The sequence below is a fragment of the Sarcophilus harrisii genome, chromosome 3 (genome assembly GCF_902635505.1).
Source record: "Sarcophilus harrisii chromosome 3, mSarHar1.11, whole genome shotgun sequence".
NCBI classification, from domain to species: Eukaryota; Metazoa; Chordata; class Mammalia; order Dasyuromorphia; family Dasyuridae; genus Sarcophilus; species Sarcophilus harrisii.
In genome coordinates this window covers 221,006,501-221,583,216 of record NC_045428.1, presented here as the reverse complement: position 1 = coordinate 221,583,216, position 576,716 = coordinate 221,006,501, and the positions used below count along the sequence as shown (strand labels likewise).

Here is a 576,716-nt window from a genome sequence, read left to right as displayed (position 1 = left end):
TTTTACTGCCTATGCATTTGTTTTAATAGAGCATTATCTCTGATATTATTTCCTCCTTATTAGGTATTTACTATTTATTTGTATAACATATTTAAAATTGACATGTTTTTTCTATTTGGGAACACTTTGTTTCCTCCTGCTAACATACATATTCCCATGGATTTAATACAGGTGAGAAAAGATGAGAAGAAAGTAACAAAAAAGAAAGGGAACTCAGAAAAGTAAGTGAAAAAATGAGAGAATATGAAATAAGGACTTGCTGTGATCTTTCTCTGTATCCTCTTAGGTTCTCTTTGCATCTACCAAGCAAAGTCCTCAGGGACAGTAATTGGGTCCATTCAATATATTGAGGCATAGATTTTTTTTATTCTTTTATTTTTTTTGTTTTTTAATGCCTTTTAAATTTTTATTTAGTATTTTATTTTCCACAATTACATTTAAAAACAATTTTTAACATTCATTTGTAAACTTTTGGGTTCTAATTTTTTTTCCCTTCTTCCCTTATTATCACCCCTTCATTGAGAAAGCAAGCGATTCAATATAGGTTATATATGTGTAGTCATGCAAAATATTTCCTTACTTTGGTCATGTTGTAAAAGAAAACATAAACCACAACAAACAAAACCTCCAGAAAAATTTAGCAAAAAAAAAGTATGCTTTAATTTGTATTCAGACACAATCAATTCTTTCTTTAGGAATAGTTTGCTTTTTTTCATCATAAGTCCTCCAGAGTTGTCTTGGATCATTGTATTGTTGAATATAGCTAAGTCATTCACAGCTAATCATTTTGCAATATTTCGGTTATTTTCAACATAGTACATTTCACTTTGCAACAGGTTATGAAAGCTTCATTTTTCAAACATATAGAGAACTGAATCCAATTTATAAAATAAGAACCATAATCACATACCACAATTAGTCAGACATTCTTCGATTGAAGGACATCCCTTCAATTTCTAATTTTTTGCCACAGAAAAAGTTGCTATAAATATTTTTGGACAGATGAATCCTTTTCCTTTTTTTGTTTTTTTAATCTCTTTTGGGATATAGACCTATAATGGTATTGCTAGATCAAAGAGTGTGCATGCTTTTATAGCAGTTGGGACATAGTTTTAACTCTATGGAAGAGTTAAATTAGTTCACAACTCCAATAACAGTTCATTAATGTTTCATTTTTCTCACATCCCTTTCAAGATTTTTCATTTTTCTTTTCTGCCCTATTAGCTGATTTAATTAGTATGAGAAAGTACCTCAGAATTACTTTAATTTGAATTCTCCAAACAATAATGAGTTAGAGCATTTTTTCATATGACTATAGATAGCTTTGATAATTTCATGTGAAAAAAATGTTCATATCTTTCGATCATTTATCAATTGTGAATGGTTCTTATTTTATAAATTGGAATCAGTTCTCTATATGTTTGAGAAATGAGGTTTTTATTAGACAAATTTCCTTTTTTACAGTTATGATTGTTAACTGTATTTCCTTCCATCCTATTTCCTTCCTGTTTATTCTATTCTCTCTCTCCTGTTATCCTGTCCCTCCTCAAAAGTGTTTTATTTCTGACTCTTCCCAGTCTTCCTGCCCTTCTATCACTCTCCCCAATTCTCTTATCCCCTTTGCCTCCAACTTTCCCATAAGGTAAAATGGAGTGTTTTGAGCCAATTCTGATGAGAATAAGAGTTCACACATTCTCCCTTACCTATCCTACTCTTCCCCTCTACTGTAAAAGAATTTTTGCCTCTTTTATATGAAATAATTCACCACATTTATATGAAATAATTTCCCTTTCCCTTTCTCCCAGTACATTCCTCTCTCACTTCTTAATTTTTTTAGATATCATACCTTCATATTCAACTTATACCTGTGCCCTCTATCTATATATACTTCTTCTAAATATCCTAATCATGAGCAAGTTCTTATGAGTTACAAGTAGCATCTTCCTATATAGGAATGTAAGCAGTTTGACCTTATTGAGTGAGTACCTTATTGAGTTTCCCTTTCCACTATACCTTTTAATGCTCCTCCCTCTTGAGTCTTGTTCTTAATTTGAAAATCAAGTTTTCTTTTCAGCTCTGTGTTTTTTTTTTCATCAATCATGCTTAAAAATTCTCTATTTCATTTAATATCCATTTTTCCCCTAAATAATTATGTTGTTTGCTGATTGAATGATTCTAGGATCTAATCCTAGCTCCTTTGTCCTCCAGAATATTATAGTCCAGCATTCTAATTTTTTTAATGTAGAAGCTGCTAAGTCGTTTGTTAACCTGATTGTGGCTCCATAATATTTGGACTGTTTCTTTCTGAATGCTTGCAAAATATTTTCCTTAATTGGGAACTCTAGAATTTGGCTATAATATTTGTTATTTTGGGATTTCTTTCAAAAGGTGACAGTAAATTCTTTTCATTTCTATTTTATTCTGTGGTTCTTTATTATCAGGGAAGTTTTCTTGAAAGATGATATCTAAACTCTTTTTTTCATGAGTCAAACAATATTTATTAGGTAACTTTTGTGTGCATATTACACTAGTTAAAGATAATTTCCTGGAATTCTCCCTCCTCCCCTTAAGAATACCTATATGTAAAAGCATGAATCGGATACTTAATTAAATTCATTTGGAGCCACAAGAAAAACTTTTGGTTGAGGATTTTCCTTTTCCTTTTCTTCTTAAATATTTTCTTAATTATTTATTTAATATTTTTCTCAGTTATATTTAAAACTTTTTTCACATTTAAAAAAAAATTTTGAGTTCTAGATTCTCTCTTTTATCTTCACCTGCAACTTCCATTAGGAAACCACATGTGAAATGATGTGAAAACATTTTCATATGTCATGTTGTAAAAGAAAGTATACTTTCCCCCCTAATTAAAAAAAAAACCCTCAAGAAAAATAAAGTATAAAAAGGAGAACAAAAGAATATGCTTCAATCTGAATTCAGACACAATTTCTTCTCTGAGTATGAATAGGATTTTTCATCACAAATCCTTCAGAGTAGTCTTGAATTATTGGTCTATTGAGAATTGCAAAGTAAAGCTGGAGCCAAAATGGCAGAGTATAGGCAGGATCTGGCCAACCTCTCCCCAAACCACTCCAAACTCATTTAAATGATGCTTCTAGACAAAGAGCATCAGAACAAAAAGATGGAGTAGAACATTTTCTAGCTGAAGACAACTTAGAAACTCAGCAGAAAAGGTGTAGGATACTAGGATGAGAGTCCAGCACTCAATCCCAGTGCAGCCCCTGCCAGAGCAGAGCAGCCCAGCCCGGCCCAGACTCAGCCCCAGCCCTAACACCCCGGTCAGCAAGGTGGGGCCTTTGAATCAGCAACAGTGCAGAAGCCTTCTAGATCTCTCCTCCAGGGGACACCCAGGAGGACTCAGAAGGTCAGTGGAGATTGTCTGTGCCCCCAGAGTCTCATGTGTACTTCAGCCCTAGCCCCAATCCCAACCCCTGGGCCAGAGCCTCAGCAAAGCAGAGCTCTGTTGATTTAGCAAACTAGATCCTATAGCTACAGTGGGGCAGGATACCCTTAACAGCACCAGGACAGAAAGAATGCTTGTGGTCATTCCTAGAAGAATTTCTAAAAACAGATGCACAAAACCCCTGAAGCTTGGGACAGTGTACCCCCCATTATGGAAACAGAGCCCTACATTAACAAAAGCTAAAAGTAGAGTAATAAGCAGAAAATGAGCAGAAAGCAAAAAAAAAAAATTGACCATTGAAAGTTATTATGGTGAGAAGGAAAATTCAAACATACAGTCAGATAACAAAGTCCTACATCCAAAGCCTTCAAGAAAAATAAGAATTGGGCTCATGTCATGGATGAACTCAAAAGGGACTTTGAAAAGCAAGTAAAAGAGATAGAGGAAAATTAGGGAAAGAATTGAGAGTAGTAAAAAAAAGGAGATACAAAAAACTAATACCAAAAAGAATGTCTTAAAATGTCTTAAAAAGCAAAGCCTTTTGGGAAAGGAGGTTCAAAAACTCACTGAGGAAAATAATTCCTTAAAAAATAGAATTGAGCAAATGGAAGCTAATGACTTTATGAGAAATCAAGATACAATAAATTCTTTTTAGTTAAAAAGAATGAAAAGATGTAAAATATCTCTTTGGAAAAATAACTGACCTGGAAAACTGATCCAGGAGAGATAATTTAAAAATTGAAAGTCATTATCAAAAAAGAGTCTAGACATCATCTTTCAAGAAATTATCAAGGCAAACTGTACTGATATTCTAGAACCAGAGGGTAAAATATAGACAAATAAAATATAGTAAAATATAAAAAAAGAAGGTATGTACAAAGGGTATGGTTGTGAGTTGAATATGAAGATAAAATAACTTTTTATAAATAATGAAATTAAAGGGTTAGAGAGAACTGTACTGGGGGAAAGGGAGAGGGAGAAGTGGAATGGTGCAAATCATCTGCCATAAAAAAGAGGCAAGAAAGAGCTTTTACTGTAGAGGAGAAGAGGGGGAGGAGAAAAACAGTGAGTGAAACTTACTCTTACCAAAATTGGCTCAAATAGGAAATAACATATATATGCAATGGGGGTATAGAAATCTATCTTACTCTGCAGGAAAATAGGAGGGGAGTGGGATATGGAAAGTGGGGGAGGGTGATAAAAGAGATGGCATATTGGGGGAAGGAGTAGTCAGTAGTAGAGCAGTTTTGAGGAGGGACAAATTCAAAGGAGAGGATAAATGGGGGGAATTACAGTTCATAATACTAATTGTAAAAAAAAAATTGAAGCAAGTTTTTCTGATAAGACCTCATTTCTCAAAGAAGGAACTGAATCAAATTTATAAAAAATAAGAGCAATGTCCCAACTGATAAATGATCCAAAGATATGATCTGTCCAAACGGCTATAAATTCATGCATATCATTTGATCTAACAATACCGCTATTAGGCATGAATACCAAAAAGATTTGGGAAAAAAAAAAAAAAGGAAAATAACCTATATATACAAAAAATATTTATACCTTATCCCTTCTAAGGGAAAAAAAATGGAAATTGAGAGGATGTCCATCAATTCAATTTATTGAATGCCTCAATAAACTGGTATGTATTTGTGATAGGATGTTATCATTCTCTGGCAAATGATAAGCAGGATGCTATTGGTAAAAAACAACAACCTGAAAGTTCTCCATAAACAAAGTGAAATGTACTGTATACAAAATAATGGCAATGTTCTGGGATGACCAGTTATAGATGACTTTAATATTGTCAGTAATATAGTTATCTATGACTACTCTGAAGGATTTGTGATGAAAGATCCTGTCCATATTCACAAAAGAAACTACTTGTGTCTGAGTGTAGATTGAAGCTTTCTGTCTTTCTCTCTCTGGTTCTCTCTTCCTTCTTAACTTAATTTTTCTTGAAGGTTTTTATTTTCATTAGGATGGGAGATGTATGTTCTCTTTCACAATTTGACTGTTTTACATAACTTCATATGTGGTTTCTTAATTATGGGTGAAGATAAGGGAGAAAACCTAGAACTCAAAAAATCTTAAAAACAAATGTTAAAAATTGTTTTGAATGTAACTGGAGGAAAATATTAAATAAATTTAAATGAATTTTATAAAAAGCAGTGTAATAGAAAATGCTATCTACATCCAGAGAAAAAACTATGGAGTCTGAATTTGGATCAAAGTATACTATCTTCACTTTTTATGGCAGCTTTTCTCTTTTGTTGTTCTTCTAAAATATGACTAATATGGGAATATGTTTATGTAACTCTATATGTATAATCTATATCAGATTGTTTGCCATCCTGGAGAGATAGGATAGAAAGGAAAAAGCAAGAAAATATTTTAAACTTGAAATCTTATAATGTTAAATACATGTAATTAAGAAAAAAATAGAATTATTTAAAATGCATAAAAGAAAAAAAAAAGAGATACTATCAAAGTCATTTACAGCTGGTCATCCCAGAACATTGCTATCACTTTGTATACAGTACATTTCACTTTGCTTGAGGTCATGGAGGACTTTCTAGGGTTTGGTTTTGTTATTTTTTCGAACTGCATTCTGCTCATTACTTCCCACAGAACAATAATATTCCATGGCAATCATGAACCACAGTTTATTCAGCCTTTCCCAATTGATAGGCATCTCCTCGACCTCTAATTCTTTACCCTAAGAAGAAAATTGTCACAAAAAAAATTTGTACATATAGGTCTTTTTTTAAATATCTTGGTATTCATGGCTAATAGTAATACTATAGAGGTCAAAGAATATCCATGAATTTATAGTCCTTTCAAAGTAGGTCATATCTTTTGATCATTTATCAATTGAAAAGTAATCTCTTTTTTTAATCTTGGCTTTCAGGTAGTCCAATAATTTAAAAATTATCTTCCCTAGATCTATTTTTCAGGTCAGTTGTTTTTCCTGTGAGATATTTCACATTGTCCATTGTCCTTTTTTACAATATTTTGGTTTTATTGTATTGTTTCTTGATTCCTCATAGTCACTAACTTCCATTTGCTCAACTCTAATTTTTAGGAATTTTCTCCAGTGAGCTTTGGTATATTCTTTTCCATTTGGCCAATTCTGCTTTTAAGGCATTTCTCACTTCTTTGAATTTTTGTCTAACATTTGGCCTACTATTTTTAAGGGGTAATTTTCTTCAGTATTTTTTCATGTCTCCTTTGCCAAGATGTTGATACTTTCTTCATGATTTTCTAGCACCATTCTCGTTTCTCTTCCCATTTTTTCCTCTCTCTCTCTTAATTTTCCAAAAAAAAAAAAAAAAAAAATGGAGCTCTTCCATGGCCTGAGACCAATTCATATTTTTCTTGAAAGATTTGGATCTAGGAGCTTTGATTTTATTGTCTTCTGAGTGTGTGTTTTGATCTTCCTTGTTACCACAATAACTTTCTATGATATGAATCTTTTTTTCTATTGTTTGCTCATTTTCCCAACCTATTATTTGACTTTTAAGTCTTTGTTAATGTAGGGCTTTGCTTCTGGGGTAGAACATAAGTATATGTTCTTTTCTCCCAACCTTCAGAGTTTTTTTTTTGTTTGTTTGTTTGTTTTTGGGTTATTTTCAGTTGTTTTCAAAGATACTTCTCAAGATCTATAAGTTTTCAGTTCTTCCAAGATGGTAGGGAGAAGTGCGTTTCCTACTCTCCTTCCCTGTGCTCTTGTCTGTGAGTGATCACAAGCACTATTTTCTATCCTGGAACTAGGAGGAGGGTTCCCACTCTACAATATTAGTGCTTTTCCTCTACTTGTGATCTGCCACCTAGGACTGTGACTGAAATTCAAGTATGGGTAAAGCAACAGAGACCTGCCCAGTCTGGCAAAAACCCCTGTTGTCCTTCTGAGCAGTTGTTTGACCCCCATACTATCTTTAAGCTAAGAGCTAAGGAAGCAGCACTTGCTGCTGCTGCTTCAGTTGCTATTAATTCAGTGATTCCCAAGGCTTATTTTTAGTTCATTGGGGCTGTGCTTCTGTCTCACCCTAGGTATGACAGACATTTTCTGCAGACCTTTTTAATTAGAAAAGTATTTCATCCCATCCTTTTGTAGTTCTGTTGTGCCAAGAATTGTTTTATGGCATTATGTAAAGTCATTTGGAAGGGTTTATGAGAAAGCTCAGGTGAGTTCCTGACTTTTCTCTGCCATCTTAGCTCTACCCCATAGGCATCAAGAGACCAATAGCTCCAGAGGAGAATATGTGTCTGCAAGCTAAAGACTTTTATGCTCAGGAAATTAATTCCCTGATTCTGATCCCAAAACTCTTCATGAAAGCACATTAGATTGAAGTCTTATTTTTATAATTTATGACACCACCAATTTATCTTGTTTATCCAACCTGCTTTAAATGAAATGGTACCATAATGGAACTAATGGTCTGATAATGTAGCTACCAATCAAGTAGATTTCTTTACTTAGAGTTGACACTATGTATTGGAATGCATTTGTCCCTATTAAGTTAGAAATATTGTATTTTCCTGAGATTAAATTCATAAAACACAATAGATATAATGTCCTGTCCACATTTATCAAAATATTAATATTATGACAACCCAGATTTGATGTGTGCTGATGGGATTTAAATGTTCGTCTCTTAGTATCACTGATTAGTTGGTATTTCACAAATGTAGAAGTTAAATAAATATTTGTTGTTAATCAGAGATTAGTGCTAAAAGGGATCATAGAGGCTATGTAGTCCAACCTCCGCATTTTAGATGAGAAAACAAATATTCAGCTAAGAAGACAGAATTGGAATTTGAGTTTTTGACTGCAGATCCAGAACACTTTTCACTAAATCAGAGGTATAAAATACAGATTCTGTGAACCATAAGTGGTCCATAACACTTTCAAGTGTAGGGGTACTAAATTAAATATGATTGGGAGATATTTAACAAAGCAACATTTTTTTTTTTAAAAAATCTAATCTTTTTAAAAAAGGTGGCCTTTCTAGGTTCATATATGCCCATTGGGATCCTGAGTTTAATGCCCTCCTCTCCCCACATTTCTATTTGCCTTTGACAATAGTACTACACTAAACCATTCTGTCTGCATTTAGCATGTTACTGTGGGAAGAATCCAGGATCTAAAATTAAGAGTGCGTAGGTTCAAATCCTGTCTCTTCTATTTACTACTAGTGTGACTTTGATCAGTTAACCTTCTGGGCCTCAGTTTCCTCATCTATAACATAAGAAGAGTACCTCCAAGGTATTTTTTTAGGTCCAAATCTATAAGCCTATGACTATTATTTTATATAAGAACCATCTGGAATCTACCCTTACTGGAGTTAAACTTATGTAGTAAGTGTAATGGAAGTTAAACTTACATAGTAAATATAATGATATAGTTTCACTTTGATTCTAACTTTCAACTTGACAGTTTATTATTCTGTGACTCTGAAGTTGGAGACCTCTGGTCATCTCTACACAGTAAGGGGTCCCATCCAAATGAAAGGAAACTGGAGTCAAAGCTGTCTCTAGGATAAGAGTTTAATATTTCTGGATTACTTCATGATCAGACTGTTCTGATCAGGAAGTGACATTACCTGGGCAGCACTGACTCTGTTCCCTTTCATAGATATTTCTCATCCTCCTTCTTTAAAGCTGATTCATATTGAGTGTCAATGTGGTTGACTGACAGATATATGACTAGCAGTATTTTTCCCACTGTGCACATGTGAAGGTTGCCTCTAGGTGGACAGCTTGAGTCCTTGTTTGTAGACCCCATTACTGTTGGCACCTTTACTCTTACACACCATGTTCAACATAATACATTTGCTCAAAAAGAACCAGTTCATTTCTGATCACTTGGGATGATATACCTCGTGCTTTGTTTCTAAATATTCCAGTTTATTTCAGGCTGATTCAGAATTATAAGATCAATAGCTAAAAAGGAACTGTCAGGAACAGGGGGAGGCTATCCCCTCATTTCACCAGGAAACTAAGGTCAAGGGAGCTTGGGATTTATCCAAGTCAATAAAAGCAGCTGAGTTGGTATTCAAAATCAGTCCTCTGTTTCTTAAACCAGTGCTTTTACTATTGTAAGTTTTGTAGTTCTGTTTGATGCAATAATTGAGGGTAATTCCCACACTCTTTGCTTAGATGTCCCACTTTACTTCAGCTGCTTAGTGTCCATTGTCCTGCCATATTCCTGGATATAATCATTAATGGTAATGGAAAAGCTGCAGATTTCTTGAATTCTCTAGTCCTATCAGTTGATGTTTAAATATATCTTATAATTGTTTCACTGAAACCATTCAATGCAAGCAGATAGCACTTTTTGTTGTTTCAAATGCAATTCCTTCTTTGACAATGATCAAGTGGAGGTGAGAAGCAGCTTGGGTGTTGTAAAGAATATTGGAGATAAAAACTGCTGAGAAAACTGAAAATGAAGTGGAAGTTAAACTTAGATTGAGGTTTTATGCTATATTTCACAAGAAATTCAAAGGGTATATATGGTTTTAATGTTTAAAAAAACCTACCAAACCATTTGAAAGAGATCATATTTTCATAGCTATGGGTAGAAAGTACATTCTTAACCCAACAAGGGATAGAGACAATTACTAATAATCAAATAGATAACTTTTATCTATTATCATGAATGTTAAACAGAACAATTTCTAAACAAACAAAATCAATCTACAAAGCATTTAAATGGATCAAATGAAGAGGAAATCTGTGAATCACATTTTCAGATAAAGGTTCACTATCCAAGACATATACACTATATGCATATATAAGACATATTTTATATACACATACACACATATAAAAATAAAGGTGTATATGTATTTTGCATATAAATGAAAGTCATTCTTCTAAAGACAAATTTAATATAAATACATTTCTTAAAAGAACTGCCAACTATTAACAACCACATGGAAAAAAAATTCTAAATTACTAATAATCTCACATAGCAAACTGGTAAAAATTGCAATGATGGAAATATTCCATGTTGGAGAGGTGGTGGTATTCTATTGTATTGTAACTATGAATTCTTATAACCATTCTGAAAAGCAATTAAGAATTATGCAAATAGAATAACTAAAATGTCCATTCATTTTGGCCTAGAGATTCTAATTACTAAGCTTAAACCTCAAGAAACTAATTGATTAGAAGAAAGTCCCTTAACCACAAAAAAATATTTATAGAATAACTTTTTGTAGTAGCAAAGAGTTATAAGGAAAATAGGTGCCTATTGATTGGGAAATGGCTAAACAAAATGTGACACATAATAGAAAATAAATCATAAATATGATGAATACAGAGAAGGATAGACAGATTTAGGTAATCTGAGACAGAGTCAAGTAAGCAAAGTCAAGAGGAAAATGACTACAAAAAGAGAAATAAAAAGAAAAACCATAAAACATTCAAAAAAGTTAATATTGAAAAATTATAAAGAAGCAGCATAATTCCAAAAAAAGAAATAGAAGACCTCCCTGTCTCATTCCTTTGCAGAAGTCCATAAGTGTTAGACATTGAATACATTTTCAGACTTTTTGCTGTATTAATTGATTTTTGCCAATTTTTGTCTCTTTGTCCTTTAAAACCTCTGTGAGAAGAAATGACTCTTTGGGAGAAAGAGAAATAGGAGAAATTCTGATGTCCTTGAGTATACTGTACATCATTCTTTGGAAAATTTTACTTGACTAGAGATTCACTTCATATTATTACAGTTTATCCTAAAATGTGGTTTTCTGCCTCAGGACTTTAATGTGTAGGATATAAAATGTGTTGACATCTCTCAGCATTATATTATTGAGAAATTTCCCAGATACAGCCTGGCATACAACTCTTATTTCATTCAGGTTTAATAGTAATATATATTTATGTGATCACTGCAAAATAATAAAATATTTCTTCAAATATTCTTGTGTGTGCTTCTAAAGTTTACCCATGACTTAGAAAATTATGGATCACTCTGCTAAGAGCCCTAATAATGAGGGTTTGAAGCACTTCCAAGAATCCTAAATAGATCAGTGTCTGGGTTGCCATTTTATATTAGACACAATTGCATCAGATGCATTGATTAAGATTCTAATTATGCCACAGTATTATTTAGCTTTATTGGTGATGGAGAATGGCTTAAGCAAGTCATCTACAACCCTATTATAACTGATAATATTATATTATGAAAATCTCTGAATAGCCAAGCATGCTTCATAATTAACATAATTCAGAATCAAGAATAGCATATAGGATCATCTCTGACTGAAATATATTTTGGCTTCAGATAGTAGCTGCTATTGTCTCTGCATTTTCTGCATCTTTTATTTGTGATAAAGAACAGGAAATATAAGAATGACTCATTCTAAGCAGGAGCTAATAAACTTACATCCTTAATGTTTTAGTATTTCAACATAATGTGTTTTTATTGTAATCCTATTTTATTTTATGTATTTTAAAAACATTATTTTGATAAGGGATCAACGTAAAAAATGGTTTAAAACTCTTGTAACATCGTGATCTGAGGAAAACATCTTTTAAAAAGAGTACTGTGCTTTAAAAAAAAAAAGTAATAAATATTTATTAAGTCCTTAATATATGCCAAGCAGATATGGGACAAATTTACTTTAACTCATTCAGAGCAGGGAAACAATGAAAATAAGTTCTTATATCTCTCTGAGATCCTTTGTCCAGAGTATGAAGATATGGGACCCAGATACAAGTACAAAATATCTCCAAGAGTCTACGACTTTTTGATCCTATGCATAAGAGCTCTAACTCTATCACTCTTCTCCTCCTAGTACAGCTTCTCAAGAGCTCTTCCTAAGCTCAGCATCACTTCCTGGGGAAAGCTGGCCAAGAACAGTGAACAGAGTACTGTCCCAATTTTCAGCATTAGTAGCTTAACAGTACAATAAGACTTTTGGAATTTTTTGTTTAAAGAATGACCCACACCTCATTTCCAAAATATATAGAGAATTGACTCAAATTTATAAGAAATCAAGCCATTCTCCAATTGATAAATGGTCAAAGGATACGAACAGACAATTCTCAGACGAAGAAATTAAAACTATTTCTAGCCATATGAAAATATGCTCCAAATCATTATTAATCAGAGAAATGCAAATTAAGACAACTTTGAAATACCACTACATACCTGTCAGATTGGCTAGAATGAATGACAGGGAAAGATAACGCGGAATGTTGGAGGGGATGTGGGAAAACAGGGACACTGATACATTGTTGGTGGAATTGTGAACACATCCAGCCATTCTGGAGAGCAATTAGGAACTATGCTCAAAAAGTTATCAAACTGTGCATACCCTTTGATCCAGCAGTGTTTCTACTGGGCTTATACCCCAAAGAGATACTAAAGAAGGGAAAGGGAGCTGTATGTGCCAAATTGTTTGTGGCAACCCTGTTTGTAGTGGCTAGAAGCTGGAAAATAAATGGATGCCCATCAATTGGAGAATGGTTGAGTAAATTGTGGTATATGAATGTTATGGAATATTATTGTTCTGTAAGAAATGAACAGCAGGATGAATACAGAGAGGATTGGTGAGACTCACATGAACTGATGCTGAGTGAAATGAGCAGAACCAGGAGATCATTATGTACTCAACAATACTGTATGAGGATGTATTCTATTGGAAGTGGATTTCTTTGACAAAGAGAAGATCTAACTCAGTTTCAATTGATCAAGGATGGACAGAAGCAGCTACATCCAAAGAAAGAACACTGGGAAATGAATGTAAACTGCTTGCATTTTTGTTTTTCCTCCCGGGTTATTTATACCTTCTGAATCCAATTCTCCCTGAGCAACAAGAGTTCTGCACTCATATATTGTATCTAAGATCTACTGTAACCTCTTTAACACATATAGGTCTGCTTGCCATTTGGGGGAGGGGGTGGAGGGAGGGAAGGAAAAAATTGGAACAGAAGTGAGTGCAAGAGATAATGTTGTAAAAAATTACCCTGGCATGGGTTTCTGGCAATAAAAAGTTATTTAAAAAAAAAAAAAAAGAATGACCCACAACAACAATAAAGTAGAATTGAGGTATAAATAGCGAATGAAATCTGCCCAAGTTTTTTGCTCTTTTGCGAGATTTAAAAATGAAAAATGAAGCTGCTGGCACTATCTGATGATTGTCATATGCTGACATTCTTAGTAACCCACTAGGGCTGGGCAAATGAAACAAAAAAAGTGAAATTAATGAGGTGATGACCAGCCTTGGACAGTGCTCCAGATACAGAAATTCCCCCATTCCATTTAAGTAGAAGCAAATGGGCCAGAAATGTTTAGATGTGTTCAGTGTTTACAAAGGCTCTTCAAGTCAGGAGGGAGCCTTTGATTTATAGGTTACATCGCATCAAGCATATTCTTTCCAGGAATAAAAAGTTGCCTGACTTAAAACTTTCTTTATAGAAATGGTAGCACCTTGACAAAAAGGTCGCTGAAACTGTATAAATATATACTGGCTTATTGGCCATAAAATGCCTCCACTACCTTTTCTCTTTTCCATTTCACTCATTCAGCACTTATTCAGCATTAACTCCAGTTCTTCTTACTCTTATTCTGTCCTTCTTTCTAATTCATTCTCTAAAAGTTATATTTATCATCCATCTTCCTTTAGTGTTTCAAAGAAAGAACATTCAGCTAAAATAAGATTTCTGTTTTCTGAAGCTCCAGAAAGCAATGAAATGATAGAATGTGAATGCTTAGAGGACATGGACTTTTATTTTCTGCCTTTGTATAGCCACTTCTGGGGCACAAAAATAAGTAATTAATAATGTTTATAATATAAGCTCCTTGAGAGTAGAATTTAATTTTTTGAACTTGTATCCTCAGCACTCAGTACAGTATCTAGAACAGAGCAGATGTTTAATAAAAGATTTTTGCAAAGAACTTCCTTTGAATGGTGGGGACAAGTGCAGGTAAAATATGTACATAATAAATATAAAGTTAACACAAAAGTATGTTTGTTCCCTCTCTTCTTCCCTCATATTCGTCTCTGGCACCTTGTTTTTCTATAACCAAATGCCTATTAGGATCCTTAAAAATTTCTGGGTCACAGAAGCAGCTCATTTAGCTGTGTAAATGTAACTGGGTTCCTGATGTGTCTATATCCTGCAAATAATTAATACTGTATTTACATTTCTATAGTATTTTAAACTTAATGATATACTTTCCTAGCAACAGTCCAGTGAGGTAAGTAATGCAAATATTTTTGTTCCCACTATACAAATAGGAAAACCTAAAATCAGAGAAATTAAAAGACTTGACCAGTAGTGTATTATTGAGCAATTGTAACCACAGAGTTAATTGTTAGATAAAGATTTCAAAGCCAGGATAAAAGATTCTATGTCCAGCACTGCTTCCTACTTTCCTTCACGCCTCTCTAAAATAGAATACTTCTAGGGAAAAGGATCTATAAGTACAAAAATGTTTGTAGCAGCTCTTTTTGTTGTGACAAGAAACTAGAAAATGAGTGGCTGCCCATAAATTGGGGAATGAGTAAATAAGTTATGGTATATGAATGTTATGGAATATTTTTGTTTTTTTAAGAAATGATCAACAGGATGATTTCAGAGAAGCCTAGAGAGACTTATATGAACTGATGCTAAATGGAGTAGAACCAGGAGAACATTGTACACAGCAACAGCAAGATTATTTGATGATCAATTCTGTTGGACATGGTTTTTTTCAACAGCAAGGTAATTCAGGCCAATTCTAATGGTCTTGTGATAAAAAGTGTCATCTATACCCTAAGAGAGAACTGTGGGGACTGAATGTGGATCACAACATAGTATTTTCATCTTTTTTATTGTTGTTTGCTGACTTTTTTTTTCTTTCTCATTTTTTTTCCATTTTGATCTGATTTTTCTTTATACAGCATGATAATTGTGGAAATATGCATAGAATAATTGGACATATTTAATATATTTTGGATTACTTACTATTTAGGGGAGGAGGTAGAGGAAGGGAAGGAAAAAATTCAGAACACAAGGTTTTACAAAAGTGAATGCTAAAAATTATCTATGCATATGTTTTAAAAAATAAACAACTTCGGGGCTGCTAGGTACACAGTGGATAGAGCACCAGCCCTAAAGTCAGGAGAACCTGAATTCAAATCTGGTCTCAGACACTTAACATTTGCTGGCTGTGTGACCCTTGGCAAGTCATTTAATCCCAATTGTTTCAGCAAAAAAATAAAAATAAACAGCTTTAATCAAAAATAGAATACTTCTATTTGAAAAATATTAACTTAAAAAATTTTATTGATGTTTCATTTTTTACATCACCATATTTTTCTTCTGTATCTTTCTCGCTTCTTCTCTCAAAGAGTCATCCCACCTAACAGATTGCATTTTTAAAGAATAAAAATCAGCTGAATTGATTAATACATTGAAACAGTCTGAAAATATGTGCAATATGTAACATTTGTGGGCCTTCCACAATTGAGGATGTATTGAGAGTATCTTTTTATATCTCTTCTTTAGAACTATGCTTATTTTTCATAATTGTGCAAAATTCATTTTGGATTTTTTGTATGTACGTCTCTTCCATTTACACTATTGAGTTATTTATATTGTTTTCTTGTCTCTGTATATGTCATTCCATAAGTTCATGAAAATCTAAATTTTCATTTTTAAAATGTTTTATTTATGCCCTTTTTTTCTTATGTCACTGTCCACTAGCCTTCCCCTCCCCCTTTACTCATGTAGAACCAATTTCTTATAAAAAACAGGTATAATCAAGCAAAAGAAATAAAAGTATTGGATTTATATGAGATTGTGATTTTGGTTCTATACATCTAGTCCATCACCTTTTCTACCAAGAGGTGGAGGATATATTACACCCTTATTCTTCTGGCTGCTGTTGACTGCTTACTATCTTAGTCAAAATTCCAAAGATGGTTGGTGCAGGGAGAAAATTTACTCTACATTGATTCAAGTAAGTCCAATTTTATATATATATATATATATATATATATATATATATATATATATTCATCATTGAAGTAGAGATTGCCACTTTCTTTAGGGATATATTTGTGGTCCATAAGCTCAAAATATGCTTCAGAAGAAAACTAGGTTTCCTAAGATATCACCTTCTCTGTTTCTTGCATACAAAAATAGGCCTAATATTTACCTTCTTTCCTCATGTTCTTCTTACATTCTTTGTTTTTCTATAGACATGTAGCTATATGACCCTTAAAGAGATTTCTGGGAACAGAGGCAACACTTGGCTCTGTGGATATGAATGAACTCCTGATGTGTATACATTGCAGGTAGTCTTTACACTAAAGTATTTTTATCCAAAAGCTTTGTACACAATCATGTTGACTTTTTTCCTATCCTCATTCATTGCTTGTCTTCAGAAGGACACTTGTGATCAATGGTACTTGTGTTTCATTGCTTAAATGGTACTTGTAAGATAATAAATGGCTCTACATAACAATTCTGTCAAGCCTCAAAACACTATGCTTTGGAGCTCATGATTTAGAGAATAGTTTAATAACACAGCATCCTTGCTGCTTTAGGTAAAATGGACTATATGCACACGTCACATGTATTATCTCACTGAGACCTTTATGACCTCATCAGCTGTTAGGAATTCATATATCTTTATACATATCCCAGACCTATACATCTAGTCCTAGTCTCTCTCCTGAGCTTCACTCCTGTGTTACATCTGCCTATAAGACATCTTGAACTGTACATCCTATAAGCATACCAAATTCAACATGTTCAAAATAGAACTTGCTATCTTTTTTCAAAACCTACCTCTTTTCTTTCCTGTTATTGTTAAGGGTACCAGTTAAGGATCCTGATTCATGACATCTGCATTAGTTCCTAGCCTAATTCCAATTACATATCCAGTCACTTACAAAAATCTTATTTCTCTGTCCAAAACATCTGTTTTTATATATTGTCTCTATTTGTACAGTCATCATTCTAGTTCAAGAATTCATCACTTCTTACATAGACTAAAGCATCAGTCTCCTGTTTGATCTTCCTGTCACCAGTCTCTCCTCACTTCAAACTATCAACCACATATTAAACTCTAGTGGCTTCCCTATTAGTACTACTTTATTTAAAAGTAAACTTCTTGGATGACATTTAAAGTTCTTTACTTCCTGGACCCTTCACACCTTTGCAGTTTTTTTACACAATACTCCTTACTAGGTACTCTGAATTTGGCTTATCTGGGTATAGAACTTGTCATTTCACACATAGCAACCTGTTCATCTATACACAGGATGTTTTATCTACCTTCTCTACACATTTGTACAGGTTAGTCCCCATCCCTAGGATGATGACACAAAGAATTAAATATTGTACTTGAAGTCAGAAAGTTCTGAGTTCAAATTCAACCTCAGATACATTATAATTAGACAACTTACTTAATCTGTAGCATCTTCAAGGTCCTTTTCAGTTAAATGAAGCAACTTGACTCAATGGTCTCTAAGGTCTCTTCCAGTTCTAAATAAAATTTTTATATAAAGGTTTCCCTGAACAGGCCCAACTTGTAATTCTCTCTTTCTCTAAAGTACTCTTTATTGACCTTAAGTTTAGACTGAATTATATTTAAGCTTATTGGCAAATTAATTGGGGCAAAAATAATGAAATTTATTAACATAAGCCTTACAACTTTTTACATCTTTAAAAAATTGTGGGGTTTTTGTTTGTTTTTGTTTTTAAAGTATCATAATATAATAGCTGAAGAGCAGGTCTACAGATTAAGAAAGGCTGGGTACAAGTTCTACTTTTAATCCTTTTGCCTTTGTAAACTTGCTCTCATATGGTTAGAGATGTAAAACTCTGAGCTCAAACCCAAATAAAATGTAACTGGGAAATATGTAGCAAAATAAATAAAAATGCACTGTTAATTTGTGATTTTCTAAGCTAATGTATAGCCCAAGGTAATCTTTTCTATTTGAATTTGTCATCACAACAAATTTGCTATATGCAACTCTCTAAGATTCTAAGTAGTAAAGAAAGTGCTAACCTGCACTTGTAGAGGGACTTTGTGAATGTGAAAGATTACTGTAACAGTGAAATAATAGTTCTGTTCATTATCCTGAAGATATTTTGATAGATAATGTCTTCCTTTTCCTATAATCATTTACTTTATATAATTTGATTTTGAATTCACACAATTTTGACACATATTCTCTACTTCTTCATTATGAAACTACTATTTTTCATATTATACCAAAGTAAACAAAGATATGCACTGGACATAATGCTGATGGACAAACAGTTCATTTTTCTAAGTTTATGCTTTTTAAATTTATTTTTGACTTTGGTTTTTTGTGGTGGGATATTTATTTTGTTTGGGGTTTGGGGTTTTTTTATTGGACTTTCTTCATATCTTCAGATCTTAGTGCAGTGTCTGGGACAAAAAAAAAGGTGCATAATAAATACTTTTGTAACACCACAGTTAGCAATTAACTCCTCCCCCTGCATTGGTTTTGTCTTACTGATATTCTTCCCACTTTAAGTAGCTTACATCATTTTATGATAACTCTTCTAGTTTCCAGTTAACTGTGGATCTATGTTAACTTGTCTTAATTCCATTATAACCCATACATTTTAGTGGAATTTAAGTCCTGTGAACTACTCTGAAATATGATGGGTGAAATGGTGAAAAGATGTTATAGAATTAAATCTCAATTTTGGAATGTCAGTAATTCTAGTACTATTCTGATTCTAAATATATCAATCTTTTTATATTCATCATCTTTCAGTGAGACTTGCATATTTAATAGAAGTTAAAAATCTTACAGTAAAAACTACTTTATGATGGGTATTTTACCAGCCACAAAACATGTCCCAATCTTACAAGCTCATATGGACATTTTCCAAAAATGATTTTGATATAACCATGAATTAAAAAGCAAATTTTAACTATAAAATTTTGGTTTTTTAATCAAAAAGAATTTATTGTATCAAACACTGGACTTCTTATTAAGGAAATATAAAAGGCAAAAAACAAACAGTCCTTGTTGTTCTTTCTAATGGGGAGATGAGATATAAACATTTAGGAATGTGCAAGATATATACAGTGTATATAGATGGATAATAATATAAAAAGGGAGACATTATTGACTGGGTACTGATAAAGCCTTCCATAGAAGGTAGGGTTTGAGCTACATCTTGAAGGAAGTGAGAGAAACTAAAAAGAAAAAAACGATGGGGCAGAGCATTCAAAACATGGGGGAAACAGTTCAAAGGTATTGAGTGTAGAAATGTTCAAGACTCTATTCTTAGTATTATTTTGCCAATTATGTGTATTTTTTAAAATATAACAATCAGCAATTGCCTCCTTCCCCCTTCACTACCCTTTTCTTATTGCAATTCTTCCAACTTTAAGTAGCTTATAACACATGATAGAGGAATCAATGACAAACTCTGGTTTCCAGGTCCCTGTGAAGCTTTGATTTATATTCTAGAAATGAATTAGACTACTTTGCAGCAATAGTTTGTCAGTTTTGGGAATTTTTTTTTTTTTTGGTTTGTTTTCAACCCAAATATACTTTGAATTTTGAGACAACTGATCCTGTTTTAATTGTGGGGGTTGAATAATCCTTGAAATGTCTGACATTTTCATGCAATCTAACAACTGCAATGTTTTTAATAACTATTGTAAAATATGATCTTGAAAAACTACAACTTTTGAATCTTTTTGAGCAATAGACATTTTTTAAAACCATAGAATTTTCATAGATCAAATTCCCTAATGAATATTGATGTAAATATTTAAATAAAATATTGATGAGAAGATTACAGCAATATATCACAAAGATCATATTTTATGAAAAGGTTGAATTTGTACAAAGAATTCAGGCCAGTTCACTAAGGGGAAAATGATAATCATAATTGATCATATCAATAAGAAAAACAGCAAAAATCATAATCAGATACAGGAAAAAAAAACTTCCAAAAACAAAGCCCACTAGAAAGCATAGGTATAAATTTTTTCTTAAAATGATAAGTAATAACTATCTAAAACCAAGAGCAAAATTATTTGCAGTAGACATAAGCTATAGACTTTTCCAATAAAGCAATAAACCTTTCCAATAAACCAATAAAAAAGCAGACATGAGGAATGTCCATTATCACTAAACAATATTCAATATTTACTAGAAAAACTAGCTATAACAATAACAGAAGAAAAATTGAACGAATAAATATAGATCATTAGGAAACAAAATGATCACTTTTTTGCAGGTGATATAATAGCATGCTTAAAGAACCCCAGAGAATCAACTAAAAAAATCAAAACAATTTACAATTCTAGCAAATTTGCAAAATTATTACACACAAATTACTGGCATTTCTATGTATAATTGACAAAATCCAGAAGGAAGATTTAGAAAAAATTCCACTTAAAATAACTGCAGACAATATAAAATACTTGAGAGTCTATATGTTAAAACACAAATAAAATCTATATAAATGCACTTATGAAACATTCTTCATGCAAATGATGGCATATCTAAACAATTGAAGAAATCCTAATGGATGAGTAAACTGAGTCAATATAATAAAAATGACAATATTATCAATATTATCAATTTACTTATTTAGTGCCATACTAATCTAATTATCAATAATCCATTTATAGAACCAAAAAATAATAATTCATAAGAAGGAACAAAACATCAAGAATATCAAGGGAATTAAAGAAACAATATGAACAAAGTGGGACATGAAGATGTAGGGTAGAGATACTATTAGTATCCATTTTTAAACTATACTACAAAGTGGTAATCATCAAAAATATGTGGTATTGAATAAGAAACAGAGTGAAATTTTAATCAATGGAATGGATTATAAATAAAATATAGAGAAGCAACTTATCACAGTAACAATGTTTGATAAACTCAAAGGTCCTAGATATATGGGCAACAACCCACTATTTAACTTCTAGTAAGAAACTTCTGGTAAAACTTCTAGTAAAAGTAGAAAGTTGTTTGATAGAAATTTGCTAGAGGCCAAGATCTTATACCAAGATCAAATTAGCACATGATTAGAAAAAAGAAATGATATCATAAGCAAATTAGGAAAGCATGGAAATATTTAACCTGTCAGATATATGAGTGGGGGGCAGAAAGTTCAGAACCAAAAAAGAGCACCTTGGGAGATAAAATATATAATATAGATTACATTAAATTAAAAAATGGTTTGCACAAACAAAAAAGAGTTTCATTTCTCAAATACATAGGGTCAGAGGATATGAACAAGAAGTTTTCTGAAGAAAAATATCAAAGGTTTCCATAGTCATATGAAAAAATGCTTTGAATCACTAATAATTAGATAAATGTTAATTAAACAAAACTGAGGTCCCACTGCCTCACACACATCAGATTGCCTAAGATGACAGAGAATGAAAATGACAACTGCTAGCGATGTGGAAAGACAAGTACATTAATGGACTGCTGCTGGAGATGCTGGAACATCTTTAATGGAACTAGCTTAACCTTCTGGAGAAAAATTTGGAACTGTTCTCAAAGGGCTATAAAATTATGTATGCATTTTGGCCCAGAAATAATGATACTCAATACATACATCAAAGAGATCAAAGAAAAAAAAAAAGAATCAACATATACAAAAATATTTATAGCAGCTTGTTTTGTAATAGCAAAGAAATGGAAGGTAAAAGAATGACCACAGTCAAGGAATGACTGAACAAGTTATGGTATATGATTGTTTGGAGTGCAATTTGACTGTAGGAAATGATGAAAAAAATAATTTCAGGAAAACCTGAGAAGACTTAGATGATGTAAAGTAAATTGAGAATAATGTAGTTGCAACAGCAATACTATACTGATAATCTACTATAAAAGACTCAAAAATTCTGATCAATACAATGATCTCTAATTCCAAAGAACTCATGATAAAAAATGCTAAATCCAAAGAGAGAACTGATGAACTCTTGGGTTCCAATTGAAGCATTTTTTTTTCTTTATTCTTCTTGCTTCTTTTCATAATGTATCTAATGTGGAAATAGGATTTCTATGACTCCCCATGTATAATGGGTACCTTATTTCTTTGCTTCTCACTATGTGGGAGGGGTTTAAGGAAGAGAGAGAATATGGGAATGAAAATGAAAATTAAATTAAATCTAAATTTAAAAAACACAGAATTTAAAATACAACAAAACAGCACAGTGAAATATGAGTGGATAGCATGAAATTCCACACTCAACTTAAAGTGAATTAAACAAGGGAGAACCACATCAATCTTATTGCATAAAATCAAGATCAGACATTCCACAGTAGCTTAGCATCAGTAATCATGCATATGGCCAGCATAAATGAAACTGTAGCAGATTTTTTTGTTTGTCCTAAGTAATTCACACAATTTAATAGAAACACACACACACACACACACACACACACACACTCCTCAATTAATACCTACATTCCTTGAAAACAAAGATTGTTGTTCTTTTTTTTTTTTTAATCTCAAAGGCCTAAAGTACTGCCTAGTTCATAGTAGGTATTTTTAAAGTGCTTTTTTACTGAGAAGTGCTTTTATTTTTAAAAGAACAAATAATTAATATTTGTATTACAAACTTACATAGATAAAAGTCACATTTGCTTATAACATTGGCTTTTAAAATTGAAGAATTAAGAATATTGAGATATTTATAAACAAGTATACCAACTAAAAATTACATTAATGTATCCTAATAATTTGTATTTTTGCATTTAGAATAAGGAGAAAGTATGCATAGTGACCACAACAATATAAATAAAATTTAAGATACTGAACTTTACTACAATTCAGCTAAATTCCAATGGCCAATCTTGATAGAGCAGTAAAGTTAATGGAAAAAAGTATTGAGGGACAGAAATTTGGAATGTTGCATATACTCTAAGACATATATATAAATTTTACACACATATGTGTATGGGTGCATGTGGCTATACATGCATGATGTGTATGATCATATATGTATGTTAATTGAATATATATATATATATAATACCACATTCATTTACCACATTTGCTCTCCCTCATTTATTATCTTTCATCTTGAGTTCATTTCTAGCTTTAATAAGATTGCATTTCTTTGAATACTTTCACAAAAATGGGTCATCTTTTGATGTCATGGACATCCTTGGAAAGTAAAGTCAGGAGTTAAACTGCTGGATCAAAAAGTATGGAAAAAAAATTATCCTGATTTTCCTAATTGTTTTCCCTACTTTGAACTGTCTTACCTATATTTTACTTTATAGGAGGTATTTAATAAATGTTTATTGATTAATTCATAAAGTAGGTGACAGATGTACCATATCCCCATTTTACAAATATAGTTCAGAGACATAAAATGATTCAGCTTTAGTTATGTATCTATTAAGTGCCACAGTCAGATGTTAAATATAACAGGTTTTCTTACTGCTCTGTCAGTTTTAATTAATTTGGGTGGGTGACATAAGATGAGAAAGTTCCTTCTGAATTAGCTACTCTATTGGTTTAATAAATCACTGTTATTCTAGTGACTAATATTTATTCAATACTGTACTGTGGGGTTTCTACTAGGAGTTCTTAATTGACAGGTTTTCAATTAGAGTAAATGCATTTGTGTAGTAATTAAATAATGTACTCATAGAGATTTAGTTACCAGTTTCATTCTGTACTTTTAATAAAGGGAAACTAATTAGTAGTGACCCATAGCCAAATAGAGGGAAAATAAAACTATATTTCAACAGAGAACATTTGCATTTAGAAAGGTGTAGCAAAAAAGCCTCTTTAAAATAACTTTGTGTTTTCAGGAGTTAATGTCTAACCATTTTGTGGAGGAAATTCAGATCTCTATCAGAATCCACATTTTTCTGTAAACTCTCAAAGGAAAGTATTTCTTTTTCAAATTAAATCAAAACTCCAAGGACTGTTTTTCCTTTGTATAAATCAATATCAGTTTGTCATAGTGGCCCAAAACAAAACAATTCAGACACTGAGTCAAAAGTCCTGGATTCAAGTATCTTTTCTAGTTGTATTACTCTGGGGAAATTATTTAATCTTTCAGTGCCTGTACTAGATCTCCTAAAACAGTAAGTAGTAAATTAGGTACTGATGTTCATTGATAAATGGACAAGAGCTCCTGATGCCAGTGAAATCACAGCTCTAGAATGAAAAAAAAAAAAAAAAAAAAAAAAAAAGTTGCGTCAAATTTTGAACATTTTTTTCATTTGTTATTAGGTATTCTTTATATTTTATTGTATTGTATGTATGTGTTGTTTTTCTCTTAATTTTTCAGTTAGCAGATTATCAAGGAGGCCATCTATACTTTTTCTACAGAATTCTTGGGAAATATTTTGCAGGGGTTTAATTTCACATTCCTAAATCATTAAGCAGCTTACTTTGGTTAATGTAGTTTTACTTCAGGCATAGCTGCATTTTTCCCTTACTTCCTAAAAGGCTTCTTTCCCACACATTGAGCTAACAATGTCTAGGGAAACTTTCTAATTAATTAAATTGAGTTCAAATAAACCTGTGGCTATAAGCCTTACAATGTGTTGTCTTAAATAGTAAAGCTATATTAATATTCTTTTCATGGATATTGTTATCATCTATAGGCAATATGAAAAGTGCAAAAGCACAGCAAAATATCATGCATTTAGAACTAAAAGGGACATCAGAGACCAGCTAGTTTAACTCTTTTATTTTACTGATGAGGGAACAAATATTGAAGTTTATGAATGAATTGCTCAATGCCACATATACTAAGTATCAAAGGCAGATTTGAGAGCTGGTTTTCTGAATCCAGAGCCAGTGAGACAAGGAGATAGGATAACTGGGATATAATCTGAACTCTGTCACTCACTACTCACATGACATAGATCATAGACATAGCAATCCACTCAAGTATAAAATGAGAATCACAATACAAACTAGACCTGCCTCACCTCACAGGCTTGTTATAAAGATCAAATCAAATAATGTTTTGCAGCTAGTGAAAAAGACTAAAATTGTATTAATAGAAACAATGGTTAAAAAAGGAAAAGGAAAAAATATAAGGGTTTTTTGGTCTTATAGATCTTTTAGGCAACCAATAAGCATTTATTAAGTGCCTATTATGTTCTAGGCACTGTGTTAATCACTAGAGGTTTATCAATTTATCAATACCTTTTTTTCCCCATCATAGTCTTCTTCTTCTCCTCCCCCTTGCATGTATAAACAGACAGATGAATTCACTTAACAAGAATTCATCAGATGCCTACAATGGGCCATTTGCTATACCTGATGCTAGTGACAGAAATACTAAAAACTATATACTATCGGATTACTTGTTGTCTAGGGGAGGGGTGGGAGAGGAAGAGAGAAAGAGAAATTTGGAACACAAGGTTTTACAAGGGTAAATGTTGAAAATTGTCTGCATATATTGTGAAAATAAAAAGCTAGTACCAAAATAAATAACAAAAATTGTATACTTTTCTTTGCCCACAAGGAGCTTATAGTCTCTTCAGAAGAAAACATGCCATACTCTTAATATATACAGAATAAATATAAATACAAGAACATTTCAGGAGAGAGGCCAGTAGCAATTAGGGGACTCAGGAAGGGCTTCAAGTAAAAAGTAGTTTCAGCCTAAGTCATAAGAGAAGTAAAGAGGGAGTGTATAAGGGATCTGGTCCAATTTTCTCACTTTCTAAATGAAGAAACTGAGACCCTTAGATATTCAGTGACTTATCAAAGATGATAAAGTCTCAGAGACAGGATTTGAACCTGGCTCCTCTGGATCCAAAATTCTGGATCCACGATCATTTACTGCATTCTGAGCCACTGAAAGTCATCCTATAGTTTGTCTCACCACAGGACATTAGTGACTGAAGGAGAAAGTAAGACTGATGACTTTATCCATCTCTACCTGACTTAAATTCAATTCATAAGCAAGCCAAGATATAACCCTCATGGTGTCATTGGTCCTTTGCAAAAACAAAGAACAAACAACAACAGAGTGGTCTTTCTATCTGTCTGTCTGTCTGTCTATCTATCTATCTATCTAACTATCTATCGATACTGGAGTGGTTTGCCATGTCCTTCTCCACTTCATTTTGTAGATGAGAATCTAAGGCAAACAGGAGTAAGTGATTTGTCCATGTTCACACAGTTAGTGTCTTAAGCCAGATTTGAATTCATGAAGATGAATCTTTCTGATTCCAAATCTAGTACTTGATCTATTATGTGATCTACCTGCTTCCCAAACTACTCTACTATATTCACATGATTTAGTTCACTAATTCTATGTGATAATTGATGGGCAGTCAATTTTTTTCTAATTCTTTACTGTCTACAAACAGTGCTACATGGGACTTTCTAGGTTTTGTTTTTTTGTTTTGTTTTTTTTTACTTTTTTGGCAATTTAAAGGATATCTGGGTCAAAAGTTGTATACAGCTTAGCAGACTTTTCTTGCATATTTAGAAATTGATATCCAGAAATTCATAGCTTTACTAACAGCGTATTAGTTACCTATCATCCAAGAACCTTTCCAATTCATTTTTGCCTTAATTTTGTCAATTTGTTGGAAAAGTATGAGATAAAATGTCATAATTCTTTAAATTTATTTTTCTTACTATCCTTGATTTGGAGAATATTTTCATTTAATCATTAATACTTTGTAACCTTTAGTTTTATGGATTTTAGAAATATAGTTTATATGAGGATGTTAAGAATAATGATAATGAGGTAGTCATTAATTTTATTGAAAATATATTGCCCTAATTTGTCATGGAAGTTGTTGCATATAATGATGAATACTGTCAATGTACTGGTTTGTTTTGCTGAACTTAAAAAAACTGTTGTTAAGAGAAGTTTTCACTGGGCAAAGAATGGAGAAGTGGTATATTTGGAAATGAAAGTGACAAAAGAATAAATACACATACAATATAAAGTTTTAAAAAACCAATTCCTTCCTGGTTAATGTCAAACTAATTTATTTTTTCACAGTTTAAGCAAATTGTACCAGGGAATATCATGGACTTAGTGGAAATTATTTCAGCAATGTATTTGACAAATTCCTAGGTATTATTCTTATGGGAAAATTGGAAAGTACAGATGGATTGAGAATTTGGTTGAACAACTGAACTCTAAGAGTACACTTTCATATGAGGATGTCAACTTAAAAAGCAGATTCTAATAAAGTGCCCCAATTATTCATTTTTGGCGCTCAACATTTTTATCAGTAATTTCAACATTCTCTTCAAATATGAAGTTGGCACAAATTTAGAAAGAAGAGATAATTCACTGCAGGGAAGATTTAGGATTCAAATATATCTCAATAGACCAAAACAATGATCTGAATCCACTAAAGATCATTGTGAAATCTTCCACCCAACTTCAGAAAATCACTTTTCAGAAGTACAAGTTGAAGGAGTCAAAACTAGACAATTATTCATATGAAAAATTCTAGGAGGGATAATTCCATATGAATTGGTGGTGTAACAAGATAGTAAAAAAACTTGGTATACTTTTGGGAACCAATAAGTAATATAGTATTCAGAACAAAAGGGGAATAGTTCATTCCAGCATACAATTCTGATAGCAGATTTTAGAAAGAACATAGATAAGTTGGAGTTGCAGAAGTCCAACCAGGATAGAGATTTGAAATCAGGTGGCATGAGAACTAGCCAACTGACAAGGGAGCAGAGTTAAAAACTGTCTCTTAATATTTGAAATGTTACTTGTTAGCATAGTGTTCGATTTATGCTTATTTCAGTGGGTGGAAGCTATAGAAAAAACTCCTAACAACTAAAGTTATCCAGTAGGATCATGATCTGCTGGAGGATACAGTAGATTCTGTTTTTTGGGGGAGGTCTTGAAGCAAAGGGTAGTTAAACTGGTGATGATGCAGAATAGATTTTAATAAACGTATGGTTTAAACAACATGCTTTTTGAGACTCATTTCAATTCTAAGAATCTGGATTCTGATCTATTAGAAGAATCTTGTACCCTTTCTATCTGACTAGGGAGCAAATCAATGCCATTGTAGGAGTCAGTGAGTACATTAATATTCTTCTAAAGCCAGAAAGCTATTTTTAAAAATTGTGAAGTGATTCTCAAGTACTATTCCATTAGCCAGATTTATTTTGCAATGACTAAGCATTTTCACTGGCTATCTCCCATGCCTAGAATGCTTTCCTTCCTTATTTCTACCTTTCAGCTTCCCTTATTTACTTCCACTCTAAGTTAAATTTTCATTTTCTTTCTATAAGGTTTTCCCAGTTCTCCTTAATCTTAGTGCCTTTAGTCTCAAACTAATCCAATTCATCTTGCATGTCTTTACTATATGTATGCTGTATGTTACTTGTGTGTTGACAATTGCTAGTTGGCTGATTACCACTGCTGTATCTAACTGTGACTTACTACATGGATTACCAAAAATCCAGAAGTCTTATTACTGATACAGCAGAGTAATTATATAAGAATATTTGTCATAATGTAGCTACTAAAGTTCAAAAGCATCTCATCTGGTTAGCATCATTCTGGTATGATCCTACCACCTTCATTCTCAAATATATATATTCAGAATAGAACTGAATCTTGAAGATGATAAAAAAATGTATTGTATAAATAAAAATAAAAGTGTTCTATTCATTTATTTAAATGGCTAAATTTGCACAATATTGTTGGTGTTTTGCATGGCATATTTCATTATATTCATCTTCAATAACATATAAGCTGTTTCTTCAGGTCAAATTCACATTATTTTCCTTATATGGATTTTACCGTTGAAGTTTCTGAAAGCCAGACACTACAGGTGAAGTGACTACCTGAGGTTATACAATGTCAGTAATAGTATAGGAATTAGGACTCAGTCTGCTCCTAGGGCATATGCTACTTCTATTTTGAGTAATATCCCTGAGAATAGCTCATTTAGATGTCTTTCTGTTATTTGGAGGCCTTTATCCTGTAGCCCAGAGGCATCAGACAGTGGAGCATAGGGTTTTGCAGAGAGTAGATTTTTAATAAGTATTTGTGAAATGAGCCAATCTAACTGTGGCCTGAAGGGTACCCCCTCACCAAATTGTTCCAATGATAATCATGTCCAATAGTAATGATGATGATGATGAGAGGCAGCAATAACAAAACAAGGCAATGCCAACCAGCCAGTGATATAATTTCAGAGTGTGAATATGTGAAGGCCTGCTGGAAATCATGGAATACTATTTAGTTGATCATGGGCAGGATCACTGATTTGATTAGTGTGACCAACTATTTCATGAGTTTATGAGATAGATTGTGTGACATAAGGTTACTATAGGCTGGCCCTACTCAAAATTCATAGTTATTAGCTTGATGTGGAAGACAGAGGAGTGAGTGCCGTTCCTTCATGTTGTGGAATCACAAAAAGCAAAAATACAATTAGAACAAATAAGAAATACCAATAACCTTACCTGCTGGGAATATTTCAATAAATGCAGATTTAAAGCTAGAAAATGTCAAGTGCTAATGAAATGAATTGAAGGAAAACATGAATACTTTAATAATGTGCCTGTAATTTTAAATAACAAAATTGGAAACATCTCACACAGTATAAATCAGATTTCCATAGTGCTTTTTTTGTCCATAGTACCTATTGTTGCAAGTCAAACAGCAATGTATTTTGATCATTATGGGACAACAATGAAAAATCACTTTATTCCTAAGCCTAAGCCAAAATTCTATCTACTACCCTCCCTGATACCCTAAAAGTACCCTCTCTGCCTCATTCCCAATAAAGTAATTCTGCCCCACCTTTTTCTCAAGTATCTAGTAATGCATTCATGCATTATCCCTACATCAGAATCTGTTTTTAGTATCTGGATTCACATTAAGGTATGGATGATTCATAATTACTTAATTTCTTTCTTTTCCCAGAGCTCATAATTTTAAATTAAAAGGATAATGTGCAAAACAACTATAAATTCACCCAAGAGACTGGAGTGTTTTAAGGAATTGTCTCAATTACCCTAAAATCAATGGTAGCTTGCCTTTATCATGAAGGTAAGCCACACATCAAATATCAGGATCTCCAAACTCCCTATAAGTTCTAAATACAGTTTCTATCTATTTCTCAATCTTCAAAGAAATTGGGACAGATCCCAACCAAATGGCAAGTACAGCTATGCATTTTTTACCCCTTTCTCTTCTGTAACAGAAGACAAATAGCACAAATTTACAACTAGTGAAACTTCTATATTTGAAGTATTATTCACTGCATTTTTAGATGTTAAAACAGTAGGTATTGCTGTCTGGCTAAATATGGAGGTTTTGAGTAGTAAGTAAAAGAAAAAAAGGAAAAAAGCCTACTTGTGCCACTTTTTGGCCCCTGCCTTTTGGAATTTAGAGGCCTGAACACTTTTCAAACTATACCTTTTTTTCTCCCAACAGATTGAATTATTCTTCATTATCTTCTATGGGGTATACATGAGAAGAAAACCTGTTGGAGATTGGGGGATGATTAGTGTGAAGACAACACTTTTTCCATGTGCCAGTCCCTCTTACTACTTACTTAAACCAGTGTGGCTACCAAATCTGCCATTTGTGGGGTTGGGGGGGGGGGGGTTGAGTTTGTGGGACAGAAGAATCCAGATCTAATTCAATCCTTATTTTGATGGAGTATATAAAATAATTAACAATAAAAATTAATTCTTTATCATAGGAGACTCAGAGCCTTCATATTACCATGGGAAAAGGGAGTCTAGTTTTTAAATTGGGGTCCAAATCTCTGCCCTGATTATTTTAATGGACCACTTAACACTTCATTGGTCTCCTTCCCACTGATGAAGAGATAGAGAGGAAGATCTACAATATTTGTGGTTGAGAATAAACACATCAAAAAGAGTTGTGTCCTGTTGTGGCTTCATATCATAAAATTAAACATTTAAAATATATGGTAGGTACAAAGGAAAGAAGAAAGAAAGGAAGGAGGAAAAATACAGGGAAGAAAGAAGGACTTATGTCTTAGGCAACAAAAATTTGTTGATATAATAAAAATAACTACAGAATTGACTTTGTAGCCATTGTAGTTAGAAAAAAAGTCAAAATTTCAGCAGCCTCTCTGCATATGGGTCATGAAACAAACATTTGCTTTCCTGCAGCCAACGACTATATAGTTTATAGACTATGTTCAAAGATTAAAGGAGTAGCTAGGTAATGCAATAGACAGAGCACCAGCCTGAAAGTCAAAAGGATCTGAATTTGAATCTGACCTCAAACATTTAACAGATAGTGATTATATGACCCTGGGCAGGTCATTTAACCTTGAGTGTTTTGCAAAAGAAAAAAATGATAAATGTTTGTAATTTTATCATGTGACTTTTATTTAACATTCAAGACAAACTAGTGAAGGAATTGAACCACATCTAAATTGATATTCTTGCTAAAAAAATAAAGTTAAAAGATAAAAACAATTTAAATCTACTTCTTACTTTGAAATTGAAACTTGATGACATTTAAGATATTTAAATGTACTTGTGAAATGCAAACAGCCTTCATTTACCAAAAGCCTATAGTGGAGCTAGAAGCTCTTAATCCAAAAAGTAAATAGGGGAAAAAAATGTAAAGAGTTCCATAATCCATGAGTTATCTATTTGTTTTTTTTTTTCCCCAGCTGGTGATCTAAGCAGAACGACAGCCTTCATATATATCTCATACTGGAGAGGAAATTTGCAAATACATCTATGTGCATATTTCTGATATTATACATTAGATCTTATATATACACCTATATGTATGTATACATATATTTGTATGTCTTCTATCTTTATAGCTTAGGTATAAGTATAGCTCTATTAAAATACTCTAAATTATTATTGATTCTAGGAAATCAAAATAACATTTTTTCTTTTTTTCTTTTTTTCTTTTTTTTTGCTGTGGCAATTGAGGTTAAGTGATTTGCCCAGAGTCACATAGCTAGGAAATTAAAACAATTTTGAGATATCATCTCACTCCTATCATATTAGCTAAAGTGATAGAAGGAAAAATGATAAATATTGGAATAGATATGGAAAAACTGGAACACTGATGCGTTGTTGGTAGAAAAGAAAAGCAGCTCTGAAAACAATATGTACTTATATGTTTTCTTGAAATGGAAATTGCTTTATATTTTTAATCTTCTCCTATGTTTTCCTTTTTTTTCTTTTTTGTTGAAGTAAATTTATTTATTTTTAATACACATTGTTTTATGAATCATGTTTGGAGAGAAAAATCAGAACAAATGGGAAAAACCATGGGAGAAAAAAAAACCACAGAAAAAAGAAGTCAACATAGCATGTGTTGATTTACATTCAATCTCCATAGGTTTTTTTCCTGGATTCAGATGGCCTTTTCTGTCTAAAGTCTATTGGGATTGCTTTGAATTACTGAACCACGAGAAAAACAAAGTCTTTCATAATTGATCATTATACTTTCTTGCTGTTATTGTGTACAATGTATTCCTAGTTCTGATGTTTCACTCAGCATCAGATCATGTAAATCATTCCAAGTCTTTCTAAAATCAGCTTGTTCATCATTTTTTAATACTACAATAATATTCCATTACCTTCATGTACCACAAGTGTTCACCCATTCCCCTATTGATGGGCATTGACTCATTTTCCAGTTCTTTGCTACCACAAAAAGAACTGCTACAAACATTTTTGCACATGTGGGTCCTTTTCTCTCCTTTATGATTTCCTTGGGATACAGACCCAGTAAGGGCATTGCTGAGTCAAAGAGTATGCACACTTTTATAACACTTTGGACTTAGTTCTAAATTGCTCTCCAGAATAGTTAGATCATTTCACAAATCCCACCAACAATGCATTAGTGTCCCAATTTTCCCATATTCGCTTCAACATTTATCATTTCTTTTCCTGTCATCTTACCTAATCTGAGAGTTATGAGGCAGTTCCTCAGAGTTGTTCAATTTGCATTTCTTTAATCAATAGTGATTTAGAGTATTTTTTCACATAACTATACACAGCTTTAATTTTGCCATATGAAAATTGCCTATTTTTATCCTTAGATCATTTGTCAATCAGGGAATGACTGTATTCTCATAAATTTGACACAGTTCTTCATTTATTTTAGAAAGGAGACTTTTATCAGACATTCATACTGTAGAGATTTTTCCCCAGCAATCTACTTCCCTTTTAATCTTGTTTCTGTTGGTTTGCTTATACAAACCTTTTAAATTTAATGTAATCAAAGTTGTCCGTTTTGCTTTTCATAATGTTTGCCAGTTCTTTGGTAATAAATTCCTACCTCCTTCATAGGTAAATTATTCCTTGTTCTCCTAATTTGTTTATGGTATCATTTTTAATGCCCAAATCATTTTTCTATTTTGACTTTATTTTGGTATGGGGTGTGAGATGTAAGTCTATGCCGAGTTTCTGGCATATTATTTTTCAGTTTTCCCAGCAATTTTTGTTAAATAGTGAGTTCTTAATCCAAAAGCTAGAATTTGGGGATTTATCAAATACTAGATTGCTATAGGCCTTGATTATTGTATCATGTATATCTAGTCTATTCTACTGATCCACCACTCTATCCACCACTCTGTTTTTTAACTAGTACCAAATCTTTTTGATAACTGTTGCTTCAAAATATAGTTTTAGGCTTGGTATTGCTAAGTCACCTTCCTTTGTATTTTTTCATTTATTCCCTTTGATATTCTTGACCTTTTGTTCTTCCAAATGAATTTTGTTATTATTTTTTCTAGTTCTATCAAATAATGTTTTTGGCTGTTTGATTGGTATGGCACTGAACAAGTAGATCAATTTAGGTAGAATTGTAATTGTTATTATATTAGTTCAGCCTAGCAATGAACAATTGATATATTTATAATTATTTACATCTGATTTTATTTGTGTGAGAAGTGTGTTCATATAGTTCTTTGGTTTGTCTTGGAAGGTAGACCCCCAAGTATTTTATTTTGTCTACAATAATTTTAAATGGAATTTTTCTTTCTATCTTTTGCTGTGTAATGTCAGTAATATATAGAAATGATGATGGTTTGTGTGGATTTATTTTATATCCTGCAACTTTGCTAAAGCTGTGAATTGTTTCCAATTGGTTTTTGGATGATTTTCTAGGATTATCTAAGGATATCATATCATCAGCAAAGAATGATAGTTTTATTTCCTCACTGCCTATTTTAATTCCTTTAATTTCCTTTTATTTTCTTATTTCTAAAACCAACATTTCTAATGCAATGTCAAATAATAGTGGTGATAATGGGCACCCTTGTTTCACCCATGATTTTATTGGAAAAGCATCTTACTTCTCTCCATTGCAAATAATATTTGCTTGGGGCAGCTAAGTGGCACAGTGGATAAAGTACCAGCCCTGAAGTTAGGAGAATCTGAGTTCAAATCTGATCTCAGACACTTAACATTTCCTAGCTGTGTGACCCTGGGCAAGTCATTTAACCCCAATTGCCTCAACAAAAAATAATAATAATGCTTGCTTGCTAGCTATAAGTTTTAGATATATTTTGCTTATTATCTTAAGGAAAGCTTTTATCCCTATGTTCTCTAGTATTTTTAATAAGAATGGGTGCAGTATTTTGTGAAAAGCTTTTTCTGCATCTATTGATATTACCATATGAATTCTGTTGGTTTTGCTATTGATATGGTTGATTATGGTAATAGTTTTCTTGATATTAAACCAGTCCTGCATTCCTGATATAAATTACACTTGACCATAGTATATTATCCGGCTGATAAATTGCTGTAATCTCTTTGCTAATACTTTATTTAAAATGTTCACATCAATATTCATTAGAGAGATTGATCTGTAATTTCTATCTCTGTTTTAGATCTTCCTAGTTTAGGTATCAGTGCCATATTTGTGTAATAGAAGGAATCTGGCAGGACTCCTTCTTTACCTATTTTTCCAAATAGTTTACATAGTACTGAAATACATTTTTCTTTAAATGTTTGGTAGAATTGACTTATGAATACTTCTGGCCCTGGAGAATTTTTCTTAGGGAGTTCACTAATGACTTGTCCAATTTCTTTTTCTAAAATGGGACTATTTAAATATTCTATTTCCTCTTCTGTTAACTCAGGCAATTTATATTTTTATAATTATTCATCCATTTTGGTTAGATTGTCAAACTTGCTGCCATATAGTTGGGCAAAATAGCTGCTAATTATTGCTTCGATTTCTTTTTCATTGGTAGTAAATTCACCCCTTTCATTTTTGATGTTGGTGATTTTTTTTTCTCTTTCATTTTATTTTTATCAAATTAATCAAAAGTTTATCGATTTTTGTTAGTTTTTTTCATAAAATCAACAGTTTTATTTGTTAATTTATTATTTACTAATTCAATAGTTTTCTTAGTTTCTATTTTATTAATCTCTTCTTTAAGTTTCAGAATTTCTGATTTGGTATTTAATTGGGGATTTTTAATTTGTTCTTTTTCTAGCTTTTTAGTTGCTTGCCTAATTCATTGATCTCCTCTTTTTCTGTTTTATCCATGAATCTATTTAGAGATATAAAATTTCCCCTAAGAACTTCTTTGGCTGTAACCCATAGGTTTTGGTATATTGTCTCATTATTATTATTCTCTTTGATGAAATTATGGATTGTTTCTGTGATTTGTTGTTTGACCCACTCATTATTTAGAATTTAATTTTCAGTTTTAGTCTATCTTTTCCTGATTCTTTGTTGAATATAATTTTTATTGCATTGTGATGTGAAAAGGAAGCATTTACTATTTCTTTCTTTGTGGATTTGACTGTGATGTTTTTAAGGCCTAATACACAGTCAAGTTTTGTGAAGGTGCCACATACTTCCAAGAAAAAGGTGTATTCCTTTATGTTCCTATTCAATTTTCTCCAGAACTCTATCATATCTAAGTTTTCTAGGATCTTATTAACCTTTCTAATTACTTTCATGTTTATTTTATGATTAGTTTTATCTGATTTGGAGAAGGGAAGGTTGAAGTCCCCTTCAGAATAGTTTTGCTGTCTATTTCTTCCTGTAAATGGTTAAAATCTTCTCTAGGAATCTGCCTGCTCTATCACTTGATGCATATAGATTTAATGTCATATAACTTCATTATTTATAGTACTCTTTATCAAGATGTAGTTTCCCTCATTTCTTTTTATAAGATCTATTTTTCCATTTGCCTTCTCTGAGATCAGATTTGCTACCCCTGTTTTTGTTTTTTACTTCAATTAAAGCATAAGAAATTTTGTCCCAGCCTTTTACCTTTACTCTGTATATGTCTCTCTATGTCAAATGTGTTTTTTATAAACAACATATTGTAGAATTCTGTTTTTTAATCTACTCTGCTATTTAATTTTGTTTTATGGGAGAGTTCATCTCATTCACATTCACAGTTATGTTTACCTGCTCTGAATTTCCCTCTGTTGTGTTTTCTCCCCTGTATATACTTTTGTTTTCTATTTCTACCTTGTAGTTAATTCCTGTATTTTTCCACCTCACCCCCTACCTTATCTTCTATCAAGCCCTTCCCCCTTCACTTACCTTGTTCCCTAGTGTTCCTGCCCTCCCTTCTATCCTACAACACCCCTTCCCCCCCTTTCTCTTTCTTCTTTATAAAATTAGATAAATTTCTATACCTAACTGAATGATTAAGTTATTCCCTCTTTGAGCCAAAACTGATGAGATCAAGCTTCAGACAATGCTCATCCCCCTCCCTTTTTTCCCTTGTTTGTAATAGGTCTTTTGCACCTCTTCATGTGAATTAAATTGTTCTATTATATCTCCCCTGTCCTCTTTTTCCAGTACAGATATTTCCCACCCTTTAATGTCTTTTTCTTTGATGTCATTACATCAGAATCTATTTATAACCATACTCAGCCCATGTGATGACTCCCTCTGTCTGCTCCAGTAACAGATACAGTTCTTAAGAGTTACAGATATTGTTTCCCACCTAGGAATGTAAACAGTTTTAACTTTTAAATATATATATTTTTTCACCTGTTTATCTTTCTATGCTTCTCTTGAGTCATGTGATTGTAGATGAAATTTTCTTTTTAGTTCTGATTTTTTCGATAGAAATGATTGAAATTCTCTTCCTTCATTGAAGCTCCATCTCCTGTCCTAAAAGACGATGCTGAATCTTGCTGGGTTAATTCTTGTTAATTCTTAGTTGTTTAACCTCAGGCAGATCCTTTGTTTTCCAAGATATGACATTCTATGTCCCCTGATTCTTTATTGCAAAAGCTGCCAAATCCTAGGTAATCCTGACTGTGGCTCTTTGATATTTGAATTCCTTTTCTCTGATGGTTTGCAGTATTTTTTCCCTTGAGATTGTGGTTTTGGAGTTTCTCAACCATGTTGTTAGGATTTTCCTTGTGGGAATTCTTTCCAGAGGTAACTGATGCATTCTTTCAATGAGTATTTCCCCTTTTGTTTCCAGAATATTGGGGCAATTTTCTTTAATGATCTCTTGCAGAATGCTATCTAGGCTCTTTTTTAGTCATGTCTAGGTAGGCCAATAATTTTTAAATTATCTCTTCTGGATCTATTTTTCAAGTCAACTATTTTTTCCAATCATTTCTTTTTCATTTTTTCATTCTTTTTAGTTTATTTGACTGATTCTTGCTGTCTCACAAAGTCATTAGCTTCCATTTGCCCTGTTCTACTTTTTAACATCTGATTTTCTTCAATTATCTTTTGAATCTCTTTTTTTCATTTGGTTAATTCTACCATTTAAGAAGTTGTTTTCATCAGACATTTTTTTCTTCCCTTTTCCAAGCTGTTAAAAGATCTTGTATACCTCTCATATTTTCTTCTACAACTCTTATCTGTCTTTTAAAGTCTTTTATGAACACTTATAAGAAGCATCTTTGTGCTTGAGACCAATTTGTATCACTCTTCAACATTTACTCTGTGGACATTTTGTCCTCATCTGAGTTTGTGATTTGGTTTTCTCTGTCACCATAGTAGCGTTTTATAGTCAAGGTTCTTTTCTTTTTCTTGTTCATTTTCTTTTGGTTTTTCCTCTTTTTTTATTTTTATGGTGGAGCTCTGCTTGTGGGACACAGTGGGTACTGTCCCAAACTTCCTATGTAGCCCTTAGCCTTGGCTTTGAGCACAGTCCCGGAGTTTGCAGGAAGTAGCTTTGTCTGCTCTTTCCAGGAAACAGCCTGGTTTCCCAGTTTGCCTTCTGATCTGGACCTGGAAGCTGCTCCGCTGATTTGCTCCCTTAGTGAGCCAGGACTGAGGGACTTAGTTGCTGATCTACTGTGATTAAGACCCTCTCACCAGCTTTCCCAGAGTCTGTCCCCAGCGAGACTGACCATCTTTGAAGTTTTCATTCTATCTTGAGCTGGAGAGTGTAATTCCATAGGATTCTGTTCAGAGGCATGGTTTCATTGGTTTCATGTGGTTTTTGAGGGAAACTGGAAGAGTTCGAGCTGACTTTACTCCACTATTTTGGCTCCACCCCTGAAAGTCCCCTTTTCACCATGTGTTTTTTTTTTTTCTTTTGTTATTTTATATTAAAGTTTAAAATTTTATAAAATAAAAACATGGAAAAACTTGCATGAAATAATGAAAAGTGAAATGAGTGTATCCAAGAGAACCCATTCTGCATTTAACAATATTGTTCAAATAATAACTGTGAATGACTGTTATTCTAAGTATTATAAATATTCAAATAAAATATAAAGGACCTTAAAGGAGAATCTTATCTGCTCCAGAGAACGAACTGATAACTAGAAATGTGAACAACAAAGTTTTGCGTGTGTGTGTGTCTGTGTGTGTGTGAGATACATATCTGTGTCAAATGATGGGCTTCTCTAATATGTAGAAGAGAGGAAAGGAGGGAGGGAATGAGACAGAACTTAATATGTAACAATAAAAAAGTAATAATTTGAGGTACAGAAAGATGTCTCCATGATTTTAGCTAAACAGTCAAATCTGTTTCCTAACTTTTATCTGTCTGGATTAAAAATATCAGTTACTAAAACAAAAAAAATAATAATAATAATTAATTTAAAAAAATTTTTTAAATAAAAAAATATCAGTTACTTCTTTAAATCATATTTTGTTTAGTGAGCCAGGATGCAATGTTCTCTTGGTTGGCCTTGCCTGTATGTTTAATTCAGGGGCTTAGACTTTAATTTAGAACAGTAGCTTTAATATGATTAGGTACTTGCTGAATGGGCAACATGAAGTCTTTCAAATTCCAAAAATGTCAACAGTAAAAACAGCTTGCTAATTAATGCACCTGCTTTGTAGAAAAGCAGAATGTAAAGGTGCTTATTGTGCAATATGTGTTGAAATACAATTAAAGTTCCAAACATCAATAAAAAAAATATTTGAGGGGAAGATTCTGGCAGAGTAGACCAGTAAATTTCAAGCTCTTCAGATTTCCTCCATAAACAGAACAAATTTGCACCTCATGGCAAAAAATAGAAAATGGAAAAAAAGAAGACTTAGGGCAGATCAGAGGCCTCCTGGAACAACCTGAGAAGACCCCAAACAGGGCTTTAACCACTATGAAGTACAAATACCTCCTGGTTAGCTCTGCACAAACTGCATGTGGAAAACCCTGGGCTTAGCTGGATTCAGGTGGAGCCTCAGCCAAAATCATAGGAACTTTTCCCTCCCAGACAATGTGGGGAATTCTGTATCTGAGTCCTGGAGGACTGAGGGAAACTTCTGCTAATTAGGAAAAACAGGCCTAGCTGTGCTGCTGAGATATGTCCCTGGGGTAGAAGGAACCATTATATCCTGTGAGTTCAGAAGCAGTCGGGTAGGGATACTGCTGGCTGTGGGCACTAGCAAGAGGGTGGAACTTTTGGTTTGGGATTCTAAGTTAGAGGGTAGAGCTGAAGTGAACCTAGAGGCACCATCCCTCCAAACCTAGCATTTAGAGGTGCTTACATTAATATTTCTTATTTAAAACAATTAGCCAGCAATGAAAAACCCAGTCATAGAAACTTACTATGAGAATAGGAAAGACCAGGGTTCATCTTCAGAGAAGAGCAGTGAAGCAAAAAAAAAAAAAAAAAAAAAGTCTTTTCTACCCCTAAAGAGTAACACAAGTGACTCCTTGCCCAGAAAGACATTGTAGAAGAACTCAAAAAAAAAAAAAAAAAAAAAAGACTTTAAAGAAAAACTAAAAACAAACAAACAAAATCTAAGAAAAACAAGAATGTTGTGGGGGAGAAGTAAGCAACTAGAAAAGTATATATAAAATCTTAACGAAAATAACTTTTAAAATTAGAATTAGGCAAAGGGAAGCCCAGTGAAGCTATGAGACCACAACATAACAAAACAAAATATAAAGAATGAAAAAACGGAACAGAATATGAAACATCGTACAAGAAAAACAATGGTTCTGGAGGAGCAATCAAGAAGAAAATATACAAGAATCAGACTGCCTGAAAGCTTTGACTAGAAAAAGAGTTTTGACATAAAAATCAAAGAAAATTGTCCTAGAGTTCTGAGGAACACAAGGGAGAAGTAGAAATAGAAAAAAAAAAAAAAATCACTGATTGTCATCTCAAAGACATCCTTTGTGGAAAACACTTAGGAATATTATTGCCAAATTTTGAAACCCCAGATAAAAGAAAAAATTTTGCAAGAAATAAAACCAAAAAATGCAAATATGCTGGAGCTACAATTAGAATTGTAAAGAATTTATCAGCAGCCACAGTAAAAGACTGCAAGTCCTAGAATAATATACACCAACTATCAAAAGAAACAGACCTGTGCCCAAAAATTGATATCATATCCAGCAAAATTATCCATAATACTGAATAAAAAAATGAACATAAATGAACTTGTAGATTTTCAGGACTCTGTCCCAATCAAACAAAACAATAGAAAATTTAACATATAAGAGCCAATATCATAAACTAATTTCAGGGAAATCAATACAATTTTTTTTAACATGGAAATATATACTGTGTATTTAAAATTGACATCAGTAATTGGATAGCTCAAAAGAAAAACGGGAGCAGAGTTGAGTGATCTGATTCTAAAAAGCAAAACTGTTTAGGAAAAAGTGACAAAAAGGAAAAGGTAATAATGAGGTACAGAGGAAGAAGTGACAGAGGCATTAGAAAGGGGAGAAGGACTAGTAGTTCTGAAAATCTTTTTACATTCAGAATAAGTTAAATAGGGAATACTATCTATCTATCTACCTATCTATTTATCTATCATTAAGAGTATATAGCTCCCTTCAAAATCTATAAAGAAATTATATAGATCAAAACAGTGAGATTGTTGTAGCTGTTGGAACATGGAATGAAGTGCTATTTAAATAGGAGTAATAATTGGTAAACTCCCCTCTACTGCTATTTTGCTACTATATGGTCTTGGGCAAGCCATTTCACCCTTCAAAGCTTCAGTTTCCTAACTTGTAACTAAGGATGTGAACTAGGTGATTTCTAAGGTCTCTAAGAGTCTAACACAGGACATTAAATGTTAACATTTTTGTGTTCTACACCTCTCTCACATTATGAGGAAAGCTCAATCAGAGCCTTAGAATATTTTTCTATATATAGTAAATACATAGGATTGCAAAGAAAATAATTATATTTTATTATCATTTCATGGAAGAGTTCAAAAAAGACTTTAAAGAAAAAACTAAAAACAAACAAAAAACCAACCATGAATAGGCAAATGACTTCAAGTGTAATCTCTACCAGAGATATTTATGTTTCCACCCATATTCTGGCCTTTTGATAAAAAGATATAGCTTTTGTGCTAGAATTTTTTGACAAGAACCACCCAGCAGTTGGATTAGGATTCTTGGTGGCATCAAGGATCGTCTCAGATTTCTTAAATACTCAAGGCACAAGTATTATCTATTTCCCCTATACAAAAAGCCAGCCTTGGAAACTTCCCATGATATTTTTCTATATTCCCAAATTACTCAGCACTATAGGTGTTTATTTTGGTGTGTTCATGTGTAAATTGTTGAGAATTTAAAGTTTTGTTGATATATTTTGGTTTTATATTACATATATATCAATTATTCTTTCATCATGAAAAGTCTTCTTGTAAAAAAGTAAAACTAATAATACAGTGGTCATAATTATAGACACATGTAAGTTTTCATATTTTTATTAGTAGCCTCCATAAGCCTGTCTTTTTTTTTAAAGAAGAAATATTCTCTTATCTCACAAACCTGTCTTTTTTTTAAAAGATGAAATATATTTTATCTCAGTGCCATAAAGGAAAAAAAGGAGATTTCTTGTAACACATATGGATGACCAAGCAAAACAAATCCCCTCAATGACTATATAAAAATAGTTATATTTAATTTTGTACCTAAATCTATCACTTCTCTGTAATGAATAGCATGTTTCCTCACTGAGGCTCTAAAATTATGAATGATCATTGTATTGTGTTGAACATAATTTTTATGACTTTCAACAAATACTTGTTGAATGACTATATTCTTGGACTTGCCGCATACTAAAGAATGGATGAATTCAAGTGGTTAATCAGGAATGTTATCTGATTTCTAGTGCAAGGAGAGTTTGTATTCTAAAATGTAGGACATGCTAGTAAACCACCCCTTAAATTTCCTCAGGGGACTCACCTATGAGGAGCTAGACTTAGATTCTCTACTGTTTTCTATTCCCTAAAAACTACTTTACCCTAAAAATGTTAAATGTTATCACATTAGAAGGTTAAAACCCAACACTCTAAGCATTCTTTGAAGGAACAAAAAATATTTTAAAAATTATCAAGAAAAAATAGAAATTGAATTCTCTTAGGAATCTACAGAAGAACACCACTAAACTGGTCATATAATTAGTGCTGGCTAACTCGACTTTGCTAATCTCATTCCACCCGAGTATATTATTGAGCATCGTAAAAAGGACATTGTATTCAATTCTACAAGTAAAGAAGGGAAATAAGCTGGAACATGTATAGAGGAGAGTCTGGTGAGAAGACTGAAAACCATATCGTGTGAGGGTCTTTTGAAGGAACTGGGGTTAATTAGCCCAGAAAAAGAAAGTTACAGTGGGACACAGTAACTGTCTTCAGTTATTTATAGGATTGTCACGTGGGGGAAAAATGAAATATATTCTATTTGATCCAGATTAAAAAGCAGGGCAAAAAATTAAAATTGAGAGAAATCATCACTTGGGAAATAGCTGAACTCATTACAGTACATGATCTTAATGAATTATTTCTGTACCACAAGAGATGATGAATATGAAAAAGTCAGAAAAAAGAAGGATATAGGAATTGATGCAGGTAAAGTAAAAAGAATCAGAAAAATAATATAAACAACAACATAAGTGAAAAAATATATAATTAGACTGTATATGGAATATAATTGTATGGAGGTTATTATGATTATAACATATATACAAGGTAATTATAATATTTTATGTTTATAAAATATAATTATACTATTTAATATGTATCATGTAATTATACACACACACACACATATATACACATACATATATATGTAAGCTTGACCAGAGAAAAGATGAAAACTAAAATAAACCATTTCCTCTCTTTGCAAATATTAAGGCTTCTGGACAAAGATGATTGTGTTACTCTCAATTAATATATTGCTTAATTTTAACTGAAGTGCTTTTTCGCCCTCTTTTTGCCACCCCTTTCTTTTTTGTATTCTATCACATTTCCCCAAAGTTTCTTTATTTAAAGGCCCACAAAACAAAGGTTTTGTTTTTACTATAGTCCGGCCCTCCAACAGTCTGAGGGACAGTGAACTGGCCTCCTATTTAAAAAGTTTGAGGACCTGGATGGCTCACTAGTTTGGGGGTGGGGGAATCTATTCCAACTATAACTCAAGGAATATTTATTATGAGTCTACTTTGGGTTAAGCATTATACTAGGCACAGGGAATACAAAAACAAAAACTGAACTTAGATTTTAAATTGAGTGAATCAACAGGTAATAAAAATATATGCATAATATATGCAAAAATATAAGGAAACTGAGACAGGTTAATGTAAACTCTTAAAAATAACTCACAAGCATAGCTGCTGATCATTTATTTTCTTTAACAATTTTTCCTTTTAGAAAAAGGTTTTCTCTCTTATTCTCTTATTATGTTTTATTAGACAATCTTGAAGAACTGTGTATGAATCTATAGTTGGGCAAAATGTGTTTCTCTCTGTAGCTGTTTTTTTTTTTTTTTCTTTTGAATGAATAGCTCCAACAACAGGATGGCATTAGTCAAGTCAAAATTATTCAGTAGTGAAAGCGACTTTAATACAAAAGATATCGATAAAATTATTTTTGGAGTCAAAATCTATTTCAATCCCCACCACCATACAGAAGTACATAAGTTTCTTTCAAGTACAACTAGATGATCACTTTGTTGTAAAATTATATTGAGGATTTTAGAGCAAGTATGAGTTAAATGAGACCAGTGGTTCTCAACCTTTTTCAACTCAGGGCTTTTAGATTACAGGGTCTTGTTTGGTCTTTACACTCTTAAAAACAACTGCGAACCCTCAAAGTTTTGTTTAAGTGGGTTACATCTGTCAAAATTTACTAGATAGAAATTAAAATATCTTAATTCTGTCCTTAGAATTAGACCTTAGAAAACAAAATAGATCTTAGAAAACTTAGAAAATTATTAAGAATCAATTTAAGTAAAAATTAAGAAGTATGCCATATTTTCATGGAAAATAGAATGATAACCAAGTAGTTAGTCCTCAACAAGCACTTATTAAGCACCTAATATGTACCAGTCACTGTGCTAAGTACCTCTGGGGGGAAAGAAAGCAAAACAAAAAGTTCTAGTTCTGAATGAGTTTATTGTCTATGGGGAGAAAACATTCAAATAACTATGTACAAGAAAGATTAATTATGTGTGTGTATAATCCACTGAATGGATAGATAGATAGATAGATAGATAGGTATAAAATTCATTGGTGATAACCATCAGAGGAAAGACACTAATATTAGGGATCAGGGAACCAGGGATCAGGATAGCCTTCTTATAAGAGGTAGGATTTTAGATGGGATTCAAAAGGAAGTCACAGGAAAAAGGAGATGGAAATTAGAAAGGAAGAGAATCCAAGAAATGGAAGATAGCCCAAAAATGTCAGTCAGGAAATAGTGTTTCCTGACACACAGTAGCAAGGTCAGTGTCACTGGATCACAGACTAATTAAAATGAAGTATAGAAAGGAATTCAAATGGAAGATATGCATGAATTAACTAGAATAAACAGACCTGAGAGCAAGATTCCTTTTATATAATAAAACAGCAGGATTACAAGGTTTCCCTGTTTGGTATGGGGATAATTATGGTACTTGCTTCACCGAGTTATTATGAGGATAAAATGAGATAATGTATGTAAATAATTTCACAAATATTAACATGCTAAATAAATGTGAACTATTATTAATAACGAGCTGCCATTATAATTGCAAAAGAAATAGGACAGTTAGGATATAGAGGTAGAAAATGATGTGAGCATTCATTAGCATGCTTGCAAATAGAAAAGGGAGACTGAAAAAAAGTTTAGAAAATTCTTCAATGGTTAAATAATGTGGAAACAATATGTTTGGACTAAATAATAGTTAAACAAGTTCATAAAAGGATTCAAAATTATTTTATATCTGAGTGGTGAAAGACACCACAATTTAATATTTTATTCCATCATTACAATGTCGAAACAAGAAACTTTTAATAGGCAAGACTGATATGTAAATAATTACTAGGAATCTTTCCTTTTTTGTGGTGATCTACCCAATCCCCACTTCCACTCCACTTTACCCTCAAGAAATGGAAAAGGCCCTCTCACTTCAGCAAAAATGTAACTGCATTCTAACTCTATTTCATGTTTGTGGCTATTCCATCTATGTGAATGTAATATCCAACTACAGGCAAGCCATGGCCCTTTAAAAAAAAAAAAAAAAAAGGAATTTCAGAATACAGCAATTTCCTCAGAAAAAAAAATCCACACTGAAAAATAATCTTCTTGTACTCTTTCTAATTACCCAGTACCATTACCAGGGGTTTTGTTAATCACTTTGAATATTTATATCTGAAGTACTAAAGACAATTTGATTCTATAGTAAATAGAGCATTGTATCTGGAGTTCAGAAGACCCGAGTTTAAGTCTGGAATTAGATCTTTACTAGATAACCTTGGACAAGTCACTTAAACTCTGTCTGCCTCATTTTCCTCAAAAGTAAAATAGATGTAAAGAGTAAAATGGAGATAATAATAGCATCCATCTTCCAGGGTTGTTGTGAGGATCAAATAAAATCACATTAACACATAGTGTTAAGTACAGTGCCTGGCACATAGTAGGGCTTTATATGTTAATTTTCCCATTTCTTCTCTACATAGTTATTGTCTCAGAAAACCACAGAACATCCTTATCGAAATCACATTGTGTAGTTCAGACAGCATTTAATAAAAAAAGCTGGAGAAATATCTAGAAGCAAAGCGAAGTTTATTTTAGTTCTAGAGACTTGGGCGTCCCACCCATCAAGCAGACAATAGAAGGGAGAAAGCGCCTTAGGGGGCAGGGTCAACACTTTTTATCCCTAAGGCAAATACTCCCCTCCCACCACTGACCCTCATCCTTATTGGCTGAGGATCTTACATTCTAAACTCGGGAACTAACCAAGAAATTGAACTTGACCAGTAAGTACATAGTTGCCCATAACAAGGGGACTTAAGTATGCCCTTAGGGGATAGCAGGGAGGGGACTTAAGTATGCCCTTGACTTGATGCTTAAAGTCCTTCAGGCCTACTCCAACTCTGAAATAGATGAAGCCTTACTCAATTTTCACAACTGTCTTGAAAGATCTCACCTCATCTCATTCAACATGAACAAATTAAATGAAGGAAAATTGCCTATATCACAAATAATAGCACAACCAGTTGGTCCATAAGTGTTTATATAACATAGATCCAAATGAGGAAAAAAAATTCCTTTTTTTTTTTTGAGGACCATGACTTGCCTAAAGTTGTATATTTCCTGGGTGATTATGATGTAAATTGAGATCTTTTGGGGAGAAATGATGTAAATTGTGTCCCCTTTAACCTTTGAGGGGGCCCTGAAACTGCATCCCCCTTTTGGGGGGGGAATTCCTGAGTCTCAAACTCTCCCAGCCTCTAGGAGGGGCCACACCCAATCATAAGTAATCTCATTCAATTGGAAAATCTCGGCCTGGGGCATAGTCAACATCCTCTATTGAACTGGAGATTAGTCCCTCCAACTGCTCCCCTTGGGGGGTGGGGGTGGAGAGAGGACCTGGGAAAACCCAGATAAGGCCTCAGAAGGCTGATAAAAGACCATTCTGAACCTTGAATCTTTGCAGAAGTCCTAACAGGATTTTGCCCACTGCTGAAGATATTTTCTTCTCAGTGTTAACCCACCTTTGCTATATTCCTAACAGGACCTTGCTCACTAAGAAGACTATTCCTAGCAATCTGTCTTCTTAGTGTAAATAAATCCCCTTTTTGCAACACAGACTTTAGGTTTGAGAATTCTTTTGCAAGGGATCTGCAGCATCGACGATAGGGGATCTCATACCCTCAATTCTTGCATCTCATCATTTGATGGGCCAATATGGGGATCCCCAAGAATGTGATCGAGGTAAAGCCTTTTCTTTTTGTTGATTCTATATCTAGGATGACCCAAATTCCCAGGAAAATTTGGGTTGTTTGGAGCTCCACACTTGGAGCAGAATTCTCTCAGAGATTCCTGAAATGGGGATTCCTGTGTTCTCTGACAAAAAGTCCCCTTAATCAAAGAATGTTTTGTCATCTCTCTCCTCTCTCTGTCTCTCTGTCTCTGTCTCTCTCTCTCTCTGTCTCTCTCTCTCTCTCTCTCTCTCTCTCTCTCTCTCTCTCTTTCTTCCTCTCTCCCTTTCTCTCTCTTTTCCTCTCTTCCTCTCTCTTATCTCTCTCTAGGGACACTTAGGAGAAGGATGAGGTGCTATAGAATCTTGTGGCAAAATGAGACGATCTCTTAAAAAATAGAGACACATTTAGCTTGAAAGATCTCAAAAAAAAGCTTAAATTAAAACAGCACAGCAAGATGCTGCTTAAATTTGCTAGAGGGAAACCAAATTCCCTCCTTCCTACTCCTCTAGGGACACTGGATCCCTCCTTTGCACCCCTATGCGGTCCTTATCAGGAGGCTTCTGAATCTCTTTCAGAACAGGACCTTATGTCAGACAATATCTCTTTAACTCTATCCCCTCACCTGAACCAGATCCTGAGACTTCCCAGCCTCCACTCTTGAATCCCTCTGATACAAAGAGTGGGACCTTTTTCTCCTCCTCAAGATACTGATTTTAACCTCTGCCCCCTGGGAGAAGCAGCAGATTATCAGGGAGAGACACTCAGAGCAGAGGTGCCTCTTTCAATGTCAAATCTCTCCCAGACTGCAAAAAAATCTGACCATTCTGAGGACCTCACCCAACCTTTTGAGGGGTCCAAGGCCAATGCCTTCTTTGGTCTTTCCTGGGGATATGTTAATATTAAACAATCTGCCCCAGATGTATGGTGGAAGTTGCAGAAGCCAGTTTTGGTCCCTCAAATTTCTCCCCCTCAGCTGCTAGAAACAGCTATTGGAATCTAATGATAGGGATCAAACTGCAGCAGAAAAGAGAGACCATAGCATTAAAGCGAGGTGGAGAACAGTCCCTACTTTTGGCTACTGACATTTCCAGGAACCATAGAGGTTTGTGCTTTAGGTGTCTGGAAATCATCTGAGGAAACTCCCCAATCCTTGCCCTGAGGAGCACTGGAAGAGAGACTGCCCACAGGGGACAAGCTCCCCCAATGCCCTGCCTTCTAGCTGGAGTTTGGGGATTGGTCAAGCTTTCCCTTCCTCTACCACAGCAGCCCAATACCTGTCCGGTAAGACAATTGAATTTCTCTTTGCTATGGAGGGCCTTCTTCCTTCTCTTTCTGGCACTCAGGTCTCATTTGCCACTACCCCCAAAGGTTAAAGGGGCACAATTTACATTATTTCCCCCCAAAAGAGCTCAGTTTAAATCAATTACATAGATTAGACACATGTTCATACATGCACACAAATATACACACACACACACACACATATATATATATATATGAAGTATAACCAGACTGTGGTACTAAGGCTCACCATGAGCTTTCCAAGCTCTTTCTTCCTTTATCTACAGAACTCAAACCAATGTGTTTTTCACTTATACAACTCAGTCCTAATAATACCTTCAACTTCTAAATGTAAAACATTTCTAGAACTAGAAGGCAAAAGCAAAAATACTATAAAGGAAGAAAGGAAAGAAAAGCTATGTACCTCTCATGTGTGGAAAGGTGAAGAACTTACAGATTAAGCCCATATTGATCAGAGACTGTTAGCTAAAGTAGATCAAGCCTATAGCCTCAGTTTCGGCTTCTCCAAAGTCACGTGATTTTAGATAAGGCTTGCACTACATTGTCCAAAGAAGGGATTAAAAATGTATTCTTGGCCGAAGAAGCTGTATATCATCTTGTCTACTACATTCCACTGACCAACTAGGGGAAAGTAGACTTATGTGACCAATCACAACATATAGAGGGTGGGATTTTGGAGGTTCTTTGTCTGAAATGTATAAAAGCTGTAAGCATTTTCAAGACTCTGGCCCCATCCTGCTGTAAAGTTTTGCTCACAGACTAGAATGAGGTCCACTTCTCGAGATTCTAATAAATAATTCTGCTTTCTATGAGTGATCTCTGTAGAAGTCAATTTGAGTAGGTCTTTTTGTCCCAAACACTAAGAAAATCTCAACTCTGAATGTGATACCCTGTATCTCTTAATGAAAAATCTGCTTCACCAAAGTGATTCACTGATATCCATTTGGCTTCTGATTCTCAAAGCCTACCTACTGGGCAAAGCCACTTCTTTACTACTTGGGCCATTGAAGCTATCTCGTGCTCTTTTAGAACACCGCTATCCTTGGCAAAGTTCTAGTACAACGTCACATATGCTCTTTCAATGATACTTTCAATGCTTAAGCAGGAGAATAAATACCTCAAATTGGCTCTGTAGTTTTGAGGAGTTTCTCAAATCAAAGAAGACAATAGAACATTGTGGCTTGTCTTTAGACAATTCTTCAAATACCAAGGCATCCATTATTCTCCTTTCAGCCCTCACCAAAGCTATACCTATTCTCCAATCAGCACAGCTCTCTCTCTCAAATCAGAGAAGAACAATATGAGCTCTGAGAAGCAGTAGATGGTGCTAGAGGGAAATATTGCTTTTCTCCAACTATTTAGTTCATGGTAAAGCAATGAATCTCAACATAGTATATCATCAGTAATGGGTCATCTATAAAAGAGATGTTTTTAAAGCCTCCTGTGTATTGTCCTAAATCCATCTGCACTCAATTTATTTTTCTATTTCTATCTTTAAACTCTTTATTTCCTCACTCTCTAGACTGAATCTCCTTTTAGAAACAATCACTCTTCTCAGTTTAAGAGGTGAAATGAAAAGAAAAACAATCCATCTTTCTGTCAGGTATAACTAGATATAATCCTTATATAATCATTCCAGAATTTCCAATTGATTTATTACTTTTTAGTTATAAACCTTAAAAATCCAAAAAGAGTCCTGGGTAAATGAGTTCATGGACAACTGTTAAGGAATAGGTCAATTCTCTGACAGCCTCCCCAGCTGTGGATCATAACATCTGAAGGAGTTGCAGGGCAGCCTTTGCTGACATAGGGGTTGTGGACTGGGAATGAGATAAATTGGAGGCAAGGGAAGAGGAGAGAGGTCAGAATGCAACAGCCTCTCAGTCAAAGAAGTCAGGGAACAGCAACTGCCTCTCAGTCTCCTTGTATCATCCTCTCACAAGAGAATAGCCATTCTGGGTTGGAGCTCTAGCAGCCACTGTCAGGTGGCTCCCATGTATTCCAACAGACAACAATAACAAACTTAATTAAAATGCTGTCTTTAACCAGGTATTTTCATCCAAAGGCTCATCTCTTAGTCTTCAAAAAGTCTGAGTGTCTCCTAGAGCGTTTTTATCTGATGGGTTCTATTGCTTCCTGAGTGAATGTTATCAGTATATCTTACATAAAAAGTTCTTTTCTTGTCCCTTTGGGGAATTAGTATGCCCCTATGTGAAAGGGACAGAAACTTATACATGAAAATGTACAGTATATGTGTGTGTGACCCAAATGAACAATGAGCTAGATGCATAATTGAGGAGAACAGAATGGATTGCATTTGGGAAGAAGCATATCACTTTCAATAAGTCCAAACCATTTGCTACCACTCACTGGTATCCCTTCTAGGATGTTATATGTCTTTAAATCATGGTACACCATTTCTCAGAAAAATTACAACCCAAGGAAGAATGAATAAAAACATGCTGACAACCTGAGCAGGTAATGTCTTTGACATACCAAAAAATAAATAAATAAACACACACACATGTATCATAGAGGATCCAAATCATAGAGATCTACCAATGCTTTGTTGAACCATTCATTTAAAGAAAGACATATCAAGAAGACCAAAGAGGATGAGTGTAAAGAAGGAGAGATTGTTATTTGCACAGGTGGAAAGCAGATCCCACAGATAAAATTCAAGATCTATCTGAAGAAAGATATAGAATTGAGTTGGAAGGATTCAAAAAGGACAAGGAGAGGTTTTGGAGAGAGAACACATTGCAAATATTCATTGCCTAGTGATTAAGGGAACAATGTAATTTTCTTGTTGTTAACAGAATACCATTAGGAGGTAGTAAGTGCTTTTCAGCTCCTTTTGAATTCATAAAGCATTTAACTAAATTTATGCCAGTAAGTTCCTTAGCATAAAATAGTTGTATAACAGCTTGAGGTTCAGAAATGTTGCTGGCTTTAAAGAGTTCAATTCAGATTCTGGTTTCCTTCAGAATGACCCAGATGGGGCTTTTAAACAAGCATACCAGCTGTACTTTGCCAGCTCTGCATTGCAATTGGCTCTTCAGAAATCAAAGCAAGTTTCTTGCTAAATGAGAGAGCTTTTAATAAGTGGGGGGCTTTGTTGTTGTTGTTGTTCTTATTGTATTCAGTATTTCTTATTAGTCTACAAAGTAGAAGCCATTTGCTTCATGGTTAACAGGGAGAATCAATACATAAAAAGGCAAAGGGGGAAAAAAATGATGAGATATGTTTTAATACAAGCCACAGAGGTATAAGACAATTGGAAATCTTTGTCCAGTCTATCCCCTTGCTTTGGGAAAGGAATACACAGAGCCATTTAACTTTATCTTGATTTCATGGAAGTTTTTGAAAGATAAAAGCTACCATAGGCCCACAATCTCCCAGAGTTATTGTAAAGCAAGCACTTGGTAAAATTAGGGTTGTAAAAATGCTATTTACATGACAAAATGGAAGCAATTGGAACAGTCTTCTGGTCACCGAATGGGTGATTCATACTACTAGGTTGGAAGTCAAGACAAAGTTAAACTATTTCAATAAGCTTTAATTAAATGTTGTATGTACTAAACACCACATTATATGCTAGGGATACAAAGAAAGGCAAAGAAAAATAGTCCTTCCCTTCAAGGAGCTCACAGTTTAATGAGAAATAAAACATGCAGACCTCTATGTATAAATAAAATATAAAATAAATTGGAGATAAATCTCAGAGGAAAGATTCTAGGGTTAAGGAAGATCACAAAAAATCTTCAATATAAAAATAAGCTTTAACAGGGACCTGAAGGAAGCCAGAAAAATCAGGAGTCAAAGAAGAAGAGAAAATCCAGACATAGAGAACAAGCCAATGAAAACTTTCTAGAAATGGTAGATGGAGTACTGTGTGAGAGGAACAGAAAAGAGGCCAGTGTTACTGGATTTCAGAGTAGATGGAAGAGAGTAAAGATACAAAAAGACTGGTGTGCTAGAGCCACAGAAGCAAATTGTCAGATTTTTCAATAAAAGCTTTTATGCTTCCAAAATGAACAAATTAAGCAAAGCAGGACTTGAGTTATTATTTTGTTGATTGTTTAGAATTAAAAATGATAGAGAAAATGCTAATAATGGAGGTTAAATTTTAAAACAAATCACAAATACATTTTATTTCAGAAAGCCAGCTGGTAAACATTTACCAGCATACTTCTGGTACTTGGATTCCAATTCAGATCTTGACACCTTATAGTTCTATAATACTAGGTAAATTACTTTCTCTTTCTGAAATTTAAGTTTCCTCATCTGTAAAATGTAAACAATGATATTTGCTTAGATCTATTTCACAGGGATGTTGTAAGAAAAGTATTTTAGAGACCCTAAGTATGGAATGTGTAGAATGTCTAGAAATGGCAAGTTGTCATTGCAGTCATAGGCAGGGGCCATATCATCTAAGAAACTCAGTCCTAAAGGAAAGTGACAGAAAATTATTAATATTATTGTTAATATAATTGTTGATATAAAATGTAATATGAACTGCTAATCCCTTAAAAGATCCTTGTAATGTCAAAATTTCAGCAATGTCCTTACATATACTCATAAGATATTTTATTTTCAGTTGGATTGTGCTGAACCATATCCTAAGCCCTCCTACTTTCCCTTATGGGGGAGCCCATCTCAAACTGGATCTCAGTTTCTGGTGTCCTTGCCAAGAGGTGAGGACAAAAGTACAAGAAGGGCAAAATAGCCAGAAAGAAGTAGCTTTCCTTACTCATATTGCCAAAGGCCACCAGGATCTCATCCTAATCAGGAATTGCTTCCTCCTACTAACTTCATTTCCCCAATCTGCTGAAAACTATTTTAAAAAAAAAACCTTTTTCAGGTGTCTCTTTAGTTAAGAAAACCACTGGATATCTGCTGGGTAACAGGTCTGCTGCCCTATTATCTCAATTCAAGATGTTCCTAATTTATTTCAAGACTTGACAGAAGCAAATAAGGAAGCATGGGTAATGAAGAAGCAGAGTGCTACTATTCTTGGGTTTGACAAAGGACATGAACATGAACCATAATCCAGTGCTGATATGGAAAGCAATCTCTGTGAAATCAAGGAGTCTAGTCAGGGTTTCCAAGAAAGGGTGAATTCAGTAGAGGAACCAAGAACAGAGCCAAAAAGACAAATGCAGGAAATCCTTATTATAATAGAGTTGAGGGTACTCTGTTATATACTCCAGCTATTGTCATTGGTGAGTTGGCTTTATAGGTAAATGGTTCCTCTGCTCATTACCCATCATAGGCTGTTCTACCAGTGGTTTCAGTAACACCTCCATTTTCCTGAAAGGATCATTAGTAAAGCATAGATTAGAGATCTAATCTCAAAACCCAGAGAATATGGATTCAAGTCTTTTATATCTCAAACAAACTAGCAAGGTAACCCAGAGGAAGTCACTTAACTTCCCAAAGTTTTAGGTACCTTGAAGACTATGAGTTGGGGAGACAGTTCCAAAATGCATGGTAGAAGGAGTTTCCTCACCTGTAAGTTCCTTGGATAAATGAAATCACAGGTCTAAATTCGAATGTTTTTTTAAAATAGACTTACAAATTCAGAGTAACGTAGGTAGAAGGGATCTTGGAGGTTATCTAGTATAAGTCCTTCAATTAGCAGATAAAGAGAATGAAGCTCATAATTATATACAAGAAAGATTTGGAGGACAAATAAGATTTCAGGCTCCAGAAATATATACAAATGATCCAAAGCCAGTAGAAGGAGAATATGAGATAGTTGTGCTGGAATTATCTGTATACAATAATAGCAGGGAAGAACAATTAGCTGAGGCATTTTTTTGTAATAAGCTGCTTTTCTTTTAAAGTATTTTTTCCTTAAAACTCTCCTTAAGTGGCAGTGTCAGACTATGGAAATATTTTATGAACTTGGCTTCTTGGAGTGAAATGTAAGACTTGTGACATTCAAACATTCATGTAAAATTATGTGTGAAATATAAACACATTTTTAACTATTAAAGTCTTCTAGTGATCTGAAGAAATTTTACTTAAATATCAATTGGGGTAAGGAGAAATGAAAGAATGCTGAGAAAGATCATAGTATGTAGTGTCATCTATCTAGAACCGGAAAAGACCATAGAAATGTTCTAGTCCTATAATTTGATTGTACTGATATAACATAAAAAAGGGAAGTAGATATGGAAAAGGGATGATGGCAGAACAAGGTGGGAAGGAGGGATAAAAAGAGGGAAACCACATCCCACAAAGAGGCAAAGGAAACTTATCATATCTGAGGGAATTTAGAGAGGGGGAGGAACATTGTGTGAATCTTACTCTCATCAGAGTTGGCTCAAAGAAAAAATAATTGACATTTGTTTTAGAGAAAATTCTCTCTCGCCTCATTAAAAACGGGGGAGAGGAAAAGGGAAAAGAAAAAGAGTAATAAGGGAAGGAAGGGGAAAAGATTCACAGGGGGGAGGGAGGGATTCTAAAGAGGGTAAGCATTGTGATACAAGTGGGATACATAAGTTCAAAAAGGGGAAAGAGGGTTGGGGGAGTCAAGAAAAAGTAAAGCATAATCTGGGGTTATTAGGATGGCAGGAAATACAGATTTAGTAATTCTAACCGTAAATGTGAATGGGATGAACTCCCCCACAAAGAGGAGGCAGATAGCAGACTGAATCAAAAGTCAGAACCCTACAATATGTTGTTTACAAGAAACACATTTAAACCAGGGAGATATATATAGAGTAAAGGTAAAAGGCTGGAGCAAAATCTATTATGCTTCAGGTGAAGTCAAAAAAGCAGGGGGTAGCCATCCTTATCTCGGATCAAGCAAAAGCAAAAATTGATCTAATTAAAAGAGATAAGGAAGGAAACTACATCCTGCTAAAGGGTAGCATAAACAACAAAGCAATATCAATATTAAACATATATGCACCAAGTGGTATGGCATCCAACTTCCTAAAGGAGAAGTTAAGAGCGTTGCAAGAAGAAATAGACAACAAAACTGTAATAGTGGGAGATCTCAACCTTGCACTCTCAGAATTAGACAAATCAAACCACAAAACAAATAAGAAAGAAATTAAAGAAGTAAATAGAATATTAGAAAAATTAGGTATGTTAGATCTTTGGAGAAAATTGAATGGAGACAGAAAGGAATATACTTTCTTCTCAGCAGTTCATGGAACCTATTCAAAAATTGACCATATATTAGGACATAAAGACCTCAAAATTAAATGCAAGAAAGCAGAAATAGTAAATGCTTTCTTTTCAGATCATGATGCAATAAAAACTACATTCAACAAAAAGTTAGGGGGAAATAGACCAAAAAGTAATTGGAAACTAAACAATCTCATCTTAAAGAATGATTGGGTGAAGCAGCAAATTATAGATACAATTAATAATTTCACTCAAGATAATGACAATGATGAGACATCATACCAAAATTTGTGGGATGCAGCCAAAGCGGTAATAAGAGGAAATTTTATATCCTTAGAGGCTTACTTGAATAAAACAGAGAAAGAAAAGATTAATGAATTGGGCTTGCAATTAAAAAAAACTAAAAAAAGACCAAATTAAAAAACCCCAATCAAATACTAAATTTGAAATTCTAAAATTAAAAGGAGAAATTAAAAATATTGAAAGTAAAAAAAAAACTATTGAACTAATTAATAAAACTAAGAATTGGTTCTATGAAAAAGCCAATAAAATAGATAAGCCTTTGGTAAATCTGATTAGAAAAAGGAGGGAGGAAAATGAAATTAGTAGTCTTAAAAATGAAAAGGGAGAACTTTCCACCAATGAAGAGGAAATTAGAGAAATAATAAGGAGTTATTTTGCTCAACTTTATGCCAATAAATTTGATAACCTAAGTGAAATGGATGACTACCTCCAAAAATATAGACTTCCCAGACTAACAGAGGAGGAAGTAAATTGCTAATAGTCCCATTTCAGAAAAAGAAATAGAACAGGCAATTAAACAACTCCCTAAGAAAAAATCCCCAGGACCAGATGGATTTACATGTGAATTTTACCAAACATTTAAAGAACAATTGGCCCCAATGCTATATAAATTATTTGATAAAATAGGGAATGAAGGAGTCCTACCAAATTCCTTCTATGACACAGACATGGTACTGATACCTAAACCAGGTAGGCTGAAAACAGAGAAAGAAAATTATAGACCAATCTCCCTAATGAATATTGATGCTAAAATCTTAAATAAGATATTAGCAAAAAGACTACAGAAAATCATCTCCAAGATAATACACTATGATCAAGTAGGATTTATACCAGGAATGCAGGGCTGGTTCAATATTAGGAAAACTATCAATATAATTGGCCATGTTAATAACCAAATTAACAAAAACCATATGATCATCTCAATAGATGCAGAAAAAGCATTTGATAAAATCCAACATCCATTCCTATTAAAAACACTTGAGAGTATAGGAATAAATGGACTTTTCCTTAAAATAATCAGCAGCATCTATTTAAAACCATCAGTAAGCATCATATGTAATGGAGACAAACTGCAACCATTCCCAATAAGATCTGGAGTGAAACAAGGTTGCCCACTATCACCGTTACTATTTAATATTGTATTAGAAACGCTAGCTATAGCAATAAGAGCTGAGAAAGAGATTAAAGGAATAAGAATAGGCAATGAGGAAGCCAAATTATCACTCTTTGCCGATGACATGATGGTATACTTAGAGAACCCCAGAGATTCTGCTAAAAAGTTATTAGAAATAATCCACAACTTTAGCAAAGTTGCTGGTTATAAAATAAACCCACATAAGTCATCAGCATTCTTATATATCACTAACAAAATCCAACAGTCAGAGTTACAAAGAGAAATTCCATTTAAAGTAACTACTGATAATATAAAATATTTAGGAATCTATCTGCCAAGGGAAAATCAGAAACTTTATGAGCAAAATTACAGACCACTTTTCACACAAATTAAGTCTGATCTAACCAATTGGAAAAATATTAAATGCTCTTGGATAGGGCGAGCAAATATAATAAAGATGACAATATTACCTAAACTAATCTATTTATTTAGCGCTATACCAATCAGACTCCCAAAAAACTATTTTAATGACCTAGAAAAAATAACAACAAAGTTCATATGGAAAAACAAAAGGTCAAGAATTTCAAGGGAATTAATGAAAAAAAAATCAAATGAAGGTGGCTTAGCTGTACCAGATCTAAAATTATATTATAGAGCAGCAGTTACCAAAACTATTTGGTATTGGCTAAGGAATAGATTAGTTGATCAGTGGAATAGATTAGGTTCAAGGGATAAAACAGTCAACAAATATAGCAACCTAGTCTTTGAGAAACCCAAAGATCCCAGCTTTTGGGATAAGAACTTACTGTTTGATAAAAATTGCTGGGAAAATTGGAAACTAATATGGCAGAAACTAGGCATTGATCCATACTTAACGCCGTACACCAAGATAAGGTCAAAATGGGTTCATGACCTAGGCATAAAGAATGAAATTATTAATAAATTAGAGGAACATAGGATAGTTTACCTCTCAGACCTGTGGAAGGGGAAGGTCTTTATGACCAAAGCAGAACTAGAGATCATTACTGATCACAAAATAGAAAATTTCGATTATACCAAACTGAAAAGTTTTTGTACAAACAAAACTAATGCAGACAAGATTAGAAGGGAAGCAATAAACTGGGAAAATATTTTTACAGTCAAAGGTTCTGATAAAGGCCTCATTTCCAAAATATATAGAGAATTAACTCTAATTTATAAAAAATCAAGCCATTCTCCAATTGAAAAATGGTCAAAGGATATGAACAGACAATTCTCAGATGAAGAAATTGAAACTATTTCTAGTCATATGAAAAGATGCTCCAAGTCATTATTAATCAGAGAAATGCAAATTAAGACAACTCTAAGATACCACTACACACCTGTCAGATTGGCTAAGATGACAGGAAAAAATAATGATGATTGTTGGAGGGGATGCGGGAAAACTGGGACATTGATGCATTGTTGGTGGAGTTGTGAACGAATCCAACCATTTTGGAGAGTAGTTTGGAACTATGCTCAAAAAGTTATCAAACTGTGCATACCCTTTGATCCAGCAGTGTTACTACTGGGATTATATCCCAAAGAGATTATAAAGAAGGGAAAGGGACCTGTATGTGCACGAATGTTTGTGGCAGCCCTTTTTGTAGTGGCTAGAAACTGGAAACTGAATGGATGTCCATCAGTTGGAGAATGGCTGAATAAATTGTGGTATATGAAAATTATGGAATATTACTGTTCTGTAAGAAATGACCAACAGGATGATTTCAGAAAGGCCTGGAGAGACTTACACGAACTGATGCTGAGTGAAATGAGCAGGACCAGGAGATCATTATATACTTCAACAACAATACTAGATGATGACCAGTTCTGATGGATCAGGCCATCCTCAGCAACGAGATCAACCAAATCATTTCTAATGGAGCAGTAATGAACTGAACTAGCTATACCCAGAAAAAGAACTCTGGGAGATGACTAAAAACCATTACATTGAATTCCCAATCCCTATATTTATGCACACCTGCATTTTTGATTTCCTTCACAAGCTAATTGTACAATAATTCAGAGTCTGATTCTTTTTGTACAGCAAAATAATGTTTTGGTCATGTATACTTATTGTGTATCTAAGTTATATTTTAATATATTTAACATCTACTGGTCATCCTGCCATTTAGGGGAGGGGGTGGGAGGGTAAGAGGTGAAAAATTGGAACAAGAGGTTTGGCAATTGTTAATGCTGTAAAGTTACCCATGTATATATCCTGTAAATAAAAGGCTATTAAATAAAAAAAAAAAAAAAAAAAAAAAAAAAAAAAAAAAAAGAAATGTTCTAGTCCAACTTGTCAATTTAAAGATAAAGAAACTGATGCCCAGGAATATTGGGACCTGATCCAAAGTCACACAGATCATAAATAGCAGAGTCCAGATTAAAATTCAAGTCTTATAATTCTCTCTTATTTCTCTCTTTCTCTCACTGAACCACAATTAATTTGTTAATTGCTCTTGTCATGAACATGAGTCTTCAATTAACTAGTAGCTGCTGCATTTCCTTGGCAAATCTTTAAGAAAAAATTAATTTCACCTTTGAGGGCAAGTCTCGTATTTTAGTCAGAAAAACTTTAAAAATATACTTTACAAATTTTTAAGATTAAATGGGACCTTTTATAACTCACAGCATTTTGATGCCTGAACTTTCCCATTTTGCTTTGATTGAGAATTTTAAGAACTATTTGATAAATATCACAAGTAAGTTTTAAGTGATATTCAAAAGAAAAGATAAAATGATCTTTTTCAGATATGAAATGGAAAGTCAGAGTCTTTGTGCTAGACGCATCTTAAAACTTTAATGTTAAAATATAATGAAGCTTTTATTGTGAAAAATTTAGTGCCACTAAAAAGAAGCAGCTGGAAGGCTTAGTGGATAGAAATCTGGGCCCAGAGTGAAGTTCAAATATTCAGACTTTCACTATTTATGTGACTCTGGGCAAGTCACATAATAACTCCTTTTTGCCTTAATCCACTAGAGAAGGAAATGGCAAACTACTTCAATATCTTTGCTTTAAAAAAAAAAAAAAAAAAAACAGGGTGATGTCTTGACTTGTTTATGCTTTGGATTTAAGTGAGGTAGAGCTTAGGCAATGTCTATAGTCGCCATGTTTTCCAAATCAAAAATAAGGACATGTGGTCTGATGAACAATCTTCCTTTTTTAAAAGAAATCTCATAACAAATATACTTTCTTAACACAAAATAGATTTGCCTAGATATTATTTCATTCTGAATTTCTTAATTTTACAAATGAAAAAACTGAGTCCCAGAAAAAGAATTTATCATGGTATAGCAGAAAGAATACTGAGCTTAGAATCACAGGATGTGAATTAAAATCCCATTTCTAACATGTGACCTTGGACATATCACTTATCTGCTCTGGACCTTGATTACTTCATCCAAATTAGGAACATTGGACTATATGACCTCCAAAGTCACTTCCAACTCAAAATCTTAAACTCCTCCAAGTTCTTTCTCCTTTCTAGACCTGCTTTGTCATCTTTAGAATAAAGGTATTTACTATATGATTTGAGATGTCCCTTCCAAATCTGGATCTATGATCCTAAATTACTTGCCTTGCCAAAGTTCATCTAGGTGATTATAAAATTATTAGAATTATAATCCAAATTTGTGAATTTGTGCTGAGAGGTTTTCAAGGGGGAGAGAATGAAACTTCCACATTTTTGATGTTAATTCCTATTTAGCTGTAATAGTCTCTATGTCTAAAATTAAAATGGAAGATCTTGGAATTAGGAGAACCTCAAGAAATTGGTCAGTCCTGCAATTGACTTTCAGATCAATTACTATTATTCCCATTTTACAAATGGGATTGTTGTTGCTGAGACACTTCAGGTGTGTCTGGGTTTTCCTGGCAGAGATACTGCAGTGATTTGCTATTTCCTATTCCAGCTTATTTTGCAAATGAGGAAACTGAAACAAGCAGCATCAAGTAACTTGCTCAGGGTCACACAGCTAGCTAGTGTTAGGGACAGATTTGAATTCAGGAAGATGTCTTCCTGACTACCAGTCCCGCACTCTACCCAGTGTGCCACCTAACAGCCTAGTTGACTCACCCAGAGTCGAATAGCTATTAAGTACTAAGTGATGAACTTGAACAGCAACTAAGTCCTGCAATGGACACAGTGTTGTATTTATGACTCAGGAAGATCTGAGTTCAAATCTGAACTTAGTTACTAGCTACGTGACCCTAGGATGTCTCTTAAGCACTACTTGCCTCAATTCCTCATCCATAAAATGAAGACACACTAGAGAAGTAAATGGCAAACCACTCCAGGATCTTTACTGAATTGTAAAACAATTGTACCATTCTGGAGAGCAATATGGAACTCTATCTAAAGGGTTATAAATCTGGGCATACCCTTTGATCCAGCAATGTCTCTACTGGATTTGTATCCCAAAAAGATCATAAAAGAGGGAAAAGAATTCACACATATAAAAATTTTTGTAGCAACAAAAAACTAAAAACTCAGTGGATTGGGGAATGGCTGAATAAGTTATGTTATATGAAGATAATGGAATATTATTGTTCTATAAGAAATGATAAGCAGGCTGATTTCAAAAAAGCCTGGAAAGACTTACATGAACTAATGCTGAGTCAAGTGAGCAGAACCAAGAGAACATTGTACACAGTAACAAAATGTTGACTCTTTTCAACAAAGTTATTCAAGGCAATTCCAATAGACTTGTAATAGAATGTGCCATGCATCCAGAGAGAGAACTATGGAGACTAAATGTGGATCAATGCATAATGGGATTTTCGCATTGCTGTTATTGTTATTTGTTTGCTTGTTTTTTTTCCTAGTATTTTTTTCTCTTTTGATCTGATTTTTTTAGGCACATGTTGAATATGGAAATTTATTTAGAAGAATTGTGTCTGTTTAACTTATATTGAATTGCTTGCTTTCTTGAGGGTGAGGGAGAAGGAAGGAAAGGCAGAAAAATTTACAAAGGTGAATGTTAAGTATCTGCATGTATTTAGAAAAATAAAATAGATTCAATTTTTTTAAAAAGGAAAACAAAGGAAATTCCATGGACAAGTACATGGAGTCACAAAGAATTAGACATTACTGAACAAAAGCAACAACTAAGAGGTGAAATTAAAGCCCTGGTTTCCTGTTTCCTAGCCACGTGGTCTTTTTACACCACCCCAATCCCTCTTATTTAGACCAGTTTTGGATCTAAGAAATACTTTTGTATAGTGCTTTCATTTTAACAGATTTAAATGTAGCTCCAATTCACTGGTTCTTCATACTTAATATAATATATATTATTTAATATAACATAAATAATATAATTTATATATAAAGTTTATCAAATAGCCATGATGTCATTATACTAAGGATAGAAGTATTATCATAAGACTTAGAGGTAAAGACATTAAAAGACATCGAGTCCAGTTTTCATTTTACAGGACATTGAGGCAGGCAGAAACTAAGTAACTTGCCCAGTATCACATAGTAGTTAAGTATAAGATGCAGGATTAAAACTCATGTGTTCCGGACTACAAGTTAAGAACTCTATCCACTATCCATATTGCCTCTTTTAATCAGAGCACTACTAGTTAAAGGAAAAGGTTATAACAAGAATGGGTTAAAATAACTTTGATTCATCAATGGCAAGAGTCTGGATAACTTTAGAAAAGCAGAAAGGAAATTCATCGAAGATAATAGAAAGAAAATAGCAGACCTGTGAGAAAAATAATTATTAAAAACCAATGATTTGAGAGATCCTGAGTTTCTTTCTTTTCATATAATTTAATAAGTTTAATTAAAAGTTTCATTTTTCTAAAGTTTAGTTTCTTGAAGCATATTGATGATAATGAAACTGCACTAACTTTCTTGTTCAGATTCCACTTAGGTGGAGTATGATTATGTTCTGCTTGAGTGAGGCATAAATACCTTGAATAGACTAGTCAAGGATGGGGATGGTCTAGGTATAGAGAAAGTCTCTTTGACCAAGTAAAACATTATGTCACTCTCATCCTTTCATTATAATATCCATTCATTGTTAAGCAATCAGGGTTGATTCCCACCCTGGAGAACACCTACTTTTCCAAGGTTATATCAACTATTAGCATACATCTTTTGGTCTAAAAGAGACAAGCCAAATGATCATTTAGTAATAAATGTGCTGTCCCTGTTAATAAAATGATTAAATTATTCAGATCTATGTCTCTTGAACCTTTTCAATTGCCATACTTGAAAAGAAAAATTTAAGGGAAGAGAAAATTCAAGTTTTTTTGTGTTTTCTGGCTCTTAACTAATATCAAGTGATATCAGAAAAGAAGCTAAAAGTGGAAGTAATATAAGAAATCATGACATCTTTTTCCTATATTCAGTTATCATGATAGGTCAACACTACCCAATCAGAAGAACTAATTTCATTATTTTTTTCTTTCAAACTCTTGCTAGTTCAGTCAATATATCAGTCAATATGCTTTTTTTCTGGAAATGGAGTTGTAAGAGATGGAGAAATATGGAATTCTCTTGGGTACATTTATTCCTTCTATTGAACAGAAATAATTTTGAAAATTCACTCTGATGTGTAAATCTTAAGGAGATAGATCCAGTTTCAATTCACCAGTGGACAAGCAAGCAGGCAAGGAGCAGTATATATAATGGGTAATGAATTGGTCCAGGCTTTTGAAAATTGGTGTGATATGTAATCCCAATTGATGGAAATGCAAATATGGACAACTAAGCCTGAGAAATAAACAGGGATTTTGATTGGCATTGAATAATAGGTAAGTCATAGAAGATGTCACAGATGAGGATACGGAATCCACTAATCCACATTATTAAAAATTAGCTTCAGAAACTGTGGTATTCCACATTTTTTCATTCTCTCTCATTTTTTCCAGCTCTTAGAAAAATGACTTTTAAAAGTCAAGCAATATGAGTAGCCTTCACTTTTTCCAGAAAATACTCATCTCACAATCATCCTTGAAGATTTTTGTTTTATCTCCATCCATATTTGGAAAGCTATTTATTCTATAGGGAAGATTCTATTTGTATAAACTCATAGGACTTTGAATCACTTTGTTATGGTAGAATTCTGTTATAATATATATTGTAATGTGCAGAAATCACATGCCAAGTGCTCAAGACTGAAAATTCTGAAGCTGAAGCTGAAGCTCCAGAGAGACCAAACAAACCAAATGAAGTTATTTCAATCTAGGAGGTGTAAAGAAAGGGTAAGAAAGAGCACCTAGATTCAGAGGATCCATTCAGTTCAGTTATCTAGTAGAAGACATACATTCAAAGTCATTTTTTCTCTCACTTTAATCAACCAGGATCATTATATATGATTAAGAGACAGAGGTCATCTATTCTCCAGCCTTTCATTTTTATATTTGGAAAAAATGAGACCCAGGGAGTTTAAATGACTTGCCTAAAATCACAGAGGTAGTAAGTTTCAAAGTCAGTATTGGAATCCAACTTTTCCCACTCTGGTTAACACTTTTTCCACTGTAACTGTCATTTTTTCATTTCTTCATCTATGGTCAATTAATCATCAAACTGATTATATAGCAGATACTGTGCTAAATGCTAAAAATACAAAGCCACTAGAGCCCCAGTCAATCTATACTTCAGGAAAAGCATATAAGATGGACCAAATTTGGTTTTTTAACTGGGAAGTCCAAGGGTATCCTTATAGATTTAAGATCTGTGAACTTGGATAGGAAAATATTTCTTTTTTGTACTAAATTCTAACTAAAATGTAGCATTTTCTTCACTTATGATTTTTAAAAACTGTTCTGAAAAGAGGACTATAAGTTTAATCAGAATGTCAAAGGGGTAAAAGATAAAAGAAACCCTAGACTAAATGATTAGAGAAGGATGGAAATAAATGATCACTAAGGTCTCTTCCAATTCTAAAATTCTCTCATTCTAAGATCTTATATCATCCAAACATTTGTTGCTTTCTTTAAATTTAGAAATTTTGGTGCATTCTTTTGGAAGCTGCCTTTGGAGTGTTAAGTTACTTTTTCTGCCAGAGTGCAATTGGTCTAATTGAGATAGGGAGGGAGAAAATGGAACTACATGGGAGTTTAGCCTAGCCATTATCTCCATATCTATGATTTTTCTCTTATCTCTTTTCTTGATCTCAAATTAAATAACATAAAATCAAATATTTTCATTATAGAAAGGGACTATAACAGGGACATTAGCCTGGATCTTTATTCTTCAATTTCTATGACTGTTGCAACCAGTCCACTATAGCCATAAATACTAAATCACCTTTTGGAGACTATCTTTCCCTACTCTCATATCATTCTAAGTTGAATTTTCCTAGTTACCAGAGTTCCTGTTACAAATAATCAATGAAGAAAGGAGGGAAACAGAAAGGTAATTATTGTATTTGTTTTGGTATTGTCATGATAAGACAGAGATATATGCATGTTTATAAGAGTAATCAAATATCTTTGAGGCTTTGGAGGTGGGTTGAAATTAAAGAAAGCACTAATTATTCCCTTCTTTCTCCTTCCATATAATGGCACCTTTTCTCTACTCACCACCCTCTGAGGTTACTTTGGAAACTCATGGATGAGAAAACAATGGAGAGGACAAGTGTCTCAGACACTCAGGGAACACTACATGTCTTAGGCAAATATGTACAAGAAGCTTTCTCTCCCCCTTAAGCAGAGTTTATACAGAGAAGCTGGTTGTCAGACATAAAATCTATAAATTGCTTGTCTATGAACAACCCTTTAGGCATATAGTATAGTTATCCCCCATTATGGACATGAGAAAACAAAGACATTGAGACATGATGTGACTTACTCGGGTTCAAAAAGCTAATAATCACAACACAGAATTTGTCTCCTAATGCTATACCTAACATTCTCTCCAATTCACCATATGCTTTTTGCTAATGAATAAATTGGTCCAGCCAATGATTTCTGCTGTGAAGGGGGGAAATTATGTTTGAAAGAGATATGACAAGCTTCTCTTTTAAAACAACCAAAAAAACCTGTTGGATTGAATGAATCAGAAAATTTTGCTCCCCAAAAGTTACTTTCGTAAGTCATTTTTAAGGATCAGTTCTGTTTCTTAAATGACCTGCCCACTCAGACTTGGTTCCAATGAACAGATCTTTGTCTTCCTGTTTTCTCCACAGATAAAAAAAAATTTAGGTCAAGTTTTTTGGGTTTGATGAGGAAGCCAAAGAGGTAGCTATTATTGAGTAGTTAAAAAGAGAAATTGCCTTCATGCTGGCCTCTAAGTAACCTAGTTGTCACTTATGATAAAAAGAATAATAGCTAACATTTATGTAGCTTTTTATTGTTTACAAAGCACTTTAAATAATGTTATCTCATTTTATCCTTATAACACCTTGTATGGTAGGTATATTGCTATCCTCATTATGCTGCTGAGAAAAATGAGGGGCCTCTAGATCACCTGAATAACAAGATAGAGCACTAGATATTTTATCTGAACCCCACAACTTCTCAGAGCTCCTCAAAATACAAATTGTGCATCAAAAAAAAAGCAATTTCATCTGTCTCCATGGTTTAGGACACCCAGAATGCAAAAAATATTTAAGAAAATTATCTGATGCTCATTCAGCATCCCAACCCACTTTCCACATTATTGGTAGTGAGATTACACTAGCAGATGTCAGGACCCAACATATAGGTTGGGGTTTACAAGAAAAGTTGATGTCACACTCTTGTCTCCCCTTTTTTTCAGCACCAAGAACCTAGCACCAGATTGTTGAGGTGTGCTTAGGCAGAGCAAAACTGCTACCACAATGGGCAGCTGTCTTTCAGAACAAAAGTCTGTGTGCCATGACTTAAAAAACCAGCAGGCAAAGCAAGGGCAGAAAAACCATTAAAACCAGTATGATAGCTCTCTGAATTGCCTGGAGAGGGGAGGACAAAACACCAGGGCAGAACACTATACAAGAGGGTGAGCAATAATGTGCAACTGTCTCCTAAGTCTAAGAGAAAGAACACAGAATCTAGCAGGGAACAAACCTGACTATCCAAAAGTCATTTGAAATCAAGACCTAAGCTGATGAATCATTATTTGATCAGCAGATTGCATAAGAAAGCAAATGTCTACATATGTTGCTTATAAGAAATGTATTTTAAAATAATTATATACACAAAATAAAACTAAAAGGATAAAACAAAAATGTTCATATCAAGTGAATTAAAAAAAACAGCAGTTGTGATCAAATTATCTGACAAAGCACAAACAAATGTTCAAAAAAATGACAACCAGGGAAATTATACTGTACTAAAAGGAACATATAACAAATATCAGTAATAAATTTGTGTACTTTGAATTCCTTAGCACCCAAATTCATGAATGAGCTACAATAACAGGTGATTTAAAAATCTGTCTCTAAGTTTGAGATAAAATTCACAGAAAGATAAACATAACCAAGAAATATTTCATCATTGTCATTTTTATTTACATAGTTATTAAATATTTTTATAATGTGGTCTTTGATCCATTCATTATTTAAAATATCATTGTTAAATCTCTATTTGGGTCTATATTATTTGTTTGTGGACTTAGAATCAATTTTCTTTTTAATTACTATGGTCTGTAATGACTATATTAACAATTTTTTTCCTTTTTATTTTGTTCACAATATCTCTGTCTTAATATATAGTGGTTAATGTTTTGTGAAATTTTCATGTGGTGCTGAAAAATATTTATATTTTACTGTCTTATTTAAAGACATCATAATTCTATTATATTCAGTTTCTCTAGAAATTAATAACTATTTTATTTACTATGTAATAAAAATGACAATGATGAACCAACATGCTAAAATTTTCTGATATTCAGCTAATGTAATCCTCAGGAGCAAAACCAAGTTCTTACAAGCATATCTTAAGAAAAAGAGGATTAATGAACTAACTATACATTCAAAACATTAGAAAGCCAAAACATAAACCAAAATGAGCAAAAACCAAAAAGGAAGATATATTAAAACTAGAGGGAAAATAGAGAAATTATTAAAAATATATAGAAATGATCAATAAAACAAAAAATCTGATTTAAAATTTTATACACAGCTAATTTGATTAAATGAAAAAGCTGAAAATAAAATCAATAAAAGAGCAAATGACAAATGAAATCATGGTAAAACCAAAAGGAGTACAAAGAATAATTAAAACATATAATGCATAGTATACTAATAAAACTGAGAACACAAAAAGAATAAAAGAATACTTTCAAAGACACAAAATGCTTAAACCATCAGATCATCTATTAGAGATTTTAAATAATTTAATCTCAGAAACGGAAGTGGATTGAACAGTAAATCAATAAGAAAAGGAAAAATATGTCTGGTCCTGAAGGATTCTCAAAAGAACACTACCAAATACTTACAGAACAATTAATATTGTACTTCATAAATTATTTAAAATTTGAAAAAGCCTACAAAACACACATGTTCTTAAACATTTTCAATGTATCGATCAATTGCGCTGGGGTTTCTTACAACTCAGAAAACACTATTTGTTATATGGTATGTTTCTTTGGGATAAAGAGAAAAGATACTTGAGATAATTGTAATGATGTAAAAAAGATGCTATTGACTGTTTTAAAGAAAAGTCCATTTATTCCTATACTCTCTAGTGTTTTTTATTAGGAATAGGTGTTGGATTTTGACAAATGCTTTTTCTGCATCAATTGACATAATCATATGGTTTTTGTTAATTTGATTATTGATATAGTCAATCATGCTAAGAGTTTTCCTAATATTGAACTAGCCTGGTGTTTCTGATATAAATCTTACTTGGTCATGGTGTATCGTCCTAGGGAAGATTTTTTTCTAATCTCTTTCCTAATATTTTATTTAAGATTTTTGCATCAATATTCATTAGGGAGATTCTTGGCTGCATTTCAAGTTTCTTCTCCTTTCGGAATATCAGATTCCAGGCCCTTCAATCCTTTAGAGTAGAAGCTGCTAGATCCTAGGTAATCCTTATTGTGGCTCCTCTAATTTGAATTGTTTCTTTTTGGCTGCTTGTAATATTTTTATCTTGGTCCAATGGTTCTGAAATTTAGCCATGGTATTCCTTGGGGTTTTAATTTGGGGGTCTCTTTCAGGAGGTGTTCAGTGAATTCCTTCAGGTATTATTTTATGGCATCCAGGCAGTTCTCTTTGATGATTTCCTGAAAAATAGTGTCCAGGCTTTTTTCATCAAGGTTTTCAGGGAGTCCAGTAATTCTTATATTGTCTCTCCTAGATCTATTTTCCAGGTCTGTTGTTTTCCCAATAAGTATTTTAAATTATTTTCTTTTTTTTTTTCATTTTTTTGGTTTTGCTTGACTGATTCTTGTTGTCACTTTGAGTCATTCATTTCCATTTGTTCCATTCTGAATTTTAGCGAATTATTTTCTTCAGTTACCTTTTTTTGACTTCTTTTTGTATTTGTCCAATTGAATTTTTAAATGAGTTGTTTTGTTCTATAAAATTTTTTTCCATCCTACAAATTCTGTTTTTTAAGGAGTTATTTTCTTTTTTCCATTTTACAAATTCTGTTTTTTAAGGAGTCATTTTCTTTTACTGTTTCACAAATTTTGTTTTTCAGGGAGTTGCTTTCTTTTTCCTTTTTGTCAACTCTTTCTTTTAATGAGTTATATGCCTTTTCCAAACCCTCTTGCAAAGTTTTTATTTCCTTTCCCCATTTTTCTTCTAGCTCTCTTTTAAGATCCTTTTTAAGTTCTTCTAAGAGAGCTTTGTGTGATGGGGACCAGATTATATCACTTTTGGGGGCTTCATCTGGAAATGATCTACTTTTAGTATCCTCAGGGTTTGAAATCTGTTCTTCTCTTTCACCATAAAAGCTGTCTATTATCAGAGTTCTCTTTGGTTTTCTAATCATTTTTTTTAATGTTAAGGTCTGCTTTTGGGGAGGGGGCAAGGAGGTAAGGGGGAGCTTTCTAAGCTTCCTCTACAAGCCATTAGGGCTGTGCTGGGTTAGTACTGACTCACTTCTGATGCTGGGTGGGCATGGCCAGGTTCCCTGAGATTTTGACATTTGGGGGTTCATTATTTACCTTTTGTTTTTGTGTTGGATGCTTTACAACTTCTCTGCTGATTTACTGGATTGCAACCAGGGCATAGTCACCAACACTGCTGTAGATTCCTCCCAGTAGATTCTCCACCACAAAGAGACCACACCACCATGCAGATGCTGGCATTTGTGCTCAGCTACTTGTATTAAGCTGCCTGCCTCCTGTTTCTAATTGAAACAGACCTTTTCTGGCAATCTTCAAAATCATCTTCTGCTGGTAATTTGTTGCACTCCCAATATCAGTGGATTCTCTCAGTCCAGAGTTAATTCAGAGGCTGGATTTGATAATTGGTCTGAGGGTTGTAGGAGAAGGTCAGAAAGAAATGTGTTCTCGCCACCATCTTGGCTACACCTCCAAGCCATTTTTCTATCTAAATTACACATTCACATTTCTCTATTTCATAATAATCCTTCATCATTCCACTTTTCTCTATACCATACACTATCTCACCTTGTTCTCTCTCCTCAGTGCAATCACTCTTTTTTTTCACTCCTCTGTCTCTAGGCTATCACTACCCTCAATACATGGCGTATAGCCTAGGAACCACAGGAACTTCAGATGTTGCTGATGCTGTAGCCACAGTGTGCCTGAGTAAGAAATGTGGTTGGATTTTTTCACTTTATAAGATCATAAGTTTAGAGTAGGAAGGGAATTCATAGGTTTTCTGATCTATCCTTCTCATTCAGAGTTGAAGATCTGAGATCTAGGGTATTTAAGTAGTCTGTGCAAGAAAAAAGTCTATCCAAGGTACATAAGTAGTAAGTTACAAAGCTGATAATTGAACTTAGGTCCTTTGATTATAAATACATTTTGGAAAAAAAATAAATGAAATATAATCAGTTTCCTCATTTGTAAAATCAGGGAATTAAATTAGATAGTTGGCGTCTACGTTCCCTTCCATTTTCACATAAATAATCCTAGGAATTTCCCAGATTTATTCACGTGAAAAGGGCCATCAACAAGCAAACAGTAAAGAAGCAGGTACAGGAAGTCACTTAGAAGGAAAGTATATCTAACCTGATTCCCTCTCTCAATCATATCTTTTATGACCAAATCCCAATTCATGAAATTCAACTCTTGATTTCATCTCATACTTGACATTTTGCTTTGGACTCCCTATTCCTTTGGAAGTACAAGATAGAAAGATTTATAATGGAAATGCACAAAGGAAACTGGCTCTAGCAGAACCTGCTTTGTTTGATTTTCTCAAGCAAAGAGTGCATAAGTGCTAATGGGCTTTATTCTAGTCATAGTAGATCCAGAAGGAATAGCTTAGATAGAGAGAGCATTTATTAAGTGCTTGCTGTGAGTTAGGCAGTGTGCTCCTGGGGCTCCAGGAATATTTATTAACAACAACAGCAAAAACACAAGGTACTAGCACAAATCAAAATAAACAGCTTTACATTCATATGAAGCTTTTCAACTTTGAGAAAACACATTGCAGATAATTGAGAAATTTAATTAAGATTGTGTCCTAGGTAGCATATTGAAATTCAGGAATGTAAAAAGAGTCAGTATATAATATACTATATTTCATGCACACAAGATTGAGAATGCCAAAGCCACATTGGATTTATTATTTTCAAAGATCATAACAAAGATTCTTAAAATAGAGAAAGGGGAAAGCAAATAACAATATACTGTATCAGTTAAGATTTGAGGATAAAAGGGTTCAGGAAACAGATGTTTACCCTAGAGAAAATATCAAAGGAAATGAGAAGTTTGTTTTTTTTTTTTAAATAAATATTTCAGGAGGAAAAGATACTAAATATCAAAAAAATCTGCTATTAAGGTGTTCAAAAAAGAACAGGAAAACAATGACTCTAAAATGGTGGAGGAAACAAAATTCACTCTTAAATTTCAGAGTAAAAAATAAAAGATAATTAGGAAATAATTGAGCCTTGCAAAGATACCTATTTACAAAGGCAAGTGAAGCATAGTTAGGATAGTTGAACACACCTAAAATAGTAACACAATTACTAATGTATTTATCATCACAATTTGAATAAAAAGAGCTATTAGGAGAAAATATTTGGATTAAAATATTCTGGGGGGGTCACATGACTAGTAAATGGCAGTATAGTTACTTTCTATAAATCTATTCATTCCTACAATCTCAAAAAATCTTTTTTTTATGTGTGAGATACAAAATAGTTAAAACTGAGTTCATAAATAAGAGAATATCATCCCAGTCTCTTAACACAGCATACCACTTCTGTTTCTACTACATCCTGTCACAGAGTGAAAATTTCACAAATTAAAGAATTTTGGGAAACTTTAATACTTTGGGCTCTCATTCAACTTCCTAACCTTGAGTGACCTCTAAGCAACTGAATCCTGACTACAGCAAACTATACACACGCAACCAGAGGGACTGGATTCTCCTCACCTCTAAACATTTTATCTCATTTGATATGTGGTAAGGACTTTGATCTGTGTGATTCCCTTTTGCTTCTTCAAAAAAGGATTAAAGAACAATAAAAGGAGACAGCAGTTTCTGAGATTTGAGGAGGAATATGAATAATACATTGTAAACTCCTTGAAGGTAGAGATCATTTTGCTTTTTTTATTTGTTTATTTGGTTTTTTTAATCTCTATATCTAAGAAAATGCCTGGCACAAAATGTATACTTGATAAAAGCTTTGTGAACTGAAATGGTATGTGTTGTCTAAAATAAGAAGTTATGAATGGGTTGCAATCTGCACTATTGTAGGAAGTACCCATATGAATAAATGAATTAATTAAAAAGCATTTATTAAGTACTATATATCAAGAATTCAGCAAATAGCTAAGGATACAGATGAGACCATCTTTTCTGTCAAGAAGTTCATACTCTAATTGGAAGGAAAAATACATACCATTAGAAAAAAATTCAATGTAGCATAGAGATTCATACATATTTTAGAGGTGGGTGGGCGGCTCTGTGTGTGTGTGTGTGTGTGTGTGTGTGTGTTCCATGTGTGGTTTCTCAGAAATCAGAACAGTTTTAAAATTATAAAGTTTATGAACTTAAAACTGCACTAATACTTTTGAGGCAGCCTATATATCTCTTTTTTTTTAACTTTTATTTTTATGAATGTATTTATTTATTTAAAACTTAAATGCAAAATGAGAAAAAGAAAGGCAGACTGGAAAGAAAAACAAAATTGTCATGTGTCTATCAGAACATCAAGGAGCACTCAAAATCTGCAACAATAAATTTCCATTTTAAGAAATGATATAATAATAGAAGACACATTTTTGACTGTCCATCTTTTCTTATTGCTTCCTTGGATGTTTTCTTTTATTTTCTGATATACAGTTTTTACTTTATTCTTTTTTTTCCCCTTTCCTCCCCCAAACAGGCTATAGTCAGGCACAAATATATTTATGTTTACATATGTACATACATATCTGCACAAATACACACATGTATATGTCTATATATACATACACACATAAATACACATATACATATATACCTACATACACACATACATATATACATCAAAAACTATTAATATGGCTGACATAATAATGTAGATTTTCTCTCTTGATTGAATATTTTTTAAATTTAATTTTGTCTGAAATTAATGATAACTAGCCCTACTTTTTTGACAAATTCTACTCCTGATCATTTTAATTATATTTGCATCTATCTCTTATTTCCTATTCTTGCTAACTCTTCTACTTTACTTCTACCTGTTAACTTGTCTTGCTATTAAACTCTTAAATACTGCCCCATCTTCCCTCCCCCAATAGATCCCTCTCTTTTATCTTCTCCCTCCACTCTTGCCTTCCCTCTTTTTCCTATTCCCATGAATCTATACACATTATCCCATTCTAACAATCTAAACACCCTAGGACAGCTTATATGTTTATATGTGAGGAATGTAAATATATTTTGACATAAGTCCTTTTTACTAGTACTATTTAATATTACTATAATACTTTAGAATTGAGCTTTGATATTGCTACAATGAGTCATCCCTTCATTTATTCCAAAGCATAAGCTTAAATGTAACCAAATATAATATTCCAAAATCATTTTCTTGAATTAATTTTCCCTTTGGGGCAAAAATGGCAAGTTTCTGTTCAAGTTTTCTCCCACTATTATTTAGCTAATCAATACTTCACAGAATACAGGAAAGCACAACACTAGAAAGCTAAGAATAGGGGGCAGAGCCAAGAAGGCAGAGAGCAGACACAACTTTCTGTGATCACCTCCAGCCTTCTCTCAAATCAACAGTAGATTAAGACTCTAAACTTGTTTTGGAGTCAAAGAACCCACAAATATTGGGAGTACAACACATTCCCAGAAGAAAGAACCACAGAACAGCTCTGTTTCAAACAGGCAAGGAGACAGTCTGCTGAGCCCAGACCGCAGCATAGGGACCCCTGGTAAGGGGCTGGGGTGGGGATTCAGAGTGCTGCAGCTTCCACGCACCTGGGGATCTTCTGTGAGCCTCTTAGGCTACCCTGTCCTGGCTGCAAGCAGGTGGTTTGGCAGATTTGCTACAAAAGACAAATTGTAAACCACTGAGCCCCAGAAGAATGCAGGACCTAGCCATGATTACTCAACACTAGAACTGCTCCAGGGCAAATTAATGTAGCTGTCACTCCTTTTTGTTAAAAGCAGGCTTCAAAGTGGTTATTAGGGGAAATTTTATATCTCTAGATGCTTACTTGCATAAAACAGAGAAAGAGAAGAACAATGAAATAAAAAGCTAAAAAAGCTTTAAAAAGAACAAATTAGAAACCCTTAATTAAATTCCAAATTTCAAATTTTGAAAATAAAAAGATTAATAGAATTGAAATTAAGAAAACTATTGAATTAATAAATAAAACTAAGAATCGGTTCTATGAAAAAACCAACAAAATAGATAAACCTTTAGTTAATGATTAGAAAAAAGAAAGAAGAAAATCAAATTGATAGTCTAAAAAATGAAAAGAGAGAACTTTCCATCAAAGAAGAGGAAATTAGAGCAAAAATTAGGAATTATTTTGCTCAATTATATGTCAATAAATTTGATAATCTAAGTGAAATGGAGGAATTCCTATAAAAATATAGATTGCCCAGATTAGCAGAAGATAAAATAAATTATTTAAATAGTCCCCTTTTAGAAAAAGAAATAGAACAAGCTATTAATCAACTCCCTAAGAAAAATCTCCAGGGCCAGATGAATTTACATGTAAATTCTATCAAACATTTAAAGAACAATTCCAATAATATATAAACTATTTGAAAAAATAGGAAAAGGAGAACTCCTACCAAATTCCTTTTATGACATAGATATGGTGTTGATAGGTAAACCAGGAAGGATGAAAACAGAGAAAGAAAATTATAGACCAATTTTCCTAATGAATATTGATGCAAAAATCTTAAATAAAATATTAACGATGAGATTACAGAAAGTCATTCCCAGGATAATACATTATGACCAAGTTGGACTTATACCAGGAATGCAAGGCTGGTTCAATATTAGGAAAATTATTATCATAATTGACTATATCAATAACTAAAATAACAAAAATCATATGATTATCTCAATAGATGCAGAAAAATGCATTTGATAAAATCCAACACCCATTCCTATTAAAAACACTACAGAATATAGGAATAAATGGACTTTTCCTTAAAATAATCAGTAGCATCTATCTAAAATCATCACTAAGCATCATATGTAATGGGGATAAACTGCAACCATTCCCAATAAGATCAGGAGTGAAATAAGGTTGCCCACTATCAACATTACCATTTAATATTGTATTAGAAATATTAGCTTTGGCAATAAGAGGTGAAAAAGAGATTAAAGAAATTAGATTAGGTAATGAAGAAACCAAATTATCACTCTTTGCTGATGATATGATGATATACTTAAAGAACCCTAGAGAATCAACTAAAAAACTACTACAAACAATTCACAACTTTAGCAAAGTTGCAAGATACAAAATAAATCCTATATCATCAGATTTTTTTTATATTACCAACAAAGTCCAGCAGCAAGAGATACAATGAGAAATCCCATTTAAAATTACTGTCAATAGTATAAAATATTTGTGAATCAATCTGCCAACAGAAAGTCAGGAACAATAAAACACAACTATAAAACACTGCACACAAAAATAAAATCAGATTTAATCATTTGGAAAAATATCAAGTGCTCATGGGTAAGCCCAGCAAATACAATAAAAATGACAATACTACCTAAATTAATCTACTTATTCAATGCTATACCAATCAAACTCCCAAGAAATTATTTTACAGACCCAGAAAAAATAAGAACAAAGTTCATCTGGAAGAACAAAAGGTCAAGAATTTCAAGGGAATTAATGGAAAAAAAATTCTAATGAAAGCGGGCCAGCTGTGCCAGACCTAAAACTATATTACAAAGCAGTAGTTATCAAAACCATTTGATACTGGCTAAGAAATAGAGTAGCGGATCAGTGGAATAGATTAGGATCACAGGACAAAATAGTTAATGACTATAGCAATCTAGTGTTTGACAAACCCAAAGACCCCAGCTTTCGGTACAAGATATCACTATTTCACAAAAACTGCTGGGAAAATTGGAAACTAGTACTGCAGAAACTAGGTAGTGACCCACACCTAACACTGTATACCAAGATAAGGTCAAAAAGGATTCATGATTTAGATATAAAGAGTGAAATTATAAGCAAATTAGAAGAACATACAATTGTTTACCTTTCACATTTGTGGAGAAGGAAAGAATTTGTGTCCAAAGAAGAATTGGAACTTATAATTGAACGCTAAATAGATAATTTTGATTCTATTAAGTTAAAAAGTTTTTGTAGAAACAAAATTAATGCAGACAAGATCAGAAGGGAAGCAATAAATTAGGAAAACATTTTTATATTTAAGAGGTCTGACAAAGGCCTCATTTCTAAAATATCTAGAGAATTGACTCAAATTTATAAGAATTCAAGCCATTCTCCAATTGATAAATGCTCAAAAGATATAAACAGATAATTTTCAGATGAAAAAATTGAGACCATTTCTAGTCATATGAAAAAATGTTCTAAATCATTATTGATCAGAGAAATGCAAATTAAGACAACTCTGAGATACCACTACCCACCTGTCAGATTGGCTAAGATGACAGGAAAAGATAATGATGAATGTTGGAGGGGATGTGGGAAAACTGGGACATTGTTGGTGGAATTGTGAATGCATCCAAGCATTCTGGAGAACAATTTGGAACTATGCTCAAAAAGTTATCAAACTGTGCATACCTTTTGACCCAGCAGTATTTCTACTGGGCTTATATCCCAAAGAGATCTTAAAGAAGGGAAAGGGACCTGTATATGCAAGAATGTTTGTGGCAGCCCTCTTTGTAGTGGCTAGAAACTGGAAACTGAGTGGATGCCCATCAATTGGAGAATGAGTGAATAAGTTATGGCATATGAATGTTATGGAATATTATTGTTCTGTAAGAAATGATCAGGAAGATGTTTTTAGAGAGGCCAAAGACTTACATGAACCGATGCTGAGTGAAATGAGCAGAACCAGGAGATCATTATACAAGGCAACAAGAAGACAATACGATGATCAGTTCTGATGAAAGTGGCTCTTTCCAACAATGAGGTGATTGAGGCCAGTTCCAGTGATCTTGTGACAAAGAGAAACATCCCATACCCAGAGAGAGGTCTGTGGGAACTGAGTACAGATCCCAATGAAGTATTTTCACTTTTTGTTGTTGTTTACTTGCATTTTGGATTTAACATGTTTAACATATATTGGATTACTTGTCATCTAGAGGAATAGGTAGGGGAAAGGATGGAAAAATCTGAAACAAAAGGCTATGCAAGGGTCAATGTTGAAAAATTATCTGTGCATATTGAAAATAAAAAGCTTTTTTTTTTAAATAGCCTTTTATTTACAGGATATATGCATGGGTAACTTTACAGCATTAACAATTGCCAAATCTCTTGTTCCAATTTTTTGCCTCTTACCCCCCCACCCCCTCCCCTAGATGGCAGGATGACCAGTAGATGTTAAATATATTAAAATATAAATTAGATACACAATAAGTATACATGACCAAAACGTTATTTTGCTGTACAAAAAGAATCAGACTCTGAAATATTGTACAATTAACTTGTGAAGGAAATCAAAAATGCAGGTGTGCATAAATATAGGGATTGGGAATTCAATGTAATGGTTTTTAGTCATCTTCCAGAGTTCTTTTTCTGGGCATAGCTGGTTCAGTTCATTACTGCTCCATTGGAAATGATTTGGTTGATCTCGTTGCTGAGGATGGCCTGGTCCATCAGAACTGGTCATCATATAGTATTGTTGTTGAAGTATATAATGATCTCCTGGTCCTGCTCATTTCACTCAGCATCAGTTCGTGTAAGTCTCTCCAGGTCTTTCTGAAATCATCCTGTTGGTCATTTCTTACAGAACAGTAATATTCCATAATATTCATATACCACAATTTATTCAGCCATTTTCCAACTGATGGACATTAAAAAAAAAAAGAAAGAAAATAAAAAGCTTTAAAAAGAAAAAAAGAAAGCTAAGCATAGTTCTGGAGCTGATGAGTTAAAAATATATATATATGTATACACATATGTGTGCATGTGTATGTGTGTTCCTAAACAAAATAATTAAAGGTCCTAGGTAAAATAACTCCAAAATGTTAATACAAATACAAATTACCATCATCATCTCCTCAATCATCACTACAATATCAATTCATCAGGAAGTTTATGTGATGCTTCCTTCTACATTTTCTTTACTATTCCAACCTTCATAATCTAGTATAATTAATATTGTAACTAACATTTATGTACTATCTGCTATATGCCAAATACAAATATCTCCTTTGCTCCTCACAACAAGCAGGTGCTATTATCATTCCCATTTTACAGATGAAGAAAATGAGGCAAATGGAAGCCAAGTGATTGGCAAGGATCGCCATAGCTAGTAGGTATCTAAGTTCTGATATCAAAACTCATGTCTTTTCAACTCTAGGCCTGGTCCTCCATACAGTGTACCACTTAAGCAGCCCCTCATGTATTATTTACTCTAAAACTTCCCCTCCCTTAATTGAAATCAATCCCCTCAAGAAACTGCACCTTGACACTTATGTCTTCTCTCTGGATATCTTTCAAAGGGATGCCATCATTTCCTTGGAGATTTTCAGTAATTTCTTCATTGATTAAATCCAGCCTAATAATAAGGTCAAATTGATACAGTGCTTCATAATTACAGCATAATTTTCATGCATGATGTCCTTTGATTTCTCAAATACTGTGATGTAGGTAGAACTATTTTTTTAGAACTTTTTTTTTCTTTTGGGGGCCCAGATTTGTGATTTAATTGTTGTAGGCAAAGATCTAATTTTTAGATTAATGGTAGATGTACACCAAGATTAAAGAATTTGGGGGCTTAATAATATATGAGGTGAACTGACCTTTACCACTTGATTACCTTTATCACTTAATATTTAAACAATCTTGGCCAAGTCAGTGAGCATCTAACCCATTTTATTTGTGAAATGGAAATAACATTATTTGCCTAAGGGACATGTGAAACTCAGGCCTCAGGAGATTCCTTCCAAGTCTATCTCCTAAGATTCATAAAATTGCAAATCACTGTTGTCATCTAGCCAACCCACTATTTTATACATGAGAACACCAAATATGCTAGTAATTTCCAGGCCTAGAAATGAAGGAGTCATCACTTATTTCCATGACTGAATTTAGTTGAACTAGATATATACTTTCAAAAGAAATGCTTTATTTAATTTCAGTGTTTTCTGTTTTTTGAAATATTAATTTCCATTCATTTGACCCTGTTGGTTCTTTTTGGTAGTATATAATTTTAATTTTTCTCCTTTTTTCACTGCCAAACTTTTCAAATCAGTAATCTATTGCCATTATGTTTTCCCTGCTCATCACTCACTGCAGTCTGACTTCTCTCTCCATCACTTGAGTCAAACTGTTCTTTACAAGACAATTAGTTATATCCTAAGCTTCAAACCCAATTGTCTTTTTCAGTCTTCCTGTTCCTTCTCCACTTTACAATATTTGATTCAGGTGACTATTTCCTTCTTCCAGAAACTCTGTCTTCTTTTGGCTTCTATGTCACTGTTGTTGCTCAGTATTTTCAGTCCAGTCTGACTCTTTGTGACCCCATTTGTAGTTTCCTTGGCAAAGATATTGGAATTGTGTGCCACTTTCTTCTCTCAGCTCATTTTATAGATGAGGAAACTGAGGCAAACAGGGTGAAGTGACTTGTTCAGGGTCACACAAGTAATAAGTATCTGAGGCCACATTAAAACTCAAGAAAATGAATCTTCCTGACTTTAAGTCCTACATTCCATCCACTGTGTCACTTAGCTTCCATACTACTCTATTATGAGTTTTCCTTTAAAATCTTCTATCTTTTTAAAAAGTTCTTCTTTTTTTGTAAGTCTCCTAATGATAGCCTAGTCCTTCTTCTTTGGTCCTTAATGATATCCTTGGGAAATCTCATCATTTCTCAGAGTTTCAAGATCATTATTCTGCAGATAACTCTCAAATTAGTTTCTTGAAATGACCAACAGCATGAATACAGAGAGACTTGGAGAGACCTACATGAACTGATGCTAAGTCAAATGAGCAGAACAGGAGATCATTATATACTACAACAACAATACTGTATGAGGATCCATTCTGATGGAAGTGGCTCTCTTCAACATGAGAGGATCCAAATCAGGTCCAATTGATCAGTAATGAACAGAACCAGTAAACTCAGTGAAAGAACAGTGGGAAATGAGTGTGGACCACAACATAGCATTTCCACTCATTCTGTTATTGTTTGCTTGCATTTTTGTTTTTCTTCTCAGGTTATTTTTACCTTCTTTCCAAATCGAATTTTTCTTGTACAGCAGATAACTGTATAAATATGTATACATATGTTGTATTTAACATATATACTTTAACATATTTATCATATATGGGACTACCGGCCATCTAGGGGAGGGGGTGAGGGGAAGGAGGAGAAAATTTGGAACAGAAGTTTTTGCAAGGATCAATGTTGAGAAATTAGCCATTCATATGTTTTGCAAATAAAAAGTTATAATAAAAAAAATTAGTTTCTTGAGTCCTGTCCTCTTTTTGGAGACATCTCCATCTGTTGGCTGAAAATTTCTATCTTAATATTTTCAAAATCACCTTGAAATCAAGCAACCAAAACTAACTTCATCCTTTTCGCATGATCCCACCCAAATGGGTTTTCTGCCAGACATCAATGATTTCTTCCTCCCAAGTGAAGAGGAGTTTCTTCATCCAAGGAATTTTTCTAGAACAATGAAACCATAGATCCAGTCTCTACCTATAGTCACAAAAGAAATTAAATATTTATCTGATGTTTCATTTCCTTAAAGGGAAAGTGAGGACATCTAAAGTTTAGAAATTGGAAATTTAAAATTATAAGCTATTCTTAGGAAGCTGACACTTGAAAACATCACAATTTTAAGGAAAAGAGCTATTTGCTAGAAATTTTAGAAATCCAATTCATTTTATATATCATGACTATGCCTGAGTTAAATGGACCCTTATATCTGCTGAGGGTGTGGAAATTGGATATCATACAGTTCACTGGGCCAAGATAATTTTAAAAGACTTTACACATCGAAGCTCTTTTATGTTGTCAGGATTTTCAAGATTCAATGATCATATTTGAAAGGATAAAGTTTTCCTGATCAAAATGAGTGTTCCTGACAAAAAGGGACAATAAACATGAGATAGAAATATCTTAAATGATCCATTTTCCCCTAAAAGCAGCATATTACAGAAATGAAAAGGATGCGCGCGCGAGCGTGTGTGTGTGTGTGTGTGTATGTGTATTTCTGAATATACTAATATGGCCAATATCAGAAGCAGAGAAAATATTCATAAATTGCCTTTTTTCTTTAAGCAGAATTTATAGCAAATAATTTTTTGAACCTGGGGCAAGCTGAAAGAAATAAACTCTGCAATTAAGGGATTTTTTTTTTTAAGACAAATTGTGGAGTGAGAGCAAGGTGAGAAGAGTACTGCTAAAGAAGGTAGAAATGTAGACTATTCTGTAATTTCTTTAAGGAAACCTCAGATTCTTGTCTCCTACATATTTCAATGGTTCAACTTCATTATTCTTGGTGACTTATCTTTCTTTTAAAATTTGATAACTTACCAAATTTTCTTTAAGAAATCAAATCTTTAAAAAAAAACATACTTCAGTCTCTAAAAAGTTTCAAAAATGTTTTCTACTTTTTAAATTTTTATCCATTTTAATAAGTTATGTGTAAGTAATCTGAGATCATAATACAAACAAGCCTTAAGTTCTCAATGTAGCTCTACATCTCATATTACATTCTTGAAACTGTTTATTGGTTCTTATATTATCCCAGATTATAATAAATAAGAACTATTTCTCTGTCCCTTTTAAGCCAAACTAAGTAGTTTCACAGGTAGATAGGGGCAGCTAAATAGCAGTTTTTTGGATAGAACACTGGACTTAGAATCAGAAGACTTATCTTTCGGAGCTCAAATTTAGCTGGATAACCTTGACCAAGTAAAATAAACTGGAGAAGGAAATTGCAAATCACTCTAATATTTCTGCCAAGAAAACACCAAAGTGGGTCACAAAGAATGAGACAAAAGTGACAAAAACTCACACACAAATAAGGCACTGTTCTTTGTTTTTCACAAGATGATTGACATTTACATATTTATGAAAAAAATTTCATCAAAAACAGCTTCAATTCTATCTGAAAGCCATTTCTTCACATGTATATTCTAGTTATTTTTTATTAAACCAACGCTCTTTTCCAAAATTTTACAGCATCAAAATATTTATCTATTATAGTAGCAATCTTGAACATCCTTTAAGAGTTGGTTTAAGTGTTTTTTCTTCACACAGGAGTATTCTTTTTGCTTTTTCAGCCCTAAATAGCTCCTACTAAGATTTAATTCCAGGTATAATATTAAATAGCTTTATGAGATGTACATTTTGTCTCTAAAATGCATACTATGAGGAACATACTAGTCTTGCAAAAGGGGTGTGTGCATGTATATGTATACACATACATATATATATATATACAATACATATTCTTTTTCTGCCTCTGTATACGAGTGTGTCTGTCTCTCCTTTCTCTCCTTTCTCTCTCCCTTCGTTCAACTGCCACTTCTTTTAAGGCAGTCTTCCTGATTCTTCTCAACTCAATCACTACATATTTTTAAATAAATTTTACTATTACTTATCTGTAAATGTTTTATTTCCCTAGTACAATGTAAGAGCCTTGATTATATAATTTTATACTTATATCTTCAGTTTCTAGTGTAATGCTGAGAACATCTAATTACTAATTGATTGATATAAAATATATTTCATGTATCAAATAACTAACCTTTTTAATGTCATAAAATTAAGCCTAAAATCATATGACTCATTATAATTACAAACAGGAATATCATGGATTTAAAGCATTTTGCAAATCTTAAAACACTATAAATGCTAGTTACTGTTTTTGTTGTTGCTGTTATCCTATACCAGGCTTACAATGTGGTGATGACTTTATTCCTTGAGTCTTCTACTGCCTCTTTTTGATCTCAGACAATGTTTATACAGCAATACTAAGATGGGTTTGTAATTCATTAATGCAATATAAAATAGGTGAGTTTGGAGGAGATGTATATATACACTTTCAAATATACATATACACACTTTTGAATTTAAATTGCATTATTAACATTTTATTAGACAATCTACTAAAATAAATAAATAAATAAAGCTCTGATTTTTCTTTTTATTTCTGAGGTGTAACTATTCACAATAAAAATTTAATAATCAGTCCACAAGCCCTAAGCTGGTTACAACTGACCCTAACACATACCTGAACCATAAGACAACAAGTTACTTAATCTGGATAATTTTTTTTAACAAATTCTGACAGTTCTTTTGCATATTTACTTAAGGAAGTGTATACTCCCAATCAAGTGGAAGTAGAAGAATTACAGTTGAAACCAATCAACATTTCGTGTACCTTCTTTCTACACTTATTAAGTTCATTCAGTAAAGCACTTTGAAGAGACTCTTGGGAAATTGAACCCAGATTATTCAATTGTATATTCAAATTGTGTTTTCCTCCCACCCTTCAAAAAAAGATTAATTTAACAATACTATAGTATTGCACTATAGTGCTTCTCTTTATAAGAGAGCCAGAGAGAGGGAGAGAAAAAGAAGCAAGAACAGAAGAATATATGATGAAAGTCCTATACAGTATTCTTTGCTGCTATGCAGAAAGAAATTAAATTAGAATTTGATGATCTCTAGGTGATAAAAGGTCCCATTCATTTTTGTTGTACACGTTGGGACCAAAGAAAGATCAATAGATGAAAATGCCATTCTGAAATACCTACATAAGAGAAATTGACTAAATGCCCAGTGATGTGTTGAAGTAAATTAAATTCCATGTTTCAGCTTATAAATATTATTTTCACAACTTACAAAGAAGATGGAAATTGTGATTGTTCTGACATGTCAAAGCTGAACATTCTTGCTTGATTCCGAAATGAGAACCTTTATATAAATATAGCCATTCTACCTTTTTCTTCTCTTTTTGTTTCAATTTTAGAAGATGGAATTTCCATAAATGGAGAAAATATAAAAGAGTTAAATTAGTTAAGAATCAATGTGCACATTGATGACATGCATTCAATGATGAGAGAAAATAAATGATTGAGCCACTCATGTTAAAAAATGTTTGGAATATAAGTTATTCTAATTCCATGGGTAGGTCTACAAAGCATCATTGATATCAGAGAAACATTTCAAAATATAGTTATGTGCATAAGGTCATTTTAAGTTCTGTGACATAGATGGAAACTTGTTTGAAAATGAACTATTTCATTATTGTTGATAATAAATAACACTGTTGTTGATCTGTTTCATTGTTTTCAAAGGAAGCAAGTCATGTACTTACCAGAAAAGATAAAGGTAAATGAATACTTTAAAACAAACAAAAAAAAATAAAAAAGATAATTTTGGAGACTAGAATTTTAGAGCTTTAGCCCCACCAAAAAATTTAGAAATGTTGAGGTGTAACTGGTGTTCTGGTGTTCATTAAAGCTCTCCAGTTGAAAGACTGCTAACTCAAAATTAGAAGATTCCATGGTCTTTGCTTCTGCTAATCTCTGCTCCCCTTAGGTAGGAGAAGGTTGCCACTCTATTGTTACTCTCTGCTGACTTGGGTTTTATCAATTTAAGCTCCATTCTCCAAAGTTTTTATCTGCCATTTCTCTGTCATTTTACCACTGCCATCTGCTGACACTCATGGGTTAAGGTGACTCAATTTCCTTCAGTACTTAACTTTTCCACAATTGACAGTTAAGTTCCAACTGCAAAGTTTTTTTCTTGAGACTAATGGCAAAGACATACTTCCCTGTTCACTTGTCCTTTCAACTCCTGTCATCATCTCAATAGTGCTTGCAGATACAAACTGTCTTAAAGAGTGTACAAGTTTCAGGAAAACATCAGATATCCTTGAGATATCCTTGAGCCCTCACTGGTAGCATCTGTCCATTTTACATTAATAACTATGCAATGCTATTTTTCCTAAGGTAAAGATAAATATTTCAATTCTAGGTTTCCCAGATTAAAACAGGGAATGTTTGACATTCAAAGTGCTTATCACTTACCCCAACTTCTATTTTTGTAGATTGTATAAGTCTTCTTATACAATTCTCCCTGTCACATACACTTTTATCCAGTAATATTGACCTCTGTGGTATTCCATAAATAATACATTTCATTTTTTGGCTGTGGGCACTTTTTCTGGATATCCCCTGTGCCTGAGATGCTCTCCCCAACCCATCTCTGCTTATTGGCTTCCTAAGTTTTCTTTAAATCCCAATTAAAATCCCATCTTTCACAAGACTTTTCCCATTACTTCTTAATTCTAGTGTCTTCTTTCTAGTAATTATTTCTTATTTATCCTGTATATGTAGCTTGTTTATCCAAATTTGCTTATAGCTTCTATTAGATTATGAGTTCCTTAATGATAGATACTGTCTTTTGCCACTTTTTGTATCTGCAACACTGAATACAGTGCCTAATATTTAATAAACATTTAATAAATGTTTATTGGCTAGCTGACCAATTATATAATATCAACTATCAAATTAATGGTGCATCCACTTAACTGCTCATATACCGATTCTTCTCCTATCTTCCAAGGCTTGTATATATATTTATATAACAGAACAGAACAAACACAAAGACAAATCTGAGTAAATGGAGAAATATTTATTGCTTATGGATAAGCCAAGCCAGTATAAAAAAAAAGTCAACGATTAAATATTTCTCTCATTTTACCAGTTATGTAAATACAGAATACCTGAAGCACCTATAATATTACATTCTTCCATCATGATGATTTCTTTTACCAATATTGATCATTCTACCATTGGGACTTAAAAGATGAGAGTATAAGGAAGAGGAATGTAACATTTTAGTGTCTTAGGCAATTCTGTCTCCATCCCCATGACACTCCAAGTTACCTAAGACACTAGAGTGTTACAGGCCAAAAATAAATCCAGGTCTTCCTGACTACAAATTTAGTATTCTATTCATTACATCATTTTGCCTTTTTCTATTGGTAATTGCTGTTATCATCCTCATCATTATTTTAATTTTTGAAACCATAACACAAAAAATCTATTTACGATTGAGAGTTTATAGTCAGTTCATCAATATTTATTGAATATGATGGGTACAAAGCACTTTACTAGTACAGAATTAGAAATAAAATATTGAACATGGTTCCTGACCCTAAGGAACCTTAGAGAGTTGATTGGGAGAGAGTTGACAATTGGGAGAGAACAAAAGCAACTGAGAAAGTTTTACGCATTTTATGAAGAGGAAAAAATGAAATATGTATTTGTAAATAAATAAACTGCCTACGTTTAGTGCAATGAGTAAAACATGAGTTTCTAATACCCTAGCTTCATATATCGTCTTGTATATGTCTTCTTATTGAGTGGCATTTGTTTTCTTCTCATTTTCCACCAAAAAAAACCCACAAAACTTTTTTCTCCTCCTAAGTTGTAAGTCAGATAGGAGTTCTTAAAATTTGTTTGGATTCCCCTTATGTTTATATCACCTTCATTTCCAAATATATCCCTGTCTGTCCTACTGAGACAACCATCCCTTGCAAGAAAGAATGGAAAGAAAAAAATTAGTTTAGCAAAGTCAATCAGCATATGAACATGGTAGTACATGCAATGATCCACACTCATAGTTTCCCACCTCTGCTAGGAAGGGAAGGAGATACAGCTTATAAAGACTATTTTTAAAGTCAATGTGGTATATAAGAAAGGTCAATGTACTTTAAAATTCTAAGAAACTAGTTATGAAACAATTTAACTTTTCTGAGCCTCAATTTCCTCATCTATAAAATGGGAATAACAGTATTTATATTTCCCACTTTAAAAGGGCATGTGTATATATGTGCATGTATAAGTACATTTGTGTCTAATAGTAGCCATTTCTAGCCCAGAGGATGGGGATGGAAGAAAAATGTGATTAGAAAAAGAAAACTACATAACTTTATTATATGTTAAAATGAATAAAAGTTGTACATAACAGATTTGCAGTTTGATGTACAATCATCTTTTTTTCCTCCTATTTTACTATGTTATAGAAATGCTTGTTTTATTTCTTAAGGTCAAAATAAAATTTAAAAAAAAAACGTTTAAAGGCATTGCAAGAAGGTTACATGAAAATTCTAAAGTGCTGTATAAGAATAAGAAAATTTGAAGTCATATCCTGACTGCTACAAACTATCTAACCAATTTGAACAGGGCACTTCAACCATTTCAGGTCTTGGTGCCCTCAACTCTAAAATATGTAAGTCAGACTACATGATCTTTCAGTTTCCTTCAGACCTATATCGTATATATTCTACAACAGAAATGTGACTTACTGTTATTGTCTAAAAACAAAGAGTTTTACTGAACTTTTCATTTTTAACTACTTTGATTGAGCATTATCCCAATATGCTTTTTTGTCAGAAAGGTGAAAACAAATTATAAGTGATTACAAAATTATTGATGTAAATACTTTTGTCAACTGAAAAATAATTTTATTAAACTAAGAAAATTAGTTTTAATTTTTCATCTTGTGCGCACACACACACACACACACACACAAACAAAATCATTACTTAATTTCAGTCTAGTTCAAAGAACCTGCCAATTATCTTTGAACCTTTCAAAGAATTGTTTCTGTAGCTACAACATTTAAAATCCAAAATGATGTTGATTCATTCCCCAATCAAAATGCTCATTAAAAAGTATTCTGAAGCATTCATTTCTAATCATCCACAGCACAATGATTTACAATGCAATGTTTTAAGTGTCTCAGGAATAAAATCAGATAAAGTGAAAGAGCTGAATAATACCTTCACTATTTAAAAACAGTGACTCTGCACCCATGCTTTAGGAACCTCAAAGCTACTAATTTTCAAAGGAAAATTCTAGTTGACAAAGTAAGAAGTTGTTTGTTTTGTATTATTTTGTTTTTTTAAATTCCCTTCAAGGCAGTCTGAGATGATCTCACTAACTGATCTTATATTTCATTCAGTCATCTTCAAATTGAGTAAAGCATGTGCCCTTCAATATAATATTTCAAGGGAAAGATCCATGTTATTAAAAGCTGATATCAGTAACATATTCTTATTTTAAAGACTAAAAATGCAAAAAGAATAATGCATATGGTATAAAACCAAACTATCAAAGCCTGAGCTCTTCTTGAGAATTTGACATCAGATTTCAATGTCAAATAACTCTGGGGCGTTATATAAATCTAGTTTTATAGATAACAATTCTAATTTTGAAAACTGCAGAACTGAAAATTAAAAACCAACTGAAGAGGAAATTGAAAAAAAATTCAAATAAATTCAATTTGTAAAGTTTTAATAATGCAGATAATTATTTCAATTCTGCACTTTGCTTAGCCCTAGGAGATCCAGTAGGAATTCACCACTAAAACAGAATAGAGAAATCATAGACATAAAATCTTGGACCAAGAAGGGGCCTAATCCATTATTTAAAGGAGACAAAAATGAGGAAAGTGATTGAAACAAGCCTTCAAAGTCCAAGGCACTTATCTTGAGTAAACTGTTAAAATTAATCCTATCAACAAAGAAATTTAACAAGAAACAAACAAAGAATCAATGAATGAAAAAAAAATAGAAGAAAATGTGAAATATCTCATTGGAAAACAACTGACCTAGAAAATAAATTCAGGAGAGATAATTTAAAAATTACTGGAATACCTGAAAATTATGATCAAACAAAAAGCCTGGACATCATGTTTCAAGAAATTATCAAGGAAAATTATCCTAAAATTCTAGAACCAGAGGATAAAATAGAAAAAAAAATTGAAAGAATCCAATGATCATTTCCTGAAAGAAATCCCCAAAATGAAATCTCCAAGTAATATTATAAGCAAATTCCAAGCTTACCAGATCAAAGAAAGTATGCTGCAAGCAGCCAAAAAGAAAAAATTCAAATATCAAGGAGCCATAGTCAGGATAAGAGAAGATTTAGCAGCTTTGACATTAAAGGATTATAGCATTTGAAATAAGATATTCCAAAGAGCAAAAGAAATAAGACTACAACCAGGACTATTTAATCAGCAAAACTGAGCATAATCCTTAAGAAAGAAAATGGAAACTTAATGAAATAGAGGACTTTTAAGCATTCTTGATCAAAAGTCCAGAACTGAATAGAAAATTTGACTTTCAAATGAAAGCTATAAAATTAACAGAAAAAGATAAACAGGAAAGATAAATCTTAAGGGATTTAGTAAGGTTAAACTGTTAATATTCCTACATGAGAAAAGACATAACTCCTAGAAAGTTTTTCATTATTAGGGTAGTTCAGAGTATTTATATACAGAAAGCAGATGACTTGAATGTGATTGTATGATTATGTAAAAAATTAAAATAAAAATTAAGGGGTGAAAAATAAAAATTTACTGGATAAAGGGAAATGATAGAGGTAGAATAGGAAAAAATTATCTGAATAAAAGAGTCTGGAAAGAGATTTTGCAGTGGAAGGGAAAGGGGAAAGTGGGCAGGAAGTACATGACTATTATTCTTTTTTTTTTTTTAATAGCCTTTTATTTACAGGTTATATGCATGGGTAACTTTACAGCATTAACGATTGCCAAACCTTTTGTTCCAATTTTTCACCTCTTACCCCCCACCCCCTCCCCCAGATGGCAGGATGACCAGTAGATATTAAATATATTAAAATATAAATTAGATACACAATAAGTATACATGACCAAACCGTTATTTTGCTGTACAAAAAGAATCAGACTCTGAAATATTGTACAATTAGCTTGTGAAGGAAATCAAAAATGCAGGTGGCCATAAATATAGCGATTGGGAATTCAATGTAATGGTTTTTAGTCATCACCCAGAGTTCTTTCTCTGGGCATAGCTGGTTCAGTTCATTACTGCTCCATTGGAAAGGATTTGGTTGATCTCATTGCTGAGGATGGCCAGGTCCATCAGAACTAGTCATCATATAGTATTGTTGTTGAAGTATATAATGATCTCCTGGTCCTGCTCATTTCACTCAGCATCAGTTCATGCAAGTCTCTCCAGGACTTTCTGAAATCATCCTGTTGGTCATTTCTTACAGAACAGTAATATTCCATAATATTCATATACCACAATTTATTCAGCCATTCTCCAACTGATGGACATCCATTCAGTTTCCAGTTTCTAGCCACTAAAAAAGGACTGCCACAAACATTCCTGCACATACAGGTCCCTTTTCCTTCTTTATAGTCTCTTTGGGATATAAACCCAGTAGTAACACTGCTGGATCAAAGGGTATGCACAGTTTGATAACTTTTTGAGCATAGTTCCAAACTACTCTCCAGAATGGTTAGATTCGTTCACAACTCCATCAACAATTCTTGTCCCAGTTTTCCCGCATCCCCTCCAGCAATCATCATTATTTTTTCCTGTCATCTTAGCCAATCTGACAGGTGTGTAGTGGTATCTTAGAGTTGTCTTAATTTGCATTTCTCTGATTAATAATGACTTGGAGCATCTTTTCATATGATTAGAAATAGTTTCAATTTCTTCATCTGAGAATTGTCTGTTCATATCCTTTGACCATTTTTCAATTGGAGAATGGCTTGATTTTTTTATAAATTAGAGTTAATTCTCTATATATTTTGGAAATGAGGCCTTTATCAGAACCTTTGACTGTAAAAATATTTTCCCAGTTTATTGCTTCCCTTCTAATCTTGTCTGGATTATTTTTGTTTGTACAAAAACTTTTCAGTTTGGTATATGACTATTATTCTTAATGGAAGTGGCTCATAGAAGAAATAATTCAAACAGGGTGTGGAAATCTATTTTACCATACAGGAAAGCAAGAAAGGAAGGGGATAAGAAAAGTTGGCAAAGGTAGGGTGGATAAGGGGAAACTATGTCCAAAGAGTTATAAAACCTTCCATAGCCTTTCATTTAGGAATACACTTTTCTTGTATCATTCACTTTTCTGTTGTCAATTTTTCCTCTACATCTCTAACTTGATTTTCAAAATTCTTTTTGAGATCTTCCTTGGTCTGAGACCAACTCTTATTTTTCTTTGAAATTTTGAATGCAGGAATTTTGACTTTATTGTCTGATTTTCAATGTGTACTTTGATCTTCCTTCTCAAAATAGTAACTTTCTGCGGTCAGAATTTTTTCCCTTGTTTGCTCATCTTTCAGACTATTTTTTGACTTTAATCCCAAAGTGGAACTCTGCTTCCCAAGAAGAAGGAACAGTGTCTCAGGTTTTGGGTGGTTTTTTTGTTTTGTTTTGGTTTGGTTTTTTGCAGCTATTTTCAGAGGTAATTCTGGGAACCTATAAGTTTTTTGGCTCTTCCAAGGTGATATGATCTAGGGAGAAGTGTCTTTATTATTTTCCTGTATGGTACACTGGTTTGTGAGTGAACACAAGCACTATTTTCACTCTTGTAACTGTGACCAATGCCCCTGCTTGTTTGTAGCTGCAAACTTTGCTGTTCTAATGCTCCTTCTCACTCTGAGACTGAGACTCAGGATTCTAACCCAGATCCAAGCACAGGCAATCCCTCCAGTGTCAGCAAAGGGATAGACTTCAATAAATCTCCTTCTGACTCATTGATCATTATCATACCATCAGTGGGCTGAAGAGGTCTGGAACCCACCATTTCTGCCACTAGTTCATTCACCCTGAGGTCTCCTCCTAGTTTGCACAGATTAAGCTCCTTTCTCACCCTGATGCAACACATCTTTTCTACTGACTTTCTAAGTTGTTTTGGACTGAAAAAAATTGTTTCTCTTTGTTTTTTTATAGGTTCTGCTATTCTAGAATTTGTTTAGAGTCATTATTTAAAGGCATTTGGAGAGGTTAGATTGAGAGTTCAGTCAAGTCCCTGACTTTGCTCCTTCATCTTGGCTCCATTCCAGAGGCAATTATCTTAAAGAAAAATACTAAGCCTATTAGGTAATGTGAGACACCCGAGGTTTAACAGGGGCATTAGGGATGAAGAAAGAAGGAGAATTCCAAAACTGGTTTCCTACTTTATAGTTTTGACAAAAGATGAGCCTACTTAATTAGCATGGTGTCTGGCCTATCAACCAGAATCTATTTGATCTTCTGTTACCTCTTCCTCATACACTAGTCTAGCCAGTTTTAGGTCAAACTAATTTTCTATCCCAACATCAGCAGAAGAATAAGAACAAAGAATGTACAAGAAAAAATATAAAGTTATTCCTAAAAGATAAAGTGTAGATGTGACTGTATGTTCTTTTTAATAGAACTGCTTTTTTAAAGTCACACGAATAACTTTGCTCCAAAATTCATTCTATCAAATGACTAAGCATACCTTTAACTATAATGGTTTCTTTAGTCAAAGAAATGCTAGAAAATATCCCCTATCTGGTTGTAATAAAATAAATGAGAAGAAAATGTCTCCAATGGAAGACATTTACTTCTCTTGTCCTTTTCAGGGCTTAAATTGATTTATTCAAAACTGTAGTGATTTCTTAAAATTATTCATTTCCATCATTCCTAAAAGAATAGCATTCTAATTATTCCTGTCTAATAGGAGGGAATGGCATGCAATGGCAAACAAGCAAGCTTTAGAACCACAGTATCCGGCTTTGAATCCTATTCTGGCATTACCTGAGTTAACCTGACCTGGTCCATTAACCATCTTGGGTCTCAGTTTCCTCATCTTCAGAGTGAGAAGGTTTGGTAGTATTCCTCTAAAAGTCCCTTCTATTGCTAAAGTTCCAATTCCATTAACTTGCATTTAGCTATTGGAATAGCTTCTATTTCCAGATTTCATGATGATTCTTAGATTGATTGAACTCTTCCATTTCTGAAACTTCATTTCTTAGTTACCCAATCATATCATTCTGTTATTACCAATGTGTTTTTGATGTTTGTATATCATTTTAAAATAATTTTATTCACAAAATTTGTGATAGGAAATAAGTATATTGCTAAATAATAGAATTAATTGAAAAACTGCCTGTTAGTTTTCTAGTGAGTCTTAAGAAGTATCTTGAAGTAGAAAACCAATTTTTGTATTTTATTTCAATTTTTAAAACTTCTAGTCACCCCTGTGCTTGAATTATTGAGTTTTTTTTACCATTGTTTCATAATGAATGCTTTGAGGTTTTCATACACACACATACACATACAAACATATGTATGTATGTATAATCTTATCACGTCCCCCCACTTTAATCACTCATTTTCATTTTTTCTTAATGTTCTTTTGGTTTTTTTCTTACTGAGAAATTCTGTAGTTCTTGTTTTCATAATATTGCATTTTTAATTTTTTATAGTTTGATAAATTTATTATTTGCTGCCTCTCTGCATCATTTCACATGCAAAGAAAATGTGCTTAATATATGGTAGGATTTCCTCACATTTGTTAGATGCTCTGAAGGATACAGAAAAATGTTAGATGTGGTTCTGATAATGGAAGGAAGTTTATATTTTGAAAAGCCAGTTTAACTTAAATTAAGTACTTCCATTTTGAAAATTATTCTTGAAAAAAGGGAACACATACTACCATTTTTCTCCTATGTCTCTGTAAATTTAAACTGCTCCACCTTTCTTTTCTTTTTAAAAACTAAATACAAAATAAGAAGAAAATAGAAAAAGAGACAGAAAAAAGGAAAACAAAAACAAAACAAAACAAAACATTGTCATGTGTCCAGCAGAACAGGGATAAGTCAAAATTTTCCATTTTCCATTTCTATTTCCAAAATTTCCATTTCAAGAAAACATATATAATAATAGAAAGCATTATATTTGTGACTGTATAATAATAGAAAGCATTATATTTGTGACTGTTCATCTTTTCTTTGTTTCCTTGTAGGTTTTTCTTTCTTTTTTTGCTGTGCACGTTTTCCTTCTTTTTTTTCCAATAAATCTGATAATCTAAGTGAAATGCTTACTTACAAAACATACTTATAAATACTTACAAAAATATACATTGCCCAGATTAACAGAAGAGGAAATAAAATTATTCACATAGTTCCATTTTAGAAGAAGAAATTGAACAACTATTAATGAGCTCTCTAAGAAAAAAATCTCCAGGGCCAAATGGATTTACAGGTGAATTCTATCAAACATTTAAAGAACAATTAATTTCAAAACTATGCAAATTATTTGGAAAAATAGAGAAAGACTACTGGGTCTGTATCCCAAAAGAGATAAAAACCAAAAAATGAAAAGGATCTATGTGTAGAAAAATGTTTATGGCAGCTCTTTTCTGGTGGCAGAGGATTAGAAATTGAATGAAATATCCATGAGTTGGGGAATGGCTGAACAAACTGTGCTATGTGATTGTAATGGAATATTATTGTGCTATTAATGCAGATGCAAGATATTTTTCTTATTTTATGTCGTCTTTCACAGCATGACTTACATGGAATTGTGTTTTGTATGACTACATATGCATTATTTATGTCAAATTGCTTGCCTTCTCAATAATGGAGCAAAAGGAGAGAGAAAGAATTTGGAACTCAAAATTTTATTTTAAATGTTTTTAAATTGTTTTACATGTAATTGAAAAAAATATTAAATAAGATTTTTTTTTAAAATAGTTGTCCTCATTAGTAAATCACTAATAGTAACAACAATAGTATTTGGGATTTGTAAAATGTTTTAACATTTCCAAAGATATATATATATATATATATATATATATATATATATAATCTTCCTGATTCTAAGTCCAGGACTCTACCCATTTAATCACCCAGGTGCTGATGTAATTGATAAGAATTTAAGTTATGAGTACTTTTCATGAGTATTTATTTATTCTTTAATAAAGGCCACTTAAAGAGGAGAAACGAATGCTTTTCTAATGTTGGTACTTCAAGTATCTTTCAATAACTTTGAATAGATATGAGGGCAGGTAGGACTTGCTGGTATTGCCTTAAATCATACCTTAGTCTATTTACTGTAAAATCAGATTACATAGAATCTTAGATTTAAAAGAAGGAAAAAAGACATTCAGAGACACTCAATCCAATATCCCAAACAATCAAGAGCTTTCTTCTATCTGATACATATAAAAAGATAGTTATAATATACTTTCTAGAAACTTTTATTTATAACAGTTGTAAAAGAAAATTCTAAATTATATTTCTTAGACCAGAACATTTTTGAGGATGAAAATAGGATTCTGAATATGTTCACAAATGCAATTCTATAATTAGTTAGATGATAATTGTGTAAAATGGGTACCAAACTTTCTCCATTCAACCAGAACCTATAAAGGTACTAAAAATGAGCATAGAGAACAAAAAGTTGTAGTATAATAAAAAGCAATCAGTACTTATATTTAAAAGGTGTGAATTCTTCACTTACTTATGTGTCTTTAGGCAATGTACTTAGAAGTTCTCTGTCTCAGTTTCCTCATTTGTAAATTAGGAATGATATATGATATAGCTTTGGTTATCTCATATAACTAATGTGAAGATCTGTTAAGCAATGAATTGAAATTGAAATCATTTTGTAAACTTTAAAGAACTGAGGAGAAAAAGCATAGAATGGTGAATTTATATCAGTAAAGTGACCTTGGACAAATTATTTAATCTTTCACTGCAACCAGACACTTTTCTAAAAACCTGAAGCTGCAAAATCATCAACAGTATTGCAAAGTAGATTTACCTTATCTATACCTACTTACCTGTGTCAATGAAATTATATGACTAGAGCACCCTTCTTCCCCTCAAAAAAAGTATGACATTATTATTATTACTTCCACTAGGTAAAAGGAGTTCAACTGATAAAGGAGAATAAGAGTATAGATAGTATATGGTGAGGAGATAAAAGGACAGAAACAGAACATAGGAAAAGTGAGGGACAATAGAGAGGTGATGGTATCATATGAAAAGAACAAATGAGAAGGGAGAAAGTGGGATGAAGAGTCATATGATGAAAAAGTTAAAGAAAAGAAGAAGAATAAAGGAATTGAGAAGAGATGTAAACTTGATGGAATAGAAATAGGAAAATGTGAATTGCTAATGGACAAATCCTTCCCTAAAATGAAATATTTAATTAATATTTTACTTCATGACAAATAAGGGTCCTCCTTCCTTTCCTAGAAGGAGCAGGTTGAATTATCTTTAAAATGTACTAGGATTACAAGGTACCTTTAAGGGAAAAAAAAAATGATGGGGAAGCAATTAGTACATTGATGCTGTATATTATAGCTACCACATACCAGTTATAGATCACAGATATTAGCAACAGAGAGTTTACTGAAGGCATAACAGCTCTCTATTTTACAAGAACTAATTTACCAAAACAATATATGCCCTGCTACCATAAAAGCTCAGTGTAATCTGTAGGAGTTAATTTTGCCAGAGTTGGCTATAGGCTACAGAAGATTACTGGAGGCAGTTGAGTCACATTGAGAAAAAAAATCAAACAGATTATCTTGCAAACCTCGTCCTCTCTTCTACTTACATTAAGTTGGAAGCACAGATAGGGTTTGTTGTTCAGCCAGTTCAATCGTGTTTGACTCTTCCTGCCTTATCTCAGTGAAGTTTTTTGGTTTCTGATTTTTGGTTTTGGGTTTTATTTTTTTTGTTTGTTTTTTGTTTGTTTGTTTGTTTTTTGGCAAAAATACTAGATTCGTTTACCATTTCCTTCTCCAACTCACTTTATAGATGGGAAAACAAAAATTCTTACATGATTTGTCCAGGATCATACCACTAATAAATGTCTGGGAAAGGATTTGAACTTAAATCTTCCAGTACTTTATCTACTAAGTCACTTAGCTATTGGATAGGGCTCTTTAAATATCCAATTCAACTTCTTCCTTTGTCAGTAGAAACTATAACAGAGAAAGTTTGATTTTTCAAAAGGCAGGCAACTAATATAGATAGATCCATCTATATATCCATATCTATATAAATATAAATGTATGAAATTATCTCTCCCATTAGAATCTCCTCCAAGTGGAGATTGTTTAATTCTTTGTGAGTCTATCTTCAGCTCTGCCTAGCACTTGGGAGGCACTTTCGTGCTTTTTGAGTGTTTTCTGTAAGACAGGAAGAATAAAGTTTTGTGCTGTAGATCTTACATTTTGAAGGTGCTAACAACATTTATCTTCAGCAGGAAAAGCTGAATTTAACATCTAATTAGCTAAAAATAATTAATTAAAATAGAAAGCTTCCAGATGGCATACTTCTTTCTACTCTACCCCACTCTGCTCTATACCATTAGCCATACCCTGGCCCTCAAAAGTTCACATAACAAATTTTTTCATACTGATTGCCATAAGCAGGTCTCATAGTGCTTGCCTTGGATTCCAAAATTGCTAACTATGGTTCTTCTTTTGTATCTCCCCTTAATATCTTGTATAATTCAGGACAATCCCTACCTCCTCCTAAAAGTTCTCCCTCATTGCACTGGTTAACAGTGGTAATCTATTTTTCTGAAGTCCTCTAATATATATTATCAACATATTTTGATTTATTCCCATATTGCTTTATAGCATTGCTTAACTGTTTTGTAATTGCATATCTTAACTCCTCAACTAAAGTGTAAATTCTCAGAGAAAAGAGACTATGTCATATATCTATGAAATTCCCTTATTTCAGTGTTATCCATATAAAATAGATGTTCAAAGTTTTTGAATGAGTAAGGCATTTAATAAGTCTTAATAAGTGAGAGTGCTTAGCAGAACTGAAAGTATTACCAAATGACACTGTCTTTGATCAGACATTATACTGTCTATTTCCATATAAATGTCCAAGGTTATCAAGAATCTGTTTTGCTATGATATGGTTCTAAATGGCACTTCTTGGGGAGCAAATTTTTAGACTAACCTGCCCTAATCAGTTAATTTAGACTTACATATATTTTTCAATATGTAAATACATATATTATATATTATATAAATGTTTGTGTGTATGTACGTATTTACATATAAACTTACACTCTTGCTTTTTGACTCTATCTTTAAGAGGATGGAGCATTAGAACAATATTCTGATCTGTCTGCATTAGAGATGAAGAGTTTACATGTAGATCATTAACATTAAACTTCTTGTTGTTTACAAGAAGTTATCATATATTTATTTAGCTTGTAAAGAACATTTCAGAAGATATATTGAGGATGTATTATAGTTATAGGGAGTTCTATGCCCTTCTTATTAAACTTTAGCATAATCCTCTCCAGTTAATGATTTATTCTAACATTTGAAATTATTATATTGACCATAGTTAATTTTTTTTATTTTTCTTCTGATTTATCATTTAAATTAAGAGGTCTTAATGGAGAATTTTAAATTACCTTCCTCATAAAATTGATGTGTGGCTCAAACAAGAATAAAGCATGTAAAAACATCTGATGAAATGCTATATGAGAACTGTTACCATCATCACTCCACCTAATTGTATTTTGAATTCAAGATACATCAACCTTATTGGTTGTAGTCAACAAATAGTCTCTACTAATGCAACAAACACATCAGGAAAATTTCAGATTGGATTGCTATGACACATGTAATATATTCAGGATCTTTCCGTAAGGATAGATTAGTAAACATAAATGTATATTCAATTAAAGTTACTAGAGCACATTTCATAGTATCTCAGTCAAAGGAAAAAGAATAGTAAATTAGAAATTACAGTGGTAGCATGGTATAATTAATCAATCAACATTTGTCAGGTGTCTATCATCTGCCAGGCACTGTACCAAACTTTGGGGAATAAAGACAAAAATAAAAATTAATACCACCCTGAAAGAACTTATGGGAGAACTCTACATGCAAGCCATCTATAACTACTACTTCTTCCAGCACAACAGAAGATCCACCTTGTCAATAAAAGATCTTGAGACATGATTTACTAATAGCTAACCATTATATCATGTTCTGAAAGTTTGCAAAATGCTTTATAAATATTAATTCATTTTATTCCCACAGCAACCATGGGAAGAAAATGGATATTATTATCCCCATTTTACAGATAAGGAAAGTGAAGCAGACAGAAGTTAAATGGCTATCACAGATTACACAGCTAGTAAGTGTCTGAAGTTAGATTGCAACTAAGATTTTTCTAATTCCAGGTCGATTGCTTTATCCACCATCCATTTTTGCTGCTTCATGTTTACTGAGAAAGTTAGAGGTGTTTTTCTATGATTTCCCTTCTATATCTAATTTTGCCTCTTAAATTGCCTCATCATCTCTCACATTCTCTTTAATTTCAGTCTCTGAGAAAAGGGTAGCTCTTCTTGACAAGGTCAACTTTTTACTTGTGATCTTGATCTCATTCTATCCTCTCTCAAGAGACTACATCATCAATCATTTTTTCTTCTCATCTTCAATTTCTTTTATTTGTCAGCTCCTTCCCTGAAGCCTACAAATACACTGAAATCTTCCCTATCCTTAAAAAACTTACTTGATATTCTATCACTAAAATACCTTCATGCTATCATCCTATAAACCTCTTCTCTTTCAAAAGCAAACTATAGAAAAAATTGTCTGTATTAGAAGGTTTATATTCCTCATCTGAGAATTCTCCATATCAATGATTTCACACATCCAATTCCTACACTTCACACTCACCCTTCTAAATCTCTTGTCTTCTGGTTTCATCCTCACAAGAATATGTTGTATTTGCTCTCACCAACATTTTCAGCAATCCACTAATCACGAAACCCAATGGTCTTTTCTTAGTCCTAATCCTTCTTAAATTCTCTTCACTGTTCCACACAGATGACATCCTGGATGTTCTCTCCTCCCTGGGTTTTTGTGATATGTTCCCTCTTGGTTTTTCTGCTACCTAACTATTCCTTCTTGTTTTCTTTGTTAGATCATCATTCATATTGTACCCCTTCTGTGTGGTTGTGCTTCAGAACTTCATGTTAAATCTTCATATCTTACCTGCTTTACACACAAACTTTCTCTTGATAATCTTGTCAATCCCTCAGATTTTGAAAATCTTCTTTAGGCATATGACTCCTATATCTACCTGACCTGCCTAATTGTCTCTCCTGAACTTCATAAACTACTAGTGGACATTTCCATCTGATTGTCTAATAGATATCTCAAACTCAGTACATTCAAAATGGAATACAGTGTTTCCTCCTCTTTGTATCATTTCCTACCTGTCTTTCCAATCCTATCTATTTCCTATCTATTTATTTCAAGCATAGCACCATCTTTCTTGTAACCAAGGGTTTTTTTTTCCACTTTAATTCTTTATTCTTCTTTACTCTCTGTCTTCTGGCTTCTCTGGTTTCCTTCATTCCTCTGCTAAAATCCCAGGAAATCTCTCCCATTCTAATGTCTTTCCTCTGTTAATTAACTCTAATTTATCTGGGATATAATTTGTTATATATAATTTGCCTATTCTCTTTCTTATTAGATCTTGAGAGTAGTAATTATCTTTTACCTTTGTTTCCCCAGTATCTAATTCAACATCTAGCATTCAGGCATTTTTTTTGCAAGGTAATTGGAGTTGTGACTTGCTACATACACAGCTAGTAAGGGTCAAGTGTCTGAAGAATGAATTTAGGTCCTCAGACTCCAGGGCCTGTACTTATATATTATATTACCTAGCTGAACCCCTCCCCTTTTTTGCATACTGATTGACTAAAGTTTTATGACATTACCTCGATATTACTTACATCCATTTCTTCTCTCTCAACTAACATGACCATTATTCTAGTTAGAATCTTTATCATACCTTGTCTAGCCAATTGCAATATCCTCCGGATAGCTTCCTCTTCTTCCAGTCTCTCCCCTTTCAAATTTATTTTCCCACAACTGTCTTACTGATATTTTTCAGTGACAGGTCTGACCTCTGTAAGCTTCAGTGAATCCTTATTACTAATATAATTAAACATAAATGCCTCCATTTAACAGTGAAAATCTTTTATAATCTAATTCTAATCTTTCTTTCCAGACCAATTTCACAACATTCCACCTCAGGCTTTATGTTCTAGCCAAGCTGCCCTACTTTCATTCCCTTATGAGGCAGTCAGACAGTGTAGAAGATAAAGCACTAGAAAGAGAGTTAGAAAATTCTAACCTCAAATCCGACCAGCTGTGTGATCTAAAGTCAAAGCACTAACTATATGCTTATTCTTTTTAATTTGAGAAGGGGAAAATCAGCAAGAACTGGGCAGTTAAGAGAAGGATTCCTGTAGAAGTTGGCACTTGAGCTGAATCTTGCTCAATAATAAGGATTCTGAGAAATGGAGGCTTATCATTGGCACAGTGGGCATACTGTGTTAAGAATGGAAGTAGCAGATCTACTATCATGGACATGAAATAAGTAGGCCATTTTGTCTAGAATACAGTGTGTTCACATTAATCTTAGAAAGTTTAGGTCTAGAATGTAAAGAATTTTTAAGTGTAAAATGTATATAATCTTTATATAAGTATATGTATATATAGAAAACATTTATAACATAATTATATCTACGCATAAATACATTATATATTTATATAATTGTTAATTGTAAAATTTATATAATTTTTCCTAATGGTAACAGGGAACCACTAAAGCTTCTTGAGCGAGAGATATTTTGGCAATTATGTGAAGCATAAAGAAAGGAAACGTGGGGCTCAAATGACAATTAAGAGACTTCTCTAATAGACCAAATGAGAAGTGACACAAAAATCAGAACTAGGTGATAGCTATGCAAATATGGAGAAGGGGACACATTCGAGGTATGATGTTGGGCCTATATTAAGATATGGTAATTGACTACAAATGGAGGGGGGAACATGGGAGGAGGGAAAAGGAAAAAGTAAGGATGACTCCAAAATGCTGACATTCATTATCAGAAGAATAACGGTAACCTCAACAGGGTAAAAATATGTTTAGAGGAGAGCTACATTTAAGAGGGAAGATGAGTTCTGTTTTAGATATGTAGAGTTTGAAAAGTCTAACCAAGACATCCAAATGGGTAAATAATAAGAGGTTGGCTATATAGAACTGGTTATCTAGATTTGGAAATCATTTGCATTGATATAGTCATTGAAGACAAGAAAACTAATGAAGTCAAATGAGAGAGTTTAGTAAGGTAAGAGAAGAAGCCAGAAGACAGAGAGTAAAGAAGAATAAAGAATTAAAGTGGAAAAAAAAACCCTTGGTTACAAGAAAGATGGTGCTATGCTTGAAATAAATAGATAGGAAATAGATAGGATTGGAAAGACAGGTAGGAAATGATACAAAGAGGAGGAAACACTGTATTCCATTTTGAATGTACTGAGTTTGAGATATCTATTAGACAATCAGATGGAAATGTCCACTAGTAGTTTATGAAGTTCAGGAGAGACAATTAGGCAGGTCAGGTAGATATAGGAGTCATATGCCTAAAGAAGATTTTCAAAATCTGAGGGATTGACAAGATTATCAAGAGAAAGTTTGTGTGTAAGAACCTTGGGAAAACTTTAGGAACCTTGAGAAAAGAATAATGAATAATCCATTAAAAGAGATGAAAGAACAGTCTGGTAGGTAGGAAGAAAACTAGGAGAGAATAATATCATCAAAACCCATGGAAGAATACACTAACAACAATAATAAAAAACAAATTATAATTTTAAGACACTTAAAGGTGTCTGGTAAACCATAAGCATTACATAAATGTTAGCTATAGTTATTATGAAGAAAAAATATTCAAAAGGAGAGGATACTCCTCTCCTCAAACATTACAGGAAGGTCAAGAATGAGAAGGACTAAGAAAAGGACTTTATATTTAAAAGATGAGATCAATATTGATGAAAGAAGAAGAGGGAGGGGGAAGAGGAAAAGAAAGAGATTGGATAAGGGGAGAAAGAAGGAGGTAGGAGGGAAAGAGAATAAGAACAAAAGAAGGGACAATGGAAAACTTAATTTCCCTTCTTTCTTTTCTGTTATTTTAAACTCAGAATGGGAAATATTTGGGAAGTGATGTTCAAGGGGAATGATTTAATTATATTATTCGTTTTCACATTTCACTATGATGGTTTCAAACTACCCAGAGAAAATAATATTTTTGGCTTAATGCAAAGCAACCTGTGCAGTGCAGAAGCTGGCAAGAACTTGGTACCTCATTATTAGTGTCAGTTTGCATCATTAGGAAATGTGGGAACTTGTATCCCTTTGTAATTTGTTGGGCAGGTCCTGAGAGAGCACTAAGAAAAATGGATGCTTAATAAAAACTGTTTGACGATGAAATTGGCTTCAAACTCTATGCCACTCTCAGTTTGTGATCCTTTTCAACAACACTAAATGATGGAAAAAGGCAGATCATTTCCAAATTCTTCTTTTAACAATGTTAAAGAGTTTTTTCCCTGAGAAATTAAACTTTCCTTTAAAAAAATCATCATAGACCTTAATTTTACTTTTAAACATATTTTAATTTACAAAGTTTCTTACTAATTCAATCAAAGTTTCTCCAGAAAATGCTTCACTGTAATGAGTTCAGCTCCTATAAATCTAATCAGGTGGTTCAAAGGAAAATACAATTAGCAGATTACAAAAGTTTTAAGCAGAGTAAAATTTACTTTACAACAAAATAAAAACTTCATTTTAAAAAATAATGAAATCAATTTTCATATGTTGCAAATAATGTTGCATGGACCCCATTTTTTATTTGGGTATGTCCGTTGTCTCTCCTAAGCAACACATTTGATTCAGAGTGGCTGCAGAAATTATTTTAAGTAAGATAGTTTGAGGATTGCCAGTCTTTTTGTTGTTGTTGTTGTTTATTTAATTCATAAAGCAAAGACAGAGAGAATACCTTTATATTCAATGAAGAAAAAGTGAAGAAAGAAGATTTTTGGAAATTCTAACTTGTATTAATCCTGAATAAAGTGGATAGGCAGGCTTAGAACTTTCTTACCAGTACCAAATCCTTTTTTAATTATATCTATATTATACATGGGTCTGAAGGGAAACACAATGACTAGAGTAGACACTGAGGGCAAGACTGGCTAGGGAGCATTTACTTTAGCAGGACTTCTGTTTCAATATATATTAATAGCTAAGAATCATAGAAGTCATAACCATAAACAATAATAGACCTTTTTCTTTTAAACTGATTACCTCCCCCAATTTCATTTCTCCATATCTTCCATGTTAGTTTACATGAACTTTTTTTTTTGTTGATATGTTTTGAAATACAAAGGCCATAAGGATTAATACCTAGAACTTTTGTTTTAATAAAAGGTTTGCAAAGTAGTTTACATTGGTTATTCCCCATTAAATTATGAGCTCCTTGAGAATGGGAACTGTCTTTTGCCTTTTTTTTTTTGTATTGTCTGTGCTTAGCACAGTAACTGGAATAGAGTAATTATTTAATAAATGTTTATTGATTGAGTAGCTCATTTGATCTTCAAAATGAGGCAGTAAGATGGCACTGGCCATGGAATCAGTAAAACCTGAGTTCAAACACAACCTCAGACATTTACTGGCTATATAACACTGGTCAAGTTACTTAGCTCTTCACCTTTCTCATCTGTAATATAGAGAGAATAATAGTACCTATTTTCCAGGGTTGTTGTGAGGATCAAATGAACTAATAATTGTAAAATGCTTAGTACAATGCCTGACATATAGTAAGCATTATATAGATCTTAGCTTTCATTAATTATTATTATTATTCACAACAACCCTCACTACAAGTATTATATATATCCTCATTTTTACAGATAAGGAAACTGAAGTGATGAGAGATTAAATGGTTTGCCTCAGGTTGAAGAACTAGTAACTGCATGAAGCAGGTCTCCCTAACCCTAAGCCCACTGTGCTACTTAGCTTAGTTGTTTTGTGGGTAGACTTTTTTTTCTAAATTTTTATTACTGCCAGGGAAATCCATTCCTAAGGTTATTACTTCACTTCTTTTATTGATCTTAAGAAGGGCAGCTAGATGGCACAATCAATAGAGTTCCTGGCCTAGAGTCAGGAAGATGAGTCTTCCTGAATTCAAATCTGGATTCAGATACTTTGTAACTATGTGACCCTTAGCCCTGTTTGCCTCAGTTTCCTTATCTGTAAATTGAGATGGAAAAGGAAATGAAACTTCAATATCTTTACCAGTAAAATCCCAAATGAATCAAAAAGAGTCACACACAACTGAAAAATGATTGAACAACCAGCTCTCAAGAAAGAGAAAGTGGACTATCTAGTTGGAAACATTAGTATCATTGAAACATGACTCAGAAATAAATGAAAAACATATTCAATTCTGCCAATCATGTTCAAAAAATTCATTAAACCTAAAATAAAGGCAACATACTTGAAAAAAGTTCATCACAATAAATATGAAGTTCTTACTGTTGAAGGTCTGTTTTTAACACACTGAAAATTATCCACTTCTTAAGAACTTAAGGTCTTCATGATACATATGTATAGGATATAACTCAATGTAGTCGATTATTTTTTTCTAGAAAGAATATAGAGTTGAGATTTTTTTTATAAGGGTTAGGCTAAAACAAAAGACTCTAATAAAGTAAATTGCTTGAAATATACCTGTACAAAAGGAGTAAAATTTGTCCACTAAACCTGATATAATAAAATAAAGTATGCAACATTTTTTCTTGGATTTAAAATGGATTTAAGAAACACCTTGATGAAAGAAGGGAGGAAGTATAAATAAGAAAAGATGGAAGTAGTTTGTTTCCAACACAGGAAAAAATGAATTGCATGAAAGGTGGCATTTGTTATAGGCTGCTGAAAGGAAATTGTTATGAATGGAGTGAAAGGAAATTTGGGGGAGCATAAAGTGATGAAGTAGGTGAAGATAACAGAATAACATAGGTGAAGAGATTAAAAATTAATGAGAAAAGTGAACTCAAGATGAAATGTAGGTTGAAAAATTTTCACAATGAAATGACAAAAGGAAAACAACAATCATTCAACAGACATTAAAACTCTACTGTATTCAGAGTATCCTGGATGGGGCAGATAAAGTATTTAGAAGGAGCTATGAAAACATTGACCAAAATTCTGGTGTTAAAAGGCCAAAGCTTATTACAGAGACCTAGTTTTGAGGATGCCAAAATAAAGATAATTTAGAAATAAACTAGAAACTGTAATGACAACAATAGCATTTGGTGATTGTCAATGTCAAGGATACATACATGTAATACTGTCCACCTATGCATTTTCTTCAGCACTAATATCATAGTACATATGGGACACAAATCCTCTGAAACTTTCTGTCAAGAACAATGAACCTGAAATCTCATATCCAGCAAGGCTTGACAATTTTTCAACACTTACACTTGGTTTTTCTATTTCTCCAGAGAAATTCCACTTCAATCTGAGTTATTCAGTCCTAAAGGATATCTGAAATCACACTTTGTGATGCAAGGCTAATTCTAGCAATAAAGCTTTAATTTGTTTTCAGTGCTCAAATTCCACATACTCCAGGTCTCTTTAATGGCTGAAAACATGTTTAGCCTAATGTCTAATTGCTTGGGCTGTATGGTGTCAGTTTGTTTGTTTCAATAGAAAAAAAAAGCCACTATCAGCATATTGAAGGTACAGTTAAGCAGAAAACTAGAATAAGTTCACAAAGATACCTGAAAAATTCCATGAAAGAGAAGCCATACCCATGCTGTTCTGCAATTCCAGCACAGACAACATTGGCAGAGGCACCAATTAATGTCCCATTACCTGAAATCCAAAAAGGAAAAGAAAAGTCAGTTTAGTTTTTGGACAGGTATACATTATGTTGTCTAGATGTACATTTATATGAGCTCACAAATTTTAGATTTGATAATTACTATGGGGAAATCAAGACCCATTACTTTTCACACACCTCACAAGAAGTACATGCAAATGACAAGGCAGTAGCTTGCAAATATCATAATTCTTTTACCCTTACCCATAAGAGCACAGCTGTTCTCTGAAGTGCATTAAGTTAAAGAAAGGGGCAACATCAGTTCATATCATAAGAACAATCCATCAAAATTAGTCATTGACTCTTCTCTTCTTCCTATTTCTGTCTGTCTGTCCCTCTAATGTACAAAAAGTTCAAGAGACATAATTTTGGGGCAATTGTTTTATTAATCTCACAAGCAGATAGTGGATAAAAGGGACAGTAGCATTCACAAATACCAAAGACCTCTCATGGAATCTTCATGAAACTCAACATTTATGCATCCTTGGATGAGCAGGTTTTCTGAGAGTGGCAATCAACTCTGATTTGTTAACAATGAAGGAGAATTATAATAAGAGATAAATTTATTTTCATTAGGGACTAGGGGATGGGACTGATTCTTGGTGACAGAGATTTATCTATACAAAAAAAAGGAGAATCCAGATCTGTCTGAGTCACACACAAGGGGCCAAAATCTATTAATTCACCTAAACTAAAATTTCTTTACCTTTTCAACAAATCTGAGTCTCATTATCATCTCATTATCTTGCACATCAAGGGTTGCCTAAACAACTCATAGGGGCCAATTTCCAAATAAGGAAATAGAAAGGGGGGGGGGAACCTAAGCCCTTATTCAATAGAGGATGATTAATAGAACAGAAAAATGGACTATAAGTATACACACACATACATGTATTTCTGTATGTATATATGTGACAAACGTATATATGAGGAAGTATGGTGGTATTGCTCAGGGTTTTCAATTGTGTCTGATTCTTCATGACCCTATTGCAAGTTTCCTTGGCAAAGGCAGCAGAATAGTTTGCAACTGCCTTTCCCAGCTCATCTTACAAATAAGGAAACTAAGGCAAATAGGGTTAAGTGACTTACCCAGAAGCAGACAGCTAGTAAATGTCTGAATCCAAATTTTCCTGACTCCATTCCTGGCACTTTATCCACTAAGCCACCTAACTGCCTCAATTTCATTTATTTGTTCAGTCATTTTTAAAAAATCATGTTCAGTTCTTTGTGACCCCATTTGAGATTTTCTTGACAGAAAGAGTGGAATGGTTTGCCATTTCCTTTTCCAGATCATTTTCCAGATGAGGAAACTGAAGTAAACAAAGTTAAGTAACTTGCCTATGGTTACACAGTTAGTAAGTATTTGAGGCTATATTTGAACTCAGAAAGATGAGTCTTTCTGATTCTTGACCTAGAATTTTATCTATTGTCCACCTAACTGCTCCAATTTACTCATATAGGTATAGCTAGGTAAATTTATAGAAAAGATATAGATAGATAGATAGATAGATAGATAGATCTATATATATATAAATATATAGACACATACATGTATGTATATATGGACAGAGAGATGGGGGGAGGGAGGGAGAGAGAGAAACAGACAGACAGACAAAGAGACAAAGAGACAGTCAATTGACCAATGATATGTGCATAAATAGACAAATATATATTGATATATGTATATTTATGTGTATATACAGGGTAAAGCTTACACAAGAGGTATGGGAGAGAACTTGTACCAAGGCACAAAGATGGAAAATGAACTGTCATACATGAAGAAAAGCAAGAAAGCCAGATAACTTTTTGTTAAAGGAAGTACTATATAATAATCCTGGAAAGTTAAAGCTAGAGCCAAATTGTGGAAGACTGACTTTAAATATCAAAAAAGGAAATATCATTTTGTGTTAGATGCAGTAAAGAATCACTTAGTCTTTTTGAGCAAGAAAATGCAAGGGTGAAATTTGTACTTCTGGAATTTCAAGTTGGTAACATTTTAGAAGATGTATTGGAGGGGGAGAGAGACTTAAGATAGAAAGAACAATCAGTTAAAATGCTATTGTAAGTGAACAGAACCAAGAGAACATTGCACATAGTAACAAGATTACATAATACGGCAAGAAGACTATATGATGATCAATTCTGATAGATGTGGCTCTCTTCAACAATGAGATGATTCAAACCAGTTCCAATTGTTCAGTGATAAAGAGAACCATATACACCCAGAGGTAGGCCTGTGGGAACTGAGTATGAACCACAACATAGTATTTTCATGTTTTCTGTTGATGTTTGATTGCATTTTATTTTCCTTCTCAGGTTTTGTTTTTTCTTTCTAGATCTGATTTTTCTTGTGCAGCAAGATAACTGTATAAATATACATACATATACTGGATTTAACATATATTTTAACATATTTAACATGTTTTGGACTACCTGCCATCTGGGGGAGGGAATGGGAGGAAGGAGGGAAAAATTTGGAAGAGTCAATGTTGAAAAATACCCATGCATTTTATAAATAAAAAAAAGTTTTTAAAGATCATGTGATGTGAACTGATGCTGAGTGAAATGAGCAGGACCAGGAGATCATTATATACTTCAGCAACAATACTATATGATGACCAGTTCTGATGGACCTGGCCATCCTCAGCAAGGAGATCAGCCAAATCATTTCCAATGGAGCAGTAATGAACTGAACCAGCTACGCCCAGAGAAAGAACTCTGGGAGATGACTAAAAACCATTACATTGAATTCCCAATCCCTATATTTATGCACACCTGCATTTTTGATTTCCTTCACAAGCTAATTGTACAATATTTCAGAGTCTGATTCTTTTTGTACAGCAAAATAACGTTTTGGTCATGTATACTTATTGTGTATCTAATTTATATTTTAATATATTTAACATCTACTGGTCATCCTACCATCTAGGGGAGGGGGTGGTGGGGTAAGAGGTGAAAAATTGGAACAAGAGGTTTGGCAATTGTTAATGCTGTAAAGTTACCCATGTATATATCCTGTAAATAAAAGGCTATTAAATAAAAAAAAAAAGATCATGTGATGTTCAACTGTGATAGTCTTGGCACTTTTCAACAATGAGGTGATTCAAGGCAAATCCAATAGACTTATGATGGAAAGTGCCATCTACATTCACAAAAATAATTATGGAGACTGAATGGATCAAAACATAGTATTTTCACTTTTTTGCTGTAGTTGTTTGTATGCTTGGTTTTCTCATTTTTTCCACTTTTGATCAGATTTGTTTTGCACAGCATGAAAAATATAGAAATATGTTTAGAAGAACTGTATCTTTAACCTATATTGAATCGTTTGCTGTCTTGAGGAAGGATGAGGAAGGAGGAGAGAGAGGCAAATTTGGAACACAAAATTTTGCAAAGATGAATGCTGAAAAATACCTTTGCAGGAATTTATAAAAATAAAATACTACATAATAAAAAACTGATTCAAAAATAAATAATAAAATAGAAGCATGGCTCCAAAATATATGCATTTTATTTATTCATTTATTTATTTATATATGTATTTATTGTATTCCTTTACTTTTTAATATTTGTAACCTCTTTGTAACTATAGATTCCCAATTTGTATTTATGTGCTTTAGTTTTTCTATTATAAATGAAATATTATAAAATGAAACATACACGCACAAAAAAAGATAGTTCTATTATCAGGGAAGAGAAGAGGACAAATGTTAGAGATGTTGTGAAGATTGTATTAACAAGCCATAGCAAAAGATGAATCATATTTTGAGATGTTGATTGAGAGTAAAAAGTTAAGGATGACTCCTATGTTGTGAAACAGGTGACTAAAAGAATAGTGGTATCCTCCAAAGACATAGGGAAGTTAGGAAGAAAGATGAATTTTAAGGAAAAGAAAGATAATTAGTTCTCCCTGGCACTTGATGAGCTTGAGAGGCCTACATTACCTATTAGGAAATTTGTTATATATCACCACTCAAAAATAAAGAAAAATGTATAATGACCCATCATCTTATATGCAGGGCCCTCATACACTTCCAATTATGGAAGTTAAAAAAAAAAAAGATATAAGGTTCTAACAATCACAATTTTTAGACCATCCATAAATATTAGCTTAATTGTTGGCACTCTGTGTGAGAAATTCATACTAAAGAACTGATATATTATCAGAGAAAATGAACCACCCCCAAACTAGCATTCTCACTATAAATGAAATTAAAGATATAAAGTCACTCCAAATAATGGGAGAAAGTTCACAGGTTATCCTCAGGCATTTAGTCAGAGGAATTGTCAAAGTTGGTTTTGTTATTCTCTAAAAGGCAATGTTAAACATATCATAATATAGTCATCTTGGCTTGCAATTCATTTGATACTCATACACAGATTGTCAAGAATATAATTGTGTGTAAACATCTATTGTATAGGATAACATAGTAGAAAATTTCTAAGAAGAACTTCACAAATGCCTCCAAATTAAGTGAGAGGTCTTGCTGGCCTATACTTCTCTCTAGGTTGTAGGCATGGGGTTACAATTATGCAAATACAGCCCATACTTTCAACCAATGCATTTATTAGAAAGCAGGAACTCTAAATCAAATAGCTAAGCACTGAGTTGGAGCAGAATAGAAAGCAAATAATAAAGAGGATAAATATAATTATCTTATCCAATATTCCCCAGTACTGAGAGTGGTAAAATCTCCCATAGATAACTACCTTAGTGGGGAAGGAAGTAACTCCTCAAACAACTACACCTCCAAGGTAGGAAAGAGTTATATTGAGAATAAAACATATTTCACAAGTCTATCTCCCAATAATGGGACTGATTACTCACAATTCCCACTTCAGCTACCACTCCACTACATTGCCACAGTTGTTTTTTCACTAAAGCTCTCCTCTACTGCTACTCTCTCCCCCTTAAATTCCTATTTCCCCCTTTCTGCCAAACTGCCCCTGCCATTTGAGATTCTGACTACTTACACTTTTGGAGATTGTCCTGGGGAGACTAATACTTAACACAAAGAGCCTAGAAATTGCTAAATTACATAAACACATTTTCTTTATCAAACACAGGATCACAGATTTATAATTTGAAGAGTGCTGACATCTAATCCAGCCCTATCATTTGACAAGTATCAAGTTATTTGCCCAGGGTCATTTGGATAGGAAGGAGAGCCAAGCTTAGAACTCTGGTCTCTAATGTTCTGACTCTAACTGCAGCATCCTTTCCACTATACTTTATTGTTTCATATCATTCAGGACAAGGACAACTCTACTTTTAAACACAAGCATGCTTGTAAAATGTTATAGAGAATATTGATTGGCAATTAAAAAGAGTGTCATCTCATAAAATTTCAGAAAGCATAAGCCTGCAGAAAACTTGCCAAGAAACCCACAAAATATGGGCTATCCCTTGAGTAATTGTGGATGAAATGGGGGCAGGAGAGGGAAGGCAAAATAAAGCTTTATTAAGCTTTTCTATTATAATCTATTCTCAAAATCAGAGACAGAACAAGCTCATTAGGATTCTGCCTTCTCAATATCAGAATTGTTAAATGAGGAGCTAAAAATGGCATTTAGGAAGTTAACATTGGAAAGAACAGATGAATGTACCTAAATGCATGTAATAAAATTCATTCTGGAAGCAACATAATTTTAAAAGTAATAATGGATTAATCTTCAAGATTTTTCAAAAGGGGGAATATAGGACATGGTGATCTCAGAAATATCAAAAATTGCAAGTGACCCAAAAGAGATGTATATCCTCATGAAGGATGTAAGTTAGAACATATTGCCAACCACGACTTAAGCATGAGAAGATACATAAAGGATATCAATAAAAAGCTCCAATGTCAAAAAATCAGGTCATCCAATCCTGTACCACATGTGAGGGACATCAAATATTGCAATGGTAGCCACAAAATTTTAAAAGGGTAAGAGAAAAATAATTAGCACATTGGTTAGCCCTTGTCAGTCAGTCAATAAACATTTATTAAAAGCATATTATATGTTGGCACTAAATCTGAAAATATGCAAACATAAAGAAAGATAAAAGACAATCCCTACTCTCCAGAAGACCACAGTCTATGAAGGAGACAATATGCAAACAGCTATGGACAAACTAAACAGATAGAGGATAAATCTGGTACAATTAATTAAGAAAAGGCATCAATATCAAAGGAGAATTGGGAGAGCCCTTCTGTAGAAGGTAAGATTTTAATGGGTTTTAAAGGAGGCTCCTTTATGAAAGTTTGACAAAAATGCCAAAAAAACATACATGTGTCCCAAATCAATTTGTTAGAAAACAATATTTTGCAAATATCCTCTTTTTTCTCACCTTTCCTATTATGGCCACTCATTATCACCTCAGAAATTGAATCCAAACATATTTCTATAAAGGTAACCATTGTAACTTCCCAACATTTATACCAAAACAGTCTGAACAGTATTCATATGATTGAACATATTAAAAAAAATGTTATATTCCATTTACAACTATCATTAATCAAAATATGTGACCAGAATATACTTTGCAGAGTTGAGTATAAGACTGTAATATTGAAATTAGAAGTTTTGAAAAGTTCAGCGTTGAATGTGAATAAACCACAGATACTTAATGAACCATGCTCTTCATGTCACTAACTGACCTTCCCCCCAAAAAATGTTGTTCAGACAAAATAAGCAATTAACACGAAAGATAGCAATAATTAATATTACTTCATTGAAAGAAAAAGATTAGAGCCTCCCCTGTTTTTTTCTGCCATGATAGAAAGACTTAACCTTTTGCAATTCAATGTGTCCTCAATATCTGTTGTTTGATTAATTTAGTCTGTCTTCTCTCTCCTTCAACCCATCCCCAATGTAAAATACAAAGACATCAGTTGCAAAAAAAAAAAAAAAAAGAGTACAAGCTAATTCACTTGCAAGTCATAACCTCTCTTTTCTGATATTATGGTCCTCTTCAAAAAGTGATAGCAACAGGGAGTTATTGAAGTGATGTAAATGAAGAAGTAATTTATCCACATACATTTTTTTGGTCTCCTACTTATTTAATTAGTGCTGAGAATTCCTAATGAGTGAACTCTCTGGTCTTTAAGAGAGTTGCCTGGCAGCCCTCTTTGTAGTGGCCAGAAACTGGAAACTGAGTGGATGCCCATCAATTAGAGAATGGCTGAATAAATTGTGGTATATGAATATTATGGAATATTATTGTTCTGTAAGAAATGACCAGCAGGATGATTTCAGAAAGGTCTGGAGAAACTTACACGAACTGATGCTGAGTGAAATGAGCAGGACCAGAAGATCATTATATACTTCAACAACAATACTATATGATGATCAATTCTGATGGACATGGCCATCTCCATGAATGAGATGAACCAAATCAGTTCCAATAGAGCAATAATGAACTGAACCAACTACACTCATTGAAAGAACTCTGGGAGATGACTATGAACCACTACATAGAATTCCCAATTCCTCTATTTTTGTCTGCCTGCATTTTTTATTTCCTTCCTAATTGTACACTATTGCAAAGTCCGATTCTTTTTGTACAGCAAAATAACTGTTTGGACATGTATATATATATAGTATTTAACTTATACTTTAACATATTTAACATGTATTGGTCAATCTGCCATCTCGGGGAAGGGGTGGAGGAAAGGAGGGGAAAAGTTGGAACAAAAGGTTTTGCAATTGTCAATGCTGAAAAATTATCCATGCATATATCTTGTAAATAAAAAGCTATAATAAAAAAGAAAGAAAGCAAAAGGAAGGTAAAAAGAATATATTAATGCACAAAAGTCACAAAAAAAAAAAGAAAAGAAAGAGAGAGTTGCCTGGAAGTACTGAGAAATGAGGGGACTTGCCTAGGACAACACATGACTGAAACTCAATTTTAATTCATCCTAAATTTAGCTCTCTCTACCCACTATATCACACTGTCTCTTTATTGCACAACTTAAAATGTACTGTTTTAAATCCTCTCTTAGTGGTTTCCTTTGTTCTCTTGATACTGTTACAGATGTTACATCATCATGCCAAGTATCCTTTTCTGTTGCCCAAGAGGAAAAAAATTCCACCTGCCAAATGCCTTTCTAATTCCATGCCAAGTGATTCTATTTAGTGATTCTACAGAACTGTTTTATAGTTTTCCCTTTAAAAAGAAGCCAAGTGTTCATCTGAATATTGTTGTATTTCCAAGCCTTACATCACCAAACATAGCTTACTTGTACATGAACACAATTAGTCTGGAAGTTCCCCAAATGTGTTTTTTCCTATGGAATCAAACCATCTTAATAATGTATAAACCCTAGTTTGTATTCAGTAATTCATGTTAGCTTATGGTGGGTAACTATTTTGTCGCTATTATTAGCTGTCTGGGAAAGTGTCTTTTCCCAAAATTATTTAAAAATGCAGTTTTGCAGACAAGAATTATCTTGATCCATTCATCATCCTTCATTATTCAATCATCACCCTATTTATTTCCACACAGAAATGGGAAAAAAGACATAAAATAATGCAACACTTTTCATTTTCTTTAAGGATGTCGGAAAAAATTAGAACTATGGGCTCTCTTGCCATTGATGTGCTTGCCCCTTCCAATGTCATTTTCATTTTTCATAAATATGTCAGGCTTGTCCAATTTTAAAGGGGAAAAGGAAAAGAAATGTGGCAACAATGGTCTTGGTGAAAAAAGATGATAGGGATGTAGAGATAGAATTCTAAAATGAATATCAATTGTGTACTGTAAAGAACTAAGAAGGTAATCGAGTCAAAATTAAATTAATCAACATTTATAGAATGCCTTTTATATGCCAAGCATTATGTATGTGCAGGGGCCACAAAAAAAGCAAAAAAAAAAAAAATCCTTGCTCTCAAGAAAGGTAGAGCCATTATGCTACGGTATAATATGAAAACAGCTATGTGCAAGCAAGATAATAAATTGGATATCTTGGAAAATAGCACAAAAAATAAGTAAAACTAGAAGTAGCTCTTTTCTTTTTCTTTCCTCTCTCCCTGACCCTCTTACTCTATCCTTACTTCTTGTCCCTCCCTCCTTTTTTTCCTCCCCATTTCTCCCTCCCATCTCTTTCTTTTCCTCTTCCCTCTCTCTTCTCCTCCTCTCATCCAATCCCCTATCCTCCCCTCTCTCTTTCTCCTTTTCTCTCTCCCTCCTTCTTTCTCTCTCTCATTCCCTTTTCTCCCTTTCCTCACTTTTCCTTCCCTTTTCCTCCCTCCCTTTCCAGAAAGCAGAACAATTAATACATTTGTCACTTGCCTCAAAGATAAGTTTTGTGGGCCAGAGAAAACATTAACAAAGAGAACTTCTAATGAAAACATTCCTTCTACTAATGCAGGTCATCATCTGTTGTGCAAATTGTAATCTTAGAGTTATATAAAAACTGTAAGTCATACTTTCCTGTGACACTGAGAGACAAGTGTTCAATGTCCCACAATCATTATGGATCAAAAGTAGGTCATCTACTCAGGTGTCTCAGAATCCAAACACCTATTATGCTTTGCTTGAAAAAATAGTTAAAGTCAAAGAGAAACTTTTGTTATTGATCTAATTGTGATCAACACAAAGAAACTAAAGTTGAAATGATAAGAAACATGATGACAAATGACTACTCCATCATTGAGATAAAAAGAAAAAACATAAAGAACAGTAAAACCCAGAATGAAGCAAAGCTGATAATGAATATTACAAGCAAAATAAATGGGAATTTTCTTGTGAGTTTTAAAAGTTACATTAGATTAGAGGCACAAAAAAAAAAAGATGAAAGAAGTGAGAGAACCACTTTTTGTGGCAAATAGAAGAATGGATAATGAAAACCGGGTTAAATTAATCAACTTCCATTTCACTTAATGTTGTCATCCCAAGGAGGATGATACTTGGATTGGAAATCACCAAATGAAAATGATCACTAGGAGTTAGAAACATAAGGAAGGAGATAGTTAGATAGAATCTAGCTGCCTTCAATGAGTTCATCACCAGATTCATCTGATTCATCTGAACTACAATCTAGGGTACTGCAATAATTGACAGATAGTATCACTGAGCCACAAAGATCTAAGAGAACAAAAATAAATACCTCAAGATTGGGAAAGGAAAATAGTCTCGATTTTTTTGAAAAAGGAAGACAATAAAATCTAAAAGTAATAATCCAATGATTTATATTTGGTGGGGGGTTTTTTACAGCATTTAGGACACTATTAGAGTTTTTGATCATTAAGAAAGGGGAGTCAAAACAGAATCAACATAAAATTTTCTAATCAAATTAACTTGGTTTCCTCAACAAAAAAAAAATCATTCTTGTTAGGGTAGCTGAGTGGCACAGGAGATTAAGCACCAGGTCTAGAGTCAGAAAGATTTAAATAGAGTCATGAAGGTTTGAACAAGTTTCTCTGAGAAAGAACTCTTTTCCAAGATATATAAGGAATTGATTCAAATTTTAAAAAATACTATCTATTTTCAATTGGTAATTGATTGAAGCAAATTAGCAATTAGTTTCAAACTAATAGAAATGGTTTCAAAGGAAGAAATTAAGCCAATTCAAAGTAATATGAAATATTTGAAATCAATGATAATTAGATAAGTGAACAAAAAAACAACACCAAGAGCTAGAAAAATAATAACAAAGTTCATCTGGAAGAAGAAAAGGTTAAGAATTTCAAGGAAAATAATGAAAAAATACAAATGAAGAGGGTCTAACTGTACCAGACCTAAAACCATATTATAAAGGAGTTGTCATCAAAATCATTTGGTACTAGCTAACAAATATAGGAGTCAATTGGTGGAATAGGTTAGGTTCACAGGACAAAATAGTCAAATAATACAGTAATGTAGTGTTTGATAAACCCAAAGACCCCAGCTTCTGGGATAAGAACTCACTATTTGACAAAAATTGCTGGGAAAAATGGAAAATAGTATTTCAGAAAGTGGCCATTGACCAACATCTAACACCCTAAACCAAAATAAGGGCTAAATGAGTTGATGACAAAGAATGATATTATAAACAAATTAGAAGAACAAAGCATAATCCACCTCTCAGATCTGTGGAGAAGGAAGGAATTTACAGCCAAAGAACTAGAGTACTTTACAGATGGCAATATGGATCATTTTGACTATATTAAGTTAAAAAGGTTTTGTACAAACAAAATCAATTCAGACAAGATTAGAAGGGAAGCAGAAAACTGGGGGTAAATTTTTATATTCAAAGGTTCTGATAAAGCCCTCATTTCTAAAACATATGAGAATTGACTCAAATTTATAAGAATGCAAGCCATTCTCCAATTGATAAATGGTCAAAGGATATGAACAGACAGTTTTCAGATGAAGTTAAAACCATTTCTAGTCATATGGAAAAATGCCCTAAAATCACTGTTGATTAGAGAAATGAAAATTAAGATAACTCTGAGATACCTTCTATATATCTTTCAGACAGGCTAAGATGATAGGAAAAGATAATGATAAATGTTGTAGGGGATGTGGGAAAACTGGGACACTAATACATTATTAGTAGAATTGTGAACTTATCCAACCATTCTGTACAGCAATTTGGAACAATGCCCAAAGGACTATCAAACTGTGCATACCCTTTGATCCAGCAGTGCTACTTGGGCTTGTATTCCAAAGAGATCATAAAAAAGGAAAAGGACCCACATATGCAAAAATGTTTGTGGCAGCCTTCTTTGTAGTGGCAAGGAACTGGAAACAGAGTGGACACCCATCAGTTGGAGAATGGTTGAATAAGTTATAGTATATGAATATTATGTAATATTATTGTTCTCTAAGAAACAATCAGCAGAATGGTGTCAGAGAGGCCTGGAGAGACTTACATGAACTGATGCTAATTGAAATGAGTAGAATCAAGAGAACATTGTACATGGCAACAAGATTATATGATGATCAATTCTGATGGACGTAGCTCTTTTCAACAATGAGATGATTCAGGCCAATTCCAATAGATTTTTGAAGGAGAGAAAATAACAAATAAAGGAGAGACCATGAGAAAAAATAAAACTATTTATGCATTGTTGATGGAGATATGAATTGCTTTAGTCATTTTAGAAAGCAAATTGGAACTATGTCCCAAAAGCTACTAAGTTGTTTGACCCAATGATGTTACTCTATTTATACTCTCCAAAGAGATCAAAAAAAGGAAAAAAAATTCACATTTATAAATATTTAGAAAAGCTTTTTTTACATTGGCAAAGAACTGGAATTTAAGGCTCACTGACAATTAGAGAACACTAAAATTCTTTTATATAAACATAATGAAATACTATTATTCTGTAAAAAAATGTCTCAGAGAATGACATTAGGAAACATTCATATGTGAATGTATGTATGAACAGAATCAGGATAACAATATATGCAATAAAAGTATTATAAAGACAAACAACTTTCAAAAACTTAATAACTGTGATTAAGAGCAATTACTATTGTAACTGGCCTGAATCACTTCATTGTTGAAAAGAGCAAATTTCTTCAGAATTGATTACTTGTTACTGTGTACAATGTTCTCTTCATTCTACTCATTTCACTTAGCTCATGCAAGTCTCTCCAGGACTTTATGAAATGATACTGTTGATTGTTTCTTATAGAACAATAATATTCCATAACATTCATATAGCATAACTTATTCAGCCATTCTCCAACTGATGAACATCCACTCCGTTTCCAGTTCCTTGCAGCTACAAAAAGGGCTACTACAAACATTTTTGCACATGGTGGTTCTTTTTTCTTTTTTATGATCTCTTTGGGATACAGGTTCAGTAAAGACACTGCTGGATCAAAGGGTATGCACAGTCTGATAGTCCTTTGGACATAGTTCCAAATTGCTCTCCAGAATGGTTGGATCAATTCACAAATCCACCAGCAATATATTAATGTCCCAGTTTTCCCACATCCCCTCCAACATTCATCATTATCTTTTCCTGTCATTTTAGCCAATCTGAGAAGTGTGTAGTGGTACTTCAGAAATGTCTTTTTGTGATCAATAGTGATTTGGAGCATTTTTAATATGACTAGAAATAGTTTAATTTCTTCATCTGAAAATTGTCTTTTCATATCTATTGACCATTTATCAACTGAAGAATAGCTTGTATTCTTATAAATTTGAGTCAATTATCTATATATTTTAGGAATGAGGCTGTATTAGAACCATTGGATATAAAGTTTTTTTCCTCAGTTTTCAGCTTCCCTTCTAATCTTCTCTACATTGTTTTATTTGTAAAAAAAAAAAAAAAAAAAAAAAAAACTTTTTAACTTAATATGTTCAAAATTATCTATTTTGTATTCCATAATATACTCTAGTACTTTAACCATAAATTCCTTCCTTCTTCACATATCTGAAAGATATACTATCCTTGATCTTCTAATTTGCTTATAGTATCATAAATCAACCCATTTAGACCTTATTTTGGTATATGGTGTTAGTGTCGGTGAATGCCTACTATTTGTCCCACTAATTTCCAATTTTCCCACAAATTTTGTCAAATAGTGAGTTCTTAGAGCAGAAGCTGGAGTCTTTGAGTTTATCAAACACTAGATTACTATAGTCATTGATTATTGTGTCTTGAGAACCTAATCTATTTCATTGATTACCTACTCTATTTTTTAGCTAGTACCAAATGATTTTGATGACTGCTCCTTTATAATACAGCTTTTGGTATGGTACAGCTAGGACACCTACATTTGCATTTTTTCATTAATCCCCTTGAAATTCTTGACCTTTTGTTCTTCCATATGAATTGTTATTATTTTTTTCTAGCTCTGTGAAAAAATTTCTCAGGAGTTTGATTGGTATGGCACTGAATAAGTAGATTAATTTAGGTAGAACTGTCATTTTTATTATACTAGCTCAATCTACCCATGAGCACTTGATATTCATACAATTAATTAGATCTGACTTTTTTTGTATAGAAAGTATTTTGTAATTGTGTTTATATAGTTCTTGACTTTGTCTTGGCAAGTACACTTCCAAATATTTTATATTATTTACACTTATTTTAAATGGAATTTCTCTTTGTATCTCTTGCCGATGGACTTTGTTGGTAATATATACAAATACTTGATTCATGTGGATTTATTTTGTATCTTGCAACTTTGCTAAAGTTGTTAATTGTTTCTAGTAGTTTTTGGTTGATTATCTAGGATTCTCTAATTATATCATCTTCAAAGAGTGATAATTTAATTTCCTCATTACCAACTCTAATTCCTTTAATTTATTTTTCTTCTCTTATTGTTAAAGCTAATATTTCTAATACAATATTGGATAGTAATAGAGATAGGGGCAACCTTGTTTCACCCCTGATCTTATTGGGAATGATTCTAGTTTATCCTCATAACATATGATGCTTGCTGAAGGTTTTAAATAGATGCTACTGATCATTTTAAGGAAAACTCCAGTAATTTCTATATTCTATAATGTTTTTAATAGAAATGAGTGTTGATTTTGTCAAACACTTTTCTGCATCTATTGAAATAATCATATGATTTCTTTAATGTGGTTATTGATATAATCAGTTACATTAATAGTTTATCTAATACTGAACCAGCCCTGCATTCCTAGTATAAATCCTGCTAAATCATGGTATATTATCCTAGTGATAACCTGCTATAATCTCTTTGCTAATATTTCATATAAGATTTTTGCATTGATGTTCATTAAGCAAATTAGTCTATAATTTTCTTTTTCTGTTTTGACCCTACTAGTTTAGTTATCAGCACCATTATTTGTGTCATACATAAAAGGAATTTGATAGGACTCTTTCTTTCTCTATTTTTCCAAATAGTTTGCATAGTTTTGAAATTAATTGTTCTTTAAATGTTTGATAGAATTCACCTGTAAATCCATCTGACCTTGGAGATTTTTTCTTAGAGAGTTGATCAATTTCTTCTTCTAAAATGGAACTATGTAAATAATTTATTTCCTCTTATGTTAATCTGGGCAATCTACATTTTTGTAAACATTTATAAATATGTTTTGTAAGTAAGCATTTCAATTAGATTGTCAGATTTACTGGCATACAGTTTGGCAAAATATCCTCTAATTATTGCTTTAATTTCCTTGTCATTGGTAGAAAGTTCCCCCTTTTCATTTTTGATACTAGCAATTTGATTTTCTTCTTTCCTTTTTCTAATTAAATTAACTAAAGTAGTGTCTATTTTGTTGGAGATTTTTTTCATAAAATCAACTCAGTTTTGTTAAGTAATTCAATAGTTTTTTTTTTTTTTAACTTTCAATTTTATTAATCACCCTTTGGAATCTTTACAAACTGTTAAGCCATTAGAGTTGATAGAGACAATAATTATCTAATATAGCATGGCTCAATATTTGATTTTAGAATTTGATTTTAGAAGGAGCCAGAACTTTGGGCCAGAACTTGAAACAAGGTACTAAGTACAACTGATAGAAACAATGCTTGGGTTCACACCTTTAGAGAGCTCATAGAAGCAAGAAATATTTAAGTACTCATTAGAGTTCACATGTTTGGGAGATTTCAGGGTTTAGAAAGAGATATCTGAATTCATACCTCCCTTAATCCCTGCCTCCAGAAGACTGAGTCAGCCTTTTACACTCAGCATAAATACAGCTCCAGTGAGCCACTCAAGGGAATTACTTGTGAACATTCCCAGGGGTCGGAGAGGAGCATTCTGGGAGGAAGCCTACAAGCCCTCTCTCCAGGGCAAGAGAGATTCATTGCATCTTCCATCTCGGTGCTAGCTGGAGTCTGAAGGACAAACCTTTGGATTTAGAGACATTCAGAGGGAGCTCTTGGAACCAAGCAGAGAGACAGGCCTCTGAGCTAACCGGGATATATTGAGGGACACAATAAAAGATCTGAACTTTTATCAGCTGGCTGAGATTTTGGGTGATTATTTACTTGTAACTGAAACTAAAGCTGCCTCCAGAAAACCTCCCTGAGAAACCTGCTTTCTCTCAGAGAGAACTCTTATTTTAAAGAAGAAGATCACCACAATCACCCATTTAATTTTCAGAATTTCAGATTTACTATTTAATTGAGGGGTTTTAATATTATTAAATATTAGTGTAAGCACCTTTAATCATGTGGTAGGGATGTTGCATCTAGCTTTACTTCAATTCTTCCCTCTGACCTGGAACCCCAAACCAAAAGCTCCACTCTTCTCCAAATGCCCATAGCCAGCAGTATCCCTGACCCATTGCCTCTGCACTCACACCTGTGCTTGTTCCTTCTCACCCAGGGTTGCATGTCTGCAGTATAGCTGGGACCTGACATTCCTGATCAGCCAAAGTTTCCTCAGTCTTCCCAGACCCAGACCCCCATCTCAGCACACAATCTGTGTGAAAGTTTCTGTGGTTCCTGCTGAAGCTCCAATTAAAACTAGGGGTCTCTACTTGGTGTTTTTCTGGAGCTAGTCGGTAGGTGTGTACACTTCACACTGGTTAATGGTTCTTTCTTCAGATGTTCTTGGGTTGTACCAGAAGGACCCCTGTCTTCTCCAAGTCTTTTTGAATTTTCACCAATCTATGTTCATCCTCATATGCAAATTTATTCTGTTTGTGGAGAAAACCTATTTTTTGACCAATTCTACCATCTTCCCAGAATACTCCCTCCCTAGTTCTCATATTTTTAAGGATTATTTTAGTAATCTTAGAATATAATGGATTATGCTCATAAAATTTTTATAAATAAGAAATTTGCATAGGGATTAATAGTTACCAATTTCCTCTCAATTATACATAGGTGGTCATTTTCAAACTAGATTGTTTGTATCCCCATCCCCTCTTAGGCTACTTCTGAAATCCAAAGCTCTGAAAAATAACCTTTCCCCTTTTCAATGTTGTGAACCATGAAAACACTATTTTTCATATTTTTCCTTCTTTCCATATCATACTCCCATGTATGAACCACTCCTATCCCTTTCTAGTTTCACTTTATATGTTTATTTCCCCTATTAGAATGTAAGTTTCTTAAGAGTAGGAACTGACTTTATTCCTTGCATTTGTATCTTTGGCATTTACATAGTGCTAGCGTATAGTTAGGGCTTCATAAGGATTTTATCATTCATTCATCCACTTTATTAATAATGTCACTTGCAATTTTTTCAATTATTTTTTACAGCTCAATATTTGCCTATAGTAGCTTGAAAATGATTTCATTTTTTTTTATTTTATCAGAGATTTTTTCTTTCTATATGTTCCAGCTGCTCCCCTCAACTTCATTATTTTAAGGGTCATTTCGTTTATTTAGTTCTTTGGGAACTGATGACTAAATGTGAAATTTTCACTGTCACTGATTATGACAACTAACAATTATACAAAAACTGAATATTCTGTTCCACGTTTATCTGTTTTCCTTATGTCTTTTCTCCAGTAAATTTTCTTGAGATAATCTGATTTAGTTCACGCTTATTATCAAACTTTCTACAACCGATTTTCTTGCTGTTGCTGTTGTGGAAGTAATACTGTTTTATAAGCTTCTACTTTTCCTCCTCCATGGTGTTTAACAAGTAAGTTTATGTTTTAAATTCGTGTGCCATGTTTAGATGGCTATTATGTCTTTCTACTTTACAAGGACAAATTATTTAGCTTCAAAGACAGCATTTGTTCTACTTTGGCTTTATCACTGTGTTACTTTTTCATATATGTTAATATGTTTTTCATCTATGTTTAGTTTCTTCCTACTGAAAAGTGATCATGTAAGTCACTTCCTATATTTCCAATATCAAAAACTACTTTGAATAAATAACACTAGCTGGTGAAATCATAGCTATTTATCTTCATCTTTGCTGTCTTGGTGATCATTTTAACTTTTACTTTGATTAATCAATGGCCTCACTTTAATGCAAGCAGCTGTCTCTGATGTAACTTTTATATTGGCAGTAAATTTTTCTCTGAATATTAAAATGTAACCTATTTTCACTTCATACGATATATTGTTCAATGCTTGTCATATCTTAAAATTTCTGACATTTTCTGGACAGTATATTCAAGATATATGGACAAGACTTTTTTGAATAGTCCAGAATGCTTTGGCCTCTTTTATTTATTAATCCCAAATAATAGTTCCCAACATTTTTTCACTTTCTGTCTCCTATGCCTATCTTCACATTGAAGTCAGTGAATGACCATTATTTTGACAAGGTATATTTTGACCTTTGCAGCATCTTGTCAAGTACATAGAATTTATATACCTCTTTATGATATACCACAAATTTTGGTGCCTAGGTTGCAATTAAGGTAGTCTTTTTTGTTATTCTCATCATGAGCAGTACAAGGCCAGATAATAAAGTATCTTATGGAATTATATCTCACTACCTTTTGGGAGCACATTGAAAATAACTTTTCTAACTCTTTTACCTGTCTTTGCAAGGAGAATCTCTGAAATATACTTTCATTTAATTATAATTTCATTGTGTCTTCTAGTTTCATTCACAGTGAGAATCTCAATATTGATAGGGCCCAATTCATTCAGTATCTTGTCAACTCCAGGGTTTTTGGACATAATCAGAAGATCAAGAGTTAAATTAATGTTTATCAATGGTCTAAAATTCTTGTGATTCTTAATTCACTCTGTCTTCTCTCACTCCACAATTATCACTGAAAAAGCATAGGGGAATTGCATGCCACTGAGGGACATATTGTTCTTTTTTTGTTTGTTTCATGGATTCTCCTTATAACAGAATTCATCATCTAGTGACCAGTTTATTGGCAACAAGATTGTCCATAACCCCAGCAGAAGATGCAGTCTGTCAGTGGGACCATATTCAATACCTTTCCAGCTTAGTAGAATCTGCCCATGTTTCTATTTCCCTTTTAAAGAACTCAGAATCCTCTCCAAATCAGGATGACTCATTAGATTAGGGCTTTTGTGAATGCTCTCTCTGAATGCCAATGTCCCCTCTAAAACATGGCATCAGGGAATGAATATATTTTTCTACATGTAATCGAGATAGGATAGAGTACAATAGGATTATGTTTCTCTGGGCATTACTTTTCATTTAATTCAATCCAAGAATATATTAGCAATGGAGTTTCCTTTCTATAAAATATCCCTGAGCTCAATTGTAAATTAGTCAATATTTATCTAAAGCAATGACAATTCCTTGTCCTTTTTTATCTCTTCTTTAAGATGCCTGTACCATTTTCTAGCCTTTTTTCCCCCTTTATCAAATCTGGGAAAAGCTTTGAGTTAGTCAATTGAATACAGCTTAGTATAAACTTAAACCCAAGTAGTAGCTGTACAGGGGGAGGAGGGGTGTTACATTTTTGGCCTCTTTCTGCTTCAGGGTGGGCTGGGGAGAAGTTTTATTTTTTATTAAATAAATTTCTAATATGATCAGATAAGCTTTATATCACAATATTTTAAGAGGCATTATATTTTAACAAAACCCAATAGTATATCAGTAACCAAATTTCCTTATCTATAAAATGTCCCTAGGCTCAATGGCAAATTAGATAATCTTTATCTACAGTAATGTCAGTTCCTAGTTCTTCTTCACTGTTCTTTATCCTTTGTTCTTTCTCTGAATCTAGGAAAAGCTCTTAGTCAATTAAATACAACTTAGCATAAATATAAGCCCAAGTGCTAGCTTTATCAGAAATAATAGCTTTTTAAGCCTCTTTCAGAATGTAAAAAAAAAAAAAAAAAAAAAAAAGACTGTCTTTTGTTAAAAGAATTTCTACTATCAGATGGTCTTGGAAGCAATTTTCTCTGAAATCATATCACACAGATAGTAGCCTACGGGTCCTGCCTGGCAATAAACAAAATTTCATAAAGTGTAGCCTCTTCCTCCAATAAAAATAAAAAGAGTCCAATCTACAATATATGTGGATGTTTAGAAAGACATAAAAATGAATACGAATTTAAAGATAATATAGAGGCCAACTAGGTGGAGCTATCATGGCCTCCATTTCAGACAGAAAAAAACAGTTTCTATTTCCTGCTCCTAGACTCTATTCCTGCAGAGCAGGGATTCTTAATCATTTTTTATGTGTGTCATTCACACTTATGGTGACTGGATGAAGTCTATGAAACTCTTCTTATAATATTTCTAAACTAAAATAAAACACATTGGGCTATAAAGAAAACCAAATATATTGAAATATAGATATTAAATATTTAAAAACACAAGTTCACAGAACCCCAGATTAAGAACCCCAGTCCTTAGATAGAACTTGGTAAAAAGTAGACCACATATGGAATATTGTGTTCAATTGTGATTGCACAGTTTTATAAGGGCATTGTTAACTTAAAGACTATATATATGTACACACACATACATATATACATATATATAACATATACGTGTATTATATATTATTATGTTACATGTATCTTTATTAACATATATACATAATTATAAACATCATCTACCTTGTTGTAAAGTCCAAAAAAGATAATATATGTAAAGAGCTTTGCTATGAAAATATTATACAAATACTAGCGAGCTATTTTCCTTATGAAATTGCCCATATACTCCAGTTAAAGTCTACAATTCCTGTTCTGTGGGGCAACTAGGTTGTACAGAGGATAAAATATTGTACTTGGAATCAGGAAAATTCATCATCCTGAGTTCAAATCCAACTTTGATACTCACTCACTAGCTATGTGACCTTGAACAAGTCATTTAACTCTGTTTGCCTAAATTCCTTATCTGTAAAATAAGCTGGGGAATAAAATGAAATACTCTCCAATATCTCTGCCAAGAAAACATCAAAAATGGGTCACAAATATTCAAACATGACTAAAATGACTGACTGAACAATAAATCCCTGTTCACTGATTACCATTCTACCTCTACTCTGATAGGATTCCTGCTTACAAGCTTGTCAGTTTCCAGAGAAGTGATGGACAAATAAATGTATTTGTGTCTGAATATGCCCTAAGGCAATAATATATAGAATAAGCATATGATGGGAAGCAATTTATACAACTGGGAACTAGATTATTGCATCTCTTAAAACTGTTTTCAAACCTGCCTTAGATGAACATAATCAACATTAGATGAAAAGAAGACAGTCTTCCCTTCCAGTGAGTGCCCAAGACATGGACATGATGATGAATTTTTAGTTCTTACTGCAGGTAATATATTCTGTCCCTCTAGGACAATATCCTCCCATTTGACAGAAAACATGAAAATTAACTTTAGTTACCTGTTCTACCACATGTCAGTCAAAGAGCCTGCCATACAAGCTACTATATATGTTCCCAAAATGAGTTTTTAATAAAGATTCCTGCTTTCTGAGTTATTCCAAGTCCTCATATAAATTCAGTGTAGAAAGTTATATTTGGTGAGATGCCTAAAACCATATATGGTCAAGGTATGGAAAATTAAGCCAAGATCCTGAATAATAGTTTTGATTTAATCTCCAGGGATTATTTTCTACCCATTCTTACATATTCATCATCTCAAATATTATCTTACATATTATTATCACAGAAAGCATTTCACAAACTTTAAAGCACTATTTGTACATATATATCAGATATTATTATATTCTAATCCAAACCAGTTTATTATTATCATTATTATTATTATTATTATTATATTCCAGTCTAAGTGACTATTAGTCCTATATTTAATTATCTATAATTAATTCTTAACTTAAATATTTTTGTCACAAGATTTAACTGATTTAGGAAAGAAGGAAACAAATAGTTTTGAGTCAGCCCAGTTCCCTTCATCTTCATACACATAAAAATTTGACACAGAATAGTCACATTTTCTGAAGGCTAACTAGGAAATCATTCATGATTTAATTAGTAGATGACATTTCAGAATATGTACTATTTTTAAAAATTAGAGTAAGCTCAAATTACTCAGCCAATAGAAAGAATGGCTGCCAGCAGAGGGAATGCAGAGTAAGTTATCACCAAATATAACTCTGCATTTGCTCTAGCAGGGACTGCAATATGTTGAGAATAGGGAACTTCAAAGGCCCATAAATACTGAAATAGCTGTTTCCAAAATGGCCCAAAGATCAAATATTTTGTTCCATTAAATCTTGGTCAGATTCTTAGCTATTCAAAGTGGCCCATGTTAAACCACTCACTGGACATTTCAAACATTTTTTGAATTATGAAATATTGTACAGACAGGAGCCAGTAGATGGCTCCCTTAAAGGAACTACATTTTGAACCAGACCTGGCTCAGTTTTCTAACAAAATCTCTAATTCTTGAATGGGTAGCTAGATGGTACAATAGAGAGAGGTCTGGGCTTGGAATCAGAAAGACTTAGCTTCCTGAGTTTAAACCTTACCTCAGACATGTATAAGTCATGTGACCTTGGACAAGTCACTTACTCCTGTTTGTCTCACATCCTCCTCTATAAAATGAACTGGAGAAAGAAATGATAAACTACTTCCCTTTGCCAAGAAATCTAAGACTCAGAAATGACTGAAACAACTCAACAACAAAATTCTTAAAATGAGTATTAGACAAATAGAAGTATTTCTAATAGAAATGTTTCTGATGTTTCTATAATTTTATCAGCCTCCTATAAACAAAGAAATAAACTAAATAGAAGCAACCATTCATCCAAACATCCCAAACATAACCCAATAAATAATTTAAAGCTAACAAGTTAAAAAAAATTTCTTATCAAACTTTGCCTAAAGACCTGACTATAACAAAAGCTTGCCATTTACCAAAAGTCTTTGCTTTAGACTCTCAGTGGATATGGCCAAATGAATCTTCACACAAGGACCTAGCAAAGGAACAAAAGAGAAAACTAAACTCTATTGGCTTTGGATGTGGTCTTGGTAAAGTGATATCTTCAAATTTCTTCATCCACTTTTCCTTCCTAGTTTTTTAATCTAATGGCTTCCCTTCCCCAAACTTTTTTTTCCCTCTAATCTATACATTCTATCTTTAAAATAGTTTCAGAATTTCTATTCCAAATCTTAGGATTGTAATACAGACTATTGGGGTGCAATGGGAAGAGAGTTAAATTTGAATTTAGAGAGCCTGGGTTTAAGTCATTAAACTGCCATAGACTTCATTTGCATCATCTGAAATAAATAAATCATATATTTGGGGGGGAAAGGAGTATCTTATTCTATTTCTTGACCTGGGGCCTATAATCTTTTTTTGAAATCATCTTGATAAGTATAGTTAATAAATTTGGTTTCCTTTGCCATTCTGTTTATTTTACTTTATAATAAAAGAAAGTTATTCTGATAAAGGACCCATAGATTTTGCCAGATTATCAAAAGGACTTGTATCAGAAGCAAAAGAAAAAATGTGGTTAAGAATTCTACTTTAACAGTAGTCAGAAAAAAAATTTTACATCCAAGGGTTCTGATAAAGACCTCATTTCTAAAATATATAGAGAATTGACTCAAATTTATAAGAATACAAGCCATTCTCCAATTAATAAATGATCAAATGGATAAATGATCAAAGGACATGAATAGAGTTTTCAGATGAAGAAGTTAAAACCATTTCTAGCCATATGAAAAAGTGCTCTAAAGCACTATTAATCAGAGGAATGCAAATTAGGACAAATCTGAGATACCACTACATACCTCTCACATTGGCTAAGATGACAGGAAAAGATAATGATGAATGTTGTAAGGGATGTGGGAAAACTGGAACATTAATACATTGTTTGTGGATTTACGAATTGATCCAACTATTCTGGAGAGCAATATGGAACTGTGCTCAAAGGGCTATCAAACTGTGCATACCTGCTGATCTAGCAGTGTCTCTACTGGGCTTATATCCCAAAGAGATCTTAAAAGAGGGAAAGGGATCCACATGTTCAAAAATGTTTGTGGCAGCCTTTTTTGTAGTGGCAAGAAACTGGAAACTGAATGGATGCCCATCAGTTGGAGAATGGCTGAATAAGTTATGGTATCTGAATGTTACGGAATATTATTGTTCTATTTAAAAAAAAAAAAAAAAAAAAAAAAAAGGATGATTTCAGAGAGGCCTGGAAATTCTTGCATGAACTGATGCGAAGTGAACAGAACCAAGAGAACATTGTACATGGCAACAAGCTTGTGCAATGATCAATTCTGATGGACTTGGTTCTTTTCAACAGTGAAGTGATTGAGGCCAGTTCCAAAGGTCTTGTGATGGAGAGAGCCATCTGCACCCAAAGAAAGCACTGTGGGGCCTGAGTGTAGATCATGACATAGTATTTTCACTTTTTTGTTGTTATTGTTTACTTGCATTTTGCTTTTTTTCTCATTTTCTTTTCTTTTCAATCTGATCTTTCTTGTGCAGCATGATAATTGTGGAAATATGTATAGAAATACATGTGTTTAATATATATTGGATTAAATGCCATCTGGGGAGGGGGTGGAGGGAAAAGGAGGGAGAAAAAATGTGGAACATCTTTTTGCAAGGGTGAATTGTTGAAAACTATGCATGTGTTTTGAAAATAAAAAGGTTTATATATTTTAAAAAGCAGGCAATATTGTTAGCTCTGAATTTGAGGCTTTTACACATTTATGTTCTTCTTTAGAAGATGCCATTAATGGTATTTTTAAAAGATTAACTAGGATAAAGATCTGTGGCTACTTTAAAAAAAATATGTCCAGACAAGCCAAATAATTATTGCCTGGACCAAATAAAGATGATTTGAATATTAATTCTATAATGATAATAGTAACAAATGAGAAATAGATGATCTAATAGAATAGAAATATCTAAAAAAAATTCTGCTTTAAAACCTAGGCAATCTGGCTTCTAACCTCATGCTTCAACTGAAATTGCTCTCTCCTGTTATTAATGATCTCCTAATTGTTGAGTCTAATTTTCTTTTCTCAATCTTCACGCTTCTTAGTTCTCTGCAGAATCTCACTCAATCAATTTCTTCTCTAAGATACTTCCTCCTGCCCTAGTTGTAATGACTCAGCTCTTTATTTTTTTCCCCGAGTACTATTTCTTAGTCTTTTTGTTTTTTCTGGATCCTTTTCTTATCAACCTCACTGACTGTGGTTGTCTATCAAAGATCTTTCTTGAACTCTTTTCTCTTTTCTTGGTATACTCTCTTGCTTGATTATCTCTTTAGCTCCCATAAATTCAATTATGTCTGCTCAGCTCTCTTTATTCAGTCCTAATCTCTCTTCTGAGAGCTGGTTCTACATCACCAAATTGGATGTCCCATAGACATCTCAAATTTCAAAAAAGAACTCATTCCAAACTCCCTACTCTTCCAAATTTCCCTATTATTCTTGAGCGTATCACTATCTTTCTAATCACTCAAGTTCCCAACTTATTTCTTTCCCTTATTCATCCTATATATTCAATCAGTTGCTAAATCTTGTATATTTTTTTCCTCTCTGATGTATCTTGAATAAGTCCTCTTCTCTTCACTGAAGCCACCAATGTATTTCCAGGACCTGGATTATCACAATAGCCTTCTAAGTGCTATCCCTACTAAAGTGAAAATAAAGACACCATATGAGGTAAAAATATGAAATAGATTTGGGAGAGTTTAGTGACTAACAACGTGGAACAACCATGACATAGAGATCCATCACAAGTTACAAGTGTTTGACACTTAGCCTACAGATTAAATCAATCAGGAGTAAGCAAGGCAGAGTCAAGTGATTAAGCATGTATATTTTCCCCCACAAATGCAGTGAAAAAGCCTCCTCACCTCCCAAGCAGGCTCCTATGGCCAGGGAAAAGATGAGCGGTTTAACAGGGAGACTAACTTCTGGATCTTGGCTCAAGTTCAGAAGCACAGGAATCTACAAGAGAAGGACATTCATTTTAATGACTTGGATAATATTGCTTAGATAATTAATTAACATTACTTAGATAATCTAAGAAACTTATTGAAGAGGAGATCCTTTAGAACATGGTTTCTTAAACTTTTTCCATTCATGACCTTTTTTCCTGAGAAATTTTCATGACTGAATGCAGAAAAGTCCAATGAAAGGCAGGCTTTCAGAACAATTCTCTAAGATGTAAGCATTACTGCCTCAGTAGACTATAAGCAATATTCCACTGTTAGATGGTGTTCTTAGCTGAAAATGGTCTATCCTAATGAAATGAAAGATCTAGTTCCTATCCTAATCCCTTTGAATGGGCAACCACTTACAGTAATGATTTTGCACTCCATGGTAGACCATTTTCATTATGTTCTGAGGTCACAGTGTTCTTCCTCTACCCACCTTCCAATTCCCTGGGTATGCATTATCTTCTTTCATTAGTATGAAACTTCCCTGAGGACAAAGATTGTCTTGCTAGCCTGTTTTGTGTCCCAGCTCTCTTAGTAGAGATAGATAAAATGCTTTGTCTATCATCTTTTCTTGTGGATATTTTGAAACATTAAGACTAATGCCTTAATAATGATATAACATATGATAATACATTATAATAATGAAAATGCATTCCATTTATATGAGCCCTCTATACTTCCATGGAGGTCTTCATAGCCACTATCTCATTTGATCCTTTCAATATATCCAATGAAATAAGTCCGAGATACTTTATTTCCATCTGAAATATGAAGAAATTGGGACATTAGACACTTTGTGTCACAGAGAAACAAAGTATCATGGTCTCTGATTTCTTAATATATCAAGTAAATAGGCATTGATTAAGAACCTATTATGTGTCAATCACTATGCCAAGAACTGGAGATAGAAACAAAGGCAAAAATGTTCCTTGCATTCAAGGAAATGCTCAAAATCTGAGGATACAAAATGCAAAAAAAAAATAACAATAATAATAACTTGTAGACAGATTAAATTGAGGTAATCTTACAAAAAACACTGTCATTAATAGTGACCAGGAAAGAATTCCACCAGAAGACAGGATTATATCTGAGACTTGAAGAAAGCTGTAGAAGCCAGGAGGCAGATATAAGTAAGGGAGAGAATTCTAAGTGGAGAGATAGTCAGTGAAAATGAACAGTTAGGAGATGAAGCATTTTGTAAGAAAAACAGCACAAGACTGCTCAGTTTGGTATATATATACACATTTAAAATCAAAATTTTAGCTTCTTAAATTTGTGAGGAATTTTTTATACAAATCTGGTCAGAAGTTGGAGAATGATTTTTTTGCCTCATTATTTGGAGTCATTTGCCTTTCTATTACATCTTAATTAAATAATTTGTGACTGGAAATGTAGGTGCTTGGTCTTTAAGATAATGTGTGCTAAATTAGAAATTGAAGGAAATCTACACAATTATGATTATTTAAAGTATCTTGCATTGAATTTGAATAACAAGAGATTCCAGAAATGAATAACACCTGTGCTACATTAATTACCAAACTGGAAAAGTTTAACAACTTCAAAATAAGGAAAAAAATATATATTTTAGGATAAAGACATTTTCAATTTAACTGGGAAAAAAACAATTGTAAAGTGTTGCAAAATTTTCTAAAGGAAAATACAAATTTTGTATGTCACATTGCTGTTTTCATGGAATGTGTGATCTAATAAAATGTTTTTATTATCATACTCAAAAAGCTAACATCAAAATACTATTTTCTCTCTTCATATTGTTGTGCTACAGTTCCCTTTTATTGTCCTGCCTCAGTTTCTCTAATTGTCCTACCTTAGTTTCCCTAAAATGTCTTGGCTCAGTTTCCCTAAATTGTTCTGCCTCAGTTTCCCTGGTTACAACCCTCCTTGTCTTTCCCTTAGAACTGAGATGATTAGGACTGTGGAGATCTAATTATTCCAGAAGATAAGACTCCAATGTTCTATTTCAGATATTAATTGGCATTGTTTTTAACTCTAAATTTCAGACTTCCTGGCTCTAAGCTGGACACCTCCTTAACTGCCAGTCAGTAAGAATTTATGGTCCTACTCCCCAACCTGTCAGAACCAGATTGATGATCCCTGCGTGAAGATTCTTGCTCACCAGAGTTTGGATTCTGCTCCCTGTCTTTGTTTAGCTTCCTGAGCTAAGAGCTATAAATATGTCATTGAGAATTCACATTCGCTGCTAGATGCTTTGGACATTAGTCCTGAGGGCAACATGCCCCCAGTACAATCTCTCCCTCTCAGAAATCCAAATAAAATATTAAAAATTCTCTAATCTTTATCTTGCCTCAGTTTCTCTAGTATTACAATATTAAAATCATGATATAAGATAAGTTTTTTTAAAGATTATTTTATGATCATTCTTGCTAGCTAACTTTCCCTGAAATTTATCCTCAAAATTAACTTTATTTTTCTGAACCTCAATTTTCTTATTCTTTAAATTATTGTAATGAACCACATGGTTTCTAAGGTCTCTTTCACTCTAATAGTCACTTGAGATTAAGAAGATCTAAATTCAAACCATGGTTTAAATATTTATTTAACTATATAATAATAGTGAATAATAATCACTCTCAGACTGTTTCTTCATCAGCAAAGTCAGATTATTAAGAACTGTAGAATCTATCTCAGAGGATTGTTGTGAGCATCAAATAAAATCATGGTGATGTGCTATGGCTGGCCAAAATTTATGTAAGTAGAGTGCTTATCCTTTTTCAAAATCATCTACCAGAGTAGTAAAGCAAACAGAACATACAAAAACAAAGGTGCTACATTGGGAACCGTGCCACCAATCTGACTATTAAGTAACTCACTGAATATAGCAAATAGCCTTGAATTGCTAGAACAATAGCGTCTTTCTCCACTTGTAACAGCAAAGTATTGCTTTATATGTTTCAAAAATTTATGTAGCTCTGAACACCATTTCCCTAACAAGTCATAATTGCAAATCAAATTTACAGGCCTAAAGTACTTGGCAGTCTCTCCTTAAATATAAAATCAATGCAACACTGTTAGAACATGAATATGCATTTAAGCTTCCTGGATATGAGATTGACAACTAATCACTACACATCTTTTGGCATGCTGATTTGTGAAATTTAATGCCCAACAGACAGGATACCATTTTGAAGTTAACTAATGATAAAGATTGGAAGAGCTCCCCTCTTGCTTTCTGCCTACAGTCAAAATTAAATATGGTTAAAAGGAAATGAAGATAATATCCTTTCCCATTCTGAGGAATGAAAGTAATATCCACCTATAAAGTAACACTCTGGAGAGGGAACACAATATATGGGGAGCAAGAAATGAGAGATTTCCTTTCATCTTATTTTATATATTTACATATTTTGAATATTGGAGAAGTTCACTCTCCTGGCTGAAAGCATTTATTTTGTAACAAATCAAATCATATTTGTTAAAATGAAGGCTCAAAGCCTCCTGAATAGGACCAAGGAAGATTTCTCAAAAAAGTCTGTGAGATGGATTAGATCAAACCATAAGCCTGAAGGCCTGTCACATGATCCCTATTCCCAAAGGTCTGAAAGTGGGAAGGTCAGGCCTTAGATCCAAGTTGCAGGAAGTAATGTGTCTCACAGGAAGCAGACAACATTGCTGACCATTGGTCAATAATGGTTACTTCCTTTTCAATCCATCCAATGAAAAGACTTGGGAGTTCTGCTATTTAACCAAATTCACTATTTCCAGCTTACTAGGTGTCAGGCACAATGCTGGGAGATAGGAGCTGAGAGACTCTCTGGGTCTGCTCAGCAGGTGTGGTTGGACCTCTCCTTACAAGGACTGAATAAATGTTTCCTCTTTGTATCTAAAAATACCTCTGAGTAGTCAATTTGGGTAAGAGGGTCTATCACCCATCCCACACATTCCTCATGAACAACCAGGAGCAAAGAAGTGAAATTTCCAAATTTTGCTTTAGGAGCATAAATATCTTGACCCAGCCCTGCTTCCAACCCCAGCTAAGGCCTTCACTCAAGTTCCCCAAAGGTTGAGAAGAATTTTTTTGGATTCAAAATGTCTAAGCAATTAAAAAGCCTATTACAGAGAGGGGTGTGTTTGGTAGCAGCATGCAGAATTCCTTTCATTGGCTTTGCAAAATTATGTTCTTTGGGGACAGGAGGTTCCCCTATTACAAGGCAGGAAAAATGAAACATTGCCCATGGCAAATTAAGGATGTGTTAACAAAATGTAAAACATTTCTTTCCCTTTCTGGGGAATATGGAAACACATGGAAGCACAGTTTTATACAGAAATTGCAAGCTTCAGAGAAAGAGACTTTCATTTTTACTACTGTAGTTTCTTTTTTTTTTTTTTTTTTTTTTTGATCCTCTATTTCCATACTTTAAAGAGAGAAAAAAGTTGACCTCTTTAACTTTTAGTCCTATTTTCTATTAAATTTCCCAGGAAAGCTCATGAGGCAACTGGAATTGGCCCTTGCTAGAACCTACTGCCAGTCTAATTCCTACGCTTTTTCCATCTTTCTCTCAATCTGGCACAAGGATTAAAGTCATTCTCGTAAAAGAGATTTCTTCAGAAAAGAAAGGAATGATTGCCTCCTACTCCCCACATTTCTGTTGAATCAATATATTAAATATATATTAGCTATACACACTGGCAGTTTTAATCTAAATTATTTTATTCCTCAGTTTAACAATTCATCCTTGAAGATCAATTTTGCTCTTTCTTAATGATGTGGTTGAGGAACTGAATTATGTAGTTTGTAGATACCAGATATTGTGATTTAAGACGTCCTATGAGAATGGGGCATGGCCTTAGCTGGCAGATTAAATTGCAAAAAGGATTTAGCACCCTAAAAGAGATAACTATAAAAAGGAGGAAGATATGATAAGGCATAGTGAGGTTTGAGAGGAGACATACCACATGACATGGGGGAAGAAGATGAAGGTAAAGACAACACAAGGTAGAGTGTCCTGGCAGATTGATCCAAAGGGATTCAGCAAAGTTAGCATGAGCCATGGACAAATTTATAGGGGAAATTTAACCTCAGGGACATAACTGGGATTTCTGACAGGACACAGCAAGATGGGGGGTGGGAGGACCTTCACAAAGGGTGGAACCACAAGGCTAAACCCTGTTAGTGTCATATCCCAGGGAACAATTCCATCAATATTTCATTCTTTCTTTGCCAGCCATAGCATTTCATTATTAGCTGCACATCAAAGGTTAATAATAATGTTAATGATTTAAGCTAAAATATATATGTAATATTTTATATGTATATATGTATATGTGCATATAAAGAGAAAGACACAGAGAATCAGAGAGGGAAAAGGGAGAGAGAGAAAGGGAGAAAGAAAAAGAGAGAGACTTTTACAACAATCCTGTGAAGTAGATAGCATTATTATTTCTATTTTGTAGATGGTGAATTTAGGCTAACAATAGTGATTTGCCCAAAATCACACAGTTAATGTCTGAGATAGCACTTAGACTTAGGTCTTCCTGGTTCCAGGTCCAGCATTTTAACTGCCATTCCACCTAATTACCACCTAAGTTAGAGTAATAATGTAAATTATAAATTTAACCATGTATCCAAAGTTCAAATATATATATATATATATATATATATATATATATATATATAAAGGCTAATGGATATCAAAAAAGGGCATATGAAATTATTCATCTCCTATCCATTTTTAATTTAGAGTTTCTATTGTAGGGAGTACTTTGTACATACTTTATTGTGAATAAAAGCCTGTGTTTGCTCCTCTTAAGAATACTAGTAAAAAAAATAATAAAAATTAATAAGAGCAAATTTTGCAAAACAAAATATTTTGGTAGGCCAATAGAATCATAATAGTTAAAATTTGCATATTCCTTCAAGGTTTACATAGATTTAAAGTTTCTATTGATGCAAGAAAAACAGCAATTCCAAAGTCGAATAAGTTGCATCAGGATCTAGTAGAACAGGAGAGAGAGGGCTGGACCTAGAGTCAAGATGCCCTAAGATCAAATTTAATTTCAGATTACTTGTGTGACCTGGGCAAATTTCTTTCTCTCAGTCTCAGTTTCCTCACTGATAAAATAGGGATATTATATAATAACATCTACTTCTCAGTGTTGTGGTAAGAATAAAATGAGATAAAAATGCTGCTTTATAAACCTTAAAATATTACAAAAATGCCAGTTATCACCATCATTATATACTTCTTCAGAAAAGGTTGAAATTCAACTTCTCAGAAATGATTTCAGATTTATGTTCAGGACTGTGAAATAGACATAGTCAATACTAATAACTCCTGAACCCCATTCTATCATTATCAATAGCCTATTGGCTACCTAATGGGATGGCTCATAGGCATATCTATACAGTTAAAATATGTTATTATGCATTGTTCTCCAGCCTATCCTAGCTTCAAACTTCCTTACTACTTTTGACATTATTGCCAACTTTTTGGTCACCCAGGTACATAACCTTAGATCATGTTCTATGGACCCAAATCTAACCTGTTGTCAAACATTGTCAATTCTATTCCATATCTTTCACATTCATCCCTTTCTCTCAATTGACATGATTTCTGCACCATTCCAGGCCTTGGAGCATCGCAAAAAAAACCCTAATCAGTCTCCCTGTCTCTAATCTCTCCCATCTTCAATCTATTCTCTATATGGCTTTTAAAGTAATATTCCTAAAACATAGATTGAACCATATCACTGCTTTATTCAAGAATCTTAATTGCTTTCCTATTGCCTCTAAGACAAAATATAAATTCCTCAGCCTGATGTTTAAAGCTCTACACAATCTGCTGCCTATAGTTCCCCTCTCATTTGATATTCCTTCTCCATCACTGGTCTGCTATTTGTTTTCTGTACATGACATTCTATCTCTTACTTCCATGGCCTTGTAGAAGTGGTCCTCTGCAGGATAGTATGGAATAAGTTCACTGTTCCTCTCTGTCTTGAAGAATTCCTACCTCTTAAAAGTACAACTCAGATTTCTCATTCCACATGTGCTCTTTCCTGATCTCCTTGATTATTAGCAGGTGCACTTCTCTCTCCCTCTTGAATCACTTTGTATGACATTACAAGGACTTTGTGTTTACTTGTTAAAGTTCTTTGACTCCAGGAGAATGTAAGCTCCTTGAAGGTAAGGAATATTTCATTTTTGTCTTTGCATCCCCCATGTCCTGCTTAAAGCGGGTATTTTATAAATGCTCATTGAATCAAATTAAAAACAGTATAGATGAGATTCTTGCTTAACTATAGTCTATACCCAATATCTTTTAAGTTCTCCTCCAATTCTAAAATGTTTTGATTTGGCAAAAGTACAACTTATCATCCAAGATTGAAATCCCCTACATACATACATAATAAATAATATTTCATCCTCTGTTTCCAGTAATGAAGAGTTAATAACCTCTTATAGCAACCCAATCTGTTCCTGGACAGCCCTAATTGTCATAAATGTCTTCCTTAAGATTGAGTCTAAAATTTGCCTTTGGGTGTCTTTTTTCTTTTTTTGACCTTTTGGGTGTCTTTTTTTTTTTGCAAGCATGAATTTAAAAAATGCAATTGTAAAATTCCTGAGCCTTTCAGCAATTTGTGCAGTTTTATCCTGTTGATTTTTTCCTCATTAAAAAATGTTTATGCCATGGTACAACTGAGTTCCTGCCTATAGGAAGAGGAATAGAGCAGAAATCATCAGAAATGATTTCTTCACAAAGAAGGAATAACAAACATGTTCTTACCATTCTCATCCAGAACTTATAGAAAGTCAGGACAATTTGTGTGAACACAAAAGTCAGAAAAGGTTAAAAAAAAAAAAAACCTAAGTAACTCATAATGCTGGTATTTTACAAATTTAGCTACCCAGAAAAAAAACCTCAACAAGTCATTATGTTGTCCTTGGAAATAAAGAACAGCTTCTTCTTATCTAATATAACCTCACCCTGAAAAAAAAGATTTTTAAATACATAAATATTATGTTTATTTATTGATGGTATTTTCTTAAATCCATTTCTCTTGCTACATTTTTCCTTATATCCAAAAACATGTACTTAAAAAGAGGTGTACTCTTTTCAGCATAATTTCCTTCTATCTGAAGCTTCAGTGAAGTCAGTGAAAGAAAAACTCACAGATTTATGTGCATAAATTATTCTTTGTATTTAACCTTCAGGGAAATAATAACATTTTAACTTGAAAATTGCCTAAGAATTCTTCTTGTCCAAGAAAGTGTGGATGAAAAGACAGATTTAAATCAGGAGAGAAACAGAAGACTTGTCAATCAGTAGCTCTCAATACAATCTATCTAATCTGATCCCCTTCCTTCCCCCCTACCATATCCTATTGGAAACATACAAAGGTTTCCAGTGTTTTCGCTGAGTCAACACATCAAAAGACCTTGAAATATTGCCATCCACAAACCTGGTCTGATCATGACACAGCTGAAAGCCTCATGGAACATGTAGAACATGCAATATAAGATATAGAAAAGAGAAAATAAGCCAGATATTGATATCAAACTCAATAGTCTAAAGTTTTATCTTTTCTAACTTGGGTTTTTTTTCTTTTTTTCTTTCTCCATTTTTATTAGAGAACTTGAATCTGAGAATATTAGGACTGAAAGGGACATTACGTTCATTTCATACATGAGGACATTGAGGCTTTGAAATGATATGTCCAAGGACATATGGTTTTTCTCATCTCTAAATTATCATTTCTCCTGTTCTTCATAATTAGGCATTATCAGTCATTATCAGAAAGTGGTCACATGATTCCTATATAATGTCCCCACCTATTTTGTGCTTCACTTGCCTTTTTAACTATTTCTGATCTATACTTTCTATTTCAAAGATAATTTGTTGAAAGAAAAGATGAAGTGAAAGAAAAACAGATAAACTTCCTTATTCTTTAAACTTTACTTGATCTGTATCTTAGCTGGCTGCCACTATCAGACCTTTTTTTGCCACAGACCCCATCTGAATTTTACCATTATTTCAAAGATGGAGAATGACACAACAGTCTAACTCAGGCTACTACTATAGTCATAGATAGTATCATCAATGTGTTCTACGATCTCAATGATCTTTATGAAAAGCAAAAGCTATCTCTATTCAAGTTTGTAACATAAATCTTTAAAAAAGAGCAAAGAACCAGGGCTCTAGCTACAAATCAAAAATTGTATTTCAATTGTAGACAGAGTAGAAGACTACCCTCTATTTAGCTTTATCTATATACTTCCATAATTTTCTGTTTGGACATAAAGAGTTGTCACTTGAGAGTGGGATTATATTTTCTCTTTTTGTTCCCAGACGGTAGAACCAAATGTATTGAATAGAAATAATAGAGAAGCACATTGTAGCTTGATATAAGGAAATCTTTGACACAACTGGAGCTATCTAAGAATAGAATAGATTACTATTATAGATCACTTGAAATCTTTAAGCAAAGGATGATCACTGATTTGGGAAGATGCATCCAAGGAATTTTTGCTCAGGTACAAATTAAACTACATGATTTTTTATCCCCTTCTAATTTTGTGATTTCTAAAATTCTTCAAGGAATAATACTAATTTTTAAAATCTATAGAAAAGCAGATGAAAACATTTCAGGAAGATTTAAGAAAATAGGCCTTAAAATTTCTGCCAATAAATTTTACCCAATCATTAGTAGTGTTGACTGTTCTTTGCTTAGCACCTCAGGTCATTTTTTGCAAAGCCTGACTGTGCACAGTTCTGCCTCTGTAATTCCTAGGTGTTGTGCCTTTATTTGAATGTTTTAAATTCATTTTTTATTTGTTTGTAGTGCTGCCATTCATCTTTTCCACCTGAATAGTTCAAGAAAAGGTTTACTTTCTTCTTCAAGCACAGCTCCATTAAAAAAAAAATTTCAATGGGACTTATTTCTTTTGAAAGCCGGCTTCACTTCACTGGTAAAATAGCTCTAACGTGGCTGAAAATTCCAATCTGAAATCTCCTCAGGATATGTGGCAAACTCCTCATTGTATCTAAACTTACCTGGAACTTTGATAATTCATGTAACAAACATTTATTGTCTATTATAACCAGGCATGTGCTAATAGTTGTGAATATAGCAAGAGATATACACAGACCTCTCCCTCAAAGTAATCTACAATTTAAAAAAAGAGGAAAGACATGAAGACAAATAACTATAATATAAGGAAGAGTGAGATAAGTACAAGGGAGAATGAGTTAAGTATAAAGAGATCTAATCAATTGATTAACTAGCAAATATTTATTAAATATCTAGTATATGCCAGGTTCCATGCAAAATGCTAAAATATATAAGATAATACATATGAAATATATAATGATTGGGAGAACAGTAAAAATGGAGGGAAATGATGATGGATTTCCTAGAGTAGTTAGGACTTGAGCCAAAGGTTGAGGGAGCTAAGTGTTCCCAAGAAGTAGAAATTAAAAGAGCAAAAGAGCATTTCAGATTTGGAGAATAGCACTCACTATGGTGTGGAAACAGAAAATGGAATGTCATGTATTGGAATAATGGAATAACATAATGGACTGGCAGTTTGTAGGTCAGCTTGGTTAGACAATGAAATGCATGTGGAGAAGGAATGTCTAATCAGCAAAATGCAGAAAAAGTTTAATAAGAAATTCAAGGAAGGAAAAGTCTATTATGAAATTCAAGGAAGGCGACATCATTGTGCTTATGGAAAGAAGGCAAATCAAGTCAGTCTTCATGAAGGATGTAGAATTTGTGTTTCACCCAAAATAATGGTGAATTAATAAGATGAATATTTATAAGATGAAGATATGGAGGCAGATGAATAAGTATTTCATTACAAAAATAAGGGAATTACATAATCAGTGAATTAGAGAAGTTGAAATACAAGTCAAGATTAGTCAGTAGAAAGGAAAAGGTTGAAAATTATGAGAGAGACTTTCTCACAAAATTCCTATTAAACATGTGTAAGGTGGCAAATAGAAAAAGGTAACTAAGTCTTCTCAGGAAAGAAGAGAATCAAGAGTACAGAAGGAAAGATTAGCCTTGGCAAGAAGAAGGGAAGACTAGAGGAAAGGGAGTAGATAAGTGAATTTGAGGGAGTCATAATTTCAAATTTTTAAAAATACAATAGAAGTTGAGATAAGAGTACTGCTGGAGGAAAGAGGTGGTAGAAAAGTAGAAAAGATTTATAATAACCATTATGAAAGCCATGATAGAGTCGATTAAAGATGAATGAAAAGACCGTTGTTTAGAAATGAGTATCTGCTCAAGAATTGATCAGTTCAAGAAGATGATTTAGGAGTTTTGGAGAGATTTCCTGAATTTTTCAAGCACCAAGAAATTATATCAGCAGTGTGGCATTAAAATACGTAATTTTGAGAGTTCTGAGTTGTTATCCAACAGACAAGATCTTTCCAGCAATATAAAATATGCAAATATAGTCAATAGGATTTTTATTTCACCTTTTCTCTGATCAGAGTTGGTAACATCTTTCTGACATTTCTTAAGTCTTTCATATGCTCTGAAATCTTTACTGAGAAGACGACACTACTATAGATAAAGTATAGTAGACTAAAAACACTGGTTTCTTCATGTTATCATCTGTATTGCTGAAAACAGGAAAAATCCAGGATCACTTCAAAGCATGCCATTAAGAAAGTCACTTGCAAACCAAACCAATACAGTTTTTTATCCCCAATCTATTTTCTATAGCTTTCTATATCTGTTTATATTTCCATGATATATATTGTAGGCGTCCAACTCAGTCTGAATTAGTACAGGGCTGTAAACAAAAACATTTGGTCAACATGTTAAAAATCACAGGGAATAAAGCAGCTTAGTGCAACACAGAATTCATTTTTTGAGAGGGGAGGGAGTGGCACTAGGCAGTTAGGATTAAGTGATTTATCTAGGATTACATAACTAGTAAGTGTTAAGTGACTGAGTTCATATGTGAAGTCAGGTCCTTCTGACTTTAGAGTCGGTGCTCTATCCCCTGCACCATCTAGTTGTCCCTGAGAGGATTCATTTTAAAAAGTAAAACAGAAAGTGTTATTGAGTTGGACTTCATCCTACCCTACAAGAAACAGCTGTAAAAATAACCAGATGTCTTCCTATTCATCAGGTTTTAATAATCAGGTATGGCCTTGGTTCTTTGAGTCTAATTCAGTCCAATATAATTCACATTAATTAGGCATCTATAACATGCTAGGTTCTATGCTAGTTACTGTGGGATACAAAGGAAGTTTTTTTGTTTGTTTTTTTAAAAGCCTTTTATTTTAAAAATATATGCATAGTTTTCAACATTCATCCTTGCAAAACTGTGTTTTTTAATTTTTTTCTCCCTCCCTTCTCCTTCTTCTCTTAGATAGCGAGTAATCCAATATATGTTAAATATTTGAAATTCATCTATAAATATTTCCACAATTATCAATGCTGCAAAAGAAAAATCAGATCAAAAAGGCAAAAAAAAAATGAGAAAGAAAACAAAAAACAAAAATTTTTAAAGGTTTTTTAGATGTAATACTATGTGCCAGTAGTATGTTAAACAATTTATAAATAATATCTCATTTGATAATAAAAATATTCCTTGCCCTCAAGAAGTTTTATTCATCTAGCTTTATGGGAAGGCTCCAAAACTTGAAGGTTGACATGCCCAAAATTTAGCCCATTCAGTATTTGTGATAAATATTACTGATATTTTATGGGCCCTCTAAAAATAATCTAATGCATAAAGTTTCCTAGAGTTATTTCATTATGCACTATTAAAATATTTCCTTAGTCCTTAAACAAAAAAGCATATGCTTTCCAGCATTTACAACAGTATGTATATCTTTAATATGCCAGCTTATACACGGTTAATAAGAATTTTGTGGAGGAAAAAAAAAAGCCCTCAACTGCATTTCCAGCTTCAGGGAAGATTCCAGCAATACAATGATTGATAAGGTATCTATCAGAGTGGCAAATAACTGTAGGAAAAAAAGACAATTTCTTTGAAGTCTAAATATATTATTTATCATGAGATGTGGTTGCCACTTGGTTAGATGAAGACAAGAGCACCAACTAAAGTTTCCAATGTTTGCTGAAGTCAAAGTAATTGTTGCTGAAGTACAAAGTAGTTCTAATAACCATTAAATTGTTTGGTGTCTATATATTTATGTCTGAATATATCTTGATCTTATTAATATCAATATTCTTTGAAAAGTTACCACTATCTTAATTTTTTTTCAGAATTTTTCAAGCATCAAGTTTTACTTCAATATTCAAAAGATTGTCATAATATTGACAGGTATGAACCATATTAACCTTAAAAGCACTTATTATGGAGCTCTGCAGTGTGGAATTCTGTGTTACAGTGTGGGCTAAGCAAACTGTCTGTGCTATTTGCCATTAATATGGTGAACCTCCAGGAAGGGTGATTCATTCTAGGTTAGAAAATGAAATGAATTAAAGACCTCATGCCATTGAAACAGGCTAATGAGGAACTACTATGTTTCAACACTGGATAAGATAGGGAGATCCGGTCTTTAGAAAAAATATATAATAATAATTGAAATAACTATTGCTTCAGTAGAGAAGATGATTCTAGCATGTCTAAAAGTAACATCATCTGCTGAGTGAAATGAGCAGGACCAGGAGATCATTATACACTTCAACAACAATACTATATGATGATCATTTCTGATGGACCTGGCCATCTTCAACAATGTGATGAACCAAATCAGTTCCAATAGAGCAGTAATGAATTGAACCAGGTACACCCAGTGAAAGAACTCAGGCAAATGAGTATGAACCACTACATAGAATCCCCAATTCCTCTATTTTTGTCTACCTGCATTTTTTATTTCCTTCACAGGTTAATTGTTTCAAAGTCTAACTCTTTTTGTACAGCAAAATAATTATATGGACATGTATACATATATTGTATTTAACATATACTTTAACATATTTAACATGTATTGGTCTACCTGCCATCTGGAAGAGGGGGTGGGAGGAAGTAGGGGAAATTTTGGAACAAAAGGTTTTGCAATTATCAATGCTGAAAAATTACTCATGCATATATCTTGTAAATAAAAAGCTATAATAAATAAAATAAAATAAAAGCAGAAATAACATTTAAATATCATAATTTAAAAAAATAAACACATCATTACTCACCTGAAATTACACATTTCCATATTACTTTTTGTCATTTAATCAGTAAAAATTTATTTCTTATTTTGTGCCAGATCCTATGCTAAAAGCTGGACAAATTACTTTGGTAATAGGTACGTGCTCCATTGACTATTAGCAATTTAGTTGGAAGAACTGACTCTTCAGAAAGTTAGGTTAAAAAGTGAGAAAGTTTCTCTCAAATATGTTGCTCGGGTCTCTCCCTTGGAATTCTAGAAATGGCACAGGATACAAAATTCCTTCCCACCTTACTCTCATAAAGCAGCTATATACCTTTGGAAGCAAAAACTTGTTCTTGTTTAGGTGAACATGAGACTGGATCTTAAGTTTTTGACTGATTTTTCTTGTTGGTTTTTTTCCCCTGTATTCAGGGGGTCACTGAATAGTGACCCTGAGAGATGTTTTTCCCATCTTGGTGGCAAGCTCATGTATTTGAGAGGCTGGAAATTCTTAGGTGCTGAATGATAGTACAATGCAATTAAAAGCTTCTCAAAGGACATAACCATCAACAGGAAGATAGTTTTTTTTTTCCTACTCTACTGTATGATATATGTACATATGTCTTATGGAACTAGCAAATATATTTTATGAAAATGTTTTCTTGTAGATGCCTCTTTTGATATTGAATCTCAGTAACTCATTAAAGGATTATTTCTATGGTTAAAAGTTATCACAAATTCTCATAATTTTAATACATATATGGAAAAATATCTTGTTTCAAAAGAGGATCTAAGACTCCATTTTGTTTTTATCAAGCCAAGTATTGTCATTGTTGTTATTGTTTTTTAATGAGCAATGACAATCAGGATTTAATTCTCTATACTTCTTCATCCATCCTATGACCATAATGAAGTAATAGATAATGATCCACTAAAGACTGCCTTTTTAGTTATCATTTTTCATCATAATCTCCTCTGGGCATTTATAGGATGCTGTCATCAAGATGTTATACAGGTGAAAAAATGGTGATTTAGTTACTAGTTGCTAATGTCTTTTGTTTATTTAGGTTTAATTGTACTTCCCTGACTCCTTCTTCTTAGGCACTCTTGCCCCATCCCCATAGTAGCTCCTGATAAAATCTGAGCTTTGTGTTTCTTCCATGATAGCTGATAAGAATAAAATTTTTTTTTCAGAATTCCAACATATCTGTCCTCTTCATAAATTTGTTTTCTTCCTTCTAATTTCATCTAGGAAATCACCAGGGATGATTGGGATTACTTGAATTTCATACTATGCTCTTTGTAAGATTATTTCCCTCTCAACAACTTTTCACTCTTAAATGATGTAATATTGCTTATAATCTTCCACCAGCTTCTCCTATTATGTTTTACAAAAGAGATAATTATTTAACATGTTTTTGCTCCTAGCTGCCATATTTCTCTGTTTGACAAAGGAGATTAAGTATTTACTGGCAAAGGAAACTTCTGGGACCTTCTTGTTATGATGACTATATGCATAAACTTCTCCATAAAATGGTTAAAATTTTGTCCATCTCAAATTTTTACTACTCAACAACCTATTTAAAGAGGTCAGAAACTTCTGTAATTGTACACTGTGTCTTCCTCTCATTATTCTTTCTTCTAATTTAATATTGATTTTTCTCTTTGTTCTAGCCAATCAATGATTCTGATGCAAACAGCTGATTCAGAAATGATTCCCAAATCTGTATTCAGCTCCCTCTACAATCACTGGTCCTCAATAAAAGTCTCATTCCAATGGTTTATCACTCATGCCATAGAGGTGATTATGGATCCTTGAAACTTCTGCTGATAAGGTAAACATTCTGGTAGTTTCTATCAAGCTGGAAAAGATTCAACTAAGTTCTTTTTTAAAAAAGATTCTCTCTAGACCAACTTCATTAAATACAAAAAGGGCTCATTACTAGAATGTTGATTATTATATGATACCTGAAGATGTCCAGTTTTGTTAGAATTTTAATTCCATTATCAGGTAGAGAAGTTGTTTTATTTGCTATTAGCAAAGCATAGAAGGAAATAGGCATTCAAGGTGATTAGGTTGTGTAGTGGAAAGAACATTGGATTTAGACTAAGTATCATCCTCAGCTCCTACCTCTTTATCTCCCCCATAGTCAAACAATTGTCAAGTCTTACAGTTTCTACCTTTATAACATGTTCTCTCCTCTGACACTGTAACCACCATAGTACAGGCCCTTGTCTCTCACCTGGTCTACTATTTTTTTTCCTTTTTGTGTTAAACCTTTTTATTTTCAAAACATAAGGATAATTTTTCACCATTGACCCTTGCAAAACCTTCTGTTCTAATTTCCCCACCCCTATTCCCCATCCCCTTTCCTAGATGACAAGTAATATGTATTGATACAATTATCTTGTTGCACAAGAAGAATTTGATCAAAAAGGAAAAAATAGAAAGAAAACAAAATTCAAGCAAACAACAACAAAAGAAATGAAAATGCTATGTTGTGATCCACACTCAGTTCCCATAGTCCTCTCTCTAGAGATAAATGGTTCATTCTCATCATCACAAGATTATTGGAATGGGCCTGAATCATCTTATTATTGAGAAGAGCTGCATCCATCAGAATTGATTGTTGCATAATCTTGTTGTTGCCATGTACAATGATCTCCTGGTTCTGCTCATTTCACTTACCATCAGTTCATGTTTGTCTCTCCAAACTTCTCTGAAATCATCCTGCTTGTCAATTCTTATAGAACAATAATATTCCATAACATTCATATACCGTAACTTATTCAGCCATTCCCCAACTGATAGGCATCCACTCAGTTTCCAGTTTCTTGCCACTATGAAAAGGGCTGCCACAAACATTTTTGCACATATTTTGTACAAACATTTATGTCTACTTTGGGACATAAACCCAATAGAAACACAGCTGGATCAAAGTGTATGCACAGTTTGATAACTTTTTGAGCATAGTTACAAATTGCTCTCCAGAATGGTTGGATCAGTTCACAGTTCCACCTACAATGTATTTAGTGTCCCAGTTTTCCCATATCCCCTCCAACATTCATTATCTTTTTCTATCATCTTAACCAATCTGAGAGTTATGTAGTGTAGAGGGTGGAACTTTGGAAAAGTATACTTGAAATAAGTTGTTAACTCAGTGGAATTAATGAGACAATAGTTATCTAGTTTACTTATACTCAGTACTCAGCATGGTGATGTAATAGCTCTACAATTGATGTAATTGTAATAGGATATTAAAACTGAGGACAAAGTCAGCAGCAGACATTTTATCTTTGACTGTCCTTGTGGTGGTTCTCCTGCCTCCTGCACTATGGGGGAAACTGGCAGACTGTTGGAAGAGACTGGGTCAGACTATGACAGACACAGACTGTGTAAGAGACAATAAAGACTTCAGACTCTATTCTTGTCTATTCTCCTGATGTTTATCCTGCTGAGACCAAGGCCCTTCCAGAGGACCTACAAAAAGCTAAGCCTGAACATTACAATGTAGTGATACCTCAGTTGTCTTAATTTGTATTTCTCTGATCAATAATTATTTAGAGCACCTTTTCATAAGACTTTCATATTTCTTCATCTGAAAACTGACTTTTCATATCCTTTGACCATTTATCAATTGGAAAATAGCTTGAATTCTTATAAATTTGAGTCAATTCTCTATATATTTTAGAAATGAGGCCTTTATCAGAACTTTTGAATGTAAAAAGTTTTCCCAATTTATTGCTTCCTCTCTAATCTTGTCTGCATTAGTTTTGTTTATAAAAAAACTTTTTAAGTTAATATAAATAAAATTAACTATTTTCACCTGGACTACTATAATAGTCTATTGGTTGGTCTCCCTGCCTCGTCTATAGGGAAAGATATCAGTCCATTTACTAAATAGCTGTCCAAGTAATGTTTCTAAAGAACACTTATGACCAAGTCATTCCCCATTTAACAAACCAGTGGCTCTCTATTAAGGGATATTAAAACCAAAAGAAGATTTTATATTTAATCTTGTTGGATTATATAAAATATTTATATAATTTTTATTATATAATTTATTATTTTAATTTTATTATATAAAATATTTATATTTATATATATAATCTTCTTTTGGTTTTAATATCCCTTAATAACTTAGCTCATTTCTGCTTTCTTAATCTTCTGACTTTTCTGTAGCATGTGATCCAGTGATACAGCCTCCTTCCTGTTCCTTGCAAAGAATAGTCTATCTCCCAGCTCTAAACATTTTCACTGGCTATATCTCATGCCATCTTTCTTCCTCATCTCCATCTTCTGACTTTCCTGATTTCCTTCATGCCTCTGCTGATTCTCAGTTTCCTTATTTGTGAAAATAAGTATAATAATATAAATCTACCTCAAAGAGTTGCTGTGTGAGGAAAATAATAAATTTTAAAGTTCTCTCTAAATATGAATTGCTATTGTCAATACAACTGGCTTTTTATTGCTGCAAAAAAACTTTCTGGATAAAGACCAATCCTAAATCCAACACTATATATTTATTTGGAAGAAATCTAAAGGAAGGAAAGACTAAGAAATTCCAAAGGAAAAGAAAATCCAAAAGCATTAAGCAGTACCCCTGTACTACAGGTGGACTCATAGTTCATCCATCAGGACTAATCTGAACTCTTGTGAAGTACCTAGAACTGAAGCTACTTCTCAGTCAGTGATTCTCTATCCTGGAAATGATGACCAAATTCTGTGGTTAGGGGAGTTAAGGGCACTTTGTGAATTACAATTCACCTTGCTAAGTTCTCCTTAATGTCTGTTACACTGTGTCAGCTATTCAATACTTTTCAAGACTCTACATGAGTCCTAGATAGCTGGTAAGAAATTTAGCTGATATAGGAAAAGAAGATGTAAAAGCAGAATGGATTGCCTAAAACTGAGGCCAATAGCCATCTAATAAATATTCATTAGGCTCAAGCTATGTTCAGACATTATGTGTGGATACAAAAAAAAAAAAATTAGTAAATACCCCCTGATTTCAGAGAGTATATAATCCAAATGTTTACAAATAACTATTTATTTACATAGGTACCAACTGCTAATTTGGTTTAAAGAAAGAAATTTCTGGTTTGAAAGACAAGTGGAATTACATAGAAATTATAATATTTAATCAAATACCAGGAGAATAGATAAAAGCTAAAGTAGGATGGTATCCATGATGGAGGAAACAACACAAAAGCATAGTCATAAATGGAGGAAATCACAGTGTATACCAGGAACAGTAAAAACTAAAACAAAAAAAAATAAAAATAAAAATAAAAAAGGAGTGCCTTATTCTGTTATGCCACAGTTCTCTTTTATTGTTCTGACTCAGTTTCCCTAATTATCCTAACTCAGTTTCCCTAAATTGCCCTGCCTCAGTTTCCCTAATTGTTCTGCCTCCGTTTATAATTGTTCTGTTCAATCCTGCAAAACTACCCCTCCTTCTTAATCAGAATATTTGATAAGAGTAAAAGATCGTATATGTGGAATATCAGAATGCCTCTCCCCATCCCAAGCTATCAGAATATCAGATACCATCTTATCAAGATGCTTCTCCCCATCTCCGGGGTGCCTCCCCCTATTATGTCATCCTATCTCCGGTGGCTCACCCCACCCTGTCAGAGTACCATTTCTGCTTTCAACACCATGACTCTGCCCTTGCCTCAGTCTATCCCCTGAGTCTGAGCCATGTGTATATATGTCATTGAGAACTCACATTGTTTGCTGGACTCTTGGAGACCATAGTCTCATTTAGCCCTGGGACCAAATCATGGATACATTTGGTCCCCATAAATCTCTCCCTTTTAAATAAATTATTAAATACTTTCTAATCTCTATCTTGCCTCAGTTTCTCCAGCATTACAATTCTTGCCAAAAAACAAAGTCAAGGGTCTTTTCTTAATATCTGAAAAAGATTTCTGAATTCTTCAATTGATATCCCTTGATTGATACAGAAGCCCAGATTCTTACTTTAGGTCCTTATAATATAATCAGTTGAAATAACTGCTTCCTGACATTGCCAAGACAACAAGAAGGGGACCTCTCCACATATATCCCATAACAGGAAAGGAGCTAAAAATCTGCATTTTCAATACTGAGACTTACCATGGTTGCTGTGAATGGAATGTTGTCAATCAAGGAGGAAGCCAGAGCTGAGATCCAGATAACTAAAATGATGGCAGCAGTGAGGCGCTGATCCTCTGGAACCATCTATCAAGGAAAAATCATAACAATACTTCATTTAAAAAGAAAAAAATCATCTTTATTTCCTAATTGTATATATTCAAACTTTAGACATACAACTTTAGCAATAAAGGGGGTTATAAGTAGAGATATTCTCTCTCAAACCTTTCTTTTTCTTTTTCTTCACTGAGAAAGTGAAGTTTTTCTCCAAAGTTTCACAATTAGTTGTTACTTGTAGAATGAGGAATGTCACTAACAAAGTCAGGGAAGCAGAACAATCCATCCACAAGGACAAGAAAGAAGGCTACATCTGTTGACAATAGCCATAATGAGGGCATTAGTTCTTCTCCTACTCCAAGATCCTCTATAATTAGCATACAAAAACAAAGAATCTAAATCTCAGGACTGGAGATTAGAAAAACTGTACTGCAGTTATAGAGGGTCATTCAAGTATCATCTGGGAACTCTGGAGGGTAAGGGTTGAGGGAAAGTGAGGAGAAGATGGGGGAATGGAGAGAAGGAAAAGCAGGGGGTAAAGGAGAATGCAGAAAGAGGGCAGAGGGGATGAGGTGGAGGAGAAGGAGGTAAAGGAGGAGAAAAGGAAAGAAGGAAAGAGAGATAGAGGGAAAGGGAAGGGAAAGGGAGAGAAAAATAAAAAAATAGAGAGGGGGGAGGGGGAAGGAGAGAGATGGAGAGAAGGAGGCCAAGATGCAAAGAGATGAAAATGGAGGGAGAAAAACTGAAACTGAAGATGAAATATCTGTGGAAGTGAAGTGTCTAGGTGTTTCATTGAATTTTTAACCTGTAAAAAAACTATTCTAAACTAGCAGCTATATAAAAATAGGCAGATTTACTGCAAGTCCAATACTCATAGGACATAATTCCATATGTTTCCAGATAGGAGTAGTCTCAAAAGACCTTCTCAAGTTTCCTAAATTATTTAGGAACCTGGGATATTCCAGTATCCCAGAGACTGAAATACTAAATAGTCACATCAGTTCATTATCACCCCTGTCAAGACAGAAAAGCTACAGAGAGAAGGCTTTTTAAGGTTACTTAATAAAATTCCCTCATTTTACGTAAGGCAAATTTGCTCAGGTTAAATTATTTGTTCAATATCATAGTTATTTATTCAGGTCTCACCAACGTGATGATCCTTTGGAAAACTTATATACAGAATATCAGCTTATTTGTCCTGGATGTGGATAATTACACCAGCAAGTTTATCTGAATCAAATCCCTGGTTGCCTGGTTACATGCACAGACAAAAAATTGTTCAAAGCAGAATTATTTCCAACCTAAGACTTGTAGTACACATATAATTATAACTTTTCTCTTAAAAAGAAATCAGCCCTTGTTTTTAAGACAGTTTGGTAGAATGGATCCCCTTTGGTCATTTATCATATAATCAACAAAAAAACTGTTCATGCTAGTTTTGTATAAAACAAAAAGATCAATAAAACATTCAAATAGTTTGATTGAAATATGTTAAACTTTGGCATTCAATTTTACCTTTATTAGCAAAGCTGTCTGTTCTCCAATATATTCTATCAGGTGGAGATGTGCCAAGGCCTAAAAGAAATGGATTGATCACAAATGACAATATAGAAAAGAGCATGCAAATACACAATTTTTAAAAAGTCATGTATTTAAAGTGGGAAAAGTAAAATAGAACACATGCCAAAGCTTTCTCTTTCTACAAAAGGTCAGAATCAAAGACATTGTACATAAACAATTCATCAACTTGTATGTGCACACTGCAGCATTAGGAAGCAAAAAAGTGCAATAAAAGTGGTAGATGCCCCTCAGTGATATGTGTTTCAGTAAATACTGAACTGAATTTCAAATAGAAGATTCCCTTTTAAAAAATGCAAATAGTAGTACAACTCTATGTGCTGAATGAATGAATAGGGGAGAGGGGAGATCAAGCATTTACTAAGTACAACGAACTGCACTAAAAAACTTGGGAGACAAATAGAAAAATAAACATAGTCCCTAATCTCAAGAAGTATATATTCTAATAAGGAGAATAACGCTTCCAAGAAATTCCAGGTACAATTTAGTTGGAAAGATCCCACAGTCTTTAGGATACCAGCAATAAAGCAAATAACAGGGCAGCTTAGAGGCACAATGGATAGAATGCAGAATCTGGAGTCACAAAGACCTGAGTTCAAATCTAGCTTTAGACACTTACTGGCTGAGTGACCATGGGCAAGTCACTTAACTTTGTTGGCCTTGGTTTTCTCATCTATAAAAATGAGTTGAAAAAGAAAATGGCAAACCAGTCCTGTATCTTTGCCAAGAGAACCCCAAATGAGGTCATGGAGAGTTGGACACAATTGAAAAATGACTGAATATTTTAAATGAATCGTGTTAAATGAAATTTTAAATGAATGTTGTTTCCCCAATAAAAATGCGAACTCCTTGAGAGTAGAGTGTGTATTTAGCTATGCTTCCCCAGCATTAAGCACAATGCCTAACAGAATAAGTATTTAATAAAAGCTTGTTGACTCACCAACTCACTGCTCTTTGTTAGTAAAGCACTTCCCTAGTAGAAAAATGTTTAAAATAACTTGCCTCTCCAAGTTACTCTACAAAGTTATATTTCACAATTATATTTACACAGTTAAGATCTAACAAGAGAGTTCCTGGCAAACTTCCCACATGGAGAAGAAAAATCTGATTCAATATAATTTTTAGTAGTCTATAATCACAAAATGTTAGACTAGACAATAACTTAAGAGCTACCTAGCCCAGCTCTCTGGTATTTTAAATGAAGAAATTGAGTCTCTTAGAGGTTAAATGACTTTCTCAAAATTTGACAACTAATTTTTAAGGATCTCATAACAACAATCTTTTTTTTTAACAATATTTTAATTTTTCCAATTACATGTAAAGATGATTTTAACATTTTTAATAATTTTTATTTCTATTTTTTCTGCCTTTCCCTCTTTCTCTCTCTAAAAATAAGAATTTTAAATAGGATATCTATGTGCAATCATGTAAACATGTTTCCATGTGATATGTTGTGAAACAAGACACAGACCAAAAGGAAAGAAAAACAATGAAAATAAAGTAAAAACATTATGCTTTGATCTGCATTCCAACTCCATAAATTTTTCTCTCAATGTGGATGCATTTTCCATCCAAGTCCTTTGGAATTGTCTTGGATCGTGTATTGCTAGAAAGAGCTAAGTTATTCATAGTTGATCATCACACAATGTTGCTGTTACTTTGTACGATGTTGTCCTGGTTCTGCTCATTCCCTTTGCATCAGTTCATTTAAGTCTTCCTGGGTTTTTTTCTGAAATCTGCCTGTTCAAGATTTTCTTACAACACAGTAATATATCATTACATTCATATATCACAGTTTGTTCAGCTATTCCCCAGTTCATAGGTATCCCTCAGTTTCCAATTCTTTGCCATCACAACAATAACTGCTATAAGTATTTTTTTATATGTAGGTTCTTTTCCATTTTTATGATCTCTTTAAGTACGCTGAATCAAAGGATATGCAGTTTGATTTCCTTTAAGTATAGTTCCAAAATGCTCTCCAGAATAGATGGATCAGTTTACAACTTCACTAACAGTGAATTATAGTCCCAATTTTTCCACATCTTCTCCAATATTTATCATTTTTCTTTTCTGTCATATTAGCTACTCTTATAGGTATGAGATGGTATCCCAGAGAACAACTATCTTCAAGAGGCTTGAGATTTCCAATAAATATATACCCAAGAAAACAGGATTCAGAATTTCTAGCTATGTAGTATAGTGGGTAGAGCCCTGGATCTACAGTCAAAAAGACCCTTGTTGAAATCAAATCAACCCAAACTCATTATTAGCTATATTTGACTCAGGGTCAGTCACTTAATTTCCACTTCAGTTTCCTCTTTTTTGAAAAGGAAAATGATAATAATAGCACCTACCTACCTGGGGTTGCTAGAACAATAAAATTATATTTGGAAAGTACTTTGCAAACCTTACAATACTATTTATATGTTAATTTTTATTATTATTCTTAACCTGAGGTCTATGGCTTCCAAGCATTCAGTGGATAAGAATCAGGGTCCATGTATCTGAATGAGAAAAAAACCACATCTTTATTTCAAATATAACTGGTTTTCTTTGTAATGTTTTGTGTTTTATTTTATGCATTTAAAGACATTCTGGTGAGAAGAGGTTCATGAAAATTGTCAGCCTCACTCTCTCCTTCAGAGTCATTGGTGTATAATGGCAAGACAAAAGTCAAAATTATTGGTGATGGCTTAGGACCCATTGGATTGTAAGGTGGAGAAACTGAGGCAAGATAGAGATTAGAGAGCTTTAAATATTTTATTTGAGAGGGAGAGATTGTGCTGGGGGCATGTTGCCTGCAGGGCTGATGTCCAAAGCATCCAGCAGCGAATGTGAGTTCTCAATGACATATATATATATATATATATATATGACTCTAACCTTGGGTACACAAAGTGTGGTGGAGTCCAACCTCTGGTGAGTAGGAATCTCCAGGTAGGGACCATCAATCTGGTTCTGACAGGTTGGGGATAGGACCATAAATTCTTACAAATTGAGAGGACTTAGGAGGTATCCAACTAGAGCCAAGAAGTCTGAAACTTAAGAGATATGTACAATGCCAATTAGGTATCTGAGATAGGACATCTGGAGTCTTATCTTCTGGGATGTCAGATCTCCACAGCCCTAATTATCTCAGTTCTAATGGGCAGAAAAGGGGGGTTGTAACCAGAGAAACTGAGGCAGAACAATTCAGGGAAACTGAGGCAGAACAATTTAGGAAAACTGAGGAGAGACAATAAAAGGGAACTGTAGCACAAGAGAATGACCTTGGCCTTTTTAAATTAAGGTCTGCCCCAGGCCTCAGGCCTCAGTCTTTCTGAGTCAATGCCCATTCAATGGCTAATGGCTAAGTCAGAATTGATCTATAGACATCATCTGAGTGCCAAAAAGATTCATGACACAAGAGGTTAAAAAAGAAACCTGTTCTCCCAATCCTTCCAAAAACCATCATCGTTTTGATATGTGATTTAAAATCATCAATATTCAGACCTAGGGTACATTTAATTACTAATAAATATCTTGAGTATCAGGTAAAAATATTAGCAATAGTTGCTCCATGTTTGATCCCAAAGTTCAACTGCCTTTCTTTCCTAACATCGATTAGAGGCTGCCTATTCAGGATTAGAAAAAGAAAGCTATATAATTTCTACCTGTTTCTGAAAGAAATGTATTCTTTGGAAGAGTTCCTTGCCTGAAAAATTGGGATATCATTTGCTTTTGTCCATTGCAAGGGCCTCAAGACCATTTACTAGCAGGATCCTGACACTTCTAATACCAGTTTATTGAAGAGACTGGGGGGGGGGGGGGGGAAGGGAAAGAGAGGTGGCACAGTGGATAGAGCACCACTGAAATCAGGAGGACCCGAGTTCAAATCTGCTCTCAAACACTTAACACTTCCTAGCTATGTGACTTGAACAAATCACTTAACCGCAATTGCCTCAAAAAAGAGAGACAGAGACAAATAGACAGATAAGGAATGACTTTGGCAGTGCTATCAAAGAGAAAGCTGTCATTGACCTTGTGTCCACTATCCATGTTCAAATTGTTAATATATCTTAAACTCAAGTCTTCAAATACCTTACAGTATAGCCCACTGCAAATGATGTACCCCAAGGGGACATACTACACAAGAAAGGCTAGACAACCAAAGAAACCAATTCCCCAAAGATGCATTATTTTACCCCAAAGAACTCTGACTTCTTGCTCTCTACCCCTATCAAGATAGTTCCAAGAGAAATTAAGATAACTGTGAGATACTACTTTATACCTCTTAGATTAGCTAAGATGACAGGAAAAGATAATGATAAATATTGGAGGGGATATGGGAAAATTGGGGTACTAATATGTTGTTGGTGGAACTGTGAACGGATTCAACCATTCTGGAGAGCAATTTGGAAGTAGGACCAAAGGGCTATAAAACTGTGCTTACCCTTTGACCTAGCAGTGTCTATATTGGGTCCGTATCCCAAAAAGATCAAAAAAAGGGAAAAGAATCCCATGTGCAAAAATGTTTGTAGCAGCCCTTTTTGTAGTGGCAAGAAACTGGAAATTGAAAGGAAGCTCCTCAGTTGGGGAATGACTGAATATGGCATATGGGTGTAATGAAATATTGTTGTTCTATAAGAATTAAGGAGCAGGCTGATTTCAGAAAAGCCTGAAAAGACTTACATGAATTAATGCTAAGTGAAGTGAAGAGAATAAGAGAACATTGTGTACAGTAACAACAAGACTATGTGATGATCAGCTGGGATGAACTTGTCTCTTGTCAACAGTGGCTCCATGCAAACCAATTCCAATAGACTTAGAGTGGAAAGTGCCATCTGCCTCCAGAGAAAGAAATGTGGAGACTGAATGTGGATCACAACATGGTATTTTCTTCTTTTGTTGTTGTTGTTATTGTTTGTTTTTTATTTCTTTTGTTTTTCCCCTTTTGTTATGATTCTTCTTGTGCAGCTGATGAATATGCAAATATGTTTAGAAGACTTGCACATGTTTAATGTATATAAGACAGCTTGTTGTCTTGGGGAGGAGGTGAAAGAGAAGGAGAAAAACTTGGAAAAAAATTTTTGTAATGATGAATATTGAAAACTACCTTTACATTTATTTGGGAAAATAAAATAGTATTTAAAAAAAATTTTTAAGACACTCAGTTCTGTAATCACAATGTAGAGACCTGTTCAGATAACACCATCCCAGAGGTCTCAACTGTCTCCATTCATGTAAACTGCCTTAGAGTGTGAAAGAGGTTTCAGGGTTCATTAGGGCTCATGTAAGCAGTGACTACTTTCTTTATCTCACAGCTCTCTAATCATGGGAGGAAAAAAAAGAAAAGAAGGAAATATTAACATTGCCTAGATCAGTGCTTCACATTAGTATAAGATACCATGCTACCCATTCTAGGCTTGAAGGAATAGAGACTAAAAAGCAAAATAGAGATTGCACAAACTCCACAGCTTTCCAGTTCCTCTTGAGATATACCTCTTTGCTATAGTTTCATTAATTGAGAGTATTATGCATTCTCAAATCAGATACAATAAAAGTATATACAAAACATATCTCAAAGTCACATGAATGCTTTTAATTATCTGCCATTTTTAATTATCCACATCACTGCTCCCCCCATTCATGTATGTAAAACAGTTATCTTCCGTACAAAGATGAAGTTATACTTGTTTTTATTCAGCTGTTTCAGTAGGCAGATACAAAGATAAATCTTCAGAGTATCCAAAATCTCTTGGTCTTTATGAGAATAAACCAATTAAAATTAATCAAGAGAAAATCAACAAATCTAACTTCTTTAAATTAGTTGAATTCATTTTCTGGAATGACCCAAGCTGGCCAATATTCCATCCCTGGCTCTTCTTCAGACTTTCTAAACTCCCACCCCAAACAACTACCTCTCACCCCCTCCTTCTTGGCTCTTTTGATTGTTTTTCCTCATTAAAATACCATTAGAATACATTAGAATTTCTTTTTGCTCACATCTCTATCCCCAGCACTTAGATTGGCACTTGGTACAAATAAGTGCTTTAGAAATGCCTATTACCTTCCCTGGATGAGTAAAGATATCATGACCAAAATAGACTTCCTAATGCCATGTAGACCTCACCAAGTCCCAGTGTGGTTTTGCAGAACTCAGAGTTAATGAAAGCTAAAGTTCATAATTAATTGATAACGTTAGTGGATTCACAATCTCATGAATTTGGATATTCCTCCAAATTATAAGGATTGTAGCTCATTCATAATTTATCCACCATGATGCCTAAACCTGAACTTTAATAAATTCCATATATATATATATATATATATGTATATATAATTCTAGAGTTTAATAAGTTTAGACTTTTAACATTGTGACAGTATCAGCAAAAAACTTGGGCAGCACTGGGAAAATGGATAAATCAAGATGAATAATAATTATATTGAGAATAATAGTTGATTCACTTTTAAATACACCTTTTGTAGTTTTTAAAGGGCTTTCTATGTGACAATGCAATGAAAAGGACAAAAAAAGGTTACAGTGAATAATATGGGTACCTGGGGTGACCAGATATTAAATAGAGAAATGCTTTTGGCTCCAAGAATACCATGAGGCTGGCTAAAGGCATATTGGAAGAGTACACACACACACACACACACACACACACACACACACACATTTATATATTTATAACAGCTCTTTTCTCAGAGCAAAAAGTTAGAAACTGAGGAGATGCCCATTAATTGAGGAATGACAATAAATTGTGGTATGGGATTATAAAGGAATATAAATTGTTTTATAAGAAAGGATGAGCAGAATGTTATCAGAAAAACCTGGAAAATCCTTCATGAGCTTAAGCAAAATAAAATGTACTGTGTACATAATAATAGCAAACGTGGGATGATCACTTGCTGTTAATGGCTTTGCTATTCTCAGCAATATAGTGATCCAAGACTATTCTAAAGGACTTAATGATGAAAAATGCTATCCATATCCAGAGACAGACTTGATTATATCTGAATATAGACTGAAGCATACTTTTTTAAACTTTTTTTTCTTGAAGGTTTTTTGGGGGGAAGGGGAAGGGCAGTAGGGGAAAGAACTATGTTTTCTGCTGCAGCACAATTTTTATGGTAATGTTTTGCACAATTTCACATGGGCCTTTTCAATGCTGGAGAAGGAAGGAAAAGAAAGAATCTGGGACTCAAAAATTTAAAAAAAAAATGCAAAAAAAATTGCTTTACATGTTACTGGGGAAAACAAAATATTTAAAAGATCAAAAAATAACTGTTCACCTTATCTTGAAAGGTCCATTTCTATAGAAGGGACATATTATGTGTGGCATGTTAAGTAGAGGATAACCCTTGAGTCAGTAATACAGAAATTTAAGCTCTTCCTCTAGAATATATTAACTATGTGACCATGAACAAGGAACACAGATTGGAATATATCAATATTCTAATTAATACTATATAAATTATGAAGTAATTATAGATGTATATCAGTAGAGAGTTGAGAGAAATAATTATTTTTTCTAATATTAATAACCAATTTTTAAACTAGGACTGAATTTTTCCCCCTTATTTCTTCATTCAAGGACCAACTCTCATAGATCAGCCAGTCCCTTAAGGACAAGGCTAATGATGAGATTGGTCTAACCCTCCAAGAATATTCTCCTCAATCTCAATCAAACTAGGAGTCCTTATTTCTGATTAAAGTATAAAGATAATATAATATAGGTGAATTCAGAGGCCTTAAAAACATTAGACTCATGTCCTTGAAATTCCCAATCCCCTAGGTTTAATTTAAATGATCTGGGTGGAGATGGATTCTTTTTTTCAGATGGCTGGAGGGAACTGAGTCTCATTATCAAACAGCAACAATTAAAGGTTTTAAGTACACTTCTCTGTTGGAATCCTAGTGTCAACTCAACTTGAAACAAGGTGTACATAAATCCATCAATTATGGGAGGCATTACACATAATTACATAAGCACACAGCAATATAACACAGGCTAGTAGTAATGTTAACAAATAACATGAATTAACATGAGAATTTACACATTTACACATTGTCAATTAGTTCATGTGCCAGGAATCCAATGATTCCTGTAAGCTTTGAAATAAACAATTTTTCATAACATGAATCAACATAAAGCATTATACATGTCCATAAGTCCTAAAAATAGTCCAAAAGGAACCCATTGTCCATCAATATAACACAGTCTAGTAGCAATGTAACAAATAACATGAATCAACATGAGAATTTGTACATGTCCATAAGTCCTAGAAATAGTCCCAAAGAAATCCATTGTCCATTAATGTGCCAAGAATCCAATAATAGATTTTAAAGTTATTTTAACATTCTCATTATCAGCCATGCTCTTTCAGTATCAGATGTTTCTTGAATCTTCTCCTTTGTTTTGAAGAACTTGAAACGGTCTCTTCCGTTTACCACTTTTGGGATTTTTCCTTTCTTCTGGCAATTACATTGGGGCTATTTGCACTGGACACTTCTCCATTTGAAAGTCTGCTCCCTCCTTGATTATTCACCGTCAGAGTTTATCTCTACCTAGCAGAGGCACCCACTTTTCCAAAGATAGTTAAGCATTTGATCTACTACATGGTTTGTCTTTGGTCACTCAGAGAGACAACTGACCATTAATTTATTGATTTTGTTAGCCTAATTAATAATTACCCAGATACTCTTGTCCTGGGGATAGAGTTGGCAGAATGAAGCCAGGAAGCTGTACACAGTTTTCCTCATAAACCACATGAAACCAAGGCTCTGAACAGAGTCTGATGGAATACACTCTCAAGCTCAAAATAGATTGGAAAACTTCAAGAAAGGTCAGTCTCACTGAAGTGAAAGGTATGTTCAAGTCAGCGCAGCAGACTCTGAAAAAATTGTGGGAGCGTCTTAATCACTACAAATCAGTAACTAAGACCCTCAATCCTGGCTCAGTAAAGGAGCAAATCAGTGGAGCAGTTTCCAGTCCCAGAGCAGAAGGCAAACTCTGGGAAACCAGGCTGTTTCCTGAAAAATCAGGCAAAGCTACCTCCTACAAACCCAAGGGGTCCCTCTGCTCAAACCAAGGCTCAGAGCTACACAGGAATCTTGGAGAGTGTCCCTTTACCCCAGGAGCAGAGCTCAACCATAAAAGTAAAAAGGGGGAATTACCAAAAGAAAGGGAAATAAAATGAGCAAGAAACAGAAAAGAACCTTGACCATAGAAAGCTAGTATGGTGACAGGGCAGACCAAAACACAAACTCAGATGAGAATAAAATGTGCACAGAAGAAATCTCAAAGATGATATGAATTGGCCTCAAGCCCAAAGAGGTTTCTTAGAAGTGTTCATAAAAGACTTTAAAAGGCAAATAAGAGATGTAGAGGAAAAATTGAGAAAAGAAATGAGAGGTATGCATGAGAGATTCAACAGCTTGGAAAAGGAAGGAAAAAATTCTCTGAGGAAAACTGTTCCTTAAAAAGTAGAATTAATTAAATAGAAAAAGAGATACAAAAGATAACTGAAGAAAAGTTACACATTAAAAATTAAAACAGGGTAGATGGAAGCTAATGTCTTAATGAGACAGCAAAAATCAATCAAAAAGCTAAAATAAAAATGAAAAATATGGAAGAAAATGTGAAACACCTCATTGAAAAAACAGTTGAGCTGGAAAATCGATCCAGAAGAGATAATTTAAAAATTATTGGCCTACCTGAACGCCATAACAAAACAAAACAAAACAAAACAAAAAAAAGAGAGAGAGAGGCTGAATAGCATTCTTCAAAACATCATTAAGGAAAAATGCCCCAATATTTAGAAACAGAGGGGGAAATGCTGATTGAAAGAATCCATTGATCACCTTTGGAAAGAAATCCCACAAGGAAAAACCCAAGGAACATTGTTGTGAAATTCCAGAACTATAATCTCAAGGAAAAAAATATTGCAAGCTGCCAGACCAAAAAAAAAAAAAAATTCAAATATTAAGGAGCAACAATAAGGATTACCCTGGATCTGATGGTTTCTACAACAAAGGATTGAAGGGCCTGGAAAAACATATTCCAGAAGGCAAAAGAACTAACATTGCAACCAAGAATTAACTACCCAAGTAGACTCAGATCATCTGTCAGAAAAGGTAATGGAGCTTCAATGAAGTAAGAGACTTTTAATCATTTCTAATAAAAAAAACAGAACAAAACAGAAAATTTAATCTACAAATAGAATTCAGAGAAGCATGGAAAGGTAAACATAGGGAAAATATATATCATTTAAAGATTAAATTGTATCTTTAGATTGGAAAATGATATCTGTAACTCTTGAGAAGTGTATCTATCACTGGAGCAGACAGAGGGAAGCATTGCATGAACTGAATATGTGGGTCTGAATAGATTTTGATGTGATCATATCAAAGAAAGAGACATTAAGGAGTAGAAAAAGGTCTTTACTTGAAAAAGAGGAAAGGAGAGATATAATGAGACAATTAAATCACCTGAAGAGGCACAGAAAACCTATTACAATAAAGGGGGAAAGGGGAGAAAAATGAGCATTGTCTGAAGCTCATCAGTTTTGCTTCTGAGGGAATAATTTAATCATTCAGATGATTATAGAAAGGAAAAAAGAAAAGAGAAAGGAGGAACAGGACAGAAGAGAGGGCAAAAATATTAGACAAAACAGTAAGAGAAAAGGGAGAAGGGAGTATAGAAGATAAGGTAGTGGGTGGGTTGGGTAAAAAAAAAAACAACTAAGGACTGGATGAAAAAAGAGAACAAAAGTATATAGCGAGGAGAAAATAGGATAGAGGGAAATACAGAGGGGGTAATCATAACTGTGAATATGAATGGGATGAAATCTTCCATAAAATGGAAATGAATAGCAGAATAGATTTAAAAATAGAATTCTACAATATGTTGTTTACAAGAAACGCATTTGACAACAGAGAGATACATACAGAGTAAAGGCTGGAACAAAATTTATTATGCTTAATAATGCTGAAGTAAAAAAAAAAAGTAGGGGTAGCAATTCTCAGGTAAGGAAAAGGGAAAAAAATAGATCTTATTAAAAGAGATAAGGAAGGAAAGCACATCTTGATAAAGGATACTATAAATAATGAAATAGTTACAATACTAAATGTGTATGCACTAAGTGGTAGAGCAGCCAAATTCCTAGAAAGATTTTAAGCCAATTACAGGAAGAAATAGACAGCATGACAATATTAGTGGAGAATCTCAATCTTGTCCTCTCAGAACAAACAAATCTAACAACAAAATAAACAAGAAAGGGAGAAGAAGGAGAGGTTAATAAGATCCTAGAAAACCTAGTAATGATAGATCTCTGAGGAAAATTTGTAAGTTCTTCTCTAAAAATATAATGTTCTCTGGGAATAGTTTTCTTGGGGGACTTCTGGTAGCAGCTTTCATTTCAGTTCAGAGCAATTACCCCAAATGCAGCCAGGAGTTAAAGTCCAAATCCTTTATTGTTTCCGTCAAAATCTTATCTCCTTCACTTGAGGCTCAGCTAGTTTTCTGAAGGCCTTCTGGATCTTGCCTCTAGTCCTTTACCTCTGCCAGCTTCTGTCTCTGGCTCCGTCCTAATGTTTCCAAATCCAAAGGTTTGTACTTCAGTCCCCAGCTAGCACAAAGGTGGAAGTTGGAATGAATATGTCTCCACCTCCGAGAGTGGGCTTGTCCTTTAGTGGCCTCCTCCTTATATATGCTATCTTAAAGGTGAATCTTGTGGACCTCTAATAAGTACTAAGTACATTAGTGAAAGAGAACTGTTAAGTACCAGGCTAAATTAGATAACTGACTTAGCAGCTTGTAAGAATCCTAACAAAAATTGAATAGAGACAAAAAGAAATACACCTTTTTCTTAGTAGTACATGGCACCTTCCCAAAAACTGACCATGTATTAGAGCACAAAACCTCATATTCAAATGTAGAAAGGCAGAAATAGTAGATGCTTCCTTTTCAGACTACCATGAAATAAAAATCATATTCAATAAAGGGGAAGGGAAAGATAGACTAAAAACCAATTGGAAATTAAATAATCTAATTCTAAAGAATGAGTAGGTCAAGCAACAAATCACAGAAACAATCCATAATTTTATCCAAGAGAATGACAATGAGATAACATACCAAAACCAATTGCAAACAAAACAGGTTTTAGGGGAAATTTTATATCTCTAAATAGCTAAATGAATAAAATAGAGAAAGAGGAAATCAATGAATTGGGCATGCAACTAAAAAACTAGAAAAATAATAAAGTAACACCCCCCCAATTAAAAACCAAATTAGAAATTCTGAAACTCAAAGAAACTCAGAAAACTATTGAACTAATAAATAAAATTTAAGTTAGTTTTATGAAAAAAACCAACAAGATAGATAAACTTTTGGTTAATTTGATTATAAAAAAGAAAGAAAAAAACTAAATCACCAGCATCAATAATGAAAAGAGTGAACTTATTTTGCCAATTCTATTGTAACAAGTCTGACAATCTAACCAAAATGGATGAATATTTACAAAAACATAAAGTGCCCAAACTAACAGAAGAGGAAATAAATTACTTAAACAGTTCCATTTTAGAAAAAGAATTTGAACAAGCCATTAATGAACTTCCTAAGAAAAAAATCTCCATGGCTAGATGCATTCTTAAGTAAATTGTACCAAAACATTTAAAGAACAATTAATTGCAATACTATGTAAACTATTTGGAAAAAAGGTAAAGAAGTTATCAGTGCCACAGATATGGCACTGATAACTAAACCAGGAAGGGCCAAAACAGAGAAAGAAAATTACAGACAAATCTCCCTAATGAATATTGATGCACAAAATTTAAAGATAATTTTAGCAAAGAGATTACAGCAGCAACTTATCAGCAAGATAATACACTCTGACCAAGTGGTATTTATACCAGGAATTCAGAGCTGGTTCAATATCAGAAAAAAGTATTACCATATCAATAACAAAAACAGCAGAAATCATATGATAATCTCAAAAGATGGAGAAAAAGCTTTTGACAACATATAGCGCCAATTCATATTAAATGTACTGCAGAATATAAGGATAAAAGGAGCTTTCCTTAAAATAATAAGCAGTATCTATGTAAAAGCAACAGCAAGTATTATTTGTAATGGAGAGAAATTGAATGCATTTCCAATAAGATAGGAGTGAAACAAGGATACCCATTATCATTCCTATGATTCAATATTGTACTAGAAATGTTGACTTTAGCAATAAGAAAAGAAAAAGTAATTAAAGAAATAAGAATAGGCAATGAGGAAATTAAACTATCATTCTTTGCAGATGCAAAGATATACTTAGAGAATCCTAGATGATCATTCAAAAAACTACTTGAAACAAGAGTCTTAGCAAAATTGAAGAATCTAAAATAAACCCACATAAATCATCAGTACTTCTATATATTACTGACAAAGCAAGAGATAGAAAGAAAAATTACATTTAAAATAATTGTAGACAAAATAAAATACTGGGGGTTCTATTTGCCAAGACAAACCCAAGATCTATATGAATACAATTACAAAGCACCTACCAAACAAATAAAGTCAGATCTAAACAATTGGAAAATAGCCATTATTCATGGATAGGCTGAACTAATAAAATAAAAATGACAATTCTGCCTAAATTGATCCACTTTTTCAGTGCCATACCAAACTGCCAAAAATTATTTTATAAAATGTAGAGGGCCACAGATAGTGGGGGAACTATGGGTGAGGTATAAGACCCTTCAGCCCATTGGGAACCTGCTGACAATATCTGGTTTGGCTCTCATCTCCCCTTTGGAACATATCAGCCTTCCTGAGAAGTCAGGGGGTGTGACAACCTGTGTTCTACTTAAAGCAGAAATACTTGCAACAAAGAGGCATCTACATAATAATAGCAAGGTGCTTATGGGGCCCCACATACTCAGCATCCTATAGTTGGCATGTGCCTAGTATAACTAGCACATGTACAGTATACTGTTGTGATGTAATTGTACTAGGTTGTTTAAAGCTGAGAGAACTTAAAATAAATGGACTCCATGTTTGGCAATCCATGTGGGTCCCACCCCTTCACACCTTTCCTAAGATTAAGGACTCGAGATGGTAGTGAGATCCTCCAGACAGCTAGTCTGGGCACTACAATAGAACTAGAAAAATAATAACAAAATTCATCTGAAGAACAGAAGGTCAAGAATATCAAGAGAATTAATGAAAAAATACAAAGGATGGTGGCTTAGCAGTACCAAATCTAAAATATTATAAAGCAGCAGTCATCAAAACTATTTGGTACTGGCTAAGAAATAGAGTGATGGATTAGTGGAATAGATTAGATACACATGACATAATAATCAAGACCTATAGTAATCTAGTATTTTATAAAGCCCCAAACTCCAACTTCTGAAATAAAAATTCACTATTTGACAAAAATTCCTGGGGAAACTAAAAAAAATATGTCAAAAACCCAGCATAGTTGTACATCTCACACAAAATAGGATCACAATGGATACATGATTTGGGCATGAAGGATGCTACCATAAACAAATTAGGAGAGCAAGGGATAATTTACCTATCAGGTCTTTGTAGAAGGGAAGAATTTATGACCAAAGAAGAACTTTATAAAAGGCAAAATGGACAACTTTGATTGCATTAAATTAAAAAGGGTTTGCATAAACAAAATGAACAGAAACAAAATCTTGTAAGGTAAGTACAAAGTTAGGAAAAAATCTTTACAGCCAGTGTTTCTGATAAAGGTCTCATTTCTAAAATATATGAAGAACTGTGCCAAATTTATAAGAATGTATGTCATTTCACAATTGATAAATGGTCAAAGGATATAAACAAGCAGTTTTAAGATGATGAAATTAAAGTCTCCTATTATAATATGAAAAATACTCTAAATCACTATTGATTAGATAAATGCAAATTAAAACAGTTCAGAAGTACCACCTCATACCTTTCAGATTGGCTAAGATGACAGGAATAGAAAATGATAAATGTTGGAGGGGATGTAGAAAAACTGGAAAACTAATGCATTGTTGGTGGAGTTGTGAAGTGATTCAACCATTCTGGAGAGCAATCTGAAACAATGACCAAAGGACTATAAAACTGTGCAAACCCTTTAATCCAGCAGTACCATTTTTTTTTATTTAATAGCCTTTTATTTACAGGTTATATGCATGGGTAACTTTACAGAATTAACAATTGCCAAACCTCTTGTTCCAATTTTTCACCTCTTACCCCTCCACCCTCTCCCTAGATGGCAGGATGACCAGTAGATGTTAAATACATTAAAATATAAATTAGATACACAATAAGTATACATGACCAAAACGTTATTTTGCTGTACAAAAAGAATCAGACTTTGAAATATTGTACAATTAGCTTGTGAAGGAAATAAAAAATGCAGGTGGGCATAAATATAGGGATTGAGGAATTCAATGTAATGGTTTTTAGTCATCTCCCAGAGTTCTTTCTCTGGGCGTAGCTGGTTCAGTTCATTACTGCTCCATTGGAAATGATTTGGTTGATCTCGTTGCTGAGGATGGCCAGGTCCATCAGAACTGGTCATCATATAATATTGTTGAAGATATAATGATCTGGTCCTGCTCATTTCACTCAGCATCAGTTCGTGTAAAGTCTCCAGGCCTTTCTGAAATCATCCTGTTGGTCATTTCTTACAGAACAGTAATATTCCATAATATTCATATACCACAATTTATTCAGCCATTCTCCAACTGATGGACATCCATTCAGTTTCCGGTTTCTAGCCACTATAAAAAGGGCTGCCACAAACATTCGTGCACATACAGGTCCCTTTCCCTTCTTTATAATCTCTTTGGGATATAAGCCCAGTAGTAACACTGCTGGATCAAAGGGTATGCACAGTTTGATAACTTTTTGAGCATAGTTCCAAACTACTCTCAAAATGGTTGGATTTGTTCACAACTCCACCAACAATGCATCAATGTCCCAGTTTTCCCACATCCCCTCCAACAATCATCATTATTTTTTCCTGTCATTTTAGCTAATCTGACAGGTGTGTAGTGGTATCTTAGAGTTGTCTTAATTTGCATTTCTCTGATTAATAATGACTTGGAGCATCTTTTCATATGACTACAAATAGTTTCAATTTCTTCATCTGAGAATTGTCTGTTCATATCTTTTGACCATTTTTCAATTGGAGAATGGCTTGATTTTTTATAAATTAGAGTTAATTCTCTATATATTTTGGAAATGAGGCCTTTATCAGAACCTTTGACTGTAAAAATATTTTCCCAGTTTATTGCTTCCCTTCTAATCTTGTCTGCATCAGTTTTGTTTGTACAAAAACTTTTCAGTTTGGTATAATCGAAATTTTCTATTTTGTGATCAGTAATGATCTCTAGTTCTGCTTTGGTCATAAAGACCTTCCCTTTCCACAGGTCTGAGAGGTAAACTATCCTGTGTTCCTCTAATTTATTAATAATTTCATTCTTTATGCCTAGGTCATGAACCCATTTTGACCTTATCTTGGTGTACGGTGTTAAATGTGGATCAATGCATAGTTTCTGCCATATTAGTTTCCAATTTTCCCAGCAATTTTTATCAAACAGTAAATTCTTATCCCAAAGCTGGGGTCTTTGGGTTTGTCAAAGACTAGGTTGCTATATTTGTTGATTGTTTTATCCCTTAAACCTAACCTATTCCACTGATCAACTAATCTATTCCTTAGCCAATACCAAATGGTTTTGGTAACTGAATCCAGCAGTACCATTACTGGGTCTGTAACCCAAGGAAATCTTAAAGGAGGGAAAAGGATCCACATGTGCAAAAATATTTGTAGCAATTCTTTTTTTGGTAGCAAAGAATAGGAAAAGGAGTGGATGCCCATCAATTGGAGAATGCCTGAACAATCTGTAGTCCATAAAGGTAATAGAATATTATTGTTCTATAAAAATAATGAACAAGCTGATTTTAAAAAGATTTGGAAAGATTTACATGAAGTATGGAAGACTTGGTTCTTCTCGGTGGTTCACTGGTCCAAAGCAATTCCAATAGACTTTGGACAAAAAATGCCATCTGCATCCAGAAAAAGAAGTAAGGAGACTTATGTAAATCAATACATGCTATGTTCACTTCTTTTTTTCTAATTTTTTAATCTGCCCTATGGTTTTTCCCTTTTGCTTTTATTTTTTTCTCCTAACATGAATCATAAAGTAATGTATATTAAAAATAAATAAATTTACTAGAAAAAAAGAAACTATCTCTTGGCTATTCTTTCATCTCATTTTCCATATCAGAAGTAAATATGCAACCCATACTCTTTTTAAAATTTCAACCTAATACTAACCTATACAAATTACAAAGTATGTGAATTCTTTCTTTGGATACTTCTAAATTCCCTCTAAGTCTGTAATCTTCTATATCCCTTATTCCTACTATGGTATGCTTTGCTCTGCTACCTTCCTATGGCCAATGATCACCATCCTCCACATTATCCATTAATATCAATTACAGAAAGTATGACCAATTTATTTACACTAAAGAGTCCATTAGAGATAATGTAACCACTCTCTTAGATGTGTACTTTAATAAAGGATGAAAGAATTAATCTCTTACTGTAAGATTTTAGACATCGGCTAGTTGATGAAAGTATTTTTTGAAACAGAAAACAGAATCTTCTACCTATTATAAGATGTTAAATCAAACCACAAAGAATGTTCCAAAGAAATACTGGTCTCTTCAAAAATGAATTTTTACTGTACAAAGAAAGTGTCACTAATAGATAATCTCCCTGATAATAGGCATCCCATATAGATGTATTGAATTCTTTCATTAACCTACCACCAAACTCCAAAATATATGAAAAGCTTCATAAAAATAATCTTTTTCTTTTAACAGCTAAAATGTGTTAGACTTTCTCACCAAATAAATTGTCATGAGTTTTTTGTTGATTTTGTTAAGGTACATTTTAAGTGAACTAACTCAGAAGTTAAACTACTAACTCCTGAAAGATGTCACAGCAAGGTGGGAAACAGAAAATCGCAGCCATGTGGGAGTGTTCATTAGAAATCCTCTTTTCTGCAAACTTACAATAGAAATGTTTGTTTATTGGTTGCTTTGTGAATCATGTGTGTACCTATTCAGTAAGGCTCATTAAGAATCTTCAGTGCCTTAAGGTCTTTGAGAGGCAGAATAAAAGGCAAATTATAATTTTCCTACAATTCTTATCTTTCCTATAACCCCCACTATTTTAATGACTTCAATAATATTCAGTAATATTTTGTTCCTCCACATTGAAACCTGAGAATTTTACAATCTGTTAAGAGTACTTTTTCTTTTTTTTTTTTTACTGAGGCAATTGAGGTTAAGTGATTTGCTCAGGGTCACACAGCCAGGATGTGTTAAGTATCTGAAACTAGATTTGAACTCAAGTCCTGATTTCAGGGATGGTGCTTTATGCACTACACCAACTAGCTGTCCATAAAATACTTTTTCAGTGAATTGTTACGGTATACAAATGACTATAGGTAACAAATTACTCATAACAAACTAAATCCAATCTATTCTTATTAGAGTTTATTATGTCAAGAATGGAGGAAAAAATGAAATAATGGTACAGTTGAAAGATAACTAAATTAAAAAGCAAAATCTTTTGTGAGAATAATTTCCAAAGCAAATAGAATGAACAGTCAGGGGTCAGTTGCAGAATGGGAAAGATCAGGTTAATTATAGCAACTCAAAAAAGCTATCACACAATCTTTTGAAGAGAGAATATATATCATATCACTGTCTACTAGACAGTTTCATCTCAATATATCATAAACACACCAAACTCAATATGTCAAAAAGGAACTTCTCCCCAAAATCAAACTCTCTCCTACATTTCAATTCTATATTTTCTATATGTAGGAGGATATCACAGCAGGGGATAGATACAATGTAGGGAATAGAAACATAGAAAAGGGGATTAGAGATATCCAAGAAATTCACATACTTCACACTATGTACATCAAAACAAACTTGCAATTCCTAATTGTTACACAGGTCACATTCATCCTTCCAATCTCCCAGGTTCACAACTTTGACATTATACTTACTTTTCCTTATTCCAAATATCTAATCAGTTGCCATTTTCTGTGAATTTTACTTCCACAACATGAATTTTATTCCAAGGAGAATTCCTTAATAAGCTCTCTCCACTAGGGCCAGCAACCTAGTTGAGACTCATATCCCCTCTCACCTGAACAATTATTATCTATCTGTCTAAGTTATATTTTTGCCTCAAGTCCCTACCCTCTGTAGAGAGTACTCTCTCTTCTACACAGTTTCCATAGTAACATTTCCAAAGCACAGATGCTCTCACATCATTGTCCTGCTTTAAAAAAAGCCAGTGGTTCCCTATTGCCTCTGTATTAAAATATAAAACTATAAGTTTGCTATTTTAAGATTTTCACAAATGGTTTTCAGCTTATATTTTTATAGGCTTTTACATATTATGTTTCTTCAGATACTCTAAGTTACAAATGAACTGGCTTATTTACTGTTCTTTTAACTTAATCCTCTTTCCATTTTCTCACTTTTTAATTTTATTTATAAGATATGGAACAAAATAAGCATTTGCATAATAGAGTAAAATAAAAAAGATGATTGTTCATGAAACTGCAATTCTACCATGAACAATTTGCTATTCCAATCAAACAACAAAATTTTCATGAAAATTTCTTTTTTCCCCTCGCCTGACAGATGGCTACCATTAGATACAATTAGGGGTGTGTGTGTGTGTGTGTGTGTGTGTGTGTGTGTGTGAACTTCACTCAAAATAGTTCTTAAAACAATATTGTTGTTTCTATATACAATGTTCTCTTGGTTCTGCTCATTTCACTCATTGTTTCATGTTAGTTTTTCCTTGTTTTTCTAAAATCATCTTAAATGGGGTATTTTTACTATCTCTTTTTACAATGTTTTGCTTGTGATATATAGGAAAGCTGATGATTTATGCAGATTTACTTTATATTCCGCTACTTTGCTTAAATTATTGTTTCACCCAACGTTTTAGTTGATTCATTTGGGATTTTCCAAGAATATTATTTTATCATCTACAAAAATAGATAGTTTTGTTAGTACATTCTATATACTGATTATTTCAATTTCTTTCTCTTCCCTTATTGCTTTTGCTAAGAATTCTAATGTAATACTGAATAATATTGGTGATAACAGGCATCCTTATTTAATATCTGATTTTACTGGGGAAAACTTTTAGTTTCCCCATTACAAATAATGCTTGCTGATGGTTTTAATTAAATGATTTTATCCATTTAAGGAAAAATTCAATTTATACCAGTACTTACAAGTGTTTTTTAATAAATGTTAAACTTTATTGAAAGCTTTTTCTGCATCTGTTGATATCATGTGGCTTTTTAATTTTTTCATTATTGATGTAATAAATTACATTGATAGTTATAAATACCTGCAATTCTTTCCTTTTTGTGTGTGTGTTTTTTGTTTTTATTTTTGACCCTGCAGCAAGTGGGGTTAAATGACTTGCCCAGGGTCACACAGCTAGGAAGTGTTAAGTGTCTGACATCAAATTTGAACTCAAGTCCTCCTGACTTTAGGGATGATGCTCTATCCACTGTGCCACGTAGCTACCACAAATACCTGCAATTCTTTCAATTCACCAAATATTCATTTTCCCCCTTAGGATTATATTCAATTTTGCCAGAAAAGATATTATTTGATGTGAACCCTAGCTCCTTTGCTCTTCACTATATAATGTTCTAAGACCTAAGGCCTTTTAGACTAGAAAATGCTAATTCTTGTGAAATCATAATTGTATTTCCACAGCATTTAATTTACTTTTTTTGTTACTTGCAATATTTTTTCCTTAGCCTGAGAAACTTTTTGAAACTTGGCTATGCCATTCCTATAAATATCCTTTTTAGGATTTCTTTCATTGGTGATTGATAAATATTTTCTATCTCTACTTTGCCTTTTTATTCTAGAACTTCAGGGCAAATTCTCTTAACAATTTCTTATAATATTGCACCCAGATTCTTTTTATGATCATAACTTTCAAAATCTAACAATTTTTATGTCTCTCCTCAATTTATTCTGCAGAACATTGTTTTTCTACTGAGATTTTTCAGATTCTCTTCTATTTTTTCTAGTTTTATATCTTGATGTCATGTCAGTCAATTCTACTTGTTTTATTTTTATTTACATAATTATAATTTTAGTTTTAAGAGAATTATTTTCTTCCTCAAGATTTTGTTTCTTTAATTCTTTGATTTTTGTCATAATTTTCTTTTTATTTTTTTCTAATTTTTCCTCATTCTCTCAATTTGGTTTCTTAATTCCTTTTTATTTTCTTAAGATTTAATATTTTTTCCAATTGGTTAACTTTCTTTTCATAATTTTCTTGATTTTTTTTTCATTTTCTCTTACTTAGCTTTTTAATTCCTTTTTAAGTACTTCTAAGATTTCTTTTTGGGCTTATGAACATTTAATATTATTCTTGAGGGTATGAATGACTTTTTGTTTTGTTTCTCTCTTCCTGAAAAGTAGTTTTATACCAAAGTAGTTACTAATGATTCGATTCTTTTTCCTTTGCCTACACATTTTTTTATTTTTGGTTTGTCTTACTTTTATGTTTAGCAGCTTAACATTATTTATCAAGTTTTAATCTTGAGTGATGAGTAATGTTTTCCTCTGCCTCAGGTCCTTTTTTCTGTCCTTTTTTGAATTCTGTTCAATGGTTCAATCTCAGAGACTCCTCTATTCCTAAGCCCAGCCACACTGTCCCAGAAATGTTCTTGCTTCCTACAATACCAAAATCATTGGACTTGCTCACTCCTGTTCACCCTACAGCCACAAATAGGCATCACATCAGCACCAGACCTGCCTTCCAAAAGAAACAGTAAGGAGTCCTTCAATCTTTCTTCACTCAGCTTCTGTAGTTCTTTAGATGAAAGTTGGTGAGATAAAAATTTGTGGGGTGAAATTCCTTGAGGACTAGTCTGTTCTCTCTCAACTCTTCTTGGAATCCTGAGCTTTTTTCAAGTATCTGGTCAAATTCCACTTATTGTAGAAGCCTTTTGTGATCTTCCTCTTGATAGCACCATGCCAATAATTTGTTACAAATAAATAAAACACATGCAGATGCATACACATATATAAATACACACACAATTTGGGGTGCTATCAAAATCCACATGTGTGTTTGTATATGCTATACTTGTAGCATAAAATTAAATAACATAAAATCCATTTAAATTTTGTATGTATGCATATATATGGAAAATACTACATATTTATATACATATATGGAATTTCATATATTTACAGAAATACATATATACACATATGCACACACACATATATGTATAGTGTGAGAGACAGAATTAGCCTTTGTTTATGTTGTTTGCTACTTGTTTCCTCCCCTTCCCCCCCCCCAAGTAAAATGAAATCTTCCTGAGCAGGAACTATTGTGTTTTTATCTACATATTCCTAGTGCCTTGCATATAATGGATTTCAAATAAATGACTGCTGAATTGAATTCAGTCATTAGATTTACTCATCAACAAGTTCACTATGTTTAACTTTCATAATTAAGAAGCATTCTTGGAGTCCTTCAGGCTTTCTCACAAAAGCAATATCACAAAATATTAGATCTCAAAGGGACTTCTGCCTTTTCATTATATAGATTAGGTACTTGAGGAGGTGAAAATAACTTGCTCAAAGCCATTACTTTCTATAAAAGTAATGGGAATTGATGTATGATCCAGGGATCCCTAAGAATCCTTCAGATCCTTTCAGGGGAATCTATAAGGCTAAAACTATGTGTATAATAATATTAAGATGGGGCAACTAGATGGCACAGTAGATAGAGCCCTGAAATCAGGAGGACCTGAGTACAAATCCAGTCAGATTTACTAGCTATGTGATCCTGAGTAAGTCACTCAACTCTAACTGCCTCCAAAATAATAATAATGACAATAATGTTGATAATTATATGTTCCAATTTCTAATATAGTAAATATCAATGGATATATCCCACATAAATAAAAGCCCTTTGGCAGGAGGAAAAGTCCTTAATTTTAGAGTACAAAGGAATCTGGAGACCAAAAGATTAAAAAAAAAACTTACTATAGCAAATACTTTTCTAGACTGCATATTTTTCTTGGTAAATGAAATGATTCTTATCTGGGCTCTTAAGACATTAAACCTTTGTCTAGGAGGGTTTGTCAAAAAAAAAAAAAAAAAGTACCTCATACCAACAGCATCACAAAAAATTAGCATGGAGAATGACTCAGATGTCAGATAAAGGTCATTTTGGATTTCAGGACTCATTACTTTGAAATTATGAACTTTCAACCTTCAATGAGGGGACTAAGAGTTTATTTCAAAGAAGACAGATTTGGCTCACAGTACAGGTAAGAATATTTCATTAGTAGAAAGTCAAATCCATCTAAATCTCTAGAAAATCATTTAACTACAACAAAGCCCCAGAGAGAATTTAGAATTAGAAAACTAATATACCCTAGCACAGAGAATCTTTTGTATTCTTGATAGTCTAGAACTGACTTGTTTCTTTTCTTCCTTCAAAATACCTCTTCCACTTAACAACCCAGATTAACTTGATGATCAACCATGGTTCCAAAGAACCAATGATGAAACTTATGATCCATCATTTGATAGAGGTGATTTGAAGCTGCTGATATAAATTTCTTATTTAATTCTTCTTTCTTTACTCAAGATCAATAGCTGTCTTATTCTTGGTTTGTATCCCTTCACAGTGTTCTTCACATAGTAGGTGTTCAATAAATAATTATCAATTGATTCCTTAAAACTTTGGAGTTATGCATGGGTAGTGTTATCTTAGTACAACTGCTATCTCATTGAATAAAGCTGTTCTTAAATAACGCAGAATTCTGTATGCTAAAAGTTTTGATGGTTAGTTTGAGGTTTCATGGTCTTAAATTTAGAGATGAAAGGTATTTTCAAAAACATCTAATTCAATGGCCTAATTTCATCACTGAGGAAAATTAGATCCAGAAAGATCAGGGGAGTGTGAATCAGAGCCACAACCTAGCATTGGAACCTAGGTTTAACCCAGTTGGTAAAATTCTTGGAAAATCTGAATAGCTAATCAACTCAGAAATAAAATTCCTTCATGAATACACTTTTGCTTATTTTGCTGGAAGATGAAGTATCTACGTCACAGCTACTGCCAATGATACCTTCTGGGAAAGAAGGGAAGGCAGTTGGTGAATCAAGAAACTGAGAAAGTTTTGTTTTATATTTTAAACTATTATATACAAAATATTCTTTGAAAACAAATAAGTTCCTTAAAGGGACTGTGATCCACTTGAGTAGCCAAAAAGAAAAGATTCCAGGTGGTAAAGATTTATTTTTTTTCTTTCATAGAAAATTTATTCTTTAAAATTTCTCTCCTTTGGGCAATAGCAATAATAATTATAAAATAATGAGAACCATCCTGCTGACACTTAAAAACAAATACCAATTAGCAGTAAGTGATTTAGATCATTCTTGGAGGCAAAACTCATATTTAATTAAGATTATTGCTTAATTATCCATCAACAGCGTCTGTTATTCATTTTTTCCCATTACAATTTAACAATATTTGCTGATCTAAGTTTAAAACCACATGGAGAATAACTGACAGAAGAAAATAAATCACCACGATTATAGGTGACTCAGTAAGGTGACATCTTCTGTCAGGGAAATTTAGTGAAATGATGCTTCAGTACTGTAATGATTCAATTTTCCTGTAATGCCATTGATTTGAGTTCAATTTCTACTTAGTCAATCTCTCTATGTCTTCACAGAAGTTTTTATAAGTCTCTATGGTTCTAAAAATGCACCAAGACTCAGACTTCTGAAAATGAGTTTCTCTAGCTTTAACTAGGCAGTGCCTTGGAAAATGGTCCACACTCAAATCTTTCTAGAGTTGGTAGGACTTTGCTAGACAGTAATGATATCTTGATAGACAGTAGTGATACTAATATCTAAAGAATACAGAATAATTAAAGAATACATCTCTGTGTTTATTATTTAGATACAATAATACTATTATTTGTCATAAAATTGATAACACAACATTGAAAAATAAAGCAGTACAGTGAGTAGAGGATCTGGGTTCAAATTCTGATTTTAGACTATCCTGGGAAACTAATTTAACCTCATGGTACCCTGAGCAACCCTTTAAAAATTATATATCAAAAATAAATTGCTGATCTATACTGATAAAGGGAGTTTCCAAAACTGGATGCTGCTTCCTGATTGTGTAAGGGGGCTTTTCTGGACCTCAGTTTCTCATCTGCAAAATGAGGGGTTTAGAGGAGATGAACTCCAAGATCCTTTCCATCATAAAATCTATAATTTCATGATAAAGCTGTCACAAGTTTAGACCAAAAAGGATTCACACATAGAAAGATTTAGACTCAATTAACTAATGGCAACTAAAGCATTTTTACTCCACAGCAAAGATATACCTTTTCTGTATCATCCATTCAGTTATTGTGGGACAAATGCATATATACAGACAGTATCTTTACTACATTTCATCCCTCTCTGTACCTACTTCATCAATAATTTTAATAAGAGCTAATATTTATAGAACACTTTAAAATTTACAAAGCCAGCTAGGTGACACAGTAGATAGATCACTGATCTTGGGATCAAGAAGATAAGCATTCAAATCTAGCCTCAGACAAGTCTCAGCTGTGTGATCCTTACATTCTGTTTGTTTTATGACTTTTGTGAAGATCAAATGATATACTATTTATAAAACACTGAGCATAGTTCCTGGAACATAGTAGATGTTATATAAAAATCCTTATTTCCTTCCTCTATTCACATGGTATTTTATTTACAATAGGTCCTCAAAACACATGGGTGAATTAAAACTGAATTTATTGGAAGTTCATCAACAAATCCTAAGAACTCTGACATTGTTATGAGGGAAATTATTTTTAAACTAAATTATATGTCTTTTTTTAAATTAACATTTGTTTTCTCTCCTTTTCAAGGTAAAGAACAAGGGAAGAAAAAATAAAACCCTTATAACAAATATGCATAGTCAATCAAATACTGGTCATAAACGTGTACCCCATTCTATATATGTGGTCCATTACCTTTCTCTCAATAGATGGGGAGCATTCTTCAACAAGAGATTTCCAAAAATATCGTTGGTCATTACAATGAGGAAAGTCTTTCAAAATTGTTTGCCTTATCTACATCCAGAGAGAAAACTATGGGGACTGAGTGTGGATCACAATATAGTATTTTCACTTTCTTTGTTGTAGTTTGCTTGCATTTTGTTTTCTTTCTTTTTTTTCCTTTTTGATCTGATTTTTCTTGTGCAGCATGATATTTGTGGAAATGTTTAGAAGAATTTCACATGGTTAACATATATTGGATTACTTGCCGCCTACTGGAGGGGGGAAGGAGGAAGGGAGAAAAAATTTGGAACACAAGGTTTTGCAAGGGTGAATGTTGGAAATTATCTATGCATATGTTTTAAAAATAAAAAAGATTTAATAAAAACACTTAAAAGCAATTTTTTTTGTTTTATGACTTTTTTTTCATTGTATAACTTATCCTTCTGCTCCTGTTCACTTCACTCTGCATCAGTTCATTTAGGTCTTTTCAGGTTCATCTGACACAGATTCTTTCATTCTTTCTTACAACACAATATATTCTCTTACATTATATAAATATATTGGAATATTGTAGAGCAAATGCTCTTAGTTTCGGGACCATTTGTTGGAGAGTTGAAAGAAAGTAATAATCTTGGATGCTTGTAGATTATGAGCAAATAAAGATATTCTCTCCCTTCCCAGTTTTAAAAGGAAACTTTGTTGAACCACACAGACAAAAAATGAAGATTGAGAAGGTAGTACTGGACATGAATACTAGCAGCCACCAAAATTGGCAGCATATACTTGGCAAACCTCTGACCTTCAGGTTTATCATCAATAAAATGAATTAAAGAGGCTCCAAAGTTCATCCCAACATATGAAAGACTATCAACCTATAGGATTAGACATGTCCCCAAACTTAATCCATTTTTCAAAAAAGTACTAAGGGGAAAAAATTACATCCTTTGCTTGCCTACAAAGTTGACATTTTTGAAGCCACATGGTAGGGATGGGAAGAAGGAGAAATGGGGAGAACATTTTCCCCCAGTGATTTTTTTTAGGAACAAATTTGAGAAGAATATAGGCAATGTGTATAATAATGTTTTTGGCACCCTTTATAAATCTAATATCCCTTGTTAGTTGAGGAACATAAAATCTTTTGATACTATCAGCATGCATGAAGTGTGGGCTAGGATGTCAGCACACCTGGCTCTCACTCTGGGCATATCTGTGTAGAAAGTGATTTGTTCTCAAAATTAACATATTTGACACATCACATTTGAAAGCATATTTTATTTAGATGATTATATGTTTATTTTTAAGTGTTCTGAAAAGTTATGTGGCAGAATCCTAGCTTTGAAGAATCTAATATTCTTTTAGTTTATGAGATAAAACACTTGAGAAGATTTTTTAAAAATAGCCGGCTCTATAGCAAAATAACAAGTAGCATCCAAGTTTAAAATTATGACTCTATGATCCTTATAATAGTTCTTCCCTCCAACAAGAAGCACAGAAGCAGAGTCTAGATGATCACTGTTCAGGAATATTGAAGAGAAGATTCCAAAGATGACCTCCAAGCTTGCAGATTCTATAACTCTAGGATGGATAAAAACCCAGTATTCATTAAATATAGATCTTGCTACAGGGAATGTTCTCCCGGCATTCTCATTTAATAAGTTATCACTATCAATATCTTCCATTTCTTCTGATGTTTTCCTTCATTTCTGTAGCCTCAAAAGACTTCTGCACATTTTTGTCAAGAATAAGATATACTTTTCTACCATTTCCCATGTTTATTTCTTCTTTGGCACAATCACTTCTAAGCATACAACACAGTGTTGTTTTGTTTTTGGTTTTTTGCCAGAAAAATAGAATGTAAAGCAGAGAAGATGACAAGAGGGGTCTGAGGTTGTTGTGTTTTGCAGAAGGGGTATGCTTGGCAGAGCCACAAAATTCATTCTTGATCAAATACCTAGAAGTATTCTGTATTTAATATCTCAAGGCATCTTTCCAAAATAAGAGCTAAGATTTCTGCTTCTCTAGTAATCCTGTGAAACAGAGGGACAATGTTATTCTCATTTATATTTCAATCTTTCAACTTTGGAACTCTTTCTATTTATTAATAAGAGGCATTTGTTTTATGCTTGTCTGTACTTATCAATAAGAATGTTGGATTCAGTAAACATATTAAATTCATTACCTCTGAGAAAGTCAACTGAAAGTCACCCAAGTTCAAGTCCTTAGATTCTCAAAAATCTTTGTTATTTGGGATATTTATCAACTCATTGGGCACTTTGCTGGATCATGGAAGTGACTCTAGGGTCTTGAAGACTATATTAGAAAAACTAGAAAATGTGTAACTATATAGGTTTGGAGAAAGACCAAGTAGCTGAGCTGAGAAAGATTACACACTGGCTAAAGGATAATGAATTTTCCTACATAGCAATTCATAATTAACATTAACCAATATGCAATGTTGTGCCTAAGACAGATAAATGAAGATTTTGTGTCCGTTGTTCAATTGTTCAGTTCACCTAGAAGTGGATGAAGCAACAGGAATAAGCATTTATGATATCCCAGGTAATGTGTAAGGTACTTTTTAAAAAATGTCATTGATCCTTATAACAAACCTGTGCCTGTGGGGTAAGTGCTATTATTTTGTCCATTTTACAGCTAAGAAGAAGACAGTAATTAAATCACTTTTCCAAGATCACATAGTGAAGTTAAATTTGAACTCATATCTTCCTTCATCATAGATCCAATTCTCTATCCACTGGACCATTAGCAAATGAAGTCAATTGGAAGTAAGGTCGTGCCATAAAAATGAAATTTGGAGGGTTGGTAAGATTTTTAAGGGGAAAGATTACAAGTTCTATTATTAGACATCCTGGATTTTGAGCTGCCATTACAACATCCATATAAAGATGTTAAGCAGGCAATTGACAACTAAGGGCTAAAATTCAAAAGAAAGATCAATATAGGTGCTTTATAAAACACAATATAAAATTTTATGATATACATGATCACAACAGATGTGATCAAGAGGTATATAAATGTTTGATATATCATTTACATTGAAAACACATGGCAATCTTTAAAGTATAATTTGCATTATCAATAATTTCTCCATTATTTCATTAAATTTAGACAATCAACAAAATAATAAAGCCAGTCCTGATTTGTAGCATTTGCTTATCTTTGAGGTATAAATGTTCACACTAAAAAATTTAGTAATTGTCTATCATGAGTCCATTTGAGTTAGTTCCAGCAAACCCTTGGGTTTGGTGATTACTAATGTAATTGCTTTTATTTTCTTTAAAAAAAAATCCTGCAGTTTAACTTGGAAGATGCTGTAATAATAGTGATTACTAGAGTTTAAATGCCATGGTAATTTAAATACTACAATAACTCTATGAGACATCTGTTTCAAAGATTATCCCTAATCTAAAGATGAAGAAACTGGAACTTGGAGAAAAGACTTGCCTGTAATTATTCAGCTAGTATAAGAACTAGGATTTGAACTTAGGTGACACATAATAGACTTTTTGAGTAGGAAGTAATTTTGGTAAGCTATATCTAGTCCAATCTTCATATATTGAATATAAGGCAACTAAGGTACAAAAAGATTTAGCAAATTGTCATTAGCTCCACAGATAGAATGGCATGGCTGATATAATACTGTCCTTGGAGCCATGAAATCCTATGTTCAAATTCTACCTCTGACATTTAATTAGTAGTATGCTTCTTATCAAGTCAATTAACCTCTTCAATTCTGTTTCTTCACCTCTAAAAATAGAGTTGGTTTATATATCACCTTTAATGTGTTTTACAACTCTAAATCCATTTTAAACAAGAAAGAATTGTCAGGATTTCTGGTCTGGTGCTCCTCCCATAATAGTAGGGGAAAGTAGGAAGGGAAAAGTTTAAGATAAGGGAGAGTAAAATGGGAGAGAGATGGTCAGAAGTAAAACGTTTTTAAAAAGGGACAGAGTAAAAGGAGAGAGAGGATGGAACAAACTGGGGGGGGGGGGAGAGAATATAATGGAGAGCTGAATCAGTTCACAATTTTACCAACAGTGAGTTAATATCTTATTTTTCCCACATCCCTTCCAACATGTATAATTTTCCATTTCTATCCTATTAGCCAATTGCATAGGTATGAGAGAGTACCTGAGAATTGTCTTCATTTGCATTTATTTGATCAATAGTGAGTAATAGCATTTTGTATAGGCTATAGATAGCTATGACTACTTCATCTAAAAAGTGTTCATACCTTTTGATCACATATCAACTGGGGAATAGTTCCTATTTCTAAAAAGTTGACTCAGTTCTCTATATATTTGAGAAATGAAGCCTTTGTCAGAAAAACTAGCCTCAATTTTTTTTATAAGTACTATGTTGATTATATTTCCCTCATCTTATTTCCCCATACACAACCCAGTTTGTTCCATTCCCTCTCTTTTCTTTCACCCTGTTTCTTCTTTAAAATGTTTTCCTTCTGACCACCCTCCCCAATCTACACCCCCTTCTTTTAGCATCTTCTCTTCCTAACTTTACTATAGGGTAAGATATATTTCTATACCTAATTGAGTGTGTATATTATTCCCTCTTTGCGTCAATTTTGATGAGAATAAAGTTCATGCACTCTCCCTTACCTCACCCTTCCTCCTCTCTTCTGTAAAAGCTTTTTCTTGCCTCCTTTATGAGAAATAATTAACCCTATTGTATCTCTCCCTTTTATTGTTCCAAGTATATTCCTTTCTCACCCTTAGTTTTATTTTTTTAGATATCATCTCCTAACATTTGTGTCCTCTATCTATATATACTCCTTCTAACTGTCCTCATAATGAAAAAGTTCCTTTTTGTTTGTTTGTTTTGTAAAACAATATTTTTTCTCCCAATTATATGTAAAGACATTCATTTTTTAAAATTTTGAATTCTAAATTTTCATTCATGTTCCCTCATGTTCCCTCTCCCTAAAACAGCAATTTTATATAGGTTATATATATGCAAGATTTTCAAAATCTTATTTCCATGTTAGCTATATTGTGAAAGAACCACCAAACCAAAAGAAAAAGATATGAAAAAAACTAAGATGATAATAATATGCTTCAATTTACATTGAATTTTGATTCTTAAAAGAGGCTGATCCTATTTGTCAATGAGAAAAATTTTTTTATGAATTTTAAGTATCATCTTCCCATGTAGGAATGTAAACAGTTTAACATTATTAAGTACCTTATGATTTTGCTTTTATTATGCTTCTCTTGAATCTTATATTTGAAAGTCAAATATCTTATTCAGCTCTGGTCTTTTCTTCAAGAATGCCTGAAATTCTTTATTTCGTTGAATATCAATTTTCACCCTGATTGATTATACTTAGTTTTGCTGGTTAGGTGTTTCTTGTTTTTGATCCCTGCTCCTTTATCCTCCAGAATATCATATTCAAATTCCTTCAATCTTTTAATTTAGAAGCTGCTCAATCTTTTGTTACCTTGACTATGACTCCATAACATTCGAATTCTTTTTTTCTGGATTCCTTATAATATTTTCTCCTTGACCTGGGAATTTTGGAATTTGGTTATAATATTTCTGGGAGTTTTCATTTTGGGATTTCTTTTAGGAAGTGGATTGTAGGTTCTTTCTAATTCTATTTTACTCAGTTCTAAAAGATCTAAGTAGGTTTCCTTAATAATTTCTTGAAAGATAATACCTAGGTTCTTTTTTTGATTGTGGCTTTCAGGTAGTCTAAGAATTTGCAAATTATCTTTCATGGATTTATTTTCCAGGTCAATTGTTTTACCAATGAGATTGACATTGTTTTCTTTATTTTTTTTATTCTTTTGGTTTTGTTTGATTATTTCTTGATTTCTCATAAAGCTATTTGCTTCCATTTGGTCAATTCTAATTTTTAAGGAAATATTTTCTTCAATGAGTTTTTATACTTCCTTTTCCATTTGGTCAAGTTTACTTTTTAGGCAGTTTTTCTCTCCAATAAATTTTTTGTGCATCTTTTTCATTTGCTCAATTATGCCTTTTAAAGCATTGTTTCCTCATTGGCTTTTTGTACCTTTTTTTTTTAACCATTTGACCCAGCTTGTTTTTGTTGTAATTTCCCCCAGTTATATGTCAAGAAAATTTTCATTATTTACAAGATTTTAAATTCTAAATTTTTCTTCCTTTTTCCTCTCCCAAAGGAGGTAGGCATTTTGATATAGTTTATATAATTTACAGAATATATTTCCATATTAGTTACAGTTGTGAAAATACAGATAAGGAAAAAAAAATCACAAGAAAGAATAAAGTGAAAAAATATGCTTCTATTTGCATTCTGAATTCATCTGTTCTTTATCTAGTCATGGATAGCATTTTCCTTCATGAGTCCTTTGTATTTGTCTTGGATCATTGTGTTGTTGAGAAAAGACAAGCCAACTATGCTTGATCATCACACAATGTCACTTATACACAATGTATAACATTCTCCTGGTTCTGCTCATTTCACTTCATTGTACAAGTTTCCAGGTTTTCTGAAATCTGAGTATTCATCATTACTCGTTGAACAATAATATTCCCTGATATTCATATATCACAGTTTGTTCAGCCATTCTCTAATTGATGGACATACCTAGTCTGTTTTTTAAGGTATATATTTTATGTCTTTTTTACAAAGCTGTTGATTCATTTTTCGTAATTTTCTTGCATCACTCTCTTCCTGGATTTTCAAAATATTTTTTTTAGCTCTTCTATGACCTGAAACCAATTCACATTTTTCTTGGAGGCTTTGGATTTGTTATCTTCTTCTGAGTGTATTTTGATCTTCCTTGTCACCATAGTGACTTTCTGTGGTCAGATTTTTTCTTGCTTGCTCATTTTCCCAGTCTATTTCTTGACTGTTTCTTTAACTCTGTTAAAGTAGGTCTCTACTTCCGTGGTAAATGGCACACTGTCCCAAGCTTCAGGGGTTTTATGTACCTTTTTTCAGAGATATCTCTAGAAAACTTATAAATTTTCAGTTCTTCCAAGATGGTATGATTGAAGAAGAAGTTTGTTAAGTACTTTCTTGGTCTGCACTATTATCTGTGATTGACCATAAACACTCTCTGTCTTGGAATTGTGGTAAGGGTCCTGCTCTATCTACCACAGTCACAAGCTCTGGTGTGCTAGTGTTCCTCCTCACCTTGGGACTGCCATCTAGGATGGTGACTGAGTTCCAAATAAGGGCAAAGTAACAGTCCTGCTCCAGTTCTAGCAGAGACCCCTTTAATTTTCTTTTCAACAAGTGTTCAACTCCCTTACCATCTCTAGGTTGAGAGCCTAGGAAGCAACTGCTGCCTATGCTGATTCAGTGGCTCCTAAGGCCTGCTCCTAGTTTTTGGGACTGGGTCTGTACTGGCATGGTCTGCACTAGATTGTGCTCCAATCTCAACCAGATGTGACAGACCTTTCCTGCTGAACTTCTAAGTTGTCTTTAGCTAGAAAATTATTTCTCCTCATCATTTTGTGGGTTCTGCTGCTCCAGGAATTGTTTTATAATATTATTTTTAATATTAATTTTTTTATTTTTCAAAATATGTGCAAATATCATTTACAACATCCACCCTTGTGAAACCTTGTGCTCCAAATTTTTCTCCCTTCCTTCCCACTTCCCTACTCCCCTAGACAGCAAGTAATACAATGTAGGCTAAACATGTGCATTTCTTCTAAATGTATTTCCACATTTATCATGCTGTGCAAGAAAGAAAAACAGATTAAAAGTGGGAAAATGAGAAAGAAAAAAAGTTTAAAATACTATGTTGTGATCCTACATTCATTTTCCACAGTCCTCTCTCTGAATGTGCTCTCCATCACAAGTCTATTGGAATTGTCTTGAATCACCTCATTTTTGGAAAGAGCTAAGTTCATCACATTTGATCATCATATAATCTTCTTGTTGCTGTGTACAATATTTCCTTGCTTCTACTACTTCGCTTATTATCAGTTCATGTAAGTCTTTCCAGGCTTTTCTGAAATCAACTTGCTCATCATTTCTTATAAAACAATAATACTGCGTTACATTCATATACCATAATTTAGTAATTTCCCAACTGATTGGCATTCTTTTAGTTTATGATATTATTTAAAGGTGATTGAAAGGATTTGGGAGAGAATTCAGGGGAAGCTATGCCTTTTCTCTGCCATCTTGGCTTCACCTAGGTTTTGACCAGCAAGAGACAAGCAGTTCTAAAGGATAATATGTTGGTAATAAATAATCTTTTTTTTGAAGAGGTTCTTTTATTTATAATAATCATCCAAAATCAATTTTTACTTCAACCCCAAAAATTAGTTACTCAGCATTTATTATGTATCTCCTTTGTGCCAGACACCATGCTAGGCATTGGGGATCCAAATTAAACATACACATACATACACATACACATATACACATATATGTAAGTGTATGCCAAATAAGTCAAAGAGAGTACTCAAAAATGGTATTCTATGTGTTTAGAAGAATTACACACATTTAACATATATGAGATTGTTTGTTGTATTGGGGAAGGGGAAGGAAGGTGAAGAGGAAAACATTTGAAACACCAGGTATTATAAAGGTGAATCTTGAAAATTACATTTGCATATGTTTGGAAAAATAAGATACTATTAAAATAGTGCTCTAAAACTGTATTCTTTTTTTCCGTGCTTCTTTTGGAAGACTTACTTGCCTTGGAAGATACTTGCTATAATATGAGTGCTTTTATATATCACTTGTTTTGCTTTCTTCATAAAGCTTTTGAAGAGAATCAATTTCACAACATCAAGTTTAGCTCCTGGAATGTACATGCTATTATTGAGTAAAAAATAGATATTTATCCATTAGGACTGCCCGGGTTGCTTTCAGCTTATTCTCATTATCATGCAGCAAAGTAAACATTTTTTAAGCCTCCTTAGCTTCTGTAAGACTTCATCTATTTTACAGCTAATATACTCTCTAGAATATATATTCTCAATCAGTACATTATGAATTTTGAAAAACAGCAACACAACCAACTGAAGTGTACTCATCAAGTTAATAATTTCTTCTACCCACACATTTATTCACTAAAAATGCCACTAGTCACAATGATTTGTTGATTTTTTTTCTCCCTTGGCCTAGAATTTTTTGCCCATTGACATTCAGACTCCGAAAAATAGGTTTGCTCTAAGAATGTCATCTGGGCAAACATTAAAACTATGCACATATATATAATGTGTGTATGTATGTATACTTGTATAATTTTGAAATATCTCATTAGATTTACATTTTTTGACTATTAAATAGCCAAATTAAAATACCACTATTCCCAAAGAAGATAAAATTTCTGAAAGGGCTGTAATAGATTTTTTAAAGATCTTCATATTCTATATCATTCACAAACCAAGCAACTTATAGTCTTAGGAAGGTAGCTGTTGGCAAAATATGGATCCTTGGAGATATTTATTGGACAAGTCCTCAGTGATAAAGCAATGCAAGAAGAAGACTTTGAAACTAAGACCATGAATGTTGGAATAAGAGCTCCCTTTTCTTTTTTCCTATTCCCCTTAATTGCTCACAAAGGAATCTTTATATTCACAGGAAACTTGTCAGATACAGAGATATATCTGCTTTTCTTAGCAGCACCTGTGGACATCTCAACTGTACCTGCAAATCATGTGTCTTTGTTTTATCAGAATAATTTGCAGAATGGAATGTTTCCATATGCTCAAAGTCTCAGTATTTTGCTGTAGAGCAAAACCAAATGTAGTTAATGACTAATTGAGATATGCTCCAAGTATCAGCTAATAATAGCACCTACCCCCTGGCTCTTTCTTTCATCCAGCTTCTCAGGTCTATAAGAGCTCATTTTTTCTGCTAAGATTAAGTGGGTGATTGTGCCCAAAGATATCAGATTGATAGCTATTCAGTGGTAACTTGAAAACATGAAAATATGCTAATGTTGTAAATTTAGATAAATTTACTCATCTTACAATAAAGAAAAATGCTTTCTCCTTTTTGGGATCTCAATGTTCTGGGGCTAGGAGCAGCTTCCAAATTTCTTTAAACTCCCAAATCTCTGTACTTGTCCCAATATCTAAAGTTTCTGAGTAAAAAGGATTAGAAACCTTTCAGGAAAAACTACAGAAACAATTGTCTCCTACTTCTAGGTTTCTGTCCATTCCCAGTTTTTAAGAACTAGTCAGGAAAACGACCTTTTAGTGGTTGTGAGCTTTGAGGTTCACTCATTATCCTTTATACCATACTATTTCTCTCTAAATAGTTAAGATATTTGTTCACTGATATTAGTAGATTGTTTTATGAAACTGCCATTTAGAAACAACACTCATATTATCTTTTAATTTGAAAGACAATTTTCCATAAAATAATTCTTTTATCTACTTTTTAGAAATAATTATTGGGGGATTAAAAGTGGAGTAGTAATATGTAAGTGGCTTTATCTTTTCTTAAATTCACATAGAGTCTTAAGAGATGGAAAAGAAGGTCCTTTCAACAAATTCATAATCAACTCAACTTAATGCAATATAGTCAACACCTCCTTTATGAAGCACATACTATGTATCAAATATTGTGATAAATTCTGGAAATACAAATAAGAAAAAGACAGACAGTCCTTGCCTTCAAAGAGCTTGCAATCTAATAGAGGAAAACAATGTATAAAAGAAAGCAGGAAAAAAATGAGCAGGATCAGAGGGTATGTGGTAGAAGGGCATAATGATTGTAGAGTTAAAAACAAGTAGAAAATTGAATTGCAGTAAAGAGAAGTGAATCATGGAATTGACTGGGAATTGGGCCTTTGTAATAGGAATCTTTAGGAGGATGATTTCCTCTACCTTCCAGGGCTCCAATAAAAAAAGCAGAAGTAACTGAGGGTACTGATCAGATATTGAACATATGTTCAATAACTTACATGTGCCAGACACTATGTTAAAAACTAGGGACATAAAAACAAAAACGCCCTTTCCTCAAAAAAAAGGGAAAACATTTTCCTTATGTTACTGGAAGATGACTACAGATAGGCATAAGCAAGTAAATATAAACACACACACATATACTATATACATACACATGTGTGCATGTGTGTATCCATATGTATATATATGGATTTATAAACTTCTAGAAAATATATATATATATATATATTTGTAAATGCATATATGTATGTGTATATGGACTTCTAAGCACTTTATAACTAATTTGTAATTAAGTCAATAGTGGGGAGTAGAGCCATAACAATAAGTGAAGAAAAGAGCAAACACTGATCTGGAACACTTACAGAAAAGCCCCCTAAAAATTAATCAGCATTATAAAGATCTCCTTATTAAGGATAAACAAAATCTCCTGAAAGTGGGTAAAGGTAGTTCCTGATTTTTTTCATCTGAAGAAATAGAAACCTGTGTTATTTTGATATCTTGTGAACCTGAGGACTTAAAAGTAAAACAAAACAAGATACTAAAGTTTGTGAATTATACCTAGCTAAGACAAAAATAAGCCAGAGAAGTTATCTCCAAAGGATAATCTTGGTAGCTCAATAGTGCAATGGATAGAATACCAGGCTTAGGATCAGAAAGAACTAAGTTCAAAACTAGCCTCAGACACTTACTAGCTGTATGACCCTGAGCCAATCATGTAAACCAGATTGCCTCAGTTCCTGATCTATAAAAATGAGTTAGGGAAGGGAGCAGCAAACAATTCCAGTATCTTTGCCAAGAAATCCCTAAATAGGATTACAAAGAGTCAAAGAAGAGCCAAACAAATGAGCAAAGTGTAACCCAAAACTTCATACCAGTCAGGACCCTTGGACGTAAAAGTTAGAATCCTAAATCTTCAAGAGATGACAAGAGAGCCACACTGTGCCAGTATTTCTGGCTTTCCCAATGACCTGACTGGCCCTCTTTTAAAGAGGTTAAACAGTGAAAAAGATACTGGACATCATAAGGCTTGATCTTGGCTCTGTCAGTAGAAATCTGAAAGACATTCTGTCTCAGTTGCCCCTTGGTAATTTCACCAACTGCACAATACAACAGTAGTAAGGATTTTTATTATTTTTTAGCAAACTTTGAAATAAATACAATTCTCTTATTTCTTTCTCTTTTTCTAGGTTAATATTACCAGAATAACAAGCATTAATGAACAATCAAAATATTCTACAGTAGGAAGGCATACATGTCAGTGACTAAGCCAATAATACTTCCCAAGACCTTAGTCAGAAACCCTTAATATTTGCTTCTGTGATTATATTGGTTCTCTAATCCACCAGCTCAAAATGAAAGCTACTTCTTTTACAGTTGTTCATTAGATCCTGAGAAAGCAGTGACCATGCTGGGCTAGTTTTATGGAACTTGGTATCAAGCACAAATAGAATTTCCATTTACTTCTGATGAAGCTACTCAGAAAAAAAAAAATACTGCCTGATTAAATCTGGAATTAGGTTTCATCAGCTGGGGCTTCCCTCATTATCAGGCCAATTAAGGACCCATTCCCCAGGTCTCTTCTATTGCACATATATTGATATGACCTAATAAATGAATAGTCTTCTAAGTTAGACAAATCCATAACAATGAAAATATGACATCACTCCCCAGAAGCAGATATGAATAAGCTTTCTCCAGGGGAAACAGGGTGCACATTATTATCCTCAAAGTAGCAGGATAAAAGTAAGAAGGAAGTATAATTCCTTTCAGTAAATCCTAATAAAGAGTTGCCTCACTCCTACTTTGAAGTTTCCTATATGTACACAGCTTATAAAAACAGGTATATCTGAAGACTCTGCACTGGGACTGTAAAGATGAGGATGTTAAGAGGAAAGAAAGCAGCAGAATTAGCTTAGACTGCTTTATGGAAGGCTGGTACAATTTGGGAGAATTTGGTTACTTGGTTGTTTTTTTTTTCTCATGTTTGTATTTACATATATATGTTCTGTCCTTGAGAAGAATATTGTGCACTGGGACATATTGTAGATTGTTTAATTTTTTTTTATTTTAATAGTATTTTATTTTTCCAAATACTTGCAAAGACAGTTTTCAACATTCATCTTTGCAAAGACAGATGATGATATTTTCCCACATTATAAAAGGCAAGGCATTAATCAATGCAAACAACCCTGTGGAAGCCTCAGATATGGATCAAAGTATGTTTAATTTGGCAATAACCTACCTTATCAATGCACAGATAAGCAAATGAGCCACAACATTCAAGCCAGTGTTTGCCTAGCATTGGTTCTTTGTAGTGCCTTAACAAGGAGAGCATTCAGCTAATAACAACCCATCCTTAATGCTAGTTCCTTTTTCCCTTCATCTCATGCTTGTTCATCTATATTTTCTCCATCCCACTGAAACCACATTGAAGAAAGTCAAGACAGCTAAGTCATATAGGCAAATATCAGCTATATACAATAGATCTGATGACTGCAAGTACCTATCTCTCTACTTGTATTTGCTCGGCAAATGTCTTGTATGTACTTATTTACATGTTGTTGTCTCCTTTTCCCACTAGAATATGAGGAAAGGACTATTTTTTTAAATTTCATGATATACCCAGCTTTTAAGATAATGCCATGCACCTAGTAAGCTCTCAATAAAAGCCTTTTGATTGACTGACTAACTTAGTGGCTGCCAGTGGACAAGAGTTAGAAACAAAGAAATCCAAAATTTCTGGATTGAAATTGACAAAAACAGGGCTGATTTTGTCAATCACTTACTCAAAAATCTCAGTTGTTTTTCTATTGATTAGAAAATAACATACACAGTCTTCAGTTCAGTATTTAAAGTCCTCCACAATCCAAGTCCCATCTACTTTTCCAATCTTACTGTGTGGTATTTCCTTTTGCATTCCACCTATTTCATTCAAAATTGTCAAATTAGCTATTTTGTCACAGAACACTGATTCTCCTTCCTTTATGTGTTTGTACAGATAGTCTGTCCCTCATGTCAAGAATGGCATCCAGCAATGCTTTTACCTAACAAAGTTTTGCCTAATAAAATTCTCTCAATGTACTTTCAGCTCAGATGCCAAATCCTAACTTTTCAGATCCCATTCCCTTTCCTATTCTTCGTGTTTTTCCCCTCTTGAAATTACTTTATATCACTTTGTGCATATTTTTAATTTATTTATCCATGAATCCACTCATATGTTATATCCATACAAAAGGATATAAACTCTCTGAAAACACTGGCAATTTTGTTTTGAGTTGAGGGGTTTTTATTTGTTTTTGTTGTTGTTGTTGTTCCTTTATTTTGTATTCACATACCCTAGAGTGGTGCATATACTGAATTCTTAATAACTGTTGAATTAAATTGGCTTTCTGGTTTCTACTTCAGCTAGTATAGTTCATTGTCTAGGAAGAAGTGAAAGGGAGAAGAGAGATTTTCCTTTTGGAATGGTGTGACTACAGAAGTTTGATGCTCCTGAGTGACAATCTCTGCATGCATGTTCCATCAATTCATGTTTTCAAGAAAGTCATATGTGCCAGCTGGTACTACATATTTCCCAGGGTTTTAAATATAGGCACAGAGAACACCTCAGGGTTTGGGAGACAAAGACTCAGTTCAACAATTAAGAAACAGCTTTGTTCCTAACTACATCATGCCCTCTGGGACAATAACAGAGTATAGGGGTTAGCTCCTCTTCTGCATATGTGTGGGATTGCAAGTTGATGAGAGGAGGGTTGTACACTCTTTTGAACGCCCACATGTCCATCTCAAGAGGACATTCTTTGCTGCGAATCTGCATTGTCAGGATATAGAGGATAAAGGAAACTGCTTGACAAATTCTCCAAATTTAGTACTTTCCAACGGAAAATCACCTAGTACATATCACCAGGAAACTGCTTACAGAACAAGGCTATATGCTGAGAAAAAGCTGGGAACAAAGGTTCCCACAAAATGACTGCAGCCAGAACATTCTGCCCCAGTTGGACCATCTAATTATTCAAGGAGATGTAAATAAAAGAGAGGAACACAAAAAGAGGGGATTAATAGGTAAAGTTATAAAGGAAGATCTAAAGAATCATATAAAGAAAATCATTTAAAGGCATTATAAGACATAGGCTCTGGTCTACAAATAAATTAAAAATCTAAATACAACTGGGAAGAAAAAGAAATAATTTAGTGTTATTAATGTTATTACTGTAATGATCATTTTTATATTAGAATATGTTAGGTACCAAATACCAGAGGAAAACAAATATGGCAATGGTCTAATGGCAGGGTATTTAGACTGCTAGGGCTGGAGTCAGTAAATCCTAAATTCAAATCTGGCCTCAAACACTACCTACCTGTGGGAACCTGGGCAACTAAGTCACTTCACCCTATTTGTCTCAAGTTTCCTCATTTGTAAAATGAACTGGAGGAAATGCAAAACCACCTCAGTATTTTTGCCAGGAAAACCCCAATGAGATTACAAAGAGTTGAGCATATCTCAAACCACCAAACAACAAAAGTCCATCAGCTGTTTGAAATATGGCTACTAAATATTGTTCCCTCTGACTAACAGAAGGTACTCTAAATAGCTCTAAATAAGAGTTAGAACGAACCTTGGTAGTTATCTAATCCATTAATTTAATTTCTCATTTCAAATAGTATCCTTTCCATTGCACCATCCTGCCAATGATACTAATTTAATTTCCAAAGTAAAGTAGCATAAATGAAGGATGTGAAAAGAAAAAAGAAAGAAAGTACCCACAACTTTCAATAGAGGAAAAAAAATAAGAGGAGAACAAAGAGGAAGAGGAGGAGAGGAAGAAGATGATGATTATAATGATGATGAAATACTGATCCAGAGGAAATACAATTCTCCCACATCACCCACAGAGTTTAGTGTGGCAGATCTTGATTATCTTCTATTGTACTTATTCCTAAAATGAAGTACAAAGCTGAAGTCACTTTCCCAATAACTCAAGACTAAATTACAAAGTGAGTCTGAATTACCCAGTTGATAGTAGCAAAGTAGCTTGTCTAGAGTAAATTATTAGAATTGCCAAAATACTTCCCTTTGTATGCATGATAAATTGGGGGAAAGCTTTCAGATGGAAGAGGAGGAAAAGTGGTTTTGGAAGGAAAAAGAATCAAGGAAATGATTCAAGTAACAAGTCATTTAACCTCATTCTCCTTGCTTGTATTTGTATCTCCAAATCTTAGCGCATATAATAAATATTTAATAAATGTTCTTCCTTTCTTCTTCCTTCCTTTCCTTCCTTCCTTCATTTCTTCCTTCTGTCCTTTGTTTTTTCCTTCCTTCCTTGCATTATTCTTTCTCCAATACCTTCCTAAAATACCCCACTTAGCAATGCTTCATTTGGTCAATAAAGCATACTAGTTACTGACAGCTAAATAGCTCAGTGAATAGAGCACTGCACCTGGAGTCAGTAAAATCTTAGTTCACATCTAGGTTCAGACATTTATAAGCTATGTGACCCTGAGCAAATCACTTAATTCTGTTTACCTCAGTTTCTTCATGGAAGGAAATGGCAAACAAGTCTACTATTTTTGCCAAGAAAAGACCAAATGAAGTCACAAAGAGTCAGAAATGACTGAAACTACTGAACAAGAAAAACAGACACTGAAACAAAACTATCCTAAAAGTTAGAATAAATGGACTTGGAGGATCTACACCTAGGATTTTATTGGTTCAATATTCCATTATGTAAAGGCAAACCTAACACTTATTATGAATATAAGGAATAAAATATAAAAATAGTTCGTGTTTATAAAATTATATATTATCAAATATATAATGTACTTTACCTAACAAAACATTAATGTCTTATTTATTTCAACTACATTTTTCAATATATCCCTTTATCCTGTCCTTCTAAGAGAACTATCCCTTATATCAAAGAATTTTTTAAAAAATAGTTCAGTGAGTTAAACTAACCAATATATCAACCAAGTCATTATTATTATATATGTAGTATTACACACTCATATTTCTCCATCTCTCAAAGACTGTGGGAGAGCTGAAGAATTTTTAAATTCTTACTATTTGCAACTGGATTCACCCTTCCAATTTCTCCTGAATTTTCTTTAACTAGAGAGCTCTCTCAACAAGGAAATGAGAGAGGTGCCTCTCCATATCTCTTCCTTGAGATGAAACTGAATTGTTATTTTTTCCTTCTTAAAACATATTTAACTTATATCTTAATTTGTATCCCTCACCTCTTCCCATTCCAGAGATATCCCTTATAACATATTTTATTTTTAAAGAGAAAAACGAAGAGAAAGGTACAATAATTATTAAATACCTATTATGTGCCTAGCATTGTGCTAAGTGGTTTACAAATACTTCATCAGACCTTTATAACAACCCTCTGAACTAATTACTGTTATTATTTGTTGTGTTCTTTTTCCAAAACACAACCAGGTGATAAAAGAGTTCAGATCTTTTATTGTGTCCTTCTATATAGCCAGGTTAGCTCAGGCCTATCTCTCTGCCTGGTTCTAAGAGCTCCACCCGAATGTCTCCAAATCCCAAGGTTTGTCCTTCGGACTCCAGCCAGCACCAAGGTAGAAGATACAATAAATCTCTCTTGCCTCGAAGATAGGGCTTGTGGGCTTCCTCCCAGTGTGCTCCTCTCTGATTCCAGTCAATGTTCCCCAGAAAACTCTCGAGTGGCTTACTGGAGCTGTATTTATGCTACTTCTCCGAGAATGGGATTGTGGGATATCTCCCAGCATGCTCTCTGGCCCTAAGGGAGGTGTGAATTCAGATATCTCTTTCTAAACCCTGAATTCTCCCAAACGTGTGAACTCCATTGAGTACTTAGATACTTGTGAGCTCTCTAAAGGTGTGAACACAAGCATCATTTCTATCAGCTCTAATGGCTTAACACTTTGTAAAGATTCCAACAATTATTCTTCTTTTACATTAGATAAAACTAGGGCAGACATAGGTAAAGTGCTTTGCTTAATAAGGTCACACAACTAGAAAGTATCTGAGGCTGATTTGGATACAGTACAAACCCACTGTACTATCTATTGTGCCACCAAGCAAAGCCAACCAACAAATAGAGGAGATCTGGTGTTTATATTCTATATTCTATAATTGTGTGCCTCTAGTGTCTTTAAAAGAGGTGGAGAAAAGGGAAGACATTTTCTTATATTTTTTCTTTGAAGCCATGCTTAGTCATTGTAATTTTGCAGTTTTCAGTTCCATGATTTGAGTGTTTTTGTTTTGTTGTTGTTGTTGTTGAGATGCAATTGGTGGTTATTGATTTGTCCAGAATCACAAAACTAATAAGTGTTAAGCATCTGAGGCTACATTTAAACTCAGGTCCTCCTGCCTCCAGGGCTGGTGCTTTATCTACTACAATACCATCTAGCTGTCCTTTTGTAGTACCTCATTGTGTGTGTGTGTGTGTGTGTGTGTGTGTGTGTGTGTGTGTGAGAGAGAGAGAGAGAAAGAGAGAGAGAGAGAGAGAGAGAGAGAGAGAGAGAGAGAGAGAGAGAGTATTAAAGGTTTTTTTTTATTTTCAATTTTTTTCAAATTTTTATTTTCAAAGAAAAATAAGAAAATAAAATACAAGCAAACACCAATGAAAAGAGTGAAAATGCCATTTTGTGGCCCACACTCAGTTCCTACTGTCCTCTCTCTGGTTGTAGATGGCTCTCTTCCAACACAAGATTATTGGAACTGGCCTTAATCATCTCATTGTTGGAAAGAGCCATATCCAACAGAATTGATTATTGTATAATCAATCTTGTTGTTGCCATACATAATGATCTCCGGTTCTGCTTATTTCACTTAGCATCAGTTCATGTAAAGTCTCTCCAGGCCTTTCTGAAATCATCCTATTGATCGTTTCTTACAGAACAATAATATTCCATAACATTCATATACCATATTTTATTCAGCCATTCTCCAATTGATGGACATCCACTCAGTTTCCTGTTTCTTGCCACTACAAAAAGGGCTGCCACAAACATTTTTGTACATGTGGGTTCCTTTCCTTCCTTTAAGATCTCTTTGGAATATAAGCCCAGTAGAGACACTGCTGGGTCAGAGGGTATGCAGAGTTTGATAACTTTTTGCTTTCCAGAATGACTGGATCTGTTCACAATTCCACCAGCAATGAATCAGTGTCCCAGTTTTCCCACATCCCCTCCAACATTCATCATTATCTTTTCCTGCCATCTTAGCCATTGTAATATTTTTAAAAGAAATTTAACCCCGATCTCCATGGAAAAATGAAATTGAATTGATCACAACGTTGAAGCAGTATCTTGGGATTTTTTTTTTTATTCTGTTGACATACTTAGTGAAGTTTTGGATTCTTGTGATTATTTTTAACTTTGTGCTTGCTCTCAGAGGAAGATTATACCTTCTGAAACTGTCATAAAAGTAAAACATATGTGCACTTCAATATTTAAAGGATATATGAATTTGTACTTTCTCCACCAACACAGAGAAGATCTCATGGGGCTTAAGACAACCCATAGGAGCATCTATTGTTGAAAAATATATGATCCTGCAGATAACCTAACAGTGAATATCTTACATACCAGGTTCATGAATTTTGAAACTTTTTAAAATTGCAAACAGAAACATTCTAAGTTCTTCACTAATTTTTCTAATGGAATCCTTTTGCATGCTGACATCAAGCACACCCATTTATTATGCAAAGTAAAACAGGGAAACATTAATATTTGAATTCTTATGATCCAGATTCATCTGATGTCAAACTCCACAGTATATCAGATAACACTGGAAAAAATTTCAGGACACAAAAATCATACCAATAACACCACTCTCAAGCTCAGTTTTCAGAATATTTCTGCTGAAAACTTTTTGATTTAAAAAAAATGCCTAGTCAAAAATCATACATATAATCAGCCTTTGATAATCAATCAATCAATTAATAGTCACCTATTAAATATCTGCTCTATGCCTGGGATTGTAAACAAATGCTAGACTGATGAATAAAGACTGAATGAGTAAGCGAATGAAATGTCCATGCAATTCTTTTAGTTTTCAAGGTCAGTTGATATGTGTAATATGCCATGTCAAACTCAGCTGATATTCTTTAGCTATAATATGGAATGTCAAAGACAAGAAAATGATTAAAGAGTCAGTAGAGCTTTTCTGAATTCTTACCTCCATTAGGACAAATAGTGCTGCAAAGAACAGAAGGGTGGCCCATTCCACTCTATGTAGTATTATCTCAAAGTCATGGATGTCAGCTAATACTAGTAACCAGATAGCCCCCAGAATCGCAATCCATCCTGAAAAATAAGTCAATGTATCAGTAAATCTAACCCCCAATAATTCACAAACCATAAAAAAATACTTAATTTTTTTATTTGTGGGTAATTTTTTTAAATGGGGGAGGATATTTGAAAACTAAAGCAAAAATGTGAAAATAAATAATTATCCAATTAAATCATTCAATCCTTACAAAGTACTTTTTTCTCTCTTATTGGACAGGAGAGGTGCAAAAAACTATTGGGTTTGAGTTATATGGGGTACCACTTAAATGTCAAACTATGAAAGGATTACTTTCAATTTTACTCTTTTAAAAAACAATTATACATATGACTTGATTCCAATCTATTATACATGCATACAAAATCTATATATATTTTCATATAATATTCCTCAGGAATATTAAAAGCAAGCCATTTTCATAACAAATTTCTTTCAATGATAATTAGTCTATAACAATGTAAATTAGTATATCCAGTAATAATTAGTATGTCCTATTAACTAATGCCTATTAACTATGTCCCAAGGATTTAAAAGAGACATTGAAGGCAATCTCTGTCTCTACATAATGGTATACTCACAGTACTTATGCAGTTTTATTTCCATTCTCCAATAAACCATATCTACTCTAGTAAGATTCATTTTCTCCCTAGTGGGATCCATATATTCAGCATTCCACCTTTCTTATTGCTGGTCTTTACTTGTAGAATGCCTTCCTTTCTCCACAAAGTAAACTATATCCATCCTTCAAGGCTTAGTTCAAGATGTGCCTTTTCTAGGAATTCTTAAAGCCCTCTCTAATTATTCTACCCCACAATGATCTCTCTTTCTTAACTAGACACAAGATGATATGGAAGAAAAGGTATAGATTTAATTACACTTGTGATATTTGCTAGATAGAAAGATGGAGATAGGGAGAGAGGAAAAGAGGGAGAAAGGGAGAAGGAGAGAGGAAGGGAGAGGGACAAAGGAATAGAGAGGGAGGAGAGAGGGAGAGACAGAAACAGAGACAGAGAGACAGATTTGTATGAGAGAGAGAGAGAGAGAGAGAGAGAGAGAGAGAGAGAGAGAGAATATGGGAGGGAGGGAGAGACAGAGACACAGAAATATACCAGAGATTCTGCTAAGAGAATATCAGTATGACTGACTATGCAAGTCATTCAACCAAGGAAACTGGACTTCACTTTTTTCATCTATAAAATGAAAGGGTCAAATGAGATGTTCTCTAAGATCTCTTCTAGTTGTAAATCTATTATCCAATGATCCTATTGTACTTAGAACCATACTTAGAACCATACAGTTAACATTATAATGGATATGTAATTGTTTCATTTGTGTTAGTTTTGTCCCACATCAAATATAGATCACATAAGATCAGAAACTATGTTTTCTTTCACAAAAATTAAACTTCAAAAAATTCTAAACTTAACCCATAAATAGTTCCATATATATACATATATAAAATAAAGCACATCTTGTACGTCTTTATAGCAAAGTAGCCTAGTATAATGAAATAACTTATAGTCAGAAAAAAGGGGGTTTGTACTTTTTGCCAAAGATGACTGACTCCAAGCTAAAGCCAATTAGATAAGTGGTGAGTTCTTAAATGGGATCCCTACATCATCTCAAGTTATAGCCACATTGTTCATTCCATCCATGATCACCTTCTGCACTGGCTGCCTTACCTCCACAAGTATAAAACCGATCCTCCTTTCTGTTTCCCCTTTGTATGCTATATTCCTTCATGACAAGTAAACTCATTGAGAGGAATGACATCTTATTTTCTAGTTTTTGTATCCCAAATTCTTAGCACAATCTCTGGTATATTTCTGTGTCTCTGTCTCTCCCTCCCTCCCATATTCTTTCTTTCTCTCTCTCTCTCTCTCTCTCTCTCTCTCTCTCTCTCTCTCTCTCTCTCTCTCTCTCTCTCTCATAGACAAATCTGTCTCTCTGTCTGTTTCTCTCTCCCTTTCTCCTCCCTCTCGGTTCCTTTGTCCCTCTCCCTTCCTCTCTCCTTCATCTTTCTATCTATCTATCTCCCCTTCCTCCACTCTTCTCCCCTTCCCTCTCTGTTTCTCTGTCTGTCTCTTATCAATATGGCCTTAGGAAAGTAATTTAGCTTCAGCAGTTCTCAGTTCACTAATCTGTAAAACAAGGATTCTGGACCAGATAGTTTCTAATGTCCTTCCAATGCATAAATCTCAGATTCCATGATTATATAATGGCTTGTAGGTAGTACTGTGGATAGAGTACTGGATCTGAAGTCAGGAAGTCTCACCTTCCTGAGTTCAAATCCAACTGCAGAGATTTACTGGCTCTGTGAACCTGGACAAGTAGTAACCATGTTTGTTTGAGTTTCCTCATATGTAAAATGAGTTGAAGAAGGAAAAGTAAACCATTCCAGTATCTTTGCCAAAAAAACCTCAAATTGGTTCATGAAGATTTGGATATGACTGAAATAATGACTAAACAAATGACTGAACATGATTATATATCTCTTGATAATGCTTTTGATTTTGCCCCTTTGCAATTAAGAAGTTTGTTCTAATATCTGATGAAGTAGTTAAGCTTTTTCCTAAAATAAATAAGAAAATAATCTTGGATATTCTCTTAGGATGCTGGAAAAAAAAACCAAAAAGTTCCTCAATTTTTAAGGAAACTTTAACATTCATATATCTATCATATATATATATATATTTATGTGTATGTGTATACATACATATATATATAGTAGTTGAAAGAATTGATAAGAATTTTTATAAGAACCTAGGCTATGGAAGTTTCTTTCTAAAATTTTGTTCTTTATAGTTTTGTTTGTCCTATCATTTTGGGATGCCTATATTTCCCTAGGCAGAGAACATCTTCTTCTAGCTTGAAGTCAGACACAAAGCACTTTACAGATTCCACTTGAGTACTCATACTTTCAAATTCTATATTCAGCCTGCTCTTTCTTATCAACTAAGCTCTCAACAATAGTCAGCAACTCATTGAAGTTCTTTAAAAAAAAAAAGACTCAGTTTTTCTTTTCATTTCACTTCTAGAACCTGATGCTGGCTGTCTGCTGACATTTGGCCACAGAGGGTCTGCTCCTTTCACAGAAGAGCAAAAGAAGGATTTGCTTGGGCCATGTACCTTGTAATAATCCCTCTGGCTTTTATCATGGACTACACATTCTGTGCTCACTTGACTCTTTAATAACATTGAAGAAAAAAAGAGTAAATGGTGTCAGAGAGACTGTAAGTGTTAACATTGCAATTTCCAGCTTCACACTCTATTACAATTTCTTAACTGAATTGTTAGGTTTGTCAGCTTAATATACCATTTATTACTCTTCTTGGAGAAAAAGAAAAGCAGTCTTAGCAAGAAGAGATGGACAAAAACTAAAATAGCCTTTAAAATTGCAGGCACCTCAAAATGATATCTAGAGAATTATACTCATCGGATGCTGTTTCTATCAAAGTACTACCCACTTAACCATGATGTCTTCATCAATAGCATTTCCATCCTCAAGCAGAAACTGTGTGGCAAATAGTCACATCTTTCTTTATCTATATTTCCAATGGTACCCAGACATGGGCCTCCAAAAGCCAAGGGAGTAGAAATGGAGAGTGTACAAATGAATGGAAAAATAAATAGAGCACAGTGGTTAAGATGTTTGGCCTCATCATTTTATTTAAATTTTATTTTAAAATTATCTTTTGATTGAAACCAACTCCAAAATATTTCTTTTAAAAATGCAGTCCCTAAATTATATGGTAAAGCTTTCATAGGCTTATGGAATCTTAAATGTAGAAGAGGCCTCAGAGTCCATACCAATCTCTCACTCTAAACAAGAATTTCCTCTTCAACATTCTTAATAGTTGGTTATTCCCCTTATGCTGGTCGATCTCAAAATAGGAAGCAAAGGAACTCAAAAGGTAGCTTTTTCAAATTTTTATACAGCCCTAATTTTTTTTAAAGGGCAACTAGGTGGTACAGTGGATAGAGTGCTGAGGCTGAAGTCAGAAAGATTCATGGTACTAAGTTCAAATATGACCTCATACACTTACTAGCTGTGTGACTTAGAGCAAGTTAGTTAATCATATTTCTCTCAGTTTTCTCATCTGTAAAATAAGCTACAGAAAGAAATGACAAACCATTCCAATAGCTTTGCCAAGAAAGTCAGACATGATTGAAAAATGACTAAATAACAATAAAATTTTGAAAAGTTGTAGAGCCAAATTTATCACCCCATTCTCGGCAAACTCTAGCCTTCCTGCTTCTAATGTACATGAAACTAATTGTTTTTTCACACCAACTCTTTATGACCTCATGGAGCACAGCATTCCAATACTATCCATGGGTTTTTCTTGACAAGAATACTGGAATGACTTTTCCTTCTCCAGCTCATTTTACAGATGAGGAACTGAGCCTAACATGATTAATAACTTAAGTCACATAGCTAGTATGTCTCTAGCATAGCGAGGTCAGATTTGAACTCAGAGAGATGAATCTTCCTCACTCTTAGTCTGGCACTTTATCTTCTATCCCCCCTAGGAGTTCACCCTTAAGGCAGCTAAAGAGTCTAACAGATGAATGAGCAGAGGGACATAAATGAGAGGTGGAGTACTTATTTCAGAGAACAATTAGTAGTCCACTTTGTCTAGAATTAGGGTACATGATGGGAGAAATTTCTGGAAAGGAAGGCTGGAGCCAGATTGTGAAAGACATTAAATGCCATAATGAAATATTTGTATTTCTTAGAGGCAAAGGGAAGGTACTGTGTTATTTAAAAGGTAAGGGAATAGCCTGACTTATGCTTTATGTGACATTATAAAATTAATGCAACAGAATAGAATTCAGGTCAAGAGAAATTGAGTCAGGATATTGATTTGTGAATAGGAAAAAAAGAAGAATAAGAGATGGTTTGGAGAGATTATTAAGGAGCAGAGAGTGATCAATGATGGCAAATGCTAGAGAAATGTCAAGAAAGATGAGGACTGAGAAGAGGCCATTGAGTTTGTCAATTAAATGATTACTGAAAACCAGAGAGAATAGCTTCAGTTTTTTAATGAGGCCAGAGAATAGATATAAAAAGTCTGAGAAACAAATTTTTAAAATTATGTAGCTAAGATTATAAGGGAAATAGGTAACTGGTGGAAAATATGTGCAACAAGTTTTCCTGATAAAGGTTTCCATCCAAAATATATAAGGAATATATAAGGAACTGATTCAATTCAAATTTGAAATTCAATTCAAATTTGTAAGAACAAAAGTCTTTCCCTTATTGATAAATATATATAAATAAATTAGACTTTAAAATTCTAAGCAATGAAGTAGTAAACCATTATTCCAAAAAGTCAACAAAGAAGCATGCTATTAATCTTCTAATAAGTGACTAAGTCATTGAGGGAATTTCTTTACTTGACTATGCATATTTTAATACAAGATTTTTGTTGTTGTTCAATCTGGGAGAAGGAGTATAGAAGAAAAATAGAAGCTTTTTAATTTTAAAAATTGTAAAGAAAAAGAATGAGAGAAATAAAGTTGATAAGAGTAAAGAGCTTTTTCTAAGAGTTTGTGAAAAGGAGGAGAAATATAGGATAAAACAACTTTAGGAAATGGTATTGGGTTTTTTAAAAGATGACCTAAGTAGATTATGAATAGTAGAGAAATAAGTAAAAATATATGTAAAATTAGGAAAAGAAAAAAAGAAGATGAAAAAGGAGCCAAATTTTTAAAAGAAACTGTAGATTGTGGGATCAAGGACCAAAAGAGGGTTTGACACTGGCAAAGGGAAGAGTTATCTTCTTGTCAGAATCTGGAACAAAGAAGAATCAGGGGGCAAAGTAATGTCAAAAGGTTTGGGGATATAGGTGAAAGGAAGAGTGTATAAATTTATTGTCTCTATTTTTTTGTTCAAGTATTAAGTGAAGTCTTGGGGACTATAGAATTTAAGTTAACAGACTCAAGCATAAAAGAACTATCTTATGACTATGGAGACCTATTTGAAATTGGATAACCTAAGTTTATAGTACTGTACTGTACTGACTTAGTACAGTTTGATCACTTTGTATAGTATCATTCAAGAACAAGTAGGAGCAGAAATAGCAGAGGAAAGGAGTAATCCTGCTCAGGCTAGGTATAAATGAAAACTAGAGAGGGAAACAAGAATTCAAGTTTAGAAAAGAGTGTACAATTGAATTGGTTAATTATATAATCAAGATTAGAAAAAAAAGTCATGCCAGAAAAAGAGTAATAAAGAATAATATCCAAAGAAAGTACTGGGGAACAAAGGGACTGGAGGTTATACCAGGAACTAAAAATATATTTTGAAGGATTAAGGTACAGGAAGAAATGGAAAGATACCTAAACAGAGGAATTTCAAAGTTATTGATCATGGCTTTGAAACATATATTGAGCTGTACAAGCAGACAAATCCCATCTTCTATTAAAATATTAATAAAACTTTTTAAACATCCACATCTGAAGCTTTTGGATTAATTTAAAAGAAAAACTCTTATTACTCTTTGACTATCAATTATTTCAGATCACCTGTTACCAGCTGGAAGAAAAACTCATGAAGGAAGTGGTTATCAAGAGATTTAATGGCTTGGGGAAATGATTATCCAAGATTAAGTTACTATTTTTCTTGTTCGATAAAATAAAATATTAATTTTTACATTACTCTGAATTGTATAACTGTGTTTAAACATTTTGTTAAATTTTCTGTGTTCAAGATTCCTGAATGTGATATTGCTAAAATATTTTGTATTTGAAAGATGTTCTAGGGCTTAAAGAGACTTTATTATTTTTGGCATTTCTATCTAAAGCAGAACAATAGGATTCATTTTAGAAAAATGACAAATTTTTAAAATATCTGGCCAGTTTTGTGTAAAACAGAGAATGGTAGCAATGTGCTTATGCCACAAAGGGACAAGACCAAGGATTTGAGCATGATTGTATGGAGCTTAGGGAAACTAAAGTTGTAGGATATAACAGAGCTAAGAATGTTTATAAACTGAGATGTTAAGGTGAGTGAATGGATATATAAATTGACATATCCAATTAAAAGAAAAAGGGTTGAGATAAAGAAAACTGTAAAACAAATACCAAACTTTATTGAAGAATTGGCCTTGGTGACTTTGGTGAGAGGAGATAGGCTCTAGAGCTATGACTAGAATCTGAATAGGATGATGAAGCTCTAAAAAGAGGAGGTTAATGATATCAAAAAGAAATTCTGAAAATGGCAATAGGCAGCAAAGGAGTATGCTTGTTCCTTTTTCCATTCAAATGTGTCTGGGTAATTTTTTTTTAAGCACATGCAGTAGTAAAGAGAGAGATTTGGTGATCTTTGAGGAGAGGGAAATGGGGGTGGGGATCCAGGTCACTTTGAGTACCTAAAAGACAAGGACTGAAGGAAAAAAAAAATTTGTTCAAGATAAAAAGAAATTTCTTAGCAGTAGAAAAGGGATTCAAGAGAGCTTTTTGAGAAAAGCAAGTAGAGCTAGATAAGGGCTTCAAAGGGGAATGACTAAGGTGGGTGGCTACAAAAGAATGGAGTTTGATCAATTCTGTACCATGGGGCTTAGAAGAAAAAAAGTGGGAGTTTTCTAGGCATAAGTTGGGAAAGCAAAATCTTTTGAATAGATATCTCATCTTGTCCTAGTGAGAAGAGCTGATGCAGTTGTCTCAGTCCAACCAATTGAACTATAATTACGGTACTCCTAAAGATTAGTAAAGGCATATGATGACATAGGCATATAATTTCATTGATATCAGTAACTCAAGGAAATGGTTTGCATTTGCATTGTAACTTATTGTAACAGCTTCTGACAAGGTATTGCCTGACCAAAAATACCCAAAGAGTTGTAGTTTTTCCTTGCATGGGAAGAGGAAACCAGTGTGATAACCACCCTCAAATGGGAGGTCAGAAGCTTTTCATATGCAGAAAATGGTGGGAGTTTTGAGGAACTCTCAAAATACAATGAGTAGTAGAGGGGGGTTTCACAGTCAGAACCCTAAAAAAGGATTCCATGCCTAAAAAAAGCACATATGTAGTTTCTTTGTTCCAGTACATGAGGGATGACTTCTAAATGGACAAGTGGAAAGTTGTATGAGTTTTTATCAGAAGAATTTGCTTCAATAGTTGGAGTGCTGAGAGAAAAATAGGCAGGAGGAACAGGTAGTCTTTACCCTACCCTGCCTTACTTCCATTTAATTATGTTTTTTTCATCCTGTTAAAGAATGAATTTGCTGGATTTTATGTTATTTCTCATAAGCACCTGTGGAAGATCCTGCCTTTATGTTCATTACCTGGTGTCCTTTGTTTGTACTCTGAGGTGAGAGAAACAGAGGCAGAGGCAGAAGCAGAGGCAGAGGCAGAGATAGAGCCAGAGAAAAAGAGAAAGCTTTCCTTGTACAGGGGTCTAGCCCTGTCCAGTCAGTGCAGTTTTGTTCTTAACTGGTGACATATGAAAACAAACCTTTCAAAAGTAGAATTTGTACTAATGAAATGGGCCATTTTTAAATCCATCAGCACAATAGATAAGACCCTAAGCAAAACCAGATATTACATTATAATCTTAACTGCCTAGGAAGCCAAGAGATCAAATAATTTGCCCAACTGTCACTCAGCCAGTACATTTCAAAGGCAGGATTTTTCTGTCTATGAGGCAATCTATCAACCATACCACAACTGACTGAGGTAGAATGTGGTATTTTTTTTAATGTAATTCTGTTCCTTTTACTTCTATGGGTATGATTAAATAACTATATATGCAATCCAATTCTGCATAATTGACTTTTAAGCTTTACTCCTGTAATTGAATGGAATACAGTAGAAAAGAAAAAGAAGAGGATATTATCTAGTTGAGCAAGGTATGAATTATGAATCTAAGTAGATAAATTTACATATAGGGACCATACCTTTGGGTTATCACCTATCAGACAGTTAGGGAATGGAGGGAGTTCACTTTGTGAAATGGAGAGCTTGTTACCTTCATGCATTCTCTGGTTCTGGTGGAGCTGTGTAACTCCTGGAGTAAACATAGAATTGCTTGTCTTTATGCTTAAAAAGGATTAAGAAAGTGGCCAGTTGTCCCATTCTGTGAGTAAGAGTGAAGCTTTGACTATAGTAATTATGTTGACTATAGTAATTATGTTTGAGAGAGGATTTTTAAAATTTATTTGTGAAACCCTATGCAACTGAAATGTCAAAGAGACTTCTTTAGAATTTTCATTCTTAAGAAAGCCATATGGTTTTTTAAATTATTCTTTTCTATTCTTTTCATTTTGATTTTATGTTTCTTATTCAGAATTCCCTTCTGAATCAAACTACTCTTTCATTATACTCTAAAACTATGTTAGTGTTCCAATTTTATGATAAAACTAGGGTTTTCATATATGAGATATCCCTATTTGGTGCATTGTTGTACTTATTGTGAGTATTATTTGAACTGAAATGTATTTAACAACCTTATATATATATTTATTAAATTTTAAAGTTAATTAATTTAATAAACTAAATAATAAAAATAAATTTAACTTACAATTTAAACAATTCATTTTCAATCCCTTAATCCTGAGACATAAGACCTAATTTTTTTTTTATTTCTTGAAACATTTCCATTGAATGTTCTTAAAGCAATTTTAATAATAAGAATAGATACTAAGGACTAAAATATCAAGAAACCTTGGATTGTAATGTTCTCTCTAAAATGTAATGTTCTCTTGTTGGGTTTTCTTGGGATCTCTGGGAGCAGCCTTCGCTTCAGTTCAGTAATCACCACAAGTGCAGCCAGGTGTTAAAGTCCATATCCTTTATTAGTTCTCTCAAAATCCTATCTCTTTAACTTGGGGCTTGGCAAGTTTTCTGGAGGCCTTCCAGAATCTTGGTTTCAGTGGAGAAGTGAAGGAGGAGACCCTGCCACCACGCTGGCGTGAGATGGGATGAATCTGTCTGAGTCCAAGGGCTTGTGCTCCAGCCTTCAGCCTTCTGTCCACTTGTCTCTGAATCTCCCTGGCTGAGCCTTCTAGTTTATATGCCCTACATTGAGAATATACCAATCATTATATCACTAGGAAACCATTATTTGTTGTAGGATTAAAACAATGCTAAACTAGATTTAACCATTGTCTCCTCAATTCCACTTAGTATCTTATTTCAAGTTCTGGTCCATAACATCTCCTTGTAGGATTAAATCAATCATACTAAACCATACTAATTCAGATAACTATTATCTCTATCAATTCCACTGACTTAGTACTTTGTAAGAATCCTTTGTTTCAAGTTCAGATTTCTGGCCTATAACACTGGATGGCGTTGGGAATTACTTGGGAAAGAACAGATAGGAAATAATTATTAAATGTTAAAAGGATACAGGAAAATGTGGCTTGTAAATTACTTGAATTAGTAACACAATGTAGCATGCCTAAAGAGGTAAAAAATTAGGGAGAATACATGGAAACTAGTAACTAAAATCCCCAATGAAAAGAAGTGACAAAAATGAAATCCAAGATTCTTCTATAAAGGACAAATTATCATGAAACTAATATATAATAAAAAGGTAATCTAGAGGAGGGCAAGTTAGATAAAAGCCAATATAAGGACCTAACTATGCTATGTTATGAATATTCTTAGGAAGGTTGATAGGTCAATAATTATTCAAATCTGGAATAGAACATGCAGAGGATAAAATATATCACAACAATGGCAGGTGATTGGTCAAGAAACAGAAACTAATAAATAGTCTCTAGGGACCAGCATTCAATTTGGTGGGAAATTTGGAAATCAAGGACTCTCATGTCACAGTATTGGAATAGGAACAGAGGCTTGAGAAGTAATCTGTCACTATAGAGAATAAGACAATTCCTCAACATTGCCAGTGAGCAAAGGAATATCTCTGTAAGTTGGCTCTGTTCAGGTAAGACTGCTGCAGAGGCTAATTAATGGTCAAGGGAGCAATGAAGTCAGAAGTAGATGGTTTGAAGAAGTCCCTAGTAAGCACTAGACTGATAATTAATAGGTAGTGAATGGTAGCTAAATGGACATCTGATTGGACTTGAGAGAATGAAACCGTAGATTCTCTGTAATGAATTATTGGACACTCTATGATCACTGGAGGGAGAAACTGATGTCAAAAAGAAAGCAGTTAAGAAAAACTCCCTCCAAGTATCTTTAAATGGATGGACTATATATGCGTGAACGTGTCCTGGTCATTTCGATTTTTTAGGTAAGAGCTTGGAGAAAGTTCATTGAGAAATGGAAATATATATGAAAACACTGTTATTTAGTGTGGGGCTTCCTAGACCATTTGGGATCAATTTCAAGAAATTAGTGAACTTGGAACTTTTATTATTTTAATAACTGTATTTTGATATAATTGTTTTCCTTGGTAATTCTTTGTATTTTATTTTGTGCATTCAAAAAAATGTTATTCTAAACAGGAATTCTTAGAACTCAGAACTCTATCAAAAGAATGCTTGGCATTTTTTTAAAGTGTTAATATTATCTCTGACTTAGAAAAACAAAAAGCTATGGGATCAAAGGTCCAGCAGTTGAAATAGAAGAATTCTACCAACAATGGGAATCCAAAGAGAAAAGGCTATCTTCTGTGACAAATATGTACTTGATATCATACAGAGTAAATTCAAAAGGAGGATAAAGACATCAGTTTATCAAAAGCTGAGTGAAAGTGGAAAGAGGAATGTATTCAGAGAATGGGATAAACCCCAACTTTGACAATCCTAAACTTAACTCTACTACCAATTTTTCATGAGATCCTTTCCTTCTTACCCATTGTACCTAATGACAATTAGAAATGATGAGTGCTAAAAGTGTCAGTTATCTTACTTCACATCACAGAGGATTTCAAGTGATATTTGAATTGTAAGAGAAAATTCAACCTCCCAAAAGCTTTATAGCAAAGATTCTTAGCCTTTTTGAGACATGAATCTCCCTTTTGTCAATCTGGTGAAGCCTATGGACCTTCACAAACAAAACTTTTAAATGCCTAAAATAAAATGTTGGATTTCAAAGTAAAATATTAATATTAAAATATAACCATCATAACTTTTTAAATAACACATGAACTCTTTATGTTAGAAACAAACAAAAAAAAATCCCTGACTTTATAATCTATTCAGTGGCCAAGAGTCTATGGAATAAATAAGAACTATGTAAACTGGAGTACTGCAAATGAAGTTCCTTAAGGAAATTATGAGTGCCAGCAAGATGGTTGCTTTGTTCTAATATACATCATTTTAGTTCATTTAGTCCTAGAAGGAATCTCAGAGGCCATCCAGTGTCAACTGGTTTTTTTTCTTTTTAAATTTTTAAAAATATAATTCAGTAATATCATTGGTTTTTATTACTACATCTTCCACTATATCCTTTCCCCCCACTCCTCCTAGAGAATCATTTCTGATCATAAAAAATGGAAAAGAGAAGGGGGGAGGGGATAATGGAAATTATAAGGAATAGCTTCCATCATCTCAGTAAAGTTAAGTTTATCTTTTGAAAGAAAAAATGGGTATGAAATTGAGTCTTACAGATAAATGTGTTGTGGACTGACCTCTCCAAATGTATTTTTTTCATCTTTACAGGCATGAATTGGAAAATTCAAACATAATATAGCTTTATGCCATTCGACTGGCTAGGGATATTTTCTAGACATACAGATCAGTGCAGCTGTAACAACCCCAATGATATAATTATAATATAGGTAATATAATTAGCCAAATAGTATTCTGAGTTGGAACCCCAGTTTCTTCATGTTAAATTCTTTATTGTCTCCCTTTTGGTCTCCCCCAAGATTGAACATAGCCAAAAAATAAAGATAACTGCAACTATACCTGATATATCAAGTTTAATAGTTGTGGCACTTTGTTGGCAACTCCCTACCATGAAAATAAATCTTCTGCATTTACTTAACAAGGAAAAATAATGATCTGTTAATGTTTGTGGATAATAATTCAAATGAAGCTTTCATAAGATGAAAATAATAAGAATTTAATTTGCCTGTGAATATCATTCTAATCTTGTTCTATTAACTGGAACAAAAATAGCCTTTTTTGTTATGTTAGACTGTCTATCCCCAGGTGAACTTCATGAGATTTTCATTCAAAGCACTAGCCCATCTATTTCACTCATTTAACAATAACCCTGAATAAATAATAGCACCTCAAAGTATTCTTGTGAGGGTCAAAAATATTATATGTAAATGGTTTTGTAAACATTAAAGTACTATACAGATATCAATTGTTATTATTTCAATTCTTTGAGTACATTTGCTACATAAGTAGGACCCACAGTGGCAATTTGTGAAAGGAAAATATTACAAATGGGATCATTCCTAAAAATGAAAGCAAAAAAGGAAAAGGGGAGTGAATTGAAAGATTGGTCAACAATCCAAAAGAAAGATTTTTTTCCCAAATAGATAGATAGATAAATGTCTATAGACATAGACATAGACATAGACATAGATATAGATATAGATATAGGTATAGATTTAGCTATAGGTATGATACATAAGCTAATTAAACTTGTGGTTAATGTGGCAGCCCTTTTTGTAGTGGCTAAAAACTGGAAACTGAATGGATGTCCATCAGTTGGAGAATGGCTGAATAAATTGTGGTATATGAATATTATGGAATATTACTGTTCTGTAAGAAATGACCAACAGGATGATTTCAGAAAGGCCTGGAGAGACTTTCACGAACTGATGCTGAGTGAAATGAGCAGGACCAGGAGATCATTATATACTTCAACAACAATACTATATGATGACCAGTTCTGATGGACCAGGCCATCCTCAGCAACGAGATCAACCAAATCATTTCCAATGGAGCAGTAATGAACTGAACTAGCTATACCCAGAAAAAGAACTCTGGGAGATGACTAAAAACCATTACATTGAATTCCCAATCCCTATATTTATGCACACCTGCATTTTTGATTTCCTTCACAAGCTAATTGTACAATATTTCAGAGTCTGATTCTTTTTGTACAGCAAAATAACATTTTGGTCATGTATACTTATTGTGTATCTAAGTTATATTTTAATATATTTAACATCTACTGGTCATCCTGCCATCTAGGGGAGGGGGTGGGGGGGTAAGAGGTGAAAAATTGGAACAAGAGGTTTGGCAATTGTTAATGCTGTAAAGTTACCCATGTATATATCCTGTAAATAAAAGGCTATTAAATAAATAAATAAATAAAAAATAAATATATATATATATATATATAAAAATAAACTTGTGGTTAAAACCAAATATAAAATGAAAATCAATCCATATTGCAAAAATTTTTGCTATATATCTTATTTTCTATGATTTATATAATATCTCTCTCCTAATCATCCCTTATCAAAATTTGTTTTTGAAAGTGAACACAAAGCAATGAGCTACTGTTCAAGTTTATGAATATGTTCATGGTTTTATAGTGAAAATCTACAGTTCAGCTTAGTTTCTCTTTTTTATGCCATATTATTTTATTTTTGCCTAATTTATGTTCTCATTTGTGCAGGGAAATATCAAGGAGGAAAATCCTTCTACTTTTTCAGATCACTAACTTATCTTCAATTTCCTCTCTCTCTTGTTTCCTAATTTAAAATGTCATTTCTTAAAATAATCTCAAAGGACTCATGATGAAACATGTTATCTGTCTCCACAGAAAGAATTTACACAGACGAAACTATACTATTCATTTTCTTTCTTCTTGTTTTTTCTTTCTTTCAAACTTTTTTTGTTTGAATCTTTTGTGCATAATTTCTAAAATGGAAATGTTTTACATGAAGAGACATGTATAACCGATATCTGGTTGATCATTGTCTTACTTTCCATCGTGGGGGGAGAGATTCAAAATTAAAAAAAAAAATTAAAATTGTTTTAACATGTAAATGGGGAAAATAAAATATTATTAAAAATAAAATAAGTCATATAAAATTTTTAAACCTTTTTTTTCTATTTTAAATAAAGTGCCAGCAGATGGGTGGTAGAGATGAATGAGATTGGATTTTTTTTAATTGAAGGATTACTGAAATTGTCCAGAAGTTTTGAACTGAAAGACTTAGGTTTTTATTAAAGAAAAAAAAAAAACAGAACTCACTGGAAAATTAAATATAAAAGATCTAGAAAAAATAAAAGGAAATCATTAAAGACTAACTATAAGGCACTCATTAAAGCCAAACTGTTTACTTATTATATATTTGAAAATTTATCAGTATTCTTAAAACTGTCATAATTAATAAGGTGTTTTGAAAGAAAAGATGGGACTGAATTGTGTGTGATTCTAAAAAAAAACCAAAATTGAATAGGAAAAGGTAAAAGGGTGCAATTATATTATAAAAATGGGGCACAAAAGGAATAATTATTACAGAGGAAGTAGTTCAGGGTAAAAGGCTGGTAATGTTAGAAACTTATTCTCATTTGGGTTGAAGAGGAAACAATATGTACACACAGAAGGGCGTAGAAGTCTTCTGAACATTTGAAGAGGTGATAAAACTGGAGATGGGAGAGGGGAGAACTTTTTTTTTCTCTGAGGCAACTGAGGTTAAGTGACTTCCCCAGGGTCACACAACTAGGAAGTGTTAAGTTTCTGAGACCAGATTTGAATTCAGGTCCTCCCAACTCAGAGGAGAACTTTTAAAGGACTGTGTGCATTTAGATTCTGAAGGGTTGGGGTAAAGGATGGATGGCTTTTGGAGGGATGTGTAAATTGGGAATGGGGAATGGGAGGATTTGGGGGAGAATGGGGGAAGTGAGGGAGTGGGGGAAGTAGATAAGATAAAAAGAGAGGCTGAGAAAGAAAATAGTGAATAAAAATAAAATGGAGGAAAATTCACAAATAGTAATTAGAATACGTGAATAGGATGTTTATAGCCCCTCTCATTGTGGTAGCAAAGAACTAGAAATTATAGGGACCCACAACAACTGGGAATGGCTGAGTTGTGATGAAATGTTATTGTGCTATAAGAAATGATGAATTTAAAGATCTTTAAAAGGCATGAAGATTCATTGAAAACAAGTCATGCCTGAGCAACTACATTTTCTTTCTTGAACACGAGCTATTGGACTAGTAGATCAAGAAAAAAGATGTGGACATAATATATCTAGATGAATGCAAAGCATCTTAAAAAAGATTTGATATTTTTATGAACAACATGGGAATTGTAGGGTAGGTGATGTCACAGGTATAGTTAGAAATGAATGAATGACCTAATCCAAAAGGTCCTGATCCTTTGCTGAAGAGAATTCTCTAGTGAAGTGTCACTGGATCATTTCTTGATACTACTATATTTAACATTGTTATGTATGACTAGAATTTTAAAAAAAATAGATGGCATACTCAGCATAATCAGGGGTGACAGGATTTAAGAGGGATAGATAATATTTTATATAACAGAATCAGGCTTCAAGAATATCCTGACAGGTTGGAGGGTAGGTAATGAGCCAAATCTAATAAAAAAAAATTTGGTGAGAATAAATGAAAAGTCTTCCACTTGGGTTTAAAAAATTCAACTGTGCAAATAGAAAATGGGAGAGATGGAGTTACAAAATAAATGTGAAAAAATAAAACTAAAGATTTTAATGAACTGAGAACTGAATATAAATTAACAGGATGATATAAAAACCCCTTAGAAAGCTAATGTAATTTTCTGCAATAACAGAAATATAGTGCCCAAATTGAGGGTAGTGGCAGTAATCCTCATTCAGACTTCATCTGGAATATTATGTTCATTTCTAGATGCATATTTAAGAAGAATACTAAACTGTTGGAACACATACAGAGAAAGGTGACCAGAATGAGGAGAGAATTTGAGATCATATAATAACTACAGTTTTAATGTTTACAAAAAACAAAACTGTACACATATTAGCTTATTTGATCACTACAACTACTTTATGGGGTAAGATCCTTTTATAGATGAGATAACTTCTTCAGAAAAGCTAGAAAGTATAGGAGGTAGAATTCAAACCCTAACATAACTTAATTCTACTCCAAAACTCTTTCCACAATATTATATATAAACTATTGTAATCTTTTTAGGAATTAATTACATAAATAACAACATAAGTAAAAATTTTAAGAAGAAAATAACCACATAAACTAAGCCTGAAATCCTCCAAGTAACTAAGTGAATCAGCCATAATCAAAGTGGAATCACACTTACAAGGATGGTTTTGAATGAGGTTTGTGAAGGAGAGGAAAAGATTAGGAGCATCCATAAAAATTAGAAAGAAAGAACAATACCAATTTCAGTATATAACATATTGAGAAACACTGGACAGAGAATCTTCATATGTAAAAAAAAAATGGAGCTGATGATACTTGTCCTGACAGGAAAGCATAGTCAAGAAAGAGCCATTCTCCAAACCCCTTAATTCTTTTATCACTACCTCAATGGTTGTGGTCAAAATCAAATGAGATATGGTCTACAAAGTTCTTTATAAGATCTAAAGAATCATATGTTGTTAATTACTTAGAAAATTATATGTGCTGGAGAAAAATTAAGAATGGAAAATACAAATAATGAAAAGAAACAAAAAAATGTAATGAGAAAAAAGAGGGTAGAAAGGAAACAGAACAAAGCAAAAATTGAATCAGAAAGAAGATTTACATATGAACAGAATATCATAAAATTTTAGATTAGTAGATTCAAGGAACGTACATCTGCATTTGAAGGAACAATTCCAATTTCACCCTTTCAGAGATATTAAAACTCTAGCAGGGAGGGAGAGACAAAGAGAAAAGAACAAAGGAAGAAAAACCTAAAACTTTTTAAGTTGAAAAGTTACTGCTGAAGTTTGGAACTATGCTCAGAAAGTTATCAAACTGTGCATACCCTTTTATCCAGCAGTGTTACTACTGGGCTTATATCCCAAAGAGATCATAAAGAAGGGAAAGGGACCTGTATGTGCATGAATGTTTGTGGCAGCCTTCTTTGTAGTGGCTAGAAACTGGAAACTGAGTGGATGCCCATCAGTTGGAGAATGGCTGAATAAATTGTGGTATATGAATATTATGGAATATTACTGTTCTGTAAGAAATGACCAACAGGATGATTTCAGAAAGGCCTGGAGAGGAACTGATGCTGAGTAAAACGAGCAGGACCAGGAGATCATTATATACTTAAACAACAATACTATATGATGACCAGTTCTGATGGACCTGGCCATCCTCAGCAAGGAGATCAACCAAATCATTTCCAATGGAGCAGTAATGAACTGAACCAGCTATACCCAGAGAAAGAACTCTGGGGGATGACTAAAAACCATTACATTGAATTCCCAATCCCTATATTTATGCCCACCTGCATTTTTGATTTCCTTCACAAGCTAATTGTACAATATTTCAGAGTCTGATTCTTTTTGTACAGCAAAATAACGTTTTGGTCATGTATACTTATTGTGTGTCTAATTTATATTTTAATATATTTAACATCTACTGGTCATCCTGCCATCTGGGGGGGGTGGGGGTGGGGGTAAGAGGTGAAAAATTGGAACAAGAGGTTTGGCAATTGTTAATGCTGTAAAGTTACCCATACATATAACCTGTAAATAAAAGGCTATTAAATAAAAAAAAAATTAAAAAAAAGAAAAGTTACTGCTGAGAATTTATAATATTGAAAAAATTCCAGAAACCAAGAGTTTCTGAGTATAACTTGGATAAACATTCAAAATGGCTCTATATTGATATCTTCTCCCTTTTTTATTACCTAAATTTCTATAGCTATGTCTTTTCTGATCCTCATGACAAACCATAAAAAGGAATGAGGGAGAGATTTAGCAAAACTAACAAACATTAATGAAAAAATCTGTTATCATAGGTAATATTCTATATCTATAGTCTCCTACCTCTTCAAAGAAATGGTGGGAGGTAGATTTCTCTATTTCTTCTTTGGGGCCAAACCTAGTCATTATAAATTTTGTAATATTTAGGTTTTAGTCTTTTTTGTTGTTGTTGATGCAGTTACTATGTATAATATTTTTCCAAATTCTGCTTACTTCACATTTGTCAGTTCACCACATTAATCATTTCTTACAACAAAGTGATATTCTGCTACATTCAAGTACTGCAATTTGTTTAGCTATTCTGCAATTGATCAGCATCTACTTTGTTTCCAAATCTTTGTTACTCCAAAAAGTGCAACTGTAAACACTTTGGGTCATATTGGATCTTTCTTTTTATCATAGACATCATTTGAGTATATGCCTAGCATTGAGATGTCTGGTTCAAAGAATATTTTAATCACTTTCTTTACATAATTCCCAGTTGTTTTACTGGCTAATCCTTTCCAGTGGCCACTGGACATACTTAGGTAATATGCCCTATAAAAGTCAAGAATGGTTTGGGAGGTTATCTTGTAGTAAATCACTATGTTTTAGAAAAATTTAAGTACATGGGAGAATCATCTTGTTATGAAAATCAAATGGAAACAGTCAAATCTCTCAGGAACAGGTCTTTCCTCTCTATTCCACTTTAAACACACACACACACACACACACACACACACACACACAATAGGATACATAATACCCTAGATATACTAAATATGGTGAGCCCAGAAAGGACCTTAAGGGAACACTAGGGCTTATTCCTTACAATATTTTGCTTTAAACAGCCTTAATTATGAACCTTTTAGCTTTTATGTTGGTTGTTGTCCTTCATTTTTGAAGAGGCCCAAAATGACATCATTATGTTAGAGTTGAGTTACAATGTGCCTGACTAGAGTTGATCAGACGAATATAAGCTCAGAATGCTCTGCCACAGATCAGACACAAATAGTTCATATGAATATTTGGAGTGGTTTCTCTAATTTTTCACATTTCACATTTCTTTTGGGCTAATTCAATTCTGTTTTGCTCATAGAGGACAGCACCTTCTCTGATAAGGGCACACCATGCTGGGCAGTCCTGTGCCAAGGCAATCTGTGCCAGTGTCCATGTCATACAATTGATTCTAAAGTTCTTAAGAGATAACTTGAGAGTGTCCTCATAATTGCTTTTTCTGATCATCTTATGAGCTCTTGCCTTGTGTGAGTTCTCCATAAAATAATTTTTTTGGAAAGTATACATTTGATATTAAAACAATGTGATTAGCCCAATGAAGTTGTGTTATCTGCAGCAGAAATGGAGATTTGGCAGCTTAGTTCGAGAAAGGACCTCAGTGTCTGGTATCTTATCCGCCAAGTAATCTTCAATAGAGCAGAAGCTATAGAAATATTTAATCTAATCAATATAAATAATGATTAAAATAATGTACATTAAAACAACACTAAAACTTATCCAATTATTTGCAATGATCATTCTCAGTCCAGAGAAAAAATAATGAAACAACCCTCTTCCTCCCAGACTATTGGTACAGAATGTTATATACATTAGCTGTTATTGCAATGCTGGTCCCTTTTACATAACTATCTTTCTTTGGTACAAGGAAGGAGGTTTCAGTGGGGATGTAGCATATATCAGGAAATGACTATGTCTGAAAAAAAGGAATCATAGAATCATGCATTTGAAATTGGAAGAAACTTAAAGAACTCATCATATTCAACTCTCTCATTCTACAGATTAAAGAAACTAAGGCCCAAAAAAGTTAACTGACTTTCCCTCATGACACAGATAGTAAATAGTAGACCTAGAATATGAATTTAGAAACTCTCACTCCAAATACAACACCATTTCCACAGGATTAAAAATTAAAACAAAAATTATAATATACCCTGAAAGAAGCATCAAGAATGCCATTCAAAAATTTTTTCATAGAAGCAATTTCAGTGACTACAAAAAATAAAAACAACATAAGTGCCTGGCAGTGGGTAATAGTTAAATAAACTCTAGTGCATTAATGTAATGAAATGTTATAATTCTGTCAACATCAGCAAGTACACAGGATACAAAGAAACCTGGAAAGAATCTTCTAAATGCAAAGCAGAAAAAAACGGAACCAGAAGAATAGAATTGGTATTAATTTATTGTGACAATATAAAAGGAAAAATGAATAAACACAGAATTGTGATGGAAACTATAGATAACATTGTTAGGCTATGTCATGTATTTAACTTGACTAATTAAATATGTAATTACTAAGTAAGTTTGATTATATAAATGTTCATTTCTAAATTTTTAATAAGACATTTAATTACAATACAATTCTCAATCTGAAATGCTGTTGAACAGTTTTTATCAATTGCAAGTTTAAAAAAAGATTTATCTGTCCAAGCCTAGGAAGGGAAGTAGAGTTCAAGTATTGTATATAATAATTAATAGCAACCATTTATACAATGGTTTTTTGCATATTTTATTCTATTTTTTATATTCTAAGCACTGTGCTTTACTATTATTATATTATTTGTTCTTCACAACAACCCAGAAAATTAGATGTTATTATTGTAATATTTATTTCACAGATAGGAAAACTGAGGCCAAAAACAGTTAAGTGATTTGTTCAGAATCACATAACTAGTAAGTGTTTGAGGCCAAATTTGAACTCAGGACTTCCTGATTCCAGGCCTAGCATTCTAGCCATTGAACTGCCTAACTACCTTAGAGTTTTTAAGAGACTCAGAAAACTCCATTCAGAGATATCCATTCATTATTCCACTGACTAAAAATACTTTATTTTCCCCAATTTACCTGGTACATATGATAAATACTCATTATCCAAATGACAAAACCATCTTGTGTCACTATTAAATGAATACAAGTTGGTGAACACTTACTTTCTAGTATCTATTCAAAAAGTATTTGGGACATTCGACACTCTCTTATAAATATATGTAGTATTTCTCTTAAGCTGATATCCCAAACTGAATTATTGAATATTCCTCTATTTCATTATGATTGAATTATACAAACTCTGATTTATAAACAACTATATGAAAGTCACTGTGCCAGAAAGACACACTAGATCTCTATAATCCATTAGAAAATTTGGATTTGAACACAGTATTGGCCATTTAATAATACCTACTCTAGGCAATTTGCTTCATTTTTGTGGTGCTAATTTCTTCATTTAGGAAACAAGGAGACTGGAAACCAGATGAATTCTTAGGTCTTTTCTAACTCTAAATCTATTATCCTATGTAAATAACAATTATAGTATGAGCTAGATTGTGTCAAGAGAGAGACACAATTCAAAGTAGGGAGAAACCATGTTTCATTGGATCAATCAGAGGGTTTAGATTTTAAAGAAACCTAATCTAATTTAACCTCTTCCTTGTTTTGTAGATGTAGAAATGAAGAGAAAAAGTTGTTACTTATCCAAGCTATACAGAATTAGTGGTAGAGTCAGATTTTGATTATAGGTTCCATGAATTTTCAAAGAATAGCTGACAGGATAAGCTGGGCACTGAAAAATGACTGGGATTTGGATAATGTGAAGAAAATTCTTTTTCAGGTACTTATTAGACTAGAGGACCCCAGAGGCTCTTTTCAAGTTGAATTCTATGAAAATTCTGAAGACTTTAGGTGTTAATAATAACACACAGACACATCTTTATATATATATATATATATATATATATACATATATATAATAATACCAATATAATAGACCAAAATAATACCAATATACCAATATATGTAGCTATATGTTTATCTATATATATGTACATATATCTATATGTACCTATACTTATATATGTAGTTATATATACTTATGTGTGTACCTATATGTACCTATATCTATATATACTATATATTTAATTATATAGACATATGTGTATACTTATATCTACTAATACCTATTACAGCTGCATAAATATGTATGTTTATACCTATGTGTATATACATATACATATATATATATATATATATACACACACACACACACACACATACCTATAAATACCCCTTTCTTATATATCCTGTATATGCCTCTGTGTGTGTTTTTGAATACATATCTATACAAATAAAAGGAAATAAAATTAAGATGGGCTAGAGCATCAGAAAAGGCTTGTAGAAGGAAGGTTTTATCTGGTTTTATCTGGGACTTGAATACATTTCTACACAAATAAAAGGAAATAAAATTAAGATGGGCCAGAGCATCAGAAAAGGCTTGTAGAAGGAAGGTTTTATCTGGTTTTATCATGGAACCCAGGAGATGAGGAAGGAGAGAATTCTAGACAGCCAATGAAAATGTCCAGAACTAGGTGATGGAGTACCTTGTTTGAGGTAAAGCAAAAAGGTCAGTGTCATTCATCCAGAGTATGGGGTGGAGGAGTAAGTTGTATAAAAATATTGGAATATTTTAAAGAAAAAAAAAGTTATGAAGGGATTTAAACACCAAAAAAAAAATGTCATATCAGAATCCAGATGTGATCGAGTGTCACTAGATTCTACTGAAAGGAAATGAGGTTGTGGGGGTTTCCTGTTCTTTAAGAAGAATGATAATTCAAAGATGTCCCTGAGGATTTAAAGATGGTTATAAAAGAGATTCATGATGAATTGAATTAGACACATTGAGTTTAAGATACCAAGTTTTCATTCAAATTTCTCAAGAAAACAACAGTTACTAGCATTTTCATTTCATAGGTAGAGGCATGAGGGCATCACAACTGTCACAGTACAAAGAAAAAGTAACCACATTTCTTTTTAAATGAACTTTGTCCTTGTTTTATATTATCAGGCCCCTGCTGTCCACATTGATAGACTGCTTCCCACAGACTAATTATCACCATTTTAAAAACCTGCATTTGATTTCTTTAATTACATAGTATATTCTATGAATTCTATCTTCAGTAAAAATGTCATGAACCTCATTATGCCCCCCACTACTGAAATTATAATTACGACACCTACATGTACTTACAGAATTATAAAATGTTAGAACTAGATGGGACTTGAGAAATTATCTGGTTTAACTTGTTCATTTTAGAGATTTGAAAGCCAAGAGGCAGAAAGCGAGATACACTTGCCATGAAAATCCAAGGAGTAGAAGTGGACCTAAAGCATGAGTGTACTATTAGAGAGTGGCAGCTGGAATTTTTAAATCATTCAAATCTTACTCTTCTTTGATAATGTGTCATTAGTTAGTTCCACCAAATATTACTGTGTATTATGAAGGATAAATACTGACAGGGACCCAGCCTTTGATATTTAAAAATATCAGTGGTTCTTGTCTTATACTAGATCCTAAAAATCAGCTCCCTATTGCTGTTACACAGGAAGAAGTTAAAACTGTAATGATGTGCCAACTCCAACTGGAAAGTGAAGGCACTTACTTAGAATGCTCAGATAAGAGGCAATTCTAGAGGTAAATTCTCACACTTTGCAGAGGGTGTAAGCCACCTGCCTTATCAAACAATACAAATGGAGGTGAATATCAAATTTTTAAGCCTATATTTTGAATGTCCAACTGTTTGCTGTGGTTCTAGAGTATATCATTTTAATAAATAGCATGCAATGTTAACCATCTCAAAATTCAGGTGAATTATAATTTTAAAATGACTATCATTTTAAATTCTGATAACTGAGATTATCCATTATTTCAATGGATTTATGTTCTCATTCACAAAGGTAATCCCTTCATTAGTATAGATTACAACCATGGATGCCTTCTCATTCCATGTGATTCTTGGCAAAGATTACTATAAATCCTTCAGGGAAGATATATTTAATAATCTGAATTTGGAGTAATCCAAATTTGAAGCCCTTCCAACTCGGTAGGACAAATCAGAGTAGACACTCTGCTATTAAAGCCTCCCAGAATGAAAGCTTCTCTTTTCTCCATGATGAGATACTGAAATGAGGCTGCAGTGGTAGATTGTTTCCTCTACTTTCAAAAATATGTTAAGGCATTGATTAACAATGAGTTAAGTGACTAGCAAATAAAATCCATTCAAAAAGACTTTATCAGAATTTGCTCTATTTTCTTCCTTCAAGACCTATAAGCTTGTTACTGTTAGAACCACATTAGACCCCTTGATATTGTGATGGGAGAGCTAAATTTTGTCCCTTTTTTGTTTTTAATCAATTCCTAGGTTCCAGTAGAGCAATCAAGTTGTACATCTGTTATTCCTTGCTCTTGCCATATGGTTAGCCACTTCCATTTCTGATCACTTTTTTGCTTAATGACAAATCTTGCACTGAAAATTTGCTGCAGCCTCTATTCCCACAATGAGTCTCTAGGTCACCTGACAACTTAAATCTTTTGATATTAAGATATTCTAAGATTCACACGAGTAAAGATCACAAACAGAACATTTATGCAGTTTTAGTTTTTAAGATTTTGCTCAGAGAATAGCTTGGTATCAATAAAAGCACTGTACATTTTCCTAAGTATAATCCCATATACTCAAACACACCTACTTCAATGCTGAACCCCAAATCATGCTCATTAAATGTGTGGAGCAGTGTCACAGAGAATGCCCTATCAAAAGTACAAATGGAAAAGGTATTTTTTTAGAGCAGGTCATGCTCTCTAATACAAAGACATCAAACACCGGAAGCCAGGAGCCAAATGCATCCCAACACACTACTGAGTGTGACCTGAATAAGATTAAAATGAAAGCGGGAAATAATTAACAAAAATAAATAAAAACAGATAATGTTAATATGTGGTTTTCTAAGTCAGCATGTGGGCTTCAGGAATCCTTTATACTGTTAAGTGGTCCTCCATTTCCATTTGAGCTCGATATCACTGCTCCATATTGCTTGTGGATGATATTGCATTGATTACCAAGTCCTAGAACATTATGGGACCTTTTTATTGAGACCACCTATATAAGCAAAAACTATTTGGATGTAAAATCCTTATTGTTCAACCTGCAGAGAGGGGTGGCAATCCATTTAGATAGTACTTCAATATGTTTGGAAAAAGCATTTAAATATATGTTTATGTATACTCAATACTCACACACATACACAAAGTTTTTATATTTATATATGTAAAGGTCATCTTGTCAATCCATATACATTACACACTACTCTCTTACTTCAATATTTAAAAGGTGCCTGATTTCATCAACCCAGGTATCCCTTTACTGAACATGAATTAGAGTCCAAAACTTAACAAAGAAGACAAAAGCATATTGGATTATGTTTTTAAAATATGAAGTGTTTTTCATGATCTCAAGTTGTTCCCTGGTCAGAGCCAAACACAATTCTTTCACACCTTAATAGATCATCTTCATGAGTTGATGTAGAGGTTTTCTTGGGGGCCAGCCTTAGTCTTAGTTGAAATAAATAATCACTTCAAAATCTCAGCCAGCTGGTAAAAATTGCAAATGTTTATTTCTCCTTACAAAATTAGCCCGGTTAGTTGAGGCTTATCTCACTGCCTGGCTCCAAGAGATCTTGTAGTTTTGTCCTTGGCTCTTGCCTCTGCTTTCTTCAGTCTCCAGTCAGCTCTGACTCGTGGCTTCTCAATCTCCAGTCTGTGGCAAGTAGTCTTTTCTTCCAGAGTGTTCTTTCTCAGAGCCCTGTTGATGTTCCGGAGAAATTCCTTCTAGCTCCAAGAGCTTCCTTCATTTATGTGATCTCCCAAAGGTTAACTCTGCCTTCTCGAGGCAGGGATTATAGGTTATCTCCCAGAGTGCTCTCTGGTTCTGAGGGAGATGTGAATTCAGCTCTCATACTAACCCTGAACTCTCATGTGAACTCCATTGAGTACTTAGATACTTGAGCTCTCTAAAGCTGTGAACACAAGCATTGTTCAATCAGTTCCACCTAATACCTTGTTTCAAGTTCTGGCCCAAAATCAGATCAAATCAACTCCAATGTCTTCACACTTTGTAAAAGATTCCAACAAGTTGATATGGGAAAAATATCATTCCCTGAAGGCCTAAATTCTGATGATGTATCTCTCCACATTTAGCTATACATTTAGCCCTAGATAACAGACATACTAGTTGAAACTAACTATCTCAGAAGCTTGGTAGGATCTAATATAGCTTACACTGTGCTAGCATATCTTCCCAGAACCCCTGGTCATGAAGTATTAGTGGCAGGTCCTTCTCCTCCTCTGCTTTTTAAAATATGAATTTAAACATGTGCTCATGATCAACAAAGTGATGGACTAGGAATCGTTGGAAATAAAGCCACCATTTAAAGGAGTGACATCATCATTCCAGTGTTCTTCTAAGTCAAGACCTATTAATTCTTTACAGGAATCATATTTGTATCACTAGATACTGTAAAAAAGAAACATCTTAAACTCAAAATGTTCAAAACCACACATTAACTTTCCCAGGAAAACATTTCCTATTGCCAATATTATTTATTTCTGTTTAAAAAAACCATTATTTTTCCATTTTTCAAGTTTATAATTTCAGCATTGTTCTCACTCTCCCTCATCTGCAAACACAATAAGTTTCCATATCTTGTCATTTTTCCTGCATCTCTCACAACCAGTCTCTTCTCTCTACTCATATTGTTTGCCATAGTTCACACCTCATCACTTCTTACCTCCATTGTTGTGATAGCCTACAAACTGTTCTGCTTGACTCAAGATTCTCCCCACTTCATTCTATCTTTCATATTGTTACCAGAGGGAACATTCTTGAGTACAGATATGATCATGTTACTTCCCTACCCAATCAACTCCAATGGTTCCCTATTTTCTCTAGAATCAAATAAAAATGCCCAAGTTTTTAAAGCTTTTCACAACCTGGAAAGAATCTATCATTCTAGACATACTGGAGATTACTACTTCTTTCCTGTCTCCTTCCATTATACTCTACAGTCCAAACAAACAGGATTTTGTTCTATTCCTCACACAAAGAAATGCATCTTTCATCTCTGAGATTTTGTAATAGCTTCCCTGTCCCTATACCTGGAATATACTCCCTGAAAAGAAAAAAAAATCCTTTCTTACTCCAAAATACAGCTTCTGCTTCAATATGAAATCTTTCTTAACCTCCCCTACCAAATATTAATACCTTCTCTCCTAAACTATCTTATGTTTAATCTTTGTTATTTCTTTTCTTATATTTATTGTATACCTATTTACATATAAGAGATGGCTTGGATTGTGGGTAGAAAAATAGTCTCAAAACCAAAAAGATCTAAGTTCAAGAATACTGGCCATAAGACCCTGAGCACATCATTTAAATTCTCAGCATCCTAGGCATTACTCTAAGATTATAAGATGCCAATGTACTCTGCTCAGAAGACTTTCTCATCTAACAATTCCCTATACCAATTAATCACAGGTCCAATCCCTTTTCCCTAAATACATATATCTACAATTTTTGTCTTCTCAAATAGCGTGTGAATTCCTTGTGAGTAGAGATTGTTTCATTTTTTTAATATTTGTATCCCTGGTGCTTAGCAAAGTGCTTGACACCTATCAGCTACTTAATTTGTTTGATTGGTGATTTTAAGACAGAGATGAATGACTAAAGGGAATAAATCACTTCTTGTAAAAAAATTCAGAAGCAAAATATTTCAGAAGTAAGGTAGTTTTCGTTTTTTTGTTTTTTGTTTTTTTGCATGTCCTTCTTAAAAAGGCAAACTCTTCCCATGAGGCTTTTTGGATACAAGTGAGAAGAGTTGTTCAAATAACACAGTATTGTTCCTCGTAATATTTAGATTTACTGACAGATAATAAAAAGTACATCCCACCCCAGGATAATTATTAGCAGAGATAGTCCACTTCTACAAAACAGGAAACAAAAATTTCCTTGATCCCAGGCCATTAAAGACAAAGTTCCTAAGACACTGGTATGCTTTTATTCTCACCCCATATCCCACTCTTTTTTCATATCTTCTGTGCTTAGTACTGTGTTTTGCACTGATTAACTGATCCACTGCTTCCTTACCTCCTTAGACTAAGTGTATTTATAGAGTATAGTTTATCCCATATTATATCAGAAAAAAATCCAAGTTATCTTCTAAAGTGAACATTTTTGACTAGATTGCAATATGAAGATACAGTAAATTATTTATCTATTTAGGTTTTAAATGAAAAAAGAGTATATGGATTTCATTAAATTCCATACCCATTCACATACGCAATTATCTAGTATTGGATAAGGAGTAATATAGTAAAAAGAATCTTAGCTTTATAAACAAAAGACTTGCAATTGAGTCCTAATCGACACTTATGAACTATTTTGTTGTTTATTCCTTTAGTTGTATCCAACTCTTCCTGAACCCATAGACCATAGCATATCACACCTTGTATCCTCCAGTATTTCTCAAAGTCAGTCCAAGTTTATAATGTGCCACATAATTGTAGGTATAAAAACCAAATCTTATTGGGCAGGAAAAGTCATGCTACCAGTTAAAATACAAAATAGGGGATTTGAGAATATATCTGTCATTGTAAAATCCCCAATACATAAGGCTCTAATAACAGGATAATTAGATTGCAAACACTTCAGGGAAAATATGTTAACAATATTTTCAATTGTTGAGCTTCACCTCAATTATCTGCATCATTTACTAACAAAAGAACATCTAATTTTTATAAATGAGACATCCAGAAAATTAATCCTCTAACATATTATCCCAAAAAGGAATATGAAATAAGTCTAAAAAGATAAGTTAAAGCTATATTCTGTAAATGCTAAACAGGAAAGTATATATTTTATGCTAGAAACAATAGGGGATTACTGGAATATATATTGAATAGGAAAGTAACTTGGTAAAATTTTTCTCTTCTTTAGAAATATCAATTTTCCAACTATGGGGAAGGATAATTAGAGAAGGATGTTAACAGCCAAGAGAAGAATGAGTAGTGTAAAACAATTCTGATCTTTAAAGCTTGGGTGTCTGGAACAATGATAATAGCTTCATTACAAATATGGAAGTTAGGAAAAATGGAGGCTTTAAAGCAAAAGAATATGAGCATGCTGAGCTTGAAATGTCAATGAGAAACCAATGTAGAAATGTCAATCAGTCAGTTAGTGATGCAGTACCAGAGCTCAGGAGAGAGATAAAGGTTATATATATAGACTGGAGAACCATCTGCATAAAGAAGATAATTGAACACTTGGGAACTGATGAGATGATGAAGGGAAAAATAAAGAGAATGCAGCCATCCCAGGATAGAGCCCTAAATACACCCAAATATAGAGAGTGGGATATGGTAATGATCCAGTGAAAGGAACTGAAAAAGAGAAGTCAGAATTGTAAGAAGAAAACTGGAAGAGAACATTGTCACAAAATCCTAAGGAGGAAAGAGTACCCAGGAAGTGAAGTGTTTTCAATTTTGTCAAACAATGCAGTTAGATAAAATATATTGACCATGAAAAGGGCATTGAATTTAGAAATTATATTTTTAGCCATTTATAGATCACCAATATATAATCATATGTAATTATTCTATAATGTAGTACCTATAAATATATAATTATATATTATTGGTAATTATAAGAGCCTTGGTTACTTTGAAGAGAACAATTTCAGTTTGAGTGATAAGACCAGATGCAGATTGCAAGGGAATGAGAAGTAGAAACTGAGGAAATGGAGGCAACAAAAGTAAAAAGAAATATCTATAATATTTGCCTTTGAAAAGAAAGAGAACTATGAGTTTATGACTTTAGGGGTGACAGGGTAAAGTGAAAGGGTTTTGTTAAGAATAGTGGATACTCTTTTAGTAGTGGCAAGGAATTGGAAACTGAGTGGATGCCATCAGCTAAGTAATGTCTGAATAGGTTATATGAAGATAAAGAAATATTATTGTTGTATAAGAAATGATGGGCAAATCTAGGGGAGAGGGTGGAGGGAGGGAAGGGAAAAGTTGGAACAGAAGTGAGTGCGAGAGACAATGTTGAAAAATTACCTATGCATATGTTCTGTCAATATAAAGCTATAATTTTTAAAAAATGAGTATTCGATTGAGCTGAATCCAACATTGGATTGAAGTTAATAAGATTATTACTACTAATAAAAGCTGCCATTTATATAAGAAAAACTAAATAAATAAATAAATACTATCAAAAAAAAAAAGAAAGAAAGAAAGAAAGAAAGAAAATAAATGATGGGCAGGTTGATTTCAGAAAAGTCCGGAAAGATTTACATGAACTGATTGATGCTAAATGAGAGTAGAACCAAGAGAACATTGTATATAGCAAGAAGATTGTGTGATGGTCAATTGTGATGGACTTGGCTATTTTCAATAGTGAGGTGATTCAAGGCAATTCCAATAGAGTTGGGATAGAAAAATCCATCTGCATCCAGAGAGAGAACTATGGAGACTGAATGTATATTAAAGTATGGTATTTTCATCTTTGGTGGTGGTGGGGTTTATTTGCTTAGGATTTTTCTCATTTTTCCCTTTAGGTTTGATTTTTCTTGCTCAGTATAATAAATATGGAAATATATTTAGAAGAACTGCTTATGTTTAACCTATAGTCAATTTTTGCTATATAGGAGAAGTGGTAAAAAGGGAAGGGAAGGAGAAAATGGAACAAAAGGTTTTCTTAAGGTGTTTTCAACTATCTTTGCATGAATTTGGAAAAAAAAATTTAAATTATTATTTAAAAAAAGAGCTGAGGAGAGTAAAAAAATAATAGGGAGGTCTGAATATGTTTGGACACAACAAAAAAGGAGTCAGTAGACTCAGATATATTGAAGAAGAAAAGTAAAAGATGATTGAAGGAACAATATCTCAGGAGGCAGGAAAGGCTAGACAAGATGCTAGACAAGTCAACTTTGGGACACAGAGTAAGAAAATTATGGATGATGTTAAAGGAATGTAAGCTATAGAATGGAGCAGAAAAAGAAAGTAATGATGAAAGATTTAAATGTTCTCAGTAAAATATGAGACAAAGTCCTTTGGCAAGTTATAAGCTGGGACAGTAATGAAGAGAAGAAAGTATTATTATAAGTAGTGTAAGAAAAGAAGATTTGAAACAGAAACAATGTGTATTATGATAGATAGTTAATATAAAAAAAGTAAAGGAATTCGTTTGATACAATGGAAGTCCAAATGGTATCAGATACATTTCTAGTGAGCCAATTCATCACACTTTTATGACTAACTCCCTCTTCCATTAAGATTTTTTTTAAGAATCTTCATTGATATGAGTAATCATCTGTGGTGAGAATATGTTTCTATATTTTATGCCTCTCATGATATTAATCATTAGAGGGTCAAACAAATTATGTCCATTATGATGCTTTCAAAGTATCTTGTATAAGTCACCTCCATTGTTACATTTTTCAAAAAAATCTTGATACCTACATAGAAGAATTACAGTTAAACTTAAAGTGAAGGCACTTTAAAGTGAAGGCTATTAACAGTGCACAAACAACAAAGACAATAGATATTTTATTCTCCACACTCTTCAGTTGCCTAATATAAAAATAGAATCTGCAATAGAATATTAAATGTGAAAACCTGCCTTTTTCCTTCCCATGACTTCAACATGGATACTCTTAAAGTGTTTTTGGAGTATTCTGATAAAGATTTTGTACAGATGGTAAAATAGGTGGGTAGTTATTGATCATCTTTCCTTTATATAAAAGCAGGCAATAATATGCTTTTTCCCCCAGGCATTTGGAACCTTCTCCTTCCAAATACCTTGAAAATCATTCTTAAGCAAGTGAAATTAACATGTAAACAGAACTCCTTATATTCTGTAGACTGGTTTATGCTGCCTTTCCACCCTTACTTGTTTTCTTTAATGTTCTTTCTACTTTGTCATGCAGTACATTGGAGATTGTAATTTAAGAGACCAAGTGGGGTAATTCCACTGCCAATGATTCAGAAAGCAGTTTGTTATATAATTTTTTTCATATCTTTTCCATTATTCATCTATTCATTTTCCTACTTCCAGTTTCATCTGTGAAAGGCCCACAGGATGATCCAGCTTAATTGTGTTACTTGCCAAATTTTATGTAAGCTTGCTTTTTTACTTTCACTACTCCTCAAAAGTATCTACCATTCTTCTCCATACAATTTTAGAAATGAGTGATATTTTACATCAATGTTGTCCTTAGTTGCCATATGTCTCTCTTTGGCAAGGATATTAAACTTTCTGCTGTCTGAGACTGATTCTAGGCTCTTTAAGGTTTGAGGGGTAATAGTTACTTTATATTGGTTAATTTCCTTAAGAAAGGGAAAGCCTGTACATCATCATTAGTACATCATATCCATACATCAATAGTAGGTTTGCTATTTAGTGATGAATTTTTTCACCACATGTCATCACAGGCCAGGCTTGACTCAGGACAATCTGGTGTTCAAAATGGGGATACATGCCATCTAATAGTTAACAAAAGAAATTTTAATTAGTCATAGCATAGATAACACCTCCAGCAGTGATATTCCATTCATTTGGAAATAGCTTTTGTTCTTGCCATACCACTCAACCCATGAAATTAATTTCATGTAGGTAAATGAAAATACAGGCAAACTTCATTCCCTCACATCTGACTAACAACCTAAAGCAGATGAAAACTAGAAACCTAAAATAAAGAAGCTCATAGAATTATATTTTTGAATAATCAAATTTACACAACCAGATTTTCATGGCTAAGAAAACAGCAGTCTTCATTAAAAATAGTCTTTATGAAGAATACTAAAGTTTGTAAAATCAACAATATGTCCTGAGTTAATTCAATATGCTCTGTGACAATATAGCTTGGCAAGACAAATTATTATGAAATAAGAGCTTAAAATAAAATAGAAATTCTACATTTCTGATAGTTTTTTTTCCCTTCCTTCCCTTCAGTTTTCCAACATGGAATATCAAGTGAGTAGGCAGCTTTCCCCTCTACACTATAGATATTAAATGAAGCATCCATCCACAGGCCATTTTAATAACAACAATAATCATAATATTCATTTATATATCATGTTAAAGTTTATTAAAAAATGTTACAAATATTATTGCATTTTAATCCTCACAACACCTGTGGAAGGTAGGTACTATTAAAGATTTTAGAGATTAGGAAATTGAGATAGGTAACTGTTAAGTGACTTGCCCAGAGTCACAAAGCTAAAATGAGATAGGTAGGATTTGAGCACAAATCCATTGGTCTGTCTACCATACCAACAAACTGTCTGTCATCCTTCCCAGTTATCCCAGAGAGACTAGACTGACAGGCTCTTAAGACACCATTGAAAATCTTTTAGACCTTTGCTCTCTGGGAAAGGATATATTCCACAAGTATCTAGGAGAAAAGTTTCAGTGTCTGAGTAGTGCTAAGAGATTGAGGGGAAGGAACAGATAGGGGGAAGACATGGCAGTAGGAGTTCCTAATTTCCAAGAAACATTGCAAAGTTTGAGACGGTCAGAAACCATAACACAAATGTTCCCTTGGCTAACACAGCTTTTGAAGATTACAAAGAGGTAATAACTAGCATTTATATATAATGCTTTAAAGTTTGTAAGTATTTCTCATATGTTAACTCATCTGATACCCATAATAACCCTGGTAGATAGGCGTTATTATCTATCCCCATTCCACACATAAGGATACCGAGGCTGAGGAAGATTAAGGTATTTGCCCAGAGTCACACAAATCATTACAAGACACAAACTTAAATCCTACCCATTCCACATTAACCATTCTGTTCACTATAGCTGTTCAAGCTGAACCGTCTCCTGAAAAGAGACAGAAAATATGGAGTATTTCCTCTGCCATATGGGAGACAACAGTTTGATGGAGAATTCGTTAAAATGAATTTTTATTCCCTGTTTAACAGAGAAACAATCAGGAATGAAGAGGGTACTTAAAAGGGAGTGGTAGAGTGGTCACAAGTAGGACGGAAAAGACTCAATAATACCCACATGTCCATACATATACATAAATTCACATGACACATATGTATACACAACAACTATGTGCACCCACCTACGTGTATGTGTTACACATAAACATGAAAGACATCATTCATATAGAATTTTCACTAGCAAAGGTGTAATGAAAAGACATCTATTAGGAGCTGTGACAAAACTGAAGGATCAATACCAAAGAGCAAAGCTTGAGCTGCCTAATTGAGAGTTACGCACAGCTACAGGAAAAGCTATGATGAATAAAGGCACTGGTATGCCCTACATGGAACTGAGAAATATAGTAGGAGCCATGCAATGAGGAACTATGGCAAGTAATGCCTGTTGGGAGTCCAACCTACTGTATAAATTAAAAGTCATTAAGACTATACAAGTCTGCAGAAAAAAGATTTGTATATAGTCAAATGTAATTATTTTCCATTCATTCTGATCATTTCCTTGAATCTATATTGTGAATTTTGGAAACCCTATACTTTAAAAAGGCATTAGATGGCAGCACATTAGTTGGGATCATATGGTAAAATTCCCAGATTTCTTATGTCACACAGTCCATAAACCACAAAGGTGATAAATCTCTCAAAATGACCTCAAACCTTTGTCTTATATGAGAGAGTCTGACACAGGAGTTATACTTCCATTTTTTAACAGATCCAAACAAGTTTAAATCTAAACATGTTACTCTCAAATCAATAAAGAAACCATCACATTACAGAAAAATCTAATATTTCATGGCTGCTTTAAACTCCCTGTCAGTATGATCCAGCTTTTTTAAAAGCCATGCAGTATTACAACTATGCTCAGTGTAGTGTAATGCAAGTCATTTGGAATGAGAAATGAAAGGGATAACAATCACTGAGCTGTTTGTTTTATGAACAAGCTGGGGAAATGTTTGTTCTACAGTAAAGGCTGTTGGATGCATTATTAAAAGGATACTTGACTTAATAAAAAAAAAAAAAAAAAAAAAAAAAAAAAGAGGAACACAAAGCACAACCAAGAAAAAATTTTATAAGGTTTTATTCAACTTGTGGTTTAAAAAGTGACTGAGCATTAGATATAATCTGTCTTTAAAGGCAAGAATGGTGATGAATCCTTTGGCTGTGGTGACTCATCAAATGAGGAAAAATCCAATATTCCCTCAATCCTGTGTAGATCCTCCTTCTCACTTCTATAATGACAGTGTTGTGACAAAGTAGCAGGAATGGGAGAGAGGGGAAATGTAGCAGGGAGGAGGTAGATAATACAAAGAATGGCTGTTGGGACTATAAATATGATATTTTTATTCAAAGACCAACACACTACTGGAAGAAATGAATGAGTCAAATCATAGCACAAGATAGGGGAAACAAGAAGAAAGAAGAAAGTTATGGTTAAGCAGGATAATGGCTATAATTTGTTCTTGATAAAGAATGTGAGCAGCTAGTGGCATTTGTTTTATCACAGGTCCCATTTTATGAGGTTTTGCAATGCTCTTATAAATATTTGCAAACAAACAAAAAAGATCACTGTAAAAATGATTGCAGCCTATGTACCATCATCTGTTATAGAAGATGAAGAGTTAGAGAATTTCCATGAAAAATTCAATTATTTTCCAAATTAAATAAAAATATATGCTTCACTGATATGAATGCTTCTGATATTATATGTTTCACCACAAAAGTGGAACTAGATGAGGGTGGTGATTAATATTTGGGGGAGTGAAGGAACAAATAAAGAATAATTATGAAAGAGGCAAAAGATTTGTAGGCTATACAAAAGACTCATTTATCAATTGGAGAATAACATGTATTCTTCTAAATTTGACATCATTTTTATATCTTTTACAAATGAGACTTTATCAGAAATGCTGACTATAAAGATTTTCCCCAGCTTTGTACTTCCCTTTTAATCGTGTTTTTGTTGGTTTTGTTTGTGCAAAAAACTTTTAATTTAATGTAATCAAAGTTGTCCAATTTGCCTTTCATAATGTTCTCTAGTTCTTCTTTAGTCACAAATTCCTCCCTTCTTGCTCTCCTAATTTGTTTATGGTATCATAATTTATGTCCAAATCATATACTCTATTTTGACCTTATTTTGGTATGGGACATAAGATATTGGTCTTTGCCAAGTTTCTGACATATTATTATCCATTTTTCCTGGCAAATTCTGTCAAATACTGACTTCTTATTCCAGAATCTGAGGTTGGGAGAGGGGGTATCAAATACTAGATTACTATGGGTCTTGATTATTGTGTGATGTGTATTTAATCTATTCCACTGATCTACCACTCTATTTCTTAGTCAGTACCAAATGGTTTTGGTAACTGCTGCTTTATAATATAGTTTTAGGTTTCATACTGTTAAGCCACCATCCTTTGTATTTTTATTTTATGTTAATAAATAGAAAGCTACTTATATGGGAATCATTTCAAATCTATTTACAGTCAGACCAAAAATTCCTCATAGCAGTGTTCAAAAATACTTTCTATATGCCGGACATTTGTTAAGCACTGGGAATATAAAACACAAAAAGCAGACCCTTAGAGAGTCAATACCCTAATGGAAAAAGCTATATGTACAGGAGAATGGTTGGGAAGTCAGAAATACATTCTAAATTTGAAGTCAGGAACAGATAACTTCACCTGTCTCAAACATTAACTGGATCTGTCACTAGGGGAAGCAATCTATTTAGTCATAAGTTTCCTTATCTATAAAAGCAGGGGTTGAAACTCCTGGTCTCTAAAGTCCCTTACAACTCTATTCTACTTATATTCTATGCTATGATCCTACAGACGATGAGGGCAACTATAAAAAAGTTGGTTAATGTTCTTTGTAGGAATAGTAATGCTGATTTAACTGCTATTCATAGGGGTATATGAACAGCAATGTTGGGGGAGTGAAGATGGCCAGAGAGCAATAAGCTGGATTTAGATCAGGTTGGATGTGGAAGACTCTTACAAATCAGGAACTTAAAGCTTCTGTGGAGCAACTGAAGTGCTAGATAGGAGACCAAGAGGAATGAAAAAGAATGGTGTTTGATGATGAACATGAATACTATAAATAATATCCCCTCATAAAACAGAGAGAAAGGGAAGAAAATAAAACTATTTCAAAGAAAATTTGGTCAGAGATCCAACTAAGCAAGTGATCCTAAAGGAAACATATATCTGAAGAAAAGAGAAGCAACAAAAAAGAAAAGAAAAGATTTGTAAGTTAATGTTTTTCATTATTAAAAAGATTAAAACTATTACATTTACATTAGACTTTCAGAGGTGAGAGAAGATGGCAGAGTAAATTCAAGAAGGTGCTTGAGTTTTTCTAGTTTCCTTCGAAAACCATATGAAACCAAGCCACTGAATAGATGGAATGCCATTCTCCAGCTCAAGCTACACTGAAAAAGCTTCAAGAAAGGTCAATCTCACTGGGGTAAAAATGGTGTTCAGCCCAGCCCAGATAGACTCTGGGAAAGCTGGTAAGATGGTCTTAATCACAGCTAATAGGCAACTAAGATCCCCAGTCCAGGCTCAGTAGAGGAGCAAATCTGTGGGGCACCTTCCTGTCCCAGTTCAGAAGACTGCTTCCTGAAAAGAGCACAAAAAGTTATCCCTTCAAACAAAAGGGGCTCCATATTCAAAGTCAAGGCTCAGAGCTGCACAGAAAGCTTAGAAGAGTGCCCTTTTTACTCCAGGAGCAGAGCTCAATTATAAAAGTTTAAAAAAAAAAAAAAAAAAGGAAATACCAAAGAAGAGAAAAAAATGAACAAGAAACAGAAAAGAACCTTAACCATATAAAGCTAGTATGGTGACAAGACAGACCAAAACACAAATTCAGACAAGGATAGAATGTCCACAGAGAAAATCTCAAAGAGTGATATGAGTTGGTCTGAAGCCCAAAGAGACTTCTTAGAAGTACTCACAAAAGACTTTAAAAGGCAAATAAGAGAGGTAGAAGAAAAAATTAAAAAGTAACTAAGAAGTATTCATAAGAGAATCGACAGCTTGGAAAAGGAAAGAAAAAGTTGTCTGAAGAAAAAAACTCCTTAAACAGTAGAATTAATCAAATGGGAAAAGATATACAAAAGCTAACTGAAGAAAATCACACATTAAACAAAAACAGAACAAATGGAAGCTAAAGATTTTGTCAGACAGTAAGAACCAATCAAATAAATTTAAAAGAGTGGGGAAAAATGGAAGAAAATATGAAATACCTCACTAGAAAAATAGCCACCTAAAAATTAGAATGTCTGAAGAGACAATTTAAAAATTATTGGCCTACTTAAAGGCCATGAGCCTAGATAGAATTCTATAAGAGATCATTAAGGAAAATTACTCCAATATCCTAGAAACAGAGGGGAAATACCGATTGAAAGAATCAATTGACCACTTTTGGAAAGAGATATCATATGGAAAACCCCAAGTAACATTGTTGTGAAACTGCAAAACTACAATGTCAAGGAAAAAATACTTCAAGCTTTCAGATTAAAAACAAGTATCAAGTATCAGGGAGCAACAATCAGGATTGCACAGGATTTTCTACAATAAAGGATGTGAGGACCTGAAATGCCATATTCTGGAAGGCAAAGGACCTGGGTTTATAACCAAGAATTAACTACCCAGCAAGATTCAGCATCATTTTTCAGGGGAAGCAATAAAGCTTCAATGAAGTAAAAGACTTTCAATCATTTCTATGGAAAAAAAAAAAACAAACAAAGAGAAAATGTAATCTGCAATCACAGGGCTCAAGAGAAACATAGAAAGATAAACAGGGGAAAATATTTATTATTTAAACATTAAATTGTTTACATCCCTACCTGGGGAAAATTATATATGTAACTCTTGAGAACTATATCTGTCACTGAGGCAGACAGAGGTGAGCATTACATGGATTGAGGGTGTGGGTCTGAATATATTCTGATGTGATATCATCGAAGAAAAAGACATTAAGGGGTAGAAAAAGATCTGTATTGGAAAAAAGAGGAAAGGGGAAATATAATGGGAAATTAGATCACATGAAGAGGTACAAAAGATCTATTACAACAGAAGAAAAGAAGGGAGGAGGATAAGCATTGTCTGAAATTTTGACTCTAAAAGAGAATAGCAACCATTCGATTAGATATAGAAATTTATCTAACCCTATAAAGGAGGAGGAGGAAAAAGAAGAAAAGAAAGAGGAGATGCATGATAGAAAGGGGCAGAAATACTAGGGGAAAAAGGTAAAAGAAGGGGAAGGGGTAATAGGTGATAAGTTAGTTGAAAGGGTGGGCAAAAGTACTAGTTTGGGAAGGGGAGGGATGATAGGAGATAAGGTAATAGATGGAGTGGGGAAAAACACAAAAGTGAGGGCAGAGTGGAAAGAGAGAACAAAAATATAGAGAGGAAAATACAGGATAGAGAGAATTACAGAGCTGATAATCATAACTATGAATGTGAATGGGAAAAACTCTCTCATAAAATAGAATAAAAAAGCAGAGTGGATTAAAAAAAACAATCTTACAATATGTTGTTTGCAAGAAACACATCTGACACAGAGAGACACATACAGAATAAAGGTAAAAGGCTGGAACAGAATTTATTATGCTTCAGCTGAAATAAAATCAGGGCTAGCAATTCTGATCTCAGATAAAGCAAATGTTAAAATAGATCTTATTAAAAAATGTAAGTAAGTAAAGTACATCTTGACAAAAAGTACCATAAATATTAAAGTAATAACAATACTAAATGTGTATGCACCAAGTGATAAATCAGCCAAATTCTGAGGAGTTTTAAGCAAGTTATAGGAAGAAATAGACTGCAAAACTATTCTAGTGAGGGACCTCAATCTTCCCCTCTCAGAATCAAACAAATCTAAACACAAAATAAACTGAAAAAAATTAGGGAGGTTAATAGACTCCTAAAACAGATATAATAGAACAATAAATTGAATAGGAACAGAAAGGAATACTAAAAGAAAGTAGTATACCATGTATGCATGGTACCTTCACAAAAATTGACCATGTATTAGGGTATAAAAACTCAAAATCAAATGAAGAAAGGCATAAGTAGTAGATGCTTCCTTTTTCAGACCACCATGCAATAAAAATTATATTCAATAAAGGGGCAGGGAAAGATAGATTAAAAACTAATTGGAAATTAAATAATCTAATTCTAAAGAATGAGTAGGTTAAACAACAAATCACAGAAACAATCCATAATTTCATCCAAAGGAATGACAATAATAGACAACATACCAAAAGTTATGGGATGCAGCCAAAGCAGTTCTTAGGGGAAATTTTATACCTCTAAATAGCTACATGAATAAAGTAGAAAAAGAGACCAATGAATTGGGCATGCAAATAAAAAAGCTAGAAAAAGAATAAATTTTTTTAAAATCTCAATTTAATATCAAATTAGAAATTCCAAAATTCAAAGAAGAAATTAATAAAACTGAAACTAAGAAAACTATTGAACTAATAAATAAAACTACAAGTTGGTTTTATGAAAAAATAAGAAAATAGATAAACTTTTAACTAATTTGATCAAAAAAAGGAAAGAAAGAAAAAACCAAATCACCAATATCAAAAATGAAAGGGTGAATTTACCATCGATGAAAAAGAAATTAAAGCAATAATTAGGAGCTATTTTGCCCAACTCTATGGTCATAAATCTGCCAATCTAACTGAAATGGATGAATATTTACAAAAAAGTAAATTTCCTAGGTTAACATAAGAAGGAAAATATTACTTAAATTGTCCTAATTTATAAAAAGAAATTAAACAAGTCACTAATGAACTCCCTAAGAAAACATCTCCTGGATCAGATGGATTCACAAGTGAATTCTACCAAATACTTAAAAGAACAATTAATTCCAATAGCATGTAAACTATTTGGAAAATAGGCAAAGAAATAGTACTGCCAAATTCCGTCTATGACCCAAATATGGTACTGATACCTAAACCAGTAAGAGCCAAAACAGAGAAAGAAAATTATAGACCCATCTCCCTAATAAACATTGAAACAAAAACTTTAAATAAAATATTAGCAAAGAGATTATAGCAACTTATCAAGAGGATAATACAAAAAGACCAAATGGGATTCATTCCAGGAATGCAGGGCTGGTTCAATATCAGGAAAACTATTAGCATGATTAATCATATCAATAACAAAACCATTAGGAATCATATGATAATCTCAATAGATGGAGAAAAACCTTTTGCCAAAATACAGCACCCATTCCTATTAAAAATGCTAAAGAGCATAGGAATAAAGAGTCTTTCTTAAAATAATAAGCAATATCAATCTAAAACCTACAACAAGCATTATTTATAGTGGAGAAGCTGGTCACATTCTCTGTATGATTAGGGGGTAAAATAAGAATGCCCATTATCACCATTATTATTCAACATTGTATTAGAAATGCTGATTTTAGCAATAAGAAAAGAAAAAGAAATTTTAAGAAGTTAAAATAGGCAATGAGGAAACAAAACTATCCTTCTTTGCTGATGATATGATAATATATTTAGAGAATCTTAGAAGATTCCAAAACCTACTGGACATAATTTTTCACTTTTAGCAGAGTTGCAGGATATAAAATAAACCCATGCAAATTATTGGCATTTCTACATATTACTGTAAAAGCCCATCAGAAGAGATAGAAAGAGAAATTCCATTAAAAATTACTATAGACAAATTGGTCTACTTGCTCAGTGCCATACCTATCAAACTGCCTTAGCTTATAGAATTAGAAAAAAAATAATAAAATTCATCTGAAAGAAAAGAAGGTCAAGTATATCAAGGGAATTAATGGAAAAAGTACAAAAGACTGCTAAGCAGTACCAAACCTAAAACTTTATCATAAAGCAGCAATCATCAAAACCATTTGGTACTGGCTAAGAAATAAGAGTGGTGGATCAGTTGAACAGGTTAGATATACATGACACAATAACCAAGACCTATAGTAATCTCGTATTTTATAAACTCCCAAGCTCCAACTTCTGGAATAAGAACTCAATATTTGACAAAACTTTTGGGAAACTGGAAAATAATATGTCAGAAATTTGGCATAGACCTACATCTCACACCTCATATCAAAGTAAGGTCAAAATGGATACATGATTTAGGTATAAATGATGATACCATAAATAAAATAGGAGAACAAGGGATAATTTGTCTATAAGATCCTTGGAGAAGGGAGGAATTTGTGACCAAAGAAGAATTAGAGAATATTATGAAAGGCAAAATGGACAACTTTGATTACATTAAACTAAAATGCTTTTGCATAAACAAAACCAACAGAAACAAGATTAAAAAGAGAAGCTGGGAAAAAATTCTTTACAACCAATGTTTCTGATAAAGGTCTCATTTGTAAAAGATATAAAAAACTATCAAATTTAGAAGAATACACGTCATGCTCCAATTCATAAATGATCAAAAGATATGAACAGGCAATTCTCACATGATGAAATTAAAGCCATCTATAGTTATATGAAAAAAATTGCTCTAAATGACTATTGGTTAAAGAAATGAGAATTAAAATGCCTCTGAGATACCACTTAATACCTCTTAAATTGGTTAAGATAACAGGAAAAGATCATGATAAATGTTGGTGGAGGTGTGGGAAAACTAGAACTCTAATACATTTTTGGTGGAGTTGTTAAATGATCCAACCATTCTAGAGAACCATCTGGAACTATGCCCAAAGGGCTATAAAACTGTGTATACCCTTTGACCCAGGAATGTTATAGTGTGTCTGTATCCCAAGGAAATCATAAAGGAGGGAAAACATGCCACATGTGCAAAAATGTTTGTAGCAGTTCTTTTTGTGATAGTAATGAATTGGAAAATGAATGGATGCCCATCAATTCGGGAATGGCTGAACAAGTTGTGGTATACGAAGGCAATGTAATATTACTGTTTTATAAAAAATGATGAACAAGCTCTGGAAAGATTTATATGAATTAATGCAGAGTGAAACAAGCAGAATTAGGAATACATTGTATACAAAAACAGCAAGAATGGGCAATGATTAACTATGGAAGACTTGGTTCTTCTCAGTGGTTCAATGATTCAAAGCAATCCTAATTGATTTTGGATGGAAAGTGGTATCTGCACCCAGGAAAAGAACTAAGGAGACTGAATGAAAATCAATATATGCTTTCTTCACTTCTTTTTTGGTTTTATTAACTCTCCCATGATTTTTCTCTTTTCCTCTGATTTTTCTCTCCCAACATGATTCATAAAGCAATGTGTGTAAAAAAAAAATTTTTTTTAAGAAAAAAATTTATCAAAATCTAAGATACATTTTCACCTTTTTGTTATTGTTTCTTTATTTGGTTTTTTCTTTCTCATTTTTCCCTTTTTGATCTGATTTATTTTTTTGTGCAGCATAATAAATGTGGAAATATGTTTAGAAGAATTGCATATGTTTAACCTATATTGGATTACTTGTTGTCTAGGGGAGGGAGCTGATGAGGAAAAACGGAGAAAAATTTGGGACACAATTTTTTGTAAAGGTGAATGTTGAAAATTATCTTTGCATATATATTGAAGAAGAAAAGGGAATTATAATTTTTTTAAATCTTGAAGAAAAATAACAAAGAAAATAAAGTGAAAAAAAAACAGTCCAAATTAAACTAAATATGTAGAGGGAAGACCTGTGCTAGAAATGACACAATTATAAGGTTCAGCAGGATCAAATCATAAGGTATATGACAGAGAAGGAGGCATGGAAAACAATTGGAGTCTTAATAAAATAGAAAAAAATGACCCAGAAATATCTAGTAATTAATATTTAATGATCAGTAAATCTGTTTTCATATCTATATAATATTTTATGAAAATTACCTACACAAACTTTCACTACATTTCAGTGGCAGTATTTAGAGAGAACAGAAGTGCTTTTCACTAGCAGGATCCTGCCATAATGATAATATCTTTATTTTTTGTTTGGTTTTTTTATTGATGTCTTTATGATTGCATCACATTTAGTTCTTAATGTATATCTCTCTTTTTTCCCTAAGCATTGATTGAATTTTTTTTAATAACAAAGATTTTAATGAGTACCTTTGAAAAAGAATTGGAATCATCTGGAAAGCATATCCAAAGATACAATTGGCTAGTCACATAGCAAAGTAAGTGATGTCCAGTGAACAGCCCATATGCCCCTGTGGTATCTTCATAATGTGAGGAGAAAGTAAGGAAAGTCTCAAGCATACTAGATACTGTACTGATGAAAGAACATGGACAAGAATTAATAAATGGAGTAAAATCTCCATAGCGGGAAGGAACATCCATATGGATATTACAGTTTCACTTGCGTATCTTAATAATATACAAATATAGCACTAGGTAAGCAAAACTTTAAATTCCAAATTTTCATTAAAGAACAAAATAACACTTTATAAAAATGCGATTTATCTTATGAAAGAATTCAAAATTGGGTTGCTTCAAGTAGCAGGCTGATGCATTTCAGGTAAGATTTAAATGAGAAAATCTTGATTTCAGCAGAGTGTTTCAGTAACTCATACATTAAGGAAAACAAGGTCACACCTGGAGAGAAAACAACCACTGTTTTCCAGCCATTAGAAACAGAACAAGGGAAAACTGAAGCATGAATGATTCACATTTGGGAACAGGAAGCATTTTAAACAGGAAAAGTTGTTAACATTAGAATGATTTACCTAGTAAAGTTACAGAATTGCCTCTGGATATTTTTTAATATGTTTAAGAGACAACTGAAAATGAGGTAATTGACCTCTCATAAGGTTTACTCTGACAATTGCTATTAGGCATCGTAACAGGTCTTATCAATAGTTCCATGTACAAGATGAGAAAAAAATGAGGTAATTGTTAAAAATGTGACTCTCAACTCAACTATCATTATAAAAGTTTGGTGGCCTAATGAATTGAGGTAATGGGGAAAAAAGCATGACGTGGTGGATAATGCTGTAGACCTTGACACAGGCAGATCAACTCTAATCTTTACTAATTCTGTGACTATGAGTAAATCATTTAGCCTTTTCATGCTTCATTCTTTTCATCTGTAAAATGAAAATGACTGAGGGAAATGTTTGTATAATACCTACAAAATTAATATTTCTCTGTAAAAGCTAACCTGACTGTAAAGTAACTGAGGTGCTTCAACCACTAAAATTAAGAGAAAGATAACCATGGGGACTTAGCCAATGACTTTCCAGCATCCCCAAAAGGATACTGGGAATCCTAGGAGAACAGTAAAATTTAACAATCCTGGTCATCAGGCTGTGGAGGGCAAAATAGACACTATTATATATGTAAAGAACTTTATATACTTTAAAGGATTATATAAATGGAAATTATTATTAATAATACCATTTGACTCTATTCTTATCAGATCACATCTAAAATGTCATTATTTCTAGTTCCAGTGCCCCATTCTAAGAAGGACACACCAATAAAGCATAAAGTGATCAGTAATATGGATCCACCAACTCTAACATATGAGAAATGATTGGAGAAGATAAAGATATTTAGTTTGGATAAGGTGATTTGGATAAGAAGGAACAGGACAACTCTCCAGATATTTCATATTTGAAATATTATTATAACCTCTTAGATCATAAAATTCTAGAGTTAAGAGATGAAGGGGCCTTAGAAGCCATGGAGTCCAACTCCCTCATTTTATAGATAAGAAACTTAAAACTAAGAAGTCACAAAGCCAATAAGGCTGAATTTAAACTCAGGTCTTCCAGACCCCCAAGTCCAACAATCTATTTTTAAAAAAGGAAGTAGAATTATTTTGAGTAGTTTCATAGGACAGAGTTAAAACAAATTAACAAATGTGCCTGGATAATCAAAGCTGACTAATCCTCAAAAATCATAGCTTCGGTGTAGCTGTGGAAAGTGTTCAAACACAGACTGGCTGTCATACAAAGCATTCTGGACGCAAGTGTCAAATGAGGCAGTTGGACTTAGTTTGTATCTGAAGTTCTTTCAGTTCTAGACCTATGATCCTGAACTTCTCTATTCAGTTTCTGTTCATAAAGAGATCAAAAACTTGGCTATTTAGTATCTAGTCTTTCAGAACTAAGTGGCATTGTAAATAGAGTGCCAAGCTTGGAGTCAGGAAGACACATTTTCATGAGTTCAAATCTGACCTGAAACATTTACTAACTCTGTGACCCAGAGAAAGCCACTTAACACTCCTTGCCTCAGTTTCTTCATCAGTAAAATGAGTTGAAAATGGCAGACCACTATAGTAATTTTTCCAAGAAAAAACAAAATGGGGTCTTGACTGAAAAAGAACTGAACAACCACAATTTCCAGGGCACTTAAATCGTTGAAATTGTAAGGAATTCCAAAGCACACTTCTACCCTACACAAAATATAATAATACACACAAAAATAATAATAATTCTTGGGATGAAAAGAAGAGGCCTTTAAATATTCATCTACAAATACCAAAAGCAATGGACAACTAAAATTTCTAAGTTTTCATCTATCTGCTATTTTTAGTCAACTTATCCTTTAAAAGAGAGAGAGAGAATTAAATTGGCTGAGTCTGCATGTATATGTATATGCAACTTGGAATATGCATATGTATGTGTTTATAATTATATATATACATCATATATATATGGGTATATATAAATACATATACAATATACTCAGAGGTTCCTGTAGATGTATACATACACATATATAGGTGCATTAACATATGTATATATACACATGAACATGTGTTTTCTATATATCTGTAAATATGTTGACATATATATGTCAATAGGTATATTAAGAAATGATAGGAGACAACAAGACAAAGGGGGGGGAGAATAGTGGCAGTTAAAAGAAGAATGAAATATTGTCAGCAATGTGGGCAGTGGGCCACAGACAATCCAAGAGTAGGAAAAAAGAGAAATAATGATGATTATAAAGCAATATATAGAATATCTCTACACAATGATCAGTGTAGGGCAGGAGAAGAAAACATGAGTAGGAGTTAAAAGGTATCCGAATCTTAATTCTGTAGCACTTAAAGAAACAGGACATTTCTTGTGGGAGAAGAAGTAAAAGACTATAGGCAAAGGGATAGGAAAATAGGTCAATTGGTATTTGTTCTGTACCCTAACTACAAGAGTAGGTAAACAGTTTATTCTACAGGGGGCTATAATTGTATTTACTGAAGCATCCATAGCATATTGCAATACCTGGTATTCATAATAGTAAGCAGAATGTAAGCTTTGTGTGGACAGACTATCTTTGCCAGTGTGAATCAGGGTTGAGAGTGTAGCTTCAGAAACATTATTTGTAATAATGAACTTGAAACAAAATATTTTCTCATCAACAAGAAATGGCTTAGCAAGGAATGTAAGGTAATTGAATGGAACATTATGGTAAAATGAAATGGAAATGGAAAATTAAATTCCAATGAATGACAACTACTGAGAATTCAGAAAAACACTGGAAAATTTGTATGAAGTGAAGCAAAGGGAAAGAAATAGAGGCAACTACAAAGAAAAGATTGACATTGTAGACAACCATAGTCCAGAATATTCTGGAGTATTTCCTTATGATTCTACTACCAGTCAGTGTACAGTACCTAAGATAAAGGACAGTAGAAGGGAGAGAAGTGTAACCATGCACACATACACAATACAGACATGAATGGTGGCTCATGTAGTTGGCGGGAGCAATTTTTTATGATTTCCTGATAATGTATTTGCAAAAGGATTTAAGGTAGCACCATAGCCCAATTCATATTTTACTCTAGTGCCATTCCAAAAAAAATACTTAGTGGAGAGGCAACACATTATAGGGAAAAGAGCATTAGTTCAAGGAAGAGTCAAGAAGAGAAAACAGCAGACAAGAGTATAATAAGTTCCTCCTCAAAAAAAACTCTAAATAGTCCTGGAAAATGCCACAGATGACATCCTTAGGTAAATTTGAGAAAATTCTAAAGTGAGTCATTCTTGTAAAGACCAGGTGACTAAGGGCAGGGGCAGGGGAGGAGTGGAGCCAAGATGGAGCAGAGTGGGCAGGTTTTTTCTGAACTCCTGGTTTCCTTTAGACCAATACCAAATCAAGTCTTTCAACTGGTTTTGGAGTGACAGAATACATAAATAATTGGAGTATAATTAATTTCCAATAGAAGATATTTTGGAAGAACTTCAAAAAAGGTGTATTTCAATAAAGCCTGGGGTGGTAGGCAAGCAGAGCACAGGAACACATCATGGTGTGGCATTGGGGAATGGGGTGGGAGGGGGAATTTACCAGAGGGCTCTTAGTCAAAATACAGTGGCATTGGCTGCTCTCCTGGTTCAGAAATCAGTGGATCAGCAGGTTAGCTGTGAAATATCCAACATAACTACAAGCAGAGTGAGGCTCTGAATGGAACTTGGCCACACTCCCCCAGCATGAAAGCTAACTGCACTTGCCCCAGGGCAGCATGAAGCTGTTGTTACATATAGGAGAAACTTGGGACAATCTCTGCCTTGTTCTAAGAGCAGACCTCAACCTTTAAAATGAGCAAAAAAGAAAAAAAGGGGGGGCTCTGATCATAGATAGCTTTTATGGAGACTAAAAAAAAAAAAAAAAACCCAGAACTCAAACCCCGAGGACACTAAAGACAATTTTCAGGTGATGCCCCAAAGCATGATATGAGTTGGTCTCCATATCACAAGCTCTCTTGGAAGAATTCAAAAAGGATCTTAAAAAAGAGTTAAAAGAAAAATTGGGAAAGGAAATGAGAACTTTGCAGGAGAGTTTGGAAAAGGAAACAGAAATTATCTGAAGAAAACGCCTTAAAAAAAGATTTAACAAAATGAAAAAAGTGTATTACTTCTTACAAAATAGATCTCACAAAATGGAAAAAGAAAACAATTCCATGAAAAACAAAATTTGTGAAATGGGAAAGAAATCCAGTGAACAAAATATCTCATTTAAAACTTCAATTGGCTAAATGCAAAAGGAGATTTAAAAAGCTAACGGAAGAAAATAATTCACTAAAAACTAGAATTAAATAAATGGAAATGAATGACTCAACGAAACATCAAGAATCAATCAAACAAAACCAAAAATATGAAAAAAATAGAAGAAAAATGTAAAATATTTCATTGGAAAAACAACTGACCTGAAAAATAGATCCAGGAGAAATCATCTAAGAATTATTGGAATACCTGAAAACCATGATGAAAAAAAAGAACCTACAAAACATCTTTCAGGAAATCATCAAAGAAAACTTCCCTAATGTTCTAGAACCAAGAAGTAAAATAGCCACTGAAAGAATTCACTAATCACTTCCTGAATGAGACCCCCAAAAAGAAAACTTCAAGGAATATTGTAGCCAAATTTCAGAATTATCAGATCAAGAAAAAAGTATAGCAAGCAGCCAGAAAAAAAAAAATTAAAATATAGAAGAGCCACAATCAGGATTTCCCAGGACCTAGAAGCTTCCACTTTTAAAGGTTTGAAGGGCCGGAAATGTGATATTCTGAAGGGCAAAGGAGCTTGGATTGCACGCAAGAATCACTGATACAGCAAAATTAAGTATTATCTTTCAGGAAAAAAGATAGACATTCAATGAAATAGGTGAATTTCATTTTTTTTAAAAGACCAGAGCTGAACAGAAAATTGTACTTCATATACAGACCTCAAAAGAAACATAAATAGCAAAAAATGAAAGAAAAAATATTATTTTTACAATCTTATATGAAAAGATGATTTGTTTGATTTTTGAGAACTGTATCTCTGTTAAGAGTATACTAAGAGGTTGGAGAAATAACTTGACTTTGTAATGATATAAAGAAACCAGAGGAAAAGAGATTGTAGTGGAAGAAGAGCAAAGAGAAGGTAAAATGGGGTAAATTATAACTCATGAATAGGCAAAAAAAAAAAAAGTCCTATTACAATTGAGGGAAAGGAACAGGGATAAGTATTGTGTGGATCTTAAGCTCATTGGATTTAGCTCAAAGAGAGGATATCAGATATATTTAGTTTCATAAAGAAACTTGTCTCACCTGGTAGAGAGGAAAGGAAGAAGTTAATATAAGGAAGATCTTCTGTTATAAGAATTCACTATTTGACAAAATTGCTGGGAACATTGGGAATTAGTGTGGCAGAAACTAGGCATTGACCTGTATCTAACATCCTATATATACCAAGATAAGATTGAAATCGGTTCATAATATGGATATAAAGAGTAATAATATAAGCAAATTGAAAGAACAAAGAATGGTCTACTCTTCAGATCTGTGTAGAAGGAAGGAATTTGGGGCCAAAGAAGAACTAGAATATATTATGGAATGCAGAGTGGATCATTTTGATTATATTAAGTAAAAAAAGTTTTTGTACAAACAAAACCAATGCAAACAAGATTAGAAGGGAAGCAGTAAGCAGGGGGGAAATTTTTTACATCCAAGGGTTCTGATAAAGGCCTCATTTCTAAAATTTGTAGAGAATTGACTACAAAATTGATTCAAATATAAAAATACAAGCTATTCTCCAATTGATAAATAGTCAAACAATATAAATAGACAATTTTCAGGTGAAGAAACTAAAACTATTTCTAATTATATGAAAAAGTGCTCTAAATCACTATTGATCAGAGAAATGTAAATAAGAAAACTCTAAGGTACCATTACACAGCTTTCCGATGACAGGAAAAGATAATGATGAATGTTGTAGGAGATATAGGAAAACTGGGACACTCATACATTGTTGATGGAATTGTGAACTAATCCAACATATAGAAAAAGGGCTATCAAACTGTGGCATACCCTTGGATCATGCAGTGTGTCTACTGGGCCTATATCCCAAAGCGATCAAAAAAAGCAAAATGTACCCACATTTGCCAAAAAAAAAAAAAATTGTATCAGCCCTTTTTGTAGTGGCAAGAAACTGGATTTTGAGTGGATGCCCATCAGTTGGAGAATGACTGAATAAGTTATAGTATTTGAATGTTATGGAATATTATTATTCTATAAGAAATGATGATTTCAAAGAGGAATGAAGAGACTTACATGAACTGGTGCTACATGAAGTAAGTAGAACCCAGAAACAATGCAAACAGCAACAACAAAATAATGCAATGATTAATTCTGATAGAAGTGGCTTTTTCAACAATAAGGTGATTCAGGCCAACTCCAATAGTCTTGTGTTGAAGAAATCCATCTGCACTCAGAAACTGGACTGTGGGAACTAAGTGTAGATCACAACATAGTATTTTCATTTTTTGTTGTTTGCTTGCATTTTGTTTTCTTTCTCACTTTTTTTTTCCTATTTGATCTTATTTTTCTTGTACAGCATGATAATTAGAAATATGTATAGAAGATTTGCACATTTTTAACATATATTGAATTACTAGTTGTTTAAAGGAGGGGTGGGGGAAAGGAAGGAGAAAAAAACTTGGAACACAAGGTTTTGAAAAGATGATATTTATGGATTTTTTGAAAATATAAAGATATAGATAGATAGATAGATAAAGACCAGGTAAAAATAATAGCCAGAAAATGCTGTGGATGCTAGGGATAGCCTGACAACATTCAAGATCAGGAAAAACAAGCTGGAAGCAAGAAAGAAATTGTGCCCCAAGGCAAGAGGAATTTGCAGACCCAAATTACAGCATTGCAGATTGTGGGAACAGATGTCAGCTGATAATATTGTCATTTATTATCCAGTTTCTGGGTTACAGATCTTGCATAGACTATAGAAGAGACCTGTGTTCATGGGTGGCATTTAAGAGTACAAAGAAGTTATAGGCCCTAGGTTGAGAAGAGCAAGTTTAGAAAGAAAGAGAATCAATATGACTCTGACCCTCAGCACAAAGCAGGGTCTCAGGTTCAACTTTTAGCCCAATCTGAAGCTTATAGAGTAATAAAAAAGACAAAAATCCCATACCAAAGAGTAGCCTAGAGCCCTGAGCTTCAGAACCATAATTTCTTTATTGGCAATTAGTAATTAACTCAAGAAGCACTCTACTATTACTCAAACCTAAACCCATAATTTTTAGAGATCAGACCAAGGATTAAGAATCAGACTGTGTCCTATATTACAACACTTTGGAAGCATTGAAAACATTTACATCCCCCAGACTAAGTTGTCCCTGAGATCCGGAGATAATATTATATTCAATAATCCCCCCAAAACAGCCATAGGACCAGCTCAGATCCTCCCTCCAGAAGTGCATAAAACAAGACCCTTAAATCAAGTCTGAAGATAGAAAATAGGCTGGAAGAATAAGAAAACAAAACAAAATGAAAAAAAAAATCAAATGCTATTATAGTGATAAGCTATACAAAACATGACCCTAGATGAGAACAACTCCACAACATGCACAAACAAAACCACAAAGGAAAATATGGAAAGCCAATCAGAATTCCTAGTAGAGATGAAACAAGGGTTTAAAAAAATAATTTTATGTTTTTATCAATGAAGTGAGAGTATATATAGAAGGGAAAGTAGAAAATAAATGAAAACTATATAGAGTTGAAAGGGTTGGTACAGGAGGCACAAAAACTTTCCCAAGCAACAAGATTTCTAAAAATTAGAATGAACCAAATAGAAATGAACAAAGCTTTAAAAGAAAGGACAGGAGAATAAGGAGAAAAGAAGAAAGGAAAGAGGATGGAAGGAAGAACAGGAGGACAGAGAGCAAGGGAGGGAGAGGGAGAGGGGAGAATCTAAAACAATAAAAGTTACTAAAGGAGACTAGGCCCATTACTGAGAGACTATAACAGCCTTCTAAATACCAGTGGAGAAATGAAGAAATTGATGAGAGGAAGTAAAAAACAGAAATGGTACTGGGTTGGGGGAGTAGAGGTGGGGAAGAACCATGCTTGCTAAAGACACATTAACAGAGGAAATTCTATTTCCAACTAAAATACATAACATCCTGGTGTAGAAATTAAAGAGATCTGTGAATCATAGGGAATGGAAAGTTTGCACAATATGGGACCCATAATCAGAGAAGTAATATAAGAAAATATTCCTGTAATATAAGAAAGCCTCAGAATGGTACTGAAAGGATATGAAGTATACCTATAATTCAGAAGCAATCTGCAAAGAAAGGTCTTGCCTCTCCTTTCCCTGGTCAGTATTTTTTAAGTTTGGAGAGACAAAGAGATTTTGCAATTTACTATGAAGAGAAGAAAGAAAAGATCTAAAGATTTAAGTACAAGAATGACTTTAAAACAGGCTCCTATAGACTTTGGGGAAAAAAAGGGCTTGAGGGAAAACAAAAAAACCACTGTGAAGAGAAATGGAACTCTAGCCACTAGCATAGTATCCAACCAAGATTACATTTATCTTTGAAGGCAAAAGAAGTATATTTCAAAAGCTAGACGAACTGAATCAATTTGTCAACAAAGCCCTACAGTTGCAAAGATCATAACAAAAAGCAATAGAGGGCTTCTGGCAAAATGGCTGAGTGAGAGGTCACATATAAACTTAGATTCTCTCTGTCACTTCAAAATAACAAGAAATATCTCCCAAACATAATGAAAGAATAGCAACAAGCAACAGAGGAGAGGGAAAAGAACACAAGAATAGCTTTACAGGGAAAAAAATAAGACAGGAAGACTGGGGGGGGATGGGAAAGGAGTTAACAACAAAAAAGTTTACTTGCTATAAAAAAGCACCATGGAGTAAAGGAAAAATTATTCTAAATCATCAGATGTGAGGGAGAATAATGCAAAAATATGTGTAAGACAATAATAATAATAACCCTCTAGACTGGTACAGAAAAACATTTTTTTAAAAGAGAAAATGTGAATATAAATTATGGCCCAAAAAAGTCTAAAGAACAATTTTAAAAAAATGCACAGAAGAACAAATAACCTAAAATAAACAATAGATTATTGCTTCAAAACATTCAATATTTGGAGCAGGGAGAGAAATCAAATTTAGAATTCAAAAACATCAACAAAATCAAAAGAATAAAAGATTATATTAATGCATCAGACCTGTACAGAGCCAAAATAGAATACATAGGAACAATTGTAGATTTATAGGATTTCCAGAAAAGTTAAAAAAAATCCATAGTAAAATAAAAACCCCTACAAGAAAATAGCATTGAAATACTAGAAACAGATAGAATGATAGAATGGTAGATGTCACTTAATATCAATTGAGAGAAGTCCAAAGTTAACTTATCTAGAAAGATCATGGCAAAGCTATAGAATCTCAATATTAAGCAACACATCTTACAAGCATCCAAGTGGAAAGAGTTCAAATAACTTAAGATTATTCCTTGTTCATGAGAAATTAGCAAAAAGTTAGCATAGTATTCCAAAATAGAGGAAATAATTTTGTATTCACAAATATTCTACTGCAAGGTTGAACTTAATCAATTAATGTATATTTATTGAGCATTTACTGAGTGCCAGGCACTGTTCTAAGCACTGGAAATTCCCAAAGAAGTAAGACAATCCTCTTCCTCAAGTAGTTCCCATGAAGGAGCCAAAAGGAAACAAATATAGGAAGAAGAAAAGACAATAAATATTTATAAGATACCTGCTTTTTGCCAGGTCCTATTTTGTGATGACCGAGTTAGCACCCACGATACCTTAGAATCAACCGGAGTTGTGAAAAGCAAAAGTCCTTATTCTTTATTCTTGGTCTTTAGAGGTAGAAGTGAAGGGAATGGAAGCAGCATCTCTGCAACCTCCTTCTTCCCCGCCCACCGCCAAAGTGACTCTGGCTGGTCTTACTCCACCCCCTACTCCCTCCTACAATTCTCTGTATACGCCAATTATCAAGCCAGCACAGGATAGTGGGGGCCATTCCCCAAGCACATGCCCATAGAGTATGGTCCAATCGGTAATTAGCCCTAAGTGCTTGAACTGAGCTCAGTGCAATGATTTGAGTTTCAGCCCTCTACACTATGCTAATCAGTATATTTTCTTATTTGATCCTCCCCACAACACTGCAGCATATGTACTATTATTGTCCCTATTTCACCCAAACAAACAAAGGATAGATGATTCGGGATTACACAGATAATACATGTCTGAAACTAGGTTTGAACTTTGTTCTTTTTGACACCAACCCCAGGGTTTTATTCTCTATACTTCCAGTTGCATCAAATGTGTACAAACAAATTATATGCAAGATAAATAGGAAATCATCAATAAAGATCAAGTTAAGATTGTTGCAAAAGTATTCCTGGCAGATGAGACATTTTTCATTAGGACTTGAAGGAAGTCAAGGGAAAGCATTCTAGCCGTACAGTTCAATCAAAGAAATGTCCAAAGTGTGGCAGCTAAGTGCACAGTATGGAGGATCAGCCCTGAAGTCAGACGGACCTGAGTTCAAATGTGGTCTCAGACACTTAACACTTTCTTGCTCTGTGACTCTGGGCAATTCACTCAACCCCAATTGCTTCAGCAAAAAAAAAAAAAAAAAAAAAAAAAAAAAATTCCCTATGGCAAAAAAACCTTCTGTTTGTCAAGGAGGCCAATATCACTGGATCAAAGCATACACATGGAGTAAAATATAACAATACCATAAAGGCGGAAGGGTAGGTTACAAAGGACTTTGAAAGCCCAACAGGATTTTGCGGGTGTTAGGAAGCTACTGGACTTTATTGATTAGGCCAATAACATAGTCAGACTTCAAGAAAATCACTTTAATGGCTGAATGGAGGATGTATTAAATTGGGGAGACACTTGAAGTAGACTGATCCACCAGCAGGTTGTTGTAATAGATCAAACATGAGAAGGTAAGCCTATCTACCAGGATAGTAGCAGTATCAGAGGAGAGAAGCGGGTGGGTACATTCTAGAATTATTTCAAGAGTGAAATAAATAGTTCTTGGCAATACATTAGATATGGGAAATGAGAGACAGTGAGAAATTGAAGATGAGAATTGAGTTGTGAACCTGTGAGACTGGGAAGATGATTTGAAAGGTGGGGCATTTAGGGGGAAAGGTAGTAATATACTGGAACTTATTTTTAAATTTAAAATGTGTATTGGATGACTAGTTTGAGATGCTGGAAAGGCAGTTGGATATATGAGATTGTAAATCAGCAAAAAGGTCAGGAATAAAAAAGTAGATTTGAAAATTATCAACATAAAGATGATAAGCCGACAAGAGCTCATGAAGTCACCAAATTAAGTAGCACAGAGAGAGAAGGAAACCCAACACAGAGCTTTGTTAGAAGGATGTCCTGAAAATCTTGAAAAAAAAAAGACTATCAAGGACAGGAGTGTGATTAATGATAGCAAAGACTGCAAACATGTCAAGAAAAATAAGGATTGAGGGGAAAAAAACATTAGATTTGGCAATTAAGAGATCATTGGTAAGAGAAAGCATACATAGTTTTTTTTAAAAAAAAAAAGCATTTAAATCTATGTTTATCTTTTTCTGAATCTAGTCAAATATTCTGATTTTTTTAACTTGCTCTGTTTAAGAGCCACTGAAAAGACAAAGAAAGATATGGGAAAACTTCAAAAAGAGAGACCCAAAAAAAGTAAAAGAGGGAAGAGGAACTATTTCTTAGAATGGGAGAGGAAGGACATTCAGACAAAGAAGAGAAAAGACAGAAAGCAGGAAAGATTCAGAAACACTCTCAGATTAGGGATGAGCAAAAGGGAAACAAAGTGTTTGTAACCTCCCTGGAAGTTACTGAGCAAAGAAGAACCATTTGTGGAGTAAACCAGAATTCTCCTAGAAGTTAATCAGCTCTTAAGTTTGGAGAATAACTTGAATAAGTATGAGGTTGAGCAAATTACTTAATCTTTGTTCACCTAAGCTTCCTGATTTGTAAAAATGAGGGAGAGGGCCAACTAGATGGCACAGTGGATAGAGCACCAGCCCTGAAGTCAGGAGGACCTGAGTTCAAATCTGGCCTCAGACACAACACTTCCTAGCTATGTGACCCTGGGCAAGTCACTTAACCCCAATTGCCTCAGGAAAAAAAAATGAAAGAGTTGTATTAGATGATCCCTAATGTCTCTTTCAGATCTAAATCTACAAAATAGAAGAAAATATAAAATACCTCATTGGAAAAACAACTGACCTGGAAAATAGATCTAGGAGAGACAATCTAAGGATTATTGGACTTCCTAAAAACCATGATGAAAAAAGATCCTATACAACATCTTTCAGGAAATCATCAAAGAAAATTTCCCTGATGTCCTAGAATTAAAAGGTAAAATAATCATTGAAAGAATTCACCGAACACCTCCTGAAAGAGACCCCAAAATGAAAACTCCAAGGAATATCATGGCTAAATTTAAGAATTGTCAGATCAAGAAAAAAATATTGCAAGCAGCCAGAAAGAAACAATTCATATATCAAGGACCCACAATCAGAATTGCCCAGGGCCTAATAGCTTTCACTTTAAAGGATCAAAGGGCCTAGAATCTGATATTCTAAAAAGCAAAGGAACTTGGATTGCAGCCAAGAATCAACTATCTAGCTAAAATGAACATTATCTTTCAGGGAAGAAAATGGACATCCAATGATACAAGTGAGTTTCATTTATTTCTGATAAAAAGACCAAAATTGAAGAAAAAATTTGATCTCCAAAGACAGAACTCAAAAAAAAGCAACAACATAAAAAAAGGTAAAAAGGAAAAAAAAACTCTTGAGAACTATACCTCTTACACACAGAGAGTTCAGGTATAATTTGATTTCACAATAATAATATAAAAAAGAAACTACAGGTGGAAAGGGGGTTGTACTGCCAAAGGAACAAAATGGAGATAAAGTGAGGGAAATTAAATCTCGTGAAGAAGCAAAGAAGACTTATTATAATTGAGGGTTAGACAGGAGAGGGATGAACATTGTGTGAATCTTACTCTCATCAGATTTTTCCTCAAAGAGAGAATGTTAGACATATTTGGTTTCATAGAAAAACTTGCTCACCTTATAGGGAAGTAGGAGAGGAAAGGGGAAATTTTATATCTTGATGCTTACTTGCATAAAATAGAGAAAGAGAAAATCAATGAATTAGGCTTGCTACTATAAAAGCTAGAAAAAGAACAAATTAACCCCCCCCCAAATTAAATATAATATTTGGAATTCTGAAAATAAAAGGAAAGATTAAAAAATTGAAAGTAAGAAAACTATTGAATTAATAAATAAAACTAAGAGTTGGTTTTATGAAAAAAAACTTTAGTTAATTTGATGAGAAAAAGGAAAGAAGAAAATCAAAATGATAAGTCTCAAAAATGAAAATATAGAACTTTCCACAAATGAAGAGGAAATTAGACCAATAATTAAGAGCTGCTTTGCCCAACTTTATGCCAATAAATTTGATAACCTAAGTGAAATGGAGAAATACCTACAAAAATATAAATTGCCCATTAACAGATTAGGAATTAACAGAAAGGGAAATAAATTATTTAAATGGTCCCATTTTAGGAAAAGAAATAGAACAAGCTATTAATCAACTCCCTAAAAAAAAATCTCCAGAGCCAGATGGATTTACAAGTGAATTCTACCAAACATTAAAAGAACAATTAATTCCAATACTATGCAAATGATCTGAAAAAATAGGGAGAAAAGGAGTCATACCAAATTCCTTTTAGGACACATTTATGGTGCTGATATCTAAACCAGATAGGATGAAAACAAAAAAAGTAAATTATAGACCAATTCCCTAATGAATATTGAAGCAAAAAGCTTACATTAAATATTAGTAAAGAGATTATAGCAAGTTATCCCCAGGACAATACACCATGACCAAACCAGGTTTATAGCAGGAATGCAGGGGTGAAATAATATTAGGAAAACTATTAGCATAATTGACTACATCAATAACCAAACTAACAAAAACCATATGATTATCTCAATAGATGCAGAAAAAGCCTTTGATAAATCCACCACTCATTCCTAATAAAAATACTGGAGTTTTAATAGAGTTTTCCTTAAAATTATTAGTAGCATCTATTTGAAACCATAATCAAGCATCTATGTAATGGGAACCATCTAAAACTATTCCCAATAAGATCAGGAGTGAAACAAGGTTGCCCACTCTCACCATTACTATTCAATATTGTATTAGAAATGTTACCTTTGACAATAAGAGAAGAAAAAGAGATTAAAGGAATTAAGAGTAGGTAATGAGGAAACCAAATTATCAGTTCTTTCAGATGATATGATGTTTACTTATAGAACCCTAGAAAATCAACTAAAAAATTACATGAAACAATTCACAACTTTAGCAAAGTTGCAGGATACAAAATAAATCCATATAAATCATCAGCATTTTTATATATTACCAACAAAGCCCAGCATCAAATGATACAAAGAGAAATTCCATTAAAAATAATTGTAGATAAGATAAAATATTTGGGAGTCTATCTGTCAAGGCAAACTCAAGAACTATATGAACACAACTACAAAACACTTTCCACACAAATAAAGTCAGATCTAATCAATTGGAAAAACATCAAGTGTTCATGAGAATAAGTGAATATAATCAAAATGACAAGGCTACCTAAATTAATCTACTTTTTAGTACCATACTAACATACTCCCAAGAAATTATTTTACAGATCTAGATAAAGTAATAACAAAGTTCATTTGGAAGAACAAAAGGTCAATAATTTCAAAGGAATTAATGAAAAAAAGTGCCAATGAAGGTGGCCTAGCTGTGCCAGACCTAAAACTATATTATAAAGCAGTGGTCATCAAAACCATTTGGTACTGGCTAAGAAATAGTCGATCAGTGGAATAGATTAGGTTCACAGGACAAAATAGTCAATGAGTATTGTGTTTGACAAACCCAAAGACCCCAACTTTTGGGATAAAAGCTCACTATTTGACAAAAACTGCTGGGAAATTGGAAACTAATAGGACAGAAACTAGGCATTGACCAACAACTAAACCATATTCCAAAATAAGGTCAAAATGGGTTTATGATTTAGACATAAAGAGGGATATTATAAGAAAATTAGAATAATATAGGATATATTATTATATATATTACATATATTATTATTATATTATCTCATCTGTGGAGAAGGAAGGAAATTATGAACAAAGAAGAACTTAATTATTAAACATTATTGAACACCAAAATAGATAATTTTGATTATATTAAGTTAAAAAGGTTTTTTTTTTGATACAAAGCCAAGACAGACAAGACGGAAAGGGAAACAATAAATTGGGAAAACATTTTTACATTTAAGGGTTCTGATAAAGGCCTCATTTCTAAAATATATAGAATTAACTCAAATTTATAAGAATTCGAGCCATTCTCCAATTGATAAATGATCAATTTTTTTCCTTAAAAAAAGTTAATTCTCAGATGAAAAAATTAAAACCATTTCTAATTATATGAAAAGATGCTCTAAATTACTATTGATCAAAGAAATGCAAATTAAGACCACTCTGAGGTACCACTACATACCTCTAGATTGGCTAAGATGAAAGGAAAAGATAATGATGAATGTTGGAAGAGATGTAGAAAAACTGGGACATTAATACATCGTTAGTAGAGTTGCAAAGTGATCCAACCATTCTGGAAAGTAATTTGGAACTATGCTCAAAGGGTTACCCAACTGTGCATACTCTCTGCTCCAGCAGTATTTCTACTGGACCTTTATCCCAAAGAGATCTTAAAGGAGGAAAAGGGACCCACATGTGCACAAATATTTGTGGCAGTCCTTTATAGCGTGGCAAGAAACTGGAAACTGAGTGGATGCACATAAGATAGAGAATGGCTAAATAAGTTATGTGATATGAATGTTCTGGAATATTATTGTTTTCTAAGAAACCATCATCAGGAAGATTTCAGAGAGGTTTGGAGAGACCTACATGAACTGATGCTAAGTGTGATGAGCAGAACCAGGAGATATACATGACTGTTGTACATGACAACAGCAAAATTACGAATTCTGATGGACGTGGCTCTTCTCAACAATGAAATGATTCAGGCCAGTATCATTGATTTTGTGATGATGAGAGCCATCTATACCCAGGGAGTACTATGCGAACTGAGGGTGGATCACAACATAGAATTTTCACTTCTTTTGTTGTTTGCTTGAATTTTATTTTCTTTTTCATTTTTTTCCTTTTTGATCTGATTTTTCTTGTGCAGCCAGATAATTTTATAAATATGTATGCCTATATTGGATTTACATATATTTTTACATGTTTAACATATATTGGATAACTTGCTATCTTGGGGAGATGGTGGGAGGAAGGAAAGGAAAAATTGTAAAAAAAAATGTAATTTTTTTTGCTTTCCTTTGGAATAATATACCCAGATGTATTAAAGCTATTGGAGTATAGAGAATACTAAAAAAGCAAGTATAGAGAAAAAGGAAATGAGGGTCAGGGACTATTTTTTGTTGAAGACTCATATTGAGGTTTTAAGAAGAACCAACAAAATCAGAGAAAATGGGGTTAAGATGGTGGGAGGAGAATCTAAAGATTTGAATCATTCTGAAGCAAAAAGAAAAGAACATCCAAGAGGGTAAGGTGACCAACAGTTTCAAAACTTACAGAAAGGTCAACAAGAATGAGGAATTTTAAAAGACACTGAATTTTACAATTTGGAAGCTGTTAGTGTCCTTAGTAGATTACAATTTGGAAACTCATCAATATTCTTACAACACTTATACAACAACTTAGACTGTTGAGAACAAAGGGGAAAGAAAAGTAAATATGACAATGAAAAAAGGCCCTTTTTAGGATAGGGAGAGATAAATGTGTTTATAGGCAGATGGAAATGAATCAGTCAATAGGGAAGGAGAGTTGAAAATTCATGAAGGAGAGGCAAGGTAATTACTTGAGTATTCTTAGTAAGATAGCAGTGAGGAATGAAGTAGGATCAAAGACAGAAAGTACTGAGATTAAATTAAGAGAGGAGTAAAATGTTAGACAACCTTGTACTGTGAAAAGAAGGTAGAAGGATAGAGGTTTGGATTAAATGAAGAATAATTGTAAGATTAGAATTGGATAGAGGAGATGAGTACATGATATAAACTCACTTGATGTGTATAACTTTATGTGTCCTCTTCTCTTCAATCATACAGTCACAACACTAGTCCCTCTGTTTCAAATCTCTTCCCACTTCAACTCATCCTTCACTCAACTGCCAAGATAATTTTTATAAAGCTTAGATCTAACCATGTTACTCTCCTACTTTCTCAATGAGTTTCCCACTGCCTCCATGAATTCTCTATTTGGCTTTTGAAAGTTCTTATAACTTGGCCTTTTTCTGCACTTCCAATTATCTTTTATCATTTAATTATCATATTTTATTTGCTTCTATGCATTCTATGATATAGCTACACTGGTCTACTTAAAATTCATGAATAAATGATGCTCATTTCCCATATCAATCTCTTTCTACTGCCTGTCTGCCCTTTTTCAAAAGTTCTTTTTCTCTCCCTTCTACTCCCTTTCCCCAACTAATAGGGGAAGAAGAAAAACAAAATACATTAATAATAAGCATGATCAAACAAAACAAATATTCTTACTAGCCACACCCAAAAATGCATATCTCATTCTGCATAGTAGTCTATTACTTTTCTGTCAGCAGATAGGAGCATTCTCAAAAATCTGTCATCTAGATTAATGATTGATCAATGCATTGCAAACAAGTTTTTTCCCAAAATTGTTCATTTTCACACTGTTGATATTATAATATACATTGTACTTCTCATTATGATCAATTCACTCTAAATTTATTTATGCAAATATCCCATTAAAATCATATTTCTAATAGAATTCTAATTCTAATTCACCCTAGTATTTCATTACATTCATATACCATGATATGTTCAGCCATTCTCAAGTTGAAGGGCACCATTTTTTTCTAGTTTCCTGTTCTCTGCCATTACAAAAAGAGGTCCTATAAATGTGTATCTATGTGCACACACACACACACACATTTACCTTCTTTCTTTGACCTTTTTGATGAATAGACATAATATTGGTATCAGTTAATCAAAGTATATTCAATTTAGTAATTTTGGGAGCTTAGTTACAAGTTGCTTTTCAGAATAGGTATACCAATTCACAGCTACAATAAAAATTTATTAATATTTTCCCACAGCCTCTCCCAACATTTTCCCTTTTTGCCAACATTTTCAATCTAATGGGAGGTGCTGTGAAACTTTAAAACTGCTTTAATTTGCATTTTCTAAGTATTAGAGATTTGGAATTTTTTTTTAATATACCTGTACATAGCTTAGATTTTTTTTCTCTTGAAGAACTGTCTATTCATATGCTATAACTATTTTTTAAATAGTCTTACAAATTTAAATATTACTGCATATATTTTTTTAGTTAACTCTTTCCATTTTGATATTAGCTACTTTGCATTTCTATGCAAAACTTTTCAAGTTTTATATAATAAAAATTGCCCTCTTTATTTTCTGTGATTTTTTTTATCCCTTATTTGCCCACAAATTTTTTCCCTATCCATAGATATGAAAGATCATTTCTTCCTGGATCCTCTTATGGGTTTATGTCATTTTTATTATGTTTGGTTCATGTATCTATTTTTTTCTTGACATATGGTATGAGGTGCTCTATTGTCCTCTTTTCCACAAAATGTTATCATATGGTCCATGCTTTAGCCTAGTAGCTGAGGCATTTGAGTTTATCAAACTAAGGCTAGTATGTTTGCATCGGTGTGTCTGTACATAATCTGGACCACTTCTCCTTATTTTTAGTTGCAAATTGATGTCTACTGCTTTGTGGAATAGCTTGTGATCTATTATTGCTATGTCTTTTTCTTCCCATTTTTTATGGTTATTTTTCATAAGATTGCTCCAGATCAATTATTTTTATTTTTTCTAGTTCTAGAAATTAATATTTTGGTAGTTTGATGTGGGACTGAACAAGTAAATTCATTTCATTAGCAATGTCCGTTTTATTATATATAGTCACCTTGCCAATGAACAATTAACATGTTCCAATTATTTATGTCTACTTTTACTTTTATAAATTATTTTTATAGTTTAATTTACTTAGTTAACTTAATTTACTTATTCCCTATGAGTATTTTGGTAGGTGTGTTCCCAAGCATTTTATATACCTTATGTAAGTGGAATTTCTCTCTCTTCCTACTCATTTTTTTGGCAAAGTAATATACAAAAAATGCTGGTGATTTGTACTAATTTTCCTTATAATCTGGAACTATTCATTCAATTAATTTTAGTTGACTCTAGATTTCTGCAAGTAGGCAAAGAAAGGAAATAAGCAATTACAAAATGTCTATTACGTGAAAGGCACAATGCTAAGCACTTTTTGCAAATACTATTTTTGTTTGATCTTTATAACAATGTTATGAAGTGGGTGCTATCATAAAACCAAGTTTACAATTTAAAAAACTGAGACTGACAGAGGTTAAATGTATTGCAAAGAATCACATAGATAATGCCTAAGGATGTATTAGAGAGTGGAGGTCTTCCTAACTCTAGACCCAGTATTCTATCCATTGAACCATTACTTGTTTAAAATATAATTGGACAATTTGCAAAAAGTTATAATTTTGTTTCTCCTTTTTTTTATTCTTATTCCATGATTTTTATGACAGTTAACATTTTAGCACTATGTCAAACAGTAGCAGTGATTATGGACATTCTTGGTTAGCTTCTAATTTATCAGAAAGGTGTCAATTTATTACCATTATACATGATATTGGCTATTGAGTTTACATAGACCATGCTAAGAAAAAAATCCATTTATTCTTAAGTTTTCTACTGTGGGTTGTTCTGCTGTGTATTTTTTAATAGAGATGTATGTTACATTTTATCAAAAGTTTTTTTTTTCTGTATCTGATTCACACAATCATTATAATTGATAATTTTCCTAATATTGAGGCAACCATGTATTCCTATTATATCCAATTTGGTCATAACACATATTCTCAACCTATAAATATCAGAACAATTTCTAATAATATCCTTTATTTCTTCATTTTTATATTAGTATATTTTTCTTTTTTTAATCAGATTAATTGTTCATCTATTTTAGTGAATTTTCCTCAAAAAATTCACCAGCTTTATTAGTTCAATTTTTACTCCTAATTTTATTAATTTCTTCTTTGATTTTCAAGATTTCTATTTTAATGTTTAATTGGGATTTGAGTTTTCTTATTTTTCTGGGATTTTTTTTTAGTTGCATTTGAGATTCACTTTTTTTGATGAAAGTGTTTAGATATCTAAAGGTTCCCCTAAGTACTGCTATAGTTGTATCTCAAAAAACTGATATATTGTCTAATTATTAAGATTATTTTTAATCATATTATCTATGATCTGTGCTTTGACATACCAATTCTTTGGGGTTAAATTAAGTTCTCAAGTAAATTTTCCTTCTTTTTTTAATGGCATTTTATTGAATAAAATTTTATTGCTTTGTGGTCAATATAGAATTTTTGAACATTTTGCCATTCTGCATTTGTTTGTGAGGACTTTATGCTTTAGACATGGTCAGGTTTTTTTTTAATAGTTCTACAACCAAGAAATATTTATATTCCTTTTTATTCCCATCCAATAACTATCAGAAATCCATTATTTCTAAGTTTTCTAAAATTCTGTTCAAGTGCTTGACTTCTTTCCTTTTAATTTCTTATCAAGTTTGTCCAGATTTGAAAAATGTATGCTGAGATCTTCCATAATTTTTGTTTTATAATCCAACTCCAACATATATAATTTAACTTTTATGTTCATGTGATTTTATTAACTAACCTCATTATCATTTATATTTTGGTCATGCACTTTCATGACTATGGGCAGTAAAGAAAAAATGAGAAGTATCTGCAAAAAGGATTAAATTATTTGTAAAAAAAAAAAAAAATGGAAGTTATTCACTCAAGAAAGGTAAGTCACCCTCTTAAGTGCCTATTGAAGGAACTGAAAAAATTATAAAACTTGATAAGCTTGTGGGTAAATGAGGTGATTGTCTTTTATACAGTGTTCTCCCGATTGTGGTCACTTCACTTTATATGAGTTCTTCTTTCTTTCTAGCTTCTTCTGAAACCATCCAATTTATCACTTAAAGCAGGGCTTCTTAAATTTCCACTAGGGACCCTTTTTTGCCCAAGACATTTGTACACAGCCTACAGTTAAAGAAGCTTTGTTTTAGACCACAACAGTATTCCCTCATAATAATATACCCCAATTTGTTTATCCATTTATCAGTTAATAAGTATCCCTTTGGTTTCCAATTTTTTAATACCACAAAAAGAGCTGCTATAAACATTTTTCTACCAATGGGGCCTTTTTCTCTTTTCTTTGATCTCTTTGTTATAGAGACCCAATAGTGGTCAAAATATTTGTCATATTCTTAATGATATCTTTAGAGCTTTCAAGTATCATTTTGTTCTTAAGAGTTATATACTTAGTGACCCAGAAATGAACACCATATCCTCTTTCTTGTTCTCAATCATCTCATAGATAATACAGTGGAAAATTTAGTGTCAGTCACTGTTTGCAATATCTTGACAAAAGTGATATAAATATATTTGTTCTACTCTAGCACAACCTTTTTCTTGTCCTCACTCAGAACATTAAAGACTTTTTACTCTTCTTTCCTTCCTCTGTCTTTGAAGGTTTCCATATTTTCAATGAAGACCTTTTTCATCTGGAGGCAATAACATTGAAATACATGGTACTAAAAACAAGGAATAAGTGATGCAGAAAGTGAGGACTGTAGGAGACAAAGTAATTTCTATCTTCACAGCCACTACAAAGTTTGAAATGAATCAATATCTTTGCTTTCTAAATTTTCTATTATAGGATCTTTTCCGTTTTCTTTGTGCCACAATTAATTCTGCTGAAGAACAATGAAGAATCTTTCTTAAGTAATTGGTTAGGATAAAGTAAATAGCACATTAGTACAGAGAGGAAAGTTAACACATTTTCCAAATATTGCTACATGTATTCTTTTAGGAGAAAACAGAAACATCCCAGCAATAAATGCATACATAATTTTTATAAAGAAGTTTCTGTAGCCTAATCAATGAAGTATAGTTATTCCATAATGACACCAAGGAAAACCAGAATAAGCTAAGCAAATGAATAATGAAGACAAAGCAAATGTTAATCTTAAATATTAAAACCTTCTGGTAATGAATTTTTTTATTTGGTTTTCAAATTCCCTTCCCCAGACAATACTTAATGTTCTCTAGAGACAACTTTCCTTCTCTTGCTTCCAGACCTTTGATTCAATGCCTTGAATGCTTATTATTCTTCCTCACTTCTATTTCCTAGAAGCCCTTGTTCCCTTCTAAACTCTGGTAAATTTCATTTCTTTAAAAAAGTCTTTCTTGATTGCTTCAGGTATTAGTGCTCCATTTCTATAACTGTATATATATATATATATATATATATATATATATATATATATATATATATATTTTATATATATTCTGCTTTTACTGATTGAGCTTACATTCTTAAATGGGGTAGGTCAGGCTAAAGTAGATCACTTAAACAAGGATCAATGAAAATAGACATCAACTTGGAACTGAATAAAGCTTTCCTCAACCAAATAGAAAATGTATGAACTGGCTGAAAAATGTATAAAAGTCAGTGGTATTTAGATACCAGAAAGACCTGGGACAAATGGAAGGGTCCATTTGGGATTGAGCTAAGGGAAAAATATCCCAATAGCACAGATTGAAACTTACAAACTGAAGCAACATTAGAGCAATATTTCACCATGTTAATGTGGGATTTGAAAAAAAAAGTAATAATATTTCCTGACATATGATATTGGTTAGTGTAAAAGTAATCAAAATATACATCTGTATTCTGAAATTCAATTTAGACTTCCTAAAAGTCAGCCAGGGTCACTATATTTTATAATCATGTGTTTACAGCTGTATAGATTCCAACAAATGTTATAATAGAAGTAATAGAAGAAAAACACCAATAGTTTTCATTATCAATAAAATTGATACACATAATTATGTAGAAATGCTCCAAATGTAACAGTGAATATATCATTTCATATGTGATTTATTCTGAATATTAATAGAGAAATTTGGCGTATTTATATAACCCCAGAAGAATCTGCCCTTTTCTTATTTATTTTGGGAAACTACAAGATAGGAGGAGGATGACAATAAAGTGTAAAGTTATCCTGGAATATTTGCCTTTATGTTTTTAAAATGTTTGCTTTATTATTACTTCAAAGTAGATTTCTATATAAAATTAGAAACAAAATAATTGCTCAGAACCCCAAAGAATTCTATAGTGGAAGTCATTTATCACCAAAATCATTGATATTGTTCTTTTAAATTACCTAAGGAAGCTCCCTAATATTCTCACAGTGATTAAAAGTTCATAATGTTAAAATTGCATCGTCTAGGGTGTGATAAAGAATTCTGCCGCAACAATAAGATTTCAGATCCAATCTAACAAATGCAATTAAAAGTTATTACATTTTTAACACTCTAGCATTTGCCTTTCATGGTCCTCAGTAGAAAATTAAATATGGAACAATTCTCTATTTTAGTTTTATAGGAGGGAAAATTTCTCAATTTTAAGTGAAGGGGAAATAGCATGTTATGCTTTGTTCTGAGGCTATTCCCATATTCTAGAACTCCAAAAATATAAAGGGAATTAAATTGATACCACCACTGCAGGAATGAAAGATATTTACATTTAATAATAGGATGATAAAAATCACATCTTGAACCTCAAACAGCAAGTGAGGCTTGGGCTAGGCCCTATTATGGGTCAATCAGTGAGAGCCAAAGTGATTTGGACTTTAAAAGGATAGGCAAGTAGCTCCCTCTGAATCCCAATGAACTTTAAGTAGGCCTGGTTTTCACAGCTCCATTTTCAGAAATCATAAATGAAGATTGTTTTAAATACGAAGAAGTTTATTATTTCAATCAACATCAATTTATTACACACTTACAATATGTTAGGCACCGTGCTAAGAACTGGTGTGAAGAAAGGACAAAAATCACTTTTTACCCTAAAAAGACTTACAAGGATAATGAGAAAGACAACATTAAAAAATTCAATTTAGATGGAATATATGAGAATTGGATGAGGATTTAGTTTCCACAGAATTACATAAAAAATTAAAATCAGAGAAACAAAAATGAAACCTAAAGGTTAGGCTTACATGGAACAAAATAAAGTAATCTTATAGAGGAAAGCAATAAATTAGAATAAGAAACATGCTATTGGTAGATGCAGAAGGGATGTATACACAAACAATAGGAAATGTAGGTGCTTACACTTCTGTGGAGGAGTTAGGCACTTCAAATAGGCTATAAACTCTGTAGTATCTAGCCATTGATGGAAACAAAAGAAGGACTTGAATTTTAAAACAGAGAAGAAAAGGCTGTGCATTTGCACTTCAAAAGTGTGCATACTAATTCAGACACCCACTCTTGCAAGAAATTAAAATAAAATTTTTCTTGCACTCATCTGGAGAGTCAGTGTAGTTCTTGGTAGGTTGCTGGTTTCTTACAGAATATAATTTTAAAAGAGATTGCACCAGGTCAAAGCTCAAAGGAAAGTAAAAGACCATTTATTCTATCTCTCCTCTTTTTTCAAATGAAGAAACTGACCCCCAAAGAGATGAGGTAATTCTCTCAAGCTCTCAAACTGGCAAAGCTGGGACTTAACTTATGGGTTCAAGTACAATGTTCTTTCCACCACACAAATGATTTAAAGGAAATGTATAGTAAATGTTTTTATTAAATAAATTAACTCTCTTTTCCTGTAATGTATCTTTTTTGTAAAGAATTTATATTTTTCACATATTTACAGAATTACCTGCATAGTTATACTACTTTAAAATGAGGATTATGGGGAAGTTAGATAACCCAGTGGGATAGCATTGGTCCTGGAATCACAGGATCTGAATTCAAATCCAGTCTCAGACACTTAATACTCACTAGCTGTGTGACAGCTGTGTGACAGCTTAATACTCACTAGCTATGTTGTGTCAGCAAGTCACTTAACTCCAGTTTCCTCACAAAAAGTTTTTTTCATTAAATGAGGGATATATGGAAAGTAGAAAATATAAAAAATCATTGAGTATTCATTGAATAAATGAAAGGACTGGAGTCATATGGGGTTAATCAGTAAAGACGTCATAAAAATGAGTCTAAAGAACTCTGTAGGAGGCAAGAAATGTCATCTAGCAGAAAAGGAATGAGGAAGCCATCTCTAATTCTGGGCTTTCTGCCTCAAAAGGGAGGTGAATAAAATAGATAGGGTTTAGCAGAGAGCCACAGTGATGAAAAAAGGAATAGAAAGTACCTTCCAAGAAGAAAAGTTAAAGCAACTGGAAAAGAAAAAAAAGTGCATTTTAATAATGGTCCTCATATAAAACATTCATCTCTTAATGGAGGCTGATAAACTGATAATTTTAGTCTATATTGAAAGCCAAACAAGAGAAAATAAGAATAAAATATCCATTTAAAAATATGTTGAGGTAATCTGTGTGTGGAAAAGTATACCTGGAGAGGTAGCAAGCCTGAATGGGACTTAGATTCCAGTGATAGAATGATATATGGAACAAAGGACTGGTCAATAGGAATCCAATCTTAAAAAGCACATACAGTGTGCTAAGCATGAGGCAATCTCCCACATAGACTTTGAATTGTGCAGAAATGTATAACAACAATTTCCTGAATATTTATCATATGGCAAACTTTCTTGATTAAATATTGAATATTCATATATAATATTTCCATAAGTACAACTCTGATTCTCTTTTCTAGTAGCGAATATGACAATAATTGCTCTAAGCCCCTTGGTAGGGAGAGGAGTGCATTCAGCAGTCTCTTCCTACCGGTTCCCTATCTCTCCACCTGGGCCAACACATGATTACACCTGTTTCTTAGCCTCTTTGCATCTGAGTTCATGTTTTCCAGCTACCAAAGTGGTATAAGGGATCATTTAATGCCAGTTTAAGGGGATATTTATCATTCTTCTCTTGCTATAGAAATAAATATCTCTTTATAAAAATTAATTGATACTAAAGCATTTATAACTAGATCAATCAATGATATTAGTGAAAAATCAGCTTCAACTGGCAATTGTTCTTGGGTAGAATATAATAAAATAAGGGCTTAGGCAATAATATTAGAAAAATTAATCTCAACCCTTTAGGATTACACCTAGAACACTAAAGGGGAGATTAACTTGTTCTGGGAACTCATCTTTCCATAAGAGTTAGAATTGTAATGAGAACCTCCCCAGAACTTATAAGGTATAAAGAGCTGTAGAGATCTATGTATGCAAGTTCAATTGCATTTGCAACAATCCAAATTAGTAGTGTCAACCTTTGTTTTCCAGAGTTTAGTCTAAGAAAGACAAAACAGGTTATATTTGTGGTTTTATTCTTCCTAAATAGGCAGACATGTATACATGGGAGTACAGTTTGAATTGAGTTCAAAGTAGACCTAAACAGAAGGGTAATAAAGACAAAAATCAAAGTGGGGAGGGGTATAATTGCATAGTGGTGTTTATCAGGTCATCTCTGGCTGGGTTGTTTTTCAAAACTGTGAGTTAATATGAATCATTTTGAGTTGGTTTTCTGGCATAGCAGGGGAAGTTCTGGGTTTACTATGCAAACAATGCAAACAACTACTGATGTGCAAATACTACATGAAATTTCCATTATGCCCAGCTTAAGGAATGCTCAATTTTATCTGATTCCCAAGACAGTCCGACCTCATTTAGATAGGAAGGGACTTGAGTAAATCAAGGTGATTTAGAGTCATCAATCATTCCATGTTCATATTAATAAAGGTTTGTACTGAACTTGCTTTAGCAGCACATATGCTAAAATTGGAACATTACAGAGAAGATGGCCCTTGCACAAGGAAGATACACAAATTCATGAAGTGTCCCATTTTTTAAAAAATCACATGAGGGAGAGATCTCTTCCATTTGAAGACCTGGGGGAAAATTTGGAAAAGTATTATAGAGGTGATGGGTCTCAAGTGGGCCTTTGCAGGATGGATGGGTCAGTATCATCAGGAGAGCAGGTTGTTCGAGGGCATGGACACAGCCTTAGCAAAGATGTAGAGAGGAAAAAGCTCGGGATGGGAATCCATCTGGCCATCTGGTCCTATGCTGACAGAATTAGCCATAGGACTTTGTAGTCTGCTTCTAAGTCTCACAATGCGTCTTCCTTTGCATATGGAAGAATTAGGTGGGAGCCCTTGACTATCCTGATCGCAGAGTGAAATTTAGTGAGTCCCCTGCATCTCAGAATTCCCGTCACCCCAGCATCAGTTTGGCTTTATCTGGCTGATAGAATTTTTCTTCTGTGTCCAATGTGACCCAGGAATTTTGATTACGTGTGTCTATCTTCAAACATCATCAGAAAATGGCTCCCACTGTGGAATCATATGCTTCAAGGGTGGTCAATTCTAGCCCAATAGTGTTTCCATTCTTTGTTTTATCTCTCTAGCAATAAATTGTAACCAAACAGTTAATATGGAGACAGCAGCTTATTTGAAAGGAAAGCTTTAAATTCAACAGTGAAGGGTTTGCACTTAATTTTGGAATCAATTAGTAACCAGATATTAACAAATATTGACTGAGTGCCATCATTCCCTGTGTTCTCTGCCAAAGGGATTACGATGGTAAACAAAATGTGACCCCTGCCTATACAGAGCTTGCAATCTAGCTGAAGAAGTGATATTATCCCATTAAAGGATGAATATGTCTGAGCATAGGTACCCCTGAAGGCCAGAGAACAAAAAGTCTATAGGCCACAGACAGTGAAAAAAGCCCTGACTTGAGAGTTCAAGGAGCTCTGGGGCTCACTAGCTGCATAGTGTTGTGCAGCCCCTACCCCTTTCTAGGTCTAAGTTTCCTCATCTGTAAAAAGGGGGTTGGATTAGCTGATCACTAGCGGCTGTTCCACCTATAAGTCCTTTGTTGTGATGCTCTTTTATTAAGGAGAAAACTGTTTCAGAGAAGGGGACCTGTCAGAAGATCCATGAGCTCTGGATGACTCTCCAGTCATTTTTAGTAGTAACTGCTGCCAGTTCTGAACCTCTATTCTTTGAATTACTTCCATTTAATTCAGCATACATCTATTAACCATTTACTGTGTACAGGTCCTCTCCCACTCCCTTACTGACCCCCTGTATAATCCTTGAGTGGTCTCTACATCTCACTATTCCAGACTCAAAAAGAGCCTTTTCAAAGGAGCAATCTGTACTCATCCTAAAACCAAAACCAGGCAAGATGAGCCATTGGATGCAAAGTGATGAACTGAAGGGAGCCCATTTTTAAGATACTATCTTAGTAGCAGGGATAATGCTGAGTTTTGCAAGAATTAAGCCACAGCTTTCAACTTAATACTACAAATATTTAGTTAGCATCCACTACCCTCAAGGTACTCTCCCAGCTGTTGGGAATAGAAAAACTATAATTAGTGATAATAATAAACACCCTCAGGTTACTTCTATTCCATTGAGGGATACAATGAATATCCAAAGAAGTAAATACAAAGTAATGCCATCTTTCTAGAACGAGAGAACATTAATAACTGGAAAATGAGGAAAAGCCTCAGGTAAAAAAAAATAGCATCAGTGCTGAGTTTTGAAGGAAGCTAAGGACTGTACAAGATAGAGTGAGGGGAGGAATGTTCCAGTAATTAAAATACCTTGGAACAGTATCTTGCTGATAAAATGACTTTACAGTTTACCTATCCTTCCTCAGATTCAAAACAAAATATCAGACTTGATCCTTACCTTACAAATCAATATTCTCTGGAAATTGAGGGAATGTCCATCAATTGGAGAATGACAGAATTAGTTATATATGAATGTAAGGGAATACTCTTCAGTGTGTGAGTCTTAGTTCATAGTTTGAAAGACTTCAGGAAGATATTCTTGAAGTCACAGAAGAGATAGTTAATGGGCTAGTCTTTAAAGGACAATTAAAAATTCTTTGTGTACAGCCTTATACACTAAAAATCTGGGGCTTGGCTAGCAAGCTAGACACTAAGGTAATGAAGATACCATGGACAGCAATAGTAAAGTCAGAATTAGGAGATTCACAGTTAAGAAGAAAGCAAATGGGGCAGGTAGGTGGTAGATAGGTCACCAGCCCTGAAGTCAGGAGGACCTGAATTCAAATCTGGTCTCGGACACTTAACACTTCCTAACTGCGTGATCCTGGACAAGTCACTTAAACCCAATTGCCTCAGGTATTAAAAAAAATCAAATAAGTTCAGTTTGGACTTAAAGAGTAAAAATTATGTAGTACATATACTGAAGATAACTAGAGATGTAAATACGTAGTGAAAGAAAGTGATAGATACTAAGAGATAGAGATTTAAAAATCTGCACAGAATGGCAATAATGTGCTAACATATCTAAGAATCCAAAAGAAATAGAATATCTACAAAATATAAAATGTCCAGATTAAAAGAAACTAAATTGGAATCTTAAATCACACAATTTCAGAAAAAGAAAAAGAACCAGTTGTAGAGGAATGATGACAGGGGAAAAAAACAATCCCAGTCCAGATGGAATTCTATCAAATGTTTAAACATCACTTCATACCTGTTCTATAAAAATTATTCTGGAGGAGAGAGGGAGAGAGAAAATAAATTACCAGGTTCAACTTATGAGACAAATATACCTAAATCAGACAAATATAAAAAAAAACCACAAAATAGTATAATTAATGCATATCTATTCTTAAATATTAATTAAAATTTTAGCAAAAAGATTCAGTAACTTATCAAAAAAATCATTTACCATGATCAAAAATTTATACTTGAGGTACATTATGATTAAACATTGGGAAAACAACATGATTAATCATATGAAAAACAAAAACATCTCAAACCTTTGGTTATATAAATAGATGCAGAAAAAGCTTTTAACCATAACATTCACTTATACTAATAAAAACAAAACATTGAAAGCGTTGACATAAAAGGATTTTTAATGTAATATAAAGTAACATATCTAAAAAAATCTAGCATTATACACAAATAGAAACTACTATAAATTTTCCAAAATATAAGAATAAAATAAAGATGCTCCTTTTCTTCACTGTTTTTATCATGAATATAAAAATCTTAACTATTACAAGAACAGAAACAGAAATTAAAGGCATGAAAATAGTTTAAAAAAGGAGATAAAACTATCCCTCTATTTACTGAGAATATGATTATTTATTTAGAAAATTGAAAGGAGAAAGAAAGAGAGAGAGGAAGGTAGGAAGAAGGAAGGAAGGAAGGAAGGAAGGAAGGAAGGAAGGAAGGAAGGAAGGAAGGAAGGAAGGAAGGAAGGAAGGAAGGGAGGGAGGGAGGAAGGAAGGAAGGAAGGAAGGGAGGGAGGGAGGAAGGAAGGAAGGAAGGAAGGAAGGAAGGAAGGAAGGAAGGAAGGGAAAGAAAAGCTAGAAAAATAAGGAAGGAAGGAAAAGGGATCAGCTAAGGAAGATAACTTTGATTTCTTTTAAAATATTTCTTTTTCTCAATAAAGAATAAATTATAATCTAGAATTGCTATTTCCTGCCCTTAATAGTCTTAAGAATGTATGGTCAGACTAACGTAAACTTATAGTAAGTATGCCAAGCACAGCACAGAAGATGATTTTGTGGGATTTTGTAGGATTTCCTTGAACTATCAGTCAAAGAAGACTGAAAACCTGGGGTGGCCAGAGAAGATTAATTGGGCCCTTTTACATGGACATATCAACAATCCTCTGTGCTGTTCTGTAAGTAAACCTGAAATCCTCCTGTTGTATCAGCAACCATAAGATCTTATCAAGCTTTCACAGATATCCCTGAGCCAGGGATGTTCCTTGCTTTATGGAAAAATCTGATCTTGATTGACAATATGCCAGATATTCTAAGTCAGGGATGCCTCCTTGCTTATGGCCTTATAATCCTCTTCACCAAACCCTTTCATGAGCCCAGTTCTAACTGCAGATCCTTATGCATTCACTCCCACTTGAGAGAAAGCTCATGTACAGCCTAATATCGTTTTGTTTTTCTTAAACTGAACTCTGGAAAAAGTTGACAATTTTTAAGGACATTCAGACCAGTCACTGCTATCATCTCTTCTTTTACTCTTTCTGACAGCTTCCATCTGTGCTTCTCCCTCAAAAAGGGTACACCCTACTCAAAAAAAAAAAAAAAAAAAAAAAAAAAAAAAAAAAAAAAAAAAGAATCATATCTCTTCCTGTTGAGAGAAGTAACTTATTCACTTTCCTCCTCATGATGCTTTTACCTCACCCTCACCCCCAAATAAGAAGATATAACCTCTCTTCCACCTCTGTTCCTACTATGGAAAGGTTTCATCTCTAACCAGAACTCAAATGAATTGGTGGTGAAATGACAGAAGATTTAGGAATCATTGAATACTAATAATGTAAAATTTGAGGCAACTATTTAGTGGCTAGAACACTGGGCCTAGAGTCAGGAAGACCTAAGTTCAAATACTAACTATATAAACCTGGGCAAGTCTTTAATCTCTGTTTCCCTTAATGTATTATGGAAGGAAAATGGCAAAAGGCTCTAATATTTTTGCCTAGAAATCTCTGTGGACAACATTGGCATGTGTCACAAATAGACACAACTCAACAGCAACCATGTGAAATTTGCCATCCCTTGTCTTTATCAGATTCAACATCCATCAATAAGAAAAATAAAAATAATTAAGTCATACTACTCACCAAGATCTAGGTGAATGCCTGGTACAAATGAATTGAGAAAGAACATGAAGATAACAAATCCCAGCACAGTCAGGCATTTGATGAGGAGAATTTTGTCTGCTATCCTATGCTGTGGAAAGAAAAACATAAGTATGTGACCCAGAATACCCTTATGAATTCAGCAATGTGTTCATTTTTAAAGTATATTTTATTTTTATTAATACCTTTTATTTCAGAATACATGCTTCCCTATTACTCTATCAATTGAGGAAGATATACAAAGAGAAGAGGAGGAGGAAACAACTCAGCAACATTAGCCAGCACTGGGGCTGTATGATGACAGTGTTTTGGAATACTTCATACCTATAGTCCTCTAACACTGCATTGGGGGGAAAATGCATTTTTCCACTGTTCTTTGGGACCAGTGTGGGTTTAGTCATTATAATTTCACAGAATCCAGTTCCTTTATTGTTGTTTTTTGTTTTTACATCGTTGTATTTGTAACACAAATCCCAAAGCCCATTGGTAAGGGACTCATTTTTCACTGGAAATTAATGCCTCATGTTTGGTGAAGGGTAGAACAGAATTTGTAAGAGGAGAGAGAAGAGCTCTAAGTTCTTCAAGTGTTTGGCTCTGCTTCAAATCTCATCAAGTGCCTTGAAGTTTGTTCAAGCTCTATAGTTGCTTCTGGCACTTCTGGTTTCCAGCTTTGAGAAGAAGACAGAAGGAGCCAAACCAACTTTATGTACTGAAGAAAAAAGACTCTGAGAAGAAAGTGCCATGAGAGGAGGTGGCAGTCTCTACCATCTCCTTATCCCCTACATTCCACAATGGAGACTTCAGGGAACTTCCTGGGATTTGGGTAGGGTGGTGGGAAAGAGAGAGCTAAGACTCTCTGCAATACGTCAGTTTCCCTGCCTCAGTTTCCCTGAATTATAATACCTGTTTCCCTGCCTCAGTTTCCCTGAATTATTATGTTATACCTTGAAGAAAATATTATGGCCATCCCCCTTTTCTTTAACCCATTAAGCTCTGGTCACTCTCACATTCCAATGAGTCATAAAACTCCTAATCTCTTATCTCAAATGCCTGGGTGCTCACTATCTTTTGCCCCAGACGCTGTGTCTCTTGCTCTCAACTTTCTTGACCCCCAACCTGTCAGAATTAAGAAGTTATGGTCCTTTCTGAAATTATGACTTACCCAGTGTTCTGCTCCACCACCACCCCTTGCCTTTGTTTCCCTGATAGCCGGAGCTCTATAAGTTTCTGGAATTAATTGCTCACTGCTGGATGCTTTGAGACAAGAATCCCATTCAGCTGGCTAATTTCAGCTAGTCCAATTTTCCACTATTAAAATATTAAAAACCTAATCTCTGTCTTGCCTCAGTTTCACTAGCATTAAATCTCTTGGTGGAACTGAGTTACCTTTCTCCTATAGGAGAACTCATACATTCTGTCGTAGGCCTTCTCTGATTTATGCTTGCTATGGACTTGGATAAATGGGTTTCTTTGCTACCTGCTATCTTGTGTTCATTGTGGAGCTAGTATTTGGGAAAAGAGTTAAGCTTTGGATTTAGGGACTGGGGGTCCTCCTTTATTCCATTTTGAAGAATGATCAGAAGATAACTTGCACCTAAATACTATATTTCCCGCTAGATTAATAATATTTAAGGGAAGAGGTAGATATGATTTTACCCCAGCACACTCTTTCTCTGAAGCAAGCAGAGTGAGAAAGCTTCTGGGTCCAAACACTTGCTTCTCCTCTTGTAGGAATTAAAATCTCTTTGAAGAAGGGTAAGGGAGAAAGAAGCTAAATGACATCTCCATGCTGCAAGTGGGTGACAGCCCTCTCTATATAGTCACTGTGTGTGTAGTTTTCCTGTTTGTATTTCCAATGTATTGTGTCAGTGTATATGTCTTCCCATCAATGTCATCATTAGAGAAAGATATCAAGCTATTTAGGTTTTTCTTTTTTTTTTTTTAATTTGCTATTTATTTTTTTTAGGTTTTTTCTTAAGAATTAGGCACTTGTTTTGTTTCCAATTCTTTGCCCCCACCAAAAGTGTTGCTGTGAAAATTTTGAATGTCCTTGGCATCTACACCTACCAATAAAATCTCTGGGTCAAAAGGTATAGACATTTTAGACACATTTTTAAACGTATTCCAAACAGGAAATTTGTTCTTAAACCATTCCTAATTTGAATCAGTACCATAACTTTCTTCTAAAAAAAAGGGAGGATTACATACAGGAAGGGGGGAAATTAGAAATTTAATTAATTAGTTAATTTAATTCAAAAAGTAGATAAAATTTGTTAAAAGAAAAAGATAAAAATTTAGTGTATTTTTAAAAACATGAGAAAGCAAATAGTGATTTAGAAATTGAAGTAGACTAACTAAAAAGGTGAGAGAAGTACATTTTCACTATGCAGTACAGAAAACCTTTGAAGTACAATCTGTCCTTGTTCCCCAGCACAACACTATAAAAGAGCACTGTTCTGGTTTCTTTGCAGTATCAAAGGTATCCTTAAACAGACAAATACCATTAGATCAACTGGGGAATTTAAAGATTTTCTACAAATGCCTGGGTGGTTGTATATATTTAGTTCAATATTCTTCCTACTTCACAGAATACAATGCCATGACTTCACTGTTCCCAAGAGAAGCAAACCTTCCAGGAGAAAGGTAGCAAGTAAAGCTGAGTAAAGCAGTGTAAGCTATCTGCCTACTAGTTGTTAGAGACATTTGTCATCTATCAATCTTCAAAGACCACAGATTTTAGGAGCAGAGTCTAGAAAGAGATTTAAAAGGGCATTTTCACAGAACAAACATTTTCAGAGTCTGGGTGGGGCAGAGAAACCAGAATGTTTTTACCTGCTAAATGTTCATACCCTACCACTTTTAATTAATTTTAATTTATGAGACTGGCGTTTCCACAATGATGATACTGAAAAGCAACTCTATTTGTTCCCTATTAAAGTCATCCCAGAAATGAGAAACAATTTTTCCATCTCTCTGGTCAGACAAAGATTTGAGATTGCATTTTAACTCCTGCCAGTACAAACAAAAATGTTTACAGAGAAGCTGTATTCATCCAAGGGACTTATGAAAGAAGCAGGGAACAAATATGCAGTTCTCTAGCTTGGGACTTTTGCCTGAAGCAACAACAAACCTTTAAGACTTTGAGCAGAGAATGGTGTCCCATCTTTGCCTCTGTTAGCCTGAGCCTACCAGAAATGCACTGGTAGGGGAAGGGTAAGAGAAATCTAATGAATTATTATCTATTAATGAATAGATGAGGCAGCATCCTTCATTGTGTGATTCCATGGGCAACAAAAAAGCACCAAAGAAAATCTCTGTCATCTGCTGTTCTGATTCCTAAAATGGTTTTACCTGGGAACAGAGCTTTTTATTTAGACATCAGCTATACATAGAAGAGAAAAAAGTGTTAAATTCACACTGAGCTTTAAATAATGCTAAATTTAAGAATCTGAGTGGGGTCAGGACCACCTGGGTTCAAATCTGACCTCAAACACTTAACATTTACTAGCTACGTGTGCCTCTGGGAAAGTTACTTAACCCCAATTGCCTTGCCAAAAAAAAATCTAAGAATTTGGTCAAATCCTGGCTCAGCTATGTGACCTATTCAGGTCACTTAATCTTCATAGTCTTCAGTTTTCTTATAGATAAAATAAGAATGATGAATTAGATGACCCTAAATCTATGATTCTATGGGATAAGATCAGTTTGAGAATTTTGATGAACGACATAAAGTATGAAAAGGCAGAGTGGGTTGGAGAATGGCAAATAAAATAGATATCAAGGCAAAGAGAAATTTTTCATACTCATGAATTTAACTAGAATTCAATGTATCCTAAAGCATTTTTAAGCTAATAGGTATAATACGTAATATATGCTATTCAACAAATGGAATACAACCTACTCCCTTCAAATACATAACAACTTCTGTGACCAAAATTGTAATTTTTTTTTCTTTAAACAAATATCTGGTTTCTCTTTAATCAGGCCACATTGGGAATATTAGTTTTTTTCTTTCTATCCACATACTAAAATTTCTTTAAATAATGATAATTATTGGCATCCTCTGCCACAATGGTTTATAAATGAGTTTCTATTCTAAATCAGTATTACTCTTGGCTGCCATATCCCTCCACTTAGCATAAAGATCAAGTATTTTTTGTCTAAGGAAGTTTCTAGGTTCTTTAGGCCTCCTCTTGAGACTGGTTTACATTAATTCAATGTTTCTAATTGATTCATTTAAAATCATTTTGGGATTTAAAACCCTAAAATCCTTCATTATAAAGCAATTTGATCCAAAAGTTGGTCCTACTGACTTGGACTCCAGTTTTTGTTATGTACCTTCTATAAATTTTACTTAACACTCATCTGCTATCTAACATGGAAGACACAGATACTTATCCTTGCCTCTCTCCCTTACCCCCACCAAAAAAAAGCAACATAGTACTGCATATTTTATTATACTCTGTGGGTATGTTAGGAAATGAGTATCCCTTTGTGTATGCTTGAAGAATTCTTTTAAAATAAGATATGTTCTCATTATTATTTACCTTTTTTTGTAGCTCCTGGATATTTGTCTCCCAGTTTTTATCTTCTTGAGAAATTTGTCTACAAAAGAAGGTGACATTTATTATATTTCCTGTAATACTAAACAGTCAAGTAAAACCTATTTTAATCAACAGAATTTTTAAGATCTTCCTCTAGAGAGTTTGCTAACTTCTAGTCACCTTTTAAATCTTGTCCCCTCACCAGTTAACTTGACTTTTTCTTTCTCTGAAATTTAATTTCATGTCATTTTTAGGCAAAAACATTGGATGTGTAATTCCATGAGTCATTCATTCTCAACATTATTCAACTTTCATTTTATGATGGAATTTTCAAATTATTAGATTATCACTATACTAGATTATCACTAAAATAAAATTCTCATCTTAGTGCTCAAGGAACTTTGCTGATAGCAATAATGGATTTTTGTATTAATGCATCCTGTCTCAAGTATCTTCAATAGTAACATCAAAATGATATCTGTGCAGGAGTAAAAAGTAACTAAAAGAGACATTGCGCGGTATTTTCCATTTTAGGTGGAGAGTTAATCAATGCTATCAATTCTAAAGCATATTGAAATATTTGTTTTGCCTTAGTTTGTAAAGAAACTCATTATCCATTTGCTTCTGTCACTAACAAGTCCCATCAAAGTGCTTAATCAGTATTTGTTGAGATAATCTGAATTTGTTACCATGTCTTTAGATAAGTCACCAATATACAGAGCAGCTAGATAGAACAATGGATAGAGTCCTGGGTCAGGAGTCAGAAAGACCTGAAATTTACTAGTTGTATGATACTGCATAAGCTAGTTTTCCTCTATACACTCCAATTTTTTTCATATGTAAAATGGGAATAATAGTATCACCTCCTTCACAGGGTTGTAGTGAGGATTAAATGATATGATAATTGTAAAGTGCTTATTGCACAGTGCCTAACACATTAACTATATAAATATTAACTATTATTCTTAAGAGAAATGAACCTCAGGGCTCAAATCTAATCTGTATCTAAAAAGGAATTCTTCCTGCAACATGGCTGATCATGGACTCCAACACTTCCAAAGGGCCAGAACAAAATGCTTCCAAAACTAACCTATTCTATTTTTGGACCTAGTTACTATGTTGGGGCAAGAAATTTTTCCTCATATCAAAATTAAATTTATTTATTTGTGAGAAAGCATTGTCAATTTATCTAGTTCTGTGTTCTACTTTTAAGAGGAATAAGTATGACATCTATCCCATATGACAGACCTCAAAATAAAGATAAATATCAGGTCTTCCTTTAATCTTTTCTTCTTCAGACTAAATATCTCCAATTGCTTTAACCAATTTCTATATGACCCAAGGATCTTCATAACCCTTGTTTATCTCCTCTGTATTATATCCAATTTATCAACACCTTTCCAAAAAATTGACATTTAGAACTAAACACAGCAAAACTAGAACCTAGAACTAAATATAATTCTTTTGATATAGCTTAACCAGGGCAGAATACAGGACTATTATTTCCTTTCGCTTCTCTTCAAGAATACCAGAATAACATTAATTTTCTTAAATGCCCTATCAGTAGACTCATACCTGCCATGAAGTCTGCTAAATACTACTGATCTTTTTCAAATGAACCATTTTGGGATCATACTATCCCAAATTGTACTTATAAACTTGAGGTGTTTTTTTTTTTCCTAACCCAAGTGTGAAATTTTATACTAAGACCCATTATGTTTCGTTTTATTCAATCTGCCCTAGTGTTCTAGCCTGATGGTGTCAAATTCAAATGGAAACAAAAGCCACCAAGCCATATGTAAGGATCTCTACAGGCTTTTTATGATGTATTTTTTTAAATGTAACATTATGTTTTACTGTACTTTCATTTATTTTGTTAAAACGCTTCACAATTACATTTTAATATAGCTTGGTCAGTATCCCTGGAAGCATGCTTGATTTGACATGTCTGTTCTAGCCTTTGTCCAGCTCTTTTTAAATCCTAACTCTGTGAACTCAAAGTAAACTCAGCTTTATTTCTTCTATAATTTTAATAAGTATACAATCTTTGCAGTTTTCCTATTCATTGATGAAAATTGTAAAATAGCAGAGGACTAGATAAAGATCTCTGAAATGCTTCCCTGACAACTTGATCTCAAAGCATCAGTAACTATTTTTCAGGTATGGACATTCAACCAATTATGAATGTGCCTAATTATTATCATTGTTTAATCCAAGGCTTCTTGAACTTTTTCAACTCATGACTCCTTTCACCCAAGAAATTATTATATGACCCTGAGTATGTATAAATAATAGGTACAAAAATCTAACATTTACTGATAATAAATCATAAAGAAATTAATTTTAAAACAATTCTTTGATATACATGGAATTTCACCATTTATTAAAAATAAAAGCACATTTACATACTAATGAGATGGATATTTTTTTAAATTTTACATAAATAATTAAATCTTGGTGGAATATTTGATATCCTTTTACTGTTGCCAAATTTTTCATGACCCCTATATTGAATTACATGTTTACATATGGGGTTGTAGCCTACAGTTTAAACAGATTTGATTTAGCTCAGATCTCTGCATCTCTTCCACAAGAATAGCAAGAGATATCAGATCAATGTTTTGCAAAAATCTAGGTAACCTGTATTCTTAGCATTCCCTGATTTATCAGCTGAATAACTTATTTTAAAGAGGAAATCATTTTAGAACGTATGGTCTATTCTTGATTAAATCATGCTGACTCTTTTTTGATTGTTGCTTCTTTTGTTAAATATTCACTAACCATTCTAATATGTTCCAAAATTTTTCCAGAAATTGAAGGTAAGCTTATTGCCCTATGGTTAATATAATCCAATCTCTTCTGTTTTGAAAATCAGATTAGTCCCTCTCCAATCTTGAAAGACCTCTCCTATTCTTTATATATATTTTTAAAGACTACTATCAATTGTCTAGCATTCATGTCTGTCTACCAATTGGTTCTGTATCGGATGACATAATCTGACCAGGTGATGAGCTTATTAAGGTAACTGTGTTCTCTTTACCTTTATTCAATTTTTTACCTCCAATTTGAAGATTATTGTTCTTGACAAAAGAAATCAGTGTAATATAAGAATTGAAAAACACTGCCTTTAGTCATCAATCCTGAACAGGGTCTTGCTCCTTTTGAGACTATCCTATTCTTTAATATAATTAGGAAAATTTCTTAAGTTTTTTCTTTAGCTTTCTTCACCTTTAGGTTTCTTTACCAACTCATTTTAGGACTCCTGATACTATTTAAATAGGACCATTACATACTTTTATGTTCATCTTCTTTTACCTGAATCTTGCTTCCATCTCTGTACATGTCTTTTAAAATTTAAGTTGGCTTGTGAATATCCTATTCATCTACATTCATCACTTTAGATGACTCCACTTTTTTCTCCATAGTTTCTTTATCTTAAAATAAGAGACTGAACTAAATGATCTCTACAATTCCTTCCAGCTCTAAAAAAATTTGCGATTTTGTATCCCATAGAAGAGAATTCACTGGTTAATTAAGATTTTTTTTATATGTATGCTTATTTTTAGTCAATTTCCAAAGCCAAAGTAAACAGCATATTTATTATAAAAGACTATGTGAGAAATGCCAAACAGTATAGATAAAGGGAATCTAAGTAAAGACATTCAAGACATAATTTTCTCCATTTTATATTGAGAAGATTTAGGGGTTATTTTGTATTCCAATTCTGAAAGATTTGGGTTACCAACATCTGACTGTACTGGATGAAGTTTAACATCCTGCCTGTAACTCAAGCTATCTATCTATCCTGAGTAAAATTAGAATGGTCTTTCCTGACCTTATTATTTTAAAAAATGGTATCCTGTCCTTAGATCTTCTTTAAAATTTGTAATATTTTATCTGCAAGACTACTTTATAGTTGTCATAAATTTCAGTGTGCAAGATTCAGACTTTTATATCCCAATCTTGAAGCCTAGAAAATGGTTGAACTGCCAAACTCCTTTAGTGAGTCTTTTGCAATTTCCACATTTCATATTTTCTGCTTGAGATCAGCATTACACTTTTATTTCTAGTTTGGTTGTCCTGGTTACAGGCTATCCTAGAAGGTATGCTTTCTACAATTTCTGCATGTAAAATAATTTTTCACTGCTCTGGGATTAACAATACATGCACAAAAAAATCCATCTGCATTGTCCTAGATGAATTTTCCATTCCACCCTATGCCCAAGGCCCTGAATTAAGTTTATACCTCCTAGAATGCTTCTTCCATCTATTATTTCCAGAACCAAGACAAGTGGGAGTTATTTCAGTCAACAGAACCATTTAAAGTTAACTGCTGCTTTTCAAATTGAATTCAATATGCTAGTACCAGGTTAAGAATTTTACATAGTATGTGCATTCTTTTGACCTTCCCTTTCTTTATGACTATTTGAGCTTAAATTTTTAAGAAACTTCTGCAGTTAGGTCAGTGTATCCTAATCTCAATTTACAACATTTTTATTTCTCTCACAGAATTCTCAAGGAAAAAAATAAATTCCCTACATTTCATTGAAAACCTATTCTAATCTTCATGATAAAGCTCTTCAGGAGCTTTGTTCCTGGGTTTTCAAGGGCTATAACAGCATAGTAGACACTTTTTCAGTTCCTCCAAGTTAGAAAAGTATGAGCCTGATAAGAAACCATATATCTGTTGTTATCCATAGATTATCCTAAGTTCACCATTTGGTAGGTTTGTTTTAGCAAATCTCAGTGAAGGGAGCAGAGAAGGAATTTCATATTAAATCATAAATCTTTGGACATACTAATCAAAGAACTTTAAAAATAATCCAAGGACTGCCAGACATTTGCTGAGAGAGACAGGGGTAAAGAACACCGGTAAAGGGAGAAAAATAAGACATGAAAACAAATAATTCCAATACACAGACTTGTGTCCAGGGACTTACTGAGCTCATCTGCTTCACCTTTGCCATGAAAAATCTCTGAAATGGCTTGGGAAAAACAATTTCTACAGGTGACTTTGCAGGAGCCAGCACTAGATACACAAAAGTCACTGAACATTTTTTTTCCAAATCTTTTTTTTCGAGGTTCTTCATTTTATTTTATTTCATTGTAGCAAGTTTATTTATTTTTAATATACATTGTTTTATGAATCATGTTGGGTGAGAAAAATCAGAACAAAAGAGAAAAATCATGGGAGAGATTAAAAAAAAGGCAGAAAAAAGAAGTGAACATAGCATGTGATGATTTATATTCAGCCTCCTTAGATTTATTTATGGAGGAAAAGGAAAATTAACCATACAATCTCACTAATTTTTTTTTCTGAATGCAGATAGAATTTTCTGTCCAAAGTCTATTGGGATTGCTTTATATCACTGAACTTCTGAGAAGAATTAAGCCTTTCACAGTTGATCATCGTTCATTTTTGCTATAATTGTGTACAATATATTCCTGGTTCTGCTTGCTTTGCTCAGCATTAGTTCATGTAAATATGGATCCTTTTCCCCCTTTTAGGACTTCCTTGAGATACAGATCCAGTAATGGCACTGCTGGGTCAAAAAGTATACACAATTTTATAGCCCTTTTGGCACAGTTCCAGATTGCTCTTCAGAATTGTTGGATCATTTCACAACTCCAACAACAACGTATTAGTGTCCCAGTTTTCCCAGATCCCCTCCAACATTTATCATTATCTTTTACTGTCATCTTAACCAATCTGAGAAGTGTGAGGTGGTTCAGTGGGCATTTTTCAAAGTGAAAATGAGAGACACAAGAGATAGCTAGATGGCTCAATGTTTAGAGTACTAGCCCCCAAGTCAGAAGGACCTGAGTTCAAATCTAGCCTCTGACATTTAATACTTAGTAGATGTGTGACCCTAAGCAAGTCATTTAACCCCAATTAATTAACCCAACAAAAAAGAGAGAAGAATAAAATGAAAGATATAGAATGGCAGTAGTGGAGATGGTCTGTTTCCCTCCAACCTTTAGCTATTGCTCTAACCAAGAACTAAAAACTCCCCTAGCAAGAAAAGCCAGAAAACCTGATCAATGCAAATATCCTTTTTGTGAGGGCCATAGAATTAGTTAGTTCCTGTCCAGTCAAGGTCATGTGTGCATACAGGGCAAGCAGGACAACTGGCAAGTCAAAAAGAATCCCATCTTCAAACGGGTACTGGCTGCATTGGTGAGCAGACCCTTTTCCTCCTAGAGTGCAGGAGGAGTCTACAAAACTTGACCATAAATGACCCATGGAATCTCAGTTACCTCCTACATGGAGAAAGTGACTAGAGACATGAAAATTACTTTCAGGGGTTGGTATACGTGGATAATTTTTTTAATCTTTCAAAAGATTGTGGAAGAACATGGAGGATTTATTAAAGTGATACATCAACTGTATGATGCTAATTTTAAACTATCAGTTGACAAGTGTTAGTGATGATAATAATGATAATAACTAATTTGTATACAACTCATAAGGTTTACTTTATATATTACCTCATCTGCTTTGCAATTTCCATTACATAGTACCTTAACAGTACCCACTTTGGCTAAAATATGGACTATTTGGAAAGAAGTAAATGGTAAGAAATATATTACTTTCACCTAGTCACTAAATAAAGGCACATCAGGAAATTTTAAAAAATTATCATGCTGTCAATTAAGACCAACAATAAGGACTCAAAAAGGCTCTTTGTCTGCTGATAAAAATGGGAAGTTTGAATATCAATTATCAGGCAATAGTCACCCTTGCATGAGTCCTTAATACCATCCCATGATGGTCCATTACAGCATCAGTTCTTAATAGTAAACCATGCTTCAGGTCTGAGCTCTTCTGATCCCTCCCCCAACTTCTGACCCAACTTGCTCTAATCATGAAATTCTATAAAAACGTCCACCACTTCACCCATGTTGAGCACCTCTAGGTGCTATCCAGGACCCAAACAGACTGGATTGCATTCTGTCCATTCTCTGACTCCTCTTGCTTTGTGTGAATATTCTTCTCCTTCCCAACAACTCTCGACCCAAACCTCACTTGGTGAACTTTCTCTCTATATGTTTTAGCTTCTTACAAAATTTTGGTTTATTGGAAAGTGCTATACCTCTCAATGATACTAACTCTCTTTTAAGAAGTATGGATCAGCTTCTAAGACTGCAACTATAGTTTCAGTAGCTATAGATATTCCCCAGATTTTTTTTTACTTAAGATATCAAAAAATCAAGAACTAAAAATTGGGAAACATACCTTACTGACAGGATCTCCCTTTTCCCCATACCAGAACTGTGACCAGGAATCATGCCCCAATCCCTTTGAACTTGGCACATAATTGAATATTGTCACTTTTCTCCTAACTGGACTTTGGTATTCTAAACTTTCTTGAGTCTATGTTAAAGAAAGGCAGAGAATACAGAATAGGGCCAAGTTTTGAGAGTCTTTGAATGATAAACAGAAGATTTTATATTTGATGCTGGAGATATCAGGAGCCATTAGAGATCATTTAGAGGGGTGAGGTAACAAGGTCAGAATGGAGGAAAAGTCTTTGGGCATCAGAATTCAAAATAGATTTGAAAGGGAAAAGAATAGAGGAAAGGAGACCAGTTAGATTATTGCAATAGTTCAGATAAGGAATGATGAGAAAAAATTACTCATTAGTGAAGAGAGAGGAAGAGGCAAGATATGAAGATATTGGAGAAATAGTCACCAAGTCTTGGTGACTAATTAGATATATAAGGTGAGGGATGTTGAATAGACAAGAATAACTCTGAAGTCTGAAGTTCAAACATAGTTGATTAGAAAAATGGTAGTTCCTTAGACATTAATACAGGAGTTCTAAAAAAGGAATGTTTTAAATGAAATAGAGTTATAACTTTCTCTTCTCCTTCCTCTTTTTCTTTCCTTCTCTTTCTTCCCCTCTTCTCTCTCTTTCTCTCTTCTTTATCTTCTCTTTATCTTCTCTCTCTCTATCTCTCTGTCTTTCTCTCACTGTCTCTGTCTCTCTGTCTTTGTCCCTTTCTCTTTTTCTGTCTTTCTATGTCTGTCTCTGTCTCTGTCTCTGTCTCTGTCTCTGTCTCTCTTTCTCTGTCTCTCTCTCTCTCTCTCTCTCTCTCTCTCACACACACACACACACACACACTTGTCTTGTTACTGATACTTCCTGCACACATAGATCTTTGCAGTGACCCGGAAATTGAAGAAAGTTCAAATAAATTTTCTTACCATAACCCAAAGGAGAGTCTAAGTTTGAAAGCAAAAAATCTTGAAGCAGAAACAAAGGAGTTTAAATGACAGGTTTAAAGTAAGCCCCGGGGCTTCTCTAGCTTTGTACTGGTTTGTTAGGTATAGCTGATACTCTGATACAGAGTAGCTGAAATACCATAAGGACAATGATTAAAAAAAAAAAGAAAGAAAACAAAAAAGCTAAGCCCTCTCTGTATTACAACTGCAATTCGGTAGAAGACCAAAAGATGGCAGCAAAGAGCAATAGAGAACTTGCCTGAAGAGAGCTGTCCAGCTCCCAGGTACTGGAAGATTTCAAGACTCAGGCTACATGTACATAGTGGATTAGGAGACAAAGTATTATATGGGTAGAAGTTAGATGTTCTTAGTCAAATTCTGTTTCGGTTTTGGGGTTTTCACATTAAAGAGTGATGTCAAAGGGTTTGATTTTGTTTTTTGCTTTTTAAAATTTCTCAGCATTTGTTATTTAGATTAAGGTCACATCTCAATAGAAACTCCTCAATAGAAACCTAATGGCACAATTCCAATGGGGCTCAGTTGGCATTAACATTGGGAAAAGAAATTATTATAAAGGTTATAAATCCTGTGACCACGATTGACCAACTTTACCTCTGGAATGTTTTGAGTTTCTTCTTGAGCAAAAACTCCAATGTTAAAACCTTCTGCATCAGGAGGCATTTCACTGCTGTCTCTTCCCTACTAGCAGGATTAATTCGTTGTGCTGTCAACTTCCAAACATGGATTTCATGTTTCAATTCTAAGAAGAGATGAAAGCACAGTAATATTGAGTCATATATTCAAAACAGGTCATCTGGTAAAGCAAAGTCTGAAAAATACAAACACTTAAACAATATCTCGATTTACAAAGCCACCTGACTAATAATAGACCAAACATTCAAACCAAATGAAATACAAAATAAATTAAAGAAAATAAAGTGAAAACCAGCTCTTCTTGAAAGTCTGCATTTCTCATTTTACTGTTTTCCCTACAGCAAACAATAAAGTTTTTAATAACTTTCTTAATGAAGTAATGCAACTGAAAATATAAGGGTAAGAGTGAAATTACACTTTGATAGACTCAATAAATGACAATCTTTAGAGTATGTTTTTGTTTATTTGTTTTCTACTTGTACTACTTCTCTGAACCACACTCATAAAGATCTGCCTTTAGCCAAGATCTTTAACTTTCTTATTTGAGACATTCCAAAGGATCTTAATCCTTGAGGAATTTTAGAAATGGAACTGACTTATCAGGGACAAGATATCTCATTGAGGTTCCATAGTGACAACCTTTTAATATGACTTCTGGTAGGAGGCAATATATAAAAAATCCAGTTCACTTAACTTTGGATATTTCACCAACTCACTTTTCCCCTTCCTTTTTACTGTTACATGCCACTTATCTTAAAATTTTAAGGGGAGGAGATTTTAATTGAAAGGCCGTTGAAGGCAGGCTAATGTTGGTGAAATGTTAAAATTAGCATAAGGTTACTCAAGTCAAGCTGTAAGTGTACTCTATTTTCTGTAGTACATTCTGGCTGACATTGATGAGCTGTGAGGGAAAAACTATAAATAACATTTTGTCTATGTGTAATTTTCTTCTTATGGGCTTAAAATGTTTCATTGAAGTGGAAGTTTCCCTTGAGCTGACCTTTTATGCACTATGCAACTGCCTCACAATGTGCATTAAGAGAGAAATAATTCAATTGCTCCTTCCTCCTATTCTACCTTCTACCTCTCAGTCCTTCAAGGGAAAAAGAATTCTTCCTTGAATTCCTCCCAATGTTTTGCCTGGACCTATTCTTTGTTTTTATGCTGCCCTATTTTACCAGATTTTTTGAATAGTTGTTTTTGTCTTAATGAAACTGTGAGCTCTTTGAAAACAAGAATTGTGTGACATATACCTTTGTATTCACAGTGTGATAATAATTCCCAATCTTTGATTTCCTTTTATTAATTATTATTTGGAGGGAAGTCAGGGCTATTTCTTTTACTGAAGTAGCTGAAACCTGTCCTTTGGGATGTGAAAATTTATTTAAGATCTTAAACATTTCTCAGATAAGAAATCAAAAAAGGAATCAGGGCTTCCCCAAGTAATTCGACTTATCATATTTGAGAAAAATTCTCTTGACAACCAACTCTGTAGGTATACAAATCTTCTCTTTCAATCATCCCATTGTGGACCCTCTAAATGTAATTTATTGGTTAGTTGACTTAATTTACCAATGGAATCCAATTAACTAGGTTTGTTTCCTAAGGGGATGTATGCGATTAGAACTCTAACTATTATTCAACTTTTATGACATTGAAGCATGGGGTTATGAATCTGTGATTTTTAGGTTTTTTTTTCCTTTTTGCTTTTATGACCTAAGAAGATATATAAGATTACAATATATAAAAGAATTAATTATATTTTCTTTGATGTTATTTGTCTATAAGAAGCCTTGTAAGAATCTTAGTCTTGGTTCAGGGTTATTTTTCTATCCCTTGAACATTAAGTATTGCAAAACCTAATTTTTTACCTCTATTGTGGTAGATTTATTTCAGCAGCAATCATTTTACAAACTTAAAAAGGATGTTTCTCCCAAAACAGCTGCCAGTGCAGTACCTTGCATGTAGTAGACACATATTGCATTGAATACTTGAATTTATGATTTCTATCAAACAGAATGTGTACATTTTATTTTAACTAAAATTATATTTAGTTTTAAAACTTTTAAGTTATTGTTAACTTAAGTAGACTAGGTAACCCTTATAGTTTAATTAATTACTAATAGTCTATAATTCTGATATTTAACTATACATTAACCCTTTCCTCCCCTTATTGGAGAATAACCTCAAAAAGATACAAAATCTTTGAAATTAAGGTAGTTAAAGTTTTTTTTTAATTTTTAAACTAAAGTACAGATTTGTATTTTGCTAATTTATTTGAAAAAAAACTTTGATTTAAGTCATTATCCTCTTCATAAAAGTAGACTTTTCCCAATTAAGAAGCTCCATATTTAATTAAATAAGTCATTAGTATATGTTGGTATAAGAAAAGATTAACTGACATAGTAGGTCTCCCAAACCTCATATAATTAATTTCTTATTAGAACAAGAATCACGCAAAGATATGGTTGCTGAAAGAATCCAGTTATATCTCAGAAGATATGACATTCCAGCAATGCTTTTAATTTGGGTACATAAAGGCTTTATCATAGAAAATCCCGGGAATACAAAAAACTGTCCAACCTTCATTGAAAGACATAAAAGTAAAGCGATAGATTCTTTTTTTCTTAAGGAACTAATTAGAAACATGCAGGAAAGAATATATCTTAGCCCAACCCTTACTAAGATGCAGTGAAAGAACACATTAGATCTATTATTTTAAAGGAATATTTCCTAATTACTTCCCATAATGATGAAGGTATATCAAGGTCAAAATCAAAGCTTCTTGGAAGTTTATGAAAGTTGTCTTTATTATTTATAGTCACTTTTCGTTTCTCTCATTTTTGTTTGTACACTCTCCCAAATGGTACCTCATATATGTATAGGGAGGTGGGGGCATAGTGGAGAGAGTACCAGATCTGGAGTTTTAAAAGATCTAAATTCAAATCCTACCTCATACTATCTAGCTGAATGAACTTAAAAACATCACTTAATTTCCCACTTCCTTAATTTTCTTATTCATAAAATGAAATGACAATAGGACCTAACTCAAAGAATTATGAGGATCAAATCCATATGAGATTTTATATATATATATATATATATATATATATATATAATATATATATAATTGCTTTTCAAACTTTTAAAACCCAATATAAATATTTATTATTATCTACAGTGTAATCAGATTAATGAAAGATCTGTTCCATTGATACCTCCCTCATAAAATGCCTTGACAGAAAACTGATTGTATTCTCTAACTAGAGAAAAATCAAACACATCAATGAAAGGAGAGAAGGGTAATGAGTTAATGTGTAAATACAGAATAACTTGAACCTGGGATAACTATCCTGAGGCCCTCTATGAGAAGAGGGCTATTCCTAGGTGTTCCAAATGTAAAGTGCATTAGAGATTTTAAAGGGCTATGTAAATGCCAGCTATTATTGGTTCTCTTCTCCCCATGTACTATTTCCCTAGGCAAATTATTACATTTGCACAGCTTTATCTATCACTTCTAAGCAGATGACTCTTAAATCTCTATCTCTAGCCCTGACTTTTCTTTCAGGCTGCAAATTCACATATTTGGTTATCTAACATTTCACCTGAATATGTCACCAGTGTTACAAGTTCAATATATTCCAACTTTAGTTTATTTTCTTTCCATGAAACATTCTCTTCATTCCAACTTCATTATTTTATCATATCATTTTACCCAGTCTCTTGTGTTTGAAACCCTGAGGATCATTTTTGAATCTTTTCCTCCTCACTTCTGACATCCAATCAATTTTCAAATCCTTTTGATTATTCCTCTAAAATTTATCTCATCTTTTAATATCTATGTATCTAAAATATTCTGATTCTAAAATACCTCAGTGATCCTTGTTCGTACCTTCATTACAACAACCCACTGGACTGTTTTATTCTACTCTTTTATTCTACTCATTTATCAAAATGATGGTTTTAAATGTATAAAACACAGGGCTACAAAGGAAGCCAAAGGTTAAAGGTAGAATTTTTTCTATTAGTTCACTTGTTCTTGAAATCTAGCCATCTATGGACTCTAAGTTAAGAAAAGTTGATTTAATATGCATTGAAGACTGGTTATGTTTATCCTAAATTTCTAAGAATTAGATGACTTAGTGGAAGAATTAGGACACAGGGAATTAGCCCCAGACTGTGAATCTAGTATATGGTAAGTGCTTTATGAATAGTTACTGACTTGATTTGTATCTTAAGTTTAGTCCCTTGAGACTCAGTGGATACTTATTAAATATTTACTGAATTGAAACCAAGAGATTCATAAAGGGAGAAAGCATTTCTAAAAATAGTTCTCCCTGAAGACAAAGCTGCTTTTACTATTTGTGGAGATGTAAACCCCTGCATGCCTTCCTTCTTGTTGAATGGCCCCTCCTAGAATCTCCACCTAAGGAAAATGCTCAAGTCATTCATCTTTGCACTTCTTACTAAGCTATAATCTGTACTCCATCACTATCCCATACCAAGCACTTCCCTCCCTCTTTCAGCTCCCTTTTATATGTTGTCTACCCTCATTGAAATTTAAGTCCCTTGAGGACAAGGAATTTGTTTTCCCTTGCAATTATATTCCCAGAACATCATATGGTAAACATTTAACAAATTGTCAACTGATTGATGGACTTAAAGGAAATATACCATGTTCCAATCCCTTATTTCAAAATAGTTTCAACTACTGAAATTCTAAAAGGATGTGTGATTTTTTTCCATCCCATATACTAAGATTCCTTTCTAGCTCCAAAATCAGCATGCTCACAGGAAATCACAGCATTATAGAATCCTAAAGCTATAAAAGACTTTAAAGATTAGTTAATCTAATCCCTTTTTTAATGGGCAAGGTCACTAAGACCCAAAGAGTCTGAATGATTCATACACTAACATACTGATCTATGAAGAAATGATTTTGATAATAATAAAAAAGAAAGATGCACTTAAAATTCTCTCTACACTCAGGTACCAGTTCTAAAAAGGTACTGAACAAATAATTTCCAATGATATGATAATAGCTTGTAATAATAATAATAGGTGGTATTTCTTCAGTGTTTATAGGTTTCCAACTTGCTTCTCTAATAGCAGCTTTGTGAGATAAATATTAAAAATAAAAAATAGCCTCATTTTATAGAAAAAATAAATTGAAATTCAGAGTGATTGTGACTTATTAATCATCACATGGTTATTTTGCTTCAAGATCTCCTCTGATTCAAGTCTAATATTTTTTCCTCTACCTTTCTTTCTGAAACCCCAAAAAAACATCTGCACCCCCATATATATATGTATACACACACATTCACACCTACCCGCAGACCCACTCATGTATACATATATTTATATATATACACATATAGAGAGTAGCATGCATACATATCCACATATATTCAGACACATACACACACACACACACACACACACACACACACACATACACATGCATTTACCCATATGTAAGAATGCATCTAAACAATATCAGTATGGCTGACATGATACAGATTTCTCTCTTGATTGATCCTTGAAGTTTAACTCTAAAATCAATGATTACTAGCCATGCTTTTTTTATTTTTAAATAAATTCTACTCCTGATCCTTCTTGTAGCACTTGTGTATTATCTCTTCTTTCGTATCCCTGCTATTTCTTCTACTTTAATTATGTTTCTTAACTAGCCTTATTATTTAACCTCCCCCCACCTATGGATCCCTCCCTTGTCTTCTTCCTTCATCCTTTATTTCCCGCTCTTTCCATCCCTCCCCACTTATTTCTTCATGGATTGTGGAGAGTGCTAGATCCTTCATGGTATATAAGTAGTTGTCTATTTAATCCATTCCTGATATGAATAGGTTTTCACACTATGAGCCCTCCTCCCCCTTCTAATGCCTTTGTATCTATTTTTTCTCTACACTTCATTTGTATGACATATTTACTATTTTTACCTTTTTATATGCAGTTTTGCTTTTTAGATCATATGCAACTCTGGCCTAAACTTTCTTTTGACCTACTTCATTGCTCATATTAATCTTAAACATACAGTTTACATTTCATGTAAAGAAACATAAACAATTTGTACATATTGAGTTACTTAAAATTGATTGATAGCTCTTATATGTTAAATTTTCTATTGAGTTGAGGTTCAGTTGAAAGAAAGCCCGAAAATCTGCAAGTTCACTGAATGTCTATTTTATTATTCATTCAACATTATAGATGATTTTGCTAGGTATGATATTTTTGGCAGCAGGCCTAGTTCTTTTGATTGCTAGTATATATTATGCTTGGACATGTAGTCTTTTACTGTAGCTGCTGATAAGTCCTGTACAATTCTAAATGTAGCACTAGCATATTTGAATTGCTTTTTTCTTGTTATTTCAAAAATTCTCTCTTTTATCAGGGGTTTTCAAAATTTGGCAATAATATTCCTAGGTGTTTTCCACAAAGGATCTCTTTGAGGTGGGTGATTGGTAGATTTTTTTTTCTACTTCTATTTTCCTCTCATGTTCTATCACGCCAGTACAATTTTTTTGGATTATTTCTTGCATTATTGTATCAAGATCCTTTTTTTGGTCACAAATTTCAAGTAGTTCAATTATTTTTATATTATTTTCTTCTTGATCTGCTCTCCAGATTTCTTGTTTTTGTTTTAATAAGATGTTTAACAATCTGCTATTTTTTCATTCTTTATATCTTCTTTTGTTATTTCTTGATCTTATAGCTTCACTGGATTCCCCTTTCTTAATTTTCAGAGTTATTTTCATCTTTAAGACTCTATCTCCTTTTATAGTTAGTTAATTTTTCTTTCATAATCTTCTTCTTTTTCTTAGCTTTTTTTTTAGTTTTTCCTTAATGTCTCCAATTTGATTTTTAAATTCTTTTTTGAGTTCTCCTATAAGGCAAGAAGTCATTTAATGTTACTTTTTGGGATAGAAGAAGTTTTTATTTACTTCAGTGTCCTCCTCTGAAGATGAACTCCAATCTTACCTGTTCCCATAGAAAGTTTCTTCTTTACCTGTTCATTTTTTAATGAGAAATATTAATAACTGTGGAGTGGAAGGATAGTGCCTATAGCTTCACTTCAGCTCTCCCCTCTGATCTGAAACCCCAAACCAAAACTCTATCTTCCTACAAGTGCTTGCAGCCAACAGTGTCCCTGACCCACTGCCTCTGCATTCACTCACCAAGTGTCTGGCTCCTTCCCATTCCTATCTCTGCAGCACAGCTGGACTTGGCATTTCTAATGAGCCAAGGTCCTTACCTGACTCAGACCCCTGCTCCTCAAGCTGTTGGGAGGTGAAAGTTTCTATGGTTCTTGCTGAGGCTCTAGCCAAACCCAGCTAGTCCCAAGTCTGTCCACTTGATGTTTGGAAGAGTTAGTCTGGAGATGTTTGAAGTTTACACTGGCTAATCTCTGATCTGAGGAGTTTTCTTCAGATCTTCTTGGGTTGTATGAGAAGAAATCCTATTCTTCCCCAAGTCTTGATTTTTCACCAGTCTATGATCTACCTGAGGTGCAAATTTGTTGTTTGTGGGGGATATTTGGAGAGCTTGAAATTTACTGACCTACTCCAATATCTTTCCAGAATCCTCTGAAAAATGATTTTTAAAAGATGAACTATTTATATTTTCATGGAAGAGGGAGTGATAAAAGAGTGCTATAGTCCCAAAAGAGTGAGAAATGTTTTTGTTATACTTTGACAGTATTAAAAGAAGAAAAAAAGGTAGGTATAAGAGGGGGTAAAGGAGGAAGAATAAAAGAATTTCTCTGAAAAAATCTGGGGGATGCAACTAGAAATATATACAAATGTGTAAGCATTAGGTTAAGTGTGCATCACTTGAGTTTCACTTTTATCTAAAATGGTCAAAAGAATATAGAATATAAATTCAGAGTTTGGTGTAGGAACATAATTGGCTCAACAGAGATATAGTATAGAAAACTCAAGTGTGAGGAAATTCCTTCTGCCAGTGCAATCATACAATGTATCATCATAAAGAGTTGCCTAGAACACTGAGAGATTGTGACTTCTCCAGAGTTATATAGCCAGTAAGTGTCATAAATGGAACTTAATATTAACCTTCTTGCCTTTGATGCCAATTACCTGTTTACTGTGCCATACTGCCTCTTACTTAGAATTTTAATTCTTTAGAGTAAAAATAAAGCAATGACCAAGTTTCTCTTATGGCTGACAAACTGACTCTTAAGGCAATTCACCAAGGGGAGTTCCATATATGTTTTCACTGATGGAAGCATTGCTGGGAAAAGTGTGTAAACTTCCCTTTAAAGGATGGAATTGATTTGGATGTTTGAATCCTTACATCTTTGTTAGTAGATAGGGATTTTAAGATCATATTACTTTATATTCATATTATGTAACCATAACAACAACCCGTTTATTTCCTTGCCATATTCACATTTTTTTAAAAAATATTAATTCAAAAGATCTTCCTGGAAATTCTATTGTCAAAATTGAACTCAGGGGAACCTGAAACCCAAAGGAGATTTTTATTATTTCTTTAAAGCTCACATCATAACACTATTGAACATCTTCATGCAACCAAAAGAAAAGAAGACATGACCTGTTTTTTAAGACTAATAATGCAATGCATTATAAAACTAAAGTAATTGTTTGTAGCACAATATGATACTGAAAAGGGCTGTGGAAAATCTGATAGATCATTAGGTCAAAAAGTCACAAGTTCAAATCTGGCCTCTGACACATGCTGGCTATGTGACCCTGAGCAAATCACTTAAATTCTCTTCACTATAAACAGTTCTCTAAGGCTATAAGCTGCATTAAAAAGGTCAAGCTGGATTGATAGAGGGAATTTCCTTGCCTGGAAAAGTCCTTAAAACAAACAAAAAAATCTGAAGTCCAGCCACAATTGCTATTGTACTTTGCAATCTTCAAAGCACTTCCACATAAATTATCTCAGTTGATATAACAATTCTAAAAGAGAGGCAATTCAAGTTTTATTGTCCCCCAAGTATACAAGTTAAAAAAAAACTGAAACACAGATAGGTTATGTGATTTTGTCCAGGATTGGACTGTCATTTAGTCACAACTCTGGATTAACCTAGAGGTAGAAGCAAATTTATTTCGATTAAATTCAGTCAACAGTTACTAAGAATCTACCATGTATAGTAAATTCCAAAAGAAACATGAGTCACTAAACCACATATATGGATCCCTGTGGCTTCATAATGACTTAAAAAACCACATGTCAATATTATCTATGTCCAATTGTATATTTTTATTTACTTTGTTAATTATTTCAAAATTACATTTTAACCAGGCTCATGGCGGGACTTGAAAATATTGCAGAGACAGCACTGGGGCCTTCTGGCCCCATGTTTGACACTTCTTATATACAGACTTATTAGATATTGGCTATTACAAAAACAAAAAAGTAGTCCCTTTTTTCAGGGAGCTGCCTTTCTCCTGGATTCCTAGTCTAATCCTCTTCCTAATATATTCCATGAGAAAAAAAAATTGAAAGAAATTTCTATTGCAATATACCTATAAAATTTGTGAGAAACATAATATATATGATTTTAACTATGGGGTGATGCCAATTAACACTCTACTGGGGAAATAATGTCAACAAACTTAAATTTTTGTTTTTCAGTTATTTTCAGCCATGTCTAATACTTCATGATTACATTTGAGGGTTGTTTTGTTTTTTTTTTTTTACAAAGATACTGGAGTAGTTTGCCATTTCCTTTTCCAGCTCATTTTACAGATGAGGATACTAAGGCATATAGGGTTAAGTAATTTGCCCAGGGAAAGACAAATAATTAAGTTCAAGTCCTGGCTCTGCTGTTTACAACCTCTAGGAGCAACTCACTTCATACCAATCCTTTTCCAACTCTAAATCCTCTGAGACTAAAATTTAGTCAAGTCCAGGAGTACTAGATTTATTTTTAATAAGGTATAAGAAAATAGGATTGCAAATCACAGTGATAAAAAAAAAAAAATGACTGTCATTGTACAGAGTGCAAAGACTGACAGAATAGCCTAAGGTTTACTGTTTTGACAGCAACCATTTTGCAGAGTCGATGGAGAATTAGCAGTTTACTTGAGCATTTTCCTGGGACTCTGCAAAAAAATTGGAAGCTATTTTGAATAATTGGACACTCATATCCTCAGGGAAATATGAAGCAAAGCAGCCTGAGATTTATTCCCAAAGACTTCCAATAAACTTAACTACCATTTCTGCACATAAACCATTAGAGAAGAAAGTGATGGAATTGACATTTTTTTTGGCTTACAGCAAGAAGCAGTCAATATCATTCTGTGCCAAAACTCAGTAGGCTGCTAATAATAGAGGTAGCAGCACCAATGAAAAGGGAGATACCACTGAGGGGAATATCATAATAATCATCAAATAAGGAAGTCACTTGTTGAAGTTTGATGACTAAAAATGGTTTGTCAGTTCAAAAAGTATAAAAGTAAAATGAGATTAAGCCCTTGGGTACTTAGGTCAAATGCTGAATTTTTTATCATCATGCTCTAGAGATTCTTATCACTTTTCATAATCAGAACTGAAATAAAATTCTGATGTATTAAGAAAACATCTATTGGGGAAAATTAAAGCTTCTACTAGACTATCCTTCAGGGGAGAATTATTCTAATAGATGCATGTACATAAATAGGTGGAATATAAAGTGATCACTTATGATTTGTGATATCTACCTCATTGTTTTTATGATTATACTTAAATACATATATAATTAGTGCTTCTTGCTCCTGACTTTCAAATATTCAAAAATTTGGTCTCCTGTTCTCCCCTTGGAGATTTCCTTGGAGATTAGTTGCAATTTCCCTACTTCTGTTGTCACATCTATGCATATTACTTGCAAACCTCTTTCTTGCTAGCTCTGACTTCTCATCTTTTTTTTTTTTTTTTTTTTTTTAGCTTTATAGCCTCAATAGTCCCCTAGATAATTTCACTAAAAAGTACTATTCTGTAGAGAGCCATAGATAGTAGGGAAACGCTGGGTGAGGTATAAGACCCTTCAGCCCAGAGGGAACCTGCTGACAATGTCTGGTTCGGCTCCCCATCTCCCCTAAGGGCTCTCAGCTTTTCTGAGAAGTCAGGGGACAGTGACAACCTCTGTGTTGTGATTGAAGCACAGTGATACCAGGTGGCAATCTACATAGAATAATAGCAAGTTGTTCATGTGGTCCCAGGTGTGCAGTATATACTTTGCATGTATTAGGGTCTATAAAGGGGGAAGACCTTGGAATAAACGGACTCCATATTTTAACCATCCTCTGCGGTCTCACCTCATCACTCCTCCACTAAGATGGTGTTTTTTCACCCCAGTGTGGGGGCTCTAGAAAGCACAGTAAATTTTGTCATCCCAACTTTGGGGCTCTAGAAAGCAGGACACAACATGTGGGGCCTTAGAAACATGGGGCCTTGCAAAGAAGGGCGCAAAGCAGCTTGACTGATGAGATCAGTGAGTTCAGTGGAGGAGTCCCCATGACCTAGGAATAGGGTGAGTATAAAAATAGGCAAGCAGGAAGATTTGGTAAGGGCTAAACTAATCACTTTCATTTTTCAGCCAAAATGGGGCAGATGGTAAGAAAAGAGCCTCCCTCCCAAGGGAAGTAAAAAGCAGGCTTGGTTAGTTTAACAGAGAAGCAAGGTTTGTTGGTAACTCAGAAGCAGATCACCAAGTTCTCAGATGCTCTGGAGTGCACATCTCTGTGGCTTTCTAAGAAGAGAGTTTGGAGCTAGAGATGTGGAAGTTAGTGGGAGAACAACTAACTGAATACAATGGAGTAAAGTTGGTTTTAAGGAATCCCACAAGTTTTTAAACAAGGAAAGACTTTTAACATGGGTGGTCAAACCAGGAAGTAAGAGGAGAAAAACAAGCAGAGGGTTGGTGCCCATAGTCCCAGAGGGTACAAAACTTGAGGCAGCAGCATTTACTGATTTACATTGGTTGTTACTTTCTAGGTTTGAAGAGCATGGCCACTTGGGCTAGAAAATAGTTAAGTATCTTAAGTACTGTGGCCTATTGGGTAGAAAGGGAATTAAGTACCGTAAGTACCTAGCTGAGAAGATTGCTTTTCACCTGTGGCATACCACTGGAAGAGTTGGTAGACACGGGTGCAGATCGTACAGTCATTAGAGGTGACAATTGGCCCAGTTATTGGCCAAAAATTGTGGCAAGCACCCATATGTCTGCCATACGAGGATTAATAGTAGCTGAAATTAGTGCTACCCCTTTGAGATGGAAATTTGGAGATAAAACAGTTTTTACTCCTTTTGTTGTACAAAAAAAATAATAATAATCCCCATCAATCTATGGGGAAGAGAAATCTTGCAACAGTTAGAATTACAATTAATTACTTTGGCTTTTTAGACAGGGCTGCTGTTGAAGGCCTGCCTGCGGTCTCACCTGTTCCTATTCAATAAAAAACTGATACACCAGTGTGGGTAGAACAGTGGTGCTTAACAAGTGAAAAAATTCAGGCCTTATTAGATATAGTACAGGAGCAACTTGACCAAGGACCCTTACAACCTTCTCTAAGTCCTTGGAATTCCACTGTATTTGCAGTAAAAAAGAAACCTGGAAAATCCATGTTGTAGTGGACACCTTTTCAGGATTCACTTTTGCAATACCAGCAGCAATAGAGACAGCCTGAGTGGTCACTGAATTCCTTATCCAAGCTTTTGCAAATATGGGTGTGCCACAAGCAATAAAAACAGATAATGGACCTGCATATACTTCTAAACATTTTGCACACTTTTGTACACAATATAAGATTTTATGCACCACTGGCATACCCTTTAATCCTCAAGGACAGGCAATAGTAGAGAGGAGAAACAGAGACATCAAGATCATCCTCCAAAAACAAAAGAAAGGGGGAGCCACAGGTCACCCTAGAGAACTTCTAAATTTAGCTCTTTACACTAGTAACTTTTTTATTTTTGATAAAGATGCACTGGTTCCGGCAGACAGGTTTTATAACCATCCTCAGGAGTCTCACCATATCACTTCCACTAAGACAGTATGTTTTTTCACCCCTGTGTGGAGGCTCTGGAAAGCACAGTAAGTTTTGCCACCCCAACTTGGGGGCTCTAGAAAGCAGGACATAATACTATTCTTGAGAACATCTGATAATCTTTTAATCTTCCTTTAATAAATATTTTTGTACTATATACAGTATGTGAGCCATAAAAAATATTACATAAATGCTTGTTGATTAATTAGCTGATTGCAACCAAGTATACTGAGTGCTATTTGGGACCTCTGAATGAGGATTACATAATCCCTGTCTTCTAGGAATTTACAATCTATTCAAAGGGATAAAACACAAATATTCCCAATACTAGGCAATGGTGTCAAAAGTGTTATAGAGGCCTATATATTCATGCATGGAGTGACTGTATCTTCTTTTCTCCTTCATTTTCACAGCTATTGCCCTCCCTAACCCAGTTTTTATATTGAATACATATTAGAAAAAGAAATGTTCTGACAATCTAGAGATTTAGCCACCTACATGACTTTGAGGAAGGCACTTAATCTCTAAGGTCTTACCTTCTATCTTTGTAAAATGAAAAAAAAAAGAATAATGAAATTTATGGGCCTAAAATTCTGTGAATTTAATTTCAAAATGATAGTAATTACTCTCTGAATGGGCTATGAATAACATAATGTTTGATCAACTACATTTTCAACACTTCAAACTTAAAGATCATCTATAGCCTGAGATTAGTCACAATTTCTGCAAATATAGATTTACTAATCAAACTTCTAAATGATGTAATATCTAAAGTACCAAAAATAGGTGAAAATCAGAAAATTACTGAGACAAAATAAGAAAAACACAATCTATGAAGAAGAGAGAAGAAGGTATGAATTTTAAAAAGCTATTTGGATTTATATCTCAAAGCCTTTTAAGAGGCCATCCAGTTCAACTCCATCATATTTTCAGATGAGAAAAGTGAGACTGAGACAAATTTAAGTTACTTTCACAGGGTCATTCTTCTTGACCTCAACTTCAGCCTTCTACACATTATGCCCCCTCCCTACCAAATATAAACCTGGCAAGACCATACTTAGTAATTTTGGGGGCCAAGGCAAGCATGTGAAATTATTCCCTAAGGTCAAATCTTAGAATGAAATTGAATTGAGATCAGGGAGAGGCTCTAGCATATAAGGTCCTTTGTTAGAGGAGAGAGATCAAGAGAAAATTTCATTTTACTATTATGAATGAATAAATGAATTAAAAAGAATTTATTAAGCTCTTACTTTGTATCAAGCACTAGAAATAAAAATAGAAAAAAGCAAAACAGTGCCTGCTTTCACAGAACTTGTGCTCTCCAGAGGTCCTCAAACTTTTTAAATAGGGGGTCAGTTCACTGTCCCTTAAACTGTTGGAGGGCCGGACTATAGTAAAAACAAAAACTTTGTTTTGTGGGCCTTTAAATAAAGAAACTTCATAGTTCTGGATGAGGAGGTTAAACGTCCTGAGCTGCCACATCTGGTCTGCGGGCCGTAGTTTGAAAACCCCTGGACTAAAATAAAGTTTAGATACAAGGGAAAGACCCAGAAATAGGTTTATGCCAAGGCATAAGAGTCTAAAGTAATGTTCATGATGATATGATAGCACAGGGGATCTGCAAAGGATAGAAGTAAGATAGGATCTACATGTCCTTGGATTGCAATAACAGGGTAGATGATAAAGACTAGTGGTTCTCCATCTCATTAGACAGAATTGGTGACTCATCTCATCATTGTCCATTTGTAGTTTTTAATGCCTAGAATTTCAATTTTTATTTCTATCCTTATTTTAAAATGTTCACCCTTCAATTTTTTTCTTAACTGGTCAAAAACCATCATAATTATTTTAAGTTGCTTTCCTCCCAGATCTTCAACATTTCATGCAGTACTAAACCAACTAATATTGTATGATCCAATTTCCCATCTGTACCAGGCTCCTAGATGAAAAATCAATTGGCAAGGGAAATTACAGCATAGATTCCTGGTTGGTGTCCCTTTTCAGACAGCTGTGACCTGTTCTTTAGCTGTAATGCTGCTAGCAATAGGACAGTTTGTGGTATGATAGGAAATTAACATATGTTTCCAAATCATTTCATTGATCAAAGCAGTATCTTGCCAAAGTCAGTTTTTTAACAGTTATTTTCTCTAACTCTGTGAAATGTTGCATTTGTTGCTAGCATGAAAATAGGCAAGAAGAAATCTCATTGATACTCAAAATAACAACATTTAGCACTTAAATCCAGAAACACTCAGCAAATGGTGCCTAATTAATTCACACTATGTCCTATTGAGGTAGGAGGCTTGCATACTCTAGCAAGACAAGAAGAAAGGTTAGAAGTGAGGACAGGAAAAGAACAAAGGAAAGGAAAAAAAATTTGGCAGAAATATCAACTAATTTTTCAGATCTGAAATGAATAGAAATGGAGTATTGCCAAAATGAAAGAAAGAGGACAGGAATTACCTGAAGCAACTTTTCATAGGAAGCAAAATCAAGGACCTGATCATCAGGAGAGAGTTAGGAAATGAGTTCTCAGCTTATTTGGCAGCAAAAAGATCTGACTTCTTTGTGTTTAGTCACTAAAGGGATGGCTTTGTAATAAAAATAATAAACATTTATGTAGCACCCACTATGTGCCAGACAGTGTGCAAAGAGGTTTTTTTAAACAAATATTAAAACCTATAGAAAGCAAAAATGGTATGTAGGCAATAGTGAGTAGCCAAACATAAAGTGCTGTTATATAGGCCTTGTACAAATAGGATTATTGTATCAAAGCTATACCATCAGTACCTTCAAACATTTGAAAACAGAAGCAGAAGAAACTACAAGGGTAGTTTTCTCTGGGACTTTGCTTCCAAGTGAAAAAAAAAGATCCTCCCTGTGAAACTGAGTTTTCAACTAAGTACACTCCAATTCAAAATGACAAAATGGAAAGAATGCTAGATTTGGAGTCAAGAAGACGTGGATTTGGGTCTTATCCTTTGATACTAGGTATGTGACTCTGGGCAAATCATTAAATTTCTTTGAATTCTTGGGTTTCTCATCTGTAATATGAGGTAGCTGAACTAGATAGCACTCAACACTACATCAGTGATCCTATTACCTATCACAGGTGATGTGAGTGGAAGAGTTTACTAGTTATCAGAGAACATAATAGTATATTTTAATGCATTCATTTACCTTAGAATTGGCTGGATAGCACAGTGGATAGAGTATTGGGGCTGGAATCAAAAAAACCTCAATTCAAATTCAGCCTCAGATCAATACTAGCTATATGACCACAGAGCAGTCACTTGACTTCTGGCTACCTCAGGTTCTTCATCTGTAAAATGAAGATAATAATAGCACCTACCTCTTAAGGTTAGTTTAAGGATCAAATGAGATAAAGCACATTAGGAACATGATAGATGCTTAATAATTACTTATCTCCACCCACAATTCCTTCCTTCCCAGCATCAATATTAGCTATACCTCGTCTGTTCTCATAGAACTTTGGGGCATTCTTAGAAACTTATATTTTATATTTATCTGTGTACTTATTTTCTTCTACATGAAGACAGAGCTTCCTCACTTATGGTCAAAGAATAAGTAAATCAAACCCATCTTAGTCCTCTATCACTAAACAGAATCCAGATGGCAGCTTTTTGTTATCTGACCTCAAACACACATAGAAATGGCTACATCTATCCTGGATCCCACCATCACTAACAAAGGCTCTACCTTGGGTGTGCCAAGGAAGCACATGGTACAGCAGTTTCTATACCTGGAAAGTACTTTAAACTGGAAGAGCTTTAAAAACAGATCAAACATTGGAATGTATGTCAATATTAGACAGGTCTATAATCATGTTAGACTTAGGACTTTAGTTATTAACCTTTTTTCTGTCAAAGACACTTTTTGAAGTATGGTAAAATCTGTGGACCCCTTTTTCATGTTGTTAAATGCATAAAATAAAAAGAAATAGAAATATCAAAAATATCAAGATGACAGAGTAGAAAGAACTCACCTGCTCTCCCCCATATTCTCCTCCAAAATAACACCTCAATTTGAATTCTGGAGCAGCGAAACTGACAAAAAGTTATGGTAAAACAATTTTCCTTTCCAAGACAACTTAGGAGCTTGGTAAGAAAAGTTTTCTTCACTTGATAGTTGTTACCACAAGAGAACATGGGTCTTGGTCATAATTCCGGAGTGGAAAAGAATGGTTGAGGTCATTCACAGAAGGGATCAAGTTATAGTTCCAGAACCAAGAAAATTATAAGCACTGTGGCTAATAGGTGGCTAACAGAAGAAACAAAATCTCTCCCTGGATAAAGACAAATACACAGGCCAGAAGGGCAATGAGCACTCTTCTTAGGTTATTCCACCTTGGAATCACAGAAAACCTGAACATCTCAGAACCAGCTCTGAAAACAGAAACAAGAAATATCTGCCTAAAAAAGTTCCCCTTCCAACCTGGGAACAAAGCCTAATTTTAACATAAAGTTAAAAAATAAAAAATAGCTGGGAAAATGATCAAACAACAATTTGATTAAAAATAGTTACTATGGTGATAGGGAAGATCAAGACATAAACTCAGAAGAAGATAGTGTTATTCAAACATTTACAAGCAAAGCTTTAAATACAATATGTAAACTGGATACAAGCCCAGCAAGAATTTCTAGAAGAGCTCAAAAAAGATTTGAAAAATCAAATAGGAAAGGTAACAGAAAAATGGGGAAGGGGCAGAAGTGAAATACATACAGGAAAATTATGAAAAGAAAATCAGCAGCTTGCTAAAAGAGGCACAAAAAATACTGAAGAAAATAACATTTAAATTTTTCTTCAAAATGATACAAAAATACACTGAAGAGAAGAACCCCTTACAAGTAGAATTAGCCAAATGGGAAAATACAAAAATTCACTGAGGAAAAGTACTCTCTAAAAAGTAGAATTGACCAAATGGAAAAAGAATTACAAAAGCTCTACCAAAAAAAAAAATAATACTTTAAAAATTATAATTGGGCAAATGAAGGTTAATGGCTTTGAGAGATGTGTAGGAAACAATGAAACAAAATCAAGAGACTAAAAAATGGAAGAAAATGTGAATTATCTTATTGGAGACATAACTGATCTGGAAAAATAGATTGAGAAGAGATCATTTAATAATTATTGAACATCCTGAAAGTCATAATCAAAGAAAAACCTAGACATCATATTTCAAAGAAAACTTCCCTGATATCCTAGACCAGAGGGCAAAATATAAATCAAAAAAATTCAATGAAGACCTCCTGAAAGTGATCCTCCCGCAAAAAAAAAAAAAAAAAAAAAAAAATTTCCAGGAAACTTATAGCCAAATTCCAGAGCTCCCAGTTCAAGGAGAAAATGTTGCAAGCAGCCAAAAATAAGTAATTCAAATATAATGGAGCCATAATCAAGATCATACAGGATTTATCAACTTCTACATTAAAGGATCAGAGGACTTGGGACATGATATTTCAAAATACAAATTATTTAGAATTACAATCAAAAGTACCTTACCCAGAAAAAGTATACTACTTTAGAATGGAAAATGAATATTTCATGAACTAGAGTATTTTCAAGCATGATGAAAAGACCAAAGAAGAATAAAAATTCCAACTTTCAAATACAAAACTCAGGAAAAGTATAAAAAGATAATATTGAAAGAGAAATCATAAGGGATTCAATAAAACCCAATTGTTTATATTTTTATGTGAGAAGAAAGAAAATTCTTAAGAAATTCTTAAGAACTCTGTCATTATTAGATCAGTAAGAAGTACAAATAGACAGAAGGTCCAGGTGTAAGTTGACTATGATGGGCTAATTTCAAAAAATAAATAAATAAATTTAGGGGGGAAAATGGGACACACTGGGAAACAGGGGAAAGTAGAAGAATTCTCACATAAAATTATCCCATATAAAAAAAGCACAAAAGGAAGAGCTTTTACAATGGAGGGAAAGATCGTGGATGGATAATGCTTGAACCTTATTTTCACTGGAATTGGCTCAAAAAGCAAACACACACTCAGATTTAGAAATCTATTCTACAGAATAGTAGGAGGGGAAAGGAATAAGAGAAGAAGAAACTTATAAAGGGAAGCAGAGTTCAAAAGTAAAACAGACTTTTGAGCAATAGCAAAGTAAAAGACAATAAACAGGGAAAATAGGATGAAGGAAAATATATAGTTAATAATCATAACCATGAAATGACTCTAGATATAGTAGTAGGTAGACAATTCTGCCTTATTGCTCTACTTGTTCAGTGTCAGACCAATCAAACGGTAAAACAATTATTTTATAAAAACTAGAAAAAATAATACCAAAATTCATCTGGAAAGACAAAAAGTCAAGAATATCAAGAGAATTATTGAAAAGAAATACAAAGGAGGTAGCTTAGCAGTACAAAACCTAAAACTATATTATAAAGTCATCAAAACCATTTGGTACTGGCTAAGAAATAGAGTGGTGGATAACTGAAATAGATTAGATACATATGATACAATAATCAAGGCCTATAGTAATCTAGTATTTGATAAATCCCCAAACTCCAGCTTCTGGAATAAGAGCTCACTATCTGACAAAAATTGTGGGAAGAACTGGAAAATAATATGTCAGAAACTTAGCATAGACCTCATACCCCATACCAAAATAAGATCAAAATGGATACATGACTTGTGCATAAAGGATTATGCCTTAAACAAATTAGGGAAACAAGGAACAATTTTCTAATAAGATTTTTAAAGAAGAGAAGAATTTGTGACCAAAGAAGAACTAGAGAACATTATGAAGGGCAAGATGGATAACTTTGATTACATTAAATTGAAAAGGTTTTACACAAACAAAACCAACAAAACAGAAACAAGATTAACAGAGAAGTACAAAATGGGGAAAAAATCTTTAAAGCCAGTATTTCTGATAAAAATCTCATTTCTAAAATATATAAAGAACTGTGTCAAATTTATGATACAAGTCATTCCCCAATTGATAAATGGTCAAAGCATGAACAAACAACTTTCAGATGACAAAATTAAAGCCATCTATAATTACGTGAAAAAATGCTTCAGATCAGTATTGATCAGAGAAATGCAAATTAAGACAACTCTGAGCTACCACTACACATTGGCTAAAATAACAGGAAAAAATAATAATAAATATTGGAGGGAATGTGGGAAAACTGGGACCCTAATGCATTGTTGGTGAAGTTGTGAAATGATCCAACCATTCTAGAAAGCAATTTGAAACTATGCCCAAAGGCCTATAAAAACTATGCAAACCTTTTGATCCAGCAGTGCCATTACTAGATCTATATCCCAAGGAAATCATAAAGGAGGGAAAAGGACTCACATGTGCAAAAATGTTTGTAGCAGCTCTTTTTGTGGTAACAAAGAATTGGAAAATGAATAGATGCCCATCAATTGAAGAAAGGCTGAATAAGCTGTGATATAAGAAGGTAATGTTATATTATTGTTCTATAAAAATGATGAGCAAGCTGATTTTAGGAAGCCCTGGAATGCTTTACACAAACTGATGCTGAGTGCAAAAGCAGAACCAAGAATACATTGCACACAGTAAGAGCAAGAATATGCGATGATCAACTGTGAAATGGTTCTTTTCAGTGATTTAGTGATCCAAAGAAATCTCAATAGACTTTGGAAAGAAAATGACTACTACATCCAGAAAAAGAACTATAGAGACTGAATGTAAATCAATACATGCTATGTTCACTTCTTTATTTTTTTTCTCTTTGTTGATTTTTCCCTTTTGTTCCAATTTTTCTTTCCCAAAATGATTCATAAAGCAATGTGTATTAAAACAAATAAATGAATTTTTAAAAATGAAACTACTCTCAGAAAAATTTTAAAAATAAAAATAAAAAATAATACTCATAACCATGAATGTGAAAGAGATGAATTCACCCATAAAACTGAAATGTCAAATCCCAAAATATCTTGTTTTTAAAAAATCATGCTTGAAACAGAGAGACACACAGTTAAAATAAGGGACTGGAGCAGAATCTATTATGCTTTAGCTGAGTTGGGGGAGAATGGTGGGGGGAGGGAAACAAAAAAGAAGGGACACATGGAGGAAGGATGGATAGTAATCATGACTGCAGATAAAGCAAAAGCAAAAACAAACTTTATTAAAAGAGGTAAACAAGAAGCTGTATTTTACTAAAACAATACCATACACAATGAAGTAATACCAATATAGAACATATATGTTTCAAATGGTATATAATTCAAATTCTTAAAGGAAAAGTTAAGTGAGGTACAGGAGGAAATAGTAAAATTTAAATAGTAAGATGCTTCAGCTGTTCTCTATTAGAATTAGATAAACCTTTCTCTCTTTTTTATTTTTTGGAAGCAATTGGGAATTTGGAAGCAATTCAAACTTGCCTAGAGTCACACAGCTAGTAAATATTAAATGTCTGAACCAGATTTGAACTCAAGCCCTTCTGACTTCAGAGCCATTGCTGTATTCACTGCACCACCTAGCTTCCCCAGAACTAGATAACTCTAACCATAAAATTGTAAAGGATCATGCCTAGGTGCAGGGGCAGGTCAATTCTCTGAGAGCCTCCAGAGCTGTGAATCATAAACTTGAAAGAGTTGCAAAGCAGCCTTCACAGAAGTTCCTTGTGGACTGGGAATGAAATAAATTGGAGGCAAGAGGGAAGAGGAGAGAGATCAGAGAATGTAACTGGCTCTCAGTCTCCTATCATCATCATCATCCTCTCACATGAAGAAGATCCATTCTACAGGTCTGAGTTAGACCTCCAGCAGCCACTGGCAGGTGGCTCCCGTATCACAACATAAAATAACCAAGAAAGAAAATTAAGGAGATGAATGGAATTTTTAAAAAATTAAATATGATAGCCCTTTGGGAAAAAAAAAAACTAAATGGGAATAAAAAGGAATTATAACCTTTTTTTTCTCCTCTGTACATAGCATCTTCCCAAACACAAACTCTTGTATTAGATCATAAAAACCTTACAAGTGATACAAAAAAGAAATATTAAAATACATCTTTCAAACTTCAATAAAAATTACATAATAAAGAGCCATGGCAGCATTAATTAAAAATGTATTTAAAACTAAATATTCTAATCCTAAAGAACATGTGGGTCAAAGAACAAATCATACAAATGATGAATAATTTCACTAAAGAGAAAGACAACAAAAAGACAACATACCAAAATTTATGGGATGCAGCCTAAACAATAATTAGAGGAAATTTATGTCTCTAAATGTATACATCAATAACATAGATATCAATGAATGTGATGTATAACTAAAAACTGGAAAAAAGAGCAAATTAAAAATCCTGAATTAAATCCTAAAATATAATCCTTAGATCAAAGGAGAAATTAATAAAATTAAAAGCAAGAAGACAATTGAACTAATAAATAAAAGTAGGAGCTGATTTAATTTTTAAAAAAACAATAAAATTGATAAACCATTGGTTAATTTGATTTTTTAAAAAGAAAACAAAATTATTAGCCTTAAAAATTAAAATGGTGAATTCACCACCAATGAAAATTAAATTAAAATAATTATTAGGAGCTATTTTGTACAATTATATGCCAATAAATCTAACAATTTAAGTGAAATGGATGAATATTTATAAAAAATACAAATTGCTCAGATTGATAGAAGAAGAAATAAAATACTTATATAATTCTATCTTATTTAGAAAAAAATTAATAAGCCATCAATAAGCACTCTAAGAAAAAATCCCCAGGACCAAACAGATTCACAAGTGAATTATATAAAACATTTAAGGAATAACTAGTTCCAATGTCATATAAACTATTTGGACAAATAGGCAAGGAGTACTTCTAAATTCCCTTTCTACAAATACTATTACCTAAACCAGGAAGAGCAAAAACAGAGAAAAAAAAACTATAGGCCAATTTCCCTAATGAATATCAATGCAAAAAGTTTTAAAAATTTTAATAGCTTTTTATTTACAAGTTATATGCATGGGTAATTTTACAGCATTGACAATTAATGCAAAATTTTTAAATAAAATACCAAACAAGAGATTACTTCAAAATATCACAAAAAATTGTATACTATAACCAGCTGGTATTCATACTAAGAATGCAGAGTTCAATATTAGGAAAACTATGCGCATAAGTGATCAAAAACAAAAAAAATCACATTATTATCTCGATACAAAAAGAAAAATCTTTTGACAAAATAAAACACTCAGTGCTTTTAAATATACTAGAAAGCATAGGAATAAACTGAGCTTTCCTCAATTTAATAAGTACTATCTCTCAAAACCTTTAGTAAAAACCATCTGTAATGGGGATAAGACAGAAGCCTTCCCAATAAGATGAGGGATGAAGTAAGGATGCCCATTATCACCATTATTATTTAATATCATATGAGAAATTATAGCTGTAGCAGAGAGAAGGAACTGAAGGAAGAATGTGATGGAACTGGAGTAGACAAAAAAAAAAAGAAAGAAAATTGTCATTCTTTACAGATGATAAAGATGTTATACTTGGAAAATCCCAGAGAATCAACTAAAACATTGTTTGAAATAATTAACAATGCTGGCAAAGTTGCAGGATCATATATTATCAACAAAATCCCAAAAAAAAAGATAGAGAAATTCCATTTAAAATAAGTGTAGAAAATAGAAAATACTTGAACAAACCTAGGAACTATATAAACAAAATTGCAAAATATTTTTCATACAAAGACAGATCAAAACAACTGGAGCAGATAGAATTGTCTTTTTTATTATATTGACTTAACTTATTCAATTAAAGACAATTCTATCTAAATTAATTTACTTATTCAGTGCCTTATCAATAAAATTATCAAAAAATATTTTAGAGCTAAAAAAATAATAAAATTCACCTTGAAGAATAAAAGATCAAGACTATCAAAGGAATCAATGAAAGAAAATCTATGGGAAAGTGGTCTGGAAGCACTAAATGTCAATATTTTGCAAAATAGAAATCATTAAAATAATCTGATACTGACTAAGAAATACACTGATAGATCAGTAGAATAGATTAGGTACATAATACCCAGTAGTAAATGACCATAATAAACCTAGAATTAGACAACTTTTTTAGGACAACAGCTCATTTTTTGACAAAAATTGCAGAAAAAACTAAAATGCAGTTTGATAGAAATTAGATGTAAACCAACAGCTTACACCATATACCAAGATAGGATCAAAATAAATATATGGTTTCGACATGAAGGGTATTATAATAGGTAAATTAGGAGTACATGGAAAATTTTACCTGTCAGATTTATAGATGAGGGAAGACTTTTTAACCAAATAAAAGATAATCAGTACCTAATATAAAATGGATGATTTGGGTTACATTTAATTAAAAAGTTTTCTCACAAGCAAAATGCTGACAAGATTAAAAGGAAATTGGGAAACTGGAGGTAATTTTTACAGCAAGTTTCTCTGATAGGAGTCTATTTCTCAAACACAAAAAGAACTGAGTCAAAAACATAAGAAATTAATCATTTACCAACTGAGAAATAGTCAAAGAATATAAACAGAGTTTTCAAAAGAAGAAATCATGGTCATATGAAAAATGTTCTAAATTACTAATGATTCAAAAAATGCAAATTTAAACTAAAACTCTAAGGAATTGCTTTAAACGTATCAGACTGGTAAACAAGACACAAAAGGAAAATGACAAATATTGGAGGGGGAATGGAACAATAGGAACCCTAATGACTTCTTAGCGTTGTGACTAATCCAGCTGTTATGGAGAACAATTTGGAACTTGCCCACAGGGCTATAAAATTGGGACCTAGTATTATCACTACTAGTTTTGTATCCCAAGAAAAATTAAAAGGATATATATGTACAAAAATATGAAGCAGATCTTTTTGTGATAGTGAAGCATTGGAAAATGATGAGATATCCATAAACTGAGGAATGGCCAAACAAGTTGTAGTACATGATTACGTTAAAATACTATTGAGCTTTAAGAAATATTAGCAAGATGTTTTCAAGATGAAAAAAACCTGAAAAGACTTACAAGAACTGATAGAAACTGAAATGAGTAGAATCAGAATATTGTACACAGAAATAGAAATATTATATAATGATCGATTGCAATTTATTTAACCATTTTCAGCAATATGATCCAAGACAATTTCAAAGGATTTATTATTAAAAAATGCTTCAGTGAAAGAACTGGTGAAGTGTAAATGTAGATTGAAGAATACATTTTTTAACTTTCTTTTTCTTGGGTTTTTTTTCTACAGTTATTTTTGCAATATTGCCAATATGGACTTTTTGCAAGACTGCACATCTTTAATTGTTATAAAATTGCTTGCCTTCTCAAAGGAAAAGAGGAGAGGAAGGGAAAAAATTCAAAACTCAATTTTTAAAAAATGAATGTTTAAAAAATTTGCATGTGATTGAGAAAAATACAATACAAAGATAATTTTGAAATATGTAAGATTACAAAGGAAATCAATCATATTTAAATACAGTTATCAAAATTATTTTTTTAAGTTCCCAGATTTCAGAATAAGAACCCGCCTTAGAGTGAGAAGTTTTTAAACCACTGAAACTCTCAGAGACCCTGGACTAAGATATAATAGGACCATGACCCACATTGGTATAAGGAATAAGGGCAGTTAGGTGATGCAGTGGAGAAAACCCTGGATATATAAGAAGGAAGAGTTATGTTCAAATGTGGCTTCAAACATTATCTGTTTGATCCTGGGCAAATACTTTAACTTCTGTTTGCTTCCATATTATGGGGAGAAAAATTAGCACTAGCTTCACACAATTATTAGAGGATCAAATGAAATACTATTCCTAAAATGCTTAGTCAAGTTCCTGGCATATAGTAGCATTAATAAATGCTTGTTTAAAAAAAAAAAAAAGTTATGCATACACCAGCAAAAGAATACACATCTTCACAATTGCCACCTACTAGAATGGAAATTCTTGGTAGCAATTATCTTTTTTTATATTTCTCTCAATGCTTAGCCTAGTGATTCTCACATAGTAGGTTTGCTAAATATAAAGATACATCATATAAGATCATATATCTGTAGCAAACCTCAGTGGTCATCTCAGTCTAGTCATTTTACACTTGAAGAAATTGAGACCTGATAAGTACAGAATCATAGCTTCAGAGTTGTCAGGAAACCTTATTTAACCACCCTTATTTCACAGATAAGGAAACTAAGGTCAAGCTATGATACCTTGCCTAGGCTCACACAGGTCATAAATCTCAAATGGAATAATAAAACCAAGTCTTCCTGACAAGACCAGCCCTCAATATACTACCTTATACTACCTCCCTTTCCAAACAACATTACCTTCTTAAAGTCCTACTCTATCTTTCGAGAGGAACTGCCTCAGAGGGAGTGAACTCCTTTTCACCAGAGATATTCAAGCAGAGATAGGATGATCCCTACTACTTAATTAACTTCAGAACTTCATAGGATCATAGATTTAGAGATGGAAAAGATCATAATTTTATTGAGTCCAATGACTTCATTTTACATATAAGGAAGCTAAGGTCTAGGAGTCTGACAAAATTCAAAAAGATAGTGAGCAATAGAGTTAGATTTTTGAAGGCAGGTCCCACAATTCCAATCTTAGCTCTCCAAATTCAGTTCTCTTTAGATGATAAGTATCAAAAACTGTCTCATACCAAACTGACCAGCATCACCTATACAGTGAAGACTAACCAGATTAAAATGCAAATTAGAAATATTTTTAAATAAATAAAATAAATAAAAATTTTTAAATAAAAAAAATTACAATAGAATATAAGACCTATTAATAGGAAGTTTTCTAAGTCAACAAGTGAACTGAACATCAGGGATCCTTATGTATTGTTTAGTGGCCCACTTAGCACCAGATTTGGAGTCAGGAGGACTAGAATTCAAATCCAGGCTCAAACACTAATTGTGTGTCCCTAGACAAATCACTTAAACCTGTTTGCCTCAGTTTCCTCATCTGTAAAATGAGCTGAAGAAAAAACTAACAAACTACTTCATTATCTTGAGAAAACCTCAAATGGGGTCATAAAGAATCAGACAAAACTAAACAACAATATTTGTATTTCAGCATGACACCACTGTATTTATTTGACCACAGAAAATTGTCTCTTCCTTGTTTTGGAACTAGATCCAGACAATTAAATTGCCCTAGGTAAATTACCACTAGATTTCACAGAATCAAAATGAATTAACATCTAGAGGAAGAACCAAATGAATAAAAATTTCTAAAATTCATTTTTTTGGTTTCACTGGTTCCAGATAGAGGTAAAGAGCAAGTCACATGAAACATCAGAGTGAGACTCACAAAAGGAAGTATTAATTTTAACTGAGAATGTTACTAAATCTCTGTGTCTTGGTTTCCATGTCTAGAAAGAGAAATAATAACTGTTTTAGTCTTTAGGGAAAACTAATTAAGATAACTAGAAGCTGGTTTTCAATCTAAAGTTCTATTTTTCAAAATGCTTATAAGCAAGTTGAGCTACAATATCAAGTCCTCATTAACCCATAGACTCTAATTCTCGGTTTGGGTCAATGGGCTCCAAAATATTCCAACATAAAAAGAAGTTGAATCCTCAAGTGAAAGAACTAATCTATACACTCTCAAAACAAAATACTTTAAAAAGTCCAAAGACCAGAAAAATCAGGGCACAACTAATATAAGATGTCTGAAACTCCAAAACCTCAGTTGATTGGCAATCAGCAACCAACATGTCAGATAGTTCATTGATTAAAGCAGGTGCTTCAAACAATCCATATCAAGTTATTACAGAATCAAAGAAATTAGAGATGAAAATGGCCCATTAAGGTATCCCATGGCCCATTAAGCCATCCTTCCTACTTCTTCCAACCCAGGTGACTGGAACCCCCTTTGATGAAATCTGTTTTATCAATCACCTTTTCATCCATTTCAAAAGAAAAATTAATAAATAAGGGGAGACCTCTGCATTTATTTTCATTGAGAAGCCACTGATTAACCTCTTAGCAGTGGAATAGCTACTGATTAGAACCAAACAAGGTGAACAGGCTGATTGTAAGAATTCTGGATCTGATGTTATTAAGCAAATAGTAACTGATTATAAATTAGGATGTTAATCTGAATGAAAAATTTATAAGTTTCTTGGAACTTTCCAAAACCTTTTTATCCTTCAAAAAGTTTCTTTTTGAGTTAAGAGTTTGAATTCTCCTATCTTACACAAGTGTCATCTATTTGGGGGAATTAAAGGGAACTTAAATATATGGAAAACACAAAAATGACACTTTTAAAAAAAAATCTCTTTGTGGATCAGAATTGCATTACAGTTGGGTTAAAGGTCATTACAAAAATGCCAGAACAAAGAATAATTATAATACAAGGCAAAGGGCAAAAGTTTTGGAACAAATGAAAGCTTTTAAACATACTAATATTCAGTACTTCATATTTTTTTCAAATAGATCTAGGGAAAAGCAAATTGGACACAACATAATAATTAATGCTGAGGTTTAATTGATTAGTGGCACTAAAATGACATTAGCTATGATTTTTTGAAGCAATTTAAAGAGTCTAAAGAATGTATTAACCTGATCAACAATAAATAGTTGTTTTTCAAGAATTAATCTCCAGTGTATGCTTGGAATAATCTCAAGTAACATACTGAATGCAATAAAGGCAAAATAAAGACCTCACAGATGTAAGGTTCTCACATTTAGAAGCCTAATAAATAGAGATTTATAGGAATTGATTATTTTTAAATCACTGGATCAAAATGTTTTTTTTTAAGTACATAAGACATCAATTACCAAAACAGACACTGTGCAAATAGGTGCTATCATCATTAAGATGTCATTTCACCAAGCTACTCTATGAACCAGACCATTTTCAGTTACTAATAGCTTCTCTACAGGGCAGGACCTACAGAGACATTATCATTGCCTTTGGCTCTACTTAGGAATGACTCTATTTGCATGCATAGATTTTTGCAATGCTATCTTTAAATGGGCAAAGGAAATGTAAAAATAGAGCACTGAAAAAATAATATATCATTTAAATACTCCTTCAGAATCAGAAAAAAAGTTCATTTGTTATAGGATTGTATACAGGATTAGGGACAAAATTTTGCAGATAGATTATCTGTACCACCCATATTCACTAAATAATTGTTCAACTCTCCACTTAATTTTGCCTGTATAAATCCAAACTTAAATAAATAAATTCACTATTATCATATTCTAATTTAATTCCATTAATCTCTCCATCAGAATAATAATTACAATCAGAAAAGGAGAGATTAAAGAAAATTCATTTCACTTCAAATATACAACTAGCAGGTTATGAAACCCTTGTAGATGTCAAATCTAAAAGGACTATATAATGAAAATAGTCATTACATTTAATTGTCATGGAAATCTAATTATTACAAAAGAGCAAATTTTGATTGAATTTAGGCTCAGAAAGAAAAGCAAAAAAGATTATTTCAATCACCTTACCAACAAATATCACCAGAAAATAAAAAAAGGGGGAAATAGAAGAAAAGACTTCTTTGTTCTTCAGAATGGTTGGGCCTTTATTACTAGGCAAGGGTATGTATTTAAAAAAAGTAATAATTATAAATGCTTTTAAAGGTAAACCAGCTTGATAGTTAAATGAATAAAATTGGACCTAATGGCCACTATTATAGCCTTAATATTTGGATAGCAAATTGAAATGCAGTATAACTACATCTATTATAACTTTTTCTATTATATTTTACAAATTTCCTTCAAGTTTTGATCTACATTTCACTGATCTTTTTCTTCTCCAGGATTCTATTGCACTAATAGTCATTCAACAATATATAGTTGAACAATTTATTATTTCTAAATGTATGATGTCTGTGAACTTGGTGTGTATTTCTAGATTGTAAATTCCGTGGGGGAAAGAATCATACTTTCTTATAATTCAAAGTGCTCAGGACACTTTCAGAACTGGACTGGGTATTCAATAAATACTATGAAATTTTGGAATGAGCCGTTTTAACAATTTCAGGTTCATCCTATTTTCTTTCCATTCAACTTTTATCATTGTCACCATCTTCATCAGGGATTCAAACCTAATACTTTAACTTCCCAGGTAAGATCTACCTTAAAGTAAAAGATCTTTTCACTCACAAAGAATGACTTCCAAATGCAAAGTGAAGATGATGAAATAATTTCTGAGAACAAATTTCAGACTCCTTTAGAAACCAATCCTTTCAGGATCTTGGAAAAATGCTATCTGAAATGATTCACAACTATATTTTCTATTATTACTACTATTTTTCAGCCTCAGTGGAATGAAAGTTGTTGTTGTTTGTCCTTTATTTTCTTTGTTTTAATTTTATTTATTTATTTTGAATTAAATAGAAATAGGAAAAGAAAATAATCCCATATGCACAGTAGAACATAAGAAAAGATTCAAAACAAAGAGCAAATTTCCATTTCCAGAACTCCTATATAATAAATATTATACAATCTGTTCAATTGTCCATCTTTGCTTCCTGTAAAATCTATTTCATCACTTTTAACTTTAGTCTTTTTTCTTTCTTTCCCCCACAAAGAAAGCTACAATTAAGTGAAGATATATTCATATGTATAAATATATATAAATAATGTTATATACATATATGTATATTTTATATGCATATATACATATAAATATTAATGCAAACATATATACATATATATCAATAATCATATATATATGTTCATATGCATCTATTCAAGATTATATTATCCTTGTTTGTTCTCTGTTTCTCCGAAGGTGGATAATAACTTCTTTTATAACTTCAAATCTTTCCATATTTTTAACTAAAAAACTAAACTAAAAAAACTAAATTCAACTCTACCCTGATTTTTATTTTATATTTGTACATGTTTCTTCTTTCCTATCCCTTCTAAGTACTCTACTTTACTTTTACCTGCCACTTTGTCCTCCTATTACTTAATCCACCATCCCTCCAAGGATTCCTCCCCTACCCTGTTACTCACTCTCTGTTTCCATTAATCTAGACACCTAATTCTACTCCTATTAGTCTACATACTTTTTTATTTCCCCTCCTCCATCTTATCCTATTCCCTCACTCTTTTTTATAAATATAGAAAATTTTATTCACTTCTAAATGTATATGTTGTCTTCTCCTTAACACAGATCTGATGTGAATGAAATTCCCTCTAAAAATCCCTCCCTTATCTCCTCCTACCTACCTATCCCTTTAGCCTCTTATTTCTTTCTGAATTTAGAAAACTTTTATATCCTTATCTATAGATATATAGGGAGGAAGGGAGGGAGGGAGGGAGGTAGACAGATAGATAGATAGATAGATAGACAGATATGTGTTGTTCCCTCTCTAACCTATTCCCAATGAAAGTAGTGTTCCAGAACTACCAGCTCTCCTCATCCATCTAATTCATCTGTGTTATTTATTCTTCTCACACCTCATTTTTATAAAATGATTACTCATTTTATCTTTTGCTACAGTTTTGTTTTTTAGATCACATCATACTCACTTCTACCCCAATCTTTCCTTCAAAGTATCCAATTATTAATGATAATCTTAGACATAAAGTTTATATTAGCATGTATAAAACATAAAGTTTGTTCTTTAAGTCCCTCGTAAATAATCTTTGATGTTTCCCTTATGTTTCTCTTGGATTTTGAATATCAAATTTTCTATTAAGCTCAGGTCTTTTTTAACAAAATTCTGAAATTCTGGCAATTCACTAAATATACTTTTTTATGCTTTTTTTCTTTCAGAATTGTATTTAACTTTGTTTGGTATGATATTTTCAACCACAACACCAGTTCTTTTGCTTTTTGATATATAGTGTTCCCAGACTTGCATTCTTTTAATGTTGTTGCTGCTAGGCTAAGTCTTGTGTGATTCTAACAGTGGCTAAACTGTATTTAATTTTTTCTTCTTGTTGCTCATAATAGTTTCTTCTTCACCTGGGGGTTTTGAAATTTGGATAAGATGTTCCTGTAGGTTTTCCTCATAGAATTTCTTTTAGCAGGTGATTAACGGATTTTTTTTCTATTTCTACTTTGCCCTCTTATTCTAACACTTAAGAACAATTTTCTTTAATTTTTTTCTCATATTATTATATCGATTCTTTTTTTTAATTATAACTTTCAGGTAGTACAATTATCCTTATGTTTTGTCCTTTGATCTGTTTTCTAGATCAGTAATTTTTCTTGTGAGATACCTCACATTTTCTCCCTTTTTTTATTCTTTATATTGTTTTATTATTTCTTGGTCTTTTATGACTTTGCAGCTTCCTCTTATCAGATTCTGATTTTCAAGAAGTCTGTGACAAGACGAAAGTCAGAATAACTTGTGATGGCCTGTCATACAGTGAATGAACTTGGAATCTTCAGTGTTTGATCAAATTTCAAGCCAAAGCATTTCATATCATCAATTTCAGCTTCATTTGAAGAAATTGTCTTTTACCATACATTTTAATGGGAGAAGTCTTCACATGTTTGGGGTAGATACCCCGCTAGTTCACCTTGTTGATTACTCTCACCCTAGCTTTACCTCTCTGCCAGAATGTTTTACCAAGTTGTGGCCATTGCCCATGCTACATAAAAAGCATGAAATAAATGAATTAAAATTTAAAACTACAAACCTTATGAATGCCAAAAATGGATAACCTCAAGTCAGCTGAAGTCCAATTAAAAAATAAAGGAAAATAGAGAAAATACAATATTGTCAGCAGCCATCCAAATTTTGGCATAAGAGTAATTTAAACATTCTCCAAATCCCAAGGGAAATAGCATTTCCCAAGCCATCTGGATAGCTTGCAGCTTTTCCAACTGTTAGACCTTCCCAAGAAAATTTAAAGTTAGAGAAAATGCCAAATATCACAATGACAAGATGTCTTCACCATGATTGAAACCACACCAGAGCATTTTAGGGCATTGCTATATTAAGATAAAGGGATTGTAAGTGTTAGTTGTCCCATTAACAAGTACTTATATTTAATGTGTTCCCTAACTTTCCTAGAAGATCTTTTAGTACAAAAAATATCTCTACATCAGAAGGAAAAGAAAAGAGGGAACAGGCTCTTTACTGTGTATATGCACTCTAAATATCTCATTTGGTAATATAGACCTAGTCTTCATTAAAAATAGTGCTGTTTTACTTAATGTGTCTGAACACTGTAATTTAAATTATGGTATCTTTTTTATTTTAGTTGCATTTGAGCACTAGAACAACTGTCTATAATATGATCTACAAATCTTATATTTAAATTATAGTACATGATTTGAACTATAAATAATAGGCATTTGAATTATCACAAAGGATATGAATGATGGTGTAGGACTTACTTTCTGGATTCCACTAATTACATTAGAGAAACTGAAGGGCATATACTTAGGAAAATCAGAACTCATGGACTGAAAGCTATTGAACTTACCTTTAATCAGAAAGAAGGAGCTACTCCAACCTCCACTTATACTAAGGAAACATTTTGGCAGGTGACATTTATCTCATCCTCTGCCCATAATTTTACGTTACATTTTTGTTCTAAAACTCATTTTCAAAGAGAATTAAATTACTTTCCTGTCATTTTACAGGAAAAAAAAGGGAAACTTACAGTGAATAATTCCCCCACCCTCTCAAACTTACCAACAATCTCACTTGGCTCCTTATTATAAAGCTTTTTATTCCAGTAAAGGAGTCTCAGAAAAGGAAAAGAGACGAAGAGAACAAGACAAATTCCAATGAACATGTGTGCTGTGAATCCAGCAAAATCCATTCCCTACAGGTAAAAAAAGAAAGGAAAATAGTAGAGCCTCAATATCAATACAGATGAAATATTGCTACTCTTCAGTAATTACATTTTATAATTCAATGACCATGTTCATAGGAATCCCAAAATATCTGGACAAAAAAAACCAATAACAATAAGTCATTTTCTAAGATATTATGAGAAATTTCCAAACACTTAAGTGAATTTTTCATTTTTTCCCATCAATTTCCTATACAATTCCACACAAAACATTGATTAGAAAGATCCTTGGGAAAGAATTACTATTAGAAAATTAACAGATTGCTTTTAATCCATATAGTTTTCAAGAAGTTAGTAATATCCACATACATATATGTGGATAAAACTATGCAAATTCACCTATGCAGATATACATGCATTTTCACATATATGAGTGAATACACATATAATATATACATTTGTATTTGTCTACATGTTTAGTGTTTCAAAATATATATGACTCCATGAGCATTGGTACCACTTCAATTGATGAAGATCACAACCCCTCCATGGCTAAGTAAATAATTTTGAGGTATGGTTATTACCAAAAATCATTATGATGTGGTGGTTGATATTCTACTGATGACTCTTCCAAAAATTAGTCCAGCCAATTTTGGACAATAAATACAAATCCATCACTGAAGTGATATTGAAGACCTTTCCACCTTGCTGGAAACAGTTTTCTAGTGTCATAGGCTTTTGGAATTTAAGATTGTCTCTTTGCTTTGATGAGACATGCAAATAGAGCTTTAGTGGAAGAAGAAAATAAATCAATGAGACAGAGATAGAGAAAGACAGAAAAACAGAGATAGAGAAAGACAGAGAGACAGAAACAGAGCGAAACAGAGATAGAGAAAGACAGAGAGACAGAGATAAAGACAGAGAGACAGAGAGAGACAAGAGACAGAAACAGAGAGAGACAGAGAGAGACAAAAAAAACAGAGACAGAAAGAATTGATTAATTTTTTGAATGTGAACTTAAAAACTGACAAACGCTATAAAGCATGGCTTGATTTGCTGTTTTGTTGATAGAAAGAAAGTGATGAAAAAATGTTAATAATACAAATTAAACTTAAAAATGTGTCGAGTACATTTTATTCTTTTGTTGAACTGATTGTTAAACATATACCAACACAATATGAATAGATATCTTCCTATACACCAAGTTATAAACTATAGGATAAAATCTATCTTTTTATCAGGAAGCTACATTAATGACTCAAAGCTTTAGTCTTCAGAATCAATTAGGTCTCAATATATCTTAACAAAAAGAACCAGTCTAACATACATGAGTGGAGACCCAGTCGACATTCCTCCTATTGAATACACATTGTTTAATCTTCATCTTTGTTCACATGAACACTAAAGAAACAGCTATGTATAATTTTCAATAGGAAAGAGTAATCAAGATACTCATTACTGTCTGGTTCATATTTTTGTTGTAAATGTCAATCAAATAAAATAATATCTCTTCATTATGATCTTTTTTAGTGAGAATCTGAATTTTCTCTTGTAATTCTTTGAAAATGAATCAGTTTAACTTAGAGTTATAAATCATACATACAAATATTTCATAGCTATAAACATAAATAATTTCTATTTTTCCCATTATATACATGTAGGTATACATAGATATGTTTACATATAGATAGATAAATAGATTTATGCATGCATGTATAAAAGTATATTGTAAATATAAATATGCAAAACTATATGGTTATATAGTGAGATTAGTATATGAATATGTATTTACAGGTATGCACACATATCTGTCACCCATTCATATTTTCTTATTTAGTATATATCACTTATCCAATTTTTGTTTCTTTCTTGTTCATTATTTGTGACAGTATTCTGAGTAACTATCATTTAGTGAGAAAGAGCCAAACTAATAGGTATCAACCTGGAGTATAGTTGTATTTCTTCTTTCTGGGACTGAAACCAGAGAATCTAATAGTTTTTCAACCAATAATCATTTTAAATAACAGCAAAGTTTATGGGGCAAATAGATCCAATTCTAATCTACTGCCCCATTCTTTTCTGTAAGATAGATGGACAAAATTCAAGAATTAGATATATTTATCTCCCCTTAAGCTATATAGTCAGGTATGCCATTTAGATTTACACATCTTATATGTGCATATTATATATGTGATACATATGTAGAAGCTCAATAAATGGTCAGTATGAAGCAACAGATGAAAACCTTGGGTGATCTTGGACTGCATTTAGAAAGCCATAACTTATATGAGTAAAATAAATAGTCCCTTTGCATTCTGCCTTGATCAGATTATATCTGGATCGGAATTTTCTCTTGTAATTCTTTGATTTACAAAATCTGGAATATTATATTCAATTCCAGATACACATTTAAGAATGATATTGAATAGCTGGAAAAAGTTCAGAAGAAGTTAAACAGAAGAAGGGAAAGATTTGAATCTATACTATAAGAGGATCTCTTATAGGGAAATAGTTTGCTTCAAGTAGGAGGAAAAAAGGAAGGAAGAAAGAAAGGAAGGAAGGAAGGAAGGAAGGAAGGAAGGAAGGAAGGAAGGAAGGAAGGAAGGAAGGAAGGAAGGAAGGAGGAAGAAATGAAGGAAGAGAGAGGGAGGGAGGGAGAGAAAGAGGAAGGAAGGGAGGCAGGGAGGAAAGGAGAAAAGAGAGAACGGAGGGAGTAAGGGAGAGAGGAAGAAAGGGAGGGAGAAAAGGAGGGAGGAAGGGGAAGGAAGAGGGAAGGGGGAGGAATTCTGTTATATTACAGGACATTCTTCATTGGTTTGTTGTGAGGAAAACATCTATACACAACCCTATCATCTGTATATTTCTTTCACTCTATTTATACTTCACAATTGTCCTCCAAGTTGTAAAAGACCCCAAGCTCTTTACTTTTCCTTTATTACTTAGCTCTCTATGTGGGACCAGTTTCTTTCAGACTACTCTTGCTTTCCTTTCCTCTCTCCCTTTTTTTTCCCCTTCTCTCTCTCTGTCCCCTAGGATTTCATGTAGAAATCATTGGAAAGATATAGAAAAAAAAGATCATAAAATTATGACTTTTAGAAGGAAATAATCTATGCAAATGCCATGCACATTTTAATGCTGATTCTAATGCTAAGCTTTTTATGAATATATCTATAGGCTTCCTGCTGTTTTCATATAGCTCTGCAATTTCCTAGGGAAAGTTATTTTCTTAAAAGTCCTGCATCAAAAACCTTCCACAACAAGACTGATATGGTACAGTTCTTTTATTCAATCTTTTCCTACTTCTTTGTGATTATATTGTTATAACCCTCCCTCCATCTAGTTCTTTTCTTTTTGGTTCTATACTTTTCTCCCCAATTGAGCAGAGAATCTATAGTTATCCTGGAAAAAATGCTGCTAAATAATAGTAATAATTCACATTTATATAACACTTTACTGGTTTACAAAGCACTTTTCTTACAATGGAGAAGCAATTAGCCAATTCCAGTGTAAAATGACAGTTATTGTAACTGAGATCTATTGAAACCTTGTAAGAATCTAGTCCCATTTGGCCACAAATCTTTCTTTACTAAAGAAAGTGATTCTGTACCAACTTCAAAAATCTTGTCTCCTAGCAGCAAGATGCTCAGGCTGTTTCTCCATAAAGTCAAAATATTGAATCACTTAATTTTCTAAAAAACTGCTAAATAGGATGGACAAAACATCCAAATAAATTTTGATGAATTTTTTAAAAGTTTGAATCAGCTGAGCTGGCCAAATATATTGGCATCTCTAGGCAAAATCCAAGAGTTAAAGTAAAAGTTTATCGATCCATCTTAAAATTTCATAGATTCCACATCCCTGGATCTCTTTTTTCTATGGAAACATAATAGGAATTAGAATTTTAAGGCACTTGAGAGATATGCTCACCAATCCTTTCCCTTGCAAGTAAGAAATCTGAGGACCATAAAGCTGAAATGACTTGCTCAACATCACACAGACATCAAGGAAGAGCCTAAATTCCAACACCTCCTTATTCCAAAATCAAGGTTCTTTCTCCTATATTATGCAGAAGAAATTACAGAATTCTTTAAACACTGGTATAAGCAAGGTTTGCCAAAAGTGGTCTGCCACTATGGATCTGGTTAGAGCTTGGCTTTGGATTTCAGTTGTCACTTCATTGACTTTTGAAGTTTTCATAGAAAAAGAATTTTAAAAAACATTTACCTGTAATCATTACTATTTGGGGAGTGAAAGAAGAAATTAGGTAGTGCATCATTTGACTTCAGGAGTTCTGAGCTATAGTTGGAGTAAAGCCCATCAGTGACCTGGTACCCATTTAGCAAGTAGAGGCTTATTATGCTGCCTAAGGAAGGCTGAACTACCCTAGATTAGAAAACAGAACAGGTTGAAAGTTCTGGATGCTATTAGTATTGAGATCAGGTTCCTGAGTTGCTAACTGCACTTCCAGTCAGAATAAGATAGAGAAATCCAGTATCCAAAACAAAAACACAAGCAAACAAAAAAGAGAATCGTTCTATTATAATCTTAATAACTATAAATAAAAACACTAATTCAAAAGAAAAGGTAAAATATTACATAGAATCTCTAACACCTAACAATGGTTGAATCAAATGATTCAAAATAAAATGAATTGAATTGCTGGACTAAAGGAATGGTTTTTAATGGTTTGCTACCAACTTGGGCAGAAGGTGTCCAGTGGATAACTCTACAATATACACTTAGTGCTATGCTTTTTAATTCTTTTTTTTACAATGGTTGGTATAAATATCTGAAAGGTTTTTTATGTCATTAGAATTGTACTTGGAGAGCTGATGGGATGGCAGTGGGGAAAGGCAGGAGGCAAAAATAAGATTTTTCAGGGTTAGGGTAAAAAAAAAAAACACTAAGAAAGAAAATAATAAGGGAAATAAAATGGAGGTAAATTCGCAAATAATATTCTAACTTTGAATATGAATGAGATGATTATAGGACCCCTCTTTGTGGTGGCAAATAACTTGAAATTTCAGAACTCCCTATCAATTAGGGAATGACTAAACAAGTTGTGGTATATGGTTGTGATGGAATACTACTGTGTTGTAAAAAATGATAAACTCAATGATCTTAGAAAGGCATGAAAAGGCTTACATGAACTAGTGAAGAGTGGAGTATGCAGAACCAAGAGAACATTATGTACAGTAACAATAATATCATATTAAGAATGACTTTGAGTGACCAAGTCACTATGACTATTATAAATATATAAATTAAAAAATATAGAACATGTGAAGGTAGATCCTATCTGCATCCAGAAAAAGAACTTATAAATAAAAGTATGTGAAGAATAATTTTAAAAATAAATTAATATGTGTATTATATACACACCTTATATGTTTATCATGATAGCCATCTCTAGGACAGGGCAGGGGGAGAGAAGAAAAAAAAGGGAAAGAAATGTACATGGTAACTTTATTGTACATTTAGAAGAAATAGCAAGTTATACAGAGTGGATTGGCAGTTTTATATACAATAATCTTTTTATTGACCTATTTTATGGAAATACTTGTTTTATTCCATGAATTAAATTTAAAAAATTTTAAATAGAGGAAATGTGAAAAATCAATTAAAAATTAGTAATATAAAAGCATAGATGTCATTTGTATATTCTTCCCTGGTCTGATAACAGCTAGAATATTTTTTTTTTCAGTTCTGGATACCACAATTCAAGAAGGGCATTGATAAATTGGAGAGTGGATAAAGTAAGGTAGGCAAATTAGTGAAGGGATATAAGTCCATATCATAGGAGGATCAGATGAAAGAATAGGAATGTTTAGCCTAAATAAGAGAAGAATTCTGGAGGGACATGATAAATATCTTAATTTTTTTGAGGCACTATCATACATAAGGGAGATTACATGTATTCAGTTTTGCCCTCAAAAGTGGAATCAGGCACAACAGATGCAAATTGTAAAAACAGAACTAAAGGTCTGATGTAAGGAAAAGCTTCCTAACAATCAGAACTTTCCAAAAGTTGAACAAAATATATTGGAAAATGGTGGGTATCCTCTCCTTGGAGGTCTGTAAGTTGAAGCTGGATGAGAACTTGTCAAACATGTTACATTCTATTAGGTTTTGGTTGGACTATCTGGTATCTGAGGTTCCTTGGAATTTCTCTAAATCTGTGAAAATGCTTTCACTCTGCATCCTCTTCTACATGTGGCTGATGCTCTATCTCTGGTTCTTTCTTCATTCCTTCTTTCCTTTCTTTCTGAAAGGGATTCTCCAAAGTTTTTCCTGACTTCACTTGATGTGAAAGGAGTAGTCAGTAAACAAAGCAGAATGGCTTGGGATACACTCCCAGAAAGGAGTTTTGTTTAAAAAAAAAAACAAAAAAAAACTGTCAGGCGTATGGCCCTCAGTTGCCACAGAAACACTTAAAGTCCCAATAAAGCAGGGGTTACTATTGATGAGGGGGTTACTACTGATGAGGGAGTTTTAAGTAGCAGAGCAATATTATTCTGCTAGAAAATGCACAAGCCCTTTGGCATCTAGAGAGCAATTTCCCCCCCTTTAACCAGGCACTAAGAAGAGAATTAAAGAAGTATAAATTACACCCTGTAAGAGAACCATTCCTTTTGACTAAGACATTATTCATTCCAGGATCCCTCTTTTAAAATGTCAATATACAGGCAAGAAGAAAGAGAATTACAGAGGAGTACAGTGGGAGGACACAGAACACAAACTTTGCCTTCTACCTAATTTTGCCTAAGTTCTAGCCTGCTCCTGAGGAGGCATTCCTAAGAACTATTGCAAAACCTAGTATTGATTTTCTTTATTACTGGATAAATTACATATTTACTATTTATTTTCCCTGTGAATATTTTCAAAATTAATTTCAAAGCTTAAAATAATTTTGGAAGACTTCCTTCCTACATTAGTCTGTTAATGAACATCCAAAGAATGCACAATAAATATGCCTCTTCTGGGATGCAAATATCTGCCTGCAATCTCATTACACTGTTGATAGCAAGGTCTTATAAATTAATCACTGCTGAAAAACACTTTTCCCTTGGAATTCATTTGTGACTTCATAGAGATAAGTATTGTCTTATCTTCTCACTGCTAATGAATAAATAGAAGCAGCTCAGATTTATCAACAAAGATCAGGCAGGGTATAGTTTTTCTGAAAATAAAGTTAACCCTGAATTTCTGAGGATATCATATTCAATAAAAGGCAAGTAATTCTGTCTACTGGACAAGCAATGACCTGGAGTTTGCTACTCTGAAGGATGCTATTCTGACAAAAATCCAGTGACATTGATCAGAGCGCTTATCCAAGCCCTGACCTCATCCTAAGTCTGAATCTTTGATGGGTCACAAGAAAAATGAATTCTAAGCCTATTCATCGAAAATTCCCTGCCTTTGGTCCATTACTACTAGATTTTAAATCTGGGAAGTTTCTACAGCAGTCTGTTAAATGACCCAAAAAAACATTGTGGAATATAAAGATGATTTAATATAAAGCACATAAATAGTATGGCTTCTCCCTTCTCTCCTCACACTCTGAATGACATAGTGTAGTACAAAAGTGGACTTTTCAGGTCATTTTCATTATTCCAATTTCTGTTTTATGCATTCAAATGCAAGACTCCAAAGACAGCTTTAAAATAGTGTAGAACTAATCCTATTGTCCTCCAAGAAAGTCAATGTGCCTTGGAATGCACATTAATACCTTAATTACTAGCTTGGGGCAGCTTTATAAAGATAAACTATAGTATTCTCTTCCATCTTGTATCAGAGTATTATTTTTTATGTACTTATAAAAATAAAGATAGAGGGAACAGAGAGGAGCAGAGATCTGAAATAAAATCAGAAAAACCTTACTGGAACTAGGTCTTATGAAATATTTCTACTGAGAAGCCAACTTTTTCTATATAGTTACATATACATTAGTTTACCCAATCCGTCTTTCTTTTTCTTCCTTCTTTATTTTCTTCCTTCTACCCTTCTTTTTTCCCTTCTTTTTTCTTTCTCCCTTCTTTCCTTTTGTCTCAAATTACATATCACAAATTAAACCAGTATGAGAATGAAACAGTTTTAAACTATTTAACTCTTAATGTAAATGTCAGCCAATCCACTGTTGAACTCTTAAGTTGTTCAAAAGCACCCAAAAAAAATCAAGAAGGAGAAATTGTACTTAGTTTCTAGCAAAGATACCCCTAAGGATAAGAGGTATAAGGTGACAAGTAAGGCAATATCTGCATTTGTTTATGAAAATCCAATTATCTTGCTACATACCATCTTTCTCAGCTCCTGATTGGAAACAATAATCACATTTGGTGGATCCCCAACAGCTGTGGCAGCTCCTCCAATATTTGTAAAAATCACTTCTGCTATTAGGACATGCCTGGGATCAAGATTGAGCACCTCACATAACCTATTGAAGAGGAAGGGAAATTAAACTGCATGCTTAGCCTTTGATTAAATTGCCCTTCAGATTCTAAGAATCTTATATAAGCCCAAATAAAAAAACTTCATACTTAGGATGTAGAACACACTTATATGGAGAAAACCAAAATTTAAAAAGATGAAAACTAATACATATGGGCAATAGCTAGCAGTCATAGATCACAGCTCTATATATCCAATTTACCTATGATTCAACATCCTTTTCTGTAAAAAGGTAAATAAATCCATTTCTCTGCCTCACAAATATGGTAGGAGAGTACAAGTAGGGTGCTTTTATAGATAGTCAGGAATAGTAGTTTTGTAGGCAGTGGTAAAACCAGAACTTTTTATCCATAAAACAAAGAGCTTTAGGTGAAACTAACTTTTTTGAATGAGGAAGCACTTGGTAACCAGATCTCCCCAGAGGAAATTGCAGCAGCAGCATAGGAAACAACAATATCAGCAGTTCTCACAGCACTAATAAACCCAGTTTGGATTCCTAGATTACTTTTTATATTGCTTTGTTACCCTTGTTTTGCCCCAAAGTTGGATGGTTCCTAAAGTGCACTCCACCCATTCCTTGAATCTGCAGTTTGATGCATACTGAGCATCAGAACAATCCCTGATTCAGTCTAATGTTCCACATGTTTCTTTCTCCTGACTGGGATATATTTAAGCATGTTTATCACTAACAAATACTGTGGTCTGGAAATTCAGAGTGTTTTATGCCCCCAGAGTATTAGGGGACTAAATCTTTATTAGTAATCTTTATTATCAGTTTTTTTTTTTTTTGAAAAGGTAGGGCTTTATTCTCTAGGCAGATAGGTCGCACAGTAGATAGAGCACTGGAGCAAGAGTCAGGAAGACCTGACTTTAAATCTGGACTCAGATTCTTACTAGCTGTGTGACCTTAGGCAAATCACTTAACCCTTTTTGCCTCAGTTCCTTTACCTATAAAATGAGTGAGGAAGAAATGGTAAACCACTCCCAGTATCCTTAGCAAGAAATCCTCAAATGGGATTGCAAAGAATTAGACATGACTGAAACAAATGGGCAATAAAAAAAGTCTGGAAAATAGATGTGGAGAGGTCTTATAGTCTCCTTTTTGTCTGCAGTGAATTAGTAATTTGTCTTCAGGAACACATCAAGATCCTCAACAAGAAACCAAGGATGCTTTCCAGGAACAGCATAGCCAGTCCCAAGAAGGGAAGAAGTCATTCCATTTATTTGTCTTCTTATTCTTTAATAACTTATTTTCAACCTTAATTCCAGTTAACCAAACAGTAGGAATCAGAGCAACAAAGTCCTGGGAAGGAATGTGCTACATGGTCCTTCGGAAATGTCAAACACAATAACAAATAATCAGAGAGAAATTACTACCGACTGTTCCAATGTTCATGAATTTGTTATAAACAGCCAAACCACAATCAGTAGAAAGTTTAAAAAAAAAAAAAAAAGGTCAGATGTTCAAAAAATGTACATTACAGAAAGTGTGTGCAAAAGCTTCAGGCAAAAACAGGATCCAATTCAGGATACTCTTAAACATTTGATATGAGTTTAGGCTAAAAATATCAAGATTATACAACCAAAGTTTTTAGGTTCATAAAATTGTGCTTAGTTTGAATAAAAAAAAAGAAACATAGACTTGTTTACTGACTTTAATATTAAGATGAGAAAATAAGTATCCCTTGACCTTGGAACTCAGAGTTCTTAAACCAATTGAAATGCTACTATGCATTAGAAGCGAAAAGCTGATGAAATTACCTACTCTGAGAGATGGAACATGCCAAAAAAGGTAAAAGCCCATATAAATTCACTGTTCATATAAACTCCATGGTGGAATTATGGAGATGGTAAGAACGTTTTGTGTGCAACTTTTGAAGTTGGCAACAGCATCTCTTTAATGTCGTTGTCAGAAACAGAATAATGACTCAGATGCCTCATTTGTCTGATTCAGTCTAGTGTTTCATGTGTTCCTCTTTCACAGCTAGGGGGGAAATTTAAGCGTGTTTACCACTAACAAATACTGTGCTCTGGGAAGTCAGAGAGTGTTTTCTGCTTCCAGAGTGATAGGGAACTAAATCCAGCTATTAATCTTTATTATCAGGAAAAAAGGAGAATTTTTGGTCTATTTAATCTCCACAGTAATGACAGGATGCAATTACATTTGCAAAGTTATAGAAAAGGGCAAGAAGCCTAACATTTGAAGACGTGAAGCCCAGTATGGGAGATATCCAAATATATACATGTATAAAATCTTTATTTTCTTTTAAGAATAATCATAAAGGTAATTAATGGGATAATTATAATGATAAAACTAACTATATCATGAGAAAATTGAGTTAGAGTTCTCAAAAAATCAATGTTTCTCTCATCCTATTACATTTAAAAGTCTTGTCTCTAAATCACATTCTCTTATTAAGACCAGATTTTTTAAGAGCTATCAATAACTTTTGCTTCTTCAGTAAATTATAATAATCCATCTAGTATGTGATCTCTCTTCCAACAATGAATATATATATGCCTTCTTATCCTATGTAATTCTTTTCTGTTTCATCCATCATAATGGATTTATAGGAAGCCTAGGTCTAAGAGATACTTCAACTATATCTTTCTTAACTTTTGAATTTGGAGCATATCTATAAACTAGTTATGGATCAGGCTAAGTCTGATCCGTGCAATCATGGAGTAGTTGTAGCAGTACCAAACCTAAAACTGTATTATAAATCAGCCAGTCATCAAAAACATTTGGTCCTGACTAAGAAATAGAGTGGTGGATCAAGGGTATAGATTAGCAACAAATTATAAAAATGATCAAGGCCTACTAGCAATCTAGTATTTGATAAACCCCCAAACTCCAACTACTGGAATAAGAACTCACTATTTCACAAAAATTGCTAGGAAAACTGGAAAATAATATGCCAGAAACTCAACATAGACCTACCTCTCACACCCCATACTAAAGTCTTCCAAAATCTCTAATTCTGGGAAAGTCCTCCAAAGTCTTCCACTGTACTTTTAAGGTAGATAAGGAAATTTAATGCTGAATCTTAGCAAGCAGGGACTATAAAAGTCATTCAGATAATCTAGTGGTAAAAACTAAATTCAGATATTGAGATTCCTAGTCTTAAATATTTTCCTTTCTATTACTGATCCTAATATCCATCAATTCAAGAACAAACTCAACAAACATTTGTTAAGTTTCTATAAATGATAGTCTCAAATGATAGTCTCAAAGAAATAAATGATTTAGTGGAAAGAGTGCTAGACTTGGAGGCAGCAACACCTCAATTCAAATTCTGCCTCAAGTGTTTACTAGCTATGTAACATGGACAAGTCATTATATCTTTCTCAGCGTCAGTATACTCATCTGTCAAAGAAGATAATAACAGCCCCTACTTCACAGGTTTGTTTGGAGGATCAAATGAGAGAACATATAGAAAAGACTTTGTAAATTTTATAGTTCTACTTAAATGTTAACACTGTTATTACTTATACAAATGTTAATTTACTTATTTTACAAATAAGGAAACTGAGGCTCAGAAAGGATAAATGAACTGTATATACACACAGCTACTAGGCAACAGGACTAGGATTTGGGCACAGATAATCTATTCCAAATCCAAGGCTCTTGCCATTATATTAAACAGTATCTGGAAGTAGAATGGAATTAAAATAAAGAAACCCAAATGAAGACTTCTGAAAGGGCCTGAGGTCTTTAAAATTAGTTTTCTTTAAAGTGATTTAAAAGAAGAAGGGAAATGGGGTGGAGGGGGAGGTGCAGAGCTGGGAAATCCAAATATTTTAATTATACAGTTTGAAATAGAGCTGTAAAAAATGGCAAAGAATTGTCTCCATGGATTATCTTGTGCTGTCAAGAAAGGTCCTATTTTTAAGTAAGGGCAAGGACTATTCTTACCAAATGGTTGGAGTCAAGAATGAGGAGAACCACAAGCAAAGGAGAAGAAAGCTTTTTCTTGTTTATTTTTCACTATAATTTCTCCAAGTCTGTGGCATTTTGTGCAAGCTTAGTGTCACATCACCACCCTCACCCCATCTCACAGAACTATCTCCTGAAATTCTTTCTTTTGCTTCAAAAACAAATTCTAAACCCAGACATTTTCCCCTGCATTTTCTTGGCTAGCCATGTTCCCTTTCTCTTTTTTCAGTTTCATCTCAAAACTTCAATGTAGGTCAAATATAATTTAACTGTTTCCAAATTGCTCAATGTTCTTGAAAGACAACTTTTGCAAAAAATAAATAAATAAAACCCTTAATTTGGAATTTTTGTGTGCATTGAGTTTCCATGACAAATTATGAGACACCACAAAGAGAGCTGTCCGGTTTATAAGGTTACTATTGGTGGGATTAACTCCTTCTAAAATATCATAGATCGAAAGTATCAAAGCATTATTATGTCTGGTATATGACAAAGTAATAATCCACCAATTAATAAAAATTTATTAAGTTCCATCTATATTACTGGGGACACAAAGACAAAAATATATATTCTCTACCCTCAAGAAACTTACACTCTATCTGGATATGAGAAACCAAGATGGAAATAAGAATCTTGCATTGATATTCAATTATTTAGAATTTGACATTTTTAGGTCATTCTCAGTTTTTGATCTGCATCAATATTAAAATTTTCAATCTGATCACTCATAAACTTGATTTTATGAAAGTCAATAGTCACATAGCTTACCTTATGGTAACAGGTGTGAAGAGAAGCATTGTGGTGACATTATCTAAAAATGCTGAAAGAATTGCAGCAATGAGACATAAAATAATGATCATGGCCCACACTCTGCCTCGAGACAGCCAGTATGCCTAATGAACACAAAAAGCAAAAGAAAAGCCCCCAGCATTAGCAATTTCTTGCAATACATAATTGATTTCATTTGTAGAGACAAGTTTTCATGAGAGGCAATATGGTATAATGGAAAATCATCTGACCCAGTTTCTAATCTTGTTTTGAAAATAATAATAATAAATAGTATTTTTATGGAACCTATTGGATGCCAGTACTTAGTACTTTATAATACTTTACTTAAGACTTTACTCAAAGCACCACAGAACTGTACTCAATTGATCCTCACAACAACCTTGGGAGATAGGTGCTATTATTAACATTTTACAGCTGAGGAAACTGAGGCAAATGGCGTAAAGTGACTTGTCTAGAGTAAAAAAAAAAATAGAGTAAATAGAATCCAAGGCTTAATTCAGGTTTTCATGATTTCAGGATCAACCTGAATTTATGCCACTTAACTGCCTCTAATTTGTTTTATGTACCAAGCATGTGTTTTTCCTCCCTACTAAATGACTAATTTTAACTTCCTCAAAGAATTATAAAAATTAAGTGAAAGTTACATAAAGTTCTTACCTACAAAGCATCATGTTCATTCAGCTCATTTTAATTCAACACATTTTATTAAGTTCTAATTGAATTTAAGGCAAGTTTGGGTACTAGAGAAACAAAGATTTAAAAATTAAAACCTAATATAGCTCCTACCATCTTTGATGAGCTCAATCATGTTGGCTCCTCCATTAAATTTTGAATTCCTTAAGACTAAGGACTTGGATTTTTGTGAGCATTTTTGTTCTTTCTTTGTATCCCTACCACTTAGTACAATGCCTGACACATTTTTATTGTTGCTCAGTCATTTCAATCATATTCAGCTCTTCATGATCCCATATAATATTTCTTGAGTACTTTGCTATTTCCTTCTCCAGCTCACTTTACATATGAGGAAAATGAGCCAAACAGGGTTAACTGATTTGCCCAGAGTCAAGTAGCCATTAAGTATCTAAGATCAGATTTCACTTCCTTACTCTAACTGCCTAGCATACAGTAGATGCTTAATAAATACTGACAACTTTATTAAAAAGGAGCATTAGTCACAATAAGTATACAATTTAAGTATACAATGCTTAAATACTTAAAATACTTAAAAATAAATATGATAGAAAGCAAAATATAAAAACATGAAAGAATGTTTCCAGGGGAGAGTTCCAGACAAGATACTATCAGAAAAACTAAGGAAGTTTCATATGGGTTGATAGCAAATGGTATCTGAAAGAAGGTTGCATTGTCTACTTTCAAGTAGAGAAGGATTTCAAAAGATACAGATAGATGGAACAGAAGATAACAAGATGAGATCAGAGAATAACTAGCCATCCCATTTAGCTAGAAAATGGAGTAGTAGAAAGGAACTACAATACAATATGGCTATATTAAAGCTGAAAAGGTTAGTTGGAGACAGATAAGAAAGGTTTTAATATGCCAGGCTGAAAAGTTTACATAAGATAATCTCTTCCAGTTCTAAATATATAATCCTAAAGTAAATATACTAAATGTTTTGGAGTACTTGCTCTGTTGTGTGGAACTCTTTATGACCCCATTTGGGATTTTCTTGGCAAAGATGTTGGAGTGCTTGGCTTTTGGGTCACAATTATTATAGGAGGATACATGTTTAAATCACTTTCAATAGCAAAATGCATAGTTCCTAAACTCTGCTATCTAATCCAAGTTGTTTCTAATCTGTGCCGGCCTAATTCAGCCTTTGACTATACAAATAATCCAATTTAGAAATTTGTGGAATACAATTTATCATCAGGGACCATATGTCACAAAAGTCAGCATTTTCACATTCTTTGATTGGATCTATCAGAGCTTTAGAGGGACTTAGATGTTAACGTTATATCCATGATTTCCTCACTACCCAAATAGTTTATTTTCTATAAACATTGCTAGTATAGCCCTTTCACCAGAGGTGTAGAAAAAGAATCAAGTTTTTTTTTTTTTTTTTTTGGTTTTTTTTTTTTAAGAAACTTGTTATTCACTTGCATTTAGTAGGTATTCAATAAATATTTTGATGTTTAAATAAATGAATCCTGTTTCTTGTTTCCTGGTCTCACATTCCATTTAATGTTATCTTCAGAACTTTTAGCTTTTTCTGGGAATCAGAAAGATCAACTTAAAAAATTAAAATTATAATAATTTGACAAGGAGAAACTGGCAATATCATTGCTCAATCATTTACAAGTATAATGAGTGTGGACCTGTGATTTTCCGTGAATTCATCTACAGCTAGCCGGAAATGAACCTTAGGAACATGCAGAGTATAGAATACTATGACAAAAAAATTTGCACTAAACAATATAGTAATCAGAAATGGATGGCATAATATATTATCACAAAAGAAAAGCAAAAAAATCATAGCTATGTTGATTTTCACTTACCACTGAAATGAAATTACACAAAACATTTAACCTGAATCTTCTTGCTTTTATCCACTTCTCTAGTTATTTATGAGAACAAAAACAGTCATAAGAACTATTAAACTTTTTCACATGGTACTGCTCACTATTCTCAAAGAGACAATTTAAAAATAAGCAGTTTTTCTTATGATTTGTTTCTAAAAGTGTAATTGTGTTTGATAAATATAACTATATAAATTCTGGAATATATGTGATTTCTAAATTGTACAAAAATATTTACCTTTACTGCGCAATAGTCAAAAAATCCAGTTTCTGAAAATATGGCCACTAAAATCATCTGTGGGGAAAAAGAAAATACCTGATCAAAACAAAGATATTTCTAAATTCAATCTTTGATGAATGAAAATTTCTCTGTGATACCCACAGCTTTTGTCATCTGGGATGGAAAAACACTAAAAATTTCTAACCACTAAAAAACAAGTGAAACAAGAATTTTCATTGTCACCATTACTATTTAATATAGAATTGACAATATGAACTATAGCAATAAGGCAAAAAAAAAGAAAAAGAAAAGAAATTACAGACCATTATAAAAGTTGGAGAAAAAATATATTTGTAGACAAAAAAATAAAAAAATAATATACTTAGAAAACCCTAAAAGTGGGAAAGAATTGTTATTGAGATAAATTCAATACAATACAAGCAATAAAAATAAAACATAATGCACATAAAAAATGATAGAACATGATGAATATGAAAGTGAAAGTTTAGAAATTGGGGAAAACATTTTTAAAATATTTTATATGTTTAATATTGTATTTAACATTACTTTTTAATAACTATAAATATGTATATAAATATCATTTATATAAAAATAAATTTAATTATAAATTTTAATATTTATTTAACATTAATTAGTATTTTAAAGGCACTTTTTTCATAATCATCTTGTTTAATCACAAATAGGCATGTATGTATATTTATTTACATATATGTGTATGCATATACATATATATATATATATATAAATCAATAGACTCACTGAAAAGTAGAAGTATTTTACTAGAGGAAAGAATGATTGAAAGAAAAGCAGAAGCAGGGGAAAAACCCAGAAAAATCACTATGTTTTTAAATTAGATTTTATTAATATATTATTAATAATAATATAATACTAATTATATTTTGAAACTATCAGGAAAAGATTGACAGATTTATAAGACAGATCAGGTACCTTTAAATCCCCATACTTCCCAACTCTAGTAAAGAAGAAAATAGCATAACCGATATTTCAAGAAATAATATAATTTCTTAGAAATACTCAAAATGAGGAGCAGTTTATAAGTGAATTGGATTCATAAAATATCAACATGGGTGAATCCAAAATATATGTGTATATGTATGTATATACTTGTATGTGTATATATACCCACATATATGTAATTGTCAAGTTCAACTTTAACAAAACAAAATGTTATAAGCAATCATGAAGATCATCTAGAAATATCAATTCTAATTTCATAGAATTTTTTCCACAAAAGCAAGAAATTGAAATAGGATATGCTATAAATTGATACTCAGAACTTTATTTCTATATAAGCTTCCCAACAAAGCTAAGCATTTTTTAAAAATAAAATCTCAATTAAAATTCAAAATTACTCCGAGCAATTCATAGAATGAAAGATTAATCTCAGAACACTGTATGATGTGAAAAACCAGCAAAAGCACTGAAACTTTAGAACAACCTTACATCAATTGTTATAATCAGTAGATACATTATCATTTTGATTAATTACTTATTATCTCAATGCAATCACCATAAGAGATTAAAAATAACAGTAGTATCACATTGGTTAACTAATAAATTAATGACAAAATTGGGCTTGAGGGAAAAAACCAAAGGGAATAGAAGTTTGAGTTATCTTTGGTCACTACAGATTTTTGGTCAAGAGAGAAGAGGCTATTCCACAGGGAAACTTCTAAACAAGATGGGAAAGGGTGAAGTTTTTAACTTTAAAATGTACATATATATTTATTAGCATAAAATAGAATCACTTTGTTCCTTGGATGATGACTATTAAAGTTGGTGAAATATTAGCAATAAAAAATAAGAAAAATATTATTCCCTCATCAAATAATAAAAATTAAATGAAAAATGGCAAAAAAAATCAGTATAATTTAATAAGACTGTTTTCAAACTTAAAGTTTTATCTCCCATCTTTGCTCTATGTAATTTGAATTTCAGGCCTATAATATATTTCTTTCTCAGGTCTACTGATTAGAATCTTAACTTCTTTCCAGGTACATCTCAGATGTCATATCCTATGTGGAGCATTCCCTGATCAATCTGTCAAAAAAAATTTTTTTTAATTGCCCATTCTATTCCAGGAATTGTGCAAAGACCCTGCTCATAAGGAACTTGTAGTATGATAGGTGAGATAGCTATATACATACAAGAAAGAGACAGAGTGAATGGGAAATATCTCAGAGCATAGACACTGACAAAGGGTGGGGTTCAAGAAAAGACATTGCAGAAGTTGGGGTTTGAACTGAGTTTTGGAGGAAACCAGGAGACAGAAACAAACAACAGTTGATGAAAAGGCACAAGGCCCATGAGATGAAGTATTATCTGTGAACAGCAAGATGCTCAGTAGGTCTGAAGTGCAAAGTGCCTGGAGGGGAGTAAGTTTTAAGAAGAAGAGGAAGGTAGAAAGGGGCTGAATTGTGAAGGGTTTTAAAAGTCACAATAAAGATTTTATTTTTTATCCTAGAGATACGTGTCTACTAGTATTTTCTGGGTAGGGGATAATATGGTCAGACTTATGCTTTGGGAAGATCACTTTGAGAGTTAAAGGGATGATGGATTAGAAGGGATAAAAGATCTACAGCAGGGAGACCAATTAGAAATCTATTGAAATGGTACAGATGGAAGGTAATGAGGGAAAGTACCAAAGTAGTGACTAAGCTACTGAAGCAGAGGGAAGATAAATAGAAAAATAGATAGATGGACACAAACAGACAGACAGAAAAGAAAGAAAGGTAAATATATATATATATATATATATATATATGTGTGTGTGTGTGTGTGTGTGTGTGTGTGTGTATAATGTGTATAATGTGTGACATTTTCTTCTCGACTCATTTTATACATGAGGAAACTAAAGCGAATATGGTTAAGTAACCTGCCCATGGTCATACAATTAGTAAGTTTCTGAGGCCAGATTTGAACTAAGGAAGATGAGTCTTCTTTCCACACTGAGTGTTCTATGTGAGTCTATCCATTGCACCCCCATACCATGAACTACCCATAGAATACCATGAGCTCCTCCATACATATGTGTGTTTATATAGATATAGATATATAGATATACATATACATATACTTGTATACATACATATGATATAAAAGTAGAAAGAAGACTTGGTAAGAAATTTGACATGTAAAGTGTGTGAGGGTGAAGAATCAAGGAAAAGACCAGCATTTTAAGATAAGGTGACTAGGAAGATGGTGGTACCCTGGAGCATAATAAGGAATCTGGGAAAAGAGGATAATGTAAAAAATAATGAGTTCTGTTTTGAATATGTTGAGTTTAAGATAACTACAGGATAAAAAGTTATGATGTTTAACAGGCACATAGTGATATTTGAAGGTTAAGAAAGAGGTTAGGATCACAAAAATAGACTTGAGAATCTTCTACAGTCACAATAATTCAATCCATGATAGTTTTTACAAAGTAAGATAGAATAAAAAGAGAAGATGATTCAAGACAGATTATGGTGGAACATCTACAATTAGTGGAAGAAGATCCAGCAAGAGATTGGGTAGCAATATTTCCAACAGTTGTCAACATTCTTTCCCTACTTATATTATTTTGTATGTACATCTACACATTGTATTCTCTTTAGGACAGAATGTAAGTTCCATGAGGATTTCTTTTTTGTTTTTGTATCCTCAGTGCCTAGTATAGTGTCTAATAGATTTCATTAAGTTGGTAGGATTAAGTTAAGATTTGTAGGATTAAGGTAAGATTAAGTTCTAAAAATAAGAACTAATGATGAAAAAATTAAAATCATGGCCAAAAGTTGTCAAAACAAAATGGCTAATGTCAAAATACATACTAGAATAGAACAGTGGTATCAAACTCAAATAAAAATTGATGCCGCATATTGACTTAAAGAAACACAAATTAAGATTATTAATGTTGTATTGTATTTTTATTTATTTTGTTATATACGTCTCAATTTCATATTAATTTGATTCAACTCACACTGAGGAGTTCTGTAACCTACGAGAAACATATTTAACAACTCTAATATAGAAGATATACATGGGAAGTCAGAATAGGGTAGAGTTTATCATACTTCATGTAAGTCAAAATAAACCAAAGAGGAAGTAATAGCATCAGAAAAAAAAAAACTAAATTCAAATTAGAAACTACTAAGAGAGAGATAAATGAAAATTATTCACATATAAAATTTGTATTAATAGTAAGTGAATGGCATGGCATCTAAGTATATAAAGGAAAAATAATTGGAAAATGATTTCTAAAAATAATTGACAATAAATTTAATGATAGTGAAAGAGTTCAATACTTTACTTTCAGAATATAGTAACTGAAATGAAATTAAAAACAAGAAAGAAATTAAACATGAATAGAATGTTAAGAAAATTGAGTTTGTTAGAAACAAATAATTAAATAAAGAGGTAATAAATATATCATGTTTCAACTTTATAATCTCCAAATGTTATCATGTTCTAAGGAAAATAGGTTTGAGCAAGTTGAGAAAGATTATAATGTATTTCAAAAGTAATAAACAATAAAAATATGATGAAATATGATACAGATTATATATAAAATCTAATTATGTATTGAAAATTCCTATACTAAAATATTAGAAATCAAAATAAAAACATCAGAAATAATAGCATAATATCTGAATATCGTAATTTATCACCTATATTTAAAGTAGCACTTAGAGACAAATATATATATATATATATATATATATATATATATATATATATATACTTTTCATTCTTAAGGAAATTTTAAAAATTAAGTTTTATTGATTCCTTTTGCTTTTACAATACAGCAGTTCTTAATATATATATATAACCCAATATTGGATCCTCAACAATAATAAAGGGTTAAGCAAAGTCAAGTGATACAATGACCATTCTTATAATTCATAACCAATACATCTTTCATCTAACAAAAGAAAAAAAAACAATAATTTCTTTGCAGTTTAAAATCAGAAAATGAACAAATTAAGACACTAAAAATAAAGAAGAAAATATTAAAAGGAGAAAGCAAAAAAGAATAAATAACTGAATTGCTAAATTCAATTTTAAATTGTTTTTCAAATATTAATATTATAAAGAGTTTTAAATTTAAAAATGTATTCAGAAGAGGTAGAAATTAATATCAAATTACCAAAACCAATAGAAAAGTCATATCGAATGTAAAAGAAATAAAGCCAAGTCTTAAAGATAAAAAAGATTATAAATGTATGAAGAGTTACAACTTTATATAATATTCAAAGTGAAAAAAAAGAATTAAAGAATCTAAATAAATAAAAAGTCAGAAGCATCAGTTACATGAATTTTTAATTGAATGTCATATAAAAGAGCTCAGCACAAAATACATTTTCAAACTATTTGATATTCAAAGAATATTCATAATATTTATTCATTAAAAGAATAAACAATCCTTATACTAAGTAAATTTCTTTGAAAATTTCTTTCTATGAAGTAAATATTATTTTATCATGAACCTGGTAAAAAAATAAAGCAGAAAAAGAAAAATGTTAAATCAACATCATTAACAAATATTAATATAAATAAATGTTAATAAAATACATATTATGATCAAGTAGGATTTATAGCAGAAATATAGGATCAATTATACTATAAAAATTACATCAATGAGAAAAGCATCTGAGTTTATCAATAGATGGAAAAGGTGATAGTCTTTAATAAGTTAAATATGTTGATCACCCAAAGGATATAGGAAATGGATATGCTAAGTGCATCCTCATATATCCTTCCAGCATAGAAGTAGAATAAATAGAAAAGTTCTTGATCAACTTAAATGATTTTGAAAACTACTAAATAAATAGGACTACTGTTACACAGGAAGTATTATTTGGTTTGGTTGATGAAACTTAGTTCATAGACTAAAGATTTGAACATCTGGCACCTTTGATTTGATGTCTTTTAACTAACTATTTGAGGAGGAATTCATTAGGAAATAAGTGAGAAAAGTCAGAGGCTTATGCCTCTGTATCAGACCAGGTCTCTTTCCCTGACCCTCACCTTCTACCTTGCCTGCCCACCTCTGTGTACACAAACATATGCTCAGAAGAGGATCTAGTAAACTTCAGAGGACTGAAGGATTGAGACTTTTCATTGGCCCTCTAGCAAACTTCTTAAGATAAGAAAAGGGGGGAAACAGAATCTAGTACTCCAATAAACAGATTTCTAAAAACTGAGTTTTGCCTCTGCTAGATGAGTTGGATAATATACTTGTGAAAGAATATGGCAGATACTTTAATTAGCACTTAAAGGAAAAATTATTGATCAATTTTAGTTGTCATGATTCAGTAATATCATCTCTTTTTCTCTAATAATTACTAAATTTATAGTATTGAATAGGACAGAATCTATCATTTTATTAGTACAGAGAAATCTAAATGAAGGTACTCCTTCTACCAATGTAGATTGGCATCTTTTTTGCATCTTACAGTCTTGGAAAGTTGTCTGTGCACCCTGGGAAGGAAAGTGATTTGTCCAGGACCAAAGACTGAGTTATATGTAAGAGGTGAGACATAAATCTGACATGTTCAGACTTATAACTTTGAAAAACAATTTTGACAGCTACTTGTCTTTAATGACATATGGAAAAATTCTGTCCTTTGCACTAATCTACACAATACCTTTTAAAACCCAATTAGACAAATATAGAGTATTTGAAACATTTTAGTTTAGTTTGTAGCTTTTAAGCTTTTGTTTCCTAAAACTGCACTAAAATGTTGGGATACTCTGTACATAGAAAGTACATGTATAAAATTTTAAAATGAGAGGTATAACTAATAGGTTGCATTTAAGTCTTAATATTTAAAAAGTTAATAACAATCTGGAAAATTTGGTCCAGACTAATAAGCTGAAATATAATAAGTGGTTTAGACATTTGGGAAAACATTTTAGAACTATGATCAACAAGCTAAATTTTATATATCCTTTCAAACCCAGTGACAGCACTACCAGGCTTTATATAACCCAAAAGATCAAAGTGAGAAATAAAGTACCCATATGTTCAAAGATATTTACAGCAGCTTTACCCATAGTGACAAAGAATTGAAAATTAAGGGGATGTCCATCAATTGCCTATCAAGTGGGAAATGGCTGATCAAATTATGGTAGATAGATGTAATAGAATGCTACCGTGCCATAAGAAATGATTTAAAAAGACAGTTTTAGAGAAACCTGGAGAGATTAATATGTTGAATGAAGTAAACAGAATCAGGAGAACAATTTATATTAAAAACTAAATTGTAAAAATATCTTTGAAAGACTTAAGCACTCTAATCAGTGCATTTGCCAACTCCAGATTACTAATAAGGAAACATAAAACCAACTTTTTGACTGAAAGGTGATAGGCTTTAGCTAGAATAAGACATAAGAAAGAGTATATATGTATGTATACATATATATATATATATATATATGTGGTCTTTCAAGGATCAAAATATCAAGTGAATTTATACAGGATAAAGGAAGATAAGGGCATAGGTAGGAAAATACCTAAAAGATTCAGTCTAATACATAAGTTCAATATGAATCAAGAGTGTGACCATGACTAATTCAAAACAAAAGTTAAAATAATAACTGTACTTACTACATGCTACTTTTATTGTTATTTTCTATCTTTTTTTATTTTCTCTTGAATAAAGATAGGGACTTATCTATATCCCTTTATTAACTATCTCCTGTACTCTATCCCATCCCATTTCAAGCATGTCACCTACAATCTACCTAGTATACATTCAGATGTTTTGTGCTAGTGATGCTGTTACATAAATTTTAACTGAAATTAAAATTTTCCAGGGGCTGACCTCAGCAGCCTCCCTGGATGATAGAAGTTGGTTTCAATTATTCACGAAGTTTGGAGCTACCAGTGAGATAACTTTAAATAGCTATTTAGAGAATTGTGTGCTCCTCTAATCAATGAAGGCTTAAGGTAAAAAATAATTATTAAGCTGATTTCATACCTTCTCACTGTTAATGTGAGGCAGATGAATAACTTTTCCCTCAGAACTTCTTAGAGAACAAAACAAGCTAAGAACCTGGTGCCCCTGAACACAGGGAAAAAAAGGAAGGGGGGCACAAATTCAAATCATTTTCATGAAATCTTTTTTAAAAATTTTGGAGGACCAATTAATGAAATGTTCCAGATTCCAGAGGAACAATAATGAAGAATACTATCCCATATCTTGACAAAGAAATGGCAAGCTTACAATGAAGAATGAGACACACGTTTTTTGATATGGTCAGCATAAAAATTTATTTTGTTTGACTATTTTTTGTCAAGGATTTTGGTTTTCTTTTTTACTCCCAAAAGAAAGACTGAGAAAGAGCTAGAGGAGATTGTGGAGTTTTAATCTTATTACTCTCATTTTTAAAAGACTCTACCTCCATATCATTACTAGACTAGAAATACAGCAGCCTCTCAGAGCACAATCTCACTGCTCATAGAAGGGGAATTTTGATATTTTTATCTGGTCCAGTTTGCCCTACCCACAAAGGTTCAACAGTATTGGTGCCAAACAGTATTAACATCCAATTGGCTGTATCACTACTGTATCTCAGAACTCAAGCAATCCAGTAGCCTCAACCTCCTCAGTACCAGAATTGCAGGTATTCTCTCTTACACCTAGTCTTTATCCCAACCATCATTCTCTTAAGAGTCACTCATTCAGGGTCACAGAGTAAAGTACCGATGGAACTTATGTTGGAATCTAATACTCTCTATATGCATCCCTGTTGATCTAAAATATGTTTTATGAAATATATTGCTCAATATATATTCTCACTTCTTTTTCCTACATTTCCTCTTCCATCAGTACATTCAAAAGTATGAGAAAATTCCACTGAGCCATGTTGGAAATTATTGTTGCAAATAGTGGCTCAAGGCAAATATGTTTACTGAGATTCTCTCATTCTGACAACAGCTAAGTTTGCCCATGTGAGTATAAGGAGAGAGAATCCTTGATACTAGAACTGTACATGGAATTCAAATGGCATCCTTTTAGGAGAGAGAAGGGTCTATTTGATTTCCTTGGTTTGGGGCAGTAGTATCAAATCATACAGAAATCAGAGACATTAATACATACATAAAAATGTAAGTTTATCTATATTTTATTTTATTTCACAAGTTATATTTTAATTTTATTCAAGCTTCATTTAAGAATTTTATGGGCTTAATATTGCCCACAAGATATTTGTTTGACTTACTCTGGTAAAGGAAACTTCTTGTGAGGAAACTTCCTTTACCAATACAGATTCTTAACCATGCTTCTACTGTTGTATAGTCTTAGAGAATTGTCTGGAGGGCTGAATAATTGTCTTTCCAGCATCTCTCAGAAGGTCAGGACTTGAATTCAGGTATTATTGACTCAGAGGCTGGCTCAATCTCTCTATGTATACCTCTAAGTATCCACAAGGTTGTTTACATTTAATGTGGGGGATGAGAGGAAAGTTGAGAGTTTAATGGTAAATAATGGTTTTCTTAGTTTTGATGCAGATTTCTTTGAGAGACAGAACCTTCTTGGCACTTCTATTTACTACTAGAACTAGCTACCAGTTTAGCTATTCCAGATGTACTCAGAATAGAGAATTTACTCTCAATACTATTCTAAGCATAGAACATATATTAGCTGGTATTACTTACACCTTTTGTTCTTTATATTGTTTCCTCCAGTGATTCTGTAATCTATAGAGAACAAAGATTTCATCTTATACTTGGGTAACCCCCAAAACATCCATAATTCCAAGAATTTTACACTGGGGGTGAGGTAAAACAACATGGAGGCATATAAGTAGACAAAGAATAAATCCAAAGCAAATATAAGATAACTTTGGAGGTGGAATCATGAATAGCTGATGAAGAGGATAGAAAGACAAGAAAGGTAGAAAGTGGTACTTAAGCAGAGCTTTGATTGAGGCTAGGTATTCTAAAAGATAAAAATAAAGGAGTACTTTCCAGTTATGTGGGGGGTGGGGCGGTATATTCAGAGATACATAAGATGGTGTGCCATGTACAAAGAATAACAAGTAGGTCAAATTGCCTCAACAAATAAAGGATACAAATGGGAGAATTATGTAATAACTCTTGGAAACAATTGGTACAACACTACTGTTTGTCACATACCCAAAAGAGTCAAAGAAAAAAAAAACAGAAAAAGAACCCATATAAAACACAAAAGTGTTTTATAACCAAAAAAAAAAAAAATACAACTGGTAAGAAAATATGCCCCCAGTAAATGAAGAATGGCTAAATGAATCATGATTATGTGAATATAATGGAACATTAACAAACCCTTCAAAATAATTAACATGACACATGCAGAAAAATGTGAGAAAACTTGTACAGACTAATGCGGAGTGAAGTGAATAGAAGCAGAATAATAATACACACAAGGATAATATTACTATAAAGGAAAACAATTTTGAGAAATTCAGAGTTCTGATCAATTACGTAAAGACTGATGATGAAGCCTGTATCAATCCTCTTAGAAAAGAAGTAATAGATTATAGGTATAGAATGAGACCTACTCTTTCCAACACACCCAATATATTGACTTCTTTGGCTTGACCATAGTTGTTACCAGGGATAACACTTCCCTTAGAGGACTGGTAGGACCTTGATAATGTTAGGAATGGAAAAGAAAGAAAAAATATCAATGAAATATTTTAAATAGATTAAATTCTCTTTTGCAGAAGAGAAAAGGAAGTTCAGAAGGGGACACAGATAAGTAAAGTAGTTTTGTTAATAATTAATAATTCTATTTTGGGGGTAGCTAGGCACAGCCCTGAAGTCAGGAGGACTTGAGCTCAAATCTGGCCTCAGACACAATACTTCCTAACTGGGTGACCATGGGAAGTCACTTATTTCCCAATTGCCTCAGCAAAAAAGTAATAATAATCCTATTTTTAAAAAACTATATAACAGCAGTTCATGGTTAAATAACAGCCAGAATTTATATAGTATTTTTAAGATTTATAAGCACTTTATATAGATTACCTTATTTGATCTTCACAACCATCCTCCAAGGCAGGTGCTATTATTATCCTCATTTGAAGGATTAAAAAAAAAAAAAAACTAAAACTAAAATATGTAAAGTGATTTTATTAAGTGTCTAAAACAGAATTTGTATTCAGAATTTTCTGATTTTAACATTCTATCCGTGGCACCACTCAATTTCCATATACAATCTCCTTTACATATCAAAATGTCCATTTTTACTGATTCTTTTAAAGTCATAATAAAAACAAAAACTACAAAAAATTAGATTAGAACTAAATTATGAAGGGCTTTAAATAGCAAATAAAATGTTTGTATTTGCTCCTAGAGACAATAGGGAATCCCCGGAGCTCCTCAAAAAAGGGAATGAGAGTCAGACCTAGTAGACATTCTGGCGAGTATGTGGAGTACAGCTAAGACAGGTGAGGTAAGATAGTTATTGGTAACCTAAATGATAGAGGTAGCCATATGAATGGCTAATAGGAGGGGCAGATATAACATAATATAGAAATTGAATCAATAAGACTAAATATTTTCATTGGTTATTGAGAGGGGAGATTGTAAAAGAATACAGTGTCAAAGAAGGCTAAAGCTTTGATAACTAAAAGTACTATTGCAATAAAATTAGATAAATCAGGATCTTTGGGGAGTAATATGAATTGTGTTTTGAACATACTGAATTTGGATATGCCTTCAGAATATATAGATAGAAATATCTAATAAACATTTGGTGATGTGAAACAAATTCTGCAACTAAGAATTGAAATAGAACTTATTCATGAGCTGTCAAGACATTTTAATTGTTTTCAGAGAAAAATAAAATAAAATCCAGCAAACATGGGCTAACATTTTTTTATACTGAGAGATTGTGTTTTCTACTGAGTTAGAGAAAGGTGAATAAATGGATCTAGGAGTTAAGTACAGAGAGATTATAATTTAACCAACACAAGATAATAAGATCACCTAAGGAGAAAGATAGATGGAAGGAGAGTGGAGAAAAGAGACAGAAGGAGGTCAAAGATAGAGTTTTGAGGTACTTCCACAGAAAGGGAATAGTATATGAAATAATGGGTAGCTGGGTGCTACAGTGGATAAAACACTGAACTTGGAAAGTCTCATCTTCATTTATTCAAATCCAATCCCAGACATTTACTAGCTACATGATCTTGAGCAAGACACTTAACTATGTTTGTTTTTGTAAAATAACTGGAAAAGGAAATGACAAACCACTCCAGTGTCTCTGTCAAGAAAACGCTCCAAAAAGGGGTCACAAAGAGTCATGACACAACTGAAATGACTAAACAACAATAATAATATGAAATAATGACCCTATAAAAGAAATTGGCAAGCAACAAGACAGATAAGATGAACCAAGAGAGAACAATATCATAAAAAGACAGAGAAGATACTGTTCATGAGAAGAAACCCATCAACAACAAACTGCAGAGATCTCAAGAATTAGGAGTGAGATAAGGATATTATCAATTAAGAGGTATTTGACAATTACATATAGCCAATTCAGCTAGATGATAAAATCAGAAGCCAGATTACAAGTGTCTGAGAAGTATATTAGAAATGAGAATGCAAATATGAAGGTAGTTGATTTTTAATAGTATATTATCTTATCTTTCTAGTAACAAGTTTTTTTATTCATTTGTCCCTCGTATCCCTCCATTTATCAATTTTATGAAGCAAAAAGCCCTCAATTTATAATTGCATACTGATTCAAACATTTTGTAATGCAATTTGGAATAGAATTATATATATCCTTTGACCTAACAGTACCACTATTAGGTCTGTATCCCCAAGACATCAAAACCAAATGGAAAAGAATCTTTAAGTACAAAAATATTTATAGCAGCATTTTTAGTGGTTGCAAAGAACTGGAAATTGAATGAATTGGTCATTAATTGGGAGATATTCTACCAAGTTGTATTATATAATTGTGATAGAATACTGTTTTCTATAAGTTATTGTTATTTGTCCTTCATTCTTGAAGAGGACCATGATCTCGAGGAAATGATACCATGACATGCAAGTGGATTGGATTTAAATGAGGGAGTAATGACAAGCAGGAGGCTCTCAGAAAAAAATTTAAAACATCTTACATGAATTGATGTAGAATAAAATGAGCAGAACTAGAAGAACATTGTACATAGTAAAGAATTACTGTATGAAAATCAACTTTAAATGATTTAGCTATTCTCAGTAATACAATGATTTAAGACAATTCTGAAGGACTTTTGATGAAAAATATTATCTATCTCCAAAGAAGGAATTTATGAAGTCTGAATGTAGATTGACACATATTTTTTAAAACTTTTTGATTTATCTTGGGTTTTTTGTTTGTTTTTATTTCACAACAGGACGAATATGAAAATGTTTTACATAACTGCATTGTGTAACCTTTATCAAATAGCTTATCTTATCAGTGAGGAGAGAAGGTTGAAGGAGAGAGGGAATTTGGAACTCAAAAAAAATTTTAATGAATGTTTAAAAATGCTTTTACATGTAATCAGGAAAAATAAATTATTAAACATACCTATGTATAGCTCAGCAAAAAAAATTGACATTAACTATATCTGAAAAAATATATTGTTGAAAGCTTTTTCTAAGAGTTTAGTTGGGAGAAAAAGGAAACATATAGGATGCTATCTTAAGGATGTAATAGAATTGTTTCACCTATATCAAGGTCAAACAGGGATTTAAAAAATAATTATTGCTATTTTAAGGATGGATGAAATAAGCTGTGCATATATAGGTAGGCATCAGCACAGTAACCAGCAGATGAAAATGGGAGAGTAATTTGGGGGAAAGTACTTTGGAAAAGATGATGGGTGGTTGATTGTTGTTCTTCCTTTTTGAAGAGGACCAAAATAGCATCACTATGTTAGAGTCGAGTTATAGTATTAAAGGATTCAAGTTCATACAGAAAAGAGATAAAGGAATACTTTGAAGCTAATCTGTTAAAGAGATCCTCGATCCCAGTGGAAATGGCTTTAAGTGCACTCTTATGACCACCAAAATGCTTCATCTAAGTCCTTTTTTTTTGACACATCATACTAATAAGTCATTTAACTATGTGAGTCTCAGATTCCTCATTTGTAAAATGAGGGAGTTGTACTGTATGATCTTGAGATTTCCATCAATCCATGATCCTATCAACATATTGTCAAAGTACTAACCTCAAGTAAAATAAATTTTCTCTAATCTTTAAAGCATGCTATATTTATCACTAAAAAGAAGACAAATTCTGCAGCTAAAAACTGTCTAGAGCTTATTCATGAGCTGTCAGGGCTTTTTAATTGTTTTCAGAGAAAAAAATCAAGCAAGTATGAGCTTACATTTCTCAAACAAACACTGATTTTCAAACCTTTCAAGGTCTTTTAATAAAATAAAAGACTGTTAGCAAATGCTAAAGAAAATACCATCAAGGTTCAATAGTGATATCTCACAGAGAGAATTTTAATTACCATTCCAAACAATAATGCCAGAGTCTCATAATCAATCCACTCCACCACTCTGACCAGGCTGGGTCTCTGCAAAAAAAGAAAAACACCAATAAACACTGTATATCACCAATGTAGTCATTAGCTGTTAACATATAAACACCTCTCACTTAAAAACCCTTTCCAATGGGCTAAACTTATTAGGCTCCTTCCCTCTGGAGAGCACTAACAGCCTAGTTCTCCCAAATTCAGCTGCATGCATCCACCATTTTTTAGAAAGACAGACCCAGGATTATTTCCTAAAGAATTGAAACAATCATTCCAACAAAATGATCCCACTTCTATCTCCAGATTTATTTTCTCATATAATCCAATCACGGAATCTGCTAAATGTTATAACTGTAATAAAGAAAAATTCTTGAACTTAAATAATGCTATATACTTTTCTAAGTTTTTTTTTGTATTTGTAAAATAAAATTTAATATAATAATCCCGGAATGTACAAAGGACAAATATATTTATGTCCATTTGACACAAGAGGAAATTGAGAAATAAAAAAGTAAAAATTACTTCACTAAAGTCATACTAATAGAGGAATATATATGGACATAAGATTTGAACATGGATCTGGTAATTTCTTGTTTACTTTTATTTCAAATGAGAGGCAGTACAGTGTAGTAGATAGAATAGTGTTCTCTAAAGGGAAGCATGGTATGGTATGTGGTCAACCAATTGCTGGATGGGAAGGAAAGTGGGATGCACTCCACCTTACTCCACAATGTTGTCATTTCTACCTCCACAACATCTCTTACATCTATCACCTTTCCACTCAGCTACCATCTTAGTTCAAATCCTCATTTCCTCTCAACTCGATTATTACAATGCCTTCCTATTTGGTCTCCCTACTTCTACTTTTCAGTTTCAATTTTATCCATTGTTTTATCCATTATAAACCTGCCAAAATGATTTCTAAAAGCATAAATCTAGTGATTGGGAGAGACAAAAACAGACAGACACAGAGAGAGGAAGGAAGAGAAAAAGAAAGAAAAAGAAGAGAAAGAGGAAGGAAAGAAGAGAAAGAATGAGAGAGAAAGGGAGGAAGGGGAGGGGAAGAAAGGGAGAGAAGAAGAAAGAGACAGAGAAAGAAAGAGAGAAAGGGAGAGAGGAAAAGAGAAAGGGAGAGAGAGTGTGTTGTGGCAAAATCAAATCACATCTATGTTTGGCACGTTCACAACCTGGTCCAATCTATCTTCCCAATCTTGTTACATATAACTACCCTTCCAGCATTTTATGGTCTGACCAAACTAGCTATTTTGCTATTCCTTGCATTCATATAAAAATATAAGTAAAGTATTTAAATATAAACATGAAATTCAGGTATGATTACCCATTCAGCAAAATCATGTAAAGACAAAGAAGCAGATAAAAATGGAAATTTGATGAATTGAAATCAGAGATCATTCACTTTTGCTTGTTTTTGCTTTCTATGTGGTTAATGGCTATAAAACAGAAAAACATGATCCTGCTGAAAATCTGTGTTCATTGACTGTTAGGCCAATTTATTAGATATTTTTGTATTGTGTATCTTTCAATTAAAATGTCTAAAACAAAAGGGAATTCATCTACTTGCATAACTCCAAAGATCAAGTTAATGGAATAAATAATAAAGTCTGACCTAGTTCCCAGGACAAAAAAAAAACTAATAGATCATCTTCAATCACATTGCTCTCAAGAGCATAAAGGTAATAATAACTTAAATTTTAAAATACTATGTATTAAAAATACCATACTTTCCTTACATATTCTCAGTCATTTAAGTAGATATAATGAATGGAATTAATTCAATCTATAATTAATAATGGTAGATTTTTATCCTCAGATTTCTATGGCTACAAAATTTGTATGTTGCAATTATAACATGCTTTACTATGATTCTTACTATGGAGACTTTGTGATAATTACCATTGTTACTATGCTTCAATTTGCCTACATGCAAAAGCTCAAATAATTTTTAAGTTAGCCATAACTAGTTTTTTTTTAATTACATTCAGTCTCTTCTTGTGCTTCTAAGTTGTTTGTTGTTATTTTGATAACTAATTATTTGTGATCAGATTCAACTAATGTGATTTTTAAAAGAACATATCAGTGTTGATAGAGATGTTATTATCTAATAAGAATGTCAACTAACCCAAAACTGCACTTATAATTATGTGTGTATGTACATAGATAGATAGATAGATGTATTACCTATAAACCCTCTAAAGGAGGCTGCAAAGTACAGCCTGTAGAAGGAATATAGGCTCTGGACAAAGAAAACCTGAGTTCAAATCATGCCTTTGATGGTTCAAATCACATGTCTATGTGATCTTGGACAAAACCCTTACCAGCAGATAATTTTCTATTTATATTAATGGCACTATTAATCATCAGGCTTGAAACATGGGGAAAGCAAGAGAATAATTATTTATTGAGCTCCCACTATGTACCAGGCATTGTGCTAAGTGCTCTAATCTTCACAACAATCCTAAAAGACAGATACTCTTATTATCCCCATTTTGCAATTGAGGAACAGGTTGAGAGAGGTTAAGTGACTCTCAAAAATCACACAATGTCAGATTCCCCAATTTCAAGTCAGAAAGTTCTTACTCCTGGCCCAGAGTTTTATCTCCTGCTTTATCTAGTTTTCATTCATGTCTTTCCTTTATACTATATATTTACTGAATCCATTTGAAAGATCTTTTATATTCTTCCCACTACCATGTCTCTAATGCAGAACTTCATTATCCTAAGAGTCTCATTGCTGGATCCACTGTCTTCATTTTCTCTCTCCTAAATCCATCATAGATGCTCCTGCCAAATGCATTTCTGATTCATTAATTTCAAGTCACTTTTCTGGTAAAAACTCCAGTGCTTCCCTTACATAATCTGCTTTCACTTCACCTACATTTTTTACCTCTTCCTCTACAATAGGGCCACACCAAGTCAATCTTCTTACTATCGCCTAAACATATTACATTCATTGCCATTTCAAAAACTTGATTTTTGGTCTAGTATACTTTTCCCACTCCTATTCTCTAAGCTCTAAAATAATCTTAACCATCCTCAATGTCAATAGCCTCAAAGCCATGGAGCTTCCTCCATGAAGCCTTCTCCTTTATTGAACTCAAATAATTCTTTTGTTCATACCACTTATTCTGATGTTTAACTATACTTAGTTTTGCATTGTTACCAAACTATCATGTGTTTCCAACTAGACTGTGGATATCAGGTAGACAAGAACTATCCCTTATATTTTCTTTGATATTCCAAACAACACCTAGAATACAGTATTAGGTACCTTACAGAAACTAAACAAATATTTCTTCAGCATAAATGAAAAGGAAATATGAGATTTAGCAACACCAAATCAAAAAAGGGAACCAGAAAATCAACAACAGAAGAGTAAAATTTCTTGATTTATAATTAGAAATATCAAATTCACTATATAGAACAAAAAAATTAAGAAATTTTAAAGAAATAATTTAGCAATCATCAAAATATCCCTTTGGCATCAGAAAAAGAGTGAAAATAGTCGCCTAATCTCATGGGTCTCAGTTTAATTTTCTATAAAATTAAGAAGCTGGGCTAAATGGCTCTGGGATATCTTCTAACCCTACCTCTAAGATTCTGTGTATCATCTGCTTCATTTGAGATGCTAAACTCTACCCCATCACTCTGAGATTACACACATAGAAATACGTTAAAGTAACTAATTTAACTGAATTAATCCTTTAAGTTTTTTGAAAACTAGTAAAATACAGATGGTTTGAATTTAAGCATGTGAGCATTCTGCCAAATTCACTGATTTAAAAGACATCCATTTTATGCCTCCACTGTTTACTCCTTATATGATGTTGGACAATTTACTTAGGCCTCCTGGTCCTCCATGTCCTCATATGAAAAAATGAAAAGGTTGAACTAGATGGGCTCTGAGGTTCCTTCCAACTCTAGATACATGTTTATAGAAACCAATTTATTCTCAACATATGCTTTTTATTTAAGTTTAACCAAAGAGAAACACAACTATGTATAATGTTTTTAAAAACAATTATAACCATACCAATTCCCAAGATCACCAGCTTATGGAAGGGCTGTTAGTCTACTGACTAAAAAAAGTTCCAGAAATGACAAAAGGAAAAAAAACTTTTATTTAAAACTGAATTGGATTGTCCCAAAAGTTCTAAGTATAACATCTCATCAAGAAATAAGCTAAGCATTTGAAATATCACAACTTACATCACCAATAACAGCTAATGCTGCTAATGCGGCAAGGGAGCCCAACATTGCTGCCAGAGTTCTGTGAACAATCTGCAATAAATGAAAAGACAATATTGAGGGAAAATTCCATTCCAATCCATGCAACTGATCACATAATTGGATTAAACAAGAAACATTTTTATCTGTCCATCACAGTCATCAGTTTTAATATATCATTTTATACCACCTCTGTCAAAAGCCACACAGACTATTATAGTCTCTGTAGCAAGGGCTCCTGAAGAAAGCTGCTTCCTTTTACTTAATAATTAAATTTAACTGCTAACATAGTGGAAGAACTGGATAAAGCATGTTCTATCAGAAAGTCTACACTAAAATGTCATTACTGATTTACAACAATTTAATCCCTAGGCAACTGGAACATTAGTTCTACAAAACAAATCAATTCTGCCCAATTAACTGAGAACATTATTAAATCAAATGTATATAGCCAAATGCTTGATCTAATTGGGGGTATTCCATGTTATCCCTCAAATCGCACAAGTATCTCTGGTTTTTAATTATTATTCAAATAGAAGTGAAATTTCTAAGAAAAAATCCAGTGAAAATTAATAGTAGACAGAAAACCTCATTTGCCACTAATTTTATCAGAACAAGCCTGCTGCAAATGTATTGATAAATGGAGCACCAGCTTCTCAGGGACTCCATTTGTTCCTATGGTGCTATTAGCCGGAAGAGGAAAATGTTCAAAGGCAGCTTCTTCATCCAGTTAATTGCTACAATGAAACCAATATGCTTTGGGCTTTTTTTTTTCAGTCTGACCCACTTTTTGCAGAACAATAAGTACTACTAACAAATAGGCAGAGAATCCATTTTTTAACATACATTTGAAATACAGAGGGAATGGGGAAAGGAGAAATGTTGATTGGTTGCTTTTTAGAATAAGGAACCTGAAAGGGGCAAAAATATAAAAATAATATTTGAGAAGCTATACAGTATTACTTGTGCCTCAGGAAACAGGAATGATTTTCATATGTTATTTTTATAATTTCTACCTGAATTCTAACTAGTTTTTCTTTCACAGAACACTTAGTCAAGTTCACCCTCAGTAGGCATGGTAAATGTTCTAATTTAAGCAGTTGCATTAAAGCTAGGAAATAGGGATTGACACTTCTAATATTTTGTTCACCTTGGCTAAGAACTGGAAATTTAGTGGATGTCTGTCAATTGCAGAATGACTAAACAAACTATAATACATGATTTTGTGCTAAAAGAAATGACTAGTAGGATGCTTTCAGGGCGAAAACCACATTTTAAGACATATGAGCTAATACAAAGTGAAATGATCAGAACCAGAATATTTTACACAACAATAGCAAAACTGTACAATGAAGAACTGGAAGTGACAACTATTCTCAGAAATAAAATATAATGATTCAGGACAATATCAAATGATTTATCAAGAAAAAAATGCTATCCATCTCCAGAGAAAGACTCATGTTGCCTGAATATAGGCTGAAGCATAGTATTTTTTCTTTTTCCTTTCTTTCTTTCTTTCTTTCTTTCTTTCTTTCTTTCTTTCTTTCTTTCTTTCTTTCTTTTTAGAGTCCACTTGCAGAAACTAACATAGAAATGTTTTACATGATTGCACATGTATAACCTTTATCAGATTGCTTTCTATTTCAGGAAGCAGGAAAGAGAGGAAGGTAGGGATAAAAGTTGGGATTCAAAACTTTTAAAAAATTGTTTTTACATGGAAGCAGGAAAATTTATTTTTAAATATGTAGTTTGTCTAGCTTATTTCTAGACTTTCATTTATCATTACCTTTTCAAAAGTCCCCATGTCTCTGATCTTCCATTGATAAGTGATCACAGATTAAAATTTGAAGAAAATATGAGCCAATCTACTCATTCACAGGATGTAATGCCAGAGAAACTGAGGCAAGATAGAGATTAGAGAGATTTTAATATTTTATTTGAATTTCTGAGAGGGAGAGATTGTGCTGGGACCAAATGGATTCATGGTTTGGTCCTAGAGCTGAATGAGACTATATAGTATCTAAGTATCCAACAGCGAATGTGAATTTCCCAATGACATATATATGGCTCTAAGCTCAAGTAGACAAAGTGGAGTGGAGTCCAAACTCTGGTGAGTAGGAATCTCCAGGCAGGAACCATCAATCCAGTTCTGAAAAGTTGGGCACAAATTCTAACAAATTGGGAGGACTTAGGAGGTATCCAATTAGAGCCAGGAAATCTGAAACTTAAGAGTTATAAACAATATCAATTAGGTATCTGATATAGGACATCTGGAGTCTTATCTTGGGGAATGTCAGATCTCCAAAGCTCTAATTATCTCAGTTCTAATGAGCAGAAAAGGGGGGTTGCAACCATGGGGATTGAGGCAAAACAATTCAAGGAAACTGAGGCAAAACAATTGGGAAAGCTGAGGCAGAACAATTTAGGGAAATTGAGGCAGGACAATTAGGGAAACTTAGGCAGGACAAATAGGGAAACTGAGGCAGAACAATAAAAAGGAACTGGCACAACAAAGAAAGATTCCAAAATATTTCTCAATTTGATATGGTTGAGGTTTGGTTTTTTTTTTTTTAATAGATATTCAGAAAATACATATGCAAATAAATTGGATCTACTGGGAAGGTGAGGGAGGGTAGAAAAGGGGCTTGAAAGAAAGGGCCTAAAGTAATAGATAAGAAAAGAAAGAATCAGAGAGGGGGGAAAAGAAAGAATAAGGAAATAATTTCTCTTTTTATATTGTATGGTAAAAGGTTGAGGAAGGAATAGAAAAAAAAGATCTTGATCTGAATAATAAAAAAATCATTTAGGTGATTTGAAGGAGTATATTATCAATAAGGCTAGAGACTGAATGTGAGGAGAGAAAATTGGGGGGGAATAAACGAACATCTAATTCATATCCTACTTCTGGCTCCCATAAGAGAGGATGAAGAGGAAGGAACAAGAATAAGAAGGAATAAATATTAAAAAAAATTACTGAGGAACAAGGAGGTGAAGAGATTGACCCAAGGATTAGAACTGGAGGAAAAAGACAAAACAGTAAATGATATGACAAAGAATATAAGAAAAGATAAGTAGAACAAATTGGAAGGTGAAGGGAATTGGCAGAGTAGATGATGAAATAGAAATTGGTATTAAAGGTATTAAAGGATATGAAAGGGAAAGTATAATTATAAAAAATCTGTTAGGTGGAATTGTGAAGTAATTAATAGATAATAATTAACTACAATGGATTTCAAGAGGTGCTTAAGTATGATTTGTAAACTCAAGTATCACCAAAGAGTAATTGTAATTTTTTGCAGGTACTTGTGTTTTTTAAAAGCAAGAAAATTATCAATCATTATAGAAAGCACATTTAACTTAATTCATGCCCTCACTTGCATTGAATATGTTACTATTTCTACCATGGGATCACTATCTTTACTCCACTAATAGACTTCCCTCTCTCTTAGAAGTGAGATGAAGAATTTAAGGAATATATTTCCACATTCCAAGTTGTTGGATTCAAAAAATTTTTCATAAAGAAAGGGAAATTGAATATTTTCCTATGTGAAAGAGGAAAAAATGTGTGTCTTGTCAAGAGTAGAAGAGAGTCACACAAAAAAGAAAGGGAAGAAAAAAGCCAAAAGAGTCAAAAAAATTTAGGATCTTTCTGAAAAGGAAAAGGCTTGGTGCTGAGGGAGAAACAGATGTTTGTCCTTTTAGGAAAGAGGTGTCAAATGTATGACCAATGGTTCCAATGCATTTCATAACATTCTTGAGTAAAACTCAACCTGATTAAAATGTTCCTCTCTAATTTTAACGTACTGATATATTAATAAAACTTATTAATTATAAACATGCATGATTTTCTAAGCCAATATGTTTAGAGCAGCTGGGTGGCACAATGGATAGAGCATCCCACAGGGATCTTTTGATAAGGTATAGAAGCCCTCATTTCTATTTCTGTTTGAGTTTAATAGAGTCATAGAAGTTATAAAGTAAAATATTATCCTGTAAGAATCAAAAGAAAAAAAAGAGTAGTAGTGGTAAATGAATTTCTACTGAGCTATAATGAGGAAGTTCTTGCTGACCAGATAACAAAAGAGCTATTTGTTATCATTCTGGATCATGCACTCAAGGAAAAGAAAAGTACTTACCAAGATTCATCAAAACAGTGAATACAGCATGCCCCTAGTAATCACATGAATATAAACCATATTGCCAGAAGGAATCTAAAAAGTATTGACATTAATTACAAATTCTTAAGCAAGAAACCAAGGACCATTGGGCACAGGTTTGTTTTCTTCACTGCTGTTTGTTGATGACAACAGATACAGAAGAGAAAATTTGATTTGGGAGTAAACAGCTGGCTAAGAAGATGGTACCTAAGAATAGAATTTGGCCTTCTGGAAAATAGCTTAAAATATAAAGGTGACAGACTCAGCTTGAAGATTAGAATATACCTAACAAAGGCTCATGAAAATGTATTTGCCAGGTGTCTTATAAATCCAAACAAAAAGGACTTTAAATGAAAAAGGATTAAAGAAACAGATAAAACTGTGTATGTATATCTACCAAGCTGACTACTCTAAAGAGGAGCTGCATGAAAAAATAATCACCGTTGATAGATACACTCATAAATTATAAGTAAGGCAAAATTCCCAAAAGGAAACTCTTATAAACACACAATGCCTAAAGTTTAGGTAATTAGTTAGAATAAGTAGGATCCATAATACACAGAGAAAAATTAGACCTTAGAGTTATCACTGAAATTTAGATAAAATCTATACCAATAATGTGTCTCTATATAGCAATTCCCTATTCAAAAGAAATAGGATAGTAAAAGGAGTTGGTGCAGTAACATTATGTATTAAAAAGGTTTAGCAGTAGGAGGAAATCAAGAAAAGAGAAAACCTGGCAATAGTCTATAGGCAAAAGTCAATAAAAAAAGTAATTTTATCATTGGAGTATGCTACAGATTTAGAAAGAATTATATATGAAATCAAGAAACACTTCATAAGCCAGAAGAGAAGTGTAATGTAAACATGATGATAACAAACTCCATTTACCTATACATCTACTGGAGGCCCTCTTCCTCTTCTTGTTCTTCTCCCTTTCTACCTTTCCACCTTCCTCTCACCCTTCCTTCCTCCCTCTCTTCCCCCCTACTCTTTTCCTTTCCTTCCTCTCTCACTTCTTTCCTCCCTTCCCCCTCTCTCTCCTTCTCTCTCCCTCTCTTTCTTCTTTTCCCTCTCTGTCTCACACACATACATACACACACACACACCCTCCCTCCCTTTCACCCCAAATATAGAGAAAGTAATAACTTCTTGACTTGTCTCAATATGATGGAAAGCATCCAGAGATAACCAAGATGCAATAGGATTTTGACCCCATGATATTTGAGAACTAGCTGAAGAAAATGGGAAGGATCATCCCAGAAAAGAGAAGAGAAGACCCTAGAGAACATGACAGCATCGATTATCTTAGTGATAATTTCATCTTTCAAAAGGTACAAGACTATGGATTTTATATATTGGATCTGATTCTCAATACATAAAAATGACAATGAATTACTTGGAGAGAACTCAGAGAAAGCAACCAGTATAGTAAAGATCCTGAGTCCATACCATCATGGCAGGATCAACTGGAGGAAATAGGGTTATTTATGATACAGAAGAAAAGATTCTGGGGGTAATGAAAGCCAGTTTAAATATAAGAAAGTTTATCAAGTACAAGAAGAGTTAGATTTATTCTGTTTGGCCTCAGAAAATTAAACCAAGAAAAAGAGATAGAATTCACAAAGAGAATAATTTAGACTTTATTTTGAAAAATACCTTTCTAACAATTAGAGCTGTCCCACTTATTAGAGATCTTCAAGCAGAGACTGGATGACTCATCAGATATGTAATAATAGGGTTTCCTTATGAATGTAAGTTGAAATAGTTCAACACTGAGGCACCCTTCTCACTCTCAAATTCTCTGATATTCATATAGTTCAAGCAGAAAAAAATGCTCACAAAGTAATTTCATTACTCCTTTTTTGGACCCATATCTGTACTCAAGTCTCATCACTTCCTTCCTTCCTTCCAACCTTAGAAATATAGCTTTAAATCTGGAAAAGGACCTTAGACACCGTCTAATCTCCCTGGAAAACAGTTTAAAATTCTTATTTCCAAAAAAGGCTGCTCTAACAAGAAATCTTAAGTTATATCAGTACTCAAATGAAGAGTCAAATGACAAAAAAATAATAAATGATGATTGTTTCAAAGCAGAGTTATTATAACTAAATTGCATTGAAAAGTAGTGGGTCATTGATTGAAAATGAGATCCTATGGAGTCACTGCCATTAATCTAATCTGGGCTATCTTCAAAAGGTGAATTATCTTACTCTTCAGGAGAGATAGACAATACCTGTCTGCACATTTCATCTAATAAATGTTTTCTGACTGAATATAATCAAAGAATTGTAAGCACTTCTCTATTATATTAAATACGGAAAGATAAAGAAAATTATTGCAGTTGCTTTGAAAATTTCTGACTTCTGTAATAACAAGCCTGAGTTGCTCCAAAAGCATTTAAGATAAAACATTTCTTTTCTACTAACAAAAAAAAAAATAAAGATAAGAAAACTAAAGACCAACCTTGGTCATATGAAACTAAGGAATAAGGAAAACTGTTCTGTAGATAATGAGTAGGTTGTTTCAGAAGCAATCATGGAAATTTCTAAATATCAAGGCTTAAATAATTGAGTTTTTCTAGTACTGGAAATAAAGCAAAGTTATGATAAATGTCAGTAACAATTCTGGGAGGAAAAGGGGGTTTCATTTGGTTTTGATATTTTTTAGGATTGAGGTCTTTCTCCTTTACATATGCTAGAGAATGTAACATGCCTTACCCTAAAGATAAATCCATGAATCTAAAGTGCAAAGTGCTATAAATCATAATTATTCATAGGAATAAGACAAGTAGATATGATTCACTGTTCTTTACATCCCAAATTATGAGGAAAATTTGGCACCACTAAAAAAATTAGTATGGAACTATATATTGCATATTGAAATGTTCACAATTATCCAAAAGTAAATTTAAAGAACAAGTAAATCATTCAACACAAAACTTGGCTGTAAATGTTTTGCCTTTTGTGGTTTGTCTCACAAGAATTTTAAATAAACTACTCAGGACTTTGATGCAAAAATAGCCTCTTAAAATCTCTGCTGAGATTTTATTTGTTCCAGCTTTACTTGTTCCAGCATTTGCTTTCAACAGTCAGTGCTTCACTCTAGTGCCATGATGCTGGTGTCATCAACTTAAATTGATAACAAGAGCCTATCTTTCCATTTTTGTGTTCCAAGGGTCCTAAATTACTCGAAAATATTAGCCTTTTTTCTGTCAAAAAAAAAAAGTTTTGGGGACAACATAGAACTCCTTTTGACATAAGCTATGCTTATACAATGCCAAAACAAAAAGCAAAAGCACAAAAATTCTGATCAGCCAATGAGTTATTATTACTCACACAGTGCCAAACTAACAGCTCAATGATTTTTTCCCTGCTGACTGGTTTTTTGATTAGATGCTTTAGCATCATGAGTATATAACCTCACAGAACAGATATAGCAGAACTTCCTCAACAACCTCTTCTCCCACCACACACATGCTTTCCCTTCCTTACCCTTCTAGTTTAAAATAACATGCCATGAAAGCACAGAGAAAAAAATAGAGATTAGAGAGACAGAGGCAAGCATATTATGAAACTAATAGAATTTGAACTACAGATGAAAAGGTAAGAAAAAAAGAAAGTATGCAGAAAATATCCCAATATTTGACCTTCAAAAAATCTGGCTCCAACTATTTTTTTCTCACTCTATATATCCCAGATAAATGAGACTACTAAATATTTTTCAGACTCATCTTTAACTTTTCAGGTCTTTTACATTTTATAAGGGCTGTCCCCAGTGTTTACAATAAATTTATTTCATGTGTTCCCATTGGGGCATTTCTTTTCCTTCAAGTGCTATCTCAAGTATATCGACTTCTCTAAAGCCTACCCTTAATCCCCTCATTTCAAAGTGAGCCCTATAGTCTCAAATTTTCCTAGAGAATTTGACTCAACTTTCTTTTAATTTCCATCAAATTTTGACTTATGACATTCTTATTCATATATATTATAGAATCTTACACAAACACAATACACATACACATCTCTATTTGATAGTAAAATCATTACAGGATCATAGATTTGAAGTTAGAAGGGACATTAGAGATCAGTGAATTCCACCCGCTCATTTCAGAAGGAAGTTAATTATTTGCCTGAAGTCATAAATCAAGGACCTGAGGTAGGATTTAAATCTAAGTCATTGTGGATAAAGTTAATAGGAAGTTACTTTATAAATATGTTGTTGTACATGAAGACTTTCTCTTTACCAATGACCTCTTTTGGGGATATCACAAGGATACTGCAAGAAATCCCTACATAGAGAGAAGGACTCCCAGAGCAAATGTTATGAATTCAACCTTTTCTCACATATATTTCATAAATGTGAACTTCACTACTTATCGTGTTCTAAATAAAAACTTATCCTTCAAGACTTACATGAACTGATGCTAAGTGAAGTGAGTAAAACCAGAACATTGTACACAGCAAAAGCAAGATTATACAATGACAAATTCTGACGGACATGGTTCTTTTCAATTGTGAGGTAATTTAGGCTAGTTCCAATGGTCTTTTGATGAAGAAAGTTATCTGTACCCAAAGAGGATTGTGGAGATTGAATGTGGAACACAACATAGTATTTTCACTTTTTTATTGTTGTTTGCTTGCATTTTGTTTTCTTTCTCCTTTTTTTTTTTTACCTTTTTTGATTTGATTTTTCTTGAGCAGTTTGATAATTATGGGAATATGTATATAAGAATGGCACATGTTTAATATATATTGGATTACTTACCACCTAGGGGAGGAGGTGAGATGATGGGAGAAAAAATTTGGAACACAAAGTTTTGTACATTGTACATTGTAAGAATGTTGAAAATTATCTATGTATATGTTTTGAAAATAAAAGGCTTTAATAAAGAAAGAAATTAAGATTTAAAAATAAATAAATAAATAAGCTTACTCCTTCCATAAAGGCTGTATTTGTGGGAAGAAGAGACTAGGTACTTGGGAGAATGTTTTGTAATAATTGTCTTTACTATGTTGTCTGAGACTCTATTCACTGCTCCTCTGGAGATCCAACCAGACAATTTGAACAAAGTTGGGGAATGCTACTGCTATTGCTATTATTATTTATGTTATTTTGTTATTCATTTTTCTCTCTTCTTCTCCTCCTCCTTCCATTTTCTCTCTTCTCCTTTCTTTTTCTTTCTTCTTTCTCCTTTTTTTATTAACTTTTTTCAAGAAGCTAAAACCATTTACTTTTTGTCCTGTGACAAATTTTTGGTTTTAATTTCTTCAAATATAGCTGTGAAAAGGTAGACTTTCAAAATGCTGTATTGTAAATGGAGCTACTTGACTGTATCTTAAAATGCCAATCACTCTTGATTCTCATTAAATGGCCAGTAATAACCCTAACCCACGCCTCTGTGGCTTACTTTTTAGATTTTGACGTCTTAAAAAGACTATAAATAGCAATTAGTTTCTGTTCTGACCAGAAATTCTGAGGATCAGGGCAGGTAGGTGGCACAGTGGATAGAGCACTATCTCTAAAGTCAGAAGGACATGAGTTCAAATCTGACCTCAGACACTTAATACTTCCTAGCTGTGTGACCCTGGGCAAGTCACTTAACCCCAATTGCCTCAGGAAAAAAAAAAAAAAAAGAAAGAAACTCTGAGGGTCTTCCACTCCTGTGTTGATATCTTTGTGATGGTAAATCAAACCATCTTTCTTCTCAACTTTTACCTAATTCTCAATCATTGAATACACAGGACCTCAGACAAATTGAAACATGAGAAAAACATTTATTTAGAAAGCTAAAGTCAACCACTGCATCCTGGGTCGTTGCTAGTCATCTTGATCTTTGTCTTGTCACTAGACTTCACTGACTCTCGAGGAGAAAGCAAGACTAATTTTTGCACAGCTCTGTTCTCACTTCCAACTCATGAGCAAGTCAAGACATTATCCTTGTGATGCCATTGGTCTTCTTTGAGAAGGCAGGATGCACAGCAACAACAACAACAACAACAGAGAGTCCAGCTTCTTTTCCACTATTGCTGTTTCTTTTGAAGATAAAAACTGTATTTTTTTCATCTTTGGGCTCTTGATAAGATTTGTTGAACTGGACTAAATTTGATAAATTGATTCACCTAAGAACTACTGTATCAATTTAGGAGGTTTTCAGACTATCAGCAATATCATAAAGATTATTTCTGCTTAGCTATATGCTAAATTAGATAGCTTCTGAGGTCATTTGAGCTCTGACAATCTAGTATCCCATAAAAATAAACTACCCTGCCCAGTGCACCTTAATTAAACAATACCTCATGGATCTACTCAAAATTCTCAAATATTTCCTTTTGTTAATAGACACAGTAATTTTTAGTCTCTTGCCAAATCTTTATATGTGTAACTTGTAAAGAAGTTCTATTAAAAAGAACTTTAAAATTTGAAGTCCCAGGTTTTGCAGTTTAATATAGAGTTGCCTAAAGGTTTCACCTAAAGGTGAAAATTTAATGTGTCTAGTAATAGAAGTAGTTACTTACATCAAAATATTTTTTCAATAAAACATATTCTACCAATTTGGCTAATCCTTGGTTCAAACAAAATATGTACTGATCTACTCTCTGCAAAATTTATTGCATAATTTATGCAAGTTAAGTCAATCTTTTTATTTGTTAAAAGATAACAGAACAAGAATAAAGTTGTTTTCCTAAGAGATTTCATTTTATTTCCTTAGTTTTAGAATTAATATCACAATTGAGGAAGAATGGGAAGTGTCTGACTTCTGTGATACTAGCCATCTCACTTTCCTGAAGAGAAAAGATGGAACAAAAGAATCTAGACTTCAGTGGAATATGTAGTAACTGGCATTTTTCATGTCTAGTGCAAAATTCAAAAAATGTGACTTGGGCAAGTTGCAAGAAAGTGACCTCAGTCAATTTTTTAACATCTAAAGTTAAGTTGCTTTTTACATAATGAAAACACTAAATTAACTTTTTAAATAAATGTCCTTGTGGGGTAAGAATGAAAAGAGAAATTCAGGAACACACAAAAAGGTTAGTCCAATGCAAGGAGCTCATTTGGGAGTGAAGGAACTATGGGAAATAGGAAAAAGATGATAGAAATAGAAAGATAACAAGCTAGATCAATAGACAGAGAGACAAGCATTCAAAAGTATACAGATACATAAAATATATTTAAAAATTAAATGCATAGGTAAATAGATGAATGGATAATTTTTTGAGTGTTTACTATGTGTTAAGCATAGTGCTAAGTTCTAAGGATTCAAATATCAGCAGATAGTCCCTGCTATCAGGAAGCTAACATTCTAATGGGGGATGACCACTCTAAAAAGGGAATTTTAAAAGGAGGTAGGGAGAGGCAGCATTGTGTGGGGATAGATTTGAATTTCTAATCTCCATAGCTTTTCTCTCAAAACAAATGCTACACCTATATGGTATCTATATTGGAGTGTGTGTGTGTGTGTGTGTGTGTGTGTGTGTACCACAAATATATTTGATAAGCATACATTGTCTCCCTCATTAGACTTGAGGAAAGGAGCTGTTAAATTTTTTTGGTCTTTATTTCAGCAGCACCAAGGCCAGTGCTCAACACACTGTAGGTATTTAACAGATACTTGATTGAAAACCTACCTAAAACAGACTATCTGATAAGAATATGAGACTGATAATCTTATAATGCTACCTATAAGCAATATACCATGAGAAATGATCAACTGGGGAGAGAAATGTGGATCTTTCACTGGGCAAATCAGTGAAAACATTTCTGACAGAGGACCAAAGTCACTTTGGACAAGAAACAATGTGGGGGTTCTTTTGGTATCTAGCGGCTGTTTTTTAAACAGCTTTGTTTCAACACAGCTGTGTTTTCAGCATCATATCAACTATTAGCTCCCAGAACAATATTATCTAAGGCATGTGTAATTACAATGGCAACCTCTGAATGCAAAGGGCTTTGACTAAACATCAATATTTCTTAATCTAGAATATGAATCAAACTCATTTTATAGCCATACAGTTAGTAGGAAGAACTAATGTATTTTTCATTCAGATGAAATGAACATATTTCAAGAATTATATGCCCAGTTACACAACTGGTTTAATTACCAGTGTATCTTTTGATTATCCAATTGCTCTGAACACTTTTAGAAGAAACATAACTGTCCTCATCATTATTACTTGCTTTTCTAAATGTCTTATGTTTCTCCTAGTACTCATCTTCCCAAAGCTCTATACAGCCAAGCACAGCACAATACATAAAGCACATACAAAAAAAGTTTTGTCTTAAGTGAATGAATAATTAAAGGAGGATTGGAATCTGGTTTTAGGCCTGTCCACTGATCTGACATGCAGCTTGAAAAGATGACTTAATAATAATAGTTATACAGATCTTCAAATTTTACAAAATGTTTTCTTTCTAATAACTTTGTGAGATAGGCAGCCCAAATGATAATCCTATGTACCTGGTGATAAAACTGAGATTCACAGTGCTTAAGTGACATGCTCAAGGCAATATAATAAAGTATCAAAGCAGAAACTGAATTCAGGTCTCTCATGACTTAAAACTCAAAGATCTTTCGGCTATATTTACAGCATCTACCATTATCTTTTTAGGCCTTACTTTCCTAATATGTAAAATGAAAACCTTAGACTAGATATAGCTATGTTCCTTTCAGTTCCAAAATTCTGAGTCCATATTTAAAGAAAACTTAGAAATAGAGCTTAAATTTTAGCCAAGACTGTGACAAAACAAGATTTGTTAAAGTGGTAGCTTTCTAATTAAGTTCTCATGATCTTTAATTCTTTTTTCCCATCACATGAGATCTACAAATATTTGATGGCCCAAGGGTCCAGTGGAGTGTGAGAGGTGAAAATTTTCCCGAACCAAAAGAGAACAGTAAGCACAGATATGCTTATCCTCTGCTGCAGTTCCATTTTATTTATGTGTCAAGGGAGTTTCTAAAAGCTCAAATGTAATATTGAATTGAGGGGGGTGGGTAAAAGAAAGATTTTTAACCACTTCTCAATTTCCTGCTATGCCTTCAAGCCTTTCAAGTCTATAAGCATGAAATGGGAAGATTTGAAGATGCATAAATGATTTTTTTTAATATTTTCTGTTCAGTCCAGAAATAGAAAAAAATCCTGGCTTGTGTCATGTTGGCACTTCCTCTCCTATTCCATCTGGAATCTTGACATGAAGAAGGGAAAGATGTTTGCATAAGGCAGGAACAAAAAAAGAAAAAACTAGTTCATTTGTGGAGAAAGGTAGTATTTCAGATTTGTTTGACAATTTTCATCAGTGTTGCATGTTCTGTGTTTCCCTAATCTGATGCTAATGAACCCTTATCTCCCAAATAATGATGATGATGATGTTTTCTCTTTGTTATATAAAATGGATACCACTGTGAATTCAGCATGAACTGTGTTTAAGTACTAAGTGATTAATTTATATTGGTATATCCACCCCTTTTCTTTGAACCAGTTAAAAACAAGACACATTTACCAAGCATCTAGGTCAGGTAAAAGATTTGCTGAATAATAGAATCTCTGATTAGAAAAGGATTTCAAAAACCCAATAGCACAATCTACACCTTCACAACAAAGTCCTATATAACATACCTGATGTGCCATTTGCCTTTCATTTGAACATGCCCAGTGAAGGAAAACTAACTTTTGTGTATATGGAATGAGTCTCATAAAATAAAAATATAACTAAGTTTTAGGAATTTAGGAACTGAGCCTTACCTCATCATTAGCAACATGCTTTAACCAACTAAGGTCATAAAATCTTCATTATAAATGAATATGAACAAATTAAAAGCATTTACTAAGTGCTTATTCTGGGTCAAGGACTGGGTTAAGTATTAGCAATACCAAAAAAAAAAAAAAAAAAAAAAAAGAAAGAAAGAAAAAGAAAGAAAGGAAAAGAAAAGAAAAGAAAAGAAAAAAGACATTGTCTGGCCTCAGATAGATCATCAAATAGTACAATATGTTAATTATGCCCATTCTAGAATCAATGTTTGTGTTGATGGGAGTACGGCTCCCAGAACAAAAGGTACAAAGTATGATGATAGGATGGGAAAGAGGGAGTATATGTGCATTTATGTGTATATGAGTATGTATGTACGTGTGTGTGTGTGTGTGTGTGTGTGTGTGTGTGTGTAGGGTGGAGTTCAGCTTTCTGAAAAACTATAAATGAAAGAATGCCTCATCTGGTACCTGCTAGAAATGGTTAGGTCTTACAAATCCGGAAAGTCTGGCCTCTCAGTGGGAGTTGTGATGGCTTTCAGAGCATAACCTCTAAAGATCCATTTGGAAAGTATAGTAGCAGATTGGAAAATGGTCAAGGTTAAATGGACTGAATAGGGTTAGGGCTTGCTAGCTATAGTGTCATCATGAAGTAGGGTAATAAGGTAAAGAAGATCTAAATTGAATTTTAGATCTACAACTTATTAGCTATGATGGAGCAAATCAATGAAAGTTTCTATGACTACTCATCAGTAAAATGAGGATAATGATTAGTAACATTTAGTAAGTATGTACTAGATCATATAAGAAGATGTGTATAAAGCCTTTTATAATTATAACACTCCATATAAATGTAATTATTATTGCTAAAAGTGTATCAAAGAAAAACAAGAATAATCAAAAGAAAACCAGGGTAATGGAGTCACTTTCTTGCCATTTTCTACATCTGGCCATATCTCTATTAAGCCAAATAACCTGATCATCCATGGAGGACCCAGAGCAAGGACTATAACCTGGGGCTTTTCAGCACCAGGGTCAGAGCCTTATTTTCTTTGGGCTACAAGTAGCAGAATAAAATCCATACTCTACTCAGTGAATACTAAATATGCTCCACAGCATGAGGCAAACTATCTTTTGAACCTTATTTTCCACCGGGATAATCTTATTGGGTGAGGGAGGGAGCAGGAGACACAGCAAGCTCATTGACAACTCTTAAGTTTTTGTTCATTCTGTGCCTCTTCCCTTTTATGTTTTTTATTCATTTCCTTTTTTCAAAATCTTACCCATCTTTTAAGGCCCAATTTTTTTCTAATTGCCCCATTGAAGTTTTCTCTGGCTACTCCAGTCCAAGAATTTCTCCCTCCCCGAATTCCTAGATCACTTGATATATTACTCATTTAGCACTTCATGATTTGTGGCTTTGCAGTGGTATTTAATTAACACCAGTGACAATAATAATTAATAACTAAGTCCTGCTTCTAACAGAAATTTGGGGTTCTGTTACTGGTTATATGAGCATGAGCATGAGTTATGCACTGTATAACTATCTAACAATGTAAGTCACAAAGGAAAATTTTTAATAGTAGAGGGAATTCCTTACCTGGCCCTCCCTACACAAGTGAAATCATATGTTTGGAGATACAAACATATGTATAAATGTAAACATATATACATATTATTATACATGTGTGCATAAATATACATGCAAATAAATGCACACACAGTATATCCATGTGCATGGATATGTGCTCATGCTTATCTATTCATATATACCCTGTATATATACACACATGTGAACTGTGTGGGTGTGTATGCACATGTATGCATGCTGAGACATATAACTATGTTTGTGGTGCTCATTTATGTAAACATATGTGCACACATATTTATAATCTATATCTATGTATGTATATATGTTATATATGGAGTAATATTAACTCATTTATATAGTGCTTTATGGCTTACAAAATACTTTTCTCCCAATTATGTGAGATAAGTAGTATGATGATTATTATCCCCATTTTAGAGCTGAGGAAATATAAATTCATTAAATTGTCTACACTCACACAGATATGAAGTATAGTTTGCCAGTTGCCAGCTCAGCCCTCTTACTGCTCTAACATACTGTTTTTCATAAGCAATCCTTTCTCTGAAGTAAATGGTAATGATAAATGTCTTATTTTATATGACATTATTTTGCACTATACAGAGCTTAGACAAAGATCTTAGTAAATCAATATATGGGTTCAAGTCCCACCACTGGCACTTACTAGCTATGTGACCATCAGCAAGTTATTTAGCTCCTGTAAACATCAATTTGCTCATTTGAAAATGAGGAGAGAGGATTCAATGGCCTCTGAAGTCCCTTCTAGCTTTAAATCTCTGTGCTTATGAAAATATTTGCTGATTAAATCAATCAACAGGGGAGTCTCAGACCAAATTAATACTGATCCAAACACAAAGAATTCAGGTGAGAATGTGTACAAACTAGCTGAGAAAACCAGTTTAGAAAGTAAAACACTAGTCTCATCTCCATCTCATTTTTTGAAATGCTATAACGAAATTTATCTGAATTTGTTTTTTGGGTTTTTTTTAGTAACTACAAATTCACAGAATCAAAAGGGAAAGAAGAATGCCACAGCACTATCAATTACTAGCACTAGGAGATCTAGAAACAATCTCAATGTAGCCTTTCATTTTATGGATGTGAAAATAAAAAACATAAATAGATCCAACTTCAGAGAGTCATCTAATAAAATGATAAGCCTGGACTAGATAACTTTTAAAATTCCTTCCAACTCTAAATTTCTGTAATCTGACAGATTTTAATTTTTTTGATCTAAGGAGGAAAATGTATGTAGCCCATTCCTAAATGTGTTTTTATAATTCTACCAGTTTAATTTATCTAATTAATCCAGTTACCATCAAAAAAAAAAAAGCTTTCCCCTCTCATAGTAAATTTTTAAAACAAGTTGTATTTAATTTTTAAAAGTTCTTTTTAAAGTCATCAAAGAAAAAAATTATTTCAAAATTATGCCTTAATGCTTGCTAATGCATTTGACATTAAAATCAGTGAAAGCTTTGTAGAGGATAGCAAATTATGAGCATCACTGCAATTTTCTGAGATCTGTACATAAACATAGCCAACTAAGAGGTGTCAAATCATTTTAGAAATAGCTCTACAATTTCTGACCCTTATCATTTTTTCACTTTCATGCATGGCATAGAACAGAATTTTAAAATAACTTTGGATTTTAAAAATCGGGCTTTTGTCATTTGTGTTCATTGATGTGACATCTTTATAAAGTGCCAATTCTTATTACTACTCTTAAAAATTATTCCTTATTACTGTTCTGTAAGAAATGACCAACAGGATGATTTCAGAAAGGCCTGGAGAGACTTACACGAACTGATGCTGAGTGAAATGAGCAGGACCAGGAGATCATTATATACTTCAACAACAATACTAGATGATGACCAGTTCTGATGGATCAGGCCATCCTCAGCAACAAGATCAACCAAATCATTTCCAATGGAGCAGTAATGAACTGAACTAGCTATGCCCAGAAAAAGAACTCTGGGAGATGACTAAAAACCATTACATTGAATTCCCAGTCCCTATATTTATGCACACATGCATTTTTTATTTCCTTCACAAGCTAATTGTACAGTATTTCAGAGTCTGATTCTTTTTGTACAGCAAAATAACGTTTTGGTCATGTATACTTATTGCGTATCTAATTTATATTTTAATGTATTTAACATCTACTGGTCATCCTGCCATCTAGGGGAGGGGTGGGGGGGTAAGAGGTGAAAAATTGGAACAAGAGGTTTGGCAATTGTTAATGCTGTAAAGTTACCCATGCATATATCCTGTAAATAAAAGGCTATTAAATAAAAAAAATTATTCCTAAAATATGTTTCAGAAAGCCAAAGATCCACCTGGGGTTTTGCAGCCTCAAAGAATTTTTTGAATTGGCAAGGTCATTCAACTTCTAATTGGCACAGCTGAAAATATTTCTTGTAAGAGGAGTCGTTATCTCTTGAAATCAATGTCTTCTAAGCAATAGCTCAACAAATTTCATAAAGTTTTCAAAACTATGCTAACAATGAACTATTCCATGTTCCAGCTAGGTATAAAAGCACTGACAAATAATTTTGTTAAATAAATACTGTTGTTATTATGGTGATATAATCTCCTATTTATTTTGGTTCTCACTTTTACTTCCTGTATGAGCTTGAAGAATTACTTGATTTCTTTAAAACTCAGTTTCTTTATCTGTAAAATAGGAAGTGTTGGACTAAATGTCTTCTCATATTCTTGTTAGTTCTAAATCTATGTGATCTAAAGTACATACAGTGAAGCGGTTGGATTAGGTGGTATCTAAGAACTTTTACAACTCTAAATTCTGTTATTCTGTTATCCTATTTGTGTGAAAAATGAAAAATCAGTAAAGATGATTCAAACAATAGTCTTTCATAGACACTAATGTTTTTCAATTAAATTATGACATATCTCCAATAAATGATCTTCCTCTTGAGTCCATGACATTTTTCACAAGCCAAAAAAACATGATGAATTTTTCTTTAATTATCTAAATATGAAGTTACCTAAATAAACCAAGTCTTTCTCCACCTCTGCTAAAAAAAAATACAAAAGCTCATCTCTAAAAGATACATGCACAAATTTCCTTAATCAGAAACATCTAAGAAAATCTGGAGTGGAGATGAGAGGGAAGAAGAAGCTCTGTTTATTTTAAACCAGATGGATACCCCTTTTTAAAAGCTTTATTCATACACTCATGTATTTACTTTCTTGACTGGCAATTAACCTTTCTTCTTCAAATGTAATTCCATTTGTAGTGATATTATCCTCCAAATAAAACTCTCTAATCCCACTATAGCAAACCTTTCTTTCTCTCTCTCTCTCTCTCTCTCTCTCTCTCTCTCTCTCTCTCTCTCTATCTCTCTCTCTCTCTCTCTCTCTCTCTCTTTTTTGCTTAAAGACTTTAAAAGGTTAGTTAATGGAGATAAAGCATAGAAAATGCAGGTTTATAATGCTGTCTATTGCTTTAGGCAATCACTGTTTCCAGTTCTCTTTCCATTGGTCACTTTGGAGAGTGATGATGTTATTGAAAGTATTTTTGTAGAAAGAATATCACTAAGACCAAATGTCTTTTTTTCAAAACATCCTGGGGCAAAAACTTAGAGAAGAGGGGAGAGAGAAAGAGAGAGAAGACAGAGAAAAGAGCAACAGGGAGGAGAGCAGAGAGAAAAGGGGAAAGAGAGGGAAAGAAAGAGAGGAAGGGAAGGAGAGGGAGAGGGAGAGACACACCGAAAGAGAAAGAGAGACAGAAAGACAGAGAGAGAGAGGAGAGTGGGGGGAGCAGAAGGAAGGGAAAGAAGGAAGGAGAGATGGAAGGAGAAAGGGAGGAAAAGACAGAGGGGAGGGAAGAAGAAAGAAGGGGGTTCACTTCATCTTTATAATGCAAAAGCCCCCAAAGAGGCATTGGAGGGGAGGGGAGAATGAAAAGATTTTCACACGCACACCCATACAGAGAGAGAGAGAGAAAGAGAAAGAGAGTAAATCTCTATTAAATATGATGGTTTTGATTCTTGAAACAGTAGTCATAAATTCCTTTCACCTCTAATACTCATACCTAAGTAATAAATAAGAAGTGCATGGTAATGCTGTTAAAAATGAGAAGAGACTAAATGTCACAGATATTTTCCAAATGATTAATTAACTACTTATGGAAAGGTTGAACAGAGAATCAACATTATATATGATGTATGTGTAATATGAAAGGCTGGAAGAGATCTTGAAATGTAGTTAGGTGATGTTTCACCAAACCATTCAGTTTAGACTTTTTCTCCCATTAGTCAGAAAAAAAAAGGAATTTTTTTTAATCCCCATTTCACAGATGAGGCATTATTGAATGGTTAGTAAGCTGTTGTTGGAAAGAGGGGATTAATTAAACTCATGTCTTCTGTCACCCTATACAGTGTACTTTCCTGTGCACCCCCATGTCATTAACCTTTTCTCATAATTCTTAGGTTCTTTCAATTAAATTATTTTAATTGCTCTCTTTTATAATTTCTCCAACTTCTCCATATGCCTTGTTAGTTGATACACACAGAACCAGCTGTCCTGTCAATATTGCTATTTAATTCTCAATTCTACAATCTAGTTTTATTCAATTGTTTCTTGTTGGAGGTGGGGTGTCCTTCTCTAATCAGACAACAAATTTTCCAAGGAGTGTTCTGCTTCCTACTTTTCTTATATCTCTTAGTACTTAGCACAATACTGACCACAGAAAAGCTATTTGTATGCCACTGACTGAATAGATTGAATAAACATTAGAAAATATAGTCAAATTATAAATGAATTCCTTTACAAAGTTTAACAATATTGCCTCAGAAACTCTCAGTATTAGTATGTCAAAAAGTAAAGTTAGTTTTATGTATGTATTTATACATATACAATGATATAAGCTCCTTAACACATAAATATCTACAAATGTTAAGAACTTTGAAAGGTTTATACATAATTAATTGATTTAAACTATTTCCCCCTCACATAAGCAAGCAATTGCTAGACACGAGTTTTCTTCATTCCCCAGACAAATCTCACATTTTCCTGTCCCTGTGACTCTGCTCAACTGTTACCTCTCTTAGGAATATCATCCCTTCCATTCTACTCCTAACTCTCTCTATCAAAACCTTTCCCTTTCTTTAAGGTCCAACATATAAGTTTTTCCTGATTTCCTGAATCAAAGTGCTCACTCCTTACTCTGAAATCCCCAAAATATTTTGTTGCTTGTCACACTACCAATTAATTCTACCTTGTGTTATAGTTACTTGTTCCTATTCCTGTTCCTGCATTAGAGTTTCCTCTAACTTGCCTGGGCTATGTTACACTCAGAATTCTCTCTTCCCTACCTCCCTTGAGGAAGAGATGGACTGGCAATAGTCCAGAAGATCATGGAGATAAGCCACCTGTATTCTCAGTCTACCATCTAGTTTGAGTATAGATTTAAGATCTCTCAATGGGACAATGATCTATGCTTTATTATCATTTTTGATATGAATAGCATCTCTTAATACATCCTAAGTTTGCTTTATTTTTAAGCAGTCACATCATTGTCCAGCATTGCAGGAAGCACTTTACAAATATTATCTCATTTAATTTTCATCAGTACACAGTGGTAGATGATGTCATTATGTAGTTGAAGAAACTTGAGGCAGACAGAAATTAAGTTTGTGTGTCCAGTCACACAAATAGTAAGTACCAGAAGACAGAAGTGAACTCCAGTCCTCTTAACTCAGTCCAACTTTCTCTCCATTGTGCCATTTAACTGTCATCAGTGGAGCACAAACTCTTATGAGTCTGAACATGTGAGAAAAGGCTTCAAGCTTAGTCCCATGGATGGACCATAGATCTATTGTCCAAAGACCATATTTACCAAGTGATGAATATTTTGCCTCCAGCTTTTTCAAAAATCTTTTATTAAATGGACTATGGGATTATGATCTGTGTTAGGAACAGATGTATTCCCCAGTTGGAAGGATATTCATTTGTTCTTTATTGTTGTTGACTCATTTCAATCATGGCTGGTTCTTTGTGAACCATTTGGGTTTTATTGGCAAAGTCCTGGAGTGAGGTTTTACCTTTCCTTTTTAATTTTACAGATGAGGAAACTGAGATAAACAGAGTCAAGTGACTTGCCTAGGATCACATGGCTAGTGCCTGAGATCACATTTGAATTCACAAAGATAAGTCTTCTGGATTCTAGGCACAGCACTTTATCCACTGTGTCTTCTAATATAGGCAAGGTGCTTGACTAGGTGACAAGGAGAAATATGAAGAAATGTATGATGCTTTACAAGAAGAACAAGAGAATTCTAACTTACCTATTAACCATTTTCTTCTCATACTACCTCATATTTATTTTATTTTACTCTTTTTCTCTGAAGAAATACTCTTAATTTTTCTTTATTTGACAGGCATAGAGAAGGCCAATGAAGAAAATCCTTACCTAATACAGTTTAGTGTGTACTCTAGAGCTTAGAGAGAAAATAACTGGAGCTCATCAAAAAAAAAAAAAAAAAAAAGAGAGTGAGGGTATAGAATTCAGAATCTTTTCTCTACTATCTCCATCTCTACTGCCAAGAAATTTGCCAAGATTTCCCCTGTCTTAATTCCACACACACACTGGACTCTAACATCCCCTCTGGCTATTGTCTTATATTGCTCTCTGTTTTAAAGCCAAATTCCCCGGAAAAAAAATCTATAGTCCCACAGACTACATATGTAGAAGAAAGTGATAAGGACTGGACTTGTAATTTCACTTATTTAAGGAATTCCCAGATGAAGAAACTCCCTCTATCAAAGCTGGGTTGATCCTTTCCCTACAAAATACAGTTATCTGAATACAGATTGAAGCATACTACTTTTTACTTTCTTTTTTCTTTCTTTCTCTTTCTTGTACAAAAGTTTTCATATACAAAATGACTAATATGGATTTTATATTATTGTACATGTATAACCTATGTTAGATTGTTCACTTTCTCAGGGACAAGGAGGAAAGAAAAGAGGGATAGAACATTTTTTAAAAGTTTTAAAAATTATAACATTTCTTAAAATGAATAAATGCAAATTAATTATAATGAAGAAATAAAAGAATTTCTTCGATTACTAAGAGGTTAACTTGTTCAGGGTCACAGACTTTGAATACAGGCCTACTCTTTATCTTGGCAAATTTATTGGCAGGAGAAATTGAAATAGTAGAGAGAAGATTCTGAAATCTATTCATCCACTCCTATTCTTTTTTAATGAGCTTCATTTAGTCACTCCCTAATTTTCCCCCAAATAAAGTAAGTATGGGGAATGACAGCCTACATTATAGGAAATGAAATATTCTAAGATTTTATTTTTAAATGATTACATTATTTGAATGAAAGGCAGTGTTTCCTAGTGAACTGAGAGCTGGCTTTGTTGATTGAAAGACCTATGTTCAATCACTGGCTCTGACAAGTATAATTTGTATGATCCTGATCAAGTCATTTTAACTGGAGGTGTTCACACACAACTTTCTAAGACTTCCAGTAAGAATAGTTGACAATCTACACTGGTAGAAGTTTCCTTACACCAATGAAATAATGGGCCTGGTCAAAAATAAAAATGTTCTTCAATGTTGAGATTGTTTTAGAAATCAAATCATAGCCCTGGATTAAATTAATTTGATGATCTGAAGCCTAGCTCAATCTGAGAGAGTAAAAAAAATTATTAGAAACATCCATCCACTTGATAATTCTGAAAACATTTTTTCCTCCAAGAGAGTGGATATCAGACAACAAAAAAATCAAATGGACTCATCTGCCCTTAGGATGAAAAGATCAAATTAGACATAAATCTCAATGAGACTTTTTTTTAACTTTCTAAAATCATTCTGAGGAAGAAAAGTAAGTACTTCTTTTTAGTTAAAATTTATCTGTTTTTGAACAGCAAGCAGCACCCTCCAGTGGTAATATGTAACCCAGATATAGTTTCCTCCCAGAACAATGCAGGTTGGCAACCTGAGGCCAGATTCTATTTTCTGTTACCTCCAGATCTGGTCAGGTCCACATATCTGGCACATTTCTCTTTATTCTTACAGGGGTATCTGTGATGCTACAGAAAAAGTGGAAGAATGAAAAAAAAAACAATAATTTGGGAATTATCACATGAAATATCAGCTAATAATGAAATAACAAGATTTAAAACATTGAAATGAGTGTTATGCTATAATTATAGCATTTGAGGCTAAAGGAAGCCTTAAATCATCTAAGCTCTACCCTTCATTTTATAAAATAGAGAATTGAGATCCCCAAAAGTTATATTATTTGCCTCTGATAACCCAGTTCTGGAAGTGGCAGAGCTGTGACTAAATCCATTGAATTCCTAAATGTGGAAGAGACCTCACTAATATATTCTAACCTTGTTATTTTACAGTCAGAGAAAACTGGGAGCAAAGAAGTGGCTTATCATATAGATAAAAAGCCACATAGGTAGAAAGGTAGCCAGGAATAAAATCCTGTCCTCTGATTCCTAATTCTTATCTCTTTGTCCTACATCATGCAGAAAGGAACTAATTAATAGCTAATTTTCATACAGTGCTTTAAAGTTTGCAAATATGAGATAAGTGCTATTGTTGTCATTTTGTAGATGAGAAAACTGAGGCTGAAAGTCACTAAGTAATTTTCCTGGAGTCACACAGCTAATGTGTACCTGAGGTAGAATTTAAGGGTAGATTTTTTTAATGCCCAGTGAAGAGTTCTAGCCACTCAACTTAGTTAATAGTCTCTATAATCCCTCTAGAGTCCAGGTGTTTTGCTCCCATGAAACAATTTTCTATTTTCTGTATTTTTGTGGCCACACTACCACCAGAGCTTCCAAATTCATGTTCATTTGGTGCTATAGATATTATCCCCTCTATGCTGTTGTTCCAGTCATGTCTGACTCTTCGTGACCCCATTTGGGGTTTTGTTGGCAAAGTTACTGGAGTTAATGGTTCATTTTGCAGAACTGAGGCAAACAGGATTACATGACTTGCCCAGGATCATACAGCTAGTTTAGCCAGAGGCCAGATTGGAATTCAGGAAAATGAATCCTCCCAATGGGAGATGGGAGACCTCCTAATTGCTCCATCCCCTCTCTACCAAACCCCAATAGAAACCCCTATCTAATTGGTTCATGGAAGCTTGTAGGAATAGCTACATTCAACAAAAGATCTTTTAAAACTTCATTTAATATACTTGGCATGGCAGGAAACTGGAGAAAATCAAAATTGGAAGCATGATCTTATAGATATGAAATTTATTAAGAAAAATAAGAGAATGAAAATAAAGGGGCTTATACCCTAAGATTTTCTTTCAACCTTTTCCTAAGAGCCAATGTTCCTTTTTTCTTCTTTACCTCCAACACATAGAAAAACTCCCTTTAGCTGTATTTCATCCACAAGCCATTTCCAAAGGGGCTTCCACAGGTCCCAGCCCTCCTTTTCCCAACTCTAGGACCTATACAGATGTAACTTCAATTTACCACCAACTTTCCAGGCTTCTTGTATCTTATCACTGACTGAAACTCAAACTATCTCCATATAATTCATTGCCAAATTATATGCTGCCAGTACAGCAAACACTTCATAAGTATTCCTTTCCTTCCCAATCCCTTTTTCCTAGGCAGACTATACCTAGTTAATGAAAGGAGACAGTTTATAAGAAATTTAACAGAAATGCTCATTGAACTGAAGAAGAAGGTGTTGGATAATGTGTTGGTTCCTGAAACATCCTCTCAGGTGTCAGTGTCAATATATACTATGTAGTGACAATAAATGTTAACATTTAGATGGAAAACTGGTAATTTATCCTTTTCTCTTCAGCTGTTAGGGGAATTGGACTCAGTCTAGCTTGGAAATAGAAAAGAAAACTTACTGCTGTGAATTTTGGTGTTAAAATGAGGGCAGCTTTTCGATCCTATTTGTTTAAATCTTTACAATGGAGTCAACAGTGCCCCTTAAAACATGGAACCAAAAGAACTGGTCCCAGTCAATCTGAGAGAGAATTGCTGCTTGATGTCCAATGGTCACAAAAAACTGAGAAATTAAGTAATTAATTTCTGGCAAAAAACAAAGAGATACAACTCTACAAAAATCTCTTTACACAAGGTATAGAGTATCTGGTATGAGGCATTAAGGAAAACCAGATAAATACCTCCATTCCTTCAAGAAATATTATTAAGCTCCTGAATAAAGGACAATGTAATTCATCCTAAGGAAGATGTCCACTTTTGTAATCCTTGTCTGCATGGAACTTAGAGACTAGTAAGGGGAAAAAAAACCATTGACAAACATTATTGTAGAGAATAGTACTGAGGGTACTGTTATTCAGCCAATTATCAGTTATGTCTGATTCTTCACAACATTTGGGATTTTCTTGGCAAAGGTGGAGTGGTTTTGCCATTTCCTTCTCCAACTCATTTTCCTAATGAGGAAACTGGGGCAAACAGTGAAATGACTTACCCAGAGTCACACACCTAAGTGTCTATGACCCATTTTGAGCTCAGCTTTTCTTGACTTACTGCACTATCCAAGTGCCCGAGATCTCATAACACTGTTGGTTCATTAGGAAGGGATATTATACTATACAAACCTGATAAGATAGATATCAATGATGGATAAGAAAAGCATCATGAGATCATAGAATCATTCAATCATCAAGCATTTATTAAGTGCCTACTGCATGACAGGCACTGAGTTAAATACTAGTTATACAGAAAAATATTTTTTGAAGTTTTAGAACTTGAAGAGACCAAAGAAGTCATGAATGTAATACGTTTATTTAAATGGTGATGAAATTGACTTATAAGGAGAATAAAAGATTTGTCCAAAACTAATGAACATGAAAAGATGTATTTTAATCCTGATTTTCTTCCTCTAAAACTAATGCTCTTTCCCTTGTATTTTAAGACCCCCAGGACTTATTATATGGATCATAGCCTTAAAAAAGACTTTAATGATTATCTGGTCTAACTCCATAACAGTAATTTTGCAAATAAGGAAGCCAAATCCTAGAAAAGTTAATGATTCACTAGTGGTAGCATAACCACTTACTATCAGAGCCAATGAATCAGTCAGCAAGCAGAGAGGTGGTTTAGCAGATAGAGCACTGTGCTCTGAGTCAAGAAGTTCTCAATTTAAAGCCTGCCTCAAAACTTAGAGGCAACATAACAACCCTTAAATCTCTCTGTGCCTTAGTTTTCTCATCAGTAAAAATGAGGGGGATAAATTTGCCCAGATAGGGCAGTTAGGTAGCACAATGGATAGTGTCTGGCCTGGAGTCAGGAAGATTCATCTTCCTGAATTCGAATCTGCTCTCGGATATTTACTAGCTGTGTGACCATGGGCAAGTCACTTAACCTTATTTGCATCAGTTTCCTGATCTGTAAAATGATCTGGAGAAAGATATAGCAAATCACTCCTAATTATGTCAAGAAAGCTTTGTTAAGAAAATGATCTTTGTCAAGAAAACCCTCAACAGGATCACAAAGAGTTAGATGTGACTGAATAACAAAAACAGATAGCTTTAAATTTAGGATCCTGTGACTCACATATCAAATGCCAAATATGAGAACCTGGGTTATCTGAATCACATAATCACAGAATTGGAAGGAATCTGAAACAAATTGCTTCTGAATTCAAGCAAAAGAAACACAAGATTACACTCAAGAAACACATCTACCCACATTTTATAAGAAAAAAAGGTACAAAGTGTATAATTGAATGGTAGCAAAATAGAAGTATTATATATAATACATGTATATGTATATACATACATCTATGCTGCATTTTTAATATTATCAGTCATGAGTCAAAATACATTATTTTCCCAAGTTACAGTCATCTACATATTTGACCAACATTTCCAGCACTGAAGAATGATTGTTAATAGTCTTTTTAAATTGTTTTATACTTACCAATAAACAAAAGGATCTGACCCTTTCCCCAAATGTACTAATTTCAGGTAAGCACAACTCAAAAATAAGTCACATAAGAATGTACACTTGAATTGATGCAATTTCTTTGGTGCTCAGTTATTAATTACAATTATGAATTCATCAAACATTCACACTTTTTTTCTCTCTTCAGCCATCAATCATAGAATAGAAAAAGGATTAAAGTTTGACCAGAGAGATCACCTAGTCAGATTTTGAGAAATTTTTTCTGTATAGAGTCCCTGGCAAGTCAGTATCAGGTCTCTGCATGAAGATTTCCACTGATAAAAACAGACTACTTCCCAGGACATTTCTTCTTTTGGACAATTTTAATAGGAAGAGACAGCTAGATAGTGCAGTGAAAAGTGTCACTCCAGTATCTTTACTAAGAAAACCCCAAATAAAATCAATACGAGTCAGATATGACAGAAATTTCTGAATAGTTACTAGGAAACATTTGTTCTTACAGCAAATAGAAATTTGCCTGTGCTGTGCTTTGGGATCACATCAGAGAGTTATAGGAAGAAGAGAACTTAAAATTCATCTGTTCCCACTCTCTCTTCTTACAGATGAAGAAACTGAGACTCAGAGATTTGAAATAAAGTTACACAAGTAGTATCAGAGACAAAAATTTGATCCCAGCTTTAAATCCAGCATTTTCCCCACTGTACCATCTTGCCTCTAGGAATCAGAATCCTTCTTTGGCAGCTGTATAGATAAGTTCAATCAAATTCATTCAACAAATTTTTCTCCTTTTTTTGTCAAAAGACAGGTTTATTTAGAAGAGGTTACAGACAAAATTAAGAGGTAAAATAGGCATTAGGAGTAGCAAATATGCAACAGATTTGGGAGAGCAATAGAGTTGCCAAGGAAAGGAATTTGAAAGAATGCATTAAAAGAATGTCAGGAGACATGGATATGTCATTGATTGGCAGTTAGATCCACAGGGAAATATAGAAGACTGACTAAAGTTAGTTGTAGTAAACAGAAAAGACAGTGTTAAAGGGAAGAAACAATGAGGGAGAGAGAGTGCCTCATAGCAGGCTTAGTACTGAAAAAGACTTAGCCTCAACAATTTTTTCTTAAGAAATCAATATGTATATTTTTATCATGTTTAACATATGTTGGATTACTTTCCATATAGAGGAGGTGGTGGGGAGAAGGGAGGAAATTGGAACACAGAGTCTTGCAAGGCTCAATGGTGAAAAATTATCCTTGTATAAGTTTTGAAAGTAAAAAGTTCCAATTTAAAAAAAAAGAAATTGAAATGTACAGAACATAGTATGAAGTGCTGAGCATGCAAAGACAACAAACAAAAGCATACCCATGCTCAAGAAACTTACAATATAAAAGAAAGCAAATGTCATGTAAGAAGAGAGATTGGATATTAAAGTGGGCATAGTATTTTACAGAATGAAAAGTCCTAAGGATCATAATTTAGTTCAATTTCTTTTCTTTTTTTTTTCTTTTTTAACGAATGAGAAAACAGAGTTCACAAGATCAAACAGCCAAACCAGAGAAAGTGTCAGGATTCAAATACTTATCTTCTCATTTGAAATCTTTAAACTATATTTTGCTGCCTAATTAAGAGGCCATTGGAGTAAAGTCAACACAAGGTGATGAACACCTAGATTAGGGTGATAGCAAAGGATATGGAAAAAGAAGAAACAAATGAAATAAATGACAAGAAATTAGGAAAATGGCATGTTTGCCATCCAATTATTCTCTTCCATAAAGCCAATTTTTAATTTTTTGTCCCAATCTGTGATTTCTGCTAAATTCCCTTTATTGATGTAGATAAGCAACTCCACTGCAATTTTGAACCTTAGGGAGTTGTTCAGAGCACTTGGTATAAGGGCTTTTTTCTGTGTCATGGACTTCTACTTTGGCAGCCTTTGGGTCTCTCCTTAAAACAATATTTTATATCCATAAAATAAAATACTAAAGATTACAAAGGAAATCACTTATAGTGAAATACAATTATCAAACAGCAGCTAGGTGGCACAGTGGACAGAGCACCAGCCCTGGAATCAGTAGGATCTGAGTTCAAACCAAGCCTCAAACAATTGACACTTATTAGCTGTATGACCCTTACCAATTTGCCTTGCAAAAAAGAAGGGAAAAAAAAAAAGAAATAACAATCATTTACATAGAAAAGCTCCAAGGAAACAAACTCCATAAAATCTATGGACTCCTTGATTGATTCCATAGAACCCCAGTTGAGAATCCTTGATTTAAAAGGATTACATGAAGCAGCTTCAAAGACAGAACTTTGCAATTCCAAAGTCAACCAGTCGGCATGGAAAGGTACAGATTTCTTTCTTCTTTAATATTACATTATAGGTTTTCATTAATCAAAAGACAACAAGATCAGGTAGCTGCTCAATCTGGAGAGATAGTACCCGTTGAGGAACTCAGAAATCAACTTGGATTCTGGCTCATTAAAAGGTTAATTACGACAGTGTCCCACCATTCATTCTCAAAATACTTTTAGTATTATAGTATAGCTTATAGCAACTTTTTTAAAAAGAGATAGACCACCCCCTTATAAAAACTTTAATATTTAAAATATCTTTTGATGCTCATTTTCTGATATCACCGCTCTCTAATGGTAATATACATTATCACTCTTTGTTAAATTAGAAGTTGGCTTTTCCTTTTGCTACTGACTGGGTTTCATTGTTTCAGGAAATTGTGTTTCATGGTAGCAGGCCTAGACTTAAATAAAGACGCCACAAAACTATGAAAACTCTATGCTGCATTATGCAGCACATAATGACCTAAAAATTATTGAGCTGTAGAAATAAGAAAAGTGGAGCAGAGTTATTAAAACTGACCCAAGGAATCATAGAATTTTAGAGTTAGAACTCTAAGGAATAGATAGTCCAACCCATTACTAAAAGGAATTGTATCATAACATAGGCTTGTAGATTTAGAATTCAAGGTGACCCAAGAGTCTTATGTTATCCAATTTCGAAATTTTACATATAAAAAATATAAGATCCAAGAAAATTAAATTACTTGCTCAATGTAATATAGGTATAATGTGTCAGAAAAGTGTTCTGAATCCAGGACCTCTGGTTTTAGAGCACCATACCTTACTAACTTCTCACAAATAGTCATTTACTCTCTGCTAGAAGACCTCCATTAAAAGGTCATGTCCCACCTCAGAGTCATCACATTTCACTTTAAAGCAATTGTAATTGTTAAGAAGTTCTTCTTGATATCAAATTTAAATTTGTCTTTTTTGCAATTTCCATCCATTGTGTATTTTCCATATGCAAGCCCTTTAAATAATCCTCCGTTTTTTCTTTCCCAGTCCAAATACTTACACTTGTTTTAACCAATCCTCATATAATATACGCTCAAGATCATCTATTAACCTGGGTGCTCTTCTCTGTTTATTCTCTGCCTTCTTCAACTGTAGTGCCCATAATTGATTATAATACTCCTTTGACCAGAGCAGAATACAGAGGAATTGTCACCTCCTTAATTCCAAAAATCATACTCGCTTTTTGGGAGGAGATACTCACTCATATTGACCTTGCAGTTCACCAAAACCTACTGATCTTTTTCAGAGAAACTGTGTATTATTATAACTCAAGAAAATTACTAATATTGAATGGGCTGTGAGAAAACAGGCACAATAATTGTGCACTTCTGATAGGACTATGAATTGGTCCAACCATTGAAGAAAGCAATTAGGAACTATGTCTAACCTTATCTCCCCCATCATGAACTTGTAAAATAAAATATTTGAGCTTAAACATAAAACTTTACTTCTATCTATATTGCATTCAATCTTTTTATATTCAACTTTGCCTCCAATGTTCTAGCCTGTCAAGCTCTTTCCCTGTCATCAAGTATGTCATCCCTTCCATCCACCTCAGACTAGGTTTGTGTCATCTGTAAGTCTCACAATTATCTCATCTATTAAATGTTAAATAGTGCAAGACTACCACAGATCCCTGAGAAACTCCAATGGGGACCTCCTGACAAATTGCCATCATCAATAAATAAATTTAATACAGCCAATGTGGCCAGTACTGAATCCAGTCCATTGTATTATATTTTAGTGCACATTTCTCCATCTTTTCCACAAGATTAGTACAAGAGGTCTTAATCAAATGCTTAGCTAAATCCAGATAAGCTTGATCTATATAATCCAGATAAGCTTGATCTATAGCTCTCCCCATACACCAGTTTAAGGAGCTGATCATAAAATGAAATAACATTTGCAAGTCACAAACTTTCCTTGATGAAGTTACACTAGATCTTTATAATCATCTCCTCCTTTTCAAATATTTATTAAATATCTCTTTAATGATCACTTCTATACTTTTCACAGGAATCAGTAGTGAGTCCATAGTTTGCAGACTCTGTACTCTTTTCTTTTTTGAAAAACAGAATTTTTGTCCTTCTCCAGCCCTGTTATTTTTCCTATTCTCCTGCAATCCTTGAAATATCAATGACAGGACTCAATAAATTATTTCTTCCAGTACCTAGTGATGTCATTTATGTGGGCCTGGAGACTTCAAATGATCATGGTAACTAAGTGCTCTCATATTATCTATTTGCATATTTGAAGTATCAATATCCAATTAGTGACTTTTGCTCCTTCATTTATAGTGAAGAGGCTTTTTTTTTACCTGCCTTTGTTTTCTTTTCTATAACTATATTGTAAAATTTTCTTGGTGAGTTTTTCTTCTCATTAAAATTATCACCTTTTGTGGGTCAAAATTTCCTTTTGAGAGTTCCATTTGCCCTGAAAAATTTTAGTCCATGATATCCAACTGGTGATCTTTTTAAATAATTTCTTCCTTTACTTTTATTTTTAATTTTTTTTAATTTTTTAAATTTTTTTGACCATCAAGAATTCATTTCTTTTCTTTCCCATCTCATCTGTCCTCAATGAAAAAAAGAAAAAGAAAACCTTTAAAAAGCAAGCACAGGCAAACAAAACTAATTTTCCTGTTGGACATATTCAAATTTGGAATGTTAGTCTAATATAGCTCTGTTAGGAAGTGGATAACCTTCTTCCTGATCAGTCCTCTGGAGTCATGATAGCTCACTGTACTGATCAGAAATCTCAAGTTTTTAATAATTATCATTATAATGTTAATATTACAGAATAAATTATTGTCTTGATTTAGCTTAATTCACACTACCTCAATCCATCCACAGATTCCAGGGTTTCTCTGAAACCATATCTTTCTTAATTTTCTAAATATTCTTATATAACAGTACCTTAGCACATTCATATACCAGAATTTTTAGCCATTTCCTGTTGATAGGCATTCTTTTATACTTAAGTTCTTTTATATCACAAAATGAATTGCCATCATCTAAGACCTTTTCTCCTTCTTCTTCTTCTTTTTTTTTTTTTTTTTTTTTGATTGCTTTGAGGTATAAGCCTGGTAATAGTACAGCTGGGTCAAAGGGTATGCACAGTTGAATAACTTTTGAGACATGGTTCCAAATTGCTTTCCAGAATGGCTACACCAATTCCACTCTAATTTTTGTTTGGTTGTAGTAAATAATACAAGTTAACTGAATTGATTTTTGTAAAATTAAATGGAATTGGAAAATTCTGGAAAAAATGTTTTGAAGTCTATCTAATGAAAATAAATTATAATTTATTCTTCACGTTACACTATGATTTAAAGATTCCTTGGTATTTATTTAAGTTTTTAAGTGAAACCAGGACCCAAAATTACATTATTCCTTACCATTTTAATGCCAGTATTTACCATTAAAATATTTAACATAATATGGAAAATGGAGGTTAGATCTTACAGAACATATCTCTCCCCAGATACAAATGTCCTTTTCCTCACGTGCTGACATTTTGTTCAACTCAGTTCCTTATTGCAGGTTCAAAAATGGAGACAAGTGTTGGCAAAATGCATCTATGGCAGCTATTGATAAAACAGTATTACAACATTTTGTTGCATTCCCAAATATCTCTCTGTCTCTCTCTGTCTTTCTCTTCTTCCCTTTCTTTCTCTCTCTTTCTCCTTTAAGATCTAGTTCTTTTTTAAAATAAAACCAGAGACCCTTTAAAGATTATTTAAAGGTTCTCTTTTTCTATCATTCTTTAATTTAATTTCAAGGATAATTTTAACTAATATTTTATAACTCTCAAATTAATTGCTGGAGGACCTAGAGCTACTTAATATTGAACAGATGGTTTTATCATTCTGTTTTGATCTGATAAAATGGGTGAAAAGGGAAATAAAATGTTGTTTACTTCCTATCGTAAAAGGACCCTGTTGTTACAATTCTTCTAGAAACAATTCCTGTGGTATGATGACAGACACAATGGAAAACAAAAAGTATTATTCTCTTTATATTGTGACATATTTTTCATTAAGACCCAGTGTCAAAACAATTTTAATACTACCTTATATAGCAAAAAGGCTTAGATGAAAATGTTATAAAACTATATTAAGAAATCTCATAAAGCCATATTCCCTATCCAGAGTCAGAAGCTGTGATGACTGAATCAATCCTATTGTTTGGGATTATTTATCTTTCAACAAGAATAGCTTTACCAATATCAGAAATATAGTCCTAAATATTCAGTCAAGAAAGCATTAGCCAACATGAAATAAGTATCAGAGTCATTTAGGATTAGCTGTAGAACAAGAAAATATATTCTCAGGACCTTTCCCAAAATATCTTTTCATGGATAATCTAAAAAATTATTTAAGTATTTATACATCAACACTTCAAGGATCTATAATTTTATTGTGAGAATATTCTTTTAGCCAACTCAGATCTTAACTCCTCTAAGACCGTAAGAGTTTGTAAGTGTATAAGAATTTCTTTAAAAAAACATATCACGTTTGCCCATTTATTGGCAAAAGGATGAACAAGTTATGTATGTTATAATGAAATATTATTGTGCTATAAGAAATGATGAGCAGGCTGATTTCAAAAAACATAGAAAGACTTATATAAACTTATACAAAGTGAAATGAGCAGAACTAAGAGAACATTGTATACAGTAACAGCAATATTGTATGATTATCAACTGTGAAGGATTAGCTATTCTCAGCAATATAATTTCTCCATTACCTTTTGGATAACCTAGGACCTTAATTCATCAGAGTTTGTCATTGTCCTTAATTTGTAATTGATTAACATTCACTATCAAATGGCCATTCTATCAGATTTCATGAATTGGCTATTCGTTTGCTTAAGTGTGAAGTGTTCTATTTGTACATAACATTAGTGTAAAACAGAACAAAAAACTCATAAAACTTTTTTAAAGCTTTCTTAACAATTCTATAGCAAAATCAAAATACTTAGATATTTTTGTTGCAATTATACCATAGGGTACTCTTAAAGACTGCCCTCCCCCAAATTTAATTCAATCAAATCTTTTAAAATGACATTTTAATTCCTCTAAAAATTAAATTTAATTTAATTTAGGATAGGAGGCTCTCCTCTTTAAATTATACTCTTCTACCTGTAATTAGTCTTCTATCTTAAGCCTTTCCCTACTCCAATTGATCTTCCATTCAGCTGCCAAAGTAATTTTTCTTAAATCAAGCCTAACTATGTCACTTCCCTACTCAATAAATTGAATACTAACACCAGCTTCAAATGTATACTCATCTATTAATATTCAAAACTCTTTACAACCTGATTTTTCCTTACCTTTCAAAAATTCTTTCATTTCTCTCCTCTCAACACAATAAATATATTTATATAGTTGTTGGTAAATTGTCTCTTTCCTTGGAATGCAAGCTCCTTGAGGGCAGGACCTGTGTTTTTTGCCTTTCTTTGTATCCCCATCATTTAGCACTGTCTCTCTATACGTAGCAAGTGCTTAATAATTACTTGTTGACTGATTAATTGTAGTTCTGATTTAGTCCTCTACCTTAACTTCTAATTGTAATATTCCTAAATTAAAGAATAGCAGCATTTGAGAGAGTAGAGTGAGGAGTCAGCAAGACCTGATTTCAAATTCATTCTCATACATATACTAGTTGTGTGACTATGAACATTCAATTAACTTCTCTCTGCTCTTCACTTGCAAAATGGGGATACTAAGAGCAACTACTTCATAGAAGTGCTGTGAGAATTAATTGAGAAAAAATATGTAAACTCTATTACATACCTTAAAGCAATATAAAAGTGCTAGTTATTACTATGCATGTTAAAACATCTGGATTAAAAGCAAATCTTTTAGTCACTCACATGCTGAATCTATAACACACTAAATATTTAGCTTCTTTGAAATTGTAATCATCCCAAACAACCCATCTTGTGACCATGAACTTCTTAGAAATCATTTTCTTCAATTCTTCTAAAGCTATTTCTATATTTATCACACTGCACAAGAAAAATCAGATAAAAAGGGGAAAAAAGTAAGAAAGAAAACAAAAAGCAAGCAAAGAACAATAAGGTGAAAATACTATGTTGTACGAACTGATGCTGAGTGAAATGAGCAGGACCAGGAGATCATTATATACTTCAACACAATACTATATGATGACCAGTTCTGATGGACCTGGCCATCCTCAGCAACGAGATCAACCAAATCATTTCCAATGGAGCAGTAATGAACTGAACCAGCTATGCCCAGAGAAAGAACTCTGGGAGATGACTAAAAACCATTACATTGAATTCCCAGTCCCTATATTTATGCCCACCTGCATTTTTGATTTCCTTCACAAGCTAATTGTACAATATTTCAGAGTCTGATTCTTTTTGTACAGCAAAATAACGTTTTGGTCATGTATACTTATTGTGTATCTAATTTATATTTTAATGTATTTAACATCTACTGGTCATCCTGCCATCTAGGGGAGGGGGTGGGGAGTAAGAGGTGAAAAATTGGAACAAGAGGTTTGGCAATTGTTAATGCTGTAAAGTTACCCATGCATATAACCTGTAAATAAAAGGCTATTAAATAAAAAAAAGAAAAAAAGAAAAGAAAATACTATGTTGTGATCCACATTCATTCCCCATGTTTCTCTCTCTGGATGCAGAGATCTCCATCACAAATCTATTGGAATCGATCTGATTCAACTCACTATTAAGAAGAGTCACATACATCAAAATTGATCTTCATCATCATCATGTTATTGCTGTGTACAGTGATCTCCTGGTTCTGCTCATTTCACTGAGTATCAGTTCATGTCAGTATCTCCAAGCCTCTCTGAGATCATTCTGTTGATCATGTCTTTTAGAACAGTAATATTCCATTACTTTTATATGACCATAACTTATTAGCCATTTCCCAACTGATGGGAATCCAATTAATTTCCAGTTCTTTGTCACTATAAAAAGGGCTGCTACAAACATTTTTGCACGTGTGGGTCCTTTTCCTTTTTTATGATTGCTTTGGAATGCAGGCCCAGTAGAGATACTGCTGAATCAAAGTGTATATATACATAGTTTGATAGTCCTTTGGGCACAGTTCCAAATTGCTTCTCAGAATGGTTGGATCAATTCACAATACCACCAACAATGTCCCAGTTTTCCCACATCCCCCAACATGTATTATTAGCCTTTCCTGTCATCTTAGCCAATCTGAGAGGTATGTAGTGATACCTCAGAGTTGTCTTAATTTGCATTTCTCTAATCAATAGTGATTTAAAGCATTTTTTCATATGACTAGAAATAGCTTTAATTTTTTCATCTGAAAATTTTCTGTTCGTATCCTTTGATCATTTATGAATTAAGAATCATTTATATTCTTATAGATTTGAGTCACTTATATATTTTAGAAATGAGTTCTTTATCAGAAGACTTGGATGTAAAAATTCTTCCCAGTTTTCTGCTTCCCTTCTAATCTTGTGTTCATTGATTTTGCTTTTAATTTTTAAACTTCTTAATTTAATAGACTCAAAATTATCCATTTTGTATTTCATACTGTATTGTAGTTCTTTGGTCATAAATTCCTTCCTTCTCCACAGATCTGAGAGGTAGACTATCCTTTGTTCTTTTAATTTACTAATAGTGTCACTCTTTATGCTAGATATAATTTTCAAGACATTTTTATGGTCATCTTCATTAGTAATATGCCATAGCCTATTTATACCAACTATGCATCTTGCCATTCCATTAAGGTGATTTGCTACTGTGATTATTATTAACCTTGATAGAATATTTAAGTGGATTCATGGCCTCCACCATTCCCTCCAATGATGCAGATCACAACAAATCAATGATTTTTTTTCCTCTCTGCAATTCTTGTTCAGATTCTTTGGATCCACCACAGAAATGCTTACTCACCAATTAGCAATTAAGTGAAATGTTTGTTTCTTAGGCTTCTTTGGGCTCATTTTTGGGGGGTGTATATGAGACCCCTATTTCTGTCTTTTACTTCTTTGTCTAACAATGGGACCTGAAGGTCAAAGGATACGAGCATCTTTTACTTTATTATAGCTTTTTATTGACAAAACATATGCATGGGTAATTTTTCAACATTGATCTTTGCAAAAACTTCTGTTCCAACTTTTCCCCTCCTTCCCCCCACTCCCTCCCCCAGATGTCAGGCAGTCCCATAGATGTTAAACATGTTAAAGTATATGTTAAATACAGTATATGTATAAATATTTATATAGTTATCTTGTTGCACAAGAAAAACTGGATTTAGAAAGAAGGTAAAAATAACCTGGGAAGAAAAACAAAAATGCAAACAACAGAAAGAATCTAAATGCTATGTTGTGGTTTGCACTCATCTCCCAGAGTTCTTTCGCTGGGTATAGCTGGTTCTGTTTATTACTGATCAATTGGAACTGATTTGGTTCATCTCATTGTTGAAGAGGGCCACGTCCATCAGAATTGATCATCATATAGTATTGTTGTTGAAGTGTATAATGATATTCTGGTTCTGCTCATTTCACTCAGCATCAGTTCGTGTAAGTCTCTCCAGGCCTTTCTGAAATCATCCTGTTGGTCATTTCTTATAGAACAATAATATTCCATAATATTCATATACCACAATTTATTCAGCCATTCTCCAATTGATGGGCATCCATCCACTCAGTTTCCAGTTTCTAGCCACTACACAAAGGGCTGCCACAAACATTTTTGCATATACAGGTCTGTTTCCCTTCTTTAATATCTCTTTGGGATATAAGCCCAGTAATAACACTTCTGGATCAAAGGGTATGCACAGCTTGATAACTTTTTGAGTATAGTTCTTTGGACTCATTATTGAATCAATTGGTTCTTATTTGTTCAAATTCTTTATAAAAATTTTATAATCTTTATCTGTTTCAATTGTATACCATATATTTTTCTCAATATTATTTTTTTCCTTATTTGCTAATTGTGATCTTTGTTCTAACAAATTAGTGGTCTGACTGTGGCAGACATCCAATTTAGGAATGATTCCTTCATCAATAAAATCTTTGACTGTCTGCTAAACTATATTTAACTTTTGTTGTGTAATAATAACAGCAAGCATTTATGTAGTAGTTTAAGGGATATAAGATTCTTTACAAAATTACCTCATTTTATCCTCATAATAATCCTAACTGGTAGGTGTTATTACTATACACATTTTATAGATGAGGAAACTGAGGCAGAATTTAACTGACTTACAGAGATTCACATAACTAATGAATATCTAAAGCTAGATTTGAACTTGGGTCTTCCTGACTCCAACTAATCCGGTTTGCAAAGGAAAAAGAGACTGAAAATTCCATGACAAGATTGATAAGACACACTAAATGAAATAAGCAGTAATTATTCAATTTGACCTGATCATCCACAAAAGAAAGACCAAATGGATGAAGAAGATCCTATTTATTGCCTAGATCAGAATTCAGCAAATTATGGCCCAAAGGCCAAATCCAGGCTACTGTCTGCTTTGATATAGCCTGCAAAAATGCTATTTTTAATTCATAGGACATACCAAAACAGGTTACTGGCTGGATTTGGCCCACATGAAATAATATGCTGACTCTATATTATGACATGGAGTTAAATAAACAAATTAATGGATTTGCCCAATACCAGTTGGGACACATAGTACTATATAAACAGACAATAAAGTAGGAAGTGGACATACAATTAAAATAAGAAGAAAGTGGGCTGTATTGCCTTCAGGAAATTCAAAAGATATTTTAACAATCTCTACTTTCCCCCAGAAACAAGGGCCATTATTTCAATGCTGATATTCTTTCATGAGGTTTCTCTGATTGCAAAACCTGAACACAAGAGTCTTCAAAGAACTGAAAAAGAATATCACATAATGGGCAAGAGTAATGTTCTATTTCAAAAAAACATATTCTAAAGCCACCTAAGGTCTTGAGGCATAAAACTCACCAAATAGTTGACAAGCAAATGTTGTATTACAAGATCTGTGACAGCTTTTGAGACCTCTGTGTTATATTTGGGTATTAGAGGGTCAGGACCCTTATAGTAGAAAGATGAAATCAGGAAGGTAGATGGAGAGCAGGCAATGGAAGGGCATTGAAAACTAAGAAAATCTTTTGGACTTAATATAAATTGGCTACATTGATGAGAAATCCAAGGTAGAATGTGATCTTTAAAGAACTCATGAACATGTATTATAAAGAACCAAAAATCTTTATTTCCATCTGAGAGATAGATAGTTTAACTCTAATCTATATGGTATATACCATATAGATTGCTAGCAGATACTTCTGAATGGAACCATTTTCCTCTCTTGATTCCTTTGTGATAAGGACACATAATCCATGACTAAGCTCCCTGTGGCATTGCTCAGACTAGCTTGGATAAGACAAACAACTAGCTATTAATGTCATTTAGATTTATTCCCATCATAGTGACAATAAGAAAGAAGTGACTAGTCCCCAAATCAGGAAAGCTCTCCAGGATAACTTGTAAGGAATAGATTCTATGTTCCTCTGATTCTGTGACTGTGATATAGTTTCTTCAAATTGTCCTTTATGATGACAGAATTGTAGTCAAACTATAGAGGCTGTGGTGACTTTACATTCTATAATAAAATAGAAGTTAAAACTGTTCTGACTTGTGATTTTCTTGAAAATTTTGCCAGTATATTTCAAAGGAAATCATGTTTCAAAAAAAATCGCATATATATTCATGTACTAAGGATTCTTTTTCAGGATATGCATCTATTTCTCTTCCATTTTCCTTTTGTCTTTCCCCTTCATAGCACCAAGTTTGCAGAAATGTATGTTCTGACCAACTTTAGAATGTCTATTTTCCCTTGATTGGATTCCAAAGGTAAAGTTAAATATAAGTCATTAGATTCAAAGAAAACAAGAAGATCAATCACATATAAATCTAGATGTATCCTTGGGAATTGATGCAATTCCTAAATTGCCCTAAGGATAGGAGTCAGAACCAATATGGACCCAAGGGATTTTTTCTGCTTTTCTTTGCTAAATTTATACTACCTCAGATCATCTCTAAGTTAAAGAGGAGGAAGACAGTATACCTATATAGAGTATTTAGCATTTTCTTTTAAACCTCAATAGGATTTGATTGTTTTGAGACATAAAACTGCTATGCACAATATCTGCACACAATATGAAAGTTATGATTTAAGAAATCCTTTATCTTCAAATATTTTATGAAGTAAAAAAAAAAGAAAACTAAAGGTTTTTTTTTTCAAATTAAATATCCAATTTTTGCCCTGAAGAGGTTTACTCAGTTGTGCTGGATAAGTTATTCATGGCTGTAATTCTATCTCTTTTGCCTTCTGGAATATTACAAATCTTCTGCTACTTTAATGTGGAAGCTGCTAAATCTTGTGTGATCCTAACTGTGATTCCATGATATTTATAGTGTTTTTTCTGACTGCTTGAACTATTTTCTCTTTTATTGAAGGGCTCTAAGACTTGACTACAATATTACTGGAAGTTTTCATTTAGGGATCTATTTCAGGGTAGATTTTTTCAATTTCTATTTTGTTCTCTATATGATATCAGAGTAATTTTACATGATTGTTTTTTGAAATATGATATATAAGCTCTTTTTTGATCAAGTATTTTAATAATTTTTAAATGATTTCTCCTTGATCTATTTTCTAGGTCAATTGTTTTTCCAATGAGATATTTCACAAATAACAACAATATACCTATAATTCCTACTACCAAGGAGGCTAGAGGATTCTTTGAGCACAAGAGCTCTGAGCTGAAATTCTATAAAGTTCATTGGCTATCCATACTAAACCTGCCATCATAAGGGGAATGTCCAGGAGTAAACTCCCTAAACACTGTTGAAGTGGACCAGGGTAGAATAGAGCAGGTCAAATCTCACATGCTAGTGATTAAGATTAGACCTATGAGTGATCACTATTCTTCCAGTCCATGTGAAATATGGAGACCTTGTCTTGGGAAAAAAAAAATGATACACATATTTGTCCTGTTGGGGATAAAAGTATACTTTCCAGCCTTAGTTTCCACACTCACGATCTAAAAATTACTTAATTTCCATGACAATGGTCTAACATTTATTACCCAGTTCTCTAGTGTCAAAGCATTACAACAACCATGAGAAGACATAATTGTCCCACTGCCCTATTTAATTTCGATCAGGTTATACTCATTAGTATGTTGCACGAGCTACATACCACTCAGAGAGAATATAGGGAGCATTTTTATTGCACCCCTTACAGAATATAGATAGAGGTACAAGAAACATTATCCCAAACCTTTCATTCCCCAAAAGGCCTCACTCCAAACCCTATACATTCAGAGTCCATAATAGGGCACAAGAGGACAGAGCCCATCCATCATGCATCTCCTTGGGTAGCCAGAATCCATCCACCTGAGCCAAACATAACGGTAAGTGATACTGAATCAAGCTGAATAGTTAGACAAGCCAAAATAAGTATTGGAAACTTCCCATCCTCTTTCTACTATGTAATCTTTTCAATGATACAGAAATACAGAGATAATAGTATTATCCTTTTATGAGATCCCCACATGATACTTTTAAGATGAATAAAAATCATAGCTTGAATGGTAAACCAAAATATGTTATGTTAAGAATTGGCAGAAAGAATATTGGATTTGGGAAACCTAAGTTTGTATCTTGACTCTAATCTTGGACTAAGCCACTAAGTTTCTTTGTCTGGAAAATTAAGGGATAGGAGCAGAGTATATCTACGGTATCTACTAGTTCCAAACTCTGTGAAACTTACCTCTCAAATATAAACTCCCTAAATGAACCACATTCCTCAAAATAATAGATGCCAGAACAACTGTGCTCTCCTCTAATTGCAACCCTACTAAAATTGAAAAGGAAAAATACTTTAAAGCAAAGGAAGATGAAAGCACTCCCCCCTTTCCTTATCTGCCAGGTACAGACTCTGATGTTTTCTCTGTAATATCTGACGGCATCATTAACACCTAAGGCCAGAGGGAGGATGGCAGTCCTTAGCTTTAGGGAGGTACGAGTTCTATAATCATGTTTTTCAGGAAAAATCCCACAGAGTCCTGAGATGTCTTATAGGCCTATAGGAAAATCTTCAACTTACATTTTACAGATAGTACTTTTAATTCCATTATTTACATAGTAACCTTTAATAAGGTCACTAAAGTTAATTCTCATTTCTCTCTGAAACTACAGTGCCTGTTAAGAAATGATCCTTTTCAAAGCTGAGTCTTTATTAACAAAGCTTAACAAATCTATCCCTAACAATTCAGCCATTTCCAGGACATTTTACTGTAACTCTGCATTTTGTCTGAGTGAGAAGGCATGATATATTTATAGTGTCCAGGGGAATTTAGAAAGAAGCAGAAATTCAATTCAATACAACATTACAACCATTTATTAGACATCTACCATGGACAAATCACAATAAAAGTAAAGCCTGAGGCTTTTTTCACTAGTCAGATTCCAAGTCAGAGGGGCTAAGTTTAGATCTCAACTCTTTTATTTAACTCCTGGTAGTACTTTGGACATATATCTTAGGAGAGGAGGTGAGGAGGTGATTTAAAAGTGAAAAGAGCTTCAGGAGCCATATAGTTTAACTCCTTCATATGACAGGTAGGGAAACTGAGGATCCAAAAAGTTAAAATACTTGCCCAAAACACAGATGGAATGAGTAGGAGAGTTAGTGTTTGGAACTATGTCTTCAGGCTCCAAACTCAACGTTCACTTCACACAATCACACTTCCTTCACTTAATCTGTTTTAACTTCACTTTCTTGATCTGAACCATGAGGTTTTTAAAGTGAAGGATCTCCAAGTTTCCTTATAGCTCTAGATTTTATGATACTACAATTATATCAGTTTTATTTTTTTTTCCCTAAGTGACAAAGAGGCAGTAAGGTGGAGAGGGCTAGACCTGGAGTAAAGAAATCCTGAATTCAAATCCAACCTTAGATACTTACTAGCTGTATGACTAGGCAATTCATTTAACTTCTGTCTCAGTTTCCTCAACTATAAAATGGGGATAATGACTGTAAATATGCCAGGGTTGTTGCATAAATCAAACAATATAATATTTTAAAAGCATTTAGCACAGTGCCTGGACTGTGTTTTTATTCCTCCTATCCTACCTTTTTGAATTCAATAATAAGAGTTTACATTTGTATGGTGCTTTAATGTTTGCAAAGCTTTAAAGACATTGACATTTGAGCCTCACAAAAACACTATATGGTAGGAATTGTAGCTATCACTATCCCCATTTAACAGGACATAAAATTAAGAATCATAAAGAAATTAAGTGATATGGTTATCTCTGGAATGTGTTGAAGCTGGCATCTAAACCCAGATTGCTCCTGAATCCAAGTTAATTCATTATACATTATTGATGCTGTTGTGAGTTTTGTGAGATCAGGTCTTCCTATCTCAGGATGGAAATAAAGGGGCTATTCCAAGGCCCAATCCTATACTGAAAGGCATGATTCTTGGGCTCCTTGGACAAAATGAGGTTAAATCTCTCCTTAACCTCAGCTCCCAGGGAGCCATTTAGTACACATGTCTAATCAGCTTAGCCCACTGGATCCCAGAGTTTCATTAGCCTCAACTGCTTGGTTAGTAGAGACTACAGATTTGTACCATCATACTCTGTAAGTTTCTATCCATTACATCACACTGCCAGGAGAACATTGGACATAGCACAAGATTATGGCTTTTTTCAGCAATGTGGTGATAGATTTAGGATGGAAAATTCCAATCATATTCAAAGAGAAATTCAGAGATTGAATGTGGATCAAAGCATAGTATTTTCACCTCTTTGTTTGTTTGCTTTCTTTCTCATGGTTTTCTTTTTCCCTTTTGGTCTGATTTTACTTGTATAACATAACAAATATGGAAATGTGTTTAAAAGGATTGTACATATTTAATTTATAACAGATTGCTTGCTGTCTTGGAGTGGGGAAAATAAGGAAGGGAGAGAGAAAAATTTAGAACACAAAGTTTTGTAAAAATGAATGTTCAAAACTATCTTTATATATATTTGGAAAAATAAAATACTATTTGAAAAATTAAAATAAAATTATCTGCATCTTCACAAGACACAATCATCACAATCTCCCTCCAAGACCATAACAACTGATCCAAACCTTGTTTTTCAAAAAAGCTTTCTGAAAAGAAAAAAAAACCTTTTATATTAAAGTGCATGCATTTCTGATTGTATGTGTGCATTTATTTGTGTGTGTAGGTAAGTGTAGCCATACAAATCTAGAGATTGAAAGTGCCTGAAATAATTAAGCCTTTTAAACAAAAGAGATGAAAAGGAAAAAAAGATAAAACAGAAATCAGTACTATATACTCTGAAGGCAGGTAAATGGCATTGTTTGGGAATCGATGCTTGAAGAATCCATTCAAAAAAATCAATACAACCAAAGCAATAAAGCTTTTGAGTGAGTCCATAAGCAGAGCTGTCTTAAAAGGAAAGAACTAAAATAGAGAGCTCAAGGGAAAGGTGTCTAGTGAAATTCAATTAAACAAATTTAAATACAACACATGTAGAGAAAAGTATTATAGCAACTCCCAGAGGAGAACATTGTACTACCAGTCATAATTCAAAATATTTATTGAACTGTTTCATTGTGCTCAGGGATTAGAAGAAATAATCCTGACTGGGTTGACATTCCAGTGACATTAAAAAGTAACTGAGATCTCACTGACAACAGGTACATCAGCACTAAAATCCCACAGAAACCTTTATTTATTGCTCTCTTTGACTTCACTTTGTACCTGTTCTGCCTTTCAGACTGTTTTCTACTTTAATAGTGGCTCCACTCAGACTTCCTTCATTAAAAAATCTTCCTCAATCCTGCCTCACTTAAATCAAATTCACTTGCAAGTCAAGACATCACTTTCCTGATGTCATTGATTCTCTTTGAGGAAAAAAGATGAACAACAATCCCCAGCTAGATAGAAGGAAATTATCAAAATCCTAGCCAGGACTATCTTCTATCACTCCTTCTCCATCCCACCCATATACTCAGAATATATGTGATTTACATGTAGATGCCTTACATTACAAAATGAGTGTGAGTCCATTTTTAAAGCTGAGTTTTGTAAAAAGCCACTTTATCTCCCAAATTTACACCATAGACTTCATAAGGGTATATCTGGGAATTTTTTTGTAAATTTTAATCAATACAGAAATATGATGTTGTTATTATTATTCTATTAATGGAAATACATGTATAATTATGTATGATACATATTGCAGGGAGGGTCTTACATATGGGCAGAATAGGCAATCACCTCAACAGCTACATTTGGTACCTCCCTGGAAATCAGCCTTTCCACATTGATTTCCTAAGCTAAAAATACTCCCCACACACATCCTCAAAGATATACAGTTTTCATATTTGCAAAGAATAGAAAGAAAATACATATAACAAAGGGCTTTTTTCATTCTACTTATACTCAAAATATTTATATGAAAAAGATAATACAATGATATGTTCACATTAAAGAGGAAAAATAATATTAAATTTTTTTCTAAAAAACAGTTTAGAAGGAGGAATAGGATGAAAGAAGAGGATCTCTCTGTTTTAAGACTTTGGAATGGGAAAAGACACTCTGAGGGACTATAGATAAAGGAACAAAAAGGAGAAGTTTAAGATGTTTGTGTCTTTCTTTTTTAAAACTTTTCTCTTAAATTTGACCTTCCTATATGTGTACCCTATATAACATCATAAAATAAATGTCAATATGATGATATAAATACCAACATGTTGATAAATGAACGACGTTGTTTATTCATCTCAAAGAGAACTAATGACATTACAGAGTGATATATGTCTTGACTTGCAAGTGAATTGGCTTTAAATGAGGTAGAGTTACACAAAGTCATCAGTCTCACTCTCTTCTAGTCATTAAAGTCCTGCGGAAGGACAAAAGTCAGGATAACTTGGAGATGGCCCAAAATGTCATCTTCAATGTCTGACCAAGTTCCACAATTTCTGCTTTAGTCACCTTGATGGCCATTGGGATAAATTGTTATCATTCATCCATCTCTTGGAGGAAGTCTTTACATATTTGGGGTAGACAGTCTCTTCTACTTCACCCATGGATTTGAGGTATATTAGTTACTCTCAATTTGGTTTAGCTCATCTGCCAAGATGTTTTCACTGAGGTATGGCCACTGAATATGCTGCAGATTCTTTGAGACACAGGTGAAAGTTGGATGAAAGGTGGACACCAAAAAAGGATGGAGCAGTGCTGAAGAAAGCTCAGCAAGACCTCACACCAGAGGTGATAGTTCCCCCTGAAAACCCCATATACCCCAAATAAATGATATAGACATACAGAAAGAATGGAAACCAACAAAAGAGGTATGCACTCTCAGAATCATGGCCCACTTGTTAAGCCTTGACTTCTCAAATTATTTATGCCCAGGATAGGCATTTTAGAAATATTAACCAACTAAATCACAAAAGCTTTACCATCACAGACTCCAACCTGGAAAGGTTGATCTCCAGGAGGCACCAAATGTAGCTGTCACATAAGGAATACTCAGAGAGTAGGAAAACACAGACTGGTACCAAGCTTACTAGGTGCCATCCTGAGGTTTGGCTTATTAAAAGGGACACAGAGACATGCCATCATTAAGAAATACTGCCATACAGCCCTTTTTGTAGTGGCTAGAAACTGGAAACTGAATGGATGTCCATCAGTTGGAGAATGGCTGAATAAATTGTGGTATATGAAAATTATGGAATATTACTGTTCTGTAAGAAATGACCAACAGGATGATTTCAGAAAGGCCTGGAGAGACTTACACGAACTGATGCTGAGTGAAATGAGCAGGACCAGGAGATCATTATATACTTCAACAACAATACTAGATGATGACCAGTTCTGATGGATCAGGCCATCCTCAGCAACGAGATCAACCAAATCATTTCTAATGGAGCAGTAATGAACTGAACTAGCTATGCCCAGAAAAATAACTCTGGGAGATGACTAAAAAACCATTACATTAAATTCCCAATCCCTATATTTATGCACACATGCATTTTTTATTTCCTTCACAAGCTAATTGTACAATAATTCAGAGCCTGATTCTTTTTGTACAGCAAAATAATGTTTTGGTCATGTATACTTATTGTGTATATAAGTTCTATTTTAATATATTTAACATCTACTGGTCATCCTGCCATCTAGGGGAGGGGGTGGGGGGGTAAGAGGTGAAAAATTGGAACAAGAGGTTTGGCAATTGTTAATGCTGTAAAGTTACCCATGTATATATCCTGTAAATAAAAGGCTATTAAATTAAAAAAAAAAAAAGAAAGAAAGAAAAAAAGAAATACTGCCATATACTTTTATATGTTTTTCATACCATGGAAGCTCATTTGGGCCTAAGGTACCTTCTGAAAACAATCAAAGATGATACAAAGCTCCAAAAATTAGCCTATATGTTTATGCCCAATAAACAGCCTTCTTCCTCCTCCTCAATCCTCCACATACTTACTATTCCCATATAACTGTAATAGTGATCCAACTCAGCTGCAAGCAGTTCTCTGTCCCTAGCCATAGTACTGATTCTTCAGTTTATGCCACTACCCCTGACCAAGGTACTGATTCATGAGCTTTCATAACTACAACTTTTGTTCCTCTGGCAAAAGAAATTACTGAAGTTTAATTTCATAATAATTAAATCACTTAGAAATACATTGGTTTGTTAGGCAAATGACCTACTGTACACGATGCATTGTACCAAGAGTCCTTCAAAAGTCTTATTTGGTAATAACAATTCCTTAACTCAAATTCCTCATTTGCTTCAGTTTGTTTGAAATTGTCTTTTCCCTCACATACATATTTTTCCTAAAAATGAACAATTACAAACAAAAGAGTTATGGTTAGAAAAAGCATTCTAGGATGAGAAGCATACCAGTAGAACACAGAGAAGGCTGGATACAAGAACATGAAGCATACCTTATATGGAATAAAAAAAGACATTTTGAAACATGAGAAATACCTTTTCATACTATGACATTGATACAGTATATATCCCAAAAATCTTGGTGCAGTTTTGAGTTTTGACTGTTTAAAATTACACCAAGATTTTTGTATCCTTTATCTTCAGTCAGAGGACCTGGATTTAAATCCCAGCTCTGCCGTTTACTCTGACTCAGTTTCTTCAGGTGGCAAATAAGAAAGTTGGACTAGAATCAGTAATGCCAAAGTCAAAAAAGAACAGAGGTCACTAAACAATGGATAAAAATTTCTGCAGGACAGATTGACTCGGAAAATCACATATTGATATTATTTATATTTGTTGTGTTTTTATTTTACTAAATATTTCCAATAACATTTAATTTGGTTTGGGCCATGCTCAAGAGTGTTGTGGACCACAGCATGAGAATTCTCTGAACTTAATAACAACTGAGATCTGCTAGAGCTAAAATCTTGTGACTTAATCATGATTTCTACTTGTCCTATAGCTCTTCCATAGTTGTACCAATTCATTATGACTCAATTCAATTTGATGAATTCTTCTTATATAAATATTTTAAGATGTCATTGAATTGATGACAAAAATACATTTTGTAGCATTAACATTTTTCCCAGCTGTTACAAAAGCAAAAGGCAGTTTTGTAGCTGAGAAAAATATATATTCACAGCTTCATCTGTTTAAAAACAATGCAAATTCTGTTTACTTTATCAAGCATACCTTATGTGCACTATTTACTAATTTAATTAAATTAAAGAACTCTTGGAAAACATTTGGGAATCTACAATAGTATTTTAGATGAAATTAAGAAATAGTTTGTGATTTTTTGAGAGTACATAAAAGCATGTATATATGCAGATCCTAAAATTCTCTCTATATAATGTAGCATTCAACTACAATAAAATGAAAGGAAACTCAAAACACTTATGAACTATGGAAATATGTAATAAAGGTGGTGTATATTAAAACAGTGTATATAGCTTTGAAAGTCATAATATTAAACCATATTTTCTCATAATGTAGCAGATATAATGGGAGAAGATATCAAAATTCAGTTTAAATGCAACTTCCTACAAGATGCCTTCGCTATTGCCTCCAGATAATGCTCCACACACCATCAAAATTATATGCTTATGTATGTCTATATACACATACATATATATAGACATACATAACACACACATATATGTGTCTGTGTGTGTGTGTGTGTTAAATTTGTATCTTGCTCTGGTCCCCCTGACTGCCACCATCATACCTGCTTCTAAACAGCACATATGTTCATAAATAACCAGTAACAATAGCAGGTAATAATATAATAATAAGAATCTAGAAGTCATGTATACACTGTCCCACAGACCAAAGTAACATAATTTTCAAATAGTCTCATGCAGTAAGCAAAAATCACATCCTGAGATTTGGGCTGAATCAGAGGAAGCCATATAGGACTTGACTTGTCAGGACTTTTTGATCCTAAAACACATAATTCTCAGTTAAATTTCACACATTAGCAGTAAGAGTAATAGAACAGCAAATAGTAGTGGTGATTTTGAGAAGATGTGGATGTGTTAACTTTAAAGTTTTACTGATGACTTTGAGATAATTTGGAAATGTTAAAGAACTAATCCCAAGGTGACATGGATAAAATAAATTTTTTAAAATTCTAGAAAAATGAGACATCAAATTCTTGACTCTCAGATACTATTCCAACTCCTAAGGGCCTATGCTGTTTGAATGCCCCCAATACTGAACCACAGTTATATAAATGATTTCCCCATCCCTATTCTTTTCCCCATGGTACCACCCCCCCCCTCTCCTGTCCCCATATTCAGCCATCTGCCTCTGTATTCATCCCACCCCCTTGCCTGGCTTGTCTCTATACTTTCTGTGCTGCTTATCCCTACACCCTCTGTGCCTTATTGAAATATAATTGTAGCCTTACTTCCCACTAGCATCATACTCTTTCTTTTGAGTACCCAAAGAACTAATCTCTATTTATATGAATTATATTTATATGAAATCTCTATTTCACAATTTCATAAATTAATTAGTAAATTGTGTATATGTATAATTTACTTATTGGTATAATATAAGTTCCTTGGAACACTTGGCACTATGTTTAATTCGTGGTAGGTATTTTTAACATGCTTATCAATTGATTATTGTGGCTGCTGTTTTCTCCCAATAAAATGCAAAAACCTTGAAGGCAGAAGCTGTTTTCTTTTTTATTTTGTATCCTCAGCATCTACCATCTGTTTAAGATGTAGTAGATACTTAAAATGTTTGCTGAACTGAATTCACTTGAATTGATGGTATAGGAGATGTGGCTCATGGAACTATATAAAGAGATTGTTCCAGAGGCTAGAAGAAAAAAGTGGCAAATGCATATGTTCAGTCCCTTGCAAATTTGCTGATGAATATATATTTGTATAGGGGAGAAATTGAGAATAAGATATTTAATAATTAAAAGCTATATAAATCAAGTACCATATAAATGGCAATTAATATTATTAATCACTACAACACTTGCTATGCCATAAACATGGGTATCATCTCCCCTAATGGAGTTCTTCCACACCAAAATAGACAGTTCTGTGAGGGTCCATAAACAAAAATAATCATTCATCTGGTGTTAAACCTTCTGGTGACCATCTTAATAAAATCCAATTAATCCACCACTAATCAGGGAAGAGATTGGTTAGAAGCTGTCATGCACCTATGCTTTTTTGAGAATAGTCTACATTACAGGGGTCCTCAAACTATGGCCAGCGGGCCAGAGGCAGCAGCTGAGGACATTTATCCCCCTCATCCAGGGCTATGAAGTTTCTTTATTTAAAGGCCCACAAAACAAAGTTTTTGTTTTTACTATAGTCCGGCCCTCCAACAGTCTGAGGGACAGTGAACTGGCCCCCTATTTAAAAAGTTTGAGGACCCCTGGACTCTACAAGAACCCAGAATTACCACAAAGATCACTATGCCATAATGAGGTTTCCAAGTTTAAGAGGAAAATATTTCATTTTAAAACATGCAAAAAGAAAAGTTATTTAGGTCTTGGAAATATTATATTGTTTGAATTGTTGAGTTCTCCCCTGCCCCTATATGTCAGTAGCTTTCATTTCAGAAAAGTAAGGAAAAGCCTGAATGATTTCACATTTCTATGGCCCTAGTCTAAAGGTTAAAAGAGTCAGAGAGATTGTGAAGAATAATCAGCAACAGGAATGAGGAACTTTATGGGAGGTTTTGTCAGGCTTTTTTATCCTTTTGGAACATAATTACTTAATGTAAGAGAAATGGCAGCCTTGCTAAATGGAATTATACCAAAAAATAAAATCAAATAAAAAGATTCCATTCAAGGTTTTTCACAGGTTTGTCATCTTAGATCAGAATAGGCAGCAAAAATAGTTACTCCATTCATTAAATCACAAATCCAATTTAAACTCTGAATTCAAAGCCTTGCCTGGGCTATATTTTTACACTTTGGTTCTCATCTCTAATCTGGCTTTATGATCCAGGTCAGATAGTATTCCTAATTCTATCTATTCTCCCACACAGCCTTCAGGCTTCCATCATTTCATAATTCTTGTCAGTGGGATGCCCTTCAGTGTTGCATGGGTTTTGTGGTGTAGCTGTTTTGTCTGAATGCACAGAAGAGCTCCTCTCCACAGTTAATGGACAGAATAAAATAACAAAACCATGCTGTCACAAATGAGAAAAAGAAGGCAAGAGAGACTCCAGGCTTTCTTTTGTCTTTTTTGCAATTCTACTTGTTTTCCCTTATTAAACTGTTATTTGGACTAGTAGGAAAGTCTCTGAGTCTCTGAGCTCATCTGTAAATGAGGAGGTTGAAAACTTCCTAAACATAAACATTTTATGATTAGCACAAAATTCTAATCTTCTGGCTATTATTATATAAATTACATTTGTCCTTTAGTCTTGGAACCTTTCTAGTGTCCATATTCCCCATTTATCAACCTCAAAATCCTCTAATTCTTCTTATTCAAATCACTGAAATACATTGTGTTCTCCATGAGCTCCAATATTTCACAGCTTGTTGCATTGAAAGGATCAAGTATTGTCTCAGAACTCGAGTCAGACTTAATTTCACTAAATGTTTCTCTTACAGAACAGACCTATGTCCTAGACAAATGAACTATCAATGCAGATTTAATTCATCAATTGCTTTTCTCAGAAGCAGACATATGCTCTTCAAGTAAACTGATTCTTTTAAATGGAAATATACTTTTACTAGACTATACAGTCCTTGAGATTAAGAACCAGGTGTTATTTAATTTCTCTCTTTCCTTATCTAAAAAATAGTGATATCTATTCAGAAGGTGCTCAAAATATTTATTGTTGTATTAATTTATTTCAATTTTTATATTTATAGTGAGAATTGGAGCTCTCTTGATTCTCTATAAGCTCATGAATAGGGAAAGTTCTTTCAACATCAAAAAAACAAATATATAAATAAAATGTGGAGGCTAGTGCTACTATTAGCTGGGTATCAAATTTTGATTTTTTCAATTTCATCTTAATAGGTTCATTGCACCAAATAAGTGAAAGTTTTCCCTTAAGTGAATTCAGAATATTCATGGTAAGCAAAAAGTGATACATAATATATTTTATATTATATTGTAAAATATCTTCTTTTAACTGATCCATTCTTTTCCCTTAAATCCACCTCATGGAAAACAATGAGAGAAACTTGGGAAAAGATAAAATAAAAGTAAATTAATTATGACATATGACTTTTAGCCACACAATTTTTAAGAATTAAAAACAAGCCCATGAATATCTTCTAGGTTTTTGTATATCTGCACCCAACTCCCAACAAGTAAAAAGCAAATTGATCTCTATTAATAAATTCACAATGTAACATGGGACAAACTCAAATAAATTTCCTGAAATTAAAAAATATCTTTTCCCTGTTCTCAATGCCCTATCCATCTCCAAATTCCTCCATGTACCTATAGTTGTGCCCTTGTTCATATTTTTTTCATCTAGTAAACTCTTTAAAATTTACTTCTTATAAAGGTGGTTACTCTTTGTTCTAGACTGCTCAGGAAAACAAATATTCTATTATAGTATATAGATATTTGGTGTTCAAACAATCAACAAGCCCTTATTATGTGTCAGGAACTGTGCTGAGCACTGGGGATACAAATATAACCAAAAAACCCAGCTGCTTTCTTCAAGGAGTTTACCTTCTAATGAAGGAGATAATATTTACATAAATAGACACATACAAAGTAAATGCAAATTAATTTTAAAACATAATACACTTTGAGAGAGAATTTTTTTTCTAATCTCCCACTGTAAAATGATATATATGCTTTCTAACCAATAAAGAGATAAAGTAAAATCCTTTGGGAAAATACTCATTTTCTAAGTTGATAGAAAAAAAGAAAGAAAAAAAAAAAAAACAACTGCATTGTATAGCAAATCTTTCATAGAGATAAGAATACAAATACACTTTAAAGATGGAGTTTATCCAGATTCTTTCAACACAAATGTTTATGAGACATTAAAATGCACTTTTTGAGGTTTTTTTGTTTATTTGTTTTTTAACAAATGAAGATTCCTAAGATTCAAATAGTCAATTCAACTTCAAATCAGTTTTCTCCCATTAATAGAAGAATATGCTAATTGAAAAGATCCTATTCAATCATAATTGGACCTCCATAGATATAGAATTAGGTAGTAAATATTTAGTTCTTGGAAGAGACAAATCATTAAAAAGAGATATCATATTTACCTCAAATATGATCAGTCCATAGACTCCTACCAAAATGACTGATGCAATCATTACTTGAGTCTCTATATCTGCATGGAGATATTGATGAGTCATTGAGAGAGGAATCACTTGGTTTTTCTGGAGAAAGGCTTGAATATTTATTGAAATGGTCTCTCTGCAGCAAGAAACAGGTTTTGTACAATTAGTGAAAGAGAAAAAGCACTACAGCATAACAATTAGCTTCCTCTCTGACTCTACTCTAGCACCAAATTATTCCATGAGTACACATTATCAATTCATTTATTCATAAGAAATAATGGTAGCAACATGGATATTGAAAGCCCTGGGCTTGGCAGCAGGTAGACTCATCTTCCTGAGTTTAAATCTGGCCTCAGATACTTAACCCTGTTTGCCTCAATTTCCTTATCTGTAAAATGAACTGGAGAAGGAAATGGCACACTTGCTCCAGTCCCTTTCCCAAGAAAACCTCAAAGGGATCACAAAAAGTCAGACACAACTGAAAAGACTAAACAACAACAGCAGGTCTAAACTTAGTTTTAGCCACTTATTTCCTCCCCTTTTTTCCCTAAGCCCATCTCCTTATTAGTGTCACATCTTCCATGGATAGTTGCTTAATAAAACAAAAAATCAAGAAGAAAACATAAAAGCCTAAGATCTAGAATGGGAAGTTACCTCATAGATAAGGCAACTGTTACCCAGAAAAAGTAAATGATTTACTCAAGATTATATAGATCATAAGCAGCAAAGCAAGAATTCAAATTTGAGGTCTCTTACCCAAAGGCAGTATACTAGGGGAGAAGAATGATTTGAGTTCCTCGGCTTCTCCCTAGCTTTTCTGACGGGTGTATGATATGGTCAAAAAAAACAAGTCCTTGGATAATCAGGGCTCGGCTGTCTATCAACATATATATTCCCAAACAGAATATTTATCAATATTCTCATGGAATCACATAGCTTGAGAGTTGGAAGGGACCTCAGTGATCTTCCATTCCAACCCATACCGAAAAGGAATCTTCAGAATAACACAGCTGATAAGTGGTCATCCAGCCTTTGCTTGAAGATCTCTAAGGAAGGGAAATAATTTTGAAGTAGCACACTCTACTTTGGCACAGCAGGAAGTTTTTCCTTACATCAAATCTAAATTTGCCTCTGTTTCACTTATTGTCCCTGAAACCAGTAGGACAAATCTAATTTCTCCACCTATCTGACACTCCTGGCAGCAATTATGTCCTCTCTTATTCTCTTTTCTAAGCTAAATATGTCCACTTTCAACAAATGGGAGAGTCTGTCCTCCTGTTTACATGTGACAAGAACTCAAGACTCTTTACCCTCTTGATTGCCTTTCTTTGGACACTAATGAATTTATCATAGTAAACCCTGATGTCTAAAACTAAAAAAAATATTCTAAGAGATGTTTGATGATATCAAAGTGAATAATTATCACCTTTCTAGTAATGAAAATTAAGCATGTTCCCATGCAGCCTATGATCTTATTAGCTTTTTTTCATGATTCATCACATCTCTGATTTATATTGAGCTTGAAGTGTATTAAAAAACCCTAGTCATTTCTACCAAAAAAAAAAAGTAGCTTATCATGCCTTCCAACTCTTGTATTTGTAAATTTGACTTTTTGTATCCAAAAGTAAGACTCCATTTGTCCTTCCTGAATTTAAACTTATAAGATTCAGTCAACTGTTCTAAGTCAGCATGCTTTTGGGATATTGATTCTATAATGTGATGAGATTAAAAAATTACTTCTGGTAGGAGGAAGGATACAGAAATATAAGGAAGAAATAGCTAAAGTTTTTTTTTTAAAGAATAAAACTTCTTATAACAAAGAATTCCTCAAAAGCAAAATAGGTTCATTTTTGATAGGAAGGTTTAGATTATGCATGGAATCTGATGTTGAAAAAGATGAAAATAATTTTCTTCAAACTCAGTTCTCAGATTCAACTCATCATAATAATTAGCACATATATAATAGTGACTTTCCCTTAGTCTCTAGTTATTGACATATATTATGTTCCATGATGACAAATATATTATATACTTTAATATTTCAGTTATCTGTGATCTTACCAAAGTGGGTAACCTCTCTACTAACATAATATTTCAATGTCTAGAAAACTGGGTAAATAATCTGTATGAGATGCTGTGGACAAGTCATTCGTCACCCTTCATCACCAAATTCATCACCAAATTGGAGATGAGAGTATTTGAATTTAGCTACACTATCCTTCAGATAGTAGATATACAATATATCATCACTGCTCCACTTTCCTTACCTTTTGCCTTGCCCCTGGAAAAACATCCAACCTAAAGTCCTGCTCTCCTGAGAGGCAATTCCATCTCTGAAAATACCATTTTAGGAAGGATGTCCAACATGCTTTACTTTCTCATGCCTGGTATCGTTGAACTTCTCAGCCCCTTCCCACCTTCTTTCATTTTCCTTATGTGTTTTGCCTTCTTCTAATATAGAATATATTTGAGGATATAGAATATCTTATTTGTATACCCAGGGCTTGGCAGAGTGCTTGGTACATAGTAAGCACATGATAACTGCTCTAGCTAGCTATCATATATTAAAAGTTTGGGGGTTGGCTAGTAGGCTTGACAAAGCTTGTTCCCTTCTGATATACTTCAAAAATTCAAGGTCATGCCCACCAGGACAAGGTAGCTGAAGAGGATTTAGAGGGAGATAGAGAAATTAAATAATTTTCCAGGAACACCTTGTTAAGCAGAGATTATGATAATTTATGATTAGAACTCATGCCTTTCTCTGATTAGAACTCATGCCTTTCTCTGTTTCACATTTTGGCTTTGAATAGCTCCCTCTTTCTTTTCCAAAATCTCATTTATTTATCTGAGAACCAACCTGGTAATTATCTCAAAAGTCCTGGAAGTAACAGCTCGTTCATTTCTTCTGGAATTTAAAAAGATGGTCCAGTTATAGATGACCTAGAAAAGAGTTGACAGTCATCATTTAATGGAATTATTCAGTTTTTGAAGAATTTTTATTTCAATGTCTTTTGCAAAGAAGAAAGATAAAAAGGAAATAATTGTGCAAAATTTTAGAGAAGAGGGAAAAAATACTTATAAAGACTCATCAATTGCAATTGCAGGACCATATGTGTCATTGCTGTAAGTCTCAGCTGTCTAGATGATTGATTGTATGACTATTTCCACAACCTATATAAGTAGTTAAGTCTATAAATAACTTGTCACCACCAAATAACTCACCAGAAGCCAATGATAAACTGAGTAATAGTATGTAGTTACAAGTGAACTAACCAAGTAAATGAAGGAAAGATCCTTCCATATAGCTACCCCTATCTTTAGGAGAAAATATAGTGAAGTAGAAAGAATTCACCATTGCAGAATCAATGGACTTGGATTCAAATGCTAGTTATAGCTATGTGACCTTGCATAAGTCAAATCATTTCTAAGGATATCACTTTTCTCATTTTTAAGGGAGTCGACTAGATTCCACCCTCTTAAATTGTGGGTCACAACCCCATATGGTATCTCATAACTGAATTTGGGGGTGGTTGAAGTTGTAATTTATTATCAATAAATGTTCTATTTCTATAACTATTTTATATACCTATATATCTGGGGTCATGTAAAAATTTCTTGGGTGAAAAGAAGTCATGAGTGGAAAAAGTTTAAGAAGCTCTGGACTAGATGACCTGCCAACTGTAAAGCTATGGTCCTAACTGGATATAATTTATTAGCAGGATCCAAAAATGGTTTTGAACCAGCATTTTATAATGGTGTTTATTTTTTGGCAATGAAAAAAGGTGGCAGAAAGGATTATGAAAGGTGTATGGAAGTTTTCATTTCATGGAGTTAATCAAGAACACTTCTATTTACCCTTAAAAAAGATTCCCTAGTCATCACAAGCTAAACAGAGATTTGATTATTCATTCCTTTACCTCAAAAAACAAGTACCCATATAGGAGTTATTTAATTTATATGATATGAAAAAAGACTATGGTTATATTAGAATTTTTATAATCTATTGAGCCTGAGTAAACTAAAGTTCCATTTGTAATGGACTTATACTTTGTCCTAAATGTCCCAAATGTGCAGAAAGTTACTGCAGTTTTATAGAGTTCTCTGAGCTGTCAAGCAGACTTTCAAAAAGCTGTCTCAGTTTCATCTTAATATGCTCATTTCAATCACATCCAACTCTTCATGATCTCGTTTTGAGTTTTTCATGGTAGAGATACAGGAGTGATTTGCCATTTCCTTCTCCAGATCATTTTACAGATGGGGAAACTTGGCAAACAGGTTGAATAATTTGCCCAGTTAAGAATCTGAGGCCAGATTTGAACTCAAGATTTTCCAGACTCCAAAAGCAGTATTACTGTGCTTTCTATTCACCCTATAACCTGACTGATTTATAACTTTACTCTTTAACTAACTGGTTTATAACAACTAGGAGAGTCTATCTTCTTCCTATCCTTATCTGAGAGACCTTAATTAAATTAAATTACTCTGTAATACTTTTTTGACACTTTGAATTATGTGAAGGTTATAAAAGTTAATGGTCATTTGTTTCCTAGATTTAGAAGTTATCTAATTTAACATCTACTCATTTTGAAACTGAGAAAACTGAAGCCCTGTAAGAGTGAGTGATGTGCCAAAAGTTCCTCAAGTAAAGGATAGCAAAGACTAAATTTGGACCCAAACTGACTCTAAATATAATTCACTTTTCACTACACCACGGTGCTTTATTCAGAACTGTACCTTGTGGTCATCATGCTAATCTTAGAGACTGAATATTCAGCTACTCCACTGTGTCTGTCATCTCTCCTTGGACATGGGAAGAACAGAGAAGACTTCTCAAAGACAAAGGATTCCAAATCAGGCTCTATCGCCAGTCTGCGATCTAAATAAACATGCTATTTCATGAAAGACCACTAGTGAGTACAGATATTATACCATGCATAGCATAGTGAGTTTGGAACCTGGGGACTAGTGATTTTAGGTAAAGTGCACATATTCCTCAGTATTCTTGCAAACAAATTGTGTCAATCAAGTAATGAATGTGGGTTCCTTTTCTTAATTCAAAACCAAATGTTGATGAAAAGAGTTAAAAAAAACTTCTATAATTTATGATAAATATGTTTATATGTGTATATGTATATAAATATACTAATTTACATGTATTTATAAACACATACACACACATAAAACAATTTTTTAAAGTTTTGTAAACTTGTAGAAATTCTGGTTGGCTAGAAATGGAATAGAAAATATTCTTACTCTCAAAGTAATTAAAAGGAATGTGATTTTTAAAATATGATCTATAGGTATCTTTTTTAAAGCTTGTGCCATAATACAAAAATAATTGCTACTATACATTTCTGACTTCTGCTTTGCTTTTCATGAGAAGATAACTCAAATCATTCTATAAACACTAAGACACAAATATGTAAGCAATTTTAAGCAAGTGGAAAATATGTAAGTTCTCAGTAATGTAACTGTGTTCAAGCACAATTTAATTACATCACACAAATGCATCTTTAAGTAAAATCTAATTAAGGTGACTCTAAAGTGAACTTCCAGCACAAAGAAATACAAAATCTATTGTGTTCCCCTAAATTTCCCAATGAAATCATTCTTTGGGGAAAATTCATACATCTGTCTTTTCACAGTAACACAGAGTAGTCACCTTGTAAAGAAATGGAGAAAAAAATAAATTTTTCAGACAAGAAAAAGGTTTCAAGGCAAATTGGTGGTCAATGATATCATCACATACAATTCACAACCAAATCTTTTAAAATGAAATTTAATGTGATAAAAATGATTCAAATTTGAAAGCGATATAGTATCTTCTTAAACAATTATTTTCATAGAGCTCATCATTATTACCTGCTGTTGTGGGTGTCTCCTTCGGGAGCTAGGGTCTTCTGACTGAGTAACCTCAACCACAATATATCCTTCTGCTTGAGGTCGATCAACCACACCAGCAATCAAGGACCCTGCCAGTTCTAACTTGAGTAAAGCAGAGTCGCCAATCTCTGTAAGATTCACAGCTGGTGCCCTCTTTGTTAAGAAACAAGTGTCCAAAGGAGAGGAATAGTAGCAACCAAACCCAAGCACCTGCAGCATCAGTATCAGCAGTAGGGGTCATATTCACTTTCTACTTCAGATAGCATCACACAAGTACTTGATTTAAAAAAAAACAAAAATGACATATCTAGAAGCCACTCAATTCCTTATTATCCCCATTTTTCCATGCTGTATCTCCAAAATTGGATTATAAATTTAGGAAAAAGTAGATTATGAAGTTTATTATAAAATTATAAGCTTGAGCTCCCTAAAGGCTCAAAGTTGAATACTAAGGATTTAGAGTGATAATGGAATGGACAAAGGAACAAATAATTAAAATCTTCTCTGACTTCCTTAAAGGAGTCAAACCTTTACAAACTGAGAATTCAAGAGGGAAGTTGAAAATGAGTATTCTGTCACTGACACAAACCAGTGGTGTATAGAGTAGAAATTATTGTAAATCATAATCCTAAATATTACTTATTATGATATGAGACAATCTGTTATACATTCATTACTTTCTTCTTGCTACTTAAATATAGTATTAAATGCCTGCCTGCTTACCTGTATTTGACAGAATCAAAGCAACATATTGACATTTTATTGTGTGATGGTCTAAAAATAGTATTTATATAATATTTGAAGATTTTAAAAACATTTTACAAATATCTCATTTTATCCTAATAACAACTCTGAAAGACACATACTATTATTATTCCTACAAGAGGTAGATCTATACTCAGAGAGTTCTGTGGGAACTGAGTGTGGATTACTACATAGCATTTTCACTCTTTTTGTTGTTTGCTTGCATTTTGTTTTCGTTCTCATTTTTTCCCTTTTTGATCTGATTTTTCCTGTGCAGCAAGATAATTGTGTAAATATGTATACATATATTGGATTTAATATATATTTTAACATGTTTGACATATATTGGGTTACTTGCCATCTAAGGGAGGGGTTGGGGGTTGGAGGGGAAATTTGGAACACAAGGTTTTGTAAGGATCAATGTTAAAAAATTATCCATGCATATGTTTTGAAAATAAAAAACACTTTAATAAAAAATATTAATTTAAAAAAAAAAAGAACATGAGGCAGAACTCAGGATCACACAGCTAGTAAGTGACTGAAGTTATAAATGAACTCAGGTCCTTCTTGACTCCACTGGACCACCTAGCTGCTCCTATTTACAAAAGAGTTGTTATACTAATTATATATAATATAATATTTATGAGATATATTTATATACATATATGTATATATTAGTATTTAATTAATATATATTATGTATAATATATAATTATATAATGTACAAATTCTCTCTAAATATATGCAAATATAGAAATAATATATATTATGTATAAATAATATGCAAATATAGTTGTTATGCTAATAGACCCCTCTTTTACCTCTGTCTCTCTCTGTCTCTCTGTCTGTCTCTCTCTCAGAAAAGGAAGCAGTAACTAGATATATGGTTTCTTTCTACCTGATTCATAATTTATTTGTTCTTTAATGAGGGGGCAGCATCCTGGATGACCTTCAGTCTGGCATAGTACTTGGAATACAGAAGGTATAGGGATGACCTCCAGAAGATGCTGAGAATGAAGTTAAAGACATTGCTAAATGACGATGTGAGAAGCACCAACTGTTTGGCAAGGGATTGTGGAGATTCTTGCAAGAAGAAAGGAGTCCAGAATAGGAAGGATATAAGTGGATTTCCTTTTTCTGGCAAGCAGGTCAGCATCTGACAGAACACTTTCTCTCTCCCTCCAATTCCCTTTATTCTCTGGTAGAACTTTTTTTAAGAGGAATTAGATCACTGAGAAACAAGTTGGTTGTGAAGAGAGAGTCCAGGATTTAGTTAGAGGAGTCAGATTCATAACCCCAGCTGATTGAATTCTAGGATGTCTAAGGCCCCTTTTAACTGCAACAGTCCTGCCTTTAATCTCCATCCTTCCAATTGGACTTCCAGAAACTAGGAGTGGGAGAAGCTAGGATGTTTACATGGCATTCCATGTACTCTTTGATCCTGTGACACTGACTGGTCTCTTTGCTTATCCTTAGACACTCCCTCTCTCCTGATATCAGTTATTCTCACTAACTTTCTTTTATGCACAGGAGGCTCTCCTTCCTCATCTCTATTTTCTTAATTTTATTGTTTCCCAATCCTACCTTCTTTAGAAAGGCCTCCCCAATCTCTCTTAATTCTAGTGCTTTTACTATGTTAATTATTCCCTATTTATCCTGCATATAATTTGTTTATATCTAGTTTTTGCATATATTCTGCCCATTAGGTTGGGAACTCTTCAAAGCTTTCTTTAAATCCTACTTAGCACACTGATTGGTATATAGTAGGCACTCAGTAAATATTTATTGATTTTGTTTATTGACCAAACTCCCTGTTATCTATGCTTCCTCACCCTCACCCCATTCAGTTTTTGCTCTGCTATTGCTTGAGTATCCACTTTTCAAACCAGACCTCCAAAGATCATGCCCTGGAGAAGTTAAGCCACTCAGCTATGAACTCTCTGGGACCATGAATCCTAATCTTCATCCTATCATCTCATATATATCTCCAAATATAATTAAATCATTATTGGATGTGGCCAATACAATTTATTTTTCCACTTGCCACCCCTATAATGTGACTTCCTAGTTCAAAACATCCTTTTCTAGCACTATTCTTAAACATTCTACTTTCCACTCTACCTGCTCCCTCACCCACAGCATTAAAATATAAAATCCTGGAGTGACAACATGGATTTTAACATGTTTTGGCACAGTAACTGCTTAATAAGTTTTTAATTGATTTATTCATCCATGTTATGGTATGTCCAGTGGAATAAGTATTGATTTATAATAAATATATAATTATCTCATAACATATTGCTCAGAAAATGCTTGTTGAATGAATAACTGCTTAATTGAAAATAATGAAAGATGTAACATCTAAGTTCTCAATGGTAGAATTCATGAGGTTGGAAGATGATGGGGGAAACCACATACTGGCTATTAGATAAAAGATGAAAAACTAGGAATCAATAATATTCTTTAAAAATAGATGCCTTTGGAACAAAATAACATATCTATATTTTCTCTAGCATTGAAGAAATACCATTCAAGACAAAACAATCTCCCTAGTTCCTATAGTTTTCTAAGGGCATGGAATATAAAAGAGAGGTGAAAAGAATGGGGAATACTTTAATGTGTTTTCTTTTTTTCTTTTTATATATTCACAAATCATGCATTGAGTTTTAAATGATCGCTGAAAATATACCATGCCTTAAAAAAAGAAAGGCATTAATTAACCTGCCTAGTGAGGACTGCTGACCTCTTTCCTTAGCCTAATAACCTAAGGCTCCTGTGACAGATTCTTGCAGCCAGTACAGCCAACAATTTCTCAACAATGAGCTTCAGGTGCAGGTAATTGTGGTAGTTTCCTTTTATACAATACTTCTCAAATAAATCCCACAATTACTGAGATGACACATTGAGACTGGAACAAAGGAAACATGAAATTTCTGTGGGGTGGGGGGGAAATGGTTTTGTTATTCCTCGGTCACTTTCTCATGAAGAAATTTTTCCCCATCAAAGTAAAATTGCTTATTGCTGGATCTTGCATGAGGTGTCTACACCCACCATCAATTCCACAGCAAAGTTGTGAATTAACATCATCCCTGACCTTGACCAGAATCTAACAAAAGAAATAGCAAGATTGCTATTTCTGTAAGAAACAATAAACACAAGAATATCCACTGCCCTTTCATGACCAACACTGAGAAACTTAGAGAATTTCTGCATTTTTTTTCCTACTAAGCAATTACAAGACTTCCAGCTGAGGCTTCAGAGCAGCTATATCCCCGACTTCATTTCCCTGGAGGCTAGTTTCAATGCTTCTTTTCCCCATAATTATCATAGATAAACCTTTAAAGTAAGTTCTGGATTACTAGGATAAAGCCTGATTATATCAGGGAGCACTGACAAAAGAAGGGGAGAATTAGAACAGAGCACTAAATGAACAGAATGTCTGCTTTTTGATAAATGCTTTTTCATTCATTCATTTGTTCATTGTGTTTGTGTTTGTGTGTTTCTCTCTATACATCTCTATGATAGCTAGTGTCTGAGGCACTAGAATATTTCTTCTCTGTGTTCTCTCATCTCTTGATCTTATGATCCTAATACTTCTTGAGCCACTCTTTGAGAGGAAGGTATTATACTTTTGCCATTGTCTCCGAAGATTCCCATGTTTCCTCTCTTACAAATCCTACTACTCCACACACATTTTTAAAAAATAAAACCCTTAGACAGCATTTATTTGTCTGACTGACAACCATCTTTGACCAGACATAACCTCTGGCTTCAGTTTTTTTAGTCTATTTGGAGCACTGTATTAAAAAGACATACCTCCTTCCCAATTCCCTTGTGGAAGGCACCTTAGCTTGTTTTTCTAAGAGTCTTAGTTGAAAGAGTGCTCCACCATGGCAGTTTCCCTTGAGGTTCCAAGGTAGACACAGAAAGAATTTTTAGAAGTATATTTGCTACTTGCAAAGGAAGCAAGAAGGTTAAAGGAATAAGGGTAACAAAAGTGGGTCATATTCATAGAAATGTTCAGTTTTCTTGCAAGTAAAGGTTGTTTAAACCCTGAAGCTAAGATAGAATTTTAAAGCTCTGAAGCATAAATAAAAAATCAAGTTTTCAACCAGGTACTAAGATAATAAAACCTGAAGAACTGGTTACAGGAAAAAGTCACCCAAAGCAAGTTCCTAATGAGTTCAGAAGACATGGAGTCTCTTTTCCTGGGAAATAGAGCAAAATTGAGCCTTGTTTTCAGAGTGTGTACAGCCTAATAGGCTTGACAACCTTATGACATTGAAAAGGTCAATGACTTGTCCATTTGTTGCTGTTATTGTTGTTCAGTTGTTCAGTCATTTCAGCCATGTCCTACCCTTCACCCTATTTACAGTGTTCTTGTCAGAGATACTAATGGTTTGCCACTTCCTTCTTCAGCTCATTTTACAAATAAGGAAACTGAGGAAAACAAGGGGAAGGGACTTGTCCAAGTTAGGCTAGTAAGAGTCTGAGGTCAGACTTTAATTCAGGAAGATGAGTCTTCCTGACTTCAGATACTCTATCCACTGGACCACCTAGCTGCCCATACTTAACAGTTAAAGAGGGACCAAAGATAATTCATTTCTAATAAGTCAGTTCACTATTAATAGAAAAAATTGCTAATGAGAAAGCCATACCTAGATGTGCAAAAACTCTGGAAACAAACTTGATTCATTTAAAAAGTGTCTCAGGTCTACAATAACAACATTATTCAAAGAACAACTATAAATGATTAAGTTATTATGAATATTATAAATATTCAAGTCAACTACAAAGGACCTATGAAGGAAGATGCTATCCACCTCCAAAGAAAGAGCTGACAAATAAAAATATGTATAGTATGATTTTACATGTAAATGCATATCTATGTCTAATGGTGGATTTCTCTAGTGTGGGTGGGAAAGGAGGGAGAAAAAAAAAATACTTCACCACACAGAACAAAAGAAAACTCAGAAAGCTGAGTAGCTTTGAAAATGATGTGCATTATTTATTGCATAGCTTGTTTTGTTATGGTCGTTGTTTTTAAGTAAATTGTGAAATGGAGATTCATGATTTCACACTGAACCATCTTTTTGAATTGTGTTATACAAATGGAATTTTGGGAGAGTGTATTTAATTAAAATCAAAAATCAAAATTATTTTTAAGAATTTTTTTAAGTTACCTAAAGCAAGAGATGCTATTACTCTTGAAAAGGCTGCAAACTCTTTATAAAATGTGTGTGATTTTTTTCCTCCTGTCAGTAAAGAGATAGTAGGTAGACTACAGCTAGTGCTACATGTTGTAAATGTGGTTGCCAGAATGATTTATTTTTCTTTGTTATACTGGAGGGTTCTTGGGATAGGGTTTGCAGAAAAGTGATAGTAGTATGAAAATATTTTTAAGGTATATGATGTCTGCTTACCAGAAGGATTATTATTAATCTGGCTTTTCCCCATTATACCATAAACTCTTTAAGACCAAAGACCAGATTTTATATTTTTGTGTCCTTCATATTTCATAATACGTTTGGTACACAGTGTTAAATAAAGAAGCAGAAAAATGTAGTTCAAATTATTAGTTGGTTTTAATTAAAAAGTAAATATATAGAAAATATATCAAGATAAATGAACAAAAACAAAATCAAAGCGGTGGTGATGGTTTATGAATAGTTTCTGTGTTGGAGAGTCACATCCAAATATTTGCTATAAAGTATGTTTAATTGTAAAGGTAAGTTCTCCAACCCATCCCCTTCCCCCTCAAAAAAGTCTCCAAACAATAAAGAAAATAGCCACTTTCCAGTCAAACTTAACTGGTTTAGAACTGTGTAAATTAAGATTATTGATTTACCAGACTTAGATATCTAGTTTTGTGCAGCAATTCCTAGGATAAAAGGGATAGCAGATCATAAGCAGCAAGGAATTTAAAGCAGAGAAAGAATATAGCCGAACACGGATGCAGTCAACAGTGACAATTAAAGAATAGAAATAAGGCATCAATATTGATAATTGGAGTCCCAGACTACACATCATTTGGTGTGGGGGCTAATGTCCCTACAAATACTCCTGAGAGTAAAACTATGCTATTATAGTATATGTATTGATGTTCACAATGATGACTTTGCCTCATCAAAAAATGCTATATTACACTGGGCAAAGGGCTTTATAAGACACAACAGTAAAGAAACGTTTTATAAAAATAGATAAAGGTCTGCAGACTTGAAAAAATAATGTGAAATACCCTAAAAATTAAATTATGTGGAATTCCCTGATAATGACACTGATGACATCTTCTCACCTTATGAGAAGTTTTCCTTTATAATAGTGTTTTAAAAGGTCATTTTCTGGGGAAGGGGTCCATCTCACATTAAATATTTTATATTTATAACTTAAAAGTATGCAAAGAAAAATGCCAGAATACCAAGAAATACAAAAGATACCAAGAAAAAATTATCTTTCAGAATACTATGTGCATTTATTTTTCTTTTAAAATTTAATTATCTCAAATGCTGGACGTCAAAGTAGTAATCTGTCTAGTTCAGATGGTGAGATGTTGTTATTGAACCCAGGCTAAGGAATGAGATTCTGTTGCAGGAAGTTGTTCATCTAAGTTCATTTTTTTTTTTTAAATAGTTTACATGTTCTAAGTTGACAGCCTGGGAGAATTCAATATAATTTCATTTTCAACACCAAGAAACTACTCCAACACGGTAAAGAAGAATTCAAATTGTAAAAGCCATCACTATTATTTATGTTTTCTGGTATCTGTACCATTTCACCAAACACTGAGAAAGAAAGAAAAATGGTTCACGTCTGACTGTTGGGACAAGGAGAGTTATCTTGCCATAAAATACTGACATTAACAAGTCAGCTCTGGAATGCAAGGGAGATATAATGCATAGACTACAAAGGGTCCCCTTGCTAAGGGTTTTAGAATTCAATTCAATACTGATCTCTTTTATTGGTTTTTGTCACAGATATAGCATTTACTGCCTTTGTTTCCCTCATGTTTCCTGCCATGACTTATTTGTTTTCCAGAATCTAGGTAGCATTATACTCCACTGGAAATATAGACCCCAACATATATATTAGAGGTCCTATTCTTTTCTGATTAATACAGATAGATTTCTGTGACCTCTCAAGTCTTAGAGCATTATGAATCAGATTTATATTCAAACATCAGACTTCAAAATATGCACAAGGCTATTTAAAGAGAGGCAACAATAATCACAGTTATGAGAGAAGAATTTTGAAATTTCTATATACCACTGGCTCTCTGCATGATTTTTCACAATTCAATCAACTACTATGGGAGCTCTTCCTCCCCTCATGTTATTTAGAATATGCCATATTTCACCAAGTATTCTGCTACAAAGGCACATGAGTAGGCACTTTAGGTAGAAGAATCATAATCTATGCTGTAGAATTCAAAGAAAACTGATATATTTTCACATGGTCTGCAATGCTGAAATTCTCATTTGAGTGGTGATTGAAAACCTCAGGGCATATTTTGGATACAGTAGCTTTCCAGAGGTGACACAGCCAACATCTGCCAGGATTTTCCATGATCTGGATATGTGCTAAATAAAATCTGTAATAATTAGAAAACAAAATTATAAACACACACATTAACTAAGATGATTCAATTTCAATTTAACAAATATTCATTAATACTATTGACAAGGCACTGTCCTAGGCAATGGGGAGGTATGTTAATGAAATTATAGCAATGGCATTTAATCTTGTCAACAGATGCAAAATAGTATAATAATGGTATTAATTTATGGATCTAAAAATTTTTCACCTTATTCTCAATTGCTCTTTCTTGAAAATCTGTAACACTTTTAGCTACAGTGAACCCTGATGATTAATCAACAATTACTTTACATTGCAAAATAAAGCAACTACAAAGATCCTGCAACAAAAATTAAATCACCAAATACTGATGGAGTAATTTTCCTATACTTCAGAGTTAATTAAAAAGACAATCAATTTAATGTCTATAAGGAAAATGAGTGGTGCCTGCATCTAACAAGACTAAATGAGACTTATAGATCACTAAGAGGTTACACATAAATTATAATCTAAACATGTGCATCAGTCTGATGACCCAATATCTCAAGTTTTCAAACAAAGACTACCAATAATATTCTGGGCAAATGTCTACTTAACACTAAAAGACCCATCAAGAAGGAGAGTGGCAAGGGAACACACAAAGCAAGTTACAGTTACCTTTCAATTAATTATGAATGATTTATTTAACTATTATAAGCAGTAAAAAATGTTTTAAAAAACTTGAGTCACAGACAAGTTTCTGCCTACAACTCACTCAATATATATCTATGAGACTTCCCTTTCTTCATAATCCCCAGATAATCAGTTGATGAAATGAAAATCAATCAAAAAATAAAAATTAATTTTAATATTAATGTTGGTTTTCAAACATTTCAGTCATATCTGATTCTTCATGACCTCAATAGGGTTTTCTTGGTAAAGATACTGGAGCAGTTTGCCATTTCCTTTCTCCAGCTTGTTTTACAGATGAGGAAACTGAGGCAGAGTTAAGTTTAAATTTGCTTAGGGTCACATAATTATTAAGTGTCTAAGACCAGATTTGAACTCAGGAAAATGATTCTATATCTCTGTATGACTCCAAATACCCAGTACTTTATCCACTGGGCCACCTAAGTGCCCAATATTAGCTTAAGAAAACCTTAATTGGAAAGTTAAATCTGCATGGGAAAAATTGTCTAAATCCTTTCAAAACATCATAAAGTGTTTTTTAGATTGTTCACTATTTAGAAAACCAATGGCCTCAACTGATCAAGAGGTGATCATATTCCAAGGGATTATGGAGCAAACAAGAAAGTCACAAACCAGAACATTCTTCTCTATCCAACATGAGACTCCATTTTTGCTAAAAATCGATCTAGCACTAGCTAACTGGAACAAGAAAGACTTGGAAAGAATTCATGTTCTGTGAAGAAGTAAGCAGCAGTGGATGAAATACCAGTCTTCGTGTCAAGAATACTTGATTTCAAATAGTGCATTGTATTCTTACTTGCTCTGTGACTCTTTATTGCGATATTGTTTAAATGGGGAATAAAAAACCTAATTCACAGAGTTTTTGCAAAGATCCAGTGAGGTAACATAGAAGACCATAGGAATGTTTACTACTATTATAGCTGAATGAGCTGATAAAAAATCTAGATAAACCCATTATAATTATTGTTACTCTAGGTCAAAATTTCTAAATGATAATACTTACAGAACACACAACTCCAAAGATAAAAAGGCCTGTGACTTTCAGACATTTTAAGCAGCTTCTAAAAATAAAAGAAACATACTTTTTAGAAACATATTAAGATGGAAATACATGCAGCAGATTTGCTGAAACACCAACAGCTGTAAATGGCTAGAATGATCAGTCTTTTTCTTCTTCTTCAATACTTCAAGGGTCTATAATGTTGTCATTATGGTTATTCCCTCCATCAGTGCAGATTGCAATAACTCTATAATTTAATAGATGACCTTCCAGAGTTCCTCTAGCCAACACCATTCATCATTTTGCAGCCAGCTGTTTGCCTCTCCAAAAATGAGCTAGACTTGTCCTCTGAACATATATACTAGGCTTGTCTGGTTTGGGTAACCTGATCATCTTAAATAAACTGCTGAGTATACAAAATAAGATTGGGATGATAACTTGAAAAAAACAGTGGATTATTTCTGAATAGAATACTTTTTTAAAGAGAGATTTGATCAAAACTTACTTGGTGAAAACTAAACCAATTCCAATCCTTACAAACAGCTAAGTGGCACAGTGAATTGAGAGCTAGGCTAGACAACAACACTTCAATATAAATCCAGAATCAGAAAGTTATTATCTGTACAAAAGTCAGAGACTACTTCTGTTTGCCTCAGTTTCCTCCACTTTAAAGTAGGAATAATAATAGCATCTATCTCCTAGGAATGTTATGAGGAACAAAATAATATTTGTAAATTGTTTAACACAATACTTGATGTATAATAAACACTTAATAAATGCTCCTTTTCCTTCCTTCCCCCATTCTGGGGAAAAAAACTAAAGTATTTTAAAGACTTGAGTTTTCTAAATCTTTCACCCTAAAAATTATATATTTGTTTCTTGATTTTTATTTTTATTTTTATTCTTTGTAACATATATAATAATATAAAAGATATGATTGTCAAGTTACTTCACAAGATGTAATAGAAATACTCTATTTTCAAATGCTATTTTAAATAAAATACACTAACCAAATATTCTGAATGGTCCAAAGCCAAATAGCAACTTGAGGGGGAAAAAAAATGATTATTCCTCTGTGTGACTGACATTACTGCCTATGTTAGCAAAGTTTTTTAAGAACATACAAGTTTGTATCCCCCGTGCTTAGTTCAATGTCTAGCACATTGTGGGTATTTAATAAATATTAATTGATTGATTAATTGATCAATAAGTTGCTAGTGTCCTTTCTCTGGAAATAATTTGTGTATCTTTTATATTTAACTTCTTTGATAATTTTTATTTCCCAAAATGTAAGCTCAGAAACTATTTTGTTTTTTCTTTGCATCCCCAGAGGTTAGCACAGTAGGTGCTTAACAAATTCTTCTTTATATATGTGTGTCCATGTATGCATGTATATATATGTATATATGTGTATATATATGTTTGTGTATGTGTGTGTATATATATTTTTTATACTAGGCAAACTTTAACTATTCTGCCCATCTGATAAAACACCAGCAGCTTTAATCCACAATTTTTTCAAGACGTTCTGAACCTTTGAAACTTTTGAAAATGTTAAAACCTTATTCAACATTCTTTCAGATTTAATACATTTGATAAATTACCATTCCACACTTCCAAATTATGTTTCAACAGTTCCTATTTAAATGGGAATCATAATGACATTTCTTTTTTTAAAATATGAAGCATTAATTGAACTGCTTCAAGTTCAGTACTACTTATTCCTACATAACTCAAATGCATACAACATAATTCAAATGCAGAGTTGACAAGCTTAAAAGATTTTTTAAGTTACTTCATTTATCATGTACAGCACTTTCTAGACATGTCAAGCCAAATACAATAATGTGTTTTGTCCTCATTTTAAGTGGTATTAAATAATTTTAATTTTATTACCTCTGTGTAGTGTGTAAGTGTACTATAAGATGAACTTTAAGACATAGCTTAACTATAACAAGGAATCAAGGAAGCATCTCTAAACAAAAGGCTAATAGAATGCTAAATAGGAAACTTAGAAATCAAATCATTTTTCAATAAGAAAACTGGGTCTCAGAATAGAAAAAAACTTGCTAAAGTTATCACTGCCCAGTGATTTTTCAATGCATTAAGGTGAAATCTGCATGCAAGAAAGCCCTTCTGCAGAAAACGGGATGTAAGCTGAATCTCAAAGAAAATACGAAAAAAACTAGGAGGCAGAGGTAAAGAGGAAAAATATTCTAGGTGAAGGGGACAAACTGTGCAAAATGTAGTTAGAAGAAATAGATGAGAAACCACAAGTTGACAAGTAGGTCCAGATTGTCCAGTAGATACAAGAGTGATAGGGAACACATTCAGCCCCCAGATTGTGGGCTCTTGTGTCATGGACATCTGGTAGTCTAGTGAAGTGCATGGTTCCCTTCTCAAAACAATATTTTTAAATTGTAATGTACATAAAATTATGAAGAAAGTTTTTTAAGTTTGATTTTCAGAACAAACTTGAGAGGCAAAAGAAATAGGAATTATTATCCCCAATTTATAATCAAGGAAATGGATATGACTATACTATTTGTTTCCAGTCACCTAAGTAATTCATAGTGTAATGGCTAATCAAAGCAAGGACTAGAATCTATCTTCAAACTCTCTTATGATCTTTATACAATTTCACATGTCCTCTCTCCCTCAAAAGCCTTTCCCCTTATAGAAGTGATGTGGTTATGTGGAGTAGATTTGGGAGAGCATAATGGTTCATTCAACATAAAGAAATCATGTCATAGATGTCTCTCATAGAACAAAGATTTCCCATTTATAACATGAAATAGCTCATGGGTTTAACTAGAAATGACCAAGAAAAGCAGTTATCAAGCAATATTCTTCCAATTCAGGGACCTTTAAAATCTCAGGGGATAGAAGGAGCCAGGGCAGGGTCTAAGGAGGAAGGGGAGCAGTGTGGGAGGAGTTTAGGAAGAACTGGGGGGATGGGAGGAATGAAGAAGGAACCAGAGAGTCTCCTTGACTGACCTGGTCCCAGGCTCGTCTGAAGATATGGAGAAAGAATGGATAGATGAAAGTTACTGACAATGGAGGCAGGATGAGTTGCTTAAGAGTTATGGCTTCATATCCTTGTTTGCAAACAAAATAGCGACCACTAGCATTTCCTGACAAGGGGAACAGAATGGACTGGTTTAAAGTTCACATCAGAAGTACAAGAGGGAAAAAATGTATGTTTCTTCAGCAGTCATACCGGGTACCCCAACTTCCCAAATATAACTTCTGAATAAAACTGTTAGAAAACTGGAGAAAAGAAGGAAGAAGGGAGGAAACAAAGGAAGGAAGGAACAATGGTCCATTAGGCTTTCCTAAGATAAATCTCAAATCTTGAAGGTTCCCTCATTTCCTCATATACATACTTATCCTGAGATTTCTCATCCACTTCTCCCAACTCTGCACTTTGTACTGGCTGTCCCCTTTACCTAGAAAGCTATTCCTCCTCATCTCTACCTCCCAGTTTTCCTGGACTCCTTTAAGATTCAGCTCAAATCCCACTTTCTGTATGAATTTGTTGAAAAGAGGCATAATTTTATGAGGATAATGTATTGTAGATAGATATGAAGTCAGTTTAAGGATAAAGGAAACAGTCAGGTTGTTTTGTCCTGAGCAGTAGAAGGGAGAGACATAACACAACCCAATCTCAAGACAAATTAAATCCCATTGCACACATATAAATAAACCAAGCCTAGAATTGATCAGAACCAATTTTTTCCAGTTACATCAGCTAAAGACTAAAGCTTTAGCTCAACCTACCAAGAGATAATTTATATTACAAAAATGATATATAATGATTATTAAAAGCTATAGAAAAGTATTGTAATTCCCCCTCATCACTCCCTAAACTTCTCAACTTCCACTGCAGCAGCCTCAGGTTGAAGATACCTCAGAGATCCCCTCCTCTTTTTGAAGAGTTCTTCCCTAGTCTCCATTTAAGCAAGAGTCCACTCTCCTGGCTCCACTCCTGACAGTCCAGATTTTTACAACACCCTTTTATATATTGCCTTCACTCTTTAGGAATATAAGCTCCTTGTGATGTGGACTTTGAGCTTATTCTCTTCCCTCGTCAGGAAGAAGCTCATCTGGCTATTATCAGGCATAACCAAGTCCTAGACTATTTATTCTGCTTGTCTAGAGTGATTTGTGAGAAGGGAAGTCTTTAACAACCTCCACAGTCTACCCCTCAAACCTCTGGGTACCTTTAAACAACTTTTGAGATACTGATTAACACATCTTTACCTGGGATCTGGTCAGCCAGGTGCATTCCATCTGGCTCTTCTTTGATCCTTTCTTCTGAACTACCAAATTCTTCCCTGGTGCTTCCCTTCTTCCCCTGAGAAACTCCTAAGGTTGTATTTTCCCTATAAAAGATGCGCCCACAAAAAGATAGATAGATAGATATTTGCTGAGTCCTTTCCAGAACCAAGCTATGAGATACTCTATCCCTTATAGTCTTCCCTGTAAGGTAGATTTGTCTTTACTAGCTAACTCTGGTTAGTCTGCTAAACTCCTCTATAGATTTAACCTGCCAGTATATGGCATACTCAGGCTTTGTAATGTATAGTAGTGTATTCTTTTAATGAATGTCTTCCAAACTCTTTTCCATTGTAATCCTATTGCTCTCTCAACTCTATTTCATGGTGCCTATTTTATTTCTTCATTTTGTCTATAAATTTTTTTCCTAAGTAAAACTACCTTGGCAAAGAGAATAGCCATTGTGAAATTGTTATATATTTATTTTAAACTAGGAATTGCTACCCTGACCTCTTTACTTGAGGGTGGGACTTACCTTTCTCTTTTTTTTTCTTTTTTTTGCTGAGGCAATAGGGGTTAAGTGACTTGCCCAGGGTCACAGAGCCAGGCAGTGTTAAGTATCTGAGGTCAGATTTTAACTCAGGTCCTTCTGACTTCAAGGCTAGTGCTCTATCCTCTTTACCACCTAGCTGCCCCTATCTTTCTTTTTTGTTCATATTCCTTTTTCCAGACTTTAGCACATTGCCTAGCACACACCAAAGGCTCAATAAAGGAAGTATTCTTACCTCAATTTTGATAGATTGAATTTGACAGGAAAACTGTCCAGAAATTCACTCTTCTCTGAGGAAGCAGATGTGGAGAAGCTGACAATTTCATTTCCTAATAGGCATCTTTGCTCCCACTCAACAGAGCTACTGTCCCAAGATTCATCATCCATGAGTGAAACTGAATGGTGAATAGTCCTGCATTGTAATGTGGAAAACATTTTTTTAGTTTTTTTTTTTTTTTTCAATAAAGATTTTAGTAAACTTCCATGTAATCAAGTCATTTTATTGGGGAGAATTACAGATGAGATAATGACCCCCTTACTCATATAAAATGGAAATATTTTCTGAAGTCACAAGATCCTAAGACTGAAATCTGGGGGGAGGAGGGATTTTACAAGCCATTTAATCCAAAATTCCTATTTTACAGATGAGAAATTGAAGTTTAGAGAGATTAGATATCTTGCAAAGCATCACATAGTCGAGTGTAAGCAGCAGAATCAGATTTGAATGCAAGTCTCCAACTCAATATCCATCTCTTTCCCTACAGTTTCAAGCTGCCTGGCCACAGAATTCTTGCTCAGAAGAAGCCCACTTCTTATTTAGTCTGTCTATCAGTCTACCAGTAATTACTTATAAATAGAGCTTTCCTTAAAAAAGGGTTGCTTGTTCCTATTGGTGGACATCTACAGCAAAAGCCAAACTAGTTCCACTGAGCTCCTATTCAGTGTAAAACAACATCACTCTTTTTAATCCAAATATAAATCAAGGCATTGATTTATATAGTTCAACTACAATTCTTTAATATAATTGATATAATAAAACTTCATATAAATGACTCCTTTTTTCCTCTGTGAAGTCCTTCTGGGTTCTTCTTTTATGGGATTGGAAACAGTATAATTTAGTTTATAACTCTTTATCCCCTTTTAAACATGGACCTGAGGAGAAGTTGCATGTAATTATCAATGCTTGACTAGCTAAGCAGTGGAATATGAACAGAAGTTACAGGGGAATCTTAAGATACAAGATAGTTGTATCTTAGATTTTAAAAATTAGAAGGTAAGGGAAAGGGAAAGAGAGTGAAAAGAATATGCTTATAAACCATCTACTATGGGCTAGATACAGTGTTAGCTAGTATCTGAAGTCTGATTCAAAACTCAGGTCTTCTTGACTCCACGTCCCATGATTTGTCCAGTACCATCAATCACATCAAGGGAAATCTACTCATTTTACAACTGGGAAAACTAAGACCTCAAAACTTGAAGTGATTCACCCAAAGTCACATAAGTTATAAACAACAGAGCCAGGAATTTAACCCAGGTCTACATATGCTAAGTCATGTTCTTTAACACTGTGCCATGTTTCTTACCATTAAAAGCACATATTGATGCTTCTGTTAACTTGTTAATTTTAATGAAAACTATGCAAACTATTTGCTGATCACATAATAGTTTACTTAGAAAACCCTAGGGAATCAGCAAAGAAATTAATCGGGAAAATCAATAGCTTTCACAAAGTGGCTGGCTACAAAATAAACTCACAAAACCCAGAATTTTTATAAAATACTTTCAATGGACATTCAGTCCTTCTGCAAAACTCTCTTATTGCAGATATATTTTGATTATAAACCAGGATGCAACAGACTTTGTTTGGGTGCTTTGGGTGCTGCAAGCAACAAAAATCTGCAAGAATGAGCAATTACATATGAGCCAAAGATTATCTAATGAGCCGATTAAATGGGGGTATTTTGATTTTTTCCAGATGCATACCTCTTACTTTAATTTCACAGCAATAAAAAAGGACTCATTCACAAGAAGAAGCCCAGAGGCAAATTATGTTGTGTAAAACCAACAAGTAACAAGGTAACAAATGATATAAACATAGCACAGACTTTAAAAATAATTATTAATCTTCAACAATTATGTAGTTCTTCTAAGAAATACTCAGGTGTGAAAGAAATAAATACTGCATTCTACCATCTGCTGAATAGACATAAATATAGCCAAAATTTGAACTTATGGATTATTTTCACTCACATATAATGAGAATAATTTAACTCTTTCAGAATCTCTCATAAGACTCTTGTACCATATTATATGTAATCATGAACTCTCAAAATTGGAAGAGTTCTCAAAAGCCATCTACTCCAATCCATATTTGGAAATCATTTACCCCAGGGCAGCTAGATAGCACACTAGCCCTGAAGTCAGGAAGACCTGAATTCAAATCTGGCCTCAGACACTTCACAATTCCTAACTGTGGGACTCTGGGCAAGATATTGAACTCCAATTGCCTCAGAAAAAGGAAGGAAGGAAGGAAATAAATCATTCACCCTTTAGTATATTATATTTTGAAGACTTCCATTTGGGGCACTCTGGGCAAGTCACTTAACCCCAATTGCCTCAGCAAAAAAAAAAAAAAAAAAAAAAGATTTCCATTTAAGGAAAATCTACTACCAATACATTCCACTAATTTATTTTATTTTAAATTCATAGAACAAAACAATATTTCTATAATACAGTGCAATAATAATTTTTAAAAACATAGCTCTAAATATTGGGGATTTTTTCCTTAAATCAAGTCTAAATTTTCCTTTTAAAATTGTATTTCATTGTTTCTAGTTGTTTCATCTAGAACCAAGATGAACAAAGCTAATCCTTCTTTAAAATGATAGTCCTTTAATGTTGCTTAAAGATAGCTACCATTTCCTCTGAATACTTGCAGATAGCTATCATCCCCTTGCTAAGTTTTATTCTTCTCAAATCTAAACACATCATTACTCATATCATCAAATAATTCTCACAGAACATGACTATTTTAGGTTCTTCATCAGCATGGTTCAAATTTTGTAGATGTTCTCCAGGTTATTCAGTATCTTCAAAGTGTGGGATTCAGAAGTGAACATGGTACTGCTATATGGGGTCCAATTAAGGCAAAGTACAAGTCTCATTTCATTATTCTTGGAAACTATGCTTCTCTGAATGCAACTTAAAATTGAATTTTTTTTTTGACTACCATGTCACCTTGCCAAATCATTGAGTTTGCTCATAAACTACTGTCTAGTCTTGCCTTCCCCATATTATACATGGTTGATTTTTTTTAAATACATAAATAAGATTTTACCTTTATGCTTACAAAATTTGGTCTAGTGTTCTACCTTGTCAGGATATTTTTGGATCCTGATTTCATATCTGATATTATGTTAGCTATTTTGCCTAACTTTTGTGTTCTATAATTTGATAAGCATGCGGTATAGACTATTTAGTCATCTTTTATAAAAAAAAAAATGTTTAATCCAAAACCAAGCACAGATTCCTTTAGTACTTTTACTATAAAAAGATCTCTAAATGGACATTGATCTTCAAAGAATACTTTTGGAACCACCTATTCATTAAGTCCCAAATGTCCCCACTGTAATATTATATAGTCTATGTCTCTCCATCAGTCCATATACCATTAAATGTTAAGTTAAAATCTAGGTATACTCTATCTATAGCATTTCCCTAATCAATATAATTTAACTTCCAAATCAAAAGAATTAAAAATGTAATAGACCACCTTTTTTAAGATTAGATCTCCCTATCTCACCCAGACTAGAAGTTTAGGAAGTTTTCACAAGTCTTTTCTCATTCTGAGCAGAGCAGTTTTGATCTACTTGATTTCCAGTCTAAGACTGATTTGTCCCTCTTTGGGAAACCTCATGTTCTCTTACTTCTAGATGCTCTTCATGTTGATGTTATTCTTGCAGAAAAACATCCAACTGGCTTAGTCTACAGCAGCTCAGAACCCACAAATTAAGGATCTACCAACTTCAAACTCTCTGTTAATAGAAATTATAGGTATGGACTACCACTCCCATTAACATACTCTTGAAAACATAATCCTGAAAGATTAACTCTCTGTTTCAAAATTATCTTAACATATCTTTAAAAGAGAGTTAAGAATGTATTGGTCAACCTGCCATCTGGGGGAGGGAATGGGGGGAAGGAGGGAAAAATTGGAACAGAAGGTTTGGCAATTGTCAATGCTGTAAAATTGCCCATGCATATAACTTGTAAATAAAAAGCTATAATAAAAGAGAGAGAGAGAGAGAGAGAGAGAGAGAGAGAGAGAGAGAGTGAGTTAAGATATCTTAGCATATCCTTTAAAAAAAAAAATTGTAAGCAATTACAAATTTGTATCAATGAAGTTTTCTCACAGGGAGTTCCCAATGCTGATGAAATCCAGTTTAAGATCTAAAATGAATGAATGAATATATTTAAGAGGAGATATAAAAATGGTCTTTCCCAAAGTAATTAACAGTGTTTAGCAACCTGTCTACCACAGCATTGACCTGGGAGTTCCTTCTTGGAACAGAGTAATGGTCTAAGGAGAGGTACCATCTGTTTCAACAGGCTCTAGTTCTTACGACAGCAAAAGTCTCTTTTTATGCCACAGTTACCTTTGGCAATTTGATAATGCTTATACCCCCCCACATAACAAGAATGCTTTAGGAAATAATTGAAGAAATATTAAATTTCATATGGAGGTTAATCAAAATAAAGTTTACAGACTCCTTGAAACCTACACATGCAAGAATTTTGTCTCCTTAGATCCCAGGATAAGAATTCCTATTCTATCATAGCAATCATATATATTCTGCAGACCAGGATATAGGGGAAACAGCTGGCTGTTCTCAATGTACTCTGCTTTTTCATCCCAGGACCAACATCTATACCAACATCTATCCCATAAAACACTGAGCGTAACTAGTGTCAAGCTCAGTATTTAACAAGAAGGGTCATAAGTTGAATCTGGGGACAAAGAACAGCACAATCCTTACATAAGAAATAAGAAAAGTGACCAACCCTTCAAAATGAATCATTATGCCAATTTTTCAAGCATCAATCCCCAATTATCCCAAACTAATTTGTTTGTACTCACTGTGGCACATAGTCAATCCTTTAGTCTCCAAAAAGTGTTCATTTTTCTTTAATTATTAGATACTGGATTCCACATCAATTCAAATCAACAAACCCTTAAACAACAGCTGCTTTATGCAAAGCATTGTATAATTGATTTCTTGAATAGGCATGTCTCACTTTGGTATAGAACTGAAGAAAAAACTAATTTCTACAAACTTAGAATGAATCAATTTTATAGATATTTTTACAGCTTTGTTATGCTTTGCTTAAATTTTCAGTTATTTTTATTTTTAAAGTTATGTTTTGGCTAGCATGGCTTTGTAAATTCAAGCTCTTTCAAAGCAGCTGATATAGAATTCTGTGAGTTATAGCTATGGTACTAAAATGAGAAGAATTTAATGAGTGAATTGAAACACTGTTTAAAAGGTATTAATTCTAAGAGTTAGAGAGAAAGAAACCATTATTTTTCTAAAAATAAAACAGAATTAGAGAGGAAGTCAATTCAAAAAAAAAAAAAAAAAAAAAAAAACCTGAAAAAAATATTCAGTGTAGTCACAATGTTGGCAGAGATGAAGAAAAAAGAAAGAAGAAAATAAGCATTCATCCAGCATCTTCTAAATGCAAGAAACTGAGTTAAGCTACATTTAACAGTTAAAGAAATTGAGGCAGAAAAGAGTTAGTTAAATGACTTGCCCCAGGATCACAGAACTGTTAAGTATCTAGAAGTGAATAGGAACTCTTGTTTTCTCAACTCCAGGGCCAATGTGACTAATCCTTTTACTTCTATTTAATGGTTTAATAATTATAATAACTAAATTTTATGCAGTACTTACTATGTGCCAGACATTGTGCTAAGCATTTTACAATTATTATCTCATTTGATCTTCATAACAATCCTGGGAGGCAGGGATGGAAGGGCAGCAGCCATGAGATAGCTCACAAGTAGATTTTCTAGGAAAAATTTAATCTCAGGGACACGACTGGGATTTTTACAGAGGGTGGGTTCTCAGGAGTTTGACATAACTTAGATTTCAGAACAGACCACTTCCCCAAGGGAGGAAACCATGGAACTAAACTGTTCTCAGAGCCTTCTGCCTGCTTCTTCTTCACTGAGATCCAGATAGGGAAATTACTTGCCTAAAGATATATTTGTAGTAAAAATAATTAATGGGTTGGAACTCCAATTCTAGTGCTGTTTCTACTTGACAGAATATAGGTTCTAGGGAAGACAGAATTAGGGAGGTCCTCCTGACTTTGGGGTGCTTCTAACAATCTGTCAGTGATTCTAAAGGCTTTGGAACCTGTGATCCCCAGGTCCCCCCAACCTTAGAGTATTATTGTTCTGGCAATCTGTCTGTCAATTATTATAAAAGTCCTCTGGCCTAGGAATATACTAATATTTCTTCCCTTAGACTTTAGGGAAGTTATATTAGGGATCCTGAGACCCTCTGACCTTAGAATATTATTGTTCTAACAATCTGTCTGTCAATGATTCTAAAGTCTTCTGGCATTAGAGTAGTTCTAAGTCTTCTGGCCAGTGATAACCAAATTCCTGAGACCACTCCTTAGTTCTACCTTTAGGCCATAAAATTAGCATATTAATGACATGAACTGGATAATCCTTTCATTTGGTCCTTTGCTAAAACTTGACCCACTTTAATTGACCTTATAATCACAATAAACTTTGCTCCTTGACTTGGAAATGAGTTCAAGGCTGCAAATTCTTTTGCCATATTTCAGGACACACCAGTCTGTGACCCCAACCTTTTGGGGTCCCCCCTTTCCCAACCTCAACATTTGGTGGCCCGTATGGGGAGTTAAGCCTAACCTTTTCCTGTGGTCCTCACTCTAGCCAAGTTGGGGACTACAGAAACAAAATTAGCTAATTAAAATTAAAATAACAACTTAACAGGTTCTCAAAGTTTTGAGAGCAATAATTAATAAGTTTGGCAATGTCATTTTAATATAGCAAGGAAAAAAATTCCTGAAACATTGGGGATAATTCCAGGTATTTACCTCATTCTGAAAGAAAAAAAAAAAATAAACTAGATAAGTAGCAACTTTTTGCTAACCTTTCTTTGACTTCTATCTTGTCCAGGAGTCCCTTTCTGCTCCTTTAGGAAAGCACCCCAGAAAGTATTAAGGGACCCTCTCCACTGCCTGGAATGGTCCTGAGTGTATCTCACTTGTAAGGCTTGCTAAAAAAAAATAAATTAGCCCAAATCCCTCTGTTTGTTAACTTCTTTCATCTCAGAACAGATTAAGAAAAGACAACATTACCAAACACCTCCCCAAACCAGCTTGGGGGAATGGAGATGGAGTGGGGGTCAGGTTCCATGGTCAGCATTCCCTGAGCCCTGGCACCTGAAACCACTATCAAAGGGAGATCCTGGCACCAGGCACCCCAGCTTTCAGCAGGTTCTGTCCAGGAACTGCCTGGGAAGGATCTGGGTACCCCGGGACCATCCAGCAGGGCAATGTGAGATGAGAAAGCCAGTCAGCCTCTGCATTTGGTAAACTCACCATTCTCTGTTTCAGTTGCAGAAATGTATTAGCTATGTAATTTATGGCAAATTATTTTTATCTCTGCCCAGTTTTCTGAATTGTAAAGAGAAATAATAATGAATTTTATTGTGAAGACTACATGATTGCAAAAGTGCTTAGCATAAAACAAATGCTATATACAAGTTAATGCTTTATTGGATATAATTATTTCATATTTGATAACTTTATGGGTTTTTAGATGTGACCAACATGCAATGTCAATGTTGAGATAAATGATTTCTATGTGTGTGTATAGTAATTTGGAAATTTATTATTTGAGATATGATAGTAAAATCAATTTTAAAGAAGCTCTAATTAAAGCCCACTAAAGGGATATGTAAATTGTAATCTATTTGCACTGATAGTGTTAACAGAAGATTTAAGAGTTTGGAAACTTTAGGAAAACAAAAAAAGCAATTTACTACAGCTTTTAAAACTCTGGCAACAAACAGCCTGCTTTTGCGTTCTGAAGGCCATATCAGCAAAAACTGACACTTTTTCCTGGCTCACAAGAAAAGAAATGGTGTGAGAAATGGAAAATAACCAAATGATAATTCAGTTTGTCTAGAATATTTAATCAGAATTTAGGGAATCTCATTAATTGAAGTTAAGTCAATTGTAAAATTTGTTCTATTTCAATTTTAAGAATTGTCTTGTTTTCTCCCCGAAACAAAAGGGAAATTTATTTAAGGGAATAAAAATTACAGTTAATACTATTTGGCTATTACTTGGGAAAATTTTTAAATTGTTAACTAAGCTATTTGGAGTTATTGTCATTATGTTAAACCTAAAATTGGTAATTACTGTGTGTGGAACAAGAGCAATGAGGTAAAAGCTTTATCAGTTCACCACCAAGTATGAGGTATACAACACCTTTTCCCCCTTCACAAAGTGGGGAGAGGTATCAAGCAGTACAACCTATGAAAACACTAAGAATAGTTGGGGTGGGCAACAGCAAGCTCAGCCCCCTCCATGAGGTCTCTGTAAACTCCTCTTAATTTGTAAGCTTGCCAGTTTTCTTGAAACCATCAGGATAAGCAAGATCATCAGCCCTGAGAAATGAACCTATTTAGGATGTATAGTTTCTAAACAAGGAATGTGTTTATTAAGAATCTATAAGCTTATTTAATGATTGCTCCTTTGCACCAGGATAAGTTTAAACATATAAAATATGTTGGAATACACGGGAGCTGTTGGAATACACGGGGACCACCTGACAGTGGCTGCTGGAGATCCAACCCAGACCTGCAGAATGTATCTCTTCAAAACTCAAAAGAATATCATTACCATCCCAAGAGATTTTATCTCCAATAGCAAATTCTGCAATCATAGCTTAAGGCTAGATACATTATTTTAAAAAGTTTACCAGGACTTACACACATGCTTTATATATATTTTACATACATACATATGTATATATATATATATATATATATATATATATATATATATATATATATTAAACTTTAGCCTAGGCTTAAGGCGAGATCCTTCTGACTCAGTTTCCCAGGTCCATTTCTTTGTTTCCCACCTGATGCTGGCTATGAGTTGGAATTATTACTGCATAATCGGCTGTAACAGATCTAAGGATGCTTTATCCTGTCATGTATGTGTTCCCAGGCTGAAGCCTGAAGGACCTGTTTTAATGCTATTATAATCATGTCCCTGTTTTTCCCTCTTACAGAAATTTTCTATAATCATAACAAATGGTCAGTAGAAGCCATGAGTCCAGTACAAGTACCCCAGGGGACACAGTGGTTTTCTACCTTAGTTCTTAAAGATGCTTTCTTTTGCATATCATTGCATAAAGATTCACAATTTCTTCTTGCCCTTGAAGGGGTAAATCCAGGGAAATAGCCCTCATCAATTAACATGGGCACTCATGTCCACAACATGGAGGCAGCTCAGGGCTTCTGGGACAGCCCCCACATATTTGGACAGGCCCTGGATATCCAATATGGAGATGATATCTTGATCTGCAGTCCCACTGAGAGCCTTCTCTGGCTGCAGCCATAAAAATCCCTAACTTCCAGCTTTTCTTCTCCACCCAGGGCTATGAAGTTTCTTTGTCCAAAGGCCTAACATTGTCTATCAATCTGTAAAGTATTTGGACCATAAATTAACTCCCACCGCCCCCCCTTTTGCTCACAGAAGAAAGGACGTAATTCTCATTGCTCCCTGAACCTTCCTCAAAGAAACTTTCCTGGGCTTGGCTGGATTTCATACCTAACTTTAGTTATTTCCAGCCCCTCTGTGATTCTATTCAAGGCCCTGACACAATTTCCCTTATGGGTTCCTGACCAGACCAAGGCTTTTAAGATCCTGAAAACTAAACTAATCCCTCGCCCTGGCCTTAGCCCTGCCTAAAGCCTTTTACACTGTACATTGATGGAATTTGGGGTTCAAACTGCCTGAGAGGGGAAATGGTGGAATATAGCTTCTAAGGAAAACAGCACTAGGGAGGTCCCCCTGACTGGGGAGCTTCTGTTCTAACAATCTGTCAGTGATTCTAAAATCTTCTGACTTTGGAATCTGTGATCCTGAGGTTCCACTCCCAAACTTGGAGTATTACTGTTCTCTGTCCATCAGTAATTGTAAAGTCTTCTGGCCTAGGAATATAATAATATTTCTTCCCTTAGACTTTAGGGAAGATATATTAGTGACCTGAGACTCTCTAACCTTAGGATGCTATTGTTCTGACAATCTTGTCTGTCAATGATCGTAAAAGTCTTCTGGCCTAGGAATATAATAATATTTCTTCCCTTAGACTTTAGGGAAGCTATATTAGTGACCCTGAGACTCTCTAACATTAGGATGCTATTGTTCTGACAGTCTTGTCTGTCAATGATCGTAAAAGTCTTCTGGCCTAGGAATATAACAATATTTCTTCCCTTAGACTTTAGGGGAGATATATTAGTGACCTGAGATTCTCTAACTTTAGGATGCTATTGTTCTGACAATCTTGTCTGTCAATGATCCTAAAAGTCTTCTGGCCTAGGAATATAATAATATTTCTTCCCTTAGGCTTTAGGGAAACTATATGAGTGACCCTGAGACTCTCTAACCTTAGGATGCTATAGTTCTGACAGTCTGTCGATGATTCTAAAGTCTTCTGGCTTTAGGATATTCCTAGGTCTGCTGGTCAGTGATAACCAAATTCCTGAGACCACTCCTCAATTCTACCTCTAAGTCATAAAATTAGCATATCAATGACATGAAGAACTGGATAAATGTGCCTCCTTGCTCCTGGTCTTTTGCTAAATTCTTTTGGAACTTAGCCTGCTTCAATTGCGTTATAATTACAATAAACTTTGTCCCTTGACTTGGAGATGGGTTCAAGCCTGCAAGTTCTTTTGAGATACCTCTCAATACCGGTCTGCAATCCCCAACCATTTGGGACCCTTTCCGATCTCAACATGATCATCTCTTCTTTATTATATTATCTTTCTTTGGAGAGATGGTGGGACTTGGACAAGGGATTTCATCAGCATAGGGACTGTCTGGTCAGAATATCATTAAAACTGATGGAGATTAGTACTCTCTCTCAACTACTTGGCAACTTAATAAATTTAGTCACCTGGGAACATTAAGACATTTAATAACTCTCCTAGGATCACACAATAAGTCAGGGACATGGTTTCCAATGTAGTCTTCCTGACTCTGGAGCATATTGCCCAACTACTGTGAATATGCATTTTGTAAATGCTTATATATGCCAGTCATGGATGCTTCTCAAATTTATTTTGTATATATACCTTATATGTGTTTATATATTTATACACATATAAGGTATATACATATATGTACATATAAGATATATATATATGTATATATATATAATATCTACCTATAAATAGATAGATGGATGTTATATCCTCACAATAAAATGTTTGCTTATTAACAGCAGGAACTCTCATTTGTGTCCCACCATCTCTTAGCACAGTGCCTGGTACATTGTAGTTTAATACACAGTAGTTAATTGGTAAATATTTAATGAATTCAAGTGAGAACTAGCATACTGTCACACTCAAGAATGTCTTAATTATGCAAAGAAAATCCTCACCCATTTTCTTCCCTGGAAGTCTTTAACAAAGGAGTCTTTTCAGTAAAGCAGCTATCTTTCGACCTAGAATTGAAGAATTTGGGTGGATTAAAGTGGGATCTAAAAAAGAAGAAAAGAAAGAAAATTAATTTATTCCTAGCTGAGAGTCAGATTAATAGGAGACTGTAGTCAAGCCACATTTTACATCAAGTCTCCTTAAAAGTTAAAAGTAATTAATTTTCAGAAGCTTGGAGTATTTAGAAGGGAAGATGAAATATGATACTTGTATGGGCATAAACCATATTTGATTCTTAATGCATAAAACATCATAAACACAAAAAGCATCATGGGGACACATGATTTTAGAACCGCTTAACATTAAGAACAGATTTCTGACCTCTGCTATCTTAAGTAGCACTTTTAATCAAAAGAAATACTAAAGCTCTGATGCTTTTTATAGATAGAAAATTCTGTTTCCTGAAGTCACACTATGATCATATTTTTAAAAGAAAAAAACAAAGGCAGAAAGGCAGGCAGGAAGGAAGCAAGGAAGAAAGGAAAGTCAGAAAGGAAAGGAAAGAAGGAAGGAAAGCAGAAAGGAAAGTCAGAAAGGAAAGGAAGGACGGAAGGAAGGAGGAAGTCAGGAAAGCAGGCAGGCAGGAAGGAAGGAAGGAAGGAAAGAAGGCATGAAGGAAGGCAGGAAGGAAGGAAGGAAGGAAGGAAGGAAGGAAGGAAGCAAGGAAGGAAGGAAAGAAGGAAGGAAGATAGGTTTAAAAAAAAAAAAAGTTTTGTGACATATACAGCAAAAGATAAAAGTTGCAAAGTTACCAATTTTTCCTTTATATGAACAAGATTAAGATTAAAAAGCACCTTAGTAGCTTTCATTTTAACTCAGTGATCTAAAGATACATGTAGTACGCTAGCCTTAGGGCTTATGATAATAACAATAATCAATAGAAATGTTTCAAGTCAATAAGCTGCCTTTTTCAGTGGTGTTTAGACCATTCTTCAAATGTTGGCTTTTACCCTTGAAAAATGAATAAAATGATTGCTTTTCAGAATTTGTTCAGTTCATTTGTTCAAATTTTCTAAATCTCTCTACACTTTATTTCAAACAAACCAATTCTCTTTGATCTGATAGCAAATTATGCCAAATGAAAAAAATCAAGAATTTTCATCTTCATTTTACTAAATTTTAAAGCACTGTAGTAGGTAGTGAAGATTTTTTTTAAAAACACTATAAAAAAAAGAAAATCCTGCAGAAACTTAGCAAAGCAGAAGCCACCATGAGTTCTAATAAATAGGACCTAATATTGGGCGAGGTTTTGTTTTGTTTTGTTTTGTTTCAGTTAATGAGCTTTTATTTTTCTCTCCCTCCTATGAAAAAAATTTTATCAAAAACTTAAAACAAATAGTCAAAAAAAAAAAAAAAAACTAACAAAATCAAACATTAGCCATATCTAAAAATACACGGCTAATGCTACATGTTGAGATGTTGAGTAAATCATTTCTTTGTCAGGAGGCAAGCAAGATACTTTATTAGTCCTTTGAATTCATGGTTGATCATTGCATTGATTAGAATTTGTAAAATTGCATAAAACAATATAAATAGGACTTAACACTTATAGGATACCATTTGTGGACCAAATGAATTCACATGTGAATTCTACCAAACATTTAAAGAACAACTCCAATACTATATAAACTATTTGGGAAAATGGCAAAGAAGGAGTTCTACAAAAATTTTTTAAGGCCCAAATATAGTGCTGTTGCCTATAAATCAGCTAAAGTCAAGACAAAGAAAGAAAACTATAGAAAAAGTTCTCTAATGAATAGTGATACAGCAAAATTTAAATTTAAATAAAATGGTAGGATAGAGATTAGAGCAATATATCACGAGTAATACATTATGGCCAGATGAAATTTATACCAGTAATGCAGAGCTGTTTCAATATGAGGGAAAGAATCAACATAATTGACCATATCAGTAACAAAGCCAATAGAATTCATATGATTACTTCAGTAGATACACAAAACGCTTTTGACAAAATACAAACTCCATTAATTTTTTAAATCAGAAACCATAAAAATAAACAGAGCTTTTCTTAATGTGATAAGCAGCATATATCTAAAACTATCAGCAAACACTTAATGGAGATAAGCTAAATAAGTAGAAGCCTTCCCAATAAAATCAGGGGTGAGGCAAGGATGTGCATTGTCACCATTATTATTCAATATCATACTAGAAATGCTTGTTATAGCAACAAAAGAAGAAAAATTAATTCAAGGAATTAGAACAAGCAATGAGGAAACAAAACTATCATACTTTGCAGATGACATGGTAGTATCCTTAAAAAATCCTAATGACTCAACTAAAAACTAATTGAAATATTTAACATTTTAACAAAGTTGTAAGATATAAAATAAACTCACAAAAATCATCAATATTTCTATATGTAAATAAAGCCCAGCAGCAAGAGATAGGAAGAAAAATTATATTTAAAATAACTGTAGACAATATAAAATTTTGGAAAGTCTAACAAGACAAAATCAGGAACCCTATGGACACAATTAACCAAAATTTTCACACAGATAAAGTAAAGTCTAAAAAACTGGAAAAATAGTAATTTCTCTTGAGTAAGCTGAGCCAATATAAAAAAATTACAGTTCTATTTAAATTGACTTATTCAGTTCCATTTCAATCAAAATTCCCCCAAATCATTTTGTAGATCTAGAAAAAAATAACAATTCATCTGGAAGAACAAAAATTCCAAAATATTAGAGGATCAATGGAATAGATTAGACATACAATATACACTAGTAAATGAATACAATATTCTAGTCTTTAATAAACCCAAAGATTCAAGCTCTTGGAACAGGAAAACAGAATGGGGAAGAAAATGAATCAACATCTTACACTGTAAAATCAAGATAAGGTTTTGTAATCATAGGTACATAAGTGAGAAATAAAAGAATATATGATAATCAAATTAGAATATTTAATTTGACAGATCTATGGATAAGGGAGGAATTTATGACCAAAAAAGAAACAAAGAGCATCACAAGATATAAAATGGACACTGATGATTTAAACTAAAATATTTCTATACAAACCAGACCAGTGCAGGTAAGATTAAAAGGAAAGCAGAAAGCTAGGGGCAGGAGGAAGTGAGGGAAGAGATTTTCCAGCAAGTGTCTCTGATAAAGGCATTATTTTTAAATATTTATAGAACTGAATCAAATTTATAAGAATATGAGTCACACTAATACATTATTAGTGGAGTTGTGAACTGATCCAGCCATTCTGGAAAACAATTTGGAACTATGTCTAAAGGGCTATGAAACTATCCAGCAATGTTTCTACTAGGTCTATATCGCAGAGATCATAAAAAAGTGGAAAGGACCCACATGTGCAAAAATGTTTTCAGCAGACCTTTTTGTAGTGATTTGGAAATGAAAACTGAGTGGATGCCCATCAGTTAGGGAATAGCTGAAAACTTATGGTATGTGAATGTAATGGAATATTATGGTTCTATATGACGAGCAGGATGATTTCAGAAAAGCCTGGAGAGACTTACAAGAACTGATGTTAAGTGAAGTGAGTAGAACCAAGAGAACATTGTATACAGTAACAAGATTATGAGAGATAATCAACTGTGAAGGATTTGGCTCTTTTAAAAAATGAGATGATTCAAGGAAATTCAAATACAGTTGTGATGGAAAAAGCCATCCCCATCCAGGGAGAGAATCATGGAGACTGAATGTGGATCAAAGTATGCTATTTTCACCTTTTTGAATGATACCTTTGTTTGCTTACTTTTCCTTTTCTGTCTGATTTTTTTTCCCTTTTCATCTGATTTTTCTTGTACAACATGACAAATATAGAAATATGTTTAGAAGAATTGCACATGTTTAACTTATATTGGATTACTTGCTGTCTAGGGGAGAGTGGAGGAGGAAGAGAGGTAGAAAAATTTGGAACACAAGGTTTTATAAGGGTGAGTGCTAAAAACTCTTTGTATGTATTTGGAAAAATATAAAAAAATTTTATTTAAAAAAGAATATGAGTCATTTACCAACAAATAAATGGTCAGATGATGTCAGATGTCAGATGTCAGATGATGTGAACACAGACAAAGTTTTCAGACAAAGGAATCAAAGTCATATAAAAATGCTTTAAATCACTATTTGGTTATATAAATACAAATTAAAACAACTCATATCTATCATATTGGCTAATATGACAGAAAAGGAAATATATGGGGAAAATTAAGGTACTAATACATTGTTAGTGGATTTCTTGAATTGATTCACCATTCTAGAGAGCAATTTGAAACTTTGCCCAAAGTACTATAAACTGTTCATATAACCTCTACTAGATCTCTATCTCAAAGAGATAGTAGCTAGTAATGGAAGGCCTAATTATACAAAAAAATATTTGTAATGCCTCTTTTAGTGGTGGAAAAGAATTAGAAATTAAAAGGATACCCATTAATTGGGGAATGGCTAGACCAAATATAGTATATGATTGTAATAGAATACTACTGTGCTATAAGAAGTGATGAGCAGGATCATTTCAGAAAAACTTGAAAAGACTTAGATGAACAAAGTAAAATGGGCAGAATCAGGAAAATATTGTACACAAGTAACAGCAATGTTGTTTGATGACCAGATGTAAATGACTTAGCCATTCTCAGCAATACAATGATCCAAGACAATTCTGAAAGATTCATCATGAAATACATTATCAGCCTATAGAAAAAGAACTGATAGAGTCTAAATGCAGATTGAAACAAACTATTTTTCACTTTTTTGGGGGGCTGTGCTTATTTTTATAATATGACTAATATGGAAAATGTTTTGTCTGACTACACATATATATATAAAACCTATATCAAATTGCTTATCATCTCAGTGAGGGTGAAGGCAAAATATATGGAAATCAAATATTTTTAATTGTTTTTCCATGCAATTGGGGGAAGATTAAAATATTAAAAAAAAAAAAAACTACAGCCATCACAGAATGGGGATACATCAAAGCAGGCAGATGCTAGTCTGATTTCTAAAAATCAGGTTCTAAACCAGCAGGAGATCTGAGCCAGTAATGTGAATTTAAGAATTTCCAATGGATTCATGATCATAGCTCATAACAAAACTAAAGAAGAAAGAAAAGAAATGGCATGCTTTTCACATAACTCTGAAAGGACGGAAGAGTTCTGATCAAATGAGAGATAGAAATAATATAAAATGGACATTTTTTTGAGTATCTAAAACTGAAATGTATTTACAAAATCAATGCAGTTACAAAGGAAATAAGAGCTGGGGGGAAATCTTTGCAGCAAAATTAAATTTTTCTCACAAAGGTCTGACATCCAAACCATAAGGAATTAAGACAAATATGTAAGTTAATCAATCAAGGAATATGAACAAGCAATTCACAAATGAAGAAACGCAAGCTATCAATAGTTATATGAAAACATGTTCAGACAAATTCAATAAATTCTAAAGCAGTAGGCAACCCCTGAAGATTTTTCAGTAGAAAATATCCATAAATAACAATTTGGTAAATTGTATAGTTTAGGTAGAGATTTGGTGGAGACTAGAAGCAGGGAGAATAATTAACAGGTTCCAACTATGTATTGAATAGTTTAAGTAGGATATAGTCTGGGTAAGTAAAGAGAAAGGAACAGATTCAAGAGTTATTGGGAACATCCAATCAATAAATCTTATCAATTGCTTGAAATATAGGGTGAGTCAGTCAATATGCATTTTTAAAGCCTCTAAGTTCCAGACACTGTGCTAAGTAAGGATTAGGGATACAAAGGGAAGCAAAAGAATCAAGATGGGTGAGAGAGAGTGGGAAATTAAAGATGACTAAGTTCTAAACCTGGGTGACTAAGTACAAAAGTTGAGAAGTTTTAAGGAATCATAGATTAGAGGAGTGCAAAATAATGAATTCTATTTTAGAGGTAGTGATTTTGAGATAATAAGAGAATATCTAGCAATGTAGTCAATACGTCTTAATACTGGTTTGTCATTCAGGAGAGAGATGAGGACTAAGTGGCTTAGTGAATAGGGTGCTGACCTTGTGTAAAACTAATCTAGGTTCAGAATTCATATTTCTACAGGCACAATCTTAAAGAAAGTAAGTACAAGTTTATTGCTGTTCAGAAACTTAATTTATATAAGACATAAACTTAGAGGAAACTCAAAGCATAAAAATAATTCACAATTAACAAACACATTGGCCACTATAACAAACAAACAACATATAATATACATCATCCTAAAAACCATTACGTTGCATTCCCAATCCCTATATTTATGCACACCTGCATTTTTGATTTCCTTCACAAGCTAATTGTACAATATTTCAGAGTCTGATTCTTTTTGTACAGCAAAATAACGTTTTGGATTGTGTATCTAAGTTATATTTTAATATATTTAACATCTACTGGTCATCCTGCCATCTAGGGGAGGGGGTGGGGGGGTAAGAGGTGAAAAATTGGAACAAGAGGTTTGGCAATTGTTAATGCTGTAAAGTTACCCATGTATATATCCTGTAAATAAAAGGCTATTAAAAAAAATAATAATATACATCATCACCACTCTGAGGAAGTACCAACATCTGAATTCCCTTGGTTGGGAGGACGGTCACAGCTATTTAGAGTCTCTAGTGGGAGCCATTGCTAGGCAATGAAATGTACTTCCTAACCCAAATCCTCAAAGTACCTTTCTACTAAAGGGTTTTTATAGATTAAAAACAAAGAAGGCATTATGCTAAATATTTTCATTTGATATGTGACTCTTGAGACTTAGCAGCCTCACAGGAATAGGATGTTCCATCACAAGAGGCTCATCAAGAAGAATATTTGTTCATTCCTTTAGAAGAACTAAAGGAACTGGCCAGGTTTCCAGGGTAAACACAGACCTGCATTAAAGATTATTGAGTATAGTATGATTATGTTATTTATTTTATTATATATTATATTATGATTAATCATTGATTAATAAACAAGAAAAGATGGCCTTCTAAATTCTTTGTGCTTTCCTGGTATTCCATCAGATAATTGCAAGCATGTTCTCATAATTTTGGCAAAAAAACTACACAAAAGACATGGCCAAGACTCACTTAAGATTCCTTACTGAGTAGGATTCCTTACATCTTGGAATCAAGAAGTCTTGAATTCAAATCCAGGCTCAGACTTTGACTATCAGTGTGACTCTGAATAAATCACTTAATCCTGTTTGCCTCAGTTTCCTCTAGAGAAGAAAATGGTAAATCATGCTGGTATCTTTGCCAAGAAAACCTCAAATGTGATCACAAAAAGTCAGATGTGATTAAAAACAACCCCCCCCCCAAAAAAAGTTACTGAGATATTATAATTGAGGATCTAGTAACTGATGAAATCACCAAGAGAAAATATAGAGAGTGTATCATTTCAGGAAAAATCTGATATTGTAACCAATAAATTATCAATAGGAAGAAGCTCAACCTTTTTATTTGTATCAGTTGTCTCATCTAGCTGTTTGGAGTTTTTCTGTTTTTTTTTTTTTTTTTTAATTTTACTTTGCTATGGTCCTTCATTTATTTCTATCATGATTTATAATTAACCTGCAGTAAATGATTCTCAGAATACTTTTGCCATGATTCTAAACCACCTGACCTCTAAATCTGGAAATGAAGCTTATCAAATAAAAATTATATTTTTAATTCAATACTATCAGATAATATATTTTAGTATCCCCAGATTCATCCTCCTCTTTGACCTTGAGTAAAGAAGTTAACAGGCAATCTGATGAATGTTTCTACCTTGCATTGCTTGAAGAAACCCTGTTGACTCCACTATTCTTAGGATTTTAAGAATTAGAATGTAATATAGCTGATTCAGAGCCAGCTCCACATCATTTCTATTCCTCAACCTGCAAAGAAAACTTAACCATGAGGCATCTGCATAAGATTCATGCACTTGAAACTTAATTAAAGGAAACAAATTTATGAGGTTTATATTTTTCCTGACCTTTTCCCCCTTCTTTAAATACAATCCCGCTGACATTTCTCTGACTGAATGTCTGAAAAAACAAGCACTCTTCAACTTCACCCCTGCTGGGTGCTCTGCAAGTTGATTTAAAATGTAAATATTTCTTATGGAGAGAAGGCTAGGTCTACTATCTTCTATATTCACAAATTTCTTCAGCATCTTTTTTGCATATTTCATCAAGCAACTATGCAAATACTTTTACAATGTTCAAAACATGAACCTGCAAGTTTATAAGCAGGCATAATATGCAAAATTGCTATCTGTAACATTTCTGGTCAAACACTCAATGAAGACAGTGTGAAAGTGTGAAGTGAATATCTTCTCATTTCTCTATTTTTGGAAGCATATTTGTTCTTTGTAATTTTGAAAAATTGAATTTCAGTTGGTTTGGAGTTTTTCTTTTAATTTACATTTTGCGATCATGATGTATTGAGGAGCTTTTTTTCTGCTTAATTTACCCTGCATCAATTCATATAAATCTTTTCATGCTCCTCTATATTCACCATGTTTGTCTTATTTTGTAGCACAATAATATTCTATAACATGAATGGACCACAATTAGTTTAGCCATTCCCCAGTAATTCTCCTACATTGCTTTCAATTCTTTGTAGTTCTATATTTTGGGAATTTTCTTATCAATGGCTTCTTTGGAATATAATTCTAGTAGTGCAGGGTCAAAAGTCATAGATGTTTTTGTTTCTTTATTTGAATAAAGGACATGTGCATTCCACTTTTGAGCAGTTCTATATTTAGCCTAAATTTATCTCTTTGTAACTTTCATTACTCCTATCCCACTCTCTGGGTCCAAGGAAAATAAAGGAAATTTCTCTTCCATTAAGACTATCCTTTAAAGTAAATATCATGGCCATCCTGAGTCTTTTCTCTGTGCTGAACATGTTCAATTCCTTTGAGCAATCTTGTCATATGAATATGAGGCTCTTCCTAGATCACTGAATACTCTAGCTTTTCAATGTCCTTTGTAAATACAGTAAAAAATATAAAGTATGACTGAAGTAGAATACACCTGAATTATCACCTTCTCTAGTTTTAAACAGTATGAACCTCTTAGGCGTCAACCTAAGACTACTTTAGTTTCAAATCATACTGTTGAATCATATTGCGTTTGGAATCCCCAAGTCATTTTTAGGCAAATTGTTATTTGGCCATAATTTCTTCATATCATACTTATAAAGTTGATTTAGATTTTCCTTTTGTTGCTGTTAAATTTCATTTTAATAGTTTTAGCCCAAATGAACCAATTCTTTTCTGAATTTTGATTCTGTCAACCAGAGTGCTAACTGCTTTCTCTCCATTTTTTGTTATTTGCACAACTGATAAGGTAATCTCTGCTTTTATCCAAACCATTGATAAGAATATTGAAAAGCCTCAACCCATTGGAAGTATTTATGCTTATATAAATAATGTGAGTCAGTTTTCTACACCTCCTAGAGCCACTAGGGAAGTTAATTTGTTTTCCTCATTAAAAATCACATTAAGGAAATATTTGTTTCACATTTATCAAAAGATAACCTAATCAATTTCTAATATTTATGCTAAATAGCATTTGATTTTTGCTTCTACCATGACATAATGCACATAATTTATGACTAAATTTCATATGGTTTACAATCAGTCAGATTTATTCTTGAGCTGATTGTTTTATTGGAGATATTCTCCTATTGGAACTATAAACTGGGACATCCTAAAATAGGTTGTTGTTGTTGTTGTTGTTGTTTTTTTGGGGGGAGAGTCTCAATTTCTTGTTTTCTTAGATATGATACCTCCTTTCAGTACTCCATTCACCTAGCTATATACCCAATGTGCTAATGCTGTCTCAATATCCACTCAAAAAGAAAAGGGTTTTATCTTTCCCTAGTAAGTAATGAGGATTTACTGAAAAAATGGGTAAGAGAATTGAATGAGATGATCTCTCTTCCATTATATCCATCTTCCATTACCAAAGAAACTGTTTAGATCTGTGTAACTCTAGTCTGATACAGTAGGGAATGCACTGAATTGTAGTCAGACCACCAGGAGTTCAAACCTTGGATCTGCTACCATTCATTATCTATATGATCTAGGACAAGTCATTTGGCCTACATGAAACCCAGTTTCTTCATCTATAAAATGAAGCAGTGGTTTTGAATTAACCACTCACTCACCTTCTAGTTCTGGGTCCAACTTCTTTAGAATTATTGTACAACCAAAGGCTTTAACTCCAAATTGAAAAAACATAATAGAAGTCAGATATGGCACTATGCACAAAAGGCTATACATATATACCCTTTGATCCAACAATACTACTAGGGATTTTAAAAATTATTTTTATAATGACTTTATTTTTCAAAATACATGCAAAGATAGTTTTCAACATTTATCCTTGAAAAGCCCTGTGTTCCAAAATTTTCTTCCTCCCTCTCCCCTTCCCTAGACTGCAAGTAATCTAATATTGGTTAAACAAGAAAAATCAGATCACAAAAGAAAAAAATGAGAAAAAAAAAAAACAAACAAACAACAACAAAAGTGAAAATACTATGTTGTGATCCATATTCAGTCCCCACAGACCTCTCTGGATGCAGATGGCTCTCTTTCTCTCACAAACTTACTGGAACTTGCCTGAATTACCTCGATGTTGAAAAGGGCCATGTCCATCACAGTTGATCATCACATAATCTTGTTGTTGCTGTGTATAATGTTCTCTTGGTTCTGCTCACTTTACTTAGCATCAGTTCATGGAAGTCTCACCAGGCCTTTCTGAAATCATCCTGTTGGTTTTTGCTTACAGAACAATAATATTCCATAACATTCATATACCAAACTTATTCAGCCATTCTCCAACTGATAGGTAATTCAGTTTCCAGTGTCTTGTCATGATGAAAAGGGCTGCAACAAATATTTTGTGGGTCTTTTCCCATTTTTTTAAATCTCTTTGGGATACAAATTCAGTAGAGACCACTGGATCAAAGGATATAGGCTTTGGGGCATAGTTCCAAATTACTCTCTAGAATGGTTGGATCAAATTCACAGTTCCACCAATAATTAGTGTCCCAGTTTTCTCTATCTCCTCCAACATTTATCATAATCTTCTCCTGTCATTTTAGCCAATCTGAGAGGTATGAAATGGTACCTCAGAGTTGTCTTAATTTGCAGTTTTCTAATTAATAGTGATTTAGAGCTTTTTTTTATGTGAATAAAAATGGCTTTAATTTCTTTGTCTGAAAGTTGTCTGTTCATATCCTTTGACCATTTGTCAATTTGAGAATAGCTTGTGTACTATTATAAATTTGAAATAATTCTCCATATACTTTAGAAACTAGGTCTTTATCAGAGCTTTTGGATATAAAAATGTTTTCCCAGTTTTCTGCTTCCCTTCTAATCTTGTCTGCATTGATTTTGTTTGTATAAAAACTTTTTAATTTAATATAATCAAAATTATCCATTTTGCATTCCATAATGTACTCTAGTTCTTTTGCCATAAATACCTTCCTTCTCTGCACATCTGAGAGGTAGACTATCCCTTGTTCTCCCAAGTTACTTATAATATTACCCTTTATGTCTAAATCATGAACCCATTTCGATCTTATCTTGGTATATGGTGTTAGGTGTAGATCAATGCCTAGTTTCTGCCATACCATTTTCCAATTTTCCCAGAAATTTTTGTCAAATAGTGAGTTCTTATCCCAGAAGCTGGAGTTTGAGTTAATCAAATACTAGATTACAAGAGTCATTGACAATTGTGTCTTGTGAACCCAACCTATACCACTGGTCCACTACTCTATTTCTTAGCCAATACCAAATGATTTTGATGACAGCAGCTTTACAATAAAGTCTTAGATCTAGTACAGCTAGGCCACCTTTGTTTGCATTTTTTTTTCATTAATTCCCTAAAGGGATTTTTGGCAGCTTTTTGTGGTGGCAAAATAATTAGAAAATAATACCCATTAATTATGGAATGGCTAGGCAATTTGTGATATGATTGTAATGGAATACTATTGTACAATGAAAAATAGGATAACCTAAAAGTGAAAAGTCACTAGATTACCTAAGAATGAGTGAAGCAATCCAGATAGGAGAAGAAACAGACCAAATTTCTCCACCTTTGTCGATCAGTAGGGGGATAGAATTTGTATATGAACATGATACTTCTAGTTTGAGCTCAAGAGAATAAGTCTCAGTTAAAAAAAAAAAAGTTTTTAAAAAATCAAAAGCCTCAAAAGTTCTCACTTTGAGACAAGGCAGGGAAAGAATACAATTTTAAAATTCTTTCTTCCAGATTAGGAATAGAAAGAACAACAGCTTAATACTATTAGTTCCATAGGTACTCATTAAACACCTCCTAGAAGCTCAGCTCAGTTGGATGTCTTCTTAAATAGAATTAACTATCCTTTCTCTAAGTCATCTGTCTTTCTGACTCATAACTACATTAAAGGTATAAGAAATCATAAGATCATAGAAAAGGGCCTTAGTGGCCATCTAGTTCAATTGCTTTCTACAGATGAAAATTAGTTTCTAGGCACAGGGAGGTTAGAAAATTTTGCCCAAAGTCACAAGATAATAAATGTCAAAAAAAGGACTTGAACCAAGTTCTCTGAATATAAAACTAATGTTCTTGTCATTTTAACTGTCTTCAATCCACTTAGGAGCTATTAGGCTTTAAGCTGCCTGCAAGAGTACAAAGGAAAAAGTCATTCCAGAATTTAAGTGGGTAAAGTTGGTAAGTTGAAATTTCACAATAAGTTGAAAACAAATTTCCCACAGATAACCAACAATATATTTTCTCCACCTTTATTGAACTGAAAGCTACCTATATATGTTTTTTAATAATTAGGTTAAGTTATAGAACATAGGAATATCCCACAGGAAAAAAAAACAAAACATGTGGGTATATGTATCTGCCAATTTTGTTAAAGAGGAAAAAAAAATAGAGAAAAAGAAAAAATGTCCATTCAGTTTGAAGAATAAAATGATTTATGTCCAAAGAGATGGTAGAAGTGATGTTCTGCAGTTCCTAGGAAAAGATGAAGCAATAACCCTAAGGCCACCTGTGATGTAGTTAGAAATTATATACTTCTTCCTCTAGATTCTCCTGCCCCATTTTACTCTTTATGACTAGAATGCTAAGCCCACAAACATTGCTGGTTGTCAGATAGCCGTTGATAAGAAATAACAGTTTCTGAAACTAATGAGCAACAATAATGAAGTGCTTAAAATTAACAAAGACACAGAACAAAATTGGGTGTCTACCATTTGACATAGTGACATCTCAGACCAAAAAACACACCTCTAAAAGGTTCCCCTCTTCACCTCCCTAGGATTTCAGCTCTAACTCAAAACCATAAAATTAGCACATCAGTGACATGAATTACTTGGTCTCTAATTTTTCCTTATAAGGTTATCTTTTTGCTTTTGGTTCCTTGCTAATTTTTTTTGGAATTTAGTCTACTTTAATTGGTGCTACAGTTATAATAAACTTGCCCTTGACTTGGAGATGGGCCTGAACCTGCAAATTCCTTTGAGATATCTTGTAACACCTGTCTAGAACACCAACATTTTGGGGTCTCTCTTGAATCACAACATTAGCATAGACTGATATATTCAGAATTAATAAATCTTCAACTTCTATCTCAATATTCTAGCTTTCATAAAGTCCAAATCAAACATTCTCAACTATTTTTACTTAAATTTTTCAACAGAATTATTTTAAAAACAAAGTTCATCTCCCACATCATTTACATTTCATCTCTCATTTACATTTATCAAAGTATTTTATTATAAGAATTATCTGGTATATAAAATACTTTTTTTGAAATATTTCCCCAAATCAGAAGTTGTTTTACAAAATCTATAAAAGTTACTCTAGTATGACAAGTGCAAATAGGTTTCCATCATCACCTACCTTCCTGAGAATCGGAGGTCTTAAAAGGTCTCACTCAGAAGCAAGAGAGAATATGATCACAGAAACCTAAACCGTTTAACTTACTTTATTTGCTCCTAACAGACCTTAAGAACTAAACTCAGTGTATATATTTACATAAAATAATATGGGAATTAATTCTTTGAGCCAAGTATTTGGTCCTTTTTCCTTCCCAATTGGGGTTATCTTTACACTAGAAATACTGTTGCTAATTAAAACATTTTATAATGCAAGAATAAGATTGTAACCTTTTGGTTTTTATGAAATAAACATCTGGCTCAGTACACTTATGAAAATAAGCCCTTTCCAATTCACCCAGGACCCCAAAAAAATCAGAATGGGCCTAATGATTATCAGATAACAATTCCAAGAAGAAATTTCATATTATCTGTACCTTGTTTTTTTGATAAATGTTCATGGATGAGGATTGTATCACCAATGTTCAGCCTATATGAGAAGAAATTCTCCACACTTAGCTACATAAATCCTCACAAAACATACCTATTTTGTTGCTAAAACAGACAATGACTATGATTCATGAAATACCACAGTAACTGAAGAACTAAAGTTTCAGGTCACCCAAAAAGTAATGGAAAAGCACATGATGGATATGTCAATAAATTGTAACATTCCTCCTATAAAAGTTGCATGGGTTGTTGATGGAGTTAGATCCAATATTTTAGAGAGCAATTTAGAACTATGCCCAAAGGGCTATCAAAATGTGTATACCTTTTGATCCAGCAGTGTCTCTCCTGGGTGTCTATTCCAAAGAGATCATAAAAGAAGGGAAAGGACCCACATGTACAAAATGTTTGTAGCAGCTCTTTTTGTAGTGGCAAAGAACTAGAAATTGAATGGATGTCCGTCCATCAGTTGAAGAGAATGGCTAAATAAGTTATGGTATAAAAATGGTAATGGAATATTATTGTTCTATAAGAAATGATGAACAGGCTGATTTCAGCCTCGTGTAAACTGATGATAAGTGAAGTGAGTGAAAACAAGAGAACTTGGTACACAATAAAAACAAGATTATGTGATGATCAGCTGTGATGGACTTGGCTCTTTTCATTAATGAAGAGATTCAAAGCAATTTCAACATACTCACGATGGAAAGAGCCATCAGTATCCAGAGAAAGAATTATGGAGACTGATCAAAAAATAGTATTTTCACTTTTTGTTGTTGTTGTTTGTTTGCTGCTTGTTGGTTTTTTCTTGTTTTTTTTCTTTTACATCTTGATCTGATTTTTTTTTTTTATGCAACATGACAAATGTGGAAATGTGTTTAGAAGAATTGCACATGTTTAACCTATATTGGATTACTTGCAATCTAGGGCAGGTGGAAGGAAAGGAGGGAGGGAGAAAAATTTGGAACACAAGGATTTGCAAAGGTGAATGTTGAAAACTATCTTTGTATGTATTTTGAAAAATAAAAAGCTATTAAAATAAAAAAATTAAAAATCCAGGAAACTTTTGTTTTAAAAAAAAAAAGTTGCACAGAATAATGCAATGTAGATAAAGGAGTGTCCCTGAAGTCAGAAGTTCAAATCTAGTTTCAGATACTTCTGACCCTCATCAAATCATTTAATCTCTTTCTTCCTCAGTTTCCTCAAATGTATGTTGGGAATAATAATAGCACCTATCTCCTAGGGTTATAATAGAGAATAAAATGAAATGTTTGTATAGCATTTTGCAAACTTTTAAGCACTACATAAATTATAATGATGTTGGTAGGGAAGGAGAAAAGAAGTGATTATTTTTCCCACACTCTGACATAGCTATTATGATTATAGATTCACTGAAATATCAAAGAATCTCTTTCCAGCCAAGTTATTTTTAATTAGAGTACTTTATACTGATATTGTGCATTTATGCATACAAAGCATTTTCCTTTCAAAGACCCTATGAGTAGTAAATGAAAGTTTACTATACTCTTTTAACAAATCAGGAAATTGAAGGTTGAAGAGAGTAGATAACTTGCCTCTGGTCACAAGCTAACAAATATTTGAGCCAGCATTTAAATCCAAAACTTCCAGATTCTAACTTCAATTCTCTTTATATTATACTATGCTGTTTTACATTTCTACTCCATTGACTCTAAGAGGAGTATTAGGAATTGCTGAATCTATTTGCTATTAAGAAGAATAGGAAAGCTTAAAGTTCTAACTCATTATTTGATGTGAAATGCTGGGAATTCTAGGAAAATAGGATCTAACACTCTAGAGTTTACAATTTCTTCAAAGACTCTCTAGTTCAACTTTTATTTTACAGAAAAAGTACAGAGGCATGAAAAAACTAAGTACCTCACTCAAAGTCAAAAGCTGGGACCATCAAAGAGAGTATTTGAACACCTCTGACTCAAGAATGTCTTTTTTTGCTTCCTCTTAGTGCTTCCCATATAGGAAAATTCTGAAAAAATAATAAAGTCTTAGAATAAATTATTGGAGCAAAATACCATATGCATTATAGGAAAGGGGGTGTTTTAAAAGTTAAATATTTTGACAGCACCTTTACTTTCCTTGGTTTATCAATATGATAACATCTCATACATCTGCACCCTATTAAATTTGAAATAGTGAAATCTCAAACAAGGCAGTTGGTCAGTTAACAAACATTTATTAAGCACTTAAAATATGCCAGGTCACTGCTAGCTACAAGGAATAGAAAGAAGAACATAAGCACTGCCCTTGCTCTAAAGGAACTCATATTGTAAGGGAAGAGAAAACATATAAATAACAATGTATAAACAAGACATGTTGGGGAGGAAAGAGAAAGAAGAAAAAGAGGAGGAAGAAGAGATGGTTTTCTGACCTGAAGGTTACTTTGTATTAAAATAAACTATCTATTAGTAATGAGATCAAGTCAGCAATACCTAGTTCAAAATAAGCATATGACAAATTCACAATGGTCATTTTCTTTACCAAAAGGAGGGCTTATTTAGGAAAAGAATTTACAGACAAAATAAGAGGTAAAATAGGTACCAGGTGTGGGAAACATGAAATTGAGTTGGGAAAGCACATAGTTAGACTAATCAGAGTTAGCCAGAAGAAGGAGAAAGACACTCTTACAGGGAAAGCATTATGAGAAGGAAAAAAGAATAATCTCATAGTGGGCTTAGTCCTGAAAAAAATTTAGTAAAGATCTTAATTATAAGCAGACCCTTTATAAGGGAAATATAGCCTTGGGAGATTCTCAGAAGCAAAGACAAGAACTCAAGAGGGAGCATCAGAGAGCTACATGGAATGCACCTGGCAAATCAGGTCCCAGTCCTGTCTAAAGATATGCTAATCAAGATACTCTGGGAAATCTAACTTCCTTTTTGTATGCAATTATAGTTGATAGAGTTTACATTATGACTGTCTTAACTTATGTTAATATAACAGTCTAGGAAAGCCAAGTTCCCAACAGGGTAGTCTCAAAGGTTATGGTGAATTTTAAAGATGCTAACTAGATTAGAGACCAATAGACTCTGACTTCACATTATTCTATATAAACAGGATTTGGGTTTCTTCCTGACTGGGGAAGTTACATCATTAGTGAAAATTAAGAAAATATCAATGTATCTCAAAAAAAAAAATGAAAACCTTTATAAGAATACTGATATAGCAATAACTGGTTTATGAAGTCTTATCAAAAAGCAGTCAGGTGGCAAAATGGTTAAGGTGCCAGTGCTGGAGTCAGAAAGGTACAAGTTTTTTAGTTCAAATCCAGGCTTAGACATGTACTAGCTGAATAGGTCATTTAACTCTGTTTCCTCAGTTTCCTTGTCTGTAAAATGAGTTGGAGAAAGAAATGTCACACCACAGTAGTATCTCTACCACAAAAACCTCAATGGATTCACAAAGAGTCAAATATGACTACAAAACAACCAAACAAATGATGAGGTCTTCAATGTTAGCTATGGTTAGCAAAGAAATTGGTAAAAATTAATCCCTGAGGCAGGTGGGGAGAAGGCACTGAGAGAGATCAGTTTAGATCTGTGGTCCCACCCTCTGGGGAGATTATGTTTGAAATCCTACTTATGTCAAATCCCTGAGACCCATCCACTGTAGGAGTCTTGGGCAGTCTCACCTCCCCTTGCCCTGCAAGAAATCCCACTCATCCCTGAGATTAAATTTTCCCCACAAAACCTACTTATGGGCCATTCCAAGGCTGCTGTCCTCCTTTGGGGCAGTTGGCCATAGCAATATAACTTTTGTCAAAAAGAATGACCATTGTAAATTCTTCACATGATCTATTTCTGATGTCTACATCACCCACATACATCAGTTTGATGTCTATGTCATTTTGATGCTCAAACACATCGCAGCAAAATTTTATCTAGTCTTTAAAGCAAAAGGTCTCATCCAAAAATTACTTCATTAGTATTGAGTAACCAATGATATTTACAGGTAATAAAACTTCATTTGCCTAGAAATTTTCTATAACTGTGACATTTTATTAATTCAGTCTGATCTCTTCTCCAAGCTCAAACTAAACAGAGTAGGTTGTCAGACCTCTTTCTCCTCAATTAGTCTGAATTAATTAGACATCAAAGCTTTAAACAATAAATTTCTCCTCTGCCCTATTTCTTTAGCACCTACATAAAAATGACTGGTATTTTCTGGGCAAAAATATAAGAGAGACTGAATACTTCAGAGAAGAAAGTTTAGATAAGAGAAGTAGAATTTGTCTAAGCATTGAGAAATGCAAAATAGAAATATGGGAAAGGGAGTCAAGTAAACACCATCTACTCTGGAAGAACACATCTAAAAACAGCTTCACAACAGCTACCACCAAAAGAAAAAGGTCTATACCTTCTCTACCTGGGGATCCGAGACCAAGAAATCCAAAGGCTAAAAAATAAATATAAAAAATGCATGCTTTCCTTCCTAAAAGTAGATTCATGGCTTGGGAAAGACTCTGTTCTGAAAACCACAGCTCAGCAATAAACAAGTTTGCAAACCTCAATCCACCAAGACATGGATTTTGTATTGAAAAAAAAAAAAGTTATTTTCAAACAAACGTGGGGAAAAAAACCTGAGGGAGGAAATCAGACCATATTCACTGCAGTTAGCTGGCAAACCCAGCTAAATTAATCGTTAACATTGGAAAGCACCTGGGTAATTTGGTTTGATATTGAAAAGATGAATGACTTTTTTACTGTAAAATGAAATGAACCTGAACTCCTCCCAAGCTGCTTTAGCCACATTGAAACAAGAATATAAGCCTTACCATTCTAGTTTTGTATATGCCTTAGGTAAACGACTATTTTTTTCTTAAATTAGTATTTTTTCAAACCAGTTGAAGCAGAATTTCAAAAGGAAAAAATACTCAATTAATGTCATGTAAGAAAACTGATGGATTCTATAATGAAGCACCTTAAAATATACTACCATATGAAACAAGACAATTAAGTCTGCATTGTGCTATCCTTCATCTACAGACTCATTTTAGAACTGGTTTGCTAGCATTTTTTTATATCTATAATGCTCCATGCTTTCATATATGCCATGTACACGGCATTAATATTTTATGAGTACATATGAGAAAAAGAAAGAATATCAAAAAATATTTCTCATTACTTCAGAATTGTCATTTCTGAAATCAATAAAACTCTTAAGGTGATTTTTTTTTTAAATGAGAATGACAGGAGATAATTAATGATGCATGAAACTTGAGACAAATTTAGTTCCAACCTTATGTTTCTAGCTAAAGTAAATCAGTAAATATATAAGTTCTAAACTATTCTTAGAGAACTGCTGACTTAGAATTGCATAAAAGAAATAGTTGTTTTACTTATCTAGCACTTGTCCCTTGCACCAGTGGAATAAGAGCTATGTATAAGGTCACCAAATTGCTCCCCTAACTCTATGCTAAGTTTATTTTAACTGGGTGAAGTCATTACTCTTAAATAGATAATACAACATTGGGGATAACTTGATCTGATCAGCATTGCCAGCTAATAATGTATCATTTCACTTGCCCATGAGCACCTACAAGGTAAGGAAGCTCACCTTGAAGGATCCCTTTGCTTTCCTCTTCAACAATATGTCCCTGAGTGACATATCCTTCTGGTGAGCAAAAGGATGAGTTTACAGTTTTACCACTGGCCCAGGAAAAATGGACTCTATAATTCATAGACTTTTTCATTTGTCATGAAAGTACCTCCAATGATCCACCAAACCTTGTCGTCCACCCCACAGTTGAACTGTCTCAGATATGTGTTGTCTCTACCAATTAGAATGTGATCTCATTAAGAAGAGGGGCTGATTCATTTTTTAAATGCACATTTTCAGTGCTTAATGTGTTGTCTGGTACCACAGTAATCACTTAGTAAGATTTTTTATCTACTCATTTTTAATAGAAATCAACCTCATAAGGTAGGAATTACTTAGAGTCAGGAAGACAGTTTTAAATGCGTAGATTCAAATTCTAAGGCATGAACCATGAGACACTGGGCAAGTCATCAATCCTTTGTGTAGAAGTAATGAAAGCAATTGTGTTGCAGATTTATTGCGGAGATTAAATGAAACAATGCATATGTGATGCAGAATGAAGTAAATAGAGGTAAGAAAAAATATATTGCTTCATCATGTCCAACTCTTTCTGATCCTATTTGGGATTTTCTTGGTAAAGATACTAAAATGGCTTGCCATTCCTTCTTTACCTCTTTTTAGGGATGAGGAAATCATGGCAAATGGGATAAGTGATTTGTCCAAGGACAGACAGCTAGGACATGTCTGAGGCTGGATTTGAACTCGTCTTCTTGATTCTAAGCCCAGCTCTCCATCCACTGTGCCACCTAGATGCCCCAAGAATATAATATTCATGATTAAAATAATATAACTGCAAAGAACAACTACACGTAGAAAAGTCAAAAAAGAATGATTTGAAATTATGAAGAAAAAGTATGGCTCCACAGAAGGGATATGAGAAAACATTTTCACCCCATCCCTTTACAGATGTGGGAGATGCCCTACTATAATATATTACACACATTTTCTGACTTTTTTTTCAATATTTTTATTGTTTATGCTGACTTTCTTTTGTGTAGTTATTTAAAAAACATTATTTTTATATGGGATGATTCTCTAGGGAGGGGAGAAGATATGCTGATAATAACTATGGTAATATAAAATAAAATATCAATAAAAATTTATTTTGAAAATAAAAATTAATTTGAATGTTTTAAAGTAAATGTTGCAAAATTCTAAATAGCAAACATGACTCAAAAAAATGACAGTTCCAATCCACTCCTTTGCAGCAAATGTGAAAAGTTTACCGTGTACATCATACATATTTTCTGACTTTTTCCAAAGGAACAATTAGTTACGCTGATTTTTTTTCTTTCTTTTTCCACTTCTTTCTTTTTTTTTTTTGTCTTTAAAAATACTAATTTGTTATATTAGATTAATCTCTAAGAGGGAGAGAAGGAAGAATAATGAAAAAACTGGTGATATATTTTTTAAAATACATCAATAAAAATTATTTTTAAATTTCCTAGGATAGTTTGGTCCCTCCCTAAAGACACAGGGTATACTCTGTGTGTTTGTGCACATGCACATGTATACATGCATTGACACACATGCTAAAGCTTACTAAGTGATTAACTTTGCATGAGTCAATGAAAATATAAAATGTCCAGGGATAAAACAAGTAGCCCATACTCAAAGCCTTTCCAGCTTGGTAATATCAGTCACAGCTCACATGGTCTTTGAGAAGCTGAACTCACCTCCATGTTACAAGTGGGCAACTGGAAAGAATTTTAGTGGAAGGATCCAATCTCTTCCAAATATGGTTCCTTCTTTCTTAAGGATATACTCATAATTCCATGACAATAAAAATGTTTCATTACAACTCTTGCAATAAAGCCATGGACTTATCAAGAAGTTCTAGAATGTCCTCTCCCTCCCTTTCCAAATTCTTTTATAAACAAGTTGCTCCAACCACAAGAATTCAGTCTATAGAGAGACAATAGCATTTTAATGGTCAAGGGCCCCTGAGAAAAAACAAAGAAAGAAACTTTGTGAGTGTTTGAAAAATACCAGTTTTAAAAAACTGAAGACTTCTCTGCTCAGAATGTCCCTGGGAACCAAAACTTTAAAGCTTTGTGACATCTGAAAAAGAGATAACCGGGTTTCATTGAGGATCAAAAATGGATATGAAATAAGCTGAATAGATTTCTAAGCACATAAGCATATGAGCATACTGGATTTATTCGTGCGATTTTCTTCTTTTCTCCTCAGATATTTCAGTATTAAAATGAAGTTCTGTAAAGGAAATTATGTGATTATACTCTTTTGACAGAAAGGATTTCTTTCAATAGTAAACTGAATAATTGGGAGAACAAGCTGTCCTCTGGCAAACCCAAACTTCAAAGGACCCTGGTTAGAATGTAGTAGAATTTTACCTGGAACTGCTATGGGCAAGGTGTTGGAGTGTCTTAAACCCTACTAATTTGTCCATGCTTGCATAAAAGTGGCATGGGGTTTTAGATTTTATTTTCATTCTTATAGAACATAATAGAACACCAACAAGGCTCTTCTCAAGCCAGACAGAGCAAAAAGTGAATTAATATTCCCTCTTGACATTACTATTTTATGAATATACTTTAGTATTACATTAAAGTTTAGAGGAGGCCAGAAGGAGAGAGGTGCTACATCATACTGTTAATTTATATTGAATTCATTGTCCACAAAAGAAAATAGTCCTTTTAGCAGAAACTAATTTTTTAATTAAAGCTTTTTATTTTCAAATACATGGATAATTTTTAACATTCATCCTTACAAAATCATATATTCTAAATTTTTTCCCTCCCTTCCCCTCATTCTTTCCTCTAGATGGCAAGTAATCCAATATATGTTAAACATGTGCAGTTCTTCTATACATATTTCCACAAATATTGTGCTTCACAAGAAAAATTAGATCACAAAGGGAAAAAAATAAGAAAACAAAATACAAGCAAACACAGCAAAAGGAGTAAAAATACTAGGTTGTGGTCTGCACTCAGTCCCCACAGTACTCTCTCTGGGTGCAGATGGCTCTCTTCATCACAAGATCATTGGAAATGGCCTGAATCATCTCATTGTCAGAAAGAGTCACGTCCATCAGAATTGATTATCATATAATCTTGCTGTTGCTATGTACAGTGATCTCCTGGTTCTGCTCATTTCACTTAGCATCAGCAGAAAGTATTTTCTAACATGTCTTTGCAATATACCTCAGTCACAGTATAACATATATAATGCTATATATATAACATATAATATATGTTATATATATTACATATACATATGTTGCATATAATGTTATACATTTTATACATATATAAAATATATTTTTATTATATAATATATATATGGATAATTTTTAACATTCATCCTTACAAAATCTTATGTTCTAAAATTTTTCCCTCCCTTCCCCTCATTCCTTCCTCTAGAGGGCAAGTAATCTGTCAGAAAATGCTTGTCCCAGGTGAGGATGGTCTATATAAAAGCCTGCCTTCTGATGCATGGCTGTATGATCCCAGATAAGTCACTTCAGCCTAAAGCAATTCTATAATATCACAAGTTGTAGCACTGTTACTAGTCCCCATATGTGGACTGAACATCTGTGCCAGGAGTTCCTTAAACCAATGAAAATACAATAAAATAAATAGTCAATTTAATTAGGATAAAAAGATGCCTTTTCTGGTAAAGATCATCTTTCAATTAGAAGTAGCTTGTAGCATAGTGGATAGAGAACTAAGCAGAGAACTGAATTCCAGAGTTCAAATTTGACCTCAGATACTTATTGTGGGACCCTAACAAATTACTTAACTTATTTTTGCCTCACTTTCATTAACTGTAAAATGGGCATAATAATAGCACCTACCTCTACAGGTTGTTATAAGGAGCAAATGAAATAATATTTGTAATTTTTCAAAAAGTTCTTATCACAGTGCCTGGGACATAGGAGATGCTATATAAATGCTTATTCCCTTCCTAAGTCTAGACAAATCAAGAATCGGTTTGAAATTGTTATATTACTCTCTCTGGCTCATTTCAAAAAGTAACTTCCCTTAGCAGCTTCAGTCCAAATGCCTCCTTTAGTATAATCTAAAATATTTCCCCTAGTTCATGTCCATTAGCTAAATCCCTTTAGAGATATATACCCTCAAAATCAGTATTTTCAATTCAGAGTTATTCTCACTCTGTGAGAAAGACATTTCTTTTATAACCTGTATGACCTAATTCTATGCAGCCTCTTCTTCAAAGTCTTTTTTCTTACAATCACCTTCAAACATCCTCTCTCACCTCATTTATATAGGAAACTTTGCATATTCTTTACACATCCTTCTTTCATACATTTAAAAGATGGAACAAAATAAATCCCATAATTCTTGACTAGATTTTCATGGCCTAAAGGCGCTGACTACCTTTGGGAAAACTTTTTTTTTCCTTCTTGTTTCATGTGGATTATATGCAAGAAACCAAGAAAATCTCTGCAGGAGATACTACTCCAAGATACTAAAACCAGCTCCTTACTTGCAAGCACACTGTTCACAATATTACAAGAGAGGGAAAAATTACCCAAAGATCTTGGGGAAAAAAACTGCCAAGAAAGTCAATATACCCCAAGTGGAGAATAGATAAATTGTGTTTCTTGAATATATGGAATATTATTCTACTATTTTTAGAATGATGATAAAAGTTTATAGAAGAATGGGAAGACATATAACTGATACAAAGTAAAAAAAAAAATACCAGAAAACCTATATCTATATATCTATATCTATCTCTCTCTCTCTCTCTCTCTCTCTCTCTCTATATATATATATATATATATATAAACATCTGCAAAAATATAGAAGGAAAGAATATGTCTGGGGGAGGGAGGAAAGAGGAAAACTAAATTCTGTGTAATTGCAATGACCATGCTTGGCCCCAAAGGAGAGATATAAAAATATATTTCCTTACCTTCTTTAAAAAGATTGAAAATTATGGTTATGGAATATTGAATAAAGTGATGTAAAAGATGTGTTGGATATTTTGCTGAAAAGCCATTTTTCTGTCTTTATTCTTTGTTGTAATTCTCTAAGACTGGAGAGGGTCTTCCCCTTTCAGATTGATTTTTTTTTTGACCAGGTAAAAGAACCATTCTTTGCCCCATTTCTTTCTTACTTAACCTTAATCACTGAATGGACATTGCCTTAATCAAACTGAGACCTGTTAAAGGTCTTAGCTTAAAAAGGCCAGAGTCTCCCATTACATTCAAGGCCATTTTCAAGTCATCCTGATCTGTGTCTAGCTATTGGACTCAGATGGCTCTGGAGGAGAAAGTGAAGCTAGTGACTGCACACATGTCCCTCCTGTGTGGCCAATGTCTTTCTTGGGAGAAGTGAAGAGAGGGGAAAGAATAGTAGGAGAGAGACAGAGAGAGAGAGAGAGACAAAGACAAAGAAAGAGAAAATTTTTTGCCCAAATACTTGAAAGGTGAAAACATTCAATGCCCTTTAAGGTTTGCAAAGTACCATACATCTTCATCTGAACCTTACAATAGCCCTCTGAGGTAGAGTGTTATGCCCATTTGAAAAAATAACAGCAAGAACCAACCAAATGTCATTAACAGTAATTGCTGCTGCTTGTAAAAATCATTTTTTAAAATTCTAATTCTTCATTCTTTATCCACTTCAAAGTTTCTCTTTAATAAAAACCAGAGAACACAATTAAGAATCTCCTAAGTTAAGTATAAAAGAATATATTGCTAGAATTTCATAAACTGTTTTACCTCTTTACAACTACTCCAACTATGTCTTCTAGCTTCAGTACCCTTAATCAGCCAGGGGTGATAATTATAGCAGTATCTCCTTTATCCACCATAATGGAGAAATGAGTTACAAATCAAAACTTTTCCAGATAATTGAAGTTTATCCTTTATGCACTGATTTTTTTATCAATTTAATTGTTAAAATTTTATAAAATATATGCTTTACCTTTCTAAACAAAAACTTTAACCATAATTTGTAATTTCAGGATGGCAAATTGTCGCCTGTCTATAGGCTTTAAGATGCACTAGAAGAAATCTCCCTGAGAACAACCTAATTATGAAAAACTCTAAAGTCCAGGGGTCCTCAAACTTTTTAAATAGGGGGCCAGTTCACTGTCCCTCAGACTTTTCGAGGGCTGGACTATTGTAAAAACAAAAACTTTGTTTTGTGGGCCTTTAAATAAAGAAACTTCATAGTCCTGGGTGAGGGGGATAAACATCCTCAACTGCTGCTGCAGGACTCCTACACGGTCTAAACAGACAATAAATAATATACTTTCTATTTTAACTTCTGCCTCACCTTTATGCACATCAGGTCTTGCATGCTATTTGTAGGGGAAAATAGGAAGCCTTTTTGTTCCTCCACTAAATGGTCCCAAACTGCTGTATCTGTATAGTTTTTCTGATATGTCCTTCAACTATCAGTGAATTTGCTCCCAAAAAACATCAACAATCTAATACCCTCAGTATTTCTATTTACTAAGAAAAGTTTGACCTATCTCTGAAAGGTGAATTTGACGGCACAAATTTTCTCCCAGAATGTATCATCTGCACTAAAAGGTTCCCTTGTCTCAGCCTATTCCAATCCCAAATTTACAATTCATCATATTTGTTTGTCTAGAGTCAGTAATTATCTGTCTTCTAATAAATTAAAAGGTCTATTTATGGCTCCTCAGTGCTATTATACAGGAACAAACAGATTCCTAATCGCAACTTTCTGGAAATAGACTAAGCGTCAACCTATAATTTTAAAAGGTGTCATTTCCAACAAGTTCACTTTGGCAAGAGTGAATGACATATGTATCTTTCATTCCAACCTCTTTTGTTGTTTTTTATTTTCTTATAGCATGACAACTATGTGATCAGGCTATCAGAACTCTGTTGATATTAGCTGAAACCAAAACAAAATGGATAAATCAAAAGTGCTCCTTGAGTAAAGACAATTAACTGCCCAAAGCAATCACAGCATAAGCAATTCATAAAGCAAATTCGTAATAGTAAATAAAGGGCCTCCTATTTTCATGAAAAATGCCTCTATATTAGTTTTTGACATTTTCCTAATATGTACTCAGGAAGTGTGGGGGAAATAAGCATTTATTAAGCACCTACCATGTACCTACTTTGCTAAGTCTTTCACAAATATTATCTTACTTGATCCTCACAAGAACTCCTGGAAATCAGGTATTGTTATTGTCCCCATTTAAGAAAAAAAAAAAAATGGAGAGAGTGAGAAAGAGGCAACTGGGATTAAAGACTTGCACAGCTGGTGTCTGGAGTCAGATTTGAAATCAGATTTTCCTGATTCCAAGGCCAGTTGTTCTATCTACTATACACATCTAGCTCCCACTTTAGAATTAAGGAAACCGAGGCAGTCAGAGGCTTAGAGACTTGCCCAGTCAAACAGCTAATAAGTGTCTGAGACCAGATTTGTACTCTGGCTCTATTCACCATAGCAGATCATAGTATATAATAAAGCAAGAAATGCATTTATTTTAACTCTAATTCGTATGAAGCAAGAGTGCTATTTATGTAAAGGAAACAGTTTTTTGAAATAATTGTAGTGTTGTATAGATGACTGTGATTTCATTGGTTTTCTGGGCTGGACCTGACTTGGGTCAATCTCCTAATAGTTTAGGATCCATAATGGAACATAAGGAGACACTCATGAATCTTTCAAGTTAAGAAAAAAATATTTACTTACTTATAACAAAAGAATATTCTGCAAAGATAGATATTTAATATCCAGCACTGATAAACACAGCAAAGATAGACATTCAGAATCAGCACTGATAGAGCTGAGTGAAACTCCCTTGCCTGAGCTACCTATTCTGGTCAAACAAATGTTAGAGATTTCCTGGATGGCTTTATATTCAGATGACCCGGAAATGATGTTAATCCTTTAGTGCCCTGAGTCAATCAACTGGCTGTGAAGATTTTTTTTTTTTTTTTTTTGATACCTTTTAAAGAAAAAGTGAGGCAAATTTCCTTGAGAGAAGAATAAATACACATTCTATCCCATAGTGATGAGGTCATTGAAGTCTTTTAGAGCAAAAGTGTCAAATTCAAATAAAAATAGAGCAAACCCATACCTAGGGATCCCCCTTGGGCCACATATTGATTTAAATTTAAAATGGAATGTTATCTTTGTTTTATTGTATTTTCATCTAATTTATTAAATATTTCCCAATTATATTTTAATCTAGCTCAGACTACATTCACAAGTGTTATCGACCACATGTGTCCAGTGGGCTGCATGTCTGATACCTCTATGAAGAAAAAAATCTTCTAATTATCTATAGAGCTGGAAGAACTGATGATTCCGGAGCTGCTGACCCAAAACTGAATGGCTATGAAAAAGAAGCTACCCATCCCCTTTTCAATCTTTTTCCTTTCTTAAGGCTTCAAGTGAATCAGAACTACTTTAAGCTAGCCAGAAGACTCAAGAGGGAAGAAGGATAGCAGTATTGTCCCCATTTAAGGGGGACCTGTACTCACCTGATCATTTCTGTGTATGTATAAATATGTATAGAAGAATTGCACATGTTTAAGATATATTGGATTACTTATCTAAGGGAGAAGGTGGAGGAAGGAAGGGAGGAAAAAATTTGGAAGGGTTTTTTGCAAGGTTTTGCAAAGGTGAATGTTGACAATTATGCATATGTTTTGAAAATAAAAAAAAACCTTTAAGAAGAATAATAATAATAATAAAGATGTCTGTATCCTATGGACCTTTCATTACTAGTGAGTCTCTGGTCGAACCATTGGAATTGACCTTAATCACCTCATTGCTGGAAAGAACCATGTCCATCAAAATTGATCATCATATAATATTGTTATTGCCATGTACAATGATTTCCTGGTTCTACTCATTTCATTTAGCATCAGTTCATGTAAGTCTCTCCAGACTTCTCTGAAATCATCCTGCTGATCATTTCCTATAGAACAATAATATTCCATAATATTCATATACCACAATTTATTCAGCCATTCTCCAATTGATGGGCATCCACTCAGTTTCCAGTTTCTGGCTACTACAAAAAGGGATACCACAAACATTTTGGCACATGTGTGTCCCTTTCCCTCCTTTAAGATCTCTTTGGGATATAAGCCCAGTAAAAACAATGTTGGATCAAAGGGTATGCACAGTTGGACACTTTTTGAGCATAGTTCCAAATTGCTCTCCTGAATGGTTAGATCCATTCACAACTCCACCAAAAATGTATCAGTGTCCCAGTTTTCCCACATCCCCTCCAACATTTGTCATTATCTTTTTCTGTCATTTTAGCCAATCTGACAGGTGTGTAGTGATACCTCAGAGTTGTCTTAATTTGTATTTTTCTGATCAATAGTGATTATGAGCATGTTTTCATATGACTATAAATATTTTAATTTCTTCATCTGAAAATTGTCTGTTCATATCCTTTGACCATTTATCAATTGGAGAATGGCTTGAATGAATAGAGACATCTTCAAGATGAGAAAGTTCCGGGTGGAGAAGTGGATTCATAGAAAAATGTGTCCCAAAGTGGAATTGTTCAGTTGCAGAGTTCCAGAGGAGATGAATGATAAAATCCAATGGAGTAGTACTGACCAACAGCAGTAAAAACAGCTACAGCTGTTTTATAGAGGGAGTGCAGAATCAACTAGTTGAAGGAAGGTAGCCTTAGGAATAGGAACTCATCAAGAATTGCTGAAGATGAACTAAACAAAATCCCTTAAATCCCATATGGACTACCCATTCATCTAGGAACTTTGCCTAAGGATAACAAAGGGTTAGTAATCCACAAAGGCTTCCAGATTCCACTTACAGGAGCTGTAGGATAATCCTGTCATAAATATGCTGCAAAGATAAAAAGGACTCAAAAGTGTATGAATTAAGTTGTTAATTTACAATTCTTCAAGAAACAAGTGGATAGTCCAAGGGGCAGTCCCTGGGAAAATCTGCCCCAATAGACAGGAGAATGAGCCTTTTATTTCCTGTTCCAAAACACATGGTACCTCCCATATGGCTTCATTGGTGGAGGATGGGAAAATTAACAGATTTTCTGGCCCTTCCATTGCATATTTCTCCTTGACGTGTTCTCCTTGACTCATCATACAACCTATGTTCAAAAATGGCAGAAAAATCCTCCTTTGGGAAGGAGAAGTTAATATTAATGAACTCAATAAGCATGTGTACTCAGTGCTTGCAACTATCTTTCAGCCACTTCTTGATTTTTGCTTGATTTTTATCTATCAATTCAGTGACTCAATATCTTGTACAACTAAGTCAGGTAACATGGCATTAAGTCTTTGTTTCTATATGTAAATAGAGTATTGTAGATTGCTCACTCCCCATTGCCCTGTGAGATCAATATATGTATCTTTGGACATGAAATTGCAGCTTACTTTCTCCAAATATCTTGATCATACAACTAGTGTTTGTTTTTTTAACACAGATCTCCTGACTCCAAATTCAGTTCTCTATCTTTCTATCCTATATGCTTTTTATACCCTCATGATTCTTAGATGTGCTTTCCTATAGAACAATAACATAGCTAATATTTGCATAGCACTTATTATGTGTCTAGCAATGTGCATTTCATCCTCATAACAACCTTGGGAAGCAGATTTCTATCATCTCAGTTTTACCAAGGCTAACAAATTAAATGATTTTTGCCCAGAGTCACACTGCTAGGAAATATCTGAAGTCAAATTTGAAATCAAGTCTTGACTCTAGGACCAATGCTCTATCCACCGAAATACCTATCTCCACATTTCACCAATACAGCTTCATCACAATCCAACTTGTACTTCATACTCTAAAATCATCACCAATAAAGCATTATGTGAGACTAAAACTTTGGGATCTAAACTAAAGTCTTTAATATCAATCAATCAACAAGCCATTATTAAGTTTTTAGTACCAGGCAATCCCAAAGCTGCTACAGAAACAAATAAAAGAATAAAAGCAATCCTTCTTTCAAGGGGAGTTTACATTCTAATGAGCATAAAAATACATTATCACTGAGACTACATATGCCATTACTAAAATAATGGAATAGGACAGTGGCAAAAGAAAGACTGATAAGACTGGTATTAGGAAAGCAAGTTCTTCTACTACCTCTATCATAATGCTTTTCTCATTCACCAAAAAAAGGAGATAGGGTTTATATTCCAAAACTACAATAGCTTCAGAGAAATTATTTATATGGTAATAATCTAAACTGTTCAGGCTTTCCCAGCCCTTATTGGCCCTACCACATCTCCAGGAGGAAAAGGCAATAGTATTTCACTGAAACTGGAGGCTATTCATCAATAATCTCCTTTTGAATCAATAGTCAAAGATTGCTTCCAGCCTTTATGAAATTTTAGAAATCTGAGATCCCCAGAATTACCCGCCAGATGGACCCAATTAAGTATCCTGACAAATGTGGGTAGGGGAGGCAATAGCTCATTAAACACCAGTAAACCACCAACTCTCACAGCTGTTTTCTAATTATAATACATTCAAATATAAGCAATAATAAGTCCCTGCTGATATGTTGCTGTTGATCCTTCTAAACTTGGAATTACAGCAGCCACCAACCACCCCAAAATTATCCATCTTTTTTTTTGTCTCAGGGTGGATAGACCAAATGTAACCCATTCTACCCCCTCTCCCCATTAAAAATATCATTTCTTGAAAAATGTTGTTTAAGTAACCATAAGTCATTCTACAATCCCTAAAATAATTATAAGAATAATTACATTCATTACATTCTCTATTAAGGAAAAATCAATTACCAATACAGAGTTGTAATATTAAGAAATATATGGTATGGTTCACTGCAAAATCAAGTGCCATTTAAGGTCTGAGAGGAAGCATATTAGATTTTTACAAGAGTAGAGTTGGAGAAATTTGAATATCACTAGTCTTTTTGAGTCTTATGGCCACAATGAGAGGCAGGATGGTGTGCTAGTTGGAAGATTGGCCCCAGGGCCAAAGACCTGGAGATTCAAGTCTCACTGCAGACCCATGGTGGTTGTGTAACCCACATTCACTGGTTTTCTCAGAGTTCCAGGCAATTTTCTAAGCCTCTAAATTACAGAGCAGTTGCCTATTTGCATTGGTTGAAAATCACAGGTCAGTGTCAGTCTAGTGTCAGTGTAGCCCTGCCTTCTAATCACTTTCCCAGCAAAATAAAAAAGAAGCATGTATTAAGCAGTATTTTGTACCTACTTGCATTGGAACCAATGCAATAAATTTTTCAGGGTATTTTTTGCCCTATGGAGACTCAAAATCTTAGATATACAATACTACTATAAATGAACATGTTGGGAATGACTGAGTTTAGGCAAGATATATGTGTATATATATATATATAAATATATACACATCCTCCAAAGGAAAGCACATTATTAGGATGATTAGAAAGAATGAATTTGAGATTATTTCAAGTTCACCTAGAGCAATAATAATATTATCACCAGGAAATGATGTTAATAATCTTATGAACTCTATTCCCCTTTGTATCTTCCTTTAAATATTGTTTACTTGAACAAAGAGTGAGCCGTTAAGAACTCACTGAAAATGTTCTTCATTTTTTTCAGGGAAGTTCAGGGGTATAATGAATAGAGTCCTGGGCCTAGAGTTGGGAAGGCCTGATTTCAAATACAGCCTTTCACATTTAAAATCTGTGTGACTTAAGTCATGGAACTTCTATTGAATTCAGTTTCCTTCTCTGTAAAATGGGGGAGATAATCATAACACATACCTTTCTCAGGATTATTGTGAGAATAAAATGAGATAATATTTTTAAGCACTCACTTTGCAAATCTTGAAAGCTTTATGTAAATGTTAACTACTACTATTATTATATTATAATTATAAGTAAAATTTTATGCTACTCAACAGATGGGTTCATTTCTTTTGAACCAAACACAGCATATCCCTCAGTGCCCATGTACAATGTGGAAACAATGATCATTGTTGACGAAATTATATAGAGGTCAATTCTAGAGCAGGGAAAGACTTGCTTGGGAAAGACTTATATAAGTATTGGCTTCTCACCATTTTTGTATCAATGTCTTCTCGGAATGTTTTGAAATGTGTAAAATAAAATACATAGGATTCGAAAGGAAGCTAATTATATTGGGGGGAAAAAAAAGATGTAATTTTTCCCATGTAAGTTCCCAGAACACTAGAAATCTATCCACAGACCCTGCCCTGGGGTTTGTCAACCCCAGATTTAAAACCCCCTACCCTAACTTAAGTGTTTTTAAATTATTGTTTCACATTACTCTTGATCTATACAAGTTGTATCAAACTCCAGACACTCACTAACATGTGCAGCTAAAATTAATTCTCAGTTTCTTTCTATGAGCCATTAGCTAGCTCAATTTAGTAACCAAAGAGCCTAACAGGCAAAGGAAATCAGGGTCTACAAAAGAATAATGATTATTTGGTCCCTTTCAGATACTATATGGAATCTATACAAGTAGATATAACCATTTTCCATGAGATCAATCATTTACCAGAATCTCAAAGGATCCAAAGTCATCCATTAAGACTTATGGAAAGTTGTCTCAAAATACAGGTTCCAGTTTCTTATGTGTTATTAAACAATGCATGTTGTTTAATAAACAATTTAGGTTGAATAATCTTGTGGGAGATTATTGTTCTGTTCAGTTTAAGTTTAGAGACTTAAATCTCTAAATGCATGATGGGTAGTTCAAGTAAGGCACTAGATGGACCAAGTAAATTAAAGTCTATGTATTTATACTAAAATTAGAATTAGCAGTATATCTTTTCAGCAGCCATTCAAATTCACCCTTCAGAAATGCCTACAAGAGGAATTTTTTACAAGTTAATGAGGTTTAAAGAGAACTAGTTTGTTTTTTTGTTTTTTCAGATGAAGATTTCTAATGGAGTTTTCTCATGCTTCTGGAAAAAGTAATATTCTCAGATGCTTTTAATTAGTTGAACTACCTAAACCTCCCACAGGATTTGGAAAATCTAACTTATGAATATCAATAGCCAGGTGGCAGATATTGCTTAGTAAGTTGAAAATAACCTTTCTCAATCTTCAGATATGGAATGGAATTCCTAATTCTGTTTATCTGTCTAGAATTGGTAAATGGGCTGCCCACTTGTCTGTTTGTTTCCAAAGTCTCAATAGCTTGCCTAGAATTAGGTATATACTCTGTGTATATGTATATGTAAGTATTTTTTAAAATAGCAATTCTGGTCCAGACCCTGGCATTTTAAACAATAGAGTGTTTTAAACAAAAATAGGTATTCGATCTTTATATTCATTATTAAACTCAAATTTAGAATATGATACTCAAGCACCAATATAAAAATAGCCAACATTTATCCATTTCTGTAAGTTTACAACATACTTTATACATATATTATCTGTTTAAAGTTAATATATAGATATATATAGATATAGATATATATATATATAATTTTTGAGAGGGAATTGGTGGCACTTTCAATAGAAGAGTTTGCCTAGAATCAAGAAGATCTGAATTCAAATTTAGACTTCAGAAGCTTATACCTTAGGCAAGTTAGCTGTGTGATTCTGTGCAAGTCACTTAATTTTTGTCTCAGTTTCTTCAGCTATAAAATGGGGATAACAATAGCATCTAATCTCCAATCATTATTGTGAGGATCAAATAAGACAATATTTGTAAAAGCACTTAAGCAGAGCACCTGGCTTTGCAATATAAATGCTTGTATCCTTTGCTTCCCTCCCTTTTAAGATAAACCTTATAAAATAGGTGTTTATTATTATTATTATTATTCCTGTTTTACAGATGAGAATACTCAAATGAAAGAGACTGATGTGCCCAGAGTCACACAGCTAGTAGGTGCTGAGGTAAGATTTGACTTTGTTTATCACCACCATCACATCAGAATACCTCTTTTGGTACTTTATAGGATCATACTTATAGAATTTATAGATAATACTATAGACTATCTAAGGAACTTTAGTCATTACCTAGTTTCACCCCCTACTTTCGCTAGATGAAGAAACAGAGATCGACTTGACTTTCAAAACAGCTTTTAGTTTATTGAAACAGCTGATTCCTTCAGCTACTAAAGTCTTTCTAAGCAAATTACCTTGTATTTGTTTTTAAAACACTTATCTGTGTATATAACTCCCCGATAACTCTAAATGATGTTAGCTTCTTGAAGACAGGGACTACCTTGAGCTTTGTTTCTTTATGTCCAAAACTGAGCCCTGTGACTAGTGCTTACTGAATTGATTACTCACGATAACACAAAGACTAAATTGCAGAACAGAAATTTGAACTCAAGTTGTCTTCCTCCAAATCCAGTGGGTTTTATTCCCCTACCCTGAATCAAACCAATTCCTACTCTTACAATTTGGAGAACATCAATAACTAATCTATTCTACTACAAGGTGAAGTATCCCAAAATAAAGCTTCATATGTAGGTAGTTTAGCTCAGTGACTTATTGGTAGGCAGATAGTAATGTCTTTACATAAAGGAAATACAGTAGACATCTCAAATGTATCACAAATGTTGTTACTCTAAATTTACTTTAAATTTAAAACCAATGTCTTCTTCCAAAACTTGCTTTATTGCAACAGAGAGATGCTTGTGGGCTCTGTCAGTGGCCCAAGTTCTAGTAGATCCTAACAAGCTATAAATCTTATATTGCTATTATTATTATCATATTATTAATCATAATCATTATATAATTTAATGTTATATAATATTTATAGTAATAAAATTATAATAATTATGTAATATTATATATTACTGAGTATAACTCTAAGTAATGAATTAGGATCAATCTAAGTGTGAAGTCTCATTACCAGAAGATTGACTACTAAGCAATGAATTTTTTTTTTTTGGTCAAAGATATTCACTGTAGTATAAAATTCCCTATATTATAAAGTCCAGCAATGGGCAATAAAGGTGTTGCATCCTCCTGGATTAGATTGGTTTTGTTTTATTAAGAGAATAACAATAAATATGTATGTCTATATTGGATTGAACATATATTTTTACCGTGTTTAACATATATTGGATTACATGTCACCTAGGGGAGGAGGTCAGGGAAAGAGAGGGAAAAATTGGAACAATTGGAACAAAATTGTTAAGAAAATAACAATAAATATAAATATGTATGACTATATTGGATTTAACATATATTTTTACTATGTTTAACATACTGGATTACATGCCATCTAAGGGAAGGGGGAGAGAACAGGAGGAGAAAATTTGGAACACAAGGTTTTTTAAAAGTCAATGTTAAAAAAATTATCCTTGCATGTTTTGAAAATAAAAAACTACAATAAAAAAGAATTCAAACTCAAAAAAAAAAGAAAAAAGAGAACAATAATAACAATAATTGACATTTATATAGCACTTTAAATCTGCAGAGTGACTCACACACATGGGGTCATTTGTTATATAAATGCAACCAGAAAAATAGGCTCTCTAAATTAGGCTAGCATATTTTTAAAAAATCATAACTGTCTCCACCATCCCTTTTTGAGTTGGGACCTAAAATCAGAATCGTCACAAAAGATGCTCAAATATTATCTAATCCAAAAAGGGAAAAAAAAATCCTGTACACCTTCCATTGCTCTTCTTTGACCCTTGAGGCAGTCCTCTAAAAAACAATGCATTAAACACTAACTGCCTTCTTCTTAATTTTTTTTCCATCTGCCGCTCTCCCTCAGAGATATATTCCATTTTTATTTCTTTTTTGAATATAGAAAGCCACTCAAAACATCAAAGCTTACACATTAATAATAGCCTCTCCCCATATTTCTTTTCCTTACACATTAATAATAGACTCTCCCCATATTTCCTTTCCTGACAAGGCAGGCTTTCTCCCCCCCACCTCCTGCTTCCTTTTACTCATATCTTTTCCTTTCTCCCCACAACTGTTGGTGAGGTGACTGCCAGCTGTGGTTTATTCCTCCTCTCCACATGGGGCTTCTCTCCAGCTGTTTCCAATGGAGTTTAATAGTTGGAAAATTGGTGTATTAAGCTGATCCTAAACACAGTGCTAACAGAAGAGGATTGCTTGACCTCCTGCAGTTTGAAGCATTACATCTCTTTCTTAGCCTGACCAACTTCAAACTGTTAGAAACTGGAATATGAGGAAGGTTGAGAAGCAGAGACAACAATATGGTGGGGGAAACAAAAAGCATTCAGGGAAGGAGATGATTTCTGATTTCTCCAAGTGATTTGGGCTTCATGTTTCGAAATTAAGACAGTTCTAGACTCCCTCAATTACAGTCTTACCTTTTTCATTTCCTGGGTAGCTACTGGCAGCAATAATAAAATGTTTTATAATCCTAAGAAGGTGAAGTCTTCTTATAATTCCAATTGCCTCTATATTAATAGAGAAAATTGGGGGGGGGGGGAAAGAAGCCTTCATCTTGCTGGGTTGGAACATTATGATAAAAGAAAGCCAATATCTTTTTCAGATTATCTATAACCTCTGGCTTCCAGAGAAGGAAGATTCAAGTCAGATTATATGTAATATAAACAACATTTAGTAATCACCTGCCATGTGCCGGACATTGGGCTAAAATAACAAAAAGACAGCCCCTGCCCTTAAAGAACTAGTTTATTATTGGCATTGCTCTCCAAGAGGTCCCATGACGTCAGGAAGGGTGATGTCTTGATTTGCACATGAATTTTATTTAAGTGAGGCAAGATTTTTGTTTTCCTTCTCAGGATTTTTTACCTTCTTTCTAGATCTGATCTTTATTGAGTAGCAAGATAACTGTATAAATATGTATACATATATTGTATTTAACATATACTTTAATATATTTAACATGTATTGAACTACCTGTCATCTAGAGGAGGAGGTGGGAGGAAGGAGGAGAAAAATTGGAACAGAGGTTTTTGCAAGAGACAATGTTGAAAACCCATGCACCCATGCATATGTTTTATAAATAAAAAGCTACAATAAAAATAAATAAATAAATAAAACATTAAAAAATTTTAAGTGAGGCAAGGCTGTGCAGTCATCAGCTTCACTCCCTCCTCCAGTCATCTGAGTCCAGCAGTAAAACATAAGTCAGGATGATTGGTTCTGACTCTGGATGCAGTAGGAGATCTTGGCCTTTTTAAGCTAAGGTCTTTAACAAGTTTCTATTTGTCTGAGGCAGTATCCATTCAGTGAAAAAATCTGGGAAAGAATTGAGGCAAAAAATGCCCCAATTTGCCTTCACAAAAAAATCTGTCTTAGGAGAAAAGACCCTCAGACAGAACATTTATATTTACATTCACTCTGAACCATCAAAATTCAAACAATCTCAAAGAACTTACAGTTGAATGAGGAAAGATAATATACAAAAGATAGCTAGTGATCAATGAAGAGATTTTGGGATTTTGACTTTTTGAACTTCTCTTTATAAGGAGATTATGGGAGAGTATTTGCTCTACCTTCTAGCCTTCCAATCAGAGGGACAAAACCCAAGGTATGATGAGGTATGAATACCAAAGCTACAGTAATCTTCAATTGACCAATTGAAATCCAATGATATAATGGGGAGAACAATAAACTTCAGGTCAGGAGATCTAGTATGGATTCTGGAAAAGGCAATTAATTTCTCTACATTTTAATTTCCCCATTTGTAAAGTAGGGATAATAATACTTTACTTCCAATATTGTTATTAAAAATACATTTTGCAAACCTTAATTTGAGATATAAATAGGTTATTGTTCTAGATCTTGGGATCTTATCTAATTATCACTGAAAGAAAGTTCTTCTACCAAAGTCAAGGAAAGACCAAGGAGGTTTAGAATATGTATGACCAAGCACTAAACTGAAAATTCCAATATTAAATCCATAATCTGAAGTTGCATTAAAAAACCCATAGAAATTTACTTTAAAAATCATCTGGTCTAGTGTTGACAAACTCAAATAGAAATGGATTCCTGCTGACCTCACATTGACTGAAAAAACCACCAATTAACAGTACCTGTGTTGTATTATAGTCTTATTTTAGTTTTTTCTTCCTTTTTTATGCTTCATGTGAGTTCTGTATTTGAAGATTAAATTTTCTGTTCAGCTCTGGTGTTTTCATCGAAAATAAATGAAAATTCCCTATTTCATTGAATATTCATCTTTTTCCCTGAAAGATAATGCTTAATTTTACTGGATAGTGAATTCTTGGCTGCAGTCCAAGTTCCTTCGCCCTGCAGAATATCATATTCCAGCCCTTCAATCCTTTAAAGTGGAAGTTGCTAGGTCTTAGTAATCCTGATTGTGGCTCCTCGATATTTGAATTATTTCTTTCTGGCTGCTTGCAGTATTTTCTCCTTTATCTGATAATTCTGGAATTCAGCTATAATATTCTTTGGAGTTTTCATTGTGGGGTCTCTTTCAGGAAGTGATTAATGGATTCTTTTGATGGCTTATTTTATCTTTTGGACCTAGGATATCTGGACAGTTTTCCCTGATGATTTCTTGAAAGACATCGTATAAGGTCTTTTTTTCATCATGATTTTCAGATAGTCCAATAATTCTTAGATTGTCTTTTCTGAATCTATTTTCCATGTCAGTTGTTTTCCAATTAGTATTTTACATTTTCTTCTGTTTTTTCATTTTTTGGTTTTGTTTGACTAATTCTTGATGTGCAATTGAGTCATTCACTTCCATTTCTTCATTCTAATTTTTAGTGAATTATTTTCTTCAGTTAGCTTTTTTATCTCCTTTTGCATTTGGCCAATTGAACTTTTAAATGAGTTGCTTTGTTCACTGAATTCTTTTTCCATTTCACAAATTTTGTTTTTCAAGGAGTTGTTTTATTTTCCCATTTAGCCAAAACTATTTTTAAGGAGTTTTCTTCAATTTCTGTGTTTCCTTCTCCAAAACTCTAATTTCCTTTTCCCATTTTTCTTCTATATTTTAAAATCTTTTTAAAATTCTTCCAAGAAAGCCTTTTGAGTTGGAAACTAATTCATATCACCCTTTTGAAGCTTCATCTGGAGATAAATATTTGTCTTTAGTATCCTCAGGGTTTGATAGCTATCTATGGCTAGAGATCAGTTTTGCTCATTTTTAAAGATTGAAGACTGTTCTTGGGGCAAAGGGGAGATTGTCCCAAGCTTCTTCTTCAGGGTGTCCTGGGGCTGGTGTTGCTGGCTTCCTTTCCATGCTGGATGGACATGGCCAAGTCTTGCATTATGTTAGAGTTCTAAGGCTCACTATTTACCTTCTGTAGTTGCCCTGGAAGTTTCACAGATAGTCTGCTGATCCACTGGCTTCTGAATTAAGACAGAGTAGCCAGTGCTGCTGTATTTTGGCAGAGCCTCCCACTAGATTTCCCCTGGCCCACCTCCACCTTGAGCCTCCCTGTGCTGTATCTGTGCTGCATCCCCCCTGCCTGACAGACCTTTCCTAAAGTTCTTTCAAAATATCTTCTGCTGAAAATTTGTTACACTCCAAATATTTGTGGGTTCTGTCACTCCAAAATTCATTCAGAGGCTTGATCTGGTGTTGATATGAGGAAAGCAAGAAGAGCTCAAAGACCTGTCTATTCTCCACCATCTTGGCTCTGCCCCTTATTTTGTTAAAAATCTCCCAATTGCATTTTAGTCTGTTTCAGTTCACTCAGAAGTTTTGTGGGCTGTATATGTGAGCTCATGGCCTGAAACCCATAATTTTGACATCTCTGATTTAAGTTACAAATGTTTTCATTTCATTCATTCATAAGGAAATCAAGACACATTCAGTGAGTGATTACAGTCATGTAGCAAGCAATACTGACTCCATATTGCTTAACAAGAAGATAACATTTGTACATAGAGGAAGACAAAAAAACTTGCTATTCATTTTCCTACTTCCTTGTCAAGTCAGAGAGTATTTATAAGCACCTACTATGTGCCAGGCAATGCTGGGGATGCCAGGCAAATAATATCCTCTGATCTCAAGAACTTCATATTCTAACTGGGGTGACTATACAAACAACTAGAATGATATAAGAGATTTCAAAAAACATACTCAGTTTTCAGAATTTTTTGATCCTACTCAATTTTTTTCTAGTGAATAAAGCCTGACTGAAGGCCTGTCCAGAGACTCCTTTCTATTGATTAAACTCTGTTGTGCTTCCATTTTCATTAAACTTCTTGAAGATATTAAAGCCCCAAACATCAAACAGCCTTTCAATATTGCACTGACCTTGAGTATATATTATAGTGACTATAAAGTATGGATGTTAAAAATAACCATGTGCTGATTCAATTCTTAAATAATAGTGAGGTGTGTTCCATGAAATAAACCAAACTCATTTCCACTTTTCACATTTGTTAAAGCCATTTCTAGTTACATAAATAAATTGCTTTTAAAGGAACTGTACCAAAAACAAGCAAATTGTTTTCCTTAATGTTCTGGGAGCAGAGTTTGTCACTGTTTTCTGCTAATACTGGTTGCCTGCAAGATGATTAGACTCACAGAAAGCTAGACAGGATAGCTTATTAGGTAAGGATATAGATCAGATACAGTCATACTTTATGTACCTGATGATGGACTTCTACCTCGTCTATTTTATAAATCTAGGATAGGCAAATCCTATTGAGAAATGAAAGGGAAACCTGGTTAATGGGAACTTTGAATATTCATTTACTGTCAGATTTTTCTTATGTGTGTCAGACTAATGAGGGAAAAAGTGACTCCAATTTGTAAAAATCCTTGAAAAACCCCACTAATATATCAAATATCTGTCATCCCAAGTTTCCTTTTACACCCAAAAAAAAAAAAAAAAAAAAAAAAGCAAAGTTTTCTCCAAAGTAATTCCAAAAGTATAGGCTCCTAGAAGGCAGGGACCATGTATTTGCCTTTCTTAGTATCTCTAGCACTTAGCCAGCACCTGGCACATAATAAGAGCTTAATAATTATTTACTAATGGACTCTTGATGATTAGTTAGACCTCTCTTGTGAACTTAATATGGTTCAACTTGCCTTACAGCTATTTAGTTATCTATCTTTAGTTCCTTGAGAGTTTTCTTTTCTTCATCTTCACATACCTAATATTGAATCCAGGTACACATGGAAGAAGGGGACTAAAGGATGAAAAGTATGTTCCAGGTGAGAGCCATGATGATGAACTCTAGACAGCCAGCAGGGAGTGATGTACCAGCATCCAGGCAGCCAGCTTTCATTTTTCCCCCATAGATACTTTACTCCACCCTTCCCCACATCCATTTCCTTTTATATGTTGTCTTACCCATTAAAATACAGGTTCTTTTAGGGCAAAGATTTCCCTCCATTTGTATTTGTATTCCCAATGCCTGACACATAGTAAGTACTTAATAAGTGTTTGTTGATTGAACAGCAATTATGATTTCTGAAAAAACCTCCAGCCACTTAGAATAAGAATTACAGAATTTATTTAATGTCTCCTCCGTCTCCATGATTTTCAGTTTATCTGTATGTTTGTTGTTTAGTTCCTTCAGTTGTGTCCCACTCTTCAGGACCCCATTTGGGATTTTCTTGCCAAAGAAATTGGAGTGATTTGCCATTTCCTTTTCCAGTTCATTTTACAGATGAGAAAACAGAGGCAAATAGGGTGAAATTACTTGTTTGGGGTCACACAGTTAAGTATCTAAGATCAGATTTGAACTCAAGAAGGAGAATTTTTCTGACACTAGACCCACCACCTAGCTGCCTATCCTTTATATCTTGTTTGAATATCCCTGTTTGCTGGTTATTTTCCCTCTTTAGACTGTGAGTTTCTTGAAAACAGGCAATTAGATGGTTCAATGGATGGAATGCTGGGCCTGGAATCAAGAAGATGAGTTCAAATCCATCCTCAAACATTTACTGGCTATATGACTTTGGGCAAAATACTTAACCTCAATTTGTCTGTTTCCAATTATTATTGGAATAATAATAATAGCACAGACAGCCCAGGGCTGTGTGGATCAAATGAAATAATAACTATAAAGCATCTAGCAAAGCACCTAATATACAAAGTAAGCACTATATAAATATTAGCTTTTATTATTATTGGGAATAGGAACTGTTATTTACCTTTATATCGCCAGCATTTAGCATAGTGCCACATAAGAGGTAATTAATAAATGTTTATTGACTAACAGCTGTCAGAGGCCAAAGTGACATGACATATATCACTAGGAATTAATCTACTGTGCATATAAATTAAAGAAGAACCACATCATTCCTATATAAAGTACATATGAAAACAGACCCTTTCCCTGAACAAAGCTGGTAGAAATGGTATAGTGTAGGAAGTAAGAGTCAACACAAGCCTCAGTTCAAAAATATCAAGCTTCTATTCTTTCCTATTAGCTTTCACTTTTAGCCTTTAGCTATTTAATTTTTCAAAGGCTAGGTTTCACAACTTCAAGGTTCTGCCCAGCATCTTGAGCAAATAATCTATCACTGACAAGATAAGGTGATGACTCCTAAAGTACAAATATTCCCCTTTAATTGCTTTTCAACACTGTGATACTCATTCCATCTCTACTCCTAAGTGACAGGACAATATGGAGGAAAACTCAGACTTTAGAAAGATATGACCTGGACACAAAATGTCTAATTTATAACAGTTTCCAAATAGAGCTAGCTTTCAATTTAGTTAAATTGTTTGAAAGAGATTTGAGGTTAAAAAAAAAAAATACAGTTCTTTTAGTCTTTAATAGTGATGGCCTCATTTTATTTTAATCCAAAGAAATAGTTAGTGAGATGTCAAACAGAGATTTCAATTCTCACAGAAGACATGCTTTCAAAAGCATAACTTTTGTCTTCATAAAATTCAAATACTTCTTGATTCAATGTTCTGTTACTTTCAACATAATATCTATACCTCTTCAAGGAATTCTCACCTCAAAGGAATTCATCTATCTCCCTTTCAGTCAACTATTAAGACCCTCTTCTCTATAAAACATAGCCTCTTTTACTTTCCATGCTTCCAATTTCCCATGATTTTCTAAAAAACATATTAGGTCCCCTCATCTTGTCTGACCTGCAGTTTTTCTATTATCACTCGGCCTGAAGCTTGGAGAGCCAAAGATGAAAGTTTTCTGCATGATGACTTTAAATAGTCTTTAAAAGAAATATCGACAAGACCCTAAACTTTATTCCTCCTATCTAAAAAAAAAAAAAAAAAACTTCAAGAAAAATCAAATAAGTCATTCAACCAACTAACATTTATCAAAAATCTATGTGCTCAATACAATACTAAGTGCTAAGGAAATAAATCAATATAAAAACAAAGTCTTCCTTTTGAATCCATTTGCATCCATTCCACCAACCTATAACCAGATGAATTTGGTTTTCAGTATCCCTTATCCCAAGCAAAAGGTCTCTCCAGGGCATGAAGGGGAGACCCTGAACCATTATGAAATACAGACTTAATGTGATTAATCAGTAACCAATGTGTGACTAGTAATGTGACCAATGCTTTCTTCCCAAAGTGTGTAACTGGTATGTGATAGATAGAGAATCACATAATCTCTAATGTGTAACTCTACTAGACTACAAGCTGTCCCAAAGTAAATGACTGTTATTTATTCATGATGACATATAATACCACTATAAGAACCCAAGGAAAAAATTTCCAGAAGTTAAGGATATCTGGGCAGGTAACATAAGGATTTAGTTGCAAAAATAATGTTTATCACTAATGGATTTTATTTTTTACTTTATTTTATTTTTTGCAAATAATGAAAACTTATTTTCTTTCCCTTACTTTCTACCCCAATTAGGGAAGAAGGAGAGGGAAGAAAAAGAAACTCCTTGTAACAAATCAGTCAGTCAATGAGCATTTATTAAATGTCCACTATGCGCCAGGTACTGTGCTAAATGACAGCAATAGAAAAGCCAAAGACAGTCCCTGTTCCCTAATGAGGGAGATAACATGCAAATGACTATGTACAAACAAAATATATATGGGATAAACTGAAGAAAATCAACAGAGGGAGAGCACTTGCCTGCAGATTTCTTGCTAAAGGTAGAATATTAGCTTAGATTTGATGGAAACCAAATATGCATATTTAAGCAAAAAAAAAAAAAGTCCCATATGGCTAGCTGCAAAAATATAACTTCCATTCTGTATCCTAAGTCCATCATCTCTCTGTCAGGAGAGTCTCATCGCTCCTCTGAATGATGGTGGAGCATTGAGTTGATCTGAGTTGCCAAGTCTTTCAAAGATACTTGTCTTTAACAATGGTGTAATTGAAAAACCTATTCTCTTTGTTGTGCTCACTCCAAAATGTATAAGTTCATTATAAATCTTCCCATGGCATGGAAAGTGAACAGCTGACTAAGAAGATAGAGTTGAAGAATGAGATTTCAGATTTCAAAATGGCATGGAAAGTGAATAGCTGACTAAGAAGATAGAGTTGAAGAATGATATTTGGCAAAAATGAAAGGATGGGGTTGGGCCAGGAACAGATTGTCTTACAAGGACAGAAAGAATGCTAGAGACTAGCTCATCTGATCAAGGTCAGTAGAAAAAGATAAAGAGCCAGTTTGGTACTAAGATTCAGCTACTAAAATAGATTCCACAGAAAACAGTAGATATATTTTTTAAATAAAATTTTTAAAGATAAAATATTTTTAAATACTCCACAGTAATGGCATATTCCATAATTCACATAAGAAAGTAACAATAAAGGGGAAAAAAGCAATATTAAAAGCTTCAGAGTAAATGTCTATATATATCCAAATATTGGTAGTAATCAAAATAATACTATAATAATTATGTGCTTCAGTGTAATCATATATCAATCTATTCTACACGGGACAATTTTAATCTCATATTTAAAGTTATTAATAATAAATCTACATAGATGTTGCTCCAAATTCTGTTATTCTTAACACAGAGGACCCTTTTGTAACTTTTCTTTGTTTTATAGGTTACCACAGTCAAAGAATTAATTAGTTCACAGGCAACCTATTTATGATGAGTCTCTCTCTGTGTTTTGGTAGGTTAGTCTTTCACATTGCATAAAGAGCTGGAAATAGACTTATTCTGTATAGCTCTAGAGACCAGAACTAAAAACAATAGTTTAGAGAAGCAGATTATGTTATCATATAGGAAATATTTTCTAACAGAGTAATACTAGAATGTAATGGATTGCCTTATGAGACCCCAAGTTCTACAGCACTGGAAATATATATATAAACAGTTGATAAAAATTACAGAGAAATTTTGCAGGACATTAGATTAGATCACTAAGGATCATAAAGATTCAGGACATGAATAGATCTTAGTAATTATCTAGTCTAGCTCCCGGACTTTAAAGGGGTGATTGACGAAATGACCGAGGTAAATTACCTTCCATTGGTGCTAAATATGTACTGTGATTCCTTTCATTGAGACAGTGTAGATAAAAGATGAGGTGAAATATGTATAAAACAATCCCACAAAGTTGTCTTTACCTCCCTGGAGAGTATAATAAGTGAGAAGAGTAATTTTTTCTCTCATATTAAGAATCAATTATTGAATTAGGACTAGGATTTTTTCAGAAACCTGTAGGTTGTTCATTCTCTGAAGGATAATACTGATGAATAACATTACTCTAAATCCCCAAGGTACATGCCTTTTTATTTTCTGGGTGGGAAAACCTACCCAACTAGAGACTTTAGAAAGAATTTAGTTTAAGGTGAATTCTAGGCCTTTGTGTTCTATTCAGGCTTAGGTAAAGACAGATCCTTTGTCTAGATCAGTGATTCTCAAAATGTTGTCCAGAGAATCCTGAAGGGGTCTCTGAAACACTTTCAGAGTGTCTACAAATTCAAAATTAGTTTTTATTTTAATTTGGAAAATATCTATAAATATGACACATAAACAAAAATTCTTTGGACAGATCCTTAATAATTTTAATAATATAAAGATACTGAGAACAAAAAATTTTGAAAACCATTAGTCTAGCTTGTCCAAGGCTGGGGTAATCTGGAAGTAAGAATGATCAAAATCAGTCCCTCAGCCTTTCATTAGAAGGTATCAGGTTCTCATTATAATATTTATCAGTTAGAAGTTACTAAGTTTATTCCAAAGTGAAATATCTTAGCAAAGACCCAGAACACATGTTCCACTAAAATCAACCATGCTAAAAAATCCAGCTCCATGAGAAGGACATTATAAATCCAGCAGATCATTCCTGTTACATGAGGAGTCTGAAAACAACGCATTCAAAGTCAGACAATTAGTAAGAGATCTGAACTTAAGAGTCCCTGATTCCAAAATGAGTACTTATTTGCTATAATTCCTTCTTTCCTAAGTAATATTCTGTGATTCATCCTGTTGTAACCTGTAACTCAGGACCTACATGAACCGGAGTTAAATTTAGGACAGAGAATCCCCAAAATCTTTGGTACATTTCTCTCTTCCAGAAGCTTACTCTTTAAAAAATCTCTTCATATAGCTAGTGTCTGACTCTCTACAGATATGGGTAAACACAACTCTAATTCCTATTCAAGCATTTAAGGTTACAATTCAATTGCCCAATATAGGACAGCCTTCATTTTGACCTACAAATAATACAAAGTACTCACAAGAGTCTACAAATAAATACACAAAACACATAAGAGACCTACATTAATCCATAAATAGCAACATAATTCTCTGCCCTTTCCAATGAGTTCCACTTTCCACAAGAATATATGCAGTTCCTCAGATTCATAGTGCTACTCCTGTGAAAGGAAACACTTTGGGCCACTAGACAAACAGCACTCCTTCTCAGTCACTTGAATTATCCAAATCACAGGGGACAAAGTCCTGATCTTCTCTTGCTCAATCCTGTCAAGGTTTCTAATCCCTTATTTCTATTCTGAATGCTGCTGTTTGAGACAGCTCAACATTGAAAACACATGTTCCCCTCTCTGTAATTAACACATTGTTGCACTTTTTATGATTCTCATATTTTTCAGAATAGTTCATACTCCAGCACTGTCCCCAGATGTTGTGATTTCTTGGGTCAAAAAGCTCCTATTCCTCTCTCTATATCTATAATCTATTGGGACAAGGGGATTACACTATAATCTTTCCAAATGTGGCCTACTACAGTATATATAGCCACCATATTTCTTGGGTCAAGAAAGTCATTAATGACTAGGGGAGGAAATGGAGGAATTCAGGACACAGATCCACTCCTGACTTTGCTATACCTTCAAGAGCTCACAGATAAAATAAAATATGGAAAAATTTAAAAAAACAAAAACAAAAGAAACTCAATTCATTTTAGAATAGAACAAAGAGGGGCTCTCCTCACAACGATGAGAAGCAATCAATTTAGCCTATGTCAGTAAAACCCTCCAGACAAAACAAATCTATATGGTTAAAATCTTTTTCCACACCATCACTTTTCCTATGGTAATTTTGACATATCAAGGGTTGACATAAGAAGTTAAATAGGAATTTGGGAAGAATTTTGTAAAAGTTGCAGATGACATATGAAGATGACACAGAAAAAGTTTAGAAACTCAGAAATGCATAAAATATATGCATAGTATTGTATAATGTCAACATATTTTATTGTTAATGCCATAAAAATTCAGATTTTTTTCTCTAATATAAAGGGTGGGCCAAAATTTTACATGGATTTTCCAGACGATGATAGAGGTAAAACCCCTAATCCCTGCCCTATGGAAAGGATAACTGTATCCTCAATAGGAAAAAAAGAATCAAAAATTCTAAACAAAGGCTCATTAAACTGACAAAGGAATTCCTTTGGTCAACCCTCTTTCTCCCCTACTCTAATTAATTAAATTAAGATTTAAAATACAAATACTTCTGGAATTTGTGCTCTTTAATTCAGACTAATTTGTAAATTACTAATACAAAATTTTCTATTTAGAAATAAATAGGGAAAGAGAGAATCTTTGAGTATGTAAGAAAAGGGCAACTGCTTTTGAGGTGAGGGGAGTACATTGGAAGAGTAAGAATATAGAAAGGAAATACTAAAGTGATATAAAACAAAATTTTCCTTCCTCATAACTTTAATCAAGATTAGTCCTGCAGAAATCCATTTAATAATACTACCACAAGGACAAGACAAGAGAACAAACCTTTTTGTAACCTTTATTTTGCTACCTTTTACATAAGAAAACAGCACTAAAGCAGTATCTTCCCAAAAAAAAGATAGTTAAGATTTGCCATTTCCAGTTCCTCCCATGACATTCATGCCACTTAACTAATAACACTGTTTGAGGAATCATTAGGTGGTTTGAAACTGTCAAATTATTGTCATTACATTCAAGGTTTCTGATATTATAGCCATTCTGAAGGTGTAATACAGTTTACAGCTAGTATTAAAGATCCTGCAGAGTTTAGTGTTTCCTGGGGGAAGAAGGAAGAAAAATAGATTAAATGGAAGTGCAAGCCTTAGAATAAGGACAAAAAAGAATGATTTCTGTAGCTTCCACAGAAGGAGCAATGGGTTTCTGTCTTAGGTCATAAACTCTCTTCATCCTTCTTTGGGAAGACAATTATTATAAAGAGATCTAGAAACAAATAAAATAGCATCAGATGCTATTCCAGAAAACACTTTTTGGAAAAATGTAGACACACTTCCAGCAAAATGTAAAGACAAACCATTCCAAGCAAGCTTTTGTGACTTCTTTGTTTTGGGCAATTTTTTCCTAACATTATCCAAGATTTTTTCTTTAATTTTTTTTCTCTCTCTAATGTCTTTCTAAATGCCTTTTCTCATTTTCTCATTTTCTTTTCTGGTACAGAACTCTACAATATAGGATAGTATCATACACTCTGAATCCATTAAAGGACACAATAAAGAGAACACTCAAGAACAAATTATACATAGTTGACGTAAGTTACAATCAGGGGTATAATGGTAAATATTTAACAAACTGCTCTCCAAAAAATATGTATGCATATATTTGATCTGCATTATTAACATTTTTTATTACTTTATTAAGTTTAGACAATCAATAATAACAATAAAACAAGTCCTTATTTGTAGTGAAACTTTAACATCAGTTCTTATAAGTTGGGTTGATGAGTTGGCTCCAACCGAACCCTGGTACGAGTATACAAATGTACAACAACTACAAGTACAAGGGTATAAGTGTAGAACTAGATAGCCTAGGTAAATTAGTCAACACGTTTTTAAAGCACTTCATCAGTTAAGCAGAGGCAGCTAGATGACACAATATATGTATAGCATATCCAGCCCGTAATCAAGAAGATTCATCTTCAAATCTGGCTGCTAGTTGTATGACCTGGGCAAGTCCCTTAACTGTGTTTACCTCAATTTTCTCATTATAAAATGACCTAAAAAAGGACATGGAATCAGATATGACTAAAAATCACTGAACAACAATAAGATGGTAAGCATGATGGACTGCACTGGGCAGCTAGGTGGCCCACTTAAGAAGAGTATTGGGCTTGGAATCAGGAAGATTGATTTTTGCAAATTCAAATCCAACTTCAGAGGCTTGCCAGCTATATGACCCTGGCCAAGTCACTAAACCCTATTTAACCTAGTTCTTCATCTGTAAAATAATCTGAACAAGAAAAGGCAAATCACCCCAGTATTCTTGCCAAAAAAAAAAAAAAAACCCAAATGGCACCATGAAGAGTTGGACATGACTGAAACAGCAAAACAACAAGAGACCAAACACAAACTACAGAAATCTGGCCAGCATAGAGTGAGCATGCAGACAGCAGACATTTAGGCAACAGGACTAACATTCGACTTAGACAATAAATTCAGACAATTCTTCTGGTATAGATTTGGCCAGTGTCCTGAAAGTGATAATATTCACCAGCTACTGTCTTTCATGGAGAGGGAAGTAATTAAACAGAGACTATTTCCAGATATGACAATCTTAACACCTTGTCACAAGTTTAAATAGACTGTCTTTCTACTGAGCTGAGAAAACTGAAGGATTAAAGAGATTCTATTTTGCAGTCAGTCCCCTTGGAAATGTAGAAAACTGGCCATCTGCTAATGGCTTGCTAGCTGATCCACTCCATCTTATTACCTTGCTATTCTATTTTAATAAATGCTTTTTTTCCTTTAAGTGTTAGTGCCTTGCTAGAAAGATTCTATGAAATGGGCATAGAGCAGCGAATTTGAATAGACAATGACACAAACAGAAACCTGAACCAGGTTTCAGAGTCATGTGGTACTCACCAGAATCTTTGCTCTTTTGCAATTATAGTCTGTTATTACTAAATTGGCTTGGTCCAGAAAAAGTAAGTATCTTCCAGGATTTTCTAGTATTTACATCTTTTCTTTTTTTCATACTACTTCTTCCACTAATCCATCATCTCTTTCATACTTGGGGTTTAAATTATTTTCCTTTCAGCTATTTGAATCTAAAATAAACTGATGTTCTCTAGATTCTACCTATAATTTTTCTGACTAACCTTCATTTGGCTTGAGGTTATTCAACACTTTATTCAATTGTTTTGAACAGACACTACTCTTTCTTAATGATTATGTCCTTGGCTCCTTATATTTTTTTTTCCTTTCTTTCTTATTTTTTATAACTTTCTAGTAGGCTGATTATCATTCCTAATTTGTTTATTCTGTGATTATCTTCTTTTTGAACTGACATTTCATTTTTAAAAGCAATAACTCGTCTAAGGTTCCCTTTCAAAGTTATCCTTTCTGTCCCCAGTCCAAAATTCCCCACTTAAAAAAAATTTAATATAACCTACTAAATTAAGCATAGTTTAAATTTATAAGGTATAATAACTTAGTTAAAAAGTTAAAAATGAGGGATAATGACTTAAGTTAAAAAAGTAAAAAGTTGAAAAAAATGTTCATTTTACTTTTCCTATTATTTAAACTTTTCAGATATGGTATGTCTTCTCTTATCAATCTAATTTGTAGTTTTCAGGGCACAGTCTATGTGCTATGCAGTTTGTCCATATGCCCAAAGATGACTAGTACCAAACCAAGCATATAGAAAAATTGGACTAAGAACTCAGAAGTTCTTATATTTAACCCCATTGAATTTATAATTTTCCAAAATCAGTCCAGCTTCTTCTTTCAGACAGAGTCTACTTAAATATTCATGCTGGTGGAATAGTCTAAAATTTTCACATTTGGGAAGTAAATAAGCATTTATGTAGCACTTTCTATGTACCAAGCTGTATGCTAAGCACTTTTTACAAATATTATCTTTTTTGATCTTCATAACAATGCTCTGAGGTAGATGCTATCATTATTCCAGTTTTATAACTGAGAAAACTGGTGGGTATACTGGAATCAGTTCAAATGAGTTTAAGAGAGAGAATTATTAAATTTTCAGTGTGAAAAACTTTCTCCCAGATTATGTCAAATGATAAAAATAAGAACTTGAATTCATTGTTCTATTGATGGTCTAGATTCAAAAAGTTAATGGGAAAAAATGTTGACATAGATGAAACAATTTAGATTATACAAAATAATATAGATTAAACAAAAGAGAGTATAATTGTTTTGGGTTTTTTTTTCCCAGAGAGCCACTTGTTAAACATTTGCTAACACATCACTAAACATTTCACATTAATCCACTGAGACTAAGAAAGGACAAGAACAAGCCAGAAGTTAAACTAGAATCTGCTAAGTGGAAATTGAATTTCTGGCCTCCTGCTGGATAACAGCTCTGGTATTGATCTCATTGGAATGTCATCAGCAAAAAACACTATAGCACATGTGAGACAGGAAAGAAATAAGCAAGTGAATTGATTTCTGACCATAAGCTCAGTGGGAAATCCCTATCCCTAAATCTTTATTCAGGAAAAAAAAATTGCATGTTCCAACTCATCAGATATTCTCTAATCCATGGACCCTAGTCATACACAGATATAAACAAGAGAATATTGTACCAGTGCTGCAGCATCAAAGCTGATCTATAGATCACTTATAAGTGATATATATGTGTGTGATAAGACACTTATAAGTATCAGAAGCAGGGTCAGTTTGAGGAAAGTCTGAGAAGATATAGTATTCACCAACTTCTGTATCTTTACACCGTCTGTCTCCCATGCCTGAAATGCATCCCTCCTACCCTCTCTCATAGAAATCCTAGCTTCCTATGAAGAACAGCTCAGAGGCTACCTCCAAAATTTTTCCTACTTACCCCACTTATTAATACTTTTGAAATACTTTTGAATATATTTTCTACTTATTTCTTGAGTACATGTTGTATCTTCCCAATAGAACATAACTTCTTTTTTTTTTATCATTTAACTTTTTTTTTTAATTTAATAGCCTTTTATTTACAGGATATATGCATGGGTAACTTTACAGCATTAACAATTGCCAAACCTCTTGTTCCAATTTTTTGCCTCTTACCCCCCCACCCCCTCCCCTAGATGGCAGGATGACCAGTAGATGTTAAATATATTAAAATATAAATTAGATACACAATAAGTATACATGACCAAAACGTTATTTTGCTGTACAAAAAGAATCAGACTCTGAAATATTGTACAATTAGCTTGTGAAGGAAATCAAAAATGCAGGTGTGCATAAATATAGGGATTGGGAATTCAATGTAATGGTTTTTAGTCATCTCCCAGAGTTCTTTTTCTGGGCATAGTCAGTTCATTACTGCTCCATTAGAAATGATTTGGTTGATCTCGTTGCTGAGGATGGCCTGGTCCATCAGAACTGGTCATCATATAGTATTGTTGTTGAAGTATATAATGATCTCCTGGTCCTGCTCATTTCACTCAGCATCAGTTCGTGTAAGTCTCTCCAGGCCTTTCTGAAATCATCCTGTTGGTCATTTCTTACAGAACAGTAATATTCCATAATTTTCATATACCACAATTTATTCAGCCATTCTCCAACTGATGGACATCCATTCAGTTTCCAGTTTCTAGCCACTACAAAAAGGGCTGCCACAAACATTCGTGCACATACAGGTCCCTTTCCCTTCTTTATAATCTCTTTGGGATATAATCCCAGTAGTAACACTGCTGGATCAAAGGGTATGCACAGTTTGATAACTTTTTGAGCATAGTTCCAAACTACTCTCCAAAATGGTTGGATTCGTTCACAATTCCACCAACAATGCATCAATGTCCCAGTTTTCCCGCATCCCCTCCAACAATCATCATTATTTTTTCCTGTCATCTTAGCCAATCTGACAGGTGTGTAGTGGTATCTTAGAGTTGTCTTAATTTGCATTTCTCTGATTAATAATGACTTGGAGCATCTTTTCATATGACTAGAAATAGTTTCAATTTCTTCATCTGAGAATTGTCTGTTCATATCCTTTGACCATTTTTCAATTGAAGAATGGCTTGATTTTTTATAAATTAGAGTTAATTCTCTATATATTTTGGAAATGAGGCCTTTATCAGAACCTTTGACTAGAACATAACTTCTTGAGGACAGAGACTATCTTATTTTTGTGTTTGCATTCCTAAGACCTAGCCCTGCTCAGAGCAGGTATTTAATAAATATGTGATGAATTTTATATTAAAAACATGGAGACCTATTTGGAGGCCTGCATGTAGACTGCATGTAGCCATTCTCTGTCTCATTTCTTACCAAGCCTTAACGGACCATTGTTTCAGTCAAACTAAGACCTGTTAAAGATTTTAACTTAAAAAGGCCAAAAGCTCCCATTGCATCCAGAGCCATCTCCAGTCATCTTGATCTATATCTGGCCACTGAACCCAGATGGCTCTGGAGGGGAAAGTGAAACAGGTGACCTTGCACAGCCCTCTCTCCCTTAAATCTACTTGCTTGTCATGGTATCACCTCCCTGATGTCATGGTTCTCTTTGGGAATAAAGGAAAAAACTGCACCAGACCTGGACTGCCAAACTTGAATTGTTATAGCCTCTGACCCTTTCAAAGATCATTCCATAAGCTTTTTAGAGATCTGTCCCTGTGCCTCTTTCACTGCTCCTGGCACTTTCCCCTTTTCTGTTCTCTACCACCAACATATATCATAAAAAATAGGAATATATAGCCTGCTACTATTTCATTCATCTCTGAGTTCTGTTTCTGATGAGCTGGATTTTCCACTAATGCCTCAGCTGCCTCTTTACCCTGGAGCATCCTTCCTCCCTTGCTTCTCTCTATCCTCTGAATTGGAAGTTCCTCCCAAATCTCCATTTTGAAGGAAAGTCCCAGGTCATCCATTCCTCTCTTACCTCTGCTTCTGTTTTCCAGAATTTACCACCTTGCCCACAAGTGAGTACCCTCTTTCTTCTCCCCCACCCATCACTTTTCAGCTCCCTTTCAGGTGTTGTCTTTCCCTGATTTGAATGTAAATTCACTGACAGCAGGAACTATATATTCCAAGTCAACACAGCCTGCCACATAGCAAGAGTTTAATAAATGCATGTTGACTTGATTTTACTACACAAAATAGAATACAGATAGTCAAATGGCCATTCAACTCAATTTTATGTGTATTTATTTAGTACTAATAAGTCCTCAACACCATGAAAGGCATTATAGGAGATATAGGAGTAAAAGATTCTACTGAAACAGGTTGTTTCTCTAGCATCACTCCTGTCCTTTCAATCGCCAAATCCAATTCCTTTTTTTAGATTTTATTCTCCTTAATCCTGTGGCATTATTCAAATTTGTAGATCATTTACTCCTACTATATTCTCTCTCCTCCTTTGACTTCAGAGACAATCAACTGTCCTGTGTCTCCTATAGTGTAATGGAAAGAACTCTGACTCTGAAGTCACATAATCTTACTTCAATCCTATCTTGGTTGCTTCTCTGCTTAATCATATGTAATGATGGGTTAACTGATCCGAGGTAGGGAGAAAACCTAGTCAATAGGGAACCAGTCCTTTGAGCACAGTTGGACTTGCTTTTCCTGGTAAATTATAGAGATCATGTAAGATAATCTTTGATTCTTCTCTATCACATGGAAATGTGGGGAGCCAATTGGACTCTCAGACTTGGTGCCTTTCCAGAATCTATAGCCAGAATTTCTTCCCAACATATTGAGACATCTCTTTGTGCTCAGGACACAATCTCTTTTCACCTTTATCTCCAGGTCCTTCTTCATTGCTTCACAGTCACTACTACTTTGGAAACCTCTGCTACCAACTTGTTCTCAAAGAGGTCCAAGACATCAGGGAGGTGATGCTATGACATTTAAGCGAATTGGATTTAGGTGAGGGGGGGGGGGCTGAAAAAGATTATGATGGGGTGAATGGACTCCAGCAAAAAGACTACGTCCCTGGAGCAACCCAGGATTAACAATAAGAAACAAACTGACACTGTAGAATTACCTTATACGAAATTATCTTCTACAGACAGAGCTAAGCTTTACTGACACTGTTAGCTTATACATTCTGGACATTAACTATAGGATTGATGTCTCTATCATCAGATTTAGCAAATTTAGTAAATCAATAGACAATTGATTTACTGATACACACAATTAGCATGCTTAGCATGCCTTCCTCTGGATCCTTTCCCAAAAAAAGATCCCACTTCTTCCTTTGAAACTCAGCAGTTCCCTAGGGATATCATAATAAAGTCTTTGCTCCTTTGCTTGAAGATGACCTAGGTCTGTGAATTCATTCCGGACAACTGCATACTTTCATAACTTGAATATCATCATTGTTGGTGTCCCATGTGAGGACCAGTCTATTGGCTCAAGCTCTCTCCCAGTCTTGGTAAACCTTCCATCTCCCTTCCTTCACCCTGTCTTTGGGTCATCCCCTCAAGCACTAATAAAGGCTTATTGAGTCTTTGGGTCAGACTGTCACATCATGAATCCAGATAGAATTCCCTCTCAACAGGGGATGTCTTGTATCTCTGAAATATCTGCTCTTAGATCCTCCCTTTCTAGGATGCTGGTAGAGAAAATCTAGTTTCCCCTTCCCTGTCTTTTCACAATTTGTGACAAAGATGGGACAATCCACTTTTCCATCTCATAAGATTACCCTTAAAAATTAGTATTTTAATTGTGCATTTTGTTTTTTGTATGTCTTGTCATTTTGTCTATGTCTGTGTCTCTATGTTTGCAGAATGTTTATGTCCTGTTTATACTGTTAGCTAGATTCTATTAACTTGAAAAATTTAAAATGCAGTCAGCCAGAAAAACTTCTAAGGGCTGCAAGTTAAAGAGAACACTGGGGGAAAATTATTAACATTCCTAACTCCCACCTTAGATTTTCTGTGGAAAATGTGTTATAAGAAAAGAAAAGCCTGTAAGACATTTTTTTTGTGATCCAAACACAGGCAACACTGAGGCTACAAAAATAAAGTTACATAATTAAAATTATAGAACTGATGTAGAGGAGAAAGCAGTGACTCTGAACCTCTTTTGACCCAAGAGTGCTCTTGTCTGTCAATGATTGTAAAAGTCCTCTAGTCTAGAAATGTAATAGTATTTCTTCCCTTAGATATATTAGTAATCCTGAAGCCTCCTGACCTAAGAGTGTTCTTGTACTAACAATCTGTATGTCAATGATTTCAAAGTCTTCTGGCCTAGATTTGTCCTAGATTTGCTGGTCAGTGATAACCAAATTCCTGAGGCAACTCCTCAAACCTACTAGTAAGCCATAAAATGAACAAATAAGTAACATGAAGCTCTGATACAACTGTATATAAATGTATTCCCTTCTCTCAGATGCCTTACTAATTTCTTTTGGAATTTAGCTCACTGCAATTGCTGTTACAATTACAATAAACTTTGCCTCTTGACTAGGTAATGGGATCTCTTGGTTATGCTCATTTCACTCAGCATCAGTTCATGTAAGTCTCTCCAGGTCTTTCTGAAATCATCCTGCTGATCATTTCTTACAGAACAATAATATTCCATAACAATGATATACCACAATTCACCCAGCCATTCTCCATTTGATGGGCATCCACTCAGTTTCCAGTTTCTGGCCACTACAAAGAGAGCTGCCACATTTTTGCACATACAGGTCTCTTTCCCTTCTTTAAGATCTATTTGGGATATGAGCCCAGTAGTAATACTTCTGTGTAAATTCTTTTCAGACAAGTTCGTGACACTGGTCTGTGACCCCTAACTTTTGGGGACCCCTTTCCCAACCTCAACAGAACCACTAACAACATCTTAGCAGATTCTAAAGATTTTGAAACTAATCATTAGGAGGTTTGTCAATAAGTTATTTTAAGATTTCAGGAAAGAACTTCTGAAACTTTGGAGTAATTTCAGAAACTCACCTCCTTCTGAAACAGCAAGGTTTGAGGTAGATTTATTTTAAGGAAAAATAAGGATTTAAATCTTATAAAAGTTTAAAAAGATTTTAAAAGTAATTGACAAGATTCATAGTTTCATTGTTCTAGGACAGTGAAGGAAAGAGTCTCTTTCTCTTCCCCCTTTTCCCTCTTCCCTGGCTATAGCAGGGGTAGGTAGATAGGGGAGAGAGAAAGAGAAAGAAAATATACATAGTACAGTGAAAATTATTTGTAATATGATTATAAAAGCAAGTAGAAGAAAGTAAGAAGAAAAAGAAACAAAAACTGCACTTTATTATCTATTTATCTATTTATTATCATTTATCTATTAATCAAAGTCCACTAAAGTGAAAAAGTTTAAGATATAAGAACATGATCAAAAAGGAAGTCATAATCTTTTTGTAATGACAGTGTTAACAGAGGATTTAAAACTTTGATACCTTTTGGAGACAGAAAAAAATGTCTGCCATCACTTTAAAACTCTGGCAGCAACCAACCTGTATTTGCATTATCCAGAGTCAGGCATATATAAGTTCTTTCCCATAAAAGATCCCACCTTTCCCCTTGTTAATTGTGAATTCCTTTAGGGAATATAGTCATGGTGTTATCCATGACTATATTCCAGATGATTCTGTACTTTTGTAACTTCTTATACTTCCCTCAGTCACCAGCCTTACCTTCTCATCCAGAACCAACTGGATTTAGTGGCCACCTATAGAACAAGATAACAGGAGATGGCACTGATGCAGTGAGAGACCTTGGCCTTGTTAAGCTAAGGTCTCTAACAGATCTCAGTTTGACCAAGGTAACCAACCATTCAGTTATTAAGGCTGGTTAAGAAATGAGACAAAGATTTTTACCTAGTCTAAAGAAATAAATAAACAAATAAAATAAAAAGGAATCAATCTGGTAAAGGAAGACCCTCTGGATTTCTGGCCAAAACAGCAACAATTGCTATTTACATTCACTCTGAGACAATTAAGGCCAAAACAAAGAACAAGGAGACAGTTTAGGATATTTTGTTAGCCAATCCATGAAAATCAGAGTGATTTGGATTTAAGCCTACTTACTTAGATTGCTAGAGGAAACTCTTTTTCAATCTCTAGTATTCAAGTCACCTGAGCTCTCAAGTCTCACCTTGGAACAAATAAACACAAAAGAAAAAGAAGTGCCTTTGGCTAGACTGAGAGTGACAGGAGTGGCCACTTCCATTATCCCACCACTTAGAGTAACTCAAAGCAAACTTTTTCCTTGAAAGTCATCGGGGGAGAAAGATTATCTATTTAAACCTTTTGTGGGCACATTCAATTCCAGCTCTATTTCTCTTGAATTATTATTCCTTGTGGGTTCTGACACAAGCAGGCTCTTTGTCATCAAACAGTATCAACCAATCAATGACTCACAGCCAAAAACTGACTTTCTAATATTTTGTGCATTAGATTGGAGCCAGGCAACAAGTAGCTAACATGCTCTGTATTACCCATCAAGAAGGGCAAATCTAAGGATGCTCTCCAAGAACTGGGCCCTCATTGACTAGTTTCCCCATGACTTGTAAAATGAGGAAATTGAATTACATGGCCTTTGAGATCCTTCCAGTTTTCCATAATCTAATGCCTCAGAAAAACTAAGGATGCTCCTCATCCTCTTTGAATTAAGTGTCCTGCAAAGGTCTCTCTTTTATCATCTTTTCTTTCCTCCCTTAGAAATCTCATTTTTCTTTTATAGCAACTCACTTCTATTGCTATAGAAGTAATTCCCAAACAACTCCAAAATATAATTTTTTAGATTGACTTCTCTTTTGAAACTCCAATCCTACAACTACAACTCTACTTCAAATTGATTACATTCAAATCACACTCATCTTCTCTCCACAAATCCTACTTTTTCTTCTTGCTTCCCTCCTACTGTCATAGTGTTGAGGTTGGGAAGAGGGACCTCAAAAGTTTAGAGTCACAGACCAATATTTTGAGGTGTCTCAAAAGAATGTGCAAGACACCTGTCAGATTGGCTAGAATGACAGGGAAAGATAAATGGGAATGTTGAGGGGATTAAAAAAGGACACTGATACATTGTTGGTGGAAAAAAACATCCAGCCATTCTGAGAGAATTTAATATGCCCAAAAAGTTATCAAACTGTGATACCTTTGATCCAGCAGTGCTACTACTTTGGCTTATATCCCAAAGAGATACTAAAGAAGGGGGGACCTGTATGGCCAAAATGTTTGTGGCAGCCCTGTTTGTGGTAGAAACTGAAATGAATGGATGCCCATCAATTGGAAATGGTTGGGTTAGGGGTGGTATATGAATGTTATGGAAAAATTTTTCTATAAGAAATGACCACAGGATGAATACAGAAAGGTTTTGAGACTTCATGAATGGATACTAAGTGAAAGGAGCAGAACCAGATCATTATACACTTCCAACAACGATGAGGATGTTTTCGAAGAAGTGGATTTCTTCACGAGAAGATCTAACCCAGTTTCTTGATCAAGGAGGAAGAAGCAACACCCAAAGAAAGAACACTGAGAAATGAATGTAAACTCTTATTTTGTTTTTCTTCCCGGTTATTTTTTACTTTTGAATCCAATTTTCCTGTAACAAAGAACTGTTGGTTCTGACATATATGTTGTATCTAGGATACACTGTGACATATTTAATTGAATAGGACTGCTTGCCATCTGGGGGAGGGGAGGGAGGGAGGGGGGAAAAGTCAGAACAGAAGTGAATGCAAGGGATAATGTTGTTAAAAAAATATTATGCAGGCATGGGCTCTGTCAATAAAAAGTTATAATAAAAATAAATTTTTAAAAAATTCTTTAAAAAAAAAAAAAATGTGCAAGCTTGACCCATCTCCTTAGCCAAGGTGCAAAGCTTTATTCAATAACAAGAGGACTGAATTCTAAGGGAATTCAGCAGAGGAACTAAAGCAAGGAGAGACATTTATCCAGCTTCTACCATTGATATGATAATTCTACAGCTAGGAAGGAATTTGGTTCTCATTGACCAGATTATTACTGATCAGATTATCGGTCAGTAATGAATTGAGGAGTGGTTTTATTCACTATTGTCTCAGAAGTTTGATCTGTGGGACTATCCTGAAGCCAAAAGCTATCTGATTGAGTAGTAGTCTCCCAAATCAGGCAGATTGTCAGAACAATAGCATTCCTAGGTTGGGTGTGGAAGGGGTAAAACTGGAGAACTTTGGAATCAGATTGCCAAAACAGAAACCCCCCAAAATCAGGGGACCACAAAATCATATTACATCATTTTTCCACCTCAAGTAGTTTGTACTGCAAATTCATTGAGACAAAGGGACGAAGGTCTTATCTTCTGGAACTGCTTCAAGCTGGTAAGGGCCATAGAGCTATCCCTGCCCAGTGGGGTCCACACTGAGGAAAGGAGGTAAGATGGCAGCAGCAGCATTAAGAGGGGTGCTGGGAGTCAGAATCAGGTAGCCAGTGTTATTCAAAGTGAACAAATAGTTGGAAATTCATAGCTTGGAGTCTGGAGGAAGCAAATCTCACAAATAGGTTAAAATGGAGGAGCCAAACATGAGCAAAAAGAATAATTAAAAGTGGAATTAGTAGGGGCAATAGCCAGAAACCCCACCTAGAGGAAAGCTGATGAGGGAGGAGACAATGCTATCATGAATGCTTCTCATTCAGACAACTTTTCCTAGGATAAAGGATGTTTTCCCCAAAATCCTCTCTTTTGTCTCCTTGAAGAGGTGGGGGCAGTGTCTGAAGCACTGGGAATATACACAGTGAAAGGATTACTCAGATGACTAGGGTGCAAGCAACATGTCTAAAAGTTGTTAAACATTGGATAGAGAGGATAACATGCAGGGTGGAGATTATAATCAATCTTAAATGGGTTTGATCTCCTTTAACAAAAACCTGGGCCTTCAGTCTTATCCAAAAGGCTTTTATCCAATTAGTAAAGGTGACAACAAAAAACAAAAAGCAGTTTGAAGCCCCTGAGAGGGGGAATATGTGCAAAATGCATCTGCCAGTCCTTCCCTAAGTATGTACCCCTCCTCCAGATGGGTTTCAGGATGGTGTTTAGCAGCTCTTTCACAAACTGGACATATTTGACAGATCTCTTTAATTGTTTCTCCCAGCTTGTGACTAGTGAAAATAGGTTTCACAAGGATTGGAGAGCATGTTTTTTCAAGTGAATAGTTTGGTATAGACCATAGAGAAAGTTTCCATTGCTGGCTTTGGAATTTGTAATGTTCTCAGAAAGCTATGAAGAAGCTGTTGTGCCACAGTTCCCTTTTAATTTCCCAGTTTCCCTAATTGTCCTATTACTCTGCCTCGGGTTATAACCATTCCCTCCTAATGTTAGGATAAAAGTTTTATATCTTAGACCTTAGGCTATAATCATTCCCTCTTAATGTTTGATGGGATAAAGGTCTTTATCCATTTTAGACATCATTAGACTATCAGGAGCCTCTCCAGTACCTCCAGTACCTCTCATTATGTCATCCTAGGTGCCTCCCCCCCATTAGGTCATCCCCATCCAGGTACCTCCCCCATTACATCATTGTTCTTGTTACCCTATAAAAGAAGCTTGTATCTGACTTTCGCTGCTGGATCCTTTGAGGCGATAGTCTCGTTCAACCCTGGGACCAAACCATGGATCCATTTGGTCCCAGAGTAAATCTCTCCCTTTTAAATAAATTATTAATTTGTTCTCTAATCGCTATCTTGCTCAATTTCTCCAGCATTACAAAGCTTCAAGGAAGGGGGTATAGAAGCATTATGAGTGAGTTTGCCAGAATAATTTTGGAACGGATATCCTACAATTTATTATGTGGGTAAGATATACTTTCCGTCAAGAGAACAGGGGATAGTCAAGTTAAAGTTATTTCCCTAGGGCATAGCTAGTACCAATTGGGTGGCATTCAGGGTGGGAATGGTGACATATGGGAATGGAGCCTTTGCAAATAATGCATCAGGTTACTTATGTGGGCTGCCTTGGGGATGCTGAGGGCACCCCAATCATCCTGAATGCCCCCGCTGCCCACAGAGTCCCCTAGCTGGACCAAGGGCTAAGGAGTTATCTCCTCCCACTGGCAGGGGCCCACAGAGTGACACTGAAAGAGCTGGAAGAAAATACTAAGAGCAAAGCTCTTATAAATAACAAGAAAGAAAGCTAAATGCCTCAGCCACTTTCATAGTTATTTGAGGACTAGGCCCCATAGACACTCTGCAAAGAGCTGGGCAGGCCAAAAAGAAGTTCCCACTGGCTGGTCTCTGGGATTAGAAGCTGGCCTGAGGCTGTTTAAAACAACCCAGAAGGAGAAAGGGTATGTCCCCTTTCTTCTGAGCTGAGAAAGTAAAGGTACTATGGCAGCAGCACCGGGCAGAAGAATTTACAAGCCTTCTTCCCTTGCATATTTTTTGCTGTCAAATGTTCCTTTTCTTTTCATATAGTCCCATGAGCATGCAAAATATGAAAAGCATATTTGGAGTTTGTATAGCTTTTCATTCTCATTTCATTCTCATTCCCTTCTTCAATTCCAAAGCTCTGGTTAGGTCAATGAGTTCAGCCTTCTGGGCAGATGTTCCAGGAGGCAGTGGCTTAGCTTCCAGGGTGCCACTGAGGGTCACCACAGAATATCCTGCCTTTAATTCCCCATTTTCAAGAAAACTGGACCCATCTGTAAACCATTCACCATCTGGGTTGTCAAGAGGAATGTCCCTCAAGTCAGGTCAACTGGAGTAGACATAATCTAAAGCTTCCTACAATTATGAATGATGTCTCCTGACTGAGTGTTGTCAGGGAGCAGAGTGGCAAGATTAAGAGTGTGACACACCTGGAGAGTCAGTTCCGGGGTTTCTAGTAGGACAGCAGATATCTAGTAAGCCTCCCACCAGCAGCCACTGATACCCTTTGGCTTCTAAAATGCTCTGAACCCGGTGGGGGGTTAGAACCTCCAATTGTGTCCTAGGGTAAGTTTGGAGGCTTCCTCAAATAGAAGGGCTCAGCTACCTCTAAGGCAGAAGGGCCATCCTAAATTACCAAATTTGTCTCCACCTTTCATTAGGTAGGGCTAAGGCTGGAAGAAGAGATTAGTTTAAGCTTTCAGGATCTTAACAGACTGATAGGACTGTTTGTGGATCTTTAGACAACAAAACTTCATATCCCTGGGTGTGGAAGAGAAGTTAAGGGTTTGTATGCTGCAGCCAGAGAAGTCTCTGGGGTGGGGCTGCAGATCAAGATGCCATCTAACCCATACTGTCCCTGTGCATTGGTGAGGGATTACGTTCCCCTGGATTTGTCCTTTCAAGGGCAAAAAGAAATTGTAAGTCTTTATGCAATGGTACACAAAGGAAAGCATCTTTAAGATCTAGAGTAGAAAATCATTGTGTCCTCTGGGATACTTGTACTGGGCTCATGGCTTCTACTAACCATTTGTTCTAATTACAGGAATTTACTATAAGAGGAAAAAGCAGGGACATAATCATCCTTAGCATCAAAACAGGTTCTTCAGGCCTCAGTCTGAAAGCACATACACAACAGAATAAAGCTTCCTTAGTTAGAGCTGTTTGACAACTGATTATGCAGTAATAATTCCACCTCATAGCCAGACTCAGGGATAATCAGGTGGGAAGCAAAGAAAGAGAACTGGGAAACTGAGTCAGAAGGATAGGATCCTACTTTAAAGCAGAGGCTAAGGGTGTGTCCTCCCAGTTTTTTGCCCAGATAAATCATCTACCTAGACATTTCATAAAGACATTCTCTGAGTAATTTGTGGCATTTCTCATGAAATGGTGGGCTACTTGACTTAATGATCAGGCAATCCAATTCAGAACTCAAAAGAGTATCCATTACAGTCCCAAGAGATTTTATCTCTAATAGCAAATTCTACCAATTGCAGCTCAGGGATAGATATAAACCATAAGAGATTCTGTTTAACATGCTTTATAAGCTTAAAACTTATCCTGATGCAAAGGATCAATCATTATACAGGCTTATAGATTCTAAGTGAACACATTCTTTGTTTAGAAACTATAAATCCTAAACAGGTTTATTTCTCAGAGCTGATGCTGCTTACCCTGATGGTTTCAAGAAAGCTGGCAAGCTTACAAATTAAGTAGAGTTGACAGAGACCAGGGAGGGAGTTGAGCTTACTAAATTGTCCACCCCAACTATTTTTTAGTGCTTTTGTGAACTGTGCTGTTTGATACCCTAACCCCACTCTGTCAAGGGGGAAAAGAAGTGCACACCTCATACTTGGAGATAAACTGAAAAGGCTTAACATGATGACAATATACAATAACTCCAAGTAATTTAGTTAATAATTTTAGAATTTTCCTAAGTGATAGCCAAATAGTCTTAGATGTAATTTCTATTCTTTTAAATAAATTTCCTTTTTGTTTTAGAGAGAAAACAAGACAATTCTTAAAATTGAGATAGAACAGATTTTTAAATTGACTTAACCTTAGTTGATGAGCCTAGACAAACTGAATTGCAATTTGCTAATTTTCCAATTCATGCAAATTATTTCTCTTTTGTGAACCAGGAAAAGGACTAAGGTGCCAGTTTTTACTGACAGAACTCTCAAAAGTCTGACTCTGGATGACCAGAGTTTCTAAAGTAGTGGCAAACTGCTTTTCTGTTTTCCTAAAATTGCAAAATTCTTCTATTAACACTATCAGTGCAAATATATCTCTTTAGTGGGCTTTCCTTTAAAATTGCTTTTACTATCATATCTCAAACAAATTTCCAAATTATTTTACACACACATTGAAATCATTTATCTGTTGGTCACATAAAAAATCCATAAAGTTATCAAATATGAAGCAATTATATCCAATAAAGCAGTGAACATTCATATAGCATGTTTTATGCTAAGTACTTTTGCAATTATGTGGCCTTCACAACAACAACTATTATTTCTCTTTATAAATCAGAAAACTGGGCAGAGATAAAATAATTTGCCTAAAATTTCATAGCTTATACATATTTAAGACAGAGAATATTGGTCTTATTAAATGCAGAGGTTGACTAGCTTTCTGGATGCTGCCAAGGTACCTAAATTTTTCCCAAGCAGTTCCTGGAAAGAACCTGCTGAAAACTGAGGTGCCAGAATATCCCTTTGATGGTAGTTTCAGATGCCAGCATTCAAGGAATGCTGACCATGGAGCCTGACTTTCCCTCCATCCCCATTCCTCAAGCTGGCTGGGGGGGTGGTATTTGAGCAAGATTATATGGGTCTTCTGCAGGTGAGGCAGAATTTGAATTTCCTTACAATTCTGAGATGAGAAGAGTTAGCAAACAGAGAGACTTGGGCTACTCTTGCTCTTGCTAGCAATTCCCACAACTGAGATGTTTCAGAAATTTTTCTTGCAATTTTAAAATGATTAATTGCCAAACTTCTTGATCATTGCTTTCAAAATTTTGAGAATTTGCTAAGATGTTTTGCTCTCAAAACTTGAGAATCTGTAAAGATGTTATTTTAATTTTAACTAGCTAACTTTTTTTGTGCAGTCCCCAGCTTGGCCACAGCTGAAGTCCACAGAAAAAAAGTTAGGTTTTTTAAGAAATTTTTCCAGCATTCTAACTACAGCATAGAGGTTTTTCTTGCTATTACATTTTAAATCTTTCCCCAAGTAATAAAATTAACTTACAGAACAAACATTACACAGACATTCTGCACAGAGATGCAGATACAGACAAAATGACATGAAAGACGACTGATCCATCTCTACCAAAAGTTATTCTATAGCACTTCTGTATTCCCTGGCATCCCAGAGAAGGTGAAAAGGTGGCAAAGATTCCCTAGGAACTTTGCCAAAAATTGCAAGAATTTCCCAGTCTGGGCATCCCCAGTCAAAGAAAACTTGCTGAGAGTGGAGCTCCCAATGACCCAGACAAGTTTTCTCCCACTGGCTCAGGGTGTCCCACTCTAGGATTGTGGGAGAAAAAAATGGAGGGCTTACCTTGGCAAGTAGGGAATCAAGCCAGGGCCCTTATGGGCCACCAAATGTTGAGATTCAGAAGGGACTCCAAAAAGTTGGGGTCACAAACTGGTGTTGTGAGGTATCTCAAAGGAATTTTCAGGCTTGAACTCATCTCCTTAGCTTTATCCAATTGTAAAGCCATTACAAGAAGACTGAATTCTAAGGAAATTCAGCAGAGAAACAGAAGCAAGAAGTGACATTTATCCAGCTTCTACCATTGATATGCTAATTCTATGGCTCATAGGTAGGAAGAAATTTGGTTCTCTTTGACAAGATTATTCACTATTGTGTCAAGAGTTGATCTGTGGGACTATCCTAAGGCCAGAAGCAATAAATTGAGAAGTGGTCTTATTCACTATTGTCTCAGGAATTTAGAAAACAAATTCACTGTAGAAGAGAATGATGGAATATTATAAGCAATCACTCCTTATAAAACTTTCTAAAGAAACCTTGGCACAAAACCAAAATGAGCAATCTCATCCCAAGAACATTTAAAGATGAAACTGGCAGGAAGACAACAGAGATAAAATTGAATAAATTTGTCATATTATTTCATATAATGATCTATTTTCATCATCAATAACAGACAAGCTACCAAATTTGGAGGCCAAGATCCCTCTTCTTGATGTGCTATACAAGAAATGGCATTTCAAAAGATGAACTCAGGAAGAGGGATCAGGACATATACAGAACAAAGAAACTTGTATTGAAAGTGATGTAGTCTTGAAGATATTGATGAATGACTTTGCAAAGTGTCTCAGGGATGAAAAGAATGGAAAAATTCACAGACAATATTATTATTCCCTTTATGCATTTGAGAACATCAATAACTACTAACCCATGAGCCTGATTTCCCATCTCTGTGAAATCTTGTTAAGAACAACTTATATGTTTTTGAAGGAATTCCTGACAGACCTTTTATAAAGCAGATATTCTAAAATAACTCTCTCCAACAAAAATATAACATCTCATGATATTAATGGTCTGCTGATTACCAAATATACATGTGTATGTATGTATATGTGTATATACATGTAAATATTTGATAGTTGATAGAGCAAATCACAGATTTAAAAGCTCTCCTCTAAACAAGTAATCTCTCAACTATATGCTAGGCTTCCATAAAATTATTTGACAAATAGGATCACAATAATCCTTTAAATTGTTAATGACAAGAAAAACATAAAAACAAAAAGTGTTTGGCACTCTCATGGAGGGTATCTTGTACAAGGTCCAGTTGGAATAGGAATTCCATTAAGGTGGACAGTTTCAAGTACACAAAACTGAAAGGCACAATCTTGTCCAGTACATTTAGAATTAGAAAGAAAACTTCTGGGTAAAAATCTTTGTAGCATATTTCTTTGATATAAACTGATTTCTAAGATATGTAGGAAATTGATACAAATTTAAGAGACATTTCCCAATAGATTAAGGCATATGAAGAAGTAAACTATCAACAACCATATAAAATTTTCTGATTATTACATCAAGGTCCCAAGGTTTCATTTTTGAAGTCCATGGTTATTTGGGAGATCTGTCTAAAAATCCATACAAAAAAAATTGAATAGTTCAAAAAATACTATTTTTGATACATTACAAATATACAGTTGAGAAGTACATATTAGAAATAGTTGATGTATTTGGAGCCAATAGTCAATAGTTGAATATCCAATCTTTTGAGGTATAGTTGAGATGATCTCTATAGTTAAAGATAGAGTTAAGTGACTTGCCCAGAATCACATAGCTAATAAGTTTCTGAGGATGGATTTAAACTCAGATCTTCCTACTTCTTGACCTGGAGCTCTCTTGGCCTGGAGCTCTATCTACTGTGCCACCTAGCTGTCCAACTCAATATGTAGAGAAATACAGTCTTTAAAAGGAGAAGGAGATGAGGATGATCAGCATTTTCATCATAAACTTAAGAGTTAAATAAAATAAAGACTGAAGTGCTTTGCTTAGGATAACAAAGAAAAGCTATCTTGAAATGAATCACTTAACTTAAAATTTCCTATCAAATCTTTTTTTTTCCCTTTAAGCTTCCAGCCCCAGATCCCTACTGACAGGAAAAAAAAATTTAATTAATCATTTTAACATACTAAATATAAAGGACAATTACCTCCTATTTTAAGAAAACAACTAGAAAAAACAATCCCATTTTCCTTGGATTTGGAGGGGAGATTTGGAGTGGGGTGGGAGGGAGAAGTGGGAAGGGGAATTTCATACTCAACAATCTAATACAAGAATAAATATATAATTTAAATTTGTCAATCTGACAACTAATTATTTTTCTAACTATATCCATCAGTACATGAGTGCTATTTTAAGATAAAAAAATTCATCAATTCAACATTTGTCTCCTATTTTAGTTTCCAAATTATCCCACACTTGGCTAAGCAAAAATTAAAAACACAAAAAGAAATATATAAAACCTAGTGGTTCACTTTAAAAAGAGAGATCAGCAAAGAATAAAACAATTTATTCATTTTAATGATAATGAATACACACTGAATTTAATTGAATCTGGAAACTGACAACTTTGTTAATTATGTATTATTCCTGTTTTAGACACAGAATTTTTTTTTTACATTTATCAACAGTCTATCACAGTAGATTATGAATGACAACAGCAATGAGACCTACTTTTTCAAACTGTGGATCAAAGTTTAGAGTTAAATTTTAGGCAGAGGTCCTGAGTCAGTACTCTTAGGCTATTAATTAATGTATATGGGCCTACTTATATTCTCCTTTCCCTTGTAAGCAATAAAGAAATCTCAAAAAATGTTCAATAAATTCTAAGAAACCAAACCTATTCATCATTGTTGTTCTTCAATATTTCCCTAAAACTGGTATCTTATAAAGAAAAGCACTAAGACCCAAAGACAGACACAGTCTCTTAGGGCTAAATGCAGAAGGTGGAAAGTCAATCTCCATTAACTGCCCACTTTTTCCACATTTCTTCACCTCAACTCTTTTTCCATACTCAGGCACACCCCTTTTACTCTAGATTCCACAATTCACTGCTCCTAACTCACTCTAGATTCTTTCAAATCATCATTAGACTCTCTACCCACATACTACCTTATCTAACAGCATCATCAAAGCTATATTCTGAGTCTTCCTAAATAATCCAAAATATAATAAGTAATTCTGAAGGATTATGGGTCTTTATTAATTCTATGCATAGTTGTTAGCCTTTTTGGAAACATTCTTCCAAATGTAAAAGGTTTACCTTGTTTGGGAGTTTTCAGGGTCAAAAGTTTTCAAGGACCAGAAACTAAAAGATGGGGCCAATAGGGTTATGGCATCAAAGGTAATGGTTCTGATGTCTGAGTCAAGAGTATGAGAAATAAGAGGTTAACATCTAACTCCTTGGGAATCCGTGATATCTCTGTTATCCAAAGGCAAGAACTGGACAAAGTTCTGGGAAGTGAGAGTTAAGGAAAAGGTGAAGGAATCAGAGGTATCTATCATTTGCCAGAAGCCAGGCAAAATTCTGTAAGAGTGGTCAGGCAACTAGATTTCTGTGTTCCAGGTAAGCAAAGGTTTGGAATCTAGAAAGTCAGGAAGAGTGACATGATGCCAGCCAGCAACCTGAAAATGTGGGAATGAGGTTGTTCCCATCACATCTTGCACAGTTCCTGACACCAGTAAGTACTTAATAAATGTTTATTATTGACTAGGGCAATATTGTTTTGGCCTCTGGCCTCCTAATGCTTTCTGTTTAGGGTTAATAGATAGACCTATAGGTCATGAATGTTAAGGATGAAAGGAGTCATAGAAATAATTTAATCCAATCATTTCTATTTACAAATAAGGAAATTAGTAACTGGTAGGGTGAAGATTTGAACCTATTTTCTGACTCCAAGTCAAGGGCTACTTGCATGACATCATATGCAAGAAGTAATTGCAGGTGTAATTGGGTTCAGATGTGCTTGCCTAGCTACTTTCAGATTATTTTCAATGTTCCTACAGCAACCTTCTGTAATATTCTGCCATAATATACTCTTTGGTTATAGATGACTAACCAGCAATTATAACAGTTATGGGTAATTATTATAAATATATTATACAACAATTTCAGACATCTATTTTCAAAGAGCTGAAAAAAATAGATCACTTAGCCTACCCTATCTAGATGGCTAAAGACCTAAGATAATGATTCACCTTCACATTTTATTTAGTCATCTCCCCAGAACATCTTGCCATCTTCCTGACATAAATGCCCCACTTATCCTCCACCTGTGCCAGCTCCACACCAGCCCTCAGCACTCCAGATTGCCAGATGCCTCCCACTCCCAGGGGAAGTTAAAGCCATTCATCTTTGGAACTCCATCCCCAGCATTTAGCAGTCATTGATTCATGACCAAATGAGTATAAAGTAACCCATTTATTTCACTGTAAAGACCATGCTCTCCTGTCACAGCCTATCCAGTCACCCACTGATGTGATCTTGCCATCTACTTGCCACACCACATAGTCTCCGCTTTTTCCACTTAATGTGATAGATACAGATTTTTTTAAAGCAGTTGTTCTGTTGCTTTTAGAAAGAACCTGCCAATTCACTATTACATGGATTAAGTCCCTATTCTTGGTAATCTATAGATTAAAACTTCTTTCCTTGTAAAAATTGTTTAATAGTGAGGATCAATGAGTCAATGAATTGTACCACCCTCCTTAAAGTGATAAAAATGCTATTTGGGGGTACCTTAAAATACTATATTCTCAATCAAACAAATTTGAGACTAAGTATGAAAAATCTTTGAAAACCATTGGATCCAGGCAAATATATGTAGCAGAGTAAATGTGATTATATTGACAAAGGAAACCTATCAAGCACTGTGGATCATCTATAAAATATTAAGCTAGTTCTGGAACCAAGAGATTCAAGCAAGTAGTAATCTAAAGACAGAACAGTTCCATCCAAGACTCTATAAAATGATAGAAAGTTCCATTTACACCTACCCTTTTCATCTTCCTCATGTTGTTCCCCACCCCCACTCCTGATTAAATTACAATCTCCTTTAAAACAGGGTTTTTTTGTGTGTGTGTTTGTATATTTTGTATTTGACAAAAGCTTTCATAAATCCATCACTATATTTCATTTTTTACAGTCCTATTCTCCTTATAAGCAGGACTTGAAATGAGGAGGGAGGAGGAATAGCAGCACTCTGTGTGTGGGGTTTCACTAGAAAAATAAGGTAGCAGGACAACTTAAAAAGGAACCTCTTTAGGCCCTCCTGAAAAACAACATTAATGATATTAGCAATTGCAATAACTCATATTTATACAATTGTTCAAAGTTTTCAAAGTGCTTTATAATTGATTCTCACAACAATCAATATACAGGTACATAAATATACCTTTAAATAAGAAAAACATGAATATAAAAATGCAAATTGGTTGAAAAACTAAGAAATGTGTGTATATATCTATATATATACATGCATATATCTATCTCTATATCTATATATTTTTTTTCTTATCTTTTTCAAAGTAAAAATAATGCATGACAATCCTGTGAATTAGAGGTTATTATTATCCCCATTTTATAGAAGAGGAAATTGAAGTTGTAAGAGATAGTGACGTTTCACCAGTCACATAGCTAGTAATGTCTAAGACAAGATTAAAACTTAGCTAGATTCCAAGTTTAGTTTGCAGTTTATCCACCAAGCCACCTACTATAACATATTCCATTTTATTGTATTAATCAAGGGATTTGGCTCTTCATCTTTTTGTGTAAATTTGGTGAAGTCTATGGACCTTGAATCAGAATATTAAGAAACATGAAACAAATACATAAGGTTGGAAGGGAACCAATTATATTAAAATTCAGTTATACAAATATTAAAAAAAAAAAGTTCACAGACAGGTTAAAAATCTCTAAATCCAATTTCTTCACTTAACAAATAAGTAACATTGTGGCATAAAGATTCTAGGGACAGCTTAAGTGACTACACAGGAGAACACTGATCCTGTGATTCCAAATTCAGACTACAGTCTTTCCTATACTTCTACCCTGAAAAGTTTTGATTTGCATATAGGTGCTTTGAGTGAAGTTAGGCCAGACCCTTTGAGTTCCAAGTACTTCCTTAATTTTTTTAAAAACTGAATTACTCAGAAACAGTTGCTCCTTAAAGTAACTATTCCAGAGGGAGAAAAGAGTCATATTTTGAATTTGGTTTCAAGAATAGACAGTTTTCCATCAGATCCCACTTTGATAAGGTGGAGGTAAATGTGATCCTGGATACTGTAGGACTATGCCAGAAAAAAATCTATACTTTAAACAGTTGCATCAAACTCCAATAGAAAACAGGATTACTAAACTATCTATAAGGATCCCTGCAGGTCACATACTGATTTAGAAAACCACACATCTTATGTATTTTTCAATTAATTCATCAATAATTAAAATCAGATATGAATTACATTTAAATTTTTTTTTTGGTAGCCCTTAGTATTGTGGGCCACCTGTGACCCCTGGGCCATGTTTGACACCTGTACTCTAGAAGGCAACTTCTTTTTTATCTTTAATTTTTTAATGGTATTTTATTTTTCCAAATACATGCAAAGATATTTTCAACATTCACCTTTGCAAAATCTTGTGTTCCAAGTTTTTCTCCCTTTCTCTCCCTACTCCCTCCCCAAGACAGCAAACAATTTGATTATAGGTTAACCATGTACAGTTCTTCTAACCATTTCCATATTCTCTGTGTTCTGCAAGAAAAATCAGATCAAAAGGAAAAAAAATCATGAGAAAGAAAAAAACAAACAAACAACAATAATTACCAAAAAAAAAAAAAAAAGTGAAAAGACTATGCTTTGATCCCTATTCAGTCTTCATAGTTCTTTTTCTGGATGTGAATGGCATGTTTCATCACAAATCTATTAGAATTTTCCCAAATCTCCTTATTTTTACTACAGTTGGTCATCACACAATCTGTGTACAATATTCTCTTTAGAACCTCGCTTCTTAAACTGAGGTTTACCATTCCTTATGGGGTCTCATAACTGAATGTGGGGGTTGTAAAATTATGATTAGTTATCAGTAAATGTTTGATTTGTATACCTGTTTTATACATCTATAAACCCAGGATTACAAGTAGAAAAATTTTTATAAAGCACTGGTCTGGAAGATTATACTCATGCAGGAAAGTCTTGAGTGGTATCTTCTCTGACTTAGTTCTGTGGACCTAGCTCTGTCTGAACTCTTAAGCAATATATACCCTGGAATCAGAGAGTATCCATGATCTTTGCTCTGTGTACCACTTGACTTGTAAGAAGTAGACACTGTCTTGCCTAGACTTCATGAGTTCTTACTCTCACATTAGTGATAATATTTTAAAGACATGAACTATGTTCAGTTATATTGATACCAAAGTATCTCTCTTGGGATTATTTTACCTAAACCCAGGATAAAAGAAACATTTCCTGCTCACTGGTTAGTGAAGGTTACCAAAATAAAATGAAATATACTGGGAAATATTGTTCTGTAGAAAGTAGACTATGTGACACAACTTAGTATAATGGATAGAGAACTAATCTCAGAGTCTGAAATATCTAGATTCAAGTCTCATCTTTGACAATTATGGGCAATGGGCACATCACAGTAACCTCTCAGCTCCCAAGCTATTCTGTGATTATAAATTGCATAGAAGTTCTACTAATGCTAATTACCTTACTAAAAGTCACCCCTTACCAATGAATTCAATAAATCCATTTAAACACCAGATTTAAGTACAAGAAAAAAAAACAAGGAAGAAAAATTAGATTCCTCCAGAGTACAGTAGTCTCAGATCCAGGGAAATCTAACACCTCCCATTTAGGCAGATTCTCTTTGGTTTTAGGACATTACAGAGGGTTCTCCTCCCCTTTTAATAGAGATTCCTTTGTAAAAGAAAACCCCAAGTGTTTGTAACTTGTATTCTTTCCGTTTTGCACCCTAAATTCAGCAAAAGACATTTAAACTGAGATTTTTAACATCAAGAAACCAGTATGATGCTTAGTGGATAGGGCTTTAGATTTGAGGTCAGAAAAACCTGGATTCGAATCCCATTTCTTTAACTCATCATCGGTGTAATCAGAGGCAAGTCACTTAAGCTTTCTAAATTTTTCAAGTTTGCTGAATGCTTTTGTTGGACTAAATATCTCTAACATAGCTTCCAACTCCAAATGTAAGATCTTATGATCCCTCTTTTGTTCAAAATCATTGTGGCAAGTTAACTTCATGAAAAATCTAAGTTGAATATTTTTTTTAATAAAATCCAATTTAGTTACTTTCAGGTACAAAATATGTTACTATGAAAGTACTTACAAGTTAAACAAAAATGGTTCAATAATAAAGATTCTTGGTCAAAGAAATATACACACTCTCTAATATATAAAAACGTGCAATCAGATGTGCTGGTTGAATTAAAACCAGCCCATTTCACAGCCATTTGAGAGCTCTTTCTGTTTAAACACTGTGCTAGATAGGGAAAACAGAAATCTTTCATCTCCAGAGTCTTTGGTTAAAAAAGCAATTTAACGCCCCTTAAGAGTAAGATACTGACCCTTTATTTTTTTTTTTTAATTTAATAGCCTTTTATTTACAGGATATATGCATGGGTAACTTTACAGCATTAAAAATTGCCAAACCTCTTGTTCCAATTTTTCACCTCTTACCCCCCCACTCCCTCCCCTAGATGGCAGGATGACCAGTAGATGTTAAATACATTAAAATATAAATTAGATACACAATAAGTATACATGACCAAAATGTTATTTTGCTGTACAAAAAGAATCAGACTTTGAAATATTGTACAATTAGCTTGTGAAGGAAATCAAAAATGCAGGTGGGCATAAATATAGGGATTGGGAATTCAATGTAATGGTTTTTAGTCATCTCCCAGAGTTCTTTCTCTGGGCGTAGCTGGTTCAGTTCATTACTGCTCCATTGGAAATGATTTGGTTGATCTCATTGCTGAGGATGGCCAGGTCCATCAGAACTGGTCATCATATAATATTGTTGTTGTAGTATATAATGATCTCCTGGTCCTGCTCATTTCACTCAGCATCAGTTCGTGTAAGTCTCTCCAGGCCTTTCTGAAATCATCCTGTTGGTCATTTCTTACAGAACAGTAATATTCCATAATATTCATATACCACAATTTATTCAGCCATTCTCCAACTGATGGACATCCATTCAGTTTCCAGTTTCTAGCCACTACAAAAAGGGCTGCCACAAACATTCGTGCACATACAGGTCCCTTTCCCTTCTTTATAATCTCTTTGGGATATAAGCCCAATAGATACTGACCCTTTAGAGAGAATAAAGAATTTAAACTTAGACATGTCTAGATTATTGAAATTTTATAAAGTGTCTATTAGAGTTACTAAAAGTTCATTGACTATAGTGCATGACCTCAGAGTTCAACCAATAATTTATGATTTCATTCAATTCAATAAGCAGTTTATTAAGTAACTACTATAGTAGACCTACCTTTAAGTACTTTACATTTTACCATGGGTAATAACATATATATAGAATATTAAATATTAAGAAAATCTTGTAGTATATGTTTATTGATGACATTTTAGAGGACATTTCTAATCAAGAAAAAGTTGGACTAAATTATCTCAGAACTTTCTGTCATTTCTGAGAGGGAAGGAGAAATAAAGGGAGGAAGAGAGGGAAGAAGAGAAGAAAAAAGCAGGAAGGACAGAAAGGATAAAAGGAGAGGGAGAGAAGGAAGAAAGAAGGAAGGAACAAAGGAATGAAGGGTACAGACCTGAGATTGCATTGTTCTAACAATGCAAGTCATCAACTATTCTGTAATTTATAGCATTAGAAAATTGTCTAATATGCTAAAGGTAAAGTTATTTGTCCCAGGCTCATGAACCAGACATAACCTTTGTTATGTCAAAGGTCATAACAAGAACTTGGATCCTGATTTTCTTCACAATGAGGAAAACTATCCACTATATCTTGCTGTTTCTCTTCATTAACACTATTTTCTGTTTTCCTAATCTAGAGTGGCTTTAATTTCCTTTCTGTCTTCTTGATCTAATGTGGCTCAATTTTTTTTTTTTTTTACATCAACAATGCTTAAACAAACACCAAACTGTATTTCTGGAAAGTGAAAAAACCTACTCAGGACTGCTATGGAAGTTAGTACTTGGCAAGTTTGCTAAGCTAGTCATCTTATGAAAGACTGTCATAAAATTTCTTGGAAGATTCCAACCAAATACATGATGTCCCAGAGGGTGTTAACTAAAACACAATATGTATCAGTCTTTTCAACAAACAAAAACAATCTCTGCTAGATGAAACAGAATTAGTTTTTAAACTCACCTCTCTTGCATGTGAAGTGGGCCAAAGCCATCATCCAAAGTAATACAGCAGTCATCCTCTTCTATTCCACTGGAAGAGGATTTCTGGGATTCTCCTTGTACAGCTGCTATCCTACGGAACTCCTTCAGCAACCTCAGTTCACTAAAGTTGTCCGTAATTGGCTCAGCTCCCATATGTGCATGTGCATTTGCATGAGCTGGAGCTGATGTTTGATTTAATTCCATCTCTAGCTCTCTTGAAATGACTCCTCCATCTTTGTTCTCCAAGTACATATTTCTGATGTAGCTCCTATCACCTAAAAATGGGTCCAAATATATATAAATATATTCAACTATCAATATCACATTATATAACTCTATTCTAGGAATTTTTATGCCATGAGACTATCTTACAGATAAGAGTGCCTAATTATAAGGTCTTTTGTAGTTTTAGTAATGTAATCCTTTAGATCAAGTGTTTTATATCAAATTGTTCTTTAAAATTAAGAAGGCTAATATGCAGACTCATAATTTTCCACATTCATTTTTAAGTCACCATGTAAATCTATTACCCAATAACCTAGGGATTATCTGGGTCAGTTTTATACTCATAGTTTATTTACATTCTGCAAATATCTAAAATTGACCCTAGTATAATGAGAACAGTAGAGTATTTAATGTCCAGATAGAAAACTATTCACAAATCATACCTCATACATAATAATGTCAAGTACATTATTTACATAAAATGTGGCATTTGGGGGGGGGGGGAAGGAGAATTTAAGCCTATTATGATTGTGCCTAGCCTTAAACCTATTATCATCTCTTATAAACAGAATTAATTTGCTTCATGTGAAAGGAGTTGAAGTTGTACCTTAATAACCATGTGATACACATGAATGATACCAAGCTATATGACTTCACCAAAAGAAATTATATTTCTTTCATCTTGTGAAATATTTCTCCAATACCATCTTAACGCCATTTATCTTTAAGTAGAAAAGTATTTATACAAAGGAAAGATAAAGATTGAAATATTATAATATGAAGATAGAGATTATATTGAATCAATGAATGAAAGTAATAACTAAAAAACTGCTTTTTTTCCAGGAAAGAGACACATCATCAAGCATAAAGATATTAAAGCAAAAGTTATAACTAAACATGTCAAGAGATACAGTATCATTCTGAAGTCAAAGGTGAATAGGAAGAACACATTTTAGACAATTAATGTCTAGGCAATGTATCAGTCTCAATGTACAATTTTGTAACTATAAAATGAATAACAGAATTTGAAAATAACCTAAAATGAATAAGATTTTGAAAATATCATGAATAAAGACTAAAACACTAAATTAAATTTACAAAACATAAGAACCATCACCCTAAAGCAAGAGAATTGATCAGCATTTTTAGAGCAAATGACAAAAGGGTCAAAAACCTTCAAAAATATTTTTGGAATAAAAAGACATCACTTTACTAAGCAACAGCAAAAACTGCTAACAAGTACACACTATTGGATTTGTTGGATGTTTACTAAGAGTGGCTTACTTCTAGATGGATCCAATGATTCAAAGAACCAAGCATGGAATTCATGGGTAACATTTGCATGAACTTGATCAAAAATATACAATGAAGCCTTAATCAAAAAGTGAAGTTTTGGGGATTTGTTTATGAAAAGAGAAAGATTTCTGATTATAATTCAGTATCAAGTTAATGGATCCTAGAAACCAAAGCAGGGTTATCCTTGAAGATTTATCTGCCTTAGTGATTAAAGTAGATGAAAAAGGAAATGGTAAAGACAATCACCGTAGGCTATGAAACCAAGCACCTACAAAATACTTCACAAAAGATGACTTGGGAGCTAGAACTACAAATCAGAAATTCATTGTTTTTAGTGGACTGCCAAAAACAAATCTTCCCATTACAGAAATAGACCATAAAACATCCTGGTGAACTTGAGCAATAAGAACCAATTGCCACATAATCAAACTGTTGCCCACAATTTCTTGAACTTAACACCAATTCACAGAAATTTAAGAAGAATATTTTAATAGAGCTCAACATTTTTATGAGGTAACAAACCCAAATTCATGTATCCCAAATACAATGTTCTCTGAAGAAGACAACTTGTAAGGATCTTTTCCCAGTGTTTTAATTTGGTTCCTGATTTCAACCTTACAGCCTTACAATCTGTTTTCTTCAATGATGCACATTCTAAATTATAATACTTTTCAAGGGATTTATAAGGACTTTATGAAGAGTGATGGGGTGATAAAGAAAGAGTCATGAATTATGAGTAGGAGATACATATCACCAGCACTTCAGTAAATGTCTCATCCTAATTTGAATGCTTGAACAAAAGCAGGATAATGACCTGAAAAGGGGTAAAGATTAAAAAGGGCTTTCCAAATATAACTCAACAAGTTGAAAATACAAATTGGCTATAGTTTAAGCAAATGAAGGTTACAAGAATTATCTGAGAGGATCAGAGGAAAAATATAAGTGGAAATGAAGGATGTGAGGGGCTCCAAGAAGCCTACTGATAGATTTGAAAACAAGTGATATTTTGGTCCTGATTCATATAGCTAACAAGAAGGTATCATAGAACTTTATAAAGGATAATTACATAGTCAATGCAAAAAAAAAAAAAAAATTGGCCTGCATTGGCCTAACCAAGTCATTCCCTACTCAATAAATTCCAATAACTCAGTATTTATTTCTAAGACCAAGTAGAAAAATTTCTGTTTGACTTTTTAAATTTTTTTTTAATTTAATTTTTAACTTAATTACTAAATTATAGTATGGTTCTTTCCGACATGGCTAGTCTTCTTATATTCTGTTCAATTATTGTCAGTTATGTCTGAACTTTTGTGAACCCATTCGGAGTTTTCTTGGCAAAGATACTAGAGTAGTTTGCCATTTCCTTCTCCCATTCATTTTACAGATGATAGGCTGAGGCAAACAAGCTTAAGTAAACTGCCCAAGTGTCCGAGTCTGGATTTGAACTCCAGAAGATATCTTTATGACTACAGGTACACTACAATCTGGCCTTTCTCTTTTTTGAACAGGACACTTCACTTCCTGATTCCATCCATGCCTTTTCCCTGCATATTTCCCCTACCCAGAATGTTCTTCCTTCTTTATTTTCACATTCTGGCTTTCCTATCTTCCTACAAGACTCAACTCAAATTGAGCCTTCTGTAGGAAACTTTTTTAAGTCTCCCCACAACCATTATACCACAGTTTGTGACCTAAGATAACCTTCTGTATGTAACACTGTATGTACCTTGTATGTACATTTTTTTCTTATATCTTGTGTCTCCTATGAGAATTTGAGCTTCTGGAAGACAAGAATTTGTCCTTTCTTTTCTTTTTATCCCCTGCATTTAGCATAGCGCCTGACACATAACAAATCTTAAATAAAAGCTTATTGTGTGACTGACTGGTAAGAACTGGTTAAAATGAAGAAGACTGATACAGAAATCACTATCCTGCTTCAAAATCTTTCATGGCTTCCATTACCCAGCAAATTATGGCTATATTCCTCCCTTAGTATTCAAGGGACTCTATCATCTGGCTTTGCCCACCCACCAACCTTCTCTGCCACCATTTCCCCAAATATACTCTTTCTACAACAACTAGGGCATTCTTTGAGAATGGCAAGCCCTTTCATACCTCTAAGTCTTTACTTATGCTATTGGAAACTCCCTAAATCCTACCAATTCATCAAGATCCATTTCAAATTCCACTTATGTATTCCTGATGAATTCTAGTCAATAAACACCATATCTTTTCTTGATTGCCTAAACAAGACATTGTCTGGATCTTACATTTTAAAATTTATTTATATTTAATTTTGCTCAATTACCTAATATTTTGATCACTCTCTATTTTTCTTTCCAATTGGCTTTTCAGTTTAATTTCTTTGAAAAGATTATAAATTCCTTGAAGGAAAGGATCTTATATTTCTTTTATATAAATAAATTATGTTAATTATATTAATTATCATATAATTACATATTAGTATTTTTTCCTTATTTCAAGATTTGCTACTTCCTTCTCTGGAAAAATCATTTTGTTAACTGCTAAGATACAAAATTTAGACAAAACTTATTCTCTATCTTCATGCAATTTAAAATCTAGTAAGAAATAAGAAATAAATATAGCTACAATAAAAAAAGAAAATAACTAGTATTTATATAGTATTTTAATAATTTCAAAACGCTTTATAAGTACTCTCATTCTTTCCTCACAACACCCCTGGGAATTAGATGCCATTATCATCCCCATTTTATAGGTGAGGAAACTGAGAAAGGCAGCAGGTTAGTGACTTGCCCAAGATTCCTATAGTTAATAAGTATTTGAAGTGAAATTTGAGCTCAAGCTCAAGTAGACGCCAGATCTAGACCACCAAGATGCCTGCATAATGTTGGATTGAGTAAACATATAATAGTTGCTCAGTTAATATTTCATTGATATCTAAGTATAGAATTCTGAGAAAAAGTTGAAGTAGTTCAGGAAGTAGGTCACCAAACCGATCTTCCAAAATAGTAAAAAAAATGAGAATGGGCTAGATTCTGGATCTTTTGCATCAAAGGGGAAGAAAAAATAATTTGGAAATCGATTATATTCCTAAAGGGTTAAGTGAATCCTGAGATTTCTGGCCTGGGGCTATTAAGTGCTATGATTCATCCCTATTTTACAGATGGTTTAAGAAGTTAAATGGCATAACTATGTGAATAAATATCTAGTAAATATCCAAAGTAGGATTTGAACTCAGGTCCTCTTAATCCTAAAGCTAGCATTCTATGTACTGTGCCATCTTGCTACCTTACTCTGTCTGAGCATATCAGTTGAACTCTGTGGGCTTCTTTTTCCTAACTCAATGACTTTAAATTTTTTTTCCACTTCTATGATCCTGTAATCCTAAAACTGACCCAACTCCTCCATTAAGGGAAATTAAGACATTGGATATTAGGACATTTAGCTCATGTCTTCCTCACAATTTTGAATAGCCTTATGGACCATAGATTACAAGGAATGTTTATGAGTTGATATTCCTTTTCCTGACAAAGTACTTCCATCCTGCTACTTTATATCCACTGCATTTAATTTGTTAACCACATTTATACAGAGTATAAAGGTCTCCAAGGGCAACTAAGTACACAGAAGTTTTTTTTTAACAAATCGAAATAAAGGTATAAACAAAAGCTCTGCTCATAAAATGTTTGCAAAGGAATGTAGAACTTTTATTATTATGTTGAAATCCCTTTATTGATAACTTCCAACACAGCAGCTGTGGTATATAGATAGAGAGGGATGAAAAAATGAGGTCATAATTTTTTGTTATCATCACACAGAATATTCAGCATTCACAGTAAACCAAGATTTTTACCAAAGTAACAAAATGTAAAATATAACAAAATTTCAAACATTCTGCTAGATCCCTTTTCTTTCCTGTGCTCCCTCTTCATTTCTTCTTCCTTGGGTCTCAAAGTTTCTCTGAGATTAAGAACAATAAACTCATACTGCGCCCTAGTGGGCAGCTTCTCCCAAAATGCACAGAGAGGTTCATAGATTGTTAGTACTAGAAAAAGATCTGAGTCAGATCCTATTTCTACCTTCTCATTTAAAGTTAAGAAAATTGAAGTCATGAAAGGAGAAATGATTTGCCAAAAGTCATAAAAGTTAGTCCATCATCTAATATATAAACACCTGATCACTGAAAGAAGCAAGTGATGATGGATTCATCCCATTCTGTCAGATATAAGCAATGAATGATAATTACAATAAAGGATGGAAATGCTCTTTTATCTCTTTTTACTTTTTGAGCTTGTATGAAAACTCATCTTTTTTGTAATGGCATTTCTCATCTTTTGTTAAAGCAAAGGTGAAATCAAGAAAAAAAATCCTTCAGTTTCATTGAACTAACAAACAGGAGGTTGTTTTTCCTACAATTAAAATGGGAGTAAAAAAGAAAGACAGATGTAGAGAAGAGAAATGAAGAAGTAAATCTAAGAATGTCATGAATTCGTTTTCTAAGAAAAACATATTTCTCTAAGAGTTTAAAATAAAAGTTTCTTGAAAATAAATATGAGAGAAGTAAAACTGACAATGGAAGATCAGTCCTTAGAGGAAAAATAAATATTCTCTGCCTGGTTTCAATCTACCAATGAAGGAGCCATCATGCATTTAATAATGCATGATGAAAGACACAGAGAAGGACTTGTAATGTGTGATGACAAAAATGTGTTCCAACTGGAGAGGTAGAAGACCTAGGGGTTTGTTAGATATAGAAGGTACACTCAGTTTGGGTTCAACATTTGGTAGATTGTTGGTTCTTGTGATTCCTTAGTCAATTAGATGGTCAGAAACTAAAAGTTCATGTGGCAAACTGAAACCAAACAAAGAACGTCTATGCATCCTCCAAAGATGCTCCTCCACATAGAAAAGTCTACCCCATTTACATGAGTAAAGATTATAACGATAGCTGAAATCTCACTTGATTCTCTCACAGCCATGTGAGGTAAGATTATAAGTTTTATTATACCCGTTAGAAGGAGAAAGAAGGATAAGGATGAATGGGATAAACTGAGTGAAGACCTCTCGTTAGAATGTAGCTTTGAGCTATGCCCTAATTGTGACTTTAGACTTTGCAATAACAAAGTTGAGCTATACAGCTAAAAGCTGCAGGTGTTTGAATATACTAGATAAGTTTATAGTCCTCTTCTGTTCCCCCCACCCCCCACATCCGTTTTCATTAGTATTAAGTTCCTAATATGGCTAAAGAATGTGTCATTGGCTAGTATTCTTTCTTTCTGGGATAGATTTCCCCATTCGCATGTAAGCCTGGACTCCCCAGTCAATGGGAGAAAAGGTTAGAAGAGAATGGGTTCCACATTTAAGGTCTATACAAACCTATTTGCAGCTTGTGCTTTTTATTCTTATATCAACACTGCTGCCCTTTCTCACAACAAGATCATAATAAATCCTTTTTGCTTTTTACCTTGAAATTCTCTGATTTTAATTTGGGTAAGGATTGCTGTCCCACACAGGGATGAGAAACACAAAATCTTATAGGGAGTGGGTGCTTAGGTCCCTACAACTCAGAATGAACCAAATATAAGTTAATGGACTAATGAGACAACAAGAAATATTAAAGTAAAGTCAAAAAGCTAAAAAAAGAAAATGTTCTCATAGCAAAAATAACTCATCTAGAAAAACAGAAAAAAAAATCAAGAATCACTAGATTTCCTGGATGATCAAAAAAAAAAAAAGCCTATTCATCATAGTTCAAGAAATCTTAAAAGAAAACTATCCAGCTCACTTAGAATCAGGAGGCAAAATAAAAATAGGAAGAATACTCCAGATACCTCCTGCAAGAAATATCTACATGAAAACTCCCAGGAATATCATAGCCAAAATCTTGAGCTGCAATACTGCTAATAGTAAGAAAGAAATCAAAGGAAAGGTATCTGGCTCAGCAATTTATTGGTATCATCTTGAGCATATTAATTTAGCATCTGTCCCCCTATTTCCTCATCTATAAAATGAGGGATTGTGTTGGAGCTCAAGCTTAAAGGTTTATTCCACTCTATAAATTTATAATCCTACTGTCCTGTTTAATGTTATTATATTGGATTGTATTATTCTATCAGTATTATTTTATTACATTTATATACCATTATATTTGCTATTATGCAAATATTCCTTGCATGTAAGTTAAAAATATCTACAGTGTATTTATATTGAAAAATAAACAATATTCTAGTAATTAAATGTTGATATCTAACTTTTACAATCTTCCTAATATGTTCTATTTCATTATAATAAAATTTTATTTGAAGAGTCTTCAGGAATCTATGATTAGAGTAGCCCTGGATCTCCACAACTAGAATTTGCAAAAATAAAAGTTGGTAGGTACAGATATAAAAAGTTCATGACTCTGATACTCTTTTCTTTTTATCAGATCATAGCCAATCTTTTTTATTGGTCTCAGTTATAGTTGTCTATCTCTGAACAGTCAGACTATTTCTTTTTCAGATATTCTTAAGGTAATAGCTATTATAATTTCTTGAAACTCCTTCCTATTAGCAGTCTTTCAGGAGTAGTAAGAGGGGTGCAAAAAAGTGAGTTGAGATGGGTGAGCTTTCAACTGATTTAGTCTGAACTGAAATTTAAAGCTTGGATTAATTTAGCATAGAAAGTGAAATAAAACTATTTTATTTCAAAGTATGAACAGAGTTTATTCCCTTCAAGCATGGAAGTATTTTTCCAAACTTATTGGATCATGTGCTTTTGTGTGATTTTAAGGTAAAGCCCAGTAATTCTTTTGGCAAGTTTTGGACTGGTTTCCTTTCAGGGAGAACCAAAAACCAATTTTGGAAGCTGGTATTTTTTTTTCAAAGCTCAAGAAGAGAGGAAACTAACAAGTAAAGGAAGATAGAGGGCAGAGTTTCACCAGGATAGGACTAGACAGAGAGCCCTCAAAAAATGGAGAAAGAATATACCTTAAGAGGGTTATTCCTGGCACCTGCTTTTCCACCTGAATGCTACTGGCCGAGTTCCATTAAAGAGTCCATCTGACTGTTGTTCTAATCTTATTTCTTCTATCCACCCGTGGATAACTCTGACTTGTGTATTTCCTTGTGATCCTTTGTTCATGGGGATGATGTAATCATGAGTTGTTCAGATGTTTCCTAAGTAAATTTCCAAGAATGGAATTATTATGAAACTGGACCTTATAAAAGCAACCTTATCAGACCACAAGTCTAAACCTGTTGTGACCCCTAGTGGTTACAAAACAAAAAGAAAAATACATTTTAGGAGTGAGTTTTCTCTGTGCCAGACAATAGAGTGAACAAGAGGCCAACAGTTTTTAACCTACGTGAAAATAAAAACAACACAATAAAGGCTACCTTTTAAAGCACCTATGTGCCAGGAATTGTGCTAAGCATTTTACTAATATTATCTTAATCCTCATAACAACCTGGGAAGGTAAATACTACAATTATCCTCATTTTATACATGAGGAAACTGAAGCAAACTGAAGTTATGTGTCTTATCCATGGAACACACCTAGTGAATATCTGAGGATCTTCCTGATTCCAGGCCTATCATTCCATCCACAGCACAACTTAGATGTCCAAACACAAAGTGCCATCAAAAACATGAAAAATCATAGAAGCCTCTGGATGCCATGTGAGGCAGTCTTACATCAAGAGCCTGTATGAGAAGTTTCAGGGACTAACTATTGCCTCTGATTTGAAAAAAAAATCTCCTCTATTTGGTCTTTCAAAATTTTCATAACCTAACTTTAATTTGCCCTTCCAGAATTTGTCATTTTTTTTGCCTGTATAGGTTCTATGTTTAAGTCAAATCAACTATTTGGCATCTGCCATAGAGGATATATTGTTTCCAGCCCTTTTACAAGCAGTTCCTCCATACTTGGAATTTTTTCCTCACCAGAATCTATGAGAATTCTTACCTTCCATCAAGGTTCACCTCAAGTGCCACTATATGCACAAGATTTTCCCAATCCCCTTATTTGTTAGCTCCTATTACACAATGAGACTAGGCCAGTGAAGTAAAATTTTTCCTTTATATATTAGGAAATTCTTTAAGTGATCCTTATGATTTAGGCTGTAGTCTTGTCAATAGTTTCCTGGTACAAAAATGTTAGCATGCCATTATACCAATATACCATGAACTTACATGAACTGATACAAAGTGAAGTGAACAGAACCAGAACATTGTACATAGTAACAGCAATATTAGGCCAGGCCCACCATTCTATCTAGTTGTGATTTTGCTAGGTCAAAGGGTATTGTTGCACAGTTTTATAGCCATTTGGACATAGTTCCAAATTGCTCTCCAATTTACAACTCCAACAATCTATCAGTGTCTGAAGTTTTCCCACATCTCTTCCAGTATCCGCAGAGTTGTTTTAATTTGCATTTCTCTAATCAATATTGATTTACAGTACTTTTTCATATTGTTTCAAATAGCTTTGATTTATTTCTTTGTCTGAAAAGTACCTGTTTATGTCCTTTGACAATTTATCAATTGGGGAAATGACATATTTTTACAAACTTGACTCAATTCTCACAAAATTTTCCAGTTTTCTGCTTTCCTTACAATTTTCATTGCATTGATTTGTTTAACTTTTTAATTTTATATAACCAAAATTATCTCTTTTGTAATGCTCTCTATATCTTCCTGGGTCCTAAATTCTTCCCTTATCCATAAATCTGACAAACAAATTATTCCAGGCTCTCTCTTTCTCTCTCAGTTGGTGTTAAGTGACTTGCCCAGGGTCACATAGCTGGGAAATGTTAAGTGTCTCAAGTCAAATTTGAACTCAGGTCTTCCTAACTTCAGGGCTGGTGCTCTATCCACTGTACCATCTAGATGCCCCTATTACGTGCTCTCTTAATTTGCTTATGGTATCACCCTTTGAAGTATAAATTATGCACATATTTTCATCTTAACTTGGTATACATTGTGAGATGTTTCTGCCATATTGTTTTCCAGTTTTCATAGCAGTTTTTATGCAATAAGTTTTTATTCCAGAAGTTTAGATCTTTGGATTTATTACATACTAGATTATTATGGTCACTTATTATAATGTAATTTGTTTCTAATCTATTTCACTGATCCACCAATCTATTTTCTTAGCCAGTCTCAGATTGTTTGGTAATTAATATTTTGTTATCATTTGAAAGCTGGTCTATACCACATTCTTTCACCATTTTTTTTATCAGTTCTATTGATCCTTGAGTTCTTATTCTTTCAGAAAAAAAAATTTTTTTTAGTTCTAAAATAATATTTTGATTGGGCATTAAATAACTAGATAAATTTAGATCAAATTATAATTTTATTATATTAGCTTGCCCTAGCCATAAAGCTATTGATATTTTTCCAGTTGTTTAGATCTGATTTTATTTGTGTGAAGTGTTTTGTAATGGTGTTTATCTATTTTTTCGGTTTGTCTTGCAAGTAGACTCCCAGATATTTTATATTGTCCACAGTTATTTTCAATGGTGTTTCTCTTTCTCTTGCTGCTTAACTTTTTTGGTCCTATACAGAAATGTTGATGACCTATGTGGATTTATTTTGTACCCTGCAACTTTGCTAAAGTTGTTAATAATTTAAAGAACTTTTAAATGGAGTTTTAAAAATATAACATATCATCTGCAAAGAGTGATAATTTTGTTTCCTCATTGCTTATTTTAATTCCTTCAATTTCTTTTTTTTCTTATTTTATAGTTAACATTTCTAGTACATTAAATAATGGGCATCTGTGCTTTACCTCTAAGTATATTAGGAAAGCTTCTAGCCTATTTATATTGTAAATAATGCTCAATATGGTATTAGAAAAATACTATTTATCATTTTAAGGCAAGCACCATTTATTCCTGTGCTCTCTAATACTTTTAATAGGAAAAGATACTATATTTTGTCAAAGGCTTTTTCTGTATCTATTGAAATAGTTGTGTGATTTGTTGGTTTTGTTGTTGATGTGGTCAATTATGTTAAGTTTTCTTAATATTGAACCAACTCTGCATTCCTGGTATACATCTTGCCTGATCATAATATATAATCTTTGTGATATATTGTTATAATCTTTATTTAAAAATTTTGCATCAATATTCATTAGAGAAACTGGTGTATAATTTTCTTTCTCTATTTTGGCTCTTCCTAGTTTAAGTATCAGCACCATATTTGAATCGTAAAATGAATTTGTAAGGACTCTTTCTTCACCTATTTTTCCAAATAGTTTATATAGTGTTGGGATAAATTGTTCTTCAAATGTTTGGTAGAATTTGCTTGTGATTCCATCTGGCCCTGGGGATTTTTTTTAGGAAGTTCATTGAAGTTCAATTTCTTTTTCCAAAATGGGATTACTTAAATCATTTATTTCCTCTTCTGTTAATCTGGGTAATTTATTGTAGATATTCATCTATTTCATTCAGATTGTTAAATTTCTTGGCATAAAATTGGGCAAAATAGCTCCTAGTAACTGTCTTAATTCCTCTTCATTTGTGGCAAATTCATTCCTTTCATTTTTCATACTAGTAATTTGGTTTTTTTCTTTCCTTTTTAATTAAATTAACCAATGGTTTATCTGTTTCTTTTAATTTTTTTCATGAAACCAGCTTTTAACTTTATTTTTTAATATGATGGTTTTCTTGTTTTTAATGTTATTAATCTCTCCTTTGGTTTTCAGGATTTTCAATTTGGTTTTTAATTGTGGATTTTTAATTTATTCTTTTTTTAGTTTTTTTTTTAGTTGTGTGCTTAATTCATTGATCTGATTTTTCTCTATTTTATTGATTTAAGCAAGTAGCAATATCAGTTTTCTCCTAAGTACCATTTTGGCTTCATCCCACAAATTTTGGTATTTTGTCCCATCATTGTCATTTTCTTTAATGAAATTATAGATTGTGTTTCTATGATTTTGTCTTAATTTCCAATTGATTTTTACTCTCTTTCCAGTGTTCATCATTGAATGTAATATTTATTGTATTATGATCTGAAAAAAATACATTTACTATTTCTGTTTGTCTGTATTTGGTAGTGAGGCTTTTATGCATACGTATTCAATTTTTGTGTAGGTGCCATATACTACTGAGAAAAAGATATTTTCCTTTCTATTACCATTCAATTTTCTCCTGAGATCTATCATATCTAATTTTTCCAGAATTTTATTTACCTCCCTAATTTTTTTCTTGATTATTTTTTGGTTGGTAGGCTTGAGTCAGTGAGAGCAAGAGAAAAGAGACCCTGGTCACTTTGGGCTCTCAGCTTTGAGAGAGAAGATACACTATCCCAATCTTTTTTCAAATCGCTCCATCATCTGGTGGGAAGCCTTGGCTATCTAAGCTCCTCTCCCAGTAATTAGTAGCAATCAGGAGTTAAACCTAAGGATAACTTCCTCTAGACTAATAACATTTAAGAGAACAGATAGATATAATTCTAGTCCAGTAAAGTAGCCACTCTCTGGTCCCAACCTCCTGTTTCCCTTTCTGGGAAGGAATCAAAGTCTCCCTTGGAAAAGGGTGGAAGAAAGAAATGCTAGAATTGTCTATTCTTGCCTCCCTTTCAACCAGCCACATCTAGCAAATTATGCTGTGGTTATATCTGGACATACAAAATCTAGATGAGGAAAAACAATCACACACACACACACACACACACACACACACACACACACACACACACTTCTTTACAATAGAATCATAAAATCAGAGGACCATAGGCTTTCCTAGAGCTGAAAGTATACTTTCAAGCTAACCTGAGATGAATACTTCCTATCACTTTTGGGTTCTTTGAAAACCAGCAGATCAAAGGAGAGCATCTAATTGTTTTGACTCTGTTGAGAATGAAATTTTTCTTTAGTTATTTTTATTTAAAAGCCCTAAAAAACTGAGGGTCCCAAGACACTATACTTCATTTTTATTTTCCTGGGTCAGGAAAAGGGGCAATCAAGGCAACAGCAAAAGTCCCAATCTTTCCATTCCAAAATTAGAAACTAAAAAACAAAATTAGAAGAGGCTATACTTGATTTTAAATCAGCCCAGCATAGACTTGAAGCTCAATTAAAAGTTAATAAGGTGGGAATACTTGTAAGATCTGGGGCAGAGTGAAGTAAGCAGAAGAATTTATAGAAAGACTAAATATAAAGGAAATGAACTTTGAAATACTTCTGAACATCATCACTCCAGAAAACTAATGTGAGCAAGAACCCTTCCCTCTTCCTGGCAGAAAAGTATTATATGAGAGGTACAGAATGAGCTGTCCATTTTCAGACAAGGTCAAAACACATGTGTTTTTCCTTAACTAGACTTATTTGTCACTAGACTTTAATTTTTTAGAGTTGGAAGAATTATTGGAGACCAGAGAATATGACATATGCTAAAAATCAATGAAACATTTAAAAATACACAGAGGAAAGCAGAAGTACCTTTATAACAAAATACAGATGAGCTTGACAGCATTGCTACTTTCACGTCAAATTTAATATGAAGTTTGAAAGAACAACAAGCTGTTCATAATGAATATTCATGGATTCATAATCAATCTTTTTCCATTCTTTGTATCTGGAGATGTTTATATTTGTGATAATAAAAAAGAAAATTTTGTTTTGTTTTCTTTAAGTTGAAAAAAGCAGAGAAGTGTGTCAAATAGTAAAGACCTACAATGAGGAGGGAGTTGGAGAGGCCCTAGGGAAATGGAAGGGGTTAATCTATTAATGTCTATTAATCTGGAGGGGTGAGCCTGCCCACAAAGCTTTAGCCAATAAGAACCAAATGAAAAGCTAGAGGATAAAGGATATTGGGGGTAGCTGACCCTGGAGCTTTGGGAGAAACAGGGGCTAACTAATGGTGAAAGTGTTCAGCTTCCTTGTCCTAAGGGTGTTGTGTTGAGGCTATGCCTCTGGACAGGAGAACAGGGTCACATAATGGATTGAATAGCGGGCAGCAAGAAGACCAGAACTTAGCTAGAATTTAACAAATGTTTGTTGACTGACAATTAACAGAGTTCTCTCTGAAAGGGTTATGACATTTGTACTTTAAAAATGAGGTACAAAGAGAAACGCTGAGTAAGTGTTAGGCCTCAGCTAATCCAGACTCCAGGCCAGTGGCCCCAACCTCTCCCAATTACAACAGTAAAAAAGGACAACTAGGTAGTTTCACTTATGGCTCTCATTTTTTACAAGCTAGAAAAAGCAAAAACTCTCAACAGACATTGGCAAGAATCCTGAAAAATTATTAGAAAAAAGCAGCATAGGTGGCAGAAATATTTAAGAGTTTTTAGATGGTAGTCAAGTGTGTGAGACTCATGGTTCATAGTTAGAAAGAATTCAAAGAGATTCTTTTAAAATCACAAAAGTTTATTTACACCATAGTTGACAGACTAACCTCTAAAGGAAATCTAGAAAATTAGAAATAGTTCAAGAGGATTTTATATACTGAAAACTTGGGATTTAGCTATCAGGCTAACAGCCTACAAGGTTATAAATCATAAAAGAGAGATAAAAAGGAACCAGGATGTTTTCTTTTTTCCCATCCAAGTAAAGAGACTGGATATCTTTTGGCAAAGTATTGTCAATCAGACAGGATGAGTTTTATGCAGAAGACAAATGAGCAATAGATAAGGGGATTTTTTGCTCCACATTCCTTAACCAGGTATGCAGTTTTGAGTAGACCCTCAGCTCTAACTCATCATCATCTTCCCCCTTTATGTCTTTTGGGGAAAGGAAATTCTGGGAACCAGAGCTGGGGACCCATCCTCTGGAACCCAGGAATGGGATCATAGATAGAACAGGACAATTAGGGTTTTGACTCAGGGCAATGAAATTTGTATCTTTTAACCTCTTCAATGAGATCTAATATGGAATGGTACAGGATTCATGTCTTCCACCGGCTATATATTCTCAGACAAGCCATTTAACCTCAGTGGCCCCTGGCAACCTTGTAAGACTAGGTATGAGGAAGCCCTAAACTGCATTGGCAAAGGTAGTTTGCTTATTCAGAATTTCTATACCAATAAAATCATAGGTCTTGACTTTGATTCAACCCTCCAGCAGGTAGAAACAACTCAGTCAACCAAATTGATTAAGGTAAAGAGGAAGCAAGCAGATGATGATTCTCTTGGCCTGACTCTGCCCTGCTAAACTCTCCTGCAGGGTTTTCCCAGTGTCCTGGAGTCTCTGGTCCAGGGTCTCTATGACTCAGTTGATGTGCCTTGGTCTCCTTTCCATGATGTCTTGCTTGATAAGGTTTAAACTCTCTGCTTGAGGTCTTCCTTACTCAACCACTTGCTCTAAACAAGCAAGAGCCCACAATTGGCGCTAACACTTTGTGGTATTTACTGAAAGTACCAGAATTGTAAATTATAGCTGTCAACCAGGAAACTGGGACAGTAATGAATGTAGAATCATGAACCTCATTCAGGGAAACATCTCTCAAGTGTAGTGTGCTTTGATCCCAGTAAGAAGAGCAATCCCCATCAATGGTAAGGGTCACAATGAACTCACAAAGAGATCTTGAAAATGCAAGGAAAAAAGAATGACTCCAGAGCAGAGTGGAGAAAAAAGACCATTAAAGCAATTATATTGTTGATGTATAAAGGCTGTAAGCACAGCCTAGCTGGTGCCTGACAGAATTGTCTAAGAAAGGAAACTTTTTCTGAAGAAATAATTCTTTCCTGGGTAAAGGCAACTTTTAAAGATTTTCTAATTTAATTTCAGAGTTCTTAGAATCCTAATATGGACTTGGGAAAGATACCTAGAGTCACTATATATAAGCATCAAATATGAGATACATTTGTTTCATGAACTGTTAGGTATGATGAATTTAAATGTATAAGTGATGAAATGTATAAATTGACAAATTTCAAGGTTATACCTGAATAAGAAATCATTTTGATTCAAATCTAATTTGATAATAATGAAAATAATCAATGCATGCAGTGCAATGAGAATGCATACAATGGTGATATCTGAATACTTAGATTTATTAAAGGTATATTTGATCTTCATTGGATAGTATGTCATTCTCTTACAGTTGTGGCATATTGGTAATTATACTTTGTGGTAGTTTCTTAAATATAATTTTATTTCTTTTAACTAACAAAAAACTACCACATCTCTTCTTTTAGTTCCCTTCTTCCATCAAAAAAGAGAGTAAAACCCTTTATAACAAATATACAATCAAGCAAAACAAATTACCACATTGGCCATGTCTAAAAATTATTTTTAAAATAAAATTTTAAAATGTGCTCCCTGATTCTACAACCTGTCAGATGGTGGGAATTCAAATTGTTTTTAATTAAATCTTTCACAGTTATTTATCTTTACATTACTATTGTTATTATTTAAATTGTTCTTCTGGTTCCACTAACTTCACTTTACATAAGTTCACAAAGTCTTCCCATGGTCCTCTGCAACCATACCCTTCATCATTTCTTGTAGCACAATAGTATTCCATTATAATTATATACCATAATTAGAGAGTTAGGTGGGCACAGTGGATCTCTAGAGCACCAGCCCTGGAGTCAGAAGGATCTGAGTTGAAATTCATTACCAGAAACTTGATACTTGTTAGCTGTGTGCCCCTGGGAAAGTCACTTAATACCGATTATCTCACCCTTGCACACATACACACACAAATACAATTTATATCCTATAATTTGTTCAACCATTCCTCAATCAATAGGCCAATCCATTGGTTTTCATTTCTTTGATACCACAAAAAGAGCATACATGGGTTTTTTTTTTTTTGTACATGTGGATTCTTTTTATTTCTTTCTCTGATCTTATTGGGAAAGACATAGTAGTATTGCTGGATCAACAGGTGTGAAGAGTTTATTAACTTTTGGAGCATAGTTCCAAATTAATTTCCAGAGTGGCTGGAACAGTTTATTTTTCCAAACAATGTATTAATGTATCTTTCTTCCTACAACTTCTCCAGCTTTTGTCATCTTTTTTATATGAACTTTTCTAATCTGATGGATATGAGATGGTACCTCAGAGTAATTTGCATTTATTTTCATTGCTCCCTACTGCTCTCTCTTCTAGTTTTATTATCCACTCAAAATGCCTGCTAAAAGTTTTCTATCTTCCCCAAATATAAGATCATATCCTTCTCTTCTCAAAACTGAACCCCAAACTTACTCTCAATTGCCTTAGCTTAGCAACCTTCTGTCTACCCTGTAACTATTCCAACTACCCATTTTTGCAATTGCAATCTCAGAGGTTGCATTCTGACCAACAACTCACATCATGTATTTCCTCGGTCTCAGATGCCCTTGGTATACAAAAGTAAATATGAAAGTAATTTTGAGAGAAGCTGAAGAGCACTAGAAAACTGGAAATATCAAGAAAGGACTCTTATAGAAGATAGCAATACCTGAACTGATGCTTAAAAGGAGCTAAGGATTCCAAGATTTGGAAAGAAAGCATACACTATGGAGGTAGCTTAGGCAAAGGCACAGAGGATGAGAGTTGACATTACATTTTAGAAAGGGCAAGTAAATGATATTGGTCAGAACATAAAAGAGCCTAAAAGGGAATAATGTGAAATGAATGTATAGGCCTCAATGAGAGCAATATTATGAAAGTTGTAAATGATAAACAAAAATACTTGTATTTTATTCTATAACTAATAGGGTATCACTGAAGCTTGTTGACCAGGTGAGCAATTTGGTCAGATCTGTGCCTTGAGAATATCAAATCAGTTGCTATGTGGGGGCAGGATTAGACAAGGAAGATCCTGGAAAGGAAAACAATTAGGATGTTATTGCAATATTCCAGGTGAGAGAAGATAAGGCTCTAAACAATGTAACCACACAATGAAGAAAAGGAAGAGTGAGTAGAAAAAGGGCCTAGAAGTATGAAATTTATAATAATAATAATAACAACAATAATAAAATTTATATAGCACTTACAAATGTTAGGCACTGTGCTATGTGATTTACAAATATGTCTTCTAATTCTCACATGAACTCTGTGAAGTAAGTACTATTACAATACTTATTTTACAGGATGAAAAAACTCAGGTAAATAAAGGTTAAATGACTTGCCCAAGATTAGGTAAACAAGGGACAGAAGTAGTCAAATAGAACAAGTAGAGCATTCAATAACCCAATGACTGACACTAGGTACTGAGTTTAGGATTCACCATTCAACAAAAATAACTTGAGAAACTAGAAAGGAATCTGAAATAAATTAGGCTTAAACCAATATCACATACCATATATTACAACAAACAAAAAGAATGCATAATCTACATATAAAAATTCATTTTGTAAAATGAAAGAAGTGCCTTTTAGAGGGTGCCTTTAAAAACTATAGAAAAGGGGAGAGATTGACCAAACAAGGAATACAAATGATTGTGAAGTATAAAATAGGCATATTTGATTGCATAAAATTGAAAGATTTTTTTCCTCAAATGGAATCAATGAAATTAGAATTTGAAGGGAAAGTTACCTGAGAAAAAATCTTTGCAGCAAATTTCTCTACAAAATACCTAATATAGAAGATAAAAAAACAACCTGATATAAACACATAAGAATAAGAATCATTCTCATATAGAAAAACTGGCCAAACAATGTAAACAGGCAGTTTTTAAAAGAAGAGACTTAAGCTATTGATAGAATTCAGCATGGAATTTGTGATTTCATTTATCTAGGTTACTCCCACATGAAGAAACTACCCTTTGCCAATTCAGATATATACCTTCTCTACAATTTATAATCTTAGAGAGCCATTTATATCAGAATTGTTAAAATCAAATAGAAATCCTTCTATAAAAATCTCTGTACACAGCATATTGATTTAGAAAAACCACATTAACAAAATCTGTGCTTTATTATATTTTTTTAATTTATCTTGTTAAATATTTCCCAATTACATTTTAATCTGGTTTTGACTGTTCTAGGGAGTGTTGATGATGGCACTTCTGTCCTACAACTGGATTACCTTGGAAAACCTAGTCAATATATGTAAGATGTAGTATTTGAACTCAGATTTTCCTGCACTAAGGCCATAATTTCATGCCACCTCTTCTATCAATAACAAAATGGAAAAAAAATACAATCACCCTAGTAACATACAAAAATTAAAACAATCTTTAAATTGGAAAAGATGATATCATCTTCATTTGACAGATGGAACTATTGAGAAAGGTAGAAATGAAATATCTTGTCATAACTTATATAACAGTTATATATACATATATATATAACTTATATATATGTATACATATATATACATATGTATGTATACATACATACATATACTTATTTATATGTATACATATATATAAGTTAACAGATAACTTAACAAGTATCTGAAGCTGAGTTTGAACTCAGATCTTGCTGAAATTCCCATTTTATAAATGAGAAAACAGTTTTGGAAAGGCTAACTGAATAAAAGCCACTTAGCTAAGTAAAGTTCAGAACTAGAACCAAGCTCAACTTCGACCTTCAAGACCATTGTTCTCACTATTATCAAAAGCACACTATGCCTGGGGTAGGATCAGAAAGCATGAAATACCACAGTAGTGTGTGGGTTCCAATAGAAAGCACAGCAGAGATTGAAACAAGAGGAAGAAATAGTCATGAAATTAATGCCACACTGATTATTATTGGTCATATGGGAATTCTTAAGATAAGGAATTTTGTTGTGTCTCTGGGAGTGTGAAGGTAGAAAAAATAGAAATGAATGTATTTCTTATGCATAAAAATGCTATAACTAGAGACTGGATAAGAACAAATCTGAGAGCTGATAATCATATTCTTAACACCTGTCATCCTCAAGATGCTTTTATAACATTAATAAATCCTTATAGTCTTCAAAAGGTAGCTAATACTCTTCTCAGGGAGAAACAAGTGCATAGAAATCAGTTTCCTAAGGTTATCATGAGGAAACCAATGTGAAAATCTAAAATTCTGCAGATTGATGCAAACATAAGAAGATAGGGTGCCAGTTGTGCAATTAAAATGATCATTATTCAGGTCCTGCTTTGGATATTTCCTAGCTGTGTGAATCTGGACAATTCACTTAATGTCAGCCTCAGTTTCCTGATCTGTAAAATGTGGCACATTGGAGTGTTAAGAGAATTGTTGGATTTTTCTTGTGCATCATGATGAATATTGGAAATATTTAGCAATGCATATTTATGCAATTTAGAAGAATTGCATATTTTTAACTTATATCAGATTGTTTGCTATCTTGGGGAGGGGAAAGGAAAGAAGAGAGGGAGAAAAATTTGGAACATAAGATTTTGCAAAAGTGAATGTTGAAAATTGTCTTTGCATGTATTTGGAAAAATAAAATTCTATTTAAAAAAAGAGAGTTGTTGGATGTGATATATATAAAGCATCCCTTTCAAACTGCCCTTCAAACACTATTTTCTTGTTACTAAAGTTTTCTGAATATTGTACCATAAAAAGATTCATAACAAATTTGCCTTTCATATTTAATTATCTCTTTTTTTTATATCTTTGTTATTATGTTTGTGGCTTTTGAAGATTAAGTTCATAATAAAATTTAAAAGTATGATAGCTAGGTGGGGCACAGTGAATAGAGCATCAGTCAGACTCATTCTCCTGAGTTCTATTATAGGCACATGCCACAATTTGCCTGAAAGCAAAAGATCTATAGGCTAGACAGGGACAGATTTCACCTCTCCAGGGGGTATCTCAGTTGTGCCAGCTGCATACACCTCTATTCTCCCCAGTTATAATCCCTTTCTCCCATCAGGTTGCTTCCTGGCAGATTGGTCATGTCTGAGTACTTAACTTCTTTTTTTTTTTTTTTTTTTTTTTTTTTTAATTTAATAGCCTTTTATTTACAGGATATATACATGGGTAACTTTACAGCATTAACAATTGCCAAACCTCTTGTTCCAATTTTTCACCTCTTACCCCCCCCACCCCCTCCCCTAAATGGCAGGATGACCAGTAGATGTTAAATATATTAAAATATAACTTAGATACACAATAAGTATACATGACCAAAACATTATTTTGCTGTACAAAAAGAATCAGACTCTGAATTATTGTACAATTAGCTTGTGAAGGAAATCAAAAATGCAGGTGTGCATAAATATAGGGATTGGGAATTCAATGTAATGGTTTTTAGTCATCTCCCAGAGTTCTTTTTCTGTGAGTACTTAACTTCTAAAGGTTTCCTGGGTATAACATTGGCTGCCATCATGCTCCAAGTGTTTTTTGCCTGGGGCCCTGGAGCAGAGCTCCGCTTCCTGTTTCCTTGAGTCAATCCCAATGGAAGCCTTTGTTGCATTTTGGACATGAGGTTTTGGTCTTGTTCTCCCACTCTGTTTTTTTACTTTATCTTTATGCCAACATTGAGCTTTCAGATGCTCTACTTTACCACACAGAAAGCATTAATGAGTCTCTCTGGAAGTCCCTTGCAAAAAGGGACCCTGTCTTCTCGTGTTGGAATTTTAGGAAGTCCACATCATAGCCTGGCTATAAAAGGTATTTGTGGCCCCTGAGGCACAGCGTCTTATGATCTCATCCTTGTGTAATTCTAGTATAATTCTTCTATAAACCTCATTAGCAGTTTCCTTAGCATATTGTTTTATTATAATTTCTGTTGCTACATTTTCACCCAATAGTTCATATGACAGCTGTCTGCAGACATCCCACAAAATCAGCAAAGGGTTCATTTTGACCTTGTGCTATTTTTGTGAAGGCTTCCCCTCTATCTTGTTTTCCTGAAAGGGAACCCCATGCTTTGACAACAGCAGAAGCAATTTGCTCAGATGCTGCTATGGGTTAATTAATCTGTGCTAAAGTATCTGCATAAAGACCTAAACCTGCTAGTTGGTCAGAGGTGACTGGTATATTAACTCCAGGTTGCCTATTTCATTGGGCTTGTATCCTACAGAGTTCACTATATTCAGAGAGCCACAACAAATTTTGTACAGGTTCTAAGCATGTCCTTGATACAGATTTCAAATCACTGGGGCTAAAATTTCATAAGCCAAATTCTCTAATATCATCTTTAACATAAGATGATGTAGCCCCATAAAGAGTGCAAGCCTTTTTCAGATCTTTAATAATTTCCAAAATAAAAGGAGTGTATCTTCTCCTTTCATGACCTGAAGAGTCAAACTCTTCAATCACATGGTATGCTTCTATTCTCAAATCAGATGTAGCCTGTCTTTCCTCTTTAGCATTAATTAGTGCCTGTTGTAATTAGTGCCTTTTGTAATCATGTCATGGTGGGGTAGAGAGGAGAGAGAGAGACAAAGCTGCTGCATGTGCGGTGCTGATGGTGTCACTGCCCCTCCCACTCCTCTACTTCTTTCACCCAAGTAAGGGAAGTTGAGGGAGGACAGTCAAGAGATGGGGAATGCCCTAAGGGTATCTGCTCAGGTGTAACTGAGCTGTGAAAGTGAGAATCACCACATCTTTTAAGTTCTTCAGCTCTATACTTAACTCCTTTCTCATCCAATTCTCCATGCTTTCAGCTGCTTTGTCAGTACCATCCCCTCCTGCTCTCTTTCCTCACACTTCAAAATCTTTCTTTTTTTTTTTTTTAAGAACTTATGGGATTCTTTAAAGCTAATTGTATTATATTGTACATAAGGAATATTTCCTCAGGAATTGAATCAGGACCCACAGCTTCATAATATTCCTCTCCCACTATTTCCCACATATCTGGCTCTAATTTTTCTTCCTTAGAGATCCAAGGAGATGTGCACTCTAATACATTTAAGAATTCAATGATCTGCTTCCAAGTTACCAACAAACTTTGCTTCTTTATTAACCTAACTATGCATTCTATACACTTCCCTTGGGTGGGGTATTCTCTTAATTTTTGCCCCATTTCAGCTAAAAAACAAAAATGACTAGTTTAGCCCGTACCAAAGTTTTCATGCTTGTCTATTTTTATACTCACCCTATTTCCAGGTCACAGGGAATTCTCCACTGAGCTTATGATGTGTCAGTCTGTGTGAACCTGGGCAAGTCACTTAATCCTATTTACCTCTGTTTTCTCATCTGTAAAATGAGCTAAAGAAGGAAACAACAAACTAATGCAGTATCTTTGCCAAGAATAACCCAAATGGGACCACAGAGAGTCAGACACAATTGAAAAACAACTAAAAAAAAAAAAAAAAAAAAGAGAGAGAAAATTCAAAAAATAATTTGAAAAAATCTCATGTTGTAGACCCTCCTTTTTCATTTCATTGCTACCACTTTAAAAAGACATTTTTCTCCCTTCCTTCCCCCTACCCCCTCCCCGCAGATGGCAGGTTGACCAATACATGTTAAACATGTTAAAACATAAGTTAAATACAATATATGTTTACATGTCCATACAGTTATTTTGCTGTACAAAAAGAATCAGACTTTGAAATAGTGTACAATTAACCTGTGAAGGAAATAAAAAATTCAGGCAGACAAAAATAGAGGGATTGGGAATTCTATGTAGTGCTTCATAATCATCTCCCAGAGTTCTTTCACTGGGTGTAACTGGTTCAATTCATTACTGCTCTATTGGAACTGATTTGGCTCATCTCATAGCCGAAGAGGATCATGCCCATCAGAATTGATCATCATACAGTATTGTTATTGAAGTATATAATGATCTCCTGGTCCTACTCATTTCACTCAGCATCAGTTCATACAAGTTTCTCCAGACCTTTCTGAAATCATCCTGCTGGTCATTTCTTACCGAACAATAATATTCCATAATATTCACATACCACAACTTATTCAGCCATTCTCCAATTGATGGGCATCCACTCAGTTTCCAGTTTCTGGCCTCTACAAAGAGGGCTGCCACAAACATTCGTGCACATACAGTCCCTTTCCTTTCTTTAGAATCTCTTTGGGATATAAGCCCAGTAGTATCACTGCTGAATCAAAAGGTATGCACAGTTTGATAATAAAGAGACATTCTTTACCCCATAGTGGGATCACCATGTCCTGATCAGTCTTTCCCATCAGCAATAATTTCTGCAGAAATTAATAATGATTTAATTATTTAGAATTTAATTCATTGATAAATTAAAATTAATCATTCTAAAATCTGCTTTGATCCTTTTCCTCCCTGCCTTTTTTCCCTATGGAATAAAGTCACTGGACAAATCCCTGTAACGCCATTCTTAGTTTCCTCATCTGTAAAATGAGGAGGTTGCTCTGGATGGCCTCTAATCTTCCTTCCAACTCTAAATCTATGACCTGATAGCCCTATGAAAATCTGTGACTTGGCATTCAATTTAACCCCAATCTCCTTTTTTTAACCTTGGCTCTTTATTTCCTTACACAAAACCGCCTTCTCTTGACAGTAATCCACTCACTGCTCCCCCACCCCATACCTTCCACCAACTGCCTCATTCACACTTAGGTCTTACTTGTGTTGTTTCCAATGCTTGGAATATTCATTCTCCTTACTTATTTGAATTCTATCCATCTTTCAAAGTCCTATTCAAATGCCATATCTCCATAATTCTGACTATCTTATTCATGATAGCTCTCATCTCTGAGTTCATATGATTACATGGTTTAGATCTGGAAGAGACTTTAGAGATTGCATGGGTTTATTCATGCATTTTTGATCCATATCATTTTATGTATAAAGAAAAAGGCTTCCATCTCATATCTATCAGGTTGGCAAAAACGACAAAAGGGAAAATGGCAATTGTTGGAAAGATGGCGGCAAGACAGGAACATTAATACACTGATGGCAGAGCTGTGTGCAATTGAACCATTTCAGAAAACAGTTTGGTTCCAAACTATACTCCAAAAGTTACTAAATGTACAAATCCTTTGACCAAGCAATACTACTATTAGAAATATACCTCAAAGAGGTGAAAAACAGAGGGAAAGGACTCAAACTTAGAATAATACTTCTTGTGGCATGCTTTTTTGTAGTGGAAAATTAGAAATAAATAAAAGCCAATTAGTGAAGGAATAGCTGAACAAATTGTGGCATGAGCCTGTAATAGAATTGTATTGTGCTTTGAGAAATTATGAATCTGACAATGCAATCCAAAATACATTTGGGAATCACCTAGCTACTATGCTAAGGGACACAAATAAGAAAGAGAGAAACAGTCTCTATCCTCAAGGAGTTTGCAATCTGTCAAAGGAAGGTCAATACACAAAAAGAAGCTGAAAAAAGGTGGTCAAGGGAGGAGAAGTACCAGTGAATGATGGTTTAATCAAATCCCAGGAATTCAGATGGCAAAGTAGAAGAAGGAAAGAAACTCGGAAGGGCTTCAGAGATTATATGGTGTTTTATATACACACACATGCAAATGTATCCTGTATGCATGTGTTTGTGTGTGTATGTACAAATGTACATATAGGAATGTGCTAGTGATGTGTGAATAGACATGTATTGTGCATGTATTAACACATGTGTGATGACCGCGTATTTTAAAATCAGCCAGAGTCAGGAATTCAGGTTAAAGGAAAATCTTCAATCTTTATTCTCAGTAGAGGGGAAGAAGGATTGGAGGTGAAGGGGGGATTGTGATAGCAATGTGTGCAGCTGCTTCAAGAAGCCAGCCAGCCAGCCATCTCTCTCAGCTTCTCTCTCTGTCCCTCTGCCTTCACCCACCAAAATCATCATTTCCTATACAACACATCAGGACTTGCACAGAGAGTGGGCGGGGGCCATTCTTTCTCCAAGCATATATATTAATAGAGTATGGTCCAATTACTATTTAGCCTCATGTGCTTGGGACCTCAGTGCATCAACTCGAGCTTCAGCCCATTACACACATGTGTGAATGTTTTAAGGTAGGGCTTCAGAGGGAGAGAGGAAGATAGGTTAATAGATAATGAAGAATATCCAAATGTTTTTAAATGTGCAAAGGAAAAAAGATATTTGAAACAATTTTGTTACTACCTTAATTACTTTTTTAAAAATCATGAATAACATTCAAAGTCTTCTTCTAGTCCTCTTCCTTGTTCTTTGTCTGTATCTTGAGATGTTTGTGTTTGCTCATGTTTATAATAAATAAGAAACATTTAACGGGGCTTTAGAAACATATAAATCTAAGATCATAGGTTTAGAGCTGAAAGGAAGCCTCAAGAGTATTTAATCCAACCTTCTCATTTCAAAGATGAAGAAACTGGCCCAAGTACTATAAGTAATTTGTCCAAAGTCATCACAAAGCTATTAAAGAGCAGGATTGGGATCCAAGTCCTGATCTCTCAACTCTGAATCACCAAATTTCTTTCCAATGTATCATAAGCTGCTACTTAATGATATTTGTACCTTTCATTTAGTACTCATTTAGTTTTTTGATATTGTTAGCTTTTCTTTTTATTCACACATAATATCACCCCCAATTAAATTATAAATGAGTTTTCTTATGACAAAGAAGACCTATACTTATTGTATGGACTCTATTACCATTCCCCCTCCCCACAATTGTCTCTAGGAAAATAGTTTGCACTTAGTTGATGTACAACAAATATTTATTTATTCCACATCATTAAGCCTAATTTACAAGCTTATTGATTTTTAAGTAATAGATATTACCAGTTTCTCAACTATCTTTAAGAAAATATGTATTCATAGTCCACATCTCATTAAATAAGATTCATTCGAGACTCCAAATTTAGTCATTTTACTTATTTCTCAACCCAATATTAATTAATCTGTTCAAAATGTCTTTGAACAGATCAGCTGAGAAAAGGTTTACACCCTTTGTCCTACTACATGCTTCCTTCCTCAGAGCCCATATATCCTTCCTCATCTGTAAAAATGAGAATAATAATAGTACTTATCTAATGAGGTTAATATTAAGATAAAATTATATATGTAAAGCATAAGTGTTAGTTATTTTTATTATTATTAAAACTATTACATTGCCAAAATGAATGGAAAGTCTTTTTATCATGAACATTTTAAATACATTTTTAAAACATCATTAAGAGTAGACCTGATACAAAGGCAAAGACGGAAAGAGTAGCACAGGTGCTGCTCTTTCTGTTTCTTCCCTTGATCATTTCAATCATAGGGATGATTTCCTGACCATTTCAAAACTTGTAAGACTACTGCAACTACACTATCCTAAGCTCGCCAGGCTTCTGAGTATGGTTAACTAATCAAAGTAACTGAGAGATTCAAAATGTTAAAGAGCCAAAGCATTCAAAGCTACACACATCCTTCAGCAACTGCTATTTAATTGCTCAGAGAATATGTGTCTTTTATCTTCATCATACTCTGCAATCCAAGCTCTTCCTTCTTAAAAAGTGTCTATAAGCTATGGGAGGATCAACCCTTTGAAGGTTCTATCAAGAAGGCAAAGTCTCAACCAGAAAATTGTTCTCATTTAAGTTTTTTGTATGTAAAATATATTTTGTTGTATAATTGTTCTGGGCCATGCCTTGGAAGGGCCTACTTGGCTAGATATCTTCCTTTCACAAACAAGCATTTCCCAATTAATGATCTCTCCATCATTCAGTTAATTTTCCAGTACAGTGAATAAATCATTGCCAATATGAATAGAAAGTCTTTTTACCATGAATATTTTAAAGACCAGCTCCTTAAGGTTCTTTAAAATCTTTTGAAGGAGCAAAGTAACCAAGAGGAAAGAAAAGGAGAATAGAAGTGGGCGGCTGTAAGAGTTTTTTCATTAAAAAAAAAAAAAAAAAAAAAACCACCAACAATCAATTCTCTCTTGCTTTAGCTAGCAGTGCTAGTCTATGGCTTTTCAAAGATCCTGAAAAAAAAAAAAAAAGTGTTCTAGTCATTGAATTTTCTTTTGTGTTTAAAAGCACCGCTTATTCTTAAAGCTTCATTAAAACATTGAATTATTTATGGGACTGTCTCAGGAAGGAAATGCTCTTTTGTATTTTATGTGCTCCTCGGGATTCATAATTAAGGATAGCTAAGACATCCAGGGTCTCAAAGGGGGAATGGAGGTATGGTCTGTCAGTTAAATGAAACAAATATTAATTAAGGCCTACTATGTGCAGGGTACAGGCAATAAGACCAAGAAGATAAATAAATGCACAATTCTTGTACTTAAGAAATTTACATTCTAGGAGGAGAAACAAAAGCAAATACAAGTAAAACTAACCATTCCATTGAGTCAGTTCTCCTGCCTTTAGGTGAAAAAAAAAAAAAAGCCATTATATGGTTCTCTTAACAGCTGCCTGGTTCTTACCATTAAGGGATGAGGAAAATCACCATCCCTTCAGCTTTCCCCCACTGATCCTTTCATCTGAACTGTCTGGAGAGGATGCCACCCTAAGACCAAATTACTTGTAGACAATAAAAGCTCATTGATGGATGGTTAACAGACTATCCTTTGGTCATACTTTCTCCATCCCAGTGATTTTGAACCCTCACTTGTCATCATTCGAACCTCATTCACCAACCCCCACTATTTATTCCCTTATTTTCATTCCTTTACAAATTAATGCCATCACCAATCCTCACCATGCCATACTCTAAAACTATCTGGCATCTAAAATGTTTTTGCAATATATGCTCCAAAGATAACAAACCTGTTCTCATTTTAAAGTTTTCCATTACCCATTCCTTCTACGTCCTGATTCTTAAGTCACCATGGTCTCTCCTATACCTCCTCCACAGATAAGAGTCCCATGGCCTCCTTTTCCAACACGAATTACACTTTCATTTATTTCAACCCTTCTCTCACACTCTCTGAATCAGGAGGGAGAGTTGGAATATTCCTTGCTACCCATTGCCACTTCCAGACTATCATTCTACCACTGTCTCCACCTTTACTCCTTGAGGTTCAATTCAATGTCTTATCCAATCAAAATTTTGCTCCCAGTTGTCTTCTGACTTAAGAATCACTCCTCTTTTCTTCCATCCTCCTCATCTCCTTCCTTCATACTAGAAAATGACTTCAGTGTACATATTAATATGTCCTCAAACATCCTAACCTTATCACTTCTCAGTTACTCATTTCATACGACCCAGGTCTCTAACTCACCTCAGCCACACCTATTGATCTTGCTATCAGGCATGAAAGAACCATTTCCAGAGTTCCTGAACTCTAAAATTCCCTTATCAGATCACAATCTCTTGTCATTTCACTGCTCTCTGCTTTCCAACCCCAAACTTCATTCTTCCTGGTGACTCCAACTCCTCACCTCTCTGTTCTTTTCTGGTTGATCACCACTGTACACACTCTCTTTCCCAACCTTGACCCCTTAGTGAACCAGCTCAATTCTATACTGTCCACTTCTCTTTAACATCTTGTCTCTGTCTTATCTCTGATTTTGCTCTGCTGAACCTAAGCCCTAGTTTACTCCCACAATCCATTGCCTTCCTTTCTACTCAGGTTTGCTAGAGAAAATCATCTTGAAACTACAATGACTGAGTCCATTGGGATACATAATTTCAATTGGGCCCTCACTGAAGCTAGGAAGTTCTTTTATATATCTCTAATAACCTCATTTAACCATTCCTTCCAGTGGCTTTTTCAAATTTTTCATCCTTCCTCAAATCTCCCATCCCTACTCCATCCTCATCCTCTCAACTAAGAATCTTGCTTCATGTTTCACTGCAAAAATTAAGGCCATGTGCTGAGAGCTCCCTCTTCTCCCTTCCTTCCTCCACCCATTTCATCCATGTGCCTTCTCCTTTGCTCCTGTTTCAAATGATGAGATGAAGCTTCCCCTTGATGAGGAAAACATTTCTATGTGCACAAGTGATCTTATTCCAACCCTATCTTTTTCAGCAGATTGACCCTTCTGTCATCCCTACTATCTTATTTATTTTCAATCTCTTCCTGTCCTGGTTGCTTCCTTATTGCCTACAAATAAACTCACATCATATCACACTCTTTTTGTCATGCCTATTTTCTTATTTATTTTCAATCTCTTCCTGTCTACTCTTGCATCCCTACTGCCTACAAATAAGCTAATGTCTCCTCCATCTTCAAAAAATCCTCACTTGATTCTTGCATTCTCACACCACAGTATCTCTCCTCCCTTTTGTGGCTGGGCTCATTCAAAAAGCAGTCTGCAATAGGTGCCTCTACTTTCTCTCCTCTCACTCTTTTTAATTCTTGACAGTCAGGCTTCTATTTTCATCATTCAACTACTCCACTCTATCCAGAGTTAACAATGACCTCTTTTCTGGTGACCATAACAGCATTTTGCAGTTCTCATCCTTTTTAACCCTTGGCAGCCTTGGATATTGTTTGACCACCCTCTTTTCTTACACAGTTTCTTCTTCAAGTTTCCATAATACACTATTTTCTTTCTTTATTTACCTTTCTGATCTCTTCTCAATGTCTTTTGCTGGATCTTTGTGCAGGTCATACCTGTAGGGTACAGGGCTCTGTCCTAAGCCCACTTCCCTTTCAGCAATCTCAATAATTCCTATGGATTCAATTATCATCTCTATGTTGACATATCTCAAATCTGCAACCCTAACCTCTTTCCTAATCTCCAGACTCCCTCATTTCCTGCTACCTTTTGGACATCTTAAACTTCATTCATCATTTCTCCCAATTCCTTCCCTCTTCTAAATTTCCATATTAACAAAGCCATCACCATCCTCTCAATCATACAATCCCAAAACTTGTGTTGCCCTTGACTCCTTACTCTCCCCTGTCCAAAATCCAAACCTTGTCTATTTTAAGTTTATAACATCTTGTAAATGCCCTCCCTTCTCTCATCTGACATCATCACTGTTTTGTTGTGTGTTGTTGCTTTTTAGTTTGATTCTTTTTTGCAGGCAATTAGAGTTGAATTTGCAAAGGGTCACACAGTTAAGTAACTTACTGAGACTGGATTTGAACTCAGGTTCTCCTGAGATAAGAGTTAATGCACTCTATTCATTAAGCCACCTAGCTTTCCCTAACTGCCATCATGTTGTTGCAAAATTTCATCACTTCATACTCAGACTATTGCAATAGATTGCTGATTGGTCTATCTGCCACAAGTTTCTCCCCACTCCCTACAGTCCATACTCTATTCAATTGTCAAATTCATCTTACTAGAGTGTAGATTTGACCATATTCCCATTAAATCCACCTCCTGGATTGAATATAAAACCTTTTGTTTAAGCATCCAAAGTCCTTCAGAGCCTAGTCCCCCTAATTGCCTTTTATTTAAGTCTTCTTATGGCTTATCTTTACCCACTTGCCAATATACTCTGAAATATAGGGATACTGGCCTTCTTTCTATTTCTTTCACAAGACATTTATCTTCAAGCTCCAGAACTTTCTTTTTTTTAAAATAATAGCTTTTTATTTTTCAAAATACATGCAAAAATCGTTTTCAACATTCACCCTTGCAAAATCTTATATTCCAAATTTTCTCCCTCCTTCTCCAAGAGAGCAAATAACCCAATATAGGTTAAAACACATGCAATTCTTCTAAACACATTTCCATATTTATCATGCTGCCCAAGAAAAATCTAATAAAAAAGGAAAAATGAGAAAGAAAAAAACAAGCAAGCAAATAACAAAAAAGATGAAAATGCAATGCTGTGATCCACATTCAGTCTTCACAGTCCTCTCTTTGGATACAGATAGCTCTCTCTATCATAGGTCTATTGAAATTGCCCTGAATCACCTCATTGTTTAAAAGAGCCAAATTCATCCTAATTGATCATCACATTATCTAGTTGCTGCTATGCGTGAAATTCTCTTGATTAGCTCTAGAACTTTCAATGGCTATCTCTTATTCCAGGAATTCTGTCCCTCTTCTTCTTCCTTCTTCTATTTCCTGATTTCCCTAAATGAAGAGGGAGAGAACTTCCAACTTAGGGGGAAAATGAGTAGAAAGAGGGGAATCAGAAGAGACTTCATGCAGGAGATAGAATCTCAATTAAGGCCAGAAAGAAGAAAAGAATTTCAACTAGTAGAAGTGAAAATGGGGTGAAGCCCCAGCATGCCAGGGGGAATGGCCTGTAAAAATGCACAGAGGCAGGTAAATGTAGGTTGGGATGGGGAAGCAACTAATAATAGTTGAATATGCCTGGAACATAGTATACCCGGAGGGGAATATTATAAAATCAGTCTGGAAAGGTTGTTTAGAGCCAGATTGTGAACAGAACTGCAAAGACATTTGTTTTAAAAGCAATAAGAAGCCACTGTTGGGTCTGGGGTTGAATATGAGCAATGTCAGTTCATCTGTTAAATGAAATAAAAAGAATCTTGTAGGATAGATTATCATCTTAATTCTACATAGTAACTCATATGGCCTCCCACATCTGTTAAATAGGCTCCTTCACTTCACAAACACTCGTTTTTCTATATCTTATCTCTCACAGGTAGTTAAGTGATGAAGTGGATAGAATGCTGAGTCTGGAAGACCCAAGTTTAAATGCTACCCAGACACTTACTAATCTTGATATGAATCCAAGGCAAGTAACAACCTTAGTCTTCCTAAATGAGAAATAATAAAATAGCATTTACCTTCCAGGGCTGCTGTAAGAATCAAATGAGATGATTTGTAAAGTATCTTGCATAGTGCTTGAAACATAAGAGTGTTGTTTCCTTCCTTCTTTCTTCTGTCTGCAATATAGTTATCCCCATTGCCTTCGTTTTCCAAAATAACCAGCAGTGGGAATGGACATTTTTGTTCTAACACTCCTTTTTCATCTGTGCTAAGAATGAGTCAGGTCTTCTTTCTTAGTGAGACTGGAAGGTCATAGAGATATACAAACCAACCAAAGAAGATTCTTTCACCAAATTCTACCTTGTGTGTCCTTGTTCCTTCATATTAATTTCTAAACCTGATGAGTTTTCCCTTAGGAATTCTATTTATGACTTTCAATCTGTTTATTATTTTCTACAAAAATCTCATATTTTACTACCTTCCCAAGATCACAGCATAAGAGAATGTTGAGAGATAGAAAGAAATCTCACAGATAACCTCTATTTCTACCCCATTTCCCACAAAGGAAAAACAGTTTGCTCAAAGTCACAGAAGAGTAAAAAAAATCCATGACTTGAACCCACGTATGCAGGGTCTATGTTCCATGTCCTTTCCACTCCTACTACAACAACTCAGAAAGCTAATTTATTCTAAAACATAATTTCTTTAATCTTATTTTGCATAACATATACTATTGTACTTAGTAAAAAACTTATCATTCAAATATTCATTTAAGCAGCCTAAATATTATACCTCTCACCTTTCTTAAAGAACATTTTCAATGAAGCCCTTTAGGAGACCAGAAAAGTTTCATCCAAATATCTGAAAAAATCATGATGTGGTAAAGGGGCTAGACTACAAAGGTGTTGCTCCAAAGAAATAGGAGTATTGATGAAAGTTACAGGGAGGAAAATTTCAGCACCAGTATGCTGAAATTGTAATAATTATAGCATCCAAAGATGAATCAAGCTGCCTCTAAAGGTCATGAGATCCCTGTTAGTAGATATGTGCAAACAGAAGCTAAACAACAGTAGTGAGGGATGTTGAAGAAAGGCCCTGTATTAAATAGAGAATAGGATTAGATGAATTTACAGATCCCTTCCAGTTGAAATTTTCTAATTTTATCTGCCTATATATTCACTGAGTAGTTTTCTCATCAATTCAATTTACAGGAAAGGGGGAAGAATTAAGATACATATTTTATCATTTAAAATATAAAATCCAAACTCCTGGGCCAAAGGATTTAATTTTTTTCTCCTCAATTATGAAGCATTTCTTCCCCTCTCTTGTTACTCACTGGAAAAGAAAAAAAAATCTTTCTAAGCCAAAAAATTCCCATAATGGCTACTCTCATTTTTGCATTTTTAGTCCATTATCTCTCTTCAGGAGGTAGGTACCATTCTAAGCTGTCTATCCTCTAAAATGATAGCTGGTTATTGTATTGGTCAGAGATTTTTAAGTCTAAAAAGTCTTTTTGCTCATGCATCAGTGTTTGAAGATGTCTGCCCCTCAAAATGCTAAAAGAAATCCCAGAGGGTTAGTGCCAAAAAATACCACATGCATGTGATTTCAAAAAGTAATCCTATGAAGGCCATGACCTTCAACTGATGAGAGACAACTATCTATGAAACAGACATAGACTTCAATAAATTCTCCAACCAAATCCTAGTGTCTTCTTGGAAAGGTTAGAACTTGTCATCATTTCGTGCGTACAAGCACAGGAGATCAAAGAGCTGGCCGTCACATGCAGAATCATTAGCAAGAATGAGAGGCTTCTAGCGTCATTGTGCACAGAAGGGGATTGTTCAGAGATGAATATATGATTCTCAGGCTAGCATGAAAGACAAATGATTCTCCAAAATAAAATATACAATCCGTCGTTATATCATGTTCCTGCCACTAACTGTGAAATTGTACCACACATGCAAGAACTAAAGTAAACTTGGAAATCAAGATTTCTGCTGAGAAAGAAAAGGCAAAAACACTGACCCCAAAGTGGAATGTGTCATACTTAATACTGAGAAGAAGGACAGGGTCCACAACAAGGGTGTCTGAGCATCTTCCACTCTTAGTTATTTAGTGAATAAATAAATAACATCCCCTACCTTCTAGGCATATGATCAATTTAGTTGATTAATCAAATAACTTATTAGTACTGATGATTGCTAACATTCTATAGCACTTTATAATTACAAGGCAATTTATATACATTATTATCTTATTTGAGTCTCACAAAATCTTATCCCATCATGTATATATGAAAGACTAGTGCTCAATAATTCATCTATGGCCATATCTAAGTAATGGTAGACTTGGGACATGAATCCAAGTCTTCTTAGTCCCAATTCAATTTGTCTTGATTCTTTTCATATGTCTACCATTATAATCATCATCATCAATCACCTAAAAACTATTGCAAAACTTTCCTAATATATCTTTCTCATTCTGTTTCTCCAATCTATCTTTTATACTGCCATTAGACAGTCATGCCATTCCTCTGATCAATAATTTCTAGTGGCTCTCCACTTCCTTGGTAAAGTTAAAACTCCTATTTACTAATCAATGTCCCTCTATCTGGTGCAGTCATAACTTTCCAACCTTATTGTCTCTTTATGTACTTCCTATTACAGCAAAATTATAATACCTTTTGTCCCCTATGACTTTTCTCATCCCATTTTCAATACTTGGAAATGTCCTTCCCCCTGGAAACTGGGGAAAAAAGTTTTATATCATGTTTCTCTAATAAAAGCCTATTTCTTAAATATGTAGGAAATTGAGCCAAATTTATTAAAACAAGAGTCATTCTCCAATTGATAGTCAAAAAACATGAACAGTTTCAGAAGAAGAAATCAAAGCTATCAATAATTATATTTTTTAAATGCACTAAAAACTACTGATTAGAGAAATGCAAATTAAAACAGTTCTGAGGTATTAACTCTCATCCATCAGATTGGCTAACATAAAAGAAAAGGAAAATGACAAATACTAGGAAGGATGTGGAAAAATAAGTAACCTCATGCACTGTTGGTAGGATTATGAACTAGTTCAATCACTCTAGAAAATAACTTGGAACTATATTCAAATAACACTAAATAATAAATAATACATTTATTAAATTAAAATAATACAAATTTTAATGATCTTCATATAACTTTTTTTCTTACTTTTTTAAAACAACATAAGAACTCCCTAATAAAAAGGAAAAGAAAAACACAATCAGTGTAACAAATAAGCAGAGTCAAACAATTAAAACTACTTATCAGCTATAATCAAAAATGTATGTCTCATTCTACTACCTAGTATTCTCATCACAAAGTTACCTTATCCTATAGAAGCTCATGCTATTTTGGCTACTCCTATATTTTCACAAGAAAATAAAAACAGCTCAAAAAAAAGTCAGCTGGCATGTGGACAGTAATGGGAAAATCACCTGGGGGATTCCTTGAACTACACCATATCACCACCATATTATCTACTATCAAATATCAATTTGTTTAGGTTCCAGTAATTAAAAATAATTTTATTTCTAAGTAAAAATGTATATGTTTTTAATACACGTTACTAAATAATCACAGAATGTAATACAAAACTGAAGATGTAGTGCTTTGATCATCCAAGCTATTGTTTTTCTTTTGTAAAATACTTCAATATTCAAGCATACTGCTTGACAGAAACCAAGGAAATAGAATCTAACAACATAATGAGCTTCATGGGAATCTGAGAAGGTTTTCAAATTTGAAATATTCGGCTTGGACAAGAGAATTTTGCATAACCTAAAAAAGAGGGCAGTTTAATAAGACATGGGACTACTAGAATTCTATTCTTATCTCCATCATTACATGATCTCAGTTGCATTACATCATTTTCTCTGGTTTTCAGTTTCTCTATCTCATTAATTTCAGAATGCTTGGTATTTTTTTCTAAAAAGTAAGTCTCCTAATTACCACCATTCCCTATGGCCACTCAACAGGAAATGTACGTGTGGGGAGCCAAGAGCTTCCAACATAAGAATTATCAAGAAGCATCTGTGGGTGGCATTCTGCAGGAAATGTAATTAAAAAATACATCAGCATTAGAGTGAGTGACTTATACAGGGGGCATGACAATACTCGTTTTACAAAGTTACCTCATTGAAGATGAACTCCATGATTTCAGTGAAATCTTCCTCTTCCACAAAGATTCAACCAACACTGGATATTATAGTGTGTGTGTGTGTGTGTGTGTGTGTGTGTGTGTGCGTGCATACGTGTGTATTCCAGCTTACCCCTGGTCAACTTTCTCCTATCCCCAACTCCTTCACCTTTGTCAGTTGATGAGAAAAATTCAGAATGGAAGGAATATAGCAGAAAGGAAAATGGAACATTAGTTAATTAAGACTTCAATATCAGAGATGGAACAATTATCATGATATTAAGCTCTTAACTATTACATTATCTATGAGTAGTTGAAATGGAATATGATATAGATAATGAGAACAAAGAAGGATAATGAAATAGAAGTTAAGATATCTGAAAAGATACAGACATATGTATTAACATTCCCAAATGTAAGGATGCAAAGAGTGCAGAGGAAGACTATAAAGCAGAGATAAAACTCTTTGACAAAGGAAGAAGGGTAACCTGGAAAATATTCATAATAAAAATAACAATATTTTAACTTGAAAACTCTAAGGGAAAAGGCAAAACATGACAATTAAATTAAGCAAATACATTTGTAGTAATATTATTTCTCACATCTGAATATGGTACTCAGAACAGTTCTAGTGTTCAGTAAAGTTTCCAGAAAGATCTCAGACAACCCCCAAAAAAACTAGAAAGACAGAAACAAATCTAATAAGTGATCATAGATAAAAAGTTATCAAAACACAAAGAGAATAGTTCTGAATTCTTCTAAGCAAAGTGTCTCAAACTTATCAAGAGAGAAGCTATACAGAGATTAAGAAGTATTGGGATGAACCAAGCTAAACTAACCAAGACACATGAGTGGGGAAAAAAAAAAATTGAAATTGCAATAGATGAAAACATAAATTGGGAACTATGACTGGTTCAAGGTTATCACTGACAAAAATTTTAAGCTTTGAAGATGAAAAGCTTGAATCATTTTTTAAAGATAAAAAACTACCAAAAGATTTTTGGTTGTAAAGTAAGGCTGAATCCTTTTAATTAATGCTTCACAACTCCAGCTGTAAAGATGCTTTGGCATTCTGAAATTTAAATGATACCAACATCTTGAATGTGATTTGAAGGTCATACATAAAGACACCATAAACCAACTTTACAGCATGGAAATGTCAAGGAACACATATTCCAAGATCATTTTTAAAATTACAGTGCTCTGAATTTTTTTAAGTTTAAGAGATATACGGTGTCAGCAAGGGCTAATACAAGAGTTCTTGATCTGAAGTTCCCATACCCATCAAAAGATTTCTAGGAGTGCACAAAAAGGATGAGAAAATAGTTACATGTTTATGTTCACTATATACTAATTGAAATTTAGCATTTCCCTCAATTATTTTTAAATATTATTCTAAGAAGGGGTCCATAGTCTTCACCAGACTGCCAAAAGGCCCCCTGACAACAAAATAAAGGTTAATGATATTATAATAAGAAGCCTATTTTCTCTTTTATTGAATAACTGCTGTAGGATTTTCCATCAACTGTTAATCTATTATCAATAAACCGGTACTTCTTAATTGCCTACCATGTGCCAGGTTCTTTGATAGATGATGGGGATACAAAAGACAAAAGCAAAACATAATTTCCCCTAAAGAAGCCTATATTCTTTTTTTTTTTTTTTTTTTTTTTTTTTTTTTTTTTTTGAGGCAACTGGGGTTAAGTGACTTGCCCAGAATCACACAGCTAGGAAATGTTAAAGTGTCTGAGACCACATTTGAACTCAGGTCCTCCTGACTTCAGGGCTGATGCTCTATCTGCTGCACCACCTAACTGCCCCAAGGAGCATATATTCTAACAGAAAAAAACAGCGTGCATATTATAGTTCTATATAAAATGCATAAAAAGCAAATTGAAGTTCATATTTAATCCTAGAAGTAATAAGTGACCACTGGAGTTAATTTAGTAGTAGAATGATATGGTCAAATTTGTGTACTTTACTTAATTTGGTAGCTTCATGGAAAATAGACTGGAGCGAAAAGAAATTTAAAGACATTATAGGTTTAATGCAATATGCAGATGAGAAGTGATCAGGGACTGAACTAAACAGTATCTGTTGTAAATGAAAAAAAGATTATGAAAGATGTTGTGGAGATATGTAATATGAGATTTAGCAATGAATTAAATGTGTTGGGTGAGAAGTACAGAATGACAATGAGATTGCAAACTTGGGGGACTCTAAGGATGCTGATGCCCTCAACAGTAATAGGGGAGTCCAGAAGGATGATAGGTTTTGAGAGGAAAAATAATGAGGAAAGACTGGATATGTTGAATTTGAAATACTTATGGGACATACAGTACAAAATGTCTAGCAATTCATTGTTGGTATGGGTGCTCATAAGAGAGATGAAAGATAAAAAGATAAGATGGATAACTAAGAGTCATCCATATAGAGATATTAACTGAACCTAATGGAGCTGAAGGAATCACCATGTAAGAATATAGATGATATAACAGAATCTAAGACAAAATTTTGGGTTATATCTACATTTAATGGAACACTGAAGAAGATTGAGCAATGGGGCTTTGAGAAGAATTGGTCAAACAGGTAGGAGAACCAAAAGAATAATGTCACAAAAACCTAGAAAAGAAAATGGATTCAGGAAGGATAGAGTACTCAGGAAAAGAATATACAAAATGTCAAATGATGCAGAAACACTAAAAAGGATGAGAACTAAGTAAAAGCCAGCAAATGTGACATTTGATAGATCACTGGTAACTCTTAAGAGAGCAGTTTTTTTATACTTGAAAGATGTAGTAGAGAGTCAGATTGCAAAGAATTAAGGAGAGAGGGAGAAGAGAAGTGGAGGCAACAAATAAAGCATTAGTTTATGATAAAATCCAACAACTTTCACATACAGTTACAATTTGTACTTAAGATAGCCTGCTACCTTAGACTTTATGCAAGATCATTTCATTCCTGTTAAGTTCAGTGATGATGTAAATGACACATTTTCTTAAGCAACAGTTTGTTGAATGGCAAAATCATACTGAAATGAGCTGATTATTATCTAAATAAATTGGTTAACATTTGTTTCAAAGCTGTGTAAAAAAGGTAGAAAGAGAAAAAAGGAAGGCAGGAAGGGAGGAAGGAAAGGAACTGAAGAGGAGAGAGGGAAGGAGGAATAGGGGAGGAGGGAAGGAAAGGAAGAAATGAAGGAGGAAAGGAAAAAATGAAGAAACGAAGGAGGAAAGGAAAAAAGGAAGGAGAAAAGGAAGGGAAGGAAGGAAGGAAGAATGGAGGGAGGGAAGAAAGAAAGGAGGAAAAGAAAGGAAGGAAGGAAGAAGGGAAGGAAGGAAAAAAGAATGTGTCATTATTATTTGGACTCTTGGGTCCAAAGAACTATTGTACAACTATAAGTAAACTATATATAAAACCACATTTTAACACACAAAATCTACTACAGTGGAAAAGTGAGAGGGATTAAACAGTTATTACTGTAGTGAGCAATTACTGTAGTGAGCAATTAAAGCCTAATAAATCATCCAAAATTTTCAGTTCAAATTCTTAATCCATAGATTTTGTTGGTACCATCAGCAGATTTCAATCCCCACAAAAGTATTTTTATAGCATGTATAACCCTGGAGACAAACCCAAGTCACTTTTTCATACAATAGTTTCATATAGTGAAGTCTGGTTAAATACAATATCATTCTGTCTATTAAAACCAACAACTGAAGGTTCTTAGCATTATTCTAATAAAAGTTGGTTTCTCAATCATTAAAGAGAGACTGAAAGCAGCTATTATTCAGTTGAACAGATTAAACTTAAATCAGAAAATATTTTCCTGAGTGCTAAGCATTGTATATTCATAACAATATTAATCCTTTGCATAACTTAATTTTTTATTTAAAAATCCAGTCTTTTCATCTGACTAGGCTATAAACATATACATGAACCCATACTTCCCCATCTACATTTCCACCACTCGCTTCACACACCCCCACACAACACACCAAACTAATATGGAGCAATTAAAATATTTTTATTTTACCTGAAATATTGATGAATTTCTTGAAGAATTCAATTTAGGAAAAACCCTAACTGGTAGTTTCTAAAAGAAGGAAGGGATAAAAAATCTTAAGATTAAAAAATTTCCTCAACTAAGTTACTAGCATGGTGCTTAAGAGTATCAGAATCAAAACTACTTTTGAGTAATCAAACAGTTCACAGAAGAATTAGCCTCGGCTCTGTGTGAACCCAGCCCCCCTCCTGTTTCTAAGAAGGAGTGACCACCAACATATACGTATGTAATTGAAACAAGAATTCCTAGATTTGCTCTCATGTGATCCCAATTTTGTGCCCAGCCCTCAGAGCTAATGTCATCACTAATATCCAGTCTCTTAAAATAAATATATCCTAATCAAGAGTGAACTGTTTCAGGGGGAAGAGTTAATTGTTCAAAGGGAGAGAAGGATTAAAGAAAGAAATCTGAAGAAGTATAGGATTTTACAGAACTCAGTCTAATGTGCTCATCTAACAAGGACAAAGATTAAAGCAAGTAAATAAAAGGTTCTAGGTTTAGTATCTCACTAATGTCTTCAAGTAGTGATTTGCTAAAAAAGTCAGTTTGACAATTATCTATATTTTTCTTTGAAACTCAATGACCGGAGACCCGAGAATCCTTTTCATGGAACATTCTATCATTTCTTTCATTTGTTCTCAGTTTCATCTCTTGTAAAAGTTCTAGTCTTAATAGCTTCATCTATAATACAGAAGAACCAAAAAAAACTTGCCTCTTTTAAGAGATTTAGATAATTCTTATTAGGAAGCTTCACTGTAACATTCTTATAGATGAAAAAAAGATTCTTCCAGTTTGACCAAAGATTAAAGGACTTGCAACTTTTTTTTTAATATAGTAAATTACAGTCAGGAGCCTCTCTTTTTCTAAACATTCACATAAAACCAAGAGGTTCTATTAGAATACTCTCAAAGATGAATATATTTGCTTGCCCTTGCCAGCAATTGAACATGTGTAAATTTCTCCCTGTCCAAATCATGCACACACAGTAGTGTTTATATATAAATGTAGGTGAATCTGGATATCTGACAACCCAAAACTACAGTTTACATTAAATTTGGAAGAAGATTCTGGAGTTGTAACAGAACCTTGACCACAACTAAGTGTAAAATCCTAGAGCCATCAAAAATAAGAGGTTGAGCTCTCTTACAACACTGTATAACGGTCCAAGTTTCTCACGTATTTACTTCATCTGCTTCAGGATGACAATGTGCTATACCTGGCTAGAAGTACATATCAACTAGAAAGGAGGCTGCCAAGAGTATAAGGTTAAGAGACTTTGTGTATTCTCAAACAGGTCATTTAACTTCTCTTTGACCTAATTATCCAATGGGGATAATCCTCTGCCATAACTAATAGAGTTGGTTTTTAGGAAAAAGTGATATAGGGTATGAAAGCAGTTTGAAAAGTTAAAAGACACAATACAAATGTAAGATAGTGTCAAAATTTTAAAGGAGATTTCTCCTTTTTATTGATCTTTTATGTTCATATCAATTTTATTTCTAAAGACACATCCATCTCTCTTTTCTATTAAAAGACTGGGAAAAAATTGTTCGGCAGAACCAACAAAACAACTATGTCTGATAGTACATAATATTCTCCCTACCCAATGCCAGACACACACACACACACACACACACACACACACACACACACACACACAACCCACCTCACTCTAGTTTGTTTTTTAAGTGTATTTCTCAACTCATTAAAAACATTTTTTAAAATGTCAGTGTCCTTTTTTTTTCAGTCATGTCTGACTCTTCATGACCTCATTTTGTGTTTTCTTGGCAGAGATACTAGAATAGTTTGCCATTTCCTTTTCCAGTTTATTTTAATATGAGGAAACTGAGATAAATAGTGTTTAGTGACTCGTCCAGGGTCACTCAACTAGTATCTATCTGAGGTTGGATTTGAACTCAGAAAGATGAATCTTCTTGACTGCAGGCCCAGCACTCTATCTAGTGTACCACCAAGTTGCTTATACCACAATGTTGTCCCCCTTCAAAATCACTAATTTTGAAATTCACTGATAATGTCCTTTTCCAAAAATTTTTGGGAATCTCTCTTTCACAACTGCCTTTGGAGATTGTAACATGTTTTTTTTTGGATACTCTAAAGAGTGTCATATAACTATTCTTATAAGGAGGGATTGGAATGGCACAATCAAAAATCATTTGGCACCAAGGCTGGTGAGGCATTGAGATGAAAATTATGACCCTTTTTTGGCTAAACACAGGATGTCTTTAAGTAACAAGACTGACCATTCTTGGGAAACTTATAAACTGGCCTTGTGCAATGTAAGCTCAGCTGGAACTACATCGTTTCCCACCATGACTATTTGGAAATTCATTTGTTCACATGTAAGTTCTGGAATGATTGTTATAAAATTGATCACATCACATTCGTGAATGTGAATGATATACAGTTGTATTCTGATTCCTTTAAGACAGATCTGGAATAAAATCACAGTCCCTGGAGGCAAAGTACTTACAGGTTCTTTATCCCAACAGTACCTGAATAATATTCCCTAGTCATCACTGTGACTTGTATTTCATTTCCTTCTCTCACTTCCTGATGCCCTTAGAAGCCCTGCACCATTTTTTGAAAGAAAAAAAATTAATTGTCTGAGATATTTATCTATGCAGAACTTAGGAGGAGACTAAATAAGAACATAGTAAAAAGAACACTAAGCTAGAAAAGAGAATACCTAGATTCTTCTCTTAGAGTTATCATAAACTCTAAATAGCTGGCTGATCACAACCTTTTAGAGTTTAGGTTTCCTCAGTAAACCAAAGGCATTATACTTCAAGTTTTAATAATCTATATATAACTTTCAGCATGCATCATAAGATCAGGGCAAATAGCAGGGCTGAAACTCAAATATTGATCTCTACTAAATCCAGCACATTTTCACTAAATATACCACTTAGCAGCACAATTATGTCTGAATCATTGGGACTCCTGAATTATTCTAGAATGATTTGCCATTTCCTTCTCCAGCTCATTTTATCAATGAGGCAGAATGATTTGCCATTTCCTTCTCCAACTCATTTTACCAATGAGGCAACTGAGGCAAACAGGGTTAACAAAAGCTTATAAGGGTCACAAAGCTTGTAAGTATGTGGAGCTGGATTTGAACTCATAAAGATGAATATTCCTAACTCCAGCTCAGTGCTCTATCAAATGTACCACCTGGTAGAAGCTTAATTTTTATTTAGAGTTTATTTATATATATTTTACAATTCTAATTTTCATGATTTATATGTAGTTTATAATTATTATAATTTTTAATATTTATTCATCAATGAAATAGAAAATCAATCTACTGATTGAGTCCCAGGACTCAAAAATTGGAGGTGAAAAGGTCATTTAATTATCTGAATTGTAATGCAGCAGACAAGATTCCTGGTAATAGGAACAAGATCACACTAAGATCAAAGGCCCCAGAAACACATCCCTGACAACTGAGCAAATGGCTAATTTTCACTGCTTCCAAGTTGAAGAACACTTAAAGACACCCCCATCCCCACTACCTACACAGTCCTTTGTTTCTCCCATCCCAAAGAGAAACAGAAATAGATAGAGCAAGTCTTTCTGTCATGAATAAATGGCTAAAAAGAAATGGAACCATGTTTTTCAATATTCCCTTTTTAGGAACCCTTTTCCAGTCCCTGCCATTCCCCCCTTTTTTTCCTACAGCTATATATTCCTCACCATTTTTCCTCAACACTTCAAGTATTCTTCTTCTTCATTGGGTCAATTATTTCAGCTAACAGACCTAGGCAGCCAGTCATCTTAACTTTCTTAACAAGAGAAAATACATACCTCCAGTGATAGCCTCACCCATATTCTTGTACATAAATGCAGGTGAATTTGGAGTAAAAATGTCCTACTGAATAAGAAGGAATCCTCTGTCTAAACTCTCCTTCTGCTATACTCCATTAAGCAAGGATCATTTAGCTTAGCCCCAAATAAAACAGGTTTCTGCATTCCTCACAGATTTTTCCTTGTGTGAGGGTTTGTGTGCTGAACCAGAAGGAATAAAGGAGAGAGGAACCTGGGATCTCTGCCATTTCGGAATTCTTCTGATGATTCGGCTGAGATGAAGAGAATAAATAAAAATTAAACTAGAAGGTTGTTTGAAAAAAAGGAAAAGAATTGAAATCACATGGTATTTTAGCAAAGGGAAGCATGGACTTGTTTACTCATGGGGGCTGAACCGTTAACAGGAATGTATGAAATCCCTGGAAGACTTCTCACAATCAGATTTGCAATTAGTAGCATTTAACATACTCTGATTCCTTACTGCCATCCTAATAGAGAATGGAGGTCTTTAGTTCATTTCGTTTTTTGGGGAAATATTGAGAATAGTTTCTAATTATTGTATCTTCATGCCAGGAAAGCCATTTCACACATTTGAATATGAAGCTCTTTTACTATGGCAATGGGTTGGCCATCTTGCTATTTAATTATTAAATATTGATACAATGCGATTTTTTTCTTTTTACAAATGGGGTTATAGGATGTATGTAATATTTTGTTCCAGGCACTTATTTAGAACCTTAAAATCATAGATTGTGAGCAAAGATCTTAAATATGATCCAGTGTAGAGATCAACTCCCTGCCCAAGGACTCCTACTGAAGCCAAACCAGATGTAAATGAGAAATAGTGTAAATCAAAATATAATGCAACATAGTTAATGTGTGGATTTCTAAATAGGCAGCCAAAGGGATCCTTTATTCTTTGAGTTTTATATCATAGGTCTAGTCTAATGTTTTCCCTTTATAGATATAAAGAACCCCCAAAGAAGTTAAATGATTTATTCAAACTCCCATGGGTATAAGTGGCAGAACTAGGATTTAAAATTTGAGTGTAAAACTAGGGTTTCACATGGTCCCTAAATGGTCCAATAAAGTACTGAACCTGCAAACAAAAAAACCTTAATTCAAATTCAACTTCAGACACTAGCTGGGTGGACCTCCCTATAGTCCAGAAAAAGAGAGATGCTGAATACAGAAAGAAGGAGAAGACATGAGGGGTGGGGATGGGGGTGAGGGAGGAAGAGAAAAGTTCCTTATTATTACTTACTTGTGAATTGTGCATCTTCCCCTAGAGTTCCTGAATAGTATTTATGAGTACATTGTGCCTTGGGAAAACTGTTGATTACTTTAAAAATGGCATTTCTCTATATATCAATTTAAGATTCTTTCTTCTTGAGAGGCATGTTGTTCCATATATATTTCAATCTCTGCTGCTCACTATCCTCCCATTATCTAATTTAAAGGGACAGATGGAATGTGAGAATGGTGGTACTAAGGGTGACTATAACCCTGTACCCACAACCTTCAAATGTGTGGTATTGATACAACCAAAGCTGCAGAAGCACTAGGCTGACTTGGCAAAGTATCAAAGGCCCAGAGACACCAGCAGTCCCCAGTAATGAACCTGCTATATATACACTCCCCAATGGGTTGTAGTGAAAGGAACTAAAGAAAACCTGATACCCCCGTGATACACGTTCTTTGTTTTGGAAAACAGATAAAACCATAAGTAAAACACAGTTAATTTGTCTAATGAACTTTTTATACAAACTCTCCATTAGGGAATGTAATGGTACTTACTACACCATATAAAAGTTAGGGAAACAATAGAGTTTCTGATGGAATATATCCCCCACCCACCTAAGACCTACAAAGATTAGGAATGTTCTTGAAAGGAGACCAGAACAGCAGTGAATGGAAGTAAACAGGCTGATCTGATTAAAGCTGGACTCTTTAGGCATTAAAGGAATTTTGAATTGAGCACTACCCCCTAAAGAATGAAATATTGAAAGAATGCACTGAAATCTATCCTAAAGCAATAAAATAGAGGTCTAGCCAAAAGTTCAGTCTTGTGATCCTGCCTTTTAAACAGTAGAGCCTTTACGCATACTTGTTACAACTGCCTACTAGCCTTCTTCAAGCCCCAGTCCTACCTCTGGTCTTTTCCCTTTCCCAAACAACACACCAATATACTGGTATGAAGAATTCATAAAATCATTCTGGTAGAAGCAGAGATGCTTCTAAGCAAAAATTTCAATCACAAAGGAGAAAAAAAAGTATTATATATCTACTAAAGCAAGGAAATGTAAACCTATAGTTTGCTTTAAAAAAAAAAAAAAAAAAAAAAGAGAGAAAATCCTTAAGTCTGGTGGTTTTTGGGACATAAAGCCTAAAGCAATGAGATAAAGAAAACGACAACTTTAAAAAAAACCACACAATTAACAGAGATATCTTACAAAAAACCTAATCAGGTAAACTACAATTCTGAGGGACTCTTAAATAGTCTCACAGGATTCTTATGCTTAATATTCCCTCAAAATTGAAATATCAATTTTAAATAATGTTTATGGGAACAGAATAGTTTAAAATAAAAGCCATTTCTTGGTTCCAATAAATGAGTCAAATCCTTTCCATGAATCCAGTCAAAGGAACTTAGTAATATAAATAAATGAATTATCTGAACCTATAAGTTAAAATGGAAATCAAAACATAAAAAATCATAAGATTTCAGGAAACTTGGAAAGAAAAGCTCCAAACTTGATAGAGAAATTTCCTATTTTAAGTTATTTCTTACATGTTTTTTTAAAATTAATCTTAAAGGCAAGATCAGGTAATCTCTAACTCTATGATTTGTATTATGTGAATATCATGTTAACAGTAAAATGCATGTGAAATTAGATTAAACAATCTCATAAAAAGCTCTACAGCACTTCTAAGAAATATTTCTTTGATCTTAAGAGCTTATACTCTACATGCTCCATTAAATAAATTCAAAGAAACTCAAAACTGACTTTTCTGAAAAGATCATACACTGCTCTGTTCTCCTACTTACATCTCTACCACCACAAAATTAAAAGTAGCACCTTTGATTGTATTTAAATTCCACGCAATCCAAATACAATTCATTAAAGATTTTTCCCAGCATCCATGATAGCTTCACTTCAATTTAAGAAAACTCTGAAATCTTAAAACTATTAAGCCAATATATAAGGATGTATTATGCAATATAACATTCAAGTAGCCTGAAAAAATGGGGCAAAAGCAATGGGCAAAATAATATTCAGTGTAAAGAGAAGGTTAGCTACCAATAAAACCTTAGATAAGATTATTTTTCATAGGAAAAGAAATCTTCCTCTTTCTACTACCAAGTAACTCTTTTTTTCACCATCACCCAACCTTACCCCCAGCTATTTAGTGTGCTCCAGATGCCTCTAAGGCTAATGGAAAGATCCCTATTTAAGGAATTAATTCCAAAATTAACTTTTTCCTTCCAAAGATCCATTCTCTTATTGCTTTTTCTAATTGGCAAGGAAGCAATTCTAACTGTACAAATTATTTTCCTAAAGCTTAGGTTTGACCTTGTTGTCCCCAAATTCATAATCAACTCTAGTGACAGTTCCTTATTACTTTAAAGATCAAAGGTAAAAATCCTTTTGTCTTGTAAATACTTTTAAACCTGGCCCTCCTACATTCCAAGGTTTTTACACCTTACTTGCATCCACATATACTGTGATGAATCAATGACACAGGCCTCATTTTCTTCACTATACTCCACCTCCTGAATCTGATTTTTAAATAGCTGTCATCCTCTCTCATATCTCTTCTCATTTTTGTTTACTCAATTCTCTGGCTTTCTTCAAGTTTCAGCTAAAGTCCCACTTTCTGCAAGAATTCATTCCCAATCCTCCTTATACTTAGTGCCTTCAATTTATCTTCAGCATATCCTATATGTATCTTGTTCATTCCTATATGTATCTTGTTCATTCCTGGCTGTTTGCATTTTGTCTTTCCTATTACAGGGTGAGGTCTTTGACAGCAGGCACTCTTTTTTGCTTTTTCCCTTGTAATCCCTAACTTTTCTCACTATGTCTGGCAAATAATAGGAGTTATTTATATATTGTATAACTACAAATTGATTTGACACTAAGGTGTGAATGACAATAAGCTGTGAACCCTCCCAGAAATTATTTGCATTTTTAAATGGGAATGATAATTTATAGAATGGGGAGGGGGGAGCTTGAGAAGAGTATATAATTTTTACACAAAAGGATCTTAAGCTCTTCTCTAGGTCAACATAGCCTCCATGAAAATAACAAGATTAGCAACTTGGCAGTTCATTTCTGAAAGCCTTTTCTACCTGCTATAATACAGCAAAGATGACAAACCTTCTGAGAGGAACACTTTCTAGCAGTACAAAGAGTTTAGATTTGAGGAGATGGAGTTTTCCAGAACAATTCAGCTTTGCACTGAAAATATTTCTAAATTAATATGTTTGGGACTGAAACACATACTAATTACTGAATTAATGTTGGATACCACCTCCTATAGGCGCAATGCTTTAGTAATAAGAAAAAATAATTATGTAAAGACCACGATACTTGAGTTCAATAGACTTACAATTTAGTGGAAGGAATAAAATAGGGCAGCTAGGTGGTGCAGTGGGTAGAGCACCAGACCTGAAGTCAGGAGAACCCGAGTTCAAATCTGGCCTCAGACACTTCCTAGCTGTGGGACCCTGGGCAAGTCACTTAATGTAATGTTCTTCTCTTCTCTAAATTATAATGTTCTCTGGGAGTAGGTTTCTTGGGGAGCTTCTGGAGGCTGCCTTAGTTGAAGTTCAGAGTAATAATCACCTCAAATGCACCCAGGAGTTAAAGTCCAGTCCTTTATTGTCTCTTCCAAAATAGCCAGGTTAGTTTTCTTTGGGGCCTATCTCTCTCTCCTTGGTTCCAAGAGCTCCTGCTGCTAAGTCCTTTTGCCTCTGCCAGCTTCAGCCTCTCTTTTTCCAAATCTTTTGTTCTGCCCAACTGAATCCTGCTTTCTCAATCTCCTAAAAGTCTCTAGTGCTTGTCTTTTAGAGGTGTTAACTCAAAGGTTGACTCCTCCTCCGAGAATGGGATTGTGGGAGCTGTGACTTGTGAATCTCCTCCACTGAACTTGTGAATCTCATACTGAATCCTGACTTGTGAATCTCCCAAAAATGTGAACTCCAAAGGTGTGAACCAAGTACAAAAACATTGTTTCTAACAGAAGAAGAAGAAAAAGAAGAAAGAAGAAGAAGAAATAATAAACTAGGTTCACAACAGATGATAGGAAGTAATGTGCTAATTATCTTGGAAGTAGCATGAATAATGAATTGAGAGAATAGAGATAAGGAGGCAGACAAATCAGATGGGAGACTATTACAATTATATATATGAAATGTATATATGAGGAGGATCTGAACTATGATAGGAGGAGTGAAAGTGATAAAGAGACAGAATCTACCTGTTGAAAATTTGGATGAGGGCTGGAAGGGTGAGGGAGAAGAAAAAATGACCAAAGGTTTCAAAATGGGTGCCTGAAAAAATGGATGGTCAAGAGTGTAGAAGACTAGTTCAGGGATCAGACATGTTGAATTTCAGATACTGATATAATATCCAGGTGGAGATGTCCTTCAAGCCACTGGAGGTTAAACAGTTAGAGTACAGGGCAACTAGATGACTCATTGAATATAAGGGGCCAGGCCTGAAGTCAAGAAGCCCTAAATTCAAATCCAATCTCAGACACTTACTAGCTATGTGTAAGCTAGTCTACTAAGCAAAAAACTTAACTTTGTCTCCATTTCTCATTTGTAAAATGAGCTGCCAAGAAAGCCTTAAATAGGGTCATGAAGAATCAACCACTGAACTAAACTAAACTAACTAAACTAAAATGACTGAACAACAAGAGCAGAAATAGAGTTCAGTTTATGGATTGACATAAATTTGAGAGTCTTTTGTAAAGTGATAAATTTTAGTTATGAAAATAAAGTGGTTACAGATGAAAGTGGGGAGAAAAAGAGCTGAGACAGGGCTTTCAGTGAATCCCCTTCTTTAAGGGGTTACACACACATGCACTATACCAAAGTGCAGTCTAAAAATAAGTAAGGAGCAGCTAAGTGGTGCAGTGAACTCAGGAAGACCTAAGTTCAAATCTAGTCTCAGACACTTAACACTTCCTGGCTGTGTGACTCTTGGGCAAGTCACTCAGCCCAAATTGCCTCAGCAAAAACAAAAACAAAACAAACTGAAAAAAAGAATAGGTAAGACAGAAGAGCATATTAAGAAAAAAGTATATTCAACAGTGTTGTACTGTATACAAAGGTCAAAGAGGATGAAGACTGAGAATAG

The 576,716-nt window shown here is 33.6% G+C and overlaps 1 protein-coding gene and 1 pseudogene across 1 annotated transcript; one reads left to right on the top strand and one right to left on the bottom strand.

Moving 5' to 3' along the window:
- Nucleotides 1-211,956: 211,956 nt before the first annotated feature.
- OCA2 (OCA2 melanosomal transmembrane protein) lies at nucleotides 211,957-525,797 on the bottom strand. Its single transcript, XM_031959092.1, has 18 exons — nucleotides 525,472-525,797; nucleotides 448,131-448,229; nucleotides 436,641-436,817; nucleotides 431,581-431,638; nucleotides 429,831-429,903; nucleotides 421,551-421,714; nucleotides 418,546-418,628; nucleotides 415,671-415,824; nucleotides 361,116-361,187; nucleotides 356,865-356,930; nucleotides 342,372-342,428; nucleotides 339,576-339,700; nucleotides 334,718-334,856; nucleotides 326,320-326,452; nucleotides 292,603-292,750; nucleotides 283,767-283,824; nucleotides 279,202-279,310; nucleotides 211,957-212,036 (listed from the first exon to the last, which is right to left on the bottom strand). The coding sequence occupies exons 1-18, from the start codon at nucleotides 525,741-525,743 to the stop codon at nucleotides 212,023-212,025; spliced, it is 2,001 nt and encodes a 666-aa protein (XP_031814952.1). The 5' UTR covers nucleotides 525,744-525,797; the 3' UTR covers nucleotides 211,957-212,022.
- On the top strand, nucleotides 274,314-274,410 carry LOC111719991 (annotated as a pseudogene).
- Nucleotides 525,798-576,716: the final 50,919 nt, after the last annotated feature.

What these genes read in the sequence shown, in the direction of transcription:
- OCA2 (XM_031959092.1), bottom strand. Translation starts at nt 525,743, where the DNA reads ATGTACTTGGAGAACAAAGATGGAGGAGTCATTTCAAGAGAGCTAGAG. An exon ending in ATGGACTGATCATATTTGAG is followed by an intron (nt 361,188 to 415,670) that starts GTAAATATGATA and finishes CATTTATTGCAG; the next exon opens with ATTGTTCACAGAACTCTGGC. An exon ending in AAACTCAAAACATTCCAGAG is followed by an intron (nt 283,825 to 292,602) that starts GTAAAGTTGGTC and finishes CTTCTTTTGTAG; the next exon opens with ACAAATTTCTCAAGAAGATA.